The 571252-nt window shown below is 43.1% G+C and overlaps 8 protein-coding genes and 2 long non-coding RNA genes across 15 annotated transcripts; 3 read left to right on the top strand and 7 right to left on the bottom strand.

Annotated features, from left to right (window-relative positions):
* Positions 1–6123: 6123 nt before the first annotated feature.
* On the bottom strand, positions 6124–9767 carry HOXA9 (homeobox A9). Its single transcript, XM_081164932.1, has 2 exons — positions 9080–9767; positions 6124–7692 (listed from the first exon to the last, which is right to left on the bottom strand). The coding sequence occupies exons 1-2, from the start codon at positions 9630–9632 to the stop codon at positions 7454–7456; spliced, it is 792 nt and encodes a 263-aa protein (XP_081021058.1). The 5' UTR covers positions 9633–9767; the 3' UTR covers positions 6124–7453.
* A 6901-nt stretch (positions 9768–16668) lies between these two features.
* Positions 16669–21547, bottom strand: HOXA10 (homeobox A10). The gene is made up of 2 exons (XM_081164794.1): positions 20069–21547; positions 16669–18244 (listed from the first exon to the last, which is right to left on the bottom strand). Exons 1-2 carry the CDS (start codon positions 21030–21032, stop codon positions 17970–17972), a joined length of 1239 nt encoding a protein of 412 aa, XP_081020920.1. The 5' UTR covers positions 21033–21547; the 3' UTR covers positions 16669–17969.
* A 9131-nt stretch (positions 21548–30678) lies between these two features.
* Positions 30679–35396, bottom strand: HOXA11 (homeobox A11). Its single transcript, XM_081164881.1, has 2 exons — positions 34437–35396; positions 30679–32730 (listed from the first exon to the last, which is right to left on the bottom strand). Exons 1-2 carry the CDS (start codon positions 35224–35226, stop codon positions 32498–32500), a joined length of 1023 nt encoding a protein of 340 aa, XP_081021007.1. The 5' UTR covers positions 35227–35396; the 3' UTR covers positions 30679–32497.
* Positions 35397–52275: 16879 nt separating this feature from the next.
* Positions 52276–55586, bottom strand: HOXA13 (homeobox A13). The gene is made up of 2 exons (XM_081164003.1): positions 54840–55586; positions 52276–53201 (listed from the first exon to the last, which is right to left on the bottom strand). The coding sequence occupies exons 1-2, from the start codon at positions 55546–55548 to the stop codon at positions 52957–52959; spliced, it is 954 nt and encodes a 317-aa protein (XP_081020129.1). The 5' UTR covers positions 55549–55586; the 3' UTR covers positions 52276–52956.
* A 6917-nt stretch (positions 55587–62503) lies between these two features.
* Positions 62504–64994, top strand: LOC308569919. Its single transcript, XR_014000924.1, has 2 exons — positions 62504–62710; positions 63739–64994. It is a non-coding gene; the product is annotated as an uncharacterized lncRNA (long non-coding RNA).
* A 65554-nt stretch (positions 64995–130548) lies between these two features.
* On the bottom strand, positions 130549–133562 carry LOC308569477. Its single transcript, XR_014000741.1, has 2 exons — positions 131548–133562; positions 130549–130653 (listed from the first exon to the last, which is right to left on the bottom strand). It is a non-coding gene; the product is annotated as an uncharacterized lncRNA (long non-coding RNA).
* Positions 133563–135865: 2303 nt separating this feature from the next.
* EVX1 (even-skipped homeobox 1) lies at positions 135866–142616 on the top strand. The gene is made up of 3 exons (XM_081163061.1): positions 135866–136353; positions 139355–139611; positions 141528–142616. The coding sequence occupies exons 1-3, from the start codon at positions 135903–135905 to the stop codon at positions 142062–142064; spliced, it is 1245 nt and encodes a 414-aa protein (XP_081019187.1). The 5' UTR covers positions 135866–135902; the 3' UTR covers positions 142065–142616.
* Positions 142617–254224: 111608 nt separating this feature from the next.
* Positions 254225–326294, bottom strand: HIBADH (3-hydroxyisobutyrate dehydrogenase). Its single transcript, XM_081164884.1, has 8 exons — positions 326142–326294; positions 321021–321181; positions 319427–319536; positions 316547–316668; positions 277118–277251; positions 275155–275231; positions 257382–257538; positions 254225–255108 (listed from the first exon to the last, which is right to left on the bottom strand). Exons 1-8 carry the CDS (start codon positions 326221–326223, stop codon positions 254950–254952), a joined length of 1002 nt encoding a protein of 333 aa, XP_081021010.1. The 5' UTR covers positions 326224–326294; the 3' UTR covers positions 254225–254949.
* Positions 326295–338215: 11921 nt separating this feature from the next.
* On the top strand, positions 338216–371614 carry TAX1BP1 (Tax1 binding protein 1). Of its 6 annotated transcripts, none has more exons than XM_081164557.1 (17): positions 338220–338349; positions 339841–339945; positions 344638–344821; positions 347098–347200; positions 348532–348719; positions 350073–350231; positions 351763–351911; positions 351995–352085; positions 352876–353061; positions 353741–353968; positions 356154–356300; positions 357121–357246; positions 358600–358671; positions 362874–363054; positions 363321–363469; positions 369156–369241; positions 370510–371614. In XM_081164557.1, the coding sequence occupies exons 2-17, from the start codon at positions 339923–339925 to the stop codon at positions 370709–370711; spliced, it is 2274 nt and encodes a 757-aa protein (XP_081020683.1). In that variant the 5' UTR covers positions 338220–338349; positions 339841–339922; the 3' UTR covers positions 370712–371614. The 6 variants fall into 6 exon arrangements, with proteins under 6 accessions (XP_081020685.1, XP_081020683.1, XP_081020686.1 ...); XM_081164558.1 differs by lacking the exon at positions 338220–338349 and adding an exon at positions 338692–338710; XM_081164559.1 differs by lacking the exon at positions 339841–339945 and having other exon boundaries at positions 338216–338349.
* Positions 371615–373548: 1934 nt separating this feature from the next.
* On the bottom strand, positions 373549–505660 carry JAZF1 (JAZF zinc finger 1). The gene is made up of 5 exons (XM_081164942.1): positions 505348–505660; positions 433852–433924; positions 392791–392987; positions 376446–376615; positions 373549–374767 (listed from the first exon to the last, which is right to left on the bottom strand). The coding sequence occupies exons 1-5, from the start codon at positions 505460–505462 to the stop codon at positions 374591–374593; spliced, it is 732 nt and encodes a 243-aa protein (XP_081021068.1). The 5' UTR covers positions 505463–505660; the 3' UTR covers positions 373549–374590.
* Positions 505661–571252: the final 65592 nt, after the last annotated feature.

Raw genomic sequence — 571252 nt, 5'->3', positions numbered from 1 at the left:
AAAGAGGAGGAGGAGGAGGAGGAGGAGGAGGAGGAGGAGGAGGAGGAGGAGGAGGAGGAGGAGGAGGAGAAGAAGAAGAAGAAGAAGAAGAAGAAGAAGAAGAAGAAGAAGAAGAAGAAGAAGAAGAAGAAGAAGGAGAAGGAGGAGGAGGAGGAGGAGGAGGAGGAGGAGGAGGAGGAGGAGGAGGAGGCTGCATGTGTCTACTTTTGCCTGTTCCTTTTACTCCAGGAAGGTTTATATCCAGGAGGGAGTTTTGTTTTGTTTTGTTTTTGTTTTTCGGTGATAATGCAGCCGGTCTGCCTTTACTGGTGCGGATTTCTTCTATGCATTAGCATGCATATTTCAGCCACTCCGCCCCCCCCCCAAAAAAATGATACAGTGGGAAATAAAATAAAAAACAAACGGACTTTCAGCACCTCTTAAAAAAAATAATCGTAGAGACTTGGGATGCGGACTCAGGTTTCTTTGTTTCATCCTGGCTTCTTCTTTCTCCTCCCCTGCCCCCGGGGTAAATAAATACCTACCTCTGACTTTATGTGGTGGTGTTGGTGGTGGCGAGAGCGGTGGCATGTGTGTGTGTGTGTGTGTGTGTGTGTGTCCGTCCCAGATCTCGGATAAGGCAGCTCCTTAATTTCTAAACACTCGGCCCCCACTAAGCAATAAGAGGACACGCCATTGAGGATGTTGCGCCCTACCCTTCCTTTAAAACGGATCGTAAAACTAGTTTCCTTCCCTCAGACGGGGGAGTTTTGGTAAAGACAGCTTTTACTGCCCTGCTATATTGCACACCATAAACTGGAAGGAGGACAATGAGATTGCCCCGGAAATTCTCCCTTTAGATTATAGAGTTTGGTATCCTGTGTGTACAAAGAGGTTCTCACCAGTTTAAAATTATGCCTGGCCCATATTTCGCAGGGACCCTTCAGAGGGGCACATTTTGGCAACCCATGGGAGGGAAGGGGGGGAGGGCTCAGCTAAGGGGCCTGAGGAGGCCCGGGTGCAACAGGGGCTGGAGAGAGGTGTTGGTGTACAGTTTTGGAAAGGAAGAACGTTATTATCACGAACTCGTCTTCACAATCAGTGATATGGACTGGAGCCGGTCCTGGGCGCGGAGACCGCCCTTCGAGGTTTGCTTTGCTATTCCTGGGAGAGAACAGTCTGGTTGCATCGATAGACGTCTTTGGTTTTCATTCCGCCAAGATCGGTCAAGGCACCAAGATGGCTGTCAAACCCAAAGGAAGAAAATGTGTGTGTTGGGGGGGGGGGAGAGGCGTGTGATGCAAGATTGAGGGGCTACAATAATAATAATAGCCCCTTAAAAAAAATAACCTTGAAATTTTAAGAAAGAAAGAAAAGCCTCCTGAGAAAAATAAAAGAGGACTAAGAAGTTAGAAGGGAAGGCGAAAGAAAACCTGCCAAAGACGACGAGCCAGATCAAAGTAGCGGAATTAGACGGCATTCTGCCAATAAATTGCTCCTCTGGTGACAACGCAGCCAAGATGCCAGAGGAAAGCAGCAGCAAACAGAACCGACAGTCTAGACTTGGGTATTGATAAGAGCAAGACAGAATTTTATCGATGAGTCTTTAAAGGACACCGTTAAGTGCAACTAGCTTTGAGGCCGAGGTCCGGGAGGATCAAACCGCACACTGCTTTCTTAGACGTGTGTGTGTGTGTCTCAGTTCTGCTGGGATTATATAAATATATTTTAAAATCGCGTTTGCCTAAAGTCACTTCTTGGAAACGCTGCTTACATTGAGAAGACCATCACACACACCCGTTGTCCACGACCTCCACTCCAGGAAATAGGGCGTTTTATAATAAAGTCTCAGGACTAACCCTCGCTAAACGGAATGTCCCTTCGCAATGAGCTCCGAATTACCTCCAAAGTATAGACTTCCAGTATAAATAGCAAAAAAGAGGGGAAAAATGATTATTCACTTCTAAGCCATGTTTCCTGGACATATTACCGGTACATGAATGCGGAAATTTAATGGTGTCCAGTTTTCGAAGATGCCTCTATTCTCCATCCCACTTAAAAATCAAAATAAAAGATACGTTGGAATGGATACTGCTTAACTATTTAAAGTTTTCTCTAGGTCACTCATTCCATCCAAAGTGCCCTCTCCGCCCCCTTTAAAAAATTGTAACCTGGAAACTGCTGCTTTCTAGGTTTCTCTAAACAAACCTCGTTTAAAAACTACCTCCACCCACAGAATAAAAAGTTAAAAATAACGAGGATGATTTAAAAACACCCACACCAACTGGCCATTCTGCAGGGTGGTTTATTTTGGGATCAAGCAAAGAATTTTCTGCAATTTGGACTTGAGGTATTATTCCGCTGTTTCAGCTGCTTTCTTCCTCCTTTATTCCCTCCATTGATCAGCCATTGTCCAAATTACTTACAACAAATGTATATATTTGTGTTTGCATTTCACTGTAGCTGAAGCCATTGAGGACAAGCTACATTAAAAGTACACACGAGACAATAAGAATTAACATTAAAAGCTGCCATGACCAGTCCTTCGTTCATATAAACGACATTTTCTACTGGGGATTTGTATTAAGTAGAGTATATGTAAGTTCCATCCTAAATAAATGCACAATAAATTTCCAGTCTTTTTTAGGAATCCTCCTGGATTCCTACTAAGGAATTACAATGAAATACCTTTGATAATCACATTTAGTGGAAAACGTTTGACTGCTAAACGTTCTTTTTCTTTTTTTGCAGGGAAAAAAGACGCAAACTTAAAGCATTTCCCCAATAATGATGTCTTTCTTGGCTCTTAATTTCGGTACAGTAGGCACACATTTGTGGTTTAATTGTCTTATTTATTCACAAACATCGAGTCCATTCATCTATCTTCCGTATGTATGTTTGTGTATATGGCTCAATTACTAATCGATGGAGCCGTAGAATTCAGAAGTAAAGGAGAGGTGTGTGTGTGTGTGTATATATATATATATATATATATATATATATATATATATACACACACACACACACACACAATATATGCAATATATACTATATATACATAAACATATACATACACACACACACACACACACACACACACACACACACACACATATATATATATGAAAGAGTAAATAAAATGCCGTAAGAGTTCCAGCCTAGATTCGTACAGGCATCATAGTCATGCGGTGTATTAGAACTGTTATCATCTGCACTGCATAATTAAACCGGGTCCCACAGAGATGAAATTGCTTAAGAAAGCGAGCGGGAGCCTTTAACTGCCTCAAAGACATCTGGTGAAGGAATTCAGTGGCCGGTAAATAATTTTCAAATTAAATTTTGTTGCCAAGCCACCAACTTGGAGCCTCTGCTTTGGCCCGGCGAAAAGAACGTTGTTTCAGAAAGATTCTGGCCCAGAGCAGAATGGAGCCAAAGGCAGGGATCTTTGGCTGAATAAGAGATTAAGATGGAGCCATCCATGTTCAGCATCTCAAAAGCTCGCCCATTGCATTGTGAAAACTCTTTGCTCCTAATAAATACTTTTTTAAAAAAATTGATCGGAGCATTTTTTTAAAAATAAAATAAAAAACCCACGTCTAACTGTGTGTTGTTGTTCTTTTTAAATACACACTGAGCATGTTTCTTTAACAACTCCGCCGCGTTTCAATCACCCGCATCCGCATTCCAAGCGCTTTGAGATTCCCGGCTATAAAAATTGCTTATGCGGCCTCAGTATAGCGTAGTGCAGTCCTATACAGGTCTACTCTGAAGTAAGAAGCCTTGCTGCATTCATTGGGGCAGATTCCCAGGTAGATTGCCTAAGCCATGAACGGGTTAATACCAACGATTATATTGTGTGAGAATATCTGCTTTGACTTTGTGCATTATATATCTTTACATTATATATCCGTTATGCATTTTCATTAGTCGATTACAATATACACGGGGTGTTTAACCCAAATGCATCTGTATAAGCTTAAACTGTTTAAATATAGTCTCACTGTACATGTGTTTGATACGTGCACTCAGGCGCAAGACATATTATTTGCTCTTACTGCGGTCAAATTAGCAGTATTCTTGAAGCAGGCTTCAATCTGAGAGGGGAAAATATCAATCTGTACAGAACTGGCATGATAATACTAATACTAATAGTTACAGACGGAGAACTTTACCATTGCAGTTATTGACTTTTAAGAGTATTAAATATGGAAACACGAAATACTGAAGCATTAAGGTATTCCTTTTAGTAGTGGGGACATATATAATATCGCCTTTTGTTAATATCAAATCAGGAGTTTCAAAACCGCATATGCTGCTCCTAGGAAGTCGACATTTTAGAATTTTTTCCATTGGCTTCATGGCGGAAATCGCCCTTGTTTTCGTGGAACAACACTGCCATCTGCTGTTCCGTCCTGGTAACCGCAAGCAATAAAATAGGTGCAGGAATCTGACGAACGTGTAAACATAGCTGATATCTACCCCTGCAAACGCTTCGGTAATCTACTTTGCCATGCAGTAGCAATTATAGAAAAGGTTCCAGCGGTATATTCATTAAAGATAAACGTTCACCTTACAGCCTACATTTCAGAGGGGAAAGGGCTAATAAAAACGAGCTATTTCCGCAGAGCCGCTTTATCTAAAACAGCCAGACAAAACAAATGAAAGGGCTTTTGTAGAAAATCTTAATTGTGGCTGGACAGTTGTAAACTCATTAAGGGCCGAATTCCAGACAGTTTGCAGACCTGCCATTTATTACGCACTTCCAATGCGGATTCTTTGAAGTCCCCACTGTCTGCAACAACAGAGGGCGTCGCAACATCCCAAACCACTGGGACAGGCATTAATTAGAACTCCCCCCACCCTTGTTTTTGCAGACAAGAACTGTTTCGCTTTGCGTTAATTTAATGCAATTTACCAGAGATTTCTTTATTTTTAAAAATAAAAATTAAAAAGGCCAACAAAACTCCAAGTGATTTCCCCTGCCTCTCTGAACCTTCGAACATTTTCAAAGCCTGAGATACTGAAGGTTCTTGCCTTCAACCCTGCAGCATTTTACACCCCATAAACGGTTACAGCCGTCATTTTCTTTTATGGCACACTATGGCTCTGAATTTTCTTAACAGCTTCTTCAGCTAAGACTTGTTAGCTGGAAGTGTGCGGGCTTGTTTGTGCCTTTAAAATAAACTCTTCTGCAATGAGCTACAGAGGAGTCCCTGTTTGGTCTTGTGCACAACTCTGCTCTAACTGGTATATTTTTTTATGGGGGAGGATAATAATTTCAGAGCGGAGAGCCGAGCCTGCCCGAGGCACGACTAAACTCCCAACGCGTCAGAATTCCTTTTATTCTTCATCCGTTTGGACTGCCCACCCCCACTCCATCGCCTGCATGTATTCGTTAAAGTGTTGGTTAATCTCCATCACCAACACCCCTTTGCCAACCAGCCCGATTTTCTAACCTGAACTTTATAAACAACGACCAAAAAACCTTTCTAGCGTCCATTGTTGCCCGATAAGCCTCCATCTTTGGCTGCGTCAAATGCGGTGTGTTTATTTCGCGGGCGAGAATGCACGGAGGACACAGAAAGCAGCTGGAATGGGTTTTACATTGGGAATGCTTTCTCTATGAAGAGACATGGATGAAATTTCATACTCTATGGATTATTTGCTTCTGGAAGCCAAGCTTTTTTTTTAAAAAAAAGAGAGAGTTGAAAGGGGGGCGGGTACTGACTAGATTATTCCTGCAAAAGGTCACCGAAATTTTGTCCTACTACTACTACTACTACTACTACTACTACTACTACTACTATTACTATTATTATTATTTCACAGCATCTTAACTAATTAAAGACACCCACACTAGTTACTATCCTTAGTTTCCAGTTCAGGGTTCTTTGCAATCGTTGGATAGCCTGGGCGCAACATGCCTGGCCGAGTTACTCCACTGTCTTCTCCCAGATTCCACTCGCGTTTTTGTTTGGGAGAAGGATTTGCCATGTGAACCATAACTGCTTGGAAGTTAAGTTCCATCAAAATGAGTGGGTCATCCTTTTGTGTTAAAGGACCAGTGTTAGGATTTTGATTTCTCTCCAAAGGTAAAGATGGGCAGGTTTTGCCTTCTTAATAATCTTAAAAACAGCACAATAATTTTTTTAAAAGAATCAATATATATTTTATTTAGCAAAAAGTTAAATATCATTCTGGACACAACTATTTGGTCAGTAGGCCATGAGGTAACTATTGCAAAATATACAGTGTAGCTTCTGCATAAACATAACGTCCAGGACTTTTTATTTTTTATGTTAATAATCGATACAAATCTACAATAACCAAAAGGTAGGTTTTTTTAGAGTGTATAATTTATTATCAATAAAATTAAACTTCATTACAATAAGAATCAATTAAATTCGATTAAACTCAAAACGTAAACCATAGGTAGTTACCTTCTTTTTCACATATAGGTATAGCTCCGTTATCTCAAAATTGCTCACGGGTGCAAAAACAAGATTCAAGCTAGCCTGATTATTAAGGGTTTCTTTCTTTAATATATAGATTATGATATATACAACTGACGAAGACTGTACTATATATATATAGATAGATAGATCGATCAGGTGTGCATACGAAAATGACTTGCTTCAAAAGAACTGGGGGGGTCCACAAGTCCTTGGCTATCCCAGATCATGCCCCCCACTTTTGTGTTTAAAAGCTGGGATAGAAAGAGAGCGAACGAATTGGTTTCCCCCGGTACAATCCAAGGTTCACTGTCTAATAATGATACAGAAAAAAGGACTCCTTACACTACCGAGCTATACTCTATGCAACCTTTATAATAAACAACCTGAGTTCAAATTGAATCCTAGCTTACACAATCACATCTGGTACAGCACCCAAGCACAAAAAATTGAGTCACAAATATAATTACCACAATAAAACACACTGTTCAAGTATTAGAGCAGACCTCTCTCTGCCGCGCAAAGAGCAAATAAAATTAACTACGTCGACTAACCTATACAGTCTGTAAAGAATTGTGCATTAAAAAGGTAGTTTCTTTCTTTCTTTCTTTCTTTCTTTCTTTCTTTCTTTCTTTCTTTCTTTCGTGAAGGACAGGTAGATTTAGACAAGCCAACAGATCAGCCTTCCGAGTTTAATGCCCCCCTTTCCTTTCCTATGATTAGAAAATGATAAATCTGGGTACCTCCATAATAGCACCGGAGCACAGCCATATCTCCCTGCACGCTGGCGAGATACATTCAAGAGCTGAATTGGCCAAGGACAAAACAACAGCAATAACCCCAGGGGGATGGGAAACCCCAAATAATATTAATAATAATAATAATAATAACAACAACAACACATGAGGCCTGGACACAGTCTCGGGGTATGCTGGGAACAGAAGAGGGGAGGATTGTGTTGCGTTGCGCTGGAAGGGGAGATTTTTGCTGTTTGAAACGTGATTAAACCTGGGAGCCGAGCATCATTCATCCTTCGCTCGGTCTTTGTTGATTTTCTTCATTTTCATCCTCCGGTTCTGAAACCAGATTTTCACTTGTCTCTCGGTTAAATTCAGGAGCCGGGCCACTTCGTACCGTCGGTCCCTGGTGAGATACATGTTGAACAAAAACTCTTTCTCCAGCTCCAGCGTCTGGTGCTTGGTGTAAGGGCACCGTTTTTTCCGAGTGGATCTCGCGTGCAACCAATTCGCGGCCGGGTTGTCTGCAAGGAAAACGACGCCAAAGAGGGTTAAGTTGGCGAAGGACAGAACCCCGCACCAACACCCCCCCGTACTGCTATTATGACTGCATCTCCACCCCATAAGCACACAAACAGCACCTCCTCCCACCCCCCCACCCCCCAAGCCACCACCTTCCTTTTGAAGAGCATGGATGCCCTGATATTGGTGGTTTACGACATTCCTTTCCTTTGGACAGACATACAGGATGGGGTCAGACACAATGGACTCCAAACTGAGACACATGGAAAAGGTCACGTAGAATTACGCGTAGTAAAAAAAGAAAAAAGAAAAAGGGAGGGGGGAACCCCACTGGCCACCGCCTCACTTCTTCATAGTGTTTATATAGGGTGTAATTTCAAAGCCTGCCTTTGCTGCTTACCCTCCTCTCAGCCAAGCCCCCTGATTTCTCTCTCTCCTCTCCCCCTCCGGGGAAAAAAATATAGGACCGCTGCACAACCCCTGAGAATAAGTGTCATACGGAAAATGTTTCACTTTCCAGTTCTGACCTTCTATTATATAACCACTGGGCGCTTTCAAGGAGATAAGGGAACACACCCACCCGGCCCTCTCTTCGGGCGAAGCCTGGCTTGCTTAGGTAGGAAAACACCCACTCACACATTTGCATTTGGCATTATTTGCCGTGCCTGCACTATTGATCCGCTAGCTCAGTTCTAAAGGCAAGCGAAGGTGTTAGCAACAAGCAAAGGATTGGAATAAACAGTCGCCAAAGAGAGTGCTAAAATGAAGTTAGAGAAAACACACTCACACACATGCACGGTTGTCGTTCTTGGCTTTCCTAGCTCAGTCGTCACAAAGGGATCAGATTCACATCCAATGTTTTGTTTTTCCTCGCCTCTCCCAAGTAACTTGGGTTGTGCGCGACCACCACCCTCTCACGCCGCCCCCCCTTACACCGCCCGGCTCTCTCCTCCCATCCCCCCCCCAATGTGGCTTTGTAGCTGAAGCGTGCGCCCAGGAAAACACGCTGGTGACGCGCCCCTGCACACTGTTGCGACAGGGAGGTCATGCTGGACTTTGCTGGCACCTTGACGCTGAGAAACACACACAGACCTAGCTGGCTGCATAGACCGTGAGCCTACAAAGACTGTGGCACCAAATATGTACATACACGCGTATATGCATGCGCAACCATCTTCCCGTTTTACGCACACAATTCTACACACAGAGAGATAGAGAGAAGCTCAATGGTGCCGCTGGACGTTCTTCTATGACCACAGAAGCCCCCACCCAGTCACCGACCCAGCAGCCATTGCCGCATAGCTCGCGGTAGACGCTGGCTCTCGACACCCAGCCCCCTACCCACCCGCCCACCCTCCTCCCGCCCAAGCCCAGGCGGATGGCACTTACTTGGGTCGATCTGGGGCTTGTCTCCGTTCGCCTCGCTCTCGCCATTGTTTTCCGAGAACGCGCCGTCGTTGCCTTGCTTATCCCTATCAGCTGGAGGAGAACCACAAGCATAGTCAGTCAGAGAGAGCGCGTGCGTGTCAAAGGTGGTACAGTCACCCCTCCTGGCCGTGAGCGGTTCAGGTTTAATGCCGTAATGCCTGCTGGCCGGCAAGCCCGGGAAAGACAAGGAGCCCGGCATGGGCTCCAGCCACGAGCGCATGTACCTGCCGTCGGGCGCTGCCATTGGTGCCTGGTGATGCACGTACGGGTGGTACACGGTGGGCACATTGTTAGCGCTCGGCGGGTGCACGGCGTTCCAGGAAGTGCTGAAGACGGAGGTTTTCGACTGAAAGCTGCACGGGGTGAACTCGGGGTGGTCTCCAAGGGTCGCCTGCCTGGCCGGCTGACCTAGAGAAGCCGAGCCATAGCGGGACTGCACCAGCTCCTCGCTGTCGTGGATGAGGAAAGAGTCCACGTAGTAGTTGCTGAGCGTCCCCGAAGAAGACATAGCCATCCAAGCCAAGCCCCAGCCCCAGCCCCAGTGCAAAAAAAGGAGAGGCAAGACCTGGCGAAATTATGAAACTGCAGATTTCATGTAACAACTTGGTCCTCACGAAGAAGTACAGTCACCTAATAAGTTGAAGGCTGCCTGTCAGCCCATTGGCTGCCTCGCGTCACATGGCCGGGCAGCAGAACAATAAAGTATAAATCAGTCCGCAGGCTATTAATGGGTCAGTGTTTTCCCGTCATCATTTTTATAGCAAAGCCATATGTTTTTACGCAAAGGGATAGACGACTTGTACGGCAATATTTGTTTTAATTGTGGCTGATCGAGATTAAAAGATCAGAATTTTGGGTATGGCCACCTTTCTAAAGCGGACTATTTTATATCATAATTAATCATCCCATCAATGGTCCGTGTTCCTTGCAAAAAAAAAAAAAAAAAAAAAAAAGCCAAGTCTCTCTCTCACACACACATACACACACACATACTCACTCACTCACTCACGCACACACACAAAGACAGGCTACCCTCCTTGTGATCGGAGACCTTCACATAAAATTATACAATAATTGAAGCAATAAAAAAGCAAAATAACATTGGCGGCATACTGTATTTAAATATATATTTATTATATTTCATAAGGAGTTATTGTTTCGGGAGCCACGGGGTTGTTATTAAGTCAGTAACTACGAGCATATTCATTTGCATCGCTGTGTTTCACAGCAGTAAAAATTTACGAGTGCCTGGAAAGGTTAAATTATACTATTGTGTTTAGTTTGGGAACTCACTGTAAATAATACTGTGCCGTTGAGTTCAGAGCTAACTGGGGCTGGCAGGGAAAAGTCAAATCCAACACGATTCCCCTTTCCAAAAGGGAATCTGCCCACCGCCGAACAGAGCAGGAGGATAACTGGGGCTGGGGGCGAGAGATCTCAAATCGATATCGAAATTTGCATCTTTATCTGCACCTCCGATCTAAGAGTCCTCGGACCCACAGCCAGGAATCCCTCACTGTGGAATCGGACCCACAACTAGGAATCCAAAACACCCACCTCCTGGCTCCTCAGTAATCTCTTTCTCTTCTCTCTCCCTCCCCTCGCCCCCTGCACAGCCCCCGAAATAATTCCAGCAGCAGAATAAGGCAAGGAACCGCAGACACATTTAAATTCTGCCACAAATACTAGCTTAACGTGCAGGTGTGGGAGACAATTAGCCTTCTTGTTGTTTTTCTTTTAAATAATATTGTGACATTTTATCAAGAAGTTGTTTGATGCCCTGCTCTTTGATGCAGGTTTGACAACTAGATAATCTTTATATTTTATTTTATTTTATTTTATTTTATTTTGGTAAAAGGAAGAGACCAAGTCAAGAGGAGGAATGCAGAAGAGAACTTTTATGCGGGAGAAAAACTGAGCGGACACATCACCCTCGATCAAGTTGACTGCGGCGGGATCCACGGCCACTGGGCATTTTATCCCTTCTGTCTCTCTCTCTCTCTCTCTCTGAAGTGTAACTACACATTCTGTCAAGAACCGGATAAAGCACAGCTATGTTGGAGACTGTGAGTGTGTGAGACTGTGTGTCTGTCTGTGGGTGGGGAAGGAATACACACACACACACACACACACAATCACACACCACACGCACACACACACGCACACTTCATGACGATTAATTCCTAAGCATGCATGAAAGCAAAATAGGAGCAAAAATCCTGTCTGTCGCCTGCCTTTAAAGGGGCACCCTCTTTCGCCCTTGCATTTTTATGCAGTATCCCCGCTGGCGGATCGCATTCCCGAGCCGTCGGATTTGAGGTGCAAATAGTTATTTACTCTCTGGCACGTTCTTATATGGCTTCTGTAAGCGGCGGAGGGTTACCGCCGTCTAGGAAAAACAAGGAGAAGGTGATACGGTCTCAGATCAAGTCCAGTGTTGTGGATTAAAGTTATGACTAAATGGTGGATTGTCGGTGACATTTGCATTCATTGTCTTTCTCCGGAGGATTCCTAAACGTCTCTCCCCCCCCCCCCTATTTATTTCTCTTTCTTTTTTTTCTTTATTTCTTTGAAAAGAAATGCTGTGTTCTGCTACTGGGAGGAGGGGAAAGAGAATAAGGACCTCTGTATTTTATTTTATTATTTTATTTTTTTTAACTCTTCGTCAGGCTAGAGACGGGGCAAATAGCAAGGAAACCGCGTGCTAATGAAATTCGTCTGTGAATATTGTGAGCGCAAAAAGTATGGTTCTCATTAGCTTTACATCACGTCAGCGTTCTTTTCCCCTTTCATACTTCTCCAATAGCTGAGTCTTGAGAAAAACTTAAATTAGCAGTCAGTTCTCTTTTTTTGACATAAGGTCCCGAGATTACAAGAAACAATTAATATTTCACAGATCCTCAGCAGAAACAATTTCGCAGGGGCGTTGCTGGAAATCTCTTCCCATGCCTCAACAAAGCCATTTCTTTAAAAAAATAAAAATGTAGACAAATGTCTTCCTATGTAATTACAGCTAAAGTATGTGATCGCCTTAGTGCGATATCCTCAACAGGAGAGAGGAGGAAAATATTACTATTAGTCGGTTTCTCTCCTGGAAAGACGGAAGTCTTACGTCATTTTTGTTTAAAATCGAGAGTCAGCTGTTGTGAAATATGCTGGCAGAACTTCCTTCCTCCTCGAAGGAGAAAAATAATCTTAACAGCAGGATTCCTAAATGTTTTTATGACTTTTTGGGGTTTCGGAGGCGGTAGTGACTTTTCATTCCGGATTAAGCCTTTGAGAGTGGGAAACAACGGGAATGATCCAGCTGCAATCCCCGGCACGTACTACAGAGTAAGTCCCATTAAAACTCAGTGGGACTTACTTCTGGGTAAAATTGCAGTCTAAGACTGCAGTCTCTTTACCCAGTTACCTAGAAGCGCCATTGAACTCAGTGGGACTTACTTTTGAGTAGACATGTAGAAATTTGAAATGTAAGGCTCGCGTTACAATAAAGGAATAAACATTTCAGAGCTCCCTTAAAAAAGCTGGCTGCTGAACCATTAAAATTAAAGAATTTAAAGATGATTTGTTACATTCACCTTCGAAATGATAGAAAAGGATAAATACAAAGTACTTCGCCATTTTCTTCATTTGGTGCACATATTGTATTTTCAGTATAAACAGGAATCTTTTTTTAATAGCTCGGCTTTGTAGCACCTATAGCTGACTTCCATTTAGTGACAAATAATATGAAAATGGAGAAAGCCTCCTCGTTAGCCGAATTCCTGCTTTCTTTGAACTGTTAATTAGCTCCAATGAAATAGGCTTCGGGTTGGAATAAGGCGGCTACCAGTCTTTGGACATTACCCTGAACACATAAATTTGGGACTTACTCCCGAGTAAGTGTGTGCAGAATGGTAGCCGTGACATATAAACAACCCATATACACTGTCTCGCCCATTTCGGGAAATTTTCGCCCAGGTTAAAAAATGTTATACTGATCTCAACAGTATTTATTTCAAGTTAGTGTGCATATATGGTCGCAGCTTCAGAGTTTTAATAACTATATCTGGTTACACACACACACACACACACACACACACACACACACACACACATTATTAGGTTTTAACCCTTGAATCTACCTACCAGACAGATCAAAGGAAAAATAAAAACGCCGTTTAAGGGTTATAACTGTGTGCTCGCACTTTATTTACTTATTTTACACAGAGTCTGAAGTAATCAGTATGTTCCTAAACATATCTAAGCAATATAATTGACTAATGTTTCTCTCTCTCCTCCCCCCCACATATATTCCACCCCCTTCTCCCTCTCATTCATGCAAACATATATATGTGTGTACACACAGAGACATATAGAGATTTCTCTTTTTAAAAAGAAAGAAAGAAAGAAAGAAAGAAAGAAAGAAAGAAAGAAAGAAAGAAAAGTAGTCCTAATAGGATTTGGATAATATTCTGTAGGAGGTAATGTATTGCGCACTGATACGGAGAATTCCGGGTTCTTGGGTTTGTCTGTTTTGTTGTGTTTTTAGCTTTTAAATAAGCTTTGCTTGAGATAAGTGACCAAACAATCATAGAATGATTCAGAAGAAGCACAGAACAGACTTCATACAGAAGGCTGGCCATGGTAGCTGCTTGCATACAGCAGTGCCTTCTTTCTGTATTCATGTGGTGGGAACATGTACGTCCTCTAGATCCAAGCCGTAGGCACGTGCATTCGTGCAAACACAGACACATACATAACCACACAATGTCCATATTATAAGCAGCAATGCCCCCGAAGCACTTATCGTGTGAACTTGCCATTTAAATTATTCAGCCGTGGCAAAGGCTCCCCCCAAAATTGACGGGACGGTGTGTGTTTGTGGGAGGCAGAATTAAACAAATCTGATTTCTCCAGCCTTTTTAATTATTCTCTGAAACGTTCGGAAACTTGAAGAGTGGGGGAGGGGGGGAAAAGAATATAAAGGATATTCCCGTGCGTTTCCCAATACCCACGCACCCGTACCCACCGCAGGACATGGAAGGGAGAGGTCTTGTTCATTTACAATAGCTGTAAACAATGTGTGTATCCGGTGTAAACAAGGCGCTGCAGCTCCTTCGCCTCTCGCTGGGCTGCTGCGCATAAAAGGCAAAGCGACAGCACAGCGCAGCCTCGAGCCCAAGCGAGGTCGCTGTTGCTTATTCCGCCTCACTGGAATGCAGGCGCCCGGACACACTCCAATAATGATCGTAACCGAGGCCTTGTGAGCTACGGAGAAATCCTTGGGGTCCCCCCTCCCGAGTTTTCCTGCCTCCCCGGGCTCCCTCTTTCCGCCCCTTATGCCCTTAGGGTCTGCATTCCCTGCAGACATTGGAAGGACTGTTCTAGCTTCGGGGTGGGGGGAGAAACAGCGGAGAGAAAACAGAGTGATTCTGAAGGCCACCACTGTAAGTAAAGGGAGAGCAAGGGCTCTCTCTCTCTCTCTCTCTCTCTCTCTCTCTCTCTCTCTCTCTCTCTCTCTCTCTCTCTGTGTGTGTGTGTGTGTGTGTGTGTGTGTGTGTTTGCGCAAAAGGGCCGGCGGCGAGACCTCATAACACAATATAGCTCAATAAAATATAATGAGATAGAACCAGTAAGCAGGGATGGAAATTGCTACCAGATTCTCTCTCTTTACAGCGGAGTAACTGAAACACACCCAATACATAGGGAGGAAAACACCAGGGCAACAGACATTTTTGCGAATAACGCGAATAATATCACCAGCAACAGCAGCAACAATAATCAAAGTATCCATTGATACGGATTAGACAATAAAATCTGGACATTCCTAAACTGGCAGAGTGCACCTGACCTTGAAGGAAACCTGCATGAGAAAACCCGAAGACAACCGATCCTAGCTAAGCTTGAAGGTCTCCTCCAATAGCGCCTTGAAACATTTCCCCCCTCTTCCAACTTGGCTGAAATGGATTAATTGAGGCGGCCGGAAAGGCGCGGGGTTTTTCGGCGCGCAGAAGGCAAACCAATGGCATTGGGACTTAACGCCTGCCGAGGAAAGGTAGCTTGCCAGATTTCTTCGGTAAAAGGCGGTGTTATTAGTATTGTATCGCTATTGCTACGGAAGGACTCCGGCGCTTATTCTTATTCTTATTAGACCCGGTTGATGATTTCAAACTGAAGTAATTAAGGCAGTTTCGTGCTGTAGAGAGAGATTGAGATCCAGCCCCAACAACATGAAACTACCTAAACCACCGACCAGTTCTCAGGCTCCTAATTAAGAGGGCTCCCCACTGCCGCTTTCCTTAGGAAACAGGATCCCGCTTCGAATAAATATGGAGAGACACCAATGCCCAAAAGAAACAGATTCCGAGCGGGTGGGGTGGGGAAAGCCCCCTCCCTCCCAAAAAAACCGAACAGCAACAAGACCTCACCCTTCCCACCGCTCCCCTCCGCCCTCTCCACCAAAGTCTCCATCTCCGTCTACAAACTTTCCACATTCTTGTGTGTTTTTAAAAAAATGAAGTTCTTTCTCTTCTTCTGGACCCGCCAAATCATTAGAAACGCCTTTGTGCCCACTCTGTAGTCACTCCGTTTAATCTTACTCTCCACGTTCCATCATAGTTCTCTAACTTAGCCACGGATCGAATTAGGTATGATGCCTTTTTAAAATGCAACTTAGAGAAGGGGGCAGCGGGGCCAGGGAGGCCTCGAGAGGCAAGCATCCTTGTATACATAGGCTATCGAAGACGATCAAGATGCGCGGGTTCAAAGTCTGGAAAAAGAAATGGCTACACAGCCCTTTCAGGCTCCCATCACCACCGCCTCCACCCCCCCTTTCCAATCTCCCCCTCTCTCTTCCCTCCCCACCCGATTCGCCTTTGTCTGGGTTCTGGAGCTGATCAACGTGCAATGATACAGAACCTTAATGCCAAAACACTCTCCGCTTCAGCGCATCCGCAAGCAGGCAGGTAGCGAAGGGAGGAATAAACATGGCGGAAAAGCTGATCGATCAAGGAGAACAAGGCTCAAGATCCTCGTTCCCACGTGCTCACCTTTTCAGAATCGCCTTTTTGTGTATGTGGGGGCATCTAGGTTTTCCTCTGGAGTTGAAAAGAGCTCCGAGCGTCTAGTGGGGTAGTTTTGTTTGGTTTAAAATAAAATAATAAAAAATAATAATAGTGGATCCTTCCTCGTGAGTTAACCACCGAGTTATTTTTAAAAAATAAATAAATAAATAAAGAGAAGCCCAAGTCCTCTAACTTCGCAAATAAGCAGCCCTTGGCTTCCTCTGCCTGTGCAGCCCCTCAGTCAACTAAAACCACTCGTCCAAGACAGCAACAATCCAGATATACTAGCAAGTCATAAAACTGAACAAAAGCCGACAAACCTTACAGCACCATTGCTATATGGCCCAGACAAATTACGACCGTCTAGGTAATATTTAAATAGATTCCTAAAGTAATTGCAGGGGGCTCGGGCAAACTATTCCTGTTGTAAAAGTTCTTGGAGATCTGAAAGTAGGACCATGAGAATAAACAGTCACAAACGAGGTATTTTTTTTTAAAAAAAAGAGGGTGGTTCATTCCATGCCTTTTATTCTTCTTCCAAGAGAAACATAAACAGCATCTCCATTTTGTCCTGTGTTTTTGTTTTTTTGTTTTGCTTTACTTCCACGCAGGGCAGCATTACAATTCATTGGTTTTAAGGTAAGGAGGGGTGGACGAGAGATAGAGCTAACATCGAGAATAACGCTATAGAATGCTTTGCTTGCAACAGTATCGGCATTTAATAATATTAATAATATTAATATTAATAGACATTTATACATATTCTGTATTCATAGATATTTTTCTTTTAAAAAAAAAAATCTTCTCTTTGCACTACACGCTTGACCTTTTCAACGCATGTAACTTCACAGTATCAAGGAAACCAGGGGGGAAACTTTCACCTCCCTTGCTGTCCCCCATAGTCAAGTCAGGGGAAAAATTCATCTGGTGGTCCAATATACATAGAATAACACACCTCTCCGTGGACAAAGTCGTTTCTCCTCTCCAAAGCGGGGAGATTTCTTCCTTCCTTCCTTTCATGTGCTTGCCAAGCGTAACTAGCGGTAACCCAAAGGTATCCAAAGCAAAAACTACCTCAAGTCATTACCTACAACCAGAAAGTGTAAGATTTTAGCCAATAAAGCAAACAAAGACTTTCCTCTCTCCTTTTTGGGGGAGGGGAGGGGGAGGAGGAGGGGGAAGAGGTCTCATTTTCGTGGCAATTTAAAAAGTTGTAATATTAAATATGGATTTTTGGGTACGCGGGGGATTGGGCACAAATATATAAGTGCGCCAGCCTTGGCTCCTGACACCATATTCTATAACCTGATTTTATCTGGATCGGCTAGACGCATGCTTCCTATTAAGCAGCGGCGTGGCCAGATTTTAATTATTCAAAACCATCCTCGGCTCAGATCCAAAACACCAGCTACCATTACAGTGGGGTGGGAAGTTGCCTTCAGTCTTATTTGGCTCAATTTTCTGAAAATGGAGTTTGGGAGAAGGGTGTTGAGAAGGGGGGGGGGACAATAGGCATCTAGGGTTCTGAAAACCATTTCCCCCCCTCAGCGTCAGACTTTACAGACCGGGCATTGACTAAGGGCAGCAGCGGACATGGATGGGGTAGTGTGCATCAGTTATGGCTTCATCCCAACGAAATCAATTACCAAGAGGCCATGGAGAGGCTGAGGATGTAATTGAAAGGCTCGGACGCACACAGGTGCGAGTAGCTAGAGGCTTAGGGGGTGGGGAGGAGACCCGTGAGGGGGGGGGGTGGAACCGTCCTAGCTGTTCAGACCATCAAGATGCGTGCCTAGGGTTCATCAGGAGAAATTGAAGTTGGCTGTGAGCTCCCGGATTCGATTCTCCCTGTTCATTTTCTTCAGTTTCATCCTGCGGTTCTGAAACCAGATTTTGACTTGTCTGTCTGTTAGGTGGACTGTGCGGCTGATCTCTAGGCGACGCTCACGAGTCAGGTACATGTTGAACAGAAACTCCTTTTCCAGCTCGAGAGTTTGGTGCTTGGTGTAAGGGCATCGCTTCTTCCTGCCACTTTTTGCGGTGAGCCAACTGGCTGCGTTCTCTCCTTTGGAATTGCCTAGTTTTAAGGGGGGAAATAAGGAAAAAAAGGGAAGGTTACCAGGACGACACCAGGAAAACTTGGGCGGCGTAGCGGGGCTGGGCTGGGGGACGCTTCCCTACTTAGTACCGAATATAAATTTGAGAAGGGCACTCTGGCCTTCCTTCAGGGTTCGGGCCCCTCTTAAATTGGGAGCCCCAAAGGAGAGCGAGCATTGCAACACACTCCCTGACTTTGCCTCATCTCGCTGGTCTGAGAGACCGGATCGCTTTTGGAGTTGACACCGATGCGCACAAATGCCTTTGGCAGTGGCGTCTTGCAGGGTTTTGCCTCTGCTTCAGTCCTGGCCGTTTGTTCTCAAAACACTCGTTGCGAGACCGCCCCCTGCTCCCTCCCCTAAATCCAGATTATTTGAAAATGTGGTCGACGCTGCCGAAGCGCTCGATTAAAAAAAGAAGGAGCCCTGGGTGGCTGTTTTTTTATTGGGGGTGGGGTCGTTTTCGAATTGTTATGCCTAATATTTCTGGCGAATGAGGGCTGCAATCCCATCTAAACTACTCCGCACACCTTTCCAGAGCATGTTCGCTCAGAAGTAAGTCCCACTGTGTTCAGTGCGGCTTACTCCCCGGTAAGCAGGTATAGGAATGTTGCGTTACTGAGAATCAAGCCCGTTCAATTCAGTGGTGCAGCAAACAAGCAAGCATAGGAACGGGCTGTGCGTTTCCAAATTCAAATTAAATCTAAACCGCTTGGCAGTTTAGCGCTGAGATGGTTCCTACAATCACACACTGATGATGCACGTTGTTTTTTTTAAAGCACATATGCATTTCTCTTTATTTTTTGGAAGTACATGTAGCTGGAGGTGGGATTGGGGCGGGAAACCCAACTCTCTCTGTGTGCATTTAGATAACGATATGCATATGCATATATGTGTGCGCACACGTAACATGCTTCATTGCATCCTGTTTCAGAATTGTGGGAGAAACAACAGCTGTAAGCTTACCCTGCGGAGTTCCCGGTTTTATTTTCTTCTTCTTATTATTATTTTATTATTCTCTTTAATGGCATCATGAAATAGAAAATTCTTCTGCAAAAGCCACTCGCCATCCCCGCGCGTTGAAATGAATGACTGAGCACCGACCAGGAACTCTGGCGTTCTTGTACAGCTCCCATTCATTCCAATGACCCTGCGTATATTTCAACACAGCAGCCTTGTGGCGTTCTGGAGAGCCTCTCGCAGCGCAGTCTCCAGCAGTCTAATTTGATAGTGCTTCGTAGAAGAGAATTTTAACCCAGCTGCCTTTTTTTTTTTTTTAAGGCATCCAGGATCGTAAACTAGAACTTAGCCTGTTAATGGGCTTATTTATTGGCGCTGGCCCCTTGCTTACTTTGGACGCTTTACAAACATCTATGTTATCTCTGCAGCCACCTCAGCATCACTTGAGGCGAGGAAATACAGAGCTGTATTTATCTCTTTTTCCTTTTCTTCCTATTTTGTCTCTTTTCAAGCCCTTTGCCTTTAGGATTTTACCCATACTCAGCTTTTCTTTTCTTTTTGCATGGCTCATAAACTCGAAGGGGTGGATATATCAATATTTATTTATTTATTTATCTTCACAGCATCCCAGCGTCCAATTATGAATGGCAGCTCAGCTAAGCCGCTCTATGAATGGCCATTTTGGCCAGCGAAGGGGGCTTCCAGTATTCTGGGAGATTCTCACCCCCTTATCGCATCCCACCCCTCCTGGTTTTTGTGGCAACGGGGCCGGGCGCCGGGCGCGGGGGCGGGGGAGCTAGGCGGGTAGAGAGTAGTGCATTTATTTATTTTATTTTATTGCTTACCTAGCGTTTCCTTCTCTGGAGAGGGCTTGCTGTTCTCTGAAGGAGCCGGGGAGAGTTCTTCGGGGGCCGAGGAGGAAGCTTGCCCTTCTTCCTCACCCCTTTGGGCCACGCAAGCCAAGGTGCTGGGCGGGGATGAATCCTCGCTGTCTTTCCTCCCCGGATCCGGCGGTGGGACTGCAGGAGTCAACGCTGGCGGAGTTTCAAAGCGCACTTGAGGTTGCGGGGCGAACTGGGAAGGAACCACCATCTGCCCCGGATGGTGCTGCTGCTGCTGCTGTTGGTGATGATGTTGATGGTGGTGGTTGCTGTTGTTGCTGTAGCTGCTGCCATTGCTGCTGCCGCTGCTCTTGCTGGTGCCGTAGGCTTGAGACAAGCGGAAGTAGCCTGGGACGGGCACCCCGGCGGCTGTCACGTTGTTCATGGAGCAGACCTCCGAGCTCAGCCTTGGGAAAACAGACAAGTCGGTGGCCGCCGCCTCTTTGGTGCCCTTCTCGGCGTCATAGAGGCAGTAGGAGCTCTCCTCTTTGATGTTGGGAGCGAAGGAGCAGGAGGTCGCCTGCGGGCTCTCGTGCTCTTCCAGGCGGCAGGACCTGGGGGGATCTAACCAGACTTCCATCCCTGACATGTAGGCGTGAGAAGCCGGCGCCACGCTTGGAGAAGGGCCTTCATTGCGTTTGCTCAGGACCGGGAAAAGCCCGTAGCTTTGCAGCCCATAGGACAGATCGGACGCCTGTGGCAGGTAGACACCGCTGTTGTTGGGATAGTAGCCGCCGCCTCCTCCGCCTCCTCCTCCTCCAACTCCTCCGCCGCCCCCGCCTCCGCCTCCTCCGCCTTCCCCTCTGCTTGAGGCTGAGCTGATCAAGGAGTCCACCAAAAAAGAGTTTGCAGCGGGGCTCTCCGAGCATGCCATGGCCGTGGTGGAATAATTTGGCGAAGAGAGCAGATAGCCCTTTCTGGCTGACATTTCTTGTGCAAAACATGCTGGATATGATTAGAGATACCCCCGCGCCACGGCGAGTGCGTGCAGCCAATGGAATCCCAGCCCTCGCCAGCAACCCCTCCCCGTTTGGTTTCGTAGGCAATGAGCTGCTCTCAGGTCCACTGCTGAATTTTATATATGTGTGTGTGTATGTGTGTGTGTGTAATCGATGGTGCCACATAGCTGCCCTTGCCTAGGTGCCCGGGGTACAATTGATGTTGCCACATATAGGCTGTCTTTTGCCTGCGTGTGAGCAAAGGAGGGGGAAAGGCGCGCGCGGGCTCTCGCGCACACGGAGGAGAAAGGGGAGACAAACAATAGAAAACAATTTGCCCCGATTTTAATGCAACCCATAATTTAGCCAGGCTTCCTCTTTAAGTATATGCGCTAATATAAAATTGCAAAGGAGCATATTAAGCGTTCAGGTCGTAAAGCGAGCTGTAAGTGAACCTTTCAACATCCCAACTCCTCTCTCTCTTTCTGCCACCTCGCCACCAACATTCCCCCCTCCCCCTTTTGCTCTCCCAATCCCATCTCATACAGCCCATGGCTGTGATGAAATTATTAAAACCTCGGTATTTATTGTCAAGCCCTGGGACATGCTTTTGCTTACCTATTTTTAGTGGCGGTGATTATGGCATCACGGGCCACTGGAAGTTCTAAACCAATCTGACCTCCTCACTAGCACTGAAGGTTTACGGACATCATAAAGTCACCCAATGTCTCCCCAAGATGACAACGACACTAATGAAGAAAATTCTCAAGCCTGGCTCCCATCTTTGAATATTGGCCTATACGTGTTTTACGCGGAAGCAAGTCCCACTGTGTTCAGTGTGGGATGGGTGGGTTTACTTTCAGCTAAGTGTACATATAGAAATACCGGCTCAGAAGTGAACCCCCGCCTGGCAGAGAGGCTGAGGAGCGCCACTGTGAAATATTCCTGTCTAGCGCCGCAGAAGCAACAGTAACAATATGAGCCCATCTTTGTTGACCCAGTAAGCAAGCATTGCATCGAAGTCTTCCGTATCTGGTCTTAAACTAACATGCGAAGCAGAAATATCTGGTGTGTCTTGTAGGGACGAGGATAGCAAAAGGTCTCACAGAACGTGGATGCGAGATATCCTCAGATTAACATTAAATTCTAATGGTTAGTGTTCGGAATTGTTTCTTTTCCCCCCAAGGGGGAGTATAATAATAATCGCACACCCACTATAGATTCAAAAGTGCGCCACAAGCAAATTATCTCAAAATATCCTCATTCTCAACCCATAAAAGGCTAAAAAGGACTGTCAGACAAAACTGTGTAGCCAGTTCGTAATTGTGGTAGACAACTAGCAGACAAGAGAGTGAGCCCGTCGGGGGCAGATAGATAGATTTTTTAATTGGGGGGGGGAGCGAAAGAATGGCTCCACTTCTCTCTCTGCCTCTCTGTCTCTCATGTTCTTGGCACGCGTTGTTTGGAAATAATAAAAACTTGAGAGAAATAACATCTCTTATTGTCCATGGAGTCTTTTAGAATTATTATTTTTTAAGAAAATAAAACAAATATTTGTTTAACTTTTTTTTTTTTAAGGTTACAAATCCCTGCGTTAAGTATCTCTTCTTCCAAACCGCCCCAGCTGGTAGGATTTAAATGATCGCCTGTCTGTGCTCCCAAGCGAGTAGGAATATTCTTTTGAACAATTCAATATTGTGCTGTAAATCTTCTGCTCTGTTCCGTTTTGGCACCCACTCCCTCGTCCATAAAGCCCTCAAAAGCGCTAAGAATGCCAAGGGAATCGGGAGGCAAAGGCGCTGCCTTATTTTCCTGACCAAGCCTTCGGTGTAGTGAGTGCAGCAGAGAGGGTAGCTTTCAGATATACCCTTTCTCTCTGGCACGGCTTACCCTTGGCTTTCATGCAATGCAGGGCGAGTCCTGCAAAATGCTCATATGCCACTCCGCACATTTCCCCCTTTCCACGGGGGGGCTGGGTAGGGTAGGATTGATCTGCCAAGCCTCGCATGCCTAATAACGCCCGGGTTTTGCCTACAAAAGTGGGGAAATTCCCTCCCTTCCTTCTGGGATCCCCCTCCGCTTAGCTTCTAAAAGATTCAGAAGGCAGCAGGACACAGAACGCGAGTTTTCTCCTAGGCAAGTTAACGCGGAGGGGGCCTCCTGAGGTTTCTGGCTTGTCGGATGGGAAGCCTGGCAGAGATAGTTGCAACTTTGCCGGGCCCGTAAAATCTTTATGGAAAGGCAAGACGTCCTTCTTAAGCCACTTCCACCACTGCCATACCCATCACCCTCACCTATCATCTCCTCTCCCACCAGCCAAGAATTGCACCCTGGGTTTTTCACTTCTGCTGGCTTCCAGCACAAGTTAAGCATGGAGGCAGAACAACTAGAGGCAGGGACAAGCCTTCCCCACACCCTGGAGTAATATTGTCCGTGTTTCCCCAACTCGACTTAACTTACACTGTGTTAATGTGTGAGGAACAAGTTCTTATCAGATTCCTAGGAGGGCAATATGACTTCCAGCAAAATTAATGCCATATAAGGAGCACTTTTATGGGCTAGCACATTGGAAACGTATTATCAATGGGCTTAGAGTTGTAACAGCAGATCTCCGAGCAATGAAATGGGACCCGCGCGCACGGCCCACCTTCGCCTTTCCCAGGACTTGGTGGGGCTAAAATCAGGTAGATCAAAACTTCGGGGAGGGGGAATCTCGTCCCTCTGTGCGGTGTGTTGATCCCCGCCTTCACCCCTCATCTGCCAGATCCAAAAGAAATGAAGCGCATGCCTTGAGAAATCTTGCTACAGTACTTATGCAACAACAACAACAACCGTCTACCTGGGGAAAGGTCCGTTGGCGAATAAAGGAAAGATACTACAAGTCTGTTTAAAAATAATAATCACCCCCCAGTTTAAATAAAAAGATTGCGAATCTATAGATCCCAATGGAAAGAATTCCCTTCCGCCATTCCTCTCTTTAAATAAGTGCTACAGTGAAGGTCGAGCCGATTCGTGAGTCTAGCGAAGGCGAAAAACCTGGAGATACGGGAATTCGCACCTCATAAGTGCACGGGCGACTGACCATTTCCCGTTTCAAAGAGGTCCAGGGGCATCCCGTGGGCCACTTTGGAGGTCAATTGGACCTTTGGTCGGATCCATCCCAGCAAGATTCGGTTTCTGCTCTTAAGATTCAAGAGAAGACTCGAAGGGGAAACCGGCGGTCGAAACCAGAGGAGCGGGGCTAGGAAAATGGTTTGAAACCTCTTCTCTTTCAGGTTAGAACCGCTTGCAACTGGACACACACACACACACACACACACACACACACACACACACACCCTCTGCAATCAAGGGTACTGTTGGTTCCTTTTCACTCAAAGTATAAGGCAATAAGGAAGCGGCCCCTCGTATCCAGGGCCCCCTTTTATGGTTGCATTTGTGGGACCCAAAGCGTCTGGGCTTTGATGGTCAAGGCACCCAGGGCCGGATCCAAAGCCCGGGGAGGTCAATGGTAAAGAGAAGGCTAGCATTTGACTCGGGGAAGCTTTTGGACCGCGCGAGGAGGAGCTCGTGAACTCGGCTCTCGGCGCCTTTTTCTTTAATCGCTAACAAGGCCAAAAGCATCGTCAAAGCCAGTGAAGTAAAACTAATAATGTGCACTTGATTTTTAACTATAAAAGATAATGGTCAATTCTAGAGCAAACTAAACTACTTTGGCGTGCATTGTGTGTAGCGGTAACATTTTAAACACTTAACAATGTGTCTCGGACATTAACCAGGACTTTATAGCATTTCTTGAGACTATTATGCAGGGCGCGCGGGGGGTGGGGGGGAGAAGAGAAATGACTGCTTTTTCATTCTGCTCCTGCCAACAAACTCGTCTGGGAGATTGGGAAGTGGGTGGGTGGAGGGTTGGCGGGTTAAGCACCAGCAAACAACCAGCCAGCTCTACAACCAGGTTGCGCTGGAACATGTGGGTCGGCAAAGCCTAGAGTCTCCTTAGTTGAGTTATGGAATGGACCGAAGACTCTCAGAAGCCACCCAAAGGGCTGGTAGTTTGAGGTGAGGGGTGGGGAGACGAGCTTTTGTACACTGCGGAGACACAGATATCCTATTAATTTTTTAAACAACAACAACACAGTTATTGGTCCAAGAGAAATATAATGGCTGCATTAGTACAGTCGTTAGGCTGTTTTATGAGTTTGAACTGAAAATTAAAAAAGACTGGAAGGGCTAAGGAAGACACAATAACTTAAGCCAAGTTAGATCGAAGGAGGGATTTCACCCCCTACCACTTTCTGTCTCTCTTCCTTTAAAATCCCACTCGCTGAAGAGAATGATTTATTCACTCCTTATTTCCAGGAGGAACTAAAAAGGTACAACATTGTTAAGAAAGGGATGCTATTTTGTATGCTACCGGTAATTAAAACGGGCTTTATATTTCTGACATGGGTAAATTGAGGTTTTGCGGGAAAGGGGCTGGCGGTGGCGGGCGGGGGGGGGGGTGCGCGGAGAGGAAGGAAAAAGTGTAAAAGCTATCATGGGAGTCGGAAGGCTGCCTGCCTTTAAATATATAGCCGCAGATTGCATTTTGTAAATCTCCACCCAAATTAATACAATCAGTGCGCACTTATTTAATATTAAAAGTGTCAGTTGTCAAGAATGTGACTGTGTGCCAAGGCAGTTTTCCCTCTGGAAAAATTTCCAAACAGGCGGCTTTCCATCAGGCGTTTTAAGAACTGCATCTCTGCGCCAAGAAAAGGTGTCAAACGACTACCGAAGTAATTTTTTATCTTCGCTTCGAAATTCTTTCAGGTTAAAAGGAGGGGGGAAGGGGGGAGAGGGCCTGAAGGGTAAAGAGTGAGCGACGATCGGGTTTGGGAGATTTATTTCCTTTAAAATTTGGACTTCGTTTGCACCTTAAGCCCATTTTTTTCCCTGGCAGCTGGGATTCTGGTCTGGCTGAAATTCTGCTCACCGGTTTGCTGGTGACTACCTTCCTTCTTCTCTCTGATAGGGATGGGATTTATGTGCGGGCAACCGAGCGCAGGATCGCAGCCTGGCACCCCAGTGTTAAACGCGTCGGTCGGGAAGGAAGTCCTGCTGGTTTCAATAGCACATCCTTCCGCGCGAGAGTGGCTGGGACCACAGACGTATATGAATGCGTGTTTACTTGGACGTAAATTCAGTTGAAGTCAAGGGCATCTCTCCCAAATTAACGTCTCCTAAGGAATGGGAGCAGAGCACAAGTCTTTTCAGGTCTCAGTGGGGCTCACATTCAAAATAAGGCCATTCCAAGGCCTAAGTTAGAGGATCCCGGAGCATAAGAAAGTTATTAAATACTACAGTTCTGCGCACACTTAACCTGAGACTTGAAGCCCTATTGAATTTAATGCGACTCACTTCTGGGTTTGCAAGCCTAGCTCCAGGCTAGCAGACACGTATCTAGCATTTTGTGTCCTAGACTCCCGTCTGGTTCTAGTAGCCCATTATGTTGTGCACATAGCAACGAAATTTGGAGAGAGTGCATTGATCTGACTCCAGCAAAGTTGGATTTCTCCCTTCGAATAATTTAGGCTAGGCAATAATATGTTGAAGTCAAAGCGAGGCGCATGTCTGAACCCATGCTTCTTTTCTTTTCAACGTGAGTTTGGCACTCTATTTCAAACTACGAGGCAGCAGCTGTTCGCGGAGGGATATCTATTTGCATTTCTAAGTTACAACGTAAAATTATAATATAAAATTATATTGAAGCTCGGCCATGGTTCGTTCTCAGAGGCATTTCCTTTGCACAGATTTGGGGTGGGATGGGGAATACACGATATCCGAAGGAGACGTCGAAGTGGAAGACGCCTCTTTAAAGACCCTTAGGCGTGCTTGTGTGCGAAAAAGCAATCGCAGCATATTATAAACGTAGAGTCATTTTCACCCTCTTCCCCCAAGCACACTATCCCAGCTTATTAGAAATCGAAGCGGGTGGGGAAGAGTGAATATAAGGAATCAGCTACAAGGAAGGTTGCTTTCTGACCTAGATCTACAGCAAACTTAATTTTACCACCAGAAGATATCTAGAGACTAACCACTGTGGAAACCTGTTTATTATTTATATCTTTGGATGAAATGAAAGAAAGAGAAGCAACCAAAACTAAAAAAGTATGCTTCTGAATACACGTATTTATTCATTTTTGCTGGTTTCTTTTTCTTTCTTCTTGTTGTTGTTAAAATGAAGGGGGAAACCTCTCATTTGAGTTTGCTATGCTTAAATTTTTATCATTTTATGTGGACACCATGCTACTACTACAGAAGCACGAGGTAACTGGCGACGTGATCTGCTAATGAGACCTAAGAAATTGATTAAATAGAAGCAAGAAAGTTGTTGGACTAAACGTTTCCCTCCTATTAATCGGTTGCCTTTGTTTCCATAAGCACTGGAGGAAAGTTCCCTCGGAAAAGAGGACACCATGCTACTACCACAGAAGCACGAGCTGACTGGTGAAATGATTTGCTAATGAGACCTAAGAAATTGATTAAATAAATGCAAGAAAGTTGCTGGGCGGAACGTTTTCCTCCTATGAATCGGTTGCTTTTGTTTCCATAAACACTGAAGGAAAGTTCCCTCCGTCTTCCCGCCTCGCCTCCTCCACCCCACCATAATAACCGAGTAAAGCTTTAACACTGGACTTCAAAAATCATAGTTCACTAGGGCGGTGCGTGGCCAAGATAAGAGACTTTCTAACATAACACATGACTCGGACCAAAATATGCAAGCCGAAGAAGTTAATGCCACAGGCAGACTGCTCGAATAAAGTTGGGCCTATCTGAGTGGGGTAAAGTGGGGGGGGGGGGCAATCGCATCTCATCGCGAGCTTCTGTAATCTGTAATTTATCCCAAGGTCAACTCGCCGACTGTTTAAGAAATCAGGACTGCTCCTCCTAATCTATCCTGGGTGCTACACTGATAACTCTTCACCGTTAGCATCTGATCCCAGGCGCTTTATGCAAAAGGAAGCTCAAAAATATCCCCTCTGGATGTTGTATAATAGGCAGCAATCTAGAGAAAACTAGATATGCCTCAATCCTATATAAGTAATTGACCCGCTCAGAATAATCATAACACGAGATCCCTGCAAATTCGCTGCAGCAAGTATGTTGATGACCGTAGCTCCAAGTGTCAAGTAAATTTCCTGTTATTGTATACAAGGGCTAGGCCTTCCAGATTATGGCTCCGCTCTCAGAATATTTCTACAGCAAGTACACTGCAGATCAATAGAGACGGGATCAACAGAGATATTTTAAATTCAGCCTCCACCCAGGAATTGGCTTTACATGAGATCGCTCCGAGGTGGGGGTGTTAAGCGAAAGGAGCTTTTACTCTACATCCAGCTATATCGATTTCCAGCTTCTTCTGCTTAGAGTGGAGGAGAGTGACGCTGCCTCGGAAGAAAAGGGCTTTTAATAAATATCGCTGTAAACCAACCATAGGCGGGCGAACTCGGCCAAACTGGAATGAGCAAACCACAGCTCAAGTCCAATAGCTGCCATTTTCAGTCTTCGCCGCTATAGATCTAGTTGATAGAAGACACCTAGCGTCCTCCAGACAAACGTGGACATCCATAATCCTGTATTCCCAGGGATGCAGCTTTTATAAGAAAGCCGCCGTCTTGGCCTACCTACGCTTGTTTCACCACCGCGTGAACTGCTTGGCAGACCTTCAACCTGAAAACCTTTTCTCCACTCCTTTCGAGGAGTTGCTCTCTAAACTTAGCAAGCCTTCAAACAATACTTTCCACAGCCAACCTTTTAATGACTGGCTTTCCGAAAAGACACCACACCCATGGAGTTCCACTTCCAAAAAGAAATTAAAATAAACGTGAAAGGACTTAATCGAGAGCAAGTAGACCTAGAGGTCACTCCAGCTGCACCTTGATAAGAGTTTGCTTCCTCTTTAATCAACCAAACTTAGCCTCAAAGGAAATACTCACCCTCTGGAAGCGCTGGAAGCCCGGAGTAGTCAGCCTTGAGTGTGTGTGTGTGAGAGAGAACCTCCTGGCTCAACGCTTGTGCTTCTCCGTGAAGGAGTGAGCAATCGGCTTCACCTTACCTTTGCAAATCTGAGCGTGGAAAGTGAAATAATATAATGTGCAGCTCCTAGAACGCAAGGGGAACAAAGGCCAAGATTTCAACCCCCCCTTCCTCTCCCCCTCTTCTCCCACTGCGGCTTTGACATTGATCTGAAGAACGCCATCTTGTGGCAACAGCGTTCCTCCGCAGAGCTGACCTGCCAGCCGGTTTCCAAATGCCCCGCGTTAAACGAACGGATGCTAGCGCAGACAATTGCCCTTCGCGGACCTACCCTCAGAGATGGCTGAAACAAACCTCCGTCTCGTTTATAGCCCAGCTTTCCCAGTATGCAAATAGAAGGGGGGGGGGGAGTCGAGGGCACTTTTATAGCTGCATTGTCCCGGCAACACATATGGGATGTCCCCCCACCTTTTTTTAACTGGGCCAGGAAATCACCAGCAGCCTCTCCACAAAACTGGAGAAACTCCATGAGTCAACCTAGAGATGAATAACCAGTTAATTTTTAACTAGCAAAGGAAGTTGCTGCCTGAACATTTATTGCCACCCGCCTATTCCTCTCCCTGTCTTCTCCCTCTCTTTCTCTCCTCTCTCTCTATCTATCTTTCTATCTCTCCCTTTTAAGAGTTGCATTCCTTTGTAGCATGCTAGCCAAATAAACAAACAAGCAAGTGAGCTCCATTCTCTCTCTCCTCTCTCCCCCTGCGCTTCATCTTTGTACATTTCCTTTGACCAGACGCTGTCTGGCTTAGGTGGGGGTTGTCAGCAAAAGCCCAGAGCCAGTTAGCCCTTCACCTCAAGGTTATGGGTGATGTCCAAAGCAATACAGAAGTTCAAAGCCAATAAACAATAGGAGAAAACAGTATGTACTTTCTCTCCTGATTAAGTGTAAGAGAGGAAAATCAACCTCATGCCACATCCTCAAAAAGGTCTTCGGTGGGTTTTTTTTTTAATTTTTAATTTCCACCCCCGCTCGAGAGATTAAGAACGAAAACCACACACAGCCCATCTGGGCCTCACTCACACGAGGAATGCCTCCCCATCCTCTTCCCTTAGGAGTCACCACAGAGGAGCCAACACGTTTCAACCAGTATGCTTCATTCTGCCTCTCTATCATTGCGTTTTGGGGATCAGATCCTGCCACAAACATTTCTTAGCACTTAAAGGAGTGTGTTCAGAAACATGGCGCCCGAGATAAACAAGAGCGGACGAGCCCAGAAAAAATCACCAGCTTTTCTAATAGATTTTACACCTGTGAGCAAATGTATAAAGCCTGTAATCTGCAGTTACTTGAAGGAGTGATCCTCCACCCCTCCCACTTCTACAAACCGGTGAAACCTGGCCTCAAGCTCGCTGCAGTCTGCCTACGCATTCATAAATACCAGACATGTTGCACTGCCTTATCCTGAAGGACCAGAAGCAATAGGTGAATGGAATTTCCATGAAAGCATCCCATTCAGGAGCCATGATTCAAAGTCTCAGAGCCCAGATCAAGGAATATCCATGAATACAACACAAGGATTAAAAAAAATATTATTATTATAATAAATTTCCCACATGTTTATTTTCGTTGTGCGCCGTACCACTGTATACATGCCACGAAAGACCTTCGCATAGTAAAAGAAACCGTATTTACATATATGACGATACATATCTTCAAACAGTGTTGGAATATAAAGGTATTGCGTTTTGTGAACCGTGTAAAAGAAATCGTGTCCCTTTTCGAAGCTGGTGGTTTTTACAACATTCTAGTCACCTTATCTTTCTTGCACAGATTTTTTTTTTTTTTTAAAAAGGACAAACTAGACATTTTCCAAGGAAAAGGACCGTTAAAAAAACATATACCAACCAAAACGGATCATTTAAAAATGTACAAGTCTTGTAAAACACCATTCTCGTATGAAATATACATTCAGATATTCTCGACAGCAAGCGACTTTTACAATAAAACACAATATCCTTTGTAAACTGATATAGACTTTTAAATAGTTCTTTCTTTTAAAATTCGTTGTTCTCTCTCTCTCTCTATTTCTCACTCTCGCTTTGGTTCCTGCAGGGAAATATACTTCTTTTATATATATTTAAAATAACTCCAGGGAACTCTCCGTTCTTTGATTTTGCCGCCTGAGCGATTAAGTAGGGCTTTCGACACTTAATAGTGAACAAAAAGATCTGAAAACCAATCCACCATATTTACATTGTTTGCCTTCTGCTTGGGCTTCTAAGGGAAAGAAAACGCTAGTTATTTTAATGATCTGATCTCAGTGCATTGCACACATCCAGGGTCCAATTAAGTGTTGTGTGGTATTTGCCAAACTGTCCTTCTCCACAGGTATTTCCTGAAGAAAGTTTGTGAGACAGAAGCCAGAAGCTTCCTTTTACGGTTTCCCCCTTTGGAGCTATTAGATTAGTCTTTCTTTCTCCCTCTCTTTCCACCCCACCGTGCACTTTTATTTATTTGTTTGGTTTTTAATTTTCTTTAAGCATTTAAATAAGAACATAATGATTTGTCTCCAAAGGGATGGCCACTTTTCGACAGTTGTTGTTCATTTTTGTTGGGGTTTTTTAAACGAGAGCTAATGCGCGTGGCTATGTGTTTGACTCTTCAGTGATTGTTTCCTTACCATATATGGCGAATTAATACCTGAAATGGTTTCAAAAGGAGACTGACAAACCTTCCATGCCATAACTCCCTATCAACAGCACGGTTAGACTCAACACTACTACACCTCTACAAACATTTATGATTGGCCTTGCAACTGCTTAAATTTTTTGAACTTGGTCAAGAGGGTAACCACTCTTGCGGAAGAAGGTTTGTCATTTTAAGGGTCGAGGAGGGGAAGGTGATGGGACGGCGGCTGTGCATTTAGAGGTTGCGGGGGCTCCTGTAGGTTTTCTTTTGCAGTAGTCCATCAGGCTCCGGTGCAGCCATGGGTAGCCTTTCAAGCAATGTTCCACAGTAAAACCAAAGTAACATAGTTTTAGAACGACACGAATCCAATAACTCACTCCCCGCTTTTCCACGTGTGAACCCGCGTTGGGATGAGTTGCAGTGTCATAGGTAAGAGGTATAAAATTGCCCTCAGAGCAAAATATGGGGGTGGCGTGTTTGGAAATGCGGGTCCAGGGTGTAAACCGTTTCCAGTTGATATGTCAAGAGCTTTAAGAAGAACTTTTTTTAGGGGGGAGGGAAAAATAGCGGGAAACCCCGGTTGGTTTACATTTTTATGGGGACGAAAAAAAATATTAGTGTGGTGTTTTTCCCCAGCGTCCTCCGTCACTTTGCACACCTCCTTCTCATAGGTAACCCTGTGGCTTGACCTTGTCATGGGCGAGATCTGAATTTAATCTCATCTTGAAAAACGCTACGAGTTTTTTAAAGTAGTGGATTAGCTGAGTAATATTGTAATCGGTCCCTGTTAATTTTTTTCTCTTTCATTCTTCTGTTTTGAAACCATATTTTTACTTGACGGTCGGTCAAGTTGAGCATTCGGGAGAGCTGGAGGCGTTTCTCTTTGTTTATATAGACACTGAAGAAGAATTCCCTCTCTAATTCTCTAATCTGATATTTGGTGTATGGGCATCTCTTTTTACGGGTGCGTTGTCCACCTGTGGAATGACAAAAATAAAAGGCAGAAGCCATTAAGTCTGGGATCAGATAGGGCTGGGGGACGACTGCAATTCATATTTAATAAAGGGACATTCTTGGGTTGAACCATTGAGAAAAGGCCTGTTTATTAGCTACATAAAGTTGACGCTTTGTTCCGTTCTGCAGCTGTATTAGCCTGACCTGTATTTGAGGAACATATTTGCATGTATTTGAGGAACATATTTGCATGTAATATTCCAAAATCCCAACATCTTCACTTCGAAGCATCACTTCAGGCAGCACACCTGAGGCGCTATGCTATGAAATTAAAACCCACCGTGTCCAAAGTACTGACTCCCTAGTCAGCAGAATCTGCAGTGCACAAGATCTAGATGGACATCGCACAAGCAGTCTCCGAATAATACAATGCTTGGCGCGGGAAGGTTAAGAAGGTTGATGGCAGACTCTCTGTGACCTAACCCAGCTGTGACACTGTTCTTGCAACCCAGTTTTGCAACTCAGTTTTAAGAGAGGACATAGGGAGCTTCATCGCTTGTTTCACCCCTGAAGGACATTATGACACCAGGATCTGAGAAGCCAAATGGGCTCCTGTACATTGACCGAGGTTTTTTTTTAATCTTAAACTTGGTTTTGCAGCTTCCTTTTGTTTAAAAATAACAAAACAGTACCCCAGCGCCTTGGACAACCACTAGTTCATTACATCTTATCACTCGCATCTGGGGTGTGTGTGTTTTAAAATTAACCCCTCTGCTATATTCTCTCAAGTCCTTTCGCTCCTTCATAGCCACACTGGGGTTAATGTTCATAGCCCCCCTCCTTTAATGTTTAAAGGCTTTTTACATTAAATATTGGTGCTATATTTCCTTGCAAACACACATACACACAACACGTCCCCATTTGCTGTTACAGCTCATTACAAGGCTATTTTCCTAGGCTTTTGAAGGTGAGGGGGTGAGGAGCAAGAAAAATCTACATTAAAAAAATAAAACCAGGCAGTGACAGGTTGAATAGCAATTGTAAGTAGCAAACTGTTGGGCAGAAGGCAACACATACTTGCCACATTGTCTTAGGAAAATGGCTTCCTTTAGACAAAAAAAGGCCAGCTTTAGGTTAATCTGTTGCTTTAACTATATTGCTACAGTGCAGGCAGCTAGTTTTTCTGCTAAACGCTATTCCCGGGCAATCGTTAAAAAACTGGGATGGCTTTGAATCCAAGTTTCTAACTAGGCTTCTGGGGCAACACATGGCTTTTATAAAAAAAATCCAAAAAAAGAGAGAAGAAAAATAATCACAGGATTACATGGATATCAAAGGACTCAGAAATCCCCTTTTGGGTACATTTACAGGCGCAAAACGTGCGTTATTATATTTTCAAGAGTTTGACCACAGAGCCTTTCTCTCCCCAACATCCTCTCTCTCTCTCTCTCTTTATTCTTTTTTATGATTTAAGGGGGGGGGGCTTTTCCTTTTTTTCCTTTTTTTGTTTTAAAAAGGCATCCATTGGCCGGTGGGTATTTCACGGCCAATTTCAGTCCCCGCCACGTGATCTCTCCTTTTATAACAAAGTTTTGTTGGGGGAAATCTACAGGCCCTTCCATAAACCTTATATGCTTATAAAACAGCATATAAAAATTTAACAGCGGCGGTGCGCTAAGATTTCCAAGTCCGCTTCATAAAAGCGCCAGGGCGCTGCCTTTATACGTACTGGAGCTGCTGGATTTCTCCTCATTGTTGCCGGAAGACGAAGCCGGGCTGCTGCTGCTCTCCGTCCGCCGCCGCCGCTCCTTCTCCTCCGCAGCCGAGGCCGCGGCGCTCGCTGCAGCCGCCGCCGCCGCCGCGGATGCCGCGTCCCTGGCGCAGCTCCCGTCCGAACTTGACGTTGCGCCGACGGCAGCGGCGGCGGCCGGCCCGGGAGCGGCTCCCCCTCCCGGGGGCATCTTCTCGCCGTTCTTCTCGCCTGCATAGTCCGAGTGGCTGTCGGCCGTGCCATAAGCCGTCTCGAAGAACTGGTCGAAAGCCTGCGGGAGCACCCCGTTCCTGCCCACGGTGCTATAGAAATTGGAGGAGACGCTGGCGGCGGCGGCGGCTGCGGTGGCTGTCGTAGCCGGGTGGTGGCCGTGATAGACGGCGGCGGTGTTTTTCCCGAACATCTCGCTCATGCTGGCGGCCGTGTTGGCGGCGGCGGGCAGGCAGTCTCTGTGCATGATCTCCTCGGCCGAGTAGCAATGCGGGAGGTTGTTCCTGTGGTGCCATTTACTAGCCGGATCAATGGCATACTCGCGGAAGGTGACTTCCCGCACGGGTTGGACCTGGGGTAGGTTGGAGGAGTAGGAGTATGTCATGGGGCGAGAAGACGGGGTCTGGGGCAGGAAAGAAGGGAGGCTGGAGAAATCAGGACCCGACACGTAGTACGTGCAACTTGGCAAATACATATTAGACGAGCAAGGGACACGCTCATCAAAATCCATCATTAGACTACCTCGGGCTCTCCGCATTAGCCGAGCTTAACATGATTCTCTAATGCAGCTGCCTCTTTGAAGCAGATCCGTGAAGTAAGAAATTTGGAGACGTAAAGCTGACGTGGAAATCTATCCCCATCCTTAGCAGGGAGGCGCTGGTCACGTGACCAAATGTTGAAATTGACAAGCTGCGAGTATGGGCCCTCTCTCCTCCTCTCCCTCCCTCCCTCCTTCCCTCCTGTCCCCCCCCCCGCTTTTCCCGCCCCCTCCTCTTTTGTAGCCATCTCAGGGGAAGCAACAGATCGTCACTTTTGGTCTTCTGGCTAAAAAGCACGAGATCTAAAGTGCAACTCACGCGGGCCTCGTGGACAGTAAGGAGGACAGAAAAGACTGCTGGCCTCTGTCCGGCTCTCCTTCTTTCTTTCTTTCTTTCTTTCTTTCTTTCTTTCTTTCTTTCTTTCTTTCTTTCTTTCTTTCTTTCTTTCTCTTTCTTCCTTCCTCGCTCTCTCTCTCGCCCTGCAGCCCTTCTCTTCCCACCCGCGCGCGCAATCAAGCTATCTTGAGCCTATTAGCCCGCTGAAGTGCCCACGGATCTCTCTCCCTCTCTCCCGCACCATCTCTTCCCTTCCACCCCCACCCCTTTAAAAGCACGTTGAGTCGCTTTCATGAGATGCCGTGTAATCTCCTAATTCTGCCCAGATCTTGGCTTCTGGGAAGCGCTGCTCCGCAAGCGACGGGGCCTTGGGAAGGGCTCTTCCGGAAGGTACTTGCCAAGCCTTGCAGGGGTTTTTGTTTTTCTCTCTCTCCGAAGGCATGGTCGGGGAAGAATGTGCCAGGGCCAAGTCTGTACTGATTTTCATGGTGAATGGATGACATGCTCCCGTTCATGTTCGACTTCCGAAGGCGCTTAAACGCCTTCCTTTCCTACGTACTAACCTCAGAGAGCCTGGGCTGCTTCATCCTAGCTCTGCTCTAGGCATTTCACGGTCTTTTATGCTCCCTTAACAAGGCTTTTCCTCTCCGATCCCCGCACACACACACCCTCCCCATCCCCGGCCTCCTCTCGCTTTGAAACCCCAGTTGCTCGATTTTTATTTTTTTATTTTTGTCCATTATTACATGCAATGCCAGGACGTCTTTGGATTGCAACCCATCAGGTGGAAGAGCAGCGTGCGACCTAAGGGCAGCTGCCTACCTGAGAAACCCACAGCGAGGTTGCATGAGCCCAAGGCGCGCGCCCCTCCCCATCCTGAAAGGTGTTCCTCGGAAGTAAGTGCCGTTCATTGCAAGGGACTCGTGAGGAGCATTAGAATTCCAGCGGGTGAGCCGCAGCAAGAAAGAGTCTTGCGGCACCTCTAAGGCCAACGCGTTTCCACGATGGCACAAACTGGCGTGGACTGGAATCACTTGGTCAGATGCACCAACCCAGACATATATCTGCGAGCAAGAAGTATGCAAAATTAGCAGGGATAGGAGGCAGACGAGCCAGGATTTCGGCGGGTCCGAATCTCAGCGTTAACGTTTAACTGCTTAGTGGCTCTATACTGTATAGCACTAACCCCAGTCTACAGAAAGACCTCTTTTTTTAAAGCTTTGACTATAGTCGGAGGAAAGGCGGCCTTATAGAGAGGAAGACTGTATAGAGAAGTGATCAGGGCTGGAAGCCCACTCCACCGATTCAGGATTTAGGCTCATTGAGCTCAGTGGAGCTTACTTCCGAGGAAGCATGCGCAGGAAAAAAAGGCAACTGGCTGTGTTTAGAAGTAGCGTCCACACCCAAGAGTAAAAGGAAACCAGGTGGAAGTGCTGCTGGTGGTGTGTGTCTGTGTGTGGAATAATCCTGCCAAGCGACAGGAAAACCTACAGCAACCATGTCCCACCCTTTCCTATTTGTGCCCTCTTACTATGCTTAATTTTAGGAAGATCCGTGTTTTGGCTGGATCTGATTATAGCGGGGGGTAGGGTGGGGAGAACAGAGCTACCACAAGGCCACAGACAACTCACTATGAAATTGGTGTAAAAAGAAAACCCGCGCACATATCATTCCAGGGGATGTCATGATCTCTTGGGGGTACCTTTTTTAAATTGCTGTTTTACCACCCACCCACCCATGTAACCTCTTTTTTTTAATACATCAGAAGCTCAAAGTTCTACTGTACATGCTGGAGATCCGGGGATTTGAATGTCAAGATCGATTTGTTTATTTATTGCTGAACTTATCGTAACTGACTCAATAACAAATCTAATCATGTTGGGTCCTGGGAGGGGAAAAAAATCCTCATTATGTATTTTCTCTGCGTTCGATTTAACTGTACAAAGCTGCAAATATCAATAATATCTAGTAATTACTTTGTAGCGGAGTAAACTAATTTATTAACATTAATGTTTATATGCCTTTTACCTCGCTCTTTCTCTGGCTCCCTATTTTCTTTTCTCTCCCCCCCCCCCTCTTCTTTTTCTTCTTTTTTTACAAGGGTTACCAATCACAAATCAAACGCTTTGGACATATCCCTTTAATGAACTCTTTATTTTGGATCGCTGGAATAACTTTTATGGGCCTTCAACGGTTGTGAGCTGAACTTGAAATTATTAATTAATCTCCCTCCTTGTCGCATTTGCCAAGAGAGTGGATGGAAATAAGAGATAAGCGTGTCATCAAAGGGCTAGTTACAGATTGCTTGGGTCTGTGTGGGACTATAAAACTGTTTTATTTCTTTTCTTTTAGGGGGGGGAGGTAAGGTGCAGAAATATGCAACACTGATGCTTGCCAAATTGGCCTTAACGACAGCCTTTTGATTTTATTTTCCCTCCGTCCCGAATAAAACAAGGTACCTGAGAATTGTATCTAGCTTACATTTGTACCATATATACATATGGTAGAAAATACATAATGAAGATCCCCTGCCCCAGGACCCAAACCATATATATTTATGAAAAGATTGCTTGATTCCTTTCCCTTCCAACTGGACAAGAGTGGGTTTCTGAAGGCTCCCCCCTTTTCCTCCCCAGTGATAACAAAGGCGCCACCATTGCCCAGACTCGCTCCGCCTCTCCTGCCTTAGCAAACAACTTTCTTGCACTTGTATGGAGGGTGGGGGGCGGGTGGCTTTTACAGGCTCTCATTGAACCCGGCGCGTCTAGGAGAACCGAAAACAGTTCTAGACTGGCCTGGGGTTTTATGGCACTTTTGGCAGTCAACTTCAGCTTGTCTCTGAGCGGACATGCCAGATCCGACCGACTGAAAGCCAGGAGACAGACAACCACCTACACGGATTTTCCCCCCCTCCCCGCCTCGCTGGTTTCAATAAGTCTGCTGCAGCCTTAGGTGAAAAGGGGGCAGGTTTGGAAGCCCAAGGTTTGTTGTTCGGAAGGACTCCAGGTCCTTTGGGTGACCGAGAGTCTTGCATGTTCAAATCCTTTCAGACAAAGGGGAAATTAAGATGGGGCGGCGAGGAGGATATAGGATGAAGGAAGCCTGTCCAGTTGTCTGCACCTTCAGCCATCTCCTGTCTGGCTTGGGATATTAGTGATGGGTTTTCGTTTTTCGGAAATGAATTAGATACTCGGAGATTTGGGGGCAGTTGCATTTTTGTGCAAAGGAAGAGGTGGCGGTGTGTGTGGTGGAGGAGGGGTGGGGGGGACACACTATGCATTGACTCCTGGCAACCGCTTACATTTGTGAAGCCATTAAAGGCTATTATGCAAAGGGACAAGACTTAAGGGTGCCGCTAGTCTCAGAATTAGTAGGCACCCAAGGCACACTTATCTCTGCTTTATTTGCTGCTAAGTGATAGGCCGCTAATGTGTGCCTCCAACTCCTCCAAATGGGCCCTCAGTTATGGTGAGCCTGCTGTTAAGGTGGCTATTTTAGGGGCTTAGTTGTTTGCTCTCCTTTTTTAAAAAAAGGCCCCCCTTGAATGCAATATCCGCGACTTCCTCTGCTGACATTCGGAGTAGGAGGAGGGAAAAGGAGCTGAGGATCATCCCCTGAGCCTGCGCCATCCCCACAATTCACCTTGTGCGAAAGCCACGTAGATACCACGGAGGTGTTTAGTTTGGGGTTAGAAACCGAGGGTCTCAATTTAAGGATTTAAGGATTCAGTGCACGTAAGTGGGGGAAATAGGAAAACACTTGCCTCCACTAAACGAGGAAGAACGGTTTCCATTCCGGAAGATTATAGGCTTTCTCTTCGTCCTTGTAACGAGCACAAGAAGAAAGATTCGAAATGCTCCCTTTGTTCTCTAAAGACCTCGCTTTATTATATGTTAAATGCCTCTTCGCTTTCTTACCTATAAATTGTCTAGTATGCTTATATGCCAGGCGCCCGACGCTCAGATGTATACGATATTATAGAGAACGGTTGCTTCTTTATGGGTATATATTTGGCAGATGTTTGTGAAAATTCGCTTATCACGTCTTTTTCTTAGTGTATAATGTGTTTTGCCATTGGGCCCATGCTGCAGAATTTTATTTTATTTTCAACTTCAGTTCAGATGTACGGCGGTACACGTCGCTGAACTTAAATGGGGTTTAGGTCTGTGGGATTTGTCATGTTACTGTGGGTATATGCCCTCTATTAGCTAGGTAGATTGCATATGGCACCTAAATGGACAATCAGGGGAGATGTTGGTGTGGGGTTGTCGATGCTGGTTTTTAATTTTCCATTACTTAAAACACAAGCAGCTATGTAAACGAAGTTTCATTGCTGTAAAACCATTTATAAACTATGCTTGTAAATGTATTCTGTCCCATTGGCCAATATTTTCCCTCTTGCTGTTCTTCTTAAATGCACACTTGCTGTTATAGAAATGGCCCAGAAATACATAAATAAATTCACAGGGCATGAACCAGATAAAATTAAGCATTTTCATTCTCCCTTATTTCAATGGTGAGAGATTTTCTCCTGTTCTCTGCCACTCAACTCACTGGGGTTTAGAATCACTTGTACACTGGATCATGTCCCTGGAAGCAATTATTAGGAATATTGAAAAGAAATATATGTTTAAAACAGTAGCTTCGGTTGTATTTCCCTAACAGTGAATGGATATTAACAAAATACAGATTGTGGAGTAAGGTGCTGGTTTTTCTTGCAATTTGCCCTAGAGATACTGGTGTCAGTATTTACTTTAAAAATTAAAGCAAATAAATGCATTTGAAAATGTATTTCTGTTGTCTGATGAGATGGCGCTAACTGATTCCGACCCTATACATATTTGATTAGAAATAAAGTATGGGCCCGATCCTATCTAAAACTGGAAGTGTTTCTTTGACATCGGAAACCATGGCTAGGTTAAAGTTAAGGGTTTTTAGTTGCCATTAGTTTAAGCAAGAAAGATAGACTTTCCTGATTAAGATTATTAGACACCCCAACCCGCCTGTTACTTTCCCTATCTTAAACTGCCTTTGCTTCCAAGCAAGCCCCATCGCTTTCCACGAAATCTGCTTCCAAGTAAGTACCCTTGGAGCTATGAACAGTGTTACATGTGCTTTCAAGATACGAAAATACCGCTTACAGACGGCAGTCGTAGATGTGAATTTTCTGTATGCCTTTCGTCCACCTCAGTGCAGCGTTTGTTTCATTATAGCACTCAGCAACAGCTTCTGTGATAGACAGGGCGACTGTACTGTACACTCCATAGCGTTGCATAAGCGTTTGCAAATAAAACTGAGGTATTACTTTAGATGTTGCAGTCGGTGTTTCTGTAACCGACTGGCCGGAGAAGGAGCCACATATTCATGCTCTTGTGCTTTGCGTGTGCATTCTGGCGTGTACATTTATTTGACCACTCTCCTTTCCCCACTAAATGAAAATATGGGCAGTACACACAATTACAGGATTCACAAGTCTTCTTTTGAGTCCCAATACATAAAGCGTCCAGATGCAAGGTTCTCAAGGTGTTTAGAGCAACTAACTTGGTTTGAGAAGAAAAAGCAGGAGCGGGAGAGGTGGAAAGGTCTGCATGTTCCTTAATGGACAAAACACACCCGGTTCATATCCGCGAAATCCCTAACAAATCAGCCATTGCAGAACGTAATAAGCATCAGCCGGTTAAACCACAGCACTGGAATTTATATTTCTAGCATTTTTTCCTTCAAGGTTGCCTCTGGATCTGCCCCAGCAGATCTGCTGCTTCAAGAGAGTAAAACACACGGACACCGCTCTTGTAAATTTCAAATACATAATACCCTCTGACATCCTAATGAGAAGTCCAGCCACGGATTCTGAACCTGGTGGTTTTTCCTAAAGACCGTGAGGTCAATGTCTGGTCTGCAAAGGAGACCATTCCCGTTTATAAACAACCAAAACAACCGCAGGACAACATTTCAAGTTTGACATATTTAGACGTATTGTCACAGGTGATGCCTTGAACTTGACCTTAAGTTTGTTAATCAACAAAATCCACGAAAATAAAACATTTTAATGCAATGATCGTGCTCTGTTTCATTATTTACTTAATGGATGAAAAACCGTTCAATTTCTTTCATTTCTCTATTCCCAACATTGAAAATTTATTTCTTGTTCAAGACTGTATATTTGAGCAAACATTTTTTTATTTCATTATACCTGTTGTACCTTCAGTGATTTCACTAATATTGTTCTTTGCATACAGAAAAGTAATTTGATAAAGGGTTATTATTTGAATCACCTGTTAGGTACAATAAGTACAATAACATATATGCTTTTTTAACTCCCCACATGGGAGGTAAAATATATGCTTTTAAACAACTGTAGAATTAGTACGACCTGTTATAACAACATTTTGTTCCAATAAGAAAACGTTTATTATTTTCCCTAAATCACCAAGCGACGACACAAAGCTTCTCATTATTCTGTGCTGCAAACTCACTGTAAAAGCCATTCTTGATAATCGCCATATTCACCTAACATACAACATTTCTCGTCTCCAGAGTTTCTCAGAAGCTTCAGAATACGAACTTCAGATTTTTGAAGGCCTTCAAACAAACAAATTGCCTGCGTTTTTGCAATGCTACTCTGCAATACTGGACAAAAATGCAAACCACGGACCATTTAAGCTGTAGTAGAAAGGAATAAGACAACTGTATTCTCATTGGGCCTCGTCGTCCCGCAATCCTAGGAGCTTTGACTTGAGACTAAGGTTCCATTCATCTCACTGTAACTTAATTCTGGGTAAACGTGGTTAAGATAGAACTGAATATCATTTTCGCACCACGCTGATTAAATATACATTCGCTGCTCACCGAATACTATTATTATAGGAAGGGGCAGAAGGAAGGAACATTTATTTCCCGAAGAACCAAAGCAAAGCTGCGTGACTGCGAATATTTAGTATGGCCGTCAGGTCCATTTCTGCACCATTTGCATCGTCTTCACCAGAAAGGAGCATGAACATACTGATAACCAGGTTTAAAATATGGATTCGGGGAATGGGAAGGAATCTTAACCCCACTGCGGGGTGGGGTGGGGGTTGTAGAATACGCTTTTCCCACGGGCGTCAAGCAAGGATGATAGGGAATGGAGGGGTCTATTGAGGTGGGGGCTCTTCTCCCGCTCTGGCCCCGCCTATGCTCTTCTGCATCGTTTGCATCAAGACTGCCTCAGTAATGCCCCGAAAAATAATAATAGCCAGAATAAACTCGTTCGAATGAGCTGCAGGGCCGGAGAAAATAGTTATAGCCCTTTAGCTGCATTGAGGTTGAACTGTATCTGTATCTATCTACACGCGCACACAATTACTTTGGTATTATTTGCATCAATAATGAGAGAGTGGGCGGGAATAACAACAAGCAGAATAAATAGGTTAACAATAAGAGCGAGTATTAATTGCTCTGTAGTGCCCTGGGTTTGAATCGGATTGATAATCCTGTCTTTGCATCAGCAACGAGCGGAAAAATAGCAGCCAGGAGAAATTGGCTAAAAATACACACGGAGGGGCAGCGCCCTCATCTAACATTTCCTCATCCCCGTCCCTATCTCCACACAGCTGTCCACCCTAGTGGGTCTCCTTGTTGCGGTAAACCTTGTTTATATTTAGTCACACGCAAACCATTAACTATAGACCAGGGGAAAAACCAAGGCGTCTTCGATTGCCATCCATATCTCCCCTGAGGCATCCCTCGCCAAAGTCCAGGGTCGGATAAAAAAGGCTTTTAAACCACGAGGTACCCCCACGAGGATATTTCTGATGTTCCAAATACTCAAAATGGAAGGCGGCTTAAGCAGAACTATAGAAAGCGGGGCTGTTCCCTGTTGTGCCCAGGAATGCTGTCCCAAAGATAAATAATTGTAATAAAAGCTGTATTAATAAATTCAGGCACACATTGCGAAAGCTTCCTATTTGACGGCAAATAGATTTTGGGGCGGCGTGGGGAGAGGGAGGTGGGATTTCCTGAAATTGCACCTCGAATTGTGGCGTGAATAAAATTGTAGGCGAATTGCAGGAAAGAGGGAATGTTGCTTCCCTCTTTCCAGATAATAAACACTTCGTTATGCCATAAATGGTTTTTTGGGGTGGTGGTGGTAAGGAGGGGGGCGGTTAGTAAAAAGAAATATGTTGGTGCTTTTTCAAATATTATCTATATCTAATCTATATTCATCGATAGACAGATAGATATGAAACGTCAAAGCAGAGGGGTGGTGAAGAAATAACGGCTTTGGGGTGAAGGTGTGGGAATAATACTGCAATACATCCCACAAAAGGAAAGACAGAAACTCATAGAAAGACAATTTAGACGACACCGATCGCAGCCACGCATTCAGCAGCGGCACCAGAGATTTTATGAATACATACATATTCATATTCGCATGGCATTGTCACGGGCGTGGAGATTATCAGAATAATCTTACCCCATTCTCCAAGATCCAGTCTACCGGCGCAAAACATCAAAGAAGAACTGTACAAGCAGGTTTCGGATCTCGCCTCTCAAGCTCCAGATCCACTCGGATGTTAAGGGAGGGGGGAGGCCGGGAGAGCCGGAATGCTAATAAAGCTGGATTGAGGCCGGCTGATCTAGACCCCCTCCGGGTTTTGAATCATCCGACGATCGGGAAGCAGAGCCCTTAAGGTTAGTCTGCTTCTCCTCGTTACGAACTTGAGCCAGAACATGCGCCCAAAATCTCACGTTGACTTCTCCTCCTCTCAAATCCCGCTGCTTAAAGTTCCGATGGAGAGGATCAGGCCAACGAAAGTGAGGGAACGAGACTCAAGGGCGGTGGAATCCCATACGTGTCCTCCCCCCACTAGTCCCACCAGAGGGAAAGTCCAAAGGTTTTTGATGGCGGGACACCCTGACGTTCCCTCCCCAATTCACCATGGGTCACCGTACAGTAATGACCGTGGTTTGTGCGTTGTAGGACTTGACCTTTACTACGTCGAAGAGGGGCTTTTTCTTTCACTCTGCATGAGGAGATGAGGGAGGGAGGGAGGGAGGGAGGGAGGGAGGGAGGGAGGGAGGGAGGGAGGGAGAGGGGGCGGAGGAAAAGATGCGCTCTTCGGGGATCTTTAATCGGAAATCAGAAGCAAGAGCGGCAAAAGCCACTGGCTTTTTCCTGCACGCCATATTTGGTCTATTTCGCCAGCGAAAACCAGCCAAGACCGTTTCCTCCCCGGAGCTTGGAGTTTAAGAATTAAACGTATGCAACGCAGGAATGGGTGTGTGTGTGTGTGTGTGTGTGTGTGTGTGTGTGTGTGTGTGTGTGTGGAAATATCCAGGAAAGACTTCTGCTTCGCTACAAAACTAAAACGAAACGAAATCTATCCTCGTCAATAGATTAGAAACATCCACTTTCATTATTGACGCGCCTTTCCCCTTCCTCCCCCCGCCCCCACCTATCATAAAACAACCAGTGGGGTCTTTGGGAGGGAAGGAAGGAGGGAGAGAATCCAGGAGCAAAGTGTGTGTGTGTGTGCGTGCGCAGGCGAGGGGAGGGTGTTAAAGAGATAGCGACACAATTTATCTCGGACCTTCACAGATCGCTCGAGCTCCATTCAAATCTGCGGGACAATCTTTCAGTACCGCAGAATGAGCGGCTGGAAACTATTATCCACGATTCTGCTTTTCCCCTGTGGCTAAGAGGCTCTCCCCCTCCTCGCACTGCTCAGGAAGCCCGTGTTTTCCATTTGTCCGGATCCAACAGACTAGGTCTCTTTAGGTCTTCCTCACGTTAAAAAAATAGTTACTCGTCTCCATTTGCAGAGGGATTTAGATACTGAAACGTATTTCAGTTAACACACACTGATGCCTTTTAAAAAACCAAATATTTTAAAACACCCACTGACATTTAACTTTCATTTACAGTTGGGCCCTAAAATAGTTGCCCGATATATATATATTTCTAGAAATCTAAGTCTTTTCCTGGATAGCACAAGCTATTTATATCCCAATCATTGCAATCCGAAGCACTAAGCGCTTGGTGTTTTGAAACGGAAGTATGTTCGAGGGGAGAAATGGCCTAAGTTATAGACTCGCAGTATTACTTTAATTCTGATTAGGAAACACACTGCTGTCAAATTTTATTTCCTGTTGAGAAAAACACACTTGTTGCTGCCAGCAGTTTGAGAGGTTAGAATGCGGATTATATTCTGGAGTCCTATATATATTCCTTCTACTTTAGGTGATTATGTAGGAGCTTGCAGTTGAACGTGATGCACCTCTAAGTTTCCCAGGATTGGCACCATCTGAGTTTACAGTTAATCTTACTTCGCCGTTCCCTACCGCCATTAAAAGTCAGTATGCATAAACGCTAATCGTTTCCCCACATTACTGTATTTCCTAGTTAGGGACAAAGTTTAATACCCAAGGTGGTTAGGAATGTTTCCGTTTTAGAGGAAGAAGAAAAGGGGTGGGTAGGTGTGGAGCGCAGTATATACTCACAGACACACACCCCATGCAAAACGCAGGGAAGGGAAGTTTCTTAAACCTAGATTGGTGAGCTAAACCCGTTTGCTTTGAGAAGTAACGGAGATTTTCTTATTGAAATTAATACAAAAACCATCCTGGTGTTTCTATGGCAGAATGAAGCAGGACAAGTGGAAGGGTCCACGTTAGCGCCAGGCTCTTTGGAAAGGCACGAATGCTGCGTGGGAACTCGCCGCGAACTCAAGGCAGGCATTCGTAGTGGCGGACGCATTTCATTAGTGATAGATGTTCTTATAAAGCAGATATTACGCATATATTTCAGAACGAAGGCGGCAGATGGGGAGAGGGGGGGAAATGTGACCCAACAGCAATTTGTAACCTGGAAATATATGTGCCAACAGTTTAGGGGTAAATGAAGGCCATAAATAACAGGCACCACACCCTACCGGAACATCTAGGCATTCCTATTACTGAAGCAAAAGAGAATGAATGAGGGGATTTAATGGATGCAAAACCAATAAGAAAATGGAAGTTCATTCTTCAAGCACAGTTTATCAAGCGGCCTGGTCTCTCCAATCTTGATACAATATAATAGGACATTGCATCTCAGGCTGAAATCGTACCTACGCTAAGTGTTAGCTCCGTTGAACGCAGTGGGGTTTACTTCCGAGTAGACACATACATTTATAAATAAGCGTGTTGCGGGTCTCATCGTAATCCAGTATACGATCATAGATTGTGAGGCCAAGGCAGAGCAAGGTGGGATTGTTATTGGGCTTGAGGTGGACCCAGTCCACTGAACCTACAGTAGCAGGATTTAGCCCCATTTCCCACCTAAGGCTGAGATCCTAAAAATCAGTGACCGGGGAGTCATATCTCTCGCAACCATTTGGAATTACTCCCAAGTCAATGTTTTTAGAGGCACGGTGTAAATCTGAGTAGGTCTAAGCAGCCTGTTTAAATGGGCGGTGGATTTGTGCAAAATGAACCATTTCCCCTTGGCCTGAATTTCATGGTATGTCTGAGAAATCGCTGGAGATTATACACATCAGAATATGATTTCCTTAACAAATACGCGCGTGAAATGTTAAGTTGAAGCACTAATAAAATCTAGCCCTGAAATCGGAAGCTTCTTGAGCTACGTATTTTAATCAAGCGAGAAACCGGGGGAAGTTCATGGAAGAATACCAGAATCCGAAATATTTCATATGGAAACTAAGCACGTTTGGAATAACAGAATTTGCTCCTTAACAAACAATTTTAGGATCGGGGGTGTAAATCTACTAATATCCCATATATGCGTTTTAGGAGGCTCAGAATTTAAACTATAATGCGGCTAGTTATCGAGGAACTTAAATTTCGAAATTCAGGGTCCGCATCCGAAGGGTTCTGATTTGTTATCGTGACCTTTTGTAGAGAATTCACCATGCACCGCACAGCCTGCGTCCGATTTTATTCCCCTGCATTTCTCAGGGATGAGGTTGACAATGACTGCAGCCGAGAAGAGGAGAAAATATCACATGGGCTGCGTTTCCTTTTTAAAAAAGTCATTTTGCGAGGTGAGGGAGAAAAGGAAAACAAACCCTCTTTATTTGTCCATGGCTGAATTTCCAGGGTGTCGCAGACTCGCAGTCGAACTGAGAAAACGTGATGACCAGAGACCAGCTGGCTGACTGAGCTTCTTACGCATTTTACTTCCCATGGAGGCATATTGCAATGGCTTCCCAACGGGCCCAGGAACGCACAAGCCTTCTTGGGATTGTTAGTTGGGGCGCGGGAGGGAAGAACAATACTCCGTTGGATACAAATACCCTTTTGGCCACGCAATTGCTCATGCTGCAGCTACTACTACTTCTACTACTACTGCCACCACCATTCCCAATATTATTGCAACATTCGTCTATATTTAGAATTAAGGCCGAAGGAGTCCTGGTTTGGGACTAGAAATGTACACGGATATCTTAAAAAATAATTTAAAAAATAACACAGTCTGCAATTAGCAGGAATGTTGTGCTTTCAAAACAGGAGAACTCATTTTCAGTCTGCACTCGTCTTAGTTAATCAGATGAGATTTCACACGGAGTAGATGTAAAAAGAGGTTTTTGTCTCACTCCATCCCTCTTGCTGATATTTTTAAGAAAACTGAAGTTACCTCTGTGTGTAGGTGCCAACCTACAATGGGAATGTTTAGAGTATACGATGGCTCCTGCCTGGGTGCAGAATTGGAAGGATTTTTACTGTTGTTGTTGCTTCATTTATATATATATATCGCTCTGTGTGTATATCACATTAAAGAGCATTGCATTTATTGGTTTAACGTGCATGTGTAAACTTTAAAAGCAAAGTGCCAAAGTATGTAGCAGATGGATTCTCAACTCAGTTATCTCCAACGAGTTCGTGTAGCAGTCCCACTGAACTCCTACGGATTAAATCTGGGTTCCTTGTCTTGATTTGGAAGACGATATTGGTTATATAATTGTTAAGAATGTTCTCAGAAGTGCACGACTGCACCTCTTGAGTATATCCACAGGCACAGATTTATGCATATTTTGGCATTTTCGTTCCATACAATGCACATATATTCCCATACCTGAAATAAGTGTTTTGAATAATAGTTTACGCATTTCCATACATGATATACAAGCTGCATTAACAAAAGATGCTCACATTGGTTTGCGTATTACAGAATGCACGGGATCCACCTGTAATCCAAGCATACGTTAGCATACATTTATGTGCCACTAAATGCCATACACTCACACGCCAAATTACACACGTGTAAACTAATAATATGTGCCATCATGCTCTCCAATTAATTGTCTAGTCACATTTTTTGGTGAGGCTTTAATCACTATTTTTAATTATTGGAACGTCCGGGAACTTATTTGAAAACACTCAGAATTGTACCTAACGCCACAGCCTATACAATAAATAGTAAAGAGTGAGGTCAGTAGGGAAAGCAACTTGGAAACTAGGGTCCAGAATTTAAGAGAGGTAACTGGGCGATATTGTATTATCCAACCCAATCTGTGCCCTCAGTGTCCTCGGGCAGTGGTAGATCATCTGAACTCCTACATTGGGATTCTTTCCAAGAGGATAAGGACAGTGGGGCGCCTAGCCCCGCGAAGGTCAGGGAGTTTGACCACAGACTTAAAGGGAAGCCAAAATCCCTATTCGCATTGTTCAAGGAAGATGAGTTCTGACGTGCAGCGGGCAAGCTGAGACTGAGGCGCACTTTCCAAGGTCTCAGCTCTTAACATGCAATTAGTATGCAGGAAACAAGTAGCGAATTACTTTCCCAGCAGCGCCGCAAAGTTCGGAACTCTTGCCCTTTCCTTATCCTGGATAGTTCCAGGTGTGGAGAGCCCGTCAAGGCGTCTAGGATCCATCGCTAAAGTCACCCAGAAGCCCCCTAAGTCCTCACTAACGCCAAATAAACACTCTCTGTAAAAACAAAAAATGCTCTGTATGTTTCTAAACATTAGGAAACATTCTAGTTGCTGTTTTGAAAATGCCCTTCCACAGAACTAAAACATCAGTTTATTTATACTTGCATCCCCCTTATTCTCAGCTTAAAGATAGCCGGTAAGATCTCTGTTGTCTGAGAGTTTTAGCTCCGTCCGTCTTCAAAGTAATGCAGTGAACTTGGACCTCATTGGGAAGGAAAGGACCAACCAATCTGAGCATCTCAGTCTCAGTAGCTTGAGAACTGAGGTGGCAGGAGGCCTTAAGAAAAGATTTTTGGAGAGGCTCATTATTGGATTGCCAGGCATTTCTGCCAGATACATTAAAATAGCCTTTCAATTCAATTCATTCATTCATTCATTCATTCTATATTTCACCGAGCAAAAAAAAAAAAAAAGAGCCGACAATAAAATCCTTCAAACAGTTCCTTTTTCTAGAAGATCATTTCGCGTTCTGAAATACTACCTGAAGGTATTAACAATTTATACTGTATTAAGAAGACCACTTTACTGGGTTATTGGCCGTGCTCAGTTGTCCCATTAAAATTAAGGGCCATGAATAACTTAGGCACATTAATTTCAATGGATTTACTCTTAGTAAAACTTATTGGGTACCACCCACTGTCCCAGAGAGTCACTTCAAATAGCTAAAAAAAATGAAAGAAAGAAAAGGTCATGTGACATCTTAAAGACTAATATATTTATTGTGACTTGAGCCTTGGAGGACCCCCTGAAGACGAGCAAAAGTGAAATATACATTGGTAGTTATGTAATCTCCTACAGGACGTGTATGCGTATGTGTATATGTGCGCACATATGCGAACATACGCGCATGGGTGTACATGCACACATGAGCGTAGCCAATAAAATTCAATAAAAATACATAGCAAACTAAGGTTCTGGCCCCCCACAAAGGACTCCCCCCTAACAAAAGGCCTGCCCTCCCTATCAAAAATACGCCCAAGCATGCACACACATTTTCCCCTGCCTATCACAGAAAGAGAGTCCTTCTTTGTAGCACGTTAAAGGCGAACAGATTTATGGCGGCATACATATGCACACTCGTGCACATCCATATATCTCGACTGGTGGCGGAGAGATAGACCTACGAGTCCTGACGTTTCTGAAAAGATCGAAGACGTAGCCAATACCTCAGGGTCGCCTGTGATAAGTTACGATCAGTAGACAAAGTATTAGCGTTTATTTATGATGTCTTTATATATGTAGGGAGCCGCCCAGAGTGGCTGCAGCAACCCAGTCAGATGGGCGGGGTACAAATAATAAATTATTATTATTATTATTCGCCTTAAAAGTTGCCTGACCGCTCTAATTAGGGTGGCGAACAGGCAGCAAAGAGCTCTTGGAGATATAGATATATAAACAAAATACAAGGCGCTCTCAGGAGCCAACGCCCAGTCAAGGAAGAAGCGTCTTAATATGTACTGGTCTCCGAGACAAGCCCAAGAGACCGGGATGTGAAATGAGCCGCCCGGTGTGTTTTCCTGCATCCTGACTAGTTCGGCTGACGCCCGCCTGGTGAAGCAGGCGCCAGGTGACAGGCCTCGCTGGGTTTCCATCCTTAGCAGCAGTGCCGACAAAGCCGAAGTGGAAACACGAGGTGGCGCCCTTCATCTACTAATCCAGAAGAAGGCTATTCATGAGCTGTCAAAAGTCAAGGTCACAAATTGTCTTTTCTCCACCCCACCCCCCATCAAGGTCAAGGTTTAAGGCCTTCCTAGTCCTGTCATTTCAACAAATACCAAAACCTCTCTCTCTCTCCTTGCTCCCCCCCACCCCCCAAAAAACTCTTAACCGGTCCTGCCAATAAACCTTAAATATGACACTCTTGCATTTGTGGTCTCTAACAACTGTTTTTCATTCTGGAAGGGGTGCTCCGGCTCAACGTTTATATCTCCCCCCCCCCTTCAGAATACCTGACTCTTTAACCTTACTGAAACATTTATAGTTTAGTTATCACGCATTCGCTTTCTGGGCTAGGTAATTTACGGGGAAAATATGGACCATATCAGCAATTTAGGAGAAAACATTAGGCCTACAGGATAAGTACATTCGTCCTGAAATTCACGTATCAGAGGGAGCGAAATAAAGGAGGGTTTAAGCAGGCTTTATTACAGTGACTATTTTTTATTAACAGTATTAACACTAGTATCTATCTACAGCTCTTAGATTTTCATTTTCAGTAAAAATATAAAAAAACAAAAAACAAACCAAGGGTGCACCAATACATTTTCACAGTGTGCTGATTAAAAAAAAAATATTTACAAGATAGCCTCTCCTTGTGAAGGGGGGGGGGGATAATAATGTGCTGGTTGAAGTTGCAGACTGATTTGTTTCAAGGGGTGAAAGTGCTGTAAAATGAATTCCTATACTTACTAATGCAGCCTGATAACTGAAAACGAAGAAGGAAAAATGTCTACTTGCTCATAGTTCAAACTATAGAATATAGAAATCAAGATATCTCTGGGAAGCAAAATATATTTTCATTATCAGGTCCTTTAAGATTGTTTCTCTTAGAAAGGGATTTCTGTTACATCACAATTATAACTCTCATGTCTCTGTTTCTCCCCAAGTTTGGAAAACAGTCATTTATGGGATTTACACCATTTGTTACTTGATTAATGTCGCTGATACTGAAAAGCTATAGAGTCCCTTTACAAATCTCTGGAGTATTCTATTATCACTGAGTTTAGGGATCAAGAAATGAGCGATTGGAAAGTAAATCAATTTTCTTTTTGGTAAGGTTCCCCTTTTTACACCCGGTAGTTTAGACTGGTTTTAATTTCTTTTCAAGGTTCATCCTTCGCAGAGTTTCCTTCATTACTGCTGTCTTTGGTACTTAGTACCTTCCTCCAGAAAGAAAATAAAACAGAAAACACAAAAGGCATTGCTTTAACATACAGTAATTGTACAACCCCACCCACCCCCGTGTTTACCTGAGCAACCATTCAAACATGCTTTTGGGAAGCAACGCAAGAAATTGGATCGCAAAGTGTGTGCGTGTGTGCGCGCGTGTGTTTTTTTTTAAAAGGCATCTTTCAGATTACAGTCCTAAATAGTGTCCTACAACAGTCACAGTAATACTTACACGCTTTTCTCGACAAAATGTTTATCTTTCTTAACTGAAATATTTCTGGATTGGGCATTTGGGTTCTCAGACTCAGTCACTGAAATATCCTCTTCTGGATTTCGGGAGCACTGACAAGTCTTAAAGCATTTCTCAAGAACCCATACTTTCTCTCTCTCTTTCTCGCTCTCTCCAAAAGCCATAATTCCAAAGAGACAGAGAGTTCTGGTGAAAGAAGAGGTTCATTGTCTTTTCTTATTTTCTTATTACTTATTATTTACTTATTATTATTATTATTATAATCTGGACCAAAAAAATATAGAGAAAGAGAGTTGGTTTTTTAGGCCTCTGGGGCAGCTGCGCTTTCATTTAATCCGTTAACTCGTCGTCTTCAATTTGTTGATGACTTTTTTTTCTTTCACCCTTCTGTTTTGGAACCAGATTGTGACCTGCCTCTCTGAGAGGTTCGTGGTGGCCGATATCCTTCTGCGCTTGTCCTTGGTAATGAATTTATTTGTAGCATATTCCCTTTCCAGTTCCTTTAACTGAACTTTGGTGTAAGGCACTCTCTTCTTTCGCCCACGCCGGTAGGAGTTGGCATCCGAAGGGTGCGAAACCACGTCTAAAATAATAATAATAATAATAAAAGAAAAAAATCAAAACAGGAAGGCGGGCATTAGCATTATTACGACCATCAACTGATATCAGTTTATTACTCTTCACCATCCCTTCACGCAGTGACAAGCTAAAATGGACTGTAATCAACAGGCCTGCCTGGGCTCCTAAGTCATCACCCAGAAATGCGGGCTTTGCTTTTCTGCTGCTAGCAAGCGCTTCGCTGCAAGCTCTTTTCCCTGTGTCACCAAAAGACTGTAGGAAAATTATACGCAGTTATAATAACCGATGAAGCGTGCGAGCTGAAGCCTCGGTGGAAAATTCTTGTTAACCGGGAAGACTTAATGCCCCTTGGCAGACTGGTTCAAGCCGATTCGCTCCTCGGAAATAAATATATAAACAAACAAATCGTGCATATGTTCTAGAATCTAGATCCAGCAGAGCTGAGGTACCCGAAACTTAGTTCTGGTACCGCTGAAGAAGGGGAGGGGGAGCGGAGAAGCGGAGACTGATGGTCGAAATAATTTGGAAGCAGAGCAGTCAGAACGAGTAACAATCTCCTGACTTGAAGCTAGACAGCTACTAGTACAGTATTGCAGCTTCTAGTACTTTCTGGTGCAGTAGCAATATACACACACACACATATATATTGCTAAAGCCACTGATCGTAGAGGAATAATCTGACTAAGGGAGTTCATGCTTCACCAGGAAGGCTTTATGTTAATCAGAAGGCTAGTAATTGAGCAAGTAAAAAACAACAACACTCTAAGTTTTATTATATAGCCCAAACCGAGGAACTAAACTGGGTGGTAGCGGCGTAAGAAATGGCAACAGTGGTACTAAGGAAGAGGGGACTTAATCATCATAATCAAATTACTTATGAGAGGCTTGATCTAACGAGTATTGGGAGAGTATGAATAAGAGGACAAACGCTACAATATTATAAGTATTATTATAATTTCTGCTAGTTGGGTTGGTGATGTTGCAAAAGAGGTAAATATTAATATACCAGTAAACCAGACATCTTCCCTATTTTGGCTGGATAGACGGAGAAAGAAGCAGGAACGCGCTTGGTGAGAGAGATGATCGCGAAGCAACAATCGGATCTTTCATGCATTACTCGCAAGTAAACCCTACTGTTTTCTATAGATTCAAACACACGCACTCTCTTCCCTGTGAAAGTTAATAACAAATGGCTCATATATAGGTAACCACGTTGTAGAAGGTAAGAGACTGGCATTAAACACAACTCTCACTTCTACCACGATGATTGGTGGGACAGCCAAGTAAATCGCTAGTCTTCTCAGAGCAAGGGGCTGACCCTGCTGTGAGCGAAATAACCAAGAGGGCACTATGAGAAGTACGGATAGGTGCGGAGCCATCCTGGGCGCGTTTGCTCGGACAGAAACCCTCCTGAGCTGAAGGGGACTCACTCCCAGATCAGTGTGGATTTGCAGCCTAACTGGGGCGCATTCTGTCTCTGTCTCTTAAGGGAAGCGACCATATTGTTGCTAATAAGTGAGGGATGATGGTGGAGGCTTAGGAGGAGAACGGGCGTTGTTAATTCTACTGGGGCAAGGCAGACAGTGAGGCACTAAGTAAGCATACTCCGGAGTAGGAAAGAAGGGTCATGCAGGTGCATTACCCGGGAGAGTGGATTTCCAGAGGTGGGGCGGCTGGTTCTGTTCCTTGGGGCAGTAGACCTGCCCATTCCAGCCATTGGTGATAGCCCAGGGCTGGTAGCCTTCCATGGGCAGCATCGAGTCGTGCCTGGGCTCCCCGGGGCCTCCGATGGTGGGCACCACGGGCATATCCAAGTAGCCCGGCACCGGCTGGTAGGGTCCGGCGGCGTAGCCCTGGTAGAAGGCGAATTCCTTGGCCCGGGAGGTGAAGTCCTCTCCGGCGGCGCCTACCGACGTGTCCATGTACTTGTCGGCGAAGGAGGCGGCGGGCTGCGCGCACGACTTGAGCGCGGCGTTGTGGTGGCTCATGCGGCACGGGAAGTAGCCGCTGCCGAAGTAGCCGTAGGGCAGCGCGGGCGGCCCCGACGAACTCTGCACGGCGGCCGAGCAGGGGCTGCACTGCTTGACAGATGCCCCGGGCTCAGCCATGCCCGCGGCGGCGGGCGCCTCGCTCGACGTGTAGGCGGCGGCGCTGCCCGGGGCGGCGAGCGAGGCTGGGTGAGCCATCAGGTTCCGGCACTGGTTGGCCGCGGCGAAGTTGGTGCCTGCGGCCGCCGCCGCTGCCGCGTGGAAACCGGCTTCCATGTTCTTGTTGATCTCCTCCAGGCTGTTGTCGTAGAGGAACATGACGGGCTCGATCCAGCGGGGATGGAGGAGCACGGAGGCTGTCATAGCCCGATCCGCATTGAGACTAGTGGCTCTTTTTTAAAAGCCCCAAAGACTGAAAAAAGAGATACTAAATCTCCCAGACTTGACCAAGGCTGACGCGCCAGTGTCGCGCCACGACGGCGCTCATTGGACCGCCCTCCCCCACGTGATATGCAAAGCAGCTGATAAACATCTGAGGAATAAAGGGCAGATAATTAAATAATGGCCTAATCGCGCCACGGCTTGGAATGTCAGCGGCGGACGGCACTCGCCCGCGCGCGCGGCCGCCCCTTCCACTCACGACTTTGCGTGGCGAGGGAGGCGCCAACGCGGGTGCAAAGGAAGAGCAGGTATTTCGCCTCCCTCCCCACCCCCCGCTCTGCAAAGTGTGGATTTCTTCCCTCTCCCCCTCCCCCTCCACTCCCTCTAGCACATTGCCTCTAGGAAATTATTTCAACAGGCTCTCACTCCACGGTCTTAATGTCAAAGCCTTCTGACTTTCTGTATTTTTCTTGCTCATCAACTGGTGGTTGGTGGTGTGTGTGTGTGTGTGGTTTTTTTTGGTTTTGGTTTTTCCTGGAGAACGTCCCGCCCTCCCCTCCCCCTCACTAGACTTAAACTCGTATTTTCTCGTGTCATAGGACTGCAAACTGCTTGTACCATTACGAGGTCAAAACACCTCTTTCTAAAACCACAACGCCTGTCAACGCCGGGTATTTCACATCTTCTCCTGACCAGTCCAGACACACACACACACACACACACACACACACACACACACACATATGTGCATTTTGAATGATATCACTCCTCCTTTGGAGAAATACATCTGAAAAAGAGGGGCAGAATCCAGAACGTAGGCAGCAGATTTGCCACGGCAGGGTGTGGAAGAGAAAGAGTTAAGCAGACCTCAGAAATGAATCAGCCCTCCCTGTATTATTTGTTATTGCAACAATAAAACGCGCAGCCTACAATTTTTTGCTTGAATCATCCCCGACCATAAAAATATTGCGTGGGATTATTTATTGTAAAAGAGTGACCATAGGGACTCCCCCCTTATCATCGTTAATAGCAAACCCTTTGCACCGAAACGCTCTGCGTAAGCACATGCACCAACACGGAAAGCCACTATGTCAATAAAAGGGCACTTCCTTGGAGTATTTTCTATTAATTAATTGTTAATTAATAAATTAATAAATTAATAATTTATTGTTATTATCATTGGCACATACTCTATAACGAGTATATGTTATGCAGACACGACTGCTTAAGGATTTATATGCATTCTGCAAAACGCAAGTACTGTAGAAGTTAATTCATGGTAGTATAATCACGCGAGAGAGTGGGGATTTGAGACTTACTGACCTCCGACCGCAATGAAGGGAGTAAACTTGTCTTTGTAAACAAAAGCAAAAACAAAACAAAACAAAACAAAACAAAAAACCCACCACACCCAAACCTCTGTCTGCTTGTTTGATGCACGCTTGACAGGTATTTATGAACTATTGTGCGAGCGGCTGGGGCTTGCAACATTGTTTTCGCTGCAGTGCTACAAGGATGGAATTCTAAATCGTGCATTGTTTGGAGAGACTCCCAGTCCCTTGTATGTAGGAAGGAACAGATCTGTCAGTTCGCCTGCCCGTCCCCCAGTCTGCCCTGCCCTGGCCCTTTTCGCTGAGAATGGCATGCGACAGAGGGGACTCTTGTCACCGGACAATATTTCAGCGAATTCTCTTAATTGTAACCAATAAAGGGCTCCTTTCCTCTCCAGCCTCAGCCTCCTTCTCCTCTTGGATGGTCTTTTCCGCATTCCTCCTCATGGCCAAAGGCAAATATTTATTCCTGGCATATTTTCATATCCCCACCCCCCACCCCACCACCCCGCTTTCCGGGCTTCAGCCGTTAGAAAAAATGTGGCCTTCGAAATCTTTCCATTATTTGGCAGGGAGGGGAGGGGGGGAGAGCTTCCCTTCGCCTTCCCTTTCCTTTTGGGGAATCTCATTCTTTCAAAACGCCTTGCAGCGGAGCCAAAACACAGCACACTCAGCCTTCCCCAACTCATTCAATTCATTAACCTACTCCAGCAAAAGGCTAACAGGGCAGCGCTCTTTTGGGGAGGGAGGGGAGACACGACTAGAGGCCAAGGTCAAGTTGAAAGCGGCAACCTAGCCAATGCCAGGATGGTCATTCAGAGCCGGAGGAGTCTTGTCTGATTTGCTACAAAGAAGAAGAAGAGGGGGGCAGCCAATTACTCCTTTCCAAACCCCCCCAAGTGTGTGTCCTTTTCGGCCTTTCTGTCTGTCACTTTCCAGACAAACCCTTCCCTCTTCTGGTTACGGAGAACTTGTGTGAAACTGTGCCTCTGTGAGGGTGAAGCACGATGCAAAACAAACAAGCAAACAAGCAAATAAATCAAAAGATGTACCAATAGAGGTGGGGATGCTATATGCTGTTCGTTTGTTTCCTAGCTTGGCTTTGACCAGTTCTGATGATAAAAAAACAAAAACACAGGGTGTGTGTGAGAGAGAGAAAGATGAGGCTATATTTAAATCATTGCTATGGCTCCCAAGAAAGGCCGAGTTTTGCTGGACACTGATCAGAACAGAAGCATCTTCAAACTCAGCCTGACCTGCTGCGCGGATGAAAGAATGAGCATTTCTAGGGGCGTCTCCATTTGTCTGGTTCAGAAATGGATTTCTGAGGAATAAAAACATGGGGCGGTTATCGCCGTCGGTCCAATGCACAGTTTTTTGCTTCTCCGGTCATTGGGATCAAGAGAAGCGTCCAAAGAGTTCAGCTGGAGGTCCACACTGAAAGCCAACAGATAGGTGCTAGAGAAAGAAGCATGCACAGAAAAGCGAGGTTGGATGCGGATGTTGCTTTTTGCATGGTCTAAAAACTACCTGGCGACGAGCCGAGCAAGCAGGAAAACCGTAGGGCTTGACCATGAATATTAGATGAGTGCGTATAATGCGGGCAAAATCTGTTCTCTACTGGACGAGGTTAAAATAAAATAATATAAAAAATGTGAAACCTCTTTGCTTTCCTAAATGCAAATAGAGCGACTGGTCTAGGTAGCCAGAATGAAGCTATTATTGGTTTGACGTGTGTTTGTACGTTTTAAACTGACCTGTTCACTTCAGAGGTCGTGTATTCGCTTGTGAGTAGCAAAAGGGACAAGAGTTCATGTAAAAACTCTTGCAGAATCCCGCCATCCCGCTTTTGTTGATTTGTCTGTGACAACCCCAAGAAAGATCCGCCATAGCAGACGGACCCACACCTATGGCGTGTGGGTCCTCTCCGCTTTTGCGGTGTGTATATAGGTGTGTATAGGATTGCGGACACCAAGGATAATAGAAAGTTTGGGTGCTCTGTTCTCTGATGATGGGTTTTCCTTCCGCAGGAGACAGAAACCCAAACCGTACTCCCTTCCTAGTAGGCGGGATTCTTCCACTCCTGTGGAATGCTTAATCAAAATTACGAGATGGTCGCGACATCGCCCTCAATCTGCGGCCTAACGGATTATTCCATATAACTGCTAATGACGACGGTCTTCCAAGATCGCGCATGAAGTAGGAGCGACCCTTCCAATTGTACTGAGAACTGCGGCCTTTTAAATCATGAATTTGGACTCCATTCTTTGACCGGACCAGAAATTCAGCTGAACACAATGGAAATTGGCCGCTGAATGACGCTTGAGAGGCATTGAGCTCACAGAACGATATCTGGTGGAAGAAGAGAGCGGCACTTCTAATGTAAAACCAAACCCTTGGAACGCATTAGGAAAGAAAACAAGGAATGATGTGGTTGTATTTATTCAGGAGAACCCGAGAGGGTTAAAAGTGTTGAGAGAAAAAAGTCACCCCCCTTTGCAACCTCTGTTTATGTATTAATGGAAGGAGGTTTGCAACCGTGAGTGGATGGGCGTAAGAGGCGTTTCTCTTCTCCCTGTGGCTCTAGAGCATTCCTCAATGGCAAATACATTTTTCGCAGACTTAGGTCGGGGTGAAGACAAAGTTCATAGAAAAACGAAAAAGCTGGCATTCTTGCCCCGCCCCGTCTTTCCCCTCCTCAATAGATGCTACCACTTAGAAAATACTTTAACGTTATATAAAAACACTGCCTTCCTTAACACCAAAACAAAACACCCAAAGAACCCATGGAATCAACTGTGTTCCATGGAATCAGAAGGGGCTCCCTTCCAAATGAGTCTGCAGTGGAGCTCAGTGTTCGGCCCTGATTCACCTCAGACCCACTGAAATCAACAATACTTGAGTTAGCCAGCAACTAACTTGAATTATTGATTTCAATGGGACAGGCCGGAGTAAGAGTGCTACCCAGCTCCATTATTGTTTTGAAAATGGAGCTTTGCCATTTACTTCAGGAGAAAGAGAATACAGCCAACATTTCTCTGGATTGGGAAATTTCTCTGATTGTAATCAGTAGCATAACTTAGGTCCATTTTAATTAATGTGGCCCTTGCTACCTAATGTCCACATTACTACTACTATTAGTAGTATGAGTATGAGGAGGAGGAGTAAAAGCAGCAGCAGACATAGTAGTAGTCATAGAAGTATACTGAATGGTGTCCAGTATTTTTTATTAAACACAAATATTGCTTTTGGTCTAATCCATGGAAGGATGTTGATTTCTAATAACTCAGTTTCCTGGAGTGAAGAAAACCTTTAAAAGATGATGGTGGAAGTCTTTTAATCGGATTTGATTTTCATGAGCAAATGCAATTTACCTGCCATCACATTATTTTGGAGGAAAACTGTCAAGGCCTCTTCCTCCTCCTCCTCCTCCCATCATTTTCTCTGAAAACATTCCTGAGCCAGTTTTAAGGACACTTTGCATTCAAGGATATTCATGTGTTTCTAATGTAATTAAACAGCTTTACGAGCAGCATTTGCTGGACATCCTAACTCCCTCCCTCCCACTGAGTGCTCTTTTCCCCCCTTGGAGATAATTGGGAAATAAGAAAGATTTTCAAAAGCAACTGCTAAAGGGGGAGAAACGTTCAGGAAGACTTGTGCAGAGATTACACACAGAGAAAGTGCATTCCTGTTCAAAATCAGGGTAGGTAGATTACAACACACACAGAGAGAGAAGTGCAAACTTTTATTTCATCTAGTGTGTTTTCTCTCTCTCTCTCAGTGATTTAAAAACCGGCCATTTTCTGAAACCTCTATTTAGAACACAAGAGAGATTTAAAACGTCCAGGAAACATAAAACGAATCAAAGTCAGACTTGGGATGACTCAGTGCCTATTGTTTGAGTACAGTATATATTTACAGTATACACTTCTGTCAAACCTTTTATCGTTTTCCCACAATTTCTAATGGATCCTCTGAGGAATTTGAGAATTTAAGAACTGGCGGCTGCGACGGTGTGTGTATGTGAGTGTGTGTGTGAACACAAATATAGGACTCCCCGCATTGAAGTAGGCGAGAGTTCTCTCATTCTCGCCTGTGTAGGTTAGTTTCTGTTTCTATCTGACCTGCTAAAGCGTTATGTTAAAAGTTATTAGGTGAAAAGATTTTATAACATCGTAGCATGGATAGCCTCATGTTAAGCAGAAATGTGATATTTTAACTATTTATGGGATTAGGAGTGTCGCTAGAAAGTGATAAATTTATCAATCCACTTAATGTAGTCTTATCAGGAAAAGTGAGATAGTTTGTCCTATATCTTAAGGGGTATGGGGAGAAAATAAAAGTGCGATGAAAAGACTAGCCCGATTTTTTTAGAAAGGGCCTGGAGTAGTTGTGTTTTATGTTTTCCCTCGGATCGGTTACAATTTACGTTGTCCAGGAATGTATACAGATAGAACAATATTTCTAATTTATTTTAAATTTTTGCTAGGGGTTAGCCACTGTTTTTAAGAGAGAGAAAGAGAAATCAATTCTCTCCCTGGCAATCTTTTTAATTTCTGGCGGGAGTTCAGATAAATTGCTACCACATGATTACAAGCTCCATTGTTATAAAAGAATAATTAAACATATCCCCGATCTCTTTGTGAGTGCTCATCGTTCTCCCTGAACCCCGGACCCACTGTATTAGTTTTGTAGGTATAAGAAAATGATTAGGTGAAGCAGGGTGGCGGGGCGGGGGGAGGTCGATTTACAGTGTATGAGAACTATTTTCCTAAAAAAAATTTAAACGCCCCCACCATCAGTTTCATTCCATTGCTTTGCCTTTACAGAAAGTACCATCCGGATTGCTTAGTCTCAGGAGATTTAACCATCGAAAACTTATTTGTATTTGGAAGCTGATTTCGAAACCTAAGTATTCATCTTTGGGGTGGGGATAGGAAGTGCTCTTGACGCTGCAACTCAAATTCCGTTTACTCCGGAGTAAATTTCTTCTGATTCTTAGCACTTGTCTGGAGTAAGTGGGCTTTGTCCTTTTTTAAAAAAGTAAGAATAAATCAAGGGGTTGTAGCATATTTCCCCCTGCGATTTTACTAACTTAGCGTGTGTGTGTTCTGACCTTCATTTCCTCCTTTACAGATGAATACACCTCTACTATTTTGACAATATTTCCAATGAAGATGATTTTTTAAAAGGAATTGGGGGAGCGCTAGGTCCAGACGTCTAATGCTCCCCACGTTGAAGTAGGTGAAAGTTGTCTCCTCCTATAAAATGATGGATAAGAGCCACTTGAGGAAGGAGGATAACTCCTCTTCGGAGAAATGCGAGAATCCAGCTAAACTTACCAGTTTTACTGCAGGCTTCTGGAAAGTGGAGCAACAACCACAACGCCTCTGCCTAGTAGCTGAGGGTGGGGAGAATGCATTATTGGGTAATAATACCATCCCGTAACCCTGACCTTAAAAAAAATCTGTACTTAGACTTTTTTTAAAAAAATAATAATAATATGCTGAATATAGGTGGGTTGTGTAGAATTCATTTCCCAGACCAAAACCACGATGCTGTTTAATTTATGGTTCTGGAACACCAGGCATTGTGGCCGTTGCTATAACAGAGTTGAATCGACCGGGAATGTCATTGCAGTCCATGCGGCGGCACATGAACCCGCTATTAAGGCGAAACTTCTCATACACACCAGGTTTTCTCTCTTGGCAACCAACTGGGAGTTTGTTTCTCGGCAGGATCGGCCAGCACAAGAAGTTCAATGCTTTCCTTAAGAGTGAGACGACCAAAAGCTCATAGTGTTGATGCAGGTAACAGTCGGGGAAAGAGCCTTGATTTCATTCATATCCGAGGGCAGGGCTCGGCCCCTGGGATTTTTGTATTGCCTCAACTTCCTGATCTCCGGATGTAGTTGGACTACAACAACTCTCCACCGGCCAGGGATTATGGGAGCTGTGTAGTCCAAATCATCTGGAGGGCACCAGGTTCATGAAGCATGCCCTAAACAACATCTTCTTCTCTGGGATAGTCCATACCCTCTAGTGTTGCCCAATGCAACAGGTTGTTAGAGTCAACTTCTGTTGTACTTTGCTCCCAGACAGTGAGATGTGTTGGTGTGTATGGCACTGGTAGGCAAAATGAGCAACCTTTACTCTAGATGGGGTAACCTGTGGCTCTTCAGCTGTAGTTGGGACGCCAGCTACCATCAGCTGCAGCTGGTATGGCCATTGTTCATGAGGATGGAAGATGCAGTCTAGCAACATCTGGAAGGCCACAGGTTCCACATCCCTGCTCTAGAACAAAGCCACAGAATTTAATGGGGCTACTGGAGAGTAAAAATAAAAAGCTGTCGCTGGAAGACTTGGACCTGGAAGATCCCTGTATTGGAAATCCTGTCTAAGTAAAAATTTCAGGAGGCCTTGAAGTCTTTTCTTTCTCCCCACCCTGCCTAAGCTTTACTGGGACTATCAATGAATGAGACTTCTTCCATCCGGTTGTTGCGATGGTGTATGAGATCACTGCTATAAAGCACTTTGCAGACTTTTGTAACCTTCCACATCCCCCAAAGTTGGATGGAAATTAGTGGAGGACAAGATTCAAACCATTTGATGGCTGTTTTGCTATACCTTAAAATTCCCCGTTTCTTTGCCCATTCCGTAGTATACTCATCTGAACCCAGAATTACTACTGATGCCATTACCCATCCAATTATTTATACTCTGTACGCTAAGCACGTTTAGCTGGAAGCAAAACTCAAAGACTTCTGTGGAACTCGCTGTGGAACATGTGCTGTCGATAGGAGCATTGCCGAGTTTATCAGTCCCCCTTGTTCTTAAAGGTTTAAGGTGAATTTAAAAAGCACGTCGACTGAAACGTTTCCTGCCAAGCCTCATCCAAACAGAACCCATCGCATTAATCTGGGTGGAATTTACGCACGAGAACTTCTTAACAGATTGCGCTCTGCATAAATCGAAGCTCCCAGGTGGAAAGAGTTCTATATTATTAAGGAAGAAGTCGAGATATTGTCAAAGCTGTACTTAAAGCTATGTAACGAACTGAATGTGTTAAGAGTTATCCTATAAAAAGAAAAATAACTGCTCTCGAGTAAGTGCATTGTGTTTTGCAGGCTGGGCACTCTGCTCCTAAATGCTCTCCTAGACACCCCAAGTAAACCCGACTGGCCACAAATAAATATCAGTGGGATTTATTTTCAATTAAATGTTTTTGTGGTTTGGGAAGGAAGACACTGTCAAATGGATCTGGAGTATTATGGTTTTGACTGTAGGACTGTCGCTGTCCCTTTACTGCCGATATTTCTCACCTCAACGAAAATAAATGTGTTTTTCAAACTCCAGATAATCCCTACAAAGAGTTACTGCTTTAATAAACAGGAATTTAAAAATCTGTGACCTTCTGGTGTAACAGCTTGCTGCAGGCGACCATATTTCTATAAAAAAATAATGAGAAGGGGTGTGTTCAGAAGTACTGTTACTTAATCCGCACGTTCAGTTCTTGCAATGACCGAGGGCGACTAACAGTTCACAGGAAATATTGTGGAATCTCCATCAAACATGACAAAAAAACACAAAGTAACCAAATCTTCCTTCGGAATGCTTTAAGCGACTATAAACACACTGAAAACGCGATGCAACACAAGATCAACACTGGCAAAGTTGCTAATTCTCATATGACTCAATCTCGACTGTTGCTTTTCCCGGTCTCTTATGCTGAAATAATTTTTATTTTGAAATAAACTGTAATCGTGATCGGGAAGGATCAGTTTAACAAGTATGGAACATTCTGGAGCTCTGAAAAGGCACAACACATACCTGTCTAAGTACAAGGAGAGTTTATATGTGAAATCCCTATTGGTTGAAAGTCGGGATGTAGTTTTGTCTGCAGTCCTGGCTCCAGTTAGGTTTCGATCCCGTTACCTTCGCTGCTATTCCAGCAGCCACACTATTACATAATTATTTTTAACCAACACATATTCTGAGTTAAGCAGCACACGATCACATCATATTTTTATATGCCTGACATTTGTATCTATCTAGAAGGTGACACCTTAACTTTTGATAAATGGGTGGATTGCTATGGCGTTGTTACAGTTGTGCCCGAGGAACAACAATCTGCATTAATGTACTTATGTAAATCATTATGGCTGGTGTTGCAATGCTTATAAATCCTAAGGGTGCATTTTTTAAAGTGACTGGGGCAGGATGGATGGTTAGATGGTTGGGAGCAACCCCATCTCTGGATGAGGATGAGGATGATTAATCCAGCCTTTAACCTGAAAGTTCCCAGGGTAGTGCAGAAACAATTCATTAAAATCAAAGCAACTGAAATCCATAAAACCATATGGCGCCCCTACCTTCCCAGCAGTCATGGAGCCTTTCATATAAGAAAAAGCACTAATTATTTCCTCGATATATATATATATATATATATATATATATATATATATATATATATATATTTGTAGAACCGCCCTGAGTTGGATCTTGTCATAGAAAGGCGGAATATAAAGGTCCACAATAAATATATGCTGCTGTCATATTTGGCCTGCACCACCGTTTTGCCTGGAGAAGCCTGTCTACTTGGCTCCAGAGAAAAACCGCACGGTTTTTTGGGATGAGTAGAACGATTACTCCCGAGTAAGGAGCCAAAATGAACGCTTTGCAAAGAAGGAAGTTTCTCTCTCTTAATCGTTGCGATCCAACTGGAAAGACAAGTGTAGAAAACTGTAGGACAGTATGGGTCTGATTTCTTCTTCCGGCAGTTGGAAGGAGAAAACAGACCCATACTACTACTACTATACGTACTACTACTACTACTACTACTACTACTACTACTACTACTACTACCACCACCACCACCAAAATAGATTACTTTTGGGTGCCCTCGCTAACAACAGCCGATTCCGCAGCTCAGCTAAGTTCAGTTCTTTGGAGCCGGGTCAGTTTAAGTGCCATCGAGGAGGTCAGGTTAATGATAACAAAATCGATCTGGAGTGCTGCTGGAACCAAGGGGTTAGTTCCTTATTGGGCATTTTCAGGTTTATAGTTTGGGTTTATTATATGCATTTTCCCTCTATTAACTCCAACGTCTAGGAGAGTGCCGGGTCAATCCAGCCCCCTCCCCGCACTGATTAGTTTTCTTGGGAACAGGCCCCCATTCCTTTCGGAGCTGGGAGGCTTGCACAGCCTTTAATGAAGGGTCTCTGGACTGAGCCGGTTCAGCAGCAACGACGCAGCCAGATGAAAGCAAAACCCCGTAGGTGAAAGTGGGGGAGACTTTATTATTGAGATAGCGGGGGGAAGAGCCATTTCAACAACAGGCCTCTTGTTCGCGACCTTCTGTGCCCATGGCTCGGTTCAACATAATAGTCCAAAGGAGTTGACTTCGTGCCAGCATCTCAAGGAGTTTCTCTCTCTCCCCTCACGGTTTTTATAACCATGCATAATTATTATTTTTCTTTTTAAAAAATCTCAAATGGTTTAGCCTAGAGTTGAATACAGCCATTTGTTTCATAGCCAGGTACCGCTTAAAAAACAAAAACCACACACACACACACACGTCTCCATGTATCCAGCTTAACAGCCTTCTGTCGTGCAGATTCCAGTGTTGTTGCACCGGTGGTTGAATATCCGCCTTTTATTTCTTACTGTGGGGTAGCCCTATGGAGACAGCTAGTAATCCACTTTGGGTGGGGGGTAGACAATTTTCTTGTTGGGGGCTGCAGGGGTTATGTCAGGTTATCTGCTATCGCCTAGTGGCTGTGTAAACTGGGGCGCTCGAAGACAAGGGTTCATTTGTCAGGCAGCAAAAAGATATTGGAAGGGCGAAGACTCGAGGCACCAGCTGATTTGGTATGGACTGCTTATAGCTCAGCAAGTGATTTCCCCCAACTTTAACACGGACTTCGTAGATCAAATCTCACGGGGATTGGGTCTGCCGACCGCTGACGAAGCCTGGGCGTGCTTTTTTGGGGGAAGCGTAGTGGAAGCAGTCAGCAAGGGTCTCCGGGGCATGCGATGGCGTAGGGAAAAGCGATGACTCGAAGGAGGTGCAGGGGTGACATAAGCAAGCAAACAAAACGAACAGGTTTCCTGAGCAGTCATCTCAGACCAAGGGTGGTGGTGGGGGAGAGGATCTGACTTGATGACCAACCCATCTTGACATCCTTCGACTTGCCCACTGTGAAGTTCTTGCCAAAACAACAGCAGAAGAAACACATGACCTACGCATAAGCTGGCGAAACCGGGACCTCGTATGTCAATATCGCAATGAGTGACGTGGATTGTAAGTCTGTCTTTGGGCGTTGAATGAAATGCAATCTGCTGCAGGATGGGAGGGGCAGGAGGCGGTTTCGTGAAGGAGTAAGAGGGAAGGGTATGCGTGCGGATGTCCTGCTAGCCAATTATTATTATTATTGCTATTCTTGCTTAAGTTAACCCTTCTTCTAACGCGAGTTTTCTACGGGTGGGATAATTTTGGTATGTTCAGAGTCAAGTGGGAGAATAAGGTAAACACTTTGCTGATGGGGATGAAATGGGGAGGGGGAAGAACGAGAAGGATCAGACCCCAAAACACCCTGCAAAGGACCAAGGCTGGAGTGTTGGAGAAATCCATACAGTATTATGAAAACACTCAGGCACCCTTGGTTTGCTCTAGAATTTCAAATGTTTCCGAAACATACACACCACGCTTTAAAAGAACGGGAATGATTACTGAGGTAAAATGGATTTCAGCGACATGCACTTCCATTTGCTGTGTTTGACATCGGTATGTTAGAACTCACATCCATTTTTACGATGGACGTTTGAACCAAAGTCCTCTCTTGCAGGGAACGCCTATACATGCCTACTCTAAAGTAAACACCCAGTGAATTTAATAGGACGTACTCCTGTGTAAGAGGGCACAGGATTGCAGCCCTCGCTGAGTGGACAGAGATAGGTGGAATCCAGCCATCTTCTATGTCCTCAAAATCCACAAAGCGTTTCTTCCTCTGCCATGTTTTCATTATAATTCCATGTTGGCTTCAGAACTGTTGAGCTCACCTGCCCTCTTTGTAGCTGATGAGGAATCAAGCGTTTCAGCAGGCTAACAATCCAATGGACCAGTTAAATCAAAATGAGCCGGCAGGAGAATTGTCCTACGCAACTAAGTCAGATTTAATATTGCAATTGTTGTGCAAATGATTCTATGCACAGAGAGGGAATGAGAGAGAGAGAGAGAGAGTTTTTAGGTCTTTTGAAAACTTCTTCAAATTATGGGCATTCACTTAAATGTGAAAACAACATGTATCCGGTCGTGTGAGAAAGTTAAAAGGATATGTGACAGCAACAACAATTGGAACAAAGAGTCCTGAATCAATGCCTGAGGTGGGCATGCATCGGGTTGTGTGCGTGTGTGCCTGTGCGTGTACAAAACCCCTGTTAGTTACACTTTTTGATATTTGGTTTCCCATGTGTAGATGTGTTTTTCTGCTGGATTTATTATGGATTTGTATTTGTAAATATGGCAATTGATCTAATCTGGTTCATAAACGAACCACTTCCTTTGAGATCCCCAGGGGAAAGAAGGATGATTTATTTGCCATGGGGAAGTTTAAGAAGAAAAATAGTGTTGTGCGAATGATGAAATAGCAGTGCCTGAAGATCCTGCAGATTAAAAGAAGAAAAAAAGCCTTCAGAATTCGTTGCCATGAATTCTGGCTTTCTGCATTTATAGAAAAACCAAGAAAAGTACCACATTTCAACAGGAAAACAGAGAACTGAAATCTATTGGAACAGCACACATTTTAACTCATTGAGGTGGCAAATGCAATTCCATACACACTTCCCCATTGAACCCAGTTGGACTTCTGAGGAGACATGTACAGTGAGAGGACTGGTACGGTTCATTAATTGCAGTGGAATCCTTTGTACGTTGAGTCAGAAATAAATTCTATTGAACTAAATGTGACCCACTGATTAGTAAGTGTACTTAGAACTGCAACCTGAAATTCCTATCCCACGTAGTCTTCTAGAAGCCAAAGGTGAATAAAGAATAAAACAAAATAATAATATATATATGTATATCTATATAGCGTTTTGAGAGAAATAATAATAATAATAATATCGCTTTGGATTAAAAAATAAGGATTGAAAACAGTGATTGAAAAACTATGGAAGATATTCAACAGTTACTTTCCTACAGAAAAAAAGGTAATTCTGGAGAGCCTTTGAATATGGATTAAGGCAAGAAAATAGAAAAAGATGAGGGCATAAAAACCATTTGAAGATATTCAATAGTTATAGGGGGGGGAAACACTACTGGAGATATCTTGAAATGGAAGGAAACTTCAGACATCTCCAGCTGAGATTTGTATCCCAGAAACAATGTTAACAGAGATAAAGTTGAGGAAGTGGGGGATCCATGATTTGGCTATGCAAAGAAATCAAATAACCTAAAGAGAGAGAGAGTACGTAACATACACATTATGGTAATGTGTCTTACAGTGAAATCTTATTCATGTCTCCTCAGAAGTAAGTGCTTCACTGGGTTCAAGTGGACTTACCTTGGGGTGTATAGAATTGCAGCCTTAATTGCCTTGCACTGTTGTCTAAGTTGCACATATCTAAAGATTTTCTAGGATATCAACCTACTAGATTAATTTATTTGCAGTGTGATGTTAAGGCTTGTGGCATCTTCATGTAAGTACATTACAACAGGGGCCACCAACCCTTTTCGGTCAGTGGGAATATTGAAAACGTGTCATGGCTGCCATGGGGGCACAACATAACACAAAATGGCTGCCATATCTAAAAGGACATCAAAGGAAAAGAGGAGCACAAAATGGTGCTGTCCCAACAATGAGAAAAAGGCCTCAACTACACTTGCTCAGAGAGAGACACTCTTTGCGCCTCTTCTCTGTTCAGAATGGAAGTGAGTGTTGGTGTTCTGTCCCCTGGAATCCAATGAAATCCATGCACGTTTAAGGGGGCATGTGCAATGCAGGAGAGGTTAAGCTACTGGAAACAGGAACTGAACAAGAAGAGCAAACAATTTTCTGAACTTTGTGGATTTTTACATAGACCTTTCGTGAGTGCCATAGGAAGTACTGTCAGGCCCCTTGGAACCTGCTGGTGCCACATTGGTGACCTCTGATATGGGCATATCTACAGCTGGACTGGTGCAACATGCTAGAGTGGGGTCTTCCCTAGGGTTATTAAAATAATACATACCCATAATCTTCAAACAGGGCAGAATTTGATTGCTAGGATTCTGGCTGGTTTACAAAGATGAAGGCATATTACTGTGGTGCCCCGGGTTAAGTATTTAATTCGTTTCAGAGGCCCATTCTTAACCTGAAACTGTTCTTAACCTGAAGCACCACTTCAGCTAGTGGGGCCTCCTGCTGCTGCCGCGCCGCCAGAGCATGATTTCTGTTCTCAACCTGAAGCAAAGTTCTTAACCTGAGGTATTATTTCTGGGTTGGCGGAGTCTGTAACCTGAAGCGTATGTAACCTGAAGTGTATGTAACCCGAGGTACCACTGTATAGTCATTCTGAAGGAGCTATACTGCTTCACTGTTGAGTGCAAATCAAGGTGCTGGTGCTTAACTTTAAAGCCCTAATAGGCTTGGTGCACAGATGTGAAGGAGCAATTCCTCCTTGTGGGCCTTAAGGAAGGTAGAAGAGGATATATTGTTTTGATATTATTTCTCCTCACTCACGCTAGTGAGTAAACAGCAGAGCACATTCCCTTTGCAACTTATTGGAAGCAAGTTGATGATTTGTTAGAATCCTTTAATTAAGCAACTCAGTCTGGATTGTTCTTGGTAAGTTTCCCTTTTATTTCCCTCTTAAAATAATAATAACACAACACAGTCTTCTTTAAAAGGAAGAATAAAGTTTTACTCACATTCAGTTCACAGCAGTAATCTGAAGGCAGGCTTTATCTTGGGGTTCTGCATGTGGGCGCCATCCTATGTGAAGGTTGAGTCATGTGCTGGTTAAGAGGCAGCGGAGAGCTAGAGTTCAAGAGTCCGAGAGAGAGAGAGGGTTGCATGGCCAGCCCTTTTACCTGGTCACACATGTGGGGAGGGGGAGGAAGCTCCAGAGCAGGTATGACAGGAAGTCCTCGCTGTCTGGAGCCACATTCCCCTGTGTGTCCATTCTAGGCAACAGGAAAATGTTGTACTTGACTGCTCTAGTAATAATACATCCCACACTCCTTCATCAACTTGCCCATGCATTAAAGTGGTCAGAAGTGGTCCTTAGGAGAAGATCATTCCACATAAGCAAAAGAGATGGCCTTTTCTGTGGTGGCACCTTAACCGCAGAAGGCCCTCCAGAGCAAGGTACCTCCAGGGACATTGTAAGCAGGTGGCTCAGGGAGCCCAGCCCAGGCTTTTTCTTCCAGTCCTTGGATTCCCTGGTCCTTTGTCCCTTTAAAACAAACAAAGAAGGAAGGAAGGGAGGGAGGGAGGGAGGGAGGGAGGGGGGGAAGGGCTGTAGATTCTAGATTCTTCTTCTTCTCCTCCTCCTCCTCCCCCCATCCCATCATCACCACTATTACCATTCTTTGGCTTTGCTTACAGGGTGACTGGGTGTACTACAAAGCATAGTGCCAGTGAAACACCATCTACCCACTATCTCAGTTTGGCTAGATGCACTTGTTTTACTTTCAGCATGTACATAAACGGCTGTTCTTACTAATAAATTGTGAGTGTGGCAGAGGGTTCAATTCACATGCAGCGCACTGGGCCCACAAAATCCTCTTGGCACTCCATATCTCAGGGTAAGCCTTGACAAGTAGCCACAATTTGCATCTGTAAAACATGAGTTAGCGTCTGTAGAATTTATGAACCTTTGTGTCATGGACCTGTTGAATGAATTTTGTCAGTACCTTGCAACACCCTTGCCCAGGCGCTGACGTTGTACTCTTTCTGGGGCTGGGTCAAAGCATATATACTTACCTAGGTATACACAATTATAGTATTTTTAGCCAACTGATCTGTTTTACACCTCTCAAATTTTGGTATTGTTGGTCATGTTTCCTATTGATATGCACAGTTTACATTCATATGTATACAAAGGTTACCAGATTTTTTCCAAAGAATTTGGGGACACTTTTCTTTTTTGAAAAGAGAAAAAAAGTTATTTTTCAGGGGCGCCAACTTATAAAAAACATTGGGGGAGCCTGCGAAAGCTCATGAATAATAAATAAGCTCATGAATATGCAGATAAAGTGGCGCCGCCTCCTCATGAGCGAATAGGGGAGAGCGTGCTGCGCCTATTAATCAGCTCCGAAGGAAATTGGGTGGAGCTTTTGCTTGGGAGGGAGGGCAGGAGGCATGCAGCCCGACCCTGTGCATTTTGGGCTGGGGGAGGGGCGGCGGTGGCGCTCTGCTGGAGGAGCGCCCGAGATTATTGGAGGGGCGGAACCCCCCAAACGAATTTTTGAGGGGGCTCAGGCCCCCTCAGGCCCCATGGAGTCGGCGCCTATGTTATTTTTTAATTTAAAAAAGAAGAAGAAGCAATATCTTCTCTTCTGTGGTCTCCTCTGTTGCATGGCCTTCCTCTGGGCCCTGGCCTGCTCTCTTGGAGTGCTAGCCACCATGGAGTAGGCTCAAACTGGGCCTGGGCTCAGCCACGTGTCCTTGCATTCCTGGTGCTCTCCTGCTTCTCCTTCTCAGCAGCAGCGGCAGTGGCAGTCAGGGCTCCCCTTTTTTTCCTCCTTCCTCTTTCTCTCTCTTCCTTCTTCTTCTCCTCTCCTCCTTATCCCTGCATCAGCTCCAGGGTTTTCCTGGCCCCAGAGTGCCGCTGGGCAGTCAGTCAGGTGGCCGGGTGCTCTCGCTCCCTGCTTGATTTGGGTCACATGGTGTGTGTGTGTGTGTCAGCGGTTCCCCCAGTTGACGCGCCGGGCGTCCCCAGTTCCCCCTCAGCAGTGGCAGCAGCAGCGGGAATCTCAGCATCCCGGAACCAGCCCGGTAGCGCAGTTGGCTCTGACTGGCTTCAGGAGCTGCACGCTGCTGTGATGCCCGCCATTTTGCCTCACTGGAATTCCCCATATGATGTGTCTTGTGCCGTTGAACCAATCATGCAACATTCATTCCCTGCTAATAAATCTACAACACTTAAAATATAAATCCGGGGACATTAAATGAAATACAGGGACATTCCTGCAATGAATTTTGTCTGGAGACAATTTTTTTAATCCTGGGACTGTCCCTGGGAAACGGGGACGTCTGGTAACCATAATGTATACTGGCCCTAAAATCCATTTTTTGGATGAAGGTGTCATTTATAAAATCATTAAATGTTTAGGACATGAGTGACAAAGAAACAGATGTTGCATTATCTTGTGATTTTGTATACAACTAATTCTTTTGATTAACATACTTGAAAACGTACCCTTCTTCAGATCTGTCATGTCCACAACCACCACTATCTTGTACTTTAGACTTTTCAAATTGCTTCACATGCATTATTTCACCAAACCTTACAACAACCCTATAATGTAGGTCATAATGAAAAAAGGTCCTAAAGTGAAAGAAGGTCCTTTCTTAGCTCACAGGGCCTTTTCTATAGTGGCATCCAGGTTATAGGATGTGGGTGGCGCTGTGGTCTAAACCACTGAGCCTAGGGCTTGCCGATTGGAAGGTTGGCGGTTCGAATCCCCACAACGGGGTGAGCTCCCATTGCTCAGTCCCAGCTCCTGCCAACCTAGCAGTAGATAAATAGGTACCACTCCAGCGGGACGGTGTAAACAGTGTTTCCATGTGCTGCTCTGGTTTCACCAGAAGCGGCTTAGTCATGCTGGCCACATGACCTGGAAAAACTGTCTGCGGACAAATGCCGGCTCCCTCGGTCAGTAAAGCGAGATGAGCACTGCAACCCCAGAGTCATCTGCCACTGGACTTAACTGTCAGGGGTCCCTTACCTTTATCTTTACCCAGGTTATATAAGCCCCCTCAGGAAAGAGCAGGCACCCGAGTATCAGGTGAGTATCAAAGATGGTTGCTGAGCATTTGGGTGGGTCAAAATTCAGTTTCCCTGCTTTTATCCTGAATTGTTTTATCCTGCACTTGGTTCTAATGTACAAAAATGGTTTTGGTAAATTGAATAGGGTTTCTTCTATTGTAACTTTAACTATTTTGTTGGGGGTTTTTTTGGGGGGGATAAGCTGCTTTCAGCTTATTGTATAAAGAAAAGTGTGGTATATATTTTAAACATAAGCAACCTTCTTTAAACATCACAGCAGGCACCAGCATGGAAGCTAAGAGACCCTGTTTGCTTCCATTTCCATGAGGAGGTTATGTGTGAATCACTGGATGGTTTTATTTCTGTTTACCTTCTTGTGCATTTGCCTTGTTTGTAGATCTGTCATTCATTTGAAGAAATGTGAGTTGACTATTCGATGAATCAATCTGTGAAACTTGCATAAAATTGCATAGAGAGAGCCACTATGGTGTAGCACCTGGAGTGTTGGATTAAGGCTTGGGAGACCAAAGTTCAGATTTTACTCAGCCATGAAATATAATGGTGTCTTTGTGCCAGTCACAATCTCTGAGCCTAACCAACCCAAGAGAGTTGTCATGAGGATGAAATCGGGATCAGGAATGTAAGAACCTGCCTTGAACAGATCCAGACCTTGGTTCATCTAGCTCAATATTGTGGGAAATTTATTGCAGTCAAACTAACAGTTCATGTTTTGCCAGATAGGCGCATGAAGGGGTTGAGACTTACAGAGCTTTCCTGTAAACCTGCTAGAGAGAACTCTGTGAGATCACTTCCCTATTGTGTCCTGACAGGAAGAGAGTGTAACTATACATGCTCCTCCCTGCCTGGGCACACTCTGTATTCCACCATGTCTGTAATGTGAGAGCATCTGTAACTCTGAGCTTTACCTCACACTCCATTTTTAAGCTAGACTTTTGAATGTCTCAGGAACTCAATTAGCATTTTAAGCCTGCCTGCACCTAGCTGTTGTATCACTTACACAGGGATATGTATAGATGCTAGGGTAGCTTAAGATGGAGTCTGAGTGGTAGCTCAGGCAGTAAAAAGGTAACCTGACCATTAGGTCCAGGCGCTGACGGCTCTGGGGTTGCGGCGCTCATCTCGCTTTATTGGCGAACCAGAACAGAGGACGGAAATGCTGTTTACCATCCCGCCGGAGCGGTACCTATTTATCTACTTGCACTTTGATGTGCTTTCAAACTGCTAGGTTGGCAGGAGCAGGGACCGAGCAATGGGAGCTCACCCCGTCGTGGGGATTCGAACCACCGACCTTCTGATCGGCAAGCCCTAGGCTCTGTGGTTTAACCCACAGACAGTAGCAGTTCTCATATTTTTGGTGTGGTGATGAAATGAAGAGTAACAGAGGGAAAAGAAGATGTGCCCAGGCCGGCAAGCAGAATATATATGGTTATGTCCTCCCTCTCCCATGGTACAGTGGGAGTGTCTCTCTCAGAGTCCTCTCTAGCAAACTTACAGGAAAACTCTGTGAGCTTCAGCTCCTATCATGTGCCTATCTAGCAAACATGCATTGCTGGTTTGAACACATTGTAAATATCCCCACATGCTATTCCTCAAGACGTAAACTGAGTGAGTAAATGTTATTTTCACCTTTTACAAGACTGTTTGGGTATGATTATTATTTTAAGGGCAAGAAAAGGGGGTAATGCTAGGAAAATCTAGTCTGCCTTAAGGCATCCAGGATTACTAAAGCTAAAAGGCTAAAACTAGCCTTTTAAACTGCAAAGGGATGGCACTCTGCTGCACTCACAAAAGTGAGAAAGTAAGGATCATATCTAATAGGTAAAGGTAAGGTAAAGGACCCTTGGATGGTTAAGTCCATTCAAAGGCATCTATGGGGTGTGGCACTCATCTCACTTCAGGCCAAGGGGGCCTGCATTCGTCCACAGACAGCTTTCTGGGTCATGTGGCCAGCAGGACTAAACCAGTTATGGCACAATGGGACACCTTGACGGAACCCAGAGCGCACAGAAACAGCGTTTAGGAGAGGATGTATCTAATAGAGACAATCCTCTCCTAGCAACTAATCACATCCCAACATGTCAAAGTGGTGTGATGTGCTTTAAATGTATGGTGTGTATGTGACCTTAAGCTGATGAAACTAAGAAAGTGCAAGGGAAAACCAGGAGTGGATTTAGGTATTGCCTATACTGACTGCCAGGAGGTCTACAGGATTTCATACTCTCCAATATTTCTTTGATGAAAATAGGGACATTCCATTCCATAATGATAATTTTACTACAGTATTTATACCCCACACATCTTACTGGGTTGCTCCAGCCACTCTTGGCGGTTTCCAACTTATAGAAAAACATAAGAAAATATTAAACTTCCTATACTGCCTTCAGACAGCTCAGAGCTCAGATAACTCCATACCCTCCAACATTTCTCCAATGAAAATAGGGACACCCTAAGGAAAAGTGGGACATTCTGGGATCAAATCAGAAACTGGGACAGCTTCTGTAAATCCAGGACTGTCCCTGGAAAATAGAGATACTTGGAGGGTCTGGGATTTCATGCAAGGAATATTCCCAGCTCTGTTTGCAGATGCTGGGGACTGAACCTAACACCTTCAGCCTGCAAAGCAGATGTTTTGTTACTGCGCCACAGCCCTTGCTTGGAAGAACCATTTGTGTCACCCTGAGTTCCTTGGGGGAAGAGTGGGATATCAATGTGACGAATGAGTGACTAAATAAATGTGGGGGAAATCAATTGTTCTGAAGAAAGAAGCATGCTTCTTTTGTTTTTAGATGACACAGGTTTGTGCCATAGGAGGCATAATCTTAGAAGTGCAATTCCTTCTAATGGAGCAGAAAAAAGAGGGAATGTCTTTTTTTTTTAAAAAAAAATAGTGCTTACCATCTGCAAGTCCTCATATAAAAATAATAGATGTTTTTAATCTGTTGGGTGAATCACAGGAGAATCTTTAAAACTAAACATTTTAAGATCAATTAATCTTACATTAAATGTTACTGCCTTAGTTATTTGATATCATTGCAGTTACTTCTCTAATGAGGTCACTTCCATGTGTAAGGCCAGGGGAAGTCTGTGGTGCCATCTGGGTAGGTCTTTGGGGCAGATGTCAACAGAATGAGTAGGAGGACCCCTCCAAATACAGCATAGATGATATTTTCAAGGAAGCAAAGTACAGCAACAGCCAATTTAGGCATGTCCAAATGATGCATGATTGCACACATGGTGCAGAACCTGGAAGTAGCCCCAAAACTTCATAAAGACATCATGGAAGGGGGGAAGAATGGGATGGAATGGGGGCAGGGCAGAATGGGGTGGAGGAGGGCCCACCCCCAACAATGAGAATTGCCTGTAATCTGAATTACCATTGAAAGAGCAGGTAGGGTTGTCTGTAACACCATTAAGTCCAGAGTATAAAATTACTTAACTGCACCACTGAGGACAGTTACTCTATCTCCTTCCAGGAAAGGCAGATATTTAAGAATAATAAAGAAGATACATACTTCATGTAACCCTTAAAGGTAAAGGGACCCATTACTCTGGGGTTGTGGCACTCATCTCGCTTTACTGGCCGAGGGAGCTGGTGTACAGCTTCCGGGTCATGTGGCCAACATGACTAAGCCACTGCTGGCAAACCAGAGCAGCACACAGAAACACCGTTTACCTTCCCACTGGAGTGGTACCTATTTATCTACTTGCACTTTGATGTGCTTTCAAACTGCTAGGTTGGCAAGAGCAGGGACCGAGCATCCCGTTGCGGGGATTCGAACCGCCGACCTTCTGATCGGCAAGCCCTAGGCTCTGTGGTTTAACCCATAGTGCCACCCATGTCCCTCATGTCCCTTAGGTGCATACATATTCCTAGCTCCATCTAAACTAATCTATTACTAAGATTAGTTGTTAATTATTATTATCAATTAAATTTGTATACAGCCCTTCATCTGAAGATCACAGGGTGATTCACACATAAAAATACAAAATGAGAACACAAAATGCATAATAAAACAACAACAACCAACCAATAACCCTTCTCATCTATGAATAGACCACCTTTAACATTGCCTAAAATGGGATCTCTCATCTGCGATTGGGGGCACAGACCATTTCAGTGGCTATAGCCCCAGCTGTCTTATAATTTCTCTGCACTTACTAGCACTGGGATAAACAATTTGGAATCCTGTCCCCAGGGGAGAAGGAGGAGCCCATCACTTCCATAAAGACAGAAAGTATAGCAGTAATATGGTATATATAGACCCCTCATTGTTCTGCGAAAGGGAACTTACATAAAAGGAGCACAGAGATGCAAGTAATGGTGGATTCAACCTGTGCTTGAATTACTCCCTCACCCCTCCAAAATCTTCTGATTTCTCGCGCTCTCTGCTGCAAGCATTTCGTGAAAGGTCAACGCAAACTCACGCTAAAATATCTATTCCTGAATTCAGAGCTCCCTCTGGGAAAGTGAGTGGCACAACAGTGTCGCCAAGTTGAACTCGATCTGGGGCGTTGAGTGGGTGTTGTTGGGCTTGGCACGTCCTGGGGGAGGGGTACCGCGCCGGACTGGCATTTGAAGTTGCTGATCTGAGAAGAGGAGGAGCCGAAGAAGTCTCTGCGACGGGCTGCTCATCACTCACGGGATGGCAAGGCCGCAGCTCTTCCAGAGAGGCTTCGTGGCCGAGGCGGGACGCCTTCGTGCCATTAAACGCACAGTCAGAATGCAAAGCCAGAGGAAAGGAAGAGAGAGGTTGCGCAACCCACATTCCCGGGTCCGGGATGATCACTGCTCGCTGGTGGAGCTGCAGTTGCAAGACGTTCCCACTAGATGTCTTCCCAGTTAATGATAGTGAGAGGACTCTTTCCTTTTCCAATGTCGGGTCCCCCTCTGCTCGGAGTCCACTATCCCTTTGGGTAACGAAACACGTCTTTTTTGCCTTTAGAAGGGGGAAAATGAGAGATATATACACACCCCTGTCTTCATACTAAGGAGGATTTCTGCAATTTCAAGCTAGAAATTGAGGCTGGATTTTTTATTTTATTTTTTTCCTGCTATCTCTCCCCACCCCCGCACTTTTCCTCCAGGGTGGGGATCGTTCTGCTCACGCAACTGGACTGCTTTTTATTACTTTGTGATTGTGTTTAAATAACACGGGGAAGCTGAGCACACACTCCGGAACCACACTTTAATCAGCTGAAGTCAAGGACGCCCAGGTGGTAAATGAGTTTACTTTGCAATTTCTGCTTTGGTACAATATATGGTCCAAAGGTTCATCTTGCTTTTTAGAGACACAGCGTTAACTTAAAGCCGCAAAAGATGAACTCACCTACACGGCTTCTTGAAGCCGGCCGGTTGCTACCTTCGCCTCCTTAAAAGTGAGAATAGTTCTCAGGAGGAAACAGATTTCTAATTAAGAAATATCGCCAATGTACAAACAGACACCTTGCCCATATATCCAAAGGGTTTACTGGCAGTTAAGACACCTTTCGCCTTCCCCTGCGCTCTCGGCAGACGCACAGTAGCGGGCAATTAAGTTATCGTGGCACAGATAAAATTTGATATAGCTATGTAGGTGAGACTGGAAAAATAAATAACGATCGTCCTTCACCTCAGTAAATGAACACTCGGGAAGGTTAGCTTCAGTTATATAATATAAATTAATATAGTCTTAAAATTATTTTAATAGACTTCGGGGAAATGCATCTCTACAATAACAGAGATCCATAGATTTTGCATGTGTATATATTATGCGTATATCACAATCCAGTACATATTTAGGAGCAGTTAAATCTTCCCTACCTGGCAGCCTAAGTCTGTGCTGAGTTGCGACGTGTTATCCCAATGCGGCTGGTTCTGCTGGATGATCCTTCGATGTTTTGTGCATGTGTTTGCTATATTATATTATATTATATTATATTATATTATATTATATTATATTATATTATATTATATTATATTATATTATATTATATTATATTATATTATATTATATTATATTATATTATATTATATTATATTATATCAGATATGGTGCGGGTTGTCTTTTAATATATGTGTGTAGCATTAAATATTTCTCCTGCCGAGAAATAAAAAATATTTTTCCACTTCACTCTCACAGGCATAAATTTGTGCACCTCGCTACAAGACCGAATATTGATACCGTGTTACAAAGCTATTTAAAAGCTGTGCGAGCACAACAGCAAAAAATAAAATAAAAATCAAATGCTTATTTGCCATTTGGATGGATTTTAATTTGAGGTTTGACTAGCAAGGAAGAAGATTCATTCGCTGTTTTAAGATAGACCTTGATATTATTTCGTATTTAAACGAAAGGGGAGGAAAAGGAAGAGAGGTTTACTTTCTCTGTTTTAATTTTTGAAACTAAGGAGTTAATACAATCCACATTTTCGCATAGATTAAGGTATTAGACTCAAATATGCGAAAGGCCTCACTGAATTTCAAAGACCTTCTAACAATAGACGAGAGGGTTGCAGCCAAGTAGGTTCTACTCAAAGTAGACCTATTGAAAGTCATGTACCTAATTTATGTCCACTAACTTCAATGTGTCTACTGTGAGTAGGACTAGCATCTGTTATGACACAGAATATTTCTTATTTATTAATGAGTCCCAATCTGGCCACTCACAGAGAGTCGCATAAAAACTGGAGCTGAGCAAAACAAAGGAGAAAGCCGAATTTTTGCCTAAGAGTACCGGATAACAGCGAACTCTGGGTAAGAGGCAGTACAATAAAGTTCAGGGAATGTGTGCAGCCGGTTCCCAGCTTCACCATTAGGTTACATATCCTAATTTGAAGGCAGTCTGATCGATTTTCTTCCTGGATTATTTTTGCTTCTCGCAATCTAGAGAAAAGTGTGTATGTCAGAAAGAAAGGAGGAATTGTTAATATAAATGTATATCGGGAATGCAAAAGTGAAAACCAAACGTTGTCCTCATTTAGTTTTTGAGCCAAGCCCGTAATTTCTGTTCATCTGTAGACGATTATTGGATCAGATTGTTTTAAGACATACTGCTTTTTATTGTCTAATACAACTGCATACTGCTTCCCAACCGAGAGAAGCAGAAATACCGTCGATTCCTCCCGCCCCTCCACCGTAGCCTGATCCTAAACATTTTTATAGCAAGTTCCATTAAATCCAGTTGGGTATACTCTCAAGTCAATGCGCAAGAAACTATCTTATGCATGTCCACTCAGAAATAAATCCTGTGGAGCCCAGTGGAGCTTATTCCCAGATAAGTGAGTACAGGATTGCAGCCTTCGATATACAGAATTCAGGCTGCAATCCTGAATTCACTTACCTGGGAATAAGCTCCATTGGGCTCAACAGGATTTATTTCCGAGTGAACATGTGTGGGATTTGCAGGATAAGTCCCACCGACCTTAAGTGATGAGAGAATGAAGGAAGCGCTTCAAGTGTCCTATTGAAATCAGTAGGGCTTAAGTGTGCTTCATTCTGGTCGGGTTGCGAAATAAATAAAATGCTGCCAGGAATGTTAACGATGATATTGCTAATAATACTAATAATACTCCTACTAATAATACAATTTCAGAGCTACTAATAATACAATTTCCATCGAGAAGCCACATATACTGTGTATATGCGAGATGTAGCTTTGTTTCATTTCACTGAATTCAGACGAACTAGAGCGAATATGTTTGGCAGCTTAAATGGGGTTGTAGATAAGACTAATTTTTTAAAAAATAACAGGCTCTGAAGACACAAAACAAAACTATTTAAATTTTTGGAATGGGGATGGGAGAAGTAGCCACGTTGCTTCCAGAATTCATTTTTTAAAAATGTTAATATGCTAAGAAGTTCTTGTTTGCTGCTCTCTGAAGAAGTTTTGTTGCCAGAGCGGCTTGTTGGCTGCTGTTTTTCGTTTCTCCGGGAAAGGCGAAAAAACACACTTTTTTTTTTAAGTGTCGATTGTTTCAATTCCGCTTTAATTAAGCTACCAGTCTGGAGGTGGCCGGGAGTAAAGGCGGGGGGAAGGAGTTTTCTTTATCCTGCCATTTACAAGTTCTTCTGAAAAAGGAGAGCCCTGACATGGGAGCGTCGCATCAGTCTGCCGTTTGCAATTAGGAAGTTTAGGGTTTGCAAAAGGCACGAGTTGTTTGAAACGCAGACACAGCTTCGCCTCGAGAAACCCGCTTCTTCGGGCGGGGGCGGCGGCGGGGGCTCTGGAAATCTGGAAATAATTAAGGCGCTGAGCCGAGAACATTACGCTGCTTGTGTTGCGAAGGTGTCCTTACACCTTTACAAGGCGCTGCAGAGAGGGAGCTCAACAAACTCGGGACTGTTGTACAGCAAGGTTATGAATTCGACACACTCGTTCCCATGTCAACTTTATGGGAGCTACTACCATTTCTTCAAAATTCCTTTAGTGGGGTTGTGTGATAACCGACCCCTCCTCCCTCCTCCCTCAGCTTTCCTGCCCAGCGTTAGCTCAGCTAGGGCAAGAAGACACGCGAATGCCAACAGTGATTCAGAGGCAGGTCTTTGGAAGGCCAGAAGAAGGGACAGGGGGCAGAATCCGTCCCTTGGCCATATAAGAGTTGAGGTGTTGAAGAAAGTTGAAGAGAGAGAATGCCCGATGTCACCATGCCATGAAACTTTGGCTGCATTCTGGAGTCAATGAGGCTAGGATAGATATGGTAGAAAAAATGGTTGTGCTGCATTGCAATGAGAATGTTGTAGGATATTCCCAGTAGAGTAGCATGAGACGGGGGACGGGGGTCATGGCCCTGGGTACAAATTTCTGAAGGAGTGCAATCAGGTGCCTTCATGACAGGCTCCCTTACTGAGGTCAGATCTGCAGGGAGGGAAGCCACACCTGGGCTGGGTCAGTGTGGTGTAGTGGTTAAGAGCGGTGGACTCGTAATCTGGTGAACCGGGTTCGCTTCCCCGCTCCTCCACATGCAGCTGCTGGGTGACCTTGGGCTAGTCACACTTCTCTCTGAAGTCTCTCAGCCTCACCCACCTCACAGAGTGTTTGTTGTGGGGGAGAAAGGGGAAAGGAGATTGTTAGCCACTTTGAGACTCCTTAGGCTAGTGAGAAAGCGGGATTTCAAATCCAAACTCCTCCTCCTCCTCTTCTTCTTCTTCATCATCATCTTCAAGGTTGGTGAGGAGGTGTGGGGGGGCATTGTCAGCACCACCCACCGAGGAGGGAGGGAGGAAGGCCAGAAAGCCTTGCTGCAAGGACAGGAGCGTGAGGTGACAGTGGCGCTCCTGGCTTTGTGTTTCTCTGCCTTATCTCCCAAGGCTGGGGCTAGTTTGCAAGGAGAGACTCCCTTGCTTAGAGGCTGGCCGGAAGGGACCAACTGCTTCCCAGACCACCAGGGAGATGCAACACTTGTCCTGCCCCAGGTGCCAGCAACCCACGCTACACTACTGGATATTCCACACATTTAAAGTCCTAAATATTCCACACATTTAAAGCCCTAAATATTCCACACATTTAAAGCCCTAAATGACTCAGGCTCCAAGTATCTGAAAGATTGCCTCTTTCCCCACAGACCGCCTTGGGTGCTGAAATTGACAGATCAGGCCTTCTTGGTAGTTCCTCTGCCCTCAGAGGATGTGGTGAGGGTAGACCCTAAGCTATGGAAGTCCACCCCAACAAAGGTGCATCTAGCACCTTCACTAGACAGCTTCCGGAGGATGCTGAATTAGTCCCTCTTTATCCTGGCTTCTGACACTTGAGGTGTATGTTTTCTGGATCCACCTTATTTTTATTATTGTTTTTAGCTATTTTTAATGTTGTGCTTTACTGTTGTATCCTGTCCAAGAACCATAGGGCGAAGAACGGGTAATAAATACGGTACATAAATGATACTGGAGAACCGCTTGGACTGCACAAGGAAACACTGGTTCACATCATCACTCCAAGGGAAGAAATGAACCCTGTCTTGATGCAACATTAATAGATCCTAGAGGGGAGCTGTGAGAATAAAATTGAATCGCTACATATAGGCTGGGTTACTATTATTAGTAGCAGCAGTAGTATTATTGACATTATTATTAGTATACTACATATTGGTCTAAATGCCTTGAATTATTAATTCTAGTTGGCATGATCCAACCAAAGTTGACCCTTCCTTATAGCTGTGCAGTACAACAACAACAACAACAACAACAACAACAACAACAACAACAACAACAACAACAACAACAACAACAATTTATTATTTATACCCCGCCCATCTGGCTGGGCCTCCCCAGCCACTCTGGGCGGCTTCCAAAAGAATATTAAAATACTATAATACATCAAACATTAAAAGCTTCCCGAAACAGGGCTGCCTTCAGATGTCTTCTAAAAGCCTGGTAGTTGTTGTTCTCTTTGACATCTGGTGGGAGGGTGTTCCACAGGGAAGGCGCCACTACCGAGAAGGCCCTCTGCCTGGTTCCCTGTAACTTGGCTTCTCGCAGTGAGGGAACTGCCAGAAGGCCCTCGGTGCTGGACCTCAGTGTCCGGGTAGAACAATGGGGGTGGAGACGCTCCTTCAGATATACTGAACCAAGGCCATTTAGGGCTTTAAAGGTCAGCACCAACACTTTGAATTGTGCTCGGAAACGTACTGGGAGCCAATGTAGGTCTTTCAAGACCGGTGTTATGTGGTCTCTGCAGCCGCTCCCAGTCACCAGTCTAGCTGCCGCGTTCTGGATTAGTTGTAGTTTCTGGGTCACCTTCAAAGGTAGCCCCACGTAGAGCGCTTTGCAGTAATCCAAGCGGGAGATAACCAGAGCATGCACCACTCTGGCGAGGCAGTCCGCAGGCAGATAGGGTCTCAGCCTGCGTACCAGATGGAGCTGGTAAACAGCTGCCCTGGATACAGATTTGACCTGTGCCTCCATGGACAGCTGTGAGTCCAAAATGACTCCCAGGCTGTGCACCTGGTCCTTCAGGGGCACAGTTACCCCATTCAAGACCAGGGAATCCTCCACACCTGCCCTCCTCCTGTCCCCCCAAAACAGTACTTCTGTCTTGTCAGGATTCAACCTCAATCTGTTAGCCGCCATCCAACCTCCAACCGCCTTCAGGCACTCACACAGGACCTTCACTGCCTTCACTGGTTCTGATTTGAAAGAGAGGTAGAGCTGGGTATCATCCGCATACTGATGAACACCCAGCCCAAATCCCCTGATGATCTCTCCCAGCGGCTTCATGTAGATGTTGAAAAGCATGGGGGAGAGGACAGAACCCTGAGGCACCCCGCAAGTGAGGGCCCAGGGGTCTGAACAATCATCCCCCACCACCACTTTCTGAACACGGCCCAGGAGGAAGGAGCGGAACCACTGCATAACAGTGCCCCCAGCTCCCAGCCCCTCAAGACGGTCCAGAAGGATGTTATGGTCGATGGTATCAAACACCGCTGAGAGATCCAGCAGAACTAGGAAACAGCTCTCACCTTTGTCCCTAGCCCGCCGGAGATCATCAACCAGTGCGACCAAGGCAGTTTCAGTCCCATGATGAGGCCTGAATCCCGACTGGAAGGGATTCAAATGGTCCGCTTCTTCCAGGCGTGCCTGGAGTTGTTCAGCAACCACTCACTCAATCACCTTGCCCAAGAATGGAAGATTTGAGACTGCATGTCTACTCAGATCCATTGAGTTCAGTAGAACTTATTCCCAAGTAAGTGTGAGGACCAAATTTGTTGCTTAGGTCCAATTGCTTTCAGCTGGGAAGAATTACATTAAATGTTCAACTGCCTGGATCAAGTTCAATATCTCATATGAGACAGTTCATATCTTGCTCAGAGAGTTGTATGAAGAAGTTGTCCTAGGTATCTACTGGACCAAATAATAAAAAGCAAGCCCAATAAGCATGGTGACGTAAAAGAAAGTCACATTGTGCTCCATGAGGCTTAAAAGGTAAAGGTAAAGTCGTGGCCAACTCTGGGGTTGCGGCGCTCATTTCACTTTATTGGCCAAGGGAGCCGACGTACAGCTTCCGGGTCATGTGGCCAGCATGACCAAGCTGCTTCTGGTGAACCAGAGCAGTGCACGGAAACTCCGTTTACCTTCCCGCTGGAGCGGTTCCTATTTATCTACTTGCACTTTGATGTGCTTTCGAACTGCTAGTTTGGCAGGAGCAGGGACCGAGCAATGGGAGCTCACCCCATCATGGGGATTTGAACCGCCAACCTTCTGATCAGCAAGTCCTAGGCTCTGTGGTTTAACCCACAGCACCACCCGCGTCCCCAATGATGCTTACTGACTACTAGTTAACATGCAGACATTTTTTATACCACTGTTAGTTGTTTAAAAAGTCATGCTAACACCAAGGGGAAACACTGGGTTGTATTCAACTAAAGTTTAATGATCCTAAGTTAGTTTGGCTATTAATTTCAGTGGGTCTACTCTGAGTAGGGCTTACACAAAATGCAACCCAATATTCCAGTGAAGTCCAGGGCTCAATAAACATGCATAGGAATGGGCTGTAGGGGTCACTCTGAGGTAGGTGTGGGTGAACCTTTCGCTCTCAAATGTTGCTGAACTCTCTCTCCCATAAACCCTGGACATTGGTCATCCTTGCTGGAGCTGGTGGGAGTTGTAGTTCAGCAACACTCGGAGGGCCAAATTTTTCCCCACACTTGCTCTGAAGAAAGGGATGCATGGAACCCTAGATGACTGCAACATCAAAAGCCACTTATTGCATGTGAGGAATAGCCCTTTTGCAGATCAAATACTATAGACAGAGTTTCCACTGTACATGTGTGTTTGTTTAGTTATACTTAGGATTATTTAGCTAACTTCCTCACAACAAAGAAAAGCATTTGTTACTGAGCTATCCATGCTGATGTCCTTAGATATGTATTGAGCTGTTTCCCAATGAAGTGTTAAATGTGTATATTTTGAGTATATTTATTGAGTGCAAACAAATAAATATCCCCATATTTAAAACCTGCATGAAGGTAAGTTACGGGGTAAAATTGCCAATATGTGCTATTGCCATTGTCTAAAGAGCCTACCGTATTTTTCGCCCTATAGGGCGCACCGGCCCATAGGACGCACCTAGTTGTTTTTTTTTGGGGGGGGGGGAATAAAGAAAAAAAATATTTTCCCTCCAGGCGTGGGGCTGGGGCGGGGGAAGCCCGAGCTTCCCCCGATCTCAGCCCCCAGAACAGGCTGCTATCCGCAAGCCTTGGGAACCCGGCAGGAACTCCCGCAGGCTCCCAAGGCTTGCGGATAGCTTCCTGAAGCCTGAATAGCGAGAGGGGTCGGTGCGCACCGACCCCTCTCGCTCTCCAGGCTTCATCGAAAGCCTGCATTCGCCCCATAGGACGCACACACATTTCCCCTTCATTTTTGGAGGGGAAAAAGTGCGTCCTATAGTCCAAACATGCTAGATGCTGATTCAGATGGTGATATTTATTAGATACCACCCAAGGATAAATGAATGAAGCACCCCTAAGGCTGTGCCAAAAACATATTTGCAAATCACATTCAAACTATTTGATATGACCTCATTTCTTTTGAACAACTGTATTTACTTAAAATTGGGATGCTAGTCTGCTTTCAGGCATGTTGCAAATAGCAGATGGCACTCATTTGATCGGAAGTAAAGAACAGGAGTCCCTATGAGACATTATCAACTTAGGTTGTTTTATAATGGTATGTTTCAATGATTGCTGTAGGGCTGCACTTCCAATATACACTTCCTAGTTCAACAATATACCTAATAAAGTAGCCTTTCGCAGGCCAGGGTTGATGATAACACTGAGATACTGAGTGAGACTGTTCCTCACAAGGAAAGTCAGGGAAAGTAACAGAGATGGGGAATTGTGATCCTTCACATGTTGTTGGACTACAGCTCCAAACCTCTTTGACCATTGGCCATGCTAGTTGAGGCTGATGGGAGTTGGAGTCCATCAGCGTCTGAAGGGCTGCATATCCTGGAAAGGCAAAAGAATTACAGAACCCTTCTGACCCATGATATGAAAAATTCTTTGAGACTCAGTCTTCGTAGCAAGCAGTTTCTATTCTAACCCTGGAACCTGTTGTGAATGGAAGGACAGACCCACACCTGACAAATATTGACAGTGGCCTTGTTGAGGATGGGTAGGCTGTAGCTAATTGAAGTATCAGTGTACTAGCGAGCAAACTTTCAATCCTTTCATCAGGCTGGAAGTAGTTAATTTAATAAAATGTATAAACATACCCCAACCCTAAAGGTTCAATAGGATAAAAGTGTGGGTGTTGGTGAAAGTGTCAGTGGGCCTGGTAGAAAAGCCTCCAGGCTACACTGCAGTCATAAGCAATATTACAATGGTACAGAAGAGGTATAAAGAACCTCTCCCACTTAAAAAGAAAGGTTTAAGAGACTCATTTCATTTGGAAGCTTGCTCACTCCTTCCGGATGTTTCAGTAGACGTTATACTATTGTTCTCTGCACCATCAGCACCCCCTCCTGTCTGCGATTCAGGGTAAGGCATTTTAGGTCAGAGGGCGGGACTTCCTGGCAGCATTGCATTCCTGTACCTAGAAACAAAAACAAGTAACAGGCTATGCTCCAGATATTAATTTCCAATCTTCTTATTCATCTGTAGCACTCTTCTGTTGGCTCATCTGTGAACTCACAAGAAGTTTTGTTCCAAACATACCACAGAACTTTGGGCATATTAAAATCCTTGACCCTCCATCCTTAAAAAAAAAATAATCCAGCGACGGAGGGAAAGTTAAGATTGCCCGGTATCAAATTTTGTTAACACTTTTGTTGTAAGGACATTGTTGTTGTTGCTGCTGCTAATGTTTCTGACCCACTCTTCCTCCTAAAACAGCCCAGGGCAGATAGAGCGGTGTAGCCCTAATGGAACCATATACAAACTGATTTAATAAACAATAATGCAGTAATAGGGGTGGGGGAGAGAAAAAGCCCATAGCAGCAAATATGCAGGTGGAATCCATAAATGTGCTGACTCATGACCTTACTGGCTTACCTAGGCATTTAAAAAGTACCTAGGCTTACTTCTGAGTATAATGTGTTTAGACTGTAAGGCCTATACAGTGGTACCTCAGGTTACATACGCTTCAGGTTACAGACTCTGCTAACCCAGAAATAGTGCTTCAGGTTAAGAACTTTGCTTCAGGATGAGAACAGAAATTGTGCTCCGGTGGCGCGGCAGCAGCAGGAGGCCCCATTAGCTAAAGTGGTGCTTCAGGTTAAGATCAGTTTCAGGTTAAGTACGGAGCTCCGGAACGAATTAAGTACTTAACCCGAGGTACCACTGTACTGTACATGCCTACTTTGAGTATGTGAACTCAGTGGGATTTATTTCTGAGTAGAGATAAATGCTTAGGATCGTTCTGCATGCTCAGTGAAATTGTACAAGCTGGTCTACTCGGAAATAAGTCGCACTAAGGGCGCTGGGACTTCCTTCCTGCAGCAGTCCTGCATTTGGAACCGGAAACCACCCACAGCAAGGGAGATAAGTTAGCAAAAGGCCCCAGAAGGAAATGAAATATATGTGTCACATTCCAGGGCTGTGATTATCTCCAAAGGCAACCTCCCTCCCTCCCTCCTCCTCCTCCTCCTCCTGGCCAACTTACGGTCCTGGCCAGACTCCCAGGATGTCTGTGATAGAAAGGATAACATACAGTAGGGGACAACTACTGACAAATGAAATGCCTGGCAAACTCAGATGCTAATTGCATTTGTAACGATGTGTTTCTTTGCCTGGCTTCACTAAAAGGATTTTTTTTAACTAAGTCTATCGCCGAAGAATTGATGCTTTTGAATTATGGTGCTGGAGGAGATTCTTGAAAGTCCCATGGACTGCAAGAAGATCAAACCTCTCCATTCTTAAGGAAATCAGCCCTGAGTGCTCACTGGAAGGACAGATCCTGAAGCTGAGGCTCCAATACTTTGGCCACCTCATGAGAAGAGAAGACTCCCTGGAAAAGACCCTGATGTTGGGAAAGATGGAGGGCACAAGAAGAAGGGGACGACAGAGGACGAGATGGTTGGATAGTGTTCTCGAAGCTACCAGCATGAGTTTGACCAAACTGCGGGAGGCAGTGGAAGATAGGAGTGCCTGGCGTGCTCTGGTCCATGGGGTCACGAAGAGTCGGACACAACTAAATGACTAAACAACAACAATAATCAATCAGAGGGACTTCAGCTCCCTGGTCCCCAGATTAAATTTAACCATCATTTCTTCAACCAAGGACCTGTTTAAATATATATATGCCATACCACAAACTATCCTGTGGTCTTGACTTCTGCTGAAGTCTGATGTTAATGGTCTCATTTGGCACTGAGATGGAAGAGGCAGAGAAGCAAACCTTCTGGCCCAGGTATTGGATTTTCTTCCCTGCCATGTTTAAGACCAATTAATCCCTAGTGGCACTGAAACCAACTTGGTGATGCCTCATAGACTTCAGTAGATCCCAGAGTTTCTTTGCAGTAGGGTCAGAGATATTGTGGAACACTGTAGAATTATGGTGATCGAAAAGTAGATGGGAACTACTGGTAGGTCTGTGGATTATTTAAATCAGAAGGATTTCTGACTCCTAACTGTATAGCTATAGTAGGAACTCCACACCAGCAACTTAGGTCACATCCGTACCAGACATCCAAAACACATTTATACCACTTTAAAAGAGGAATATAGGAAGCTGTCCTATACCAAGTATGGCCTCACACAGGGTTCCATATTATGAAAGATTACCAAAGTCCACCCCGACAGTTCTCTCTGATCTCAGTTCCAATGGGAGTACCTCTGCTCTATTTCAGAAAGGATGCTAAAGTTGGTTCCTAGCTCCCAGTTAATGATCATTGTCTAAAAAGGACATTTTAACTGGAAAGAAAGTGGAAGGGGGAAACTACTGCATGTCATGGAGCTAAAGGTTATAGGTAAAGGTAAAGCTAAAGGGACCCCTGACCATTAGGTCCAGTCATGACTGACTCTGGGGTTGCGGTGCTCATCTCGCTTTATTGGCCAAGGGAGCAGGCATACAGCTTCCGGGTCATGTGGCCAGCATGACTAAGCCGCTTCTGGCAAACCAGAGCAGCACACGGAAATGCCATTTACCTTCCCGCCAGAGCGGTACCTGTTTATCTACTTGCATTTTTACGTGCTTTTGAACTGCTAGGTTGGCAGGAGCAGGGACCGAGCAATGGGAGCTCACCCCGTCAAGGGAATTCAAACCGCCAACCTTCTGATCGGCAAGTCCTAAACTCTGTGGTTTAACCCACAGTGCCACCTGTGTCCCAAAGGTTATAGGGTAGTCCAAAATTTATAGAAGAAGAAGAAAATATTATTTATTATTTATATCCCACCCATCTGGCTGTGTTTTCCCCAACATAATATTAAACAAGGAGCATATAACGTTATCAGTGGTGCCAACTTGAATAAAATATTGGGGGGAGGGGGCAGGTAAGCCCCACCCAGCATAATCTATCACTTGACCCATTGAATGCACACCATTTGAACGGCAATGCCCATCAACTTGTGGGTGGGTGTGGCCCCCTCAAATATTTTATGGGGGGGTCCTAGGAGTTGGTTTCTAGGCAAGTTTTTAAACAGAGCTCTGTTAGGAACTCTGGAACAAATGAGGAACTGGGAACTAATAATCAGCCTTCAGCATTGTACACCAGGATACTTGTTTGTTGGAAGTTAGGCTTCTGCTTTTCCCAGAAGCTGTTCACCTCTGAACTGCTGGGGGCAAAGCTCTGAATGCTAATTGCTGGCAAGGGCTGCTGACTTCCTGCCCTGCTTGTGGGTTTCCAGGAAGTATCTGGCAGGCCACTGCTGAGAACAGGATGCTTACTCGATGGAAGCCCGGTCTGATACAGGACCAGTGGGGCTCCTCTCTTACTGCCGCTACTGTCACGACTATGATGGCCACCAGCACATTTATTTACTTGGAAACTAAGAAACCAGTACCATCTATTTGGATGAGACGTTATTTTTAGTCCACTCAGCTTTCTCTGGTTTGTGCCTATATATAGCAAGCGTATGAGTACAGCCCCACGGATTTAAAGGCAGCTGACACCCCACTTCTAAATGCCAGCGGATCGTTTAATTCCATGTAATGGCTTTAAGAAGAAGCAAAAAAGATGTTTAACTCCACTTACGAAGTTAAACCCAAATCCTTTGCTAGTGCATTAGGATTACTGTCCCGCTGTTATTACTGTTGTCGTCGTCGTCGTTGTCACTCGCCTTTCACCAGCGGGTCCCTGGGCGGGTTACAACAATTTAAACTTCAGTGTTTAAAGCAGCTAAAACAAAATACAGTCACAGGGTGGGTCCTGAAAATGCACATCTTAGGTGTCACGTGCGTCATTTAGATCGTTTAGGATATGACCAAGCAGTTAGTCGAAATCAAGCTCTTAAGTACTATTGATTTCAGTTGGAAAGGTTGAGGCCGTCCTTAAGGCTGCGGTCTCATGCCGCACTTTCTTGGAAACAAGTCCTATTGAAACCAAAGACTTACCAATAATCACACGTGGGATGGAGCTGTGAATTTCTCCAGTTGAGATCAGCCAGACACGCCCAACCCGGTCCAGATTAAGTATACTGTATTTGGAGGGAAACCTCAATGTGTTCAAAGGGGTTTAACTGTCAGAATGTGCTTAGGAAAGCAGCCTAATAGCGCAATCCTAGTTCTACTCATAAGCAATCCCCACTAAGTTAAATCGGCCTGAATCCTGGGGAAAGAGTCTAGGATTGCAGCCTAAAAGTGCTTGACTTGGAGTGCATCAGTTCCCTACTTACTCATGAGAAGCCCCACTTCAATAGGATTAAAATAGAAGTGCATTGTGGCTTCATGTAACAGAGAATCATAGATTGTAGAGTTGGAGGGACACCAAGGGTCATCTAGCCCAGCCCCCATGCAGGAATCTTAGCTAAATCATCTTAGCTAAAGCAGCTCTCAGCATTGCGGCCATTTGAGGAATTGAGGGCTCTGGACTTCTCTCCCCCCCCCCTCTCTCTCTCTCTCTCACACACACACACACAAACAAACACACACACAGAGTACCATCTGTGTAGGCACAAGAGCAGACAGAGAAACGCGTTTATCTTGCAGAACTGCAAAGACAGACCAGCGCTGAGCAAAACTGGTGACGCTAAGGGAGCACCAGTTCTGCAGGTTTCTGCAAAAAAGGAAAAAACTCACACACCCCTTACTTCCCCAAAAGGTTACAGCGGTGCAAAGTAGGGTTAATAGGTCCCCTTGTAGAAATAAAACGTTGAAGCAAGTTTTCCAGGTATGAAATACATACCAGGGAGATATATATAAACTGCAGGATTTATTTGACGAACTGCTAGCTGATAAATCCAGCGCACTTCCAAAAGGGAAATATTTCCTCGTGTTAGGAACAATTCGTTTTCCACCCCTTTTTTCTTTTACACGGTGCAGTCACTTCACTACTTGCCGGTTGCAGGAGAGTCTTAAAAGTATTTTTCTTTCGTCTGTTTAACTCCCCCTCCCCACTCTCTCTCCTGAAGCTACGTGAGTTGTCTCTGTGTTAATTGGAACCACGATTTCTTAAAAAAACCCACACACACCAAAAAAGACCCCTTGCCTTTTATTGCCTAATCAGGTTTGCTTTCTGGAAGGCAAAGCAGCAGAGCGCGACGGTCTGACGAAGATTTCTCTGCATTTTCCTCCCTTAAAAAAGAAGAAAGAAGTTCGCTTACTTTTCCCACCGTCTCCTTTAAATATACATTTCTCTTGCCCTGGATGTTTACCTTCAGTCTGTGTGAATGCAAAAGAAGAGAATCAAACGCATATTTGCGGTGGGGGAGGGGCAGCCAGGCTAAGAGCTCTACTGTTAATGCACAGAAATGATCCCGCTTTGATCTCGTTCCTAACAAATCCTCTCTGCTTTGCAAAGGCTGAGCGGCTAATTGCCTCGGGGGGCCGCGCTGCCTTGAAACCCCAACAACGCTTGGAACTTCACCAAAGCGAATTCAAATAAGTCTGATACAGAAGACGTAAATATGGACTCCTAGTAAAAAATCAAATCACCACCCAAAACCCCTAGCTTGAGATCACAGCTTGTGTGTGTCTCTCTTGCTGGGAAGAAAGCTTTGCAAAAAAAAAAAAAAAAAATGAACTGTATCCTTCTCTATCTGCTTTGGAGACATTTGATGCTGTGTTGAATTACAGGGGCTAGCCGTAAACATTTCATCATTTGTGAAGGTCTTTTTTTTTTAACGTCGCTTGTTCAAAATTCCCTTTAAGGGCGAAACATTCCTCCGCTCCTTTAGTGGAGGGAAATATGAAAACACCTTTCTTTGGAATATGCAGTAGAGGTGGCTGGCATCTGAAATTATGCATAGTGACACCGTCAGGACCTGAAATTATCCATAGTGACACCGTCAGGGGGCTAACTTGAATAAAATATTAAGGGGGGGGGGAGTAGGTAAGCCTTGCCCTGCACAATCGAACAAACTTGAACGCGCACCACTTGACTGGCACTGCCCATAAACTGTTATGAGGACCCAGCCCCTCAAATATTTCATTGGGGTGCCGAAGGGACGTCGGCCCCTAGGAGCTGGCCTCTACGGACACCGTATGCAGTGGTACCTCGGGTTAAGTACTCAATTCGTTCTGGAGGTCCGTTCTTAACCTGAAACTGTTCTTAACCTGAAGCACCACTTTAGCTAATGGGGCCTCCCGCTGCCGCCGCACCGCCGGAGCACGATTTCTGTTCTCATCCTGAAGCAAAGTTCTTAACCCGAGGTACTATTTCTGGGTTAGCGAAGTCTGTAACCTGAAGCGTATGTAACCCGAGGTACCACTGTAGTTCCTATTCCTGTGTGCTAGATTTGGGTGGGACTTTTGTTTCGATCAATGTATTGTAAAGTGCTCCAAGAGCTTTCGGGGCTATAAAGCGGGCTATAAGTATTATAAATAATTATAAGAACAGCAGAGAAGTGAAAAGTGGCAGCGGACACCCGCCCCCCTCCCACGGGAAGCAAACAAGCAAGACCACGGCTCCCTCCCCTTCTCGTCTTTTCCGCAACATCTAGTGCTGAGATCGTTTTGACGAAGGATGCTATAAGAACATCTTCTGAATAAACGGCACCCAACCGCCCTCTCTCGTCTAATCTAATTCTTGTTCAGCCTTTCTCCTGTTTCCTCTGGAACTGTCGCCCCCAACCGAACCCCGCCATATCTTATTGAAACTAAGCCGAAGTAAATGGAAATGGAAATGATCACATATTATTCCCCGCACCCAAGCCTCCATTCGCGCGCCCCCCTTTTCGGAGTCCCTCTGTGTCTGTTTTAGATTGTCAGACCCCCCCTCAGGGCAGGGACCTGTCTTCTTCCTACAGCGCTGTGTGTGTACTGGTTGGCTATATTTGGTCGCCTCCAGTTCCGACCACGTGGTAGGCAGTGGTACTTCCGTTGTCCACCACCCTCTGATCTTTAAATGTGGACTACACAGCAGCAGACAACTTTTCAATCAACCCCATAAGTAAGGTTGCTGTGCTTTGGAGACAGAGCTTTTGGACCTTCAACAACTGCAGTAACAGGTAGCCATTCAATGGGTGAAGGTTCTGCACTATTAGCACATTGGAAAAAAGCTTGACCTGTTGAATGCCTGCCTCCCATCCAGTTGTTACGGGGACAGGACTCCTGACAGAAGGGGGGGAAGTAGCAGCCCTACCAACAACTGCATATCCTATACTTTCTGGAGTGTGCTGAGATGTGCAAGCTCATCAGGAGATGAAGAGCACAATGTGAAATGCTAAAGGGACATTGCCTGTGTAACACCAGCAGAACTTGCGCAGTATGTATTTCAGTAGAGACTGTTCACACACACAGCTGCTAGTTATTAAGTGGTAAGTCGTGCATGTGGAAACAGCCCTGAAGTGACCAAAGCCCTCTGAAATGAGAGGCATGTTCACTTAGCCCACTATAATACGTGATACTGTACCATGATAATATAATAATATATCATACACTGAATTCGTAAATGAATATATTTGTATGTGGATATTCGTAAGTGAATATATTCGTACACTGAATATATCATGCACTGAATATATCACACACTGAATTCTAAAAAGAGAGGCTGGCTCAAATCTGATGGAAATAATATCCTCTGACCCTTTTCTTATTTTTTGAAAGAATGTGGGGAGAGGGCTGACTGTGGCCACTCAGTAAGGAAGAAAATTCACTTTGTACTTCTTCAATACACAGTCTTTCCCTATTGTATTGTTAGGAGTTTGTGGGTGCCAGAGTTTGTGGGTGCAAGACATCCCTAATTCCTCGATTTAGTAAGTGTTAGAATTCAATCAATGCTTGGAGTATTAAGATGGGCTGCTAGGTGCTGAATTTAGCAGTGTCAAAATACAGGGCAAACCAGTTTTTTCTGCTCAGGAAAGCACCTGGGAGGGAAAAAAAATAAAGGAGAAAAAAGGAAGCTGCCGGGCAAGGCAAAGACTCTGTGCCACCTGGCAAATGCAGGGAGCCCCTCCCTGAGCTCTGAGTTCCTTAATCAGGGTTTTTATTAGGATGAAGTTTTAGGAATTCAGCTGACTGCAGTGTGATTGAGGGGAAAGGGGGTCAATTGGTTAAAGGAAGCAAGCAGGCAGTGCCAGATTTACGTATAAGCTAAACAAGCTATAGCTTAGGGCCCCACTCCCTTGGGCCCCCTCCAAAAAAATAAAGGAAAAAAACCTGGATGTTTATTTCCAAAATATCAGATTTTAAAAAATTAAATAAAACCTACATACAGCAACAGTGGCAAATGGCTTCAGATACTTATTAGGTCCATAAATTATCATATAGCATATATTCAACACAAAAAAGAGTGACTATTTGTTGTTGACAAAGGACAGCTGGACATATAAAGGGCCCCATTAGCTTCAGTAACTTAGGGCCTCATCAAACCAAAATCCAGCCCTGCAAGCAGGAGTGTGTGTGTGTGTGTGTGTGTGTGTGTGTTTGTGTGTAGAACACAATGTGAGCTGCCTGTTTGAATCAGAGGCAACAGTAATGGGAGACAGGGAACCTTTTGGGAGTGTAATACTTTGAACCCCTCCATCATAGGCTCAGGTTGTATATGTGTGTAAGCCATGCATCATAAAGACACCACAGTCTGCACTGTGCCCCATTTCCAAAGGAAACATGAACCCTGGGTAAGTGCATGGAGCCTTGGAATCTGGCACCTCTCGGAGACCTGGGTGGTGTGTAACAGTATTATATAGTTTGCAAATAGGGCTGGTACCATCTATCAGAGCTTATCTGCCTCCTCTCTGACAGTCAGAAATCATGGTTATCACTGTCTCGAGGCCATGGATGATGGGCCATGGTGGGAGAATCTTACACGTTTGCTTTCACCTCCTTAGAGGAAGAGTGGGGTAGTATCTAATTAATTGGGCTATGCTACACTCAGTTGGAAGGGATGCAGTTGGCACTGTCAGTTAAACCACAGAGCCTAGGATTTGCCGATCAGAAGGTCAGCGGTTTGATTCCCCACGAGGGTGAGCTCCCGTTGCTTTGTCCCTGCTCCTGCCAACCAAGCAGTTCGAAAGCACGTCAAACTGCAAGTAGATAAATAGGTACCGCTCCGGCGGGAAGGTAAATGGCGTTTCCGTGTGCTGCTCTGGTTCGCGAGAAACAGCTTAGTCATGCTGGCCACATGATCCAGAAGCTGTACGCCGGCTCCCTCGGCCAATAAAGCGAGATGAATGCCGCAACCCCAGAGTCGGTCACGACTGGACCTAATGGTCAGGGGTCCCTTTACCTTTACCTTACACTCAGTTCAGAGGCATAGCATGGGGAGACCAAGGGGCCTCCTGCAGGCCCCAGCCCATGCACACATTTTTGAGGAGGTGCCCCCACGACAGACATGGAGCCTTGGCAGCTGAGGTGCAACGGCAGGTGGGATGATCTAGTGGGCAGGTGGATGGAGGCAGTGGGCAAGGAGCCTGTTGGAGGCAGGCTCTGTTCACCCTCCATGTGGGCTCTGCATGAACCCCCCACCCCAGCTGCCCAGTTCGCTGGTGGTGGGGGGAATACTTGCACCGCCCCGGGTGCCAGTAACCCATGCTATGTTGCTGGCCCAGTTCCCCCAACTGCAAAACGGAGACAATAGCCACCTCCCTCCCAGGACAGGTGGTTCCAAGGATGACTATAGTTAAAAAGAGATTGCAAAGCACTTTGAAAACTGATCATGGAGAACTCATAAAAGCCCACCACAGAACAAGACAGAGGTGAAACATTCCCTGTTTAATCAAAGGATTTGAGAATATGGGTGGCGCATGTGGCTATTGCAGAAGAAAGAAATATCTAAGCTCTCTCCCACTCCTTTAAGAGGAGGAGGAGGAAGAAGAAGACGGGAGGGGTGGGGGCTGGAATCGCCTATGTACTCGAACACCTCCAGAGGTTCTTTGAACAAATATTTAGTTTCCAAGTAATAAATTTGGGTAATGCAAAGAAAAAGCTTTTAGGCGCTCCAGTTGAAACTCGTTCTCGCTGTTCGCTGTAGGCGCTCAGAACGGCCGAGCTGGTAAACTTGCCTTTCACAGCAGTGGTAATTTAAACCAGGGACAGGCAGCCAAAACAGATCTGACCCCACAAATCGGTGCTTTCTTTTTTCCCTTAATGTTTAACTTCATCTTGGGAGAAACATTTAGCTCCCCTTCGGTAGGTCTCCTTTGAAGGGAACTCCCTAGCCGTTCAGATAGCCAAGTATGTCTGGAGCAGCCCAAAGGCCTTTCTAAAATCAATTACAGAAAGCAATAAAAGGTCATTTGGACAGCATTTCCCACCCTCCCATTAGGGGAGAGAGGTTTGGGGGGTTTTTTTTTGGTATATCATCTCCACAACTCATTACTGTCTGCTCCCAAAATCTTGTTGTTCTATTGCAGTTTATGATCCCTCTGGACAATAATTGTGTAGGTCATCTCAGTGATTCCTGGTGTCACTGGTGCTAGGGAAATGTTTAACTGGATCTGTTGTAATGACATTTTGTGCTTGTGTAGAAAGACGCCCTTGCCTTAGTTAAACTCAGACAGCTACGGTGTGTCAGTACAGTGGTACCTCGGGTTACATACACTTCAGGTTACAGACTCCGCTAACCCAGAAATAGTACCCCGGGTTAAGAACTTTGTTTCAGGATGAGAACAGAAATCATGCAGCCGTGGCGCAGTGGCAGCAGGAAGCCCCATTAGCTAAAGTGGTGCTTCAGGTTAAGTACAGTTTCAGGTTAAGAACAGACCTCCAGAATGAATTAAGTTCTTAACCCAAGGTACCACTGTATATTGGAATATATATTGCTCTCTCTGTCTGTCTTTTATCTATCATAATCTACCTATGGGAAAGTACAAAAATACATACATAATTGTATCTCTTTCCACAGTTCAAAGCATGCTTAAGCTGGCTTACAAAATGAAGAAATACTTAACTACAACATAACAAAAGTAGCCATAAGCAAGAAATAAAACATTAAAAAAAATACACAACCAAACTGAACAACATACCCCCCACACCCCGCTGGAGTCTTGGGCATTTAATTATGGTGTGACATGGATATGTATTTATTGGGTGAAACTTTATCAGGACTTCTACGTGGCAGAAAAAGCTTCACATGCTGAATTTCATGTAGCTTTAAAGACAGAAGAACCTCTCTCTCTCTCTCTCTCTCTCTCTCTCTCTCTCTCTGTGTGTGTGTGTGTGTGTTGGCAAACCTACCTACTTAACAATCTAGAGTTGCCTTGACCCTGAGTACAGGTCTGGGGTGGGGCCTCAATGCAGAGGCAGCCCTGATTTTGCTCCAGGAAGCTGATTTCTTCCTCTTACAAGGAAGAGAAAAGAAAGCTGTTGTGGGATTTTGACAGGTAGGTAAAAGAATAGAAAAGGAATGGTGGTGGGGGCAAGGGGGCGGGAATGATGCCTTCTCAGTCCTTGCATCTCAGAAGGGGAGCTGAAGGGTCCCACAGCCATCCTGCAGTGTTCAGCCAGCCTTTATGAATTGAATGAAGTAGAACATTGGACAGGACTTGCTAGAGGAAGGGACCTTTCAGTGGAGCCATCAAGCTGTCACCACAGTCATAAAGGCATGACACACAAGGAGGGACTAGGAGGGGAAGGAGTTTAATTTCCTGGCTCCAGTCACAAGGCCAGGCTTTCCTCAGCCCCCCCCCCTCCACAAATGGCCAGCTCCACCATCAACACGCTCACATGTTGCTGAATGGCCCGTTTGAGGCTGTAGGTGTGGGAATCCAATGATTGAATGCTTCCTTATATGAAAAACAAGCAAGCACCCGCCATGTGTACATAGAAAACCAGCGTGCCAGGAGGATTGTGAGTGCCTAAGCCCTCACCCTAACCAGTGGTACTGATAGAGTAGGACTTTGGGGGCAGAAGTTCAGCAGAATGAACAGCAGAGCCCTGAAATACTTATTTACCACACTTTGAAATACAGTGGTACCTCGGGTTAAGAACTTAATTCGTTCCGGAGGTCCGTTCTTAACCTGAAACTGTTCTTAACCTGAAGCACCACTTTAGCTAATGGGGCCTCCCGCTGCTGCCGCGCCACTGCCGCACGATTTCTGTTCTCATCCTGAAGCAAAGTTCTTAACCCGAGGTACTATTTCAGTTTTAGGGGAGTCTGTAACCTGAAGCGTCTGTAACCTGAAGCGTCTGTAACCCGAGGTACCACTGTAATGGAACGCATATAATCATGTAAACAGCCCCCTGCTCTCGGATATTGTCTAAAATCTAGCATTCCCCACTGCCCCGATATGTTAGTTTTCTATGTCCATTGACTTTTTATTTCAGATAGAACAAAGTTATTTCTTCCTTTATTACATTTATACTCCACTTTCCTCCTAGGAGTTCAAAGTGGCCTGCTTGCTTCTCTCCCTCCACATTTAAGCCTCACAACAACCCTGTGAGGTAGGTTCGACTGAGAGGCAGTGACTGGCGCAAGGTCACCCAGTGAGCTTCATGGCCAGGTGGGGACTTGAACCCTGGTCTCCTAGGTCCTAGTCCAACACTCTAACCACCACACCACACTGGCTGGTTCTATTGTGAATGCTTTGCGATTGACTAAAAAGAAATGCGAGACATGTTCCAGCACTTGAGCTTTCACTTGCACCCTTAAGTGGATTATTCCAACTCTAGATGTATCATGGATACCAACGATGCAGCTCCGCTTTTGCACCATTATCATACGACAGAGCTTGGTCTCCACGTACTTCAAGGGTGTAGAGAAGTGCAGTAGAGGATGGTACAGCTTGTAAGCATGCAAGTGGTAAGTCAAGAAGTCTCCATTTCTACTCTCCCTTGAGTCAAGTACTCAGCCCTTTGCCCATGTGAAATACCCTACTTTGCAGGGTTGTTGTAAGCATAATTAAGACAATGTATGTGAAACATTCTGAACTCTTGAAATGTACTGCTACTACTGTGGTTTGGATCTTTCTGCTGAACATGGTCCATGATAGCTTAGCTAGTTAGGGTGTGGTGCTGATAACACCAAGGTTGCAGGTTTGATCCCCATATGGGACAACTGCATATTCCTGCAATGCAGGGGGTTGGACTAGATCAGTAGTTCTCAACCTGTGGGTCCCCAGATGTTGTTGGACTACAACTCCCATCATCCCTGAGCTCTGGCCTTGCTAGCTAGGGGTGATGGGAGTTGTAGTTCAGCAACATCTGGGGACCCACAGGTTGAGAAAGGCTGGGCCAGATGATCCTCAGGGTCTATTCCAATGCTACAATTCTATGATTCTTTATTTTTGTATTAATAGCAGCCACATCCCTCTGTAGGTGAGGTTTTGGGTTACCATATTTATCAACTAGTTCAAGAGAGAAAGTCTGAGGAACCAGAGTGTGAAACGTAACTCCAAGACATGAACTGATTTCCTCAATATTCATTGCCCAGTCCTATCATTGTCTATAATATGCCAATGCCTTTATAGCAGGGATGGGAAATCTGCGGTCTGCCAGATGTTGTTGGATTCCAACTCCCATCAGCCCCAGGCAGCATGACCAATGGCCAGGGATGGTGGGAGTTGTAGTCTAATCACATCTGTATTAGCATTTGCTTCTTGTGAAAGAAAGGAGCTTCAAACAGGGGTTTGGAATGGAAAATCTGGCTTATGTGAGTTACAACAGGTGCATGGCACACATTTTGATTTCCAAGTTTTTCCTCTTTTAAATAGCGCACGGGGCATAATGCTGTGAAAATGCAGCACATCGTTGCGATGTGGGTGTGGTTAGAAGCCATGTGACTTATGGATAGGAGCAAGAAGGAAATGAGGCAGTGAGTTCTAAGACATGAGACCATCAGGCTGTCTGGGGTGGAGTGGAGGTTGTGTGCATGAGCTGAAACAATTCTGTGGGAACACCAGAAGTATATGATGGGCAGAAGAGGGGGTTTTCTAACCCTATCTTTTGACCAAACGTATTCCACTCTCAGATGCAGATTGCTTACTCTGAGCTAACCAGAGGGACTGTTTTCAGCAGAAGCCTGTTTGTGATGAATTCGCTGTGGTTTGTTCCAGACAGACATTTTATCACACAACACTTGGTCTTAGCCAGGATGTGGTCAGCCTTTGTAAGGTGTTTGGGAAAGGTTTTCTATGAACTCCTGCAATAAAACTTATAACAACTGGAGTTATGGGGCCTATTGCAAAGGGTCTTTAATGGTTTTAGGAATTTGAAGTTATTTTAAGGGGTGGGGATGGAGTTGTGTTTTATATTTCCTTAGCATGCTTGTCGAGGCATACTGGTACTTCGGACAAGAAAATGCTTTGCCACATCCAAAAGCGAATCTTTTGGGCCAGCTTGCCCACCATCCACATTGTCACATATGGTGCTTGATTATGGGGAGAGAAGCAAATGCTCTTTAAGGAGAAGGGGGTATTCTGCTGCTGTGGCCAATTGCCTACCAGCCCAGCACCAAACAATTTAAAGCATATATCTTCTATACTGTAATCTAGACCAGCTGGTAGAATTTCCCTGAGGCTACTACTGCAGCCAGGAATTGCTGGAGTGTTGGTATGTACTGGCTTCACTTCCTTTTCCATAGACACATCCCCCTCTCCCTTTCCTCTCTCTCTCTCTGACACACATACAAACACTATGCTATGGTGGGGAGGGTGGTTAGATGTTTAAGCAACAGCTGTAGTCGCCCAAAGACTTCCTCAGGAAATGTGTGTGTGTGTGTGTGTGTGTGTGTGTGTGTGTGTGTGAGAGAGAGAGAGAGAGAGAGAGAGAGAGAGAGAGAGAGAGAGAGAGAGAGAGAGAGACTTCGGGCATGTATCTTCCAGAACTTCTCTGACCAGAAGTGCTCCTAGCAGTAGCTTCTCCAATGGAAGAGTTGCTACGGAATTGTGGACTTGTTCAGCCAACTTTTGCCTGTTATAGCAAAACGAAAAAACAAACAACGAGAAGGCTACTGTGGATTTTAGGCAAGACTCCTGGGAGTTCTCAACCTTCACCAGAGGTCTGGAAAAACATTTCTCCTCCACAGGGCTTCTCCCAGGTGTGGTGAAGATAGGTCTTGCCTGTGGCCTGTCTACATAAAACATCAGAAATACATAGTAAAGGTAAAGGTATAGGTCCAGTTGTGGGGTTGCGGCGCTCATCTTGCTTTATTGGCCAAGGGAGCCGGCATACAGCTTCCGGGTCATGTGGCCAGCATGACTAAGCCGCTTCTGGCGAACCAGAGCAGCGCACGGAAACGCCGTTTACCTTACTGCCGGAGTGGTACCTATTTATCTACTTGCACTTTGACGTGCTTTCGAACTGCTAGGTTGGCAGGAGCAGGGACCGAGCAACATGAGCTCACCCTGTCGCAGGGATTCGAACCACCAACCTTCTGATCAGCAAGTCCTAGGCTCTGTGTTTTAACCCACAGTGCCACCCTTAAAGACTTAGTACTGTTTAGTAATGGTTTTACATGTGACGTTTCCAGGATGAAGTTTATTGTTATTGGTTCCATCTATAGATAAGGAAGTAGAGAACTTGGCCGACACCATAAATCTATACACCTTGCATAGAAATAAGTCCCATTGACACATGGGCGTACCCAGGATTTATGTTGGGGTGTGTGTGCGCAGGACACCCACTTGTCATCATGCTCTTGTCCAGCTCTGTCTAGCAGATTCGGAATGAAATGTCTCAACAACAGTTGTTTAAAATTTCTTTCTTTTGACCCCAAGTGCTCAGAAAAATCTGTCGAGACATTTCAAATATTCTGATTACTTCAACTACTGTATTGGTTAAGTATTTTTATTTATTTTCTTACTTGGGGCGAGGGAGCTGCCTCCCTGAACTTCCAGCTAAGCCCATGCATTGACATAAAATGGTTGTGGATTGCAGCTTACACAACACTGTGCTGAAGTATAGAACTGTGCTTGCATTGTAAATGTATTTGTAGTATTGTATTAGCAATGGCATGGCCATCTTGAATATTACCTTCAGGCATGGAAATTGCACCAAAGTAAAATAAATAAATAAATAGTTGTTTCTCTTCTGAATAAGCTGCTCCAGCCTGTCAGTCTGCTATGGGTGGAGATATCGTTGTGATAAATTTGTTCACCTCAACTGGTTGCATCACACGAAACCCAGTATTATTTTCAACTTACCTGTACACTTTTATGAAACTGCTGGGGTTACCATAGGATTGTGTATGCCAAAACTGGAATGTTGAGGTTGAAAGTATAGGTGACATAAAATGACTTTGGAAAGGCCTTGTATTTATCTCTTCAGTTTTTGAGCCTGCTTGAAAACACTGTTGGAAGTGGGTGGGCAAAGGCTGCATTGGACTCATTTAGGGTTCACATACACACCTGTGACAATTTATACACTGAAGTTTGGGGGGGGGGGAATTGTGTGTAGTTTGTGAAGAAGGACATACAAATTTACTGCAGTGTGTATGAGCTGTTCTGCTAGTACCAGGCAGAAACTGGACTGTTGTTGGCATCTCAAGAGGCAATGGAGTGCACCTCCAAGGGTGAAGTCAAGCAGTCAAGGATACACTGCAGCTTGTTTTGTGTGGGATTCCACTTATTTCTGCTCTTCTTACTATCCAGCTACCTATAGCTCTGTCCTTCTGCTCGTCCTTTGGGAAATCTAGCACACAAAGCCATTAATAACAGCTGCCCGAAGTTCAGCCATTTCACCCTGATATTTCATATGCAAGTTTGGATTTCTGAGAGCTGAAAGGGTTTAGGCATGGCAATTATTAGTCAATTCTCCACCATGGTAGACTGAAAAATTAACCAAGGGATTCCTTCTATAGACAATGGGTGTTTTACTCTCTGCCTCCTTGTCTAATTTGCTATCTCTGCTTTCCTAAATGCAACTTCTTCATTGGCTAAAAAGGTGGGAGCAGGCGATTTCCCCACAAAACCAATGAGCAGAATCATGCCTGTAGCTTTTGCCCTGTATCTTGGGTTCTACAAGGGCTAATGACTTGTTCCACAAAAGCAAAGCTGGGCATCCAGGGAAAATGGATCGTACAGAGCGGGGAGGACGACTGTGCATGTCTTACGCATGTCCATTCCATGTGAGCATTAACACAACCATGCATTCTCTCTATGCAACAAAAAAACTGCTGCAGCAATGAAATACAGCAATTATTATTTTTCATGAAACCTGCTTTAATAAAATGTACTGTGTATGTACTGTGATGACAATTTCCAAAGAAAACTTCCATGTTTACTGGGTGGAGATTGGGGGGAATAGCTCCACCAAACCATACTGTTGAAACTGGGATGTGCCGTCACCATGCAGCAATTGTAGTTTGATTGGAATTGGGTGCCATCAGAGTAAAAAAATGGCTAGATTGTGCTCAGGTGACTAGCAAACCGAAGTAATGGTGTGAAGATCAAGACCACCCACTGAGAAGCCACCCACACAGGTGCCAAACCATTCATCCCTTCAACATGTGTTCACAAGCTTCCATGGTGATGGTGGATGTATAATGGGTTGTTTTGATTCATTTGATTAAATGAACAACAACAACAAGAAGTCTGGCATTTCGATGGTGACAATGTCGTTTGGACACTGTGATAAACTTGTGCGCATGAGCAGTACTGGTTCCACAATTAACTCCCATCTGGATGCATCTGTTGTTGTTGTTGTTGTTGTTGTTGTTGTTGTTGTTGTTGTTGTTGTTGTTGTTGTTGTTGTTGTTGTTTTAAAGGCCTGGGCTCCTCCTTGTCTACAGTTCTGTAATCCATACTGCTGAGTGGATAACCCACAACTGTATTGATTGCAGCTACTTGGTGATTTAGAGACAGAAGCTGGTGCTGAGAGAGTTTGAAAATTGCCTGTTGATCATGTACCAAGTGACAACCAGTTGGTTCCCGTGACTCGTCAGGCTGCAAAACCAGGGGGTATTGTTTCCCTGGGAGGTCTTTTGAGCGCCATGGGTGGTTAAGCCAGACAGCTGTATTCTCGCTTTAGCAGGGCAGATTCAGAAGTGAAACTGCAGAAAGTCTAAAGGAGAACAGTCGCGGTGCAGAAAATTAAACTAATTCCTTTACCACCAACAGCAGCCACACCACGAGTTTAAAGCTGATGAAAGACAATCTTAGCGAAAGCAAAGGCTGAGCTTAACCCACCGAAGCTCAGTTCCGCATTGGCCTCTGGGGCTCTGCTGGACGCTTGCAGCAGGGGCGGGGTTACTCTAACCAGGAAGTGAACGCCGAGCGGGGGGCTGGCTGCAGCAGCGCTTCCTTTGACATAAAACAGAGAGAAGCTGAAAGTTCCTGACTGTTGTAAAATACCAAGTGTACAGCAGAAACATGTATCAGGATCAGGGAGGATATGTGTTGTTTTGTGTTAATCTTTAGATCAGAGAAGGGATCCCCATCCTGTCCTTTCATGATCCATCCCTGCCCAACACTTAGACCAAGTGAAGTTTTAAATGGCACGATCCCCACCCTGCAACACACGTTAAGCAGCAGTTCCAAATTACCTTCCTGGGCTTACTTGGACACGAGGTGTTTGTTGTTTAGTCGTTTAGTCGTGTCCGACTCTTCGTGACCCCATGGACCAGAGCACGCCAGGCACTTCTGTCTTCCACTGCCTCCCGCAGTTTAGGCAAACTCATGTTGGTAGCTTCGAGGACACAAGGGTACCAACTTGAATAAAATATTGGGGAGTGCAGGTAAGCCCCGCCCTGCATAATCCATCACATGACACGTGGCACGCACACCATTTGAATGACAATGCCTATTAACTTGGGGGGGGCGCACCCTCAAAAAAAAAATGGGGGGGAAGGGGCATCGGCCCCTAGGAGTTGGCTCCTATGCTTGGGCAAGAGAACTTCCAGATGGATTGCGTTTTCATGGGAGTTTGTAATGAAATAACAATTACACTCTGGTTCAGAGCTAGCCAAGCGGTGCCCTCCACATGTTCTCGACTCCAACGCCCATCAGCTCCAGCCAGTATGACCAATGGCCAGGGATGATGGGAGCTGCAACTCCTAGAGAGCACCACGTTGACTATCCCTCTGCCCTAGTTTTTCAACCGGTGGAAAAGGTTGGTGCGGGACAGCTGGAAGAGAGGTTGGGCATCACGTCCTCTTCTTCCAGGCAAGACAGGCAGCCCCACCGTGGGTCACGTGGCGGGCAGGGCATTAAATTCCAAAGGGGGGCAGAAGAAAAGTGGGTGGCTCTCGTAGCTGGTTGATGGGGACAGAAGCGACACTGAATATATGTGGGGCGGAGGGGAAAAGATGAAGCTCAGAAGGATTGACAAACATTGGACTACCACGAATGAAATATTATAGAGTGGTTGGGGAAACCCAGCCAGATGGGCGGGGTAAAAATAATAACTTCTTCTTCCTCCTCTTCTTCTTCTTGAAAAATATAATGACCGTATTGCAAGAAGCACCCCCGCCCCTGAAGTGTTGATATTCCTGAGCAAATCTGTAACGTAGTAGCAGCTATTATAAGCTGTCTCCAAACTGGAGATGCATATTGTACCTACTTTCTCAGACCACATCCTGTACCCTATGCATTTCATGGCCTTTGGGGCCTACATGTAATTATACCTGCAGATTATTTTTATTTTTTAAAAAAACCCAACCTTTTTTTTTTTTACATTCATGCCCCTCCTTTCTTCCATCATGGAATTGAGGACAAAGTACACATGGTTCTCATGTAGTCTAGGCACTGACCACCAGAGCCAGACTTGTTTGCTTATATATTTATTTACTTCGGAAATTGTTTAGAAACAGCTTAATCAGAACGCTCCCTAAAACCATAAGACTGTAGATAAAACGCAGCTACGACCGATATTTTTAAAATAAAAAATAGACATAAAATAATCATTGAGACACGGATAAAAATGAATGAAATTTTGAAAACCAATATAGGCGACTCATTTGTTACCAATAAGGAATCATAAGAACTTTAAAAAGCGAGCATGGGTAACTAATTCGTATCGGTGGGCTTGCTGGAGGTCCCTTGTAAATTGGTGGTGGTGGTGGGGTTAATCAGCAAGACTTGAACTTGGTGTCAATCGGAAGGTCCAAAGGACAGGTGCCGCCATAACTAAAAGACTGACCTCGCTTCAGTAAGGTGGTGGTTTCATGTATTTTCAGACCATGACCATACCCTGGGATAACCTTCCATGAAGTGTGGCTCCATACCAGGAAAGTATATGCCAACAACAACTTCGTTCGTCTCCAGGTGCCGGAAGGCTCTCGGTTGCAATGGCTGGAACAGACTGACTTCAGGTACTGCTTCCGAGGAGAGAAAAACCACCTGGCGCAAGAAACCGAAGAAGTTCTGAGGAAGAGTGCGTCGCCTTATCTGTGACTGGGCATAGAGACGAAAGAGACGCCTCGTGCAGCCTCAGAGCATCCGAGGTGCACTGTTTCTTTCGGAGATGTGAGATGAGCAGCCATTCTGGTGGCCTTCAAGCCAGCTTGGTCGCAACACCGAAGACCCTGGTTTCTTGAAACAGATTTACTAAAAAAAAAAAAGTCAGTGCGACTTACATCTGAGTAAGGAGCTTGCACGACAGGGCTCTTCTGGCCTCACCACCACCACCACCACCATCCAAAAATACTAACAGTATAGTAATACTAGTAGTACTTAGTGGAAGGCGTTATGGTAACCTGGGAGAATTTTATTCTTGCTTAACTATATTTCCCATTTCCTTGCGGAGAAGACAAATAGTGCCCTTGGTGTCTTTGTCTCTGTCTGTCTGTCTGCCCCCGCCCTTCTCTTCACCTCTTCTTTAAAAAAAAATATTAAGGAAAGGGCAGTGAGAAATGTCCCCATCCACACATTTAACTGTTGTAGGAGGCTAACAGGCATTTTTGAAACAATTAAGAAGATCTTGGAAAGGCGTTTTGAGACTCGGTGAAAAGCCTTTCCGTGGAAGTCAGGTTTTTTTTTATTTTAAAAAATGAACATCTGGCCTCCAGAATGCAAGGAACGGGGGAGGGCAGTTGATCCACCTTCCCCGGTGCCATCCAGCTGAGGCAGGCAGGCAGAAAGAGACACACACACACACACACACACAGCGTCTCTGCTCTCTGACTCCTCCTCTTGCTCCTGCGAAAGTTATCTCCGCTTGTCTCTTCACTTTCAGGCAGCTGTGGACGAACCAGCTGTTTTCCCTCTTCCTTTATACAGGGGTTCATCTTTTCCTCTCCTTTAACCCTCTATCATCTGATGCTCTCAGCTCCTTTCCCTACAGCTCAGGGCGAAGCAGATCCAAGTTCACGCGAGTTTATTCCGCGCCAGAAGATCAGACCAATCCATGGGTTCGGAATATACAGTTACTAAAGCGGTTTAAAACCACCCCTCCAAACCACAAATGGGGAAACGGGACAAGGCTCCGCCCCTGTACATTGTTTTTCAGCCTCCCCTCCCCGCAATCGTCGACAGCATGATAACGCGAAGCAATCAAATGGGGATTAAATATTTTGGACTAAAACCTGCAATACTTCGGCCCTCGTTCTATTGACGTAACTGAGATAATACCTGAGTAAATGCTTGGTGGACGGTAGTTCTTGTCTTTTCCAGATTTCAACGCAATATTCTGTTTCTTCCTTCCATGGATGGCATTTCAATAAACAGAGTTTTTCAAGAAGGTATTTGTCCTGGCTACAAATGCACGATTTTAAACAAACTAAACACTATTTTGTTAAGATAGGAAGGCCTTCTCTATATAAAAAGACGGTGACCTGTTTTATAGGATGGTAAACTATAGTACAGAATTATTCTAGGATGGCGACCTGCGTCCTTCTCTGTGTATGAAATTATACGGGATTCCTCAGGGGTTTGAAAGAAACTCTGTTGCAAGAAAGAGGATTCCTCCTGACTCTGTTTCATTTATCGAGTATAAATATATTGACTTCTCCGATCACCTTCCTGGTTTTGAATCGGTTTTCTGATGGGATCGTGGACCCTGATCGATCCTTGTCTAATTTTTTTTGGAAGACATTTTCGAAACAACAACTGGTTGAACAAAGCTCAGTATTACTTTATTCAAATCCAGGTGGGCGACCGGAGGCATCCATTGGTTCATATATGCAAGGTGATCGATGAAACGATTTATACTTGGTTAATTCTATCTCAGAATTCTCTCCGATTCTTTTATTTGGGAAGCAAAAGCAACTTCAGGAAACTTGCGATTATAAACAACCTCATTCAAACAAGTAGGATTTCACCTAACATTGTTTTTGGCGCTGGGAGATAGTAACAACAACAACAGTAATAACAAATTATTATTTATACCCCGCCCATCTGGCTGGGTTTCCCCAGAGACTCTGGGCGGCTTCCAACAAAATATTAAAATACAGTAGTCCATCAAACATTAAAAACTTTCCCATTCAAGAAAAAAAGTGGACATTAAATATCAGTGTGACTCCCCACACACCTTTGGTATTGGTAGATATTTTTTGTTCCACCAACTGCAACCAGGAAAATGCCTTTCTATCGTCCTACCTATCGTATAAACGTGGTATCCTGGGTTTTTTTTGGTTGTTTTTTTTAAGGGGAGGGATTTTATTCCAGGCTGGGGCTATTCATTTCCTTCAGAGTTCTTCACAAACCCCACAGAAGCCACCTAGAAAAGTAGAAAGGAGCGAGGTTCGGATATACACTTATGCAAGAGGGAAAAGCCAGATGCAATTAGTTTCGAAGTTTGTTTGCTTTAATAAATTACCCTAATTACCAACAGTAAAACAATAAAGGAATGATTAAAATTGGACTCGGGGCTTTGAACGAGCAAACACGCACGCACGCGCGTAATAAAAAAACACCTTTCAAATAAACAGTTTAAAATGAATGGAAAAGCAGATTTTATTACCATGCCGTTACAGCACGTCCATTCAAATACGCGGAAGTGTGTTGGATATATTTCTGCTTCAGGGCGGGTAGCCATGTTAGTCGGTTGCAGCAAAACAAAAGAAAGGGTCCCGCGGCACCTGAGAGACTAGTAAATGCCATCCAAAATGTGCTGGTCTTTCAGGGGCCGCCGGGCTCTTTGTTACTGATATCTGACGTCAACCGTCCATCTCTCAGTCCCATGAGCCCGAAATTAAACTGGGCGCGAAAGCCCAGGCCAAGTTAAGTCCTTTAAGTCCCATTGGCTTCAATGCAACAGTTCTTTTAATTCTGCCACTGGGATTCTGCTACAACCCTAAACACGCCTGGTAGCGAGGAAACCTCATTGAAAACAGTGGGATTGACTTCCGAGTTAAGAAGAGCGAGTTCCTCAAGCGTTTCGCTAGGTTTTGTTTTGCGCAGGCCATACAACGCGCCTCGCAGTTTGCATCTTACTCTCGGGGCAATCGGGCAAGCCTAGACGATTAACATTCCCATTTCAGAGAAGACAAACTGAGGCAGAGGCAGAGAAAGGCAGACAGACTGGCCCCAAAGCGCTCAAAGGGTCTCCAGGCTGCGCGACCTGTGAATCGCTGACGGTTCCGTGTCCACCAGACGCTGCCCAGGAGACTCAGCTGCTCTAAACGATGAAGTCCAGTGCTTCGGCCTTACTGGTTTGTGGGTAGGACTGAAGAACAGGATTAGACAGGAAAATAACATTGGGATAGATAGATCAGCATCTTACACCACATACCTTAATGCTTTGTGGGAATGGGGACTGGGGCTTCCCAGTCGCTAAAGCGAGTCAGAATTCCCCTTTGCCAATAATCCTTCATTAAAAGGGCAGCGATGTAAGAAGAGTCCGGCTGGATCAGGCCACAGAGTCATCTAGTCAGCATCCTGTTCTTACAGTGGCCAGTAAGATGCCCCAGATAAGGTCCTGAGCGGAGGAATACTCTCCCGGTTTGTGAAGCCCAGCAACTGATATTAAGAGGCATACTGGTTCGGACAGTGGAAACAGAATATAGCCACAATAGCTGGAGAAAACCCCCCTCTTTTTACCACTGCAATGGTGAGTAATGCAAGCTGATGGAGGGGAGTCAAATAGTGATGAATCAGTCTTAAGGGATCCCTTCTATGCTCTCTTACTGGCTGAGTATAATTTTGCTGACATCACACTTTGGTCCCTTGACTGTGTTGCGACAAGTTTTGGATTTACACAGAATACTTCTCCTGTGCCATAGTACAGAGATGATAGGTAATGATTGAGTGTAAGTGCTCAGATACTCTTAAAAACTAAGGACCAGCAGAGTCTGCATTAATTCGGTACCTGAAAATCTGACCTTCCTGCAGGTTAATGAGAACAAAGCCGAGAGCCTGAAATATAAAAGAAGCGCATGTCGTCCATTGCTGAAGTCACCTCTCTAAGTCAGGGATGGCGAACTTGTGGCCCTCCAGACAGGTGGACTGCAGCTCCCATGACCCTTGACCCTTGGCCATACTTGGGTGTTGGAGTTCAACAAATATCTTGGGTGGGGGCAAACGGGTTCCTGCCCTAGATCTTCACCATTATTATTTTCCTGTTACTTTTAAAATACCCCCCCCCAAGAAACAGAAACAAAAAACCCCGTTTCTCACCTTTCCTCGAAAGAAATGGGCTAAGCGTGGAAATTTCAAGCCGTTTCAGACTTTGCTTGGCAATCGGACCCGTTAGACTAGCCCAAATTTCGCTCCCGGGGGTCGTCCAGGAATCGGTCCCCACCTGGAAAGGCTCCGTTGCCAAGCTCTGCAGTCCAGGAAGGACTCGGAATATCTTTGCGCCGTCGTCCTTTCCTCTCCTCTCCTCCTTGGCAAAGTTGCAGGAGGTTCCTTTTGCAGGGGGAAGAGAAGTCGCTCCGGGGAGAGGCAGCAAACGCGCGCACAAAAGCAAAGCCTAGCCGCCAAACGGAGCCCTCAGTGCCGGGAGGGAGAGAGGGAAGGAAAGGGAAGAGAGAAATGGGCTGTGTGGCTCCTTTTGATCTCTGCGGCTCGTCAGCAGTGGGGGGCGCAAGAAGACAGCAGTTTGGACGAGCCTTTGTGATAAATGAGAGGAGGCGGAGGAGGAGATCTGGAATTTACACAGATGGAAATGGTGGGGAGGGGGACTGAGGGGAGGGGCGGCACCCATACTGCCCATGCGCTATATTTAGCATCATCACCACTATTAATAATAATAATCAAACTCATCCACCCCGTTTCCATTCCCTCCAGGCGCCCTCCTTAAGACAAGAAAGCTTGAGTCTACTTTCCTTCTGATATCTGGCCATCCACGTGAAACAGGCACTCTATTTTACTTTATTTTTGTCGGTGGTCGATGACCATGAAGAGCAACTCTACTCTACGTTTCCGGCGATGACAGACTCTTGCACACAACCCACCAAACCGAAGGACGAGAAGTGCCCGCCTAAAGAGAATGAGGTCGTGCAGAACTGTTCTGATTTTCCACGGGGGGCCCGAGTAGCCCAAAAATTCAGTTTAGTGGAAAGGGCTGCTGGTATCCGTAACACGCTCTGGATGAACTGCACTTAATTTCTGAAAGGAGATGTGTCAGGGGCTCCCCAAACCCACAGTTGTAGAGGTGGGTTGTGGTGACTCAGGAGTGCTGGAGCTAGATGACTTTGCACATGTGCAGAGGCACTTTCTTCTGCAAATGATCAGCGCGCTGATAAGAAACTTGCCCCCAACTACAGTGGTACCTCGGGTTAAGTACTTAATTCGTTCCGGAGGTCCGTACCTAACCTGAAACTGTTCTAAACCTGAAGCATCACTTTAGCTAATGGGGCCTCCTGCTGCTGCCGCCCCGCTGGAGCCCGATTTCTGTTCTCATCCTGAAGCAAAGTTCTTAACCTGAGGTACTATTTCTGGGTTAGCGGAGTCTGTAACCTGAAGCATATGTAACCTGAGGTACCACTGTAATTCCAGTCCACGTGTTCTGGAATGAGGCACTGAAGCGGCTCCAGAGTTGAACTTCGCTCAAATTAAGCGCTGTAGACAAGCCAGCTCACCTGGATTCCCCATGCATGTAGTGACAATGAAGAGCATGCTCACATTTGATACTAAAGTACCTTTGGATGGGGTATCTGCAGCAGAGGCGTTGCTAAGTACTCAAAGGATTGTGGCACAGACCTATGACACAAACTTGCATACTGCTTGCATATGTTACTTTACATGTAAAATCTGCATCTGGGAAATTATGGGGGTGGATGTGGGTCTCATCAGCACCCAGCCACCCACTAAACAAAGTTGTTTTTGAAAAGGAGGGATAGGAGAGCCCATCACACAAGATCCAGGGCTTGGCTCGCCTGAACCACTGCCTGACAGCACCCCTGATTTCCAGCCCATCATTGCAATATCAAATTTGCAAAGGGCTTTGCAAAGAGAATACAAGAGGTGGGCTCATATTATATTTGTCTAATCCCAGTAGGCACAGCCATTAGCCCACTTCATTATTATAAAATTCATTTTTAGCCCAAACTTCTTCCATCGCTGAAGTAGCCTAGGTTGTTGAGATAGCTATTGGCCCCCGGTCACCCAGTGTGAGCTCTGTGGCTGAAGCAAGATTTGAACCAGCATCCCCAAAATTCAAACCCATCACTGCACACATTGAACCCCACAAGTTAATTATGCATGGTATGAACAAGTCTTGCCTTTCATTTGCTTCAAGTTTATTGCAAATCAAGTTCACTGGGGGGGGGGGATTAAGAGAATTAAAAAATATATATTTCCCTTTCCAAGAGGCGTCTCATTTATTTCAGTTTTACCAATGATACTTTGAATTGATCAAGGTCAACAAGAAGTCTGTGATGAAAGTGATGCTTGGACTCCATTCTCCAGGTTACCCAAACCCAAGCCACTGGTATAATTTTGCTCTAGTTGTCTGTGGTGGGGACTGGGGACAATGTACTTGAGTAATTCTAGCCTGTTTGGACAACCATTTCTGGAAGATGGCGCAGGGCAACTATTGCTCTGCCCCTTATCAGTATGGTTTTGGTATGTCATGGGACTCTCTTGCATCTTGTTTGACCTCTGTTTGACCTCTACATGAAACCAATGAGCGAGCTCACCACAGCTCAGCATTAGAGCATCTGCATTATATGCACTGGGTCCAAGGTGTGGGAATGTTCAGGGTGGCAGGAGAGGTATATCAGTGGCGTAGTGTGGGTTGTCAGCACCCGGCGCAAGGCAAGTAATTTGCGCCCCCTAACCCATGGATTTGCACTCCCTAACCCGTGGATTTGCGCCCCCTAACCCTAACCCCCAGATGTTGTGCCCAGTGCAGCCGGCACCCCCCTGCACCCCCCACGCTACGCCACTGAGGTATATTGTTTATTAATATCCTTCCTATCTTGTGCTAGCAAGTTCCTTTGCTTAGCAGAGTTTACATTCCCCTTTTACATGCACAGCAGATTGCTGGTTGCAGGCTTGTGTAAGCCTCTTACTATTATACAATTCAGTCTGTCTTCAGATTGAATTGTACGTTCCTGGTAAGTTCCCTTGAATCCCTCTTAAAAGAATAAATATGACACTAACTTATTCAAAGTCAGTAAAAGAAGTTTGCTTACATCAGTTCACAGTTGGATCCTTGAAGGCAGACTTAGTTACAGATATGTACATGTGGATCTACCCCATATGGAGGGATAATCCCAGTGCTTCTGCTAGCTGAGAGCTAGTAGAGCTGAGAGCTAGCAGAGCAGTCCTAGCTAAAAGCTGCTCAAACAACAAAGGAAGTGAAAAAGAGAGAGGTGTGCTGCATGACTCGTCCTTCTGTTACCTGGACAGGTTAGGTCGCACCCACCTTCTATCACATGCAAAAGGAAGGATGCTCCAGCCAGGAAGAACAGAAAGTTTCGACTGGCTGAACCAAACATTCCCTCACATGTCTTCTCTAGCATTACAAGGAATGTTGTCCTTGACTGCTCCCAGTGGATTACATCCCACACAAGGTTCAATCCCTGGTGTCTTCAGGGATTATTCTCCCCAAAGTGTGATTCAGAGATTATGTATTAGCACCACTGACTCCTCACCACAAATCACAGCCTCTGCTCACAGACAGACTTGAGCAGAGGAGTCAAGGGTACCAACCTGAATAAAAAAATTTTGGGGGGGGCAGGTAAGCCCCACCCCACATAATCAATTACATGACATGGCGTACACACACCATTTGAATGGCAATGCCTATCAATTTTGAGGGGGCCCAGACCCCAGAAATATTTTATTGTGGGGGCCAAAGCCCTCAAAGCTCCTAGGAGTTGGCTCCTATAAGAGGAGTCATGATTAGGAACTATGAGACTTGGGAAAAAATGACTTAAACATGCTCTGAGTGCACCTGTGTCATCAAATGAGGAACCTCTACTTGTATTGAGTATGGTGATCGCACATCACTCAACCTTTGTATAAACAGTATAACCACCACTGTAGAAGCAGGCCAAAGGCCCATCTAGTACAACATCTTCTTTTCACAGTAGCCAAACAAGCATACACAACAATTTTTAAACCTACATATGTACATGATAAGTAATTTTATTTGTATGCCACCTTTCCATAGTTCAAGCTATGCTCAAGGCGGCTTACAACATGAAAACACGCATAATTACAACATAACAAAAGTAGTTACAAACAATATAAAAATACATATAAACATATAAAACATATAAAAATACATAACCAAATCAAATAATTTCCACATAAATCTTAAGATCTAAAATAAATACAAAAAATATCAATAACAGCACCCCCTCCACAACACCCCCCCAGACAATACCCTAGCCCAATATTCTGTTCAGCAGCCTCAGCTTTTGTAGCTGGAGTCAGTCAGGGCCCTGCCCTCCAAGGCTAGGAGGAAAAAGGCCTGCAGTGCAGAGAATGGGTCTTCCAGGATTCACAACCCTAGATGGTCTCTGGTCTCTTCATCAACCTCAGCTTTTGTAGCTGGAGTCTTGAGGAATGCTAGACAGCCATACTTCTCTCAAATCTAGAAACACACACTAACCTTAAAAGGTAAAAGTAAAGGGACTCCTGACCATTAGGTCCAGTTGTGACCGACTCTGGGGTTGCGGCGCTCATCTCCCTCTATGGGCTGAGAGAGCCGGCGTTTGTCTGCAGACAGCTTCCAGGTCATGTGGCCAGCATGACTAAGCCGCTTCTGGCGAACCAGAGCAGCGCACGGAAACGCCGTTTACCTTACTGCCGGAGTGGTACCTATTTATCTACTTGCACTTTGACATGCTTTCGAACTGCTAGGTTGGCAGGAGCAGGGACCGAGCAACGGGAGCTCACCCTGTCACACGGATTCGAACCACCAACCTTCTGATCAGCAAGTCCTAGGCTCTGTGGTTTAACCCACAGCGCCACCCACGCCCCTAACCTTACACTAACCTTACAGTTCCAATAAAACCTAAGTGTTGAAAGTTGCAATGCACACAAAACCCATCATTTCCCCTCCAAATTCTTCTCAAAACTGAATGTGAATTATTAAGTAAAACATAAATATTATAGTAAGATACTCACCTGGGTCACCATTGCTCTCTCTTAACAATCAACTAAAAAAAACACCAAGCTGCTCAAACTTGTAACCAAATCCCTTCTCCTGGCTAGCTACAAAAAAATGTACTTTGAGGTGTAGCTTTCAAGAAAATAGCTCTGAGCATGCTCAGACTGCCCTTCAAGTCACGCCAGTGCTGAGACTGTTGGTCACTCCTCATAACAGCTGGAGTAGGAGCCTTTCCTGCAGGGACTGGAGAAGAGGTTGTCCCTGTACAATTCAAACACCAGTCATAACTTTTTTCTGCCCAAAGATACATGGAGGGCGGGGACTTCTTTGCTGTAGCTATATTTTTGGAGTAGGATTGGCTGAGTGCTGGACAGATGTGTCATGGCCACAGTTATCCATGTGTTCGTAATATACCATTTGGATTAATGCAGTGTATAGTACATGGAGCTGCCTTTGAAGACAGTTGAGAAGTATCACTTGATTAAAATGATGGTGACTAGATTTCTGATTGGAATCTGACAAACAGAACATACTTCACCAGTCTTAAAATAATTCCACTGGTTCCCAAGCACAAATTCCAAGCACAATTCAAAGTACTAAGATCTCTTTGCCCATTGACACTACCGGCCAGCCATTCCTTGGCTTGTGCCATGTTTTTGCACCCAGGGCCCCACCATTCAGAAATCTCATTCCTCACTTTCATCTTGGCTGTGGGAAGGCAGGGAGCCGATAATGAGGAAGGAGTATAAATGTCAGCAGAAAACCAGCTTCAGTCAAGAGTGGCCCAGAGTGGCTGGAGGTGCCCAGAGTGACTGGGGAAACCCAGCCAGATGGGCGGGGTATAAGTAAATAAACATAAGCATAAGCATAAGCATAATTTTTATGTCACACACACAATACTGACTGATGGTGGACCACTCAAATATCTTCTGACGGTTGATTAAGAGTTTTATAGCACCAACTCTTTCCCTTTCATTGTGGCTGTAATTTTAGATATGGGAAGACTGCTATTATGTCTTCCATGATCTTCTCTTCTCCAAGGTGAATATACTCAGCTCCTTCAACCATTGCATACGGAACTTGTTTTCTGAACACCTTACTGTTCTGGTCACCATACTTGGACGTGCCCCCGAATTGTCTGCAATGTACTGATGTTAAAGAGGAGTGCAGAGCATTCTTGATTGATGGATTAAGACTGAAAATGTTCCTTGACAGATGGTAGGAATCTTGGAAATGACTGTTTTTGGCCAACATAGACAATATCCATGTGATATTAGAAAGTGATTTTCAGGCCCTCACATGCTACTTCTGTGATACATGTTGTCATTGTAAGGCACCACAGAATGCAGGAGTGTGCCATTTAAAATGCCAGGGTGCATCTTTTCTTATTTAAGTTTCCCCTGAGTAAATGCTATTAGAGTTGCTGGACTTCCCACAGAGAAAGATTTTCTTCTTTGCTTGTTTGTCTTTTAAAATGTTATTTACATTTTCTGAAAAACCACACTATATTTGTAGCAATGCTTGACTGAGCCCCACAGTTTATTAGAATGTTTATTCCTGTTGTTTTGGAGAAGAGCTACTCTTTGGTGTGTCAAATAACAAGGAAAAGAATGAGCCTTTGCTGAACCCATTTTATGAATGCAAGTGGAGCTCTAGTTTATCTCTGCAAATACTTTGCTCTCAATCTGTCTGCCGAATCTAGGGAAATACGGCAACAAACTGATTCCAAAAATTCCTTGCATGCAGCAGGTCTCCATCCAAAATAAAGGAATGGAATAAATGCCCTAATTTGTATACAAAATGGAATAGTGACAACAGCTCTCTCTCTCTCCTCTCTCCAAGTAAGTAAAGTAAAAGGATTGTCTTCTCACCTTAGCAAACTAATGGTCAGTTTCCAAAGACCGTCCAGACTTAACTGAAGTGCTAAGGTGTGACTATGCACTGCAAATTGCCTTATATCATTTATCTGGTGTTTCATTTATTTGAAATAGGAGGGATGCAATTTCTGCTTCCTGTGGGTCATGCTCACTCTCCCCAAAGCCCTGTCCATAATCCCAGGTTTGGGAGAGTAGACTGTGGGTTTTCATTGGTGAATCGCTCTGCACATGCTCACTTTTTAAAACCATTGCTTCATGTTTGTGGGATTCAAAACAAAACTCTATCTTGTGAGCCCAGCTCATGAATCCTGCCAGTATGTGGGGATATTTCTGATCTTGGACTGAATTAAATCTGTGGCTCTTTTCTAGCTGCCCCTGTATTCCTTTTAACTGAGATGCAAATCTTTTCCAGTTTCCTCCAGTCTTTCTTCAAAGGCCCTTGAGTTAAAATGTGTACAATACACAGCTTGATTCTAAGCACCTCCTTGAACTCTTAATAAAATATAAAATTCTTTTTGATAATGTTTTAAAACTTCATCTGAAATATTTTTAAGGTTTCCATAGAGAGTTAGATACACTTTCTCTTTATTTTGCAAGAGGATTTTGATTTTCAGTAAAGGCAACCATATATGACACTCTCAGTATTTCACAACATTCACAGTGGAAATGCATGCTTTAAAAACAAACCAAAAGAATGACACTTCATAATCCAACCTGTGGATTTTCCCTTTTCTTTAAATAGCTTGCGGGGGGAAAGTAGCAGCTAGAGATGGATATTCAAACCTGGTAATCATAATACAGTATGCTAATAGGGATAGGATTTCAAAACACCTTTATAGGGGCAGTTCAACTTAGTGTTGGGACGCTCTGTGGGTTAAACAACTGAGCCTAGGACTTGCCGATCAGGAGGCTGGCAGTTCAGATCCCTGCGACGGGGTGAGCTCCCATTGCTCTGTCCCAGCTCCAGCCAACCTAGCAGTTCGAAAGCACATCAAAGTGCAAGTAGATAAATAGGCACTGCTGCGGCGGGAAGGTAAACGGTGTTTCCATGTGCTGCTCTGGTTCACCAGAAGCAGCTTAGCCATGCTGGCCACATGACCCGGAAGCTGTACACTGGCTCCCTTGGCCAATAAAGCTAGATGAGCACCGCAACCCCAGAGTTGTCCATGACTGGACCTAATGGTCAGTGGTCCCTTTACCTTTACCTTCAACTGAGTGTAGTGCAAGAATTACTCCTCTGGCCTCTTACCAATCTGTGCCTCATTTTGCTCTGATCATGAAAAGCCGAATGAACTATTATCCTCTCAGTCTCATCGTCAACAGAGATGAATTTCCAGTGATTCAAATTATATTGTTTTAGTCACTGATCAAGGGGTCCCTACCTTGGAGTGGTGGTGGTTGTAGTAATTTGATACAGCTGTTGGGAGGGAGGGAAGGGGATGCTATAACCTGGTTAAAATGGGATAAATTGGTAGATCTTCATGAAATATATTACAATTTTAATGCTATTAAATGCCTAACTGACCCGAGGCCTATCATCATTTATGCACAGGAGACCTTTTTCTAGACTAAACAAGCCTCCAAGTATCCCTATTTTCCAGGGACAGTACCAGATTTACAGAAGCCATCCTGGTTTCTGATTTGATCCTGAAATGTCCCACTTTTTCTTAGGACGTCCCTATTTTCATTGAAGAAATGAGGGAGGGTATGGAGTTATGCGACCCCCTGAGCCAAGGAGATAAGTAACTATACTGTATAGAGAAGTTTTTTTAAAAAAAATATGTTTTATTATGTTTTTGTATATGTGGGAAGCTGCCCAGAGTGGCTGTGGCAACCCAGTCAGATGGGTGGGGTATAATAATAATAATAATAATAATAATAATAATAATAATAATAATAGGATGTCCCTATTTTCATTGCAGAAATGTTGAAGGGTATGACAGCACAATTTTCTTACTCTCAGGTAAGTGTATACTTCAACCTAACTTGAGCCTAATATTTGGGTACAGTGCAACATTAAAACCATCTGTCATTACAGATATAGTTTTCAGAGCTACATTACTGATGATTGACCTTCATAAAAGAAATATGTGGAAGATTTTGCTTCAACATTAGAAGGTTCAGCTTTGAGATGGCTACAGACATGAAGTGTTGCAACTAGGCATGTATTTGGACTTCTGAAAAGGTTTTAACAAAATTCCTATCAGGGACTGGTCTGAGGAGGAATGGTGGGGACCACCACCCCTCCCTTCCTGAACCTTCCTGAGAAGAGGAGAACAGTATAGATTTAGATCAGTGGTTTGCAGAAGGTCATAGTTCAAAGGCTGCAGAGGGGAGATGCTGAGAAATATTGGGAAGGCAGCAGGAAGAAGAAGCACCAGGGGAGAGACAGCTGACAGACTCAGTGCCTCTAGAAAGCATTCCTGACCGCCCCCTCCCAGGACCAGGCGTGCATTGAGAGTAGTAGAAGAGAAAGCTCAGAGGCAGAAAGCACAGATCAGCTGGCGCAGGGATGACATAGAATAGGAGAGACTGAGGGGGTGGGACTTTACTTGGAGCAAAGCCATTATCTAAGAGAGACAGCATTCATTTGTCTCTCTCTGTGAATATTGAATAAACTACAGTGGTGCCCTGCAAAACGAATGCCTCGCAAGACGGAAAACCCGCTAGACGAAAGGGTTTTCCATTTTTGAGCTGCTTCGCAAGACGAATTTCCCTATGGGCTTGCTTCGCAAGATGAAAACGTCTTGCGAGTGTTCCGATTTTTCCCCACTTCCCCCCCCCTTTTTCTAAGCCGCTAAGCCGCTAATAGCCTTTTAGCCACTAAGCCGCTAATAGCCTTTTAGCCGCTAAGCCGCTAAGCCTTTAATAGTCGCTAATCCGCTAAACCGCTAATAGCGCTAATCCGCTAAGCCGCTAATAGGGTTGCTTCGCAAGACGAAAAAACTGCTAGACGAAGAGACTTGCGGAACGGATTATTTTCGTCTTGCGAGGCACCACTGTACTTGGTAAGAAGTCTTCTTGTTTATCTGCTTCTTGGCTGTCACTGTGGGAGGGATAAGATTCCCTGAAGCCTGACAATTCATTTCCAAAGGCTCCTGAATAAACTTAGCAATCATGGGACAAGATGATCAGTCCCCGTATGGATTAGTACAGTGGTACCTTAGGTTACATACGCTTCAGGTTACATACGCTTCAGGTTACATACGCTTCAGGTTACACACTCCACTAGTGCTTCAGGTTAAGAACATTGCTTCAGGATAAGAACAGAAATTGGGCTCCGGCAGCACGGCAGCAGCAGGAGGCCCCATTAGCTAAAGTGGTGCTTCAGGTTAAGAACAGTTTCAGGTTAAGAACGGACCTCCGAAACAAATTAAGTACTTAACCCGAGGTACCACTGTACTTGTTTATGGATTAGCACCTGGGGGGGGACCAGAAACAGAGAAAAAAATTGCAGTTCTTACAGAACGGGAGATAGGATGTGGGTTCACTCAAGGATCTGTATCAGGATCTGTACATTCAGTGTATTCAGAAATGGGCATGATGTAACCAAATGACATCAACATTATTCACAGTGTTGAATACCCAAGCAAATAGTGAAGTTCTGATATGCTCTCCAAACAACATGAATGGAAACAACATGGGAAATATTGTGCAATATAAGTGTAAAGTGATGCACCCTGTGAGGGGAGCGGGATCCTAATCTTACGTATACATTGATGGGAAGAGTAGTTCTGTGAGAATAAGGGGGTTCCTAACAACTCTCAGCACCCTGGACAGGCTACAGCTTCTGGGACTCTTTTGTGGGAGGCCATGAGTGCTTAAGGTGTTATGATACAGCTTTGAACATATAGTGCAAATGGGGCTCTAGAATGGAGTTGTGGTGGGAAAGAAGAAGAAGAAGAAGAGTTTGGATTTGATATCCTGCTTTATCACTACCCTAAGGAGTCTCAAAGCGTCTAACATTCTCCTTTCCCTTCCTCCCCCACAACAAAGACTCTGTGAGGTGAGTGGGACTGAGAGACTTCAGAGAAGTGTGACTAGCCCAAGGTCACCCAGCAGCCGCATGTGGAGGAGCGGAGACGCGAACCTGGTTCCCCAGATTACAAGTCTATCACTCTTAACCACTACACCACACTGGCTCTCCAAAGGAGAATTGAGAGGAACAAGGCCGTACTTAAAGCTTGAAGCATCTCCACAATGGAGTAGGGGATCTTGCTGACGAGGACAAGAGATTTATTACTACTGACTGAGGTGGCTGAGAACAGTGTGTCACACTCTTTGCTTCAGGGAGGGACAACAGTATATTTTTGGCCATCTGTTATAGATGCTCCTTAGCTGAGATCCCTGCATTGCAGGGGGTTGGACTACATTACCCTCAAGCTCCCTTCTAATTCTACAATTTTATCAGCTGGTGGTGACTGTAACCAGGAATATATTGGGGTCATGCTGGGAAAACATTGACTCTGTGTTGCAGCTGTGAGGAAGGCTAATTCTATGCAAGGAATTACTTTTAAAAACATAAAAAATAAAACTGTCAGTATCATAATCTTTGATACAAATCTGTAGTGTGGTAACATTTTGAATACGCTGCAGGCCTGAAGCCATCCAACTCTTGAATTATGTAATTCATGGTCACAAGAAGTGGTGATGATTTTGCGCAAATTTCAGGTTCATAGGCAATGTGTTTCTGAAATGCTTCTAGGGGTGAAGAACAGGAGACCCTATTGTGTTCATTCCCTCTTTGTTGGCTTTTCAGAGGCATCTGGTTGGTCACTGTGAAAAAAGGTGCTTGACCAGGTGAATTGTAAGAATACAGAAGAGTCTGCTGGCTTGACTCAGTGTCCCTTCTAGTCCATTATCCTGTTCTCTCAGCAGCCAACCAGATGACTATGGGAAAGCTGCAAGCAGGACCAAGGACAACTGCACTCTCCCTTTTTGTGGTCTATACCTTTACTGCCTCTATGGAGGCAGACCATAGCCATCATAGCTAGTAGCCATTGATAGCCTTCTCCTCTGTGAATCTGGCCAACCCTCTTTTAAAGTCATCCAACTTGGTGGCCATTACTGCCACCTGTCGGAGTGAGTTCCATAACTGAACTATGTGCTGCATGAAGAAGTACTTTATTTTATCTGTCCCGGATCTCTCCACATTCAGCTTCATTGGTTGTTCATGAGTTATAGTGTTATGAAAGAGGAAGGAAACTTTTCTCTATCCACTTTCTCCATTCCATGCATAATTTTAAATTTTTTATCATGTCACCTCTAAGTTAAAAGGTAAAGGGACCCCTGACCATTAGGTCCAGTCATGACCGACTCTGGGGTTGCGGTGCTCATCTCGCTTTATTGGCCGAGGGAGCTGCATACAGCTTCTGGGTCATGTGACCAGCATGACTAAGCTGCTTCAGAGAATCAGAGCAGCGCACGGAAACGCCGTTTACCTTCCCGCTGGAGTGGTACCTATTTATCTACTTGCACTTTGACGTGCTTTCAAACTGTTGGCAGGAGCAGGGACCGAGCAACGGGAGCTCACCCCGTCGTGGGGATTCGAACCGCTGACCTTCTGATGGGCAAGCCCTAGGCTCTGTGGTTTAACCCACAGCGCCACCCGCGTCCCTAAGCTACAAAGTCTCAAATGTGGAATCCTTTCCTTTTTGGGGACTTCCTCCATCCTCTTGATCATTCTGGTTGCCTTTTTAATATCCTTTTTGAGGTGAAGGTACTAGAACTGTATACTCTGTCTCATTGATCCATATGACCTCCCATATTTCCCTACATTATGAGCCAAAATAGACCATGAATAGGGTAGAAGATCTTCCACTAAAGTGTTTCCTCTGTGATTGAATAGAGTTGAGATGGAACAATCCCTTACTGCCCTACTTTTGCCCTTTCTGTACCGTGTTTCTTGTTGGTCACTGAAGAAAACAAGATGGACTCTTGGTTTAATGTATTGAAGGAGTCTATTTACACAAAGTAATCTACCATTCTCACCTGACATGGTTTTTTTTTGTGAATGGGTAAGTGTCTTGGCTAGGCAGATGTAAAAGAGCAGACATACAGACAGACAGACAGACAGACAGACAGACAGACAGACAGACATCCTTATGTTCCTTTCTGCTGCTCTTTGAAAAATTGAGCTTCATTATGGCATATCACCCTTCAGTGAACTCTCCCTTTCTTGATCTTTCCAGGAAAAGATTAGTGAGGCGTTTCTGTTAGAACAATTGTTGGACTTCTTATGGCCCAGTTTTTCAATCAAGGGGTGATTCCTTTTCTGGGCTGTGCCACTAGAAGTTAGCTTTCACCAATTTAGTGAATTTCACCAGCCTTCTCCGATTTGGTTCCCTCCAGATGTTTAGGACTTCAACTCCCATTAGCCTCCCATTTGGAGAGTATCAGTTTGGGGGAAGGCTGAAGACTCTTGGGACACTGACTGGACAGCCTTCATATATTTATTAGCACTACAGATGATTCGTTTTGTATCCTTGGCTTTACTTTAATTGCATTGACTAGTGCATGGATGGGGAACATGTGGCCTTTCTGATGCTAAAAGGTAAAGGTAAAGGGACCCCTGACCATTAGGTCCAGTCACGGGCGACTCTGGGATTGTGGCGCTCATCTCGCTTTATTGGCCGAGGGAGCCGCATACAGCTTTCGGGTCATGTGGCTAGCATGACTAAGCCACTTCTGGCGAACCAGAGCAGTGCATGGAAATGCCGTTTACCTTCCCACTGGAGTGGTACCTATTTATCTACTTGCACTTTGACGTGCTTTCGAACTGCAGGAGCAGGGACTGAGCAACAGGAGCTCACCCTGTCGCGGGGATTCAAACCGCCGACCTTCTGACCAGCAAGCCCTAGGCTCTGTGGTTTAACCCACAGGGCCACCCACAGCAGCACCTGATGCTATTGAACTGTAACTCTCATCATCCTTGGCCAATAGCCATGGTAGCTGCGGTTGAAGGGATTTGGGTCCAAGTTCTCTAATCCTTTATTAGACAATGTAACTGAAGCTTGCCAGCCAAGAAAATCATACATTATATACATATTTAAGTACATACTTAGTACTTCTGAACTGTATCCAGCTAAGGTCTACTCAGATTAGACCCACTGAAATTAATGGATTTAAGTTAGTCACGTTCCTTCATTTCAATGGGTCTCCTCTGAGTATGGCTAGCTATGGAAACAATCCTCTGGGTTTTGTCACCCTGGGCTTTTTTGGGTGGAAGAGGAGGATACAAATTTAGAAAGGCAAGTTCCCAGAGGCACATAGCTCCAGGACTAAAACATCAGCATGAGGGCTTGGCCACCGCAAATCAAGTACAAGAGATACTATTTCGTATCATTTACACTTCAAAGCCATCCACTGATTAGACTTACGCAGTGAAGTATATGTGTATTATAATCTGTATCATCCCTTTGTGCAAAATCCATGCAACTTGGAATATAGACCAGTTCCAGCAATTCCTAACAATGCCCAGGACAATAGTATGATCCATTGATGGCAGCATATCATAAATAATTGGGACAAGAAAGCCATTGGTATCCCCCTAAACCTTCCATGAAGATTATGGCTCCTATACTATATGTGGAAAGAGGAACATACTGCTTAGCATCAAGGTCCAGTTTAAGCTCCTTCATTTGTTTCTTAGGAGAGAACTGGGATCACTGTTTACTGAAGAGCAAGTCCTCTATGGGATTTGCTTTTCCAAGCAGTATGTATTTAGGATGGGATTCCTGGTGCCCCAATGGAACTGGTGCAGGAACAGAGAATGGGACATGAAAGAGACCGACTAAGCTGCAGTCTGGACACCCTGACCATTATCTCTCTTTTTTTAAAGCTCTTTCTTTCCTTTAATGACACATTGCCCGTTTCCACCCCAGAGCCACCTTATGATACGGCCCTTGGGGCTTTCAAAGCCCTCTACACTAGTCTGGCGGAACTGGGCCGAGCCCAGGACCATCCATCCCAATCAAAGGCGAAGCTCTCCCTGCTGCCTTCAACAAGCGATGCTTATCTCTTGGGTCAAATCGAGCTGGTACTAGAGATTTGACCTCAGATGCCCTGCGCCACGCCCTCGCCAGCAACCACCGTCTGCATTAACGATGTTGTTATTTCCTTCCATCAGAAACCTCGACGGGGAAGGCTGTCTCTGCTAAAGCACGTCCATAGTGTTAGGAAATGGGGGCTGTTTTATCTAGCAGAAGAAGAACTGCGGGAGGAAATCCCCTTGATTTCTTTTGATCAAAAGCTGAGATCTGTACAACTCCATTTGGAGGGCGCTGTGCTCGACATGCAGCCTGCACCTATTAACCGACTGACCCAGGAACCATTGGCTTGAATCCGGTTTGCTTTAATTTATCAGTTGAAATAAACTAATTACTGACATCGGATCAAATCGCCTTCAGAATCAAAAAGTTGTTCAAATATGGACCAATTGAGAACTCGATCAGATAGATACACACCGGTAAATTAATTATGCCCGCCAATGAACTTTAAACCAAATATAAACCAGACTAATTAATTCCACTGGATTCACTGGAGCTGAATTAAATCCAAGCACTCCGGCTGAACTCGTTTTTAGACCAGTTAGTTGGTTAGAGATCTAGACAACGAAGACTTGGAATGATATACAGTTAATATTTGCCTTGTACGTGTCCCCCGATCCGCAGAAGCAACTCTGAAAATTATGCACCATTTTCACTAATGCAGACAGCCTTCCCCTTTCCTATATGATTCAGTGCAGACGTCATGTGAATTGCAATGAAAATGTGCTTGTACAAAATCGCAGAAAGAGCGCTGGGAAATTTATGGAGGTTATTCGCATGGCTTCCACCAAACATGGAATGAACGAAATGTCTTTTACTAAAGACTCCAGCTTGGTAAATTACGTCCACCGCGTATTTTACCGCATAGGAAATGGTTATTGGGATTAGATTTTGGGGGGCTAACATTCTAATATAATAAATATGACAGGGACTTAACATACTTTGTTAATAAATATGACAGGGACTTAACATACTTTCGGGACGTTTGTTTTGTTTATAGATTACGGTACGTGCGCGCAACCTCTTGGTCTGGTGTGGGTGGGTCGATCGGTCCTTCAGTCTTTGCATCTCTTTCAGACATATATGTAGGCAGGTCGGAAGATACATAAGGCAGAATATAAAGGTTTGCAAGAGATGTAAAGAAGGAAGGACGGAAGGACGGAAAGAGGAAATAACCTGTTCTGTTCTACATGACCTCATAATTTGGAGACACTTTCAAAATGAAGTAAGGAAAACGTCTTAGCAGTGATTTATAACCACAGTCAAAAGAATCTGGTTTTACATACCCCGCCCAGGTCTAATTAACCCTTCCATTGTTCAGATTTGCTTCATCGCGATTTCAGCGTATATTAATATTTGTTACTACCAAATGCATCTGGGAAGATACTTACGACTTTGCAGTAAAAGCTGGCAGACGGTGCAAACAATTACGTGAAAGGCACAGGAGGTCCAGCTTTCCCCCTCTGCCTTATTTAGGCATCCATTCGAAACACTGGAGAATTACAATGTTGATGCTCAATTTTAAGGAGGAACTCGAGTAATTTCTTTTATTTAAAAGACAGGACAGGTTGCTGCTTTCCCCCCCTTTTTTTAAAATGAGGAAGTCGGAACCAGCCAAAGCCAAAAAATTTGTTTGTCGCGCTGCTTTTAAATTGCAGTCTTATAGATAGATTCCTAGGGGTGAATGCAGTGGTTCTAGGCATCCACAGAATTGCACTACCCATTGCATTTAAAAGTGCCAGAGTTTGGATAGATTGCTTTTATAGTGATTTATAGACTTCCCAACTGTTCAGATTGTTGCTAATCCGAAATACAGTACCTAGATTTTAGCCAGTCAGGGTAAAATTACTCAGTGAGATTAAACTAACTACAACAATGCACTTGAGCCGTTTGAAATGAGTTTGTGTGTACATTTATTTACTGCATATAAACAGAAGCGGATGCCCAGATTTCTACTGCGCTGTCTCCTATGGCCCTCAGGCGTGACAGCCTTTGGAGACAGTGCACTTTCACACTGAATATTGGAGGGGTAACAGGACTCTTCTGAATCTGACTTCATTGCAATCATCCTGTTGGCAGACTTGGACTGGATTAACCTGAAAAATGGCAAGATACTCTGTATGTAAGAGGGATAACATGATTCTATGCCCCTGGTGTGGAATTTCTTACTTTAATTGTGTGCAGAGACATATACATAGATGGCGCTATATAAATAAATGTTAATAATAAAGTGTTGTTTGCATTTTTTTTCATCATTGCAGCTACCGCTCAGTCTCTTCTCCCCTTCTGCCATTTAATATGGTTTGAATTGCTTCCTGCTTGGGTCTTTTTTTTTTAAATAAAAAAACCCACTTGTTCCCGACTGTGAGTTAAAGAACCAAATGTGATGTTGTTAATAATACACAAATTGTTCTGTCCATTTTATAGCCAAATACCGAAAATATATGTGCACATATATGCACATATTGCCTTTTCCAGGTTTACGTTGTCTCAAAAACATTTGCAGAGTTGACTTTCTAGAGAGCTGAAGAATAAATGCTCCGATTATTTCCTTCATTGCAGCGTTTCAACTCTAGCACTGTCGTAAAAATAGACTTAATAAAACAGCGATAATTACGTCATTATAGTTAATAGCATCCATTAACAAATTAGGCTTTCTGCTTTGCTAAATCTGATTCTCTTTCAAATCAAGCTCTTTGACGTTTTGTGGGTTGGATCAGAGACAGTAGAGCCTTTTTTTACATTTGTATTTGTTGTGTTTGAAATGGGGGGGTGGACTGAGATAGGAAAATCCAAAATTAGTTACTGATGATTCAGCATAATGAACATTATTATTTGACAAGTTTGGGTCTCTTGGGAATTCTCAATAACACAATACACACAAATGAAATATATTCAAACTTGCATTTTCCGAAGGATATTTTATTAAGTGTTTTTAACATTGATCTACAGCTTCGGTAACAAAAATATCACTCCAGCGTCCAGCCTTCTTCCTTATGCAGATTCCTAGAACACTGAAGAAACAAATTATTTATTTAAATCTTTTTATGGCGCCTTTCCAAGAGTAAAGGAAGCTCAGAAAAGGATAGAAAGAGAACCGTTTAAAACAGATTCTATATTCTGCACATTACATTTGCCTTTCCAGGCAATTTTCTGTATTAAATAGGTGATGTTTAGGATGACGCGTGGCTGTTGGGTTGTCATTCACTTTGAGCGAGGGCGCTGGTCGTCTTTGAAGGATTTGCTCTGGGGTGACGCAGCAGACGGTTCTGGACCTTTGAAGTGGGGCACTTTACACCTGGGTGTTTCATCTGAATGTGTGTGTGTGTTTTCAACATCGAGAGGAGATGAATAATACCCGGAGGCACTCACTAAATTTCACTAACGAACCTCAGAGAACTGTGGTGGGCGTGATCCTGGCAAAAAGGAAGGAAGACACCACAGCCAAACATCTCAATGCACACTCTCCCGAACTTATTGGAGGACGGGTTGGGTACAACTACAATGAATGAACTGAATAAATAGATATATATTTCCTATTTAGAGACAGTGGTACCTCGGGTTACATACGCTTCAGGTTACATACGCTTCAGGTTACACACTCAGCTAACCCAGAAATAGTGCTTCAGGTTAAGAACTTTGCTTCAGGATAAGAACAGAAATTGGGCTCCGGCGGCGCGGCAGCAGCAGAAGGAGACCCCATTAGCTAAAGTGGTGCTTCAGGTTAAGAACAGTTTCAGGTTAAGAACGGACCTCCGAAACGAATTAAGTACTTAACCCGAGGTACCACTGTACGCACCAAGCACAAAAGGAAGTTCTTAATCTCGTTTACTTTCACTTTGGCTGGATCATCAGTGTGATGTGAAGGGCGGCTTCAAATGGCGAAGCTTAGGGACTTACTAGAGAGAGGTGGTAGACAGAAAAGGAATGACATGGATCTAGGCTGCAGCCCTGTACGCGCTTCCTTGCGTGAAGATCCCAACGAGCTCAACGAGGACGAGTTCCGTGTGTAGACATCCTATGGGATTGTACAGCAGGAGAGAGCGAAAGAGAGAAAGGTCACAACCCAATTTCAAAGGGAAGAAGAACCTCTTGAGATCCTGATCCCGCGCTTAACAGATCATTCATAAGTTCTCAGTGGGGCTCTTTGGCATCAGCGTTTAGCCTGGACTCGGGTCAAGGTCTGCCGGGGATTTGATCTGCCCCACTCTTTAACGCGGAGTGACCAGGCACTTTCGTTTCAACAAACATTTCTAGTCGGCCTTCAGGTTTCAAGGTAGGCTCTGTGGTTCAGGAGGCTTATCAGATCACTTAATCTCACTATATAACGTAAATCCACAGGGTCAGGGAGCAGATCTGGTTAGAATCATCCCACTAATGGCCCGGGAGGGGGGGTTGCTGCTGGAGAAGGATAGGACTGCCAGTTTAAGGGCCTCTTCCGAGACTCTCCTCCCTCTCATTGCTTCCTGTTCCCTGCAATTACACTACCGGTTTGAAGACGATCCGCCAAAGGTATTCTGTCGCAGGCATCGCCCACTGATGGAAAGGCTTTGAAAAAACCAAGGAAGCATTTCCCTTCCCACATTTCAAAGCAGCCAGCCGCGCAATTTACATTGGCGGGGCTGGACCGAGATTGGTATAGGGCTCTCTCTCTCTTCATCTCAGTCGCCCACCAGTCAGGAGATAATCAGCGCTGGGGGGCAGGGAGGTTCGTCAGAATTTATCCCATGTGGTGTTACTGTTCTTCTTAATGTACCCTTATTGTAATATGGAGCGTCTCTATCCCGGATAAGGCGGGATGCTATCACAGAGGAAGAAAGAGGCGAGCGGCCCTAAGCAATCAGCCTCTTTAGAAAGAGTGTGGAAAACCTTCTACTTTCTCAAAAGCCCCGACTTAGAAGCCACACAGAACCCTCACTCTTCTGTTCCGTGTTAATGAACACGGAATAACTCTTACCCTTAATTTTTGGCTATGACTGGAGGCGGATTTAAACCGTGACTAAGGCGGATTTAAAGTAGGGGTGAAAAAAATAGATCACTTGATGTTCCGCTTTCACTACCACCCATTCATTGACTAAAGGGTGTTAACAAATCCGGGTCTAATTGAGAATACGCCCTAGGAGGAAAAGGAGGGGACCCTCCTGTCTGGCCAGTATGAAAACTCCTCCCCTCTCAAGCAAAGCCGGTGCCAACTCGCCACAGACAAAATAACCTGTCAGTTTGCCAGCAACCCCCTGCCCCGGGAAATCATTAGGCTCTGAATTAACTCCTTTCTCCCAGCAGTTTAAAGACTCTCTTAAGCTGTTTACGGGAAGGGACTTTCCATGATCCTTTCGCGCTTCCTTGCTTTGGATGTGACACGGAAGACCCAGTTTAAGGGAGGAGATCGGGAGCTCTTTCTTTCCCTCCCTCCCTCTGTGTGTGTTTTCCCAGTCTTTCCTTGTTTCCCATGGTGGGCGTTAAAAAGTCAACTGCTCATCACTAACTTCCTCCCGCGTGTGACTGGAGGGGCGGAGGCCCCCTGTAGTAGAAGACCCCTCCTCCCTAGATGGTACCCCAGATCAACAGCGGTTTCAGTTCTCTTGATTTCAGGAAAAGCATGCACGTTCTTCCTCTCCATCCCCCTTGACTTATCCAAGGAGGACTTAAGGCTGCCCAAACTTTCTCAATCGACAACAACTACAACAATGTTCGCAGAGGATAATCAGCTATGGAAGATGCCTCTGACGACCCATTTGATCTTATAAAAGTCATTAATTAACAAGGAGTTTAATCCCATTCAACAAAGAGAGACTTACTACCGAGTAAACGTATTTAGCCTCGCATTTATTTGAATGTGGCTTTTGTTTGGCCTTAATACATTTAAGACTGGGGTGTTAAGCCTCTCGCCTCGAAGTATGTCGGAGATCTTGCTGATTATAGTCGCAGCTCCATCCACCACCATACAACAAACGAATCGCATTTAAACCGACACCCCCTTTACTGTATATATATGTTGCTATCCTGCTAAATAGGACGCTTTGTGTTTAGGATCGGAATGAGTGTCTGTCAGCTTTCAGCGCAACTGGCACCCCGATCCTAAAGACTTGAGAGCCAGTGAGACACCCCCTACCTTCCCAGGTGAGTGCGTTTAGGATTGCAACAAGGGCGCTGTCCAAACCTCACTGACTCAGAGCCAAACCGAAATTGTTGAGCTTAATGTCTAATAATTTCACGAAGATTTACTGAACGGAGACATAGAAACAAAGAACGCATCTGGAGTAATTAAAACGTAACATTTCCACAGTAAGTAAAATGTGCTACTTACGGCGGTTCTGTCCAGGGAGTTCCTCAGCATAACATGGTTTTCTAGTCCTCCTCAGAAATAATACCCTGGTCTTTGTACTGGAAACAGATCCTAGATTTTATTTTGCTTACTTGTTTACACTCACCCCTCCTTCCATCCCCATTTACGATCCTTCAACCCAACCCTTTCTCTTGAAATTATTAAGGGGGAGGGAGTGTGTACTTGCCTTTGTGCGTTTTGTTGTTTTGCGTCTCTACAAAAACCCTCAAAAATGCCCATAAATTCTTTACCAGACTGGAAACATTGGTTGAAGGTTCATTACAGCGCAACCAACATTCTTTGAAAATAAGGGTAATAGAGTTGCCAGGGATGGTTTAGCGGTCATTTGATATTACTTAACAAACAGATTTTCTGACTGCAGAAAAAGGAGGGATACATTGAAAAGATTACTTATGTTAAATGACTGCACAAAAATGCAAGAAAAACTGAGGTCCACAACACATTCCTGATTATATTTTATAAAAGGAGACAGAATGTGGATCTGAACCTACTGGCAGATCTCTGATTTACAGCAGATCAGCAAAAATTTCCGACACCCAACTGTGTATTAATGGCAACAACCTATATGACTTGTCTAATCCAAATTAAGGGATGGAAATGAAGACAATTAGCTAGGCAGGGACTTTTGTATAAAAGGGCTCAGAGTCACCTTCTTCAACAATTCTGTGAGGGGGGGTTGTTTGTTTGTTTGTTTGTTTGTTTGTTTGTTTGTTTGTTTGCAGATGGCTCTGGTTGGTAGATATTGGGCAAAACAAACAAGCAAACAAAGTAGATCCAAAAAGCCCGAAGTCCGCCTGCCTCTGCCCTACAAATATCTGCTCTGTCGCTCGAAATTTGAATAACCTGCCGCTTGATTATTTCTGTCGGGTTGCACCTTATCAAAGCATCTTCTGATCCTGTGGAGGGCGAGGGAAAAAAAGAATTATATATAGGATAGTGATTGAAATAAATTATCATTAAGGACAATAAGAATGGAAAGTACTTAGGACATCAATCAAACTGCTTGCCTGTCTATCAGTATTGCCACCAATTCTCGAGTTCAAACCAGATGGCCAGAATGACTCGAAATCAAATAGTGCTTTATAAACGGGGTAGGTGGCATATGTTAATCAGAACAAGTGGCCTAATATTCACGAATGGGTCCTTATCTTGCAAGCACAACTTTCGAGCCGTCCGATCTCTAAAGAATAAAATAAAGAATTTCCCGGGAATGAGAGAGGAGGGAATTGTGTGTCTTCTTCGCACTTTTCAGCCGTCGTGGATCAAAGGTGCAGTTCTACCCTCCCCCCCCAAAAAAAGATATTCAAATCAGATCGAAAGGTTACTTAACTCTCCCACTGAGGAACTCAAAAGAAACGCAGCTTTGCAGTTGGATCTCATCCGCCATCTCCCTTTTCACACTTGCCTCTCGCATCCATCCCAAGCGCTTGTTACACCTGGTACATCTCTCATCTCTCCCCTCCCTTCTCCGACCCCCTCCACCCCCACCCCACCCCGCCTCCCCTTTAACTCTTCTCTCCGGCTCTTCCTTTCATCTTCCTCGCCGGCAGACGTTTCTATTTATCCCCCGGCAATCAAGTGAGTGGCGTCACCAGAGGTACTGTAATGACGATTGCACCATTAAGGGATGACAGCTTTAGAAAGAAGAGGGCAATGGTGAGATCCCTCCCAGAGCCGCCGCTGCACAGTGGAGCGTTCGCATCACAAGGTCACCCCCCGGCTCACCACCGCTCGCGGCTCCCTCTCTCTCTCTCTCTTTCTGCATTGGCAGGAGAGGGTCTGCTGGGAAGAAGGGGTGGGGTGGCCCGGGGGGGGGAGAGGGAGAGAAGGCGCAAGAGGGTGGATGGGGCTTGGGGTGGGGTGGGGTGGGGGAGAGGAGAATCCGGACTTTATTTAAAAGACCAGCACAATGGAAACTAGGAAGGAGATGGTGATGTTTCTGGAAGGAGGTCAACTTGGCTCCCTGGCAGTAGCCAAGAGGGCACCCAGCTTGGCAGAGGCCGTGGGAAGCCCCGGTCCAGAGCCGCAGGACAAGATGATTCATAGAGGCTGCCACAGCCCTAGGTCTGGACCCTTACCCTCCCGGGAAAGAGGAGGAGGAAGGGTGGAAGAGGAAGATGAAGCGGAGGAGGAAGAGGAGGAGGAGGTGGAAGTGCTCCCGGCGACAGGGACGGTCCCGGAGAGCCGGTCCGCGGCCGCCGCGCTGCTCTCCGCCGGGCAGCAGCCCCCGCTCAACCGCCTGGCCGCCAAAGGCCAGCAGAGCAGCTCGGACACAGAGTCGGATTTCTACGAGGAGATCGAGGTCAGCTGCACCCCGGACTGCGCCACGGGCAACACGGAATACCACCAGCACGGCAAAGGTACCCCAACCCCTCCCTTTCTCCTCCCGCCTCCCAGTCTCTGGTCCTTGGGCTCAGGCCGGCCGGGTTGCCTCCCAGGACCGGCCATCCCATCTGCCCTGGAGCTTAGGAGCAGAAAGTCAGCGCCTGGTACTGGAAAGCAGGCTGCGTCTCTGCTTTCCAACCCGATCCCCAAAGCGCTTAAGGGCTAGTGGGGGGCTGTCGGGGAGGCAGCCTGCCATATACCATCTGATCTGGCTCAGGGGCTTTGATGATGTTTGCTGCCTCGGTTTGGATTCCCCCCCACACCTTCTCCCTTTTCCAGGATCCGTAGAGCCATGGCTTGGGGGTCCCCTGGTATCTCTAATTGCCCGCAGAGAGACATCTGCAATAACCCACACACATCTCCCGCTTTGAAGTCTAACGACGTGTTAATGGGGGACATGAAATCGCATCCTCGCTGCAACAGAGAATTATGACCTTTGCAGATTTCCCTCCTGCAGCCCAGACTTTTATTGTAATGAATTCTCCCAGAAGCTTTTCCTGTTCCAGGGCATAGCAAGACCCCCTTCCCCTCCCCGCCCCCATCCTTGCGCCCACACCTACCCAGGATTATAGTACTCTGGGCTCCCCAGCTGCCCACCCCCAAGGAAGGAGGAAAGAAGGAGAACTTTCCGGGATTTGGTCAAGATCAAAAGAAAAACCCCGCGCCTGCTGGCCAGGCTTGCAAGTTGCTCTTTGGGGCTGCGGGCGCGCGCCTTTCCCCTGGCAGGGATGCAGCGTGCCTGCGGGAGCCCCGAAGCAGCCGCAAGAAAAAAAGGACAGTAAAGGGGAGGAGGGAGCGGCTGACGCCCCTGCTGCCCAGCGCCCAGTACTCAGGTCCTTTTCTTTGCACATTGGTTCGATGTCCCAATTGCCTTGTCACTTCCGTGTCTCGGTGGCGCCAGCTCGGAAATGGTCCCAGGGCTTTAATTGCCTTCGGTCTTATTCAGGGCACAATGAGAACTGGCTGCATTTGAAAGCAAGCACACACACACACACACACACACACACACACACACACACACACAGGCCGAGACCACGGACTCTTTCTCGCCGCCCCCTCCCACCATCACTCGCACCCCCCACCCCACCCCCTCAGCCCCAGAGCCCTAAATATCTTCTCGGAAAGTGTTGGAATGAGGGAGAGCTCTGGTTTGGCCCTGGAGGTTCCTTTCATCTCCATTGCCAGAAGGAAGAAGGGTGTTTTTGTTGTTGTTGCGGGGAGAAGGTGGGGGCCATTACACAAGAAAGGTGACTCCGCCATCTCACTTGCCCAGTTATGGTCATGTATGGCAAAGGACGGTTATCAGAGGCCAACAAATGGAGGGGAGGGTGGCTATCGCCTTGGCAAGCACTTCCCTCTGCGCACAGAGACAACAGGCCTCAGAAATGGACGCTAAGGACCCCCATAGCCTTTGGAGGATCTCCTTTGTATTGCAGAGAAGGGAAACATCACCTGGTGGTGTCAGAGAGGTCTCTTAACGTCTTTATCCTATCTACGTTGTACTGAAAGTTCATTCCCCTGCGATCACTGTCCTGAGGGATTTGTTCCTTTCAGGTCTCTGTGTGTCTCTCTGTGTGGTGTGGATCCTTTCTAGAGGGTCTCTAGAAAGGCTATCCTCGTTGGTTTGTCGCAGGCCAAACAACAACAGCAACAAAGAGGCACCTAGACGTCGAACAGATTTACAGTATTATAGCACAAACTTTAGTGTAACTACAGCCTACTTCAGCAGATGATTTGGGGGATTTCACATGCTACTCCAGGAGTAGGATTTTTTTTAAAAAAAAAAAGCAGTAGGCTTCGAACGAGGCCTCTTTGATACTTATTTCCCTCCTCCCAGTTATTTCCCACTGCAGGTGCTGGGGAAAATGAGCCAAAGAAAAAAACTCCCCTTACTTTCTGCTTCTGCCCCATTCCCAGTGACTAGGGATGCTGGAGCGTTTGCATGGAAACCGGTGTGCATTCCTTAGATCTAAATAACATCTGGGATTACCATCAGAAACCTATTCTGGCTTCTGTTCAATGCGATGTCAATCCCGATTAAATAATAATAATAATAATAATAATAATAATAATAATAATAATAACCAACAAACGTGTCCGGATATAGTGGCACGGTTTGGCCAGCTCTTTTCGGTGTAAATTATGTCAGTATGTGCGCGCGGAAATGCGGCCTTGTAATCCAGATGCTAAACACAAAAGGAAATGCGATTGGCTTTCAGCGAACTTTACCGGAGGAGTAAACCTCGATGCGTAGAGCGATCCTAGGCATGTTTCCTCCAAATAAGACCCTTTTATGGCCAGTAGGGCTTACTCTCGGGTAAGTGGGGAAGAGGATTGCACCCTTAACACAAAAAAGAGAAAGGAACCAGACTGCCATCCAGGAGCTAAATACTTTGGGTAGTCATACCTAAACACCTGCTTTGAAATAATAATAATAATAATAATAATAATAATAATAATAATAATAATAATAATAATAATAATAATATTTACTAATTTCAAGGGGCCTTTCATGGTTCCATGACATTGTTTCCAAGTAAGTCTAATGTACACCTAAAGACAGTCAGTCAACCCGAGCCCAGGTATATTCGCTCAAAAGAAAACCCCACGAGTTCAGTCCCACTTACCCTCAAAGTAAGTGCGCAGCCCCAGGAGATAATACTCCCCATAGAGTCCAACTGACTGAGGAGTTACTCCTGAATAAAGGTGTCTGGGACTGGGCTGCCCATCTATTTAAATCCTAATAAGGTAACTAGGCTGTTGATCCAACTAGTCTTTCGGGTCTCTCCAGTTAATCGGTTACTAAATATGGGCTAGTTTGTGTTCGTAGGCATCCAGCCCCAGTTCTCAGGGGCTCCAAACTGGGAGGGAGAAAGTGGACAATCAGAAATTAAGCGGGGGGAGGAAACACAGGTTGGCAGAGCCCCGCTGCCTTTCTTTCTCTCTCGATGTCTTCCTCTCGACTTGCCCTTGCAGGACACTGCTCGGAGACCTCAGCGGGCAGCCCCAGCAGCGGAGGGGACCCCCCTAAAGGCAGCGGGGGCAGCGGCGGAGGGGGCTCTCAAGGATCGCTGGCCTGCAGCGCCAGCGATCAAATGCGCCGGTACCGCACGGCCTTCACCCGGGAGCAGATAGCTCGGCTGGAGAAGGAGTTCTACCGGGAGAACTACGTCTCCAGGCCCAGGAGGTGCGAACTGGCGGCCGCCTTAAACCTCCCAGAAACCACCATCAAGGTAGGATCGCAAGCGGGGATCTCAAGGTTCCAGCACAATGTCACGCATCTACAGTCTGCCCAACGGCCGAGACGTCCTCCCTGCCCCACGCTTGCTTACAGCCAAGCAGCAAAGTTCCCCTGCGGGGACTTCCGGCCAAGGCTCCCCTGCGCTGATTTAAGTCCGATGGCAGTTTACTGGAGCTGCCATTCAAGAGCTTTTAAGGCAGGAAGATTACCCCCTTTCAGTGGCGTAGCTTGGGTTGTCAGCACCCGGGGCAAGGCAAGTAATTTGCGCCCCCTAAACCGTGGATATGCGCCCCCTAACCCGTGGATTTGCGCCCCCTAACCCTAACCCCCAGATGTTGCGCCCGGTGCGGCCGGCCCCCCTGCACCCCCCCACGCTACGCCACTGCCCCCTTTCACCCTTTCCATGCCTACAGAGTGGAGATCCCAATCCGCATTAGTAGCTTGTCAATTTCACTGAAACCTGCTCGCGTTCTTTACTCAATGGGCTTATTTCTGTGTACTTTTGGGAGAGGTGTAACTCCGACAGCGCGGTCCGACCTATACACGCCTGCTCAGAAGTAAGTTCCATTGAGTTCAACGGTGTGTAGGGCGAAAGCTTTTATAAGTGTGCAAGCATTGCAGTTTACGCACCACTTATTTCGGAGTCCACTGAAATTAATCCAAAAGCAGCTTTTAACCACGGTCGGTCGACTGAAACGTCCCCAACTCGCGAGTAGCCTTGCTTACGACTTCGAGATGTTTCAAAGTTGGTCCCCATGGAGCTGCCAGGCTACTGATCCTTTAGGGTTCCCCTCCTCCCCGAGTAAAATGGTTGCTTCCAACTTTGGCAACTGAAACAAATGGCGCTTACTCCCAAGTAAATGAGTACAGAATGGGATCTGACATGAGTGGGATTAAATAGGATGGAAGCACTGCTGCGCCTTGGATATCTGGCTGCATTCTATGCACACTTATTTGGGACTAAGCTCCTTTGAAGTCGATGGGACTTCCGTCAGTGCAAACAGCCGCAGGATTTGGCTGCGCTCTTCCCCTTCCTTCATCTCATAGCTCCTGGGGAGTCTGTGCGTCTGTTTCAATTTATAAGCACTGCACAGTCTAAGGATGGCAGACTATTTGCGGACGCAGCTACTGGCACAAAAGAAATTTCACACCCGAAGGCTGTCAAGGATACAAGTTGGTTTCATCTGGAAGCAGTGAGGCTCCTTTCAATTTCAGCGGATGTGACTTGCACCCGTCTCCACATATAGCTCCAAACATACTGGGTGCATGTTGCAAAGGCTGAAAAGCGGGCAGGATAGGAGAGGCAGACGGGAATGCGGCAGGAAGGCAGTTCTGTAGCAACGATAATAGCACTGTAGTAAAAAAAAAAAAAATAGTCACCGTGAAACTCCATCATTGGATGTAGTTGATCAAGCTCACAGACACCCCACACGCACACTTTTCATTTTATTTATATTTAAATATATACTCCGGGGAATGCCAAGAGGGCTACCTGCCCCCCCCCCCGCCGTTGGAAGGGCGATTCAGCAAGTGGATGCTGAAAACCAGTTAATATTGTGAGATGAAACGATAGTGCTGTGTTGCAAGAAAACTCACGAGGCCTTTGGTGGACTGCTAAATACCATCGAGGCTCTAGGTTTTATTGTTGCCCTTTTGTCCAGTGGTCAACACACAATCCCAGGCCCAGTTAGACAAGCCAGGGGGTCTTATAGGTTCCTGCTGCAACCCCAGACCCGTTGGGCCGGAACTCTGACCGGACAGAGTTCTCTGAGGCCAAGTGAGCTTGCTTAAGCATGCAGCCTCCTTCCAGAGCAAAAACCGGGCGCGCGTGAAGATTGCAGTCTTGCTCCGTCTTTTTGCGGGATTTTAAAGAGCTTCCTGTGGTTCTTCTCTCTGTCTCTCTGCAAGGTGTGGTTCCAGAACCGGCGGATGAAGGACAAGAGGCAGCGCTTGGCCATGACTTGGCCCCACCCGGCAGACCCGGCTTTCTACACCTACATGATGAGCCACGCGGCGGCCACCGGCAACCTGCCCTACCCGTTCCCGTCACACCTGCCGCTCCCTTACTACTCCCATATGGGCCTGGGGGCCACCTCGGCTTCTGCTGCGGCCGCCGCCCCCTTCAGCTCCCCACTGAGACCTCTGGACACCTTCCGGGTCCTCTCTCACCCCTACCCCAGACCAGAACTTCTGTGCGCCTTCAGACACCCTTCCCTCTACGCCGGCCCAACGCACGGATTGAGCGGCGCGGGAGGGAGCCCTTGCTCGTGCTTGGCTTGCCACGGGAGCCAGGCCAACGGGCTGCCTCAAAGGCCTTCGGGTTCGGACTTTAGCTGCTCCGCCACCACCAGGACTGACTCGTTCCTCACCTTCACGCCCTCGGTGCTGAGCAAGGCCTCCTCGGTCTCCTTGGATCAGCGGGAAGAAGTCTCTTTGACCAGATAAAAAGCTTCATCTCAGGTTTCTCTGCTCTCCCCTACCCCACCCGATCTCACCCCACCCCACCCCACCCCTCAACTCTTGTCCAGAGACACCCTCCCTCACCCCAGAACTTCCATAGCGTGTTTATTTAATTGCGGGCAGTGGACGCCAATGGAACACTGACAGAGGAAGGGAACGGAACTGTGAAATAAAATTCTAACGAAAACGAAACAAAAATGGAAGGATTTCTGTTTCGTTCTTCTCTGTGGAAAAAAGTACCAGAGTTGCAACTGTTTGGTGGGCGGGCGGGGGACGACTTTGCCAAGTGACGCGTCTATGAAGGCGGAGGGAAGGAAGAAGATGTGATTTTTGCACCACAGGGGGAAATAATCGAGAACTTTGGTCTCCGAAGGACTTTTTTCTCCAGCCTAAGAGGGCAGGATGCCCACCAACTGCGGCATCGATAGCTTATGCATAACCCTGTATGTGACTAAAAAGGGAAATACTTGAAAGGAAGGAATTGTGGATCCTAACGAATAATGTATGCCTGATGAAAGTAAAGGTTTATTATTTGCCAGATTAAAAAGAGAAAGTGAAGGGCCTTTGTTGGATTTGCCATGTCAGAGTGTCATCCCCGTTATTTCTGACTATCGTCATCATCATTATTAGGCTAATTGGCTTCAGAAAAACACCAACAAAACTCAGCAGAACCCGCTATACATTTTTGGTGTGCCTTTTTCTTTCTCCAGCTCCAGCTCCATGCTGGCTTTCCGGAGAGATCCCACCACCCCACCCACCCACCTTTTACCGTGAAAGGAAAGGGGGAAAGTGCGATCTTTTGTGTCTTGCCAACTGAGATGGGGTGGGGCGGGGCGTGTGTGTGTGTGTGTGTGTAAATGGAGGGGGCTGGCGAGCGAAATTGCCAGAGGGAAGCCCAGAAGGGTCAAAGCTATTTGTCCTTTAAAAGAACAGCGTCGCGTTGTCAGTTTCTGAATTGTGACCACACCGGCGAAATTAGAAAGTGATGTATAATGTAGCGGAAGGTGCTGGTTTAACTACCACCTACCTACCTACCTACCTACCTACCTTCCTTCCTTCCTTCCTTCCTTCCTTCCTTCCTTCCTTCCTTCCTTCCTTCCTTCCTTCCTTCCTTCCTTCCTTCCTTCCTTCCTTCCTTCCTTCCTTCCCTCTTTAATGTGTCGGCTGCAAGAGTATTCTCAGCACAGAGACCGCGCGCCTGCCAAACGCTAACAAGCCGCCAAGGGAAGAGATTAAGTGACAGGGAGCAGAACTCAACTCTTCACGCAATCACTGGTCTGCAAATTAAAGCCGAGCCGCTTTCTGCCTCTCCTTCCTGGTTCACCTTCAGTTCTCCCGTTGCCTTCCACGCCACCACAACCTCCCCCACTCTCTCTCTCTCCCCCTTCTCATTTTTATTCGCTGCCTTTGAGTTTGGAACTGAGCTTTTGTTCATCTTCCTTGTACTTGTCTCTCGCATTTCGTTCTCCTTGTACTTGTCTCTCGACGCTCCTTAGGCATAATCGCCTCGCCTCGCTCCCCCAGCCCGCTTCTTCCGCAACCTCAAGTAGAAGAAGTTCCTGTAGCAGAAGCTCTTGGTCTTATTATTATTAACCGGAAGTATAGCAACCACGATTTAATTAAGAAAAACTTCCCTCCCTCCATTAAACTGGGCTAGTCATGTCTCCCTACCTTCAATTGTTTAATCTGCCATTTCAAACAATGAAGGCACCAAATTTAACTCACTGGTGTCTTTTACAAAGTCACAGTTTCGAACATCTTTCGGCAGGGTATTATTATTATTTATCATATATTTAAAATCCTTTCTTGAAGTTTCCACATGCCCAATTTATATTTTCATTCCGATTGCAATGGAAACAAACGGTGACTGGAGGGAATGGCTAGGAGGAAAGATGTTTTTGACATACATGGCTAGCCTAGTTTTGTGTGTTAAATCTCGGGTGTGTGTGTGTGTGTGTGTGTGTGTGTGTGTGTGTGTGTGTGTGTGTGTGTGTGAAGAGGGTTCTGAGTTGTCGCGATCTGCAGTCCAAATCCACAGATCAGTTAAGACGCAGTGTAGGAATTATTGGCTATTTGAAGCGGGGACCCAAAGTTTGCTTAAATGGCAAGCAACTTCAAAGAAAATCGGTGGTAGTTGTGGTGGGTTCATTCCAAACAGTGTTCATGCCGGCCTGAGATCAAAGTATGAGATTGTTGATGGCGATGAGACTTAATTCGGAAAAGTTCGCCTTAGAAAGAGCAGCTCTGAAATGAATGAGTAAGAATAGCTCGGGTCAAGGGGAAACAGAAGCGCGGAACTCCCATTCATTTCAACAGGATTCGCCGAAGGTCAGGAGAACTTCTCTAGAAGGCTCTGTTCTTTTCTATGGGTAGGACAAAGGGTTCAAACAACCTAGGTTTTTACGCCAATTGGTCTCTCAAGAAGGAAAAGTACCGTATGAGCCTTCATTTCAAAACGTTGCTTTTCATTTAAAAAGTGGTTGACCCTGGAGAGTTAAAAAATAAATAAATTTAGGAGTTGAAATGCGATTCCCTCAAAGCAAAGTAAAATAAGGACCTGGCAGATTTCCACAGAAATGTCAGCTATGAGAGTGATACATATCATCTCCTTGATATTGTCCCTATTATTATGGACTGATACACCATATACGAATAAACATGCAAACAAGAAGATTGCAATAGGGACACTGAAGTTTCTATAGAAAGCTTAGGCAGATTTACTTGGAAATAAGTCCCACTGAATTCTATGGGGCTCACTCTGAGAAAAGACGTCTAAGTGTGTGTGTCTACTGAAAATTGATCACCTTCTCTCACGTGACAAAAATAATGCAAGCGAGCGAATAATGTCTAATTCTGGAAATGTGGAAGCAGCCCATTGTGCAGAGATTATAAGAACTCGGCTTTGAGTGGATGCCCCCAGGTGACACGGGTCGCCTCGAAAAGTGAAGGAAGCGGTTTCCCACCTTTTGGGTGGGATGGAAACTGGCGACTGTCAGGATTCACACCTAGATTGAAGCCTGCAGTCTTCGCCTGGCTAGATCGCCTATTGGCTTCCAATTTTCCTTTTCTCCTGTTCTTGTTGAAATCCATGGCAAAAATGCTAGTCAGTCCGCGGAGAATACTCATAGGCTTTGGTCGCGTGTCTCTAGAGCGGTGTGCTCCTAATCCGACGGTGGGCAGGGGCTTAAGTGCATTTATTAGAGCTAAATTCTGTATAAATCAATGCAGATGCCCCACTAAGAGGTCAATGACTTGCCATTGCAAGCCCAATCCTAAACATATACAATTTGGCAGTCCAGAGGAGGACAGCGTCAATGTCCACCCCTCTTCTTATGAAAGCAACCTCCTCTGGGAGTAATGAGTAGAAGAAAATCACGCAACAGCGGATCATGAGTACTGATCTACTATGATTTCGCCTTCAGCACATCGTGGTTGCAATGATGGTCCCAAAGGAAATGACGAATTAAAAATAGATCAAAAGATATTTTTATTTTATTTAACAAAAATGTATACACCACTTTTGATTGTGGTGAAAGGGGGTTTACAGGAAATATGACAAGATATATTTTACTTCCCCAACTTAGGTTGGTGGATGTAGGCTTTCGAGGATCACTGAACTCTTCGGCACAGTGTTTCTCCATTTCTTTCTACAGGCGTATGGAAATCTCAGGAGAAACTCAGGATTGCAGCCTGCCCGTATGAATCCTTTTGCATGTCTGCTCAGCGCACCCCTTTCTCAGAAAGAAGTCCTGCTGTGTTCAGTGGACTTACTGTCGAGTGAGTGCACTGAGGAAGGCATACACGGGACCGTTTAGGTGTTCAAATGGTCATCGGCAGATAAAAAGCGCCGCAATGTCATACATGAGCCCTTATCATGCAGCAGCCTAAACGCTGCAGAGTTTTTGATTAAGACACTTAAGGACAAAGATCACATTTGCTTCCGCACTTGCTAGTCTTTTGATGGGAGCATGAAACGGGGAACAGGAAGAGTTAGGATCTTGCCCAAAGCCTCAAACAGGGAAGGAGAATTCTTTAGAGTTCGTGATCTTGCTTAGATGAACCTGGCGTCAATGTTGCGATGCTGGATTAGCACTACAACGCCAAATCCTGGGTGCCATCCGCAAGCGTCTGCTGGAGGGTTTGACACCCTTGGTTAAAAACGGAGAGGGAGGCTGCCCTCCCCTTCCCCCTCCCCTCCCCCTCCTTCATTCGAGCTCTCCCACCCACCACCCCATCCACTCTCTCTCCACTATCCCGTTGGGAGCCATTGTCTTTCAAATGGGGCTTTCTCTGGCGGATCCCGGCGTAGCACAAAGATGATAGTGAATTTTTTTCCCGTGATTCGGTCATAGGGCAGAGATTGCCTGCGACAGGTAAATAGGCTGCGAGGTTGCGGTAATGCCAGGCGTATTTTCAGTTAATAGGGAGGGAAAATGAGGTGTCTGGAGCAATATTGGAAAGTACAAGATCGATGATCCGTCCTCGTGTCCAATCAGCAGCCTTTAATTGACTGTATTTTCTAGGTAATTGAGCCACTCTGCCTCTAAATTGAAGTGGAAGATATAACAATACATCTTGCTGGGAGGAATTACTCATTACTTCATAATGAAATTTTCCTTTTTGCTATGGAGTGGGTGGGCTGAACGCTCTCGCACTCTTCTCCTTTTTCTTGCACTCTCTCTCTCTCTCTCTCTCTCTCTCTCTCTCTCTCTCTCTCTCTCTCTCTCTCTCTCACTCACACACACACACACAAATACCGGGGCTGCAGCTTGGTCAAAGCTACGTGGACTTAAATGTGCAAAGTATAGGAAACGGAAAATAGATAGGGACCCGGGTCGGGTAAATGAGGGTCCCCAAACCCTAGTGGAATCAATGACTTCAATAAACATTGGCGCAAGTCATCCTCTATGAAGCAGAAAGGGATGGGAAAGGAAGTCAAGAGAGAGTAACAAAGAAGATCAGGGGTTTATAGCCAACTCTCCTCCTAGGTCTAAAAACCCATGCAAGCGCCCCAGGAAACTGGGAGTTAAGTCTGCTTGGTTTCAGTGGGGCTTGCTTCCAGAGGGTGCGTTTCTGAAGCCAGGCATTTTGCACACACACAGACACACTCATGCGGAAGGGAGGGAGGATGGGAAGAAAGAGCACCCAGCACCAGGCTGCCTGCCTGCCTGCCTGCCTGCCTGCCTCCCTTCCTTCCTCGTCAACAGCAAACGCCAGTTGTCTGCGGGCCCCTCCGAGGTGCCACTTTCCATCCAGCCCAATTCGGCTCCAACAGGCCGGCGGCGGGTTGTTAGCGTGTGATTGATTGCCTTATTAAAGCGTGTTCTTGTAAGTGTGACCGAACGGATTGCATTGCATATGTTTGGAATAATGCTCATTTTAAGCAACTGGAGGAAGGGAGATGAGCTCGGGAGAGAGGGTGAGCACTCCGTGATCCCACTCAGGGCTTGGAGCTCGCGCATTAAATTGCTCGGATTTCTAGCAAATAATTCAACCCTTCTTTTGCATGCAGTCCTGTCTTTGGGATTCTCTCCCCCTCCCCAAATTGTAAAGCGCTGCTCTGACAGTCACCCCGCACCATTCAGCGAGGAAAGTCTGCTGATTAAATTGGGTAGAATCTGCTGTCCCTAGAGGTAGTTTCTCAGCGAGGCTTCTTACTGCGGATGTTACCCCGGTTTAGAACCTTTATCGAATCAGAATAGGTTTCCCACCCATTTAATGAATGCTCCGGGGTCAGGGAAATGGAGCTCTTAACCTACATTGCTGAAGTGGAGTTCTTAATCCGCGTTAGCGAGTGTGAACTAGAATTGCTCCGGTTTCATTGGCAAGAAAATGCTGCTGCCTGCGTGGCTTAAGAAAAAGGCCTCTCCATTTATATTGTGAACCGTGGCTATAGGAGGTATACCAAAAAACCCCACAAATAAACAATAAAATAAATAATAATAAAAATAAATTGCTGTTGATAAAATTTTTTATTAATTAACCTTTCTGTTTAAATCGGATCTACTCTGAGCTGATTTCTTTTCCTGTTCCTAAAAACGGATCCCCTCCCCTTCCCCGGTCTTTCACTCAGGTTTTCCGAGCCTGGCGGTTAGCTGGTTTCCCCAGACTTGCAAGAAGGACGCACGTGGCTCCATTAGCTCTGCAGTGCTGGTGTTTGGCTCCATCAGAAAGCGGGACGGGGTTTGGTGTCTATTGTTTCCCATTATTCTCTTGCTCCCGCTGGTTATATTATTTTAACTACTGAGTCGAGCCACCGCAAACATTAGCCACCATATGTCAAGCCAAACGCCCCAGATCCTGCCAGTAACGACAGTGTCGTCGCGGGGGTGAACACGACGTCAAGCTTAGTTGGCCTCTTCACAGCAGAATGGCTTAATCTTCTCTTTTCATTATCCACGACTGCAGATTACAAAATGGGAAACAGGCAAATAATCTCTCTGCCTATAGCCTTCCCTCTCCCCACTTTTGCTTCTGATCTCCACACACCCCACCAGCCTCTCACATACACACCTTAATTTGTACCCCAACCACCGTCCCGCTAGTTCACTTTCTAGGGAGCTCAAACATCCTTTCGGTCTTGAATTTCTGATCCAAAACGTCGATTTACATTTATATTTGCGTAACCGCGAGGACTGCAGACAGGAGCTTTTCTCTCTGTGTGCGCACCCTTAACAGCTAGGCGAAGGTCCTTAGCATAAAACGGCAAATCTTGGGTCCGGTGGACAAATTCGCTAATCAGATCACTGGGAGAAAACGACTTAAAGGCTCAGTGGTTAGAGCATATGCTTTTTACTCAGAAGTTTCCAAGCTTAGTCTCTGGTGCCTCCTGTTAAAAGAGAAGGTGACAGAAGATTGCAGAGAGCCGCTGCCTGTTAGAGGAATAGATCTAGGTCCTAGTCACATAGCAACATGTCAATCACATGCCTTTCCCCAAAGAATCTTGGGAACTGTAGTTTGTTAAGGGTGCTGGGAATATTAGTTTCGTGGGAATAAACAACAGCTTCCAGGACCTCGGTGAGAAGCTTTAAAGGTATGGTGTGAATGTGATCATAGGTCATCATGGGCTAAATGCCCATTTGTTAACTACTGGTTGAACAAATATCCTGAGCTGGTATAAGGAAACTTCTATAGGTATATGTAATGTAAATTGCTCAAGCAAATACACACATTCACAGTGTGTCTCTTTACAGAGCAACGCGAAACCCAGTTAAGCATCTCAAACGGATTGATTTCAAGACTGGTTCTAAAACCCAAGGAAGAAGACCCCAATGATTTCAAGTAGAGGAGCCCGCTTTCGAATAATGTCTCGGAGCGGTGGCCCCGTAAGTGGGATCTATTAAAATCAGTGAGTTTTCCTGACTTTCCCAAGTAAGGCACAAATAAATGAGGGGAAGGGGGACCGCAAAACCCACCGGGAATTCTTTCAGTGGAATTCTCATTGACACGCATGGGAACGGAGCAAAAAGCAAGATGAAGTGGAAGATTTTTCCAGCCAACCTTTTGAGTGTTGCTGAGCTTCAGAAGGTTGAAGAGAAAATACATAAGTTTGTTTGCATGAGTGTTTGGTGAGAGTGCAAAGTCGCCCTGTGGGCAGTATAGTGGAAGGGACCAACTGAGAGGTCTCTTACCTCGGCCCCTAACCCTCGGGTAAGGGTTCCAAAACCCGGTACTTGCTCGGAAGTCAACCCCGCTGCTTTCAATGAAACTTACTAAGCCTGCCTTCCTATGCACACTTAACGGGCAACAAGCCTTCTTGAACATAGTGAACATGTGTAGAATTGTGCCATAACCTTCATATGAACATTAAAAGAGTCTAGCATCATGTTCTCAACCAGATGTCCATGCGATGCCCACTAGGAGGACGGAAGAGCTAACACTCTCCCTGCTTGGGCTCCGAGATGCATCAGGCCTCCGATGCTGGAGTGAGTCCACAGCCACTCCTGTGATTTCCTCCTTAAAAGGTAGTAATTTGACCTATACCCACACGATGTTGTGTGAAGGACAATAACATAGTGGTAGACCTTGCTTCCCAAATTCAGTCTTGGAGAATCTCTAGTAGGCTCTGAAGGACCTCGAAGAGGCACTGGCAGTCAGAAATAGGCGTTAGTGAGCCAAGTGGACCAGAGGCTGGCTCGGTACAAACCTACTAAGACTCAGATTCTGCGCTAGGCTCGGCTAAGCTGTGGCCCTGCAGATGTTGCCGAACTCTCTCCACCAGCCCCCAGACACCATGGCCAATGGTTAGTGACGATGTCAGCGTCATCTGCATGACTAGAGATGATCCTAGGCCGATTATTTAATGATGAGTAAGCTCTATTGACTTTAAAGCATTGGAACCAGACTTAGAGTGAGTCAGACCATGGGCCTAGCTACTCGTTCCTACAACACATGAGTAACAGACGGAGTTTCCTGCTGTAAGATCTGAGGCTGCCCGAAGGGCTAAAGAAATTCAAGGAGCACAGTCTCAAGTGGTAGTTGGAGCAAAGGCACGACGTGTTGGCCACATCCCCAGTGTACCTATCTCTCCCCATTCCACCCCAAATGCCCAAAGGGCGTTTATGCCTTTTGGTTGAATGGGCTTAAAAACATAAGAAGCTGCTTGATATTGAATCAGACAATTGAGCCATCTAAACCAGTACGGTCTACATCAGGATTTCTCAAACTTGTGTCTCCAGTTGTTTTTGGACTACAACTCCCATCATCCCTAACTAGCAGGGCCAGTGGTCAGGGATGATGGGAACTGTAGTCCAAAAACAGCTGGAGACCAGGTTTTTGGAAACTTTGGTCTACACTGAAGGGCAGTGGTTTTAAGGGTTTCAAATAAGGGCATTTCCCAGTCCTACCTGCATTGCACGGGATGGTGGTGGTTGACCCTTAGGGTCCCCTCCAGGTCCATAATTCTAGGATACCACCTGGATGGGGCCTTAGATCGTATTGTAAAAGGAGTTGCTAAACAGAGCGGTGGGGCAACTAAACGCATCGAAGTGTTACTCGGATGTGCGTTCTATTGAAATCAATGGCCCTGTATCCCAGCCAATTCCTGGTCAAAAGAGGTGCCAACCCACCCAGCACTCTCTAAAATGAACCCCCCCCCCGGTTGCCATCTGCTCCTATATTCAGTACATGAATCACCTCCATCCTAGTTTGGATCGGTTTAACCCTTTCGGATGGCAGGGTATGGTTGCCTGGCGATCTACCCTTCTGCACCCCCCTCGCCTGCTAGCTCCAGAAAGAACTGATATATCCGCCTGCATCAAACTTTAAAACAAAACCAAACCCAAAACTCTGTAGTCACCAGACGGATCTCTCTGGCCATAAAGCAAACCCTCGGGCCCCCTTAGAGCAAGGAGAGGGGGCGGGGATGAGGCTGTTGTGCTCGGAGAGAACGAGATTGCCACTTAAAATATAACATGAAAGCAGTAAGCAATTATTTAAAACAAGGCTGTTTAGAAAAATATTTGTATTTATTGCAGCTGCTCGATTGGCCTCGTTAAAGCCGGAGAGCATTTAAATTGCGTTACAATCTCATTTAAATCCAGCTTCGTTCCAGCAGGATGAGGCGCCCGAATAGAGCAATCACTCCATAATGATGATGAATGAGAAATTAATTCAGATACAAGCGAGACAATTTAGGCCTTCATCTGTTTAAATAGCCTTTCAAGATTATTCGCAATTGCAGGTCACAGATTTAATCAATTGTCCAATCTTGTGAAAGTCATATCCCTTTGCATCTTCATCCAGATTATTTATAGAGGAACGGAAGGCTGGTCTAAAAAAAAAAAAAAGAGTAAAATTAAAATGGTAGACACGGTTAACAGGAACAATTACCAAATGGGAAGCGTTTTCAAAACGAAGCACAAATGCCTTCATGAGCAGTAAACGATTGGACGCTTTGAGACGCCCAAGGAGACAGCTCAACGCACAGTCCATTTGAACAGACGCGGCTGCATTTAAAGTGATTGGCACCCGTTTGCTTGGAAGTAATAGTCCACAGGAACACAGCGACCTACTTCATACTAAATCAGGCTATTGGTTTATCTAGTTCAGTGATGTCTACACGGATCGGCAGCGGCTCTCCAGGGTCTCTCTCAGCGCTACTTGGAAATGCCTGGGACTGAACGTGGAGACGTAAAACCATTGCTTAACCACTGTGGTCCCATCTACAACACACGTTTAATGCAAATGACTTCATAAAAAGAATCCTGGGAATTGTAGTTTAAAGGTGCTGGGAACCGTAGCTCTGTGAGGGCCAAACTACAGTTCCCAGTGTGTGTGTTGTTGTTGTTGTTGTTGTTGTTGTTGTTGTTGTTGTTGTTGTTGTTGTTTAGTCGTTTAGTCGTGTCCGACTCTTCGTGACCCCATGGACCAGAACACGCCAGGCACTCCTGTCTTCCACTGCCTCCCGCAGTTTGGTCAAACTCGTGCTGGTAGCTTCGAAAATACTATCCAACCATCTCATTCTCTGTCGTCCCCTTCTCCTTGTGCCCTCCATCTTTCCCAACATCAGGGTCTTTTCCAGGGAGTCTTCTCTTCTCATGAGGTGGCCAAAGTACTGGAGCCTCAGCTTCACGATCTGTCATTCCAGTGAGCACTCAGGGCTGATTTCCATAAGAAGGTTTGATCTTCTTGCAGTCCATGGGACTCTCAAGAGTCTCCTCCAGCACCATAATTCAAAAGCATCAATTCTACGGCGATCAGCCTTCTTTATGGTCCAGCTCTCACTTCCATACATCACTACTGGGAAAACCATAGTTTTTACTATACGGACCTTTGTTGGCAAGGTGATGTCTCTGATCAAGGTGATGTCTCAATATATATATATTGTCCAGTAGCACCTTAGAGCCCAACTAAGTTTGTTCTGGGTATAAGCTTTCGTGTGCATGCTTGAGTTTGTATATGCATGTCTCAGGAAAGTGTTCATGGTTAAAAACTCGGAGTGCTCAAGCATGGGCTGTAGCGATGCACTCAGGGCAGGACTTTCGGTCAGAAGTCCAAGGACCCACTCAACAGAATGAGCAGGAGGAGGATCCGCCATATGGTGGAAAGCTGTCTTATCAAATGCACCACCACCACCCTCAAGTCCAGAGTCTGGAAAAATCTGATTGCACTACTACTGGATGACGGGTTCCCCTTTCGCTGAACTTTCTTCAAGTGAATGTGGTTAGACGTTAGCAAAAGGACGTAGAACCTGCGGTCCTCCAGCTGTTTTTGGACTCCACCTCCTATCAGTCCCAGCCAGTGTGGCCAACGGACTGCATGATGGGAATTAGTCCAGCAAGATCTGGAGGACCCATCCCTGGTTAGAAGGCCTTCACCTGCTGCTCCATTCCACATTAATCTGAATGAGATGTTTCACTGGGCTGGGAAACTCCGGAATGCGGAGACGATCTAATTGCTTAGGTAAGAGGTGTCGAAGGTATTTGAAGCAGGGCTCGGGTGGAGACAAGGAGCAGCCTCCTCCAGGATCTAATTCCGCCTAGCGCCCTTTCCACCCCACTCTCACGAAGCTGCTTTACATGGCAGTGCTGTGTCGGTGTTGTTTGCATCAACCAAAAAAGCCTAATGAGAGGGACTCCTGAAGCTCCAAGGGCTACGTCTCAGAAGCGACTTTGATGTATCGCTGTCCAATTAGTGTCTTTAATTGGTGTCCCTTGGGACAGACAGGCAGAGAAACCTGGAACAGGGACAGTCAGCACTGGGCATTGGCTGACAGATTCTGCGCAGTGGCAAGGCTGATGCTGAATAATAATAATAATAATAATAATAATAATAATAATAATAATAATAATGAAAACAAGAACATCAATAATAATAATAATCACATTTAAAACAGTCTTCAAAGAAGGGTGAACAAAAATAAAGTTATTCCTTAGGATATGTTTTGGAAGCCATAACACTTCCAGGGATCTTAGGAGAGGAGTCTCCATCAATGTCACTTCGGCGAGACTGGGAACCGGTTCTGTAGGGCTTCCCTTTCAGGTACTGGCGTGGAGGACCCTGCAGAAACCAACCACACCAGGAACTGCAAAGCTGCACTGTGTATTTCAAACGCTCTCCAGGATCTTTCCGATTTGGCTATGGACAGCTGTTCATATGATTGGATGTTACAGAAAGAGGTTTGAACTTTGGAGAACCTATTGAGGATAGCTTTTAACAATATGTAACTAATTTCGCTACCAGAGACTTCAGAATATGGTTAAGCAGACTTGTACGCAATAACAGTGGCACCCGGTCCACCAGAACATGTGCCGAGGGTAAGAGACATAGCTGCTGCTGCTGCTGTTTTTAATTACTTCTAGGGAAAATGCGTGTCCTTAAGAATATAAGATCCAACAACAAAGGCGAAGGAAAGAGTCTCTGACATAAGCTTTTTATGTAAAACAACAACAACAAACCAACCAAAATCTTCCCCGATCCATAAGCTTTTGAGGAATAAGTTCCAATTGACCTCAGCTCTTTGAAATAGAACCAAATTATTTCAGTGGAGCCTAGTCCAAAGAAAAACGGTTGTATTCAGCTATGTCCTACTCAGAGTAGACACATTGAAATTAATGAACCTGAATCACGTCCGTTAACTTAATGGGCCTATTCTGAGCAGGTCTTGTGTTGGATGCCACCCGAGGTTTCTCATCCAGGTTACAGCATCACATTAAGAGAAGCCTTTTTATCACCACTGCCCCTATTTGAAATATAATATACGCATTATGGATAGCACAGTAGATGACCGGGGCAAAGGAGGACGGGGCTCCTGTACCTTTAATAGCTGTGCAGCCGTAGAGACTTTGGGCAAGTGGAACTCTGCATCCACAGGCAAGGAAAACCGCTCCTGCAGGAATTCCCCCCTGACACGCCACAATTAAAGTTACAGGAGTTCCGTTCCCCTTTGCATCTACTGTAGTCTTCTGTTCTCTTGCATTCTACATAGCCCGAGCGTTTACGAGGTTTTCTCTGAAGTAAATTCGCTCCTCGCACCCCGTATTAAACACTCAGGCTTCAAGCCCGAACCTATGCACTGGAGTTTATCCAGAATAAGTTCCTTAGTATTATTTTAAGAAGGTGCTTGATAAATCAGCAGTTTAAATTTCTTTGCACAGTTGTTGTTTAGTCGTTTAGTCATGTCCGACTCTTCGTGACACCATGGACCAGAGCACGCCAGGCACTCCTGTCTTCCACTGCCTCCCGCAGTTTGGTCAAACTCATGTTTGTAGCTTCGAGAACACTCGTCCAACCATCTCGTCCTCTGTCCTCCCCTTCTCCTTGTGCCCTCCATCTTTCCCAACATCAGGGTCTTTTCCAGGGAGTCTTCTCTTCTCATGAGGTGGCCAAAGTACTGGAGCCTCAGCTTCATGATCTGTCCTTCCAGTGAGCACTCAGGGCTGATTTCCTTCAGAATGGATAGGTCCATTCTGCAGTCCATGGGACTCTCAAGAGTCTCCTCCCGCACCATAATTCAAAAGCATCAATTCTTCGGCAATCAGTCTTCTTTATGGTCCAGCTCTCATTTTCCATATATTACTGCTGGGAAAACCATAACTTTAACCATACGGACCTTTGTTGGCAAGGTGATGTCTCTGCTTTTTAAGATGCTGTCAAGTTACACCAGTACAATGAACCCACTTCCGTGACGTTTGTAGTGCTTAAACGTACACTGGCATTGAAAAGGATCTTCCTCCCCCCTGACCCGCCTTAACAATGTTCATAAGGAAGTTACCTATTGAAATCGATGCTCATAAGGAAGTAAGAACACCCACTCTTCAGTAAGTCTTTAAAACTGCTCTGAACCTGCAGTTCTTTACTCTTTCCTGGGAGAATCGTTTACTCTTGTCCTACTGAGCTCAGTGGGGCTTACTTCTGAGTAGACATGGATAGGGATGCGCTGTATGGCATTAAGTTGAAATATCAGGATAAGTATTAAACCACAGAGCCTAGGACTTGCCGATCAGAAGGTCAGCGGTTCGAATCCCCGCGACGGGGTGAGCTCCCGTTGCTCGGTCCCTGCTCCTGCCAACCTAGCAGTTCGAAAGCATGTCAAAGTGCAAGTAGATAAATAGGTACCGCTCTGGCGGAAAGGTAAACGGTGTTTCCGTGCGCTGCTCTGGTTTGCCAGAAGCTGCTTAGTCATGCTGGCCACATGACCCAGAAGTTGTACGCCGGCTTCCTTGGCCAATAAAGTGAGATGAGCGCCGCAACCCCAGAGTCGGCCACGACTGGACCTAATGGTCAGGGGTCCCTTTACCTTTACCTTTACCTCAGCTGTTCATTCCATTAGCACGATATTCTGAGGAGGCCTTAATTATCAATCTTCAGTCTGTAAGACGCTCATTGGAATGTCATCTTTACTAGGATCCTGGAAAAGTTATTTGGAAGCTTCATTAATCCTTATTAGTAACATATACAGTATTTCTGCCCCCTTTTGTCTTCATTTTTCTTTAGTATTTTGAGGAAGAAAACTGTTCTGTATAAATTAAAAGTTAACATTTGCATTGATGGATTCTGGACCACAAAAGCTTATACCTTAATAAAATTGCTAGTCCTTAAGGTACCAGAACACTTTTTTTAGAAATATGCATTACGGATATTGTATAATCCAATGTATTATTTCACTGGCCATGTGAATTCATTTCAGTGCGTATTAGCTTCATCATATCCACTATGATTTTTATCATTAATATACTATTGATTTACTGGGCTAGGAATACCCCCCCCAATCCCCCAATAATTCTTAAATGTCATCTTATGCAAACCTTGATAGTCAAAAAATCTAGTAGAGTTGTATTGCATATATGATCCTTACAACTATAGTGCTTGGTAACTGACTGACTTAATGGATGCTTGCTGCGACAAAGAGTTTGAATAATATTAATGTGAAGACTAATTGATTAATTCTTGAATGGAGAATTAAGGAATGGAAAGTTATGATCAAACATGAATTGACTCCTGTCTGTTCGTCTGTCCCCCCACAATCTCCCAAGAAAGCGCCATTGGTTTTAAACTACTGATGTGAATCTCTTGAATGGGTAATGCCATTAAGATGATTTGCCAAACAATTAATGATTTGTCTGTGTTAATTAGTCAAGAGCAACTGCTGTCTTCATCACATATCCTGAAAATATCATTTGTGTCAAGATACTGTACTGTTTGCTTTAATTGCCCATTTCATTGATTGCTAGGTTAAAAAGCCAGACAATTAATTGACTGGTGCTCCAAACATAAATCTGCTTACAGGAAAGTATCATATATTTCAGGACAGAAAAGTAAATGTGCAATAGCGTAAAACAAGCTTCAAACTGTGTGTGTGTGTGCGCGCGCGCGCACACACTTTGCAATCTTAGAAAAGAAAATATCCACTTTAGAATAAGCGGTGTACATATCAACATTGGCTTATAAAGTGGACATAATATTTCCCCTTACAATTTCTGCTAGTGCAGGAGCGAGCTTACAATCAATTGATTTACCATTTTGATTAAAAGGGGATCCAGCACAAAACTAGCAATAATTGCCAGTGTAACATTTCATTCTCTAATTTCCATTTCACATAGGGCTAAAAGAAATTCTACCTTGTGTCTATTTGTGAAAAGTCGGTGTGTGTGTGTATGAATGAATAAGACTACAGTATGTTTCCACATGTTGTTTCTCAGAATTCACCTTCTGTCAGGTAAGCTCTGTCATTTAAAATCATTATGGGGAGACAAGCTGTTTTAACTCCAGAGGTCCAGTGGTTATTATTGTCAAATATATTTGAAGTGGTTGTATTTAGACATGTGGTGATCCTGGAAAAATGCAAACGAGATTCTTACACATTAACTTAAAACAAAAACAAAACTATAAGTCCTTAAATTGGAAAAAAATGAGAGAATTGGGGGGAAATGGAAAAAAACCTTCTTCTGAAACGAGTGGCAGTTTCTTTTGAAGTTCAATCCTCCAGAAATCTAAGTGCATTACATTTAGTCTGGTTCTCTGAGGTAGAAACAAACAAGCATTTGCTCTTTTCTACATGACAGCTATCCATCTGCATGAAGAGGACTATCTGGCACTCCAAGGTACTCAACAGTGGAAATCAGTGCATGTTTACCCAAAACTAAGTCCAACTAAGTTCCTGTTGCTTCCTTAGTCTTCTCATCACTTGCATCAGGTTCTTGTATCTTCTGCTTAAAGTGAGATAAACTGATAAATAGATTCAGGCAGGTAGCCATGTTGGTCTGATGCAGTTGAAACATATAAAAAAAAATAATAAATTGTCCAGTAGCGCCTTAGAGACCAACTAAGTTTGTTCTTGGTATAAGCTTTCGTGTGCATGCATTTAAGTGAATTTAAGTGCATTTAAGTGAATGTGGAAGGTATCTGAAGAAGTGTGCATGCACACGAAAGCTTTTACCAAGAACAAACTTAGTTGGTCTCTAAGGTGCTACTCGACAATTTTTTAAAATTGTTTTATATGTTTAAACTGATGAATGTTTGAAAATACAGTGGTACCTCAGGTTACATACGCTTCAGGTTACAGACTCCACCAACCCAGAAATAGTACCTCAGGTTAAGAACTTTGCTTCAGGATGAGAACAGAAATCATGCTCCGGCAGCTCGGCGGCAGCAGGAGGCCCCATTAGCTAAAGTGGTGCTTCAGGTTAAGAACAGTTTCAGGTTAAGAACAGACCTCTGGAACGAATTAAGTACTTAACCTGAGGTACCACTGTACATGCAACCAAGGAACAAATGAACAAGAAAGAGAAAGTAGAGATGAGAAGTTTGTTATGGTTCATGCAACATTCCAGTTTTCCTGAGAGCAACACCCCTCAGGCATGACAAGTCTTTTTCCATGTGGAGTCCCAAGTACCTGATGTATTAGGTTAAGGATTTAAGGACAGCAGATTTCATTTACAATTAGTAATGCAATGCCTGAGTCTAAGGATGTTATTTATTCAGAAGCAAATCCCACTGAATAGCCTCTTTGCTGTACATATGATTATGAGGATAGTGCCATTATATAGCTTAGTCACTAGCACTGGACTTAGTTGTACATGGGTGGAATCAGGCATTTCCTGTGACTGGCCTGCTCTGTTATTGTTGGAGAGCGCAAATAAAGTTGTCTCAGTTTCTGACTGCTGTGTCCTTTAAATCTTCCAATGATTATATACTCCTGAAGACATCAGCCCTACACATATTCTGTGTGATCATTGCAGTGTCAACTTGATTTTGGCCATCAGTCATCCCAGAAATAATCCAGTCACTCTTGAGTCAGTAAACTCCTTAAATTCACATGATTTAGCTTTATTATGAAGCTGTGCAACACAATGATCAATCATTTCTCTTGGCAGCTGCAACGGTGTAACAGAGATCTTTGGAGCAGTTTTGCATGGATCTATAATTAACTGTTCTGTATACCTTTATGAAGCCATCTCTCTAAAGATCCAGAGTTTAAAGCTGCCCCCCCACCAAACATTTTTATGTAGTGGCTCTTCTGTGCCTCTCTAAATTTAATACCCTGACAACTCTGTTGCTCCTGTAATTGTTATATGTATTTTAAGAACAGAGCAAAAAATAGTCTTGTGGTGAAATGATACAAAGTTCAGTGCTAATATAAAAATGTGAAATTCTAAATGAGAGCATATTGTTAATCTATTCTCTAGTGTAGAGAATCCTTCTTTTCTTTTATTGTTCACATAAGGCCATCATGCATAATGTTTTCTTCAGTTCTTCCTGATCTGTTAAAGCCAAAATGGGAATTTTGCATGGCAACTCTCAGGTGGGCACCATTGTCACTAGAAGAGAACAAGTGAGGCATTCATGGTATGTTACGGCACCTCCTTGCCATAAGATGTCAAACTAATTTCCCCCATTCCCTGAGCATCACTTACTACAGTGGTACCTCGCAAGCCGAATGCCTCGCAAGACAAAAAACTCGCTAGTCGAAAGGTTTTTCCGTTTTCGATTTGCCTCGCAAGACGAATCTCCCTATGGGCTTGCTTCGCAAAACAAAAACGTCTCGCGACTTTGTTTCCTTTGTCTAAAAACCGTTAAAACCAAGGGTGCTTAGCTTGAACAGCTGCAGTTGCGACTTGACTTCGAGGAGCAACTGTTAGCACGTGGTTTGGTAGCCTTTTCTCAGACTTTGCTCACTTTTGAAGCTTTTCCAAAACTTTTCCAGAACTTCTCTTGCATCCATTTGGTAAGTTAAACTTTTAAAACTTTTTTGGGGGGGTTTGGATTTTGGGTTGGGGTGTTTGGGATTCAAGGACTTGGTGTTGTGGGGGGGGGGGTTGCGACCACTGGGCAAGGTTGGTTTTTTTTGAATTTTTTTTTCTGAGTTTGAATTTCTGAGTGCTGGCTGGCTGGGGGAACAGTGGGGGAGGTTACTGCAGGAATCTGGGAGCTTGTGGGCCTTTTTTGGGAATTTTTATGATTTTCTGTGACCACTGGGCCAGTTTGGTTTTTTTCAATTTTTTTTTCCTGAGTTTGAATTTCTGAGTGCTGGCTGGCTGGTGGAACAGTTGGATAGGTTTCTGCAGGAATCTGGGGGCTTGTGGGCCTTTTTTGGGGGAATTTTTATGATTTTCTGTGACCACTGGGCAAGGTTGTTGTTTTTTGAAATTTTTTTTTCTGAGTTTGAATTTCTGAGTGCTGGCTGGCTGGGGGAACAGTTGGGGAGGTTTCTGCAGGAATCTGGGACCATTGGGCCATGTTGTTATTTTTTGATTTTATTTTTTTTTTGTCTGGGTGGGGGAACAGTTGGGGAGGGGTTTGCAGCAGTTGGGAAGGGGCTGGGGGAGCAGTTGGGGAGGGGTTTGCAATTTCTGTGTTGTGGGTGGGTGGGTGTCTGTGGGAGCAGTTGAGGTTTTTGAAGACATTGGTGATTTTTGAAGCTTTTCCAAAACTTATTTTGCAGCCATTTGAGGTTTCTGAAGACTTCGGTGATTGATTGTTGAAGCTTTTCCAGAACTTCTCTTGCATCCATTTGGTAAGTTAAACTTTTTAAACTTTTCTGGGGGTTTTTGGATTTTGGATTTGGGGTTGGGGTGCTTGGGATTCAAGGCCTTGGTTCTGGGTTTTAATTTCTGTGTGGTGGGTGGCTGGGTGCTTTTGAATTTTTTGGATTTGAAGCACATCACTGATTTTTTTTTCTTTTTCTGAGTTTACGAAGGTAAGAGCTGTGCTGCCATGGGACCCAAGAAGACTGCTCCTGCGGTGGCCGGCGAGAAGAAGAAGGAGAAGGTGACGCTGGAAATGAAGAAGGAGATCATCTGGAAGCACGACGGCGGAATGCGTGTGACGGACATCGCCAGGGAGTACGGGAGGAATCCATCAACCATCGGGACCATCCTGAAGATGAGGGAGAAGATCCTGGCGACTGATGCAGCCAAGGGAGTCACCAGGATCGTGAAGAACTGCCCAGCTGTTCTGGAGGAGGTCGAGAAGTTGCTGCTCATCTGGATAGAAGAGAAGCAGCGTGCAGGGGACACAGTGTCTGAGGCCGTCATTTGTGAGAAGGCCAAGGCCTTGCACGCTGACCTCATCCGGGAACAGCCAGGAACCTCAGCCGAGCCAGAAGTCTTCAAGGCTAGCAGAGGTTGGTTTGAACGGTTCAAGACAAGATCTGGCATCCACAGCGTGGTCAGGCATGGAGAGGCTGCCAGTTCTGATGTTCCTGCGGCTGAAGACTTTGCAGCGGAGTTCCTGGAGGTTGTGAAGACGGAGGGCTACGTTTCCACAGCAGGTCTTCAACTGCGACGAAACCGGGCTGTTTTGGAAGAGGATGCCCAAAAGGACTTTCATCACTCAGGAGGAGTCCAAGTTGCCTGGCCACAAGCCCATGAAGGACCGTCTGACCCTGCTCTTCTGTGCCAATGCAAGCGGTGACCTGAAGATCAAGCCCCTGCTGGTGTACCACTCGGAGAACCCACGGGCCTTCAAGAGACACAAGATCGACAAGGAGCGGCTGAGTGTCATGTGGCGATCCAACAGCAAGGCTTGGGTCACACGTGTGCTGTTTGTGGACTGGGTCAATCTTGCTTTTGGCCCTGCTGTCAAGCAGTACCTGCTGGACAACGACCTGCCGCTGAAGGCTTTGCTTCTGATGGACAATGCTCCTGCCCATCCTAAAGGCCTTGAGGTGGACTTTTTGGAGGAGTTCAGCTTCATCATGTTCCTGCCGCCTAACACCACGCCACTGCTCCAGCCGATGGATCAGCAGGTCATCGCCAATTTCAAAAAACTCTACACCAAGGAGCTTTTCAGGCGATGCTTTGAGGTGACTGACTGCACCACCATCACCCTGCGGGAATTCTGGAAGGACCACTTCGACATCGTCACCTGCTTGAAGATGGTCACCACGGCCTGGAAAGGGATCAGCCAGAGAAATTTGAATTGCGCTTGGCGCAGCCTGTGGCCGGACTGTGTGGCACCAAGTGACTCTGATGCACCAGAGTCAACAGTGGTGCAGGACATTGTTGCCTTGGGGAGGACCATGGGCCTGGACGTCACGGAGGAGGACGTCTGCAAGCTGGTGGAGGAGCACGACGACGAGCTGACCACTGTGGAGCTGGTCGAACTGCAGGCAGAGGCTGCGCAGGAGCTGGCCTCACTGGAAGAGGAGGAAGCAACTGAGGAACGGCTGTCCTCCGAAAAACTGAGGGACATTTGCCTGAAGTGGAAGGAGGTGCAGACTTTTGCAGAGCAACACCACCCTGAGAAGCACGTGGCACATGACGTTGGGAACTTTTATGATACGAGGGTCATGTCGCCTTTCAGGGAGCTGCTGAAAAAGCGGATGAAGCAGCAGACTATGGACAGGTTCTTGACCAAGAAGCAAAGAGTGGAAGAGGAGCCTTCTTCGAGTGGTCCCCTAGAGTCTTAGAAAATGTACTGTACACTTTGTTGATTTTTAAATGTTTTTCTGTCATGTTTATAAAGTTAATTTATTTTCCCTTCAATTTTTGAACTGCTCTTTACAGTATGTGTGACTTTAAAGAGCAGTTAATAAACTCTTGTTGTACCAAATTTGGCTTTGTTTGGGCTTTTTTTGACCATAGGAACGCATTAATTGATTTTCAATGCATTCCTATGGGATTTCGTGATTCGCAAGACAAAAAATTCGCTAGACGACAAAACTTGCGGAACGAATTAATTTCGTCTTGCGGGGCACCACTGTATATTTTAACATACTCCTTCATCCACCCTTAACATCATCTCTTGCCTAGTTCTTCTCATAACATAGCAAATCTAAATCAGCCTTGAATTCATTCTTCAAGGCTTGGAAAAACAACAACTGTTGTTCACTATGCAAAGACCCATTCTTGTCTAGGTCATTTTTCATACCTTGGCAAGTTTACCAAGATAATGTAAGAAAGTTCACAGAGGGAAAGTTTCCTATTCCTTTCCTTCTCTTGTGACTTCCATGAAGCCACTCAGAAGTGTTGTGGGCTCCTCATGAACAATGTGTGTTGGGATCTATTGGGCTGATGGGATGGAAGATAGGGAGCTTTCCTTTCATGGAAATCCTTATATTAACTTATATTTGTGTAGAAGCCACTGTGTTAACATCACTGACTTGTTATAGAGATGGGCTACAACTGAACATGACTGAAGGGAAGAGCAGAGGAAAGCAGCTAGGTAAGGGTACGGATGGGCAGTGGACAGAAGCAACACTTGACAGACAGAAATAAATGATAAACCAAGGAAAAACTGGGGGGGAAGCTTGCACTTGGCTACACGCTCCTTTTAAGATAACTTTTCTAAACACACCCATTTGGTGGGTATCTAGAGAACTGATGTAGTGACTAAGAGTGTGAGCTGGCAAGTTGGCAAAAAGCTGCTTTCAGATCTAAGAGCTTACTAGATGACCTTAGACAAGCCTCTGTTCACCTCAGTTCTTCTCCATCTGCAGTTTGAGGGTGTAAACAGTAATCTATCTTACAGGGCTGTTGCAAAGGTTCCTGTGAATGTATGTGAATTACTCTAAGCAATACAGTCATACCCCGGGTTACAGACGCTTCAGGTTGTGGTTTTTTTGGGTTATGGACGTGCCAAAACCCGGAAGTACTGGAACGGGTTACTTCTGGGTTTCAGCAGTGCAGTTGCACATGCGCAGAAGCGCCGAATCGCAACCCGCGCGTGCACAGACGTGCCACTGCGGGTTGCAAACGTGCCTCCCGCATGGATCACATTCGCAAACCAAGTGTCCATTGTATAGATGATAAGCATTACAATAATCTCTCTCTCTCTCTCTCTCTCTCTCTCTCTCTCTCTCTCTCTCTCTCCCTGTGTGTGTGTGTGTGTGTGTGTGTGTGTGTGTGTGTGTGTGTTTAAATGTCAGAATGAAATCATCTTTACCCTAGTCTTGCAGGGCAATGGCAATCATGTTGAGTTATTCATGCTTTAGTCCCATTGAAACCAATGCAACAAGTTAATCAAACCTAAGCCATGACTTACAGCCCAAGCCTAAATTCAACTCCTGTTGAATTTAAAGGTGCTTACTCCTGGTTTGGATCCAACTTATCCATAATTCAAAGTCTGCTGGTGCCTTCCTAATGCATAAATATGTGAGGAAAAATGATAATTACCTAAGCAGGAGTTCTAATGTACTTGTGTACATAACCCATGTTTTGTCTCCTTGGAAGGGAAAGCGTTAGCAAAGGTTTCTATTAGATGTGAGCCTCGAGTTCATTTTTAATTCTTTTTTTTAAAAAAAAAATTATTCAAAATGTTCATTTTTTTCTGATGAGTGGGAGAAGGAAGAAACAGTTTTCACTTGTATTGAACCTAGGACACATCCACACCATACATTCTGTGCACATTGAAAATGCATGACTTCCCCCAAAGAATCCTGGGAACTGTAGTTCATTAAAGGTGTTGGGAATTGTAGCTCTGTCAGGGGGAAACTACACTTCCCATGATTCCTTTTTTTGGGGTGGGTGGGTAGTCATGCTCTTTAACTTTGTGTTGGATATACTTTTATTGTGTGGTATGGATCTGACCAAAATGTATTCTCATTTCCCTATATTTAGGACAGAGCAGCTCCATGCTGTAGAGAAGCTTCAGCTGGTATAAAAACTAGCCACCCCATTCAGTTAATGAGGATATCTATTCCTCAGCTACATCAATGAAATTTAAACCTTTGGGGGCCAGAAACAACATAATGGGATTGGAAGAAACTACACCCAGGCACTCTTGACCTTGTCATATTATTTTAGAATTATGGTTTACCACCAGTCCCAAAAGGAAACAGAGGAGGCAAGCTGCACACATTTCCATGCATTTCTTTATGCCTATATTTAGGCTCATGCCCACCCTGTTTGCACTCAGGCTTTAGCATTTTAATGTTTTAATCAATGCCAATTTCTAGACATTTCATACCTGGGTAAACTCCTAATTAAGTCGTTAATGCCAAGTTAAGCCAAAGTCCTCCTCTATACTAAACGCTACATTGCAAGGGGGCGGGGGGAGGAAGCAAAATTCTCCAACCCTTACAGATAATTTTGGCCTGATTTGTGATCTGAGCAGCCTAACCTGACAGCCAGTTAAGTTGAATAAGCTGGATAGTGGCCGGGTTGCTTCATCAAAGCCAATGGGTCTGAATCCCACAATTATCCGCTTGCAAGGATTCTAGCTCAGTTTTGTTGCAATTTGGGACCTTCTCACATGGCTGGTTCAGATGGGGACAGTTGATAGACAAAGCCCAGTCTTCACTAACTAGCCTTCAAATCTCCCCCAACATCACTCCACAAACACACACACACACACACACACACAGAGAGAGAGAGAGAGAGAGAGAGAGAGAGAGAGAGAGAGAGAGAATCACACGACGGACAGCTTTTCACGGTTGCCGCCACTAGCCCACACTTGGTGGTATTTGCAGAAGCTGCATACAATGTATGGCATAGGATATATATGCATCACCAGTGAGTGATATGGCTGGATGGCATAAGGAGGCTCACTTTTCCCATAACTGCCATGGCCTTGATTGGTTGTGAGAACAGATCCAGAAATACTCTCAAGCTGTGTACCCGCTCCTTCTGAGGGACTGTAACCCCCATCAAGAGCAGGCAGCTTCCCATCCATCCCATGGGAACTGCCCACAAACAGAACCTCAGTCTTGTCTGGATTGAACTTCAGTTTTTTGGCTCTCATCCGGTCCATTACCAAGGCAAGACAACGGTCCAACACATCCGCTGCCACGCTTGCAGATGTAAAGGAGAAGTAGAGCTGTGTGTCACCTGTATATTGCTAACAACATACTCCAGAACTCTGGATAACTCCACTCCAGCGGAGTGGGTCCCCAGATGTTGTCCAACTTGTGGGTCCCCAGATGTTGTTGGACTACAACTCCCATCATCCCTGAGCTCTGACCTTGCTAGCTAGGGGTGATGGGAGTTGTAGTTCAACAACAACTGGGGACCCACAGGTTGAGAAAGGCTGCTCCACTCAGTAGTTTCATGTAGATGTTAAACAGCAGGGGGGATAAAACTGAATCCTGAGGAACCCCACACTGAAGGCCACACAAGGCCAAAGAGCATCATCTTCTGGACATGACCATCCAAGTAGGACTGGAACCACTACAAAGCAGTGCCACTCACCCCTAACTCAGACAGTCACTCCAGAAGGATACCATGGTCAACGGTATCAAAAGCCACTGAGAGACTGTGGAGTATTAAGGAGGACACACTTCTCCTGTCTCTCCCAACAGAGGTTATCACACAGGGTGACCAAATAAGTTTCTATGTCAAAACCAGGACATCCTAAGATCTCGGGGCTGTTCCCAAGATGGAGCCAATAAGTTAACACTGCTAGCATATGCTGACACATACTGATACTGGCTGAACTTGGATCATAATCAGGAAGTATAGACTGAAAGGAAGTGATAAACTTTACCAACAAGTACTTATTAGAAGAGAAGGAATCAGTGAGGAGGAAGAACAGGTTGTCGTTCTGTCTGTCACTCCCCACTGGTTCAGGTAGCTTATTGCAAGAATTGTTCCTCTATTCCCAACCCAATCTAGGGAGAGAATGATATACATCCCCATCTGAGCACTGTGCTTTTCATCTCTCTGCCACAACACCGGTGTCTGCTTTACTTTTCTTTCTCCTGCTGCAGCTATTGCTACATTCAAAATTGGTAAGGCCTTGGGGGCACCCGAAATCTTTTGGAGGCAAAGTTAGGTGCACCTGCTATATACACTGACCAAGGAGTAAACTCCATTAAATTAAGGTCTTAGTCACACTTCCTGTTGTTTATCTCTAAGGAATACAGTGGTACCTCAGGTTAAGTACTTAATTCGTTCCAGAGGTCTGTTCTTAACCTGAAACTGTTCTTAACCTGAGGTAACATTTTAGCTAATGGGGCCTCCCACTGCTGCGCCGCCGCCGGAGCACAATTTCTGTTCTCATCCTGCAGCAAAGTTCTTAACCCGAGGTAATATTTCTGAGTTAGCGGAGTCTGTAACCTGAAGCATCTGTAACCTGAAGCGTATGTAACCCGAGGTACCACCGTACTGCTCTTTAGCACTCTATCAGAGCAAAGAGAAATTTGGGTTTTCTCCAGAATGACGTTTGCTCTGATTTAGAGATAAAGAGCAGGTTTTCCCTGGGAAACTAGTGGGACAATAGAGAAAGCCACTCAGAATAATGCTTTCTAGGCACACGACAAGGTGAAGTGTGGACAAGCCCTTACTGAGTCTTATTCAAAGTAGAAAAGGTAGGATGACACTGTTAAGAGAGTTGGCTGATGCTATTTGCATTGATTTATAACTGACCACTGCTATAAACACCTGCATGCTCCACCCTCCTTTTCTGACTGCTAATTCAGAAAGAATATAGAATGCAAGTACTTCAGTTGGCTTGCTTCTTCCTGGAGGCTCATTGATTTCGCAGTGTTGATATGCTCCATTGTGAAAGGAATGGGCACAGGGCTACAAAGAGATCAGGCAGATATTTCAATTATTATGTAATTAAACGGGGGTTGGGGAGCTGCGAATGTCAAATGAATATGAGCAATTTATCAACTGCTAGTGCAGAGGAAAATGTTCTTTGAATCATCAATGAAATAATTACTGTAGCACTTCCCAAAGGGGCCTACATTTTTTTAAATTGCTACAAATATAACCATGCACTCACCAGGAAGATGAAAAGCAAATAATTTAAAACCTAGAATTTCCTGTTGAATGTGCAAAATAATAATGATGATGATGATGATCTATATTGCCCATATACTGTTGGGAACGTGACAAAGTACCTGCACTTGATAACATGATGGCTGAGGATAACCTGGTGGCCATAGCAAAGTCTGGAGGGTGCATTCTCCAGCCTGAAGTCAGGGACTAAATGTTGGCAGATGTGGGGAATCTCAGGTCTGGGTACAAATACAGACCTCTCTATGTAGCCCTTGGGACTAGTAGTGTAATGATCTGGAGTTGCAAGGGGTCCAATACCTGTTACTATTTCTGCAGCAGAATCCCTCTTTCCAGTGTCCTAGTGCCACCTAATCAGGGCCAGATTCAGGTTTGATGAGGCCCTAAGCTACTGAAGGTAATGGGGCCCTTTATATGTCCAGCTGTCCTTTGTCAACAACAAATTGTCACTGTTTTTTTGTGTTGAATATATGCCATATGGTAATTTATGAACCTAATAGGTATCTAAAGCCATTTGCACATGTTGCCATGCAACCAGTCCATGCAGAATATATGCACCCTATATGTAGAAATGAACAAACCAGGGATATTTTAGGGAGGAGGCTAGCAGGCGGGGCCCATGACTTACATCATAGTAGCCTACACAACACAAAACACTGTTGCTGTATGTAGGTTTTATTTTATTTGTTTTTTATCTTATATTTTGGAAATGTATATCCAGTTTTTTCCCTTTAATTTTTTTGGGGGCCCCCCAAGAGAGTGGGGTCCTAAGCTATAGCTTGTTTAGCTTATATGTAAATCCAGCATTGTGCCCAATCAGCATGAAAGCAAAGCATTTAGGAACAGCTGAAACACAAGGTGCTTCAGTTCCAAGACACTGGTGTGCAAGTTATGTTACACACAACGGAACTTCAAGGAAAACACAACTTAGGTCACTCTGAAAGAGGATATTGGAGCACTGCAAATCATTTGCCCATTCACAGAAAGCAGGAGATCCAGCTGAAAGGCAACTCACAGAGATCTGCACTGATCACTGCAATGCATCCCTGTTTGTTATTATTGTAAAATTATACAATCTTATAATATACTACTTCTATCAGACCTCCAAAGCCGACCCTATCATTAGGTAGAATGAGGAAACCACCTCCAGGCAGCTGATTTGGAGTATCATGCTGTTGTTGTTGTTGTTGTTGTTGTTGTTGTTGTTGTTGTTGTTGTTGTTGTTGTTACTGCCACAGAGGGGAGAGGTCCCTGTGGGATATCCCACCTCTTAGGTGTCAATGTAATTTGACACACCTTGGCTTTGGTTTATGTACCTTGACAGGGAAGGAGCGGTGTCTGGGATGCTCTGAGTGGAGTTTAGCCTCAGGCAACAAAATATGTTGGACTGGCCCTGAAGGCCTGGCCACTCCTGAGGCTTTCATTCCTAATTCTGCCTGCTGGCAACACAGGCTGCTGTTGCACACCTCTGTTTCCTTATGTGGGCAGAACGACTCATTGTATGCAAATATGTGTAACAAAATCCCAGGTAGCCACTTGCATTAGGGCAAAGCAGCTTCAAGAGGGCAATTTGCAGTCTAGTCAACATTTGCATATGGACAATCTTTTATCTCATTTTTAAAGATCCCAGTGCCACTGTCCCAATATCTTCCATTCAAGCTGAATATTCCTTGCTCAAACTCTAGACTAGCCATATTAGTATTTCTCTCAGAATTACTTCCATTTGCATCTTATCAGAGAAGAGTCTCTTAAGAAGAAGGAGGAAAATTAAAGACTTTAACCTCAAGATCCTAGAAGATATAGGGAGGAGGGGAGATGAGAACCACCTGAAAAAAAGTTAATTCTTCAGTATTCCTAAGAGTTTGCCATTTTAGCAACTCTTCCCTCTTTAAATAAAAATGTGCTTTTAACAGCTGCTTTGAGAAGATACAGTTACCCAGTTACTAAAGGATACTTTAATTTATATGATTATAATGACTGAACCATTCCCTCAGCAACCCCACCAGGGGTCTGTGAACATCATTCAGGTGGGCTGGAGCATGTCTGTGGATATGTGGTTGAAGACAATATGAACATTAAACGTTCATATTGATTTTTAGTTGTATTTTATTGCTTCTTTTATTTGTTCTTTTGCATCACATTTTGAATTCTATGGGATTACAATTCCTATGGCAGGAAGGTTATTTGAATAGAGGAAGAAAGAACAAGCACATCTCTCTCTCTCTCTCTCTCTCTCTCTCACACACACACACACACACACACACGCGAAAAATGAGTAATTGATTATGTGGGGTTTATTTAAAATGGAAATGGTTATCTGCCTGGTGTTGGATGGAGCCCATCAATCATCCTGCTTTTGGGGCTGTATCACATGCAAAAAATGGCTACCCTGTAACAGGGGTATTGGTTTTTAAAGCCACAGCACAACTTATTCTGGTTTCTACTTGCCAAAATGAAATGCCAGTTTAATTCCAATTATGGCCACACAATCAGTCCATCAAGAATAATTACAGCGAGAAACTCATCTTTTTATTTTCATCTGCATCTGCATTCTTGGTCCAATATCGTCCACGTGCCACTGGGTAATTAAAGGCCTAACTGCCAAGTTCTCTTTTTGAGTCCAGCATCTCTCTTCTATATCCTGACTTGCATATTAATATTGTGTTGGAAACTCGTGGAGAGTGAGAATGTAGAAAGGTGCCGGGCTGTTGAAATCAATGGCAAGACTCTCCCCCCTCCCTCGGCTCCAGTGGGAACTGGACCGATGCATAACCTAAATCTGCATGCAACAGACATACTTATCCGGACAAAGCAAATATCTGCAGATTTTGAAGAGAACATCAATATCTTAATTATCTAGTCCTTTAATTATGGTTAAATTAAAAGAAAACGGGAATCAAAGGGACTGTTATTTGTTATGTATGGTAGTCGACAACGGCCAGAAAATTAAGGCCCATTAACCTAAAGCTGTCAGGTCTTATAAAAAAGATAACAATGTCTAATGCGAAAAGCAGATATGTAAAGTGTGGGTGGACAGAAAACCTATCCCTTTTCCCTAGGGCTGCCTCTGTCTTTTAATCCCCCTCCCCCTGCAAGAACCCTACTCAAATAATGGAGCACTGTGTTTTTTATGTTTCAAATGTACCATATGGCATGATGGGTGTGCAGTTTAATTACATATTAGCATATTCTGATAGCAAGGGCTGGCTGGCTAAAGCAGCTTGCCAAAATGTGATTTTTTAAAAAATAAAAAGAGAAAAATCTGCATGAACTCTTTTGAAGTACATCAGTCTTGGATATTGTTGCTATTTTTAAACATGGGTGTGTGGCGATCCTGTCGATGCGTTGGAGGTTGCAAAGGGAACATCCAAACCCTGCTTTTAAAACCAGCTTGCTATCGTGTTAAAGATCAGCAGTCTGCCACTATCTGGGAGTTTATAAGAAACAGACGCCTCCCCCACCCCCACCCCTGGCTTAGGTGTCACTGAAGAGAGCATTTCTGTTAAATCTTGAATGAACAAGCACTAGCCTTCATTCTCATTAAGAATCTTTTTGTATTGATCCAAGTACCTGTCTATACTACTTCCCATGGCTTTTGCAAATGATCAGTGACATCATTGCTTCTTTAAGCAATCTTTAGGAAGATTCAGCAATTAGTGGCAAAGTGTGAAGACAGGGTTTGTGTCCACGACAATTCTTGCCATTGCCACATCTTCCATTCTTCTCACTGTCTCATGCTTGCCAAAAAATACTATCTGCAACCTGGGGGCATTTTTCAATGTGACATAGGGCAGTCAGTGGTACCTCTGGTTGTGAACGGGATCTGTTCTGGAGGCCCGTTCGCAACCTGAAAGGAACGCAAGCTGTGTCTGCATGTCTGCGCATGTGCGGGTCCCAATTAGCCACTTCTGCACATGCACATGATGTCATTTTGTGCGTCTGCGCAGGCGGCGAAACCTGGAAGTAACCCTTTCCGGTACTTCTGGGTCGCTGCGGGATGCAACCTGAAAACGCTCAACCTGAATCAAACGTAACATGAGGTATGACTGTAGCGTGAATAGCAGCCTGATCCTGAAAACCATGGGTAGGCAAACTAAGGCCCAGGGGCCGGATCTGGCCCAATCACCTTCTAAATCCCTCCTGCAGATGGTCTGGGAATCAGAGTGTTTTTACATGAGTAGAATGTGTCTTTTTATTTAAAATGCATCTCTGGGTTATTTGTGAGGCCTGCATGGTGTATGGAAGTGAGAGCTGGACCATAAAGAAGGGTGATTGACAGAGAATTGGTGCTTTTGAATTATGGTGCTGGAGGAGACTCTTGAGAGTCCCATGGACTGCAAGAAGATCAAACCTATCCATTCTTAAGGAAATCAGCCCTGAGTGCTCACTGGAAGGACAGATCCTGAAGCTGAGGCTCCAATACTTTGGTCACCTCATGAGAAGAGAAGACTCCCTGGAAAAGACCCTGATGTTGGGAAAGATTGAGGGCACAAGGAGAAGGGGACGACAGAAGATGAGATGGTTGGACAGTGTTCTCGAAGCTACGAACATGAGTCTGACCGAAATGCAGGAGGTAGTGGAAGAGAGGATTGCCTGGTGTGCTCTGGTCCATGGGGTCACGAAGTGTTGGACATGACTAAATGACTAAACAACAACAACAACATGGTGTTTTTACATGAGTAGAATGTGTGCTTTTATTTAAAATGCATCTCTGGGTTATTTGTGGGGCATAGGAACTTGTTCATTTCACCCCCCCCCCCAAATATAGTCCGCAAGGTCTGAGGGACAGTGGACCGGCCCCCTGCTGAAAAAGTTTGCTGACCCCTGAGTTACTGTTGAAATGAAATAGTAGTAGTGTAGTAGTAGTAGTAATAAGGTTTGTGTGGCAGGCTGAAACCCTGAACAACAGAGCTCTACTCTACAGCAATTTTTGTGGATCCTTCTTGTTAGCGGGGAATGTTAGCAATCTATACTGGTGGGATAAGGACCAGTGTCAAGTTTAGCAGGACACTTAAGGAAATTCTGGGTTTTGGTGGTGGTGCCATCCCCATATGCCCCCCCCCCCCGCAGTGCCACCATCTCTTTATTTTACCTTGATAGCAGCAGGCAGTTATGTCCCTGGGACTCTGGCATAGCATCATCTTGGAATGACAACCCTGTGCTGCAGAGGAATCAAAAATGGCAAGCACCACTCCCAAATGCCCAGGTTCCAGAGTTGAAAGGAGCACAAGGCTGTACCTGTCATTTTGGGTTCGTGGAAGGGTAGGGGGTGGGTCCTCCTAAAAAGCTCAGGTCATCTGCAGCAGCCTCATAGTGCCAACCCCTCAACCTCATAGTGGCAACACACAAGTTTCCTTCATCTCCCCTTTCATAACATCCTACTGATTATAAGGTAAAGGTAAAGGGACCCCTGACCCTTAGGTCCAGTCGTGGCCGACTCTGGGGTTGCAGCACTCATCTCGCTTTATTGGCCGAGGGAGCTGGTGTACAGCTTCCGGGTCATGTGACCAGCATGACTAAGCCGCTTCTGGCGAACCAGAGCAGCACACGGAAACGCCGTTTACCTTCTCGCTGGAGTGGTACCTATTTATCTACCTGCACTTTGATGTGCTTTCGAACTGCTAGGTTGGCAGGAGCAGGGACAGAGCAATGAGAGCTCACCCCGTCACGGGGATTCGAACCGTCGACCTTCTGATCGGCAAGTCCTAGGCTATATGGTTTAACCCACAGTGCCACCCACGTCCCTACTGATTATACCTAGGAGTTAATGAGCAACTAGAAGCATATTGGAAAATGAAGCAGAGGACGTTGCCAGTCTCTTGAGCAAGGAGAGGGTGTATACAATGTGTATAAGTACAGAATGGATGAGCTTTCTATCAACTGGGTCATCCCAGAGATTATTTTTATTTTTATTCTTTATTGAATTTGTATACCACTGTATACCTTCAGGTGTCAGGAGGTAAGATCCAACAATTTCTCAGAAACATTACAGGGAGAATCTGACACACGGGAACTGCAAGCCTTCTTAGGAGCTATAGAACAAGAACACCTCTCTGAAGAAATCATAAATGCCATGTCTGAAAAACTGAGCATGGAAGCAGCTCTCGATTCATCAGCATCTCTTATGACAGCCAGCATCCTTATGTGGTCATCCAGACTTCTGAAACAATTCTATCTCCTTGGCAAAGCCTATTCAGAACCTTACAATAACATATAGGCTCTTAAGCCTAAGGGTGAACATTATGGTCATAAAAACACATTAGATATCAAACCCTAGAGAAGAATAGTCACGGCATTAGAAGAATGAAATAACTCAAAGTCATTTAATCCCTTGGTCTCCAAATTTTTAAGCAGCTTCAGATGGCAAGTGACATCATCGTCATATTAAAGTGGGAATATATGGCTACATTACTATATGCTGAAGTATCTGAGCAGCTAGATGGTCATTCTTACAGTTATTGATTGCAATGCCACACCATCTCATCAGCGGCATATATGATGTGTTAGGGGCAGGGTAGATTCTATTTCTCAAAGTACCCTGTCATTCAATTATTCTGTCTACAGCAGTGTTTCCCAACCTTTTTGGGGCAAAGGCACACTTGTTTCATGAAAAAAAATCTCGAGGCAAGCCACGCCCCCTCCAGCCAGCCGATTGGCTGGCCAGGAGGCGTGGCCGGATGGGATTCCCCTGCTCTCGCGGGGGCTGAGATGGGATTCCCCGCTCACGTGGGGGCGGATGGGATTCCCCGCTCACGTGGGGAAGGGCGTGATGCCCGCAACCCCACCTCCTGGGGCAGGCCCAGTAGCGAGCGGATGCGCAGGCCAAGTAGCGAGCGGCGATGGGATGTGGGAGCTTGCTCGCTCGCCGCCCCGCGTGTGCTCGCCACCGCCGCCCCGCCTCTCACCGCCCGCCTCGCCCGCCTCCACGGAACACAAGGCAAAGTTCCACGGCACACTACTGTGCCGCGGAACACCGGTTGGGAAACACTGGTCTACAGCTGGCTGTAATGTAAAGGAATATCAATTAAAGTGGGAGTATCTGAACTACAACAACTACAGTTTTCAGAAACTGGGGTTCTGTTCATCTCATTTTCACTAAGTGTCAACTATTGACATGACTGAACAACAAGTATTAGAGGATTTTATGCCCCTTGGCCAAGCCACTTTTTGTCTAATCATTAAGACCAGCACATAAAAAAAGTCCTGAATATGTCAAAGTGATTGCATGACCACCCAAGGTCATACATCCTATTGTGGTTTCATATATGCACATTTATTTTTATTTTTCAAACATTAGCCTTTGAAATGACTTTAAAAATCGTGTGAAGCAGGATTGGTATCTTCACTTTTAAATAACACCTAGAATTCTGAAACTTGCAATAAAAGCACATGCATTGACCACATGGATTTTGAACTGTAAATGTGCTGGAAGATGGGTGATCACATCAAAACATAAGGAAAGAATGTATTCTCAAAACTTGTATTGTTTCTTTGCTACTGATCTGATTGCCTCTGTAAGGGATCTCTCGAACTTTATGAAGCGGGGGTGGGGAATCTGTGATCTTCCAGATGTTGTGGCACTCCATCTCCCATCATCCCTGATGACTGATCAGTCTGGCTGGGACTGATAGGCGTTCGAGGCCAACAACTGGGCAGTGGCGTAGCGTGGGGGGTGCAGGGGGGCCGGCCGCACCGGGCGCAAAATCTAGGGGTTAGGGTTAGGGGGCGCAAATCCACGGGTTAGGGGGCACAAATTACTTGCCTTGCCCCGGGTGCTGACAACCCACGCTACGCCACTGCAACTGGGAGACCACAAGTTCCCTATCCCTGTCATGAAGGACTATAACTGATGATATAACTGCTGGACAGATGCTGCATATGGCAGAATAAATGCTAGGGTTAAGAAGGCAATTGTCTAGCCTTTCTAGAGTTTGCTTTAAACATAATTATTATTATTATTATTATTATTATTATTATTATTATTATTATTATTATTATTATTTGTACCCAGCCCATCTGGCTGGGTTTCCCCAGCCACTCTGGGCGGCTTCCACAGAGACCAAAAATACCATAAAAGTGTCACACATTAAAAACTTCCCTTCTGAAGATGTCTTCTGAATGTCAGGTAGTTGTTTATCGCTTTGACATCTGGTGGGAGGGCGTTCCACAGGGTGGGCGCCACTACTGAGAAGGCCATCTGCCTGGTTCCCTGTAGCTTTGCTTCTCGCAATGAGGGAACCGCCAGAAGGCCCTCGGCGCTGGACCTCGGCGTCCGGGCAGAACGATGGGGGTGGAGACGCTCCTTCAGGTATACTGGGCCAAGGCCGTTTAGGGCTTATCAGGCATCATTAGAAGTCTGCCAACACTTGCTTTCATAATGGAAGCTTATATGGCAACCTTTTACTCTGATTTCATGGGACTTCAGCATTGGGGGGGGGGAGAGACTAATGATGGTACAGGATAATAATTTACAAGTAAATTACATGGCAATATGCAGGCCTTAAGGTATGTACAGTTTTGATTGACAGCCTTCACTAAGCAGGGGGAGAATTCGATGGATATCAAAGTTCAGTGGGTACCAGATAGTCAGAGTATGTTCACCTTTTCTTTTTCCTGTGACAGATTCACTGATTTGGGCCCACAGGTGATTTAATGATATTGGAAGAGGTGAGGAGCTTTTGACCTTGTCTATAAATTAAGCAGATTCCCAAAAGGCAAAGGCAAAAATGTTCATGTTTTCTATGAAGGCAGGTGAACGGAGCCAGAAGTCAGCTAGTGATCTTCAGGCTGTGGCAAGTGTTGTGAACCTTATACAAAGATCCCCCAAGTCATTAACATGCAGGTTTGAAAGCAATCGCCCACTGAGAGGAATGATGCTATAGCGGCACCACCCACTGTCTTTACCAGGCTAAGGATGACCCATAAACATTAGTTTTGAAATGCGTTCTCTCCATTTCAAAGCAAAGCTATAGATGAGGCTATGGGGTCTTCTTATTTTGAATGTGAATGGGCAAACAGCAGGGTAGACAGTAAGGAGCTGCAAAGGTCAGTTGTAGATGATAAAATGTAAGGGAGGAAAATCTGGATAGCAGCCAATGGTTTGGGTTCTTCTTAGCCATGTGGTGAGTTTATTTCTGGTACAAATCCCCTTTAAATTAAACACTTGTATTTCAATGACTTGTAAAAGTCACATATTTAGTTAGTCCAAGCTTATCAGGCATCATTAGATCTTCTACTCTCACTGAGAATGCATTTTTTAAAAAAGGCATATGAGATAAAATACATACCAGCTTTAGAAATCTAAACAAGGAATTAATGTGGCTGATAACTATTAGTCAAGTGAAGAGGATCCTCCACAGAATGAAAACAATTCCAGCCATGGACATGTCTTCCTTTCAAAGAGATTAAGCTATAAGTTGTACCATGCAAATGAAACAGCTGTGTTGTACATATTTCTAGTTTGCAACATGTTTCTTTGAAACTAAATCACAAGTGAACTTCTTTATTAAAAGACTAAATTCATACTATCCTTTTGCAGGACATGAAATCTAATCAGTATCCTGGCAAAGGAATTTGGTATAACAGTGTTTATTTTTGTCTGGGAACTATGGAAATGTACTTTTATAGCTTTATTTGGGCATTTCAAGTGATAATTATTGTATGTAGCTTCCCATTATTGCCTGCAGCTAGAGTGGATTCTGGCCAAAGCAAAGCCCTTATATCCACACAATTTCCTCCAAGGGCATAGTTCACATATGAATTCCCCACAGCTGGATTTTTATGCGGTATCATGGAAGACGGCCAGTTTTCAGTCATATTTCGTGCCAACAACTTGCAAGATAACATTGGACTCGAGGTTTTCTTTTACAGCTTGGCCAGATAAGTCTCCAGCACACAACATTTGCAGGATGCAGGTAGCCTAATCTGATTCAGATTTCTAGGTGGCCTGTTCCCTGATACGAGCATTGACAGGAGTTACTTGAGTGCATCAGGCCTAATTTACCAGGACAGGCAAAGCTAAGACTATGCAGTGGATCCACACAAGTAAAGATAATCCAGAGCAGAATAGTTCATGAGTCAGGGTCAGGTCAATCCATGTTTTTATTTGCACAACTTAAATATTGCCTTATAAAGCATATGAGGCAGGTTTAAGCAATAGTGTTTATGCAAAGGAGTTGGTAGACATGTGCTCCAGGTAGTAGAAGGGTAGGTAAAAATGAAGTGGGGGGGGGGAGGAGCCCTAAGGTATTGCATTTTAACATGCAGCATCCAATAGCAAAATTACAAGGGAGCTTCACAGTTTCACCTTCGTGCTGGAAACACCCCTCCCATGTCATTGCTCACAGCCTTCTCCTGTAGCAGCTTATTACAGTGCTTCCAATTTAATGCTGTATTGTTTTTAACACTTGATTGGGAGCCACCCAGAGTGGCTGGGGAAACTCAGCCAGATGGGCGAGGTATAAATAATAAATTACCGGTATTATTATTATTATTATTATTATTATTATTATTATTATTATTCCAAGGGCAAAATTTCCCTTCCATGATGATGCTGTCTTGTCGAGTTCAGTCTTATTGTTGCAACTTTGGAAAATACTAGTAAAAAAATAAATAAACAAAAATGTACAGAACCAGTGCGGTGCAATGGTTAAAAGGTTGGTGTAAGACAGGGGTGGGGAACTTGTTGCTGAACTAAAACTCCCATCAGCCCCAGCCAGAATAGTCAATGACCAGGGATGGTGGGAATTGTTGCCCAGCTGTGGATATGAGGAGGTCCACATGCTCCCCACTACTAGAGCAAATGAACAAGAGCCCAGGTCCACAATTGCACCTGTCAGTTTCCCACCCATTTAATTTGGTGGGAATTTTGCCCTTCTGTGAGGCCTGGAGATGAGTGGGGGCTCACATTGGCCCTCAGAGACACTCTAAAGCTGTAAGCAGCAAGTTCATGGGGTGTAACCCTATCATGTTATCTTCAGAGGGTTCCAATGCTAGTGCAACTGGAACAAGCCACTATCCAGACTGAAGCTAAGGCGAAATGGCTTGACCCATTACTAATGCCATTTGTTCAAAACATTGATCGCAGAACCCTGCAGCTGAAGGGCAGAACCACCACATATGCATAACTGTACCTCGCAAGCCCCTCCAACAGGCAGGAAGCAATATGTCATCACTGGCTCTCTGTCTTTTTAGCCCTGCTTGCACAACAATAACTGAATCATTTTCAGGCTGCTTGTTTATATAAGTAGTAGTATTAGTATTAGTAGTAGCAGTAGTAGCAGCAGCAGCAGCAGCAGTAGCAGTAGCAGCAGCAGCAGCAGCAGTAGTTATTGTTAAATAATCTCAGTTAACAGGCTGGGAAATGTATCCATGAAAAGCCTCTCTACCTGAGCCCTTAGAGAGCTGGTGTCAGTCAAAACTTCCATTATGGCACTAGTAGGACTGATGAACTGACTGGGCAAAGACAGCTTCTGATAGAGGCTTAAAGCTGTTGCATGCCACAGAAATGACTGACACAAGATTGATAGTCACTATACACTACCCTTTAGGCACTTTGCTTAACACATATGAGGACACTTTGCACCTTGGGATACAACATGTCCAAGAAGTGCTCTGTCACTTGAGGCCTAGTGGGGCTCAGTGGGAAGGAGCGATCATTTCTGTGTATGGATGGTCCGGACTTTTCTGGAGAGGCAAGTCTTAACCAAAGGGCTTTATTGTCCAGCATTCTGTTCTCACAGCCAGGGACTGCAATCCTGGTAATCTTTCATAATATGGCACTCTGTGAGAGGCCAAAATTTGGACCGCCCAAATTGATCTTCTGAATTATGGATCTTCTCATTTTGCGCCTCCTTGGCTCAGCACCCTGTGCGGGGGGAACCAGCCACACTGCCCTCAATCTGGCACGTCACAGCGGCCAATCAGATCCCTATGGTAAGCCCACAAGCAGAACATGAGTGCAATATCACTCTCCCAGTCATGATCCCCAGAAACTGGTAGTCAGAAACATGCTGCTTCTGTACTGGAGGTAATGCAGCCATCACGACTAGCTGCCATTGATAGCCTTATTCTCCACGAATTGTTGACAGAGCCTCATTTCAAGCATGTACGCACAATGCCCCATCTATATTCTGCTAATATCTCAGACATTGTCTCCAAAGAAAATCCAACTGTGCAATGCAAATTTTTGTGCACCTAAGTGATATGTGCTCAGAATAGTGATGGGCTCCCTGTGGCATAGGAGGAGAAATGGAAACCGTAGCTAATTAAGTACTCCTGTAATAAGGGAATTTAATGATTTGTATTATGCAACTGAGTGCGCAAAGTTTTTTTCCCCATTTTCACTGCAGTTCTTCATTGTTATGCCAGAGCAACTACTAATTTTATTTTCAGATCGATACTTTGCACGTTGAGGTAATAAATGGGAAATGTCCATGTGATATCAAATCGCAGTTTAGGGCTCTTTGTGCTTGTGAAAGTCCTGCTAAGTTTAAGCTGTGACTATATACAGGAACGCTGTATGGGGGCGTGGGGCGTGAATCATGTAGACTGCAGCTCTGCAGAGCAGTCTTTTGCCAGTTCGGACAGGCCTCTTGAAAGAGATACCAGCCATGCTTTTTAATAATGCTTTTTAAAATCATGTTTGCCTAATAAAAACTGCATCATTCTGAAAGTGTTTTCTCAAGAGGGCTGATGCTTATTTACTTTCCGTTAGAATGGTTGAGCCAACAATGATAGCAATCAATAGGGGGAAAAACCTTTCATCGGTATGGTTTTATTATTCCAGGTCTCCCACTATCAGATGAACTGAGCTTCATTTTTTGTGTAGTTGGTTAGATAATCCTTATAAACACTGACTTACTTTGTTGTTGTCGTCGTTTAGCTCTGAGACTCAGCTAATGTGCTGATAGAGCCACTTCCGCCTTACGAGGAGGTGGAGTTGGGGGCACTCACGACCCCTCCACATACGCAGGGGTGTGGTCAGCCCTGCGCAATTGGGGGGATTCCCGGCTGTGTCACTGCCCAGGCAATCAATCCAATTGCTCCGGGGGTGTGTGGGTGTGGCCTGCTTGATTTAAGCAGAATGCAGCGGGAATCTCACCACTTTTTGGGCTTCCAGCTATTCTGGTCGTCCGTCCGTTCCCTGTCCCCCCCCCCCTGGCCTTTAGGTTTCTTCATCTCTTGACGTTGCTAAGGACTTCAGTTGGTCGCTGTTGAGGGGCCTGGTAGGACTTTTTCCACTTGGCAAATTGGTACTGGCCACTTGGTTTTCACCTACCTCGTAGCAAATCATCACAACTTTGTAAGGTTTGGGGGGCAGGCATTGGAAAATTGCTGGAGAAGAGAGGAGGGAAGGTAGCGCCATCACCTCCCCCACACATTGAAGGGTATTCTGTTAAAGGATTCTGGGGGTGTGGCCCTATCCAAAGCCTGGGGAAGCTAAGGCCTAAGGCATGACCCCTATCGGTGGCCCTGGGGGAGCTCCTAGTTGATGTGCATCAGCAGCACTCCCCCTACTGGTGGTTAACTCTTCCTGGACTACCTGCAGACAGGCAGGAGTCAGATATAGTCAGTTAGGACCAATGCCTAAGCTAATACCGCCCACAGTCTGTAACCAATAAAGTTGTGGCCTTTTTTAGCCCATTAACCTAAAATACAGTGGTGCCCCACAAGATGAATGCCTCACAAGACGGAAAACTCGCTAGACGAAAGAGTTTTCCGTTTTGGAGGTGCTTCGCAAAACGAATTTCCTATGGGCTTGCTTCGCAAGACAACAATGTCTTGCGAGTTCCTGCTGGTTCCCCCCCCCTTTTTCTAAGCCGCTAAGCCGCTTATCAGATGATCCGATCAGCAGATAAGCCACTAAAAGCCTCTAAAAGCCGCTAATAGCGCTAATCCGCTAATCCTTCAATGGGCTTGCTTTGCAAGACGAAAAAACCGCTAGACGAAGAGAATCACAGAACGGATTCTTTTCGTCTTGCGAGGCACCACTGTACTGTTGTCAATAATAATAATAATAATAATAATAATAATAATAATAATAATAATTTATGCCCCACCCTCCCCAGCCAAGGCCAGGCTCAGGGCGGCTGACAAGCAATTATAAAAACAAATTGAATGAATACAACTTAAAAACAAGATTAAAATACAACATTAAAATATTGAAACATTAAAATGCAGCCTCATCACAGGAGGAGTGTCAAGTGTCCTTATTCAACCTTGTGGGGGGGGGTTGTGACCTTGCCACGCAAGTGGCATGGCAGGGAGAGGAAGACTCATGTCTAAAGGAGACCGCTAGTAGATGGGGACAGTTTTTGTTCACGGTATTCCATGAACTTTCGAAGACTTGATTCTGACTAGGCCAGCTGGCTACTAGGAAGCTGCCTTACACCATTTGACCATCTAGCCAAGTTCTATCCACTCTGATAGGTGGTAGAGGTCTTTCCCATCACCCATTTTCTGATCATTTTGACTGGAGATGTTGCAGATTGAACCTGGGGCCTTTGGCACACAAGACAGGTTCATCAGCTTTGAGAATGGCTGGCCCAAAATGTGTTGGGGCCTGAGGCAAGACATGCCTATGACTCCCAGATCCGTACCTGTGTTTCGACAGAGTAGCAACACAGTACATCTCTGTGGGAATGCCCACTTTTTGCTGAGAGTCTGGGCTAAAGAGTCTGTGAGGTGTTGCTGCCACCCTCCTCAGCTTCGGCTTTCAGCTGTATCATCTGCTTACCTGAAGCCCAATCGGAAGCCACTGTCACCAAGGCCAGATTGGGATCCAAGGTGGGTCATCTCAGGTTGCTTTGTCGCTGCACCAGTTATGCTTAGGGCAGCAGGCAAGCATAGGAACTGCGAGGCAGATCACACGACACACCTTTCTAGCCACCTTCCACGCCTCAGAATTTGCCACTTGAGGCAAATGCCTCACTCTGTCTCATGGTAGGGCCGGCCCTGCCTTTCAGCCATGGTCCCTTCCCCTTGATAGGCTTTTGACCTGCATAGTTTTGAACTGCACAAATTACAGTGGTACCTCGGGTTACAGACGCTTCAGGTTACAGACTCCGCTAAGCCAGAAATAGTACCTTGGGTTAAGAACTTTGCTTCAGGGTGAGAACAGAAATCGTGCTCCAGCGGCACGGCGGCAGCAGGAGGCCCCATTAGCTAAAGTGGTGCTTCAGGTTAAGAACAGTTTCAGGTTAAGAACGGACCTCCAGAACGAATTAAGTTCTTAACCTGAGGTACCACTGTACATTACACTTTTTGTTTTTGTTATTTGAAGTCACTGATATGTTCTAGGGGTCGCTGCAGTTTTAGCTTTTGCACCAAAATCTTTAGCTTGAGTCCCAAGTGATTCCTCACCTTCCTTGTTTCTCCCAGTCTGCTGAAACTTTACAGTCACCCCATTCTATTCACAATAACCTCAACAATGCCGCTGCAGTGGCTTTTGAAAAAATTATCATTAAACCAAGTAACCTGTGTGCTTTTACATCACTCATTATGCAGGTGACCCCTGTCAACCTTGAGCCACTGCAAATCTCTGTGTGCCATAACGTGGATGACATTAAATGTAACACGTACCTGCCGAGACCAATGTTATACTATTTATGAAACCATATAATTTTAATAACCAAACTCAGCAAGATTTTATCACCCTCCACCTGTAATTTAGTCCTGCTGACTCATCAGCCCATAATTGCAGCTTGCCAATGCACTGCCTCACTAAAACCAGCAAAGTGGCAAGCTATTCTATCACTGCTGCCTAAGCACCCCACCATCTTTCATTTGTCTCCAAGGGAATCCTCTCCAGAGGGTTACAGTTAATTAAAAAAGCAGATTAATGAAAAAAAAGTCCAATGACAAACTTTTCACTGCCTTCCTCATTATAGAGATCTATATATTTAATCTGCTCGTGATGAATTAGCTTTCAAGCTTATTTTTTGTTTTGTTTTGTTTCAAACAAGCAGGTATTCTGAAAGACAGTTTGCTCTCTATCTAAAGCAGCCCTTCACAAGAGGAAACGATTTTCTCTATGTCTTTCCACCTTATTATCACACACTTATGCTGTACTCATGGCCCAATTCTAAGAGTTGCCGCATCAGCAAGGTAGTAATTAGAACAGAATATATTGACAGCTCCATGTGCGCCCTGAGCCAAAAATCCAAACGCAACACTAAGAAAAAACCCCAAACCCTTTGCCGCAGAAGCTTGAATTCTGCAGTCAGATAGAATGCTCAAGCTAGAGATACAAAGAGAGACATTAACACCTTCCCCTTGCTGCTCAAAGCAACTAAAGAAGATTGGGAAGTGGCGGGGATGGAGCAAGCAGGTTAAAGTTGTGGTCGTATACCCACTTACCTGGGTATTCCAGTAATTATGCAAAATTCAAGAAAACTAATAAGAGAAATATGAGGCTGGATGCTTTCCAAGCATTTCCTCATAACTGATAATCTTGTGAGAGCCAGTGTGGTGTAGTGGTTGAGAGTGGTGGACTCATAATCTGGTGAACTGGGTTCGCTTCCCCGTTCCTCCACATGCAGCTGCTGGGTGACCTTGGGCCAGTCACACTTCTGTGAAGTCTCTCAGCCTCACTCACCTCACAGAGTGTTTGTTGTGGGGGAGGAAGGGAAAGGAGAATGTTAGCCGCTTTGAGACTCCTTTGGGTAGTGATAAAGCGGGATATCAAATCCAAACTCTTCTTCTTCTCTTTCACGGGTCTTGGTTGAACGTTGACTGGTTGCAAGACAGGACCATAGCTCTATGGTAGAACATCTGCTTTCCATGCAGAAGGTCCCAGGTACAACCCTGGCATCTCCAGGTAAGGTTGGGAGACACCTTTGTCACTGCCAGTCAGTGTTGTTGGTATCCGTCTCGAGAGACAACGAAGTGCACCTCTGGGGGTGAAGTAAAAATGCTGGAGAATCACAGCGTCTGCTGTGGCTGCAGAGACAGGTAGTTTGTAACTGCGGCCTTCCATGTTGTCATTGCTGTGTTAGAAGCACTAAAGTGATCTCTCGTGGTCACAAGGCTGGGCAGTGTGTATGGAGCTCCTGGGCTGCCCAGACAACAAGATGTGGTCCAAAGGAAAGCAGGGCAATATGTTTGGCATCAGCTTGGCTGTTACTGGATTTGTGTATGGTTTACTCCTTAGCTTTTTCTCCTTCTGAAGATCTCCCTCAAGGCAGCGAGTACAGTTTTTTTCCTTTAGGGTATACTCCTGAAGCCTTTCTCAGGCAAGACAGTGGAGATTTAGAACCAGAGTTTTCCTTCTCCTAGATGGGCTACCTCCCCAGGTTGACAACCCCCATCTGCCCCCATTTCCATGGTGCACAAGCTTGGGCAGTGTGCATGGGATCCTGAGCTACCCAGATGCAAAAAGCTTCCTCTCGGCCCCATTTATTTGGTCTAAAGTAAAACAGAGTTATACGTTTGGCTGCAGGAGTTGCTGGAAGGAGGTATACAAGGCACCACCTAACCGCCTTAGGGACTGCACTCTGGATTTGTGTAGGGTTTACTCCTGAAGGTATCTCACAAGGCAGAAGAAGTTTTGGACCAGAGTTTTCCTTCTCTTACCTTCCCAGGTTGACAAGCCCTATCTGCCCCTCACTTCCCTCTACGTTATATGCAGAAACTGCCTTCTTGACTGTTGGACCAGCTATTGGTCTCGTCCACTCAATCTGCTGGAGGCTGTCTTTGCATGCAGAGGAAGTTCCTAACTCACTGAGGGTTTGAGATCCATCGGCTACCCTCATCTAGTTTAGCCAGCCAGTTGAATCTGTCCCCTAGGGTGCGACCACTGTCACATACTGACAGCTTCTAGGAGCCCCAGGTGAATTACAAGTGAGGAGAATGCTGTTGTGCTGAGTTCAGGGCCATGAGGCAAGGTAAGGTGACCACCTCAGATGGCAGGAGCCACAGGAGCAGCAGATCCTAATGTGGATCTTTATTCTGTCCTTGTTCCTGATAGAGATCTTCATCCATCCCTTATTCCTGGTGGGGAGGGGGGGCATCATATAGTCATTTGCATCAGGTGCTAAAATGCCTTGGGCTGGTCTTGGCTGAGGCTCTTCTTGAGGGCTTCCAATAGGCATCTGATTGGCCACTGTGAAAACCAAATGCTGGAGTAGATGGACCATTGGCCTTTACAAGCCTCCTCGTCTTATGTTCTTATGACTGCAACACAAAATTAAAGGACAGCAGGTTGTTCAGCTAAGCTATGAGAAAGTGGTTAAAAACAGCTAGAAGGATCTGCTTCAGGTTTTCAAAAGATCTCAGAGTCAGTTGTTGTTTTTTAAGGTTAGCTCCTGTTTCCCCCTGCTGTGACTGTTTCCGTAAAACAAATTAAATCTACAGAGTAGTTTATGTGTCTAGGCTTTAATGTTGTTTCATGTGGATACTTGCAGTCCCAGAAATCTACAGGCATACTGGACTTACAAAATACACCATCTAAGTACATTTTCAAAACTGAGCTGTCCTTCTCTATGAGAAATAAACTTTGAATTTACTATGCTTGCTTGGGTCCTTGGACTATTCATAATACTGAAGAAGAAGCATCCTACAGGTGTATTGTGAAATGTCAGCATTACATCACTGAAACACTATAGGCTTTGATTTGTATTATGACCTGCTTTCCTTGCTGAATCTTGTGCCCATTGTCTCATAGGTTCTGCTTTCTTGTCTACCAAGATCTGCTATTTTCTAGGCAATGCATTTAATAGTGCTGGTGCTTCCTTAGAGGTTTTCTATCTAAACATATTTGCAAATGTAATATGAGAAGCCAATACATCAAACGAAATGGCTTCAGAAAGAAAACCCATGAGTCTTTACTCACAAGTTTTCTGCTCAGCTCAGCTGCTTATAATTGTTCAGCACATATCATATCTTTTCATATCTTGTGATAACAAGAACGAGACTGTTTCCAAGTCATTTATATGTGAGAGGTGAGTCTGAACAGAGCTATTCTGCAGTGATTCTCCTGCTCTCTGCACACTAAATCTAGCTTTGGGAGCTTTTAAGAAATCCTGATCACACTTACTTGGAAATTGATACATTTTAAACCAGAGTGTTTCACAAGGGATGCCGAAGAATGATGCCTCTTAGTCTGCACTTCATCATTCTGTGAATACCATCATAGCCTTGGCTAGAATGAAGAGGAGAGACATTTGAAAATCAAGTACACTCAATCTAGCCAATGAAGATCTTATTTGTATCATGCGTATGAGAAAAGCAAAGAGTGATTTCAACCCTTGGAAGTATGGCTGTTCCTGCAAATTCCAAGAATCAATTTATGCCTTTGTAAGCTGAACTTCTCCCAGCAGAGCAGTGATAAGTACCTTGGAGGCATGTATGACTTCCATCTCAGGGGATAAACCTCTAAAGAAGGGGTGGAGAACCTCAGGCCTGAGGGCCACATGAAGCCACCACTTTTCTCTATCCAGCCCTCAGGACTCTCACCAGGGCACAGTCCCACTCAGGCCATACTCCCACTCGAGCCACACCCTCTCACCAGTCCCACTTTGCAACTTCCTTGAGTATTCATGCCTGGTTGGAACTTGGATATGTCCTTGAACTCTGATAATGTTTCTTGCTTGCCTGATGGAGGGTAGAGAGGAAAGTGTGAGTGTGAAGAAACCAGCCCTCTGTAGAATGGTAAAATGTACATTAGTCGCTCTGCCCACTTTTACCTCTAGCCCCACCCCCTTCTCATGTGACTCCCAGAAAGCTGCTCAGAAGGGAATGTGGCCTTCTGGATGAAAAACTTATCCTATCCTTGCTCTAAAGCTATATTTCCCAAACTTGGGTCTTTGGCTGTTTTTACACTACAATTCCCACCATCCCTGATCACTGATTCTGCTAGCTAGGGATGATGGGAGTTGTAGTCCAAAAATAGCTGGAGACCCAAGTTTGGGAAACCCTACTCTTTTGCCAACCACATAAAAATTTGCATCTGCAGCTCTGTTTGGATTTAGTTTGCAGTTCTACTTTGGATTTTTAAAGACGATTACAAGCATCTCCTGATAGAACTATGGGTGTCTTTAACATACTAATCATCTGAGGCAGCCTTTTCCAACCTGAGGTCCCCAGATTCTGTTGGACTACACACCCATCAGCGCCAGCCATCTTGGTCAATAGTCAGGGAAGATGAGAATTGTAGTCCAACAACATCTAGGGGCCCAAGGTTGGAAAGGCGGGTCTGGGATACCAGTTCAATTACTTCAGGAGATCTCCAAGAAGAAACTAGATGCTGAGTGTTGTACTGTTTCTTTTAAATGGCCCACGGAAATAAATACAACCTGGGAGTATTAGGGACTCTGTCTTCAGTTGACAGCAAACTCTGCATTTTATGCCAGTTGACTATCTAGAGCAGGCTTCCTCAACCTCGGCCCTCCAGATGTTTTGAGACTACAGTGGTACCTTGGGTGACATATGCTTCAGGTTACATACGGTTCAGGTTACAGACTCCGCTAACCCAGAAATAGTACCTCGGGTTAAGAACTTTGCTTCAGGATGAGAAATCATGCTCCGGCGGCGTAGTGGCAGCAGGAGGCCCCATTAGCTAAAGTGGTGCTTCAGGTTAAAAACAGTTTCAGGTTAAGAACGGACCTCCAGAACGAATTAAGTACTTAACCCGAGGTACCACTGTACAATTCCCACCATCCCTGACCACTGGTCCTGCTAGCTAGGGATCATGGGAGTTGTAGGCCAAAAACATCTAGAGGGCCGAGGTTGAGGAAGCCTGATCTAGAGGGAGGATGAGGAACCCATGGCTCCCATTCGGCTACAACTTTCATCATCCCTGACAATTCTGTCTGGAGCTCATGGGGGCTGGACTCCCAACAGCCATCTGGGAGGGTTTGCCATTACTGTTCTAGAGACTCAAAGAAGAAATGGCAATAACTACAATGCATTAGTCATTTCAGGTAAATTCAGGGAATGCAGGGTAATGAAAGACCTAGCCCTTTATTTGATTTCTTTTCTTCTCTTTTTTTAAAGGCTCTACTGTTAATAACATTAAGGAGGAGATGAGCTATAAAGATATTGGAGCCGAGTTTATGATGAGAAAAAGCCCCACTTTAGGAGTAGTTGTCTTCCACCACTTAGCTCAGTTCTTTGTGTACACATCCTTCCATTCAGAATCTTTATTGCTGTTTGCCTAAGGGGGGAAGAAAGGCAGCACATTGAAGAATGCAGGCCAGGAACAGTCGACAGCTTCCAAGCCTTCTCTGTGTGTGGGTCCAGGTACTACTCATAACGTTTTCTGCCACTCACGCTTTTGAGCCCTTTCCTTGCTGAAACCCAATACTTCCCTTACAAATAAAGCAAGTTGTCTGACAAATTGTATTCTCCTCGGCTATTCTGGGGTCGGCCGGTGACTTTTATTTCACATAAGGAACAAGGAGATGTTTATAATAGGATCAGCTTTGTTTGCAATTTGTTTCTAATAGATGCCAATAAGCCGGTTAACTAGGCTCCAGTTAATGGAAATTTTATTGTTCCCCCCCCCCCTGCAGTGCACATGACCTTTCCTTATACAAGCGTTTGTGATGCTTGAGAACATGAATCTGTTGCTTAACGTCAGCCCTTCTTCCAACGAGGAGATGGCCACCGACTCTTCTGAACTCACACGCCAACTCTTTTGCTCTGTGAGTAGGCAAAAAAGACTTTGATCGCCCTGTCAGCGGGCAAATTTACAGCAGCATTCTGGCTTTTGTTCCATGTGTATTTCTCCAAATATAATATCTCCCCCAAGAAATCAATGATAAGCTGCTAAACTAAAGAGCATGGTAACATCTACAGAGCAGTAAATTAATGGTCCTTCGTGGATAGATGGTTACAGATTTCATCATAAAAAATGGATAAAAGATTACATATCACACAGAGCGAAACTTTTAATAACTCAACATGACTTTACTTAATGGGTTTTATTCATTTTAATCATTATAGTGTCAATGATGATTATAGCCTTATTAGATTCTAGTGATTGAGGAGCCTGTTTATGAGATATTGAAAATCTTAGGCTGAACCAGTGTGCAGACTCAGTTGATCTGATGTGTAACTTCATCTGAAGGAACAAGGCTTGTCAGAAGGTTTTCAATTAATATTTTTACAGAATTGCTCCTGTCTCTGGTGACCTAGGTCACAGATGACTTAAGGATTCCACAACATCAGCTTCTCCAAACAGTGGACCAGCAGCAAGAATAAATCAGAGAGAGGGAGAGAGAGGGAAAGCGCACAAGCAAGCACTGGAGTTTTCTTTGTATTTAAGTGAGCTTCATGAGGAGAAGCTTAGAGTGAAACAGGGCCATTTTCTGTGCAGTCTTGAAATATAGGTATTTGGCCCTGTCTATAGTCCTTCTCTAGCAAGTACAAATGTTTTCATTTTGGTTTGAGTAAATTAGAAATTACTTTACCTCCCCTAGTATTCTGTGAGCAGTCAGTCTGAATGATAGTGACCTGAAGGAAGGGGACCTGGGTAAAATGACAAAATGCAACATTTTGGGGGCAGCTGAATCCACAGGGCAACCTGGACTTAGGGAGTCCCTCATTTGACTCAAGGCACCTTGTTAACAGTAAACTGACTCATGAAAAATCACCCAAATCACCACTATTTCCCTGGTAATTCAGGCTGCATACAGATACTGATGCACATGCCTAGTATTTATACTGTGAGCAAGTCCTATCTGAATGGAGACAACCAGCCTTTGCTTTGTGCCCAAACTTTTTTCAAAGAGGGCCAGATTTGATGATGTTCACATGCGTGAGGGCCGACCAAAGTCGTTTTTAGGATTGAAGCTGAGCTACAATTTTACCCCAAAGTTGTTTTTAGGATTTTATCCTGGGACATATACTGCCATGGGGCCCAGATTAAATCGAAAATGGACTTTGGACATGCCTGCTACACTCTCATGCACGTGACCTCTGTAGCCACTGTAACCGCTGTAGAGACAAAGGAGTGCAGTTACGTAAAGGCTTGCATATTTATTCCTTATTAAAAGCAATGAGGGGGAATGTGTCGATTCACTTGTTATTGCTTGTTAATTTATTTTGCTTGCATACCTCCTTTCATCTGAAGACCTCAGGGCGATTCACAACATGAAAATACAAAATAAAAACACTACACACACACACACACACACACACACACACACACACGAACAGAAGCAAAACACAGAATAGTTATTTCCATCATTTTTTGATGTTTGCTTCTTGTATCCATATAAGCCCTGCTGTTTGGCTATAAATCATCCATCCTTCACATATGTGGTCGGCAACTTGGTCTTTTGAAATTGTAGGGTCTCTACACTGCTTTATTTCATCGGCCTGAATCACTTCTTTTCACATGTCCCGCATATGTCCCATGTTAACTTCACAGTGTTTTCCCACCACACCCTCAGCTTTCAGTCTTGGTTGTATCCAGTTATTAATTTCTCCTATCTTTTAATGACATTCCTAACTTTGCACATTCCATGAAATGGTGTGTTATTCTTAAGCTCCTTAACGTTTCTCTGTGTCATGCTCCATAACATATCGCACGTAATATGCACATATTGAACAACACTTCAGCATTCAAGTCTAAGGAAATATATTTATTTTTTATTATAAAGCTGAGTTGTCTGAAGGCCACCCACAGTTGTTTTATTCTCCTCTTTATTTCCACTGTTCTATTTCCTCTTTCTGGCATGATTTTTTTTAAAAAAAAACCCTCTAAATACTTGCTCTGTTTATTTTCTAATTGTATATCATTCTCTTCTTTGCACATTACTTTAGTCTTAACTAGGTTCATCTTCAGTCCTACCATTTTTTGATTATTCATTTAGTTTTCCCAGCATTTCTGATTGTTCTTGACTTTTGGCTATTACAACTGCATCATCTGCATATAATAGATTATTTAGATACCTTCCATTGGCTGGGGTGGGGCAACCCAGCCAGATGGGTGGGGTATTAATAATAATAATAATAATAATAATAATAATAATAATAATAATAATAATAAAATTGATGTTGATTCATTTTTCTGAGCACTCCAGCTTTTTAAACACATCTTTCAAAGCGAGTGTAAATAACTTAAGTGGTAAGCTATCTACTTTTCTTATGCCTCTTTTAAAGGGTTTTGGATTAGTCTTTATATGGAGATGAAGTGTTACCATTGCCTTGCTGTTATTGCTATTTCTTGCAGTAGCTGGTTATATCTGCTGTCAATTTTGCAGTTTCATAATGCTTGTTATACAGCTCAAGTTTCAATAGTGTCAAAAGCTTTTTCCACAATCGATGAATTCAGCTTATATAGAGATGTAATATTCAGTCTATTTTTTCTATCAGTATTTTCATTGTGGAATAACCTTTCTAAACCCCACTTGTTCTCTAGGTTAATATTCATCCAGTTTTTAGTTAAGCCATTAGTTATGTTAGCTAAGTTAGTAATTATTTTGGTTTGCAATACTGTATGGACATACAGTGGTACCTCGGGTTAAGTACTTAATTTGTTCCGGAGGTCTGTACTTAACCTGAAACTGTTCTTAACCTGAAGCACCACTTTAGCTAATGGGGCTTCCTGCTGCTGCTGCGCCGCCGGAGCCCGATTTCTGTTCTTATCCTGAAGCAAAGTTCTTAACCTGAAGCACTATTTCTGGGTTAGTGGAGTGTGTAACCTGAAGCGTATGTAACCTGAAGCGTATGTAACCCGAGGTACCACTGTGTGTGACAAAAGGCTTATCAGTTTATAAGTCACAACTTTTCAATTAGCTCCCCCCCCCTTTTAATAACAGCACCAACTTGGCATTATTCCCTGTATTTGAAATCTTGCCTTGCTGCAGGCACCTATTTAATAGTTTTGCCAATATCTTAATTAATCTATCTCTTCCTTCCATTATCACATCCACGGTCACTTCATTTTCTTTCAGTGTTCTGATTTTCTTCATGTCCTCCAAAGCCTATTCTACTTATTCTCTGGTAATTTGTGGTAGCTCCTCAGATCCAACATTAAAAATATTTCCATCCTGTCCTTCAAAAGATTTTCCAAGCCAGTTTAACAACACTTGAAAGCAAGATACAACCAATAAAGGGATCCCACAATCTTTAATCCACTCTGGTGTGACCCTTTCTGCATAAGATTTGCTGTTATGTACTAAGCTTGGATCCTAGAACAATAGGCAAGTACGATCCTAGAATGCAACAACTGATTGGCTTGCAGGAAAAGACCAGTCAGGCTCCAGGAGGAAGTTAATCAGCCTATTAGGCTGGTAGGATCGTAGAATGCAACAAATGATTGGCCTGTAGGAAAAGACCAATCAGGCTCCAGGAGGGAAGCAGAATCAGCCAATCAGATGGAACTCCTTGTGTAAATAATGTATATAAAAGCCGGAGGTTGGGGGGGGCAATTCAATCACTGTTTTACAAGGTGCAATAAAGGGCATGAAATCACTACAGGACTCCGAGTATATTTCATTTGCCTACATCTTAAGAGCCAGGAGTCTGCCTAGATCATCATTATCATCACATGTTATTTATATGCCATCCACCTGACTGAGTTGCCCCAGCCACTTTGGGCAGCTTCCAACAAATTAAAACACAGTAAGACATCAAACATTAGAAACTTCCCTCCACAGGCCTACCTTCAGATTTCTTTTAAAGATTGTACAGTTATTTATCTCCTTGACATCTGATGGGAGGGCATTCCACAGGGTGGGTGCCACTACCAAGAAGACCTTCTGTCTGGTTCCCTATAGCTTCACGTCTCACAGTGAGGGAATAGCCAGAAGGCCCTCAGAGCTGGATCTCACTGCCCAGGTTAACAAAGCAGACCTAATACATGCTTGTGTAGTAAATCAAATATTTGCATGGGCCATACCAATTCCTATAGCAGTGCTTCACTGCAGGAATGTTGTGACAACTCTGCAAGAAGGTAGTCACCTATGCAAATATTTATTTAGGGTTCCAGAGAGTGATGAGAGAGTGCATTACTTGTTATAATGGAGGAAAATGAATGAATGTGTCAGATGGCACTAGCAAACCAGTTAATTTGATAGCTCAGCAAATTTATAACGCATCCAAAATGTACATTTCAGCAGGTTCTGCATGTGGGAGTATTAAGTGAGACCTGTGCTGAGAATGCAGTCAAAGTAAGATTTTAGTTATCTGGCGTTCCCATTCCCTGATTCACATTACACTAACTGCGTATTAACAACTGTTTGGTTTCATTTTACACCTCCTACCCTCTGCTGCAAGGGAGAAGGGAGTAATTCTAAACGAATGGAAAACATCACTCTCTTTCTCTTGCATAGATGTCTCCCTAATGGAAAAAGCCAGTCACTGATGGCTAGTTGACACTTCATTGAGCGATTTTCCTAAGAGCAATATTCTTGTAACAGCTTAAAAATCATCTAGTACTGCACAAGTGACCTGCAGGAAGCCTTTTGATTTGACACACACACAAACACACACATGACAAAGGTGCTACTTTTGGCATGCTCCTCTCTTGATTTTGATTTAACAAGGACAACGTTGTTTCCACTTTGTATGAGCTCCACATGGTTCAGCTGGAGATGGCAGCCCCCTGTTCACCCCATGAGTGGATTACAAAATACAAAGAGCTAAGTTAACTTGCTGCAGTTAAAACTTAGAATCCAACAGCATTCACAAAAACTAGAATTCACTGAGTCCAGAGATTCAAGGGTGCAGTTTTTTAAAGTACCTCTTTATTTATTTGCGTATTTATTATTCATTTGGGGGGGTATATACATTGCTTAATCACAAAACTCTAAGCTGCATACAGGATAAAATAATCAATAAAAATGAACTACTCCCTGACTGGGATTTTTTAAAAAACGTATAAATAATTATCAATATAATACGGGGGGGGGTGTGTGGAAAGTAAAACCTTTATAAACATATTTAGATAACTAATTTACATGTCTAAGTAGGCAGACCATGTCTTTATAGAATATGCAGTAACCAACTTGTTTCCAGAACGCCCCACATGCCCCAACTGTTTCAATTTATTACCAGGAATAGTTCTTTTTTGCTGTTGTTAATAGGCCCTGGCAAACTGTTGTTTTGCCCAGTTATATATGCATCTAGCTGTAGCGTGCCCAAACACTCGAATAGCTGAAGTTGTCATCGTTCAGGATTCAGCTCTCTTCCTAGGGTTTCTACAAGTTATGTTTCTGACTGGTAGGAAGGATAGTGGATGCAGCTTTCATCTAATGCACATGCTAAAGTATGTGCATGAACATTAAGGCATCATGCAATGGATAGTCTGCCATGAGAACACAGAGCAGAATACAATTTTTGTTCCTATTAGTATGGCTCCAGCATAAGGTAAAGGTAAAGGGACCCCTGACCATTAAGTCCAGTCATGACCAACTCTGGGGTTGCAGCGTTCATCTCGCTTTATTGGCTGAGGGAGCCACCATACAGCTTCCAGGTCATGTGGCCAGCATGGCTAAGCCGCTTCTGGCGAACCAGAGCAGCGCATGGAAATGCCATTTACCTTCCCGCTGGAAGGTATCTACATGCACTTTGAGGTGCTTTCGAACTGCTAGGTTGGCAGGAGCAGGGACCGAGCAATGGGAGCTCACTCCATCACAGGGATTCAAACTGCCGACCTTCTGATCGGCCAGCCCTAGGCTCAGTGGTTTTACCCACAGCGCCACCCGCATCCTTTGGCTCCAGCATAGGCAGCTACTAATGGAGAAGGAGGAGAGATGATTTTTGCCAATTTCACCTCCTTCTGGTAGTCCTTTCCATCCCCCAATCTATACTGGAAGGATGGGGGCCTCTGCAGAACAGATTTTAACTGAGTGTTTGGAGCTGCAAGGGCAAGGGGGAATTGGCAAAAAAAATCCCACTTCCCTATATTAGTGATCACCTCCTGATGGATCAAAAGCTCTTACACAAGGGCATCAATTGGACATAGCCCATAAGAAGATCAAAAACTGGCTCGTCCAGCATCTTGTTCCCCACAGTGGTCAACCAGATTGTGGAGACAGAAAATAGCTATCACAAGTAATCAGTGTCATTGTATTTTAACATCCTGGAGAAGACAATAATATAATATTCCACTTAATCTGACTGCATTGCCTCAGCTACTCTGGGCAGTTTCCAACATAATATAAAAACACAACATCAAGCATAAAAAGCTTCTTGACATAGGGCTGCCTTCAGATGTCTTCAGAAAGTCATGTAATTGGTTATCTCTTTGACATCTGATGGGTGTGGGGCATTCCACAGGGCGGGCACCACCACCGAGAAGGCCCTCTGTCTGGTTTCCTGTAACTCCACTTCTCGCAGTGAGGGAACCTCCAGAAGGCCCTTGGAGCTGGACCTCAGTGTCCAGGCAGAACAATGTGAGTGGAGATACTCCAATGTGAGTGGAGATACAGGGCTGAGACCGTTAAAAGATTTAAAGGTCAACACAGTAGCATAGCATGGGTTGCCAACACCTGAGGTCACATGGGGGTTGGGGTGGGAGTACACATGTGCATTCAACTGCCTAATGGCGTCCACATCATCCAGGAGATCACACCCACAGAGATAAGAAAATAAGAGTCGTTCCATTGTCTGGAGAGGTCACTTCCTGGTTTGCATGGAGAAGCCATTTTCAGCGGAGCCCAGCTATGGAAACAGCATTTGGTGTTGAAATTTTGCACCCCTAACAAATTTGCGCCCAGGGCAACCTGGGCTCCCCCTCCGCACGCTATGCCACTGGCTCAACACCAACACTTTGAAAGTGCTATGCTATTATGTCAGGTAAGATGAAGTTTGTGGTGGGGAGGAACTTTTGTGTCCTGGCCTCCTTTTCTTGTTGGTGAACTCACAGAGGTGCCTAACTCACTTCGTTCTATTCCTTTGTCTTTGAGGCTTTCTTGCCAGGGCTGTGACACTTCTCTCAAGCTTTAAGAAACCCTTATATAAACTCACCTATCTTCTTTAAAGATTTTCCTGATGAAATCCCAAAGAGCAAGTAAATGATGCTCAGCTTTATTAACGAGAAGCCAGGCATATTTACCTAAGACTTCATTTATCCCAGCTACAATTGCCCTACCTTCTAATGCTCAGATTCAACTAGAAAAGCAAATTCAGTATAAATGGGTCCTGCTGAACTTCAAAGCCTGCAGCCAAGATGAAGGTGGGTTTCAAGCTAGGAAATGACATATCTGAGCAGTGATCAGTTGCGCTCTCCAGGCAAGTCTATTTAAAAGCACTTTCCATTTTAAATATGGCAATAAAATACCAGGCGCGCCAACCTCCTTGATAAGGCTAAAAGCAATACATCCAAATCCAATCTAAATTTGACATTGCCTAGAACAAGAATTCACATTGATAAGTCAGGGCTCGTTTACAGGGCAATAAATGGGTGGGTAGCTATAATATGGGTATTAAACTTGTAAAATATATTGATAGCAAGCAAGGGCTAAATAAATAATTTACTGTGAGAAGATTGGAAATCTTTACGTGGTACTAAATTGACCATTCGTGCTCCCACGTTCTTGATGGCTTTCTGCTTTGCATTTTCTTTCTTATTTATTTATTTATTTATTTATTTATTTATTTATTTATTTATTTTCAGATGCTCAAATTTCTCCTGTGTGTATTTTATTTCCAACCCGTTAGCACATCTCAGAAACCCAGACCAGTTTCCATCTTTGTTTTGTCTGTCGGTCAATTACATTCCCTTGAATGTGTTTGTAAACTTTAGAGCATGTGTAGGCAAACTAAGGCCCGGGGGCTGGATCTGGCCCAAATGCCTTCCCAATCCGGCCCGCGGATGGTCCAGGAATCAGTGTGTTTTGACATGAGTAGAATGTGTCCTCTTTATTTAAAATGATCTCTGGGTTATTTGTGGGGCCTGCCTGGTGTTTTTACATCGCTCAGGAGTTTGTTGAAGAGCGTTCCCCACCACTCTGCATGTAAGAGAGAGACCCCTGCACAGCACTTGCCTTCCTGGGGAAAGTATAAGGGAGGAAGGGACTATCTTCCACCGGGCTGAACAAAAGCTTCTTGATGCAAGAGAAAAGCAAACAGAATTTTCACAGAAAGCGAGTTGTAAGCACAGCAAAGGTGCATTTTATTATTGCGGTGTTTGCTCTCAAGCTGTTTGAATGAGAAAGGTGTGGGGAGTGCTCTGTGTAGAAATGTAACTGTTCTGGCATGGTGACAGCTTTGCTTGTTTCAGTGCCTTTGAAAACAATCCATGAAGAAGATACAACAAGTAGGCTTGCCACATGTCCTCTTTTTCCAGGACACGTCCTCTTTTTCAGGGGTAAAATTTCTGTCCAGGTAGATTTTTTAAAATTTGCCAAAATGTCTCTGGCTACACTTTCTGGATGAGACATAGACATAACTGGTGGTTGAAGACTTGCTTTCCTCTTCTCTTATCCTGCCCCCCTCAGCAATATAACACAGCTTCTATAGCAGGCATCCCCAATCTGCAGCCCTCCAGATGTTTTGGCCTACAACTCCCATGATCCCTAGCTAACAGGCCCAGTGGTCAGGGATGATGGGAATTGTAGTCCAAAACATCTGGAGGGCCAAAGGTTGGGGATGCCTGTTCTATAGCCTACATTTAAAATGAGGGTCTTCATAGTGTCCTATAACAAGGGGATCTCTCACTCACTCCAGAGGTTGTCCTTACAGGTTGCTTGAAGTGACTGGGAGGATTGGGAGGAGGCAGGCCAGGGAGGCACAACGTGGGACTCATCACAAAGAGCATAGACGGAAAAAGTGGACATTCGCTTTCCCTTCTATTCTCTCGCCAATGCAGAACAGCACCATTTGAATGTTGAAATGTTGAAATGTTCACTGTAGGCAACGAAACTAGTTTTCTGGTGCACAGATGTTGGAGATAAGCTTCACCAGGGCTTAGAACAGAATTTGCTAAACATGGTGCCCTGTCAGGGACCATGCTGAAGAGGGCTGCACTTAGGAGGAATGGTGGGAGCCGCCCCCTCACCCTGAATCTTCCCAGGAGCAGGAGGACAGTATAGATTTAGAACGGTGGTTTGCAGAGGGGCATAGTTCAGAAGGCAGAAGCTGGGAAATGCTGGATGGGGAACAGCTAGAAGGAGAAACACAGGAAGAGAGAGGGTTAACAGATTCACAGTCTCTGGATGGCATTCCTCTCCCCCCCCCCCCGTCATCCCCAAGGACAAGGAGAGCTCAGAGAGTGTTAGAACAGAAAGTGCAGAGGGTACAAGCTCAGATTACAAGACATAGGAGTGGTGCAGATTAATACAGATGGAAGGGGGTAAGCCTTACTTAGGTGCACCGCCATTCTAGGGAGACACTTTCTTTTGTCTCTCACTGTGTTTATTAAATAAACTAACTGGTAAGACTTTCCTTTCGTTTGATCTGCTTATTTACTGACATGGGGGAAGAAGCTGATTCCCTGAAGCCTGACATGCCCTCTAGGTGTTTCGGACACCAATTCTTATCAGCCCCACCCATCATTTCCCATCAGAGCTATAGTTCATTAACACTCCACCCTGCCCCGCCCCGTTCCGCCCCTGTTCCATGGCCGAAAGTGGCAGACGTGTCGGCAGTCATGTGTCAATTGGACGCACACAAAACGGTTGCCACCTGAACATGAAATGCAGAAGAATACTGCTCAGTCTGAACTGAGCACAAGCACTGAATGAGCAACCTCAGAAAGATAATCAGAAGGGACTGGCTGGTATGATTAAAATTTCACTTGGTGTTTCCATGAAGACAAGAGGTTTTTCTCCCTAGACACCCGCTCGCATTTTAATAGCTGAGCCTTCAAATTTGATGTGCTGTTTTGTTCATATATATATATATATATATATATATATATATATATATATATAACACGTACATACCATGTTCTCTAAGTGCACACAAAAAATAACAGAACTAATTGAACAATCACAGCAAAGGAGGTCAAAACCCAACAAACAGTGCAGCATTCATAATGACCCTAGAGAATTTTAACAGATGGACACTTGTAAATCTAACAGGATTCCTACTGGTGAGGATGCCTTAGGTAAAATTCAGAATGTCTCATTAAACCGTCAGCCAGATATGTGGTGCTGCTCATGTGGACCATGCCAGTTACGCATCTGCACTGTACATACATAAATCCATATATTAGGGATGGGCTTGACTCACAAAATTCATGTCTACATCCAGATCGAACCCCCTTTTTTGAAATTCATGTGCCATTCATGTTGAATGCTTTGGTCTAGATCACTTAGATTATGAGGAATGGCAAAATCCGAAACACTGTATAGATTTAGGAGACTTTGTGCTTCTCTGTATTGCATCCTTGTACAATACAGACTTACCGAGGTTGATTGAGAAGATCATTTGTTTTTTCAGAGGTCACCATCACGGCACCTATGGGCACCATGGTGTCCTTGAGACCTTCCCCTTGTGCCCATGAAGCCTCTGCCCCCACCCACACTTAGCGCCCACTTGGTCATAAGATGGTGAGTGTGCTTATCTGTTTCTCCACTGAAAAGTGTTAATGTACCCTTGGGCCTTTAAAAAGTTGGCGACTTTAGGAAAAAACTGCTGCAACTTTTGTTAATGGGCTTTCACCACTGGCCAGTTCAGCAGAAATGGTTTTGTTTGCTACTAGTCAGAGAGGAAAAAATAGTCATAAAAAGATTGCTTCCTTTGCTACAGCTACAATTAAGATATGCAAAGAATAGTCGCCCAGAACTGAGGCATGCTGTTATGGAGACAAAACATAATCTGTTATTGCAAATGATGTTTTCCTAGCTTATTGTTTAACACAACATTCATTCATTGAGAGCAAACCAGAAGGGCAGGCATATTAGTCAGTTGGGGGGGGGGAATAACGAAGAGCCTTTAATATGTTAAAGATTAACACATTTCCTTGTGGCATGGATTTTTACGGTCTACTGTTCACTTCGTCAAATGTATGAAGAGTTCTAGAAAGTTCGGAGGTATAATTCCCTCTTATCGATTTTCACTCATTGTGTATATGCTGATAGATAAGTGCCTTATCATATCCTGCAATTTAATCCTAAATTAAAAAGCTCCAAATGTTTTAGTGTTTCACATGGGGCAGGTTTTCTAGTCTCTTGATCTTTGTAGCTGCTGCTTGCAATACCTTTACCAGCTCTGAGTTTTTGGTGGAAGGCAAACTGCAGTGGAATGGAAACAATGCTGCATGCGGCAAATACAGGGTGAAACAGAAAACGTTGCCTTCTTGCATCCCTGCTCCTAGAATTGTTGCAATGAAGCAGAACCATTTGTGTCATCTTGAAGTACTTTGATAAAAAATGGAATAAAAATGTAAGAAATGTAATAACCAGAGCCCTGGAGCAGGGAACCTCTGGCTCACTAGATGTTGTTGTGTCCTGCCTGGACCTCCCCAATAGGAGTCAACTCCTGGGGACCATGGGGGCTTCACCCCGCCAATAAAATATTTCAGTGGGCTGCCCCCCAAAAGTTAATGGTCATTGCCATTCAAAGGGTGTGCGTGCACCACGTCCTGTAATCAATTATGTGGGGTGGGGTTTACCTGCCCCCCTATTTTATTCAAGCTGGCACTCCTGACCTCCCCGTTACCTCAGCTTAATATGAGGTGGGCCTCAGCTCCCTCAGGGGATTTGGGGCAAGCAGAACGCATGCCTTCTCTGACCATGTGCAGAGTGAGGTGAGTGATAGAGACTCAGAGTTTGGCTAAGGCGTAAAATGCTGTTACACCAGGATTGTAGACAAGGCAGAGCTAGATGGGTCAATGGTCTGACCCGGTTCAAGGCAGAAGAGAATCATAGAATCATAGAGTTGGAAGAGACCACAAGGGCCATCGAGTCCAACCCCCTGCCAAGCAGGAAACACCATCAGAGCACTCCTGACATATGGTTGTCAAGCCTCTGCTTAAAGACCTCCAAAGTAGGAGACTCCACCACACTCCTTGGCAGCAAATTCCACTGTCGAACAGCTCTTACTGTCAGGAAGTTCTTCCTAATGTTTAGGTGGAATCTTCTTTCTTGTAGTTTGGATCCATTGCTCCGTGTCCACTTCTCTGGAGCAGCAGAAAACAACCTTTCTCCCTCCTCTATGTGACATCCTTTTATATATAAGAGAACAAAGTTAATTATAGAGAAGGACAAAGGCAACCGCTGCTGCATGCAGGTTTGCAAAAACATGCTCATCTGCAACTTTATGCTGCTTTTTTAACCTTTTTTCAACAGTGTAAGTGCATTGTTAGGGAAAGATCTCATTTAGCCTGCATATCAAGTAAACAGGATAAGAATTGCCATCACCATTAGCAGTATGGAGAAAACTACCACAGAACTGACTTCCTTTCACAGCAATGGCCCGAATAGTGCTTTTCACGCTGCAATTAAAAAATGTGTTGAGGGAGTTAAAAGACCATGTAGAATATTTTCTTGGGCCAAGACAAAAGACAAGAGAGTACATCTCTTATTAAGAAGAAATATGTATAGCCGTGCTTCTGGGAATAAGGATTATCCTCTTCCGTGAACATCGTTTTGATGTTTTGTTAAACAAAATGAGAGAGATTTCTTTTTCAAGGGAAAAATAAGAGTCTAGCACAGATAGAAATGTAGTTAAATAGAAATGTAGTTATGATGGCCCGCTCCTTAACCCAAACAGGAGGCAACTTCACCAACAGAGGTGGTTTTCAAGTAGCGCGACTGGTTCAACTGCACGGGGCGCTGTGCTGCAGGGGGTGCCACAACAACGCTGTAGGACAGAGCTCAAGAGGCTGGGGGAGAACCAAATTTTAGTGTCTCACAGGGTGTCAGGCTCCTGAGGATCCAACCCCCCACGGTAGGTTTCCAGGAATGGATAAGACAAGGAAGTCCTTACCAATGCTTTTTATTCAATATTCACAGAGAGAGGATTAGAAATGCAGCCCCTTGGAGTATGGTGTTGCTCCAAATTATACCGCACCCACTCTGTCTCTCCCATTATGTGTCATCACTACGGTGGCTGAGCTGTGCCTTCTGCCCCTGAGCTCTCTGCTCTCCTACTTTCAATGCCCACCAGGTTCTGGGAGGGGGGCAGGTCTGGAATGCTCTCTAAAGACACTGTGTCCATCAGCTGTCCCCCCCCCCAGTGCTGCTTCTTCCTCCTTCTCCTCCCCTCCCATTATTTCCCAGCTTCCCTCCTCATCTGCCTCTGAGCTGTGGCCTCCCTCAAACCCCTGTTGCATTCTGAACTGTCTCCTTCTTCTCTGGAAGGGTCAGGCTGGGGAGGTGGTCTCCACCATTCCTCTTCCGCCCAGTCTCTGACACAGGGATCTTCTGGAATATGTGAGCCCAAAGTCTGCCACTGCTGCCATTTTCAGAACTTTAAGTCAAGGCGAATCATTATTAAGTATTAGAAACACAGAACACAGAAAGCTGCCTTATACGGTGTCACACCATTGGTCCATCTCGTTCATTAATGTCTACAGTGATTGGCTCCCCAGGGTTTCAGACTGGGGTCTTTCCCAGCCTTACCCGGAGATGCCAGAGACTGAACCAGGTGCCTTCTGCATGCAGAGCAGGTGTTATGTCAGACAGCCCTTCTGTCAGGAAGGATGGGAGAAGGAGTGCAGCATCATCTGGAGGGTCACAGCCTTAGGTTTCAGGATAGATTTATTTTTGTATTATATTGTATTATAGTTTTATGTTGTTGTCATTTAGTCGTTTAGTCGTGTCTGATTCTTCGTGATCCCATGGACCAGAGCATGCCAGGCACTCCTGTCTTCCACTGCCTCCCGCAGCTTGGTCGAACTCATGTTCGTCCAACCATCTCATCCTCTGTTGTCCCTTTCTCCTTGTGCCCTCCATCTTTCCCAACATCAGGGTCTTTTCCAGGGAGTCTTCTCTTCTCATGAGGTGGCCAAAATATTGGAGCCTCAGCTTCAGGATCTGTCCTTCCAGTGAGCACTCAGGGCAGATTTCCTTAAGAATGGATAGGTTGGATCTTCTTGCAGTCCATGGGACTCTCAAGAGTTTCCTCCAGCACCATAATTCAAAAGCAATAGTTTTATAGTTTTTGTATTATAGTTTTATACTACTTTTCCATTATATTCCCAAAAGAATAAAAACAAAAAACAAAATTATGATGGAGCCTTAAACAGTAGAATTATAATGGGATTGGGATGAATGAATGGACTTCTACAGTGAGAATAGGGCTTGTCCTTTACAAACATGGTGGGAGAAAGGCAGAGGGAAGATTGGGTTTGAAGTGCAATGCCTTCACATCCTAACCTTAACAGGGTTTATGCAAGTACGACTCTGGAAGGAAAAGAACCCAAAATTCAGAACCACAAAGTCTTTTGAGTTTCTGCTCAGTTTAACTAGCAAAAATTGCTGACATCCAGAGTGCTGATTTTGCAGCCTTTTAAAATCCTGAGCATGAAATAAATATCTGGATCTTAATAAATGTCTCATTTAGATATGGTTAATATATTTAAATGTGAGATGATATAAATGATATATTTTTATTGCATGTCTTGCTACCTTTCCATATTGATTCAGATAAATGCAAACTTTAAAAACTGCAAGGGGCTGTCTAAAAAATTGGTTCTCTTAGCATAATGTTATCTATTGGAACAAAATGTTATTATGCAAAGTTCCAAAGATTAAGTAGACTGTATCAGTGCAATTAACATCATATCTCAAGAGAAAAGCAGTGACTATATCATGTAAATGCAGTGATAAAAATGGCACCGAGAATGAGATTGGAATTTTACAACAGAGAAAGCCAAGTAGCATTTCTTTAGCATTCCTCACAATTACTCTTCATTAGATGAATTGGCTTTGTCAACATATCACAATCCTCAGAGCTGAGATACAGTCAGAAAAGATGCAATAATTATAACATATTCTACATACTTTAGACCCATGTTAGGAAAATATTCATAGGGCAATAAAAATGACTAACAAAAATGTATTAGTGAAATATATCTTAACATTGAAAGGATCTGGTGAGGCCAACAGGAACAGTTATGCATCCTTTTAATTGGGTGAATCAATGGATGAGAGACTGTCATTCCCACCAACCAATCACTACCTTTGTCAGATAAATCTGTGGCTCACTTATTCTATGGGCCGTTTTTCAAAATAATTTGATCCCTTTGCCTCTGCTGGAGTTGATCTATGTCATATTTTTAAGACAACCCTTAGAATTTGACTTAACTTCGCTATAAAGCACCAAACCTTTTCTAGCTCCTGCTTTAAGCATCACCTTTTCATTTTTCTTTCACCTTAAAAGAAACATTGACTTGCTCAAAGGACCGAGATAGATCAGCATATCTTAAACATCTCCTAAACAGAAAGGCAGAAAACCAGCGCTGTGTCCAATGGGCTTTTGTTTCACTGATCGCTGTGGGATTTTCAGTGGGATGTATGCATAACTGTGAGCTGTATCCCAGCTTAAGGTAGCAGTGCCTTGTCTGCAGCAATTATTGATTGTGCATTGGTGCACGGCATTGAAAATGGTGAAATGCTCATGGGCCACACATACAACTGCCTAGATTGTGCTGGTTTTTCCCCCAGACCCATGGTAGCTGCCTGTGGCTCCTTGCTAACAATCATTGGATCATCTAATTAGTCTGATACAAGGACAACATAGAATACAATGGTACCTTGGTTCTCGAACTTAATCTGTTCCGGAAGTCCATTCGACTTCTGAAATGTTCGAAAATGAAGGCGCAGGTGTTCCGGAAACAATAGCCGACGGCTGCATTGGATGTTCAGCTTCCGAAAAATGTTCAAAAAACTGAAACACTTATTTTCGGGTTTTCTGCAATCAGGAGCCAAAATGTTCAGGTACCAAGGCGTTCGAGAACCAAGGTACCACTGTACTGCATGCCACCCCAAAGCACATTAATGTACTTCTCCAGGAGAAGTAGATCGTGCCAGTGGTATAGTATGGGTGGGGGGCCACAGGAGTGGTTGCCCCAGGCATAAAATTGTTAGAGGGCATGAAATTTCAACACTCAGTGCTGCCTCAATACAGCTGGGTGCTTCTCTTGCTGGGCTCCATCGAAAACGGCTTCTCCATGCAAACCAGGAAGTGACCTTTCCAGACAACGACTGGAACGACTCTTCTGGATCATGCTCATGTCAAGCATCCCTCACTTCAGTGTGAATTATACCTGCTTGAACGGGAGGCTGTTTCCAATTAGAACATGCCCCTCCAAAGACATTGTGAAGGAGGAATTCCCAGAACAGGACTCCACAGTTGTTGCTTGCAATGACGCTCTTTTGTTTGCTTCAGTGTGTATATATACACATTGATATATGTACATTGATATTTTCAAGATGTTTACATGAATATTCTGAATTGTAAAACAGAAAATATAATTATTTTTTTCTGTTTTACAATTCAAAATATTCATTTAAACATCTTGAAAATATAAATGACTTCCCTTCTTCTCCTTCCATGGTTCATTTTGCATATCATAAATCCCTGCATATTTTACATAAACTAAACCATTCAGTGTTCCATTATTACATCCATCAAAACTTATTTACCCTGTTGAATTTAACTTAATGCTGCCGTTTTCAAATGTACACAGTTCCCCCCATATATTCAGTAAACATTTTCCATTCTTCACTTTCTTGTTTGCTTCAGTTTGTACCTTTAGTGAATGTTTTTCCCCTCTCCCCTGTGGAATTGTGATAGTCCAGTATTGTGGAAGGGCATAGGAGAACAGTGATTGCGAATAATTTTTAAAAAAGAAGCAATAGTGGCTGAGACAGGTGATGGACAAGCAAATTACCTGTAAGACACAGCTCACTTAGAGACTGGCATAACCCAACATGTATATTCAATGAGAAAAGAAAGTGCTCATTAGATACAAGACCACGGGAAAGAGCAAGCACCACCTTGTGAATGGTGCAGATCAAAACCGCTCAGAGCCAGTTTATCTTGCGATGTAGACCAGTGCTGAAATAAATCCTTTACTAAGAGCTGTTACCTAAAAAAGAAAAAAGAAACAACAACTTTACTTTGAAATCACTCCATCAGCAGCATTTTCAATGAAACAGTGTCAGGGATGATGGGCAGTGATAGCTGAAGCACTGGCAGGAGAGTCTAGTGGCAGTTAAGGAAGTGTAGCGTCAGCATCAAGGAAGAGCAGGAACCTCTGGGGTGTCAGGTGAAGGGAGGAAGAACAGAAAGCTAATAGGCACCCTAGGTAGGATTGTATCCTCACTGCGAAAGGCAGCATGCTCCAGAACGTCAGTTGCTGGAGATTGCAATTGAGGAGAACCCTGTTGCACTTGGATCTTGTTTTGGAGTTCCCCATAGGCATTTTCGAAGCTACCAGCATGAGTTTGTTCTCGAAGCTACCAGCATGAGTTTAACCAAACTGCAGGAGGCAGTGGAAGACAGGAGTGCCTGGCATGCTCTGGTCCATGGGGTCACGAAGAGTCGGACACGACTAAACGACTAAACAACAACATAGGCATTTTGCTGGGTATTGTGAAGACAGGAGCTCATCCACAGCAGAGATTAGTGAGGGTTTGAAGCTGCTTGTGTCGCTCTTTTGTGTTTGCGATGTCCTCCACGTCAAAGAGGCAGACTGCACTTGACACTTACCAAATCCATTTCCTCCCGATCCACAGATCATCTGATAAGGAGAGAAAATCCAATACAGTGGTAACCTTGGTTCTCAAACTCAATCCGTTCTGGAAGTCTGTTTGACTTCTAAAAAGTTCACAAACCAAGAGATGGCTTCCGATTGGCTGATTGGCCAAGGAAACAATGCCGACAGCCGAAACAAATGTTTGGCTTCCAAAAAAAAAAAAAAATGCAAATTGAAACACTTACTTCCAGGTTTGCGGTGTTCAGGAGCCAATTTGTTCGTCAACTAAGCCATTCGGGAACCAAGGTACCATTGTATAAAACTGCACATTACTCAACTGAGTACATATTGAAGCACATTGTCTGGATGGTTTGGTTTTTTAACATGCTTGGTGTCATTTTATTGGGTGAGGTTTATTGCCACACCCCATGCTACCATTTTGTTTCCATCTGTGTAAAGGAAAGAATGTATCCATGGGAGTACCCAGGATTTATTGGGGGGGCAGAACCGAGTTATCTGTGATGCGATTGGTCTCTTAGTTATGTATTTTTATTTGTTTATTTGATTTGGGGAGGGGCAACTGCACCCCCTGCACCCCTCTGGCTATGCCCATGAATGCTGCCTGCCCATTTCCACTGGTTGTTGAATTTTTATTTTGAAAACAGTTCTTTTGCACAGGACTGCACTTGCACAAAACAACTGCTGTAAAAACAAAAAAGGAAGCTGCAGCCTTTCAGGTGAGCTACTCCAATCCTTGCCTGGATTGGAGTGACACACATTTTTTAATGTTTATTTTTCAATGCTCTTTGTGCAAATCTGGTATATCCAAATATATATATATGAGAGATTTCTCTGTCTCCTGAGAAATCTCTATGTGGGACAAGAAGCTACAGTTAGAACTGGATATGGAATAACTGATTGGTTCAAAATTGGGAAAGGAGTACAAGGCTGTATATTGTCTCCCTGCTTATTTAACTTATATGCAGAATTCATCATGCGAAAGGCTGGACTGGATGAATCCCAAGCCGGAATTAAGATTGCTGGAAGAAATATCAACAACCTCAGATATGCAGATGACACAACCTTGATGGCAGAAAGTGAGGAGGAATGAAAGAACCTTTTAATGAGGGTGAAAAAAGAGAGCGCAAAATATGGTCTGAAGCTCAACATAAAAAAAAATAAGATCATGGCCACTGGTCCCATCACCTCCTGGCAAATGGAAGGGGAAGAAATGGAGGCAGTGAGAGATTTTACTTTCTTGGGCTCCATGATCACTGCAGATGGTGACAGCAGCCACGAAATTAAAAGACGCCTGCTTCTTGGGAGAAAAGCAATGACAAACCTAGACAGCATCTTAAAAAGCAAAGACATCACCTTGCCAACAAAGGTCCGTATGGTTTTCCCAGTAGTGATGTATGGAAGTGAGAGCTGGACCATAAAGAAGGCTGATTGCCAAAGAATGGATGCTTTTGAATTATGGTGCTGGAGGAGACTCTTGAGAGTCCTATGGACTACAAGAAGATCAAACCTATCCATTCTTAAGGAAATCAGCCCTGAGTACTCACTGGAAGGACAGATCCTGAAGCTGAGGCTCCAATACTTTGGCTACCTTATGAGAAGAGAAGACTCCCTGGAAAAGTCCCTGATGCTGGGAAAGATTGAGGGCACAAGGAGAAGGGGACGACAGAGGACGAGATGGTTGGACGAGTGTTCTCGAAGCTACCAGCATGAGTTTGACCAAACTGTGGGCAGCAGTGGAAGACAGGAGCGCCTGGTGTGCTCTGGTCCATGAGGTCACAAAGAGTTGGACACGACTAAACAACTAACAACAACAACAACATTTCAAGAGGTAAGAACGCAAAATAAAAAACTGCGAGTGGAGGTAAACAATGCTCAGTTGCCTCAGGTTTTTGAAAGTTCTGGTGGATGGGGAAGTACTAAAGGGGGGGGGGATAACACACAATGCAAAGGCATGCCATCAACCACTGCCTACTAGTGTGGATTGGAAACATCAAGATATATTTGAGAGACATAGAAGTGAAACTGCTCTAGTGTGGATGAAGGTGTACAATTGCACACACAGTAACAAAACCCCACATACATAGGCAGCGTCCCCCAAACAAGACGTCCATCCCACTTGCCCCCATTTCTGAACTCCAGTCCTTAACATATGCTCTTATTTTTCTTTATTGTCCACCTAGAAAGATACTTTGTCCCTTTTCAGTGGCAGACTTTGGGGTCTCAAATTTCAGCAGTGCCCTGTGGGATGCTAAAATTCCGTGCCCCTGTCTCTCACCTTCCATTCTACATTATAGTTGCGAAGCCCCTAACACTTGGCTCCCAAAGCAACCAAACCAGTCGTGCTTCCCTAAATCTGCCTCTGCCCTTCTGTGCCCCTCCCCAAATTTATAATAATAATAATAATAATAATAATAATAATAATAATAATAATTATTTTTATTTTAATTAATTTGTTTATTAATTTGTTGGGAGCTGCCCAGAGTAGGCATCATTATTATTATTATTATTATTATTATTATTATTATTATTATTATTATTATTATTATTCCGCCACTGCCCACTTCCTCATTAACACCGTAATGTTGGTAAAGTCCTGAATACTGAACTAGATTTGCCTTTGACCTGATTCAGCAAGGTTCTCCTTATGTTCCACTGAAATTGATTTCCTAAACCTCTCAATATCAAACCTCTTTCTCTGTCCTGGGCAGATCTTGATATCCCAAACAACGTTCTGGGTCACTGCAATGTCTCATTTTCCTACACATTTTTTTTTTTTTGTACATATATTGATTGCTTCCAGAGAAGAGCATATCTACACAATCTCATTCTTTTTCTTTGCATATAAAAACAGTATTTGGAAGAATAACCGCTATTTTATTGAGTTGAATAGTTCAATAAACACATGCATGCACACACAAACACACACCAAGCAGATCTGCTTTAATAGTTATAAAATTGCACATATATTAATCTTTGACTTGCTAAGTGGATTCAAATACTGAATAGCTTTCGCAAACTTATAATTAATCAGTTAAGACAATGAATCTTCAAAATAACCTCTCAAGGGACAAGCTGGCTTAACAAGAATATGAAGTGCATATGTTCTTATTAGCCACGACTAATAAGACAGACGGTCAGATTTATAGCAATTTAGACCATAATAGGTCTAACCTTATTACACAGGCTTGCACACAAAGAATAAGAAACTGTAGCTGACATTTACATTTTTTTTATCTACCTGCTTGCATATGATAGAGTTCCCATTTAAGGGAATTGCATAAGCCAAGGGCAAGTGTCCCAAAACCAAGGCACAATTTATTAAAATACCTGTAATTGTGTGTATATGTATGTATATGTATATATCACATACATATACAGACAACTCTCCACTTATGCTGGGGTTATGTTCCAGGACCCCGGGCACATAAGTGAAATGGTGCAAAGTGGGGAGCACCCTCTAAACACCCTTTAAACGTCCTTTCTGCTGCTCTCTCTACAGTATCCAAAAATATCCACAACTAGAATTGAAGCAGCAGCGGTGGCTGCGCTACCCTGCACTTCAGCTGTTAGGCGGGGAAGCTGAGCAGCATAAACTAAGCCCTGCTGCACCTCTGGTGTCAGGACCTGGGCAGAGGAGGAGTGGTGGAGACCACTTCCCCATCCTGACCCTTCCAGGGAGGAGGAAGAGGAAGACAGTATAGATTTACAACAGGGGTTTGAGGGAGGTCACAGCTCAGAGGCAGGTGAGGGGAAAAGTTGGGAAATCATGGGAGAGCCAGAAAATCACCTGGCTGACACGTTGTCATTAGAAGGCATTCCAGAATCACCCAGAACCCAGCGAGCCTTAAAAGTAGGAGAGCAAAGAGCTCAAAGACAGAGGGGACTTAGCAGCACCGGTAGAGGAGGTGATGAGGATGATGAATGAGGAAGTGGGAGAGATGGGGGAGGGTGGAGAGTCACTCAGGACAATGCCATTCTCTAAGAGTCTGGTTCTATAGCCCCCCTCTGTAAAGATTGAAATAAAAAAGGACTGTAAACTTTTCCTTGTCTTTATATTTTCCTGGGCAGCCAGCCGAGAGCTGCTGACAGCATCCTGACATCTGGTCTCTTGGGGGTTTCCTCTGCCCTCACTGACGTCCTCTTCGGGCTCCAGTGAGGGTCTCCTCATGAGCCACAAGAACTCTCCAGCTTCCTCCCACCATTTCCAGGTATGAATTGAATTATTTATTTCCCAGCCCGGCACATATACATGGTCACATGCGAGTTGATCTTATGTAAGTGGAGGCGGGATAGGAATATGTATAGGAATATGACTAGATAGACTAATAGATAAATATAGATATAAATATTGATTCGTCTGCATGTTTTTTGGACTGACTTCCCATGAACATCTCTTATATGCTGAAATGAAATCCATTATATGCTAAAATTGGGGTTACTGTCAGGGGTCCTTTACCTTTACCTTTATGGGACATAAGGTAAAGGTAAAGGGACCCCTGACCATTAGGTCCAGTCGTGGCCGACTCTGGAGTTGCGGCACTCATCTCACTTTACTGGCCGAGGGAGCCAGTGTACAGCTTCCGGATCATGTGGCCAGCATGACTAAGCTGCTTCTGGCGAACCAGAGCAGCGCACGGAAATGCCGTTTACCTTCCCGCCGGAGCAGTACCTATTTATCTACTTGCACTTTGACGTGCTTTCTAACTGCTAGGTTGGCAGGATTATGGGCCATACTATCTCATATAAAAACCAGTCTTCGGGCTCCCAAATGAATTTAATTGGCTGCACATTCTGCATATATCCTTAACACCCATTATTAATGAGAAAGAGATTCACTGCTCTTCTGATGCACAGTTACTCTGTCTTGATACCAAATGAGACAAAAATAAATCCCACTTAGGAGGCTCGTTGAAAGTGGAAAGTCTGCAACAGATGCTCAAAAGACAATAGAGATGGTGCTTGTCTGATCTAAAATGGGGAGGAGTTCCAAAGAATAAGTGCTGCCATACTAGAGACTCGAATCCATCATCTTGCAGAATGGACCATCTGATAACATAGTAACTGAAGGATGCCTTCACATGACGAGTGCAGCTATCCAAGGATACTGAATGCTACTGTTACAGGATTGACAGTCAGGAGAGCTGCTAGCAATCAGCGTATCCAGTACTGAGATAGATGGACCAATGGTATGATGCTGATGCTGATGCTGATACTCCACCCATCTGGCTGGGTTTCCCTAGCCACTCTGGGTGGCTCCCAACAGAATATTAAAAACACGATAAAACATCAAACATTAAAAACTTCCCTAAACAGGACTGCCTTCAGATGTCTTCTAAAAGTCAGACAGTTGTTTATTTCCTTGACATCTGATGGGAGGGCATTCCACAGGGCGGGTGCCACTACCAAGAAGGCTCTCTGCCTGGTTCCCTGTAACCTCACTTCTCACAGTGAGGAAACCGCCAGAAGGCCCTCGGCGCTGGACCTCAGTGTCTGGGCTGAATGATGGGGTTGGAGACGCTTCTTCAGGTATACTGGGCCGAGGCCATTTAGGGCTTTAAGGTCAGCACCAACACTTTGAATTGTGCTTGGAAACATACTGGGAGCCAAACGTACTGTGACTCAATATGAGGCAGCTTCCTATGAATCAGATCAAAGACTCATCTAGTCCAGCATTCTGTTCTCACAGCAGCCAACCAGTTGCCTATGGAAAACCCACAAACAGAGGCTGAGTGCAGCAGCAGTCTCTCACTTATGATACCCAGAAACTGGTATAAAGAGGAATACTGCCCCTGGCAGCGAAGTAGACCATAGCCATCCTGGCATGTAGCCATTAGCAGTCCTATCTTCCCTGGAAGGAGGATGGAAAGGCTAAAAAGTTCTCTAGTCCTACTCAGGAACAAGGCAAGACAATCTATGCCAGCCTCACATGAATCAGCCTAGCAAATCTTACTGAGTAAGAAGACCTCATTTTACTTATATGTATAAGATTCATTGATAATTCTGAGGGTTCCCTGTTATTCTTTTCCACCATCTTGGTTTTAATCAAGCAAACCATGAAATACCATTGTCTCACATGGCAGGTTCCCCCCACAAAAAAGTGTTTGAAGTAGATATCCAAGTTTGCTGTGTCTAATTTTTTTTTTTTTAAAGTGGGGCTTTTTACAGACCCACAAAGAAATCTTATTTATTACAGTGAAAGCAGACCGGGGCAATAATCATCAAAGTAATATTTACCCCTTAATAACTGTCTATTTTTATACTGGTGTTAGAGGTTAATAGCACTGTTATTTACTCCTCTGCCAAAAAGAACTGAGGGATGTGAAATGTAGCAGTCAATAAAGCAGAGCCGTCAGATAAATAACATTCATATTATTCCCTGACAAATCCTTTTGCAACACAAGGGTATAAATAACACTAAGAAAGCAGTTTCTGCATTACAAGTTTACTGATGTGTAAAATGTAATTTTAAAAAGAGCCCAAAGCCCTGGGAGCATGATGCATCACAACATGATATATAGGAGGAGATGTATGGGAAATTCACCACCTATGAGGAGAAGAACCTGGAAAGTGAGACATCTCTGTAAAGATATCTTAGAGGGTGGGGGGACTACACAAAAGAGAATGGCCTGGAGTGTGTCTCCTGACTCAAAGGGATGAACACTCTTCGGTAGTGAAACCCTAACGCTACTTTAGTCAATAGCATCGGGCTTTCCCATAATGTTGGGAAAGCCATTGCCCTAACCCGGAGATGGGGAAACCTGTGGTCCACCAGATTACACTGGACTGCAACTCACATTAGCCCAGACAGCATGACCAATGATTAAGGATGATGGGAGCTGTTCTCCTGGGACATCTAGAGGGCTACAAGTTAGCTACCCCTGTCCTAAATATTTGGAAGAATTAAAAAACCCAACAGGTTCTATGTCAGCTTCAGAACTAACTGGCTCCTTAAACCAGCTTCTACAAGTATGGAGAATAAGGCAATTATTGAGTACAAGGAAGTGCTATTTTTCTAGAAAAGGAAGTGCCAGAACTTACCACAAATGCCTCCCTTCAGGGGTGCTAGCTTGAATAAAATATTGGGGGGGGGGCAAGATAAGCCCCAGACTGGATAATTTATCACATGATGCAGTGCATGCACACCATTTGAATGGTAATGCCCATTAACTTGGGAAGGGGGCTGGCCTCCTCAAATATTTTATTGTGGGGGGAGAAGACCCCTTAGCTCCTAGGAGTTGGCTCCTATGCCTCCCTTGATCTCTTATAATGGCAATGGTGCCCACCTGAGAGGTGCTGGAACTGAGTTCCTGTAAGTTCCAGCTGAAAAATAGCCCTGGTACGAGGTATGAGGGCTATATACTTCTGACAGGTTCAGAAGTACCATGTTTCAGAATACCATTGTTGAGGAACAATAACAGGTCATGTCAGCCTTCCATACGTTTGCCACAGGAGGCTGGACAAGATAGGTCTGTGGTTGAATCTGGCTTTTCTTGTTTTCCTCAGTCTGATGCCCTATCCAACGTTATATGATGTGTGACCTAAATCTGGTTGTGGGCAGACATATGAATAAAAAACCGAACAACTGAACAGAGAACTGGTTTTATTGCTTCAAAGATTGTGCGGGTGAAAATGTGAGCTTCTGAAAGCAGTTTTTTCCTCAGCGTAAGCATACAGAACAAATTAGGATGGATTACAATATTGAGTTCAAATAGCTTAACGAGAAGATAAAATAGCTTACGCAAAAGTTAAATCCCCAGCAATGAAGTTAACTCGTTGTGTGTGTGTGTTGAACTATGGTTTACATTCGCCAAGAGGATTGTGAAGCTCAAATGATACGATAGATAATGGCCTTGCCTTAGTCCTGATGTTGTAATTCCAAAGAGAAACTATATTTCTTATTCATTGCTTTGTCTCTGGAGGTGGTTTTGTAATTTCACCTTCAAGACATATTTATAATCTAATTAACAGTAGCTTTAACTAATTTCCTGACTAATCTAATTAATTAACATGAACTAATTTTCTGCTTCTTTGTTCTGAATACTGGCAGGTGTGATTAGGCAAAAACGTGTAACAATACAATGTTGGTCTGCTTTTCCTTTTAAAATAAATCATGTCAGAGATAAGTCCAAAGAAGAGCCCTGTGTCATCTCAAAGCGATCTTGCAGTATTTTAAACCCATAAAACACAGACTCCAAGAAAGCTATATTTTCTTGCTCTAAAATTCCTTAAGATGTCCTTCAAAAAGAGTTATCTTGTTGTGTTTGCTTGGAAATTTTTCAGACCATTCCACAAACACATTGTACTTAGTTCTGAAACACCTGAGTTTCCAGGTGTCCTTACTCAGGACATCCAGAGCCACAAGTACAAAATTTCCTATGATTCCCAAACATTGCCACAGTTTCATACAGGGCCGAGACAGGAAACTTGAGGTCCTTCAGAACTCCAACTCCCAGCATCCTTGAACACTGGCCATGCTGGTTAGGGCTGATGGGAGTTGAAGTCAGAGGCAGATTTAGGGCAGCATGAGTAGTGCAGCCACACTGGGCATGCAGCTGAGGAGGGCACCTTCTCAAACCCTGGTAAGCACTTGCTCAGCTTTGGGAAGGAGGCATGAGGGCTCCAACAGGGTCCAAGAGTTATTACTCTTTCCCAAAACCGGGCAAGTGCTTACTGGGCTTTGCCAAGGAGGTGGGAGGGCTTTAGGACCCTGCCAGAGCACTGTGACTCCTTGTCAGGGACTGTGCTGGATAAGAAGAGTGGTGGGAGATGCCAGTCCAAGAACCTCTCCAGGGATGACACAGAGGAAGAAGACTTAGACCCAGGACAGTGGAGGTGGGGCACTGAGGACCAGTCTGTGGAAGGGACAAGCTGAGAGGTGATAGAAGCAGGTGGTTTGAGTGAACAGACAAAGCCGGTCAAGGACAGGGTGGGTGCTGAGGGTCTCAGAGTGGGCTTTCTTTAGGAACGGCATCTCTCTCCATATAATTTTGCCCAAGGTTTGAGGTCAGCAGGGGAGGCCACTCTGGCAGTGCCATTGTTGCTGAAGATAAGAAGGTCTTCTCAGTACTGTAATACCAATCTGTTTATCACACATCCATCACTTTGAACTTTGGCTGGCACCAACTTTGGTACTTCTATGGCAACAGCTGAAGACTCTCCTCTTTTGCCAGGGCTTCTGGGCAGGCAGCTATGTGCCCAAGAGGTACTTGGCTGTGTTAAAAGGTGGAGATTAAAAAAATATATTTTATGGACGCTTTTATTTTTTATTGTGCTTTAAATTTCTGTAGCTTGTGTGATGAAGGGCAGGATATAGACAGATGATAGACAGATAGATAGATGATAGATAGATAGACAGATGATAGATCTGGCTGCCAGCTTAACAGGTCCATACAATTGCTCTTAATGTCTTTTCAGCTGCTCTGTATTTCTTTAAGTATATTAATAATGTCAATCAATAATCTGTAGATTCTTTGTCCAAGAGAAAATTAGTTGCCATTTTAGATGCAAGGCCAAATAGTGCAATTCTGTATTGATACAGAGAGAGAGAGAGAGAGAGAGAGAGAGAGAGAGAGAGAGAGAGAGAGAGAGAGAGATGGTAATTAGGGATGTAAATTTAAAAATAATGGTTATAATTTAAGTAGAATGCAGTGCATTTCAATGTACAGGGGAGGACTGTGACCTGGAGACCTGAGTGCCTGCTCAGTCTGCTATCCAAGTGCTCACTAACAGGCAGCTTCGAAATCCCAGCCCCCCTTTCTTATAGTGCTTTACTATTATCTATTGTTAGACTGAATTTGGACTAGACTGCTTTGCAAACAGTGGATCCTTTCAAACAGAGCACTGGCCTCTGCAGAGGAGGACACCCTCACACCATAACATTTCTGCTCTATACCTGTTTTATTCATGCTCACTTTCACCACAACCTTAAGAAAGGAAACTCTTTGACATATGATTTTAGAAATCACATTTCATTTATTGCATGCTGATGAACACTGACAACCTTTCCCTGAATTGCAACGTCTTGTAATCATCTCTTGATAAATCACTTGTCTTGTCCGTATTATCCTTCCAAATGTTGAGATGTATTTTACCACTTTTCTGCAACTGACCAAGGATGTGGCGGGGATAACGTCACCTCTTGGTCAGCTTTCCAGTAGTTATATGAACATCCTAGCATCTTCCTTCTTCACAAAATGGTTCTTTGCATTTGCTCATTGTCTTGCCCAAGGTTTAAGGTAGGCGTAGGGAAGCTTTAGCACACTAGATGTTGGTGAACTACAACTCCCACCAGACCCAGCAAGCATGGCCAGGGGCCAGGGGTGATGGGAGTTGTAGTTCACCAACATCTTAAGGGCCAAATGTTCCCCCACACTTGATTGAAGACATGGACAAGGATCAAGTTCTCTGAAAACAAGCACTGTCACACCTTTGATCTTCCCACTCAACTAAAAATCCATTTTCTTATTATTTGTATACCACTTAATAGCAAAAACCTCTAAGATGCTTACATAAAATATAAAATGTACACTACAATTGTGGATAAAGGCCAGAAGGTTGCCTATTTCCCCTCAAAATGTATAAATAAAACCAACAGTTTTTTTAAAAAATGTGCATTGTAAAATAAAATTACGTATGAAAATACTTGTCAGCTTTGCATATCTGGGTAGGCATGCCAAAACAAAAAAGACATTGTTAGCAGGTGCCAAAACCAGTACAGCAAAAGCACCTACCTAATGTCAATAGGCAGGGAGTTCCAGTGTGTACGTGCCACCGTGCTACTAGACTGATTACTTACAACTGAACTGATATTAATTGGCATTTGTGAGTTCTGCAGATTGAAGTGGTTGAATGAGCATAAAGGAGGTAAGACAATCCTTCAAGTAAATGAGGTTTGGTTTGGGGATAGATAACTAGTAAGCAGTAATAAAAGTGTGCAGTCTATAGACCGTTAAGAGTGCACGGATACGAATTCTCCTTCCAGCCATCTCATAAATGAAATGTGATTTGTGAAGTGCCAGGGGCTCCTTTTCCCAATTAAGAATATCTGTAGAACAAATGCGGTTGAATTAGGAATCACTTCAACCATTGAAATGTAACAACAATGAAATAAACAGCCACAAGCTTTAAATTCAAAAGAGCTTATTTACATTTTGGAGAAGTTGCCTTTTCAAAGGAAGACCTGTTCATTTAAAACATGTAACATCATTATCTTCCCTTTGGCTGTTTCCCCCTTCTCCTTTTTTTAATTGGTGGTTGGAAAATTGCAGCTTTGCAATCCACAGAGCTTCATTCCCTTGTCCTTTCAGAAGAGAAGACTGCAACTCAATTAATGTATATTTAGGCAATGAGTTTTGTTGTTGTTGTTGTTGTTGTTTTGCAGCCCAAGGCTTACAGCACTCTCATTTGCTTTTAGTGGTGCTTCAGGCCCAGTGACTGCCATCAGCGAAAGAATAAATTTTGCAAGCGTTATGGATGTATCCATTTGGGAAGCAAAAAAACCTAAAAAACAAATATGCTGTAGACCCAGCTTTTGTCATAGATAAATAGTTCTTTATGTAGCAAGCCCAGGAGTATTTAGAGCATCGCTGCAAAGTCCAATGAAGTGTCAGCTTAAGACGGCAGTGTTATCATTTATTGTCAGCTAGGACCTTCATCACTTACAGCCATCATCGGAAATATTGCTGATGATTGATACTGATGGCAATGATGATTACTCTTGCAATAAGCTTAATTAAAATAATGAAGTACTGTTGCACATAAGTTGGTTGGTGCACAGTCAGGATAATGTATAAACAGCACAAGGAAGTCACAAGCTCATAGAGCGCTCATCTTTTAAAACTGACACGGCTGAGGAGCCAATAAGACGCCACACATTATTTCCATCCATTCCCCCATATGCATACATGTAAACATAATTGCGGAGAGAGGCACAGCAGCAGGAATCGCTTGGATATTAATCTTATGGCAACAAAGTCTATATTGCTGTGGACCTAGCGACAGTCTGCAGGTTCTCTGGAGAGTTCCTAAGTAGGTGTCATATTTGTGGCAGTTTAAAGGTAGGTTTATTTCTTGCTGTTGGAAACCAACTTAACAGTTGCTGGGGGCTTGTTTAAGAGGTTTAAAAAAAGAAGAAGTAAAAGTAAAGGGCCCCTGGACGGTTAAGGCCAGTCAAAGGCGACCATGGGGTTACAGCACTCATCTCACTTTCAGGTCAAGGGAGCCGGTGTTTGTCCACAGACAGCTTTCTGGGTCATGTGGCCAGCATGACTAAACTGCTTCTGGCACAAAGGAACACCATGACAGAAACCAGAGTGCATGGAAACGCCGTTTACCTTCCCACCATAGCAGTACCTGTTTATCTATTTGCACTGGCGTGCTTTCGAACTGGATACAATGCTAATTGTGCGAAAGCAATTAGCATGACATGTTTTTTCCAGTGTAAACAGCATCCTCCAAGCAGAATGGGGGTGATAGCATGTGAGGATGAGCGTAAATGTTTCCTGATGTTCTCACTCACAAAGCTTTTGTTAGTCCTTGGAGGGAAGCCACCAAGTGGTAGGTATGATGTTATCTCCACACCCACCTTCAGCGAATTTAAGTTACCATGTGTCCCTACTGAGTCACATTACCTGAACTTCTGTGAATCATGAACCTCTTCTGTTTTGCAAAGGTCACAAATGGCATCCAAATAACATCATATTGCTTTAAACAACAAGCCCCTACGGTATTTCTCAGGAATTTTCAGAAGGCAGGCAAGTTTAGGGATGGAGAAATCCAGAACATGAGAAGTCATCTAAAATTGTATAATTTGGAAATGGATAATTGTTTTTTTTAATTGAATTATAATTTGGCATTGTATTAATGTGGCTTTTATTGGATTGTTATAAAGGGAAACTAATAAAAAATATAATAATAAAAAGTTTAGGGATGGAGACTGAGCAGTTAAGGATTAGATGAAGGATTCCCAAAATGCATGACGGCAATAGACAGGAGCTTGCCTGGACTTCCTGGAATGCTTCAAACATTATGAATAAGTAGCAAGCTGGCTATACACACACTTAAAGCACCTTATTAGAGAAAACATGCTTCCAATCCACTCAAGAAGTGGGTGTGCGGAGGGTGTGTTGTGGCAGAAGGTTTGTTAACTGCATCCCAAGCTCTGTAACTGAAACGTGAACTCTGAGGCTGAACTGAGCAAAGATAGGTGATATCATTGTTTGCTAATACGGACTCCTGAATCTTCTACAATTGTTCTAGTAATGGTGTCAAGCACATCCAAGCAGGCCGCATTGCAAGTCAGTGGTTTGATTTAATATCCAGTTCAAAGAAAAGGGTGAGATGTTGCAGATAGTTTGCTTCGCCTCTCCTCTGTTCTCTTTCTCATGCAAAGAGAGGGGTGGGCAATGCTCTCCTATGCAAAGAGGTCTGAAACACTTCTTACAAAATTACTATATATGGCAGAGGGAGTGGAATTATAATGGCAAGCCCTGCCTCCCTAACACACACATGCTCAGTAGACTGCATGAGTCCTACAGGCATACAAACAGTATGTCTAGTTATTGATGGTGCATACAACACCTAAATGCATGCACTTTGCACATGATGCAGTCTACTGAGCCTGTGTAGGACAGGGGCAAGGCTTGCGACCCACTCTTCCACCCGCACACCCCCAGACATGTTCGCTGTATACATGATCCTGCGAAACGTGCTTAGCCACACTGGGAGATACTGTGTTTTGTCGCTATATCTGCCATGCAGTGGTAATGGCTCCTGAATCTTTGGTTGCAGATGCATAGTCCAGGTGGTTCACACTCACAGCTTGGCTACATGTACATCATGTAACAACAACAATTTTACTATTTATTATATTTTTAGACCATAGCTTCAACCAAGTTTCACAGGCCGGTATATAAAGGGCAATAGTTTATAGAAATGAGTCTGCTGAAAAATAAATTAAACAAGAGTAGCTGAGCAATATTTCATTCTGTATCTATATACTTCATGATTTAAGCATGTGTCTTAAATCACTTTTGTGCTTACATAATTTAGAGAATCAGAGCCAAGACATATGCTGGAAAAAGGATTTGTGGCCAATATGTATATTTACGTATAGCAGGCCATCAGCCTAAACAGCATCTGGTTACAAAAATCCATATGCTACACTTCGAAATTATTCACATTGGAGCATCATATTGGGGGCTATGAATCCAAGACTTGCAGGTTTCAATTAGCAAGATGTGCATGGATTTTGATAGCCATGGAAAATCTGGTAAAAGAACTGATGCAATAGCAATATTTGAACAGAAAAATACAATTAATGTACAAAACTGTAGACTTCTTAGCCTGATAGTTCTGTTAGGCTAAATAACGGAATAGCCAATATGAGAACTGACACAAATAATTAAGCGATTGAAATGCAATTAACGGCAATCAGCATGGCAACATGGATGAATAGGAATCAGACAGATTTATAATCTCAGAAAATAACATCTTATTTGATACTTTAAAGCAAATAGATAATATGAATGTACAAAATTCATGGCATCATCTATCTTACCACCTGCTTGGCAGTGATTCTCCAGGTTTACAGGTAGGAGTCTTTAGGAGCTCTACCTGGAGTTGCCAGTGTCAGGGACTGGACTGAGGGGGACGAGACTGAGGAGGAATGGTGGAGACCACTGCCCTCCTCCTGAACCTTCCAGAGAAGAGGAAGGCAGTATTGCAGTATTACAGCAGGGGTTTGAGGAAGGTCACAGCTCAGAGACAGGTGAAGAGAAGAGTTGGGAGAAGAGAAGGGGAAGACAGAGACAGAGCAGTCAGCTGACACGTTATCACTGGAGAGCATTTCTGACACCCCCTTCTCTCAGAACACAGCGTGCATTGGAAGTGGGAGAGCAAAGGACTTAGAGACAATTAGCTCCTGGCAGCCACCGTAAGGGGAAGTGCTATTGCTAGGAAAGGAGTGTGGGGAGCTCAGTTGGAGCAACACAATTAATCTAAGAAGCAGCGTACATGAGCCTCTCGCTGTGAATTACTGAATACTCGGTAAGAGCTTCCTTTTCTACTTCCCTGACTGTCTGCTATGAGGGGGAAGGATCAGAACTCACTGAAGCCTGATGGCCGGGGAACCTTCTGATGCAAACAACGCTCTACCACTGACCTATGGTCCTTTCCCATAGTTTCTAATATTTAAATAATACTAGGGCAGGAGGGAGCACAAACACTTTGTGGATTTCTTAATTCTTGTACTTGCCTTGTGGTAAATTAAAGTAAAGGTAAAGGGAGCCCTGACCATTAGGTCCAGTCGTGGCCGACTCTGGGGTTGTGGTGCTCATCTTGCTCTATAGGCCGAGAGAGCAGGCATACAGCTTCTGAGTCATGTGGCCAGCATGACTAAGCCGCTTCTGGCGAACCAGAGCAGTGCACGAAAATGCCGTTTACCTTCCTGCTGGAGTGCTACCTATTTATCTACTTGCACTTTGACATGCTTTCGAACTGCTAGGTTGGCAGGAGCAGGGACCGAGCAACGGGAGCTCACCCCGTTGCGGGGATTCTAATCGCCGACCTTCTGATCGGCAAGCCCTAGGCTCAGTGGTTTAACCCACAGCGCCACCCGCGTCCCTGTGGTAAATTAGGAACAAATAAATTCAAAGAGAGATTGATGAGCATGTAGCTGCCTCTCAATAGAGAGGATACATACAATGTTAAATCAAGGCTAGATGTTCCATCTCATGACTTGTAACCAATAACGGGTTTTAAGAGCATTCCTGTCCACTTTTATTGGACTAATCAGAAGGCCAGAGAAAGAAGACAGTGTCTACATTACTGCAGCAGGATTCCCTACTCCCTGTGAGTTTTTTGTTGTTGTTGTATCCTTAAAACTGCCGGGATCAGATCAAATCTATGGAAAGATCATTGAAGAGTTCAATCTCATTTTTGAAATATAGATTAGTCAGGAGGATAGCCTGAATTCAGCACTTCTAAGTAATGCTGTTTCATTGATTCTTTAGGCCAGCTGGATTTCATTTTAGACAGATCCTTTAAAAACATGTTTTAAAACTTTACTGGGATTTTTTTTAACAACCCTTTTAAAAACCTGTCAGAAAATTAGGTAGGAGAGTTTCCCCCTCCCTTGGTATTAAGGAACAGGTTTCAGTGAGGGAGGGGGGAATGTTTTTGCTAAAGAACGAACTTTTTTTACACCACCCCGGAAAATTATTTTTTAATGTTTAATGTTTTATTATGCTTTTATATGTGTCAGAAGCCACCCAGAGTGGCTGGGGCAACCCAGCCAGATGGATGGTATATAAGTAATAAAATTATTAGTATTACATTATTATTATGAAGGGCATGGAAGGAATGCTTTAAAGGAATAAAAATGCACAAAATAAACTACCTATGCAACCAGATATTGTAGGACTCCAGTTCTCATTAGCCCCAGCCAGCAGGGCCAATGATGATAGGAGTTGTAGTACAGCAACATCTGTAAGGCCAGAGGCTGGTCACCTGTGCTACATGTAATCCAATTCTGGAGAACATTCAGATCAACATTGCATCAAATATTAAGTGGGGCAATATGCAGTAGTGTGTGTGGTCCAGTGTTATGGAGAAGCACAACAAAACCAGATTTTGGTACTGAGCACAGATTTCAGCATTTGGTCAGTCCCAGAGTTTATTTTTTAAAAAATAATAATTTAAAAAACCACAAAGGCCTGAGGTATGGCCGCCATCATGGACGGCTTTAAAAAGGGATGAGAGAGTGACTACTAGCCTGACATGAACTGGCAGGACAACAGGGAAGAGAAAGAGGATCCCTCTGCTGAGGGGTTCAACCGTGACTGGGACCCACTGGGGCAAGCTGGGGATGGGAAAGGAGAGGTTGGGGTTGTGGAAGGACACACAGGATGGCAGAGGACGATGAGGGGATGGGGGTCAGTGCGCAGGGACCAGAAGACCAGGACCCCCATCAGAGCCATAGAGGCCCCTGTCTCCATGAACAAAGCAGGTTCTGAGGTGTAGGGAGCAGTGGGAGGTACGCTCTGGGAGGCTGAAGCAGGCAAGGACCCACAACACAGGTGGTGCTTGCTAACTCAGGGAGGAGGTGTTTGATTCCTCAGGGCATGTGACCCTCACCTCAGAACAGGTAAGGGTCACATGCCCTGTGAAGCCCAGTCAACATGCAAGGTATAAAAGCTGAGGCGCTGTCTCTGTTCAACTGTCCATGTGCTTGAATGCTCCATGACTGCTTTGGGTTTGACTCCGGATTGAGTTTCCTGTGTGTGTGTGTGTGTGTGTGGAATATTTTATTTATTTATATTACGGATACAAAATTATAACAAACCAAATGCATCTCCATATATAGAGATCACTCTGAATCTCACGACTTCCCCCCACCCCCTCCGTGGGTCTTATTCTCAACTTTTATAACTGCGTATTATTCCATAATCTATATTTTATATCAATCCATATTATCCATAGTATTTGTTACATTACAAGCAAGATTAAAATCCTGCTAATGTTTCCATCTGCTTGCAGTGCTCTCCTAAATAACTTGTAAAATTTTCCCTTTCTTTTTAAAATTCTTCTAGGTTCCTGAGTTTTCCAGTCAGCTTTACAATTTCAGCATAGATCATCAGCTTGACTTGCCGTTCAGCTCTGGTAGGCACTTTTTTTTGACAAAGGTTATTTTAAACATTTTTTTCATTTCATTATATATCATCTCCCAGAAAGCTTATATTACATTACACGACCACCACATATGATAAAAGGTACCTTCTTTTTCTTTACATTTTCAGCGCATATTTGTTCTTGTTCTGTACATTTTTGCTAACTTACAGAGGTACCTCAGGTTAAGTGCTTAATTCGTTCCGGAGGTCCCTTCTTAACTTGAAACTGTTCTTAACCTGAAGCACCACTTTAGCTAATGGGGCCTCCTGCTGCTGCCACGCTGCCGGAGCCCGATTTCTGTTCTTATCCTGAAGCAAAGTTCTTAACCTGAAGCACTATTTCTGGGTTAGCAGAGTGTGTAACCTGAAGCGTATGTAACCTGAAGCGTATGTAACCCAAGTTACCACTGTACTGTGTTTCCTGACTGCAGGGCTTTGGACTTTGCTTCTGTGGTTTGACCCCAGGACTGTTGAACTTTGGACTTGACATACTGTATAGTCAATGGGACTTGCTGCTGGGTAGGCTGGGGGTACAGGACATAGTCATGATAGCTATGTTCTTCTTCCACTGTTGGAGACAATAAGTGTCTGAATACCAGGTGCTGGAAATCATAAGTGGGGAGATCAGGTTTGGCTTGTGGGCCTCCCATGGCGATCTAATTGGTCACTGTGACAAGAAGATGCTGGACCAGATGGGCCATTGATCTGGTCTTCTTATACAGTGGTACCTCGCAAGACGAATGCCTTGCAAGACGAAAAACGCGCAAGACGAAAGAGTTTCCCGTTTTTTGAGTCGTTCCGCAAGACGAATTTCCCTATGGGCTTGCTTCGCAAGACGAAACGTCTTGCGAGTTCTTGCAAGTTTGTTTCCTTTTTCTTAAAGCCGCTAAGCCGCTAAGCCGTTAATAGCCGCTAAGCCTCTAAGCCATTAATAGCCGCTAAGCCGCTAAGCTGCTAATAGCCGCTAAGCCGCTAATAGCCGTGCTTCGCAAGACGAAAAAACCGCAAGACGAAGAGACTCGCGGAACGGATTAATTTCGTCTTGCGAGGCACCACTGTAGTCTTATGCTCCACCTCAGAGGTTTTTGTGAGGATAAACTATGGAAGGAGAAAACCATGTACACTGGAACCTTGGTTCTCGAACGGCTTAGTTGACGACCAAATTGGCTCCCGAACGCCGAAAATCCAGAAGTAAGTGTTCTGGTTTTTGAACATTTTTTGGAAGCCGAACGTCTGACACAGTAGTTTCCGCTTGGCTGCAGGAATCTCCTGCAGCCAATCAGAAGCTGCACCTTGGTTTTAGAACATTTCAGAAGCCGAATGGACTTCCGGAACGGATTACATTCGAGAACCAAGGTACCACTGTATACCACCTTGAGCTCCTTGGAGTAAAGATGGTATATAAAACACTGAATCATATGTAATGTAACAATCCATAAATTAAATAAAATCTCAAATGAGAGTTAAGCACTGCAACCTTATGCATGCTTACTCAAAAGTAAGTGCCATTCTAATCCCAGGAAAATGTGCATCTGGGCTGCATCCTAAAGATCTTCATCAAGGTGACATTGAATAACCAGCTGAGAAAGATGTGAAGCTTAGAAAGCAACGTACAGTTTATGGTGGAGTGAAGGGCAGAGTGAATCCAAAGTGTGTCTGTCTCTTAAAAGATCAATATGTTTGTGCCACCAGACATGATACAGCACAGCCTGATTGAATAAAAACTGCAGGTCACAGGCAGCTGAATCTAAAATAAATGTGGATGGTGATGGGTTTAGCCTCGGGGATGCAGGAATTAAATTGTTTGCCTGGCTGCACTGGGATGGGAGGGGTGCTGGAAGCCATAGCAGTTCCTTACTTTCACAATAGTGAGTCACACACAGAGAGAGCAGGGGGTGGAGTGGGGAGGTCTAACACAGCCAATTGCCCCTTTGGTTTACCTTGCAGGAGGCTGACAAAAGATGCTTCATTGCCACTTCCTGCCCACCTGCCTAGTTCTTTCAGAAGCCAGAACTCTATTAAACCAGGAGGTATTCCCAGTCGGAAAATTTAGCCCTAATATAAGCCATTACAAAGTCATCTAGATTTCTCCCAATCCCCCAGCCCCCCCAATAAAGGTGCAAACCACGACATTCTTCTACATTTAAGTCACACTGATGGTGACCATAAATGCTGCTCTTTGCGGAGGAGGAAAGGCCACATTCACAAATGGTGCAAAGTGACATTGCTTTGATGAAGCCAGGTAGATTTCCTCCTTCTAAAGCTCTATTGTGCGCTCTCTCTCTCTCTCTCTCTCTCTCTCTCTCTCTCTCTCTCATTGTGGCTTTAATAATTCATGTGCCTTGTTCGCCTTACAAGAGAGGCTGTGCTTTGCAAGTGGTACAGGGTGATTAAAGTACCTTTCAAGATCTTGCTGGCAAGATCTCCTGAAAGTGTTTAAATTTTAAAGAGATATTCTTAACACGATATTGTTGCTGTGCATGATGGGAAACTGGCTTCCTTTCCCAGAGCCTATCTAGGCCAATGTCACTGAAGAATGGTTTAATTGGTTAATCATATAAATTACATTCACTTAATCATTTTAATCACCGGCAACCAATTATCGCAAAGTTATGGGCACTGAGATAACACTTATGCAAATGTTTGCTCCAACACAAGCTACTAAGAGCTTGGGGGGGGGGGAATCAACTTGACAGTGACTGATTTTAAGAGGAATGCAAAGGAAAGCAATCATTTGTTGGCCAGGACCTTTGGTTTAATAAGCCCATTTAGCATTCTGTATTCTGAACTTTGATAAAAATGGATGTGAAATTTAGTAAACATGTTCAGCACACAATTCTATATTTTAAGGTCAAATATCACATCTCCCACCCCTTGTCTAAAGGGGAGAAAGGAAATGCAAGATTGTGTGGGCAAACCAGTTGTGCTCCCTTAAATCTGCCTCTGAGATGATGCACCCAAAGTTTTATGTTGAGTCTTGAATCCAGGTTTCCCCAAAATCTCAGCCCAACACTCCATTCAGACCAGTTTGAAAACAGTGAACAAGGTACCTGTTTTCCTGACTGCAACTCTTTGTGTTGGACCAGCCCACCAAACCTAAGATCATTTAATGCCTGATGCTTCCCTGTAGAATAGCCATACATATGCTATAAATATACTTTTACTACGAAGGGCATAAAGGGAATTATACATCATGTGGAAAGGAAGGGACTAGCGAGTTACCATTTTTGATAGCTCGCCTCCCAGTAAATGTGCTTACAGAGTCAAGTGCTGTTTAATTGGTGGGTAAATAAAGACAAAAATCACACTTGTGTTGCAGAAGAAAATTAGAAAGAGGAGTGATACAGTTCAATTAACAGGGGTGTTTTGTTGTTACGACCTGGCAAAAAAGGAATACAAGACTGGCCTGGGCAATGAACGTTAAATGCTGCAATAAATGGGTAACGTTAAAAGTATGAAAGGACCATTATAAAACTTCTAATTTGGTTTTCTTAATAAAATGTGAAAGTTGTCATTGCCTTCAGCAGGGAACACATGAAAAGTTGGGCCTGTGTTAGTACAGGGGGCCTAGTGTGAATGAGGGAGCAGAGGTGAAACAAGAACCAAACCTGGAACAAGCAGGTGTGATTTTCTGTACATGTTGAGTTTGACTTATTACTGTTTACAATGAAAGAAAAGCAATGAACAGTCTTCTTACAGCTAGTTCTTAATATAAGTCAGGGCTTCATTCAAGCTAACACACTAGCATCCTAGCTTTCTCACAACTGAGGGGCTTTTGATGCGGGGAGCATTCACCCACCCACTCCTGATGTGCAGATGAGCACACATGCATTCCGAATTAGCACAATTTGCACCATTGGTTCTTGAGAAACTATTTGCTGCTGATATTACTTATAGAACTGAAAGGCAAAAGAACATCGCTCATGTAATAGGGTCCTGATGCAGTTGTCCCCAGATTTATATTTTAAGTGTTGTAGATTTATTAGTAGGGAATGAATGTTGCATGATTGGTTCAACGGCACACGACAATCATATGGGGACTTTTGGCGAGGCAAAATGGCGGGTGCCATGGCAGCGTGCAGCTCCTGAAGCCAGCCAGAGCCAACTGCGCTACCAGGCTGGCTCTGGGCTGCTGAGACTGCTGCTGCCACTGCTGAGGGGGAACTGGGGATGCCCGGCGTATCAACTGGGGGAACCACTGATCCCCCTGACCCAAATTGAGCTGGTAACAACTGCCCAGCAGCACTCCGGGGCTAGTAAAAACCCCAGAGCCGACGCAGGGAGAAGGAGGACAGGAGAAGGAGAAGGAAGAGAGAGAAAGAGGATGGAGAAAAAAGACGGGAGCTGCTGCCGCCGCTGAGGAGAAGTAGGAGAGCACCGGGAGGGCAAGGACACGTGGCCGAACCCAGGCCAAACCCAAGCCTACTCCACAGCAGCTAGCACTCCAAGAGAGCAGGCTGGGGTCCAGAGGATTATTGATTAAAAATAATTACTTTTTTTCTCTTTTCCAAAAAAAAAAAGGGTCCCCAGTTTCTTTGAAAAAAATCTGGTAACCATAGTTTAAACTATGAAGTAGTGAACTTAGCAGAATGGAAGGCGAGAGGTGGGGGCAGGGGTGCCAAATGTTGGCCTTGCCCAGGGAACCGCTGGAATTTGAAAGACCAAAGTCTGACCTGATGGGGAAAAGCAAACCAAAGCATCCATTTCCCAGTCTTCTATCCATCGGCTATTATTACTACAGTGGTACCTCGGGTTAAGTACTTAATTCGTTCCAGAGGTCCGTATTTAACCTGCAACAGTTCTTAACCTGAAGCACCATTTTAGCTAATGGGGCCTCCTGCTGCTGCCGCGCCGCCGGAGCACAATTTCTGTTCTCACCCTGAAGCAAAGTTCTTAACCTGAAGCACTATTTCTGGGTTAGCGGAGTCTGTAACCTGAAGCGGATGTAACCCAAGGTCCCACTGTATTATTAAAAGATTGACTGTAGATCTGAGGTGACTGGTACCCAGTTCAGGAGTCTAATGTGCCCCTAAGCAATTTTTGCGACTGCCCCAAGACCCCACCAATTTTGGAGGTGGCAAAAGGGAGGGAAATCAAAGCAGACAGAGTGGATGGAGCCCAGCAGTATGACCAGGATGAAAATCACTGCCTCCCTAGTCATCAGATTGATCATTGGATGAGCAGAGAGGTGGCAATAACTCCCCGGCTCAGCTGACCTGCATGGACCAGCTGGAGGGGGTGGGGCTGTGTACAGGCGAGGCTGTGTGATAGCCACACCCACGGCTGGCATGAATTCCCAGAGGGTTGGACATAACTGAATGCAGGTTAGCCACTCCTGTTCTAGATAATTAGGCATTCCAATGTGTATCAGACATTTAAGCTTATATACCTAATATGCTTCTCTGATGTAGCAAACTGGGATTGCATATTTAGCAAGAAAGATGAAAGACTCTAAGCCTCTTGCGGTGTGTGTGTTAGCTGTAGGAGCTATGTAAATGAATGTGGATGCTAACCTTGCAAAATGGCCGAGTAGCAGTGGCAAAGGCAGTTCATACAGATAGCTGCCTTTCAGGTGAGTTAAGTAATTGTCTGGTCTCTCTTGCAAATTTCATTAGGTCATTTTTGGATTAATGCAAATGATTGGATTTGTTACCCACCAGGCTGGCCTCTGGGGATTCAGGGAAAGCTGCCGTTTCTTCCACAAGAATTGCTGCTTTCACTTTGGCAGCAGTGAATCCAGATTTATGGTATTCCATTACGGAGGAATGCATTAAACTCTGCAACTGTCACCGCCACCTTGATGTCAACGGAAGTGCACTGCCTAGCTTTGCTGACTTGATTGATGAAAGAGAGTATATCACGCTAACCTCTCTCTCTCTCTCTCTCTCTCTCTCTCTCTCTCTCTCTCTCTCTCCCACACCCACACCCACACCCACACCCACACCCACACACAGATAAGTAAGGCAAGTAGGCTGGACCCCAGCTCAAAGCAAGCTCAGTTTTGCACTCTTAGCTAATTTTCCTGCATTATCGGTCACCAGCCCCCGAAACCCCACCTCTGCAAATGAGTGTCTGGTTTGGAAATGCCAGCTTTTTTTACATTGGTCCTGCTTGAGTGATAAACCATAACCTGGAACAATTTAGATCCAGTGGTAATGACAAATTTCAAGTCAACTGCCCATGCTACAATGTCCCATGCCATCATCCCAATGGCCATTTCCCCTCTCATTATTCATTCATCTTTCCAAGGCTAAAGGCAACAAACAACAACAACAACAACAACAATTTATTATACCCTGCCCATCTGGCCGGGCCTCCTCAGCCACTTTGGACGGCTCCCAACAGAATATTAAAAACATGATAAAACATCAAACATTAAAAACTTCCCTAAACAGGGCTGCCTTCAGATGTCTTCTAAAAGTCAGGTAGTTGTTTATTTCATTGACATTTGATGGGAGGGTGTTCCACAGGGCAGACGCCACCACCGAGAAGGCCCTTTGCCTGGTTCCCTGTAACCTCACTTCCTGCAGTGAAGGAACCACCAGAAGACCCTCAGAGCTGGACCTCAGTGTCCAGGCTGAACGATGGGGGTGGAGACACTCATTCAGCTATACTGAGCCAAGGCTGTTTAGGGCTTTAAAGGTCAGCATCAACACTTTGAATTGTGCTCGGAAACATACTGGGAGCCAATGTAGGTCTTTCAGGAGCAGTGTTATATGGTACTGATGGCCATTCCCAGTCACCAGTCTAGCTGCCACATTCTGGATTAATTGTAGTTTTTGGGTCACCTTCAAAGGTAGCAAACAAAAACAATCAACCAGACAACAGTTTGGCAGTCTAGGAAAACCCATTCTCACTGGATGAACACACATGCTGCCTCCATTCAAACTGATGGGGAAGCTATTGTGTATGCGGAGCTCTTTATTAACATGATGCATCACTTTTCTGTCTCATCAGAAAGAGAATTCACAATTCAGCCTTCTTTGCAGTTGTGGCTTACTACAAAAGCCAGTCCCAGACTCTTGCTTTATACAGGCCTTTCCTGAAACAATTCATTCAGGCAGTGTGGGTAAGGGCGCCTAATCTTGCTAAACCCTCAGCTTTAAGCGTTTAGACTGTAGATCATGCACCTGGTTAGGGTGCCATAGCCCACAACTGGCAGGTGATACCCGTGATAAAGGAGCCTTTGCTCCTGGGTCATCGCTGTTCAGACTAGCCATCTCAAGTTGGTCCATCCATGCTCCTTGTCACCTTGTGGACAAGGCAATAGGATTGTTTGTACGCCCTTGGTACAGATGCACGTCATGATGGCATCCGTCCCTGAGAGCTAGTGATTAGTTGCCAGAAGGCTGAACAAGGAAGAACAGCCTTCAGAACCCTGCTCAGTTATGAACTGACAAACCACCATTTCTCAGTGTAGTCCACCTGACAAAGGGTGTGTGAGGGTGATGGGGCAAACCTTGCACATTCCACCCCATTCCACAAGTGTTCTATGAAGTACACAGCATTCTTTTCCCATTTTTATTGGGGCATTGTCCTAGTAGACCAGAGGTCAGCAAACTTTTTCAGCAGGTGGCCGGTCCACTGTCCCTCAGACCTTGTGGGGGGCCGGATTATATTTTGGAAAAAAATATGAATGAATTCCTATGCCCCACAAATAATCCAGAGATGCATTTTAAATAAAAGCACACATTCTATGCATGTAAAAACACCAGACAGGCGTCACAAATAACTCAGAGATGCATTTTAAATAAAAGGACACATTCTACTCATGTAAAAACAAGCTAATTCCCAGACCTTAGTTTGCCTACCCATGTAGTAGACCTAATCTACAAGCCTTCACTTATCGACTATCTGAAAATAGATGCAGTCAATGAACGAAGTGGTGGGACATCGCTGTTCTCTTCCTGCATGTGTTAGAACAATATTGCATGTAGCATTGTTCACTCTGCAAAAAAAAGGTCTGGTTTGTGGCCATGGATCTATCAACTTTCCTTGAAAGAATAAAGTAGAAGCAAATACTTGACACTTAAGCTGTTTGTTTCTAAATAGTCTATACATTTTGCCTTCAGTTTCAATTTGTGTGAAGATTCCCATGAGCTCAACGGTATCATTTGCTTGCTTGCTGCATGGAAAGATTAAATAATGGCTTTAGAAATAAAGATTAAGAGATAGAGCTGATGCACTGATGCTCCTCCAAATTCAACTATCTTACTAGAGAGGATTTGCCATGTGGAATGAATTTGCTTATCTAGTGAAGTATTTACATGGCACCTCACCATGATATCTGAGTGCCGGAGAGTCTGAAAACACTGGATTCGGTTGTCTGCAGGGTAAAATGTGCAGCGAAATGTGATTTGTAGTGCTGTTGTGTAATTGATAATTATTAGATAACAATGGGAAAGCCATTTTGGCTGGCAGGCTTCCCTAATGACTATGGGAAAATGGTGAGGCAACAGTTTTTGGTGGATGGAGTAAGGAACCTAAAAAGTGAGCTGAAGTGTGGTTCTGTATTGCAAAATGAAGATTTCCCAAACTGTCTCCATTGCTAGCAATCTACAAGACTGAGCTTAAATTCTAAAGTTGTCCTTTCACAAATTTATAGAAATTATAGATTAAAAAAACCTGCTGCGTATTTCATTATAAGCTGTCCCGAGGCACAGTTTGTAAATAAAACATGCCTCCACTTTGCTACAGCTTTTGTGCATTCAGAAAACACATAGTAGACCTCTTCCTCTTTGCAGAACTTGGCTTCTTTCCTTCTGAAGTCACTACACATTATCAGCACCATCTCTCACAGGAGAAGTGAACCTGTAGCCCTCAAGATGTAATTGAAGTCCAACTCTCATGATCTCTGACCAGGAAGGGCTAATAGGAGTTGTTGTTGTTGTTTAGTCATTTAGTCATATCCGACTCTTTGTGACCCCATGGACCAGAGCACGCCAGGCACTCCTGTCTTTCACTGCCTCCCGCAGTTTGGTCAAATTCATGTTGGTAGCTTCGAGAACACTGTCCAACCATCTCGTCCTCTGTCATCCCTTTCTCCTTGTGCCCTCCATCTCTCCCAACAGCAGGATCTTTTCCAGGGAGTCTTCTCTTCTCATGAGGTGGCCAAAGTATTGAAGTCTCAGCTTCAGGATCTGTCCTTCCAGTGAGCACTCAGGGCTGATTTCCTTCAGAATGGAGAGGTTTGATCTTCTTGCAGTCCATGGGGCTCTCAAGAGTCTCCTCCAGCACCATAATTCAAAAGCATCAATTTATCAGCAAGCAGCCTTCTTTATGGTCCAGCTCTCACTTCCATACATCACTACTGGTAAAACCATAGCTTTAACTGTATGGATTTTTGTTGGTAATGTGATGTCTCTGCTTTTTATGATGCTGTCTAGGTTTGTCATTGCTTTTCTCCCAAGAAGCAGGAATCTTTTAATTTTGTGTCTGCTGTCACTATCTGCAGTTATCATGGAACCCAAGAAAGTAAAATCTCTCACTGCCTCCATTTCTTCCCCTTCTATTTGCCAGGAGGTGATGGAACCAGTGGCCATGATCTTAGTTTTTTTGATGTTGAGCTTCAGACCATATTCTGCTCTCTCCTCTTTCACCCTCATTAATAGGAGTTAGTGTCCTACAACCTTCGGGGGGGGGCTCTGGTTCCCCACCCCTTATCTATCAAATCACCAAAGGCATGCCTTTATGAAGTGAACGGCAGTAAAGAGCAATTAAGGAATGTGCCAAAGATATTCAAGAGACAGTTCGAGTTTTAAATCAGTCAGAAGATACCAAGTTTGTCAAGCTACAAAGCCTTGCTATGGAGGCAATCTGATCTGTGCAACTCCCACTGATTTCAGCAGGGCTTACAGGGGGAGAATAGGGACACAGGAAGCTACCTTAGAGCAAGTCAGACCAGTAGTCCATCTATCTTGGCGTTGTCAGTACTAACTGGCTGCAGCTCTCCAGGCTAGAGTTTCGGACAGGGGACATTCCCATCTGTTATCTGGAGATGCCAGGGATTGAATCTGGGACCTTATGTACACAAAACAGATACTCTACTATTGAACTACCACTGCTTTCTGAGTTTTTCTCATTACAGTAACTTCCTGTTTAATTATATTCCTAGTGAAGGGTCCGAATAATCTGGGGTGGGGGCTTATACTCAGCATGGTAGGGTGTGGTGGAGGATGCACAGCTTACCCAGCATCTCAGCGTTGTGGGGTCACTGCCTGTTACCAAGAGGGAGAGGCAGTGGGTGGTGGGGAGGTCAGCGTGGTGAGAGCACTATGGTGGAATCAATCCAGCATTCCTGCTGCTGCACCTGCACTGCACCAGCCTCCTTGCTGCCTTGCCCCTCTCAGAAACAGGCAGGCACTCTAATATTGGGAAGTCAGGTAAGCAGTGTCTTGAGCACCAGTCACTACGGCTTCCAACTGTGCCCTGATCTATATCAAATCTAGTACAGCTTGAAGCCTTGTGTTCTCAGGACCAAAGCTATATCCTTTTACCCCTTTGGAGCAATGCAGTTGCAACTAATCCTTTCATTATAACAATGTGATAACAGAAAGATACTAAAACAAAGGGAGTTTCCTTCAAATAGAAAGGGACCTCCAAGAGGATTTCTCCAAATTGGGTGAGTGAGCAGGACAACTGAAAATGCAGTTCAATGCAAGCAATTGTAAAGTGATGCTCACTGGGGCAAACAATCGTAACCACATATATGTTAATGGCGTCTGCACTGACTGATCAGGAAAATGATCTTGAGTTGTGGTGGACAGTTCAATGGAGATGTTGACCCATCACACAGCAAATTGCATTCTAGGGATCATTAGGAAAGGGATTTAAAATAAAACTGCCAATAATGCCATTATACAAATCTGTGGTGCGACCACACTTGAAATACTGTGTACAGTTCTTGTCACTGAACCTCCATGTTTTTTTCCTGAGAGCTGGAAAATGTACAGAAAAGGGCAACCAAAACCTTCAAGGAGCTTGAGCTGTGAGGAAAGGTTATACATTTGGGGCATTTTAGTTTAGAAAAACAGTGAGTAAGGGGGTATGCGATAGAAGTGTATAAAATTATGCCCAGGGTGAAGAAAAGGAATAAAGAGATTTATGCTTTAAATGTATGGTGTGGATGTTTTTGTACCACTTTAAACTGCCATGGCCTCTCTCATAGAATCCTGGGAATTGTAGTTTGAGAAGAGTGCTGAGAATTGTTAGGAGACTCCTATTCCCCTCCCAGACTTACCCACTAGATCATCACCTTGTCATGGTGAGTGGGCTTGCATGTTCCTCTGATCCTTGTGAGCGAAGCCGTCGGGAGTATCATACTCCCAGTAGGGTCACCCAATGTGGTAAGGTCAAGGGGGAGGAGCTTGAAAAAGAATGATCCAAGAAGTGCTCAACGGCAGAACAGGCGGAAGATAACAAGCGGTACGGTATGTTTCAATAGCTGTGAAGGCGGATGAAGGCTGCAGCAGATGAGAATCTACTGTTCGTCGTGATACTCATGCCATTGGAATATAGCCTTACTGTGAAGACTGTGTGTTGGTCAACATGCACTAATCTACGCACATAAAACAAATCCACGCACCGGCGTCTTCCCAAACCCCACCCCAAACCCAAACCCAAGAAAGTCCCATGGCAATCGACAAATGGTAATAGGAGCAGGACCGTGAAATCTGGAAGCCCTTAGTCATGAACTGGTATATGGGCGGTAGATACAGATTCAGTCATTTTGACTCAAGGAATGAGGCAGTTGAGTAGCTTGGCAGCTGTACCCATGACTGAGCAGTCCTATTCAGGATCCACTCTGCTCAATCTTGAAAAGGGGGAGGGGCTAGAAAAGGTGTCCTAAACATAGTCTGCCTTCCTTTTTCCCTGACTGGATTACCTCACCCAGTGGGGTTACCATCCAGTGGTCGTAAAAGACAATTGAACATCCCCTCCCAGAGCTACCATTTCCAGAGTGCTCTCACAATCAATCCCACTTCAGAGGTAACTCTGGAAATTGTAGCTCTCTGAGGCGTATCATTGTGCTTTAAATGTTTAGTGTCAGTGTGAACATAGAGGTACCAGGCACTGAACCTTTGGGACGCACCCCTTAAGCTACTACATCATTCATCGCATGGCTTCAGCTGAAAATGTTTCAGCATTATTTGTTATGTGTTTCCATTCCCCCCTTTTATTTGACACAGGATACTTGTTGCTTCTCCTAAAGCCCACTGACTGACAGTCAAGTTTATTTTCATTTCTCTTGCTGAGACATAAACATAAGAGGCGTTGCTGCAGCATCAAGTCCAAATGACTAACACATAAACCTGGATCGATACATTACATTAACAAATTTATTGTTCCTATCCCCTGCTTAATTCCTCAAGTTCCATCACTAACATAAAATGCGGAGTGAACTATAGATTTCAGATGATAACTGAATTACAGCTGAATGCAGAAGAAACTTAGGCAACCGGTAAAAATCCAAAAGGCACCGTGGAGGCAGGAAAAATATTTATTAGGACTGGCTAAAATGTCACAAAGCAGCTTCAGGTTGGATATCCAGCAAAACAACACTGGGGTGAGAGAGAGAAGAACTGATCCTACTGCTGTAGGCCCAATGTCTGCTGTATGAAACAGTCTTAAGACGGAGTGCAGGGGGAATCAGAAGAACAGCAGAATCCTATATGTGGGTGGTTAGGGACACCCCTTGTGATTGGTGGTGCAGAAAGCAGAGGGGCCAAGGATAGGTGGAGCCAGGGCCAATCACAGGCAGAGCCAACTAATTCTAGTTACTCATCCTAATTCTAGTCCTTATTCTCCTCTCTGCTGAATTCTACAGCAGAGCAATACTGAAACTGAGCAGGAGGAAGCTGACAGGCAGGGTCCCCCTCTAGACTAGTTGTAAGATGGTAGGGCAGGTGAGAGCTTGCTGAGGGCAGACTGAGGTTGGTAGGACAGTGTCCCTTTTGCCCCAATAAACCAGCCTCGATGGCTGCATATTTCCACTCAGGAGTGACTCAATGGGGAACATTAGGCTGCAAGCCTATTTGAAGTTAGCTGAAAGTAAGTCCTACTGATCTCAATGGGGTAACTTCTGAGTAGAGATATATTGGACTGCCCTGGTAATTAGATTAGACTCTGTTCAGTGCAAACCTGAATTTCTGTTGCACTGAGGGCAGCTGGTGGAAAGGAACCATGATGCCAATAAGTCAAGGAGATTGTATGAACTAAATATATTGCCACGTAACCAACAACGTGGACTGCGGCTGCAACCCTGTGCACAAGTGTCACCGAAAACAAGAAGCCGTCTTCTACTGAGTCAAAGCATTGCTCCTCCTTGTTCAGTATTGTCTAGACTAGTGTTTCCCAAACTTGGGTCTCCAGTTGTCGTTGGACTACAACTCCCATCATCCCTAGCTAGCAAGACCAGTGGTCAGGGATGATGGGAATTGTAGTCCAAAATTGAGCTGGAGACCCAAGTTTGGAAAACACTGGTCTAGACTGACTGGCAGCCGTTCTCCAGGGTTTCAAGCAGGGGTCTCTCCATTCCTTACCTGGAGATGCCAGCGATTGAACCTGGGAGCTTCTGCATAACAAACAGTTGCACTACTATTGAGCCACAGCCCCTCCCCACCACTCAGGTATAGCTCTTCTCCGAACTCAGAGAGTCATCTAAATAACCATGTGTATTGTCTATGTTTGCCAAATCTGCAGGCTGACAAGTACAACGCTATATCACCAAGGTATTCTACTCAACAACTAAAATATATTTTAGCATGGGATGATAAACATGTTGTTTGGTCAACATAAAACCTAGTAGTAAAAGCTACAATCAACTCAATAAAGTTTATGGAAATTGAGTTAGAAAGCATGCATATTTAACACTGAAATATCTACTGGTTATATCCAAAATTGGCTTTTTTTAATGCTGCAAATGTTTTCTGATGCCACCTAAATTGGTTATCTTAATTGCTATGCATATTGATAACCATAAAGTCATTGGGCTGTTAAGATGCTTCATGCATGGGGCCTTCAGTGGGTTGTGTTGTGTTTATCTAAATGCATTCCTCCCATTCAATTGTTCAAAATTTGAGGGATGATCCATAAATTACAATTACAACTTGTTTCCTTCTCCCAATTAATCAAGTGTCCTAGCCATGTGAGCAGTGTAATGTGTAAAGTGACAGAGTGGTGTGGCAATTGGAAATATCTTCTGCTCCTCTGATCATGGAAGCTGCTTCATAATAGTCTGTCAGTTTCTGGTTAACACGTTATACTTAGCTTAGCAGACCATTCGGCTATTCACAAGGGGGAAGGGCAGGAAAATAAAGTGACTGATTAAAACAAAGGAATCAATAGTCTTTAGGATTAGCATGTATATGTAGCCACTACTGATTGTTCTAGTGTGGTGATCCTGAGTTGTTCTGGGTCTGTTACCCACCAGGCAAGCAGCGTCTCCCAACCAGGAGAGACTCCGAAGGCCACCAGTTTCTCATGCCTAAAGGCATTCCCCATGTTTCTCATGCCTAAAGGCATACCCCATGGTCTAGCATCACTGGTTAGTCATTGTTGTTGGCAGCCATCTGTCTCAAGAGACAATGGAGTATGTTTGCAGGGGTGAAGTCAAACTGCTGTGTTAGCAGCACCAAAGTGGCCATCCATAGTGCACCAGCTTGGGCGGTGTGTATGGGGTCCTGGGCTAGCCAGATGCAAAGCCCTTCCTCTCAGCCTCATTAATGTGGCCCAAAGAAAAGCTGAGCAATATGTCTGGCACTAGCTTGGCTGCAGGAGTTGCTAGAAGGAGGTGTACAAGACGCCTTAGGGACTGCACTCTGGATTTGTGTAGGGCTTACTCCCGAAGATATCTCAGAAGGCAGCGGAAGTTTTGGATCAGAGTTTTCCTTCTCCTACCTTCCCAGGTTGACAAGCCCCATCTGCCCTTCACTTCCCTCTGCCTTACATGCAGAAACTGCCTTCCTGAATGTTGGACCCACTATTGGTCTCATCCACTCAATCTGCCAGACTCTGCCTTTGCATGTAGGGAAGTCCCTAACTCACAGAGGGCTTGAGACCCATTGGCTACCCTCACCTGGTTTAGCCGGCCAGTTGAAGCCATTCCCCTGATGTGGCCACTGTCACATGCTGACAGCTTCTAGGAACCACAGATGAGAGTTGAGGGGACCAAAGGTAGACAAGCTATCCCAAAAGGTGCACAACGTGTCCCCCACCAGGGGTACTACCCCTCCCTTAACACCCCACACACCCCAGTTAATATTATAGAGCAACATTAATTAGAACATTAATTGAGTACATAGAAGGAGATTGCTTGTCTTTGAGAGATTTACTCAAGAGAGAAATGGAGAGCTTTCCCTAATATCAAATTTCCTTGGAGTTAGTTCTTTCTTCTTCTTTTTGCATTAAACAACAAAAAACAAAAAAGTGTTGCCTAAGTTGCCCATGTGCAGTGTACAGCCCTGAAAGAAGCTCTTAAACAGCAGCATACCTTGTATATTACAGCACCTTGCAGCCAATTACAGTAAAAGGTGGCTGCTTCCCAAGAATGTGTTTCTGCCTTCTGATTTATGGCCATTCTGTTTCCTGCATTATCTCAGACCACCTCTCTCTTTTGCTCTGGATATGCATTCTAATGCGAGTTCCCAAAACAAGGAAGCCAGTCTTTGGGCTGGTTTGTTGCTGTGTCCTTATATATAGCTAATTAGCCGTCTTGCTGGTAAGTGTAATGGCACTTCATCATTATTTAGATCCGTTCAAATCTGGGTTCAGGCCTAGCCACAGGACTGAGTCTGCTTTGATCACCCTTGACAGAGAGAAGGGACCTTGCTCTTGCTTGTTTATTTTTCCATGGCTCTCAGGTGTGCTAACTCCCTGGGGCTGAGGCCCCCCAGTGTCTGTTGGGATGGGGCTCAGCCCCCCAATCTTGAGGGGTCGGAGAAGGCTGGGTGGGATGTTGCCATGGGCCGCACCGTTTTGGGAGACACCATGAGGACCAGCACAACCTGGTGAGTGAATGTCTTGTTGGGAGGAGTCCTGCTTGGCCTCTCCCGATGCAACCGTTACACATGCAATGCATGTCATGCATGATGTCACGCACACACACGTGTTAGGTTCACCCCCTGCTGCTCCCCAGTGTCAGGCCTGTGGCAACTCTCAATACCTTTGACCCGTTATCCTCCTGGACTGGCTCTGGGAGCCAGTGCAGTGTAGTGGTTAAGAGCGATAGACTTGTAATCTGGTGAACCGGGTTCACGTCTCCGCTCCTCCACATGCAGCTGCTGGGTGACCTTGGGCTAGTCACACTTCTCTGAAGTCTCTCAGCCCCACTCACCTCACAGAGTGTTTGTTGTGGGGGAGGAAGGGAAAGGAGAATGTTAGCCGCTTTGAGTCTCCTTCAGGTAGTGATAAAGCGGGATATCAAATCCAAACTCTTCTTCTTCTTCTGTAGAAAAGGGAATTAGGGGCACTGTACTAGAGCAGATCTGGTCCTACCTACAGGACCAAGTCCAGAAAGTAGCATTGGAAGAGCATTTTACGGCAGGTTGCTAGGAATGGACAAGACAAGGGAAAGCCCTTACCATCTGCTTTTATTCAATATTCACAGAGAGAAGCTTGGGAATGTGGCCTCTTGGAATAATGGCGTTGCTCTGAGTAATTTTCCCATCCCCTCCTTCCCACTTCCTCATTCGTCCTCCCTTCTATGGCTGGCGCTAAGAGCCTTTGCTTCTGAGCCCTTTGCTCTCCTATTTTTAAGGCTCGCTGGGCTCCGAGAGATGGTGGATCTGGAATGCTTTCTAGTGATAAAGTTGTCAGACAGCTGCTCCAGCTCTGCCTCCTCCTCCTCTCCCATTATTTCCCAACTTTTCACCTCATCTTCCTCTGAGCTGCGATCTCCCTCAAACCTCTGTTGTAATTCTGAACTGTCTTCTTCTCTGGAAGGGTCAGGCTGGGGAGGCAGTCTCCACCACTCCTCCTCTGCCCAGCCCCTGACATACGGATTTAATCTTGAAAGAAAATTACAAGCTGTCTTAGTTCAATGTTATTCCACTAGAGTTGGGGGAGGGCAAGGTTTTGACTGCCTTGGGATTTTAATCCCAATTGTCCCTTTTGTTTCAGCCTCCTCCCTTTATTTCAGACAGGGACCCCCAGCTTACAGTAAAGAAAGTCTGGGGAAGTTGTGGCTCTCCAGTATTTGTAGGGCTGCCTCCTATCACCCTTCACCATTGGCCATGTTGATTGGGGCTGAAGGGCATTGAGACTGTATGAACCTTGGAGTAATGAGGTCACTGGTCCCCTTTCCTTGGAGTAAAAGGAAAAGGAACAGTTTGTGTACTATAAATTTACATGTTGACTTTCACCCCAAGTCCAGCTTCAGCTCCAGTGAAACCTGACACATATGTTTCAAGTCTGGCTTGGATGGGATGAAAAATAATGTGGATAATTGGTCGTCCAATCTCATGCTGAACCATTTACCACAGATTTCCGGTGTGGGCCTCTAAGGAAGACTAAAAAAAATATTATACATATCCCCTCTATCCTCCATTGGAATATGGTCTTGCGTTGCTGGCAGATAGAAAGATGAGCTGACACCAAAGGTTGACATCTGGTGTAAAGCTGGAGTAGTGATCTAACCACTAAAGAGGATACACAGGTGAGAACTCATTCCACAGGAACATTTTCTCCCAAAGGTATTCTTTTAAATGGAAGTTGGAAAAGATAATTACCTGGTAATAAGAAACATAATGACAAACTCTTGGCTGGCTGTATTTGAAACAACACCAATATTTATATTAAGTCACTTCTAAACTGCATCAAACAATGACCTTGCTTGTAATTTATTTCCCCAGGAGAGCCAAGCTCACTCGCAGCATATGGCTTCCAGCAGTTTATCCAGCTCAGGTGAGTGAAACAAGTTAACTTGGATTTCCATAAGGTCACTCAGATGTCTGCCGCTGTGCATGGCGAAAAATCTCCTGTGAGGTAAAATGTGCCCTTAACTCCCAGCCAAAGTTTTAGGTATCATTAAGTGCTTGTCTTGGGTATTGCACAAGACATAACCTCCTGCCAAGATCTCCATGATATATTCTCCACATAACAATAGTGCCTACTGGGGCTTGACTGGCTGTGCTATAAAGATGATGAAAACAAAGACCAAAATTCGATCATTTTGCGCTTTTCACCTAATAGGCAGCCATGAATAAAAAGGTCTGATTTTTCAAAGGCACTGCATAGATGCAAAGCAAAGGCCTCCTCCTGGAATATAGGCTTTCTGGTCAAGGATATCCTGAAACAGAAGAGGGGAGGGCGACCACTTATGCCTCCCCTCAGAAAAAAGGAGATATATATATATATATATATATATATATATATATATATATAGCCAATAATAAATAAATAAAATTCGGGTGCTGATTTTCATAAAATTTGCATATGATGATTTACATGCTAGGTGCACATTTCAAAATAAATAGAAAAAACAGCGCATATCAACCTATTGAGAATCTGGGGGGGGGGGGCAGTTCATAGACAACCAGGACCTTGAAGTCTTGAAAGTTAGAATAAAGGGTCAGTATATAAATAAGCTATAAAACCACTGAGCCTCTTGGGCTTGCTGATCGGAAAGTCGGCAGTTTGAATCTGTGTGACGGGGTGAGCTCCTGTTGCTCTGCCCCAGCTTCTGCTAACCTAGCAGTTCGAAAGCATGCCAGTGCAAGTAGATAAATAGGTACCACTACGGCGGGAAGGTAAATGGCATTTCCATGCCTTCTGGCTTCCATCACGGTGTTCCTTGCACCAGAAGCGGTTTAGTCATGCTGGCCACATGATCCGGAAAGCTGTCTGTGGACAAACACCGGCTCCCTCGGCCTGAAAGCGAGATGAGCACCACAACCCCAGAGTCTCCTTTGATAGGACTTAACCATCCAGAAGTCCTTTACCTTTATATAAGAAAGCAAATATGGAGTTGGGCCTTACATACAGCTACTCAGGGTGTTTATTATTTTTTATAGAAAGTTTTACTGGATAGAAGAGTTCAAAAATGCTGGGAGGAAGAAAATTGTTTGGGTTTTGTTTGCACACCAGCAATCTGTTCTGATTTTACAGCTATGTTACAGAAATGCTGATCTATGATTACTAGACAAACACAGTTGGGGGCAGAGGAGGAGGAACTTGGGTTTTGTTTTTCCCTCCTTCTTCTGCCTCCCTATTTTTAACCTTCACACTTCATCAAACAGCAAGTGATTTAGCTAGAAGCCTATTTTAAACATACCTTAATTTCTATGGTCAACCTTTCTGATCTGGATTAGAGGTGAAGGATGAGAGCAGTGTCAATCAGCACAGCAAAAGGCTGAGAATTCCACTTTGAAGCTTGCTAGCCTGGTATCTAAACCATAGGACTAGTAGGGAGATTCAGCTGCTGTGAAATGTAAATGAACGAAGAAAGCAAGCTATTGAAAAGCCATTGACTACTAACAGTAGAGCTTGAGTCCTTTAAAATTATTTGTTATATGCAAAAATGATATGCTTTCAAAGTAAAATGTAAACCAAGCTGCAACCATTACCTGGGAGTAAGCACCACTGAAATGAAGGGGCTTTCTCCCAAGTAGGCCTGTGTAGGATCAAGGTTTTGCTACCAGGAAGCAAAATTAAAATTTAACTGCAACTTTCAAAAGACATAAGTTCCTGGAATAATGGCCTAACTTTCAATTTACCACAGCAGGTCGCAAAGACAATTGTAAATGCTGCCAAGAAGCAGCTGAAAAGTCATCTGTTTTAAGGTAAAAACACAGGAGTACGAAAAAAGTGGCAAACTTTCCTTCTGTCTATAACTTCAGTTGAAATCAATGGACCATCCATATTTGCAGTAGTAGGCGATCCAATACCATCCAGTCTGTAAGAGCAGAAGATGTCTTTCTCTGTGTCCCATCTAAGTGGAAATATGGATCAATGTGGGGAGAAAAGGGCCTGTTCTGTGGCTGCCCCCAGAATATTACTCAGACATAGAGGGAGGTTTGCTCCACCTCCTCCTCCTCCTTCTCTGGTGACTAAATGTGTTTTTATTCCATTAGGCCTTTACTTTATGAGGAAATTTTTATTTTTATTTTTAAATCCCTGGTTCTTCCTTGCAACTTCTGCGCATTGTTAAATTAAATTGTAATGTTTCATGTTGTGAGCTGCTCTAAACAAACGAATAAGCAAACCTGCCATTTCCACTTCAGAAATTTCCCCACTTTAAAGCAGCTTGCAAGATTTTCTGCCACCCCAAGGCAGAAAATCCAAACAACGCCCCAACCCGATTCCAGGTGGTGAAATAATAACCTCAATTGACATCTTGATCTCCTCCTAATTGTAGGGCCAGTCTTACACCAAGCTAGATTTTATTACCCCAGGGGAGGACCACAGCACTCTTTTAGCAACTTGTTTACCTTTAAATTAGCCATGACAACTGCATAGTAGATGCAGTGACCTCAGCCACAGATTGCTGGTTTCTATTTCCCTCTCACCTTAGCTCAGGGCATTTTCACAGGGGAGGCTTAAAGGGAAAATGTAAGATGCCCATGGGAAGCCAAGGTGCAGTCTGATCCCTGCAAGCATCTTGCATAAATTAATTCAGCCTGCAATCTCCATCTACAGAAAGGGTCTAAATTCCAAGTGCAGCCCTTGCTTTGGCCACTGATCAGTGGTGCCTGCAGAGCCCAGTGCACAGTAACCTATTGGACTCCCTGCTGTGGGATGTAACATAAGCAGTCAAATACAACATTTCCTGTTTGCCTAGAGTGGACATGCAGGGGAATGTTGGTCCAGCCAGTTGAACTTCCTGTTACACCTGGTCTGGAGCATCCTTCCTTTGCTTGTGACCAGGTAGGTGGACGTGACTGTGGGATGTGAAACTTATAGCAGTCAAGCACAACATTCCTACAGTGGACATGTTAAGGGATGTTTTGTACCACTCAGGAGAAAACTTCCTGTTTCCTCCTGAGCTGGGACAGACTTTCCCTGCATGTGACTCAAAGAGGGTGTGGCTTCTTCTGGGCAGAGGAGCAGACATTCCTCCATGTTGTTCTGTTCTTCTTTTTCTCCATTTTTGTGTTCCTAAGAGTTAGGAGAAGTGACTGCTGAGTCGCAGTCACTTGAGACTATTTCCCTTATGGGATAGTTCACATAGTTATATGTTGTTCTGCAAATTAAGTCTGCCTTCAGGGATCTTATTGTGAACTGGATGACTGTAAGTAAACTAGTTTTATGTTAACTTTAATCAGATGGTCGTGTCTATTCTTTTAGGAGGGATATAAAAAGGGAAACCAGGAATCCTAAATAGTGAGGCTCAGACAGGCCAACAACTAGCTAACCTCTGTGTAATTTAAAAGGGGGGGTTGTTTAACAACTCCGCTAAGTCATAGAACTTGCTGACGCAAGTTAGGAAGGATAACATAAAATAATATATCCTCTCCTGCCTCTTCTTCTTATTACTTTTAAAAGAAGACTGTTGTGTCTTTATTCTTTTAGGAGGGAATCAAAGGGCTCTTACCAGGAATAATAGAACTTAAGAGATTCTAACGAATCTGCAAATAGCTTCCTTGCTGTGTAAAGAGGGGACTGTACTCTGCTGTATGAATAAACTCACTAGTGTGAGTTAGGAAGGATAATATTTAATCAATATATCCTTCTCCTGCTACCCACAACATTCCCACACCTGCAAGCACCTGATCGCTGGTGCTTACAAGGAGCTGTCCACGGGGCTTTGAAGCCCCAACAGTTAGCTAAGAGTTGGGGCTGCAAAGCACCCGGGAGAGCTCTCTTCAGGCCCCAACAAACAGCTGAATGTCACTGCTTGCATGGAGCCCAATGCAGCACTTTGAAGTCTGAACTCTTAGCTGATGGTTGGAGTTTGAAAGCACCAAACACACATGCATGTCACCTGAGTAACTGACAGTTGTGCAGCCCTGCCTACCTGGGCTGTGCAGGGCTTAGGAGATAAGTTTCTCACTCCAATCAAAAGGAAGACCTCAAGGCCTAATTTTTGAAATTTTACGTTGTGTTCCTCACCACCACCACCTATAATTTGTGCAAAATTAAGCCTGATCAAGAGTTCTGGAAAATGTTAAAGCTTGCTCAATATTTTGTGCTATTTTCTTGAGTCCTAATATAGGTATTGGGACGCAGGTGGCGCTGTGGGTTAAACAGAGCCTAGGATCAGAAGGTCGGCGGTTCAAATCCCCGCGACGGGGTGAGCTCCCATTGCTCGGTCCCTGCTCCTGCTAACCTAGCAGTTCAAAAGCACGTCAAAGTGCAAGTAGATAAATAGGTACCACTAGAGCGGGAAGGTAAACAGCGTTTCCGTGCGCTGCTCTGGTTCGCCAGAAGCGGCTTAGTCATGCTGGCCACATGACCCAGAAGCTGTACGCCGGCTCCTTCAGCCAATAAAGTGAGATGAGCGCCACAACCCCAGAGTCGGTCACAACTGGACCTAATGGTCAGGGGTCCCTTTACTTTTTAATATAGGTATTGCTCAACTGTGGATTTTTAATGTTTCCCTGCACCTCCTTCTGGGTCAACAGGACTGCCTTTTTTTTTTTTACACACCACAAAGTATTGTCATTTCTCTATATGATGTAGTCCTGGCATGTCCAACTCCCAAGAGACTGCGATCTACTCCCAGTATGAAAAACCTGGCACTGATCTACCATTGTCATTGGAGGGGGGAGGAGCGTGCGTAGGGTGGGTGGATTGCCCAGAGTCGTCGAGCTTTTTTGGGGGGAGGATTGCACAGGTTTTTTTCGCTTCCCCCCCGGAACTTTTTGTACATGATAAGGGTCCTGCAATCTGTCAGGATCCAGTAGATCACGATCTACTGGTTGGACATCCCTGATTTCAAATGGAATAACAGGGACATAAAAAAACAGCAAGTGGAGAGAGTTAAATTAAGGATGAGGAATGCTGTTGGATGACAACTCCCATAATCCCTGACCACTCTCCATGCTGATGGGAGCTGAAGCTCAACACTGTATGAAACTCCATCCCTTTATTTGAAAGAAAGTTGAAAGGAGTTTGGGCAGCCTTACTTCCCATGTTGTTTTTGTAGCATTACATCTGAACCTGAGCTCATAGTTTATCTCCCTCAGAGAAACCACAAGCTGTAAGCCTCCTTGGCTACAGCTCAGTCTGGAGCAAGATAAACCACACACCTTTATTCTGACATAAGTGAAACTATAGTTTGCCTAACAACAGTGTAGCAGGACAACTGCTAGGTTTGCTGGCTAAATCATGGCTTGGTTTAGGATTATGTCCTAGCTGAGTTACTGAATGTACCTTCCCAACAGTGCTGATCTGTAACCCTAGACCTGTCTGTCTCTGTTTGTTTTTTGGAAGACCTTTCTCTTCCAATAATACTTTAAAGCTGAGATCTTTATCAGCCCGTATCTATATTGGAATTATTTTTAATATGTCTTTATTGTTTTGTTGCTTGTTTTTTTTTTTGCCACCCTGGGCTCTTTTGGGAGGAACAGTGGGATATAAGTTTATTTAATCAATATATAAAAATGAGCAAACATGTTTGTGGCACATAATGGCTGACCACCAGAAAGCCAAAATCATAGCTATATCACTATCCTGTATTTTTATGACGCAGGCATCTATTTTCCTATTCAACTAAATGGATGGCAAACAACTCTACCCTTAAAATGACTGCTTTACTGTGCACATAATTATCTCATTGCAATTTCAGGCTCATAGAAACAGGTTTTCTTAAACTTCCAACAAACAAATTTTTTGTTGATGCTGGCTATGGTGAACTATACAGTTATACTATGCAAATTGGGGCTGATGAGCACTTAACTAATCTGTTTACAAATGAGCACAGCTGGGCAGGTCTCAGCGATTTTCTATCAAAGCAAAGTACCGGCCTTTATGGGCATCTGGTTGTTTCTGAATAGGTAGTTTAAACCTATACTCCCGTCTTCAAAGAAAGATCAAAGAGTTTATTACTTCTCAAAGAGTGCATTATTTCTACTTGGTACTTTCTTGTTTGCAAATTTGCATTATTAATAGCACAGGTGCCAATTTGCTTCTAGGCTGGCTTGCTTCTGGAACGAAGAGGTTCTTTGATAGAATCTGAATACATTTTATTATAAAACAACGCAGCCTGTTCCATGACTCAGTTAAGGAGATTAACTCTTCCTGAAGTCAGTAGACCTCAAAAGTCGCTTAAATCATAGCATAGCATTTCAGCTACTAGCCTGGTCCACAGCCGAGTTAAACAACATGCACTCCACATAAGTAGAGATGAATGCAAGGTACAAAACGGAGAATCTTGTAGGCAAGGTATTTGGAGGGCTAACCTAAATCTATGTATGAGTATCAAACCCAACCCTTCAGCTTAACAACTGGTATGGTATCTCATATGCCACTCTCCCTTACTGGACCACACAAGATCAGCTTCAAATGGGGACCACTTTTTGCTTTATTGATTTGCAATTAATATTGTGTTTATCACTGTTTTTATTTGTATTTTTCTTTTTTTGGTGTATCAATAAAAGAAAAGAAGACAAAACAAATAGGAATGAACATGAGCATTTGAATAAAGACAGCGCATGCTTTATGTTATGTAAGGGAGAGATGTGCCTGTTATCAGAGGTAGCTTTGCTCTAGTTTTTATATATGAGAATACTATGTGGGTATCAGTGGCAGACTTTGGATAGCTCAGCTGGTTATAGCATGGTGTTGATAATGCCAAGGATGCTGGTTCAATCCCCGTATGGGGCAATTGTATATTATTCCTGCATTGCAGGGTTTGCGTGGACCAGATTATCCTCAAGGTCCCTTCCAACTCTACCATTCTATGAAATTTCAGCAGCCCCCAGTGTGACACTAAAATATGGTGCCACCTTGTCTCTTGCACTCCATTCTATATCATTCTGCAGCGTGGCACCCAGTGCGGCTGAACCCTAAAACTGCCACTGTGGGTATGGAGTTTTAAAAAAAAATGCTTCTAGAAACACCACCTGCAGGTGTCTAGCAGTGTTTTAAAATTAAGCTTACACAGAATAAGGCACACCCCTATCTTTCAATGCATGTAAAAGGCACACATACCTTCCAACATTTCTCTAGTGAAAATAGGGACATCCTATTCAATACTAATAATAATAATAATAGTAATAATAATAATAATAATAATAATTTTATTATTTGTACCCCACCCATCGGACTGGGTGGCCTCAGTCACTCTGGACAGCTTCCAACATATATAAAAACATATAAACATAAAAATCTTCCCAGATGTCTTCTAAATGGTTGTATAGTTACTCATCGCCTTGGTTCGTGGGCCGCATAACACACACCAAGTACATTTGTACACCCAAGCATTTAAATATCTAGGCTTTACAGGAATCATTAAAGAACAAAGGAAAGAGAGAGCAAGTTCTGAAAATATTGTGGTTTGTTTCCCCACTATTGCGGTGCATGTGGAGCACGTTTTTAATAAGCTTGAAAAGATTTTATGAAAATCGCCAATTCACGATGTTAGTTAAAAGCAGATTGTAAATATATGTGTGCACGATGCCCATTAATTACGTGAAATTTATTTTGCTTGATGATATCCTAATCTATTTGTAAATTACTTTATAAAAAGGAGAAATTAAATCCTGCGTTTGCAGCAATGCATAAAGCGTTCCCATGCTCCCCCCCCCCCCGTTGTTTTCTTTTGCTGGAGTCTCTCTTACAAGTCTTGGCAGACACACCACTGCCCCCTCCCATCGCTTCGGCTTACAGCAGATTGAATATCCACCATTACTCTTAGAGTCAGGGCAACATATTAAATATACACTTGTCAGCTCGGTTGTGTACATATGCAAAACAGTAAGATCTAAAAAGCTTAATTCAATCCAAGCTGGAAACCTAGCGCTACATTAGGTCATAAACAAAAGCGGGATGTTAGCAAGGCACCAGGCTCCTGGCAACCAGAGCGAAAGAATCAGGCACTGCTGCCAAGGCAATAGCCTCCAGGGGCCTCTGGAGAGGCAAGACATTTTGGCATGGCCTTTATCGCACAGGCTTCTGCTGTAGTAGGAGGTAGCTTCTGTCTTGCCGACATCTAAACAAGCTCTGTCAATAGTCAAAGCTCTTTGCAGAGCTGTGAAGTTTCTCGCTCTTCAGGTTTGGGTTGCTAGCACTTCTATTGGTTTAGTGTACAAAAAGCAAAAGTGACGTCCGTTACCATACATCCCACTTGCAACAAACAAAAATATTACTCTTTTCCCAACAATGGCCACTGAATTTTGGGCAAGGACAAAAACAATAAGAGTTTTATGGGGGGGCATCTATATTGGTAACTATAGCATGCTGCAGATAAGCTACCTTGTGACTTTGGACCTACGCTGAAAGCAGGACATAAATTTATTAAACTGCTTTGAGGTTTTATTACAATCAAGTGGGAAAGAATGGTTTAATAAATTTAAATAACTCTGGAAGCTACCCAGAGCAGCTGGAGCAACCCAAACAGATGGGCGGGGTACAAATAATAAAATTATTACTGTATTATTATTATTTCATATAGCTGATGCAGACATTCCACTCTCCATGGTAAATGGCATGAAATACATTGTATGAAATATTGCATGTAGATTTTGATTCAAGTTCGTTTAGCCTCAAACACAGCCACAATCTATCATACCCAAACAGTTCTCGTTGATCCAACCTTTATGAATGAAAATGCACAATACTAGTGCAACAAACTGGTTGCAGCACGCAGTGAGTGTTTCGGTTTAGTGTTCCAGCAACTGCATTCACTTCCCCTCCCTAACAACCATGTCAGTTTCATGTGTCCGCTGAGCATACTCAAGTCCGTATGGACATATTTGTGTACACAAAAATTTACATGATCTTTGTGTTGCTAATTTTTTTAAAAATATGGCGTATCGATCAGACAATTTGCGCCTACATGCTGAGGTTATATCCAACTGGGTAAACAGAGGGAGGAGAACCCATTGCTGCCATTGTGACCCGCCCTCCACACATACCTATGCAGAGGGGAGTGGAAAATGGTATTTGCAAAGGGCTGATCTACCCTCAAAAAGTACTGTAGAACCATTTCTATTTGCTGCTAAATAACATGCTGTGATTCAGCAGTTGGTGACCTTTATCTGTTGTGCGATCAGATAAATTTTGCAAATGCTATGGGATCTGCCACATAAAATGAAAGATCATGTATACTCATTTATTTCCAACTCAAGGGTAAAGCCTGGTGACTAATAGACTATATAGTTACCACACTAACAGTCTTGTCTTCCTGGGAACTTGGCTCAGCAAACCTCAACATTTAACAAGCAGACATAACTAATTACCTCCGATCCCTAAGGAGAAGGAAGACTCTAGGTCACGGTTAAGGAGAATGAGGAACAGCAGCCCCGGTCTTCTCTTTATCTCTATCTACAAAGGGGTTCCATTCAAAATTTGTTTGCAAAAATATGCAGATTTCAGCCTGTGGTATTAAATTAAATACCATTGACTCAAGAAATTGTAGAGGCCAATTCCCCCCCGCCATCAATGACTCATATCTTTCAACAAACTATTTTCACAAATCATTACGTAAAGCACACAGGAATATTTGAATCTGTGTTGATCTTTTCTTTAAAAAGGAAAGTGTGCCTTCATTAGGATTTGTCAACCCTGTCAGAGAAATACCCAGATTTTACTGAGTGATGGCTATTTAAGTGCCAACATCACAATTCGAGTTTTACTTAAAAGGTGGCGAGAATCTTAAAAGAATAAACACTCTCAAAAAGCACAAAAGCCAGTAAGTAGGTTTAAAAAATAATAATCAACAGTCTATTTTATTCAGACACGGGTTAAGAAACCGACATGGTCAAATCAGAACATGTCGGTTTCTTAACCCGTTTCCCAATCTGACTTCCATTAGCAGATAACCATTTATGTGGCCGACTCTGGGGTTGCGGCGCTCATCTCGCTTTATTGGCCGAGGGAGCCGGCGTACAGCTTCCGGGTCATGTGGCCAGCATGACTAAACCGCTTCTGGCGAACCAGAGCAGCACACGGAAACGCCGTTTACCTTCCCGCCGGAGCAGTACCTATTTATCTACTTGCACTTTGCCATGTTTTCAAACTGCTAGGTTGGCAGGAGCAGGGACCAAGCAACGGGAGCTCATCCCGTCACGGGGATTTGAACCGCCGACCTTCTGATTGGCAAGCCCTAGGCTCTGTGGTTTAACCCACAGCGCCACTCGCGTCCCTTACACTTACATACAATTGTCCTGTTCAGTGGTGCTGCATCATCCAGGATAAACATGTATTAGGGATTCCTACACACACAATGGCCCATAGCTTACTGAAACCAATGGTAAATCTCTACTTGGTCCCCACCATTAAGCAGAGATGGGTGTACTTAAAGAGCACAGCAAAATTACACAATGATTGTTAGGTCTTATGCATGGATAGTTTTTCTCCTACCCATCCCTGGTCAAAAGCTGTGGTAATTGCCAGCTCTGATTAACAATTTACTTCTCCTCATGAATAGGTTCAGAGGGTTCCTTCGTGTGCAAAACAAAAAGTATACTCACATGCTATGTTTATTATGTAAAAAGACTAACAGGTCTTATTGCTCTGGACTGTAAGTCCTCAATGTTAATACATATGGACTGTAGTGAAAAACGAGGAAAACTTTAAAGAATATAGTTGTCTTTAGAGATTTACACAGATTTTATACAAATACATATATTTGTACACCCAGAGTCCTGTAATTAGGGCAGGAAAACAAATGTAATCACACACAAAAAAACCACATTTAGTGATCATTCGCTATCTTGGTTTTTATTTGCCTTCGAAGGCATGGGGTTTATTTATTTAGATTTATAATAATGCAGGATATACCTAAAGCAAATGTGTAACAGTGAGGTTAGTAGACATGAACCTTTTGAAAATATGTGAAAAGGGTAAAAATATATATATATAAAATCAGATTAGCAAAGATTAATCACACAGTGTTATTTTAACTATGTCTACCATTTAAAACCGTATAAGCAGCAGCCTTTCAATAAAGTCGCAAACCTCTTCTAATATAACTTTCCACCAGCATTTATAATTAGGCCAAAGCGAGATGTAAAAAATATCAGGAAAATTCTTCATGGGAATAATTTTTTTTTAAAGATGAAATGGTTTGTTACTTAGATAGGAAGCTCAGAATCAGTCCCTTAAATCACAGTTATATTTGCACAGTTTAGAACCACACTAAAGTCATTTTGTATACAAGGATACTGAATTTTATTTAAACCTGATTACAGGTCTTTAATTAAGTCAGTTATGTACCGTAAAGCTAAAGAACACACCAAAACCCTTTCTCTTTATAATATTTCAAAATAAATCCTGGCATCTGCTGTAGCCCAGCAAATTAGAGGTGGGTGAGATCATGATTCATGACCTTCGATTAAACCCATGTATTTGATGAGTAACCGGCAAGAAGGCTCCAAAGACAGTTTGGTTGTTAACAGTGTCCGTTGTCAAAAGAGATTTCACAAGGTCTCCTCTTCACGTAGGAACTGGAACACAGACGAGAAGTCTTTCTGGGAATAGCCCTTGGCACACATGACCCTGTAGACCTGATGGGCTAGAGAGCCCAGAAGGACTGGCGTCTTGGTGTTGGTAGCGGAAACCTGGGCCAAGCCAAGATCCTGAAAAACAAAACGGAATTGGGGGAAGCGGAGCGAAATAAGAAAGAAAGTAAAACAAGAATTAAAATCCGATTGTCGTTTTTATTATACAGCTTATACAGTGGTACCTCAGGTTACGAGCACTTCAACTTACATTTTTTCGGGTTACGAACGACTGTAACCCAGAAGTAAGTTGTCCAAGCTCTCAGAGGCCTTGCCGCTGCGTGGAGGCAAACCCGGACATCGGCAGGGCCTACGGAGCTCTCAGAGGCCTCCGCAAATGCAGGGAACCAAGCCGCAACGTCCGTGGCACCTAGAGCAGCTCCGCGAATACCGGAAGCCAAGCCCCAACATCCATGAGGCCTGCAGAGGCTCTGCAACTGGGCTCCAGCCGCAGGAGCTCTCTGAGGCTTCCACGAATGCCAGGAGCCAAGCTGATTGTGATTGTGGAAGAGGACCCTGAGCCCCCTCCAAACAGTGAGTGCACGTAAGAAAAGAAATGTTAATTTTTTTTCATCTAAAATACTGTCTTACTTATTTTATAGTATAGTACATTGATGATTGCCTTCATTTTATGGATCAATGGTCTCGTGAAACAGTAAAATTCGTGTTAAATTGCTGTTTTAGGGGGTGTTTTTTCATTGTCTGGAACGGATCAATCCACTTTCCATTACTTTCAATGGGAAAGTCCGCTTCAGGTTAAGAACAGACTTCCGGAACCAATTAAGTACTTAACCTGAGGTACCACTGTACACAGAATCTGGCTTGTCAGAACAATCAGCTATGTTCAGAAACCAAACATTCTTCCGGGAAGGAGTGTGGTAGGGGGGAATCCTGCTTAGCGCTGGGTTTGGGTGCACATGAAAACTTCCCGCAGAAGGCTCTCTCGCACACCTGGAGCCAGTGGCATAGCATGGGTTGCCAGCACGGAGGCACGGGTGGGTGGGAGAGAAATGGACAGAATACACATTCACATTCAACTGCCCAGTAGTGGCATCCGTGTCACACAGGTGATCGCAACCACAGATATAAGAAAAGGAAGAGCAGTTCCGTCGTCTGGAGAGGTCACTTCCTGGTTCGCATGGAGAAGCTGTTTACGACGGAGCCCAGTGACAGAAGCATGCAACCGTATTGGGGCAACGTCGGGTGTTGAAATTTTGCACACAGACCCCAAACGAAAGTTGGAAAAAGCTATTGTACTTGTAACAGCAACGGAGGGAGGAAAAAAGAACAAACAACTGGGGGGAGGCAGTAGTCAGCTTTTTAATTTGTATTAATTTGTACTAATCTGGTAATAATTTGTTAAAAATCCTGTAAAAATCAATAAAATATAAAGAAAGAAATTTTGTGCCCCCTAGCAATTTTGCACCTGGGACAACCGCCCCTGTGGCCTCCCCACGCTACGCTACTGTCTGGAGCAAGCAGGATCGCCTTTCTCTTTGCATCAGCTGGTGCAGGTATGGGTACCAGTCGTGACTGGTAGAGGGCACTTCTAGCCACTGAGGCCAGCTAGGCCTCAAAGCTGGATCCAGAAGCTCCCTGAGACTGAGTCTCTTCAGGTGGACTGTAACCCCATGCAAGGTGGGCAATGGATCCGTTTCTTGGACATGGGAACCACTCACCCACAGTGCCTCCAGGAGTCCGGCTCAGCTGATTTTCCCTCATCCATCCAAGAACCAGCCTATGTTTTATATGCATTACAATGTTTATGCATTACATCTTAATTGGTTGGTTTAATGTGTTTTTCCGTGTGACGTTAGCTTTCCCAAGCCCTTAGGGTTTAAATCAGGGGTCAGCAAACTTTTTCTGCAGGGAGCCGGTCCACTGTCTGTCAGACCTTGGGGGGCGGGGGGTGGATGGACTATATTTTGGAAAAAAAAATATGAACGAATTCCTATGCCCCACAAATAACCCAGAGATGCATTTTAAATAAAAGCACACATTCTACTCATGTAAAAACACCAGGCAGGCCCCACAAATAACCCAGAGATGCATTTTAAATAAAAGGACACATTCTACTCATGTAAAAACATGCTGATTCCCGGACCATTCGTGGGCCAGATCCGGCCCCCAAGCCTTAGTTTGCCTACACATGATTTAGATGGACGCGCCTTTGAACTGATTTTGTATTTTTCTGTGAAATGCAGGAAAATTTGTACACAATCATATGATGTGCTGCTAAAAGTCATGAGCAGGAGAAGGTACTGAAAGAAAACATTTATTCTGTCCAGCAAGAAGGACAAGTAACTTTTCTATATGAGCACATTTGTGTCCCCCCCCCCCTATATACATACCTTGGCCATGAGGGTTGTTCCAAAGCCACCTTGATAATTGTTAGCAGAAGGGACGCCATCCATTACTCCTGGCACTGGGTTGTAAGTATCGCTTGACCAACAACGGCCTGAGCTCATATTTAGGATTTTGGCCAGCAGCTTTGGGTCAAGCCCTAACCTGTCAAAGGTCAAAAGAAGAGAAGTGTTCGTGTCAAAATGCACATGTTATGGGTGACTTATTTTTATATGCTAGGCCCGTGTTGTCATTTCTCTACCTTTATTCCAAGACTTGAAAAATGATCTGGAGCACTGATATGAAAAGAGGGGAGACCCTTCCTTAAATTAAAGGTCATCAATCGTCCATACACTTTTTGCATGCAAATTGTGAGGTGAAAGTAGAAATAATAATAAAAAAAACCAGGCGCTTCAGAGCCAGAGGCTCCCTAGAAGATAATATTAGATCCTTAAAATTCAAGTGATATTCTTGGAAATGAGGTGAACCATCAACTGCCGAGTTAGAAACATAGCTGCTATACACACTACAGTATCATTAATAAGACTAAGAACTTCTCCTTATTATTATCTTTCTTTTTATAAAATCTTTATTACACTCTCTTGCTCAAGAGGCAAGTCTACACAACACTGTGACATATGCTCTCTATCTATTCAGAGACATGCATTATAGTTCTGGGTCAATTGCTGAGAAGGTTACTGATCCTGATAAAACAAAGCTTGTCCAAGCAGAAACATCATTTGTTCTATCGCCATCACTGAGTTGAAAGAAAAAGCCACTATGCAGTAGAGGGTAGTCTTTATAACATAGTGAAAAATATTTTAATGCTGCATGCTGGTTGGTTTTTTGTTTGTTTTTTTTTAAAAAAAATAGAATCTGGTATGTTCCTGTAGTTGTTGCCGTCAAGCTGCAAAGTGTGATTTTATAGCAGTTATACTAGCAGGTATAATCAGAAACAAAAGCTGTTAAAAGTTAAGTTTCACATAAATGCTAGGTATGTAAAAAGGAGAGACTTACAGAGATTTGGTTAACAAGAGAAAGAAAAGTAATGGTTCTAGGAAAGCAAAACACCCACACTTTGTAGTTTTAAAACTAGAAGTTAAGTTAATAAGAGAAAGAGGAACAGAACTTTTTATAACATTAACCCCCTGAAAATTAAAACCTCTCAGGAGCTTTTGTTAACAGCATTTATCAAGGACTCTTGTTTGAAAACCATACTAGGCAAAAAACTCAGAATCGTTTTCCATTGTACAACAAACAGTGAAAGCAATCAGCTATTCTTGTCTGTAGTATGCCATTTAAGAAACACTAAAGCTCAAGTACTAAAGCAATCCAATCCCCATTCATCCACACATAATGTATTTCTTTGCATTATAAATCTACAGGCTCTGATGCAATTTTCCAAAATCCTTCTAGAAATTCAATATTTATATATTTTAAATAATTTATCACAGTGCTCCTGATTAACAGTCACCCTCATATTACAGTCAAAGCTCGGTTCTCAAACAGCTCCGTTTTCAAACGTTTTGGCGCCCTAACACCGAAAACCCGGAAATGCTCCAGTTTTCAAACGTTTTCCAGAACCTGAACGTCTGACGCGGCTTCCGCTTGAGTGCTAGAAGCTCTTGCACCCAATTGGAAGCTGCGCCCCAGTTGTTGAATGTTTTGGAAGTCGAATGGTCTTCCGGAACGGATTACGTTCATCAACCAAGGTTTGACTGCATTAGGATTTTACATCACTCCTCCTTACAGAATTAATCAGGGTGGTATACAAAATGTTAAAAAATATATAGAAGCACCCCCCCAAAAGACAACCCCAGCCACCTAAAATTGGCAAAAGGAGTGGAATAAAAGCAGCAGTAAAAAATAATAATAATAAAAGCTCCTTCAGATAGTACAAAGTCTGGGAGGAAGAAAAGGCTATCCCTTGGTGCTGAAAAGGCACCAGGTGAGGCCTCCTGGGGAGAGAATTTCATAGATGAGGTTTCACAACAGACCCTCTTCACAGTTGCCACCCACCTTACCTCACATCATATACTGGGGGTAATCAGAGAAGGGTTTCTGAAGATGACTTCAGTGCACAGGGAGCAGAAATTCCTTCTCCTATCTCAAAACCATGCACAGCTTAAAAAGGTAAGTGACAGCCCTCTGAATCGCGCTTGGAAACAGACCGTTAGCCAGCAAACCTCTGTCAGCACAGGCAAGATGTCCTGACGTTCAGCCCCTGCAGTGGTGGACTCTGGGCTCTCAAATTTCAGCAGTGACCTGTGTGACACTAAAATTCCTCCCCACCCGCCTCTTGTGCTCTGTTCTACAGCATTGTTTTGGTGTAACTGGCAGGGTGGCACCCGGTGCGACCATAATGGTTGTGCTACCCTTAAAACCACCCCCGCCGCTGCTAAACTAACCTCCAGTCTAAAGACTGATCCTCAATCATGTGAAGGGTACCTTGTCCATCTTTCCCATTTTAATACAGGAGACTCATTTGACAACATTTCGTGCATATGTTTAATTTTCAATGCACTCCCCACATAGGTACACTCCCAGCAACTCACTAAGGTAACCCATACCACCATGGTTGTAGACAAGTCAGTGGACCATATACTAGAATGTTAGTTAAGGCTCCACTGAAAATTATTAAGTACCACGAGGGTTTGATTCACTCAAAACTGTTACCAAATTCAGGATTTAGATACTTTGACATTATACCACTTCCAGAACAGAACTTCCCTCTGTTATATAAAAAATGGGCATATTGCATATTTGAAATTTACCAACCACCCAAGGAGGTGTATTCTGAAGTGCAAACTTGGGGGCTGGGGAGAATGGGGAAAGAGTAAAGTGGTTTCCCATGTGGAATCAAACTGTTGCAGCTCCACTGTCAAAGCAGGAGTAGGTCAGCAATAACTCACAAGGTGTCAGTTTCGCCATAACTCCTTATTCAAAGAAACAAAACAGCTCAGTCCTAGGGAGCAGAGCACCTCTCCCCAGTAGTTTTTGCCCCAATGACGCAGTTGCAAAGACTGAGGGTCCCTGCCTTCCCACCATTCTCTAAGTCTCTTCCTTTCCCAGGTCCATCTCAAGCAACTAGAGACTTCTCCGCTTTGTCTGTCTTTGCTCCACCCTCTTCATACCTCCGACCGCTCATCATCATCCCACCACTCTGAGCCCCAGCTGGTGTCTCCCACCACTCGTCTGCATCCAGCCAGTCCATGACATCCACTGATGGAATGTATCCATCAGCATCATTTGGAGGAAGGCAATCCTGGACAAGTCCTGGTGCCCTCAACAACTCCCCCAGCTGGCATGGCCAATGGCAAGGATGATGGAAGTCCTAGTCCACAACATATGGAGGTTCCATGTTGGCTACCCCTGTTCTAAAAAAATCTCCAATGCATTCACACCACTCAGTTTTCAAAGAAAACTTAAAAAAACCCAGAAAGCCCAATGTTCAAAATGATGTGTTCTCACACACCGTGTGGTGTTCTTCAAGCGACTCCTTTCCCTGATCCTTCCCTTTTTATCCCTTGCAGCAAGTATATCATTAAAAGGAGCAAGTTAGAGGTGTTTTGCATTTCATCTTTCCGAGGATTCGTCTACTGGTGCGTAGATAACTGACAGCTAAAATTAGACACGTATTAAAATCAGTTACTGAAGAAGTCCTCTGTCTTCCACTGCGCCCAAAGCTTGTAATGGTCTGAAAGCGGCTAGAATATACAGTAATTGTCATTCAGTAAGAGTCTATCCTAGAAAGTCATGCTTCAGTGGAGAAGACTGAGTTTCCATTTGAAATCAACAAATTAATCCAAGACAGGTATCTGAAAGGGCAAGTTTAATAGGAAGCAGCTACTGGGCTCTCAACCATGATAAAATGTTATTGCTGTTTCCCTGTAAATTGGCTTGGAACATATGATACTTTCTGCATAAGAGCTCTATTGCTGTTCAAGAGATATACTGCTCAAGCTATCAAAACGATGACAGTCTGTCAGTCCCCATAATAACTTGCCACCGGACATGGCGAGAGGATGTGCAACGCACGCATGCGTTTACAATTGCAAAGGTGTTCCACATTTTGGGCAGGGGGTGAGGAGAGAGAGGGAGAAAAGTACCACATTGTTTGTGCAGCATCCCGTCAATAATTGCAGCAGATAATCCACATGGAAATACTTAAAAGTCTTCAAAAGCTAGCAGGGAGTTCAGGTTTACTGAAGTGCATAACACGTCTGGTTTTGTTTGTTAAAGGTAAGTTTGAAACTTTAGTTATCTGACTAGCTAAATCTTGTAGATTTTATTATGCAATTGCAACCTCAATGGTAACCGACTTCTGATTCACGCCTGGTCTATTCAGGGGCACAGCTGTTGGAAAACGCCCTGAGGGTGAGCCTGCAAGCCTCTGAGTGTCCTCAAGTATGCGCAGCTCTGGAGAAGGCATTCTTCCCTCATCTCCAGTGCATTCAGCGACATAAACCAGCTGGTATTATGCACAGTAATCTTCTAGCTTAACACAGCAAGAAGCTTGAGACATCGTAGAGCTAATGCACTACAGTATTTATTCTAGGGTTACCAGATGTCCCTGGTTTCTGGGGACAGTCCCCAGATTTGCAAATCTCCCACCAGACAAATTCTGTCCCCGGAATGTCTCCAGATTTGCAAAGCTGTCCCCGGGAAATGGGCGGGACGCGGGTGGCGCTGTGGGTTAAACCACAGAGCCTAGGACTTGCCGATCAGTGAGCTCCAGTTGCTTGGTCCCAGCTCCTGCCAACCTAGCAGTTCACAATCACGTCAAAGTGCAAGTAGATAAATAGGTACTGCTCCGGCGGGAAGGAAAACGGCGTTTCCGTGCGCTGCTCTGGTTCGCCAGAAGCGGCTTAGTCATGCTGGCCACATGACCCGGAAGCTGTACGCTGGCTCCCTTGGCCAATAAAGCAAGATGAGCGCCACAACTCCAGGCTCTGGCTGGCTTCAGGAGCTGCTCACTGTCGTGGTGCCCGCCATTTTTCCTGCACAATGGCAGCGAGCAGCTTCTGAAGCCAGCCACAACGAACTGCACTACCAGGCTGGCCCCTCCTGGGCAACGCCCGCCCACCCAAGACTCTGTAGCCTCCCCTGATCTGCCAAAACAAAGGGAGAAGGGGGAAGGAGATTGGGGAAGGCTCGGGAGTCATGAGCGGGTGGCGCGCTGTTGCCCAGTTTTTTTTAAAAAAACCTGCGCATTTATGTTTCACAGGGTGCAAAAGAAGGGCTTTGCACCTTTATACAATATGCATGTGTGCTTGGGTCCAGGGTCTTTTGCCTCACCATCCCCACTACTGACTCCCTGTTGCTACTCAGCTTTAAAAAAAAAGGTGTCCCCGGATTCATTGGAAAAAAAATCTGGTAACCATAATTTATTTACACACTATGTACAGACACAAGCATAATGGCGTCTGTTCTCTCCAGCTGTGAGAGAACAGGACAAGTAAAAGTGAAAGTACATTACAGCGGAAGAAATAAGACTGTCTTACACTTCTCACGCTCTTCTCAGACAGGCATGTGATTTACAACAATCTCATCTGCAGCATCGGAGGCATGAAATACTAAAAATAGTGTGGGAGGTGCTGGGGGCGTGGTGTGGCCGGGCGCACAATTTTTGAGGGGGCACGAACCAAGTGCCCCACGCAGGCAACCCCAGCCCAGTTCATCCCAGTGCTCCTCACCACCGCCAAGGGCCTTGTCGGCCAGCCAGGCTCCCCCCTGCATGGAGGGGCAGGCAACTCAGCACGGCCCAGTTTTGCTCTGGAGGGGGTGGGGTTGCTTTGGTGGCAAGGGCTGGGCTGGCGCCCCTGACCGGCACACACGTGCACCCTGGGCACTGGCAACTGCTGCTATGCCACTGGGTCTATAGTCTGAAGCACCTTTAAATAGCAGCCACATTCCTAGGTTAGTTTTTGTTATCTCATCCCAGCTAGGAGCAATGAGAGTGGCAACTTCTTCGTGTGCATTTTAAAGGACTACTTGATCCAACAATGTACCGTATTTTTTTGCACCATAACACTCACTTTTTTCCTCCTAGAAAGTAAGGGGAAATGTCTGCGCGTGTTACGGAGGGAATGCCTATGGGTGGCATGCCTACAGATTTTCCTCCTCTAAAAACTACGTGCGTATTATGGTTGGGTGCGTGTTATAGAGCGAAAAATACGGCATTTAGACCAGGCATGTCCAACTCCCAAGAGATTGTGATCGACTCCTACTATTAAAAAAAACCTGCCAGTGATCTACCCATTGGATTGACCAAAGTTGTTGAGCTTTTTGGGGGGAGGAAGAACAAAAGTCGTTTTTGGGGGGCGATCAATCAGAATGATGCAATCGACCCCGATCGACCACGGATGACCCATGATTGACCGCTTGGACATGCCTGATACAGACTATGGAGGATTGCCTTGTATCTTACAAGGCATGGATTTCTTAGTAGAATAGAGGTAGAGTGAAAAGAAAGGTTTATGGTTGGAAGAGGCCTTTCATTTGAGAACCCTTTCCTAGCTTCTCTCACCACTTCATCTCACCTCCTCTTGAGGCACATCAGAAGGAACAAAGAAGATGGAGCTTGCTGGATAAGCACTTTCAACATTTCAAAAAATTGCAGAAAAATGAAGTGTTACTTTTCTATTCTACGTTTCCTGCAGAGCTCAACATGGCATAGGTTTCCCTCTTCCTAGTTTCATCCTCACAACAACCCTATGGAGGGTATGTTAGGCTAAGAAATGGTGAGCGGCTCAAGGTCATCCAGTGAACTTCATGGATGAGTGGGGATTTGAACCCAGCTCAGCCACTCTAACCACTACATCATAACTTCTGAAGGATTTAACTGAAACTCTACAGCCAATGTGGGTCAGGGATTGGAGTAGGGGTAGCCAATGTGATGCTCTCTAGATGATGTTGGACTACAATTCCAACCATTCATAGGGCCATGCGGGTTGGGACTGATGAGAGTTGGGAGTCCAGTCACATTTGGATTCCACATTGGCCACCCTGGGGTTGGAGTTTGGGACTAGGACAGGGGATACTGAGATTTAAATCCCTGCTCAGCCATGAACCCCACAGGGTAACTTTGGCCCATTCATTCTCTTTCAGTTTAACCTACCTTATAATTTGAAGTTTTATTTCCTCTGCAATCCCACACCCAATATAAAACTAGGGGTGAGACAACTCATTACCATAGTTAAAACATTTTGGCCTGCAATAAAAAGAAATAATATATTCTACTTCATGATACTTAACTGGGACCGAAGTAGCTGAAATATTGAAAGATAGCGTTGAGCTCTCTCAGATTTAGGGGTGCTGTCAGGAATAAATAGTTGCACAAATAATGAGGCAATCGTCTAAACCAGACCAAAATTACTAGCATAGTTTAATTTGCTGCCAGTTTTTCAGTGGGATGATAATGATCTAAACCCAAACTTTAAAAAAATGCTTTTCAGACTATATGCAACCCATTTGAGAAACCCAAATTGATTAATTTTGGCTGAGTCGTAACCACTAATGCCAAGTTTCCTTTATACCTGGATGTGCTATATAAAGAAAAAATTGACGTTACTACCCAAGTAGACAGAAATATCTAAAATGTTGCATTGCACAGAGGTATTAAGACAGGCTTTACACATCATTCTGTAAAATGGCCAGTTTCAGAATAACAGCAACATGCCTATGTTCATAAATATTTAAGGGTGTTTATTTTTAAGAGAAATCTTTTTGATTTGAAAGCCAACCTTCATGCAGCACAAGTCTACTGCATGTTTACTCAGAAGTCAGTCCAACTGAATTGAGTGTGGATAACTCCCAGGTAAATGCTGAGATTCAAAGCACATAAGCAGTGTCACCATTTTATGCTGGAGACATTCCCATTCCTGCTTCCAGCCTCAGCAATGCCTTCCCTCTCCTGAATAACCTCCCCTTGTCCAATGGGCAGCAGCAGCTTCACTCCATACACCCCAAGGGCATTTGGAGGCACCTCCTACTTGTACCCTCTGTGCTTGTGGAGTCCTTCCCGCCATATAATATTCCTATGTACTTTAAGTTGTCCGAAGTGCATCCTCTCTTCTTTGCTCTTAAAAGCAGAAGCCACGGAAAGTAAGATCTGCACACATACATGTGAAAACAGTTCACAAGTCCGTCTTCGGCTTGAATAATCTGCTTCTCCAGTGTTCGGAATGAAGAATCCTGCAAAACTAGCCTTGTGCTTTAATTAAGCGTTCTTGTGACATAAGCAGAATAACAATGCGTTTCCATCATGATAATGTATTCTTCAGGGGAGAATTTACTACAGAGGGATTTCTACTTGCTGAAACAATTTTCTTTTCCAACCTAGCAAAAGCTCTATAAATTGCAAACACGGTGTGTATTTTATTAGAGAACAATTCTGTCACTTCGAAAAACACACTTGTCAGCCCCAAAGAAATTGATAGCAGACAACATTCATTTTTAGTGGTTCTAAGCTACTTGAAGAATGTTGGTAAGTGCTTACTCGCAGCTATTCACATGCACAGAACTATGCTGCTTTGATTTTGCTAGTAGGCGGACACTGCTGCAAATTTAAGACTATGGCAATTTCCAAAAGTTAGAAGAAAAGTCAATCAGAGCTGAAGATTCAGTGTGCATATTTTTCCCATGCTGTTTTGAGGATGGCCGAGTTCCCAGTCATGCAGTACAGTTTCCTTTTTTAAAAAACAACTGAGAATCTGAAAACACTTTCAACGTACAGTCAGGTTTATAGTAAATGAGAAAATAATGTTTCAGTATAACATACTATCCTGACCCATCAGTAGTAGAAACGGCGAAGAGTGTAATGGAGTCGTAAAAGGAGAAGAAAAATTAATGCAGGACAGATGCTTGAGTTCTCCAGCCCAAGTCACTGTTTCATATACACAGGCACACACTCATGCATTTTGTAATAGGAGAATGGATGTGCTATTACCTGATACTGTGGGTGGGAGCCAATCCTTCACAATCTAGCATCACTTCTGTGCATTTTCTGATCTCATGCACACATTAGTGATCCTTCAATGGGTGTGCAGAGCTGTATTCCAGTATCCTTTGCAACTAGCCTAATTTTTGCATCTATTGTTCCTTAGGCAAGAAACCAGCATTCAAAGTTCATAACACTTTACAGGATTTTTTTTAAAATAACCCCCCACCCACCCAGCAATATCAACTTTCATTAACAGGCATGAGAACTTCTAAAGAGCAAGATGGATTGCCAAGTGTTCCCAACCGTTACACTTCATTGTGCAGCTTTGCTACAAGACAGTGGACCACCGTTTCTGAACATACATGCAAATGGGCACAGCAGATGATGAAATGACTCCATGGTTTAGCAGCCAAGGTTAGAAGGAAACATGCACCATCTTGGACTAGTTACTAATTCAACCCACTAATAGTTCCAAAGGACAATGCCCAAAATCCGGTGAGTATTTATGATTAGAATAACTTGACCACTGTTGGCTAGGAAATGGTTTTCACATGCAGATTGGCCAACCGTGAGATCCAGCTGCACCCACATTTCTAAAATGTTTTAGAACAGAAAAGAAAACTGAAAGAAAGACACTGTTTGAAGACTAAACAGATTTGGGTCAAACGTCTTCGGGAGGAAGAAAACTCGTGTGCCTTCTTGTAAAATGGAAAGAGCCATGTTCAGTGGTAGAAAATATGCCTATGTGGAAAAAAAACCCCAACCCAGTTCAATCCTGCCATCTTTAGATAAGCCTTGGAAATATTCCTGTCTGTAATCCTGGAAAGCCCCTGCTATAATAATAATTTATTATTTATACCCCGCCCATCTGGCTGGGTTTCCCCAGCCACTCTGGGCGGCTTCCAACAGAATATTAAAATACAACAACCTATTAAACATTAAAAGCTTCCCTAAACAGGGCTGCCTTCAGATGTCTTCTAAATGTAGTTTTTCTATTTGACATCTGGTGGGAGAGCGTTCCACAGGGAAGGCGCCACTACCGAGAAGGCCCTCTGCCTGGTTCCCTGTAGCTTGGTTTCTTGCAGCGAGGAAACCGCCAGAAGGCCCTTGGAGCTGGACCTCAGTGTCCGGGCTGAACGATGGGGGTGGAGACGCTCCTTCAGGTATACTGGACCGAGGCCATTTAGGGCTTTAAAGGTCAGTGCTATTCAGTGCAAATGAGAGGCAGGGAAGTTGACCCATGTGATGGCCTTTTGTAGCAGCCCAACAGCCTCTCTTCAGCCCCCATGCATCTTCTGGCTTCTATGTTATGACTTGCCCAAGAAGGAAGAGTCTCCTTGGGCGGATTGTAGTGTTCCTGTGCTGCATGCTGAGAAAGAGCTATTTTCAAAACTGCAACTCATGGATAAAGAGATTGTTCTCCTCTTTTGCCAGATCACAGGATTGTGTGTGTATGCGTGCATGGTGCACATAGGATGTCCCCACCTGCTTTTGCTTTGGTCCTAAGTGCCGCTGACATGCCCCCTCCCCACCAGAGGGTTGGCCACAAGGGCTTGCCACACTTGAGCAGATAAAACTGGCCTAGATGGACCAATGGTCTGACTCACAATAAAGCATCTTCCTCCATTTCCAGAAGTCAAAGTCATTTATATCTGCATAAAATGAAACTTAAACCAAATCTCAATGCTTTCTGTAAGACTTTGCTCACACAGATCTGTTCTTTTAGCAGTTGCATCAATTCACTAATTGTGTGTGAATATACACACACACACACACACACACACACACACCCTTCATGGATCACTGCCTTGTGGTGAAGGGGCTTGAACGACTATGAGAAGCTATGAGCTATGCCGGGCAGGGCTGCCCAAGACGGACAGGTCATAGCCGAGAGTTTAGACTAAATGTGATCCACCTGGAGAAGGAACTGGCAAACCACTCCAGTATTTTGCCAAGAAAACTCCATGGACATAAAAAAGGAGAAGCTTTGAGAAGAAAGTGAGTTTCTCCAAGGCATGCTCTGGTTCATGGGGTCACGGAGAGTCAAACACGACTAAAGACGACTAAACAACTATATATATCTATCTCTAACTCTATCTATATCTACACACACACACACACACACACACCAGACTGATTATATGCATGACCTCCTTCTCTACACATAGGAAGTAACAAATACCAGCAATATTTCTCTGCTCAGATCCTCTCAGATTTGCAAACACATAGTAGGTAGGGCGGGGGAGGCAGCAGGGAAAGGTAAGAAGCGGGGGCAGCTTGTGGACTAGTCTAGTTCTCCCCTCTGGGTGCAGGAAAAAGACACATAGGCGAGAGTGTCACACTCACTATGACTTGGGAATGTTGTTGCCTCGAGAAGTCTCTTTCCACCATTTCATTTTCTTCAAGATAGAAATGCTTTCTCTTTATGCAATCTGGCAATAGGGGCAGACTGATGCTCAGGAGAGGCAGATAATTTAGACTGCAGACAATGCTGCATTGCTAATGCTGTGGGCTAAGACTCATAGAATTCCTTAAACCTGGCATCAATCAAAGCAGTCAGAACCTAAACAGAATCCAAATTTGCACCACGAACCTTAACCTGGAATATGAAAACCCAGAGATACTTGCATGCTACAGTGGCTGCAAAAACCAATTAGGGATGCATAGCATTATGGTGCCAGATACTGCAGGCTACTGAATATTTTTTATAACAGAAAATGTGAGTTTCTACTTGAACTAAATACAATGAAGTCATAGGTGATTGATTTTTCATTAAGCAAACCATGACTTAAAACTGACTATGATACAGCTTTACAATCCTCAATTACAACAGCACTATACCACCTTATGGGCTTTATTATGGCTTGTTAAAGATACGCTTCCCTATCTTACAGATGCTCAATTTTAAAATGTAAATGGTAGAGGATATTGATAAACCAATTAGCACTGATGCAAAGCAAATTCCTCTTTTATCTCAATTACAACATGACAACTTAATAGGTCAAGATAGTCTAACATCTGAGACAAGGGCAATTCAATAAAACAACTGCATCTTGATATGGTAATTAAGAGGAAATGTGAATCCATTATCCTGCCTTTTGGGTACATGTGTGTGCATGTGTTAATATACATTTACTTATATATATACAGCTTTGCACACACTCATGTGTTTCTTATTATCTTCACGAATATCAAAACAGGAATTTATTATTTAGGATCAGGACCCACAAGTATTTACAGGGTACACAGCTCCTAGAGAGCAACTGAAACGACAAATATAAAACAATGTGGTCAACATTACTGAAACCCTCGCAATATATAGGAACAAAACGGTCAAAGACTGCAAAGTTAAATTAAATGTATACTGTTCATAAGGAAGCACATCGCTACAGACGACATGTAGAGCAGAAAATCATAAATATGTTGACAGGGAATCAATCTCTTAACAACAATAATCTCTCTCAGTTTAATTAATAAACATAATTCCATGTGGGAGCTGGATGCGAGGGTTTGTACTTAAGTGATAGATGGCAGAAGCAGAACAGAGATCTTGCTGCTGTACTATCCACCCCAATGCCTACCCACCTTCCTTAGTGAACTGGTAGAAGCAGTTGAAATGTAAGATAGCCTTCCTCATCTTTACTCAGGACAGGGATAAAATGGAGATACAGTCGTACCTTGGTTCTCAAATTTAATCTGTTCTGGAAGTCAATTTGACTCCCGAAATGGTTCGAAAACTAAGACATGGCGGACATTCACAGCGGACATTCGGCTTCCAAAAGAACATTTGCAAACTGGAACACTCACTTCCAGGTTTGCGGTGTTTGGGAGCCAAAACATTCGACTGCTAAGGCGTTCGTCAACCAAGGTACGACTGTAGTAGCCAGGTTTATGCAACACGCGTGAATGCTATACAACATTAACTTAAGTGTTAGATGCAGATTTTGCCGAGTGATTTGATTGTACTGAACCTTACTGGAATCTTGTATATATGCCAATGAAGGTTTGAGAACTGAGAACTGAACTGGCTGGCAAAATCGAGTTTAAGAGGGTTGGCTAGATGGTCCAAGGGATAGCTAATGGCTCACTACAGAAGGGAGTTATGTTTACCGGTATACAAACTATAAATTCTGGAATACGTGGCTAGAAAAAGAGTTAAACACAATAAAAATAATTTTTAAAAGAACGAAGCAAAACTGCAGGATAGACATTGAACATAAGTACGTATAAATTGCTTTAAACCATCCCTTATCCTTGTTCCAATTCAATTTTTTGAGAGTCCTTGTTTTGTATCCCAAATAGCAACAGCTATGCAGTTCAGAGTTTGCAAATTCTAAGGAGAAAACCTAGGGGAAAGGTGACAGAACTCTCCACTGCAAATGGACCAAGGAGTGCTTAACATGCTTAATGCCCATAGAAAAGGTAAAAGGTAAAAGTAAAGGACCCCTGGACAGTTAAGTCCAGTCAAAGGCAACTATGGGGTGTGGTGCTCATCTCACTTTCAGGCCAAGGGAGCTGGCGTTTGTCCGCAGACAGCTTTCTGAGTCATGTGGCCAGCATGACTAAACCGCTTTTGGCGCAATGGAACACCGTGATGGAAACCAGAGCGCACGGAAACACTGTTTACATTCCTGCTGCAGCGGTACCTATTTATCTACTTGCAATGGTGTATTTTCGAACTGCTAGGTTGGCAGGAGCTGGGACAGAGCAACGGGAGCTCACCCTGTCACAGGGATTTGAACTGCTGACCTTCTGATTGGCAAGCCCAAGAGGATCAGTGGTTTAGAGCACAGTGCCATCTGCATCCCCCCATGCCCATGGAAAGTTGAATGGTTAGCAAGAGAAAACAAAAACATAAAAAGGAGTGAAGAAGAAGAGGAGGAGGAGTTTGGATTTGATATCCCACTTTATCACTACCCGAAGGAGTCTCAAAGCGGCTAACATTCTCCTTTCCCTTCCTCCCCCACAACAAACACTCTGTGAGGTGAGGCTGAGCGACTTCAGAGAAGTGTGACTAGCCCAAGGTCACCCAGCAGCTGCATGTGGAGGAGCGGGGAAGCGAACCCAGTTCACCAGATTACGAGTCTACCACTCTTAACCACTACACCACACTGGTGAGAGGAGGAATGGGATGGAGTAACTTGGGAACAGAGGATGGAGAAGTGAAATAGATATAAAAAGGGTAGAGAGAACCATTCCACTGTCTGTACAGGCCTTTTCCTGGTCCACATTGAGAAGTACAGTGGTACCTCAGATTAAGAACTTAATTAGTTCCGGAGGTCCGTTCTTAACCTGAAACTGTTCTTAACCTGAGGTACCACTTTAGCTAATGGGCCTCCCGCTGCCGCCGTGCGATTTCTGTTCTCATCCTGAAGCAAAGTTCTTAACCTGAGGTACTATTTCTGGGTTAGTGGAGTCTCTAACCTGAAGTGTCTGTAACCCGAGGTACCACTGTAATGGAAGTGACAGCTTGCTATAGAAATCAAGGGAGAAATGAAACATCTTGTTGTAGCTTGAGCTGGGCACCCATTGTACTTACCCAACATCTCCCAACTCTCCCTTTGGAAACCTCGCTCCCACAAAACAAAACAAAACAAAACAAAACAAAAAAGTCCAATGAAAACTGAGCATGCTGACACTGAACACTGACTGACAAAATTGTGCGGTGGTGGACAATGGAAAACCATTGTTCTGTTTTGAGCCATGGACCCAGCATGTTCCAGGTGAGGCTTCAGCGGCACCCTGGACAGCTCCATGCAGGGCTCAGGCGGAAGACGATGTAACAGCAGAGCTTGGACATAGTTTCAGTGGTGGCAGTGTTCTCCACACTTTTGATTCAGCTAAAGTACGCAAACTGAGCAATTATATTTCCTGAGTGCTGAATTAGCAATACCTTACTTGTAGTCTAATTGCTAGCCTCCTTTTCATGGTGTGTGAGGTTTTTTATCAAAGTGTTTTTTAGCATATATTTCAGGACGTCACATTTTAAATGAGCCAAGATAGCAGAAGACAATGAGAAAAGTCAACAGAATGTCCCATCGGTCAGTTTCTAGCCTAGTCATAGAGAATATGCTTCACAGAAGAGGGAGGAAGCTCATTCTTGGAGTGGGGCATTCCATACACTGATGCAGAAATAGCTAACATAGTGTTCTCCAGGTGTTCTCCCACCAACCCTTGCCAGCATGGTAGCCAAGGATGAGAGGAGTCAAGGATGACATCCAGTTGCCTTCTTTGCATTAAGGCATGCATAGGCAAACTCGGCCCTCCAGATGCTTTGGGACCACAACTCCCATAATCCCTAGCTAACAGGACCAGTGGTTAGGGATGATGGGAATTGTAGTCCCAAAACATCTGGAGGGCTGAGTTTGCCTATGCCTGCATTAAGGCATAGGAATATGGAGGGTCAGTTATTTGTTCTCAAAGCCTTTTGTTATCTCACAGCTTACATTAATGCTCATGTATGTTGCTGTAGGTCTACACATCCCATAGTTCATGGTGCCAGTGATGTCCCTACTTTTCTAAAACTTCCACACTGATCTACCAACACACTGATCTTCTCCCACAGTACAGCCCTTTAACAAAACCGAGGCACTTCTGCAATCAATTAGATGCAGATTTTTTTAAAAAGGAAAACAAAATGCATTGTTTCCACATGAGACTTAAGATGACACTATAATCTCCATAAAAAATCCCTTAATGCATCTTGCCCATGGCCAAGATCTTAATATATGTTATTTCCAAATAGCTGAGGCCACAAATGTCATGCTGTTTAGTTATTTAGAAAAGTCATGTTTCTTATTTGTAGCATGACCTTTGTGATAATTTTCTTAATTTTGTTTTTTACTATCTCAAACCATGGTATTGTTCAGGTTATAGGTAGAAAACAATTCATTATGGGAATGATTGCTGTGGCCATCAATTATCAGGACATTATTAAACGTCCAGTATCAGAGAAATGTTTCAATGGTACTTAACCAGTCCATACTGGACAGTTTGTCCAGTCAAAGCAGGTTTTTAAAAGTAGGGAAAGACAGCAGGGGAAAAGACTAGATTGCAATGGTGTGGCAATGACTTCATCCAGACTCTCCAACTAGTGAATGAATGGCATTAATTCTAGAGAAAATGGCTAGAATGTAAACAACCTCTGTCCCTGGACTTTTTACATGATCAATCATGCTGTGGTGAGATAGATATTCTGCAAGGAGAAACAGACTCCTATATCTCAAGGCAAGATTCTTACTGACTGAGATTCTTATCCGTACTTCTCTATAGATAGGAGCCACTAGAATGGACTGTGATCTACACTTGTCAAAATATTAAAAAACAAGGAATAAACAGGAGCAGTAGCAATTTTTCACATCAAACAGAAGTGGGTGCAGATTTGAGACAGGGAAGCATTGTGGCTATTTGCTACTGTGTCGGAATATGGAAGAATATTTAGAAAATTTATAACCCACCTGTCAATCCACTGATCCTCAAAATGGCTTGTGACCGACTTTAGTAACATAAAGCAACCCTCCCTCTCCCAACTCAGCAGCCTTTAGACCAACTTCCCTACAGTTTCTCCTTCTCAGGCCGATGGATGGGTCCAGGTTTGTTTTGCTCTTGTCATGAGGATGCAACTTCACAGTGACCATTAGTCCTCTGACTAATGTACAGCAGCCAGTGTACTGTAGGCAATTTTATAAATACAGTGGTACCTCAGTTTTCGAACGTAATCCATTCCGGAAAACCGTTTGAGTTCCGAAACGTTCGAAAACCAAGGCGCAAAGGGCAATCTGCAAATTCAAATCAGAAAAGTGAGAAACACGCAGCAGAAGATGTTTGACTTTCGAGGCACGTTCGAAAACGGAAGTATTTACTTCCGGGTTTGCAGCGTTCGAGTTCTGAAATGTTCTGAAACCGCGGTACCACTGTACAATCTTAATTCGTTCCGGATGTCCGTTCTTAACCTGCAACCGTTCTTAGCCTGAGGTACCACTTTAGCTAATGGGACCTCCTGCTGCCGCCGCACTGCTAGCACACGATTTCTGTTCCCATCCTGAGGTAAAGTTCTTAACCCGAGGTACTACTTCCAGGTTAGTGGAGTCTGTAACCCAAAGTGTTTGTAACCCGAGGTGTTTGTAACCCGAGGTACCACTGTAATAAAAAGCAACAAAAGCAACACTAATGCTATGTTGGGAACGAACTTGGGTTTGCTGCTGTTTACAATCACAGGGATGCAACTATTATTTAATATCTATTGTGGTTTTCAGAGTCAAGGATCAAGTAGAAAGAAAGTAAGACAGGAATTCCCACGTCTGGGGCTTCCCAGAAACCTTGCCAGCTTAGTAAGTGCATGCTCAGCAGTTAGTAGATACAGGACATGATGCCACAAAGGATGTTTCAAAATGTGGCAGCTAAATGTCAGAGCTGCATACAGGGGAGTTCACACAACTGCAAACTTCCAGATCACATAATTGTGTGAATAATAATTTTAAAACCCTTTGTCTTTTGCAAGTAGTTGCAACCGTTATTCTTTCTCTGTTTCATGTTTTGTCTGAAAATAAGAAAAAGAGCTTCTCTATAACAATATCAAAATGTAATTTCACTTTATGGTCTTTATAAATAATGTTCCTTCTTCCTGAAATCCTAGCCTAGATTAACAAACAAGGTTGTCGGGGTTGGGGGTTTTTCCGGGGGGGGGGGGCATTGCAATAATGAAATACTACACTTATGCTGCAAACAGCTGTTAATCTACATTTCTGAAACATCATTCTTCTCCCATAGAAGAGTCAGTCAGAAAAACACATAAACACAAACCGATATAAAAAGGATATCATAAAATGCAAACTTACCTGATTCCAAGATTCATGGCCTCAGCAGTTCCAATCATACTAATGGCTAATAACATGTTGTTGCAGATTTTTGCAGCCTGAAAAGAAATTCAACACCATGAATTTCTGTTATCCAGATAACTATCCAACAGGAACTCAAATTCTATTATGAATGCATTTGCTCCACAGCCAGTCCCTAGAACAGACAGCGACATGTTTTCAGGGGCAAGGATATCAAAAGCTGCAAAACAATTTTTGAAACACTTGCACAGTAATTTGATTTGGTATGCCTCAGACATTAACAGTCATCTGCATTTGCACTTTTAAAAGAACTGTATAAATATTTGTTCTTACTGACAATTTGTTGATGTCACTGTCTAATAACCAACCAGAAAAGTATAGTTAGCAAACTGCAACAAATATGTGCTTATAGGTTTGAATGTGTAAGCAGAAATCCGCCACAGAATGGACTGAAAAAATGGTAGGTACATATTCTGTTTTACGCGCCACCTATCACGGCATGTTCTTTGTAGGCTTCTTATGTTTGCTTCTCACTTTGTTAACTGAATAATAAACAAGAATAAGAATATTTGTACCCCACCCATCTGACTGGCTTGCCCCAGCCACTCTGGGCGGCTTCATTTACAAAAACGCAATAAAACATTAAACATTTAAAACGTTCCTATACAGGGGCTGCCTCCGGACAACTTCTAAAGGTTGTATAGTTATTTATCTTGGCTTATCTTCCACTGTAAACCAATGCATGCATCCCAGGACTTAGACCTTTGCTTATTCTGTGATATATAAATTGATCTAAGAGGCATTCCAGGCATCTTCATCCTTAATTGGTTATCTTAAAGTCTTCTGTATCATTTCCCAGTTAAATATTGATATAGAGCAGGCTTCCTCAAACTCAACCCTCCAGATGTTTTGAGACTACAATTCCCAGCATCCACTGGTCCTGCTAGCTAGGGATCATGGGAGTTGTAGGCCAAAAACATCTGGAGGGCCGAGTTTGAGGAAGCCTGATATAGCGAATAAGGTCAAATAAACCATAAAACCCTACCACCGCCTCCCAAAAAATAATCACAAACGTGACAGGATCAAAAGGCAATATGACAACTTAGTAATCAAGGACACATTGAAATAACAACAACAACAACTTATTATTTATAGCCCGCCCATCTAGCTGATTTTCCCCAGCTACCCTGGGGAACAGCATAGAAGGTAATGGTTAGGCTAGCATCCCTCTTCCAAATATGCTAGGTTTTTATTTGCAGGGACTGTTCTACATGGGAAAGCATTCAGCACTGTCATTCTCCCATCTGCCATCTGAATTGGTACTATTCTGGGTCAACTTACTCTGCTGCATGTGTAGATGAAAATGGCACCAAGTGTGGGGGAGGGGGCAGAACAGCTTTCAGATACAGGATATTAAGCATACACGTACTTCAGATTGAACTGGTTGCTTGCTTTGCAAGTTTTCATTTCCCAAATGACTGCCTTGGCAAGCGCAATACCTACCAGGCTCAACGCCGGTCTCGCGCTGCCGCTTCCCGCGCTCTCAAGGACCCGGGAGGAGGAAGGCGTGAAGGGAATCCCGAAGGCACGAAAACCTCGCGCATGCGCAGGCCTTCCGCCTGCGACAGCCCAGTAGGCCGGCCGAAGCGAGCGGCGATGGGATGTGGGAGGGAGCTCGCTCGCCACCCCGCGTGTGCCTATGTGGGGCACGTTACAGCCCCGTGACGTCAGCGCCACGCAGGCAGCCAGGCAGGCAGACGGCGAGAGCCCCGCGCTGGGCGGCCTCTCCTCGCCGCCGCCGCCCCGCCTCTCGCCGCCCGACTCGCCCGCCTCCCTCCCACGGCACACCAGGCAACGTCTCGCGGCACACTAGTGTGCCGCGGAACACCGGTTGGGAAACACTGGTCTAAGCCTGTCTGTGGAAAGATGGCAAGAAATGTCTAGGATTTTTTTGAGTCTGTACCTGTCCAGTTCCAACTTCTCCACAGTAGACCACATTGGAACCCATACATGTAAGCAGCTCCTTTGCAGCATCAAACTCTTGCTCTGCTCCTCCAACCATGAAGGTAAGGTTTCCTGCTCGGGCAGCTCCAACACCTAAAGTTCAAAACAGCAACACATAATGGGAGTTTAGCTTCTTTTCAGGTCACTCCATTCGCAGCTACTTAATGATGCCAGAACGTGAAGACACAGAAGTGATGCCGTGGAGTTCAATGTGACAGGTACAAAGGCACTGACTTGATTTACTGTATTTCTATGCTGCTTTTCATTCAAATGAACCTCAAAGCCGCTTACAAACCATTAAAAAAAAATAGAATATCACAAATGCAGCATAAATCGTATAAAATAGTTAACAAACCACCAATAAAATATTTAGAATTTATTAAGAAAACAGCAGTTGAAAAATAAGCTAAACATCACAATTGTAGCAGAAGTCATATTATAGGATTAACAAATCCATATGGCATTTATAATCTATAAAGCAATATTAACAACATCAACAAAATGGCAACAAAAAGTAAGCTAAGCATTGTTAAGTTCATACACACACTCTCCAAGCCTCGGTGTCTCTATTCAGTTCATAAAAATACACATAAAGTACACTTAACGCCCATTGTTAAGCCAGCTTGGTCAGATGTTGAATTGACTGGGGTCCTCAGGTAAAGGACCCCTGGATGGTTAAGTCCAGTCAAAGGCAACTATGGGGTTGTGGCACTCAACTCGTTTTCTTTTTTTCTTTTTTTAAAGATATTTATTAAAGTTTCCAATTTTTAACAAACAAAAAGAAAAAACAAACATAAAAATATTAAAAACACATAAATTTCACAACTTATTTTCTTGTAACTTATTTCCCTGACCTCCTCATACCTCCCCTTCTTGTATACCCAGTTTGAGTTGTTTATACAGCAAATCCTTATCTCAACCTCTTAAATTGTTGTAGCTTTAAATTCTTACTTACAAAAAGAAAGTCATTTTATCATAATTACAGCTTGAAACCCCTTAAGTTCAATCCAACATCATTCAACATTCCTTAATTTTGCAGTATTTTTGTAGATAGTCCTTAAATTTTTTCTAGTCTTCTTCTGCCGACTCTTCTCCCTGGTGACGGATTCTGCCAGTCATTTCTGCCAGTCCCATACAGTCAATCAGCTTCATCTGCCATGGCACTCAACTCATTTCCGGGCCGAGGAAGCCGGTGTTTATTCACAGAGAGTTTTCCGGACCATGTGACCAGCATGACTAAACCACTTCTGGTGCAATGGAACACCGTGATGGAAACCAGAGTGCATGGAAACGCCGTTTACCTTCCCACCGCAGTGGTACCTATTTATCTAATTGCACTGGTGTGCTTTCAAACTGCTAGGTTGGTGGGAGCTGGGACAGAGCAACAGGAGCTCACTCTGTTAAGGGGATTCAAACCACTGACCTTCTGATCAGCAAGCCCAAGAGGCTCAGTGGTTTAGATCGCAGTGCCACCGGGGTCCTCAGGTAGTAGGCTCTTGGGCCTACCACCAATGGCACCACTGATGAGGAACTTGTCCATGCCACTCTCAATAAACAGGAGGTCCATTTCCACTGGAGCAAGTCCGAGACAAGCCTGTCCCTCTGGAGTGGCAAGTTGCGACTGCACTCAGTGTCAAGGCCGACTAGCAGGTCCAGCATTGCCTCCACATTTGGGGCCTCTCGCTGCACCACGGCCCACCCACCAGCAGCTGCTCCAGTTTCTTCAGCCACACCTTGGCATATTGATATATCCACACAGCCAATGGCAGCCTTTCCAAATTACTATTTGGAAGAGTTTCATCACACATCTCTCTTTTTTTTTTTTTTTTTTGGTCCTTGCTACTAATCTCCTGACCTGATCTCCAGCGAATTTAAGCCTAGATTTGCCGACAAAAATACAGCACTGTCCATCACAGGTCAAGCTTTCTAATCAGGTTAACAAATTGCTAAATAGCTCCAGAAAATCACTGATAAGCGTAAACGGAATACCAACAATAATTTTCAGCTGGTTAATCTTGGCCAGTCACTCTTTCTCTTGCCCAAATACTTGGGGAAAGTATAGCGACCTAGTTAGGGAAAGAAGATAAGCCCTGGTGTCTGCCTTTGGAAACCTGGCATATAGTCACGTTCCTCCATGGACTGTGGCAGTTTGGATTATTGCAAAGTACTTGATGTAGGACTCTGATGTAGGACACCAACTGCTACAGAATGTTCAAGCCCAGCAGATCATTCCTGTTTTGGCACTGCTGTACAGACTGCCTATTAGTGCTGAGGCCCTATTCTAAGTGCTTTTCCATTACCTTTCCATTCATTTTATTTTATTTCATAAAATTCATACACCACTTAATAGTAAAAAAATAACAACACCACCACAACCTCAAAGTGGTTTAAAAATCAACAAAATACATAACAAGCTGAGGTTCTGCTTAAGGACAGAACAAAAGATCTGCCCCCATGGTACTGGAGGAGACTCTTGAGAGTCCCATGGAATGCAAGAAGATCAAACCTATCCATTCTGAAGGAAATCAGCCCTGAATGCTCACTAGAAGGACAGATCCTGAAGCTAAGGCTCCAATACTTTGGCCACCTCATGAGAAGAGAAGACTCCCTGGAAAAGACTCTGATGCTGGGAAAGATTGAGGGCACAAGGAGAAGGGGATGACAGAGGACAAGATGGTTGGACAGTTTTCTCGAAGCTACTAACATGAGTCTGACCAAACTGTGGGAGGCAGTGGAAGACAGGAGTGCCTGGCCTGCTCTGGTCCATGGGGTCATGAAGAGTCGGACACGACTAAACAACAACAAAACTGATTATGTAGAGAGACAGGAGAATTCTCCAAGGCTACTTTTCAAGAATTAGCCAGGGAATTTTCTCAGTTCGGGGGGCGGGGTGGGGAATAAATTGGATCCAGACTAAGTTTGTTGACCTTGTGTCCTTTTGGGACTCAGTGGTCCAAGTTAGTCATGACTTAGTTTCTGTTGAAATGAGTGGGACTTAAGTTCAGCACAGTTTGTCTGCCTCCAACCTAATAATAAGGGAATAAATTAAATAATTAAATCTAGAAAAGCTTAGAAAGATTTCCCAAGCTATTCTGAAGGTTCGGAAGAATTCTGCACCCCCTAATACTTTGCCATCTTCCTTTTAACTCAAAGAACATGGTGGTGGTGGTGGCAGCAGCAGCAAGTACAGTGCTGGGAAGAAGGAAGTAGAGAGGTTTCTCCCCTCCAACGTCCATCTTTCCATTGCAACCCAGAAAAGGATTCCAGAGTTTGAAATCTCACCTCTTTTATTAGAAAGCTTGGTGAGCCCCCAAAGTTTTCCTTTGACTCTGGCTTGGGAGAAATTTGCAGATGTCTCTAATTATGTTTATCTTGAATCTACCTTAGAAGGAGATTATTAATGCATAAAGCTCTACCTTTTATCTGTTTCCTAGAGAATAGCTAGCAGTTACAATCTTGCTTTGCAAATACCTCATTACAAACACATTGCACCATTCACTACAGTTTTGAACATAATTTGTAGTTTGGACAAGAACACCAAGGAAAAGGAGGTCAAAGTTTCAACCCTCTCCAATTTTACATCCTTGACTTTTTATTAAGGAAATTAAAGCTCTTCCTGCACTCTGGAAGTGCAAGAAAATGGAGGGTTCTTATGCCAATTTTTTTTGCAAATAGGCATTTTAAGGGATTAGTACCCATTGTAGTTTGCTACTATCACCTCGTTGTTTTCGACAATTGTTCTTATGTGACTTTAAAGCCTGGAACATTTCCTCTCTTGAAATTCCTGCTGCATCACAAGAAATATTTTTACCATTTGCTTAAGGAAACCAAATTGTAAAATGAATATTAAAAACAAATAAACACTAAGATGTAACATGCTAGTTGCTAAAGTTCAAAGTTAGCGATTGAATTATTTCCTATGTATTTGCAAACTATGATATGCAAACATTAACTTTATTCCATTTACAACTGAACCAAATGTGTGCGAAGAGATATAAATCTCCTTGAATCTAGCACAGGCATACATTTCAGCAGAACAGCACCTTAAAACAGCATTTACGGTTAATTCCACTGAAACTAGTAAATCACTTAATTTACTAAAATGCACTTAAATGTTTTAACCAGTCTACCATCAAATGAGATAAAGAAGAGGACCGAGGGGACCAGGCTGCTATGTGAACTGTCTTTAAAATACAATTGTTTTAATCATTTTCTACAGATGTAGCCTCACAAGGGTCTGCTGTCACAGGGACCATTTACGACTTGTCATGGTGTCTCTATTGTTTACCAGAGACATTCGTGCTAAAAAGGCGACAGCTGGGACAGAAAGCTGCTACTCAACAGAACAATATAATCCCGTGAAAAGTAATCAACAAATTTAAGAGTGTTAATTAACTTTACACTTTATCATGTTCAATTAGTTGCCCTTTCTAGAGAAAAGATTGCCGTGCACAATCGGTTTAGAGCGTGCCATGTTTGATTTGTAAGTGATCACTGTTTCGGTTTTAGAGTCGATGTCAGCTGTTCTCTTGGGTTTTGGTGACACAGATGAATGGCTCTACACATGTTTCAGGGGTGATCTGGTTTAACATAAAGTAGCATAACATAACCTCTTGTTAACATATTGCTGGTTTCACCTAGAAGGGAAAACAGCAGCATACACACACACACACACGTGTATTTCCACAAACAAGCAAGCAAGAAGGCTCTGCAGAAAACAAAATAAAGTTTAATCTTCTTCTGAAACACAAAGAGACACTGAAATGAACCATTTTTCACCATTATTTCTCAAGGAAAGTCTTTTCTTTTAGGGGCACGTTAGGATCATTTCCTCACAGCAAGATTTCTGGTTCTGCATTATGCACAAGCAAACTCCTACATTTTACCTAGTGTGCATTGCCTTTAATAATGGCAGCTGAAATAAATGTTGTGTAGCTGTTCTTAGTACAGGCACATATCTGAAACTACAATGGGACTTTTACACATTTCTGAGATACATTTATAATGGGGGATTCTGCAAGAAAGTTAGATTCATCTACGATTACGATCTATCTTTATTTCCTTTAGCGCAGGTTTTCTGCTTGCTAATGGGACAAGGCAAAACATGATGAAGTGACAATGTATTCAGAAGTGCGTCTTAATGAACAAGTCTGTGTTTCTCAGTCAGCACTAACAAGCAGAGCTCCAGATCAGATTATTTCTTACCTTAGTGATGCAATCAAAACAAAACATAAACAAAAAGCAGGTTTGTCTCAATACTGTGGGAATGTATCATAAAGAACAGCCACTCATTACTGCAACTCAGTGTACGACAATCAGTGGGAAACGTTTAGAAAATAATTACTTTGTTACTGACTGTTTAAGCAAAGAAAAGGAGAGCTAGCTGAACACACAAATTAAAAGATGGCACTGAAATATGCAAAACATTTAAATAGCAAGGAATTATAACTGAATCTGATTCCTAAAAAGAAACAAAGTAAGCTTTTAACTGGGACAGTTAACTCTGAAAGCTAACAATGGACAAAGTTAAATATTAAGGAGGAAATTATAAGGTAGTTTTACAATAGCTAAAATGACAAAAACACAGCAGCAGAAAACACTAGATTTCGGCAGAAGATCTGTAGGGAGAAAAGAAAGCGGTCGATAGATCTTTAAATTGGTAGCAATAGCTGTTCTTCTATCCCGAGTTGGCAGCTGCTACATTTGCAGACCTGGTTCATTATTTACCCATAATGACCATCAAGCTGCAGTCAAAGTCGGATCACAACAACTGTCAGCAGCTCTTTTAATTAGCCTTGTTTGAATTCAGATAAATATCACAATGGCCCAACTTCTGCTGAAAGAGCAACAGAATATCGTAAAAGATGAGCTGATCTGACTTTAGAACTACCCATACGGAGAGAAAGTAGAAAGAACTGTGCTATGCAAGCATATTTAAAAATATACTTGTATATTAATAAGGATTTGTGAACATCAGGCTTACCACCACCAAAGGCTCTCAGTTTCTGAAAAGATTTTTGCATCAGCCTTTTTTTTTTACTCTGGGATATATTTTAAAGCACAACTTACTGACACTTTTATTGTTTTCATTCATATACATATATAGATATATATATACACACACACAGTTCTATTTTTTTGAAAAAGGCGTATTTTAAAGATCATTCCAGAATTAAAACAGATTAGCCTCTCATCCTATTTATCTCCTTTGTTTTGTTTAATCTCGAAGATCATAATCTTCCATTGCATTATCAGATCCCTCTCTTTGTGCTCATGTCACTAGAATAATGATCTCCCTACCCAGTGGGGACACAAATCAAACTGAGAGGGTGTCACCAGAGGGACCTACAAAAAGCCCCCCACAAATATTTGCATAATATTATTACATAAGCAGAAGAATAATTGTACGGTAGAGTTTGTGCACACATATGCTTTCAGGAAATTAGCTCACATTACAAATATTTCCAGTCAGAGCTTGATCATTATAGAGGCAGTATACATCTCTATTACAAATAAGTTGTACTAAAACATTTACTATAGAAGCGGAACATTTTTGTTGTCAGCTACTCTGGCTGTTGTTCACTCTATAGCCTGTTAGGGGCCAAACTGTGTGTTGCGAACCATCCATTTCTCAGTGTTAAGGATGCTTTGTAGACACCATGTTTCTGGGAGCAGAAGTAAACATAAGTTGCATATGGCCCACAGGTCAATGTTTCATTGTTGGGTCTTTGAAGTAGAGATTCTGAGGTCCACTGCTCTAAATCCAGTTATCATTTCCATGTATTCTGAGACACAAACAATAGACTTTTGACAAGGCTGTGTGGAAAAGAAAAAGATTCCCAAGATGTTGCTTTTGTAGTAGCCGCAAGATGCAACTGTCATCCCTTGTTCAGAGGGATGAGGATGAAGAATCAGAGAAAGAGAGTTCTAGAATATTCCAAAGCTGTACACATTCCACATGCAGGCTTCAGAAACAACGAAGTATACTGCTTAGGGTTGAGGAACACTCCTGCTGCAGTTAGAAGCCTACTAATTATTATTATTTTTTATAGTGATGTGAATCAGCATAGGTTTCATTTACTTTTTTCACTCAATGGAAAAAATACGGGATAATTATGACACACTTCAAAGAATCAGGGAATTTGCCTTGCAGTCATCCTACATTGTTTCAGTGTGCCCAGAAAAAAACAAACTAAGAAGTAAAACTTGCCATTCAAGGCAGCTCATACAGGAGACTCAAGGAAACTGCTTGACCCGAAAAGCACAATAATGAAAGGATTTATGCTTCAAAAGAAGGTGCTGAGTGGCTATAAGGATTAAAGTGCTTGAACTTGACCATGGACATGAGTGGGAGAAAACAAACAGTAAAACTGCAGAGGAAGTTAGATATATCCTGGAGACAGAAAACAAGTCTAGTAAATGTAATAAAAAAAGTTTGGCCAATAGGGACAAAGATGTTTAAAAGTCGTTAATACACCCTATGCATGTCTGTAGGCACCAAAAGATTACGAAAAAAGAATATAAAGCGACAAGGTATTCTAGCACCAGGAAAAACCAATCCAGCAAGATTAAGGATAGCATGATGCAATTTATAAAGCATGATGCAATTTATAAAGCATGATGCTCTATGCTGGTCACTTATAGCAAAGAAATATGACAGCACTTGAAAAGTTACCAGGTAGGGCGAAAAAGGCCAATCCTACAGTGGCAGGCAAGTGTGTAAATTACAATGACATAGCAAAGGAAAAATCTGCCTGCCTAGCATGAGATGCCTCTCTTAAGTGTTTAGATCCTGTCCACTCCCCAATGTCAAAAGTCCCTCTTAAAATATACACCAAAACTGGGATTGGGGCATGATTCCAGAGGCACATGGAAAACTGAACACATCTCCCAAGGTTCTGTTAAAACTATTTCCCACAAATAAAATGGTGGCAAATATTGAGGCTAATGTATTTTTTTTATAAACATGTACAGTGATACAGACACCCCCAAGCAATAAATCAACATGCTGATGCTTTCACAATGTGCATTTCTTTCAGTGGTGCAGCCCCTCTCCCCAACTGCTTTTTAAGGGAAATTGACTGCTTTTAAAGGGTTACCTAGGAAAACTTTAGGAAGCAAGTGTTTATTTTACATCCTGCCCTTCAACAAATTCCAGAATGGTGCACATGTATCACATTTGTTCAATTGCAATCTCAGGCCACAGGATGGGGCATCAGAAATGTGGCTGCTAGGTGGTCAATGGAACCGGGAACAATAAACTTTATTTTTTAGTAACCCTTCTGTTACCAGAAAGCGAGATATCCATCCTGACCTGTAAATTCTCTACACAGTGCAGTAAACTCAGAAGGGAGCATGGACTCTTCACATGTCAGGTAGAGAAGACAACACTCACTTGTACCCTGTGATTCCTCTGGCATACACAGAGATCTCAAGCCATCAGTCAGGTTGTTACTTTTTGTAGCCAACATCCACCACAATAGAAATCACATAAACGCAAAAGACAATCCAAGAGCAAGTTAAAACATATCAACACAAAGATCTGATGGGAGCAATCACTCCCAGTTTGCACCAGGCATTGGAAACATTCCAACCATCTACAAGGCTTGTCACAAAATGAGAAAACCACTTCGGTTCCTACCCCCCAATACTCTCTATGTGTAGTATCAGAGCAGAGGACTTGAGGGAAACATTGGGAGAACAACCAGAAATGATGGCTGCCTACTAAATCAAGACTCTTAATATGACGACTTGTACACATATACTCTAGATTGCTGGTCATTTGTCAGTTTTCCACCCATATAGTATTTTTAAAATGTGTGTGAGGTTGTAAAAAAAAAAATAATGTGGATATCAGAGCAAAGGAAGCTTGTGTACACAAACACTTCACAGTTTTGCTTTTTAGATATCATTTGGGTACTTTTACAAATCACATTTGGGAAAAGAGCAAAATGGCACCCTTCAATTTGCAGAACAGAACAATCAATTCACAGTTGGCCAGGTGACCTGGCAGTTATGAATCAATGTCATTAACTTGATAGGTTTATTGACAGATACAATGTTGTATCCATAACAATTGATCTGGTATACCTGTTTCACTCAACCAAGCCACCACAGGGCGAACAGAGTTGTGAGAACTGGTCCTTTGCAAGATGTGCCAAAACCCCAGAATCTTCTACTCTGAGCCTAACACTAAGACTCCAGCTACTTAAGAGATCTCACAAAACCTAAACTGGCCAGAACAGCCCCATGTTTAGGGAAATTGGGTAAGAGACTTTTGTCTAAACTGTGCAACTTTTACTATCAGTATAATTATGGAAGGTTCCTCTCTGTTTAGTCGAACAGGATCCAATCCCAAACTGAAGGGAAGTCAATAAAATCTGCAAGCAGATTTTTAAAAACTCATGGGGTTTTTTAAAATTATATATTTTATCCATGAGGAATATTAGATTTTAAAAATTAAACTAGGCTATCATCTCAAGTGATGTCCATTTAATGACAGTAAACAGTTCCTTTCCTTTGATTACACATAAACTGATCAGTTACCATCATGATAACCATTTTAATGCAATGCTTAATTCCTACATTTTAACATGTAGAACAGAATGCCTGGTCATAATATAACTCAGAAGTTGCTTTAGAAATCAATGCATTTATTCAAAGATATTGAAATGGTAACTTATTTTGCTATCTAAATCCTAATTAGAGAACTGTTTTGATAAAATAAAGGTATGGATTTTTGATTATGATTTTTTAAAAAAAAAAATAATCCAAACATAACAGCATTCTACCCAATAAAGCTACAGTAAAGCCTTTTGAAACTTGTATGAAATATTTTGTTTCTGTTCCTTTTCTACAGCTGTAAGGACATGTAATAAAGGATTTTCCAATATGTACCTAAAAGCAAATCTGTATGCTGTGTTTTATATTGTACTCCAACATGCTGTCAGTTTAATGTTTGTGACACGCAGGTTTTCCTCCAGCCAAGGTGATAAAAAGGAACCTAAATGGGAATATTAGAAAGTCTCTTTTTTCTAATGTTTTGCTGCAATTATTTGGTTAAGGGTTTATTTTTGTAGCTGGCGAAGGGCTTGCACTTGCTCTGCACCAGAATTGACAAAAGGAGGTCATGCTTCGCCAAAGAGGTCAAAAGAGGCACTTATATGCTAATATATATGGTATAGATGTACACTATTATTTAAGATGAAATGCCACAGTTGTGACAAGGTGACCTGTGCACCTGCTCAGTCTGCTGTCCAGGTACTAGCTGTTGACAGGCAACTTCAAGGCCCCAACTCTCACTTCTTATGGCTCATAATAATAATAATAATAATAATAATAATAATAATAATAATAATAATAATAATAATAATAATTTTATTATTTGCACCTCAGCCATCTAACTGGGTTGCCCAAACCACTCTGGGCAGCTACCGGCATATACAAAAACATAATAAAACATTAAAACTTCCCTATACAGGGCTGCCTTCAGATGTCTTCTAAAGGTTATAAAGTTACTCATCTCCCTGACATCTGATGGGAAGGCGTTCCACGGGAATTGGCTTGCCACATGTCGGGGGGGGGGGGATTTTGCCGAATTGGCAAAATATCAGGGAAAACCTGGATGTATGGCAACATGATACATAGCTTTGGGGGGAGGTTTACCCAAAACAGCTCAACAATTATGGAGTATTCCTTTAAAAAGCTCAGTAACTCTACAAGTGTCCAGAATTTTACTTTTTGAAATATGGCATCCCTACACAGGAAGGGTGCCACTACCAAGAAGGCCCTCTGCCTGGTACCCTGTAACTTCACTTATCACAGTGAGGGAACTGCCAGAAGGCCCTCGGAGCTGGACCTCAGGTGAACGATGGCAGTCGAGATGTTCCTTCAGGTATACTGGGCCAAGGCCGTTTAGCACTTTGAATTGTGCTTGAAAATGTACTGGGAGCCAATGCAGATCTTTCAGGACAGGAGTTACAGTGGTGCCTCGCAAGACGAAAATAATCCGTTCCGCGAGTCTCTTCGTCTAGTGGTTTTTTCGTCTTGCGAAGCAACCCTATTAGCAGCTTAACGGATTAGCGCTATTAGCGGTTTAGCGGCTATTAAAGGCTTAGCAGCTTAGTGGCTAAAAGGCTATTAGCGGCTTAGCGGCTTAGAAAAAGGGGGGGGAAGCGAAAAAAATTGCAAGACTCGCAAGATGTTTTCGTCTTGCGAAGCAAGCCCATAGGGAAATTCGTCTTGCGAAGTGCATCGAAAAACGGAAAACCCTTTCGTCTAGCGGGTTTTTCGTCTTGCGAGGCATTCGTCTTGCCTAGCACCACTGTATATGGTGCTATGTTTAAACCACACTGAAACCAAACAGACATCTCCTTCAAATTGAGAATTATATTCTGTAAAGCAGGACACAGTTACCTTACTCTGCACTTATTTTAAAAATGTTCTCTGACATGTGAGAACGCCTTGTGAGGTTTTGCCTAAAAAGGCTGATTGCAAAGAAATCCAAAGTGAAACAATTAATTCACATAGTTGCACATTACTTAAATATTTACTTAAAGCAAGATCCAAAATTGCAACAGCAGACACAATCAGTTTCCCATTCCTGTCCTGCCCCCACACTCCCTCAATCCTCTACAGCAATTTTTTTGGGGGGTGGGTGAAGTCTGTAGGTTGGAGGGAAGGAATGGCAAATCCCTTTTGCAAAGGCAAAGGTCTGTTGGATTTCACCCTTAACATTGATTTAAATAGCTTAAATTACTTATACATACTCCTTGAGCACCTATTCTCATGCCACATCTTTTCTCTAGTTACTTTGGTCATAGTCTCTCTACTATTGTGGTCATAGTATCAACGCATAGTATAACTCAGTATTTGAAATCAAACACATCTGATCCTCTGTATTTTTTTATTTGAACATTCTCCATTACACAGAAATCAGAATGTGCCTTTTATGTAAAATGCCTTTTGGTGGTAGTATGAATTTTCTTTTGCTGTGAGTAGCATCAAGAGGGTAACAAAGTTAATTATTTCCCATAATAAGTAATTATGATTAGATAAGAGAGTCTTTGGTAATGACCTGTTCTTATGATGGAAGACCTGCATCTCAAGAAATATAATAATACATGAGCATAACTGTGTATGCAAAGTACATAGAACTACTGCCTCAGTTAACTTGTCAGTGAATGATTAAATAGGAATTCATAATTAGAAAAGTCCACAGTGTAATTTATTAGCTTTCCTGACAGTTCTGGTTCATTAAAGGTTGATTACCAAAGACTGACCTCTAGTGGCATAGGAGTCGCTCCTACTGGCTTGCTTTTCTTTACAGACAGACAGCAGGGAGCCGCCTAGGTTTTAACCTCAGAGTCAGTGAACATTAAGAGTTAAATTTGTATTTTTCTGCCAACCACTGAGATCAGTTCCTGATTTCTACATCACAACTACACAAAGTGTCAAGTGCAATTCAGAAATACAAGTGAACATAAGTTCATTGACTAAGTTAGAATTGCACAATTCCACCTGAGACTAAAAATACACTGTAATGTTTTACACAAAAAGTTCTGTACTGTATCTGATTTGTGGTTTAAGCTGCTTTGGTAGTTTAGCTACAAAGCTTCTTTTACTTGCAGAATTTAGACTGCAATCCAGTATCCACGTCCCTGCAAGTAAGCCCCTTTGAATTCAATGGCCTTACTGATTCACTTCTGCAAAACATACATATATGATATTGCACTTTTAAAGGGCCAAAGGATTCCTGTGTATATTTTAAAACAGCAAGCTACATTTCAAAATCTAGCTTATAAAAATATCAAGACCCCACTTTGCATTTGCAGATTATATTCCCCATTGTTTTCAACACAAGCATGAAGCCAACTGAGAAGTTCGCACTTCATTTTTCTTTACAGAAAAATCTAAGTGATATGTAGAAAATCTAAATCCAAATAAAAAAGTAAAACGTTATCATAAAAACAGAGATAAAAGCAGGTTCTTGAACTAAGGGCATTCCTACCATTCCTTTATCAGCAAATATATTTATAATTCTACTAGAACCAGGGAACACTTAAGGGTAGAGCTAAATATAGGATGTGAAGAGAGACTTATCCACTTTGCATGAGAGCAAAGCGACATGTAAAAGTTCCAGTTGTTTGTGGTGATGATTTAATATGCCGACTGAATAATGAGCTGTGCTTTCCACAGCAAGTGAATCACCATTTAATGCTATTATCATCAGTTCATGACCCACCAGCATGAAATGTCAACCTGATTAATCTCATCTCAGTGAAGCTGACCTCAGAGAAGGAAAGCAACCCGGCTGTCCGAATATTGCTGCTAATGGTTGCTTGGCTTTAATTTTTGCCTGCGTCTCTTACACATCTAAAAACCAATGAAGTAGCTATCCAAAAACAAAACAAACATACAAAAGGGAATTTTTGGAAATCTATTGCTTTAGTTTCAGTTTTCTTAAAATCCTGTAAAGCCATCTGATAGCATATGCTAGGTGTATATTGGGTGTAATATATAGTATCTGATCAGTCGTTTTAGAATTGTTGTTCATTTAAAAAATGGTGAACACTAAATGCTGCCTTCAGAAAGAGATTTCAGAAAGGAGAAAAACATATATGTCACTTTTGTAAAATGACTATACAGTGGTACCTCTGGTTACAAACTTAATTCATTCAGGAGGTCCGTCCTTAAGCTGAAACCGTTCTTATCCTGAGGCGCGCTTTCGCTAATGGGGCCTCCCATTGCGTGCGCACGTCCGGCACGCAATTTCCGTTCGCATCCTGGGGCAGCTACTTAAGCGTTCGTAACCAGAAGCGTCCGTAACCAGAGGTACCACTGTATGTTGTAAATATTAATATATTTTTTTCACAGTTGAGTGAATCAAATGTGTGGTGGTACATTAATGTCTCACCAAAGATCTCAAAAGCTCCTTTCCATTTGAGGTGTTCCAGAAGATGTCATCATAAAATAAACGCACTGTTACTTTGGCACATTCGAGCACATGTTAAATACAAAGTGTGTTTCCTCGGACTGTGCATACTTCTCTGCAGTGGTGCATAGCTATCACAAGTAAAAAACAAAAAACAGAGTTGCATGTCTCTTGGGCAATAAGCATTTCTGTTCTTGCTAGGGGGCAAACAGGGTATTGCATCATTAACAATGAGTTCAGGAATTAGAATACTAAAAATTAAATTTTAAAACAAACAAGACTGTGGTTGTATATGATAACTAGAAAGATCTTTAGATGTCAGGTAAATGAAGTTGCGTTGATATACACTTCAGTCTCCAGACACTGCAGAAATTTATGGTCTATCCTAAAATTCAGACCTTCTGTTCAGCAAAGTGTAATTATTCCCTCATAGGATATAAGAACCAAGATGATATTTAAGGAGAGCTATGAAAATTATTCTCTATGACTCCTAAAAGAAAGACATTCCAGGCTATATAGCTCATTTGGGTACAGAATACAAAGTGGTACAATAAAACCAGGACAGAGGGAAAGATGGAGAAAGAAATAGTCTTCCCTTTACTTTAATACCATCATAAGATTTTAATCGCAATACTCAATTAGCTGCAGCAGGACAGGTATTTCCTAGATTTGCTTTTATTAACACAACCAACTAATAAAATATTGGCAATTCAGACGGACTTGCCAGAAACACAAGAGTGGTTTCACTGAATAACTAAAGCAGCTGCAAATATATGACAAGACCAAAATGCTCCCCTTGTACGTAAGAACATGGACTCAGGCATTGATAGCCCAAAGGAAAACTTGTTAGGAATCATGGACAGTACCTTTTACCAGTGCTAGGAACGCTATGTCCAATACGATATTATGTATTCTCAAGTCATATATACAGAATTTATAGGGCAAAATATATTCTTCCAATCACACAACCTTTGAAGCAAAAGAAGGTGGGAGAAATACCCTGCCTCTTGCAGGTATAATTTAGGAACGGGTTTTGAATAAATAAGGTCCAAATTTTGTTCCCACTCTATGCAATGGCACTGCTCTACAAGGAAGCATCTCTTATACATCTAGCTTGGCTTTCAATGCAGGGAAGAGTAGTGGCTAACTGGAGCATGGAGGCAGGGAAGGGAAGGAGCTGAACACACATTGGTTCACATGCACAGGCTTTTATGAGAGAGAGGCTGAGGTGACTTGGCCTTTTTTATATAGTGGTACCTCGGGTTAAGAACTTAATTCATTCTGGAGGTCCGTACTTAACCTGAAACTGTTCTTAACCTGAAGCACCACTTTAGCTAATGGGGCCTCCCGCTGCCGCCGCGCTGCCAGAGCACGATCTCTGTTCTCATCCTGAAGCAAAGTTCTTAAGGTACTATTTCTGGGTTAGTGGAGTCTGTAGCCTGAAGCATATGTAACCTGAAGCACCACTGTATATATAACTGAGACACAGAGTAAGCTAGCACTGGTATACGTAGTATACAAAAGGTGTAAAAACAGATGCTAAATGCTTTGGAGAACATCTGACTGGCCGCCTCCAAGCCATTTAAATGCCACAAAGTGGTTTAGAGCCAGATGGCTGTACATAAATAAGTGAATTAAACATTTGGCAGCAAATGGAAACCACACAGAAATTGGTTTCCGCACCCCCACCCTGAACGGCACAAAACGCAGTGTTTTGTTATGTAAAGGAGGCGATGTACATTTTAACCACCCTAGGATCTTCTGCCATAACTACAGATTCTGGGCCAAGTACAAGGGAAGGCCAACACTGCAGCAATCAAATCTCAATGACACCAATCCCTGAATTACTGTGGTCAAGGTCTCCCAGCCTAGGAATCATCAAAGCTGCCATACCAAGCACAGCTGGAAAAGTAAGCTTCTAGCCGCTGACGTGACCCGGGTTTCCAGCAACAAAGCTGGATCCAGAAGCAGTCCCAGACTATGTACCTGCTCCTTAGAAGGAAATGTGATGCTACCTAAGACAGGGAATTGACCAGTTTCTTAGAAATGGGAACCACTAACCCACAATGCCTCCATCTTGCCCGTTTCAGGCTCAACTTATTTCCCCTTGTCAGTCACACCATTTGGTCCAGGCATTGGTCGAGGGCCTACGTGGCTTCTCCTGATTTGGATGTTACAGAGAAATAGAGCTCTTGCCCCCAAACTCCTAATGACCACTCCCAATAGCTTCATATACATATTAAATAGCATCAGGGATAAGAGAGTACGCTGAAACACCCCATAATGTAACCACCAGAGGGCCAAAAAACACTCTCCCAATGCTACTCTCTGCTTAGTCTTTTGGGAAGAATCAGAAGTCATGGTGACTGACACCAACAGTCCCGCCGCGAGGCCTGAACCCAAATTGCAATGGAACTGAATATGGAAACGGTTTTGGTCTGTCTCAGCTTTGCAAGAAACAGCACAATTGCCTGAGCACACTCATACCTACATCTGGTATGGCAGAAACCGTTTGAGTTGTACTATCAAATGAAATGATGATAATAATAATAATAATACTTCCATTATGCCACTGAAGATGAATAACATACAAAGTTTTCTTTCCTACGTACAACAGTTTCCAAAAGTCATCACAGAAACTGGAGAACCATTTTGAAGAATCTGCTTAGGGAGACCATATGCTGTAGGCATGAACTTACTTTGAGAGTTCTCTAATTGTTTTATATGCTCCCTATAAAAACTCTTAAGATCTTTTCAGAAAGCTAGAAAAGAACATCAATTTCAATTTTTATGGGCCTTTAAAAACCTGAGTCAAAAGGGAAAAAAGGCTTACAGTTGCCTTTAGGAAAAAAAAAGTTCAATCAAATATTTAAAATGATATTATTGAAGAGCAGACTTAAAAACAAAAATGTAGGCTGGAACGAAGATTAAAAGTAACAGAGTCTGACCTATGTACAGATTCTGGTGGTCTGAGAATTGTGGAACTATGGTCTTCAACAAGGCTAGACTAAATTTTGGATTTTCATAATCCGGAACTGTAAACCAACACTAGTTACTGGAGAATTAACAGAAATGGTTTAAAAGTTGAGGGGGGGGGGGAGAGAGAGAGAGAGAGAGAGAGAGAGAGAGAGAGAGAGAGCGCAAGCACATATATTAACATATTATTCAAGTTGTGAATCTTAAACTATATAATATATTCCAAGAGCGCATTGGTATCATAAGATTGTAATAAAAACAGAAGGAATCTCCTTGACTTTCTTATGCAGTATATCTTAAGGATTTTTAAAGCAATTTTGCAATAGAAAAGAAACTAAAAACTACCTGTGCATATATAATTCCAAGAGGAAGAGGATTACAGGTAAAATTTATGGAAGTTTATGTAGTTTGGGAAACATTTTAAAAGTTAATCATAAAGATAAATGGGTTGAAAGTGCTTAACTTCCATTTGGAAGTTGATGAATGGAATGGGATAATAATTTATGCAAGCAGCAGTCCTATTACCTGTAATTTTATAGAAAGTGGTATAAATTTTTGCTTTGATGGAACCTATTATACTACTTCCACATTACCATCTAATAAGCAGTTTTGGAGAAAAATGCAATGCATGAGAAAACCGAGATGATATAATTTAGCTTGTCTCACAATATAAATACACTGCCAGAGTATTAACTAAAAGTGAAAACATTATGTGTATCAAGAATATTGAACACTCCTTCCGGGAATAGGTTTTAGGACTAGCTAATGTAAATATTTCAAATGCTAACACACAAGACTGCAATACATTGTTCCTCCTAGGAATACATACTGCCGCAATAAAGGTATAAAAACGGGTAGAGATTTGTTAGGACTGATGCTTGTCAAAACAGTTAAGCAGATAGAACTTAACTCATTTCAAAATGGGCAAATGCATGACATCAAAGGGCATATTTTGTGCCTTAAAGGTAAAAGGACCCCTGACCATTAGGTCCAGTCGTGACTGATTCTAGGGATGCAGCGCTCATCTTGCTTTATTGGTCGAGGGAGCCGGCGTACAGCTTCCGGGTCATGTGGCCAGCATGACTAAGCTGCTTCTGGCGAACCAGAGCAGCGCATGCAAACGCCGTTTACCTTCCCGCTGAAGTGGTACCTATTTATCTACTTGCACTTTGACGTGCTTTCGAACTGCTAGGTTGGCAGGAGCAGGGACCGAGCAACGGGAGCTCACCCCGTCGCGGGGATTCAAACCGCTGACCTTCTGATCAGCAAGTCCTAGGGCTCTGTGGTTTAACCCACAGTGCCACCCGCATCCATATTTTTTTGTGTACCTTAAAGTATTTTGAATATTAAATTCTCATGAAGTAAGGTGCAATCAGTTTTGTAAAAAGTATACATTTTGAAAATGTTTCTTATCCAGTTGCTGACTCTCTCCATAAACGCAGCAAAACACTGATGTAACCAGTGCTTTTTTCTGGGGGTACGCAAACCCCTAAATATTTTGTGAAAGTTTGGCCTCATTGAGGGGCAGTATTTCAATATGAGTAGGAAAATGAGAGTACCCCTAAACATTCATGGGGGGGGGGGAGCACTGGATGAAACTAATCTCCAAAGTGCTAACTAATCTCCAAAGTGCTACATGGTCATAATAAACATGTTTATTCTTTATTTATTTTATCAATATGCTGTTAGATAATCCAATACAGGGATGAGCCACAGGCTGCCCACATAGGGCCATGGACTTAAATTTATGTGGATGACAAGGAAAGAAAAAATGGGGGGAAATGAGGTGGCAGGGGAAAAGGGCTTAAGGCTCATCCACTGTCAACGTGTGGCCCCCAATAGGGGGGGAAAGGCTCCCCACTATGCTCTCTAATTCATATGCATTTATATGCAAGCCAAGAATACCGTGGTACCTCGGGTTAAGTACTTAATTCGTTCCGGAGGTCCGCTCTTAACCTGAAGCACCACTTTAGCTAATGGGGCTTCCTGCTGCCGCCGTACCACCATCACATGATTTCTGTTCTCAGCCTGAAGCAAAGTTCTTAACCCAAGGTACTATTTCTGGGTTAGCGGAGTCTGTAACCTGAAGCGTCTGTAACCCGAGGTACCACTGTATAAGAAAAGCCCTCCTGGATCAGACCAAAGACCCATTTAGTCTGGCCTCCTGTTCTTGGAGTGTTCAAGCAGATGCCCTTGGGACACAGCAGGACCTGAGCACAACAGTCACCTCCACACCTGCGATTCTCAGCAACAGGTATTGAGGGGCATGCTGTCTCCTACAGTGGAGGTAGCACATAGCCATCGTGGCCGGTAGCAGTTGATATCCTTCTCCTCCATGAATCTGTCTAATCCTCTTTTAAGGTAAAGGTAAAGGCATCCCTGACCATTAAGTCCAGTCGCGGGCGCATCTGGGGTTGCAGCGCTCATCTCGCTTTACTGGCCGAGGGAGACGGCATTTCTCCGCAAACAGCTTCCAGGTCATGTAGCCAGCACGACTAAGCCGCTTCTGGCGAACCAGAGCAGTGCACGGAAACGGCGTTTACCTTCCCACTGGAGTGGTACCTATTTATCTACTTGCACTTTGACGTGCTTACAAACTGCTAGGTTGGCAGGAGCAGGGACCGAGCAACGGGAGCTCACCCCATCACGGAGATTCGAACCGCCGACCTTCTGATCGGCAAGCCCTAGGCTCTGTGGTTTAGACCACAGCACCACCTGCGCTTTTACGGTCATCCAAATGTGTGGCCATTGCTACTTCGTGGGGGGCAAATTCCACAGTACAGCTCAGTGGTGTGTGGAGTTTTTCCTTTTGCCTGTCCTGAATCTTCCAGCATTCAACTTCATGACAAGAAGGGGGGGGGGAGCCTGTGTCTGTCCACAGTCTCCAAACCATGCTTAATTCCATACATTTCTATCACGCACCCTCCTGCTCACACACCTTTCAACCGCTTGATCATTTTGGATGTCCTTTTCTTGCAACTGGAATGGCGCACCGAAATTATTTGTTGTTTTAATGCACAAATTGCAAACACAGATTATAAAACCAGTTGCATCCTGTTGATGATATGTTTCTTTATAAGCTAGTTGGTCAATCAATCTTTGCTGAAATAAGAGAGATAAAAGATTCTACAAAAATGTTCTCCTGGGTAATACTTCTGACATGTTCAGGTGAGTTCTGGCTGAGAAAAAAAGCCCTACTCTTTAACTATGCTGAAGTCTTATATATGAGAGAATAAGCCTCAACTCAGTGGGAAGAGAAGACCCATATAAATTTTCACTTTATGCGTAAGGGCTTCCATTTTAAGAAAAGCTTGACCCTTAGCACGCAGTCTGAAGTGGTACAACTCAGAATTCTACCAGTTCATTCTGTATAAATGTATAGATCAACTTTCTGTTGGCAAACATAATAAGTGAAGTGCTCATTTTTTTATATAAAAAAAGGCCTCTGATTTCATACCTATCCAGTCAGCCTGCAATCTTCAGTGTCATCATCAAAAGGAGAAAGACGAAATAATGCAGTGTTCGGAATGAAAAACAAATTTAATTCCCTTGGTTCAGGTGGGGGGGGGATACATTTCGTAACATAGGGTACACGATAAACCATGACCCAGACTTAGCACACAAACACAGAAAGGTTTTCATCACCTTTGTTCTAGAGCTGCAAGCATTTCTGGGAGGCTGAGTGCCTCCAAAGCAAAGCAGCATCCACATAGCCAAAGCAGATTTCTAAAGCTTTTTAACAATTCTCAGAGGCGACTTGTGATGTTTGCTGCCAGCAAGTCCCTGCAGGTCCGGTGAGCTGACAAGCAATGTGAAAACTCAGCTAACAGGGACCTAGTCTGTTGGAAGCCACCAGCTGGCCTGCCAGGGCTTTGCAATTGCATGGGGCAGCTGACAGCCTGGGCATTGCTGACCATGCTGAGCAACGTGCCACCCAGCTGCTGCGTGGTCACATCCATCTGGAGATCTCCAGCCAGACAAATCTCTACGCCTGTCAGATCTTTTCAGCAAGCCTTGTTATGCAAATTCAATTACTCAAGTGTACCCCATTACTGCTGGCTAACTGCTCCTTGAACCAATCTCACACTGACAGTCGGCTCACATTTTTACTTACCCAAAGTACCTCATTTATTCCTGCTCAACTGTTCACTTGTATTATTAATGCAGAACAAAGTCCACAGCACTGTAACCTCTCTGCAAGTGGACAATGGTTCACTTAAGAGAAAAAGCTTTGGGGGGGGGGGAATATTAACAGCACCTTTTTAAAATAAACAGCACATCTTATCTTAACAGAGACTTTATATCAACACAATCTCCAATATCATTTTATTGTTAAAAATGTGGACTTGAAATCACAACCGACCGGCCTAACGAGCTTTTTTCTTTTTTAAAAGATTGAAACAAAATGTTATGTGAATATTTCAAATACCCACCTAATCTCGAGTCATCTCCTGTTAAATGACAGCAGCCCTTTTATGTTTGAAAATATATAGACAAGGATACTCACTTTTATTCATTTGCTTTTTAAGCATTCGAAAGAAAGAAGGAAATCAGTCACAGAACAAAAGTCCCCACTAAAGGATAAAACATTAACAAAACACCGTTCCTAATCTAGGAAAACAAAATGAGCTGTTCCACCCAAAGCTATGAGGCAATAGTCAACCTCTTTATAAAAGCATGCAATATTTACTACACTAGTAACTTGTGAACATGGAAATCTGAGATGACTACTTCCCAGTAGTCTTGTAAACCTTTACCTTTGCCTACTGAAAGCGTTTCTCAAACTTTTAAAGACAAACCCAGGAAATAATATGAAGAGAAATATAGTGGCGAACACAACATACGGAAACTAGTATGTCTAAATTTCAGTAACTAAAGTGAGTGAGAGTAGCTGAGTTGGTAGAGCATGAAACACTTAATCTCAAGATCATGGGTCTGAGCCCCATGTTGGGCAAAATATTCCTGCTGGGGCTGGACTAGATGACCCTCACAATCCCTTCCAATTCTATGATTCTATGACTTTTTGGTATGGAAGAATATTCAGATATGTGAGTCCCCATGTTTGAGGCGATACACCCTAGAAACAGGTTTACCTTCTCACCTGATGTTTAAGTAGGCCATAATTTTCTGGGTGGCATTGAGGGTAAATTAATGTAAAATTAACCTGCTGTGAACATGGCCTTAGCTGCAGTTATTAAGAGAGTATGTAACCCAAAAACAAAAGGAAAAAAGAGGACAGTGTTCCCACAAACTGGGTACCACCACTAGCTGGGACATCAGATGGGGAATATTCAAATGTTCCTCTGAAGGCAACAAGAGGCAAGTAGGGAATCCAATGATAAAAAAAGCAGGCAGGCAGATGTGTGTGGGAGAGGAATTCCTTCAACTATCCTGGTCCTTAGCCAAACTTAGCCAAAAGCTGATTCGAACAGAAGTGATCAAGTCTGGTTATATGATTCTGTTGGTAAATTGCTAAAAGTTAATGGTTTCTGCGGGGCATGGGGGAGGTGAAGAAAGAAATCCAGTATGGATTTGTTAAAACATTCTTGAAGCAGCAGACTCACAAACTGAACATAACTGAAGGTCATCTATTTAAGCCAGGGTTTCCCAAACTTGGGTCTCCAGCTGTTTTTGGATTACAATTCCCATCTCCCCTGACCACTGGTCCTGCTAGCTAGGGATGATGGGAGTTGTAGTCCAACAACAGCTAGAGACCCAAAATTGGGAAATTCTGATTTAAGCCCTCTGTCTTAGACCCATGCCACAGCTGCAGTGTTAGAAGGAAAACAGTGTTTTTAAAAGAGATAAATTCATTTCCCTCAGGCAGTATTTCTGTTAACTGGCTTTTTTAAAAAAACATATGTTTCATTCCTCTTTATATGTGTACCAACCAGAAAATCAGTTTCAGAAAGGAAGTCATATGCATGGTTTGCAAAGTCAGACCTTTCCCATAAACTCCATCAACAGCTACTTTATAACTCACAGGCTGTTAACTTCATGACAACTCTTTAATGTAGTGCACTATTTGTTCTTATTTTCATTAAGAGTGGATTCAAAGTCCAGAACAATACTCCAGATCAGGGATTGAGAACCACGGAAACATGTGTCCACCTTGGCCAGGGAGCTTTTTATATTTTATTCTGCTTTAGGGATAGGAAGAAATTTCTGTTTACCTTGCCCTGCTGCTTACTTACAAGGTGCTGAGGGTGTTTCCTTATTTTTTTGAAATTTTCTTGCTTTGCGTAAGGGCGTGAAGCTCTCAGGTGGCTGCAATTCCTGCAAGACATGAGAGTTTCTTGGTTCTGATGGTTTCCCTCACCCTCTCTCTGGTCCAGCAGGGGGAATTTTCTCACCCACCTGCCATCCTTTCATCTTGCCTATTTTAGCTAATACAGAAGACTAGAAGGACAACACCTTGGGCATTTCTTAAAAGAGCAACAACAGGGCTGAAAAGCAGGTAATGCAGAGGCCGCAGGCTTAGAAGTCCCGTCTGACAAAGGGAATATAGTCCTTCAGAAGGGGTTAAAAGTTTCACCACTCTACTATAAAAGGGCTCATCTGATTATCTTGGACTATTTGGGGGGGGGGCTACCTATGAACTAAAATAAATAAATATAAGTAAATGTAGTCCTATACATAGGTCTACTGAGAAACCAAATTGGTTCAAGTTAGTGGATATAGATCCTCAGCCTTAAAAGGGGTTGTTTGCATTCACACTGTCAGAATGGGCTCCAGGATGGAGGGGGTGGAAGAGAACGCACCCTCTGGTACATGGGTAGGCAAACTAAGGCCCGGGGGCCAGATCCGGCCCAATTGCCTTCTATATCCGGCCCACGGATGGCCTGGGAATCAGCGTGTTTTTACATGAGTAGAATGTGTCCTTTTATTTAAACTGCATCTCTGGGTTATTTGTGGGGCCTGCCTGGTGTTTTTACATGAGTAGAATGTGTGCTTTTATTTAAAATGCATCTCTGGGTTATTTGTGGAGCATAGGAATTCGTTCATCCCCCCCCCCCCCCGAAAATATAGTCCGGCCCCCCACAAGGTCTGAGGGACAGTGGACCGGCCCCCTGCTGGAAAGTTTGTTGACCCCTGCTCTGGTAAGTTCTCCTTCTTCCTCTGTTGGTTGGTTCTGGTGGAATTACCTGGTAGCAGTGGTAGGCAGCAGCAGTAGCAATCCAACCTGTGCTGCGTGGCTGTAGTCCAAGATTTAAACTTCCCAGAACACTCTTGATCACATCAGGGATACTGTGGGAAATTAAACTGGCAGCTGCACCAGCCACACAGTGGTGTTCAGAGTGCTGGACCAGGAAATTTTGTTTAAAAGGGGGGGGGTCCCCAGGACAATCAGCAACAGCAGGACCTCCCAGGGTGCTGGTGCGCTGGCGGCTGCCCAGAGATGCTAAATGTTGTTGGTTTCCCTCCAACAATTGCAATTTATAGGGATGCTTTCAATAGGTGGAGCGTTGCATCACTTACTAAAAAGAGGAAAAATTTCAAGCACTAAATTTAAATGTCAAATATATGTTATGCTACTAAACAATCTTATTTAAATATATATATGTATATTAATAGTTCATTTGGTAGAGCATGAGACTCTTTAATCTGAAGGTTTGAGCCCCTCATGGCCCTTTCCAACTCTACAATTCTATGATACTATGAAACACAACTTATTACTCCTTTAGAGTTAAACTCATTAGGAAGCCCAGTCAGCCAGCATTCTGCCAATTAATAGTTGTATTTTTGTTTCCCCATTGTCACAGATACAGATTTAAAGATAAAAGGGAAAATAATGTCCATACAACAGTGTATCTAAAGTATCGAATCATTAATATTGAAATGATACTTTCAAGAATAAGGGCAGAATCCTACCTGCACAATCCCATATAAATCCCACAGTTTCAGAGAACTGCCTTTCAATGTGGCATACAACAGAACAGTAAGAAGGTCAATATAAACTCACAGATAAAATGGACACAAAGCAAAACAGCAGCATAAAAAAATCAGTGTAAAAATTCAATGGTGGGGATAAAACCTATTTTAGTAACTAATGCACATTCCACGCATGAATGCCTAGACAAATAAAATTATCTTCACCTGGTGTTGAAAAAGGAAAAAGACGCCGATGCCACAAATGGGGCGACAAGATTAAAAATCCCATCAGCTATTGAACACCAGCTACCCATCTAACTACTAAAGCCCTCTCACAACAACTGTTAACCTGAAAAGTAATTTCCACACAGACACTACAAAGAATACTTGCTAATTTCAAATAGACACAACCTGACCGTTGTTCTAAGAAACCCCCCAAATTTTAATTTATTTACTAAATTTAGACAAAAGCATTTATTTACTAAATATAGACAAAAGCATTCTTAAACATATTGGAAGACTCAGGGAGCAGAAAAAATCGGAAGACATAGATTATTAGACTTCCATTGCAACACATACACATTATGTCAATAGATCATTTAAGCCGACAGCTATTATTCAATTTTTCCTTTAACCGAGGCCTACTTATCTTTCACCTCTATGCAGAGGTTCCCATGGCAACATGTGCTAGTAATAGGTGCCATTCCAAACCGAACTAGAGGAGAATCCACTGTATAGTTATGATTTAAGTGGCTTTATTTGTTGTAACTTGCGGGATTCCCCTCCCCCCAAGCGACCATTATTTTTAATGAGACCAGTTTACTTTGAGAATCTTTAGCAGAAAAACACTCATTTACTCCAGACCTAAAGCAATGTCTGTTTTTTTTTTTAAAAAAAGTGGGAAAACACAAAGATTACATGCAATGTAAAAATCTGCATGTGCATGTCATTACTCCACAACATCATTAAGTGCTCCGAGAAAAAGGCCCAAGCTGTTATGTGTGTTAATGAATTGGGCAGTTACTCAAGCACAGTCTCTGCTGTATCAGATTTGATAAAGACTAGTGTGTTAGCTAAAGTCTTGCTTATTAAGGGCTCTGGTGAGAAAATCTGACACATTAAACCAAGCAAGGTTTCAGGGACAGCAGGAGGCAATTCCAGAGCACAGGCAACATCTATAAAGGCAAACTGCCACAGCTTTTTGATGTTAAATAAGTAGCAACATCGCACACAACAACAAAGCTTAGAAACAGACCGTTGTATCAAGTTTAAAAGTGTAACACGGAGGGTCAAAAGTCACAATTACCGTATACTGCTGCTGTTTACCAATAAATGTGTCTGTTCAAAAACCCATATATGTAAATTATAACATGACATCTCTTTTTCTCAACACTTTGGGGATTTCAGATATAAAATATTCAAGCTGCTCTTTGAACAAGTAGGCCGTAAGATATATACTCGGTCCGAGGACAAGGTGGGAGGTCACAGACATTCACTTTGAAAGCATATACATTTCTCAACAGATTATACACATTAAATACTTGAAGAGAAAGAGTAATGGTGTAAGATGAATGGCACTTCATAAAGCTGTTGATAAATTATCACCTCCATGAATTAGGCAAGGATAATACATGGAAAGGGTAAAATACTATTACGAGGAGAAACAAATTCTTTAAGTTGCCATTTTCCAGTTTGATTTAGTAAGATTTGATTTCTCAGAAGATGGCATTTAAATAATATATATTTTTTCTATAAAAATTCCCCAAGTATATTCTAAGAACTAATGTTCTGTCTAATGCATGTGACCATACTTTGAAAGGGTAATAATCTTAATTTTAAAAAATATAAGAAGAGTAATCATTGAGATGGATTTTCTGAAAAAAGGCTTATTCTGTGGGAGAAATGCACTTTTTTCAGAGGAGGATGTTTTTCTGCACCCAACCTAGTTATCCAGGTTTCTATGGGATGGGCTGGAGTGGGAGAAACCCCATCACAGAGATTGTAAAGATTCCCTCTCAACTGAACCAGTTGGTGTAATGGATTTCCAACGCTCAAAACATCTATTCCAGCTATGATGCAAAGATAGCTGCATGCAACAACTTGTTACATACAACTAGTGACAGTCATACAACCATTATTCACAGCACAGCCGTGACTGGATACCATGTTCACTAAATATGTGATAAATGCACAAGCTCTACTCCCCTCATTGTTGTTTTCATTGCTCGCTACGGGTTCAAGGGCAACTATGTGAAATAATGAGCCTCCAGTACTCACGAAGGCTCCTCTTCACATATTTTGTGAACATGGCGGTGGAACACCTGCATCAGGCTGAAATTATTGCCAAGCATGTGCTGTGTATTTCAATGGGGACCGAAGTGGCTGTCTAGCATGCGCACTGTTTTCAACACAATCCACATCCAGCCCCGTCCAACCGGCACCTCTTTCTGCACACATCAGTTTAACCACATCCAGAGTTGAAGACTCCTCTGGATCCACGGGCACCTGAAACAACTGCTCTGGGTGACCAGACTGCATGCCTAAAATCAGGGGTCAGCAAACTTTTTCAGCAGGGGTCCACTGTCCCTCTGACCTTGTGGGGAGGCTGGACTATATTTTAGGGGGGGGGGGAATGAACGAATTCCTATGCCCCACAAATATCCCAGAGATGCATTTTAAATAAAAGCACACATTCTACTCATGTAAAAACACGTTGATTCCCGGACCGTCCGTGGGTTGGATTTAGAAGGCGATTGGGCCAGATCCGGCCCCCAGGCCTTGGTTTGCCTACCCATGCCTAAAATGCTTGCTAGATTAGGTGAAAGGGTTTGAAAGAGATGGGTGAATAAGCTGCCTTGAAGACTTCCTTTTGGAAAAGTTTCAAAAAAATAAAACAGCAAATTTCAAAATTCCTTTCTCACAGCTGAACTAAAAGATAAATCAGTAGACAGCTGATTCATATCAACAAAGGATGAATCATCATTTCATAGCAAAGCACTTTGACAGATCATTTAGCTTTCCACTCTAACAACCATTCACTTCTATTCTCTTCATATTGTACCATCCTCTTTTGAAGCTCAAAGATCTGACTTCCTAAGTCATCCTAAGCAGCTACTACTTTTCTTTATAAAACAAAAAAAGAAGTTTTGAAAATGGAAGATTTTCTTTAAAAAAAACAAAACAAAGTATGATACTCTTCTGCCCAAATACTTCCAAATGCACCAGCCAACTATTTTGAAATCATGCTTGGTTGCAATGCCACCTGGTGGTGCGGAAAATGAATGGATTCCTTTGAAGAGATCGAAAGGTTTTTGGGGAGGTGGGGGAAACAACGCAGCGTTCTTAAGAATTTTCTCTGCGCTAGGTATCTATAGCTGCATCTGTTAACAGAGCTTCAAAAAGACTTTTATCCTCTGTGCACAACCTAGTAAAGTGTTTAGAATTTACACATAGAGCAGAAACTGAAACTAGGATTTCCCCAGTTGTTTCAAGTCTTTGTAAGTTGAACGCCTGGATCAGTTTATGTACACATCAGGCTTCTTGACATTAAATAAAAACTGTTTTCTCCCCCCCCCACCAGTTCCAACTTTCTGAAGAAGAAGAATAAAATGTTGCTGAAGCCTTAAAAGAAGGGTTACTGAACTGCTTTGTAAAATTACACTGTATAATTAATTCCATAGTAAGAATGTTTTTATGGCGTGTTTTGGTGACCCTTTATTACCATCAAGTTCACAATGCTGGTGGGCTGCCTTTTAATCCCTCCGCAGACAAAGACCCTAAATAAACACAGATCCCTTCCTGGGAAAGAAGTCCACTCTGGTTAAATGGTAAGGAAATGAGTAAATCATTAGTAATCTTTAAAGCCAAAGCTATAAACTCAAGTTACCTTAAGTTAAAATGAAAGTGTCCTGTAAGAGTTTCAAAGTTCTGTCACAGATAGAAATCTCCAGCTCTTGACTCCAGACTAGGCGCCAGCTGATAAACAAACAATTTAAGTCAAGAACTGGAGAATTCCCAGCTTTTTGGTTTAATGGGTTTGGCCAACAGTATTTATTGCCTTCAGTTTTATTCTCACTTAGCTCTAAGAGGAAATTTAAACTCATCATTATCTTAAAGCTCCATATGGGCAGCAGTCAACTCACCTGATATAGCTCTTTTTACTCTGAGAGAATTTTAGTCCTCAGCAGAAGTGAGGTAATAGTGTAAACTAATTAACTGCAGTTTAAGGTTGACTTTTTAATAGGTTAAATAAATTTTGTTCAGAATGGTTTATAATCTCTCTTGGGCCAGTGTCAATGCTGAAGAGTATAGCTTTACCATTTCCAGTCTGAAGTACTAGTAGCATATACCCATAAAAACACTCAACCAGTGTGGTGAAGTGAAGTAGACAGTATTGGACTTTGGAGAGATCTGGGTTCAAAGAGACACTTGGCCATAAAGCTGATTGGGTGGCCATGGGTGAGTCTCTTTCCTCCTCTCTCTCAAACCAGCCTACCTCACCGGGGGGATAAAACAAAGAGATGGGAACCCAATTATGATGCTTAGAGCTCCTTGGCATAGAACAGGATATTTGGTGAGACGCCATCAGTCAACCACTTCTTAGCTGCCTTAGTATTTATTAAAATGTTTGTATCCTACCTTTCCACTGGCCAACAACGCAGCCTACAATCAACATAGTTAAAATTGCAACACGATGCAAAATAAGATAAAACCAGAAAGGGCAGAGGAGACTGGCAGATCATGGTCCGAAATGTTCAAATGAGTTCATCATCATATATTATTATTTCTACCCCACCCATCTGGCTGGGTTTCACTAGCAACTCTGGGTGGCTCCCAACAGAATATTAGAAACACGATAAAACATCAAACGTTAAAAACTTCCCTAAACAGGGCTGCCTTCAGATGTCTTCTAAAAATCAGATTGTTGTTTATTTCCTTGACACCCATCTAATGGGCATTCCGCAGGGTGGGTGCCACCACCGAGAAGGCCCTCTGCCTGGTTCCCTGTAACCTCACTTCTCACAATGAGGGAAGAGTTTGGATTTGATATCCCACTTTATCACTACCCTAAGGAGTCTCAAAGCGGCTAACATTCTCCTTTCCCTTCCTCCCCCACAACAAACACTCTGTGAACTGCCAGAAGGCCTTCGGAGCTGGACCTGTGTCCCGACTGAAAGATGGGGGTGGAGACACTCCTCCACATGATTGTTGAAATGAAATGTCATCAGAAAAGGAGACAGGTGGATCTCCTGGGGCAGACAGTTCCAAAATCTGGGTATTGCAGTAGAGAAAGCCCTCAACTGTTTACCTAATAATTGAAATTCTGGTGAGGGTGGGACTCAGAGAACCTTTCCTAGAGACTTTAGCAGGATCGTGCAGGACAAGGTCTTTCAGATTACCTAGTCCAAAACCCAAGTGCCTCATTACAGCAACAGACAAGGCTGTGGTCAAGTTTGGAGAAGCACCACGTAACCTCACCCATCCAGTAAGTATACTACTGCTGCACATATTTCTGTGGATTCCAGAGCAAATAACTATGCAGTGAGTCAGGTGGGAAAGCATTCTTTTCCCCCCAGTATGTGACAGAAGCCACAAGTTCCACATGTTTGAACATTGCTAACGCTGCAATCCCACATCTAATTCCAAGTAAACTCAGTGTGACTTCCTTCTGAGCAGAAATGTAGAATATTGGATTATGGAAGTCACACACCATTACAAAGGATCAATAATAGGCACTGCTGTTTGGCAGCCGCTTCTGAGACTGGCTCACTACAGACTTTTAATCACCCCCCACCCCACCCCAAAAAAGAGGTCACAGGTGTACTTAGTCAGGAACCCTCAACATTCAGGAAGTTCCTACCATATGTGTGGATAAATTCTGCTTCAGATATTGATGCTTTAAAACCCCATTGTTGCTTGTTAACAGTTAGTGCAGTATGCATTTATGCTGATTTTTTTGCCATTTTTCTTCTGATCTGTGTTGCAATTTACAGTGCTAGCCAACTGTCACCTTTTAAAATACCTGAAGCAAAATAATTATTCTAATAATCTGGAAAACCTTGCAAGATGAGAGCTGACGTTAGTTTTTATAGTGTGATTTTATTGCTTTTAAAAGAATTTTGATTTATATAGCAGGTCTTCCTGTGGAAATATGAATGTTGACTTAATTGCAATTTTCCTGCCATTTGCTAAACCAGCTATTTGGCAGACAATCAAATGACCTTAACCTTAATGTGAAGCAAGTCCTTCCCCCATTTTTTTATAAAGAGCTACATGAGTTCAAGTTCTCTGCTGAGAGCTTAGGATGGTAATAATGCATGCATTATTATACCAAATGAGATAGTGGAAATGAGTTCACTCAAATGTAAGAGGTGGGTGGAATAAACTGCAGACTTAGAGTAGATTCAGAGAAATAATTTTTCCACTACATAATTATTACTTTTAAAAATAATCACTGGTAGGGAACTAGGCTCTCCAAAGGGTTGAATGTGATCTCACCAGTCAGGATTATGCTCGGAAATCATGTCATCTTACAGTGTGTATGTAACTTATGTAAACTTATTCTGCAAGAGGGCCCAGAATCTATATAATTTCTAGGTCCTGTTGCATCTGATCTGTCATCCACAAAGGCTTATGCTGTAAGAAATTTGTCCTCCCATCAGATGTCAAGGAAATAAACAACTACCTGACTTTTAGAAGACATCTGAAGGCAGCCCTGTCTTGGGAAGTTTTTAAAGTTTGATGTTTTATCGTGGTTTTTAATATTCTGTTGGGAGCCGCCTAGAGTGGCTGGGGAAATAATAATAAATTATTATTATTGTTAGTCTTTAAGGTGCCACAAGTCTCTTCATAGGAATCTATAAGCAACCACACAGCTGAAATCCCCAGAATTCTCTTAGGGCAAGCTGTGTTTCAACCGGTCTTTAAAAACTACTTCTCTGAAAATGACTTCTGACATTGCTCTTTATAGCAAATGTTGATATTCTATCTGGCGAAATCTAGGGGTAAGACTCTTCATGGTTGAAGATTATGGATCACCGTTGTAACTGCAAGAAGAGACAAGGTCGCAAACATTTGAAGAGCTAATTACATAGTTTCTGGTCATTCATTTACTCCCAATGATACAAGTGACTCCCATTCTTTATGATGGCTTGAAAACACTACAAATTTGTTACTAAGTTTGCCACAATCTTCAGGGAGGATGCTAACCACTTTCTACCTCTGAACAACATTTTAATCATGTGGCTGTTGTTGTTCCTAGTGACACAATGGCCAGGATCCAGGGGCCTCCTTGTGTGAACAAATGGCACTTCTGGTCACAGAAGTGAGGGTGGGGGCAGTCTCCGGTTTTTGCCAATTCCCTCCCCTCCATTCACAGATTGTAGCACCTGACATGACATCACTCTCTACAGTGGCTTTTGTGCAAGAAGCTGCAGCGGGAAAGTCCTATTGTACAGATGGAACTCTGCCTACCGTTCTCTACATTCTGTCCACAATTTTCCTGAGGTGCTTCAGCTCAAACGACTGGTATTGCAAACACCAAAAAGTTACCTACCTTTGATTTTAAAAGTGCAGATACCTCTATTCCATCTTGTAATAGCACTCTCAACTGAATCATGCATTTCAGCAATCAAAATAATATTTTCTGTGTTATATTGATTGTACACCACTTAAGGATGATCGTAGTTTAGTGGCATATTAATGAATCAAATCAGCTGTGGGATATAAGTACTGCAGAACAAATAATATTTAAACACACCCTGCAACCGTTCCTCATTCCAGCTAGCTATGCAAGAGTTAATTCCTAATGAGAAGGCTGCTTGTAATGTACAAAATGGAGGGAAGAGTGTTATTATTTTGTTTCTGAAATGTTAAGAACCTTGCTACTAGCAATATATCACAGCTTCTATAGCCTACATCAGGGGTCAGCAAACTTTTTCAGTTGTGGGCCAGTCCACCGTCCCTCAGACCATGTGGTGGGCCAGACTATATTTTTTTTTGGGGGGGGGGAAATGAATGAATTTCTATGCCCCACAAATAACCCAGAGATGCATTTTAAATAAAAGCACACATTCTACTCATGTAAAAACACCAGGCAGGCCCCACAAATAACCCAGAGAGGCATTTTAAATAAAAGGACACATTCTACTCATGTAAAAACACCAGGCAGGCCCCACCAATAACCCAGAGAGGCATTTTAAATGAAAGGACACATTCTACTCATGTAAAAACACCAGGCAGGCCCCACCAATAACCCAGAGAGGCATTTTAAATGAAAGGACACATTCTACTCATGTAAAAACACGCTGATTCCTTGACCATCCGTGGGCCAGATTGAGAAGGCGATTGGGCCGCATCCGGCCCCCGGGCCTTAGGTTGCCTACCCCTGGCCTACATATAGTAGGGGTATTTAAAATGAGAGTCATCATAGCGATCTGCATTTAAAAGTAGAAGTCAGAAAATGTATCCTCTTTTTTGCTCTTCAGAATATAGCAGCTTTCCGCCCTACTTTGCACCCTCCCTCTCTTTCTTTTGCAAATGCTGTTCCCACCCCACCCCCCACTTTGTTCTCTGGAAGCAAGCGAATGCCCTTATCTGAGGCTGAATGCTGGATCCTACCCTTAGCGGGGGCCAAGAGCTTTAAGGCTCTGTTATATTCAACAACGGTTCCCGGTGACTCATAAGTGGCACAGGCTGGGGATGAGATGCGAAATCCATAACTATAACCTAATGCAAGACCAGCTGTGTAAACAGTAGCATGAGGTTTAAGAACAAAACACACAATATTTTGACTAACCTTTGTAGGTTTTCGCCTGGAATTCTAGCTCTGCTCCGTGGCCAAAGCCATAAAGCAATAAAATGCTGCATTCTCATTTTGAGATATATTTTAGCCTGTTTCCACCAAAGAAAGTACCTTGCAGCTAATGAATGTTCCTCTCCTCGCAACAACGCTGATATTTTCAGGGGGTTGTTTATTACTGCGTATATTCAACATGAGAATGGAATGGGGGGGGGGTATTCCTTTCCACTTTTATCAGCGGATGGGAAAGATATTTAAAGTTGTTAACACCATAAAACGTCAAGAATGCCATTTGTTTCCAGAAGTGAGTTTTCATTGGAAACAGTAGTTGTCAACTCCAGCCCAAACAGCTGTGGAAGAGTGGGGAGGGAAGAATGTGCCTCTATCAGTGAGCTGGGCAGCTAGGGAATCAACTGGAACTGAGCCAATGGCTGTAGAGCAATTGTCTGATACAACGAGCTTCAAACAGCATCACCATATTTCCCTCGCCCCCCCCCAAAAAAATGCACACAGAGATCACTCCGATTTTCTTTTTTCAAAATTCAACAAATCCATCCAGTAACATCATAGTATTTCTGCTTCCCCAGGCCACAATTAATTAATTTGAATCATCTCCTGGCATCTCTCACTCTCAAGTCAGGACTGGCTTCAGAACTTGGCCACAGCACATGCTTCGGATTGAAAAGGTTGTGGGTGCAATGTCTGGTTTCTCCAGGTAGGGCTTGCCAGGAGTCACTGCCAATCAGTACTGACAACAGCAAGCCTGATGGACCAATGGCCTGACACAGTAGAAGACAATTTTCTGCCCTCTGGAAGTGTCCACTGCTTTAGATTTTTATTCTGGCCCAGCATGCTGAACAGCATCAAGTAGCTGGGTCAAGTCACAGCTTAATTTTTCCCCGCAGTACAGTATGACACAATATCAAGGGCACCACCAACAACCAAAATGGCACCTAGACCCAACCAACAAGCACTCTTTGGCACAGCTTACAAGGGACCACTGATGGAGGAGGTGGCCTGTCGAGAGGTGGTCTTTATGCAGGGTCCCCTCACACCTGGAGCTGACCTTGTCTTAAACATACAGAATCCTTATCTCAGGCACACCAGTGGAAACAAGGATTTGTAAACTAAGGACAAGGGAAGATGACAGGCCACTAGACTAAAGAAGGGGGGGGGTAATGTGAGCAGTGTGAGCCCTTCTAGTTAAAGAGCTTTGCGAGTACTAAAAATTCAACTCACACGGTAACTGCGCAGGAACAGAAAACTGCTTCTCATCCAACTGGACTCTCACATGCAGTCCGAACTGGTAACTGTAATAAAAATTCACACAATCTACTAGCTGGTCCCCTTTTCTTGAGCTATCCTTTCCTACCAGTTTACTAATGCTAAATGAAGCTGCCTTCATTTAGACACAGAAGAGGAAAAATACAAACTGATTTCAAACGGGGACTGAGGGAGAATTTGGGATTTTTAAAAGGAGGAATCATGAGTCTGATAAACATGGGTTCATACATCTACAGACTATTTTTGTGGGTTTTTAAATATTTATCCTATTAAATGTGCACTGCTGACTGTTAAGACCTCTCAATGAAAAGACTGGAATGTAGAGCACTATGCCAAAAAAAAAATGCACGTAAAAACTGTTGCATGTATACTTGTGCCATTTAGTAAATAATAATAAAGAGTTTGTAAAGTCCCTTTAAAAACCACTATTATTTTATTTCACTACAGTTTGGGCCATATGCCATTCTCAAAACTCTAGCTTGCAGTACTAGTTGTGAAACATAAATAAGTGGCCCAAGCTTATTTAAATGATTTTTTATATTAAAAAAAAACCCCAATTGTGCTTGGACAGAAAACAGCATGTTTAGAGCCTGAAGCAAAGTAAAAATGCCAAGTTATAAACTTGTCCTAGGGAGGATTTATAATGGAAATGCCAACAGACTCTTAACTACAGTGGTGCCGTTTTGTGCCAACATATAAATAATTTTAGTTTTTGTGGTCACGTCATAAATTAGACACAGCACCAGTGGAAACAGTAGGGTTCTGATTCAGTAAATAGAAAGAGCAAGAGTGTATGTTTGTATTTTTAAAAAAGACAAGCACTGTACAGACTTGATGCTGGCTCTGAAACGAAGTCTATATGAGGGTTTCGATTTAAAAGAAAAAAGGAGTCAGGCCATATTCTGAATTCTTTAAAGCTTGTAAAATAAGAAGTCTTTAACAAGCTCCGCTGCCTACTGTTTCAATCTTCTAGAAAGCATTTATACAAGTTAGTAAAAACGACTCTATTCAACATATGTTATTTTCTCCAATAAGAAAAAAAATGCACACAGATGCACTCATGCATACATACATACATATATATATATATATATATATATATATATATATATACACACACACACACACACACACACACACACTCTTAAGATTCCTTAAAGGACACATTCGTTTGACACAAGCAACTGCTGCAAATGCCACATTAGTAACATGATGTGTACAAAGGAGCTCTTATGCATACAAGGCCATAGAGGAGTCACTTTCTTCGTTCTCAGTTTACACTTGTCACTACAGCGTCAATAAATGACTTAACATATTCCAGTTTCCCTTCACGCAGGCGAGATGCAATTGGAGGGGAACCTATCCAGGCAATATGGAGAACTTCAAATTACATTCGCCTACAGAGGTCAGCTGCTTGTACAAGGGAAGGTGGTAGAACGTACCAATGGTAAATAAAGACAGAAATAATGGAGACCAGCATTGCAAGCATAGCTCTCTCTTAAATAGGGCAAGTCAATGATGTGTTATTTGCATAGTGTTACATTGTGGGAAATGCAAATACAGTGGTGCCTCGCAAGACGAAATTAATTCGTTCCGCAAGATTTTTCTTCTTGCGAGTTTTTCGTCTTGCGAAGCACGGTTTCCCATAGGAATGCATTGAAAATCAATTAATGCGTTCCTATGGAAACCGCTTGCCAGGCTGGCGGTGCGGAGAAGGGCTTTTCTCCCCACCGCAAGCCTTCAGGACAGGTACGGGAACAGAGGGGAAGGGGTGCAGCGCTTCTCCTCTGTTCCCGGGGCTTGCGGTGGGAGGAGGGTTTTTCCTCCCCACCGCCAACATTCAGAACAGCATTCTGAATGTTGGCGGTGGGAAGGAAAACCCTCCTCCCACCGCAAGTCTTCAGGACAGCCATCCGAAGGCTGGCGCGGGGAGAAGGGCTTTCCGCCCCACCGCCAGCCTTCGGAGGAGCCTTCCGAAGGCTGGCGCGGGGAGAAGGGCTTTCCGCCCCACCGCCAACCTTCGGAGGAGGTCTGAGGACAGTGGGGAAGAAGCGCTGCGCTTCCCCGCTGTCCCGGAGATTTCCCTATGGGCTTTCGTCTTGCGAAGGAAGCCCATAGGGAAATTCGTTTTGCGAAGCGCCTCCAAAACGGAAAACCCTTTCGTCTAGCGGGTTTTCCGTCTTGCGAGGCGTTCATCTTGCGGGGTACCACTGTATAAGAAACTGGATTTTCTCCTACAGATTGAGCCACAACAACTCTCTCTCTTTTTTCTAGGTTTGCGCTGAATAAATGCCTTTTTCCTGTACCTTTCTTGTCTCTTCACCATTACTGTAATCAGCTACTTGGGTTGGCAGCTTGCCACACTGCTGCTAGCCTATATTTTCTTATATCGATTCTACTCCTGTTCATACTCTGACCTTAAACCAGGTTCAGCCAGATACCCATACCTTCTCCACTATCCTTTTAAAATCCAGTTAGGCTAAATACCTTTATTAGAACGAACCAAAATGTCACGAAGCCATAAACAAGCTGTTTAGTTTTCCAGCTTGCAGAGCTTTATCTAGTAGCGGGAGGTCATGTAACCCCACCCCACCTGCCACGAAATAAAAGTCCCACTTTCAGGCAGTAATCTTCCAGTTTTGATATCATCTGTGGCATGGGTAGGCAAGATAAGGCCCAGGGGCCGTATTCGGCCCAATCGCCTTCTATATCCGGCCCACAGACGGTCTGGGTATCAGCATGTTTTTACATGAGTGGAATGTGTCCTTTTATTTAAAATGCATCTCTGGGTTATTTGTGGGGCATAGAAATTCGTTCATCCCCCCCCCAAAAAAAATAGTCCGGTCCCCCACAAGGTCTGAGGGACAGTGGACCGACCCCCTGCTGAAAAAGTTTGCTGACCCCTGATCTATGGCTAAACTTGGTATCCTCTAAGATACACAAAAAGCAGGGAAAGTTGTCTTGCTCCATTAGAATAAATTAAAAATTTAGTCAGACAATTATTCGGGGGCGACCGTAGCTCAGTGGTAGAGCTATGGGTCCCTGGTTCAATTCCTGGTACTAGGATGGGAATTTCCCATCTGAAATAATGGAGAGGTGTTGCAAGTCAGAGTAGGCAATACTATATGGACCAATACTGAGCCTCTACGTATACAGAAGCTTCCTATATTCATAGGACTAACCAAAATGTCACAAACAGAAGAGTTCCAAAGCTTTTCTTCAAGTTGAAGGGTAAGAAAAAGCATGGCAGAGAAGAGCTGGCTTGATAGTGAAGCCATAAAGCCAGTAAATTGTTCAAAAGCACTGTTTCGTAACATGTACTATCCTTTTTAGGGACGTGGGTGGTGTTGTGGTCTAAACCACTTAGCCTACGGCTTGCCGATCAGAAGGTTGGCAGTTCGAATCCCCGCAACGGGGTGAGCTCCTGTTGCTCGTTCCCAGCTCCTGGCAACCTAGCAGTTTGAAAGCACGTCAAAGTGCAAGTAGATAAATAGGTACCGCTCCAGTGGGAGGGTAAATGGTGTTTCTGTGCGCTGCTCTGGTTTCACCAGAAGCAGCTTAGTCATGCTGGCCAGGGATTGAACCAGGGATGGCCCGGAAGTTGTCTGAGGACAAACGCAAGCTCCCTCAGCCAGTAAAGCGATATCAGCACAGCAAAACCAGAGTAGTTCGCGACTGGACCTAACGGTCCTTTTTTTTACTATCCTTTTTATAGGTTCGTTTGACTTCCAACCTGGTCAGTGGCGTTACCTATTATGCTCTTCTGTGTAAGACAGCAGTTAAAGTGGTACCTTGTTTACTGTAGTATTTCAAAAGTACATTGACATCTGCAAATATCATAGGTTTCACCAAGGCAAAATGAACAAACAACAACTTTCAACCAAAAAGGAGGTATCACTGGAAAAGCCTCAGTAAGGTACTTCTATTGTTAAACCTCCAGCTTCTATATGAATTAGACAATGTCTTATTGTAAAGAGGTTGAGGAATCCAGTATACCCAAAATATCAATTTTTGTTGAATCCATCAATCTTTTGCTGAATTTGCTGGATTCCAAGTCTAGAGAAACAATCCTTTTTAATAGTACATTCAAATTCCCCGTTTCATATTGCTGACCCTCTACTTTACAAGCTTCCAATATACTAAGTGGAAAATTACCAGCTTGATAATTTGGAGAGAGAAAATACAAAATATGTGGCGTGAGGACCCACAGAACTTGTCCTATGCATCTGATGATTTACACTTGTTTTCAGTGAATTCCAGCTCCTCATGCCGCATGGCAAATTTCTTTTCAAACAGAGGGGACTATTAAAAGTAGTTTGTAATGTGGTGAGCAGGTCAACAGAGACAGCAATCGTTTCACTTGGCTAAAATGAGCCCCTCTGCATGAGCCTACATATCTTTATGAATCTTGGATATGAAAATTCAGGGTTCTACTTTATTTTTCCTAATGAGTAGTGTGTATATAGGCCAGCCTTCCCTAGCCTCCAACATCAGGGAAAACACAAGTGGGGGGGGGGACTTACCACCAGAAACAGGGGCATCCATAAAAACAGCTCCCATTTTTTCAGCTTCTTTAGCTAGATCTTTTGAAACTGCAGGATCAATAGTACTGGAGTCTATTAACAAAGAACCTTTCTTCACTTTCCTGAAGAAGAAGAAGTAAAAGAAGAATAAGACAGAGAGCTTTGTAGATATGTAAAAAAGTCCACACAATTAGCTGATTTTTTTTTTCCTGCTACCATCTGGCCTAGAGGCAACACAGCTTGAGTACAGAAGCTGGCACAATCAAATGAAGATCATCGCAGATATAACAAAAAAGTATCAATGAGATCTTCAATACGGGCATGCTATTTCATAAATTCACGTTAGTAATTGGCTATAACACAATTTACCAGGGCATTCTGCCACTGATCTTAGGTGTCCATACTTGGAGCAAAGGAATTTCTAAGAGATGCTCCTGTGTGAATCTTCTAAATTACAATTGATCAAGATGGTCAACTCTATTTGAATAGAGACTATGGTTTTCTTTCCCACTGCAGATGTTAATCAAAACAATAAGCTTGGCAATGCTGTTATCGCTGCTGTTGTGAAGGGCCAGTGCTTCTCTTGCATATCTTCTGGCCTGGTACACACAAAGTTTTCCTTTATTATAAACTATGGTTTAATGTGAATGATCAGCACACTGACGCTGCTCAAACATCCCCACTTCTCTCCCTCCCTCCCGCCATTAGCACGAAACAAAACAGAAGCTGGTGTCACGCTACATGGGAACCAGAGCTGCTTCACACACAACAGGAAGCCAGCCTATGGTTCGTTTCCTGCCTGACATGGCAAATTCAGCAGAAGTGAAGCAGAGACTGTTGAACGGCATGCACAGCACACTGCCCATTCGTGTTAAATCAGACAGTTTTAACTATGGTTTCAAGTTAAGTGTAAACTGAATTGTTACCATCTACACTTCCTGCATTTAATTTCCTTTGCATTTCATTCACTTCTGAGCCCATGATTTACAACTCTTCCCCCCTCTTTTATAACCATGTGTGTTTATATATACACCTGCAACTGAGAATTATGCTTCATGCATCCGATGAAATGAACTCTAGTATAGTGGTACCTCGGAAGTCGAACGGAATCCGTTCCGGAAGTCCATTTGACTTCCAAAACGTTCGGAAACGAAAGCATGGCTTCTGATTGGCTGCAGCCAATCGGAAGCTGCGGAAGCCCCGTCAGACATCCGGGTTCCAAAGAACGTTCACAAACCGGAACACTCACTTCCGGGTTTGCAGCATTCGGGAGCCAAAATGTCCGAGTACCAAGGTGTTCAGGATCCAAGGTATGACTGTACATGAAAGCTTACGCCATGATAACATTTGCATCTGATGTACAAGATGTGACCGAGAGGTGATATAAATAAAAGAATAAAAAAAATGCCCAGTAGCAACTTACAGACCAAGTAAGTTTGTTCTAGGTATAAGCTTTCGTGTCTCTAAGGTGCTACTGGACAATTTTTTTATTTATTTAGACTGCATCAGACCAACACGGCTACCTACCTGAATCAAGAGCTGATATGATAGATATCTTAAAATATTTTGTGAAAAGTCCTGAGATCTACAGGAATAGGGCAGTACAGTCATACCTCATGTTACGTTTGCTTCATGATACTTTTTTTGGGTTGCGTCCCGTGGCGACCCAGAAGTACAGGAAAGGGTTACTTCCGGGTTTCACCGCTCGCGCATGCGCAGATGCACAAAATGACATCACATGCATGTGCAGAAGCGGTGAATCGCGATCTGTGGGTGCGCAGACACGCCGCTGCGGGTTGTGTTCTATTCGTGTTGCGAACGGGCCTCGGGACCGGATCCTGTTCGCAACCAGAGGTACCACTGTATACAAATTTAACAGATAAAAATATCTAAAATACTATTACATGGAAGATGGAACAAGCTTGGGCAGGACCCAAACCAATGGATTCAAATTACATGAAAGGAGGCTGTGCCTAAGCATTAGGAAAAACTTTCTGATGGTAAGAGCTGTCTGACAGTGGAATGGACAACCTCAGAACATGGTGGACTCTCCTTCATCAGAGGTTTTTAAACAGAGGCCAGATGGCCATCTGCCAGTGATTCCTGAAGAAGAAGAAGAAGAAGAGTTTGGATTTGATATCCCGCCTTTCACTCCCCTTCAGGAGTCTCAAAGCGGCTAACATTCTCCTTTCCCTTCCTCCCCCACAACAAACACTCTGTGAGGTGAGTGGGGCTGAGAGACTTCAGAGACGTGTGACTAGCCCAGGGTCACCCAGCAGCTGCATGTGGAGGAGCGGAGACGCGAACCCGGTTTCCCAGATTACGTGACTACCGCTCTTAACCACTACACCACACTGGACTGGATGACCCCTTGGGTCCCTTCCAATCCAACAATTCTATGATTTTACTGCAGCAGCCTAAGGCTACCCCTGGCTCTGAACAATTTTCTTCAAAGTCATCAAAATATCAACTTGTGTGATTAGAAATTCCTTACAATCTCCCAGGGAAAAACACACATGAAGGATTAAGATAATGGACTTCTAGCTATTATTTCTTTCCAGAGTACTGCAAGAGTAGCAAGATGTTGCATTCATATACTAACGGGGATTAGTGCTTAAGTTTGGGGAGAGACCATCACACATGCATCTCTAGGGGTAAAAGCCTACTGCCAAATGCAGCTTGCTGCCATAGGTGCAGCATGGAATTGTTTGCACACACGGATAGCTGATAGACACTATGTGCTTAGCAACGTTTTAATTCAGCAGGCAAGTAGAAAATGAATGCAAATAACACTCTAGGCAGAATGTAGCATAAAATGCTTTATTTTATTATTAGGCTTATAAACGGGGGGGAGGAGGCAAGATAAGAGGAAATTCTCACTTCAGAATTCCATTGGAGCCTACGTAGACTTCTATTGCATTAGCATTAGATGGAAGCATCGTAATAATCCTGTCAGCTTTGTCCGCTACATCTGCTGGGGAATCTGTCACCTTTCAAGAAAGAGGGCGTAAGAAAAAGATCAGTGTTCTGTTGCCTATTGAAACAGAAGTTATCCTTTCATGTTTTATCGTTTCAACCTTTTAAGCAAGTATTACAAGTACTTCAGTAGAACAGAAACAGCGCCGTGTAGCTAAGCCACAGAATCAGATGCGACAATGGAAGGGTGAAATCTTGCCGTATCCTCTCGCTCCTATGAATTTTAACAAGAGGCAGCACAAAGATGTAACAGCTGATTGGTTAGAAGGAGGGGATCATGGGATACAAGTGACAGTAGGAATCCTTTATTTCAGGCAAAGGCAAACTCAGCCCTCCAGATGTTTTGGGACTACAACTCTCATCATCCCTGACCCCTGGTCCTGTTAGCTAGGGATGATGGGAGTTGTAGTACCAAAACATCTGGAGGGCCGAGTTTGCCTATACCTGCTTTATTTGTTCCATGATGCTAATTACTTCACTGTTCACCAAATCATCATTACCATATATGGTGCCAGCATTTCCCAAAATAGGCACATACATTTTGACTTAAGACATTCTAGTCAACTATAGCTTATCCATATAGTTACAAAAAAGGAAAAAGAATGGGTTTAACCATCCAGGTGGGGAGCTTGTGACCTTCAATGACCAAAGGTTATGGGGGCTGTGACCAACAATTAGAGGCGTAGGGTAAGCAAGTCAGGATCAGGGCCCATTTGACCCTACACAAACCTTTATCCCTCTCTTGCTTGTGCACATCGGATGGAGAGTGAACTATTACTATTTTGAACTGAGAAATTACACCTGAACTTCACAAACCACAGCTTGAGTCTACAGTGGTACCTCTGTTTAAGAACAGCCTTGTTTATGAATGATTTGGTTTACGAACTCTGCAAAACCAGAAGTAGTGTCCCGGTTTGCAAACTCTACCTCGGTGTAAGAACGGAATCTAAACGGTGGAAGGGCACTGGCAGCGGAAGGCCTCATTAGGGAAAGCACGCCTCGGTTTAAGAACGGACTTCCAGAACGGATTAAGTTTGTAAACCAAGGTACCACTGAATTTTGTTTTAACTAGCCATGGGTGCCCATGATGTCTGAACTAGGGCACAATCACACCCAACACATAAGAAGCACATATCACTCAGCCCAGACACTGGGATCCAGCACTGAAGGTTTTCTGGTAGTTCCCTCACTAGGAGAAGTGAGGTGACGGGGTACCGAGTAGAGGGCCTTCTTAGTAGTTGTGCCTGCCCTGTGAAACATGCTCCTAGCAGATGTCAAGGAGATAAATAACTATACAGTTTTCAGAAGACATCTGGATGCAGCCCTGTATAAGGAAGTTTTTAATGTTTGATGTCTTACTGTGTTTTAACTTGTTGGAAGCCGCCCAGAGTGGTTTATTTTTAATAACAATTCCTATCTTGAGATGGAATTAATGGAATTTCATAGCCCCCACCCATTATGAAGTAAGATTCTTAAAATAAGATATCAACTACTATACCTGTGAGCCCAAGTCTTGAAACTCTTTACACGCTTCTGGAAATACATCATATGCTATGACAGGGTACCCATGTTTTACAAGGTTTTTCGCCATTGGATTTCCCATGTTGCCCAAACCAATGAATCCAACAGCAGTTTTGGAAGCCATTGCCCTAGAAGACACTAAAGACAGTTCCAAGAGTTTCAGCATTAGTAAATGATCTTGAAATACATTTCTATAACAAAAACAGATTATACAGTTATTTGTGACCATCTACAGTAGCAATTTGATGCTGTTGATCACCTCTGAGTTTGTATTGTTAATTATTATGTCATATATTAGTAGTGCTATGTTTTGTCCCAGCTTCTCTGGTGCCTGCCCTGGCAAGAGTTTTTATCTGCTACTAATATGCAATTGAAGACATCTGTGCTATTCCTGTGTTTTATAATAGCCACTGTACCATGCACAGATAAAATCTATTTATGTTGTATTTCAGTTAGAATTTAAATTTGCTTGAACTTGTTCTTGCCATTTTTGTCATCTTTAAGAAAACTTTAATAAACACAGTATTTTTTCTTATTCTTTAACAAATGTTTATCCTAGTTTATCTTTATAAACTCGGAACACCCAATAAATAATATTAATTTGTAATAGTTACCATTTTGAGTAATCTCATGTAAAAAAGCAATGCAAAATTATTTTAAGGTGTGCTTTGCATGTTGCCTTTAACTTTCAGTTGCAGGGGCATTTTTGCTTAAATTTTGTCATGTGAATGTAGTAATTCTAAAACAATTCCACTTGGTTACCCATTGTTCTTGGGTTACAGGACAAACAGAATGAGTTCAACCTTAATATGGACTGGCAGGAAAGATTGTACAGATTCCACGCATAGCTGATCCCTTTTCTTTCCCTGACTGCCAATCCAGCCAGTTAGTATCAGCTGTAATTCAATACACAAACAGCTGTCCACCAGATGTTGAGATGTGCAAACTACTATCATATGGCAGTTTGTCTGCATGGACTAAAGATGCATTTTTTTAAAAGCATAATGGAGAACTTTCACACCACATTATTTAATGCCTTTCCCCAGAATCTGAAAGCTATCCTCTGGTGTTAGTAGAACATTCATGAAAGTTAGGTAAATGACAGGCACTCAAATGCAAAGAGTAGCCATCAACAGAATTAGAACCTGTAGCACTACAGGGCTATAGATGTAATTCAGAAAAAGTGTATTCAAGACCCACTGAAAAAAATCTTAGGGGCACTCAACTCTCAGTATTGCACCATGCAGTCGTAACATAAGCGCTAGCTACTAGGCATACATGAACAGGGAATGTTAGGCAACAGGATAAACAATAATTTCCTTTTCTAAATGAATACAATCCTAGCTTAGAGCTTGAATGCCATCTGTTCTCAGTTTGACTGCCAATTGTAAGAAACGTTGACTTAAAGCAAAATAAAATGGAGTAGAATCATACCAGGCATCATTATGAATGAATATCAAGCTTACATGAAATTTACCAAACTGCTCAACCTCAACAGCGTATCTAAAGAAAAATAGCATTCATATTGAAAAATCAGGAAGTGACAAGAGTACATTGGAAGTGTTCCTTCTTAGATCAGTAGCATCTGAGTTATTAGTCTTCGGATGTTAAGCTCTTTCTTAGCCCCAACAGAAGACAGATGCAGCTGCTCTCCACACGATATTGTTGGTGCCATGATTAATACGCCAACATATTGTATCAGACTTCCTGATCACAGTCCTAACCAGTTACCTCCGACAACTATCAAGCCAGCAGAAGATGTGCAAGCTGAGACAAACTGTTCTCTAACCATAGAAAGTTACCCGGAAGCAGTATTATTATAAATATTTTAAATAAATAGGGGTACAACAGTTTAACAACAATACACAAGGCTTCTGTTTCACACCTCGTTTCACACAGATAGGGGACCTGTAGCTCTTCACATGTTACTGGACTCCAACTTCCATCAGTCCCAGCTAGTATGGCTAATAGACAGGGTTAATGGGAGCTGTGGTCTAACTATATCTGGAGGACCACATGCTCTCTACCTGCTCGATAGGGGGTTTGTGATGATAAAATGGAAAACAAGAAATCTGGCTTCCAGTCCTCTCACACAAAGATGCTGAAGTGTCCCCCGCCCCGCCCCCCCAGATATGGGGACGGGATAGTGAAAAGCAAGAAACCAAACCTTCTATGTCACATGTTAAATCAGTAGCCATACAGACAAAGGGGCATACGCAACAGAGATGCAGGCTCTGTTCCAGATGTTGAGGGACTGCATCTTCCATCATCCCTTGCTAACTAAAACTAATGAGAATTGCAATCAAACATCTAGAGGGTTATGGATTCCCTAGGTAAAGGTAAAGGGACCCCTGACCATTAGGTCCAGTCGTGACTGACTCTGGGGTTGCGGCGCTCATCTCGGTTTAATGGCCGAGGGAGCCAGCGTACAGCTTCCGGGTCATGTGGCCAGCATGACTAAGCCGCTTCTGGCGAACCAGAGCAGCGCACAGAAACGCCGTTTACCTTCCTGCCGGAGCGGTACCTATTTATCTACTTGCACTTTGACGTGCTTTTGAACTGCTAGGTTGGCAGGAGCAGGGACCGAGCAATGGGAGCTCACCCCATCATGGGGATTCGAACCGCCGACCTTCTGATCAGCAAGTCCTAGGCTCTGTGGTTTAACCCACAGCGCCACCCATGTCCCATATGGATTCCCTACCCCTGCAATATATCAAATAGTGCCAAACATGGAGTGATTTGTGGAGAGGTCGATATCAAAGTCTTAGAGAAGGAAAGACAAGAACAAGCCCTGCTGAATAACAGCTGTTATGGCTCCTGCAGGTGCAAATCCTGTCTCATTAACCTACACTATAGTGACTAGCAGCAGGTTTTCACGATTTCAGACAGCTCTTCTAGCACTATATAGCACTACATAGGGGTGCTATAGATTCAGCCTAAGACCCCTTACATGCTGTCTATCCCTGAGCTACAGCAATTGAAGGCTCCCGCATTTTTTAAAAAATGGTAGTATTATTATTCATGTAATCATGTGACTTGGTCACAGAATAGCCAAGGATGACTTACAAACACTAAAGGACAGTAAACATAAGGCACAAGTTGATTTCTACAGACAAGAAGTCTAATTACCTTCATGTCATAAAGCCACTAGGAAATGAATGATGTGCGGCCCCAATCCTATTCATGTTTACTTAAAAGTAAACACCACTGTGCTCTTTGGGGCTTGCTCATGAGCAACCATGTTTAGGATTTCAACTTTAATGCCAGAAGTATAATAAGCAAGCGAAGGAATTTCACACTGCTGAACAATCCAACAACTGTGTAAAGTGTGTGGATTTATGTGTGCATAAATACAGTATATAGCTCAGTTGTTAGAGCATGGAACTCTTAATCTTGGGGTCTTGGCTTTGAGACCCACATGGCGCAAATGATTCCTGCATTGCAGTAGAGAGTTGGACTAGATTACCCTCAGGTTCCCTTCCAACTCTACGATTCTAACATGACCAAAGACTTATTGACACATGGTGGCAACAATATATAATATACATGCAAACATACATATATATATTATAACTCATTGCTTATACGGTAATTTTGAAGTGCTCAAAGCGCTCAGTGTATATTTTCCTGGTAATCCGTAAAACAAAATCTGTAAAGCAAGCCAGCTTTAGTATTATCATATTACAGATCTGGAGATGGGATGAGAAATGTCTTCCCTAAAGTCAGTACATGAGTTCATGACAGAGGGGCATTTTGAATTACGGATCTTTGCACTCTTAGGGCACAGTTTTAATGATACAGAACTTCTATACACGTTCTACTGAGACCCGATTTAATTTATTGAAATTCACTATTATGCAGTCACATGTTGTTCTATTTAAAGACACTAGGAATTGAAGTCATTTGGGAAGTTAAACAAGTACCCCTGTATGTTGGATGTCAATAGTTTCACCCAATAGAACAAGCTGGTTTATACAAAGCCAGGCTTTTGCTAGTAAGATAGCATGCAAGCCTTTTGAGAGCACAGAGCTCCTTATCAAAAAGAATGGAAAAATACACACAGAGATGAAGGACAAACAAGAGGGCTTTAAAACATTTTCTTTTATATTATTTAGTGTTACTAATAACCTAACTAGGGCAGACAAGTAAAAGCATTCAAGTAAACTTGCTCCTTTAAAGATGAGAAACTACCCTGCAATCCTAGATACTATACACTTATCTCAGAGCAAACTCTGTGGAATTCAGATGTCGGTTTGTGCTGCAGCATGAATATTGCTTGTGCAAACCCACAAGGCTATGGCTAGCTTTACAAAAAGGATAATGCACATGGTACAACAACAATAACCACACCTGTACCAAGTTTTACATGTATGTATAAAACTGTCCAGGATCACAGCAATTAATAAAATGCCTAGTTCTCTGCGAGAAAAATAATCAGTATTATGTGAAAAGCAAATGTGAGCAGATTATAAATACCATTAACTCGATACGTTAGGTCACTAGCGTCACATAAACTTTTGTGGCCTGTTTTAAACACGGTGCACGTTATTTTAAGTAAACACTTTAAAGTATTTATTACACCGGCCTTCTCTTCAGCCGACCATACGTTCTGATATTAGCCCAATATAATTTTACAGCTTGTGTGGGTTTTAACAGCGCGGGTACAATACTTGTAAAGGGCGCAAAATGCAAGTCATACAGCCTTGCCTTTCCTTCTGATCAGCACCTTGCAAGCCTATGCAAACTTTAGACCAGGAGGTTGAAAAAGAAGCAGCAAAAATAAAAGCAGGCTAGCTCTGGAGAAGCAAGACCCAGATGTCATCGTAAAGGAAGGCTGCATTTCTAACGCACCATTTCTTTGCACCTGATTTACTGCTTATGCAGTTGCCAATAAGTTTGGGCAATGGGCTGTCAGACCCCTGGACCTGGTGACAAGGCGAGGGGCTGTGGGGTGGAGGGGGAAACAGTAGCCCCATCTCCCCTCGGGGCTTCCTTAGGAAGAGGCCAGGCCCTTCTGCTGCTGCTGCTGCTGCTGCTCCTCTGCAAGGATCCGCGAGCAGCTCAGCCGAGCTCATCCCCGCAGCCCGGCGCTCCTTACCCATCGCCACGCTGCCCGCGCAGACCCTCCTCTGCCTGCGCAACCAACTGGCGGAGCCTCTCAGCACCAGAGCCGCTGCCATGCTGCCTGCCCGCCTCCGCGCCGCCGCGACCTCCAGCTTAGGCGCCGCCCACCTCCGCCCGCCGCTCCCCTTCGCTCTCACTCGCGGCCGCCGAGCACGGGAGGAGGCGGGCGGCGGGAGTGGCGGCCTCGCCAGCCAACCGCCGCGCCCCACGGGAGGCCGAGCGCCAATCGGAGCCATGCTGCGCCTGGTTGTGACCCGCCGTGGCTACACCCACCCAGACCCAAGCAGAGACAGCAGAGCAGTCCCCCCCCCCCCTTAGAGGCAGGGATCGCCCTGCTGGGAGGATCTGGCCTGGATCCCTCCCTTAGCCGGAGGAACCTCCTCTTTGCAGGCAGCAACCCCTTGCTTTGATGCAAGATCTGCCCTCTACCACCCACCTCACTTTCAGATGAGGCTTTGCTCTGGGACAGCTGTCAGTCAAAAGGGGATATCCCACCCCCCTTGCAGCTGCAAATTTCAATTCGAGGAACACTTACTTGGGGGGGGGTGGAAATCGGCGGGACGTGCGCGAGATGGGGCTGCACGTTTTGTGTTTTTCTGCAACCCCCTATGCATTTTATTGCATAGCTGCCAACTTTTCCCTTTTCTTGCGAGGAATCCTATTCGGAATAAGGAAATTTCCCTTAAAAAATGGGAAACGTTGACAGCTATGGTTTATTTGCAGGTCTCTCCGGTTTCAGTTTCTCTGTGTGCCTAAACTAGGCGCTGAGTCTCCCTGAATTCAATAGTTAGTGGGTCAAGGATGGCGGCCTTACTCCCAAGTAAGTGCGGGTGACTTGCTAATTTGGGAGTAACGCCTGGTGTGGAATTTGCAGTGCTGTCCTAATAATATCTGCTCCGAATTAACTCACGTTGACTCCCAGCCTCCGGTTTGATGAATAAACCTATTCCGTCAGTGATGCTTCCCTGCTTTCTTGTGTAACGCTAGCTCAATGTGGCTGTGTTCAGTTTAGAGAACTGCTGCACTAAATAAGGGGATCTGGCTGTAGGTACAGTGGTACCTCGGGTTACATATGCTTCAGGTTACATACGCTTCAGGTTACACACTCCGCTAACCCAGAAATAGTTAGGTTAAGAACTTTGCTTCAGGATAAGAACAGAAATTGGGCTCCGGCAGCACCATTAGCTAAAGTGGTGCTTCAGGTTAAGAACAGTTTCAGGTTAAGAACGGACCTCCGGAACGAATTAAGTACTTAATCTGAGGTACCCCTGTATTTCCAACTTTAAAATTGCTTCACTGGTCTATTGAGTATTTTAAACTATGGACATTGCCTTGCAGAGAATATTCACACAAGATGGATACGATTTAAAACATTATCAGAAAGTTGCATAACAAACAATGGAAAGAAATGTATCATCTGTATCAATGAAAGGAAGAACTATCTCCTCCCAGACCCAGCCTTCCTTGAGGATATTGTGCTTGTGACCTGGAAAATTAAGTTTCTGATTGTAGTTGTTTGCAAATTACAACTACAAATCAGGTATTCATTAAATTTTATTTTGAATTCCCATGATAATCTGTTTCAGCATTGACAGGTAATAAGATGATGTGTGAGAAATTAGCACAAAGCCTAGTATATTGCATATTGGGTATTAATGAATTATAAAGATTTTGCAGGCTTTCTGTTTTTTTTGTTTCAACAGTTGTGAAAGCTTACTACTGTGTTAAACTGCCTTTTTTTTAATGCTCCAAAGGGGTCCATAGAGCCACAGTATTGATAGAGTTGCCATTAATAATACAGACACTCAAACAGATTTGTGTATATTTTCAGAAACTGAAGGATATTTAAAATGTAAACAGGCATTAACTGCTTGTTAACTGCATAGCTTATTTCTACACACTATAACATTTTTGTCTCCCCTGTATTAAATATATGGGTGCCCATAACATTTAAAATACCTTTCAATATGAAAGCAAAGGCTAAAAATGTCTGTAAAAATGAGATTTCAAAATACTCATAAGCATTAAATAGGCTTTTTAGAAATGCACGATTATACTGAAAACTGTGTAACAAAAATGAACTGTTAACAAGCATTACTTTGCCTGTAGTAGGATGGCTGCCAAACTTTAATTGGGTTAAAAGCTATTCTTCAATCAATGGAGCATTGTGTCTTAAAGGCAATAATACTAGCTTTATGGTTTTAGCGTTAAACGGTTTTTTTGTGGGGGGAACCCTTGGTAAATACAATATGGAACATATTTTCTCTACCTCACCACCAGTGTATTTGCTATCTTTAAATATATATTAAGACTGCAGAGATGAGAGTGAAGTACAGGTAACTAACCGAATCTTTTGCTAGATTGGATACTTCAGTAAGTATCAATACTGTATTGCTGTTTTTTTCTTTTCTTTTTTTGTAACAAATGAGGTGCCGATACTCGTGTCTTGTTCCAAAAGAGCTTGTTATTAACATGTCCCAAAAGGTGCCAGAAAGCCAAGTGAGACTCTTTAGGGAAGCAATGAGGAACTTGTGGGCTTCAAGATGACCTCAACAGATTGGAGAAGTGGGCCAAAACTAAGAAAATGAATTTCAATAGGGACAAAGGTACGGTTCTGCACTTATGCAGGAACAACCAACTGCACAAATATAAGATGAAGGACACCTGGCTTACCAATAGTACATGTTAAAAGGATCTAGGAGTCTTAGTAGACTATAAGCTTAACATGAATAAACAGTGATGCAACAGTGAATAAACAGTGATATTCTAGGCTGCATCAACAGAAGTATAGCAATCCAGTTGGATGGGTGGAGAATAAGTAATAAATTATTATAATTATCAAGGGACGTAATAGTACTACTCTATTCTGCCTTGGTCAGACCATACCTGGAGTACTGTGTCCAGTTCTGAACAGCACAATTTAAGAAGGATATTGACAACCTGGAATGTGTGCAGAGAAGGGTGACAAGATGACAAAGGGTCTGGAAACCAAGCCTTATGAGGAACAATTGAGGGAGTTGGGTATGTTAAAGCTGGTAAAGAGGCGACTATGAGGAGCCATGAAAGCCATCTTCAAATATCTAAAGAGTTAGAATAGAATCATAGAATCATAGAATCATAGAGTTGGAAGAGACCACAAGGGCCATTGAGTCCAACCCCCTGCCAAGCAGGAAACACCATCAGAGCACTCCTGACATATGGTTGTCAAGCCTCTGCTTAAAGACCTCCAAAGAAGGAGACTCCACCACACTCCTTGGCAGCAAATTCCACTGTCGAACAGCTCTTACTGTTAGGAAGTTCTTCCTAATGTTTAGGTGGAATCTTATTTCTTGTAGTTTGGATCCATTGCTCCGTGTCCGCTTCTCTGGAGCAGCAGAAAACAACCTTTCTCCCTCCTCTACATGGAGTTGCTACATGGAGGATGGAGCTAGCTTGTTTATTCTGCTCCATAGGCTAGGACCCAAACCAATGGATTCAAGTTACAAGAAAGGAGTTACTGACTAAACACCAGTAAGAACTTTCTGACAGTGGAACAGACTCCCACAAGGGGTGGTGGACTCTCCTTCCTTATAGGTTTTAAGCAGAGGTTGGTTGGCCATCTATCATAGATGCTTTAGCTGAGATTTCTGTGTTGGACTAAATGACCCTCAGAGTCCCTTCCAACTTTACAATTCTTTGATTTGGACTCCTCCAACTGAGCATTGGTCATAGGAGCCGAGGCTGATGGGAGCTGACATCTAGCAGCATTTGGCGGACCACAGGTTCCCTGCCTCTGCCTTAGTGAGAATATTTCACAACAAAGGGGCCATGATGAAAAGGACTGTGATTGATTGGCGTATGAGTCTTTGCATATGTGTATAGTGGTACCTCTGGTTAAGTACTTAATTCGTTCTGGAGGTCTGTTCTTAACCTGAAACTGTTCTTAACCTGAAGCACCATTTTAGCTAATGGGGCCTCCTGCTGCTGCTGCGCTGCCGGAGCACAATTTCTGTTCTCATCCTGAAGCAAAGTTCTTAACCCAAGGTACTATTTCTGGGTTAGCGGAGTCTGTAACCTGAAGCGTATGTAACCTGAAGCATATGTAACCCGATGTACCACTGTATATATCACATATACATGGTATGAGAAGAAGGGGCTTTTTAATTACCTAGGCCTGAGGCTTTAAAAGTACAGTGGTACCTCAGGTTACATACGCTTCAGGTTACATACGCTTCAGGTTACAGACTCCGCTAACCCAGAAATAGTGCTTCAGGTTAAGAACTTTGCTTCAGGATGAGAACAGAAATCGTGCTCCAGCGGCGCGGCAGCAGCAGGAGGCCCCATTAGCTAAAGTGGAGCTTCAGGTTAAGAACAGTTTCAGGTTAAGTACGGACCTCCGGAACGAATTAAGTACTTAACCTGAGGTACCACTGTAATCTCCTTTTTCATGTTTCTGTAAGGAATGAGGAATTACAAAGAAAGCATATTGTTTTGACTTGCGGTATTTCTAAGCTCAGAATTGACATGGGTGGGTAATCCCTGGCTATTAACCTCAGGAGCTAGGAAGTACCGGTAAAGGCAGTGGGCACTTATCTCAGGAAGAACAATTGACAAGATTAGAGCTGTGATTTGCCCAGTCACTGGCATCATCTATGTTTGAAACATTCCTTCTATGGCCTTGTCAACAGCATTCCTCTGACAGAGATGAAAGTAAGCATAACATTTGCATTCACTGCAGTTGCAAGATACTACATGAAATAGCAGAACAAAACAACAACTCTACACATGACAGTGACTCCCTTGATAAGGCTGTGATTAACTGTAGTTCCACTAAGGCTTGCTTGTTTTTCTCCCGAGAGGACAAAACACACCCCTCCCACCATGTCAAGATGCATAACACCCAAAGCTGCCAGGCTAGTTTGGCATCTAAGGCAGAAAATCCCACAAGCACTTTTTCCTGCTCCCTGGCATTAAAAATATAAAAATGAATTAAATAACCAAAACTTTGCTGCAGCTGCCTGGAGCCTAAATATAGGGTGGGCCTTCGGTAAGCATAAGATTGCAACCTACAGAACAGTGATCTGCAAACTCTGCCTGCCCCCAGCAGACTACTAGAAAATTAACGTGCATTCCAGACCACTTAAACTTGTTAAAAAACAACAAACAAATCCAAACATGTGTAACGCGTTTTAATATTTTGTATTTTAACTTGCATATGTTTTAAAGTATGGTTGTGATTTTTTCTAAATTTTACTGTTTTATCTTTTGTAAACAATTTAGAGGGTGTGTTTTTTTTTTTTACAATCAAGTGGTGCATAAATTTTTTGAAATAAATAAAATACACAATTTTTAAATAAATGTAGTCTTGACTTTCTAAAGTGCTTATGTTTGTGGTTTTAAGAAGTAGGTAAAGGTAAAGGACCCCTGGACCATTAACTCCAGTCATCTCACTTCAGGCCAAGGCAGCCAATGTTTGTCCGCAGACAGCTTTCTGGGTCATGTGGCCAGCATGACTAAACCGCTTCTGGCACAATGGAACACTGTGATGGAAGACAGCCATGTACCTTCCTGCTGCAGCAGTACCTATTTATCTATTTGCACTGGTGTGCTTTCGAACTGCTAGGTTGGCAGGAGCTGGGACAAAGCAATGGGAGCTCATCACCATCAAGCAGATTCAAACTACCAACCTTCTGAAAGGCAAGCCCAAGAAGCCCAGTGGTTTAGACCACAGCGCCGCCCACATCCCTTTACCTTTTTAGGAAGTAGATGTTCCTATTGTCATGAAAAATTATAAATCAATTGCAGGGCCAAGACTGATCTTTTCCACAGACTACTTGACTGGAGCTTATAGGCCATAGTTTGAGAACTTCTTCAGTAGAACTTTGTTCTCCCTTATAAATGCAAATAGTTAATCTCATAGTAAAAATGATTTTAGTATATTAAACATACAGTGGTCTAAAATCGTGAGAGGACAGTGTTCAAACAGGACCAAGTATCTTACACAACACCTTCCTGGAGAAAGTAATGAGTGGGTTTCTGGAGAAACTTTAAAGAAGTGGTGCCTGAAGAAGAAGTACACTGGTTATCCATGTGGTGATGCTGAATATGGGGTTTATGGGGTGTTAGGGGATGGGTAGTACCTCTGGTGGGGGATACATTCTGCTCCTTCTGGAGTAGTTTGTCCACCGTTGGCTCCACACCCTGCACTCAGCTCTCTCACCTGTGGTTCCTAGAAGCTGTCAGCATGTGACAGAAGCCACACGCTGGAAACAGCTTCGACTGGCCAATTAAACCAGGTGAGGGTAGCTGATGGGTCTCAAACCCTCAGTGAGTTAGGGACTTTCTCTGCATGTGAAGACAGGCTCAGGAGGATTGAGCGGACAAGACCAATAGTGGGTCCATTGGTTAAGAGGGCGGTTTCTACATGTGCTGTAGAGGGAAGGGAAGGGCAGATGAGGCTCATCAACCTGGGAAAGGTAGCTCATCTAGGAGAAGGAAAACACTGTTCCTAAACCTCCGCTGCCTTGCGGGATATCTTTGGGATAATAAAGGGCCAGGCCGCTAAGGAGTAAACCTTACACAAATCTGGAGTAGAGTCCTTAAGAGAGTTGGGTAGCACCTTGTATGCCACCTCCTGGCAACTCTTGCAGCCATGATGGTGCCAAATGTATTGCTCTGATTTCCTTTGGACCCCATCAGCGAGGCTGGAAGGGGGGTCGTGTCATCTGGGCAGCCTAGGACCTTCATACACATTGCCCAGGCTTGTGCACCAAGGTCACTTCAGTGCGGCTAACACAGCAATTTGACTTCACTCTGAGAGGCACATTCCATTGTCTCTCGAGGCAGACAGATGCCAACAGCAACTACAAAATGCTGAAGTCACGAGTCCATGAACATGGTTGTATCTGGAGCCCAACAGTTATCTGGACTGGGAAATTCCCTCATTAAACACTGAATTAACAGATAGCAATTTGAGGTAAAGGTAAAGTGACCCCTGACCATTAGGTCCAGTCATGACCGACTCTGGGGTTGCGGCGCTCATCTCGCTTTATTGGCCGAGGGAGCCGGAGTACAGCTTCCGGGTCATGTGGCCAGCATGACTAAGCCGCTTCTGGCGAACCAGAGCAGCGCACGGAAATGCCGTTTACCTTCCCGCCGGAGCGGTACCTATTTATCTACTTGCACTTTGGCATGCTTTCGAACTGCTAGGTTGGCAGGAGGTAGCAATTTGAGGTAGCAATGGCTAAAACCTTATCTGTTAGCAGGATTTCACCGTCAACACTGCAGGTATAGGATGCTGTTTCTGTGTATGCAAGAAGGTGTGCTAGAAGTAAAAAAGAAAAAGGGAAAATGTGTGCTATAAATAATAAATGAAACACTCCCGCAGACATGGGTCTCCAACACACACATTAATTACACACCAGAGAGCGCAAGTGTAGCCAGTTCAAGCACTTAATTCATGATTTGCATTTATTAAAAAACATTCCATTACTTTAACAATACAGTCATCCAACTGTGAAATAACAGCAAGTCAGATGTGCTCATGGACAGAAAAATGTGGTTTCTTATGCCCATTGTACAGTGCAAAGCTGCCAAATTTCACACCTTAGAATCCAGTCCTTTCTTTTCTCTCTTTCCACCCTGCCGCACACACTCATATACACAATTAACGTGTCTGCTCTCACCTATCCCCTTATGGGAAAAGTCACAACTTTCATCAGTCTCACTAGTACCGATTTAAATAACCTGGCAACCCTTGAATAGTTTTAGTTCATCAATTCCAATTAAGGGCTGGCAAAGAAATCCAAAATACACACAGGATTTTCTCCTGAATGGGCAACACGACCAACAAGTTATTTCTAATATAGTCCAAAGGGATGCCGTCCGTGTCTCTCAAAGTATGCGTGACATGATTAGTTTGAGTGCCTAGGAGTCAAACACTGCCAAATTAAGTATAACAGGAATATCATTTATAACAGAAAAAGGTAGGCGAAGAGTGATGTAATAATTTTCCGGTAGATTATTTTATAAAGTACCATGTACATCATATGCCAGCACTAGAATGAGCTCCCATTTAAGCAATGACTGGTACATACCTTTTGCATTTCATAGTAGCCTCAGGCTCTTTCAGACAAAAAGTCCAGCTGCGCTGATCTGTGCCACTCTGCATTGGTACCATTACATAGTATCATCATTTCATTTTAGCATCGGAAATTGTATTCTCATAGAGTTTTTCCGGTTGCTTCACAATATGCAGACATAGGGTGGTATTCAGGTAAGGGCTCATAGTCCTGCCAGTTTCCCCCATGGACACCTGATCTTTACTACTGAACATTCTCTGGATTGCTAAAGAGTGGGTTTTCCAGGAAAAGTGGTGGGTACAAGGGCCAAAACCTCTTGGATCCATGCTTAGAAAGTGAAGGACAAGTGGAAAACCACTTGGACCCATCCTGTTAAGTTGTGGGCGAACATATCAGACGACACAGCGATTTCTCCAAAGCAGCTCTTTATTTGTAAGCTGGAACAGAACTGAACAGCAAACAGCTCAGCCGGCCTGCTTTTATAGGCAGCCGGCTGCCAACATTGTAGCAACAACAACCCAGGGTTTCCCGCCTAAAGTAACTGACACGGACCTGAGTGAAAACTACATACACAATACTCCTGGTGGCCAGGGTGAGAACTTCAATACATAACACCCCTCCCCACCGAGATAAGGCGTTAGTTACAATCGTAATGGTTTCCTTATATACAGCACTACACGTAATGGTTCAATTAGGCACAAAGCATATCGGTTACATTTCACATACTTCCATTAGACCAACAGTGTTACATGTCCAGCAACATAGTCCTTTAAATACGGTCTACTGGCCTTGTGGATTTCCTGGGCGGAGAGTTCAACAGCTTCTGAGGCCACGGCCTCCTCAGTGGCATTCTGCAGCGTGAGGTCTGGCTTGGCGAGGAGGTGCCGTTGCAGACGGATGTTCCGGACCCCGCAGACGATTTGATCCATCAGGGCATCGTCTAAGTCTTGGAACTCGCAGTGCATTGCAGCCTGTTGGAGGGTGGAGGTGTAGTTGTTGATTGACTCCCCCTCTGCCTGGTTCCGGTGGTAGAACGCATGGCGGGCAGCAATCTTGGACGGCTTCGGGGCGTAGTGGTTGTGGAGCTTCTCTTGAATCGTGTCCCAAGGTGCTGCCTGGACTGCTAGAGGCGCAACCGATGCTCGGGCCGTCGCGAACACTTCGGGGCCACAAAAAGGCTGAAGAAGAGGCCCCGCTTCTGCTCTACAGATCCTCTTGTCAGCTCATTTGATTGGAGGTAGCAGTCAAACTGAGCGAGGTAGGAGTCCCATTATTCAGAGGCTGTGGCAAACGGCGGTAGAGGCACAAGTGAAGCCATGATTTCGGTGCCGACGTGGAATTTTCCTGCCTGTCTCCTCCAATGTTAACAAGCAGATCTCTCGTTCTGCCTCACCATTTTCTGAATTCCATTTCACGGCTTTGAGGATGTTAAACCAACAGGTGCTGTCTGTTGATGAAGAGCTGGGAACCATAAAGAAGTCATTAACAAAATCCTTCAGAAAAATACACATCCCAAACTAAACAACACTCTCTGTGGCAAAATAAATGTTTCACATACATTTTCACACACTGGCCCTTAAAAGCTAGTGAAAATAAAGAATAAGAAAGGTTATGGAAAAGGCTCAAGCACCATATCAGCAACTCAAAGACTGCCAATATCCTTAGTATCTATAGTAGAGGGGTGCCCCACCTTACGTCCAAGGGCCAAACCTGGCTCTTCAGACATCTCTGTTTAGCTCTTGGCACTCTCCCCAGGTTACACCTTCTCTGCAGCCACATCCCTCACAAGTCCTACTTTGCCCCCTTGTTGAATGAAAGAGGCGTGACTTGGTGAGGCTAGCCTGTAGAGAGGGGAAATTACAGTGCAGGAAGTGAAGAAGTTGAGCACGTGGACCTACTTGGAGTTAGGTAGCGCAGCCAATAGGGTTGTCTCAAAGTACAGGGTGCTGTTGAAATTTGAGACCCCCAAGGTCTGCCACTGACAGACTCTAAATAAATAAATAAACATACCTCACCCATCTGGCTGGGTTTCCCCAGCAACTCTGGGCGGCTCCCAATAAAATATTCAAACCACAATAAATACATCAAACATTAAAAACTTCCCTAAAAAGAGCTGCTTTCAATTGTTTTCTAAAAGTCAGATAGTTGTTTATTTCCTTGACATCTGATGGGAGGGCGTTCCACAGGGTGGGTGCCACTACCGAGAAGGCCCTCTGCCTGGTTCCCTGTAACCTCACTTCTCGCAATGAGGGAACCGCCAGAAGGCTCTCAGAGCTGGACCTCAGTGTCCTGGCTGAATGATGGGGGTGGAGACACTCCTTCAGGTATACTGAAGAGCTCGCTTCCAACCCTGTGAGCCTAATATGGCCCCCAGAACCACCCCCCTCAGGATGGTTCTGTAAGCCCAGGATTGCAGCCTCCGCAGTAACGGCTAGCATGCTTACACACCCTCCAAGTGTCCTTATTTTCCAGAAACAGCCCCAGATTTACAGATGCCATCCCCATTTCTGATTTGATCTTGGAATGTCCCGCTTTTTCTTTGGAATCCCCCAATTGTCATCAGAGAAATGTTGGAGGGTATGGAGTTAATGCGGCCCCCAAGCCAAGGAGATAAGTTACTATACAACCTTTTGAAGATACCTGAAGGTAGATGTTGAAATGTTTTATTATGTGTTTGCTATATGTTGGAAACTGCCCAGAATGGTCAGGCAACCCAGTGGGGTATAAATATTATTATTATTATTATTATTATTATTATTATTATTATTATAGAATAGGGCGTCCTTATTTTCACTGGAGAAATGTTGGAGGGTGTGCACTTGCAGGGTCTGGTCCGGTGTTGAAATTCTTGCATCGCAGCAGAGGTTGGACTAGATCAGGAGTGGTGAACAGCACTCAGAACCCTCTTTGTGGGCACGCGTCCCGTCGCCCCAGCACAGAGTTTGTAGGGGCATGAGTTTGTAGGGGCAGTGTGAGCACCAAGTAAAGCCGTGCATGAGTAGCCAGTTTGCTGCCCATGGGCTGCAGCAGAATTATGAACGCTCCATTCTGCTGTCTTAAAGCACCTCGGTGCAGAACTGCCAGTAAGCCTGGCGCCATTTTGCTCCCTCCCGCACTTTAGAAGTGCATCCTGGCGGGCCAGCCATCGAATCAGAGGCTTGTGGGAGGTTGGAAGGGAACCCGAGGGTCATCTAAGTCCATCTAAGTCTAAGATGCAGGGATCTCAACTACAGCATCCATGGCAGATGGCCATTCAGCTTCTACTTTGCAATCTCCCAAAGAAGAGTTTCTTGAAGGGAAATTATCAAAACGGCCATGTTGTCTGACAGTACAGTGGTACCTCGGGTTACATACGCTTCAGGTTACATACACTTCAGGTTACAGACTCCGCTAACCCAGAAATAGTACCTCGGGTTAAGAACTTTGCTTCAGGATGAGAACAGAAATTGTGCTCTGGTGGCGCGGCGGCAGCAGGAGACCCCATTAGCTAAAGTGGTACCTCAGGTTAAGAACAGTTTCAGGTTAAGAACAGACATCCGGAACGAATTAAGTACTTAACCCGAGGTACCACTGTAATTCCCTTTTTCATGATTTCCCAAACAAGGATAATGCAAACTTTTGCCTTTCAATTAAAAGTTGTTTGTATCATTGAAAGCTCTGCTATTGTGTTTTTCTTTTAGGACAAAAGATGTTAATGTAGGAGTTGTTTTTTCTAAACTAAAACTTCAGTATTCAGGTTAAATTGCCATGCTGGCACTTTGCGATAAAGAAGTGGGTTGCAGTTTGGGCACTCGGTCTCTAAAAGGTTCGCCATCACTGGTCTAGATGATCCTTGGGGATCCCTTCCAATTCTACAACTCATCTACAGTATGAGCTAACTGGTCTTCCTGAATCCGCTCAGGAGACAAGACTGGGCTGTGAGAACTAACTATCAGCTAGACAGACTATAAGGATGACGCGGCAGGTGCGCACTTGGATTCGAGGCTGTCACGTGTGAGGAGAGCGCGAGAGGCGCTCGGACGCGCGGAGACCGGAAGTGACGCACGCGAAGGGGGCCGGGCTCTTGAGGCAGTAATGGCGGCCGCGCGTCTGTGTTGTTGAAGCCTCCAGCGTCCCTGATAGGTGAGGGGCCTAGTCTTCCCCGCGTCCGCGGCGAACTCCCTTCCCGGCCGTGTTGCGCGTAAGGGGGTAAAGTTACTTGCTCTCGGTATCCTCCGTCACAGTGACACTCGCGGGGGGGGGGGCCGGGGGCGGTGCCGTCCGTTGGTCCGTGTTACAGCGGAGCGAGGTTGCGTGTTTGTGTGGGGGAGCGCGCGGTCGCCCTTGTGGAGGTGATTTGGGGGCGGGGTCCGCTGCTTACGGTGCGGGCGGTGGGTCGTAGGCCGCGGGGGCGGGTGTATCGCTGGCTGCAGCGCGACGGCGGGGATATGGTCGTGTGAACGTGTCTGCGCCGGGTTCCAAGGTGACGCTGAGATAGGAGAGGGTAAGAGGACGAGGGAAGTGGCGAATGCAGCGCCGCACGATTCGTTCGGGATGCGGGGCTTGTGCAAGAAATTCCACTTTTGCTTAATCTGATGTCTGTGGCGCGGGTTACGTAAGCGCCGAGAGGCTTAAGGGAAGGAGCGCTGGCTTGGCGAGGTTAGGCTAGCAGAGAAGGAAAATGGCAGCAGCGCAAGAAGTTGAGCTTGGGAGTTAGGTAGGGGGCAGCCCGTAGGGTTGTCTCGAAGTAATGGTGTTGCTGCGCAACTGGGGGGGGGGTTGGGGGAAAGGCGTGTCAAGCGCTTTTGCATTCCGTTCCATCCCGCCTGCAGGTGGAATAGCTTTGAGAGGGGCAAAGGTCAGGTTAAATTCGCCAGGCGATGGAGGCAATAATATGCAATTATCTCTATCAGGAAATAAAACCCCAGTACGTTCTGCTTCTGTTTGTTAGCCCTATTCTCTTGGCTCCAGTTCAGCTCCTCCCATCAGATCCTCTCATTGTGAGCTGTGTAAACAAGCGGCCTCTTAAGGTCCCGAGCAGCTTTCGCTTTTGCCAGCTTTGACGTGCAGCTGCTTGCAAACTCCTGCGGGATTTTGGTACTTAACACATCAGTTTTGACTACTGTTTAATGACAGGTAGAAATACTGCTGCTCTAGATGACTTTTCCAGAGTAGCCACCTTTGCTTGTTGGAATAGATTTTAAACTGCGAGTTGCATGAGGTGGTGTGGGTGTTGTATCTTTAAGGTAGGATTGCTACTGTGTATCACAGTGGTGGTTTACCCTTGGAGTAAGCAGCTATTGAAGGATTTTTTTAAAAAAATAAAATAAAAAATACAAATTCTTAGATAAATATTGACTTAAATGTTTGGGGTAATTTATTGCCTTTAGAAAGCGGGTCTTGAATGAGCTTGAAAAACATTCATTTTCAGTGTTCCTGTTTGTAATGGAAACAAAAAAAAGGTGGTTCTTGAATAGAAAATATATAGATAGTAGGTTGCACTGTTGATGCTGCTCTATTAAAGAGGACATCGAGTGCTTTAAACAGAAACTCTTAGGAAGATAGTCACAATCAACCGTGTGTGGAATACTATGACAAAAAAGTATTAATGCTGAGGCATACTATTCCCTCCAGACCAAAGTGACAATGATGAAACTAGCATTTCCAATTTAATATGCAAGCGTCTGAAGCATGCCAAAAACCTTCCTAAAGCTGGATGCTGCAAGAATTCTTCAAAAGGTACAAAAAATGTTTCTTATTGAAGGCATGGTATTAAACCCTTGTTTGCAGATTGTTCTTAAGAGAATGAGAGAAATTATTGTGGAGTTAATCAGGTTAGATTATTGCCTTGGGCTAGGGACTCAAGTTTTACAAATATGCTGGGATAAAAACACAATGGAGGTATTTCTGGAAATACAAAAACTAATTATAAACCATATCTTCCTTTAGCACAGAATTAAAACATGTTCAGCTTTATGTCCTTTATAGGAAATTCTGATATTAAGAACAACATTCATAAAAAACTATTTACCTGCCTTTTTTGCACTATGATCCCATAAAACAAGTTTTATGGCATCAAAGAACAGATTTGTTGTAGTATAAACTACCACTGAGCACTAAACCACCACTGTGCTTTTCATCAAGGACATGAAACATAATCACCATTTGAATTATACATGTGTCTGAAGAGAAGAATAAGTCATAAAATACAAATGGTGTTTCATTCTTATTTAAATATTCCAATGAAACAGGATAATCACTGATCAGTTATAACTACAGTGAGTTAACAGAAGGTCCCTAGTTTTGTGATGCCAATGAAGTTTCAATCCTGATGCCTGAATCTTGTGACCATACTCTATTGTGCTTGATGTGACTGACTTCTGAGTATACTGGTACAGGATTTTGTTGTTAATGTAGTAGAAGGGGGGAAATCCCCCCTAAAGTGGATTTGAGCCTTTTGCATAGTAAATAGAAGGCCTATGGTCAAAGCTCTGCAGGCATGTCTGTCCAAATATAGATTTGCTCCTGCAGATACATAACTTCATGAAGCTATGGGAATTTTTGTGTCATTCCTCAGTGGAGTCTGAGGATAGTGCCCAGTAAACATGGTGAAGAGTTGCTTTTCAGCCTCTTGTATATGTAGACCAGTTAGTTCATGATAACCACCCTTCCTTTATCAGTGTGATTATGATGATTCAGATATGTTTTGGATGCTTTTTGTGGTGTCATGTTTGGCATAGCTGAGATTGTGGCAACAATACTACCCGCTAATGATGTTTTCCTAGACATGGTGACAAACACAATCTGTTTTTGTGACTATCAGAAAGGAGTTTTATTAAAAATTGTTTTTAAAATAAGCTTCCCATTACATATTGACTCAACTCAGGAGTGCTCATTACCTTAGTTACCTTGTGAACGTGATATTCCCGTACACAACAGTTGGCTAAATTATGCAGTCTAATGTTCTTTATCTCACAGTTGCTAGCATAGATTAGCATCCATTCACTCCTAAGTCATGCTTTTGTAATGAGTTTTCACTATAACTTTGGATTAAGTCATTATGTGCAGTTGCCTTTAATGAGGAACAAGATGGAGGGAGTGAGCATAAGAATCTGTTGGATCAGACTGGATAGCCAATGTGGTGCTCTTGGCGGTGCAGACTACAGTGCCTATAATGCCTGAAAATAGGCCTTGCTGGCTGGGGCTCATGAGAATTGCAGGCCATAGTATCTGGAAGACATCACCTTGGCTATGCCTGGATCAGAACAAATGTAGTCCTCATCCTGATTCCCACATTTGCTACTCACCTGCCACCAAGAAGCTTACAGTCAGAGTTAGAAGGTAAAACAGGTGTCTTCCCAGCAACAGGCGTTCATTGGCAAACTATCTTTGGGTCTAGGCTGATGAAAGTTTGGAGCAGTTAAACAACATTGGAATGACCACAAGTTTCCCACCCCAAAAAACACTGAGCCTAGGGCTTGCCAATTGGAAGGTCGGCGGTTTAAATCCCCACGACGGGTCGAGCTCCCGTTGCTCAGTCCCAGCTCTTGCCAACCTAGCAGTTCAAAAGCATGTCAAAGTGCAAGTAGATAAACAGGTACTGCTCCTGCAGGAAGGTAAACAGTGTTTCCGTGCGCTGCTCTGGTTCGCCAGAAGCGGCTTAGTCATGCTGGCCGCATGACCCGGAAGCTGTACACTGGCTCCCTCGGCCAGTAAAGTGAGATGAGCGCCGCAACCCCAGAGTCGTACGTGACTGGACTTAACTGTCAGCGGTCCTTTACCTAGACTAGCGGTCAAGACCACATTCTTTGACAGCAAATTCCATCATGGATTGATGTGGCACAGAAAATTTTCTAAAACTGAAAATTTTCTAGCAGTATCTTTTGTGGAAACTTTATCAATTTCATCAGTTTGTTAGTAATAATGAACGGATGCCAATTGCAAATATTATATTAGATAAGTTTGGTAGTTTCAAAGTGTTTATCTTTGTTTACTAAATACAAGTAATATAAATGTTCTCAAAGTCAGTGGAGCATTTTGCAATGCAAACTACCCTGTGCAAAATTTGCGTAGGATTCTCCCTCCCCCCATTTGAACCTTTCCCACAAAATCCACATCAGTGACCTGGTGTTAGGCAATGCATCTGGCTGTTATCCAGAAGGTTGGTGGTTTGAGCCCACCTAGGGACAGCTGTGGGCAGGATTCCTGCATTACAGGGGCTTAGATTAGCTGACCCCCGGATCCCTTCCAACTCTGCAATTCTATTATTCTGTCTGTCCTGAATCTACTGCCAGTTAATTTTATTGAGAGACAAGAGCACTAATATTAGAGGCAGAAAATCTTGTCTATTCTTACCCATGCATGCATTTTTAAAATCTTGTATTTTTCTAGTTCAGTATAAAATAGTTCAGCTTTTTCTCTTAAGAAAATTGTTCCAATCACTTGATAATTTTGGCTATCATGTGCCTTTTTTATCTCCTCAGGGTGGCATGACCAAATGTGAAGTTGCACATTCAATTTATATGAGGCATTTATGTATAGACAGTTTAATTTTAGCCCCTTTTTTGTAATAGCTAGCATGGGAATTTCTTTCTTCCATGCTGCAGAGAGAGCTGATGTTTTCAGTAAGCTATTAATTGTGACCCAAATATCTCTCTCCTAATTAGTCACTGCCAGTTCAGACTTTGTGAACTTGGCATTTTTTTGCTCCAGTATGCATTATGCTTATTTTGCTTTAGCATTTTTGCCATTTTGTGGGTCCATTCACCTAATTTACAGATAGCTTTTTGGAACTCTTTACAGGCTGCTTTTACCTTCCTGAATAATTGGATGCCATTTGCTAATTGGCACTTTATCTGTTTAGTTTTAACTTCAAATCATTTTTGACAGGGCAGGGGAACCTGCAGCAATGATGGAAGTTACAGTACGACATCTTGAGTGCTGCACATTCCCCATCCCTGATGGATAAACACAAGGAAACATGGGGTTAGAAAAAGGATGCTGTACTGGAAATTTCAGTATTCATGCTATATCCATCTTAAAGAGGCCAACTTTGGGACTTCAGAACCATAGTGGTGCTGTTTAAATGTATTATTGGCCTGACGGATTCTGGAAGGCATGCAATGAATATGATATTTTGGACCAGACAGGAGGTTTGCCTGGAAATAATAGGGTTTACTGCAGTCCTGTTACAGTCACTTCACTTCTGGGTGAGATTGATACTGGCAGTTTTCCTCTGCAGGGATGGTGGATCCATTAAGTTGGTCTGCTTTTGGAGACACATGGAATCCAATAAAATTCCTGAATGCTTTTGAGGAATTTCAAGCTGATGTGACTAACACTCTTTTTTTTAGTCTCTGCTGTCATTTTGAAATCGTTGCCTCTCAGGCACTGCAGAGGCGTTTGGTTCCTTGGTTTACCTTGAAACAAACGGGGAGACAAGTTGGTCCATAGATGGTGTAAGTCTCTCAAGTATGAGTCTGTTGACTCAGGAATAGTGCATCAAGAAGGTGGTGTCTCCTTGTGAGACGGTGTTTGTTTATGCCTTAAGAAGCTCACTTGAAAACCTGACGATTTGTAATGACTACAGGCAGTGGTCAATTACATTCCATAAGCCTGCCAAATTCCACCCCTTTTTGTGACCTTTTTTAGTCATTTATATGTTTGACACAATGCATGCATGCGTGGTTGTGAAATTTCAGATATGCCTAAACCGGTTGCTTATATTGCCCAGCTGTAAATATCCTCTTTTCAGAAAGGTGGTGGCAGTTCAGCTCCAGCCACTTCTGCATGAAATGCATTATCTAGATCTTGTTGAATTCCAATTCACATCAGTCCCACTTGGCATGCCAGTAGTCAGGATGATGGAAGTTGGAGTCCAAAAATCTGGAGGGCACCAGGTTGGGGGGGGAAAGCATTGGCAGCCCTGATGGATGACCTTCACGGGAGTGAAGCAGGGGAGTGTGACCCTGCTTTAAATATGTAATATATGTTTAGATCCTCTTAGCATGTTGTGTGGATAAAGCTAATTTAGTGGATGGTATGATGTGTGGAGGCACTCTCATCCTGCCATCCCAGTGGTTAGGTACTGTGTGTTAAATGAGTCTTTAAAACGGGAAGGAGAATACCACAAACAAATTAGCCATCTTTTTCTTGTTTAAGTTCCTTTTCTAAGTTTTATATTTTAAATAACTTTTGGGATTGTGTTCTATTTTTAGGGTGCTGTGGTTTTTTGTTTCACATTTTTCTTACATTTTTTGCCTATTGCCTTTAATTTATATTTGTATGTTTGACTCAATTTTATTCATACTTTTGCATGCTATCCTGCAATCTTTTATGAAGGGTGGTTAAGAAATTTAGGTTGTCTGTACCTTCAAAACTTGGAATCATACAAATTACTGTTTTAATAGGAATTTTAACATTATTTTACAGAGCAACAATGTCATCTTTTCAAGAAGTTCCATCTTCAAACAGTGCCCTTCAGACTTCAAATTTTGCACATGTCATCTTTCAGAATGTAGCAAAAAGTTACCTTCCAAATGTGCACCTTGAGTGCCATTACACTCTGACTCCCTATATACGCCCTCACCAAAAAGATTGGGTTGGTATTTTCAAGGTAAGCAAGTTTGTAGCATGGTTTAATATATGATAAGGTTTCACTTCTGTCAATTAGAAGATACACATGAAAATGGGATAAAATGGTTGGGAATGTGTTTTGCTTTAGAAATATAAATAAGTTTATGGCAACATCATCATAGCTGAATTCCTGCTGCTTTTGAGGCCATATCACCATTTGTGCAGTGGGAAGGTACCAATAAATTACTTACACTTACACCTCCCGCTAAGGCGGAACCATGTACCCTCTCCTTTACAATTTAATCTACATAATTTAATCACAGAATATGAACCTGTCCACTTTGTAGAGATTTTCTCTGCTCTTCATCCCACCATCTGAGTTGTGTTTGATTGGGATGCAGAGAAAGGCATTCCCTTTGGCCATACCTAGAGGCTCATCTCTCTGATTGCCTTCAGCTTTTGTGAATTTTTCTTTCTTTCCAGTAGGTATTTGGTTGGTTGGGTTAATATATTTTAATCTACCTAGTATGTTGGTGGTTTTATTTTACCTACTGCTTCTTTTGTTCTTTATATTATTTTAATGTTTTGATTATATTTTTAATAGAAGATGTTTTAAAATATCAGGTGCTTTATAATGATTCAATAAGGGTTAGTCATTTTTGCTATACATATTTATGAAAGCAAATGTCTCCTACTAGCTGTACTCTTAAATTTAAACATTCTTTCATTTTTTGTTGTGATTTTACTCTTTTCTATACCTTTACTAAAATAATTTTCCTGTGCATGCTTACTTGGAAGTGAGTCGTGCTGTGTTCAGTGATCATACTTGGAAAGAAATCTAATAATCATACACATATTAAGAGAAGCCGGTATTGTAAAGAAGATTTCATGTTAACCTCTTTGAGTTATAGAATGCCTTACTGTACCTGAGAATTGATGAGGCAAGAAAATGCAAACAGTGTTCTACAAGATATATAAAAAAAATGGAACTTGGAAATTATTACCTTGTGCATAGCCTTTGTGGTGTACGCAGTTTGTGAAAATCTTTCAGCCTGATCTCTAGTCTCATACCAGTGTTGGAGCAAATGTTGGTGTTGCACAAGAAGTTGGTGGTTTGCATGCTCTTATCTGAGATTCACAGATATGGAAAAAGGTTGCACAACGCCTGTTTGTTCCATTAGGGTTAAGGGGTCAATATGGAAGAAAGCTAGGTCAAGGAATGTATATTTACAAATCCAAATCTCCTATGAAGGCTTCATATTAACCTTGGCACACAGCAGAATTTGAAACTTAGACTGGGTTTGCTAAGCTTGCTTATGCACTGGCTCAGAACAATTAATGCAGTCTGAATTAGCATCTTGGTTGTGCTAGTTCCTGCTGTTGTCAGTACTGTAATATAGGTTCCCATGGCAGACATTCATCTTTCTGCTGACTTCCTAGTGGGCGCCAGCAAGTTTTGAAGTGGGGTGCTGTATAAGAAGTTTCCATATATGTACCTAAAAACCATGTAAATTAACTCTGGAAGATTATTGATTGGTTGTACAGTAAGTGCACACATAGTTCTTCCCTCCCTTTCATGTTTAAGTATTCAAACTGTGGCATTGTAAGTATAAGAATTACTTGCAAGTAAGTTCCAGTTAAAGACCCAAACTTGCTGCTTGGCAAAGCCAAGACATGCTGAAGACTATCCTCATGAGAAGACCTACTTGCTAGGAATGATTGTGGTCTGCCATTCTTTATTTGAGAGCTAGCATACTGTAGTGGCTTGTTTCAGGCTCTGATTGGAGAGCCTCAGGTTCATATCTCCATTAAGCCATAAAGTTTCCTAGGTGAGTTTGGGCCAGTTGCCACCACCCCAGCTTACTGGGGTGTGGTGAATATAAAATGGGGAGGGAACCTTTTTACTTGAGCTACTTGGAGGAAGTGAAAGATAGAAAAGTAGTAATGTCAGACTGGAACATCTCATGTCTCCTCCTTGCTGGTAGATCCACTTGTAGGTAGATCTGTGTTGGTCTTCAAATAGCAGACTTTTAGGAATCCAAACTATTCACAATGGAGTGTCTTTCAAATGAAGCACTCATTTACCAGCAATGTCTCATGCCCCCCCTTTTGTCCCTAAGACCATATTGGAACATTATCAGTAGCTAAATTATTGAGAAACTACAGTGTTGAGACAAAACTACATTAAGCATATAAATATGCACAACAGTGGTTAATTGGATTTTTAAATGAATACTTTTCTTGGATGATCTGAAAGTTAATTTTTACAAAGAATTGTGCATAATTATATTGTAATAAGGCTGCTTTTTACTTTAGGTTGGTTGGAGTACTGCACGAGATTATTACACATTTCTTTGGTCACCTATGCCTGACAACTATGTGGAAGGATCAACAGTTAACTCTGTGCTGTCTTTTCAAGGTAAATTTTAAATTGGTTGCTATGTCTGCTTAGGTTTTTTTTCCTGTTGCTTATTTAGAACTTCAAAAACATCCATATATTTTGTGATAAATTATACCATTTCTATTGACTTATCATTTATTTAGTACAGCTTTGATTCAAACCTTTGGGCACATAAACATTATAGTTAGATGTTCTGGGTAAGTGGATCTGTGCTATTCCTTGTGTTTAATTGGAGTACCCTTCAGTGTTCTTCACCATTTAACCATGTGGTAAAGATGACTTAACCTCTTATCAATCTGGGATAGAGCTCAATAAGTGATAGGATCTATACTTCCTGGCTTTTCTGAGAAATCTGTTGGAGCTCCTTTTGTGCTTGCTCTTAATGTATAATGGGCACGCAATGTATGATACAGAATGTATAACCTGCTGTATCCCCAGGTCCTATAGTCAGGCAAATACGGAGTATCGCCTACAGAGACTCTACTCAACTGTTTCATTTTCCAGGACCTTGCATGAGTCACCTTGGTCATTCCATCTACTGGGTCTTCTATACTTCTTTCCCAGAAGGCATTACTATCAAAAGGGGGGTTGCCTTTCTTTTATTGGGGTGCTAGCTGGTGAAGAGGTAGGGAGCTGCAGGCGAAGGTTCTGGACCCAGTATAGCCTGTAATGTAGTGTCATCTTTATTCAGTTCCCAAAGGGTGCATGAGCACTTTCCCTTTTGGATATTGGTGGGGTGGGTGAGTGACCAGTTCTCTTTTTCCATCTCCTGTACTGTAGATGGAAGAGTCTTAACATCATGTGAGCCATACTCCTGAGCTTGGAGTCAAGTGGGAGGCACTGCCCCCTTCCCTCTAAATCAGCTGAGTGTTCCACCCACAAGAGGAGTGTGAAGCCATAAAACATGGAGGGGCGCATCCTGTCTTGACTTACAGCTGACCAGCATCACCCAAAAAATCACTTGGTGTTACTAATTCCCAACTGGTCTGGCTAAATGAGTTTATATGTAGGCAGCTTTGCAGCTCTATCTCCTCAGGAGATCATGCATGTGAGGGATGCTGACCCAAGAGGACATTAGACCTCCATGACCAAGGAAAGTAAGGCAAGTGGCAGCTCCCTGCTGTCTTAAGGCCTATCACTGCTCTCCTGTTGGTGTATTTTAGTCTCTCTTATAGTGTCCTAACAAAGCAAGACTTTCCCCTTCAAAGGAACAAAAGCAACTTGAAATTCAGGGTGGGAACTTCCTCATCCTGTACACAATTTGTTTGTCTGGCTCTGAAGGACAGGAGTCTGTCCCTGTGCTAAGTGCCTCCCTGAACTTGGGCTTTAAATTCTGTTTTTTTCATTAGGATACTACCTTCCAAATGATGATGGTGAATTTTACCAGTTCTGCTATGTAACACATAAGGGTGAGATCCGTGGAGCAAGCACTCCGTTTCAATTTCGAACGTCATCTCCTGTTGAAGAATTGTTGACGATGGAAGATGAAGGGAATTCAGACATGTTGGTGGTGACCACAAAGGCTGGACTTCTTGAGGTTTGAATTGGCAAATTGTGATACCTGTTTATTTAGCTATACAGCGTAGAACTGAACTTCCATCAAGTTAGAATTAAAGGGTTGTATCCATACTCAAAAATAGACCCATTAAGATGAATGGACATGAATCATGTAGGTCCATCCATTTCAGTGGGTATACTCCAAGGATAATTTAGGAGAGCAGTATGGCATTTTGTAAAAATGAATACTTTGACAGTAGCTACCTTAACATGCACAGGTGTTTCTCAGCTGGGAGCAAATTCTTATGGAGACACTAGAAAATCTTAGATTAACAGATATTTTCTACATTGTCTGCAGCTGTGTGTATGCTCACTTGTATGTGCACACACACTTACCTATGAACTTCTCCACTTTAAATCTGTAGTCTAAAAAGCACTTCAGAGCTCAAAAGTAGGTTGCAAAGCTTCTGTGAGGAAGGAAGGTATTGTGATGTGACAGGGTCATTAAGAATAATTATCAGAGGGGAGAAAGGGTTGAGAGACTTCACTATTATTCATGCCAGTTTGTGGCATGGTGCAAGGATAAGGATCACGTGGGGATGCTCTCTGTTGCAAATCTTTGTGCTCAAACTTGTGGATGATTCTCAACAGAATAGAGATGGCATATTAGGATAGGTGGAGCTTGGCAGAGTGTGCCAGTATCCTCCAGCATGATTGCTTCCATGGGAATGTGGTTGAGTTTCCTGCATTGCAGGGGGTTGGACTAGATGACCCTTGGGGATACCTTCCAACTTTACGATTCTGTGGTGAAGTCCTCAAGAGGGCTTAAGTTCCTAAAGGATCCCATGATTCTCGTTTCTAGAGTTCTGGCGGTTACTTATACCTGAGAGATACAAATAAACTTTTACAAATCACGGAAGTTAGATACTTCTTGTAACTATAAATAGTAAACGCCGTTTCCATGCGCTCTGGTTTCTGTCACAGTGTCCCATTGCGCCAGAAGTGGTTTAGTCATGCTGGCCACATGACCTGGAAAGCTGTCTGCGGACAATGGCTGGCTCCCTTGGCCTGAAGCGAAATGAGCGCCACACCCCATAGTTGCCTTTGACTGGACTTAACCATCCAGGGGTCCTTTACCTTTTGCCTTTTAAAAAAAATAATAGTAGTTATCTGTGCTGACTATTAACCTGACATAAAAATTCAGCCTTAATTTACTATTAATGTGTGATAAGGTGGGTGGTCAGATATTAAAGTAAATATGGGAACTGGTCTTTTGGTTTTGTGTACTTCATTTATGCAGCTTGAAAGAAATTATACAGTACTTACAAATTTGTAATGTTATGGTGATATTGAGGTAAGAATCACCATGTAAGATGGGATTATGTCGTTTTAGTTCCAAATTGAAAAAACTATGAAAGAAAAAGAAGAACTATTAAAGGTGACTGCTTCACTTGAAAAGGAAACCCTGCAGCTTAGAGATCAAGTTGAAAGACTGGAAAAAGAACTGAACCGTGAAAAGGAAAGATGTGATCAGCTGGAAGCACAGCAAAAGGTAACTCTTATAGTTCAAAAAAGCTTAAAAGAATTGTACGTTTTCAAAGGCAGATTAAAACTTTTTTTTTAAAAAAAAAAAAGACGTCAGAATCCAGAATAGAGGATGCACATCATTTGAAAGTTTTTAGCAATGGATATACTTTCCAGAATGTATGTAGGTGTAACATAAATATCTACATTTCTGATAGCTTTTAATATTGCTGTGTCTTGATAACTTGGTAGAACTTTTCAAACTGTTTTGATTCAGGCTGTTTTCACCCAGGACTAACTCAATGGAAGACAGAAACACATTTTTAAAAATTATAATATCTAGCTTAAGTTGTATGAGGGAGCAGTTTTCAAAATGTTTCCATTGTCTTGCACAGCACAAGATTGTTTAATATAACAAACAAATGATATATTGTATTAAGCCAGGTAATGCCCGCACTGCAGTGCAGCCTTGTACAGTCATTTGTCTCCCTCTCGTGACAAACTAATACTAGGATCCTGGGTTAGACTTAAATATTATGTTAGTGTCTACTCTTAGCTCCCTTATGTATAATTTTGGTATATAGTAAATCAGTTAACATGTCTCTTTGTTGATCCTGTAAACATTTGAAAAATGTTTCCATATGTATAGACTAAATAAAGAGTACTGACAGATTCATTGGTTTCATAATTTTTCTCTTTCTGCAAGTTAATAAAAATCATGGTTTTATGGCTTTCTTTTCTCTTTCTTTGCTGTTCTAGTCTTCTATTAATAATCTTAAAAGGGCGTGAAAATAAATGTATATTTATTTTGTACAACTCTTTTAAAATTACTCAAATATGGAAGATACATTTCAGTGTCCGTTGATTTGCAGTTCCTTTGGTAGTTGCAGGGATAATTTTGTTCCTTTGGTAGTTGCAGAAGCTCAGTTTAGACTTAAGTTAAACACTATATAGTGTTGTACCCAACGAAATCACTCAGCTGACAGTAATGCATCCATCAGCAGCATGGAGTGGGAAGCAATGTTAGTCTCACCCCCACGCCACCAACACACACACACACACACACCACACACTTTTCTTAATTCCACCCCCAAAGGGTTGAGGGGATCCTCTAGGACAGATTTGGGAATGGGAGGCTCAGGCTGCATGGGTGGTATCCAGTCATGGTAGTCATTCTCCTGACAGGAAGCTCATTCATAGTGTGGTGCAACAACTACATCCACTTGTTTCCCTACACTTTCAAAATGTATTTTTCAACCTCTAGGGCAGCAGCTGTTTTTGTTAGATTTTGAAGAGTTGACCTTCTGCATTGCATTGCAGAATTGTTAGGCAACAACATCAGTACTCAACTTGTGCTAATGTTCCTTTTCAACTGCGGGAATATAATCATGGTGGAGGTACTATGTGGTTTCTTAGTACAAATTGCTTAGATCTCTTGAACCCTCCTTAGATGTAACACTCTTTCTGATTTCCTCACTGATAGCAATATTAGGATTTATTTTCCTTTAGAATTGTATACCCAAAATGTTCTTTGACAAATGCCCTTTTGCTTTTGCAAGGATAATTCCAAAACTGCAGAAACCCTTAAAACTGAAAATGAAGAACTCAAGAAAAAGCAGAATGAGGCTACTTCCAAAGTTCTACAACTTGAAGAAGACATCATGACTGTTACTCAGAAAGCTATTGCAAAAGAAACTGAGTTAGACAGGTATCCATCTAATTTAATCCTGATATTTAATCCTGATAATTAAAGAGAACCAAATACATAAGGATGTTTTACTTTCTTCATAGCCTGAAAGATAAACTCAAGAAAGTAGCCATTGAAAAGGAACAACTTGAATGCCAGTTGAAGACTGAGAAGGATGAAAAGGAACTCTACAAGGTAACTTTTCTGCTTGTCTGATAGATAGCTGAGAACTAGAATTCATGCATTTTTCAGTAGAAAGCTACAGTAAAATAAAGGTCATGTAGATATATGTATATATAGAGAGAAATTTCTGTTTGATGAAGTTAGTTTTCATAGACCAGCAACACAGCCAGTCTGACAAAGATTTTATTATTATTAAATTTGTATACTGCCTTCATCCAAAGATCACAGGGCAGTTACAGCATAGCATTACTGGGATGTCTGTGTTGCTGTTTCCCAGTTTCATACTTACTTCATAATAAATCTTCCATAAAAACAAAATAGAACATTCGCTTAAAGGTTAATAAAAGAGAAACGAGTTTATAGCTACAAAAGAGAAGTTCAGCTGTTTTGTATGGATGCCTGGTCAAATCTGTGTTGAACATGCTATTCACATCTGAAAAATGCATCAGTTTCTAGCTACCTACTCCAAATAGACCTATAGACTTTACAGAGCTGTTCACTCATGGAAGGAACATCACTTCTGATGAAACTTATGTTTTCACAAAATACATGAGTATCAGCTTTATAAAAACATTTGAAAAGTGTCTGTTCAGAACTATTTTATTTTATATACCATTTCAGACATAACTTTTAAAAAGACCTTAAAGCAGTTGACCAAGCCAATGAAAAAATAGGAATTCATCATCATGATAGCAACCATATTAAAATATTTCCCCATCTGTCTCTTTTTGGGGGGCTGTTTGGATTAAACATGATTGGTAAGGTGGTTCTAGCATTACATATGGTTTGTAACTATAATTAGATACATCTGAAGAACACAGAAATTGAAAACACCAAACTTGCATCAGAAGTTCACACTCTAAAGAATTTGGATGGAAACAAAGAAAACCTTATAGCCTATTATAAAGAGGAAGTTGGCAGATTACAACTGTGCATGGCTGAAAAAGAAAAGCTGAAGAGAGCTTTCTTGCTTACTTCATCAAACAAGGTAATGGGGGTACTTTGGTAACATATTAATGTTTATGATTGAATTCCGCTTTTCATTCTGTGCAGTGCATATCCCAGTTAACTCAAATTATCTGCTGCGTAGTCATTGGGTAAATGGATTCATTCTCTAAAAGAGGGGTTGATTTTCTGTTTAAATTGTTATTGTGGCTTCCCATAAGACTTGTTGTCTATGTTCATGTTTCATAATTAAAGGCAATTTTCCATTTGTGGCATGTTTTCCCTTTAGATATTTCACACCTCTGTCTTGTCAAATAGCTTATGTTATGCTGATAATTAGAAGTATTCCTTTCATATACTTTTGTTTACCAATATCTTCATTATAATATTTCCAAAATATCACTCTTCTGCAGGAAACAGAATCATGATATTAATATGACCAGCAGGCTAGATATGAGTATCAAGGTTTGTATTGTTCAGGAATGGAGAAAAAAGGAAGCCAAGTGAAATTATTAGGAAGGTGTAATCAATGTTATGTAAAGAACTGATTAGAAATATGTGTCAGTAACCCTGTCCATACTGCTTAGTGTGAAGTTGTACTGGTGGCGTTTCCTCTAAAAGTAGTGCAGAGCTATGTTTTGTTTGTCTTCCATTTGAAGATAACTGAGACACAAATAAATCTTGAGTCACATTTAAAATAAGTTTTCTGCTTTTTATTCTAGGAAGAGGCAAGTATTTTGAAGGAGCAGCTTCGGAAAGCTGAGGATCAGATTCAAGCTAGTAGGCAGGAAGCTCTGCTGATGTCAAAAGAGCTCAGTGATGCTGTAAATGTGCGCGATAAAACTATGGCGGATCTTCATAATGCTCGACTAGAAAATGAAAAGGTGAAGAAGCAACTTGCTGATGCTGTAGGTGAACTTAAGAAAATGGCACTGGTGAAAAATGAACAGGTAAGAGATTGGTTGCACTGTTAAGTTTAATAATGCATTTTCTGCTACAGATAATACAAAACAAAATTATTTGGATAATTACCAATTATTCACTTTCAGTGAGGTATAGTACAGTGGTACCTCGGGTTATGAACTTAATGCGTTCTGGAGGTCCGTTCTTAACCCGAAACCGTTCTTAACCTGAGGTGTCCTTTTGCTAATGGGGCCTCCCACTGCTGCTGGCGCGCAATTTCTGTTCTCATCCTGGGGCACAGTTTGCAACCTGAAGTACTTCTTCCAGGTTAGCGGAGTTTGTAACCTGAAGTGTTTGTAACCTGAGGTACCACTGTACCATACTAGTGTAAAGGTAAAGGTACCCCTGCCCATACGGGCCAGTCGTGTCCGACTCTAGGGTTGTGTGCCCATCTCACTTAAGAGGCCGGGGGCCAGCGCTGTCCGGAGACACTTCCGGGTCATGTGACCAGCGTGACAAAGCTGCTCTGGCGAGCCGGCACCAGCGCAGCACACGGAAACGCCGTTTACCTTCCTGCTAGAAAGCGGTACCTATTTATCTACTTGCACTTTAGGGGTGCTTTCGAACTGCTAGGTTCACCCCGCCGCGGGGATTCGAACCGCCGACCATGCGATCGGCAAGCCCTAGGCGCTGAGGATTTACCCACAGCGCCACCCGCGTCCCTCCACCGTATTAGTCTAGAACACAGTAATTGCATTGCAGTGAAGAGATCCAGTGAAATGTTAGCACAAGGAGTTGATCTTGTGTGAACATCAGCAAGCAAGCTTAACTGTTACAAAATATGATAGCAAGTAGTCTAGGCAGTTGAAATATATCTTTCGCATCATACCTATTGGATTTGCCTGTTGTGCAAACAGACTCGTGCAGGCAGAATGGAGGAGAGAAGCGGGGGGGGGGGAGCGAAGCTTGAAGAAGGGTTGGAACTTGATCCTGCCAGAGGCCAGGCTGCCATCCAGGGAGATTTAAATGAGGCCGACGAGGCTGACGGAGAGAAAGGGGGCTTTTCTTTCCGATTTCCCCCCTCTCGCGTGTGTGCCTGTGCTTTGCAATCACAGCGCCTTCTCCCCCCTGCTGAACAATTGAGTTGATTCTGGCTCCTTCTGTTGGTGTCCCCCCTTCCTGGGGACATTTAATGAAATCCAGGGACATTCTGGGGACAGAATTTGTCCGGGGACCCATTTGCAGATCTGGGGACTGTCCCTGGAAACCAGGGACATCTGGTAACCCTAGCTTAGAGTGTTTCTTGCAATTTCTATTCAGATTCTCCAATCTAGGAATGGCCAACATACAGGCGAAATGTTGAATGAGGCCCCCAATATCTTTTGGGTAGCCTGCAGCTTTCACAGTCAAATAAACAATTTTAATGTAAGTCTCCCACATAGGCATGGGAGCAGAACATGCCCCCACCTTGGTATAGGTGTATGCATTTGCATTTGACATTTATTTTTTTAATTTGGAGAGTTTGAAAAATTGCTGCTTATACTTGGCTCACCCTCCACTGGCCATTCCGGTAGGTGAGCAAGCCGGTCTTATCTCCAATCTTGGTGTTAAGCAACACAGTGCTAAGATAAGAGATAACAGGTGTGATACACTGTCAGGTCATGAGCCAAATTCATTGATTTGGCAGGGTTAATTTGACCTGTACGCTAGTAGTTCTCCAGAAAGTAGCCAGAACATGGCATTTGAATACTATCCTAATGGTTAATGTTTATAGGCAGCCTTTTGAACCAACTGAGTTGGTCAGTGTTAATACAGGATGCATCTCAGTTGCAGTTTTCATCTATTATGTGCTATGGAAGAGAGCCCATTGACTGCTGGGACATTTTTTTGTTAAAGGATTGGCTTCTTTGTCCAGTAAAGGTTCCCAGAATGACTCCTGTTGTAGCACTGTTGAAACTGAGTGGGTGTGTGCCCAGTTAATGCCTGGCTGGGAAACAGTTAATGGCTTCATACAACTTGCACTAAACTTTCCAGAGAAATAGCAAGCCATATAAGGAACGTAGTTACTCTTATCCCATTTCAGCATAGTTTTTTAAAAAGAAAAATTGGCAATTTGACGTCAGCAGAAGTAATTTCTTATTTATCACTTAAAAAAACCTATAGTACTAAGAAAAAGCACAGTTATTTTGAAGAATAAACACACTTTTATTAATGATCATTCTGTTGTTAAAGGAAACTTCCAGCACTGTAGAGAAGGAACTACGCAGAGAAGTAGAAGACTTAAAGCTCCGCCTGCAGATGGCTGCTGATCATTACAAGGAAAAATTCAAAGAATGCCAGAAGCTGCAAAAACAAGTCAATAAGCTTATTGACCAAACAGTGAGTAGCATTTGTGAATATGTAATATTTACACACTCAGTCTTTTTAAAATCAGTTGACTACTGTGGGAGGAATAGAATATTTTTACAGGAAAATATGTAACTTTTTTTTATTATCCACAATGGCTATTCTCTGCCTAGGAGGGAATGCTCCTTTTAAAGATGTTTGCTATGACTCATGCATGGATTATCTCAAAAAGGTGTCTTTAGCCAGATAGCAGCTTTAATGTGTAGGTTAAAATACCTGTTGAATTAGGAGAAATGGAAAAATGATGAATAAGAAGCGCCTGAAATCATGAAGTGGGATGATGGGTTCTCTTGAAATAGATTACGTCTAAATAGCTGGTACCTATTGATGAATTGTATATATCAGTTCTTCTACCCGCAAAGGTAACATGTTCACATTTCTCCCCCACCCCGGCTTGCTTTACTAGTTCCTTAGAAGTTTGTTCATAAACGGCTCTGCTGTGTATTGGAGTGTAATGTGCATTCTCTTTGGCCTTCTGAATGTAAGGTATTCTTGATAGTAGCAAAGCTTTGTGGAGTGTATTTGTAACGCCCGCCCTCCCAAAATGAAACAACTTTTATAGAGAGATAAACAGCTATGTCTCAAAAGAACTGTGGAGAAAAATACTAAATCACACGGAAGCATTTTCATTGCTTTGATTCTTTATCTAGGCCAGCAAAATAGGAGCCAATATGATTGGATAACAAATGAGGAAACCAGCTGGCAGCTTTTATTTAAAGAAGCTGCAATGCATGTGAAAGGGCCAGTGAAATCTGCGGGGTTGAGAAACCTTGACTAATAATTTTATCTGCAGGACGAGAAATTGAAATGCAGTGTCTATGCTGATGAACTGGCTAAGTTGGAGCTGAAATGGAAGGAGCAAATGAAAATTAGTGAGAGTGTGAAGCAACAGCTGGCTGCAGTAGAAGACCAGTATCTAGTAAGTCTGACTCTTCCTTTAACAGTGGTACCTAAACATTTAAAGACATACAATAATAAACAGAGATTAGCTGCTGATCATAAGGTTCTTAAATAAATGCATTGTACAAAGCCGTTAATTAAAAATAATTAATTCACTTTATGGAGAGCTTTGTTGACTCGGATTTTTGTTGCGCATTATTTCTCCTGGAAATATTCTTGGCTGAATATGCTAGCTTTATCTTACCTGTACAGTATTGTCTTGTGGAATAGAGGTTGATTGTCTATAGTAGCATATATAATTGTACTGTTAACAGCTACTCTTTTCAGTATTATACCATGAAGCCTGAAAATTCTACTCGCAAATCAACATGGTTCTTTCTAGCGGTAGAAAAATTGACCCGGAGAATGAAAACGTATAGTTCTTACATGGTGCAAGAGTTGGGTTAGTTTCTGCTTTTGGTGATTAATGGTACTTAAGCATATGCAAGGTGCCTTTATTGCCAAGAACTGTATCTTGCCCCCACACCTAAGGTTAAAGAGTCAGATGGCACCTCCATTTTGAAGAAGGGGGAGGAAATGAAGAATCACTGCCCCAAATCTGTCTGATAGTGTTCAACTCTGAAGTATTCTAAGATGGGGGTTACACCCCTCCTCACCAGAACTGAGCCAGCAAGCGAAAGGAGGTTCAATCTACTCACCTATTCCTCATCCACAGAAACGTATTAACCCATATTCCTCCTCTCCAGAGACAGAGAGGCAATATCCAGCAATATCTCACTGTTACTCCCTGTCTTCTACACCCCCCACTTCTGAAATAAAGGGATGAAGAGATAGGTTTGTCAGATCCTGCCTCCCATGCAAGAACTGCAAGCTTCTTATTGTTCAAATGGCTGCTGTGTAATTTTGTGTGTGATGTAGATTGGTTGAAAACAGCAGGAGAGGGATTGTGAGAATCCAGCTCATTTACAGTAATAGGAAGAGAGAGCTCCTTCCCACTCTCCAGTCCCCTAAAAGTTTGCTACGTTTTCACCTTAAGGGCCTGACAAGATTTTAGAAACTGATAGGTGACAGCAGAATTATCAAAAAAAAGTAGGGAAGTGCATGAAAACCCAGTTGAACAGACTGATTTAGTAGATGGAGGAATTGATACCACAATCTGTTGGCCAAATGAAGGACTTGAGTCTGAGTTGCTACTGATCAAAACTTTATTGACAACTGTAATAGTGATGTAAATGATTATTTATGTGTAATTTATGCTGTTACAGAACATTGGACTGCAATCTTTAATCAGAAGAAAATTTCATTATAAGTATAGGTGAGGAACAGCTGTGCATTGCCTAACATGGTTTGTTTGAACTTTTGTATTAAATAGGTGCAATTGGCCGAAAAGGACAGACAGATAAATGAGCTGACATCCCATTTGGGAATCCTCAGCAGAGAAAAGGTACTGATTGAATGTTATAAGTTGGTGAGCTGCTTCCATTGGAGATTGTTTGGAGCTGTTGCTGTGCAAATGAAGCTGTTTCAAGAGTAGGAAGGCTGCCTATAGAAACCAGGAATTGTTAGCAAAAACATGCTATGGGAAGTGTTCAATTAGAGTTTATAGAAGTGTTTATGTACCATTCTTTCACAAAATATTAGGGAAGGTATAGCAACATGAAAACAAAAAATGTATAAAAGATATATTAAAATGATTGGTTACTCAGGAAAAACAACTGCATAGGGCAGTCAGCATGAATTTTTCAAGAGATGTCTGCAGGTCAAAAACAAGTATGCCTTCTGAATCTCTGCTGGAAGCGTGTTCTACAGCATAAGACCAGCAGCACTAAATGCCTGACCTCTGGTTGGGCCTCTGTAACATTAACAGTGCTGCTTTAGATGATCACAGTGATCGAACCTGAACATAGGGCTCAGGCACTCCTTAAGGACCCATGTTGTTCAGGTCTTTGTACATCAGCAAAAGTTTGAGGTGAAAATACGGTCATTTCACTTTTAAATGTTGACCATCTGAAGACACTTTGCTGTGCAAACTGTGAGAAGACAGGGCAGTCGTTGGCAGAATTCGCATGCCATACCCAGTATAGGGCTGGACTGAAATGTCCCACCCCTGATCACCAGACCTTTCGTAGATGGCAAATTGAGGTGGTGGGGGAGAAGAAGAGGTTAGCAATTTTCACAGGTGGATAAAACTTACTGTGGTGTTACTGGAGCTTTTTAAAAAGCTTTGTAAAAATGCTGCTTGTAGCACCACCATGTCCGTTCTTTTTGAAAACAAAAAACAGGAACTTTGCAAAATGCCTCTCTTATCCCAGAATTCTATGGCTCTCTGCAGAATGATGGTGTGCCGGTGGCAGCCTTCCACAGAGGGCTGATAATCTTTTTCTGATAATGACATTTTGCAAAGGTGTTTCTCTTTAAGGAAAAGGTCTGCCCTGCCACAAAAAAAAGAAGATGGAGAGGGGAAAGACTTGCCATTACCATGGCCAGCTCTTAAGTGCTCCTTTTCCCCATCTCAAATGTACCCCTTGAAAATTGCAGCTAATCTTTGGTGTGTGGGTGTAAGATGGAGAGAGTAGCTTCAGTGCAGGTTTTCCCCAGCCAATAGTTTTTAGAAAAGGCCATAGTTATCAGAATTAGTAATTGGTTGCAAACTGCATTATGTGAAACAAGGAAGAAATGAATTCAAATACAGTTGAAATAAAGTTAAGAATGCATATAGCATTGAAATAGCTGAGATGAGAATAGTTCTCTGGACTGTTTTCTATACTGTAATGGGAGAAACCAAATGTGCTGTCTAAAGATATTCTACATTTTTATAAGGGTTTCAGAGGCTGATCACAATCCACTAACAATTCCTGCCTCCTTATACTATCTAGTACAGTGGTACCTCGGGTTAAGTACTTAATTCGTTCCGGAGGTCCATTCTTAACCTGAAACTGTTCTTAACCTGAAGCACCACTTTAGCTAATGGGGCCTCCTGCTGCCGTCGCGCCGCCGGAGCATGATTTCTGTTCTTATTAGGAAGCAAAGTTCTTAACCTGAAGCACTATTTCTGGGTTAGCGGAGTCTGTAACCTGAAGCATATGTAACCCGGGGTACCACTGTACAGTATAAGGAGCAGAAACAGCCCCAATACATACATAGGTAGAAATGTTTGGTTTTTGGGATGGTGTTCTGATCCTAGATGGATTTATCTGTTGCCCAAGTTTGAGCAGTTCTTTATGCACCGTGTTTAGTGTTTAACGAGTGGTGACAGTTCCATATTAATTTAAACAATAAAGATTAAAAATAAAATGTAGCTCAAATTAATTCTAAAAGGAACTAAAGAGTAATCATACCCATATGTTAACTAGATTTAGGGATTACAGAAAAATCAAAGGCTAAGTATTATGTATAAATGGGGACTAAGTAATTTTATAGGTTTGAGGATAGCAGAAATAAATGTGTTTAGCATTTCCTCTTGGGTAAAGTTTGTAAACAAATGTATAATGGAATATAAATTGGGAAGCAATAGAATGCACTCTGTTTAACCTTTTAACAATCTAGTCTTTTCTGTAAATGCATAGATACTTGAACAAAAGCCTTTAAGTACAATCACCATTGTTGGAACTGTGTGTTTAAGATGATTCTCTTCTGCTTAGCTTTATCAAAACACCATTTTTATTTAGGTTCGTTAAAACTTAAAAGAATTGTTGTACTGCATACTTCCATAAAGATGATATCTTTGTAATGTTCAAATACCCTTTTGTTATGATAAACAATAACACACAGCTAGGAACTATCAACTTTAAAATCTGTGGATCTAAGAAATGTTCGGGCAGTCCTTGTTTGATTTCTTAAAAATTTCCAGTCACTTTAATCTTATATGGAACTTCTTAAGTTTTGACTTGGGAAATAAAGCAGCTGTGCTTTATGTATGTTACTCCTTATTTTTCTTGTTTGTTACATCCAGCTAGGTTTCAAGGTATTAACTTAAAACAAAATAATTTGGCTCTGGGGAGGCTCCCAAATAGTAGCTATCTGATTTGTGGTCGAGTTGTTTTAGTCACTAGAACATATAACAAGGAAATAGAGTTCTGTAATGCTTTAAGTGTTGGCAACTTTCCAGAGCAAAACAAAGCAAATTGAGCTTACAGGCCTTCTAGTGGAATTGAAGATGTTCAGTCACCAGGATATCACAAAACCAGATAAACATTCATGTGGCATTGGGTCTTTCATTTTATGATTATTCGGTGCCTACTTAGAACCAGTAAATCTTTTAGATAAGGACAGCTTTCTAAACAAATGAAAAGGACAGAAAACCTTGTCTGTGCAGGATCCTGTTTGCTGTTTCCATTCATAAAATAGTTGTTTCACTTTTGAGTAGATGTTGATAAAGAAAGCAGACATTGCAGCTTGCTTTTCACCCACAGGAATGTTTTCCTTTAGTTGAAAAAAGATCAGGAGAGCTTCTCCATGGTCCAGTGTTTCATCCCAATATGTGTAGGAAGTGTAAACTCTGGCCTTAGCTGCCTAGTTCAGTAGCTAATATAAATACATCTATAGAACCAGTAACCAAACCCATAATATCTGTCATTGACAGTCCTCTCTCTTCTGATGTGTCCAGGAATGTTGTATGGAAGGGATGAAGGCCATATATATTCAAGCTGCACACCAAGCATAGGCCAACTCGGCCCTCCAGATGTTTTGGGACTACAACTCCCATGATCCCTAGCTAACAGGACTAGTGTTCAGGGATCATGGGAATTGTAGTCCCAAAACATCTGGAGGGCCGAGTTTGCTGCACACATTGCTATATAGAACTGCCAGTGTACTTTTTGTGACATTTGCATGCGGAAACACAGCTGCCTGCGTGTTCTCTTATTTTAGGGCAGAGTTATTTTTTTTTTGCTATTTGGCACCTACATGTGTCAATACTGTGGTACATTTCCCTCCTCCTAAGTTCATGCTAATGACTAGTGTCAGTCCTCTACTGCCTTCAGTGGTCCAGTCCTGAAATTGTTCCGTCACCTAGAGTTGAGCGAGTAAGCATTTAGATTCAAATGTCCACAAATCCTGCAGTGTATTTTGTTCACTCCAAGTACACATTTGTGACAGCTGCTGCTAAGCCATTCAAGTAAATTGGAGGTCATGTATCAAGCCTGATTGTTTTGCACAGCACAGTGGAGAGTGTTCTTGCAATGGTATTCTTAGCGGTTCATGTATGTGCTTTGCACAAACAGATTTCCAAGAATAATCATAACTGGTGTTTATTTAGCTCAGATTTTTTTTTTGTAATTGAAACAGTGCATTAATTTGTCCATGTTAATGAATGCCACTCAAGTAGCAAACATTTATGGAATCTGTTTAAAGTCATCTTCATAACATGAAACTAATGGCAGTTTGTGTAAGAAATATGAAAAAGGTCACAGGAAAGGTGCGGGAAAGGGGCCTAGTGCTGGTTCAATCTACAGGTAGGGATGGGGAAAATAACCTGTATGAAACTGCAGAGCTACAGTCAGTCAGTATAGATAACTAGCTAGCTGGACCCAGTGGTCAAAGGCAGCTTCAGGTAAGCCTGAATATTTTTTTTTTAGGCTATCTTTTATTGCAGAATTTAGATGGGTTATTTTTGCCTGTACATAAATTTTTTCCACTTCTCTTTAGAGCCCTGGAAGGAGACCAGAAAATCAAACTGACAGAATCACCGAAGGACAGATTTCTCAGCATGCAGTATATTTTCTCAATACTGCTCTTACTTCAGGGGATGATGGACAGGTTCCTGCTGTGCCAACTCGGTTACCAGTACTGCAGTATGGAAACCCTTATACAGCCCAGGAAACAAGAGGTTTGGAAACTATTCTCACCGGCTTTTGTTTTCACTGAAGAATTCCAAATGGAAATGTACACTTCCGAGCAAATGAAGTCAGTAAGCTAACTTTGGTCAATAGTCTTTAAAGGTTACAATCAACATATATTTTGTTACGAGGAAGAGGTTTATTTGTCCAAGTTGTCTGTTTTACTTATTAAACGCTTGAGAAATTATTTTTGAGTATGTTTTAAGAATTCTTTGCTATATGCCACTTGGAGTTCATTGCCTGATTGTGATTGCAGATGGAGCAGATGGTGCTTTTTACCCTGATGAGATCCAAAGGCCACCTGTAAGAGCACCCGCTTGGGAACTTGAAGACAATGTAGTGTGCAGCCAACCAGCCCGCAACCTCAGCCGGCCTGATGGTTTAGAAGATCCTGAGGATAGTAATGTAAGTGAGAAATAAAGTAACTTCTTGCCCTTCTTGAGTTTTGAGGTACAAGCTTTCCCTTCACAAACTTACTAAGAAAATTTCTTCTCTGGAGGAGATGCTTCTTTCTGATTAGCCAAATGACAAATTTTGGTCACAGCTAGTTCCTTCTAGTCACTGACCCCATCTAAATGTATGCATACACACCCCTGCCTGTTCATACACTTCTGTTCATAGACCTCGGCTGCTCCTCTCTGCACCACGGTTGCTGTTACTAATTATTATCTATGGGCTATGCTCACTTGACAAAACACACATTGACACATAGTTACTTATCCATTTAGCTGTAGCTGTAACATGTGCACTGGGTTAACCGTGTTAAATTATCCTAATTGGAAGGGGTTTCATTGGAAATTCAGGTTGGAAATGGGAAGAAAAGTAGTAGACGTAAAGGTGAATGCCAATAGGGATGTTTTTGAAACAATAATACTTGGAAGCTAATATTGCCAAACATTTAAATAGATGTTATATTACGACTACTACATGCTTATAAATCACCTACATTTTTCTAAGTGCTGTACATAGTTAAAATACAGCAGGGGTGCCCTTTATCCCCTCTGCTATTTATTTCTGTTCTGGAGGTATTGCTGAATATGATTAGGGAGGACCAGCTGGTGCAAGGTATAGAGGTCGGAGCGAAACAATACAAACTGAAAGCCTTTGCAGATGACCTAGTCTTGACAGTACAGGAGCCAGTATCTAGTACAAAAAGAGTTTTGGAACTTATTTTGGAGTTTGGTCGGGTGGCGGGATTTAAGTTAAACAAACAAAAAACTAAGGTTTTGGTCAAAAATCTGACACCTACAGAGATAGAGGAGTATCAGAAAGAGACAGAGCTAAGTGTGGCTAAAAAAGTGAAATACCTGGGGGTATACTTGTCCACTAAAAATTTAAACCTTTTTAAAGATAACTATGAAAAATGTTGGTTGGAAATTAAAAAAGACTTGGATATTTGGTCAAGATTGAAACTTACCTTGTCAGGCCGAATCGCAGCTATAAAGATGTGTGTTTTGCCTAAAATGCTATTTTTATTTCAGACCCTTCAGGTCGTGGACAGAATGGAATGTTTTGGAAAATGGCAGAAGGATATTTCTAAGTTTGTCTGGCAGGGCAAAAAGCCCCGAATAAAATTTAAAATACTAACCGACTCAAAAGAAAGAGGGGGGTTTGCCCTGCCGGACCTAAGGTTGTACTATGAAGCTGCAGCCTTCTGCTGGTTGAAGGATTGGTTCTTGTTGGAAAACACCGATGTCCTAGATCTGGAAGGGTTTGATAATGTGTATGGTTGGCATGCATACTTGTGGTATGACAAGGCGAAGGTCCATAAATTGTTTAAAAATCATATTGTCAGAAAATCAATTTTTGCCGTCTGGACGAAGTACAAGGATTTATTAGAAAGCAAGACCCCGAGGTGGCTATCACCTGTGGAAGCCAAGATTTCTAAAAAAAAGCCCAATATGGAGGCCTACTGGCCAAAGTATTGGGAACTGATTGAAAGAGTTGGAGATAACTGGAAGCTCCAAAGCCAGGACAAATTAAAAGGTAAGGTGCGAGATTGGTTACATTATGCTCAAATTCAAGAGGTATTTAAAATGGATAAAAAAGTGGGTTTCCAGTTGGAGAAATCGAAACTGGAGACGGAGTTGCTAGAACCAAAGACTAAGGTACTTTCGAGGATGTATGACTTGCTGCTTAAATGGAACACACAGGATGAGACAGTTAAATCTGCTATGATAAAATGGGCACAGGATGTGGGACACAACATTATGTCTGAAGACTGGGAAAGGTTATGGAACACCGGTATGAAATTCACGGCATGTAGTGCCTTGAAAGAGAACATTATGAAAATGGTATACCGGTGGTACATGACTCCAGTCAAGCTGGCTAAAATATATCATCTCTCTGATAATAAGTGTTGGAAATGCAAGGAGGCAGAAGGGACATTCTTTCACCTCTGGTGGACCTGCCCGAAAGTAAAGGCCTTTTGGGAAATCATACATAATGAGCTGAAAAAGGTATTTAGATATACCTTCTCTAAGAAACCAGAGGCCTTTCTCTTGGGCATGGTGGACCGGAAGGTGCCAAAGAAGGACAGAACCTTGTTTATGTATGCAACCACAGCAGCTAGGATTCTCATCGCTAAGTTCTGGAAAACACCAGATTTACCCACACTGGAGGACTGGCAGACGCAGTTGATGGACTATATGGAGTTGGCAGAAATGACTGGCAGAATCCGAGATCTGAGCGAAGAAACTATGGAGGAGGACTGGAAAAAATTTAAGGACTATTTGCAAAAACATTATAAGTTGTTTGAATGTTAAGATAGCGCACGATTAAGAAATGTTATGTTTCCGCAATCTATTTTAAGAAATGATAAAGTAAGTATTGATAGAAAAAACGAGAAATATTTGAAACAAATTATTATGTTTATTAAGAATGTCAAAACTAAATTACAATTTTTTGAAATTGGTAACATAATATATTTAAAGGTATAATAAGATGGGAAACAAGATAACAAATTGCTGAACTGGCTAGAACAATGAATGCAATGCTGAGAGGATGCGAGGAGGTCCAAAAGTGAATTGCTGAAAGATGTTAAGGAAAGTTTCATAACATTTTTTCTTGTTTTTATTTTTCTTTATATATATATATAAAAAATGTTTCTTGTATGTTGCCATGTAAACAAATTTGTTAATCTATGAAAAGAAACGCAATAAAAAATCTATATAAAAAAAAAAAAAAAAAAAATACAGCATTTTGTACCTGCAGCCTGACAATCTGATGGACACAGTAGAAAAGGAAAAGGGAACGGGGAAGGAAGAGGCAAACAAGTATTTGAGTAGCTGCACTTCCACTGGCTGATGTATGGAGCCACATTGGTCTCCCTCTTGCCATTAGGTACTTCCTGGAAAGTACAGGAAGTGCAGCCTGCCTGTGGCTGTAGGTCATCTGGCAGAGTGCTTCCTTTCTGCATTTCCTGGTACATTAACAAAAGACAATTGGTATTTCCCAATACTGGAAGTCTCGTCAATAATGTAAAAGTTTCTTTCATTATGGAATTCCTGCTTCAAACTGTGGTTATAGTCCCTTGCCCATGTAATACGTAATAAATGTAAAATATTTAGGACATGAGATACAATAAACTATGGTAAACAATGCTGTTAAGTGCACGGCACAGTTTTTTGCTCCCTTTAACTTTAAGAAACACTTGAATAAGAAACATTTCTTTACAAAGTCCTATGCTCTTTGCAAGCACAGTGGTATCACGACCTACTTCTCATTTAGTCTAGTTTGCCACATTTAATTGCTATTAACCTTTGCAGAAACTGATCCGTGTTCAGACAGGCATGATTTTAGCCCTGGTGCTCAGTACCTATAATGGAGAAAAATGTATCTCTTCCTCCTGCCTTTTGCCCCCTGAGTCCATTACTGTGAATAATTAAGAAAACTGTCAGAACTTTTGCGGCCTATTTAAGGTCTTGGATGTGAGCTTAGTGCTCTTCCTTACCTTTACTTCACATTTTGCATATTTAATATGATCGTTCTTGGCACAGACATTACAGATGACAAGCCCTTCTCCTCTTTAGTCATCCACTGCAGTTTAATTAGCAGAGTGTTCTTTCTAATCTATGTGCTTTGCCCTCTCGCAAACCCAAGAGGAACAGAGCTAAAGTCTTGTGCTCATTTGCTGACACAGCTTAGATTTGGTAATGAGGTAGAAGGATCCTAATATGCTCAAATGGGAACCAACTTTGGGCAAGTGTGTGCCTGTTCACAGAAGATTTTTCTTGTCTTACATCAAATAGAAGTTTTAACATCTTATCATCCTACTTTTCCTGCTTGTCAAGTGAAGATCACTTAATTGTTCCCAGCAAGGATGTTCAAACAGAAGAAATAGGATGCTAACTACCTTGCACTTGCTAACTACCTACAAATTCTTGGCAGGCACCTATAGAGTGGAGCAGATTAATATCAAAATACCCCTTCAGAAGTAAGCATACTAAGCAGTTTGTGGCAGGAAATTTATCTTATTAGATGTAGAGCATCTAGCATAATGAGCTATCAAGAGATCAGATAAACTGCCTGTTTGCTTCCTTTTTATTTAAGTGGAAGCATCAGTGGAATGCATGCAAGTATCCTGCACAAAAAAATGTGCAATCTTGTATTCCCTTCTGTATGCTGGTGTTGACATCTATTCCTAAGTCAGAATGTGCTTATGTATGCGCTGTGTGCTTGAACCTAGGCAGTTAATCCCAGTCCTGCTGTATCTGCTGCAATAGGGTAGCAGGTATGCATGGAGTCCTCTATCACATGTAAGACCTAACATCGTTGGGGATATGCACATACATAAAATGCCTGCAATCCCTTCACTTTTTTTTTATTAGTGTAAAGAACCTGTTAATCAGATGTCCGGCCTGTGAATGTATGCTCAAATCCCCCGTCAGTGTCTTCTGAATAGTGGCTTAAGTGCATGCACCAAATTGCCAATATTGAGTTTATGTGAATGATAAAAGTATATCTGGAATAGCATTCTGTGGATTGTCTCTAAAAGTATATCTGGGATAGTATACTTTGCTAATTTGTTAGCTGCTGCCATAACATTTTTATATGGGTAATAAACACCTGTAACAGGTTGGAGCAGGCTTCTTCAATCTTGGCCCTCCAGATGCTTTGAGACTACAATTCCCATCATCCCTGACCACTGGTCTTGCTAGCTAGGGTTCATGGATGTTGTAGGCCAAAAACATCTGGAGGGCCAATGTTGAGGAAGCCTGGGTTGGAGCAAACAGGAAAAATATTGACAAGCCTTTATATCCTATTAGTTGATCTGAAAAAATAATTATTGTTAGTTACATCGCAAATGTTTCCATGTAGGTTTTGCAAAACAGGCAAAAATAAAGAAAACACCTCAAATCTTCTTTCAAATGTGGTATTGCTAGAGCATTTATATATTCATGTTGATTTGCTGAAATTTGAAATTACTTGAGCACAGGAATACATTTTATAGAGTTCTTAAAAGCTTTCTCTGCTAGAAGCTCTAGGGCATGCCTTGGTGTAGTGATCTTACTAGTGCCAGCTGCAGCTGTTTATGTGCTGTTGGTGCTCATGAAACAAGAGCACAGCTGACGGTGATGATGAGAGGAGCCAGCCAGATAGGATAATTCAGTAGTAGTTGGGCCTGACTGCAAGGTGACATATGTGACTTGTTTGATAGGCTGCAGTGGGACACCTGGCTCACTCAAAAAACTTAGTCATTGGGAAGAAGTCGTCTTGTGGCACCAAATCAATGACTTCTTCCCACCTCTTGTATTTCTTGCAGATAAATGTTTCATCATTTGAACTTTGTTTTAATTTAGCAGTATATGAAATGAAATTTTGGCGTAATATGGTGCCCTGCGCCTTTATTTCAAAGAGGGTTTGCTCCAGCTATTCTTATTGGGGTGAAGAATAAGAATGAAGAATTTTTGATTTGTCAGTTGATTGAGATAAATACATTAGCACTATATATATATATATATATATATATATATATATATATATATATATATATAGATTTGGTGGGTGGTATTTAGATCTTTTAGAGGCTTGTGAATGTTACAAATCTTTTGACCAAAATATGATAAAAAGCCAACCGTTTTACTTTCAGGATGATGAGGCAAGTGCACCTTCTGCTCCGGAGCCACCAAACCTCGGCTTACAAGAACGTGGAACAGGCTTTTGTTTTGATTCCAGGTAAGGTAGTTTCTCGTGGGTGAACGTGGTGTCAGGCATATAGTAATGCTGGAACCATCATTTAAATTTTACACTTTCCTGCAACATTCCACTATCATGGCATGTTGACAGAAATGAAAGGTTCCATTGGGATGGGCAATATCTCATGCCATGGCCAAAGCAGTTCTCTGGATCACAACTTTTTAACTTGAAAATGTGAAGTGTGCATTGACCCCACCCTGCATTGTAGCACACCATCCTGCACTCATGTTACATGAGTGTCAAAGACTCCCTTTGAGCACTGTTTGCTACATGATCAGTTACACAACTCCTTCCCCCTTTACAAATACAGTGGTTCCTTGGTTCTCGAACTTAATCTGTTCCGAGAGTCCGTTTGACTTCCGAAAACATTCAAAAACCAAGGTATGCCTTCCGATTGGCTGCAGGATCTTCCTGCACTCAATCGGAAGCTGCGGAAGCCGCATTGGACATTTGGCTTCCAAAAAACGTTTGCAAACCTGAACACTTCCGAGTTTGTGGCATCTGGGAGCTGATTTGTTCTACAGCTAAGCCGTTAGAGAACCAAGGTACTTCTGTACCACCACTATTTTGTGATACATTTTTAAAACAAAACAAAACAAAACAAAACACTGCAGTTTCAGTTTGGTACACATTGTTCTAGCTGTAGAAGTGGAAAGAGGAAAGAGTTTATTGGAGGTATTTTCTCAAATATGAGTCAGGCTTGAATGATTCACTCCCACTAATTATTCAGGCTGGTTTTAATTTGTGACAAAAGCTAAATTGTCTAGTTAGATTTGGAGGCTCTGTTTACAGCAGACTGTTAACAGCTTGGTTGTTTTTTTAATAATCATTTTAAAGACACATCAATCCCTGCTTTCCTCCAGTTTATATGCAGTAAAGAGATCATATACCTGAGGCATTTAAAAGGAGACAGTGCACAAAAGCTAAAAATTGTTGGGGGTATGTGCTTTATTCCTGTGGAAAACAACTTTGTTAAGCTGGATGGCATGCAAGTATCAAAATTCAGTTGCAAGATTGGGGGCGGGAAGGCTTTCTATGCTAATAGTGATAATTATGATTTATAGATTTCTTACCTGCCATTTACCATGAGATCTCAGGGCAGGTTACAACAATTTAAAAACAGTATGTAAACTACATAATAGGTGTCTCACACACCTGTGGGAAAGAATTCCACAATTTAGGGGTGCCACAGGGAATGCTGGCAATGGAAGAACTCAAATGGTTGTTCTTTCCTCTTTTATCCCAAGTTTTGTGCACATCAAGAAGTGTCCCCTTTGTGAAGTGATGTTTCCTCCTAACTATGATCAGAGCAAGTTTGAAGAACATGTTGAGAGTCACTGGAAGGTGTGTCCCATGTGCAGCGAACAGTTCCCTCCTGACTATGACCAGCAGAGCTTTGAAAGACACGTACAAACACACTTTGATCAGAATGTTTTGAATTTTGACTAATTTGAGGCATCTGAATGCAGATTAGTTTAGGCAAAACTTGAATGAGCGAATTCTGTAAGAGAAGAGTACACAGCCGTCATAACGTGTTGTTTAAAGGCTACTTTCAGTACAGTGCTTTGGCCTATTAGCAAGTATTGGGCTAGCCTTCTTTGATCTAGCATACACCCAGAACTGTTATAATATCTATCAGTATTTATTCCCTGGCTGACAAAATGCATAAGAACACAGGAAATGCACAGACTTGTTCAGAAACCTCCTAAGTCGAGTTTGTCGTAGTGGCAAGTGTACAGAATGACTTGATTTTGCTCTTGTATTTGCTTATGATTAGATATTAAAATTCTCATTCCATGATAATAAAATGAGGTTTCTCGGTAATCTTGTGTGCATCCTTCATATGATTGTTGATTCTAAAAGTTTAACATAATTTATCCAACAAAAATATAGTTTTTTACATCTCTGTCAGAAATGTAGTTGCTTTGAGACACATGCTTGCACAACATCCTTGCAGCAACATTCACTTTTGCATAACTATTATCTCTTGCAAATGTCAAGTACACTAGTAATCTATTAAAAGTTCTGCATTTAGGTCTGCTAGAAAATAATTGTATAAAAATCTCTACCATTAGGCTTCATTTGTATTCAGCAGATTTTTAACATGTGTTATGTAGCACCCCCATTCCTTTTTCCTGGATTGTTTTTAGCAAGTTGTGTTCATAGGGACTAAGATTTCTAGAATCTTCTGCATTCTGCTTTGCACATTTTCCCCATTAAATTTGTGGTGTGTATATTTAAAACACTATATTTTTGAAGCTTAAACTTTAGTAAGTAATTTGATCCTTTTGGATAAAATTCACTTTTCCATCTGTTGTACAATAGTCAAATTAAAGACAAAAACTAAATATCGATCATGAGTCTTTATTTGGCACCCTTGTGTGTTTCTGAAGCTCCTTCAGTTGTGACTTGACATGGCCTCCATTGTAGCTTTTTTTTTAGGGGCAGAGGGGGTTGCAGATGGAGAAATTGCCAATGTCCCCTGTGGGAATGAAAATGTCTTGGGATTAAGCCATTTTACTTAAGACTTCATTGCTACTGAGAAAAATGTGTAGTATTTTTGTGATGTGTTTGTCTCTTCTAGAATTTCACTTTCTGAGTAAGTTATCTTGGTTAGTGATCCAATCTGTCTCAAGCGTAGCTAAATAAGAGCAGGCCATGGACTAGCACGATCCCATTACCCCTTCCTTTCCTAGCTCAAGAATGTTGTTTCGCACCAAGGTACACATAATAATGGTTTGCCAATTGTTTCCTACTTATGGTGGGAATTTGGATTAGAAAACACTGGCCAAGTCTAGAAAGAGAAGAGGAGGAAATCTACAAACTTACAGCCTTATGACTATAATAAAAACCAGCCCTGATTGAGATTTTTGCAAGCCTGCCCACCTAACTGATTCAGTTAGTGCCACCAGCTTTAACAGCAACCGTATCATCCGATACCGTTACTGTTTTACCACTATCTGTCTTGTTAAACTGCAAATCTCTTGTATGATTTGGGTAATGCACAGCATGCTCTTTACAGATCAAAGCAATGAAAGATAATGAAGCAGCATCTAATTTTTTTCTGGGTCGGAGGCAATTTATTAAATGTGGTTCAATGTACATTATAAGCAGCTTTAATGGAAAGAAAATGGTATACACTTTGTGGTGCTTAGTTCTAAAACAAACCTCTTGTGACTTCCAAACTTAATGAACTTTGTCCCCAACAAAATATAGGAAAATATAATTTAAAGCACATTATCACAGACACAGTACAATACATTCACTATACACAGTATAACAAAATAGTCCCATTTTTACCTGTTTTAATACTGTCACACTGACTAGGTAAATAGCAAGTTGATTGTAATAGTGGAAAAGGGAATGACATGCAACATTTTGCTTATCTGTTCAATAGGGTTAGCCTGCCTTCATTTACTGAGAGCAGAGCGAAATGACACTGAAGTAAAACATTAGATTCTGTGTAGTAGAGCTTTGAGTGCAAGCAATAGATTCTTATGTCTGGGTCAACCATTACCCCAGCCTTTCCCAACCTGGTGCACTCTGGGTGATTTTGATTCCAACACCCATCGGTCTCTACAGAGCACCTGGTTGCAGAAGGCTGCTTTACATGGGCTATAGAATGTACTTTTCTGAATATGGTTGAGGGTGGTTTGTTTTTAAAGAGGCCTTGTTTGAAATTCTTTTTGACCCTCATTATGAGAGATTCAGAAGTTCTGAAAAATCTTTTTAAATTAAAGATCGAAGGGCAAGGGCTTATTTGTTCTAAAAGAATGAAGACTTGCATTTCCCATGTAATATACATATATAAATACTTAAGTACACAGAAGAGGATTACCTTTAAAACTTAACTTTTTCTCATGAGGGCGACAACCTCTCAGTTTTAATAATGTAGGGTTGTATCCAACTGGCATAGTTGGAGTAGACGCAATGGAATGAGGGATGTAAGTTGCTTATGACTAAAGTGAATTGGGGTCATTGGGTCTACTCCAAGTTTGACATAAGTGGATACAACCTGTAGCTTTGCATACTACCTAAACTGTTAACTTTCACTTACACAAGAGGACAATAATGAAGGCAGGAGAGCATCAAATAAACAAAGCATTCAGGTATGGTCCAGACACAAGTATCTCTCTGATAGATCTATCATCTATCAGATCTATCATCGAGTACCTGATTCAAGAAGCACTTCATTTCAGTAAGGCTCATGATGTCTCATAGTTCAGAAATAAACTTTTAATGCTAAACTTGTGGAATGCAACAACCCACAGTAAGTTAGTTAGAAAATATATATTATATATACAAAAATCTGAAGGTACAATGTAAATGGAACTTGAAACTCCCTTAACACAAATAATGTACCTCATTAAAACATCCTAGAATTTTTTATTTGCAACCACTGGCCCATACTAGTACGGGGTTGCAAGAGTTGGCAATACATAAAACATTTAAATTTGTTGGCAATCGAGAACTACAAAGTGCTTTAAGAACTTCATCTAAGATGAAGATAATTTCTCCCTCACAAATTTGCACTTTATTTCCAAATGTCTTCTAGTAGTAGATATTAAAGAAGAACGAGACCAGGAAAACTTGGTCTTCTGGAATTATGGTGGGTCTTTTAAACATTATATAGCATCCTTTACAGACAGGAGTAGGAATTCTAATGCTAGAATGAATGGTTTACTAGTTCAAATGCAAAGATTTTCAGCATTTCAGAGAGCTAAAGAATTTGCAAGGTAATATAAAATACAGCAAGCACACCTTTTATGTATGTTATCTGAGTATGAAAATATTTTTAGCATATGTTAAACATTCTCTTATTTATAATTCCAATACCTAAAACCTTCCTATCCCACAGATATCTCTATTACATAAGGCATATTAACCAGGTGGATAATGGGGAATTGTTTTGGTTTTGCAAGCACATGGGAACTGATGTGTCGAATTTCTTCAATCACATTACAATCTTGAAGTTCTCAGTGCCAAGCTTTCCTCCTCCCCTTCCCCATTCTTATTTTAACACTGCAGAGCAACTAAATATACAGCATACCCTAATTCTCCTTTTGGGGGGAGGGAAATACTTCAGAAAACCTGTAGCTTTTAGCACCTTTATATCAAACTAACGTATATGGGCATGATGATTACATGTGCAAATGTACAAAATCATTAACTCTACAAAGATACATCATTCCAAAATTACAGAAAAAATTGTAAAGCATGCAATTTAAATTCTTTACGGGGTTGCTCAGTGCTTCCCCAGAGAAGGTGGCTGTCTTCAGAATCAGCAACTGCTGGTGAGGATTCCTTGGCACATATGTGACCAGCATGTTATTGCTGCATCTTTCTGATAATCTCAGCAGACACTGGTGGGTGGAAATTGATTGTATGGTGCCGCAGACCCTGAGCTGTCTTGTAACTCTTCCCACAACGACATTTGAATGGCTTCCGCACACGTATCTGTGTTCTGTGGCCATTCTTGGCATGATATTTTATACCGTTCACATTCTGTAGAAGGAGGAAGGAGTATAGACTTTTAAGCTGTTCTATATTAAGTGGTCTAAGCAATAACTCTGGTTTTCGGAGTGCAAGTGTATAGTTTAGATTATAATTACATACCATTTAAGGAATAGAATTCAGCTACCAGTCTAAATATATGGAAGCATGACTAGGGCAGCTTCGTCCACCGTCTCATGGGATCATGAAATGTTCACATTTGCTACAAGTTCATTTCTTCATTGTGTCAAGCTTTATGCCCATTTGTTCTCTCATGAGGCCAGAGTGGCAAATGCAGTCGGGGTATATACCTAGGGAATGCTCAGCTACACTACTGGTAACCTTAAGAGGCAGAAATCACACCAACCTTCACAGAAGGACAGACCCAAAGCAAATAGCCCATTCAAGCAATAGTTGAAGCACTGCTAGATCATTTTTATATTACTTTTCAAGAGCACTTAACCATCCAGCCGCTGCCATAAAGCTCTACTACCAAAATAAAAGTACAGTTCAATCCTATACATGTCTACTTAGAAATAAGCCACAGTGAGTTAAAGGTAAGTGGCTATAGGATTGCAGCCTTATTAAATGGAAACAGCTTTTTCAACTGGGGGTGTGGAAAAATGAACTCCTACATAAGCTCAGTGATTTCTGCATTCCTCTGTTACCCCTGTTTTATACCACGTTTTCATGTTAGATTAAATATGTGGTTTATCTTTCTGCATTCTGGTTTAAATTTCCAAGCACAAAGTATGAATTTGTTTATGGAAGAAACAAGTAGAATAAATGCAGAAGATTTGGGCGGGGCAGGGGGCAAAGAAAAGCTGCGTGAAAAAAGTATGGAAACATACACGAGGTCTTTTATGTATGTTGGCGAAACAGGAAGCAGTATTAGCCACGAATTAGTATGTGTTTTCTCTTATGGTAGAGCACTTTGTGAGTCAACAACTTGCTGACTGCTTGTCCTTACATTCATGGTGCACAACCTAGCTTAGGCTATAGGTAGCCAACATTGTGCACTCTAAGACCACCCTTGATCTTGCGATCCCATTGGCTTAAGCTGATGGGAGCTGGAGACGACCACATTTGACTACCTTGGCTCAGACAGTACTCATGGATTTTTGATGAACAACAGAGTGCAGATGATAAAGTTACCTTGATTTAAAGACTTCTGAGACATTTCCCCCCTCTTAAGGCAGTGGTTCCCAACTGGTGGTCTGTACAACCCACCCAGGGGATCTGTGGCACCATTCACATAACAAAAGCTACCATAGAGAGATCAAAAATTTTCAAAACCAGAGGTTCCATGGCTTGGCTTTTGAAAAACGGGAGCCGCAGTACTTAAATATTTGGGAAGCACTGCTCTAAGTGGGGGAAGGGGCACCTTTGATTTCCTCAATGTTTTCTGTATTTTCAGGTGTCTCACATTTTTGGAGTGAATGCTTTATTCTTTGGCATCCCAAACATGGGTCTCCAGCTGTTTTTGGACTACAGTTCTCATCATTCCTGACCACTGACCCTGCTAGCTAGGTATGATGGGAGTTGTGGTCCAAAAGCAGCAGAAGACCCAAGTTTGGGAAACCCTGATCTAAGGCTTTAGCAGTATATAGATTAGAATGAAATCCAGTGAAAAATAAGACCCCTGCTTTCAAAGGGAAGGGTCTCAACCATGCAAAAAAAGCACACTTACCTTATATCGCTTTTTACAGCCAGGGACAGGACATGCAAAGGGTTTTTCGTCTCCTCCATTCATACACATGGAACTTAGGATAGCTTCAGAGCTGATGGCACTTTCTGTAGTCCAGGACTCATCGCTGTCTGAATCTTCATAGTCTACTTCCTCCTCATCATACTCGCTTCCTAAGAAGACAGAGCAGCAAAACAAAATAAAAAATGGGTTCAAATAAACTATAGCCACAAGTTTCATATTTATTAGTATCCTCCAACCGTTCTCTGCCTCATCTATTGCCATCCTAAGTTATATTACTAGGAGACTGGTACTTTTAATTACAAAAAATGTTTCCCATCATAGCTAGAACTTGGTAAGACACAGAATGCTTCATTTGTTTAATAATTGCTACTAACATTACATAAACAGCTTTAGCTAGCTTCATTCTAAATATTAATCAGCAGAGCTATTTTATTGTCAGACAACCAGGGAACTGGAGGGGAGCAAGATGGAATTGCATGCTCTGCCCCCCCCCCCATCCCTGGCCTCAAAAACCAAAGCAGATTTTTAAGGCTTTTCCTTTACACAGTAAAACACTTGAATGGCATAATTCTCTAGATCATAAACAGTGTAAAATAATATGTTGACAAGTCTTAATACATTTACTAGCCCTCTGGAATTAATAGAAATTATAGCACGACATTAGTAAGAATTATACTGTAGCAATTACAGCTGTGAAACTCACTCCCCCAGGTGTGAGGATAAATTGCATTGTGTGCTGCCCTAATACAGCATTATGTTCCAGATAAACTGCAGCAGCCTTTGGAGGACCACGTGGCAAGCTTTTTAATTTTATTTTTTAAAGTTGCAATAAATATTAATAAGACTCTCAGTGTGGCACACATTAAAGGGAGAAGGAGAGTAACAGAGAAGGCAGAGTTTCAGTAGCCACAGCAAGTACATGAAACAAGGAGCAGTCATAAAACACGGGGGGGGGGGGAGCGGGAAAGAAAAACCCTCTCAAAAGGCTTGTTGCAGGCTTGGCAAGGGCTAATGTTGACATTGCAGGATGTTTCTGCCCTAGGCTGAGTCATGCGTTTTGCTCAAGCTTCAAGCCTTTCAGTCATTTCACAGCAGAACCAACAGTCAATAGCTCTCCTGCGACCTATATTTTCTCAGTAGACACATGGCAGATGGTCCAACACAGGCATAATACAGTGGGTCCTAGCAAACCATGGTCTGCAAACCAGAAGCCAAGTTCAGAGCCCATATTCCCTTCCATTATGGGATTGATTCTTGCTTCTCTTTCCTTGTCAGCATTTAGAGTCAAACATGCACACTAACATTTCCCAAACTTGGGTCTCCAGCCTTTTTGGGACTGCAATTTCCATCATTCCTGACTACTGATCCTGCTAGCTAAGGATGATGGGAGTTGTGGCACCAAAACAGCTGGAGTCCAAAATTTGGGAAACCCTGTGATGGTAAACTTGGTTAATGCCAGTCTGGTCCCCTCTGCAGATCCACTTCAAACTCTGGGTTGAAATTTTGGTTTACAGGGGAGACAATTAGCATTGATGCACCACGTAGCTCCTGTATGCATGGGCTTTCCTTTTTATTTTAATAGAACGATCTGATTCACATGCATCACTTCGCTTGTGTGGATTGGATTGCAATTAAGAAGGAAGTTCTTGGAGACAGCGAGACTCCTGCAGGGGCAACTGGTTGGACTACAATTTCCATCAGCCCCAAGAGAATGGCTAGTGGTCAACAACATCTGGAGACACCAGCCATGTTGGCCAACCCTGGACCAATGTTGTATGTTCCAGTTTCCATAGTTCTAAGTCATCTCTACGTGGGGAAGCTTATCAGGAGGTAGTTTCCCAGAAATGAATTTAAGATTGAGGAACGAGAGGAGAGGAAATTCAAAGGTCATACTACTGCTAACACGATTTTTTCTTTTGTCTTTCTGCCTCGAGTATTTTGCAATGCGACTTTGAATCCTGTCAAATATGCAGCAACATGCAAACAAAACTTTAAGAATATTAATGGCTATTAACATTTGAGAAGATGAATCCATTAAATGATTCATCTCTCTTTAGGATTTGTGTACACGACATTCAAGGATATATAATTCTTCCTGTTGTTTACACAGGCCTGGAAACAAGGGATGTTTTAGACACAGGCCACTACTCATTACTCATGGTGCCCATTCACTGATTTGTGTGTTCAACCAGTAGAGAGAAAGTTCATTGTTTATATGGCCCACCTGAAAAATGAGGGAACCAGCATTCCTCAAGTACATGCAACCTTTTCACCAAATACAGTGTGACGTTCACAATATTTTATAAAAGTACTGTTAATTACATATAGCTAGTATATTCACATTGGCCATGTCCTTATGTTAATTTCCAGCTTGCACACCCTCCTGTCTGTTGGAACCCATTGTCCTCCCTGCCTTGGAGGAAATAATTCCATCTTCTTTGGGTTGGGGGGAAGAGTCTTTTCCACCAGAGACAGGAAGTCAGTTGCAGCATCAGGTGTACAAACAAATCTAAATCTACCAGCTGGTACTTACTGCTGATGGGAAGCTTGCTTGTGACATGCTGAAGGGGAAGTTCACTTTGGCAGAGAGACACATTTTTTGGTCTCTGCTCTTTATTTTATTTTTTTGCAATAATAAAACGGGAAATGAACAACAACAAAAAGTCAACACCTACTTGCCAAGTCAAACCCAGCACTCTCTGACTCAGACTTGTAAAAGGCCGGTTGAAAAAAGAGAGACTTGCCCATCAACATTATGGTCTGCCTTCCCTGCCAACATCTGGATGTTCTGCTGGCTAGAACCTCCCTTATGAGGAGTCGCTGCTGTTGGAACATACGTATTAATGGCCTCAAATCATTTCTGGTAATGCTCACCGGGGAACAAATCCAAGTAGACTTCAAAGGCGTTTCAACGCAAGAAAAATCGCGCCTCTAATTTTCAAAATTAGATGTCTCACATTTTGTGGGAAGTGGGCATATGTTGATATAAATACACATGTTCTGGAAAGGTGTTAGATAAATATATGCTCACTGGCCACAATCCAAAGAGCTACTTAGGCTCCTACAGTACTGCAGCGGAAGATTCTACTCCCCAAACTCCCACCTCCACTTTGAATAGCCCTGTGCCATATCACAACCTGGTTTCTGAAACTGACTTCAAAAGCAGTTTGCCATGCAGCAGGAAGTTAGCTGCTGCCGGGGGAAAACAAGTCATAAGCTCTCACCTTCACCTGCTATCAAAACTTGCTTCAATGTTCTTCACATCCTGCCCACCCCCCATTTAAAATCTGCTCTAGCTGTGTAACTCAGTTATGCAAACCCTCCTTTCTCAGTTGTTCTGACCACACTACTTCCTTTCATTCTGCAAAGATGGCTTTTGCCACTGGAGAATTCAAGCTTCTTGCTATTTCTTTGATGAGTGTTAACTCCATTTTGGCCTTTGCTTCTCTGTATCGCTTTGGAATTTTTGGAACTTAACTTCCAAATAAGCATGCCTACGACTGCAGTCTTCTCGTGAAACTAATTTCCTGCAAACTCAAATGATCTCTCATAAAAAGCACAACTTGGTTCATACTTTGTGTGGCACTTGTAGCTTCATAAAAAAAAGTTTTATGGGAGTACTTATTTTAAGACAACTAATATATGGCTGTTGTAACTGCTACTTGAAATAAAATGGGGTAAATTTGTTTTACGATGGCAATTTCTATGTAATACTAATTTACTGATCTCCCCCATATACACTCACCATATTTATTTATTATAGATAATATATTCACCTAAGCAAACATCAGGTGGTAAAGCATATTCAGTTTTACAGAATGAAACACTGTTCAGAAGATCATTGCTGGAGGCCGAGAGGACAAACATTTCTCTAAAGCAAAAAAGTGTGGCTTCTGCTCACCTGCTTGGCAAAGCAGATTATATACATATAAGATGCACAGATTTCACTCTTCTTTACCATCATTCTCTCTATACAAGCAGTACATGGGTACCGCTCACTAATTCTGCAGAGGATATTTGGTTCCAGGGTGGTTTATAAAATCAAAGTATCAAAAAACAATAGAACCACATCATTAAAAAAATTAATGAGCGGAGCAAAACAGCAGACAGCAAGGAATGTTTTAAAAGTTTGAGAGAATAAACAAGGGCTCAGCTGACATCTAAAAGAAAAGGAAAATTTGTGGCAGACAATTGTTCCTGGAAGGGTATCAGTCATCTGCTTCACTGCTAACAAGGAAGGGAACACAGAGCAGCCTTGAATGATATGGGAGAAGACACTCCTTCGGATACTTGGGTCCCAAACCATTTAGGGCTTTAAATGTCAATACTAGCACTTCAGATTGGGCTTGGAAGCAGAAAGACTGTCAGTGGAGCTCTTTTAATATTGGTGAGATTTGATCCAATTATGCTGTGTCAATTATAATTCTGGCAGTTTTATTCTGTGCCACCTGAATCTTCCAGACTTTGGCCCTGTCCTGCAGAGACTTCAACTGAAGAACCAATCAAAGCTGGTAATAGCTGCTTCTGTTGTCACATGAACATTGAAATGCATGAATACTTGGGCAAAAAGTTTGCCCCTCAGCTGCAGAAGATTGGCCCAGAGGTCACCAGAATAATGCAATATTTATTCATTAAAACAGGTGAGTTTTATGACTCGAAATGGTGACTAAGTAGTAAAAAAAGAAAAACAGATCTGGTATGATCGTCGAGAAAACACATTCTTTTCAAAGCACTTGTTGAGCAGAAGTACTTTGTGGAGAATACAGTGGTAGCTCTGGTTAAATACTTAATTCGTTCCAGAGGTCCGTTCTTAACCTGAAACTGTTCTTAACCTGAAGCACCACTTTAGCTAATGGGGCTTCCCGCTGCCGCTGCACCACTGGAGCACAATTTCTGTTCTCATCCTGAAGCAAAGTTCTTAACCCGAGGTACTATTTCTGGATTAGTGGAGTCTGTAACCTGAAGTGTCTGTAACCTGAAGCGTATGTAACCTGAGGTACCACTGTACCTTGGTTTTAAACCCAGTAGGCTATTAAGGGTTTTCCCTATCGTCAGTAGGCAGCCAGCTTATTAGAAGAAGCAGCACACAAATGTTTGGTAATTGCATAATGCCTGGCCACAGAAGTCTAATACTATCCTTATTCACTTTGATGGAGAAATCTATTTGCTGCAACAAAACTGAGATTGGATTCTAAATCTAAACAGTCTAAGCCAAAGTAGAAGCAATTTTCAGGAAAGGTATGCCTGAAGTACAAACTTTCCACAGTTTGGAAATCTATGGCCACGTCATAAGCTGTACTCTAAACCTCTTTGAATTCAGGCCTTCCCTAAGGGGTTTTCTGCTGCTGCCACCACCAGTCAACCATTCACACCATTTCCCCCAACCTTCCACAGCAAATTTACCCTTTCAAGTAGTGAGGGAACCTGTGATGAAGAAGGCTTTCTGGAGACAGAAGTTAGGAGATGCCTTGAAGGTCTCATTCTTAAGCCCTAAGTGTTCCCTGAGCATTCTCAGCATTGTATTTTTCTTGCCAAGGCACATGAGAAGTTTCTCAAGATTATCTCAGACCTGTTTTCAAGAAAGCTCAGAAAAACGGAGTCAGTTGCAAGGTAAGCCAGCTTGACTATCACTAGTCCAAACAAAGACACACAAATCTTGAAACAGTGTAGATGATCCCAGTGCCCCATACCCAATCCTGCAAAACTTGGTTATGGGTTGGGTCTCCCCTTCCTCCACCACTCTATCATAGCAGCATTCCTGCTTTCCTTGTCTCATTCCATACACACACTCTTCCACTATGTTTGGGACTGATTAGGTTGCCCAATAAATTCATTCCATTTTTTTAAAAAATGCCGGAATACAAGCTGATGCAAAATATCTGAACCCTCTGGAGCAGATTTGGAGGGGAAGTGCCGCGGTTGCAGAGTGGAGTCCTCACCCCAATTTCCCTTCCCACTATTCTGCCGTTGGCCAACCAGCATCAGTTGCATCCAACCTGCAACATTTATTGTATCTGAGACGGTAATTTTGCTACTGCCAAGGCAACATTCAACATGTCGCGCTACATATACTGCTACAATTTCCACTGATCGTAAAAAAGCAAACAAAAAACAGGCAACACTAAAACATGCATATAAAGTACTGATTCTAGAGAAAAGAAAACAGTCACAAGACATACACAAGACATATGTTCTGTCTACTGGGTTTGATCTCGACACATGCAGCCTGGGTGCTGCAGAGGTGCTAAAAGCACACTGCTACCATTTCAACACACAATGTGCTCTTGACATTTTAAGGGCGCGGTGTGCTCATAGTCTCAGGAAGTTATTTTGCATTCTCATATAAACATTTCCCTCCCCCTATCTTGTTTTCTACAAAAAAGACCTTTCAGAAAGGGTAAAGGGCCTTTGGTTTTTATACGCAATGCAGGAAAACATTATCAGCCCAGCCTTGCAATGCTTTAAAACATTCTCAAGCAGCGTCCCTACAGCTTCATTTAAACAAATGCCATCTATTAGCCACTTCCAGCATAGACTTCCTGCAATTAAATAGCAATGTTTTACAGTGCAACTTCTTTTTTTAAAAGATAATTAAAATAAAAGAGCAAATAAAGGAATAAATAAACCCAAGCAGGTCCCTCCCGCCAAAGGTTTATCCTGCAAATTAACTCAGACATAATAAAATTTTCTGGCTGGGGCACAGGCAACAAGAGCAGCTACACCACTGAAAGGGGAAAAATGAAGTCGAGCACTTTCCATTCTCAGTCACCGCAGTGCTAATTGAACACTAGCAAATTATTTCAAAGATCTTTCTGCAAGCCCTCAAGGAAGAATGGACAATTGGAACTACAGGGCAGAAAGACGGTGCATTTAAATGCAAATAAAGCATTCATAAGAGATGCTATTTTGGGTCTGCATTCTTAAGTTTAAAATACAAATCCAGGACAGCATTGCAGTCTTAAGGACTCTTCCGATGCACATGATGGACTAGCAGTTTATTGTCTTTTTTTCACCCTTTTTCTTTTTAAAAGGAACGTTATCAGGAAGCAGATTCACGCTTAAGATAAAGGAGGACAATAAAAAAGCACCTACGTAAATGAACGACAGTTTATATGTTACAAAGATACATTCGAGACCTGTTTTATAACAATAGATTTAAACGTGCTTTATGGCTGTACAAGAGCCATCCAGCCATTTACAGTAGAGGCAATAAAATGTCTCGTCCACATTGCACTCATCTGTGGGGCCTGGGATATGGTTTGCATTTATTTTGGAGGTAGGGCTGACTAAATTACAGCAAGAGTTAAATATGGCCTTGTTGATCAACCTGAGCTTTACAAACCCTTTTGTTGGGGCCCGATTTTAAGAACCGAAGTCATCTTGCTTCAAATTGCAAGCCTGACCTTGCAGGTTGCTAGACTTATGGCTAAACCGCCGTTTGGAAATCGGCTGATGGTGATTATCAGGGGCAGAAAAAACGGGGAATGGTTTGGAAATCCCAGCTAGGTGTAACTTGCAGCATAGGATGTTTATGTAAAGAAATGAAAGGGATTTAGGAGCCTGAGATGGCACCGGTTTGGCAACAAGGCATCTCAAGGGCTTCTTTCCTGGTTCATTGGGCAGATGAGAGTTGCTAAGAATGTGGTCTTGTTTGGTTTTTCATTTAATTGTGTTTGACATCCTAACATGGCACCAATCAGTAGTTCATTGGCCCAGTTGTTATAGAAGGAACCCATGCCAGTTCATCTCTCTGTATCACTGTTCCCCTAAAATGGTTTGTGTGCTTCACTGACAAAGGGCAATCTTCTTAACTAGGAGCCTGGTCCACACACCTCTGAAGTGTTTTTAATATGCATAACAATTACATTTTAAAAAATAATAATTTCCATGTGGGATCACAACCCAGTTACTTTAAAGAGCTGCTTTTTGTGTTAAGACTTTTAGACCTTGCTCACCAAAGTCCGTTCCCTGTATGAGCAGGCATAGAAGTGAATCCTATGATTTCTATAGCAGAGCAAACAAGCTAAAGTTGGACAACTACCAATATGCTGATAAGCCATTATCCAGATTACGGTTATCAGAAAGGAATGAGCTGGTACACCATGTCAGCTGTGTTTGTAGGGCAAAGTATAAATAAATTTACAAAGAAACGTGGAGTGTAAGGAAATCGACTGTGCAAGTGGAAGTTGTTCCACCTGTGCAATGACTTTGTGGGATTAAGTCAATCTTTAGGTGTCCCTGGACTCTTTCTTATTTTCTTGGCAAGAGGCTAGTGATACAGAGAGATGAACTGGCATGGGTTCCTTCAATATCAACTGGGCCAATGAACTATCCTTTTTAGAATATGTGCACTACTAGGCACATGAAATCAATGGGAATTGCTTCTACTGGGAGCATCTGAGTTTCTTGCAGCTTGGCAGGCATAAGACGCTACACATAGCTTTTTAAGAAAAGGATGCCTACCAACCAACCAACCAACCAACCAACCAGTAGTAGTAGTAGTAGTGGTGGTGGTAGTGGTAGTAGTAGTGAAAAAATGGTTAGAAATGGAATGCCAGCCTTTCATTTTTCAAACATCTGAAACATAGCATCTACACAGTTATAGAAGAAGTCAATGCACTAAACTAAATGATCTTACCACCAGGTTTTCGCTGATCACAAAATGAGACCTTTTAAATACTTTATGAATATGAACTAGTGTTCCTTGATCTGCGTTTTTCAAACACCGAGGTACTTCATTGCACCAATACATTAATTGGCTTTCTTTTTGATCCTAAAACACATTGTGACATCATTTATGATGGCTGAATGTTGAAATCTGTATTGGATTAAAATGGACAAAAGACTGGCTGCTCATACACTGCTGGTTCCAGGTCTTGTATACCTTAAAGGACACTTTAAAGACCACCTGAGCCCTTATATCCCAATACACTAACTGAGATCAACCAGAATGGTGAAGTCTGCATTGGATACAGACTTTTGTGCTGGTATGTGCTGCTTACATAGAGCTAAAAGGCTTATCTTGATACTAGAGTTATACTGAAGTGGACTTTAAAGTACACAGAGATAAAACTTTGGCTACTGTGCTAATATTCACAGCTGATGTTCTTAATCTTCCCTGTTGCAGCAACTGCAAATAATGCACACTAGACAGTATACAGTGGTACCTCGGGTTAAGTACTTAACTCGTTCCGGAGGTCCGTTCTTAACCTGAAACTGTTCTTAACATGAAGCACCACTTTAGCTAAGGGGGCCTCAACCTGCTGCTGCGCTGCCAGAGCCCAATTTCTGTTCTTAGCCTGAAGCAAAGATCATAACCCGAGGTACTATTTCTGGGTTAGCAGAGTCTGTAACCTGAAGCGTATGTAACCCGAGGTACCACTGTAATGGAAATGGCACATAGCAACAGTGCTATTTTATGGAAAGAAAGAGTAAAACACAACAACAGTGGACCACACCTTTCTAGGCACCCCGGCAACATGTATACGTCTTCCATAAGGGCTACATCAGCAGTTCTGCTGCATGGAGGTATATACATGCTTGAAAGGCACCTTAAGACGAAAGGCCATATTTCTGCTGCAGCTTTGTAGAATGGAAATCACAACGAGTGATGACTTTATGAGCTTGGTCTAGACAAGAGGGTTACTCTTTGGTGAAATTGCTCCTTGGGGAGGTTACTGTGAAAATTCCCATACAACTAATTACCAAGCCACTGGGGTTTGCTACTGAAAAAGGGATTTGGCATTGAGAAAGGAAGCCTGCAATGCAGCAACTCTTGTCATCATGTCCAGATTTTACTTCAGTGGCACAGCAAGGATACGATGAACGAGGGAAAGGGAAACAACAGTAAAGAACAATAAAAAGGCAGGATTAAATAAGAAAATAGCCTCAGGCGGAGTAGATAAGAAGGGAAGGTTATGTTCTTGTAATTGTTTGATGCAGTGCTTCCTCCAACTACCTTCCTACAAAGTTAGATTTCACACAGCCGGCAGGGAGCCCACCTACCAGGTGGCAGGAAACCTAAAATCCCAGAATCACAGGAGGCTTACACAGAGCCAGGCTCGGCACACATGTTGTCCATCAGTGCTTTAATATATTAACAGAATTAGGTGAGATCCAGCAATGGCATTACAATAACAACAAAATCTAACAAATGGATTATGTCAGGAAAACAACAAAAGGATGACCAACCACGTCTATTTTAACTCTGCACCATTCTGCCCCCCGCCCCCGCTGCTCTCTAACCATTAAAAGTATTTAATTTATTTGAAGTCCACACAAAGAGAGAGGCTTAGAATTCATTCACTTTGAAGCATGGAAGGAAATGTGAAGAACATTTATCATGCAAGTTTCACACCTTCTGTCCAGCTCAAATCCTATTACAGTGGTACCTTGGTTTACAAATTTAATCCGTTCCGGAAGTCTTAAACCAAAGCGTTCTTAAACCAAAGGCGTGCTTTTCCATAGCAGCGGGGGACTCAATTTACAAATGGAACACACTCAACAAGAAGTGAAACATGTTCTTATTCCATGGCAAAGTTCACAAACCAAAACACCACCTCCGGGTTTGCAGCGTTCTTAATCCAAGTTGTTCATAAACTAAGCTGTTCTTAAACCAAGGTACCACTGTATGGGGAGAGGAAGGGGTTTTGAAGCCCCTTCCCATATTACTTTTCAAGAAGCACTCACCAGTCATTTGTGTATGTGCAAATGCAGTCTGGCCAGAGGAGTTGATCCCTTTTTAATCTCCCCATCAGAAAAGCTTATGGATCTATTTAGTGGTGGTGGTTAAGGCTGGGTGATATATTGATATCTTGTGATATTGGCAGTACTTTTTTCCCCTTAAAAAAATGTTTAGGGGTACTTTCATTTTGACTCAAGAAAATCACCATTTTATTGTTCAAATCCGGAAAAACAAATACAGTAAATGGACAAAAGTACAAAGATTCACAAAATGTTTAGGGGTATGCGTTCCCCTGCGTCCCCCAGAAAAACAACGGGTTAAGTACTTAATTCGTTCTGGAGGTCCGTACTTAACCTGAAACTGTTCTTAACCTGAAGCACCACTTTAGCTAATGGGGCCTCCTGCTGCTGCCGCGCTGCCGGAGCACGATTTCTGTTCTCATCCAAAAGCTAAGTTCTTAACCTGAAGCACTATTTCTGGGTTAGCGGAGTCCGTAACCCGAAGTGTATGTAACCTGAAGCATATGTAACCTGAGGTACCACTGTACCTGCCTTAGTTTTAGTTGACTTGCTTTCTGGGATAGACCCAGATTAAGTTAGCTGTACTTAAGTCCCACTGAAATGAAGGTGACATAAGTTAAATCTTACATTTTACAGTGGTACATTTGTTCTCAAATGCCTTGGAACTCCAACAACTTGGAACCCAGGAAGCAAGTGTTCTGGTTTGTGAACTTTTTCGGAAGCCAAATGTGCTCCATTTTGAGTGCCACACTTCTGTTTTGAGTGTTACGCTGAGGTCTGTCTGTTTTTGCTATTTATTTTGCATTTTTGTCTTTGTGGCTCTTTTTGTTTTGTTTTTGTGACTGTGTGGACCCCAGTTCAGCTACTTATTGATTGATTGATTGATTGATTGATTATGTGACTGCAGTACAGTGTTTATTGCTCTCATTTTATGGATCAATGGTCTCGTTAGATAGTGAAATTCATGTTAAATTGCTGTTTTCAGGGTTGTTTTTAAAAGTCTGGAACCGATTAATCCATTTTGCATTACTTTCTATGGGAAAGTGTGCCTTGGTTTTGGAATGTTTTGGTTTTGGAACAGACTTCTGGAACATATTAAGTTTGAGAACTAAAGTACCACTGTATAGTGATTTCAATAGGGCCCAAGTTCAACTAAATTAGGCTGGATTCAAGTACCGCTGCATGTACATATATATATATTTGAAATTATAACATTTTAGGTGATGTGTCTGTATTTTCTACATGAGCCAGGGAAGAGCACAACAAAGTCCCTAGTCTGTCAGGAATGTTCTGTGGTTTACATTTGAAACGAGAGGTTATGGTGCCTGCATGTTACACATACACTGACTAACCACATGCTTATTTTCAAAAGAATTCCTTTTGACTCATATAGGCAATCAGTTTTAATTTGCTTAGGGTAGCCAAATAATAGGCAAGCGGCTGCTTCTACCAGTGCAATTAAGAGTATGGACATGCAAAACATTTTCTCCCCCAAATCTAAACACCACTTTGTTAATTCACACTTTGGTATTTGGCACACTCCATAACTCACCTGTAAAAAAGTGGCAGCCAGCCCAGCCGTATGCGAAGATTAAATAAAAGAACTATTTAATGAAGTTTCATATTACTACTCTCTTATTACTGGTACAAATTGTTCTGTAGGAGAGCACCTAATTTAGTGAGCTAGCCCAAATTAAAAATAAACTCCGCTTTTTCCAGAAAATTAACATAGGGAGCTCATTTTTTAGATATATAAAAAAACAGTACGTGTCCAATAAGGCACTGCACTAACAAAGCCCTGAGCATTATGGCTCCGGCTGAGTGGAAGGACATATGTTTATGCTTATTTTAAGAACTTTATTTATGACACAAATGATTGGGAATAGTTTGCAGGGTAAAATAAATAATAATTTTGCAGGAAGAGAATGGAAATGCTGGCCTTATTTATTTTACTCTTCTAGCCCACCCAGTTCTTGAAGGTCAAGTCACAGATAGGGTTTTTCTGTGGTAGGTAAGCCACCATGCTTCCAAGATGAGAAACTGAGGCTGAAATATAGCAACTTAGCCAAAGCTAAATGTCTTCACAACACACCCATCACAAGATCCAGGTGCATGTATTGCCTGTTCTGCCCACACTGTAAGCCAGAGACCAAAGCCCCCCCCCCCTTAAATATTGTGGCACGGAAAGCCAGACCGAAAGGAGGTGGACCAAAAGCGCTTCTAAAGGACATTTAGGAAAGATATAGATGCTTTGACGGTGACAAGTGTCAAAGAGTTTGTTCCATAAATGCAAATGTCCCTTTCCTGGGCGAACTACTCAAGTAGGAATACAACTCCAGCCACTTTTAGGCGCAGCTAATTTTCTGGATCCATTTCAATCTGTTTTCAGACCCATTTTGGCCTTGACAGATGCCCTCTATTAAGAGAAAGACAGTGGGCGTGTGACCCTACTAATACTCCTGGGTCAGCTTCTGATACCATCATAAACATGGTAGGCTGCTGGGTTGGAAATAGGAGGCCTAGCTTTTTCTCTCTTATCAGGAAGGCTCAGGGGTGCCAACTTGGAATAAAATATTGGGCAGGGGACAGGTGAGTCCCACCCCACATAACTGATCACAAGATGCGGTACACACACTCTGTCAGGGACCGTGCTGTGGAGGATCCTGAATCTTCACAGGAGCAGTGGGACAGTATAGATTTGGAACAGTGGTTTGCAGAGGGACATAGTCCAGAAGACAGAAGCTGGGAAGAACCGGGTAGTGAACAGCTAGGAGAAGGACTGGGACAGAGAGAGCTAACAGACTCTCTCTCGCTGGAAAGCATACATCTGCCCAGCCTAAGGTCACCACAAGCAGATAAGCAGACAAGCACAGAAAGCAAAGTGGTTGCGAGATCAGGTTGCAAGACGCGGAAGTGACGTGGATGACTAGGGAGGAAGTGGGTGGGATCCTTAACTGGGAGCACCTTTGCCCAAGGAATGGCTGCTTTGTTCTCTCGCTGTGCTCATTAAAATCTCTAAATGGTAAGAGACTGTTTTCACTTTGTTTTGCTTATCTACTGCCAAAAGGGGGGAGGAAACTAGTCCTTGAAGCCTGACACCATTTGAATGGCAATGCCCATCAACTGGGGGAGCAGCCCCCTCAAATATTTTATTGGGGGGCAGCAGAGGGACCTCAGTCCCTAGGAGTTGGCTTCTATGGGGTGGAGATGTGGGGGTCTACTGTTTGCCCCCATGGCATTTATGCTGGTGTTCCACAGGGATCCATCATGTTCTCCATAGTTCTTAATATGCTTATGGAATCACTGAGTGAAAGTATCTGGGAATTTAGCAGGAGAGTCCTAAAGGAAGGTCTGAGATCAGTAGTGGACTGGATGAGGATCAATAAACTGAAGCCCAATCCTGATAGAACTGAGGTATCATTGAAGGGTGGTTCATCTGCTCAGGGAGGCGAGTGTTTAAGTTGTTCAGGATTCGGCTGCACTCCCAATGAAGGATCTGGTTCACACTATTGCTGGAATCTCAAGTGGCATCAGCTGCATGGAGCACCATTCCAGTGAGACAGATGTAATGCGCTGTACATGTGGCTGCCTTTAAAGACTGATCACAAACTGCAAAATATAGCCATTAGGCTGGACAAAGACCTCCCCCCCCCAAGCTTTTAACTTTTAAATACTGTTTTAAACCTTTTTTAAAAAAATCTATTTACCTCCTGTGTTGTTTTGTTGCTGTTTTAAGGCTGTAGTGTTATTATTCCTTACGCTGTTTTCAATATTGTAAGCTGCCCTGGAAATGTTTAAATTAAACGATGGGATGCTAATTTTAAAAATAAATGTGATCTAGCCAGTGAGAGTACCAATGTATGTGTCCATATTATGGCATCATATAGGTGTTCTCAAAGGGACATGGTACAGTCACAGCAGCCAAGCCATTTAACACTTTGTAAGTCAGAACCAGCGCTGCAGGGGTCTGCACAGTTTAAAGTAAAAAAAAAGGGAGCAATTGCCGAAATTTGACTCCCCATCTCCTTTTCAAGTTTAATGATTGATGAGTTGTTTGAGATATGTCTAGCCAAACATGCTATTCTGTTTCTGCTATCAGGGTGGGCCCCCGTCATTTACACCTGCCACACAAGTAGGCAAGGTGACTTGGAAAGCAAAGATATATGCACATTGTAAAACTGAATAAGGGTGGCCAAAAGGCATTTTTTTTAAAGAACAGAAAGTAGAATGAGAGGTTTTTAAAATGCAGAGTTGGAAAGCACAGATGATCTGCACACGCTGCGAAACAGAATAAATGGGGGAAAGGCGGCCAAGAGCCATTTTTTTAAAAAAGAAAAAAGCAGAAGGAGAGGTTTTTAAACAAAACATTGAAAAGCATTTTGTGGAAAAAGGAGAGTCACTGAGAACATAGAAGGTAGCATTAAACTATTGGTTCACGATTTACGAGTGGACCACAAACTCATACCAGGCCGATATTAGTTACCTAGTTTTACTGAATATAATTCATTAAAAAAAAAATCTATTGCAAGTATGAAAGGTCCAGGGATTATGGGTTTCAAATAAATCCATACAACTCAGAAAGTGGTTTAATTAAACAAAAAATATGGGGTCATTATTTCTCAGCCATACTCAGTAGCTTCTTTCATTTAAAAATGAGTTATATGCAAAGATTCTTAAGAACGTCAGAAATATGTTTAATATAAAACCATATTAATATTATGGAAATCAATTTGGAAACGCTATTGTTTTAAACACACACAAATATTTAACATCCAAAGATTTAAAATGTAGGACCCAACGAACTTGCACTTTTACAAGCACCGTATAAAGCTCATGTTGCAATTCCAGAGAATCTACGTTATCTTTTTGTGTGGCAGCACCTATACTTTGGAACATTAGCCAGGTGCCCTTACAGTACACACTTTTTTTTTATTTCAGCAAGGCATATATATATATATATATATATATATATATATATATATATATATATATATGTTGCACTGATTTTACAGGGACACAAATTGTCTATAACGGCAACAGGAACATCACTTTTTCATCTCTTCCCAAGTTTAGTATGAGATTCCCCTTTTTTCAGATTCTACACAACCCATTTTGCTCCGTTTCCCTTACTTCACGTTGCACCGCAATTAGCAAAATGACAATACAGTGGTACCTCAGGTTAAGAACTTAATTTGTTCTGGAGGTTCGTTCTTAACCTGAAATTGTTCTTAAACTGAGGTACCACTTTAGCTAATGGGGCCTCCCACTGCTGCCGCGCTGCCGGAGCACAATTTCTGTTCTCATCCTGAAGCAAAGTTCTTAACCTGAGGTACTATTTCTGGGTTAGCAGAGTCTGTAACCTGAAGCGTCTGTAACCTGAGGTACCACTGTAGATAAATTAGGTACAAAAACCAAACAGAAGCCCAGTCACACCTGTCGGGAACCCCAATTTGGTTCGCGAAACAGAATCTGACCGTAACACACATGAGATTTATTTCCCAGTAGAAAATAGAATGCACAGAAATCACAACATGCCCTTCTTTATGGCTGCATGCCAAACTACTGAATCTTTCAATGGTACACTGCAACTGCTCAATGCTACGAAACCAACTCCTCTTACCTGTGGGTGTGCTACTACGAAATGACGAGGAAGGGGTAATGGGTGGCGTGACTGGCGGAGTAAGGCTCCCACTGCTGTGGCGTGGAGGAGTAGATACGTTTCCCCGGGACACCGAACTTGACAGAGTCAGGGAGAGTTTAGGCTGGATTTTCTTCTTCAGGGATTCCTGCTCTCGCCGCGCTGCATCAGTCATAAACCTGCAACAATGGCGGTGCCAATGGGTAAGAGGAAAATCGTTGTGAAACAGGAGCGCTGAACAGTCAGTACAAACACTTGCTTATGTTTCTGAAGCTGTGGCTTCCACAAGTCGCCAGGACTTGAGCTGAGATTCCGACTAAAGATCAGGAAGAGCTTTCTGACAGTAATTGCTGTTGGACCATGGAATGGTCTCCCCTTGGAGTTTGTAGACTCTCCTTCCTTGGAGGTTGTAAAGCTTAGGTTGGATGGTCATCTGTCATGGATGCCTTAGCTGAGGTTCCTGCATTGCAGGGCGTTGATGACCCTTGGGGTCCCTTCCAACTCTATGATTCTGTATCACTTGCAGTTTTTGATTCATGGCATATGTACTCCAATCATTTAAAACAACCACTGAGATTCTGTGACATAAGTGCAGCACAGGCTATGGGGTCTCACACAGATACAGGCGGGTGGCAGTTTTTAGCATGTTATACATGCGACATTTGCAAAGTTAATTAAAGGGGGTGATTCGGCCCGCCTAAAAAAAGCAGCGCTGCATCAGACAGGGTGCTGAACTGGAAGATAAACGCACTTTACAAAAGGGCTTATAAACTGTCAACTGGACACTCATTTCTAAAAAAATGAGAATTGACATACAAAGATTCCCTTCATATTTCACCACTGCTATTCTCCTGCTTTGTGACCCACTATTAGACACCTGCTCCCTGAGCCATTGTGACATAATGATGATGTCAACTCCTGTGTTCTGTTAGTTCTACAGTTCTACTCCCATTGCTGTCTCAGCTGTATCCCTGGTGAGAGTTAAACATGTTCCAGTTGCGGGGAAGTGAAGGGAGATGGATAAAGAAAACTACCAGCAGGACTCAGAGAAGAGAAGGGAACTGGATATACCCTGGGGGGCCACATAACTGTCTGTGAAATGCAAACCATTCAAGCCATACTATTTTAAATACAAACATGCTGTTTTAAGTTGCTTGTGGATTGCCCTGGTTATATTAAGGGGATTTGTCTTACAGTAAAGCTGCACTTACTAAAGAGGAAAGTAAAAAACGGGCATTACCAATACATTACTTCTCCACTTAAGTTTCTGATGGTACTGAGGTAGCTCCTCATCACAATACACACACACACACACACACACACACACACACACACACACACACACACAGTCATACCTCGAGTTGAATGCGCTTCGGGTTGAGCGTGTTCGAGTTGTGCTCTGCGGCAACCTGGAAGTAACGGAGCATGTTACTTCCGGGTTTTGCCGCTCGCACATGTGCAGACGCTCAAAATGCCATCACGCGCATACGCGGTAGGGGCGAAACGCGACCCACGCACGCGCAGACATACCGTTGCATCTTGCGTTCTGTTGGGATGCAAACGGGGCTCCGGAACGGATCACGTTCGCATCCTGAGGTACCACTGTGTGTGTGTGTGTGTGTGTGTGTGTGTGTGTGTGTGTGTGTACACACACACACATACATATATATATATAAAATTCTTGGTTCTGATGTTCTGTGAGGGAGGCCATCACGCAAGAAGCCAAGAATGACAGTGGAGAATGTGGGACTTTGAAGGATGAGGAATGGATCCCTATATATCAGGGCTCTGGAGCCTCAAGTGCAGGGGCCTGAGGAGTCCCATCACTCAGCCCAAACACTGAAGTCCTCTTCCAAGGGTCTTCTGGAGGTTCCCTCACTGTGAGAAGTGAGGTTATAGGGAACCAGGCAGAGGGCCTTCTCGGTAGGGGCACCCTCCCTGTGGAACGCCCTCCCTTCAGATATCAAAGAGATAAACAACTATCTGACTTTTAGAAGACATCTGAAAGCAGCCCTGTATAGGGAAGTTTTTAAAGTTTTGACATTTTACTATATTTTGATATGTACTGTAAGCCACCCAGAGCAGCTGGGGAAATCCAGGCAGATGGGCAGGGCATTATTATTAGTAGTAGTAGTAGTCAGGGCCTCTTGGGAGTCTCTTGACCATACGCTCCCTCCACAGGCCACACCTCTCTCCAGCCCTACTGCATACCCTCCTCCAGGGTTTCTGCCTGGTTGGGATATGTTATTGAACTGATAAGGCCTCTTGGCTGCCTGGATAGAAGATAGAAAGGAGTGTGTGTAGACACTAACCTCTTGTACAGAGGCAACATTTGCATCATTGCTTTCCCCACTTTTGCCTCTTGCCCCACCTACCACCACAAGCATGTGGCCCTCAGAAGCTTGCCCAGGTGGGAATGCGGGTCTTGGGCTGAATACGGTTCCCCACCCTTGCTATATTTTGTGGCAAGGACAGAGGCCCGGCTTTTCTCCATCTCAAGTAGCATCTCATAGCTTCACTTTCTCCCACAAGACACCATGGTTTCCATTTGACTTCTATGGGAAAACATGAATCTTCTCGTTTTCAATCATGCTATAATAATACACCAACAGATTGTGATCACTACACTCATTTGCTATCAAGTTTTTCAACAACCTCAAGAATTCCTTTCTGAATGACCTTTTCTCCACAGGATACGTTACAGGACAATTTAATGTGTAACAGTGCAGCGTCCCAATGTATGGGCAGCCATTAAGTAACTAGGCGAAACTAAATGTTCTAGACGCAAAACACAATTTTTTCAAAAAATAATGCTGATAGATTACACAAACTAGATAATGTAACCATCAAGCCATCCATTAAAGCCAAAAGTTAATCAATTGCCAGGAAAACAAATTACTCCAGATATTAAGGAGCCAGCCATTCCTTTGTGCTCTGTTTTCCTCCTGCAGTTACCTCTCCAGATGAAGCTTTTTCCAAGTGGGGATAACCCTTTCAAGCATGTCCTCTTACAATGCTAACTACCTTCTGTCTACCTTTCAGCAGTTAATTACCAAACTTGTCATTAATTACTGACAACAACCCATTTCATATGGACCGCTGCATCAACTAGAAGAAATGTCTTCTATTCTGGCTGCTGCAGGGAGGGGTGGTGGTGCAGTTATTAGCTTGCCCAGACTAATTTTTCAAAAGGCTGAATAAAAATGGTGCAATAAACCACTGAGTACAGTTTAATGTAGCAATTATCATCCCAGAATTCACCTTCACAGCAGTTAACAGCTAGCTTGTTAGGGCATTCATCAGCCTTGCTTTTGCTTTGGATCATTAATTAACAAACCAGTTGTCACTTGCTGCTAACAATACACACTTGATGTGTTACTGCTTAATAATAGGAAATAGCTTTATGGACGCTTATATTTCATTCCACATCCTCTTTGTAACATGGTTCAGATGCCTTAGTGTATTGTACAGTAATAATAATAGTAAAAATCTTTAAAAGATGTATTGCACATTATTGGGCTGGACAGAGCAATATCTCTTTAATTAAATGCATTTATGCTGTATTTAAAACATATTTTGAAGCACGCCATTAATTGCTTAATTTATTCCAGACTGCACCGCTCCTATTCAGTGACATGAAAGAAGCTTAAGAGTGCAAAGCTCATGAGGGAAAAGATTTCAGGGGCAATCCAGTCTTTCCTCCACTAGGCCTACAAAGCTTTATAGAGCACTAGGGCAATGGCAGCTGGTGCTGTGATCAGAATCACATTAGGCCTCATACCATCACAAAAGCCTCACCCACACCCAGAAAGCGCCACATGTTTGGCTGGCAAAATGGGAAGCTCTGTTCTAGGAGAGTGACGCAGGCATCACTCTGCAGGCAGCAGAGGTTGACAGAGCTCACAAGAGAGACACTTCCATCCAGCCCAGCAGAGCAACCCCCAGCTCAGCAGAGTTGGATTTCTCTGCCAAACTTTAAAAAATAAAATAAAATACATAAAAAATTAATTTAATTGAGAGGAAATTTCCAAATCGAAGAGTGGAAACTGTTGGAAGGGCCGAACCTTGTCTTAGCAAGTGGAATGTCTGGGCGTAATCCTTGCAAGAACAAGAAAAGTTATGCTGACCCCTCAAGATGTGTGAGATAGAGGCTGAAAGGAGCAGGCTGGTGGGTCAACTTGAGAGCCTGACTCAGCACAGAGCAGGAAACTGAAGAAGAATAGACGTCTGAAGTCTGCTTAGGTAGGACAAAGACTGCACAATCCCAGGGCTTAACGAAATACCCAGGAAATTCTATCTTTGGTGACATGAAGAGTACTTCCTCAAAGCAGAAAATAACCTAGTAAGCCACCTTGAAAACGGAAGGCTGCTACAATATACTGCTGCTGCTTGTGATTTCCACAACACATATCAATAAAAAATGACACTAGCAGCCTGACACTATGCTTATTTACTCAAAAGTAAATTCTACTTTATTCCGTGGGCTCTACTTTCAAGTAAGTGTTCTTAGGACTGCACCATGAGCCTTTGTTCCCACTATAGGAACATAACAGGAAGTTTGTTGCTAATCCAAACATAGGGTCGTATTCCAGTGTTAGTCTCACACAAAGTAAACCCATTGAAATAGATGAGCATGACCAACAGGCCCAGCTTAGCAGGAGATGAACCCACAGAATTCATGTTTTGGCATGTTATGAGATGAAGTCTAAACTGCATTTTTTTCAAAATGGCCTCTGTTATTCATACTGAGATGGCATGCACAAGTCCTGCATATCTGTATATCCTTACGTTGTAGCTGTACCCCAAAGTCATGACTGGTACAAGCAGATTATCAAAGCTACTTCCTTTTGGTGTTCATTTTCAAAGCAAATGATACACTGTGCTAAGGGGGTAAGTTTGCAGCACTATAAAACAGATAACTATTAACGTACAACTTTTTTTAAAAAAATGCAGGCATTTTATGAGACATTAAATTTACCTGGCACAGAAGGAGTCATAAATATATGTAGATTGAACCAGGAGATATAAATATATCAAGAGGATATACAGGAAATCCAATTAACCAAAATGCATACTATTTTTCAAGACATTGCCTAATTTCTTTCACGTTGTCAGTCTTCACACTCTGCATGTCAGCTTCATAATTCATCTGCCACTCAGCAAATTATTTTTAACCATAAGCTTCTTAGATAAGATGCCTGTCATTCTTCTTAAAAAAAGCAGCAGCAGAGCATTTTCGAATACAGAATTGCTTGGCCTTGATTTCTTCTAGATTTAGAACAATGATTTGACTTTAAGGCCACATTTATACCATACATTTAACACATCATGATACCACTCTAAACAGTCGGCTTCCCCCAAAGAATTCTGGTGACTATAAGTTTGTTAAGGGTTCTGAGAACAGTTCTGAGACCCCCGTTTACACATTAAACAACAGTTACGTATGAAATGAATACCACACACAAAAGCTTCAGTTCTGTGCTTAGTGTTACAGGCAAAATGATCAGTCTTCTTAATAACATGGTACTTCCAAAGGAGAAAAACACTGATGAATCTCACACACCAATGGGAAACTCATTTCTCAAATCATGGGTCCTTATGTAGCCAAAGTACAGTGGTGCCTCGCAAGACGAAATTAATTCGTTCCGTGAGTTTTTTCGTCTAGCGAATTTTTCGTCTTGCGAAGTATGGTGTCGGAAAAGTTTTGGAAAAGCTTCAAAAATCACCAAAAACCTCAAAAAAGGCTACCACACCGCGTTCTATGAGTTGCTCCTCGAAGTCAAGTTGCAACTGTATTAACGGTGTTAAGAAAAAGGAAACAAACTTGCAAAAAACGCAAGACGTTTTCGTCTTGCGAAGCAAGCCCATAGGGAAATTCGTCTTGCGAAGCAGCTCAAAAACCGCAAAACCCTTTCGTCTAGCGAGTTTTTCATCTTGCGAGGCATTCGTCTTGCGGGGCACCACTGTAATGCTATACATACCCTTCAAGTGTCCCGGTTTTCTAGGGACAGTCCCAGAATTATGAAAGCCATCCCAGCTTCTGATTTGATCCCGGAATGATGCAACTAATAGACTATATGGAAATGGCGGAGATGACTGGCAGAATCCGAGACCAGGGAGAAGAGTTGGTGGAAGAAGATTGGAGGAAATTTAAAACTTATTTGCAGAAATATTGTAAAATTTTTGAATGCTGATGACATTGAAATGAATTGAAGGGGTTCTAGCAACAAGGTAAAATGTAAGATGGGATTGATAATAGATAAATTAATAGGACATGAATTTGCTGAACCAATTTTTAAAAGGGATACAAAAATGGGAGACCTGAGGAAGTCAGGAAAATAAGTTAACTAAAGATGAGAAATTAAGAAAGAGGGAATTTTTGTTTTCTTTTATATGTGTTTCTTCTTCTTCTTCTTTTTTGTGTGTTTAATGTCTGTATTTTTGTATTTTGTAATTTTGTATCTTTTTCGTTTTTGTATTTTTCCAAACTTTTTTATTGATAAAACCTAATAAAATATTATAAAAAAATATTGATTTGATCCCGGAATGTCCCTGTTTTCCTTGCCAGTGCTGCCGCTGCCAATCTTGAGTAGCAGCAGCAGCTGGCACTTGTCCCAAGCAGTGGCAAGGGAGCATCCCATTGCCTCTCCATTGCTGCTCCATGGCCATTGCTACCCAACTCCTTCCTTGGGTAGCTCATAGTGGCTGCAGGACAGCAGGTGAGGCTGCCACTGCTGAGGCCCAGCCCCTTGTATTGTACTGGCTCTGACGGTCAGACAAAGAGCAGGGCTGCCCTGGACGGGAAGAAAGGGGGAGCAGAGCAGAATCCATTGAGTCTTGATTTGTTTAAAAAAACCATTTGTGCAGTCGCATCTAATCTTGCCCCTATTCTAACTATTTATTGGTGTGTGGTTTTTTGTGTGCAAATCTACCAATGAATAAAATAAAATAAAATCAGGATTAAGGGGTTTTCTCAGGAAAGTGGCGGGTGTATGTGCTGTGTTGCATGAGTGTAGCATTGGTGGCACTTGCCCTTCATCTGATAGGAGACGCTCGGGGGTGGGTGGCCAAAATGGGGGGGTTGAGAAGGGTGAGTTGGAGTGAGAAATGTTCCTATTTTCATGAGGAACATTGGAGGGTATACATTATACATGCATTGAACAGAGGTATCAGCAGGCTTAGGGAACCAAAAAGTTTGCAAGTAGTACAAAAAACCCCACACCTCACCATGGTGTGTGTGTGTGTGGGAACTAAAGAAGGAAACCCACCAAATGGGGCAAAGAACAGGTAGCATGCTCAGTTGCCACATAACGTTGACTGTTGGCTGTGGGGCTGGAAAATGCATTTCCCCCCACATTTCACAATACAGTTGTACCTCAGAAGTCGAATAGAATGCGTTCTAGAAGTCTGTTCGACTTCCGAAACATTTGACTTCCAAAGCACGGCTTCTGATTCGCTGCAGGAAGCTGCAGCCAATCAGAAGCTGCGGAAGCCCCAATGGATGTTCGGCTTCCGCAAGAATGTTCGAAAACCACTCACTTCTGGTTTTCAATCATTCGGGAGCCGGAACATTTGACTCCCAAGGTGTTTGGGAGCCAAGGTATGACTGTATGTTTTGTTGACGGTCTCACTTGTTAAGTTCCCATTGAGATGGCAAGCTTGCCCCTCTTCAGAGTGCATGTGAGGACTCCTTCCCGCCACCCCAAAAAATCCACATAAAATCCTAGATGTCACCTCTAGTCTAGCCTTCCCTCTGACATGATAGTTTTCTACTGAAAATTGTTTTTGCTTTGTTTTTTAAATTGATGAGTATCTATCAAAGAAGTCTGGGAATTGTAGCTCTGTGAGGGGAATAGGAGTCTCCTAACAACTTTTAACAAACTGCAGCTCCCGGATATTTTTTTTTTGGGAGGGGGAAGTGGTAACCTGGTGCTTTAGATGTATGCTATGAAGGTGGCAACTGTTATTACAGTGGTACCTCAGGTTAAGTACTTAATTCGTTCCGGAGGTCCATTCTTAACCTGAAACTGTTCTTAACCTGAAGCACCACTTTAGCTAATGGGGCCTCCTGCTGCTGCCGCGCCACCGGAGCACGATTTCTGTTCTTATCCTGAAGCAAAGTTCTTAACCTGAAGCACTATTTCTGGGTTAGCGGAGTCTGTAACCTGAAGCGTATGTAACCTGAGGTACCACTGTATAAGGCTTTTTAAAAATGAGTATTACAAGAGCAATCTGTCCTGCTAGCGTCATAACCATGGATCAAATAAATTGAGGTATGTTTGTCAGAGCACACTTCAGTCCCTATGGTTTCATGTCCAACCCCTTCTATGGACTCGCTGTCTTACTTTGGACAATTCTTTCCCAAGCGCAACTTTCCCAAGCACAACTGCTCAACGGTAAAAGTTGGATAATTTACAAGCTAGTGCAACAAAGTTCTTTTAAATGTAAACATAATACAGATAAAATGATAAATAGGAGCCACAGCAAAAGGTGAAAACATAGTTGGGGCATGTATCTTTGAAGAAATCAATTAATCCTATTGCTTCCCACTTCCTCTGGAATTACTGGAAGACCTGTAACAATCTGCTGTGATAGGAAAGGACTGCCATTTGAAGAAGAATACCCTCTGTCTGAGTCAGACCGCAGGAAGTTCCTTGAGCGTTGCTTGATCTGCTTCATCATCACTATTGTGTAAATCGGGGGCTGTTGTTTTTTAAATTTATTTCAAGTGAAAAAAAGGTCAGGAAGTAGGAGTGTAAAATACACTGTGCTGTACAACCGTACCATAATACATAGTGATACAAGGGAAAAATATGCAGCGCAATTTAGGAAGGCCTTCTTGTAAGTGGGGAAAAATGCATAAATTGCCATTTTTATTAATTTCCTAATGTAAAGCACAGCTGCAGTAAAGTTGGCAAATATAAGTCACCTTTACAGTTTGCGTTTCTCAAATGAAATCATGCTTTTTAATTGGGTCTTGTGATAGGAATTTTATGGTTTTAGATATATAGTAATGTTCATAACTGCACATACATAGATCAGTACAGGAACCATTTTGATTCCTAAACTGACCAAATCCTTTCTCTGCAAGGTTAAAATTGGAAAAGCCTCCCCATTGTCTCTTCCTTTAATCTGTGTTTGAATAAGGTGTGAGCCTGTGACCTGGCCCAGGAAATAAGTATTTTAGCACTACAAAAGAATGGCCAGGCTCCCCAGAAAATCCAATCAAGTAACCTGCTAGACAGGAGATAAACAAGGACAAGAGAAAAACAACATTTAAATTTCTGTGATGTAGGTGGGATGTATCTGAGGGGTGGTCTTAGGTTACACCCCTTCTGTGATGTATGCATAATGTTTCTGGGGGTGGTCCTGATCTAGAGAAGGGGAATTTCAAAAGTCTTTATAAGGCCTTGCAGGCCATTGTTCTGGGTCCTCTTCCTCTCCTGCGTGTGAGGGGAGTACCCTGTTGCAACAGATCAATAAAGATCAAGCTTACTAGCTGCTTTGCTTCTCAATATTCTCTGGTTGGCCTCTGTTATTTTCTCCTACCAATAGGGAACCTATGTAAGGACTCTATATGGGCTCTTGGATACCCCATAAGGGAAAAGGGCATATTTTTATTTACAACAGATGGCGACCACGAAGGGACTTTTGGTTACCCGGATTCTGGAAACGAGGAAGGACTGGTTATCCAGCGCGCACCAGGCAGTTTGCCAGGAGGAATAACCAGTCTTCCATCGGTCCCAGGGTCTGGCAATAACTTGGAGTTCAGCGGGGCTAACCAGAGGAAGCAAATCTTGATCAGGCCGGCCTTAAACAACCAGTCAAGACATCGTGGGATCACCAGGAACAGCGCATGCGGAAGTGAGTATTAAGTAGGAAACACGGGTAGTGGGTTGGGGTCTCTAAACCACAGCAACCAAAATTCTTTAATTCTCCCTTTTCCCTTCAAATCTAAAATTTCTACTTTTTTCCTCATCTAAAAATTGCCTTCTCCTTTCTGTCCCCTCAATCTCAACACCAGCCCTAGCCCTTCGGAGTATGCCCAGGCAAAAGTTGTGTGTGACTTCTTTCATTTCCCTTCTACAGTCTATATGCCGACCTATTCCTTCGGAGTTTTGCCCAGAAAAAGGTCGTGCTTTTTCTTCTGTACTGAAAACTATTTAACTCCCAGGTGTAGCCGCACCTCTGCCATGGCGATCTTTGTTAGAGATGACCTGTGAGCAGAGAAAGCAAGGGCACCTGATTCCTTTCCTTCTTTGTCATTTCTGAGTCCCAATCTGGCACTGCGCTACGCAAGCGTCCAGTAGGGAACTCTCAGGTTAGATTGTAAGAGGCAGGAGGTTGCTGTGGGCTCCCTGGCTGAGTAATGACCAAAGGGGGGGGGGGTTGAGATCGCTGACCGCACTGTTAGCTTAGTAGCCAGGAAAGGCCAACAGCTGTACCAGCCTAGTAAGTCAGGCCAGACGAACGGCGGTGTGTCACAGTACTAATTCTCGGAGTTGTCCAAATTGAGTGTACTGTGGGTTATTTATTGTGTTTCCTGAAAAGTGGGGATAAAACCCCGACTGCAGTATAAAAGTAAAAGCTAGCGCTATTAAAATTCTTAAAATGGGTGCACCTCAATCAAAAGAAATGAACCCACAGACTCCTGATGGGAAAGAAGCCCAGTTGGTGCTTACTTCCCGCCTGGACTCTGACAGTCCCCTTCAATTTGTGTTTAAGAAACGTTTTTCCAGTGTTTAAATTGTGCTTAGGCAACATCCAGCAGCTGCTTATCTTAAATGTGCCATCTAAAATAAAAATGCAAGCTTGCTCCAAATTCTAAATCTAAGGAAGCCATGTTGAACCTTATCAGTCTTAAAAACAAGACAAAATGGAGAATGAAGTGTGCAAATGTTTGTTATTTGAGAGAGGCTCTAAAAGAGAGTTTTTCTCCCAAGTGGTAAAATCCTGTATGCGTGCTACTTGTGTTCTGAAAGGAGGATTACCCCACCTCCTTTCTCTAGTTTCAGTGGGGGGGGGTGATTTTAAGTCTAATGGTAAATGAAGTTGTGTTGTAACTTTTGAGTTTGTGAGTACACCTGTGTTCCAGTCTAAGTTAACCTAATGTTTCTGCTGCAAAAGCCTAGTTGAGCCAACTGCTCTCTCAAGCTAAAATGCAGTGTATGTATTTCATTAAGCATATGCCTATGAAAGTATGGTGTTCCTTCTAAGAAAAATATCTGAGTCCAGTTTTAACTTTGATCTGGTTGGACAGAAGAGTTATTGTAAGGCTCCTGATATCAGTCTCTATAAGACGTCCTGGCCTCTTTTCTTAGAACATGCCCCCCCTTGTTTCATTCTGTCTCTTTCAGGGTTTTTTTTCCCTTCTCCTTCTTATTCTGTGCCAGGTAAATTTACTCCCGAGTAAGCTTCCTTTAAAGGAAACTGCAAAGGGGGGGGCATAGATTAGGCTTACTATTCCTCTGCAAGTTCAGGAAAAATTGTTCACTTTTGTATTCCTTTTAAATCAAATCTATGGCTGTTTTAACTATGCTTTATAAGAGATCCTCTCCCTATCTTAGGGAAAATGTTCACTTCAGTCTTTAAAGATAATTTATCTAGGAACTTTCACTCTTTAGTCTAAGGAAGTAAACACTCACTCAAACTAGCTTCAAGATCTGCTAAAAGGGTTGGGTACTTTTATTTTCCTCTTCCTTAGTACATGATAGGCGCATGGCTTGTGGTCTCTTCCCCAGTTGTGTCTGTGTACATAAGTATGTGTGTGTCTCTCTGGTAGTACAAATCTTGCTATAAACCCTGTATTTTAGGGTTGGACTAGATGACCCCAGGTCCCTTTCAACTTTCCCAATTTGTGGCTGATGTGTTGAAATTCAGCCCAGATTTGCTCAAATCTTGCTATGAAACCTGTATTTTAGGGTTGGACTAGATGACCCCAGGTCCCTTTCAACTTTCCCAATTTGTGGCTGATGAGTTGAAATTCAGCCCAGATTTGCTCTTTGTTTTTTTAAAAGGTGTGAGGTGAAGCCATGATGTTTGAAGCAGAACTGGTGATATCAGGCAGTTGAGTGATTACAGTATTTATCATTTTGTCTACTATTAAAAAAAAAAATCAAACTTAAAAGTCTATTAAAAGTTTAAGCACATAAAAATTCATATAGTCAAGTAGAATGCGCCTTGACCAATCCTGTAAATAAAGGGGCAGTAAAATTTGTCTGCAAATGGTAAGGCTGAAATGACTGAGAATGTTTAAAAAAAAAAATAATAAAGAAAGAAAAAATCCTATGAATTCTGATCCTCTGGCCATTTTCCCCATATATAAGGGCGTGGCATTGTTCCGCGAATGGCCAGAGGGATATTAGCCCTTTCCTGTACATAAAGGAAGCAGTCTCAGTTTGCTTGGGCTGAAATTGCTAGCTTTGAGTTTCTCTTTTTTGTTTAAAATCAAACCCTGTTTTCAAAATCTACTCCTTACCCTTCCCTTCCCTTATTCAAATGGTAATTGAGCCAAAAGATGCAACATTTTCAATGGTATAAAAGGTTTGCTGAGGCATGAACTCTGCACATGCACAGAGGCTAGATCAGCTTAAAAAAGAGAGGGGGGGAGAGAGAAGGTTTGGAGAGCAGTGTGCTGCAGGGAGAAACCTTTCCAAATAGCCATTGAGGGAAATCACCCTTAATGTGTTTTGCTCCAGGGGCTACTTAATACAAAAGAGTTAAGTACTGGACATGCCAAATTCTTTTCACAGGTAAATATCAAAGCACTCCCACTGTGAGTTCCTCTCTTGAGTAGATTTTATAACAGTTTGTGTGTGTGTGTGTGTGTATATGCCTATGCATTTTAGGAACAGCATTTCCTGTCAGACCTCTCACATGAAATAATTTTCCCTTTTAACAGAGTGACGTTTCTTTTCTCCCACAGCACAAATGATAATGAGGGGATGCAAACAGTGATTTAAATACTCTATAAAAAGTAATTGCATTTGTTTTTCTTTTGTCTTTCTTCCCTTAAAGCCAAACAGCCACTTTCTTTCTGTTCAGCAAAACAAGTCTGAATCCCTGCTATATTAGTTGATTTCCATCTATCTCTTTGTGGCTTTGACATTTTTTTTTAGGTTACAAATAATTTGTTTCGTTTATTAAGTTCGTTTTATCAGTTCTTCCATTATATATATGAAATTAATCGAAGCACAACCAAACATTGTTTGTGGAATGGTATTTGTTTACCTTTTTGCCTGAGCATTTCTTATTAATTCTGTCATTTTGGCTAGTGCAAGGTACCTGCACAACTTTAAATTGCCATTCATTTTTCTTGGTATTAACTCATTTCCCAGTATTAACATTACAGCTGATGATGTCACATCAAGAAACACTTTTATTTTCATTTGGGATGTTAGAATGCCAAAACAGATTACTTCAGGTTACTTCAGGTTGCTTATTAATTGTGTGTCTTAGCATTTATTTATTTTTGGTTCCTCATAGGTCATTTGTGTGTGTGTGTGTTTTACTTTGGGGACATGTTCATCACATGTTGAAAGTCAGTCTCATGAAGTTCTTTTATTGGATAGCACATGGTGAATTTTAAGTTTTCCCCATTGTTTTCCCATTTTTTTTTCCAGTCCAGTAGTAATATGTGTGGTTTTGATAATATCTTTGTACTATTTAATAATAGTTATTTTCTGAATCTGATGTCTTTGTGTCAAGTCCATTTTCATCTAACTGGTAATCTAATTTTTTGCTTTCTTTTTATTTTTTAACCTTTCTTGTATTTTTTACAGTTCTCTTTCTCTACATGTGGAGTAATTTTTTATTAAGTGAAAGAAAGCAAACAAACTTAGCAGATAATAACAGTAATTATATGGAAATGTGATAATAAATAATAATAAATAATACATTTTATTTATATCCTGCCCTCCCCAGCCGAAGCTGGGCTCAAGGCGGCTAACAACAATCAAAATAGTCCAATAATGATAATGAATAAAATGTTTAATCCACTAAAATTGTTATTATTTGCAGCTTCCCATGGAAACTGGAGGACATCCTTTTTGCCTTTTGCCCCTTTGATGTCTAACTGTGTTTTTAAGTCACCCCAAAACCCTGCCCCTTACAGGATATCACTTCTACAGATGTGCAATGATGAGCAGCAACAACCCCTCAACTCAGTCAACCCATCACAAGACCAGCAACAACAGAGTTTTCAAAGTGCCCACAGCTATCTCTTTCAAAGGATATAGACTGCCGGGGGGGGGAGTGGACCTGACAAAGGGGGGAGTGGACCTGACAAAGGGGGGAGGAGTTGAATTGCAAGGACATTTTCCCACTTTTGAACCTTAAGACTGTGCTCCAGGATTCAAAAGATCACAATTGTGTCAAGATATGTAACAGATATTTAATTAGTTTTTTTTTGTATTATGTGTTATTATGTAAGAATGTTGAAATGTGTCTGACAGTGTGATTTCCACAAAGGGGGGCAATTTATTGTGTGTAACTGTTTTTATGTTTAATGTCTTATTCCTTACACACCAGTGGAGAATTCTCATGCATTTTATACTTTCCAATAGCTCACACTATTGTGTAGTCCAATGTTTAGATAACCACAATTCGTTGTCCCACCTGGCACTATGCCAACCTTCCCTACCCATTTTAAAAAAAATGTGCTAAAACTTGCTTTACCAAGGAGAAGCTTCTAAGAAACATGAAGGTGGATATGCTTTGGTTTAGCAGGAATGATCCCTTATAGACTTAAATTGACTTATTTGGACAACTGCCCTTGTTAAGAATGGTTTTCTTTTAACAGATTGGTTTGAAGAGTTGAGAACCATGGGGCAAGATAAATTCAAATTGGACTCAGTTCGAATTGGGCAAGTGTATCCAGGCTGCAATTAGCTTTTGGTCCTTTAAGTGCAAGTGAGCAACTTCCCATTGTGCGAGTGCAAGACCACAGCCTATAATAAAATCCCATAGCTAAAGGCCAAGGCGAAGACCTCTCCCTCACGAGATGCCCAAAACCTGTGCCAGCTATGGTGAATGCCAGGCGACATGGTTAAATGAAAGCCCTGAGGGGATTCAACAGAAGGGATGTGTTGCTGTAGCACTATGTCAGTGTGAGACCACAGAAGAGCTACCTTGACACCTGAGAACACAAAAATGGCGGGGGGGGGGAAGCAAACTGCACTTTTCAGTCATTAGTTGACCTTCCTGCTAGGTGTGTAAAGCATAGAACACTATTGAGTAAATGGTCTCTCCCAAAGTGTTAGAATGCCACAAGTAATTTAGCAGCAAAACGCAACATGTGTTATTTTTATGATATATTTATACAAACACATCCATTTACAACATACGATGTTATTATTTGTGGGGCAAAAATTTTTAAGAAAAATTCTAGCCCCAAAGGGGGGAATATTGTGATAGGAATTTTATGGTTTTAGATATATAGTAATGTTCATAACTGCACATACATAGATCAGTACAGGAACCATTTTGATTCCTAAACTGACCAAATCCTTTCTCTGCAAGGTTAAAATTGGAAAAGCCTCCCCATTGTCTCTTCCTTTAATCTGTGTTTGAATAAGGTGTGAGCCTGTGACCTGGCCCAGGAAATAAGTATTTTAGCACTACAAAAGAATGGCCAGGCTCCCCAGAAAATCCAATCAAGTAACCTGCTAGACAGGAGATAAACAAGGACAAGAGAAAAACAACATTTAAATTTCTGTGATGTAGGTGGGATGTATCTGAGGGGTGGTCTTAGGTTACACCCCTTCTGTGATGTATGCATAATGTTTCTGGGGGTGGTCCTGATCTAGAGAAGGGGAATTTCAAAAGTCTTTATAAGGCCTTGCAGGCCATTGTTCTGGGTCCTCTTCCTCTCCTGCGTGTGAGGGGAGTACCCTGTTGCAACAGATCAATAAAGATCAAGCTTACTAGCTGCTTTGCTTCTCAATATTCTCTGGTTGGCCTCTGTTATTTTCTCCTACCAATAGGGAACCTATGTAAGGACTCTATATGGGCTCTTGGATACCCCATAAGGGAAAAGGGCATATTTTTATTTACAACAGTCTTAATGTGTGCGAAGCTATGTTTTATTTACTCGCTATTACAATATCAGCATTTTTATACTTTCTGCTTGCTTGTGCAAACAAACTTTATTAATACATATATCTGAATGCTCTAATCTCAGTTACAATGTACCAGTTTGAGTTTCAACAATTAACTGGCCTTTTTTTGCGGACCCCCGCTGCTATGTGAACTAGCTGTAGGCTATTAAAATAATGAGTCCGGACTGAGTCATCTGATCTCATGCTTGGTGCAAAGCCTGAGGAAAAGGACTTTGCCCACAATTCCTAGTCTGTTTACCAGACTAAGCCCAGACTGTTGGGAGCTTTGTCCAAGAAATCCCTTCCCCCTTCCATGCATAACATGGTATAACAGAGCCCTCTGGAGGTCAGTATTATTGCTTTGCTCATTCAAAAGTATTTTGCCCTCCAAACAATGTAGATTAGTCTTTTCAAAGTCTATTATGGCAACAAAGGATAAAATAGCACGCACCCTTGTGAAATAGCACAACCCCTCCAACCACGCCATCCCTTGTAGGATTTTTTTTATCAATAAAAACAACTATGTTTTGGGTGCATCTATATTTTTGATGCAGAGAAAATATACCATTCTGAAAAAAAAGTACAAACTGATCTTGTGATGTTGTCAGCAAGTGTAAGGTAGGTCACAGATAGCCAAGCCAGAGAACGTTGGATCAGAATAAGGAAATGCTTTGTTCTATTAAAATAAATACTGCAGAATTTACAAAACATTCAAGAAATAAAACGTTTTCTTACAACTGCATGAATAAGTCTGTGAGTGTCATTTATTTAAAAAGCGACCTTGTGCTTTGATATAACACACACAAGCCCTTTGATTTTCTGCCTACAGTGTCGCTAATATGCCACAGGGCCTTAACTTGTAATGGAAGAATAAACAATTTAAATTGTGATATTTATCCTTCTGTCAGATATATGATATCAAACGTATTTGTAAATTCGCATTTCAAAATATATTGTGACATATTTTACTATAAAGATTTCCCTCTACCATTCATTGAAGGTAGTGATCTAGCAATGAAAATGTGCAAATCCTCTAAATTCTTATAGAGCAAAGGCACTTTCAATTTACAAGTTTCCAGTAAATGTCTCCATATATGTAGGCCAATGTATTTTACACAGACCTACTTTGTGATACATCTATTGTGCACCAGGTCTAGAGCGTCACCTTTTCCCTGAAAGCATTATCTAAAACTGCTCAACTCTTTCCAGATCCCTACTAAAAAACCTTTACATCAAAGCTCAAAGATTCCTACATATGAAAAGAATTCTGCTTAATAAAGAACTTGGCTTCAAGCAGGATGAACAGAATTAAAATGAAGTGGAACCATATAAAATATTTTGATATAGTTGGTGTATATCAAATCTTTACAAAGATTATCAGAAATTAGAAACAATGGATGGTACCCTTTGGAGCATAGCTATAAAACTGTGATGACAGAGAGAGAGAAGCAGAGAACAAGCACATCCAAGCAAGAAGATAATCTAAATATTCAGATCCACTGAAGTTGCCTGTCACTGGACTGAGCCCAGTATTCATCACAATACAAAAGTAAATACAGAATCTGAATGTCCTGGCAACATTTACGCTTAACTCCTTGGACCTACCGTTTCTCATATGCTTCATCTGATACAGAAATTCAGACTACAGGGCAGCAGGAAAATTCAAACAATGCATACTGCTCACTGTTCTACTCAAGAGTGTTGAGAGAAAACAGGTGACAAGGATTAAGAACAAAATTAAATTTGCATATATCCAGCTATGGAATGGAAAATTAACACCAGCGTAACATGATTTAATAGCGACAACATGGCCACAAAACGAAAAAAGCATAAAATTTAAAACCCGTCCTGTTGAGTAGCTAATATGGCAGATAAACGAAGGGTGAAAACTATTCTGCAAAGCTCTTGGCAACGATGGGAAGACAAAAGCTAATGGAAGAAACAGACCTAAAAGCTAAATCAACTGGATGACAACAGGCTATCAAATGTTAACTGATCACAATCATTCTACCAAATCCTTCCAAATATACATGAAAGTAAAGTGAGAAAACCACAGATGGCGCATGAATGAATGAACAAAATACAATGAATAAAACCCTTTGAAATGAAAATAGTTCACAGCCGGGCTCAGGAAGACCAGGCGCAGGAGTCGGGTGGGGCTCTTGAATATTGTATTCATGGTGTTAACTAAGAAATGGCTGCTCTAACCTTCTTTTCTATGCATGCTGTTGTTTAACCCAAAATCTAGCTTTCTCAAAAGGGGAAGCAGGGAGTTGTGGGTCATTTGCATATATTACAAAAATGTATATTTTCCAGTTTACTAACATTTAGGACATACCAACGTTTCTAAAAAGCCATACTATAAGCCAGCTTTCCCCCAACCAGCCAAGCATGAGAACTTTTTAAATATCTATTCTGAATTTTGAGAATTGTTTAATGCTAGCATTGGTGTGTGTCCCCTGCAGACAGAAATAGGGAAATCGTAATGCGTCGCTCAACCTCAGTTTGGTAGAACCAATGCAATATGATTTCTGTGCAACTTTTTAATAATTTCCTTGAATATGTTTGCTCTCTCAAATTTTCATGGAGTTGGGATAAAGACATGAAGAAACCCATGCTGGTGTGCCAAGCCTTGGCCCACGTCTAGCAAGGTCCAGTGTACGGCCTCTCCCAACACAGAAGTGGAATTCTCCAGGCGCCAATGATATAGCTGTGCCCAGGCTAAAGCCTTGTGCTTTGGCAGAGATCAGTGATACCCATGAACAATGCTAGCATGAGAATCCTGGACCTAGGGAGGTGGGGTAAGTTGGATATCATCCAGTAAAATAATCAAGTGATAAAATAATCTAATAAACCTAGATTATTTCTGGACTGGATCCGCAAGGGCTGGTATGGAATAATGACTTTGGACCAAATATTCCTTAGTGCTCTCCTGTTTCCAATTAAAGCATGTGCTTTAATGCTGGGCTATGGACTGCACCCAGAAAACTTCCATTTAAACAATACTTGGGCAATGCACCCCATACAATTAAAGCACGTGACTCTGCCCAGAGAATCCCGAGAAAGATCCTTTCACCTTCACAGAGTTACAATTCTCAGTACAGTGGTACCTTGGGTTACATATGCTTCAGGTTACATACGCTTCAGGTTACACACTCTTCTAACCCAGAAATATTACCTCGGGTTAAGAACTTTGCTTCAGGGTGAGAACAGAAATTGTGTTCTGGCAGTGTGGCGGCAGCAGGAGACCCCATTAGCTAAAGTAGTGCTTCAGGTTAAGAACAGTTTCAGGTTAAGAACGGACCTCTGGAACGAATTAAGTACTTAACCCGAGGTACCACTGTATCCTTAACAAACCACAATTCCCAGGATACTTCGAGGGAAGACATGTACTTTAAAAGTGTGTGTTGAATGCATTTAAAATATATGGTCTGCCCTTATATAAATCACAAGTCCCAAAATATACAATTTGGTTTGTTTCTGAAAGTCTTCCTGTTTCATTTACAAGAGTCCTTTCTCCCATGTTTTCGTTAGGGTCAGACTCACCTTGCCTCTCCTGTTTAGTAATAATAATTACACACAAACACACACATATATTGTCATTTAAACTTGTATTGCCTACAATACAAGCTTTCTGTTTTTACCAGACTAAGCCTGGAAGTCAATGCCACAAACAATATCAAGGTCAGATGTATAATCAGAGACTTCTATGCTTTCTTAAAAATGAGGGTGCACTGATACAAAATTTATGAGAAGTAATCTCTTGAAGATTGCTATTAACACGCTCAATAATTTTCTTACTTTTTCGTCCAAGAGGCTTTATTATTTGTAGCCTGTCAGTATGACACATAAATTATGAGCCTTGTTCACCTATAATAGGATAAAATGAAACTTCAAAATTGACACTTATGAAGAAAAATGGGAAAGTCCTTAGCACCATGATACCAGCTAAAGTGTGAACAATTTGCCAAATGGTACAGGCAACCAAGTTGTCAAACTTTAGGGGCAGAAAAAGCATAAACCAAAAATATGAGACCATCTAGTCAATAAAGCTCACAGAATCCAGTACAAAGTTAGCCCTTTGATCAGATAATTATAATAACATAATGTAAGCAAGTTTGACAACATACGAAATATAATATTGAATTTGTGTTATGCCCAGAGAAGATATTCTGGGCAAAAAATCTGAAAGTTTTCTGATGCAAACTACCATATTCAGAGCAATTTGCACAGGAATTAATTTTCAAGAAAATCATTGATCAAAGTAAATTGCAGGGGCTAAGCAGTTGGCCCCTTATCTCTCTCGTCCTGACCTAGCCACTGTGATCCATGCGACGGTCACCTCCAGACTGGATTATTGTAACTCGCTCTACGTGGGGCTGCCCTTGAGACTGACCCAGAAACTCCAGCGGGTGCAGAATGCCGCGGCGAGACTCCTTATGGGGTGTTCGCTGCGAGAACACATTCATCCGGTATTATACCAGCTGCACTGGCTCCCGGTGGAGTACAGGATCAGGTTTAAGGTGCTGGTTTTAACCTTTAAAGCCCTATACGGCCTAGGACCCTCGTACCTACGGGACCGCCTCTCCTGGTATGCCCCAAAGAGAAACCTACGGTCTGCAAATAATAACATCCTCAAGGTCCCAGGCCTCAGAGAGGTTAGGCTGGCCTCAACTAGAGCCAGGGCCTTCTCGGCTGCGGCTCCAAACTGGTGGAACGCTCTGTCACAAGAGACAAGGGCCCTGCGGGACCTGACATCTTTCCGCAGGGCCTGCAAGACAGAGTTGTTCCGCCAGGCTTTTGGTCAGGGCGCAGCCTGACTCCCTCCTCTGGCAACCTGCTCAGAATTTTGCTTAATTGGTTGCCATCAATTTGATTTAATTAATTTTTATAATGAAATATTTTTAGATTGTGTGATTATTTGACTGATTATTTGGTTGTTGTTAGCCGCCCTGAGCCCGGCTTCGGCTGGGGAGGGCGGGATATAAATAAAATTTATTATTATTATTATTATTATAGGACTTAAAGGTAAAGGGACCCCTGACCATTAGGTTCAGTCGTAACCGACTCTGGGGTTGCAGCGCTCATCTCACTTTATTGGCCGAGGGAGCAGGTGTACAGCTTCTGGGTCATGTGGCCAGCATGACTAAGCCACTTCTGGCGAACCAGAGCAGTGCACAGAAACGCCGTTTACCTTCTTGCCAGAGTGGTACCTATTTATCTACTTGCACTTTGACGTCCTTTCAAACTGTTAGGTTGACAGGAGCAGGGACTGAGCAATCGGAGCTCACCCCGTCGCGGGAATTCGAACCGTCCACCTTCTGATCGGCAAGTCCTAGGCTCTGTGGTTTAACCCACAGCGCCACCCGCGTCCCTCTTAATAGGACTTACTCTCAGGTAAATGAGCAGAGAATTGCAGCCTAGGTTTCTTGTACTTAAGACCTATTAATTTCAATAGGACCTAAGTGATGATTAACTTTTCAGTATTGATTTCACTGGTACCTCAGTTCCACACCTATTTTTCCTTTGCTCTTTCCAGGCATGGTGCATGCTTTAAAACTTCGTATTCAAGCACCCCTTTTTTGTTCCCCATGAAAACCCACTCTCTGAAGGTCAGTCAGAGCAAACGTCAATCTGCAGAGAACCTGAATTGACATATGCTCTGACTGAGCATTAAAAAGCAGGGTTTTCACCAGGAAAACTCATGGCAAAAGAAAAACAAAAAACTGTCCGACACAGAGCTTTTAAGCGTGGACCTGTGCCTGGAAAGAGTGAGGCAAAAGGTAAGTGTAGATAAGCCCTAGCTTAGTCTGCATCTAATCCTATGCCATAAAAGGTGAGATATAAATAGTTAAAACAAACAATGGCTGTGTTCACACATAATGCTAAACCATTCATTTAATAAGCCAGTCTCATAATCAATGGCTTGAAGCTGACCTGTCAAAACTTATCAGTTTGTTTTAAACCAGGATTCCTGGTGTGGGCATAATGCTAAGCAGGATTCAGTAAATGCAAAAATAAGCTCTGGTGAAGCCCTCTTCATAGCTGCATGGAAGGAGGAGAACAGGGAAGTGTATGAACCCAACACTTCACTCTTGTCTCATTCTGGCTTGCCCATACAGAACCAAACAAGAAAATGGCAAAGGGTTGTATTCAACTAAGTCCTACCTAGAGTAGAAACACTGAAATTAATTTAACCTAGGTTAGTCTTGACTATTAACGTCAATGGGTCTACTCTGCATAAGACTAGCATTGAATACCACCCTAAGAATTTGTGTTTTGCAGAACAATGGGGGTTTGGTAAAATGGTGAGATGCTGATGAGAGACATAATGCTAAATTAAGTGGTAACACTGAAGTGGCACAACTGGGAGAGCATGATTGGCAGGCAGGACCTAGAGATTCCTGCCTAAGAACTTTATAGCTCTAGTGTAAGTAGCACTGGGCTTGAATCAGGAACTATATAGACAAGGCTCTCTATACCCTGAACCACCAAGGCTGCTGGCTACATAAGGGAATGGCCAACAGTTCCAGCTGGCATATGCACATAAGCCTCTTGTTGTGGGGAGTCAGGTGACCACTATAGCACCACCAACTGACATAAATCCCCCAGACCTGCTGCCTTCCCTCAGTCTAGACCACTGTTCTTCGACCTTGGGTCTTCAGATGTTGCCGGACTGCAACCCCCTTCATCCCTGAGCATTGGCTAAGTGTATGGTGGAAGTTGTAGTCCAGTAACACCTGCAACCCAAGGTTGAGCAATACTGGTCAACACAAGGTCATTAGGTCTTCCCTCCTTGCTGGTCTTCAAGCTTGCCTAGTCCCTCAGGCTTTAGCTGCCTTAAAGGTAAAGGGACCCCTGACCATTAGATCCAGTCATGGCCAACTCTGGGGTTGCGGCGCTCATCTTGCTTTATTGGCCGAGGGAGCCAGCGTACAGCTTCCGGGTCATGTGGCCAGCATAACTAAGCCACTTCTGGCGAACCAGAGCAGCGCACGGAAACGCCGTTTACCTTCCTGGCAGAGCAGTACCTATTTATCTACTTGCACTTTGACGTGCTTTCGAACTGCTAGGTTGGCAGGAGCAGGGACCGAGCAAGAGCTCACCCGTTGCGGGGATTCAAACCGTGACCTTCTGATAGGCAAGTCCTAAGCTCTGTGCTTTAACCCACAGCGCCACCCACGTCCCTTTTAACTGCCTTACAACCAGCAAATAAATATGCAGAGAAGCATAGGTGCCGACTGCTAGGGTCCGAGGCAATCTTGGCACCCTGAACGTATTTTTTGAGGAAGCTGGGCCCCCTCAATTTTGAGAGGGCGTTCAGCTCTGCCCCCTGTCTCCTTGCAATGTCAGGGCCCCTCATTCCTCTGGAGAAGCTGGCGCTTCTGCAGACAAGCTAGCTACATCAGGCTCCTCTCTTCCTCAACGTCACCTGGCAGCAGCCATTCCATCAGAGTCGGGCATCAGGGCTACACCAATCCCCAAACATTTTGAATTCCAGCTAGTCATTATAGGAACTACCATGTAACTTTAAGAACTGCACCTCGGTTTTCTTGACTTCCTCCTCCTCCGTCTTCATTTTTGCTTTTATGTCGTGTCTTAAACTGTAAGCCTGCAGGCAATCTGTCTTGTTTTTGTTGCCTTAGGTAAGCCACTCTGGGAGCCTTTTCGGTTGAGAAGTGAGGTAAAAAAATTCTTCAAATAAACAATCGTAATAAATAAACCTGACTCGAGGGCCTGACGTGCAGGTACTGTCTGAAGGTTTCCAAGCCAATTTTCCACGAGTCTGACTCTGAAGGCTAGAAATTTCCTTTAAAATATAACTGAATCCTCATAATTGTGTGTCACTCAGCAGGTTCGTCATGAAATTCCAACGTATGCAGACTTGCAGGAGAAAAACAGTTCTATTCATACTACAGGATTTTTTATTTTATTTTTAAAAAGTCCACTAAATAGGAATGTGTAATGTAGAAATCAATTTAGGAAACCACATTTCTCTTCTCTGGGCTATATGCATCATTATACTTGATACAATCAGCCTACAAAAATGTTTGATCAGCACCATTCTTTGTGTCTGTCCAGATTTTAGAGGAGATGATTTTTTAAAGCACTTTTGGGCAAGTTGCAGGGTTTTTTTTATTTAAAAACACATCTTGTCCACATCAGGACAAGCTTTCTCACACAGAAATGCATACCATGTGGGCTACCTGCTGAGTTTTGGCAAGCTTGGCAGACTTAAGGACATAATGGGCTAGCCAGTTGTAGTGGGGGGAAAACCTCCCTGGGAATATTTAAGTCAGGAAAGAAAAGGAGACTTTCCTCCAATGCTTCTTACTGTGAGCTGGCAAAAAGAAGATAAGGACAGGAAATTAGATGTTAAAACCAGTACATTGGTTCCCCTCCCCAAAAGGAGACACGTTGCGATTTGCCAGCACAATATTTTTGAAATCTGGTATTTCAAATCACCACACAGAAGCTTAAATATACTTGTTCTTTTAGGTGGTTGATGGCTTAACATCTGATTTACACTTCTGTTTGAGATTAGAAAGCAGACTGCTTGATGCAAATGTATCCCTTTGTATCTGTGTTTGGAACTGGTGCTGAAGGTGCAGAGGGTATTTCCTATTTCTTTCTAACATCCCATTATTAGTGTCTAATGGGTGTGTATTTAGTCAAATTTCTTAAGAACAGTTTAACCTTTTCTTTATTTTCCAGACCTGAACTTTATTAAAGAACTAAACAACCGTGATAAGAAACTGTGGATGGTCTGTATGTCCCAGTGCAAAGAAATGGGTGATATATTATTTTTAATGATAGTTACTAAAACCACTGTATTGCTGGAAGCATTTCAGACAGCTCACTAAAAAAGAAGAAGTTATGTGACAAGGCTTGTTGGGAATGGAAAATAGGCTTTTGCTGCCTGTTGCTGTTTCTCACCCAGCTGGCACAACCAAAGTTTGAGTGTTGTTGCACTCCTTTTTAAAATAAGTTTCCTTCCCAGAATTACAGGATAATTCCCAAACACAAGTGTGCCAGCAGTAATTCTGGCATTAGCATGCATCGTGGGAAGGAAATGTAAAAGATCATACAAGGAAAATATTGTCAAAAATTGGTTTGGGGGGAAATGTGTCACTAGCACTTAATGAGAACTAATACTAGGATAGACTAAGACTAAATATTTTCCTCTCAGTAGAATGAGATTTACAAAACAATACAATAAAGGGTGTATCCAGTTGTGTTCCTTCATCTGATAGAAAGTTATTTGACCCAGAGGATTGAGGGACACACCTGCTCTGCAACAAAGTAAGAGGATTCAGGAGAAAGGGGAATTTGCAAAAACCACCTCCTCCTCATTTCAATTCACTCTGTATCAAAGATATTTCTGTCAGTGCAGGGAAACAGTTTGATATAGTCCTTGGTGAATGTATGAGTTTTTCTGAGAATAAATAAAGTGAATTCATTCATTATTCCACCCAAAATTTCACAAAACAGAAACTCGTTTTATTATGAATATCCATCTCTCTGGTCATTTTAAACTCATCTTTAGAGATGTAGAAGCACCCGTCAGATAGCTTTTGCTTTACAATTTCATTTTTTCTAGGGTTGCCATATTTCAAACGGTGAAAATCCGGACAGAAAAATCACTGCGCTTTGTTGGGCTTTTTTTAAAAAAAGTTTGTTCAAAGTTGTTTTTGAGCTATTTTTATGGGAAATCTGTCTCCGGATATTTAGCCAATTTGTGCCTGGACACTGCTGCTGAATACAGTGTTCTAGACATGTCCACAAAATTCTGGAAGTATGGCAATTCTAATGATTTCAAGATGCACATTAATACAGTTTACCCAGTTTATACCAATGTACTGTACAGTGGTACCTCGGGTTAAGTACTTAATTTGTTCTGGAGGTGCTTTCTTAACCTGAAACTGTTCTTAACCTGAAGCACCACTTTAGCTAATGGGGCCTCCTGCTGCTGCCATGCCGCCGGAGCACGATTTCTGTTCTCATCCTGAAGCAAAGTTCTTAACCTGAAGCACTATTTCTGGGTTAGCGGAGTCTGTAACCTGAAGCGTCTGTAACCTGAAGAGTATGTAACCCGAGGTACCACTGTAGACTGTTATGACAGCTTAACTATCCATGTTTAAGAAGTAAGCATTAGCGCCTGTAGATAATTTTCAGTGTGATAAAGCCTTCTATCTTACACAACATGTAAACATGGATGGCCCACTATTTGAATGAAGCACAAGAAAGGGCACAGAAAGGCAACGATCCTTTCAAATGAGAAGTAAAAAAAAATCTCAGAATCTGACTGATATGCGAACTGCAAAATTAGACATGAACTTCAATCATATGCATGTTGGGTTAATAAGAATGGTGATAAAGGTGCTGCTGATGGTGATACTGAACATTTGCATAGTGCAAGCAAGTACTCAAAGTGTGTCACATACTTTTTTGGGTTGTAATCCTTACAACAATCCTATAAAGGAAGCAGCAGTGGAGAAAACTGATCGGGCGCCTGGGGCAAGCTGGGGCAGGACACTCTGCTGTGGCCTCCGAGGAGTCTGCCTGCCTCCTCCCACTCAGCCGCCCTACAGCTGAGGGGGAAGCGGTGGGCGGACCATTTGGGGCAGCGTGGGACGCAAGGCTCAGGCGCGCTGCAGGCCCCTCAGTGAGCGTCGCCCGGTATTTTGTCAACCTCCTCAGTGGTGACATCCGGGGCGGACCACCCCCACCACACACCCCTTCCTCTGCCCCTGGAAGGAAGTCAATAGTGTTGCCACCCCTATTGCAAATGGGGAAACAGAAGTTCAGCGGGTTGTTTGCCTAAAGCTAACAGTAAGATCATGGCAGGAGAGAGAACTGGGATCTTCCCGATTTGCTATTTAGGCCAGGGGTCAGCAACCTTTTTCAGCCGTGGGCCGGTCCACCGTCCCTCAAACCATGTGGTGGACCGGACTGTATTTTTTGGGGGGGGGGGATGAACGAATTCCTATGCCCCACAAGTAACCCAGAGATGCATTTTAAATAAAAGCACACATTCTACTCATGTAAAAACACCAGGCAGGACCCACAAATAACCCATAGATGCATTTTAAATAAAAGGACGCATTCTACTCATGTAAAAACACGCTGATTCCCGGACCGTCCACGGGCTGGATTTAGAAGGCCATTGGGTCTTAGGTTGCCTACCCTGGTTCAGGCTCTACATTACATCAGGTTTTTTGGGGGGACACACCAAAGTTCAATCAGGCTTATCTCTAAGTAATGAGAACAGGATTGTACCCTTTTTATTTTACTTTAGTTTGCTATAAAATATCCTCAGCATGTGAATACACTATAGTCTTCTTTGGGTGCTCATACAATTCCCAGTTGCATGAAGATGGACTCTCTGGCCCTGAGCACATCAACGTGGCCCCTGCTGGCTCTGCCATCTACGCGTTGGGTGGAAGTACCAAATCAGGGAAGCTGCTCTACAAATAACAAAAGCATTTAGGATCAACCCCCCTAAATAATTAGGAGAGTTATTTCAACATTTCATAGAGCAGCTTTTAAATCTTAATTCCCACAATAAGAATACTCTCTTTCTTCATGGAATATTTTAAGGGGCTTTCATGTTATTCCTTTCCATTGGTACGACTGTGGGCTTAATCCAAATGCAAAGTTTTCTTCACAAGTCCCACTGAAGTAAAGGGGGTTCACACAGGAGACCTTACCAACAGATTACAGCCTATATTTGTATTTGAGGTCATATTACACCTACAATATTCTTAGCCTCTAGATGCCTCTAAAAAAAACAAAACCCCTTAGTATTGTGTTATTGTCAGGACCTATTTGAATGCTGTGTCTTTTTAATTAACTGGAAGCCATTTGAAAGTGCCACAAACTGTTCATGTGTGAACCTATTGAAGATAAGAGAGTTGCACTGAATTCAAAGTGCAGAAGCTTGCTAATGCTAACAAATTAGTTCTGCTTTCAAGATGGAACACTTCTCTCTTTAATGTGTCAACTTATTACAGAAGGACTCCAGTTACTGCTGGAGCAGTCATACTAAATCAGCTTTTCAAAATTAATATTCTTTTTTGCAATCAATTATGAATGTTTCAGCCTCAGATAGATGCTGAACAGACACCTCAGCGCAATATTATCACCTCGTCCACAAATGAGCTCAACACAGAGACCTGATCTTTTTGCCAATATCACATCAAATTATTAACAGCAAATATTGAAGTGAAACGATTCCTAAGTACTACTTTGCTTAATTTTGTTTCAGGCTGCACTTAATCTTTATTCATCTTTAATGAGTATTTATTGTATGACCCTGACAGCTTGCTACTTCTGTGATAAATTATCTGACTCAAGTCTGATTAAAAATGCAACCCTGAATGCTAATTATCTGAACAGACCTGCTTAATAATAGCATTTCTTGTCAATTATGGAGCCATAGAATGGGTGCCAGTTGCAACACGCATCAACAGCCTCTTCTTAGAGGCAGATTTCCCATAATGCTTTATCATCTGCCACACATAAATCCAGGATTCTGTACCTGTGGTGACCTCCTTATTAGTGAACTGACAAAATGATGAAGCAAGCCAGCAACAGAACTTCAGCCACAAGACAATAATGGACTGCAGTTGCAATCAGTGGGAGCTCAAGAACCCAGAGTCAGTGGTAGTTCCTTTAATCTGCTGGACCTCTTGGTTTGAGTAACAAAGTCCATATCCCACCTGTATTTAATAAGCTGAAAAACAACCTCTGAATATAGGACACAGAGATAGAATAGCACTATTTTCTTGGTAGAAAAATATATATACATTTACGATTGCAGTGGCAATGTTTACAGGCTTGCTGCAGCTATCTGAATAGAATTTAAGCATAAGTATTACTACCCCTGCCAACGCATCATTCAGCTTATGATAGTAGTTTTCATGTACATAAAACCAGCAACTATTAAGCTTTGTCCTACCAAACAAAGAGTAGGTAACAATTAAATAGAGATGGGTGTTTGTAGCTGCCATGCTCATGCACGTGAGAGTGTACATCGATGACACTTTTTTGAACCAGCAAGTTGGAAGGAAGCAAAGGCCACATATCACTCTCTATGATAAACACATAAGAACGTCATCACACAGCCCTCACTGGAGAGCCTTATTACAATCCTGGATTTGAAGCCAGGGGGGAGTAGATCGAGAAGGGGGTGATGTGTTGGCAGTAGCAAAGGAAGGCAGGGATGGGGGGGGGCGTGCAGTGCACCGGGCGCCACTGCTAGTCAGAAGCCATGACATCAACAGACACTAAATATACAGTAAAACCACAAGGACAGATAAAATAGATGGGAGTCACATATGGATTGTGTACATTAGATATCCAAGTCTGCTTTACAATTAACTGCTAATTAATCTGATTTCTTTGCCCTAAACTTCCTAGCTGTCAGAGAAGAGCTCTTACAGAGAACAACTCTATTCAGTTGTAAAATTTTGGGTATCACTCAGCAGCCACTTCACCCTCTCTGCCCTAGTTAGGTTGGTTTCCTGCTCATTCATATAAAGGAGTTAATATGGCTGTTCTCACCTCTGACCTATGGAGTGAAAGCCAAGGGATGGGACTGTGTTCATTGACTAAGATCCTACACCTAGCGATTGAATAAATGGAGGAGAGCAAGAGAAGAGGGATTTATCTCAACATAATAGAACTGATTTAGAACTGCTGTCTCTCTTTCAGACATATAGCACACTTTTCACCACGAGACTACCAGTAACAGACAGAGATATTTGGCTCAAATACGACAGCTCCATAAAATAAAGGTGAGAAGTGTTTCAATTTCTAGGTAAGTCTGGAAAGCTGACATTTCAGGATGACGTTGTTTCTTCTTTTAAAATAAATGAGCCTAATGTAATGGCCTGATCTTTGTGCCAGTAGTATGTCACATTAGTGTGGCAAATACTGAATTCAAATGTTTCACAAGTTTAACATGGCCTAATTTTGCATTCAGGTTGCACTTAAACCTTATCATTTCCCCTTGAACATCCATTCTCTCTCTTTCAAGTAAATTATTTGCCTGTTCCACAGACTTGAAGCGGTCAAGTGGGCATATATGAGGTGAGACAACCTGGCAGGTAACCTGGACCTAAGTTGTTAAGGGCTTTGTATCATATATTTGGAGCCGGTTGACTGACCAAACACAAAAAGTGGTGTGTGTGTGTGTGTGTGTGTGTGTGTGCCTCCCCCCCCCCCAGATTTGGGTGAGAAAATGTTGGACAGTATGCAGTCCCATCCAGGGTAGGTAATTGACCAAGTTCTCATCCATGTGAATTACTCCATCTTGCCATGATTCAAGCTCAACTTATTTTTCATCATCCATCTTTCCACTGCATAGTTTACCTTCTAGGTAGCCTGCATTCCTAATCGGCACAAGCTCTACACACATCTCAAAGTGATGTAATGACCAGTGTAGCTACCAGGAGGTATGGGAGACTATTGGAGATAAGAAAAGTACAAGCCACTTTTGTGGGTAAGCACCAGGCACTCTACTCCAGTTATTGGTACTGCTGGTCAGACATTCATGACCCACCCCTGGCCCCTGGCTTTGCACGATCAAAGTCAGGGTACAGTGTTATGAGACAGAGATTCATTCATTCAGTGTCAGAATTCAAGGAATCCGATCCCTCCCCTCATGGCTGGATGCCAGAAATGGGAGAAACAAGATGTTCTTACCAATGTATTTATTCAAGATTCACAGATAGAGTCGTAGGGGCAGCCGATCGAATAATGGCGTTGTTCCAACTGAGCTCCTCCCCCCTCGCTTCCTAGCAACAACACTTCCCCTTACGGTGGCTGCCAGGAGCTAATTGTCTCTAACTCCTTTGCTCTTCCACTTTCAAAGCACGCCAGGTTCTGTGAGAAGGGGGGTCGGGAATGCTTTCCAGTGACAACGTGTCAGCTGGCTGCTCTGTCTCTCCGCTCTATTCTCCCAACACCTCCCAACTCTTCTGCTCACCTGTCTCTGAGCTGTGACCCTCAAACCACTGCTGTAAATCAATACTGCCTTCCTGTTCTCTTGAAGGTTCAGGGGGAGGGGGTGGTGGTCTCCACCATTCCTCCTCAGTCCAGCTTTTAAACCATCCTTCATCCAACCAACCAACCAACCAGGGTCCTAGAGCACTTTACAAAATACAGTTTATAAGATATCACCTAAAACCACAATGTAAACAAAGTAAAAAACAGCGAAACAACCCTCAATATTGAAGGTAAAAATAACCACACACTATACATTCAACTCCTTATATGGGAAATCTGAATATTGTCTTATTAACCTTACACTAAATGCGGACAACAGGGACATCACCACAGAGGAACTAGGAGAAAGAGGGAGAAGATGGGAAGAGCATCTGACTAGTAGCAGTTTCACCAACCTCTAATGGGTGTCTGTGAAGTAACTGTAACATTACGAGAGAAGTTTAAATGTAAAGATGCTGTTCAAGTATGAAATATGTCTTGGTTTGTAAATGGTTAAACGAATAAGAAGAAAAAGATTGGCAGTTTACCCCCAGCTGAATCCAGGAAGGTACAGGGCAGAGGGATTATTTTAGTTGGCAGTTTTCCAAGAAATAACTGCGCTGGTACAGTTACTAAAGAGAGGGCTATTATCTTGTCAGGTTTCCCATTACAACAGTTGGCTGTAGAACTCAGCTTTTATATGAATCAGTAGAATCCCAAAGGTCAAGCAGTGATAGGTCCTTTAGCGGACATTCCTTTTTAAGCTCATTGGTCCTTAGTTAGGGTCCAATGGGATGTCTAATTTTCAGGGGAGGGAAACACCTTGTGATTGGTTAGAGAGTTCTGGCTGAAGAGAATAAAAGGGCAGGGACAGCATTTGGGGGGAGATGGTCGTAGAGTGACTGAGAACGAGATGGAGAAAAGGGTGTAGGTAAGAGCTGAAGAAGCAGTCACAAGCCAGAGAAGGGCTGAGCGATCCTTATGACAGCAGGCAGCTGTTCAAGAACAAGCCAGGACATTAAGAGCTGAAATGACCAGAAGGTAAAGCTGAGAAGGTTTGCAGGGAGAAAAAAAGACTCCAGCAGCAGTCCTCAAGGGCAGCCGAGATCAGATTGTCAGTTCATGATTATTTTCTTAGAAAAACAACAATGTTTTGGGTAGAGACCTCAATGAAGCTTGTAAATTAACTGGGGTGAACACTTCAGGATTCTTCAAGTTCTGCATACAGTGAGTTAACTGTGGGAGGAGAGCTTAAGAACAACTGGCTATTGGTTTAGATAAGGCAAGTGTATTACTTTATTGTAAAGTAACAGTATCATCTTAAAACAAATATCGCACATGGCGTTATTTTGCATTTTACCACAAATTATATTATATTATTAAGCTTTAATAAATCAACATGCATTCCTTTTACTTTTAAATATAAGTCTCCTGATCTGTTTGTTCTATGACTAAACCCAGTCACTGTATGTATTGGTAAAAGTGGAATGGGGAGAAAATTATTTGTAACTAAATGCCAGCACTGCAGCAGTGATATATAAAAGAGATAAGAAAAGGAGGAATTCCAAAATAACAAAGATGCATGTGGCATATACATATAATTTTTAAAAGGTGGGGTTGTGCGTCTAGAGATAATATGAAAAAGAAAGAGCAAGAGCCACCACAATATGGGGCGGAGCAGTGGAATGGTAAAATCTAGAGTCTCCATGAAGTGGTGGAGTTAGTGATGTGGACTCACAGCACCCAAGACATGTTGACCATGGTTCATGTCTATTTCCATGTTTTTCTTGGCTCTCCACAATCAACCAAGCAGACCTTCACAAGTGGGGAGAGTACTGTCGCACTTAAAAGCTTGCAAGCTTCTCATAGGCATCAGGTTGATCACTGAGAACAGGCCTTTGGCGTGATCCAGTTGGACTCTTCTTATGTTCCCTCAGGGAATAAAAACAGCAATGAAACCGGCAAAGACAAACCCTATTGGAAAAGCTGCTTGCTTTCCTGTCTGTTTATGCACAGGGGTTGTGCATGGGCGGAAGAGTTGGCAGCTCCATATATTCATTACGGATGCCAGCAAACTTCTCCCAAACTGGGCTTGGAAAAAACCCTCAAAAGAGAGGCAAGCTTTACAAATTCTCAGATTCTTAATCTGAGCCGGAGAAGAACTCCTTCACATACATACACCTGTTGTTCCCTCCCAACAAACCCTCTTCAATGGTCCCCAGTGCTAAAATAGCATTCATTTACTGGCTAGCAGGGGTGGGAACACAAAGGAAGAAGGCTGCCCCAGTGTGGTGGATATGTAATCTCCCCAGGGGTTATTCTGCCACTATAGTAGTACTTCAGAAAACCACATTAAACCTTTCCTCCTGGCATCCTACATAATAGCACACCAGGGCAGTGGAAATAAGAGGGTGGGGGACACATCCTTTCATCATCATCATCATCATCATCATCATCATCATCATATATTACTATTATTATTACCCCACCCATCTGGCTGGGTTTCCCCAACACTTTTTTTGCTGTAACTCGCATCTCCACTGCTAGCCAGTTAAGCAAAAGAATAGCGACAGTGTTTTAGGGAATTTTGGGTTATTTGCTGACCCTCAGATTTGTTGGGAACGGATCCAAGTTTTTTTAAAGAACAGAAACAAGCACATATAGCCATTCTTCCATTTAAGCTCAACTGAAACCTGATTTTCATGTCCTCCTGCATACCAACCTGATGATTTTGGGTGGTATGCAACCAAGTTTTACTTAAAGTAGACACACTGAAATTAATGCACCTAACTCAGACATCTCCAATCATTTAAATGGGTCTTCTCTGATTAAAACTTAGCTGGATGCCACCCTTTGCTTTGAAAAAGATGATACTGAGAAAATTTGATCTTTTATTGCAATAATTTACTAGGCAGTTATTTTAAAAATACTGTAAAATTCTTTCATTTCTTTCCAAGCTACAAGTTAATGCAACAAGCTCTTGTAGGTCCAAAACAGTAAAATCTGAATAAGCAGTTTTAAAAGTCCCAACAGACTTGTAACACAGTAAGAGCGATGAATTCCAACCGCTTGAGACACAAACGGAAAAGATTTTGGAACTGAGAATTACATAGCATGGCTCTTCTTTAGTCATGGTGCGCAAAGTTGCCTTTATCCTAAGCAATTAATTACAAGTAATACCCATAGCCATATATTCAAAGTCAAATAGATTTGGAGAGTAATCACCCAATACTGTCAATGCTTATGCAACTCTGTCCAAATTGTCATTAATGAGACTTTCAGAACATTGAGAGCCAGTGTGGTGTAGTGGTTAAGAGCGGTAGATTCGTAATCTGGGGAACCGGGTTCACTTCCCCGCTCCTCCACATGCAGCTGCTGGGTGACCTTGGGCTAGTCACACTTCTCTCTGAAGTCTCTCAGCCTCACCCACCTCACAGAGTGTTTGTTGTGGGCGAGGAAGGGAAAGGAGAATGTTAGCCGCTTTGAGACTCCTTCGGATAGTGATTGTCAGGGAACTGACATCGGAGCTAGAGGCGGAGGGAAGGCTCTCAAGTGATGCTGGAGAGGGACCCAGCAGGGAGAGAGGCAGCTCACCAGCTGGGGAAGGAAATCAGCGCAACACCAGGGATAAAGGGGGGCAGATGGGGGAATCGGCGAGAGGGCTCCAGGACTCTTTGCTGGACACCAGCGGGGAGAGCACGGGTCCTCCGCTACCCACCCACGCCCTCCCTGCGCAGAAGACTTCCGCGCAGGGAGAGTAGGAGGAGACTTGGCGTCAAACAACTTTTATGCTGGAAAAGGTTTAAGAAACGCCCACTGATGGATTCTGCTAGCGACTGAGGCAGCCACGAAGTGAAGGGCTGTCCAGACAGGAAAGGTTTAACAAGCCAACTTAGCCAGGAGTGGCGGCAACTTACGCACTAGCAACCCCTATATTCACCACAGCGATAAAGCGGGATATCAAATCCAAACTCCTCTTCTTCTCTTCTTCATTGTGACACTAAAAATTTCTGACTGTATTGTTCAAACAAACAATCGGATTTCCCCTCATATAGACTAATTGCAAATACAGCGCACAGTTGTTGTCACAAGCCCCACTGAGGGTTAAGCATGGGCAAATGTGCAACAGACTGCAGCCATTGTACAATGACCCCAGTCTAGAGGTCTGTATTGTCTCCACTACAAGCATAAAGCTTGCTTGACAATTTATGGGAGACTGTAGTTAGATAACAATACCTTTATTGTCAATGTACAACCTTGTACAATGAAATTAACCGAGCCTCCCCCCCCCAAACACTCAATCTCATTGCACTCTGTGTGCTTGTCGCACAACACACCAACCCCGAAAGTCAGTTGCACTATATTATTTTCCGTTCAGCAGCCTAACAGCTGTGGGCCTCAACTGTAGTTTAAAAAAACACACCTAAAAAAAAAAATATAGTAATTTTCTTTATAAAAAAAGCTGTGTCTATTCTTATGGGAAGCCAGAGAACATCTCTGAATTTCTATCACAATACAGTGGTACCTCTGGTTAAGAACTTAATTCATTCCGGAGGTCCGTTCTTAACCTGAAACTGTTCTTAACCTGAGGTACCACTTTAGCTAATGGGGCCTCCCGCTGCTGTGCCGCCGCCACACGATTTCTGTTCTCATCCTGAAGCAAAGTTCTTAACCCAAGGTACTATTTCTGGGTTAGCGCAGTCTGTAACCTGAAGCGTCTGTAACCCGAGGTACCACTGTACTGAGTCAGACCCAAAGACTACCCAAGCTGTCCAGAGTTTCAGACAGGGGTCTTTCCCAGCTATACCTTGAGATAGGGAGGCCGAACAATAAATCTTTTGCATATAAAGCCTTTGTTCTACCATTAAGCTGCTGCTTTTCTCCCTGAATTCATTTGCAAGGAGCCCAAAAGTGAACACATGTACACGTATAGGGTCAAGGGTATCAGAACACACATCTGTGTGTGCATAGGGTCTTTTCAAATGGAACCTTTGAATGTGCGAAGAGTGGGGGGTCAGCAGGAGCAACCCAAATGAGTTTTACATTTCCATTAGTATCCAAACATTGGGGGGCAGGGGGAGAGAGACCACCGTAACCCTTCCTGTAAACCCATGTTGTGCTTTAAACCTGTTTGATAGAAACTGAGCATCAACCCATCAGTTTGGTGAATAATATTCTGAGACTGTGCAGCTTGTACTGGTAGCATAACCTATAAGTATACGCAACCATGATCTCTTCTTATCTCTTCCAAACTATGTCAGATGTCACCACAAGATGGCCTTTCATCTCCTGTCATAACTTTAATCTTCCAGAAGCCTGCTGTCCATTTGCCACTAACACAAACAGCGGATGGGTCTACAATACCTTCCAAGACAGAATGAACTACCAGTAACTGAGGATTTCCTTCATTTTGGCTGGAGCTATTGGTATCAAGTATGAATATGCATTATGTTTCTGGAGTGATGGGTTTTGCAATATGGAGACTTGACTTTTTAAAGGAAGAGTAAATATCACATTTCCTTAACATTTAACATCATTTGGTAATCATTATTGCTGCTCAGGACCTACACCAAGCGTGTAGATCCTCTCTGCTTTGCCAGTAATGTGAAACATTAGCAAAGCATCATGAATACTCACATTTGCCACCCAAAGTGTAACAAAGATTTGTTGGCAACGCAACTTTCACCCCACGTACCACACCAGGGCTTTCCCAACTAGAAGACCACACATTCAAGAAGTAAATTATATAAATCCAAAACCATCTGGACTAAAGTATCACAGTCAATGAGACTTTAAACCCACAAATCCCACAAAAATTGTAAACACACACACGGAGAATGGATAACAATTTAAGGGGTCCACTAACACCCCTTCCATACTGGTAAAAATGAAGGAGTGCAATACATGAAAAATGGAGAAAGGCCACAAATGCACTCTGATATTTACTCAGATTATTATTTTTGAAGTTTATACGGCCTAATTTTAGTCCCATTTATATGTACCATATGCTCAGGACTATAAATACCCTTTCCCCTGATACACAGCAAGTTCATGGAACCAACAAATCCAAACATTTTATTACTTGTGTGCCAAAGACAATCAGTTCCATTCATACTGCAGAGCTTTTAATCATAAGTTTACATTTTAAACAGAATTGGGCGGACGTCTAACAATGTACATGTTCGGTATAGGCAACAGGCCTTTGGTTATTTAAACCTTACCCTGGTTATCTAAAACAGCTGAGTTTGCAAAAGGCCAGACATGAAACTGGAAATCATTTCCACTGCAAAGTTTTCTGTTATTGATGGGGAAATCAAAAAAGCAGCATTTGAAAAAGCATTTTGCACTTTTGTATCTACCAAAATCCAGGGCTATGTGTATATACAGATGTTAGTTAAAGCGAGCATGCCTTAATGTCATTTACTCATGTAAGAGTGCAATCCTATGGCCACTAGGAGGGCAGCCCCAGGGGACATGGGATAGATGGGATATCTCTATCCGATATCCAGTCTCTGAGAGGGAGACCCTATATTGTACCCCCATTTTCTGCTGCTGCTAAAGCCACTGATGGGCTGGATCAGCCAATGTTAGATATCAATGTTAGTGTCAATATTGGTGGGCCAAAAAGAAAGATTTAGGGGAGGGGACAGAATGGGGAAAGTCCAGGGAGCAGTTTGCTTCCAAGAATTAAACACCGTTCCAATGCTTCAAAGTGCCCCTAAAGCAGGGAGAAGTTTAATCACTCTCAGGAGTGTGTCTAAATCTCTCCCATTATATCACATTGCATGGGAAAACATGCAAAAATGGGGGGGGGGGAGGTTAAACTAGGAAATGGGTGCAGGAATGCAAAAGTGTTCGTCTGCCCTCCTTTCCACCTTGCTGGCTCAAGCCTGTGAGGGTGCTGGGTATGGGAGCGGAATTGCCTTCAATCTCTCCGTCTATTTAGGACTGCAGTCCAAATAAGGCTTCAGTAGGCTTATAATGTGAAAATACAATGCAGATGGCTTGGAATCATTACAGTCAGCCAATTACATGTGTCTCTCACCTTTCTTCCATCATGGAACTCAAGGCTGTGTACAGAAGACTCCCAGACTGTCTCCCTTCAAGATACTGACTAGATCCAGACCTGCTTAGTTTTAAGCAAGGTTGCTGCATTATGTGGCTTTATACCTCAGGACCACATATTAAACACATGTTTACACATTAGACAACATTTACGTATTGAATGAGTATCACACAAAAGACTAAAAAGTGTGTGTGTTTTTAATGTCACATGCAAAATGATCAGTCCTCAGAATGACACTGTACTTTCTCAAGGAGAAATTATGGATCAATCCCATACAGGCATAAAGGTAAAGGTAAAGGGACCCCTGACCATTAGGTCCAGTCATGGACAACTCTGGGGTTGCCACGCTCATCTCACTTTATTGGCTGAGGGAGCCGGCGTACAGCTTTCGGGTCATGTGGCCGGCATGACTAAACCGCTTCTGGTGAACCAGAGCAGCGCACAGAAACACCGTTTACCTTCCCGCCGGAGCAGTACCTATTTATCTACTTGCACTTTGACTTGCTTTCGAACTGCTAGGACAAACTCATTTCTCAAGTATGGATCCTTATGCAGCCAAAACAGCACTATACCTGCACGAAAAGGAGGTATCAGTAGGCTTAGGGAACCCTGAAGTTTGCAAGAAGTACCAAAGAAAAGAAACACCACCATTTGGGCCGGAACTAAGGGGACAAACCCCCCAAAATAGACCAATGAGGACTGAGCATGTTCAGTTGCCACACAATGCTGACTGACTGTTGTGGGCGGAGCTAAAAAGGGGCATGGCTGGCTGGCTCCATGAACAGGAGAACCCCACGCTACGTTTTGTTGTAGGTCACACTTGTTAAGACTAGTTCTCATTGAGATGGTAAGCCTGTGTTTTGACTCTCCCACTTCTGAGTTCATGCAGGGACTCCCTACCACCACCACCAAAAAATCCCCATAGAAACTTAGTTGTCAGTTCTAGCCTAGTCTTCTCCTTGACATGCTAGCTTTCTATGTTCATGGATTTTTAAATATTTTCAAATGGATGAGTATGCTATAATGCAAACCATCACCTGCAATCTCAGGTCATAATGCTCAGACGCAGTTTGCCATCTCAGAAAAAGAACTAAATCTTAGGTTTAGAACACATTTGGTATGCTTTCCATCTTAAAAGTATATTCACAGCTTTTCATTTTATAGAGATAAAAATTAATCTTTGCATCTTATCAAGTCGAACGTATTAACATTTTGAATGAATTATCTGGTTCTTGCAACTTGCCTCCCCTTCAAAAAAATATCCCAACAGTATTATTTCTTTTACAAAAACAACCACAAGCCATTCATTCCCTTGTTCATAAATAAATTCATTTCTGTGCACATTGTTTGAATTACCATCTGAAGTTTGTCTTGTTCTTTCTCTAAACCAAGTCTGAGGGAAGGGTGTAAATATATGACTACAAGAATAAAAACACATGATTCCAGTTGGTCACTGCCAACATATTAAAAAATAAGATCAGACAAAAAAAATAATATTATCTGCCAAGTGACGTGTTACTTTGAACCAGCTGTTTCTGTGCTTTGTCACAAATATTCAATCCAGCAGCTACTGGAAGCCCTTCCCTGAACTGTAAGCAATAACAGTGCATTAAGTAAAGAGAACACAAGATACCATTCTTTCTTTGAGAAAAGTGGGAACATATTGGATTTTATAGCAGGAAAGATGGCAAGATGAAAACTACTAACAATATGCAATGAACCAAACATTTAAAAACTGGAATTCCCAATTACAAAGTACTCTTGTCAATATAGACATATGACAGGAAACCTAATTTAGAATGCAATTGTATGCATGTTTAGCCAGAAGGAAGTCTCACTGAAGCTGAATGTGACTTGCTCCAAGATAAAGTGTATATATGATTGCATCCTTAGGGCCCTTCAAAAGAAATCAAGTAGCAATGCATGTTCATGGAAATCAAGTAGCAATGCATGTTCATGGAATTGCATGCAGTGGGCAATAATGTATAGAACAGGCGACATTTCTTGCAAGCATAGTCACTGGAAAAGTGACATCGCAGCAGAAGAAACTGTTGCCAAGTCTGTGATTGCCGGAATCTATACACTACATTTTCCCAAAGATGGTTGGCACTGCTCAGAAAGCATCTTGTGCTGGGCAGGAATTAGTCACTGGACACAAACTATACTGGCTGGTGCTGATGGGAGCTGAAATTCAGCAACATCAGCAGAGCCATTGCTTAACCACTCCTGCTTCATGCTTTGTTTGTAGGTTTCCTGGTGGCATCTGACTATCCACAGTTGCAAAGCAAGATTCTTGACTACATTGACGCTCGGTCTGATTCAGCGGGACTCTTTGTTCCTACGATGCAACTGTTTCGGGAATCTCTTGAATGGTGGTGGTTGGGAACATATTGGTTCTTTTAATGTATCTTTTGCTTAAAAATGATATAAAAACAAACACCACCACCCTATTTAGTTCAAAGTTTGGATGGGCTTCAAGTATAACACTTTGAGAAGTTGAGCAGCCGTAAAACCATTAGTAGTATTTTTACAGTTCATCTCAAGCTCACCAAAATTTCTGCAATGGGTACAAATGCTTCTGAAAATATTTCTAAACTGCGCTTATTTAAGTAGAAGTAATATCAACAGTTCTCTAAGTGGGAACTACGTCCATCAAATAGCCATTCCAGAAATGAGCAGGGAATGCCTAAAGATCACTGTTAATATCTACTGGTTTAACTCTATAATAGTGAATGTTTCCAGAAGTGTGCAATATTGTCCGCATTCCCTTGTGATTGCATTAGAAATTCACTGCAACAGATCCATAGCCTTTAATTGATTAGATGCTGTAGAAAACCACTCTTTATTCAAAGCCACATAGGCTCATATTTATATATAAAAGCAGCTTACCTATTAATGTAACTGAGAGCAACATAAGTTGGCTGTTGTAGTTCTTGCTTCTCCAATACACGCGGGTCTGTATCTGTAACAAAATATATATGATTAAGAGGGTTTGATTGAATTAGGATTCAAATCATATGAATAAAAAAGGCATCTGATGCCCGGCTCTTCAAATCATATACAGGACAGATTATTTTTTCATTCTGAAATAACAGACATACTGGAATACCATTTTTTTAAAAAAAGATTGATTTTTTATTAGTTCACATCATAATTGGATTAAATCGCAAAAATGGAAAACAAATAGGACATGATATAGAAACAGAGAAAATAGCCATCTGATAATGTACACATACCCAAGTAAATAAACTTAAAACAAGAGTTAAGGAAACAAACTGGTTCTTTATTGAGGTGCAATCACATCTGTTGAGAATTGCCTTCCATGGATGACATGAAAGAATGCCATTTAGTATATAATGTTTTTTTGGCCAGCTAAATGTTGTGCAAGATTATGGGCACCATAAAGTGTTGTGAATTAATTGTGTAATGCATGTGAAGCAAATGGATAGGCCACCAATGGTGGAATTGCTCCTGAAATACTCTTTATTGTAACCTAGTGTACAGCTGGCTCTTAAAACACGTTATAATAAAATTCTGTTCTAAGAATGCAGAATCCCCCTGGTGTGTCATAAATTCGTGCCCAACATTTTTAACTAGGCAGAATCTTTTACCTAAATTTTAAAAGTGGGGGAAATTGTTTAACAATATTATGAACAACTGTTACACTTTAACCGCATATTTATTTTTTTTAAAAAAGTTTTGTGGGGATACAAGTAGAATAACCATTTTGGCCTAGTTCTCCAATCTGTTAAAGTCATCTTGAAACCTGATTTTATCTTCTGAAGTATTAGGTACCCCTCCCAGTTTATATCTGCAAATTTGATGAAAACCCCTTCTATTATTTATTACAAGCCAAAAGATGCTGAATAATACCAGGCCCAGGACAGACCACTGTCACACCCCACTTGCCCAGGATTATTGTTATTGTTATTGTTATTAATTAAATTTGTATACTGCCCTTCATCTGAAGTAGGGTTGCCATATTTCAAAAAGTAAATCCAGACACAAAAGTTTTTTTGGCAAATTCGTTGAGCTAGGTTGCCATACATCCGGATTTTCCCAGACATTGCAGCGATTTGTGTCCAGACACTGTTTCCGACTGTCATATTCCGGCTGTGTCCAAAAAATTCCGGACATATGGCAACCCTATCTGAAGATCACAGGGAGGTTTACAACATACAAATACAGAACGAGTATAGTAAATGCACAACACCCGCCCCCAAAACCAATAACTCCCTTTCTACAAACACATTAATAAGGCAATCAATTGTTTAATCAGCCAAAAGCCTGGCTAAAGAGAAAGTTTTTGCCAGGCAACTAAATGATATCTAATGAAGGCAGCAAGAGGGCCTCCCTGAGGAGAGCATTCAACAAATGGGGATCCACTGCAGAAAAGGCCAATTTTCTAGTTGCCACACTCTAAACCTTTTATAAAGGGGAGCACATGAAGTAGGACCTCAGATGATAATTGCAGGGTCTGGGTCTGTTTGTATGGGGAGAAGCGTTCCTTGAGGTACTGCAATCCTAAACTGTTTAAGGCTTTATAGGTCAAAACCTGAATTGAGCCTGGAAACTAATTGGCAGCCAGTGCAGTTGGGCCAGGATTGACAGGATTACATGCTCAGAGCACCTTGCCCCAGTGAGCAACCTTGCCACCGAATTCTGCACCACCTGAAGTTTCTGAACCATCCAGTCTAGGGAACCACTCACTAACAGTGCCTCATTCTTATCTAGATTGAGCTTCAGTTTGTTGGCTCTCATCCAGTCCATTGTAGAGGCAAGACAACAATTCAGCACATCCACTGCCTCACTTGCAGATGTAGAAGAGAAGTAGAGCTGCGTGTCATCTACCGGTACCTATTGCTGACAACATACTCCAGCATACTCCAGGGTGACAAGGGCGAGTACTCTTTGGCTTTGGTCAGTGAACCAGCTACAAATTCACCAAATACAGTGGTACCTCGGGTTACAGACGATTCAGGTTACAGACGCTTCAGGTTACAGACTCCGCTAACTCAGAAGTAGTACCTCAGGTTAATAACTTTACCTCAGGATGAGAACAGAAATCACACGGCGGCGGCGGGAGGCCCCATTAGCTAAAGTGGTACCTCAGGTTAAGAACGGTTTCAGGTTAAGAACGGACCTCCAGAACGAATTAAGTTCTTAACCCGAGGTACCACTGTAGTAACATTGTCTAGCCAGGATTTGCCAGGATTACTTTTCTTATGGCCCACTTCTACAAATCACTGCACAAGTAGCACATCTTTTTGAACTGTACAGAAGCATCCTAGTATTAGGTCAATGGCAGATTTCTCCACTCACACTATCACTGCTGCTACCTTGCTTGAAATCATGTAAGGGAAATGTATGTGGAATGTTGTGAACATACGTTAAAGGTGGAGGATGACAAAGTCCTGAAGAATAGTGAAACACTACCAAAACACAAATAAAAGCTTGTGTAATCTAACCGCAGTTAAGGAGTGTTCAGGGTTTTCACTGACAAAAGGGGCAGGGCTACACATCTGCCTCGCTAGCAAAGAGTAGCATTCTGCTTTAGCTGCAGGAGCACATTCTGTTTCAAACACAACAGCTAGGTTGCTGCAAAGATAATTCTGGCCTACCTGAAAACATTAAGAGGGGAAGCCCCTTTAATTAGCAATGCTTTTTCAGTTTGTTGAGGCATTTTATATGTCCATTTTAAAACAAAACCAAAGCACACACCCCAAGCACCAATTTAGACTGCTCTATTGAGATCAATTACCTATTTCCTGCCAATGCTCCAGTCCTGATTTTTCTCAAGCTCCGTCCTGTCTGTACAGATTATTTTCTGAAGCTATTCATTCAGAAATTCAAAGCAAAAATTGTGTGTGCGTGCACAGACACTAAAATACATGCCACTGGCATATTTCTATTTGAAAAGGAGAAACAAAGAGGAAAATTTATTCCCTCCAAAATTGATTTTCCAGTCTGAACAGGGAAATATTGCAATAAAAACCAAACCAGTGTGCTAATCTCCTCCTTTTGCTACATTAAGGCAAAGCAGAATTGAATATTTGAGTGTATGATGCTATACTATACCAAGTCTGACCATTAGTCCTATATTGCTTTCTTTTGACAGACAATGGGTCACAGAGGCTCTGGTTTGCTACCAGTTTGTCATTAGAATGTGGTGACCTAAATAGTAAGCCAGCGCCATTTCATCAATGGAACTATTTGGAAGGAAGCATGCCAGCCAATGGATGGATCTGTCTATGTCTGGACTGGTCTTTTGTACATGTCTGCACATAACTGTCCACAAATTTACTCTATAACATGTTGTGCCAGGTAAATTTCAATAAAATATTTCAAATATCATACGGGCATATCTTTTTAAAAAACACCACCAACAACAGGAAGTTTGTTTTTATGAAGGTTAATACCTGCCTCAAAGACCTTGCAAAGAGGACAGGTTATAAATATAACAGTGGAAATTTCAAACTGAAAATTATTCGGAATTACTTTGGGAATCCCCCCCAGTTTATAGATTGTATAGAATCTGCAACTATCTTGATGTCATGCCTTTGTGGGAGGAGAGATTTCCAACCAAGGTTCAAGCAATGGAGTCGATAACCAACCTTGAGTGAAATGATCACTTTGTTAGTAAACATTATCAAATCCTTGAAATTGCTTGATGAATTTCCAGATGCACCCAGATTTTGACCGAAAGAAAACACAGCTCCTCTAACATGCACAAACTCAGCTTCTTACATAATCAGTGTACCAGTGTGCCTAGACACAGCTCAACATTATTGGTACCTTGCTTAGCCCTGTTCATCAGAGATAACAAGGCTTTGGGGATTTAAAGGCAAGTGACCTCCATGAAAAATTACCAGCAGTTGCCACTTTAAGAGCTTTTCTTGGCTTCTCTTTTTTCGATATCCTTGCTTACATCCTGCCCACCTCGACCGCCTCCCCAGCAGATGGCTCGCCAGAATGCTAAGTACATGCCTCCTCTTCCCATTACTGCCTGCTTCCCCTCTTTGGGCCCAAATAACCACCTGTGTTCTTTCCCCTGTGGTTGTTCATTCATACTTATCACCCTTTCTCCCCAGCCTCCCTTATCCATGAAATTCCTTTCACTAATTTTTCATCCTCCTCCAGTTATGCTCTTCAGCCAGCTCTGTTCCCAATCTCGATTTCTGTGCGTTGCAATAAGTTATCTCCACAGAGGGAGCAGGCCAGCGATTGGAAGTGCTCTCCAAACAGATACGGCTAGCTTAGCAAGATAGACCAAAACAGGCATATAAAAATGCCAAGTCGAGGCTTTCAACTTTTCTTTAAGCATTAGCTGGGTAGTAAAATTAACTGAAAGTAGTCTAAACAGTTTCACATGGGATACCCACAGGGACTTAAATGTATCTGCAGATGACAAATGTTTCTTGAAAATCCTTCGCTGTGAAGCTGCTTTTCAACTCTGTTGGTCCTTTGTGGGGTGGGCGAGAAAGGGGGAGGAACAGGCTTAATGCAGCTACCACAGACTAGTGCACGTAAAACAGCTACAGCTGTCATTTATTCTGAACAGATCAGTCGTTGGTCATGTACCAAGCATCACCTTAACCCACTTGCTTCCTGAGTTAGTGTGTGGTACTAATGCCTCATTATTTTATGGCTCCTGTTGCACAATTAAGAACTTTACATTCCGTGTGCTCCCCTTCGCACCACCCCTCAAACAAGGCTTCAATGCTCAACGGCAAACAGAACAGGAACCTACCGCTTTGTACTAGGCAGCTATAAAGATTATGCAGTAAACCAACCAAGAGATCCGTCTGCCAGTGTCCCATAGCACCAGGTTGTTGGTTTTTTAAAAAGTTTCCTTTCCCTTTTTAAAAACAAGAGGAACTGAAACTGTTTGTTTATTTGGACTTTTAAGCTTGCACTTCATTGAACATTTAGAAGCGATCATATCTGAGTGACAAACACACATTAATATACTTTTAAAAAAATGTTTTCGCAAATAATCTTGTTATTTCATTCTTTTTGTAAATTGCTTTGAGGTTATTTGTACAATCAGGTGGTATATAATTGGCATAAACAAACAAACAAAAACATCAGCAGATTTTCGGGCTTTGCTGTGCAGCCAAATGAAATGAAATTCCAGAGACCATGCCCTAAAAGGCAAACTACTACTGTTGTTGTTGTTGTTATATTTTTATCTGATTCTCCATCACAAAGGAGCCCAGAGCAGCAAACACATAAACAATGTATAAATCTTCTAATAATAATGCTAATCATAATCATAATAACAAGGTGGGGAACAGCTACTAAAAACAGGAGCAATTAAATATTGCCCTGAGAAAAGAATGTTCTGGGGAAGTTGATGTACACATTCAAAAGCAGCACATGGCACTGAACTACTGTACCTCAGAATACGAGGGGAGGGCTACGTCTCCAAACACTTCCCCTTATTAAACACTCCCTGCATGCAGAAGACTAACATCCAAGGTGTGTGCAATTAGGAATGCGCATGCACACGTCTGTTTCCAGGCATCTGTAGTCCCACGATGGGGATAAGAAACCACGGTGGGGGTGGCTGACACTAGGGTTGGGCGGACAAGTCTATTTCTGGTCCATGCCACTTTTGGCATGTGTCCCCTCACAAGTCTGTATCATTCTACATTAAGATGCACATTTGAGTTTGAAACCCACAAAAAAAAATTCCACATTTCAAATGTGTGCTTCTTGGCATTTTTTTGTGTCTAAATATACGCATTTTAAAACGCATTACCCAACTTTTTTGGGCTGAGAACTGTATTGCAAAATTTGGAGCAGTGGGAAATCCAAAGGAGCCACATTCTTGTTAGTCCCGGTGGTGTGAATGAGGTCAGTTCATATTGGAATTCACACAAAGGAAAAAGTTGCTCAAGCATCACTTGTTGGCACACACCTGTGGCTGGATTGCTGCCTTCCAACATGTGAGCTGCAAGTAGGATTATCTGTAGTTTAACCTGGTGGCAAAGATTATTGCAGTCTTTTATGGATAGATTTGGCAGAAAGCAACAATATTGAAAACAGTGCTGCCAGATGAGCGCATCTTTGGGTTTAAATGGCTTGTCTGTGTAGAAAGTAAATACCCAAACTGGAAGTGCACATGAACACATCATTCCTATGATCCTATGAGGCCAAAAAAGTAAGAAAGTATAATTTAAATCATATTATTCACTAATCACCTTAAACTGAGATGTATATTGAAGTGATTACACAACAGGATTCAGAAGTGTCTATGCAAGTAAAATACTGTATGTATGTATCTGCTTGGGGGCAGGGAGGATAACCCGCTACATATTCAGTGTTCCTCACTTTTACAAATAATCTTGTTATTTCATTCTTTTTGTAAATCGCTTTGAGGTTATTTGTACAATCAGGTGGTATATAAATGGCAGAAACAAACAAACACATCAGCAGATTTTCAGGCTTTGCTGCACACCTCTGATTCACCTGCTACTTTGACCACAAAAATGTGGGCAAGCATGCACTCAATGACTTTGCTAGGAGGGGATTCAGCAACACCAGAGCACACAATATCCAGTACAGAGGAAATGCTCATCAACAAAAGTATGTCATAAATCCAGAACTGCCTGGCCTTCCGTTTGCAGGAACCGAGAATATCCCATTCTGTGAGTGGAGTAGATATGCGTATGTGTGTGTAGTAGTGGTGACTCAACAACATATTGATTATAGTTGTTTTAATTGCTTATTTCATCAACCAACTAGGTTCAATATTAATTTCATCTACCATCAAAACAATGAAGACATTTTTGCCCACACAAACTGCTTTGTTTATTTACATGTTTTAACTATATGACTAACCCCGTATTTCCTAATCAGAGAACTAACATGCAAGGAAACCAACCAACAGGAAAACGCTACTAATAAGAACCCTGGATATTTCCCTTGTAAAACCACACATCAAATTAGATAATGAAAACAAACAAGCAAAACAAAAGATGGAAAGCAATATTCCCTGTTTAACAATGATTTTTATACTGCTCTGAACTGGAGGAAGCTTATTGAGTCATATTATGGATTTTATGACTGTTTAAGGGCTTTCAATATCAGATTTTTTAAAATTTCAAATAAGAAAACTAATTGCATGACCATCTTGCTCCTCAGATACGAGCAATGCAACAAAAAATGACCTTTGAAGCTCTCTCAGAAACTTCATGTAGGCAATTAAAGTGAAAAATGAGATAGAATATGCATAACTTTTCAGCACTATCTCTTATGTATAAATAACACTGCGTTCAAACAAGGGCAGAGCAGGAAGAAGATCTGACCCAAACATTTATCAGCACAGTTACTTGTTTGTTTGCTTTCGCTTTACATGTGGCAGCATATGATAGACTAAATTGGTCTTTCAAACTTGAAGGCAACTTTCTCTCTCTTTTTTGCCATATTGTATTTGAATGTGCATTCTCAATTTAATGTACCCAGAATTCTTTGTGGGAGAAAGTGGACTTCAAATGTGATTTAGACATACACAGCCAACGCCTTGCAAATAACTTTGTACACCAAAGAAAACACAGATACACATCTTCTATTTAATTGTGTGCAATCTTCTGGAGACATAGAACTGCCACTTATTTTATTATTGATGATCCTCAGTCTAGAAGTACAGGTCCAATATCACATGCAATGATAATTTTCTGCTTATTGTGTTAATTTTTACATGGAAAACATAATTATTGATGCAACCCTAGGCAATAATTAATGGCTACCTTCTGCAGGTAGAACATCAATTAATCAAGTCAGCAGACTAGAGACCTCAACAATTATGAAAAAACACACATCTGAGATGAAAAAACCCCCACAAACCCTGAATCTACAGGGACAACTTGAGAAAAAATAAATACAGGTTAAAATGAGTCATTTAAGAATCTCTAAAGGTTTGCTCTCACATGTCACCCCTATCAGTTGTTTCTGGCAAGATCAGGTACCCACTCCATGCTTCTGAAACAATTCATTCCATATTAAATGGAGTGCCAAAATCCCCCCATATTCATTTATAAAAGAATAATTCCTTTCCTTTCCTGTTTACTGTGAGACACCTGAAGCATCTTGAACACAAAAAAATCAAAGAATCGTAGAATTATGGAGTTGGAAGGGACCCAGAGAGTCATCTAGTCCAATCCCCTTCAATGCAGGAATCTGACCTAAAGCATCCGTGACAGATGTCTATCCAACCTCTGCTTAAAAACATCCCAGGAAAGCGAGTCCACACTATTTACATTTCATTAATTAAAATGAAAAACACGGGAAACTTTATGCATGGTTTTATGCATGATTTTGGCCATCCATACTAACAGCTCTATAAAGAAGGCTAATACCATGACTGAGCAGAGATGTCATCTGTTGTCTCCTAGCTCGTAGCTTAAAAACTATAACACACCAGGTCTTTAAAGAAATGAAGTAAAAGTTAGGCTTCCTTCAAAACAGGCACAGGGGGCCATGCATGAGAATGAGGTAAAGAATTATTATACATAAAAGGTAAAGGGACCCCTGACCGTTAAGTCCAGTTGTGGACGACTCTGGGGTTGCGGTGCTCATCTCGCTTTACTGGCCGAGGGTCATGTGGCCAACATGACTAAGCTGCTTCTGGCGAACCAGAGCAGCGCACGGAAACACCATTTACCTTCCCGCTGGAGTGGTACCTATTTATCTACTTGAACTGCGTGCTTTCGAACTGCTAGGTTGGCAGGAGCAGGGACCAAGCAATGGGAGCTCACCCCATCATGGGGATTTGAATCTCTCCATGTCTGCCTGTCTGTCTGTCTGTCTGTCTGTCTGTCTGCCTGCCTGCCTGCCTGCCTCTCTCTCTCTCTCTCTCTCTCTCTCTCTCTCTCTCTCTCTCTTTTTCTCTCTCCTTGAAAATTGCATGGGATTGCACTGGAACCTGAACTACAAACATTGTGTTGTCCAAATAAGCACATGACATAATTAATTCAGGTAATTCAGTTCACATGTGTGAGCCATGTGAACATTACATGTAAAAGGTGCTGCCCTGCAGGCCGTGTAGTCTCTTAGCCTGCCTCCATGTCCACATGTTAGGAATGGAAACATACACAAGTGCAAAACCTTTCCACGTGAGCTAGAACCCTCATAATGCAATATTCCAGCTCACAGAGGTTTTCCCCAGCAGTTGCCCATCCTGGAGTGTTGATATCAGGCGTAAAGCCAAACAGTGCAGCCTCAGATACATAGTCAGAGCTGTTGGCCCACAGACCCTTACTAAGCATGAAGGCAGGCATTGTTCAGATGAGATGTACTGTGTCGCATGAGAACTGAGCATCGTGGCTGCATTTCCAGGGAAGCTGCAGGAAATAAAAATATGTGGCCACTAACCCTGCCTGAGGTGCGGCATTACCTTAGTAAAACTGTTGGCAGCAGTAAAAAATAAAATAAAAATGAACAGATAAGCAGTTTAATGGCAACTTCGAACCCCCCAACTAACGCTCTCCCTAAAATTTGGAACCATAAGGTCTCCCAGGAGATGTTTCTTCTGAATTTTAATTTGGATGATCCTCCAGCGATGGTTTTGGTTTTGTCAATTGGGAGGCGCTTGTCATATACAGAGCTCAATAATGACAGAATCTGGGAAACTCCTGTTTTAGTACAATGGGCCTTAAATGTAAGAAGACAGGAAACAGTTGCTAAAAAGAGCTTTTTCTAAAAAGGAAAGCCTGCCCCCTTTATGACTCTAGGCCATGGGTAGGCAAACTAAGGCCCGAGGGCCGGATCTGGTCCAATCGCCTTCTAAATCTGGCCCGCGGATGGTGTGTTTTTACATGAGTAGAATGTGTGCTTTTATTTAAAATGCATCTCTGGGTTATTTGTGGGGCATAGGAATACATTCATTACCCCCCAGAAATATATATAGTCTGGCCTCCCACAAGGTCTGAGGGAGAGTGGACCAGCCCCCCACTGAAAAAGTTTTCTGACCCCTGCTCAAGGCTACCAAGTGCCCCCAAAGCAAGAAAAGTGTGTATTTGTTGATTCTCTCCCTCCCCCACATTAGCATTTGCATAGCTAAGGACCTACAGATTAAAGGTAAAGGGACCCCTGACCATTAGGTCCAGTCGTGACCGACTCTGGGGTTGCGGCGCTCATCTCGCTTTATTGGCCGAGGGAGCCGGCGTACAGCTTCTGGGTCATGTGGCCAGCATGACTAAGCCACTTCTGGCGAACCAGAGCAGCGCACGGAAACGCCGTTTACCTTCCCACCGGAGTGGTACCTATTTATCTACTTGCACTTTGACGTGCTTTCGAACTGCTAGGTTGACAGGAGCAGGGACTGAGTGACAGGAGCTCACCCCGTCGTGGGGATTCGAACCGCCGACCTTCTGATTGGCAAGTCCTGGGCTCTGTGGTTTAACCCACAAATCAAGATTCACTCGAAATCCTTTCTTTTCATCCCATCTGCATAATTCTGCCTACTCACCTACCGCAAAATTAATGCCATACACTTTTAGAGCATATGCTGCAGCCCTGTATTACCTGTATTACAGAGAAAGCTGAGGCTATTCACAATAAAACCTCAGGATCAAGGCATACAGCCACTTCCGCTGGTGCCTAAGAGGGAGACCCAGGGTTTTTCCAGTATGGCTTACAGCTAAACTGGCTCCTGTGTGCTTTCAATCTTGACTGGAAAAGAAAAGGGGCTGGTATACACATTCAGCAGGAGGTAGAAGTCTGAGATGATAAGAGAAGACTGTACCATCTCAATCTGTTTTGGAATTCTCCTGCATACATGTAACATTGCAAGTAAATTATATTGTTTCGGAGAGACAGAGAGGTTCTACCCTAGCCTGTTCCCTGCTTTGCTAATTTTTCTAGGTAAATTTAAAAAATGTGATCCCCACCCTCTCTACCTGCAGTCTGAAATGATGAGCACCATTATACCACCACGCAATCAGCCCACTTAATTTACTATATATATAGATAGATAGATAGATTCTTTATTGTCATTACACTAGTGCAACATTGCACAAGTGCAACGAAATTGGATGCCATCCCTTAAAAACAGTAAAAGCAAAACAACAACAACCAACCAAACCACCTTCCAACCACCCCCACCCCCACCCCCAAAAACTCCCAGATCTCACTATCGAGTTACAGCATTCAGAAAGGCCACAGCTCTTGGATAGAAACTGTTTTTCAGTCTATTTGTCCTTGACTTGATGTTTCTATACCTCCTGCCAGAAGGCAGTAGTGCAAACAGACTGTATCCCGGGTGAGATGGATCCTGCAGGATGTTGTTTGCTTTCCTAAGGCAACGGGAACCGTACAGTTCTTCCAAAGGTGGGAGAGGGTGACCAATAATCCTTTGGGCTGTGGTTATGACCTTCTGGAGCACCTTCCTCTCTCTAGCTGTACAACTGGAGAACCAAGCACAAATACAATATGTGAGTATGCTCTCTATGGAGCCTCGGTAGAAGGACACCAGCAGTCTCTCACTCAGATTGTTCTTTTTTAAAAGTCTGAGGAAATAAATTCTCTGCTGGGCCTTCTTCACCAGAGCAGTGGTATTTGCGCTCCAAGTCATGCCCTGATCCATAATCACTCCCAAAAACCTGAATTCCGCCACCCTCTCCACCCGTTCCCCGTTGATATACAAGGGCTGAATGTCCGCCTTTTTTTCCTGTAATCCACCACCAATTCCTTGGTCTTAGCCGTATTAAGAGCTAGATTGTTCTCTCCACACCAAACACAGAGCCGCTCCACCTCGTCCCGATAGGCGGACTCATCCCCTCCTGAAATGAGCCCCACCACCGTAGTATCATCAGCAAACTTGATGATTTTGTTGCTGGAGTAGATGGCTGTACAGTCATACGTATAGAGAGCATAGAGCAGGGGACTCAACACGCAACCCTGTGGTGAGCCGGTGTTAAGGCTAAGGGCTGTGGACACATGTGACCCTACTCTAACCCTACTCTAACCCTCTGAGAATGTAGACCAGGTCAGGGGTGTGGCATTGCCGAGCTGTGACATCAGTGCAATGCATGCATCTTTTGAAAGGAGGTGCATGCAGACAACACCCCAATGCCTTTTAGGGGAGGCAAGCAGCACCTGCAGTCATTATGCTATTGTAGCCTTTCCCCCCAATGCTAGAAAGAGCTAAACAGAGCTTTTTAAGTTTACTCCTCCAGGTTGACAGTGACTGGGGGATTGAAAAACAGCAGGAAGGGGAAAAACAGGGAATGAGCAAGTGGTATGGCAGGCTCTGCAAAATTATTTACTAAGACATTCCTCTTGCATATGGATCAGTTGTACCATACAAAATGGATAGGTAACCTGTAGCCCTAGGGCCTAATCTTTCTGGGCTCAGGACCCATTCTGTCCCTCTCCGGGGGGGGGGGGGGGGAGAGAGAGAGAGAGAGAGAGAGAGAGAGAGAGAGAGAGAGAGAGAGAAAGAAAGAAAGAGAACAAAGCAGCTGGCAGAGAAGGGGTTTGGCAGAAAGAGAGACAAAAGAAGGTGGCAAAAAGAGAGTAAGGGCTGTAGCACTGCCCAAAGCCAGTTTAGTATAAATAAAGAACAGTTCTTAAGCTCATTGTTTTTCCACAAGCATCCTTGAATTCAGCTAGTGCTGATACCATACTGACATCTTGTGGTCTGCTTTTTTATAACATAAAAAAGAGAATCTATGTGGAAGATGCCCACACACATGCCAAATTTTGCTGTTACTATATTATGAAAGACTGATTTACATTAGTGGTTTATAAAGCAAGGAGAACTTAAAAAGACCTGTGCCATCTTTTAGGCTGCAAAAAGTATTGTTATGATGCAGATTTCCTGACTTTTGGTTGTGAACAGATAGTTGACATGCTCACTTAGGAAATATATTTGCATTATAGAGCAAAAACAGACACAGGGATAAAGTTTTAGGCATTAAAGCTTAAGGAAGACAGCCTTTTGTGAAAAGAAATGGGGATTTGCTCTACACACACACACACACACACACACACACACACACACACACACACCGTGGGCAGTGCTGCAGTCCTCTGCAGGACACGGATGAGAGAACCACTTGCTTAAAGGGTTCTACAATGTCAGTTCTGTTTCCTTTTATTGTCTTGTTTGGTATATCATGATAAAGACTGCCCCCCACATCCCTCCTTGAACATATGAATCATTCGTGCAAATCAAGTTAAGGAGAAGCGCAGCATGCTTATTTCCTTCCTCAATTTCCACTTTCACCTAAAGCAACTGCTTTTGAAGCAAAGAAGTTTGCATTTCCCCCAAAGATTCCTAAGCGTATAGCTTTGGGGCAAGACTGTATCAGAAATTCTCACAGAAATCATATGCTCAGGAAGCTTTTAGGTGAAATGCAACTGCTTTGCCTCAAATTGTAAGGCAGTAGCAGTGGTGAAGGAAGGCTCTCTGGCACCCGGTCTGGGGTGTTGAGGGGCAGGGCGAACCGTCCACAGGGTCAGGGCAAACTGCCCGACGGTGCCATTCAAGTGCCAAACGGATGGTGCTCGAATGCTGCCCATACAGATGGCACTTGAGTGGCGCCCATAACAACGGCACGTGCCCTTGGCCGCCCTACAGTGAGTGTAGCCCTTGGCCAGCCTCCATTTTGTCACCCCCCTCAGGGTAACACCCGGGGCAGAACGCCCCCCACCCCCTTCCTGCGCCCCTGGGCAGTAGCATTTGTTGGTCTGCACTGTAGCAGCATCCTAAAATGAACTAGAAAAGTGTGCTTTTTTCAATACTATAAAATAACCACTGCACTAGTACACACTGTTATATTCCTGGGTCAAAGCTTGACTAGAACAATGTGTACAATTTTATAGGCCTAAAAGAAACACAAACAAACCCAACAACCAGAGACAAACAGTTTCAAAAGCTTTATACAACTAAAACCACCACATTGCAGCCAGGACAACTGCCAAGATGACAATTCAAAAATCTTCGTCAAGGCAATTTCTAATTACAGTGCTTTGCAAAAACAGAAGAATTATAGGATGCCTTCATGAGACAAGGCAGTGATGCAAGTTCTGGCTGTTAAAGATATGTAAGGGCTCGTCCACACTTATGCTTGTCGGACGCCTAGAAAACATGGGAGTTTTCCACTTGTCCTGTGCTTTTGAGGTACAGGTCAGAGCAGTTTTTCACTGGTCCCACAGCTTTGCCCAGGAAAGCTTGCTGCTTCCACTGAATCAGAACAAACTGTCAATCTGCAGAAAAGCCAATTGCAGAAAAACAGCTGGTTTTCCAGGGGGAAAATGGCAGGGCAAGCAAAAGTATGGATGAGCCCTAAGTAGTGGGTGTTATTGCCTTCGATTTCACATCTTTTGGGATGGGCAAAATGAAGGAATTTATACATTACACTCACTTTTGCAGTGTTGCATTCACTAACTAGCTGTCTCAACAACACTTCAAAGTGATCATCATCCCTTTTGTTTTATTTTTTAGGTAAAACAAAAACTATATTGGGCACATTTCTAAACCACATTCTTTTCTCACTTTAAGAAGAAAGAGGCTATGATCCTGAAGACATCATGAGCATATAAACCATCTGAAATGAATTAGTGCGTTCCATGTTTGTTGTGCTCTATCAGCAGATGTTGTTCGTGAAAAAGTACAGCGTGCCATTCACCAGCAACAATATTGTTATTAATTGTTAAATGGGCCAACACATTTCAGTTTCTCTTTCAGTGGAATATATTAATAAAACCTATTATCAGAGTTCAATCACTTCACCTGATAAACACACAAAGAGACTTTCTTTTGTCATACAGGTTCCATTTAGATATTATACCAAACCAATGGTGACTACAGACCCTCCAAGTATCCTTATTTTCCAGAGATGTCCCTGATTTAGAGAAGCAATCCCAGTTTCTGATTTGATCCTGGAATGTCCCACTTTTCCTTAGGATGTCCCTGTTTTCATTGGGAAAATGATGGAGTTATCCGACCTCTGAGCCGTCTGAAGGCAATCCTGTATAGAGAAATTTTTTTTAATGTTTAATGTTTTATTATGTTTTTATATATGTTGGAAGCTGCCCAGCTTGGCTGGGGCAACCCAGTAAGATGTGTGGGGTATAAATTGTAAAATTATCATTATGTAATGGGATGTCTCTATTTTCATCGGAGAAATGTTGGAGAGGATTTTACTATGATTTGACGTGTTGTCTGCTCAGCCACTCCATGGTTTTCAATAAATCAACAAAACAGAATCAGAAACCATGGTTTGAAATGAATATACACCAACTGTGTATGGAGTTATGCTTGAACTGACAACCCATGTGTTCATTAGAAGCTCTGCCCCTGGAGGCAGCTGCATAGTAGAAACAGGAGTGCTGAGCAGACAGAAAACAAAAGCAGGCATGTATCTCTAAATCATGGTTTGCTGAGCATATGGAAAAATGAAAGAAGACTAGCAGCTCTAAATCATGATTTGGCTGTGCGCTTGGGTGCTCAAACATTATCTGGATTCACAGTTATGGTTAGTGCAAACTTTGTTTTGCTTTGAATTGATTGGCAGTTTTAGCCATTTATCATTCAGAGTGACAATCCTCATTTGAATGTGTAAATGATTTCCCCTTGTTCCCTGGGAGCCTACAAAGTCAACAAGCTAATTTTTTAAAAAATATGTACCCTTTTAATTAAATTGACATGGTGTGGGTGAAAGTGTGCCAGTTGACACTATGGTTAAAACAATGATTGCAGAATAATAACTAAAACAGCAGAGCTCCCTAAAAAAGGTCACCAGTATTGTCAGGTCCTAAACAAACAAACAAACAAACCACACTGATATTTAAAAGCCTGAGTAAATAAAAAACGTATTTACCAGGTACCGGAAGACACAAGACTTGGCTCCAGGCAAGCCTCTGCAGGAAGATAATTAAAATTTTTAGTGCAAACACATAAAACCCTGAACAACTTAGGACCCAGTTATCTGCAGGAGTGATACTCCTGGTACTGTTCTACCTGGGCTTTTTGGGATCTGTGAGGAAGACCATTTCTCTGATTCCATCTTTGGGTGAAGCCCACAGCTCCTTGCCTCAAGATATGGCCTTCTCAGTAGTGGCACCCTGTTGTTCCTCACCTGAGGTATGGCTGATATGACAGTCTTATCTTTCCGTGCCAACTAAAGCCCCATTAAATCCTTGAAGCTTTTGGTGGGGAGGAAACATTTATATGCTGTTTTATGTTGCTTTTAAGGTTACTTTAAGTTTACTGGGTGTTCTATATATTTGTTTTTATCATGTAGCCTGCCCTAAGATGGCTTGCTGATGAAGGGCAGAATAGAAACTGTATTAATAAAAATATAACATCACGAAAGCAAGGATGTTGTAGGCTGTCCACTGAAGGTTGTCCCTCTCCACTGGCTGAAAGCAGAAAGAGACTGAGAGTGACAAATGCATCAAAGGGGACCGATTGTCTGGAAAAGGCACTGCCTGGATCTTTTAAAAGCCATTTTGGGGTCTTCCTTGCACTCACATGATTCTAAATTTCTTTGTGGCAGTTATCAATCACAACTATGACTCATTGGATAAAAACACCGAAAGCCTTTTATCTCAGAAAGCAATTCTTCAGAATTACACATGCATATTTTGCTTCACTAGGGGACGCGGGTGGCGCTGTGGGTTAAACCACAGAGCCTAGGACTTGCTGATCAGAAGGTCGGCGGTTCAAATCCCCCCGACGGGGTGAGCTCCCGTTGCTCGGTCCCTGCTCCTGCCAACCTAGCAGTTCAAAAGCACGTCAAAGTGCAAGTAGATGAATAGGTACCGCTCTGGCGGGAAGGTAAACGGCGTTTCCGTGCGCTGCTCTGGTTCGCCAGAAGTGGCTTAGTCATGCTGGCCACATGACCTGGAAGCTGTACGCCGGCTCCCTCGGCCAATAAAGCGAGATGAGCGCCGCAACCCCAGAGTCGGCCATGAGTGGACCTAATGGTCAGGGGTCTCTTTACCTTTATTTTGCTTCACAACTCTCGTTCTACAAGGACTAGAAGCTCACTTTTAAAATAAAATATATAAAAACTTGGGAATCTGGGTCCCCTGCTTATCTGGACACAGTACAGAAGTACTCCTTGGACTTCCTGTTGGCAGCTCTGCTTCTGAGAGGGAAGAATTGGATGGAAGAAACAATTTCAAACAGCAATTTTGAATCAGTCAGCAGAGCAATGACTAAGCACCTTTCTCCCATAGTTGTTTTGCTTCCATTCATAGCCTCCTAAAGTTACTTTTCATTAAAAAACAACAACTGGGCTGTGCGAGGGGAGGACGTAACAGGTATCTGATTTGCCAGGTGTATAGATTGGCACAGGTATAGGAAAGGAGATAGGACGAGGTACAAATATACAAATATAATGAAAGTAACCTAGTGCAAATTATCCTAAGTAATTATAGTTTATAAAAATCTATATTCAATAATGTCTTCCTAGGAGTTAAGAAATGATCAAAGCTGTCAGACGAGACTGCGAGCATCTCCAAGGAATGACAGTTGTAATCAGAATCCTATTGACAAGAGTGTTCATCATTATGACATTTGCTGGTTTTTCAATGAACTCTCATAAACCTGGGCTGATATATAGTCATAGAGAGTTCTGGTTTAGGTGCCCTTAAAAGGGAATTGGACAAATGTATAGAAGTTAAATTTATCAATGACAATTAGATCTGTGGAAAGTGTAATATGCCTTAAATACTAGTCAGTGGCAGCAAACAATGTGGCGCGGCCATTGCCGTTTTTCTTTGCTTATAGGCAATTGAGAAGCAGGATTGTGGATTAGATAGAGCTAATATGCTAATCTAGAGAGTTAACTGGAAATTAGCTGAAATAAAAAGGATTACAGTATCAAGCGGGATTGGTGACTGGGAGTGGCCGCCGAGACCATATAATGCCGGTCCTGAAAGACCTACATTGGCTCCCAGTACGTTTCTGAGCACAATACAAAGTGTTGGTGCTGACCTTTAAAGCCCTAAATGGCCTCGGTCCAGTATACCTGAAGGAGCTTCTCCACCCCCATCGTTCAGCCCAGACACTGAGGTCCAGCTCGAAGGGCCTTCTGGCGGTTCCCTCACTGCGAGAAGTGAAGTTACAGGGAACTAGGCAGAGGGCCTTCTCGGTAGTGGCACCCAACCTGTGGAACGCCCTCCCACCAGATTTCAAGAAAATAAACAACTACCTGGCTTCTAGAAAACATCTGAAGGCAGCCCTGTTTAGGGATATTTTTAACGTTTGATGTCTTATCGTGTTTTTAATATTTTGTTGGAGTGGCTGGGGAAACCCAGCTAGACGGGTGGGGTATAAATACATCATCATCATCATCATCATCATTATATCCAAAGCTTAATGCTAAATCACATGTATTCCAGGGAGCCCTGTTTTGGGAAGTTTTGATGTTTTACCATGTTTTTATATGTGCTGTAAGCTGGAGAGTCACCTTTGGTCATTGCAGTCAATGCTGAGCTAGAAGGAGCAACGGTCTACCTGGATACAGGGCAGCTCCCAACATTCCTAGGGCTTCTATAATTCAGAGTTGCCTTCTGAGTGGATAAAAATTCTATTGCTGCACCGATGTGAAGCGGAATCACAGAGCGGTACTTCTGACTGGGAAGAGACCTTGCAGGCAGTAATGTTACTTTGCCACCCCCTCCTGCAATTACCGTGAAAGAGCACCACAATAAGGGCTTAAGTGAAATGTCAGATATGAGCAGCACAATTTAATCTTGCACCTGCAGTCCTTTTTTCATAGCACTTTAAATCACAGCAAGTAAATTTACAGCCTGTCATCCTTCCACTCAGAAGATGCCAGCCTCATCTACCCATTTGTCAGCCTCATAACTACCCCCAAAGAGCAACCTCTCTGAACCAGGGCCATAAAGCACCGCCTTGAAGTGCTTAACACCTAACTCTGCCACTACATCTGTGCGCATAAGTGTGGAAGACACTCAGGGCACTCACAACACTGTATGTCATTGTCTCCAGACTGTAAACTCCCTGGGACAGAACAGTTTCTCAGATTTCTTCATATACAATTTTTATACCAGGTACAAAACACACACACACACAATTGTGTTCCAGTATGCACTAGCAGCCATTTTAGAGTTCTTAAAACAGACTTCAGCAACGTCAGCTAATCCTTAAGGCAAACACATGCAATTTCTGGATGATGGAAAGCTAGGATAGGTTGTGAACACTGAAGCTCAGCAAAGGGATGGGAGGGGGAGACAAATGCATAATGTTACAGAAGACAAAACGGGAAACTGAAATGCACATTGCATTTCTTAGTTAATCAATACGCCATGCCGATATTAATCCTTCATACAATTTTCCTTTACTTTTGCAACCACTGGCCTGTTCAACTTTCGCCTTCTTAGTTCTGTGTGAAATGTTCTCCCCTGATGATCTCCACAATCCAGCAATTCCATTTTGAACAACAAAGCATTACAAAGCATTAACCATGGTTGCCGTTTAAAAACATTATAGGTAAGCCATAACAATATAAACAGGCTAACACAGCCGACACCAGGTGAGCCTCACGAGGGAGGGAATCCTGAACATGAAGCAGACTAAATCTCCCTGCTACCAATATGGACCACCTTCTGCTATTAAGAAGTAGACTAAGGCTGGATCTAGACACATTAAAGAAGTGATTCAGTTAAACGCATTGTAAACTCATACAGGGAAATCCAGCAGGGAAAGACGGGACTCCACAGTGCCATCTGGTGTCACAGTGTTATATTGCATATACAACGCATATAACCCCCCATTTTTTAAACCAGTCTAGCTGAGTCTGAGATGTGTTTGTGGTAAACCCTGACACATGAAAAAGATTCAGGTGTATTTTTGCTTCAAGGATGCATTGAGGAAAATACACAGGTGGCCCTTGTCTCTTGAAGCATACTTTCCTGACAGACATACATGCGGCTGCCTCAGATGCTATGGTAATATGCCAGAAGGAACCGTGCTCAACAAGGGCCAAAATGCACATGTGTGTCCTCGAGCCCATTTCTCAGAGTTTAAGCACCAAGAGACGGAAAGTGAGAGCAGAACATCTGAGGGAAGGGAATGAGTCTCCATTACTGAAGTTGGTCTGCTCAAAATCTGCCTCTCTCTCTCCATGGCTTCCTTTTCTTTTTTAAAAAAATGACAGAAGTTAGTCGAATAATTGCCTGCCATATGTAGCTTGTCCCTAAGAAAATGTGCCTAGTTAAATGTAAATATAAGTCTAGAGGATAAAATGCTTTAGAATTAGTTATATGGAAGTAAAGGTAAAAGACCCCTGGATGGTTATGTCCAGTCAAAGGTGACTATGGGGTTGCGGCGCTCATCTCACTTTCAGGCCAAGGGAGCCGGTTTGTACACAGACAGCTTTCCGGGTCATGTGGCCAGCATGACTAAACTGCTTATGGCACAACAGAACACTGTGACGGAAACCAGAGCGCACGGAAACGCTGTTTACCTTCCCACCACAGCAGTACCTATTTATCTACTTGCACTAGCATGCTTTTGAACTGCCAGGTTGGCAGGAGCTGGAACAGAGCAACGGGAGGTCACTCCGTTGCAGGGATTCAAACTGCCAACCTTCTGATCGGCAAACCCAGGAGGCTCAGTGGTTTAGACCACAGCGCCACCCGCGTCCCTTTTAAGCCCCATTGCGCTTCCCAGAAACCAACAAGAGGGCAAAGATTCACCCAGTGACAGAGTGTCATCTGCAGCTGGCTAAACAACGTTATTTTTCAATGTATCCAGTGCACATGAGGATGCGTAATGCTGGTGTACACACCTACATTTCAGAACTGTAATTACACTTTTCAGTACAGAATACGGTATATAGTAAACATCTTGAATAAGTACATAGATATTTCTTTGCAGAATTCTACAAAGAAATATCTATGTACTTATTCAAGATGTTTACTATATATTCTATATAAAAACTAGGCTTTTTAAAAAGATTTAAAACTCAAGTTTAATAATTATCAAATAGGGTGGGGCTATGTGCAGCGAACCTTAAATTTTGAGACACTTCCACTTACCATCAAACATTTTTACTTGACAAGACAGAACTGGCACTCTTAAACATACCTATTTGGGGACTTATAAGGTACAGATGACATGCTCTATGTACATATTTAGGATTCTCAACATGGCGCAAGTCAAACAGCTTTGATTCAATAGGGTCCCCTAACAGTATTAAAAACTGTTCTAATTGCATTCTTCAAGCCAGCTGAAGGCTGACAGCTTCTGCTCTCCAGTTCGCTATCACAGCACATCAAGGGGTTCTATTATAAGAGGAGCACCTGGTCTAAATTTATTTCAGCAGCCCAGAGCAAAATGGGAAGGTGCTTAATGTTCAGCCACAATGGTGACAGTTTTACGAGATATCGAAGGTTTAGAAACAAACAAACGAAAGGTTTGAAAGGCGCGTGGATAGAAACTGTGACAATAAAAAATCAACATTAATATATCAATTTTAAAACATATACCACCCAGGAACTCCAGAGACAAGGCTAAAAGTTCAATGCAAGCAAATGCAAAGAAATATTTCCATCTTTTCCTTAACACAAGCCACCAATAATTCTGAGGAAATCAGTGCTATTCCATATCTATCTATAGAAAAGTAGCTACTGAGGATACAGAAAAGTACACTGAACAAATACTGGAATTTCAGTATTACAGCACTTGTCTTTTAGTAATTCTTACTTGTTTTCTTAACTATTTTCTTAACAGTATCGTCATATACATGCAACATCCATGTAACTCTAACCTACATTAAAATAGGTGGCAAATTGCACTATTCGAGAAGCCTTGCTTTAGAAGTCCTATTACAATATTTTGCATTTTCCCCACCCCTCCTTGAAAACAGATGTGGGGATTTTGCTGGGATCCTTATCTCAAACACAGAAGGTTACCCCTCACCCTGAAGTGCTTCATTCTGCTGTGTTGCATTCAATAGAAACAGTTGCAACACAAATGAATGGAGACATGGAATGTGGAGCAGTCAACTTAAGAGGAAAAAGCTCAGCTACATAAACCTATAGGCCAGGATCTAAATAATCGTGGCATTCGTTCCACAAGCCCAAGTGGTGTCTACTACACCAGTTTTGTTTCAAGCAGCAGCCCTCCTGTGCCACATGGCAAACTGCTTTTGTTCCAGAAGCACTCTGCGATCTGGCATAGAGGCACATTTCAGTTGTTCAAAGAAAAATACCAGTGGGCCATGCTAGGAAAAAAAACCTCACCGTGTAAAGCTTAGCAAACCTTGGGATCCAGGCTATGCATTATAACTCTAATTATTTGAGCCTCAAAAGTCAGCGTTGTTTTGAGTTACACAGCTGCATGTTAGTGTAACTGTGATAAGGGTGAGAATCTTTTTCTCCTGACATTTTGAGTGCCTCCTGAATGCTTCAGAGATATTATTACTGCTCTTATCCTATTTCTAAGCCCCCAGATCAGGTATGGAAGAAATCACACCGAGCACCACCTAAAAAGATTAGGATAGTAAACCAGTCCTTCACACTCGAAGGCCCATTACTTAGATATGCATGGAACCATTAGGAAATTTATGGTGCTGGGTAGGTTAGACTGGCTCAGGCGTCCCCAAACTTGGCCCTCCAAATGTTTTGGCACTACAATTCCCATCATCCCTGACCCCTGGTCCTGTTAGCTAGGGATGATGGGAGTTGTAATCCCAAAACATCTGGAGGGCTGAGTTTGGGGATGCCTGGACTGCCTGGAAGAGTGTGAATTGTGTGCTTCTCTCATCTCTCAACCAAAGTTCCCATACTAGGGCCACAGTCACTCTCACATTGCAGCTCCAGGTCTGCTATTCCTTATGCATGCACCTCACCATAGGAAGTGGTAAGCACAGAACAAGATTCCCTATTACCCAAACATCTGTTTCAGACCTAGTGGTCCCTGGATTGCAGACAGCCATTATCGGGGATCACTACCAGTCATAGTGGTGGTCAAAGGTGCCCAGTAGGGGTTGGGTGACTGAAATGTATGAAATTTTGTGTACACTCATCCATTCATAGAGTGCAAAGAGGCTATGGGGCACTGTGGTCTAAACCACTGAACATTTTGGGTTTACTGATCAGAAGGCTGGGGTTTGAATTCACGCGACGTGGTGAGTTCCCATTCCTCTGTCCCAGCTTCTGCCAACCTAGCAGTTCGAAAGCACACCAGTGAAAGTAGATAAATAGTTACCGCTGTGGCAGGAAGGTAAACAGTGTTTCCATGCGCTCTGGCTTCCGTCACGGTGTTCTGTTGTGCCAGAAGTGTTTTAGTCATGTTGGCCATATGGCCCGGAAAGCTGTCTGTGAACAAACACCAGCTCCCTCAGCCTGAAAGCAAGATGAGCGCCACACCCCATAGTCGCCTTTGACTGGGCCTAAGCATCCAGGGGTGGAATGGATGCGTGCACACAAGAATTAGCCGCCATTGCAACTGGTTGTGATCCCTGCTAATGGCTTTCTGAAATCTTCTGTGAAAATGAGGCCTTGAATATTGTTCTTTCCTTCCTTACAATTATCACACAATGTGGTTGTAGAAAACATTGTCATGCATAATTTTAAACTGTTTTTTGACATATGCATTCAATATTTGAAACATAATGCACAATAAGAACATTATGTGTCTATTAAGTTCGTAAGAATACATAGACTATGTTTGTATGAGATCCCTGTTAATAGAATCACACTTTAATTGCATTCTTCAAACCAGCAGAACACTGATAATTTCTGCTCCTATTACAATCTCATTATAAAACTTTCCGAGCCAGTCAACATTAACAAATCTAAATATGGTCTGCTCTCTACTTTTGCCTCCATTGCTACCTAATCCCAGCTGAATTTTAAAAAACATTAAAGTGCATGTAAGGGAATACTGACATATAAAATGCAAGGAAGGAGTCTGTCATAAAAACTACTCACCTTTATCTTATTGCAGCAATGTTATTTGCCTACCATCAGTAGCAAGGGATTAGTAGTTTTATGAAAAATCCTAAGGAAGCTAAGAGGACCCTATTTCTCTTGTAGAATGATTTTTTTTTATTCCATGTCGTCCAACATAAAGCCATTTCCCTTCAAACAACGGCAATTTATAATTTTAACAACTATTAGCAAATACATACTTTCAGATAATACTAATTAATACAGAGCAAAATCCAGTGTTGCTGCCCCGGTTCTAACAGTTTTTGATCCAGTGGAGGTGTTCACTAAAGTCACTGAATCAACCCTCCAGTGCTGCCTTCTTCATGGTTCTGGAGATTCCCCCAACTCAACAGATTTTCAAGGAGAACAGGGTGTCCACTGTGGGAAGGGGTGATTGGAGGAAACTGCATCCCCTCCTCTTGCATTAGCAGAAACCTCAGTTTGAGCAAAAGTCATTCCACGGTGTGGATGGCAGTGTGCAACTTCTACCATCATATAAAAACATATAGCCAATGTACCCTTGCCTTCTACAATGTGCCATTCTGTATATGGCTTTTTAGCAGGGCCATCTTAACCATATCCGGCGCCGTGGTGCAAAGATCCCTCCGGCGCCCCCCCCCGGCAACTCCAAAACAAGGGAGGGTGCAGTGGAAAATGTCCTCTGCCTCCCCCACCACCCCAGTCCCTGGCAAGGTGGCAGCGATCAAGCAGAAAAACGTGCTGGCAGACATGCTCTCTGGTGTCGGGGCACCCGGGAAGGCAGCCCAGGAAGGCTGTGCGCCGCCTTTCGCCAGGAAGCAGCAGGAGGACAACGACTGGGAGCAGTGCCATCTTTAGCAGATGCAGAAGCTTGGGAGGAAAGCTGCGCACAGTTTCCATCCTAAGCCTCTGTGGGGATCGCTCTCCTCCTGCAGAAGCTTGGGAAGGAAGCTGCACGCCCGCCAGCCATATAGTTGGCGGGGCGCAGCTGGTGGGCATGCAGGGAAAGGGGAGGCTGCTGGCAAAGCTGCGCAGCTCCCCCACTCATTGGGCGCCCCTGTGAGGCTGGCGCCCTGGCGCAACGAACCACTAAGTCCAATGGGAAAGACGGGTCTTCTTTTTAGCTTCCTGGTCCTTCCAAGTGGATGAAGCTGTAGCTTAATAAGCCCCAAAACTCTTCAAATGCACAAAGCCGATAGGTTTAAGCTGTTAAAACAAGCATAAATCCTATCGTACATGATATTTAACGTTCCCATTTTTTATTATCTTAAATTGCGTCCAGGGCATCTCATGGGATCCCCCTCTGCAGTTATGCATGGCTGGGAGGTAAATAAGATACAGAGCACGGCAGCAGAGGCTCTCTCAAGTGGAACCTCCTGGTATCAATCATTATCATCGCAACGGCTGTTGTGCTTGGTCAGCAGCATCAAATCCTCTGCCGGTCGGGAAAAGAGTTTCCTAATGTTATTCGCAGTCACAGCCTGACTGTAAAGATCGCCACAATGCATAATATTCAAAAACATTTTCCCATGCAGTTTCACATGGTTGGATTATGTTACTCTTCATTTAACCAGGAACATTTGGCAGGCAGACATAATAACACCATTAGGGGTTAAATATATTTTACAGCTCCCCTTAAAAAAGATAAAAGTATAGACAGGAAGCATTTCAGATACCTTCAGAGATTTCTTTATATTCTATTTAAAGACGTAGCACTGTGTCAAGATGGCTATAAAAAGTTTTCATGGCGGAGCCATCTCCAAAGTCCTCTACTCTGCACCTCCTTTTTGCCGCAAATCCCTAGCAGGGAGGGTAACTCTCAAAAGGTGTGTTTTTGCCCATACATACAGCACCTTGAATTAGTAACATAATTCTGAAGAAAGTCCTGCTGGCAGGATTAAAAATGCTGAACTAGCATCTGTCAAGTAGTGCTAATTGAGCTAAGGCTGCAGACTATAAAAAATACCTTTACAAAGAATAAAATAGTGCCAAATGGAAATGGTGGGCAAGTTCGCTAGTCCTTTGGCATTTCAGAAATTATTAACTTGGGGGGGAAATGGCTAGTGTCTTGCGCAAAGAGCAACAGTGTATTTAAGGAAGACTTTTCGCAAGAACCAGTACCCCTGAAATGAATAGAAACCCAATTTCTTACTGCTGATATATTTTGTAATAAATGAATAAATATAGTTAAGCTATCAATATGTTGTAACTGCTTAGCTCAGTGAAACTTGGATGAACATTAAGAAGCTGTCTCACAGTAAGTTATCCTGCAGTGTGGAACAGTGAGTTTAGGGCAATACTTTATCCTGTTTTCACTAAAGCCAATGCGGTACATGATGTTCTTATCAGCAGTTTTGAGGGAAGTGATCACAGGTGAAATCATGACAGAAAATCAAGCTGGAATGAAAAGTCTTTCAAAACACGGACAGCAAAACTGTATTTCATTTCTTCTGGGAGGTTAAGTATAGCAGGTTAATCTAGCAGGAATAACATTGGCCTATGGAGGGGTGGGGGGTGGGGGCGAGAATTAGAACTTGAAGGCCAAAGTAATCAGAGTAATCAATCTCATGGCACAGCTTCTGCTGGCATCCCGGAGAATAGCCTTGCTGCCTCAGTAGAAGCACCAGATGTAGCCCAAGTTCTCTTTCTGCAGCTTTTTCATACACAAACAAAAACATGAAACATGGTGCAATTTAAGGCATTTAAGTATATGCCCTCCAAAATTAATGCTGAGAGCAGCTCTGTCAGGAATTGGATTTCAGCTGTTTATCAAGTCTTTGGGGGAGGCCTGCAACCAGGGGAGGTGGGAGAGATGAGTTTATTTCCCCCTCTCTGTGTGTAGTTTTAGATCAGGAGGGGATTCTTTTTATTCACATCATTAATGCAGTTTTGAAGCAGCTGCACCTGAGATGCTCAACAGTAACAACAAATCAAACACACACACACACACACACACACACACCTGTTAACCATACTCTGGATGCCAGTTGTCCTAGCAAAACCAAAACCATAGTAACATCTCAATATCAAATGGGAAAATAAGTTCAGAAATGCTTTCTGAGGGTGGTGGCAGGAAAATAAACTGCCTGCATTTAAGCTTCCAACTGAAAGTACCAAGGTTCCAATCTACTTACACTTTTATTTACCTAAATTCTAATACCTTAATTCTCAATCAAATCATGTGGCAAGTTTTGACATGTAGCCCTGTCATGTACATGTTTACTAAGACACGCAAGCCTCACTGAGTTAAATGGAGTGTGTATCAGGTTGCAGTATTTGTCTCCTTAGTTCTGTGACAGTTCCGACCTGAGATCATAATTTACTGTTCCCTGGGAATCCATCAAAGATTGGGTTGACCAGGTTGTAGTGAGTCACAGCCCAAACACAGTCAGATATTTCAAGACCTCATCACTATGCCAAATTTCAGCACCTCTCAAACTATGGTGACCTCATCACATGATTACCGCATAAACTGAACCTCATTTGGGAGTACATTCAAATGAAAATGTCATTATGACTTACACCCACAAAAAACACATTTAGGATGAGTGTGAAAATAGGATTAGCTGGGTTTTTAAACACACTGAAAATTGTAAATTGTAAATTTAAATTGTAAATTTATCCAAAGATGCCAAAGCTATTCCATAGCAAATTTCTAAATACAGTGGTACCTCGGGTTAAGTACTTACTGTATTTTTCGCTCTATAACACGCACCCGACCATAACACGCACGTAGTTTTTAGAGGAGGAAAATCCGTAGGCATGCCACCCGTAGGCATTTCCTCCATAACACGCACAGACAATTCCCCTTACTTTCTAGGAGGAAAAAAGTGAGTGTTATGGTGCAAAAAATATGGTAATTCGTTCTGGAGGTCTGTTCTTAACCTGAAACTGTTATTAACCTGAAGCACCACTTTAGCTAATGGGGCCTCCCGCTGCCACTGCACCACAACCACACAATTTCTGTTCTCATCCTGAAGTAAAGTTCTTAACCTGAGGTAATATTCTGGGTTAGCGGAGTCTGTAACCTGAAGTGTATGTAACCCAAGGTACCACTGTACTGTAAGTTATCATGTCACTGATGATGCCTCTGTGCTTGCAATGACTGTACAGTGCTGCAAGGAATTGTATAAACATACTTTGATCCTTTTCATCTGAAATGAAATTCTACTGAATTGGTTATCATGCTTCTATCCTGAAGAACATCCAATATCAAATATGTTCTGGAATAAAACAATAAGATTGGAAAGGAATTCTAGGAGTTAAAAAAACACCACCTACTACTATCACAAATATGCATGACCAAGATAGGATTAATACATGCAAATACATGTTCATGGCAGATTAATAAGCCTGGAAGGTCTGTATGTAGCTTTAAGAAATGAACAGCTATGACTTCAGAGCTCCTATTCAGTGTATGTAAATAATTATCTTGTTTATCAAATCTATGAGTATCTACATAAGTTCTAGTGCAATGCTGCCTTAACACAATGAAAGATAACTTGCATTCTGTGTTGGGTATGTATCCTGTGGTCTATAATTACCCAGTGTTTATTTAGTGTGCTTCTCAGTATCTTTTTCTTAATGCTTTTTTAAAAAGGTCTTTGGCCCTATGTACAGAGTCAGTCAATGGTGGTGCCCATTTATGATCAATATGTGGCTTAGCACTGGCACTTGTGTGCAACCATTTCAACAGGAGGAACCAAACAGCATTGGAGGCATGACTTTGACCACTCCTGTTCTAGGCATTCAGCACCCGGTTTTCATGCATTTGAGCTATGATTAAACCTCTGTGGTTGCAATACTACAGTGCTGTCTAACAGAAACCTGTCAACTTGATGTGTACAGGGTTATGCTTTGTCCTGCCATGGCTGCACACCCAACTCATGGTTTCCACTCTACAGTTTCTCCTGTGGAAGTTCTAATGTTCTACAACCCATGTATTTATTTTTCTCCACTTTGCATAGTTGACTATAAGGCATGTATTGTTCAGTAAGTGCAACTCAAGCCATAATTCAGCTGCCACATATTTCTTGAACCAGAAAGGAAGGTGCAAGGCTGAAGATTCTAAGTTTTCAACGTCAAATACAGTAAACTATTGTTACGTAGAGTATTATTTTTTGTCAACCTCTGGCATTTTCTACAGGAAAATTCCAGTTTCAAGGGCTGAGCCTTCAAGGATGTTGGGCAGTCTTTCCCAATAGTGTGTATCTGAGTGTGTGTTTATCTCTCTCTGTGTATATGTTTGTGTGTGTGTATCTATACCTAAATATATAGACAGATATTTGTATCTTAAAACACCATGTACGGTACTTGTACAAATCATGCTATGCCAGTTTTGTTAGCCAACTGCCTATTAAAATATCTGAAAAGTAGAAATCTAAGTTCCGCTGCTGTAGTAGACAAGAATGGCCTCTTTATGGTGTGTTACTGCTGCCTTAAGGGGTGAATGAATTCTGTTTAGCACACAACCCCAGTTACAGAAATCCCAACATCATTGTTGTATTAAACAGATGTCTTTCTCTGCTGATTTTATGGCACATGGAGAGCCAAAAGCCTTCTTATCAGACCAAATGTTCAACTACTGACTTTGGAACCAATTAAAAGGGACTTTTAGATGACTTTTAAATTAAAGCTTTCAAGCTACCCAACTAGCCAAGTAAACTGTGAGCTCCGGATGCCCCACTTCAAGAGCTTTAGTGTCTGCTTTTACAATACAGTTACTTTACTGGTTTTTAGCTGGCTGAAGCTTCAAGAAATATTGCCTATTCAAAAGGTTATCAAGTTTTGTTTCTTTTCAAAGGACACTCACAAGCATATAATCTTTAGAATTCTAAAGCGCAGACCTCCAGAAATTATCATGAAATGTGGGAAGTTTGCGTTTGCAATGGCACTAGCAAGGGTACCATGTTATGGAGCATGAAAATTCCCCCATAAACTTTTTTTCAGAGAGGAGAGGGAAGAGAATTTATGCTCCCTTTATCAAATCAGTATCTCCTGAACGTTAAACAAAAATAAAATAAACCTTAGCCGGACACCCCTTGATGCACTGCAGTGTAGCCATGAACATCTCTTAACTCCCTTATCAGAAGCTGTGTAATAGAAGAAAGCCAGAGTTCATTGTAGGATCTTCTAAACATCCCAAACACTTGCAAACATAAATAGATAAATGCCCTGCAAATTTGGAAATGCAAAGAGCTGAATGGTTAAAATTTTGAAAATGTATTGGAATTCTGCTACATATTCAGTCACTTCGGTTTGTTTTTAGCACTCTTGAAGACAAAACGAGATATAAAACACCTAAGTACCATGTTAACTTATAATACAGCTAGCTTTCGCTGCTGTTAAGGGCACCTGAATGATAATTAATAGATATTTAGGCCGAGATCATAAGCACGCATAAGCAAGCTGATTGATGGATGAGTGAAATGTAAAGGATTTGCTTCCATGTAACATGTTCATGATCAGTTATCTTGATCAATGAAAGAATCCATTAAGACCTCAGTGCTATGAAGCAATGAGCAAGACTGAAAAGTGAGAGCTACAGAATTCAGGTGAGCTGTGGTGGAAGGGGGAGGGGAAAGTACTCAATAGTTCTTGAACAGTGGCAGAGACGGGAAAAGAGCTCCAACTTTGATCTTTAACGACATTGTCGACACACACTTTTTGGATTTCCTCACTTAAAAAAAATCCTACTTCAAAGGCTACAGATACTACTTAGCAACAGAACCAGCACTTCCATAGCTACCCTGACTGGGTGATCACTTGGGAGAGTCACCAACAAAGTAAAATTATAGCTGAAATCTCAGATATACTCTCTTCACCTTTTGAAATCAGTGGGTTTAATTTAATCTCTTTATCAATTTATATTAAATTTCTGTTCCACTCTTTCTCCCCACCCCCGGCTGCCAAAAAAAAAACCTTGCAAAAACAATACAATAAAAAATTTAAAGCTATGGGAAACATACAATTAAGAACACATCAGAAACATTTTAAATTTAGGATCACCATACAATTCAGATTTTCTGGAATTGCATGTTAAAAATCCATCAGGTCAGTTTACAGAACTAGTTACAGTGGTGCCTCGCAAGACGAAAAGAATTCGTTCCGCGAGTCTTTTCGTCTTGCGATGTTTTTCGCCTTGCGAAGCACGGTTCGTCGCAACTGCGCCTCTTCAAGCGGCTTTAAAAAAAAAGCGCAAGACGTTTTCATCTTGCGAAGCAAGCCCATAGGGAAATTCGTCTAGCGAAGCAACGCAAAAACGGAAAACCCTTTCATGTAGCAAGTTTTTCGTCTTGCGAGGCATTCGTCTTGCGGGGCACCACTGTATTCACGATAGCTGCTTTCCTTAATTTTTGACAGGGTTGAAGGTGGGTAGTGAATCTATGCAACCTTCAAGAGTTTCAAGTCCCCCAAATCAACACAATTTGTCAGCATCATCAGTTAACTGTGTATGTATGGGGAAAGGACCCATTCATACTGTGATTGCTCATGCCAGAGGGAGTCAATATGCTGCCCTCCAAGTGTTGTTGGATTCCATCTCCCATCAGCCCCAGCCAATATAGTCAATGCTCAGGGTCAGGGATGATGTGAGCTTTCAAGTCACCATGTTGCCCAGATCCTCTGGCAAAGAAGAGGGAGTAGTTTTTATTTTAATAATAATAATAGCTGCAGATATGAATGTGTATGAAGGTGAAGGGACCCCCGACCATTAGGTTCAGTCGTGACCGACTCTGGGGTTGCCGCGCTCATATCTTTATTGGCCAAGGGAGCCAACGTACAGGTTCCGGGTCATGTGGCCAGGATGACTAAGCCGCTTCTGGCGAACCAGAGCAGCGCACGGAAACACTGTTTACCTTCCCACTGGAGTGGTACCTATTTATCTGCTTGCGCTTTGACGTGCTTTCGAACTGCTAGGTTGGCAGGAGGTGTATGGAATACATATGTCTTAAATGCTGGAGCTGAGCCCGAAAGCTGATCGATCACCAATTTGCATACATTTACTGGTACAACTTCCAACAAATTAACAGCACAGTCCTACACGTATTTACTAAGAAATAAGCATTCAGCAGAGCTGCAGTGTGATCCTAAATGTGTCTATACAGAGGGAAAACGCACTGAGTTCAATGGCACTTGCTCCCAGGTAGGTTACTATATAGAACATCAAACCAATACAATTAAAAGTATGCAGCCTAAATTTAAGCAATCATATTTCAGCAGTTGCACGCTCACCACCAAACTGCATGTGAGAGCCTTCTTGGCCCATGTCAGAAACACAAGTGCAATTCACAGTTAAAAAAATTATCTGTCTGTGTATGTTTGCTTGCTTGCTTACAAAGTGCACTTGCTCAACTGAGCTGATTATGTTGCAGAAACCAAATGGTTCTTCAATGCATTCTGTAATACAAACATGTCGTTTAGAGGAAGGAGAGTAGTTTCTGAAAGAATTACAAGTGTGTCTTTCTTTTTTTTTTAATGTCAATTTTCTGAAACTTCAAGAGATTCGATTTACTGTTTAGTACATCTGGGTTTTTTGTTTTTTTTTTTGGTTTTTTTAAAATAGCTTCCAATTTGAAGAGCTATCGTCTAAGTTTCATCACAAAGTGATTTTTTATGACCGAGTTAGAAACTCCTAAAAATGGAGTTTACAATGGAAGTGCTGACATAACTTAACATAAGCGGTGCAAATAGTGCCTTTGTAATCAACGCACATTATATTTATGAGGTAGGTAAAGTCTGTTACCATTAATCACTGGAGTAATATTGACGGATTCCAAGTTTGAGATCCAACAAAATTGATGTGTTCAGTTTCTCACACCATTGATACTAAGAGAGAGAATTTCCAAGCATGTTTATGGCCTTGAGCTTTGAGTACTTTAAAGAAATCAACAAGAACTGCTTTAATGAAACAGTGTATTAATCTGTTGCTTGCACATTTCAGGTCTGGGTTGTGAGGTTTTTTTCTTTTTGTTTTGCTTATTTTGTGTAAGAAAGCAGCTAAATATAACTTTTATATGCAGTATTATGCCTTAATAATGGTTATTACAAACATTAATTTCATTTGCATCCAGCTGACATTTAGAATGCAACAAATAGAGATTAATCACCTGAACCCTATACAACTCCTAAATTATAACTCAACGTACCTATATAAAACAATCTAAAATGTCAGCACCTCCATCTTTATGATATCGCACCATTCCAATAATTCTGTTTTACAAGCAAATTCCTATTATACATTAATAAGTGCTGTTGGTGGCTAAACTTTATGCCTTTGAGTAATGGCCATGTTGAAGGCAATTAGCCCAAGCCAGGTGCAAGCTGGGACTGGATCCCAATAAAAGTTTTTTTAAATTTTACTATTTCCGTTTGGATTTTGGGGGTGCATTCCAATCTGCACAAATTAAAAGAGGAAATTGTTTCCACGTTTTCAGCAGTTGGATAATCTGATCTGAAGATTTAGAAGCTTCACTGAGTAGCAAGCATTTATTCCGGTTAAGACTTGCATAGAGGCAAGTAAGCAGTGTATAGAGGCGAACCAAATGCATGCAAAGCTGGGCGTCAGAAGATAAATGCAACTTTGAAAACTCAAATGCAGCCTGACAGCTCATCTTTAGGTCTCCGAGCATGTGCCCATTGAAATGTGTTCCCTCTCTTGATTTCATCTTGTAAAACGGGTAAGTCGCCATCCCTAGCACAAACATAAAATGCGTAAGAAACCCTTTCAACCTCTTGTCTATGAAAACTCATAGTGCTATAAATTACTTCGTCCTTACAAGAAACTAACTGGACTCCTCTTTGTTGATTTCCAGGGTGTACACTGAGTGTTAGAATAAATGAAAATAACTCCATATTGCTGCTGGCTGCACACCCTCCAACATTTCTCTGATGAAAAGAGAGACAGAATAATACTAATACTAATACTAATAATAACATTATTGTTATTGCTATAACATAGTAAAACATTAAAAAATCTTCCCTATACAGTGGTACCTCGGATTAAGTATTTAATTTGTTCTGGAGGTCCGTTCTTAACCTGAAACTGTTTTTAACCTGAAGCACCACTTTAGCTAATGGGGCCTCCTGCTGCCGCTGCGCCGCCAGAGCACGATTTCTGTTCTTATCCTGAAGCAAAGTTCTTAACCTGAAGCACTATTTCTGGGTTAGCGGAGTGTGTAACCTGAAGCGTATGTAACCTGAAGTGTATGTAACCCAAGGTACCACTGTACAGGCCTTCAGACGGCTCAGGGGTCGGATAACTCCACACCCTCCAACATTTCTCTGATGAAAACAAGGACATCCTAAGATCGATTCCGGGCATTCCGGGATCAAATCAGAAACCGGGATGGCTTCTCTAAATCTTGGGCGTCCCTGGAAAAGAGGGAGACTTGGAAGGTCTTCGAGATGCAGTTATGGCTGCTAACCTGAATGGCTTTAAAGGCAACATAGAGAAATTCATACATAGGGACGGCCTAAGGAAAAGAGGGACATTCTGGGATCGAATCAGAAACCGGGACGGCTTCTGTAAACCCAGGACTGTCCCTGGAAAATAGGGACGCTTGGAGGTTCTGTGGTGCAGTGAGACAGTACAGTGCTTTCAGGATATGATCCTAGCTGCTAGTGAGTTATGAGACCCAAGTTAGTACTGGTGTACAAAGCTCTAAACGGCTTCAGACTCAAGTACATTAAGAAGTGCTTTGCCAAGCCCCTGCCAGCCTGAGTTTTGTAATCTGCAGGAGGGGCTCCTGCTTGTGGTGCCCTCGGGAAATATGGCCAAGGGCAGTCACTGCAAAAGGCAGGCTCTCCTGCCTGTGGAATAAGACCTATTTGTTTCAGCAGCAGTTTGGAACATAACACGAGTAGCACCATTTTTGCTATGCAGTGTTGATTATTATGGCATGTTGCATAGAACATTATGGTTCTACTTTTGCATTTAATGTTATATTGTTAGCTGCTCTCAAGAAAAAGGAAGGGCAGCTTATTAGAAATAACAACAGCAATACAGTGGTACCTCAGGTTACATACGCTTCAGGTTACAGACTCCGCTAACCCAGAAATAGCGCTTTAGGTTAAGAACTTTGCTTCAGGATGAGAACAGAAATTGGGCTCCGGCGGCGCGGCAGCAGCAGGAGGCCCCATTAGCTAAAGTGGAGCTTCAGGTTAAGAACAGTTTCAGGTTAAGTACGTACCTCCAGAACGAATTAAGTACTTAACCTGAGGTACCACTGTACTAATATTTGGCATATGTTATTAAAAACAACAACTCAATACAAATTAACACTAAGAACAGCATACACACACACAAAAAAAAAAGAGAGAGTGAAAAAGAGCCTTTTACAATAAACTTTCTTGAATTTAGAAGTGTTCTCACAGAAAATAAAATTCTGGTATGGTTGGGAGTCTAATCATTCTCCTCTGCTGCCTGTGCTGCATTCTGTAATTGAGAACAAAATCCATTATACCTGCTAATGATAGCACAGGAACTGGCTCCAGCTGCACACTGAGAAAGTGAGAAAATAAGACGCATGTGGCAAAGCCATATTTCTCATCCTAATTCCACCAATTTATTTCAAAGCTCAATATATTTTACTCTGCGGAATTTATAATCTGCAATAGGCCATCGAACCTCAACCTGTTCCACACTCATCCCACATCTCACCAAGCATACATACCAAAAACATAAATATTTGCAAGCTTCTTTTTTCCTATTCTGCATTTTATAGCCACAGGAAACATTGTGTGGTCTCCCCCACCACCTTTTTTTTAACTTCTGGAGCCAATCCATCAGTTTTCATTGGCTGTGTTCGCACATCGCAATAAGTCAGGGTTGCTGGCTTATCATGGTTTATTATTACTCCTGTTTTGCACCTCCTCTGATGCATCAGGAGGAAAAGGCCAGGACGATGCAATTGAGATTGGCTTCCCATGACATCTGAACCTGGGACTGTGACGTGTTGGCCCCTGACAAGCTAGGATTGCTGGCCAGCCTTAAACCATTGTTGCTGTTAGCTTACAGCAGGCACCCCCAAACTCGGCCCTCCAGATGTTTTGGGACTACAACTCCCATCATCCCTAGCTAACAGGACCAGTGGTCAGGGGTGATAGGAATTGTAGTCCCAAAACATCTGGAAGGCCGAGTTTGGGGATGCCTGGTTTACAGGGTCTGGGTTGTTAAGGAGCAACAAACAGGGGCAGAAACAAACTGTTGTTTGCTTCTCCCACCTGTGCAAGTGGGATGAGGGTGGGGCATTCAAAATAAGCCATGATCAAAGATCAACTTCGGATACTCTCACTGACAAGAGGGGGGCATTCTGGCAGTGGTGGAAGTGGTGGGGTGGGATGATAGGAGATGTAGGCCGGCAACATCTGGAGGGCCCAAGATTCCCTACTTATGATGGCATGTTTTAAAATTAATATATCACTGAGTATTTACTAGGACTATACAAGCTCCAGATCTCAAATTCCATTGAATTTAAATAGAAGCAATACATCTTTCTAAGGTGGAATCTACACACATATTAAAAACCATTCTGAAAATGCTTTTTTAAAGTGTATTTTTTTAAAATACATTGAATTTTCCATAAGGCTGACCATTGCCATCTAGTGTCACGTACATTGCACCTAAAACACACTTAAAACGTTTCATTTGCAGCTGTATAGCTGAGTCCCAGGATATCTACAGTGAAACTGAAGCTTACATTGAATACACAAGAACTTGTGTGTTTTGTTTAAGGTTGGGGACAGATCTTGGTTACAAGCCATTCATTAATTTCCTTTAAAATGAGGAGCAGCCATTGCTTCCTTATCTTAAGTTTACCCTGGTACGTGGGAGCTAACCAGTCTCAAATCTCCACCTTTGAACTGAATCTACAAGCTGATCTCTTTACTCCAACATGCAGCCCAATTTTTGTACTTTTTAAAAGATTATTTTTCCTTATTCCCCCACTTGCGTGGCATCTTACCTGATGAAGAGTACAGTGTAGCAGCACATCTAGAGTACAGTGGTGCCTCGCAAGACGAAAAGAATTCGTTCTGCGAGTCTTTTCGTCTTGCGATGTTTTTCGTCTTGCGACGCACGGTCCGTCGCAACTGCGCCTCTTCAAGCGGCTTTTAAAAAAAAGCGCAAGATGTTTTCGTCTTGCAAAGCAAGCCCACAGGGAAATTCGTCTAGCGAAGCAACGCAAAACCGAAAAACCCTTTCGTCTAGCAAGTTTTTCGTCTTGCGAGGCATTCGTCTTGCGGGACACCACTGTATTCAAATGCTTGCCATGATTTGGAGACATTTTGGTTGATCCTAACACACATCTTGCCCAGTTGTGGATTTTTGTGGTTATTCCTTACGGAACATGGCTACTTTTGCTTTTTATAGGATTTCTTCATTATACTGTGCATTAAAACATGCCAGTTGCAAATGCTCTATAATAACAAGGTTCAGTCGGGTGGGGCACATTTCTAATAGCAATGAGATTTGCTTACCCCATTTTTTTCAGCAGTTAGTAAGATATTTTTATATAGAAGGCAGAAAAAAATGTAGACATGTACTGCCTACAGGGAAATTCAGAACAATAATGAAGTGAAAAACTCTTAGCATAATTAAAGCCAACGCCGCTTGATGATTTAAAATAAAACAGTGAACATTCCAAGAGATGCCACCATTACCAAGGACATTAAAAAAAAAAAAACTCGACTAATTTTTAAAATTATTTTTTTAACCCTCCACTTGTAACATGCAGCATTCTAACCAGGCTGGAGCAGAAGAATGTCACCAGACTAATAAGGACAGTCCACTGACCTGCACTGCCCTCTGCTGGCAAAACTCTAGAATTTCTGTACACTTTTGAACTTCTGAAAACAAAAGCCATATGAAGCAAGATGCCCAATGGCAATTTTGGCCAAGAAAATTTCAATCTAATGAGGAAAATTTAGTTGCATAAAATAGAGCCAAGAGACTGTATTGCCAGCTGCATCATATCATGCACACGTACTTAATGAAAAACCCATAAGGGGTGCATTGCTGTAGCAGCACATCTGCTGCTAACTAATAGGTGTACTGATGCCAACTTTCCTCTTAAGTTATACTCGCTTTTACACTTCCTTTAAACTACACTTCCAACTAGTCCCCTTTAAATTGTATTTCTAAGTAGCCTTCCAGGGAGAAAACAAACAAAAGCAAGGGGGGGGGCGCCACACAGAAAACTTATGGAAAGGATAAATATACTGTGAAATATATACATACTTTTTTATGCTGTAAAGGTAAAGGACCCCTGAAATTTAAGTCCAGTCACAGCTGACTCTGGGGTTGCAGCGCTCATCTTGCTTTACTGGCCGAGGGAGCTGACGTTTGTCCGCAGACAGTTTTTCTGGGTCATGTGGCCAGCATGACTCTGGCGAACCAGAGCAGCGCACAGAAACGCTGTTTACCTTCCCGCCGGAGTGGTACCTATTTATCTACTTGCACTTTGATGTGCTTTTGAACTGCTAGGTTGGCAGGAGCTGGGACCAAGCAACGGGAGCTCATCCCATTGTGGGGATTCGAACCGCCGACCTTCCGATCGGCAAGCCCAAGGTTCAGTGGTTTACACCACAGCGCCGCCCACACTATAATAAGTATCAATCCTAAATCTACTAAGAAACAGGGGTAGGGAACCTGTGGGTCTCCAGCTGCTGTTGGACTCCAGTTCCCATCAGCCTAACCCAGCATGGCCAATGGTCAGGGGACAATGGGAATGATAGGTTCTCAAGTGCTCAAATTCCAAAGCAGTACACTTCTAAACAAATAGAGAAACCCTCAGCAAGGCACTGTAACCCTGTCTTTGCCTGATGGGGATGCGACTTCATACCCAGAGGTCTCTGTGTTTGTCCCAAGAAGCATTTGCTTCCGTTTGCCTGAAGTTTGGGCCCTTAACTAGTACATGCAAACGAACAGAGGCAAAGCTAACATGTTATACAATTGCAGGCTCTTATAAGAGAGGCTATTTGTGCAATAAAACGAAGTGGCCTAAAGGACTTTAGTGCAATCAAAGATAAAGGAAGACGATGATAATAGATGGGAAAATTAAGAGAGGCCAAAACCCCCTTTTCTTTGATGTAATCAAAGATTCTCGAGATTGGTATTCTGTGTGAAATTCCACTTACCACTGTCCGTGTGTCAGGTGCAGTGTTTATTACAGTCAACCAAGCAATAGCACTGCTTGGATATGAAATATAAAAAATATAAAAATAAAGAGGGGAAACGCATGATTTGAAACAGTGCACCACAAATAAAAAATAATAAAAAAAGAAAAAGAAACAGTGCAACACTGGTCCCTTATATTCCTACCAGATCTTGGAGGTCTTTGGGGGATTCACTGTTAGTAGCCTCCCTGACCTTATATAGGTCAGGAGACATCCTTTCAGTACTGTGGGTCCAATCTGGGGACACTTTTCAACTTCAGTTGAAGGGGATGGATTTTGTCAGGGGACTGATTTGTAAATCTGGGGACTGTCCCCGGGAAACAGGAACGTCTGGTAACCTTATCTTATGATGCAAGTAATGGGCCCCGCCTCCTAACCTGCTCCCTAAAATGTCACTGGTTTGCTCATTTCTGTATTTCGGGTGCCTACATTCTGCATGTGCAAATGGCTTTAGACATCTATTGTAAATAAACTGCAACTCAGTCCGGACAAACATTCCTGGTCAGTAGAATGGTGAATCAAGCAATAGAGATCCAACTTGTCTTGCAAAGAAATTCAACTTATCCTTTAAAACTAAGTTTGGGCCTGCTCCCTGGTTGCCCAGGATCCAGTGGTAACAAAGATTGATTGGTTTTAACCAGTTTTGCATAGCTGAAGCTTGTGCAGAAACCACAACAATTCCTAGAAGGGTCAGAATTGGCCATGGTGACTCACATCTTAAAGTTAACTTGTGTAGAATATCGTGACACAATCTTCATGAGGTTGACTCTGAAGAATGTTCAGAAACTGCAGTTGCTTCAGAATGCTATATCCATACAGCTGACTAAGGCCTGTTATGGGAGCCCCTATGGTATGACAGCCTCACTGGCTTGCATCCATTTCCAGGTACAATTCAAAGTTTCGGTGATGGCTGACAAACTCCTAAACCACTTGGGACAAGGCTACCTGTAATATTGCCTATGAACCTTTTCAGACTTCTGAGATCTCCTGCAGAGTCCTACTAATATGTGAGGTACACTTGGTGGTGATTCATAATCTGTCCTCCAAGGGAAGCCTGTTAAGTGACCTTCCACCCGGGCAGGGGTAGATAAATAACTTTTTGTTTGGTCTGTCTAGCTGATATGAGACTTTTTCATATATATTGTGGCTGTGTGCATCTCTTCTTTGTGTTGGTTTTAAATAGCCACTGTATCTTGGCTTGTTTTTAATCTGCTCTGGTTTTACATTGCAATATTGGTGGCCATTTTGTGACTTGCACCCACAGCACTTTATCAAAATTCAAAATGTGCCCACAGATCCAGGGCCAGCCAAAGACATGAGGCAAACCACAAAATGGCGCCACCCCCCAGCCTGGGAAGGTGTGAGTGAAGATCTACATCATGAACAATCCTGATGTATATCAGGATTAAGGGTGGGAGGAGGCAGAAGTCTCTCCTGCTTTCCAGATTTCATGGCAATAGAATCTTCAAGCTCACAGATGAACAAATGAGTAGAACAAGACTTAGTCCTATTGCTAATACTGTCTGCATAAACTGGCTTTGTTCCTGTGTCCATTCAAACAGAGAAACATCTATTTCTTCTATGTGTTTTCATCTAAAACCAGGAAAGCATTGCTTAAGCACTCTGGCCAATAAGGTTTAATGTACGGACCTCAAACCAAGAGTTTGTAAATCTTGACATCAAGGAAAAGTCATCTGAGAAATGCTGACAATATTTTAGCAACACAGGATTCAAACTGCAACCAATTTTCTTCCTACCCACAGGGCTAACCTATCCCAAATCAAGATCCAAATACCGTTTTTTAAAACTCTTTCTTCTTCCAGCTGAACGAAGTAGTATGTTGAAAAAAGGCTTAAAATATTTTATTTTCCCCCTCCCATGCAGATGGCCTAAAACAACATAACTAGTTTCTGTTCATATATGCTTCTGTCAAATTACAAATCCCTCAAACACTGGGTTTTTAACAGAAGTGCAGACAAATTAACTATAAAAATGTCAGCATTCCATTTTCTTTCCAGAAAGAAAAAGGGTGGAAATCAAAGAGGGCAAAACCTATCCATTTCAACACTGTTCCGATCAACACTTCAAAGCTAGGGAACAACCACAGTGCCAGTATAGAAAGAGCTACCAGTTTGTTTCTGGGCTCAAGTCAAGGTGATTCTTAATAGCCCCAGTCTGAGAGTGGTGCATCTTAAGGATTGAGTTTCTCCACATGAACCTGCAGACAAAAAAACTGGGACATGCATCTTCCAAGACGTGATCCCGGGCAAGTTACATGACCCACACCACAATCTCTCTCCCCCCCCAGCACTTTTTGGGGCATGTTTTTGGGCGCCACACAAGATAGTGGTGAGAGGACAGCAGAATTTGAACCGGGGACCTGCTGCATGCAAAGCATGTGCTATGACCCTTCGCCATGACTTTCTTGACTGCCTTGAAACTTACGCATAAAGGTTGGATTACAGATCTTAAAAACAAATAAGCAAAGGCAGCATCTTGGAAGACTCTGGCACAGCCTTGTGTTTAACCAGTTCCTCATCTTGGAGGGATGGACTCTCCCAAACCAAGCTATCAATGTCAAATGTCAAGGAGTGTTGAGCTTCTAGACAGCTCGGCAGGACAAGACCAATTCTGCACCCACATGGACATCTCTGCATTAAAGGTAAAGGTAAAGGGACCCCTGACCATTAGGTCCAGTCGTGACCGACTCTGGGGTTGCGGCGCTCATATCGCTTTATTGGCCGAGGGAGCCGGTGTACAGCTTCCGGGTCATGTGGCCAGCATAACTAAGCCGCTTCTGGCAAACCAGAGCAGTGCACGGAAACGCCATTTATCTTCCCGCCAGAGCGGTACCTATTTGTCTACTTGCACTTTGACGTGCTTTCGAACTGCTAGGTTGGCAGGAGCAGGGATTCACCCCATCGCGGGGATTCGAACCACCAACCTTCTGATCGGCAAGCCCTAAGCTCTGTGGTTTAACCCACAGCGCCACCCACGTCCCATCTCTGCATTAGGGGAGTACAAATTAGCCGGTGGTTTAACTGTACTTGTTTATAACCATAAACAGGACAATCCTCCTTCTGCTCCAGGATCAGTAACGCAACAAAGTTTATAAAACACGAGAATGGACCCAAGTTATTTAACCGCTAATCTTTCCCAAATCAAACTGAGATTTGCAGGCAATGTTTAAATTTTTCTTTAAAAATAAACAAAGCCACCAAGTGAACGACAAGGAATAATGTTGTTCTTTGTATCATGTGAAATTAAACCCACCAACTTAGAGCATATAAAAAAGACTTTTCTTCCCAGAGTTAAAAAGAGTCCTTGTATGCACAGGGATGTTTGTTTTTTCCCCTTTTTCTTTTTTACAGCCACAGCTCCTTACATTAAGCTACTTCAATGTGATAATTGGCAGTATCTTACAGGGTTTCAAAGCATAGCACTTGGTCAATAAATACAGTCTGCACGAACTAGCTCATGCTACTTTGAAAGCTATCCCCCTAAACCATAAGGCAACAGCAAGCAGTAGCAATCCTCGTGGAAAAGTAATACTGTCCCAGATCAGTCGAATCTTGAGGACTCTCTTCCCATGATTCATGTCTGGTGGTGGTAGTTTGTGTACACACACACACCAAGTGTAGGGGGACCAGATTTTCATCAGAGATGCAGCAAGTCTTAACTCTTCTGTTCCCAACCATGATCCCAGTGAAAATCCTGCCCCCCACTGCATTCCCATGCACCTAGCAATTAGCATTAGGGGGAGGGAAGTTTTCATTGATACCACTGAGCTATGTCTGTTAGAATGCAGAGAATGTCGCTAGACCTCTCATGAAAGTTTACCAGGAATACTTTTTCAAAAAAAAAAATATTTCAATAAATAAATAGAAATGCAGACACAGAACTAAAAGAGATACAGTGGTACCTCGGGTTACATACGCTTCAGGTTACATACGCTTCAGGTTACAGACTCCGCTAACCCAGAAATATTACCTCGGGTTAAGAACTTTGCTTCAGGATGAGAACAGAAATCGTGCTCCGGCGGCACAGTGGCAGCAGGAGGCCCCATTAGCTAAAATGGTGCTTCAGGTTAAGAACAGTTTCAGGTTAAGAACGGACCTCCGGAACGAATTAAATACTTAACCTGAGGTACCACTGTAAAAGAATACATAAGTTAGCCTGGCTATGTTTTATGTGACTTTGGCTGCATGTGCCAAAGCATTTGCAGCACTTCTTATCCAAGGTCCTCAGATGGTCGTATTATAAGCCACTGAATATCTAAGGTTCAGATAAAAGAGTCAGACGCCACTTATATGTGTACATGAGCACAGTGTGGATGCCAATGACGACTGATGCTTATAGTAGGCACCCCCAAACTCGGCCCTCCAGATGTTTTGGGACTACAATTCCCATCATCCCTGACCACCGGTCCTGTTAGCTAGTGACGATGGGAGTTGTAGTCCCAAAACATCTGGAGGGCCGAGTTTGGGGGTGCCTGCTTATAGCCTCTCCTTTATTAGTTAGAAATTCAATCCGAAAAATAAATAAAGACATGGACTTGAATTCTCTGATAAGGTAATTTAAGGAAGTTCATGGAAGGTTACATTGCCCAACCTTCTCCTCTCTGCAGCAACCTGCAAATCCAAAAAAAGACTTGCTAGGAGCTCAGGGATGCCCTTCTTTAGAATGTGGGGTGGTCTGCGAGTGGGGGAGGTTCTGATGGTGGAAGTTGGCATTGAAAAACTTTCCTTCCATGCAGTGGCGTAGCGTGGGTTGTCAGCACCCGGGGCAAGGCAAGTAATTTGCGCCCCCCTAACCCAGGGCAAGGCAAGTAATTTGCGCCCCTAACCCAAATCTGCCGCCGCTGCCAGCTTCTTCTTGCTGCTTCCTGGTCTGGTCTGGTGTGGTTCTCTCCCGTGCTCAGCGCTGCGCTGGGCGGCCGCTGCACTGTCCCTCCCCCAGATAGTCCCTCGCTCTCTCTCCGCACCGCACGCCTGGCACCCACCCCCTCCACAGTGGGCGGCGACCCAGCGGCTCGGCTTGGATTCGCACAGCCAGCACTGCAGTGAGAGAGAGTGAGTGAGCCAGGTAGGGGCAGAGAGCTGCGAGTGCGAGCGCGCCCCCCCCAGATGTTGCACCCGGTGCGGCCGCCCCCCCCTGCACCCCCCACGCTATGCCACTGCTTCCATGAAATCCTTTACATGTAACTTATCTTAGGATCCAAGGTTGACGTTGGGTGATTTCACCTCTGCTGTAGGAGTTCCAATGCCTCACCTATATTGACCAGGAGGGCACCTGATCAAATGAGACTTTTAGGAATGCACAGGGAGCTGCTGTGAGTCAGGCAGTCACCTCGGAAGGCATTTCCTGGTGGGAAGGGGTGGTGGAGAGTCAGAGTGGTGACGAGATGTTGGAGGACAGAGCTGTTCATTCAGCCGACCCTTCTCCTCCTAAGCTAGCCTGCTGCCCTTAGTTGCAGTTAAGGATGCTGTTCTGTTAACTAGTGTTGAAATTAGATTCAACTACCACAGTCCAGTTGGCTTCTATATATGTGGGCACCATCTTGTTCCTTGCCTCAAGCTCTGCCAAAAAAAATACATGAGCCAAATTCCCACTATCACATATCTTTCTTTTTCGGCAACTCCTCAGACGCCTGTGCTATTATTAAATAACTTCCCTATGCAGGCATATTCCCCCCCCCCCCAACCTATATTTAAATCATCTGATGGCAAAACAATCATTTTCTCCCATAATCCAGGCTCGCTGTGCAAGGCATGAGGTAGATCCAGGATTTTATAAATTGGATTGTGTTTGCTTCAAGATGTGACAGCTGAGGGTTTCCAGAATAGGTATTGTGTTCAATTGTAAAAACAAGTAAAATGCTTCACTCCCTTATTTGAGCATAGGCAACCACCAGACCGATTGGCTTCGTTCCATAAAAAGGCATTGGGATATCTTTGCACTTAGTGGGGCCCTTTACAGTCCCATCGCAGGCTACAAACCCAGAGTGTGGCAATGTAGGCTCATTTTTTAATTCCAGTTAAGTTTTAAATCTTGCCATTCTAGGCCAGTGAGGAGATAGTGTTGTTCTTCAGTTCCTTGTGCTGTGTTCTGATTCCTAACTGGCAACCCACTAGTGCTGGGAGCTTTGATTTCCGGCCAGTGTCCAAATACTCTACCTCATTGATTGATTTGATTTATTACGGCCATTGGCCCATATCTAAAACAATGCATCAAGATTTATCCATAAACAAACAATTTAAACAATTCCAAGTTAAAACACCCATATAAAACCAATTTTACTTCAATTAAGTAAACACTATATACAATAAGCTCCCTCTGTGTCAACCGTAATTCAAATCCCTCAGGGATATGCGTCTTAGTTCTGGCACTTATTGATGGTTCTTAAGTTTGGCTAAGCTGTCAGAGTCATACAGTGATCCATTTCTCCTCTTATGAAATAAGACATTAATCAGGTATCTAGCGACTGCAAGAGATCTACTTGAGTCTTCGTCGTTTAATAAGTATATTATTTGGGCTTCCTGAAGTCTGTCAGGAATTCTCGATAAATATGGGGCCAGAAACTTGGACCGTGGAGCCGAATGTAATGGACAACAGAAGATTATATGGTATAACGATTCTATAGATCCACTTTTACAGTCACACTCTACCTCATAATCTATATAACATTGAGCTGCATAGCTGGATATAGCTTCTAAAACATCAGATTAAAAATAATAGAAGTTTCCCATGCAGAAAATTGAAAGGGGGGTGGGGACGGACATAGGAGTTTAAGACAAAGGCAAGCTTTCATTGTGAAGCAAACCCATAGGTTGTTTTTTTAAAAATCTGCATTTGGTTTATAATCTGGCAAAAAATAAACTCATGAAATCTAATTTAGAAATTGTTTAACGTTATAGTTGGTTTGGTACAGCACCACTGTAAGATGCTCTGTTATCAAGTAAAGATAGAAAGAAAACGAGGCTCTGAATCACTTAATTGTGGACAACAATTAACTATTGACTCAATGGTAGAGCAGTAAGAGGACAAGGCTCTTGCAATTAAAACAGAGGATTTGTTTTATTGAAGCTGCTGAACACAGCCAGAAACTGGAGTTCTCCTTGCTCCCAGACTAAACAAACACCACCGGCATCTCCTAACAGCCTCATACGGATTCTCTCCAAGTCCTGACTTGCATTAAGCTAGCCGCGGAAGGAATAGCTAACACAATGGACAAGCTAACTATTTAGACTGCTCATTAACTGTCTGAAAAGATATCTCCGGAGTACTGTGGGAATTAGGTAGCCCACCAATTTTCCCTACCTCTTTCTGTTATCGACAGGGGTGGGGGTGGGGCAGGGACAATGTGTAGCTTTCCAAGCAGAAATTTTGCTTGGTTTTTACCATTTATCTTATGATACGAAGAAGAAAATTAAGGAAAAAAACTTCAGCTGTTGCTCCCTCCACAAGTGAAGCATCTCTCCCCTAGTTTGACAAGGTTTGAAGCATGTCTGTCTTTAACACATATGTACTGTGCTAAATCTAACTTCCCAAATCAAACTACAGTGGTGCCTCGCAAGACGAAAAGAATCCGTTCTGTGATTCTCTCCGTCTAGCGGTTTTTTTCGTCTTGCGAAGCAAGCCCATTGAAGGATTAGCGGATTAGTGCTATTAGCGCTATTAGAGGCTTTTAGAGGCTTTTAGCGGCTTATCTGCTGATCGGATCAGCTGATAAGCGGCTTAGCCCTATTAGCGCTATTAGCGGCTTTTAGCTGCTTTTAGTGGCTTATCTGCTGATCGGATCAGCTGGTAAGCGGCTTAGCGGCTTAGAAAAAGGGGGGGGGGGAACCAGCAGGAACTCGCAAGACATTGTCGTCTTGCGAAGCAAGCCCATAGGAGATTCGTTTTGCGAAGCACCTCCAAAACGGAAAACTCTTTCATCTAGCGAGTTTTCCGTCTTGCGAGGCATTCGTCTTGCGGGGCACCACTGTAAGTACAGAGTGGGTGGAGGATGCGCTTCAGGTGGCAAGCACCTGCTTACAGGTGTGAGGGATCTGGGAGGCAGGAGGCTTTCATTACTAGCAGACCCCCTTTTGTAAGGAGGTTCCAAAATTCTCATAATTCTTATGCTAGGTAAAGGTAAAGGGACCCCTGACCATTAGGTCCAGTCGCGGATGACTCTGGGGTTGCGGCGCTCATCTCCCTCTATAGGCCGAGGGAGCCAGTGTACAGCTTCCGGGTCATGTGGCCAGCAGGACTAAGCCGCTTCTGGTGAAGCACAGCAGCGCACGGAAATGCTGTTTACCTTCCTGCCGGAGCGGTACCTATTTATCTACTTGCACTTTGATGTGCTTTCGAACTGCTAGGTTGGTAGGAGCAGGGACCGAGCAACGGGAGCTCACCCCATCATGGGGATTCGAACTGCCAACCTTCTGATCGGCAAGTCCTTGGCTCTGTGGTTTAACCCACAGCGCCACCAATTCTTATGCTAGACTGCCACTAAATAAAACAGATCTACTGACACTCTAGGCCAGGGGGGTGCATAACCTGCAGCCCTCCAGATGTTTCTGCACTACAACTCCCATCTGCCCCAGCTGTCATAGCTAGTGATCAGGGATGATGGGAGTTGTAGTCCAGAAACATCTGGAGGGCCACAGGTTGTGGTGCACCCCCTTCTCTAGGCTGTCCAGCTGCATGGAAAGCTTCTCAGCCCAGCGGACGATGACCCTTCAGCCACCTTTAGAAATATTAAAAAGCAAGGAGCTTTGGATTTACTTTTCCAAAACTCAGAGGACACAGGACTGAACAAAATACTGTGGGGGGTGCCAAGAACACATGGGCTCTGACAGCTACTAAGGCTTTGAACACGGGGAGAGTTTTAGTGAAAACTTCATTTTGGAACCAATGAAATCAAATTTCCAAGTAAAAGAAGAAAAGAGGGGAAAGAGAGGGCAACAGCCTTACACATAACCATCAAAGTCTACCCAAATTAGCTACACGTTACCTGTACGTGCAGAGTTCCTTGCAAGAGAGGGGTTTTGAGACAGACCACCTTCAAATTCCTTATTAGATGGTATGAATGAATGAACGAACGAATCTTTATTTGTGTCAGCCATCAGCCATAGCAATGAAAAAACAATATGATATACAAAGAATAAAATTTAAAAATCAATTATATAAAATACATTTTAGGGTTTTAAATCAATAGTCAAATAGTGGATCTTATTCTGATTGCCCCAGCTAAAAACCCTGCAACCTTTGCTGTCACCTGCTCATCTTAATCTGCCAAGAGAAAGGACACTGTGGCAGTGGTTGGGCGACCCGGAATGGACAATAAAAGAGGGGTGATAACCTCATTCCGCAAGTCTTTATAAAGAGTGCAAGCCAGGAGGGCATCCGCCACCGATTCAGTACTGCCATCTCCACAGGAACATAAGCGTTTTTCATGTGGAATCTGTTGGAATCGTCCCTCAAGTACAGCCGAGGGCAATACATTCAATCTTGAAAGAGAAAAGCATGTCTATATTTTAGAATTGCTAGGTTATGCAGATAGGGTGCCAGAGAGTCAAAAAGGGAAGGTGGAAAATAGTCATGCCATGGGCAAAATTTCCTTATTGTGGCCAAGTTCTTCTGATGCTCGATATCATTTAGGTTATTAGATGTTACTAGGAAATAAAGGCAGTGAGAGATTTTACTTTCTTGGGGTCCATGATCACTGCAGATGGTGACAGCAGTCACGTAATTAAAAGACGCCTGCTTCTTGGGAGAAAAGCAATGACAAACCTAGACAGCATCTTAAAAAGCAGAGACATCACCTTGCCAACAAAGGTGCGTATAGTTAAAGCTATGGTTTTCCCAGTAGTGATGTATGGAAGTGAGAGCTGGACCATAAAGAAGGCTGATCGCCGAAGAATTGATGCTTTTGAATTATGGTGCTGGAGGAGACTCTTGAGAGTCCCATGGACTGCAAGAAGATCAAACCTATCCATTCTTAAGGAAATCAGCCCTGAGTGCTCACTGGAAGGACAGATACTGAAGCTGAGGCTCCAAGACTTTGGCCACATCATGAGAAGAGAAGACTCCCTGGAAAACACCCTGATGTTGGGAAATATGGAGGGCACAAGGAGAAGGGGACGGCAGAGGACGAGATGGTTGGACAGTGTTCTCGAAGCCACCAGCATGAGTTTGACCAAACTGCGGGAGGCAGTGGAAGACAGGAGTGCCTGGCGTGCTCTGGTCCATGGGGTCACGAAGAGTCAGACACGACTAAACAACTAAACAATAACAACAGGAAATAAAGTCTCACACGTTTAAAGGAATCTGGGAAACCAGTTTAAGCTAGCCTCTTTATGATAGATTGTTGTTTCCACAGAATCATAGAATTGTAGAGTTGGAAGGGACCACGAGGATCATCTAGTCCAACCCCCTGCGATGCAGGAATATTTCAATGTGGGACTCGAGCCCACAACCCTGAGATTGAGAGTCTCATGCTCTACTGACTGAGCTATACCAATTGCCCAATACTGAGATGCCCACAATATCTGTCATTAATCTAGAAAGCCAGTTAGAAGTTTATTTAGAGGCTAGAACCACCTCCTTAATGACTCTGCACTTACATGTTAAAAGCGCTGGGTGGGTCGTACTAGATGTGGTACTGAAAAAGAGGAATTAATTTGAAGATATTTGTTGGGGAATAAAAGACAGGATATCTCCCTGCTGCAGATTTCCAGAGAGGTCTGATCAGAGATGCTCTAGAGGGCACTGTTGATCTGCACCCAAATGCAGGGATCGTGACAACAGGTGATGCAAGAACACAGGAATAGTGAAATGTGGTTGCAAATTCTGCTTCACGCATGGCCAATCAAGAAAAACACTCAAAATAAAACATCTAAAATTTTGTTTCTGCAGAAGTGGTGCTTGAAAGCACTTTAAGTGACACATGTGAAATGAATAGAAGACGTTTCACTTACAATGTTACCATGCACTTTAAGGATAATTTAACTAGTTTGAGGAAATTGCTACATTTATATGCAGCCACAGGAATAATGGACTTCAAAACGCACTGCATCTCTTGTAAACTGGAGCCATTACTCTCTTTAATTAGCATTTTTGCCAGATGATCTCCGAAAACTGGCAAGCTGTGTAATTCTGTAAAAAGTTCAAATCAACACACGACCATCATAAGATATTAAAAATATCAGAATATTTCCTTTTCACATTTGTATGAATCAAATGCAATTATGAATCTAATTATAATGTAAGATGAGAGGAAAATAAGATAGAACCAGTGGCCTGAATAGTCAGCAAAAAGTAGTATTCAGCTGAATGCTAAAGCAGCTGCTGATAGACCCTCTGAATGGAGACTGATAATCCAAATATTAGTCACTAAACAGTGAATGTGCAATTATGTTGCCAAAAGTTAGATTTTTAACAAATCATAATTCTAAAGATAAAACAGCAGATGCAAGTAAGTTGCTCTAACGATTATGTTCAAATTCATTATCAGTGTATGTCTTAATAATGCAGCCCCAGAGAATTAATATACAAACATAATTTTCTTCGTTTTTTCTTTGCTTCAAATCTGCCTTGACAGCAGAGAAAGCACAAATCTAGAAAGATATATTTATTTCGAAAGATACATTTCTAAATAAATCTAGAAAGATATATTTATTTATCATGGTTTACAGGGGGGACTGGCAAGCGACCTATTAAATAAAAAGATGGTAGATAATTGTAAAACCAAAATATGGAACATCAGCTGGTTTCCTAGCAACAGCTGAACTTAAGATTCTAGTCAATCAGATGTAAATTTCACTGTGCTATCCCTCAAATACTGATTATAGTAGCCCCCTTGAGATGCAAATTTTATGGGTAAATTAAATGTAAATGTTGACAATGTTGATATGAAAATCTGCTGATTAGCATAATTTGCATGTCTTGAGCTACCGTATTGAAGACTACTACCAGACAAGAGCAAATGCAAACTGTAAAGTCATTCTCATATGTACTTTCTTGAACACTGCAACAAAAACAATGCACCAATATTTGCAAAAAAAGAGAAGAAACTGATTCCTTCAGAAATCTAAATGGTTTTACTTTGTCAAGAAGGTGCTGAATTTACTCTACTTTTAATAACAAACTGGTTCGCACAACATGGTAAGCCAAACCATAGCTTAGCAATACCTTTTGCCAATATGCCAACTTACAGAAAGGTGCTTGCAGCCACTTTGCTCCCCCCAGGCCTTTTCGATTGCTATTGTCAAAGAGCCAGATGGCAGTAATTCACACTGTTCCAAGTTGGAGTTAACTCTTTATTAGCAAAACATGATATCCACAGACTTGGCTTAGTGTCAGGCCTAATAAGCACAGCTGCTATCCTCAGTAAGCCTTGCCCTATGAATTACAGTGGTATCTCTAGCTACGAACTTAATTCGTTCCGGAGGTCCGTTCTTAACCTGAAACTGTTCTTAACTAGAGGCGTGCTTTTGCAAACGGGGGTCTCTTGCTGCCACTGCACCGTCAGCACACGATTTCTGTTCTCATCCTGGGGCAAAGTTCTCAACTCGAGGTAACTCCTCCAGGTTAGCGGAGTTTGTAACCTGAAGCATTTTTAACCTGAGGTGTTTGTAACTCGAGGTACCACTGTAGTTGCCAAGACTGAAAGCTCCTGCCTTCCCACAGTTCTCCATGTTTCCTCCTCTCCAGGGCTTTCCCCCAAGCAATAATAATAATAATAATAATAATAATAATAATAATAATAATAATAATAACAATAACAACAACAACAACAACAACAACAACAACAACAATAACAATAACAATAATAATAATATATTATTATTATTTATACCCCACCCATCTGGCTGGGTTTCCCCAGCCACTCTGGGCGGCTTCCAACAGAACACTAAAATACAATAACCTATTAAACATTATAAAAAAATTCCTTCCAGTAGCACCTTAAAGACCAACTAAGTTAGTTCTTGGTATGAGCTTTCGTGTGCAAGCACACTTCTTCTGTAACTATTAAACATTAAAAGCTTCCCTAAACAGGGCTGCCTTCAGATGTCTTCTAAAAGTTTGGTAGCTATTTTTCTCTTTGACATCTGGTGGGAGGGCGTTCCACAGGGCGGGTGCCACTACCGAGAAGGCCCTCTGCCTGGTTCCCTATAACTTGGCTTCTCGTAGCGAGGGAACCGCCAGAAGGCCCTCTGCGCTGGACCTCAGTGTCCAGGCTGAACGATGGAGGTGGAGACGCTGTCAAACCTGGTCTGCGGGGATGCAGGGGAGAAGGATTCAGTCCCTGTCCCCCCCAGCTTAGTGTGTAATCTGAACCCATGCTCATGGTTTAGCTCTGTCGCAATTAAGCAGAAGCTGTAACCAAAGTTTGTCCGAGGAAGGTGAGGAGATTTCACCCCTCCCATACCCAAGAATCTCCTGATGATCTCCTGATGGTCTCTGCTGACTCCACAGAGAAGAGGAGGCGTGTCCTGCCTATCTACTTATTCTGCCCAGCAACATATCTGTGTGTGAGAGAGAGAGTCAGTCAGTCAGTGTATCGGAGAGAGTGAGAGTGTTAGAGATCCTAGAGATAAGACTGCTGCTAAGAGCAGCTGCAGACTCTCAGTGTAGCATTGATTTATGCTTAGAATATTCAGCTCTGTATATAGCTTTGTATCATAGTTGTAGTTATAGAATAAAAGGAAGATATTCTACAGAGCTGCTCTCCGAGTGGTTTATACTCTGCAAGACTCTGCAAAACTCTGCTGCGCAACGACTGTATTATTGAGACAGTGAATCCGGTGCTCTCAGCTCTAAGCTGTGAGTCCACAGCACTGTGACCTGTTCCTGTGAGAAAGGAGGTCTCTGGCGGTGCTACCCAGCTCGCCTAGCCCAGTCGGGGTTGAGGTACATGAGTCCAGTTGGCGCACTGGCTCTAGGGCGATGCTGACAGAAGGTCCCTGAAGCTTTGCAGCCTGCTGTACTAGCCTACAGGAAACTTCCAAAAACTCTTCAAAGGCCTCTTCCACATGTCATATTCATGCCTGTTTGGTTAACCGGCATGCAAAACGGGCTCCGTCTACGTAATTTAACTCCAATCCCTTCCTTTGTGTTGCCAAGCTATCTGATGCAAGTACAACGTCAATGGGACTGTGTAGCCCTAATTCATTCCAACTCTGATGTGCGCAGCCCCACTCTGGGCACAGCTCCAGGAGCAACTGAATGAAATTCAAGGCATCAAGCCATATGAGCCTTCTAAAACTTTTCAGCGTTCAACCAAGGAAAATGCTGCTCCACCCAAATCACCTTTTCAAGAAAGTAACAAACAAAAGACAAGCAACTCCTCATTGAATCGAAATAAGTTTACATGTTGAGGCCTGAAGTGCTGCCATGAAGGTTTCAAGGACCATTTCCAACTAGAGTGGTACCTTGGTTCTCAAACTTAATCCGTTCCAGAAGTCCGTTCCAAAACCAAAACGTTCCAAAACCAAGGCACGCTTTCCCATAGAAAGTAATGCAAAATGGATTCATCTGTTCCAGACTTTTTTTAAAAAACCCCCTAAAACAGCAATTTAACATGAATTTTACTATCTAACGAGACCATTGATCCATAAAATGAAAGCAATAATTTACTGCAGTCACATAATCAATCAATCAATCAACCAGTAGCTGAACTGGGTTCCACACAGTCCCAAAAACAAAACAAAAAAGAGCTGCAAAAACAAAAACGCAAAATAAATGGCAAAAACAGACAGACCTCAGCGTAACACCCAAAACAGAAGTGTGACACTCAAAACGGAGCATGTTCAGCTTCCAAAAAAAAGTTCGCAAACTGGAACACTTACTTTCGGGTTTGCAGTGTTTGAGTTCCAAGTTGTTTGCGTACCAAGCTCTTTCAGAACCAAGGTACCACTGTATATTGCTTGTGATGAAAGTAACAGTATAATAACCTTGAGACAGTGATTCAGTGCGACTGTGGAGGTGTGACTCAGCCCATAGCCTGGCTAGTTAATCAAAGAGAATATAATTTTGAACTATATTCTGTTTATACAAAAAAAATTAAATCTTCATATCTGTATATTTAGTTATTGTACCATCCACACAAAGTTAAGCATACAAAGTTTAAAATGTTTCCAAACTAGGTGTTCATTCTGGAATTGTCACACTTTGTTCACTCTTTATCGGGGGTCTACACAGCACTCAGCATTATCATTTCTCTCCTGTGTTTTGTCCGGACTGCTTTTGCTTTGCTTTGCTTTGCTTTTTTTCAGATTGCAGAAAACATTATCCCCACCCCCACCCTACCGATAGTAGAAAATGTGATGGTTTGGAAGCCAGAGAAAGGTACCGTATTTTTTGCCCCATAGGACGCACTTTTTCCCCTCCAAAAATGAAGGGGAAATCTGGGTGCGTCCTATGGGGCGAATGCAGGCTTTCGCTGAAGCCCGGAGAGCGAGAGGCATCGGTACGCACCGACCCCTCTCACTCTCCAGGCTTCAGGAAGCTATCCGCAAGCCTTGCAAGCCCGGTGGGAGTTCCCGTGGGCTCACAAGGCTTGCGGGCAGCAGCCTGCAGCCCCCGCAAGTGTCTGCAAGCCTCGCGCGCCCGGCAGGAGGTCCCGCCGGGTGCGCGAGGCTTGGAGCGGCAGCCTGTCGCCCGAAGCACGGGGAGCCCTCCGGAGGGCTTCCCGTGCTTTGGACGAGTGTCTGCATGCCTCGCACGCCCGGCAGGAGGTCCTGCCGGGTGCGCGAAGCTTGGAGCAGCAGCCTGTCGCCCGAAGCACGGGGAGCCCTCCGGAGGGCTCCCCGTGCTTCGGGCGAGTGTCTGCAAGCCTTGCGCGCCCGGCAGGAGGTCCCGCCCGGTGCGCGAGGCTTGGGGCGGCAGCCTGTCACCCAAAGCACGGGGAGCCCTCCGGAGGGTACCCCGTGCTTCGGGCAGGTGAGTGCAAGGCTTGGGGCGGCAGCCAGGGCGGGGGTAAATAATTTTTTTTATTCATTTCCCCCCCCAAAAAACCCCGAGGTGCGTCCTATGGGCCGGTGCGCCCTATAGGACGAAAAATACGGTAGATCAGGATCTACTGTTTTATCTCTGGGCGATTTTTCAGTAGATCAGAAATAGCTTCTGATTTCCAATTGTTTAACAACAACAACAAAAAAAGGCTAATGAAATAACTGCCCCAACACTCAAGGTGGATTACATTTTGTGATAATGGCCTACAATCAGTGCTTTTTGTCTGGGGGGATGCAGGGGTAAACATTTTGTGAATCTAATGGGAGAAGAAATTAAAAAACGATTAATTTTTTTAGCTTCTTCTCTAGCACGGTGAATCGTCAGTTCCACTGCTACCCCTACTGGCAGCCTCATTTCCTGTCACGGTGTTTCCCGAGTCTCAAGACAGAAGCGAGCGTTTAATGTGTGAAGTAGGAGTTGGAATCTAGCATAGTTATTGGTCAGTTTCATTGTATTTACTGTATTTATTTTCCCGATTTGAACTATAAAATAGTGGTTTTCTTGAGTCAAAATGAGAGTACCCCTAAACATTTTTTTAAAATTAGCTTTAAAGTAGCTAACCTTCATTAAATTGTGTTCCTTAGCTTATAAAGTAGTTTTATAAACAAACAAACAAACGAGCCAGAAAGCTAAATATTATGGCTCACCTCACCTGCCCACATATTTTGGCAGTTTAAAGTATTTCGCTTCCCAATCGCTGAAAAGCAGCAGCTGCCAGACTTCACGGCTGAGGTTCAGTATGGAAAGAAAATGAAATTTCTATAGGATGAGAAATTGTGTCATGGAATATTTTCCAAGAAGCTACCTAAGTGAAGCATCATTCCAAAGGCAGGTAACAGTTTTTCAGTAAGTTACGTGCAATATTAAATAGGTTCCACCTCTATGGCCAAAAAAACTCATTCTTTCAGCAAATAATTTATTTGCTGATTTGAGGCACAGTTGCCAACACCAGCCTCTAAACAGCTTTTACAGGAGGCCAAATTCCCTAAAGTTTCACCACCAGCCAAATTCACTCACAACCCAGTCCAGCTACTGGGGACAATCTGCCTCTGAACCCACTGAGCTCCTTTGGTTGTACTTTTTGGCTCATGGGGCAGTTTAGCCGGTTTTTTAAAAGTTGCTTGTGTAAGGTTCAGTGCTATTTTTCTACAAAAAGAGGTGCCAGAACTCACCATGAACATCTCCCTCATTCTCTTGGGATGGCAATGGTGCCTACCTGAGAGGAGCCGGAACTGAGTTCCGGCAAGTTCCGGATGAAAAATAATCCCTGGTATGGTTCTTCTGTTAAGACCTTTACCCAAGGCAAATCTCTAAGTCTAACACATCCACCAGCTCCCTTCTTCTAATTTTTCACGTGTGAAGCCTTCTTAACACACTGGAAATTGATAACTTCATATTCAGGCCTCAGCTGCCCACTTTTACCTCAGTTTCTTCAACTCTTTGCCCCACACCTCACCGCATCAACTGACTTTCCCAACTGACAGTCAACAGCCATTCGGAGTCTGTTGCTTCCCAAACCGATCCAAATGTGTTTACCTGAGCCAGGCCCCACCTACAAATATGAAAAGCCATCGTTCATCTTCTCCACTTTTCAGAAAGAACCTGTGGTCAAACAACTACTGCTAAACACAATAGCATTTCTCCACAGGGGGCTTCTGGGGGGCTGACATTTTTTCCTCTGAAGTCCCAACTAGAGGAAGGTTCCATTAACACATACTGTTGTACCCAAGGGCTCTGGGGAGAAGACAAACATGGACTACCAAGTGCAGCTACAAGGAGGAGTTTCAGAGGTGGACCATAAATGCCCCCCCCCCTTACGTCGACTTACTCCTTCCAAAATTTCCTGGGGGTTGTCCTCCATTTCACCCACCCACCCAAAATGTGAGTCATACGTTCCAATATGAGAACATTCAGCTCAGTGCTAATATAAATTCTTAAATATGGTTCCCCCATTTAATCAAAATAAATGGAGCGGGGGAAAGCCATAGGTCAGTGGAAAAGTTCAAACCACAACATCTCAGGTATGGCTGGGAAAGATTTCTCTCTGAAACTCTGCACAAGCTCTGCTGTTAGTGTAGACTTTAGTGAGCTAGAGCCAATCGCCTGACTGTATAAAGTAACTTATATTAAGCTGCTTTGGGTCATTGGAAAAGCTTTTTGAGATATTTATACTGTAAGAAAAAAATATACGTTAAACATGCTTAATGTTCAATTTCGGGCATCAGACTCCCCCCCCCCCCCAATACTGGTTGTAAAGATGAGTCTATTTTAAACCTGTCCTGTTTCTATTTTTAAAACATTCTGCTTATTGTTTAAGCGGTAGGCGTATGATACTAGGCAGTTTTCAAAGGAGAAGTGAAACAGATTGAAAGAAGTCAACAAGCTCAAGGAACCCTTAGGTTTCACCTGTGGTGAATTACAATGTCAGTAACTGAATGACGCTGTTCAAACAGATTTGCATGTGCGTGCATTGCATGTTATTATATTTACTATATCTTTTATTACATGTTTACAAAATCAGAATTGCTCCTTAACATGCTGAGTTTGCAATCTTACACTGAGAGTTTTCACCATATACTTAAAGCACACAATTCAGCAATGAAATAAATTGTGTATCAGTCAATGAAGGTTCAGTTATCCAGGGCTGAAATTATTATGGCTCCTCATGTGGCTGTCTGTTTTAAGCTGCTGTTTCAGCATTCTGTAAGAAGAGCTCCAAAACAGCTATTATTTCAAGCACTCACATATATATTTCAGTTGTATTAGCCTCTTTTTTTCAGAAAGCCAAGAAAGGCTTAAATGGGACTCCTAGAAGGTCTGCCATCCAGCTGAGCCCTGCTTAGCTTCACTGAGAAAGGAGGAGGAGGAGGAGGAGGAGGAGGAGGAGAAGAAGAAGAAGAAGAGTTTGGATTTGATATCCCGCTTTATCACTACCTGAAGGAGTCTCAAAGCGGCTAACGTTCTCCTTTCCCTTTCTCCCCCACAACAGGTGAGTGGGGCTGAGAGACTTTAAAGAAGTGTGACTAGCCCAAGGTCACCCAGCAGCTGCATGTGGAGAGGCGGAGACGTGAACCCGGTTCTCTTAACCACTACACCACACTGAACTGAGTGCCCTCAGATTAATCTCTAGATCAAAATATGGATGGAGAGAATAATGGTCATTCTCACAGAATATGGCACTCACATTTAGAACATACGATAATTCAAATATAAACAGGAACTAAGATGGCGAAGCTAACTAACCATTAAAGGAAGTATCTGGCAGGCTGGTCCAGTTAAAAAGTAGACAAGTGATTCCACTAAAATCTGAACAATTAGCAATAAATCCTAAAAGTGACAGATTATTCAACAACAATGAAACAAGGTTGTTTCTCAGTTTAGTAAGGAAATCTATGGAGATTCCCCAAGATTAGAGGAGAGGGGGAAAACCCTCAACATTGATCTTAACAAACTTATTCAAACTCTTGCTAGAGAAAGTTTAATCCTGTTTTAAAATCCCTCTAACCTATTACAGTGATAGCAGGAAGAAGCAATGATGTTTCTGGCAACAGAGTGCCCCACAGAGACCTGCCAAATGTAGCAATTCAGATGTGGTTTCCTGCTCCTATGCCTCTCTTACCACATCTACAGTGGCTAAACAGAGAGTGTGGGAAGCCCACATTTCTACAGCAAAAGGAAATATTATGACTTCTGAGCTGATATTCAGAGGAAATGTCATTTAGATAGTCAAGAATGTGCAAAAATTGGCACTGCATCATTATGGCAAAAGGCCTCTGAGTTAAGAATATATCTGAATCTCTGAAGTCACATTTTGTAACAGCAAAGGGTTATAGGAAGAGGACAGACATTATAATGGTAAAAAGGTAAAGGACCCCTGGATGGTTAAAGGCGACTATGCGGTTGTGGCACTCATCTCGCTTTCAGGCTGAGGGAGCCAACGTTTGTCCACAGACAACTTTCCAGGTCATGTGGCCAGCATGATTAAACCACTTCTGGCACAACAGGACACCATGACGGAAACCAGAGCACACAGAAACGCCGCTTACCTTCCTATACCTATTTATCTACTTGCACTGGCATGCTTTCGAACTGCTAGGTTGACAGAAGCTGGGACAGAGCAATGGGAGCTCACTTCGCCACAAGAATCTGAACCGCCGACCTTCTGATTGGCAAGCCCAAGCAGCTCAGTGGTTTAGACCACAGCGCCACCCGCGTCCCATTATACAACATTACAAGACACAGATGCAAAGCAGGCAGGGTCGGGGGGACTAGTCTGAAGAACTGCTTCCTAATACAGGTAGTCAGCCGGTTGGTCTGACGCAGTTGAAATAAATAAATAAATTGTCCAGTAGCACCTTAGAGACCAGCTAAATTTGTTCTGGTTATAAGCTTTCGTGTGCATGCACCCTTCTTCAGATACAGTACACTGAAACAGAAGCACCAGACCCTTATATATAGTGGGAGGATGGGGTGGGGTTTTTCTCAGAAAGGTAGTAGGAGACGGGTGATTGACTCAATGGGTATGGTAAACCTGTTGATGACTTCAATTAGTCCTACAGGAAAAAGCACCTTGCCTCCCACTATATATAAGGGTCTGGTGACTTCTGTTTCAGTGTATCTGAAGAAGTGTGCATGCGCACGAAAGCTTATAACCAGAACAAACTTAGCTGGTCTCTAAGGAGCTACTGGACATTTTATTATTTTTATTTTGCTTCTTAATAGCAATTGAAAAGAATTTTGGCTAGACCTGGAGTGAAAAACAAGTGTATCTGGGAGTCTCATAGAGGCTGATAAGAGCCAAATGCAGGGAGCAAACCAAGCAGTGTGGAAGGAGAAGGATAAAGTAACATTTATGAAGCACATCTTGGTATTGGGACTTAGGGTCTTCCAAAATGTGTGGGCTAACACTGGATTCACTTAAAGGGAAGAGTGAGGTTACGACCCCTGATTTGTGCAGGCCCAATAACCTCAGGGTAGAAATGCGGAAGTTGTGAGGAAACAGTATTATTATGTGCAGCAGGCAGAGGATGGATGAAGTGTTGCGTAGACGGATAGAGCAGCCACAAAGCCCTGAGATTAAATCAGCAAATCTCTAACACTAGTCAGGCCACTTCTGGAGCAGTTCCAGGTACCACACGTAAGTACTGTAAAAATCTAGTGATGCAACTCTACAATTCTATGATTCTATGAAAAACAAATCAAATGACAATAGGTTCAGGGAAGCAAAATGGAAGGTGGTCAAGGGTAAGGAAAACAAGTCCTATCAGAAAAGTTTGAAGGACCTGGGTTTGCATAGCCTGGAGAAGAGAAGAGTGAGGAGCTGGGAGGGTATAATGCTACTCTTCAAGCACTGGAAGAGCTATCACACAGAAGGAAAATACTTGCTTTTTGATGCACAAAAGGGCAGGACTAGATCTAATGGGCTTAATTTACATGAGTTTTGCCTTTCGTTGAGCACAAGGAGAAGCTTATTAGCAGTAAAAGTGATTCAACGATGGAACCAGTGCTTTTTTTCAGGGGGTACATAGTACCGGCACTGTTATGTACTGAAGTTCTCACCCTGGGCCAGCAGGGGGATACTGTAGATAGTTATGCAAATAAGGGATCGAAAGTGACGTTCAGTGATTGGATAGTTTTAGAAAATTGTTACAGTTACGTTGTACTGGAGCTCTATATAAGCAGGCTGACTGAGCCCTTCAGCTCAGTTCTGTTCTGGCCTCTGAATAAACAAGAGCTGTTTGAAGAATCGTTGTGTCGACTGATATGTTCACCCACAACTTAACAGGCACCTCTTTTTGTTGTTGTTAAAAAGCGTGGCACTTACTGTAACAACTTCATGGTGAGACCAGCACCTATTTTTCTAGAAAAAAGCACTGAATGGAGCCATTTATGCAAGGGAAGTTGAGCTCTCCCTTGCTGGATGCCTTTAAGCAAAGATATGATGACCATCTGTTGGGGACGTTGTAGGACCAGATGGGCTACCAGGCCCTCTCCAACTCTGCAATAAGAATTCTAGGTTGGGAGAGGCTAGCACACAAAGTCTAAAACATTCAGGCATGTGCACATGTGCAATTCCATAAACTTTTGAGAAATCCTAATAACCTCATCCCAACATTGCAAGGACAAAAGAAGAAGAAGCAGCTAGAATCAATGGAGATACATCAAGGCATAGCCAGGATTCATTTTAGGGGTGGGGGGCAGGTTTTATGGGGGGGGAGAGTCAAGTTATCTGTGATGCAATTGGTCAGTTAGTTAAGTATTTTTATTTCTTTACTTGATGGGGGGGATCTGTCTCCCCTGCACCCCCAGCTACATGCATGCTCTAGTAAAGGTAAAAGGTAAAGGACCCCTGGATGGTTAAGTCCAGTCAAATTCGACTATGGGGTGCTGTGCTCACCTCTGCTTTCAGGTCAAGGGAGCTGGTGTTTGTCCACAGACAGCTTTCTGGGTCATGTGGCCAGCAAGACTAAACCACTTCTGGTGCAACGGGACACTGAAACTGCTAGGTTGGCAGGAGCTGGGACAGAGCAACGGGAGCTCACCCCGTTGCAGGGATTTGTACCACCAACCTTCTGATCAGCAAGCCCAAGAGGCTCAGTGGTTTAGACCACAGCACCACCCTACAATGCTCTAGTATGAATTGCAAGCAGTGGCCTCATACCTACTCGGAAAGCCAGGTGTAGAGAAACGAGACCAAATAAATATGTGGAACGGAAAGCAAGATAGCAGGAACATCTACCTGTGAGCCTTGTGCAAAATTGTGCAAAAAGTCTTGTGCAAAATTGCAGTAGCTTTCCGAAGTGTTCTGTGCAGAGGGAAATAACAAGTATTCTTGTTATTTGTGTGGGAGCCCAAGCAGGAATGTGGGAAAGGGAAAAAGAGAATGAAGACATTATGCTTTTAAAATACACCTTTATATTATTGTGCTACTTGCAGAATTAACTGCCCTAAAAGTCTGGCAGGCACAGAAGTGGAGCTACAAAACAACTTAAGTTAAACAAACACATTTTCTGCCCGCAGGCTCTTGAAAAGGTAAACTAAAACTAATTATAACATAGTTGTAATGACAGCTGTATGGACTTTTAACAGTGTAATCCTACACATTTCTATTAAGAAGCATGTGCCATCGTTTTCAAGACAGCTTTCTCCCATGCAAATATTTATCGGGCTGAAGCTGAAGTAACCTCCTTTGCAAAACAGAATGCTTATGGCTCAAGGTCTAGCTAAAGCTGAAATAATATTTCTAGTATGGCAATTGTGAGAAGAAAAAAGGATTGCCGTGTTTCATCGGAAAGCACAATACATTCTGACAATAGAGAACAGAAAAGAGCTGTTGGCAAAAGGTCAGAGATGTTAATGGAGATGAGAGACAAGTTCCAGGAATTGGTGGTGGTTGTTTTGGTCTGATCAAGATTCAGAAGGATTAAGTTAGCAAAGACTGGAAACCTGCTCCTGCAAATTTAGTACACAGTATCAATGCATCAGAGTATGTGGATCAGAGTATATACATGGAATATGTGGATCATGCATACCACTGCCCTCTACTGTGTGGAATCAAAACAGCAACGATTCTATTTATTGGAAAGAGCCAACAACTGTATTTATTCGAACTAAAATTTTGCAAAGTGACATTTTGCTTTAGCTAAAATAGCAAAGGGACCACTATTGCAAGCAATATAAAAGGACAAAGGCAATCAAATTCATTTCTTTTAAAAGTGGATCAAGAATGAAAAGACAAAAAAAACTCGGGAGTGGGAAGAGAAAGGTGTACTTACCCTGCAGAAATCATTAAGAGAGAAAGACTATATCTCAAACTATTTTCCTTAAGTTCTGTTTGTACTGTACATAGTTATCTCCTGACTGCAAATGGGACCCCTGTCATTATGAAAAAAAGACGTTCATTCTGCTTGGAACTCTTCCAAAGAAAACCATCTAGAAGAATTTATCTCTGTGCACAATGACTGCAACGTATCTGCTATTGGTATCGATAGGAATTGAGCCAACATAAATATGCCAATAGGACAAGTGATGATTTGTTTAACAGAATTTGCATACCACTTAATTGTAAATAAAAAATAAAAAAACCAAGTGTTTTACATAAAACAACCAAAAAGCAATACAGCTCAATGTCAATGAGCAGGGAGTTCCACAGTATAGGTGTTATCATGCAAAAAAGACTGATTTCTTACAAGTCCAGAACAACCATCACGTGCCACATGTAGAAGTTCTGGTTCTGCTGATCTCAGTGGGCAAATATATGTAAGGCAATATTTCCAGAAAACTGGTCCCAACCTGCTAAGGGCTTTATATACCAAAAGAATCATTCATCTATATGATTTTCCACACCTGAACTAGCCTCTTGTTAAGACTGATTAATTGCTTAGATCGTCAAACAATACTTGTATTATTCACGCAGTTTCAAAAAAAGAAACAACAAAATCACTCTCACAAATATTTTCAGGTTAAGTTATACAACATGATTAAAAGAGTAGTATTACGGATTGATTGATTGATTGATTGAGTGTGTGTGTGTGTGTGTGTGTGTATGTTCACTACAGTCATACTTCATGTTATGTCCGCTTCATGTTACGTTCTTTCAGGTTACATCCCGCGGCAACCTGGAAGTACCGGAAAGGGTTACTTCCGGGTTTCGCCACATGCGCAGAAGCACAAAATGATGTCACACGCATGCGCAGAAGTGGCAAATCGCAACCCGCGCATGCGCAGACACGCCGCTGTGGGTTGTGCTCTTTTCATGTTGCGAACGGGCCTCCAGAACAGATCTTGTTTGCAACCAGAGGTACCACTGTATGGGTTAAGAAGTGTCTTAAGTGGAATGTGAAATTAAATCAGTGAAAATAATATATAAGGGTGAACATTGCCTCAAAATAACACAATGAGTCATCTCCAAACTTCAAGCCAGGGTTCGCCAACATGGTGCCCACAAGCACTAGTTCACTTGCCAGTACCTCCTATTTAGCTCATGAAAAGTGAAAGTAAATAGCCCCTCATAAATCCAAAATGCTCAAGGGACTGTTTCCTCTTCTTGCTCAGTTTCCACTGTCTCAGACTGTCCAACACTGAGCATGTCCCCTTAAGCATGGCCACATTTCATTAGATGCAGGGAGCAGATACCCACCTTCCATTCTGAATACAGAGGTGCAACGAGCTCATCTCTGTTAACAAACATGGCAGTGGCAGGAGGAGGTGCCATTCCTCTGCATTGATGAAGGGAGTGTGACACACATCTGCACAATGTGGTAGTCATGCGTCTTTTTAGAAGTGGTGACCATTTTCTATTATGCTTCACACACACACACACACAGCCCATGTCAGCAGTTCCTCAAAATCCCAAAAGTGCCCACTGGCTCAGAAAGGTTGAGGACCCCTGCTATAAGGTGTAAGACTTACTGCCCATCCGATTTCTCATTAGACTTGTGGAATGTGATTCAGCTGACTCACTTCTAACAACGGGACTGCAGCTGTGACCCTATAATAAATAAATATGTATGTACACATTCATCCCTCTCTTTTATCACTCTCGCTTCACCCAACATTCTGTCCAAACCTGCCCACAACTTAACCTCTCATGTGCATTGAGCATGTGCAGAAGCACCCTTATGACTAACACAGGCAACAAAAGTACATTTTAAATAAAATCAACAAAAGCACTTGCTAGATCAGGGATCAGCAAACTTTTTGAGCAGGGGGCCGGTCCACTGTCCCTCAGACCATGTGGGGGGGCCAGACTATATGGGGGGGGTAATGAATGCCCCACAAATAACACAGAGATGCATTTTAAATAAAAGAGCGCATTCTACTCATGTAAAAACACACTGATTCCCGGACTGTCTGTGGGCCGGATTTAGAAAGCAATTGGGCCGGATCCGGCCCCCGGGCCTTAGTTTGCCTACCCATGTGCTAGAATGATTCCCTTGACCTAACACAACAAACAGTTTCCCCCAAAATGTTGGACAAATGGAGAAATCATCCCAGGAAAACCACCCCAGCAAAACCTATGGAATAAAAATATACAGTACCTGCCGTCATGCCAGCATTTCTCACCAAGCATTCAAAACAAGCCGTTTCTTATCCTTTCTACCCCAAATTTGGCATGGACCATCCTCAAGACTAGCCCTCTTACGATGACAAGCTTCAGTTTGTTGAACCATTTTCTATCTATACAATGCAGAATCCTCCTCCACCCACAATTTATCATTATAATGGCATAATGCAATTCAGCCAACTCGCCCTGAACATAGGGGTCATAACTGGCTTATACCTAATCTAATAAAATCATGGTTTTAAAGTACGCCATTTATTTTCGGCCCTGTTCCTTCCCCCTACCTGCATCTTACAATGAATACAGGTCAACACGGTACCAGGGCTTTATGGACATGGGTTGTATTGGGAGACCTTAGTTGCTTTCAGTAGTCTATGCTCTGTTGTAGATTTCCTTAGTAGGCATCAAATCTCTCCAGAGAAAGGCACTACATTTTTTTTCTGATTAGTTGGCAAATGAATAATTGAAGAAGCAAATGGTTGAAATCACTTAAGATGCTTTTAGGCATCACGCTGCCAATATGGGACAAATTGACACAAGCCCTGATGTGGCTTCCCATGTGTATTGTAGTTCTCCCTTCTGTGGTGATCCTTCTTCCACTGCAATACATTGCACCGGTTTTTGAAGACATTAACTTTTCCATGTGATTTTGATGAAAAATAGAGAAATTGGTTCTCTCTCTCTTTCCTGTATGCATTCCATTTCACCCAGAGAAAACATCCCCATTTTTTTTTAATGGTTCTAGAGAGCACTTTAGAAATACAAGGATTTTTGCGATTTTGAGTCCTGTACAAACAGGACAAGAATCTTTCAAGAACCAAAGCATCTGCTCATTTATAATTATATGCATAATAAACTTAATATGTGCCCAGTTCTAGCCTGCCTTCTCTACTTCTAGGTAACTTCTGCACCTGCACACCAGCTAAAGTATCACTCCTCAAAATCCTCTGTTCAGTTATGCTTGGACTACTGCAACGTGCTCTACGTGGGGCTGCTGTTGAAGGTGACCCGGAAACGACAACTAATCCAGAATGCGGCAGCAAGACTGGTGACTCAGAATGGCCGCCGAGACCATATAATGCTGGTCCTGAAAGACCTACATTGGCTCCCAGTACATTTCTGAGCACAATTCAAAGTGTTGGTGCTGACTTTTAAAGCCCTAAAAGGCCTCAGCCCAGCACACCTGAAGGAGCATCTCCACCCCCATCATTCAGCCTGGACACTTGAGGTCCAGTGCTGAGGGCCTTCTGGTGGTTCCCTCCCTGCGAGAAGTGAGGTTACAGGGAACCAGGCAGAGGGCCTTCTCGGTAGTGGCACCCACCCTGTGGAACACCCTCCCATCAGATGTCAAGGAAATAAACAACTACCTGACTTTTAGAAAACATCTGAAGGCAGCCTGGTTTAGGGAAGTTTTTAATGTTTGATGTTTTATCATGTTTTTCATATTCTGCTGGGAGCCACCCAGAGTGGCTCGGAAAACCCAGCGCCCAGCAAGATGGGCAAGGTATAAGTAATAAATTGTTGTTGTTGTTGTTGTTGTTAAGATCTGGTGGTTTTCCATAGTTGAAAACATCTCCTTGGACTTTTATCCATCAAGAATGTGATAGTCAGGCCAAATTCAAGCTGTTATCATTGTTATGGAAAGCCCTTAACAGCATGGGACCAGTTTACTAACCCCATATATGCTCACTCAACAACAGTGATCCATGAAATTGGCATTTATTAAACAAACAAACAAACAAACAAACTGCCCTATACCTGGAGGTCTCAGGGAGGTTCACAAAACAAGATCAACGTATAAAATCACAATATATATATATAATCAAAATAAAAACAGCAACCCAGTAACACCTGCCCCCCAAAGGAACAACATTTTAAAAGGGAATAGGGTGTCAATCAAATCAACCAAAGGCATGTTTACAAAGGAATGTTTTTGCTTGGTACCTAAAGGTGCATAATGAAGGCACCAGGTGAACATCTCTGGGAAGAGCATTCCACAGATGGGGAGCCACTGCAGAGTAGGCCCTTTCTCGTGTTGCCATCCTCCAGACCTCATGAGGAGGCAGCACATGAAGAAGAGCCTCTGAAGATGATCTCAGAGTCTGGGTAGGTTCATATGGAAAGAGGCGGTCTTTGACGTATTGCGATCCTGAGCCGTTTAAGGCTTTATGGGTCAAAACAAGCACTTTGAATTGGGCCCGGAAACTAACTGGTAGCCAGTGCAGTCGGACCAGGATCGGTGTAATATGTTCAAACCATCTTGCTCCAGTGAGCAACCTGGCCGCTGAATTCTGCACTTTTACAAGTGCCACATAATGTTTGTTCCACGTTTTTAATGAGCCAATTTTTTAATGTGGCAACTCCTGTACCCTGGAACTCCCTGCCCATTGACAGGCAGCAGGGGCAGACTTTGGTCTTTCAAATTATCAGTGGGCAACCTGTGTAAGGCCAAAATTTGGCACACTCACCCAACTTCAGTTCTGCTCAATTCTCTGCGTCATAGTTGTGATGCCCTGCATGTGAATCACTTTCAGGTGCCTCATAGGAAGTGATTCATAAAAAAGATGTGACAACATCACATTAGTTAGGCCTTAATATGAACTCTCTCTCAGTCTCATGTCTGATAGGCAAGGATGCACCAGATCTAAGCTTACAATATGTTGAGGAGAACCTGATGCTGCAATCAGATGTTCGCTCCCCAAACATTATGATGCCAAGTTACACTGAGCAAAGCCATAGTTTTCACAAGAAGCCATAGTTTTCACAAGAAGATTGATCATGAAAGATAACCTTTGACTTAATCCTGAGAGAAGCTTAAATCTACTTTTACTGCAGCCTAAGGTTGTAATTATGAGCAGTGGATGAATTCTACCATGATGAGAGGATGCCATGATAGAGTGGCCATGTTTAATGAGAAGGAATTTAAAACAGAACCATGAAACTGAACTGGAGGCAAACTCAACCCTCCAGATGTTTTGGGACTACAACTCCCATCATCCCTGACCACTGGTCCAGTTAGCTAGGGAAGATGGGAGCTGTACTCCCAAAACATCTGGAGGGCCGAGTGTGCCTATGTCTGCTGTAATGCGTAAGAAGATGACTTCTCAAAAGTAAAACATGGTAGCAATGCAGGAGATGCAAGAGGTTGAAGTCAGAATAAAGTTAGCTTCTCCTTGCTGCTAATCTGGTAGGGGAAGCAAACATATATTCTGGCAAGGACAACCCTAACCGATGGATGCTTGCATTCCTAACTCAACAATTCATTGTTAGATGAGTTATGAATTCTCCAACTCAGGGTCATTGACTTGTGGGAGGGACACATCCTTTCTTTGAAGAAGTTCTCGCTTTGCTACAGCAAAGCAATCAGATTTTCTCTTAAGGGCCTATGGCCTGAAAATAATTATAAGCCTACCCAAATGTATTCTGTTGATAATACAGGAAGCATGAGTATTCACTGGGTACCACATGAATGGCACTGATTCAACTTGCTGGCCATTTTTGAGTCAAATTTTATTGTATAGTAAAACATATAGCCTTACAATGGATCATAGACAGCCAGACAGATTCACAATACCAATACATCAATATAACACATTAGATTATTGGCAACTCCTATGCTGCCCCGGGAATGCGCACCAAATCACTGCATTAAATGTGTAACATTTATGCACTGGACTGTAAAAGAGTGAGGGAGTGAAAGAAAACCAGTGGAGGTGGCAAAAAGCAGCAGTAGAAATTTCAGGAGGAGATGTAGGCTGCTACCAGTGTCTAGCAGCCCCCCCTGCCAGGTCATAGGCCTTAACAAGTGTCAAATGGTGCTGGTTCCTGATATCATGTGAATACCACCAACTCTGAAACAAAATGTAACATGTAATAACTACTATAGCTGTGTTGGGAATGTTACACATTGCTGTAGGCCTTAAACTTATGCTATTCCCAACTGCTTATAGAGGAAAATCTTCTGAAATCAATAGTGCTTCTCCATGATTGCATTCTGGCTTAGAGCAATGCCTCTCCTGGCTTGCATCCTTCTCTTTCCAGCGGGCTTATGCCAGTGACACATTTAGAAAGGTTTTTTTTTTTAAAGCGGGCATGTACTTTTAAAAATCAAGAATGAATGGCTTCCTAAAGACTTTTCACTTCATCCTCCCCCTGCCCCACTCCAAGTTAGGACTTTCCAGGAGTCATAAAACAGAACAGCATGTTCACCTCTCCCATTACAGAACAGCATGATGTGCCACTTAGTTACATTTTTACTCAACCACCACAGTCCAGACAATCAAAATATGCACACAGAGAAAGGCAAGGGCTTTTAGGCTCACAGTTCCAGCTCTCTTACTACCAACACTTTATCATCGCACTTGTGTCACTTTTTATTTTTTTTAAATTAAATTGGTTTGCATACTCAGTCTGGATTAATGCATCTCCAGGACAAAGGCAGTATCCTGATCGGTCTGTTTTTACCCCACCTCAAATGAACTGTCAACTACTATCACCCAGTGCAGGCAAATTAGCTATAGACAATAGTCACGATAGCCTGAGAACCCTAGTCTTTCGCTTACATATCTGCAAGGGTTATAAAAAATGCAACCTTCTTGCAGGGGTGCCAACTTGAAAGAAATATTGGGGGGACCAGGTGAGCTCCACCCCGCATAATCAACCACATGATGCGGCACATGGACACCATTTGAATGGCAATGCTCATCAACTGGGGGGAGGCAACTCCCTCAAATATTTTATTAGTGGGGCCAAAGGGACTTCTGCCCCTAGGAGTTGGGGCTCTTATGCCTTCTTGCAAGAAAATCATACTTCCACATTCTTGTTTCATTCACCTGCTGCTGCCATTTACTCCTTGGCTCTCCTCTGATTGCTCTCTGACACTCTGTGAGATTTCCTACTGATCATGTTTAAGCCGTGTGTGAAACGTGGCCTGGAAAACCAAAACCAAACGGAAAGAAAGCAAGCCCAGACCCCAAACGCCCTTTGCAAGGTAAGAGCATTTTGTTCTCCTATCATCCTCCTAGTCAGCGTCCCGTCCTTCCCTGATTCCTTCTGAAGCCAGCCTTGGCACAGGGAGACCCGGCTGCCGCGGGACTTGTTGAAAGCACTTGTTCGACACTCCAGGCAGGGAGGGGAAGCGAAATCCTACAGGTGACGGCGGCCCCGGATCCCAAGGCTGACCTGGCCGCGCCGCCACGCGCGATCTCCAGGAGAGGTCCTTGGCGGAGAGGCCCAGCACGGCTCCCAGTGGAAGCAGCCGGGGAAAAGAGGCGAGGCTCCGCCCGGGCGACGGGGGCTCCTCCCCGCCCGGCGCCCCCTTGACGCAACCACGCCAGCCGGCAAGTCCCCCGGCGGAGACCTCGTCCCTTCCCCTGCGGCAGCCACTTGACCTCCTTCACCAGCAACCCTTCCCCGCTGCCGGGGCCCTGCACGCCCTGTCCGTCCCTCCGGCCTGCCTGCCTGCCTGCGTGACGCGCCGCCTCCGCCGCGAGGCGCCTCGGGTGCAGGGAGCGAGGCCGGCCCGGGGTTGGCCCGCCAGAGAGGCAGGGCGAGAAAGCCAGCGAGCGAGCAGCCCGCGCGCGCGCGCCATCCTCCTCCTCGCCTCCACACCTAGCAACAGCGCTGACAGGACGCAGCCGCCGCCGCCGCTGCAGCGGGAGGAGGAGGAAGCGGAATGGCCGCCTCGCCGGCGGCGGCAGCGGCGGCTTCTCCCTCCCTCCCTCCCTCCCCACACAGCCCTGACAGCCAGAGCCGGGGCGGAAGCAGCAGGCGGCGTGCTGGACTCGTCCTCCTCCTCCTCCCTCCGGGTCTCTCGGCGCGCCGCGGCTGCCAAGGCAAACTCCGGCGCCTTTGCAACAGCCCCGGGGCTGCACGCGCCACGCCAGCCACCCGGCGGCCGAGTACCTCAGGCACCCAACTCGCCAAGCAGCCGCCGCCGCCGCCCCTCCCCGCACAACACACCCACCCTCGTGCCTGCCGCCCCTCACCCGCCGCCCCTGCCCTCCCATTCATCCCCGGCGGCAGCCTCGCCCGCCAGTCCCCCAGACGCTTCACCCCACACACCCGACGCCCCTCCCTCCTTCTCCCCTCGGCACTCCCAGCCGCTCCCGCCCACCCGCCGTTCTAGCGTGCTTGGGGGTCTCTCCGGCCGCCGCCGCCGCCCCCCTCCCACGCCCACGCGCCTGCCGGGGGTGGGTAGTTTTTTTTGGGGGGGAAGCCCGACCCTCTCGCTCACTCACCGATATGGTTGTCCTCGATGTGCTCGATGAGCTCGGCCAGGGTTGGGAAGGGCAGCCCGCAGCCCCCGAAGCGGCAGGTATTGGAGAAGAAGGAGGCGGCGGCGATGCCTGTCATGGTGTTACATGGAGGTTTTCGCCCCTCTCCGCCCTGCGGTGCCTACTCTGCCAGGGCCGCCGCCGGCGGGAAAGGGAGAAACCGGACAGAGAGGAGAGGAGATGGGGAGAGAGAGAGAGAGAGGGAGGGAGAGAGGGAGGCTGGGGGTTGGGACGAGGAGGAGGTGGCGGCAGCGGCTGCAGCGTCGGGAGCGGCGGAGGGGAGGGACGGGCTGCTGGGTGGGGGGAGATGAGGCAGGCGCAGCTGGGAGGAGGGACCATTGCCGCACTGGAACAGCTGGGCAACCCCTGCCGTCGCCGCCTGACTCCGCAGCGGGAGCCAGAGACCCAGGCCACGCTCGGCGGAGGCGGGCAACCCACACACGGCTCCTCGGCTCTGCCTGGGGAACCGGAGCGGCGGGGGGGGGGCGCTGCACAACAGTTGGGGGTGTGTCTTCTCCCCTCTCAACTTCGGAGGATCTACTGCGGCAACTTCTGAACGCCCCACAGATACGGCGGCACCGGGGATTGGGGGGGGGGTTGCGAGGGGGTGAGAGAAACCTCGAAGCTGCCCTCAGAAAAAGCTGAACCTCGATCGAGTTGGAGCCAAGCCTCGTTTACAGCTTATTGCTGGTGCCTCTTCTCCTAGGCCTGGGCAACCGGCATTTTTAAAAATATAAATAATGGAATATATGCAACTTGCAATGTGTGTGTACATGTATGAGCATAAGGGGTGCCAACTTGAATAAAATATTTGGGGGGCAGGTAAGCCCTGTCCCCCGCATAATCAGATCACATGATGTGGCGTATGCACACCATTTGAATGGCAGTCTTCTCCCATCTCGACTTTGGAGGATCTGATTCTTCTATGGCATTGACTTTGTAGGGGTGGCCCCCTCAAATATTTTATGGGTGGGGCATGAAGGAACCTCAGCCCTTCAGAGTTGGCTCCTATGTAAGGGAACATAAAGATGTAGCAAAGAGTTGTGCTGGATTAGATCAGAGGCCCATCTAGACCAGCATCCTGTAGCTCCTTGTGGCAAGGCATATGTCTATGGGAAGACCACAAGCAGGACTTGCATCATCATCATCATCATCATCAGGCCCTTCATAGAATCATAGATCTGTAGAGTTGGAAGGGACCCTGAGGATCATCTAGTCCAACCCCCTGCAATGCAGGGATAGGCAGCTGTCCCGTACGGGGATCGAACCTGCAACCCTGGCATTCTCAGCACCATGCTCTAACCAGCTATCTGGGATTAGCAGAAGGAAAAGAGCTTCTGAGCTAGGAGGCCTGCTTGAATCTTACATTTACTTTACACCCACCTGTCTTCAAACAGTCCTCACTGGACCCTTTTGTCACCTCAGCAGTCCAGTGAGGGAGGTATGGCAAATGACGGTGACTGGCCCAAGGCTAAACTTTGTGGCCGAGTGGCAGTTTGAGCCTAGGTCTCCCTAGGTCAAGTCACTGACCCACAGCACATCTGTTGGATAATACAGTTTCTGCTATTCCTCATCTATCCCCTATTCCAGATGTCCTACTATGGTATAATCATCCAGACATTACTTCTCTGGTTTGTGCCTTACAACCCAGTTTTCCCCTTGGACTTGGAGAAAATCAACATTCTGTGAGCCATACAGACACCCAGTATATGCATTGGTACAAGCAAGATCTCTTGGCCCTGTTGGTATTGTTGCATGCCACCCCAATCTCTGAGCAGTGAGAGAATCCAGGGGTTCCAGGCATTTACCCACGTTCCTTTGGAATGAGGCACAGCAGAGACTGTGGTTGATAAATGGTTGATTTACATATATATACAACCCGAGCCTACGATGGAGGGGTTTGCAGCATTAACCCCACAATAGGGCCTTACTTCTCCCATAGGCACAGCCTTGGATTCCAGGGGTGGTGCTCTTTCTAGCTTGCTGCTTTGCTTCTAGCTTCAGGGTCATGTAACTCAGCTCTCCACTCCTACCTTTTGTCTTTCTAACTAACAGACAATTGAGGCAGGAAGCCGACCCATTTGCCATCTGGCACAGAACCCTTTGTTTCTTTATTGACCCAAACTTAGTGGGCCATTACTAGGCTGGCTTGGCTACTCCAGCAATTGAATATGTTCTAGATCCAGGAATTGGAAGGGGGCCTCAAGCATACAACATACCTACCTCCCCCCCCACACCTCATAACACTCTGTATCAGAATAAGTTTAGCCATGTCACTGCTACATCTTTGTCTTGTGTTGTGTCTTGCACTGCTTCAGCTGAATTATCCTGAGTCGCTGTTATAGTGCAATATTCCAGGTGACTTTCTTTCATAGTGTTATTTTGTCTTGCAAAGTACAGTGGTACCTCGGGTTACATATGCTTCAGGTTACAGACTCCGCTAACCCAGAAATAGTGCTTTAGGTTAAGAACTTTGCTTCAGGATGAGAACAGAAATTGTGCTCCGGCAGCGTGGCAGCAGCAGGAGGTCCCATTAGCTAAAGTGGTGCTTCAGGTTAAGAACAGTTTCAGGTTAAGAACGGACTTCCAGAACGAATTAAGTACTTAACTCGAGGTACCACTGTATATAACAAGTGATACGGCTCTGGGGAGCTTCCAGATATTCTCTACTGCACCTGTTACAACCCATAATCTGGCAGCCACAGTTTGCAACCTGGCACTGAACGCTTGCACAAGTTCTGTGTACATGCAGACCTTATCCGGGGGGAAACCTTCTAAATTCTTAAGACTACCTGGACCTTTGTAACTTGAGATGCAAATGCACCCTGGGATACTTCCATATCCTATCATTCAGTGTAAAGTTGCCACTATTGTCTGTTTAGCCCAGGTCATAGATGCAATAGAACATATACAGGAGTACTTCCTCCTTTGCTTTGGAACTTGGAGCTTGCAGACCAATGACATGCAGCATGGTCTATATGGGATGGTGGTGGTATGTATTCCAATTAAGAACATAAATAAGAGCCCTGCTGGATACAGGCCCAATTCCTATCTAGTCCGGTATCCTCTTCTGATAGTGCCAACCAGATCCCTGTGAGAAGCCTGTAAGCGAGGCCTAAGTGCAAGCTGTGCTTTCCAGCAATTTGTAATCAGCATACTGCCTGTGACGGTGGAGGCAGAACACCACCTTTGTGGCTAGTAACCAGTGATACGGATAAATCCTGTATGAATTCCTCTAAGTCTCCTTTAAAGTCATTCAGGTTAGTGGCCAACACTGCATCTTGCAGGTCCTCCAAGTGTCCCTATTTTCCAGGGACACCCAAGATTTGATTCAGGAATGTCCCACTTTTCCTTAGGATGTCCCTATTTTCATTGGAGAAATGTTGGAGGGTATGGAATTATCCAACCCCTGAGCCATCTGAAGGCTCATCTGTATGGGGAAGGTTTTTTTTAAAAAAGTTTAATGTTTTTATATGTGTTGGAAGCTTCCTAGAGTGGCTGGGACAACCCAGTAAGATGTGTGGGGTATAAATAGTAAAATGACCATTCTGGGATGGGACGTCCCTATTTTCATCGGAGAAATGTTGGAGGGTGTGCATCTTATGTTAGCAAATTTCACAGTTTAACGCTGCACTGCCTGGATAGCTCAGTTGGTTAGAGTGTGGAAGTGATAACACCAAGATTACAGGTTTGATCCCTGCATGGGACAGCTGCATATTCCTATATTGCAGGGGGTTGGACTAGATGATCCTTAGAGTTCCTCTCAACTCTATAATTCTGTGAAACTGTGTGAAGAAGTACTTTGTTTTGTTTGCTCGGAATGTTCCAACATTTGGTTTCATTGGATGTCATTGAGTTCTTCTCTTATCATGAGAGACGGGCTCCCTACCCACTTTTCAAACACCATACATAATTTAATACACAATCTCCCTTATTATCTCATCATCTTAAATGATGTTACACATGTAACTTGAAAAATTCTCCAATATCACTAAGTTTGTGGTACAGTTGAATTGACCCCCCAAGGCACAATATATGACTTGTTAGGTTGCAATCCAAAACACATTTTCTTCAATTGCCCCTATATGCAGCACCATCAATTCTTTTATTCAGGTGTCTTTTAAGGATGCATCTTTTTGCACAGATTTTCCTGGTCCACAAGACTTCAACCTGTATCACTGCATTTCCGTTTTTAGCTCTGTTGCGTAATCTTATGAATTGTATGGTTTTGTATATCTCTTAAAATGTTTTAAAATGTTACGTCATTTGGAAATAAATTTTAATAATGAATAAAATCCATTACTGGGAGTAAGTACCATTGAACTCATTGAAGTTTAAAGGTAAAGGTAAAGGTACCCCTGCCCGTACGGGCCAGTCTTGACAGACTCTAGGGTTGTGCGCTCATCTCACTCTAGAGGCCGGGAGCCAGCGCTGTCCGCAGACACTTCCGGGTCACGTGGCCAGCGTGACGAAGCTGCTCTGGTGAGCCAGCGCAGCACACGGAAATGCCGTTTACCTTCCCGCTAGTAAGCGGTCCCTATTTATCTGCTTGCACCCGGGGGTGCTTTCGAACTGCTAGGTTGGCAGGTGCTGGGACCGAGCAACGGAAGCTCACCCCGCCGCAGGGATTCGAACCACCGACCATGCGATCAGAAAGTCCTAGGCGCGGGGGTTTTACCCACAGCGCCACTCGCGTCCCTGTGCTAGTATTGAGTTGCTAGTATTGAGGTTTACTTCAGAGTAAACACGTACATGCATTATTGACAAAGTTAGTAGCAGTGCCATTAGGACAGCAAGGTACATAATAGCCCTGAACCGATCCCAAATGATAACTGTGACTACTGCCATTGCTGCTTTATTTATTTTTTAAAAATTAATACTGCCCTTCATCAAACTTGGCTCCGGAGCAGTTTGCACAATGAACATCTAAAAGCAATAAACCCACATAATCAGATAAATTAGCAGCTAGAACAAAGTCCATCAGCAAGATTTTAAATAACTGAAATGTATAAACCTGAGAGAATGTAAAGTTTCTTTCTCTGGCATCTAAATAAAAGCAGTGAGGTTAACTTCCCTAGGGCTGAAAAAGCTCTCTGTAGCTATCAAGCACCTGCTTCACCCCAGTAAGGAGAAAACAGAGAGGCTTAAGCCCATTATTATTATTATTATTATTATTATTATTATTATTATTATTTTACTGTGCCCATCTGATTGGTTTGCCCCAGCCACTTTGGGCGACTTCCAGCACATACAAAAACATAATAAAATATTACACATTAAAAATGATCAGATGATCAGAGAAAGGGGAAGGATGGTATAGGCTAAGGCACTGCTTTGGGACCATGGTCTCAAAGCATTTAGGAATACAGTGGTACCTCTGGTTACAAACGCTTCAGGTTACATACGCTTCAGGTTACAGACTCCGCTAACCCAGAAATGCTACTTCAGGTTAAGAACTTTGCTTCAGGATAAGAACAGAAATCGGGCTCCGGCGGTGCGGCGGCAGCAGGAGGCCCCATTAGCTAAAGTGGTGCTTCAGGTTAAGAACAGTTTCAGGTTAAGTACGGACCTCCAGAACGAATTAAGTACTTAGCCCGAGGTACTACTGTAGTCAGTTGCTAGTATGCTGAGGCTTGGAATTGGACAGGAAGTCAGCTGAGTTCTTTTAATGCTTGTTTGAATAGGCTTTGCCACTCAAAATCATGGCAGCTGAATTCTGTGCCAACTCGAATGTCAAAAGGCAGCTCTACTTTACAGTCATCCATTTGGGAGATGGCAAGGGCATGGATAACTGTGACCAGTTTTCCATGCCCTTGTGGATGTCTCTGCCCAGGAGAAGCTGCAGCTGCTGCGCCAGCCCACCAAGACTACTTTATCCCGATAAAGTAGAATTCAGGCGAATCTTCAAGGTATAGAAATGATCCTTCCAGGAGAATGCAGTATCTTCCAAACCAAGATGAAAGTCCTCTCACTGGAGCCAAAAATCATCTACTATTTACATGCACCTTTCAATGGCCACTACAATTATGTGTGCTCACTTGCAAGGTCTCATCACTTTTAAATAAGAAGTACATACCATGTTTTCTTGAGTTACCCCAAAATTTGTTCTATCCTACAACAACAACAACATCAACAACTATTATTATTATTATTATTATTATTATTATTATTATTATTATTATATTTATACCCTGCCTTTTTCCCTGATAGAGACTCAAGGTGGCTTACAGCTAAAATGGAAACAAATAGAAACATAGCTGGGGAAAGCAGTAATTAAAGTAATCATTAAAAAACAATTAGCTATCAATATTATATATATATAGGTGATTAACAATTGGCTTTAGGGTACACAGAAGCCATGAGAGGAAATGGCCAGATAGAATCTGGTTATTCTTCTAGATACAAGATGGCGCCGTCTCTTCCAGAGCATTCTTCAAAGTGCCCCAATACACAAAATTGTGAGTTAATACATCCTGCAAGTGGCCACTCACCAATCCTTTAAACTAGTATTGGTGCTGAAGCCAACGAGCTTAGATTATTAATTGCTGGTGAAAACATTATGGCTGCCACATGGCCATTTGAGGGCATTCTACACGGATGCTATTAGGTAGTTTTTGTAGTGGCGTGTGTATGACCCAGGCAATCTCATACCTTCCAACATTTCTCTGATTAAAATAGGGATGTCCTATTCAACAACAGGGACGCGGGTGGCGCTGTGGGTTAAACCACAGAGCCTAGGACTTGCTGATCAGAAGGTCGGCGGTTCGAATCCCCATGACGGGGTGAGCTCCCGTTGCTCGGTCCATGCTCCTGCCAACCTAGCAGTTCGAATGCACATCAAAGTGCAAGTAGTTAAATAGGTACCACTCTGGCAGGAAGGTAAACGCCATTTCCGTGCGCTGCTCTGGTTTGCCAGAAGTGGCTTAGTCATGCTGGCCACATAACCCGGAAGCTGTACACCGGCCCCCTCGGCCAATAAAGCGAGATGAGCCCCGCAACCCCAGAGTCAGCCACGACTGGACCTAATAGTCAGGGGTCCCTTTATCTTTATTCAACAACAACAACAACAACATTTTACTATTTATAACCCGCCCATCTGACTGGGTTGCCCCAACCACTCTGGGTGGCTTCCAACATATATAAAAACACAACAAAACATCAAACATTAAACTTCCCTATACAGGGCTGCTTGTAATGTCTTCTAAAGGTTGTATACTTACTTATCTCTTTGGCTTGGGGGTTGCATAACTCCACCCCTTCAACATTTCTCTTATTTAAATAAGGATGTCCTAGCATACCTTCCAACATTTCTCCGATGAAAATTGGGACATCCTAAGGAAAAGCGGGACATTCCAGGGTCAAACCAGAAACCGGGACAGTTTCTGTAAATCCAGGACTGCCCCTGGAAAATAGGGACACTTGGAGAGTCTGCAATCTAAAGCTGAGGAAGACTGAAGTTCACATTTGGTTTGTGGGGTGAGAGGTGAGCTGCACTTTCGGTTTACAGGCCTCAATCTTCATATGATGAGCTATTCATGTGCGATGACTCATCATGTGGGTGGAACAAGCTTCTCTACACCACTAGAGATGATCTTTCTGGGTCTGTTTGCAGTGGCATGGAGAAAATCATCTGATTTGCATATAACAATTTCCTGAGGGGTAGCTGTGTTAGTCTGTCACAGCAAAAGCAACAAAAAGTCTTTTAGCGCTTTAAAGACTTCCTCACAGGGACTTTATTTCAGAAAGGCCGATTCGGCTCTGATATTTTGTCTCCACAATTGCCACAGTAGCTTTCGTACATCTCTTGTTTTTTCAGGCATATATATTCATTGCTATTCTGCTGCTTGCAATTCACACCTTTGGGCAAAGCTTGATTAAATGTATCTGGGTTGTGTTTTTTACGTCTCCCCCTCAATCTCTTCTTCCTCGCCCTCCACTTCCCTTTTCCGTTCTGAGCAAGCAAGCAGGTATTTCTGTATCAGCGTGTGCATAATTTTTATTAAAGAACAAAAACACAGACACACACCAGGAAAGGCACAAGAGTAAACTAATAACCTTAGTTACCATGTTTCACAAAAAGGGGCCTTCCACTTTTGTGGGGAGACAATATTTATATTCATTTGTTTCTGTTTCTGTTGTTGTTTTTAAATAATAGAGAGGTCATAACTTATCACTCTTTAGCTATATTGATCTGCAATTTGATATGGCCAGATTGGGTTGGAGAGCAGTATCAAAATAATAATAAAAAATAAAAGGAATGCCCTGTACACCCATGTAACTTTTAATAGCCAAAGCTCACATTGACCCATCCCCAAACTCACAAAATACCAAAATTATGATACAAAGGTCTTGCACAAACTTTCATGGGCTAGCACCCATTCCATCAGATTCAACCTGATCACATGTTATTCAGTAGGCTTTGGTCCATGAAAACTTATTCTGTAATAAAATGTGTAAAGTTTTGTAGATGCCACAGCACTTTTTGTTATGTTTGCTAATCTGGATGATGAGCTACGTGTCAGCCATAATACATTCATTGGTCCTATGTGGTCTGTGAATCTTCCACCCTGTTCTGCTTTTAAATTAATTCTTTAGAACCTCGCTAGCTTCAGTTGGGATGCTATCATGCATAATAACATAAGTAATGTGCATTACTTAAGTTTTTTTATTGCCAATAATGCATTGCACATCTATTCACCAAAATTCAAATTCAAATCTCCAGGGTTTGATGAGCTGTACCCAAGGATTCTAAAGGAGTTTATGGATGTAGTCTCAGAGCCTCCTTCTATAATCTTTGAGAATCCTTGGAGAACAGGTGAGGTACCTGCAGACTGGAGGTGGGCAAATGGGGAAAAAGAAGAACTAGGTAACTACCAACCAGTCAGCTTGATGATGATACCAGGAAATAGATGCAGTGATTACTAAGACCCAGCATGGGTTTCTCAAAAACAAGTAATGCCAAATGAAGGACTTGATTTCCTTCCGAAGGGCCTGTAAGACAGAGCTATTAGCCTGATTCTCTATTCCCCTTTCCCTTTCCTCTTCAATGAAGAAACCCTTTCTGGGACCGCACATTTAAATCCTTCCCTGGTCTCCTTGCTGGCCCTAGTAGGACCAACTTGGCTAGTTAGCCCTGGTGATCATTCAATGTCTACTGACTGACCCCTGAATTTTATTGATATTGATGCTGCATTTTATGTTGTATTTTATGCTGTTTTTAAGTTGCATTTTAATCAATGTTTTATATTTGTTGTTAGCTGCCCTGAGCCTGGTTTTTAAACCGGGAAGGGCAGGATATATATATATATATATATATATATATATATATATATATATATATATATATATATATATATATTATTATTATTATTATTATTATTATTATTATTATTATTATTTCTTTTTTTGATTGAGTTACAAGCTTGGTGGATCAGGGGAATTATGTGGCTGTAGTATATCTTGATTTCAGTAAGGCTTTTGGCAACGCTCCCCCCCCTCCCCATGGTATTCTTGTGGAAATGCTGGTAAAATGTGGGCTGGATGGTGCTAGGACTCAAACCAATGGATTCAAGTTATAAGAAAGGAGATTCTGACTATACATCAGGAAGAATTTTATGAAGGAGCGTCTCCACCCCCATTGTTCTGCCCGGACACTGAGGTCCAGTGCTGAGTGCCTTCTGGCGGTTCCCTCACTGTGAGAAGCCAAGTTATGGGGAACCAGGCAGAGGGCCTACTCAGTAGTGGCACCCACCCTGTGGAATGCCCTCCCACCAGATGTCAAAGAGAAAAACAACTACCAGACTTTTAGAAGACATCTGAAGGCAGCCCTGTTTAGGGAAACTTTTAATGTTTCATAGGTTATTGTATTTTAATATTCTGTTGGAAGCCGCCCAGAGTGGCAGCCAGATGGGTGGGGTATAAATAATAAATAAATTATTATTATTATTATTATTATTATTATTATTATTATTATTATTATCATCATCATCATCATCATCATCATCATTATTATTACTACTACTACTACTACACTAGGAGCTTTTTGACAGTGGAATGGACTCCCTCAGGAGGTGGTGGACTCTCCTTCCTCAGAAGTTTTTAAGCAGATGTTGGATGGCCATTTGTTAGGGCTGCCATACATCTGGAAATTGGGCTTGAAAATGGCGTCTGGGTGGATTTTCGCTGATAAAAAAGTATTAAGTAGTGGGTTGACATAGCAGCCGGCACAGCGATTTCTTCAAGTAGCTCTTTATTAAGACAAGCTGGAATAGAACTGACTGTGAACAGCTCAGCCGGCCTGTATTTATAGGCAGCCGGCTGTCAACATTGTAACCACAACAGCTCAGAGTTCCCGCCTAAACTAACTGCCGCGGACCTGAGTGAAAACTATCTACAGACCTGAGTGAAAACTATATACAGTATCCCCCTGTTGGCCCAGGGTGAAACTACACTACATAACAAAAAGCTCAACAACTATGTCTGGATTTTCACTTCTGGGAATATGGCAACCCTACATTTGTCATGGATGCTTTGGTTTGGATTACTGCATCGCAGGGGGTTGACCATCCATATCCCTTCCAACTCTCCAGTTCTGTGGGTCTATGAAATCTGCACCTGCCTGCATTTCATAGGCCTATATCTCACAGATGAGATGGTAAATTTGCATTTGCATGGTACCACTTGAGACTGCAGGTGGGGACTCACATGACTGAATACTCTTCCATGCTCAGAAAAAAACTACAACCACACACCGCACAGAGAAACTAGAAGTCAGAGAGAATAGGTCTAGGTTGTCCTTTTCCCAGACATGCATATTATCTATGTGCAGGAATGTGGTTTTGCTGCCAATTTTGGTGGTTTTCCATAGGAAAGGGTTTCAGCAGTTATACTGTCCAGAAACAGATTTACCACCTCATATGATGTTAATGAAAACTAGGCCATTCACTGATTGCACAAGCATTGGCTCTTCAATTGAATGAGTGCACTCAAGACTTATTTCACAGGAAATGCTGTGCTTATAGCAAGTTTACAACTTATTCTGCACAAGAGAGCCTTTCAGCTCAAAAGGTTATTCTCTGTTCATTATGTGATGAACTGCCTTTTAGTGTCTAGTCAATCTTGGCTGACAGGAAATGCAGGATTAAATCACAGACACAAAGCTAATAAAACCCAAGAAATAAATTAATATTAAAATGCACTAACCAGCTCCAAAACCTAGAACGAAATTTTTAAAATCACCAAAGCTGGACTGTTTAACTGATTTAGGATGCAGGGGTCTCAGGTGGTGACTTGAAGAGATGTAGATCAGGGGACAGAGGTATGGCGCTTCATTCTGTTGCCACTACCCTTAGCTAGGTAAACATGGCACATGAAAAGGAGCACCCATAAGTCATAAGGTGAGGCTTGGACAGGGTTAAACCACAGAGCCTAGGACTTGCCGATCAGAAGGTCAGCGGTTCGAATCCCCATGGCGGGGTGAGCTCCCGTTGCTCGGTCCCTGCTCCTGCCAACCTAGCAGTTCGAAAGCACGTCAAAGTGCAAGTAGATAAATAGGTACCACTCCAGTGGGAAGGTAAACAGCGTTTCCGTGTGCTGCTCTGGTTCGCCAGAAGCGGCTTAGTCATGCTGGCCATATGACCCGGAAGCTGTACGCTGGCTCCCTCAGCCAGTAAAGCGAGATGAGTGCCGCAACCCCAGAGTTGGTCACGACTGGACCTAATGGTCAGGGGTCCCTTTACCTTTCTTACTATATGTAGGCTATAGCAGCCATGATATATTGCTAGTACAGTAGCAATGTTCTTAACTTTCAACAAAATAATAATAATAATAATAATAATAATAATAATAATAATAATAATACATATTGATTCCTCACTTGCCACATGAAAGTATTTGGAATCATGTTTACATCTTAGTGAACATAAGTGTGCCCAGAAAAATTTGTTAAACTGTTTAACATCTACATATGGATTCTCACTAAGGGAAGGGGGTGTTAACTCTTGCCCTCCCAGACTCATTCTCCAAGATCTTGTAGCTGAGTCATCGTCCTTTTAGTTTAGCCACAAGAGAAAGAATTTAGACAGTATGTACCTAGTTTAAGATGCTGTTCTGTTGTGATTCTCTGCTTCAGACTAGCTTAGCCGGGTGCCTTACATCTGAGTCTAATGCACTAGAAAAGAATTAAAAAAACAAACAAACCCCACACCCAGACATTTTGCCAAATTTTAAAAATCTGCCGGGATAGAAATTTAAATCCTGAAAAAGAGGATGTGTCCAGGAAAAAGAGGACATATGGCACCCCTACCTGTCACCACCTTGCACTGTATAGATAGTTTAGTAACTGGTTGTCAAAGCTACGAATTTAAGAGTATGTGGGAAGCTTGGAGCTTCTCCTTTCAATACAACTCTGTCTCTCCCAAACCTTCCAAAATGTGCAGAAGCAGCTCCTCGTCATTCCTGTGGTGATATTAGCAGACAGCCATTGTTTACGTAAATGTGTACTTTTTCATTATCATACCTAAACAGCAGTTATACCCACGTAAATAAAACATTTTCAATTGATGCTGAACTCCTTTTGGACTTGCTGGGATTATTTAGGTTGGAGTGTGCTGTGTTAGTGCTATGCTAATACGACGTCACAAAACAAGCCATTACTGCAAAGTTGCAGGAATGCATTGCAGGCACATAGTGTCCTAAATTTTTAGGGTGGAAAGCCAGAACTTCCCGTTATGTCAGCAAAGATGGTTACTTGACAGAAAACAGTTTAAATGCATGTGTTTGATTTTTAAGTTTTCCATGAAGCTCTCAGCCATTAATGTGTGAAAACAGTGACATATAGGGACCATGTCAAATTTACGCCATTGAGTATTTCAAAACTTTGGTCCTTGGATGAGCATGTGGTTATCTAAGGCATGTGGCTATTCTAAGGAATAGAAATATTGGTATTTGATCATATATATTTCAGTAAGCTCCTGACAACCTCTCCAAAGCTGCACAATCTTATGTTTCTATGGGTTCGGTCCAGAGATTCAAGCATGTCCAAATTTCCCCATTCACTTTATTTTAAAAACACACAGAAAAACCAGAACACTTGTCCAAGTTTCCTGGATTTGTCAAAGGCATACTGGCAGTAATTACATTTTCTTTAGGAATGTGTTTCCTTTAGCAAAGGGACTTGCTTTATTCTCCACTAATCTACAATTCGTGGCAAAGGCTGTTAGCTATCCTTTTAACTTCCAGTCAACCCTCAATTTATCAGATTATTATGGTTCTCAATTACATGCTTTGGGTAGATGCAGTTCGAATATGAAAGGACAAACCCCAGAACAATACATACATAGCCATTATATGAGCACTCACTGATTTATTTTGAATCATTTTCACGGGTAAATATTTAACTTGCAATCCTGAAATTGTTGCAGTGTGAGACTAAGAAAGGAAATGCAACAACATTTTTATGTCAGAACACAGAAAAGGATGGTGTTTAAAGATAGAGATATTTTAAAAATGGTAATGGCTGTACTGTATTTGAGGCAGCTTTCATTAAGGAATAGATGTGTGAACTGTAATGCTTGATTTTCAAGGAGAATGTAGCTATAGCGCAGCCCGCTTAGAGACCGAGTGCCCAAACTGCAACCCAAAACCCACTTATTTCTCGCAAAGTGCCAACACGACAATTTAACCTGAATACTGAGGTTTTAGTTTAGAAAAAACAACTCCTACATTAACATCTTTTGTCTGAAGAGGAAAACACAACAACAGAGCTTTCAATGATACAAACAACTTTTTATTGAAAGGCAAAAGTTTGCATTATCCTTGTTTGGGAAATCATGAAAAAGGGAATTACTCCCAGAGAACGTGGCTGCTTGGATAATTTCCCTTCAAGAAACTCTTCTCTGGGAGATTTCAAAGCAGAAGCTGAATGGCCATCTGCCATGGATGCTGTAGTTAAGATCCCTGCATTGCAGGGGGGTTGCAGTGGCGTAGCGTGGGGGTGCAGGGGGGCCCGGCCGCACCGGGCGCAACATCTGGGGGCGCGCTCACACTCGCAGCTCTCTGCCCCTACCTGGCTCACTCATCTCTCTCACTGCAGTGCTGGCTGTGCGAATCCGATCCGAGCCGCTGGGTCGCCGCCCACTGTGGAGGGGGTGGGTGCCAGGCGTGCGGTGCGGAGAGAGAGCGAGGGACTATCTGGGGGAGGGACAGTGCAGCGGCCGCCCAGCGCAGCGCTGAGCACGGGAGAGAACCACACCAGACCAGCCCAGGCAGCAGCAAGAAGAAGCTGGCAGTGGCGGCAGGTTAGGGGTTAGGGGGCGCAAATTACTTGCCTTGCCCCGGGTGCTGACAACCCACGCTACACTGCTGCAGGGGGGTTGGACTTAGATGACCCTCAGGTTACCTTCCAACTCCCCACAATCCTATGATTCGATGGCTAGCCTGCTGTGATGCACTTCTAAAGATCACTCATGTGGAAGGGAACAAAATGGCGCCGGGCTTACTGGCAGTTCTGAACTGAGGAGCTTTAAGAAAGTGGAATGGAACCGTTCACGTTTCTGCTGCAGCCTGTAGCCAGTTTGCCGCCCGCAGGCTACTCGCGCATGCATGGCTCTACTCGGCGCGCATGCACGCTGCCCCTACAAACTCTGTGCTGGGGCGACAGAACGCATGCCCACAGAGAGAGCTCTGAGTGCCCCCTCTGGGACGCATGCCATAGGTTCACCACCACTGCTATAGTGGGCATAAAAGAAACCTGGTCAAATGAAGAGGAGCAGTGGGACGCGGGTATCTCTGAATACAAACTCTATAGGAAAGTTGGGGTAGGGTTTACAGTGGTACCTTGGTTCTCAAACTTAATCCGTCCCGGAAGTCTGTTCCAAAACCAAAGCGTCCTAAAACCAAGGCACGCTTTCCCATAGAAAGTAATGCAAAGTGGATTAACCCATTCCAGACTTTTAAAAACAACCCCTAAAACAGCAGTTTAACATGAATGTTACTACCTAACAAGACCATTGATCCATAAAATGAAAGCAATAATCAATGTACCACGGTCACACAATCAATAATCAATCAGTAGCTGAACTGGGTTCCACATAGTCACAAAAACAAAAGAGCCGCAAAAACAAAAATGCAAAATAAATAGCAAAAACAGACAGACCTCAGAGTAACACTCAACATGGAAGTGCGGCACTCAAATTGGAAGTGCAACACTTAAAAAGGAGCATGTTTGGCTTCCGAAAAATGTTTGCAAACTGGAACACTTACTTCCGGGTTTGCAGTGTTTGGGTTCCACGTTGTTTGAGTACCAAGGCGTTGGAGAATCAAGGTACCACTGTACTGGAGATGGTTTCATTCTGTTCCTCAAACAGGACATAGAGTCCAAACAAACTACAGATACAAAGAGGAGCAGGCTGCTCTGTAGGAACCCTGTGGGTGACAATACTGGGCCCAAGAGTAATTGAGTACTTGGGGGTGCATCCCTGCCCCCAGCTGGAGGACCTTCCGATAGAGAATGAAATCAAGGAGACACCCAAAGGCCAAAATGCAGTAATGGCTAACTTAATTGCTCTCTTTTATGCTGGGTAAATGTGTGTCCCAATCACAGAAAAGGGGAAACATTTTTAGATACCCTAAATTCCAGACCCTCCAAGTGTCCCTATTTTCCAGGGACAGTCCTGGTTTCTGATTTGATCCTGGAATGTCCTGTTTTTCTTTAGGACATCCCTATTTTTATGTCGGAGGGTATAGAGTTATCCAACCACCCAAGCCATCTGAAGGTATAGGGAAGTATTTTAATGTTTAATGCTTAATTATGTTTTTATATATATTGAAAGTCACTCAGAGTGGCTAGGGCAACCCAGTCAGATGAGCAGGGAATAAACAGTAAATAATAATAATAATAATGGAATAGGACGTCCCTATTTTCATCAGAGAAATTTTGGAGGGAATGAATTTTCCAGAGTATTTTATCTCTCTTCACAGGGAATTCTGGAAATTGTTGCTGACTGAGGTGACTAAGGGCATTTTCACAACTCTCAGCACCCTTAACGAACTACAGCTCCCAGAATTCTTTGGGGAGGGGGAAAACCATAACTATTTAAAGTGGTATCATAGTACTTTAAATGTATGGTATGAAGCCAGAGAAAATCATCTCCCGAAACTTTGATTTTCTGTAGAAACATTGTGGCTATACTGACCTAGAAAAAGTTCTCCATTTTCATTTGTCATGGGTAGTTAATGTTCTATGGATATCAGAGGTCTGAAGTGCCTGTCTTCACCTTCAGAGCTTATAGGCTGATGAAATACCGTATTTTTTGCACCATAACACTCACTTTTTTCCTCCAAAAAGTAAGGGGAAATGTCTGTGCGTGTTATGGAGGGAATGCCTACAGGTGGCATGCCTGTGGATTTTCCTCCTCTAAAAACTACATGCGTGTTATGGTCGGGTGCGTGTTATAGAGCGAAAAATACGGTATATGTTTACCAACAAGGCACATGTACATGCCAGTAAGGAGGAAATGTACAGTAACATTGTACGAAGATTGTTAAAAATAACTTCTTCATAAGTAAATTATTATTTATTAAATTTCCATACCACCCTATACCCATAGAACTCAAGGTGGTTCCCAACATAAAATGACAATATACAGTAAAAGAAACACAAAATACATAATAAAAATAAGAACAAAGACAATAATCCCCCTTAAAAGGGCATCGGATGTCAATCAGTCAAAGACTAAAGATTAAACAAGCACATTGATAAGATGCTTCAGTTCACTCCCATGTTAAATATCGTAATATTCCAACTAACTTTTTTAAATGCTGTCTTTCATTTATTTCATGCTTCTGCAAAGAAGATGGGCACTCTGTAAATAATCTGGAATTCTAAGCAGTAAGCAATGTCCTCACTTAAGACCAATAATACTCCTAATTAACAGATGTTCCCTCACTGTATGCCTTCGAGACTTGGCAAGAGCAATGGCCTGCGATTTCACAAGTAAAGAGACAACAACAGAGCAACATATCACAGCTGCAGTCATTATACAAGAAAGATATATATATGTAGCATGTGTTTTGGAGATCTTAATTCATAGAGCAGCTTTAGTGTTTCCTTCTTCGTGGTAGCAAAGAAAAACGTGATGCCTATGTTCGTAACCCTACTTGCCTGACAATTAGTTACGCAGGAAATCAGTGACCATCCAACCTCTGCATAAAAATATCCAGTGAAGGAGAGTCTACCACCTTCCCAGGGAGTTCATTCTATGGATGAACAGCTCTAACGGTCAGAAAATTGTTCATAATGTTGAGTCGGAATTTCCTTTTTTGCAATTCGTGTCCATTGGTTCACTTCCTACCTTCTGCAGCGGCAGAAAACAAGCTTGCTGCAAGTTTCATGTGATGGATTATTAAATTAACTAAAAGCATTTATAAACCACTTGCTGTTATTATTTTAAAAGGGGATAAAATACTAAATAAAAAGGTAAAGGGACCCCTGACTGTGAGGTCCAGTCGTGGCCGACTCTGGGGTTGCGGCGCTCATCTTGCTTTACTGGCCAAGGGAGCCGGCGTACAGTTTCTGGGTCATGTGGCCAGCATGACTAAGCCGCTTCTGGCAAACCAGAGCCAGAGCAGCGCACGGAAACGGCGTTTACCTTCCCACTGGAGTGGTACCTATTTATCTACTTGCACTTCAATGTGCTTTCGAACTGCTAGGTTGGCAGGAGCAGGGATTGAGCAATGGGAGCTCACCCCGTTGCGGGGATTAGAACCACCAACCTTCTGATCGGCAAGCCCTAGGCTCTGTGGTTTAGACCACAGTGCCACCCCCGTCCCGAAAATACTAAATAGCAACCAGTTAAACAGTATTATAAAAACAGATGAAACCAGGAATTTGATAATAACAGGATTTACAAAAGAAACATTTCCTTGACAGAAAATCGATCTTGCTACTGCAGAAAATAAGGTGGAGATGAATTCTAGTATTCTGTGCTTTTCCTGTAACAGAAGGAGGAGACTAGGAGAACCAGCTTATGCTCTGCCTTGCACAAATGTATTCTAAGGTAGACCATCTGTGTTCCATAGCTATCCTGTAATGCTGCCACCACACATCCTATAAACCCTTATGATCTCCAGGTGGGGTGAAGTCTGAGAGGACAAAACAATGACTCTTTCTCACCTCGAGGGTTCAGCAAAGCCTCTTGTTTCCCCTCTGAAATTCCACTCTACATCATAGCATGTTCCCAGCAGCTACTTTGGCATCAACACTCTTCAGATCCCAACAGCCAAATTATAAGTTTTAGTAATAATTTTGAAAGGTAAAGAGGAAGACAAATGGACAGAGCGGGATATGAAAAATAAAAGAATGTGTTGGTTCAAATCTATCTAACCTAATATTCTGGTCTTCTCATTAGCAACACAGCACAGATGGTCAGTTGCATGTTTTTCTGATGGTGCTGTGTTGCTAATGGGAAGACCAGAGATTTTCAACTCTGACAAATATGAAATATCAGAAAAGAGAAAGGACTCTTTGTGTTGGTGAAGAGACAAGAGTTTGTTTGTCTCAAATTTAGACCTAATATAAATGAGATTACCTGGCAAAAGAAATCTCACACCTCTTATTGAGTTTGTATACATACTTAAGGTACGTATGTAAGAGGCTTGTTTATAATTGTATTTTGGGAACGATTCATGTTCTTATGTAGCTGTATTGTTTCATACTTTCTGGATGTCCCATGATCATATTATAAAGTATTGTGTTCTATGTTATAAATCCCCCACTGCTTGGAGTTGTTTCTTTTTGTTTCCCAACTATTTCTTGTCAAAAAAAATATTCAGTGTGGCTTGGGCAATTCCCCCCACCCCCTGAAAGTGTGGCCCAGAGAAAAAAAATTGAGAGCCACTGTTTACTTTTGGGATTCAATGCTAAACAGAGTTATTCAGATTGGGTTCTATCCTGAACACTGTTAATATAAATTGAATATGCTGCTGAGTTAAACTGCACAGGATCAGCCTGTGAAATTACTAAATTCCTGCATTCCAGTTCTTCTAGTGTAGGAGATCCATCTGACGGAAAATAGGTTTTGCTAGGATTCCTGTACAAGCAAATTTCAGTTGGGACAATGGCTCCTTCAGGACCATATACAGCTGGTAAAAATTAGAGTACTCTGCAGCCTGGTCCAATGTGTAATGTGAGATGCCATGCCTTATGCACCTGCTTGAACTAAGTAGATTTTAGCCATTTTTATTCTGAAAAGTCAGTTATGCTGCTGGCTTCCAGCAGAAACATTTAGTCACTTTGAATGTATGTTCATTAAGCGTTGCTTGCAAGGAGACCACATGCAACTTTGGGTGCTTGCAAAGGAGTTGAGATTTCCCCTCTCATTATCCTGCTCATAATAGCAAAGGGTCTTCCTGCAAGGCAAACGATGGTTGCTGAAGAAGCAGAATTGTCGCTTTTAATGTCCTTAATATGAAACAGGCACCAGTTTTGATTTAAACTAAGCTGATCCTTTAAAAGGGAAGGCAGGCACTCTGAACCAAAAAATATGCATAGCTATAATGGTGAGGAGACTGGCTTATGCCACTGTTGCATAGGATGTTGCTGCAACAAGTCTACCATATGCAGTCTGTCAGCAGCAATCCTGTTACATAGCAGGCTGCTAGTAAATATCAGTGCTGCAGATTTCCAGTAGGATAGCTGGCTCCATAATAGCAAAACCCACTTTAAAATGTGGCACAAATGCCCTCAGTTTTACTGCTTTTCTTACCAATGATGTGCTGTCTAGTTATCTGATGTGATTCTTCGACAAATGCCACATGCCTTAAACTAAATCACAGAATCGTAGAATTGTAGAGTTGGTCTTTTGTTGGAAATGTAACAAAGAACCCCTGGAACGATAATTCATATGTGGTGGGGTTGCAAGGAAATAAAGAAGTTTTGGAGAATAATACATGAGGAACTTAAGAAAATGCTAAAAAAAAACAACCCTTGATAAAAAATCCCAAAGCTTATCTGTTAGGGTTGGTGGGCAATGACATACCACATATGAAAAAAACCAATCTTTTTATATGCAACAGCAGCTGCCAGGGTAGTGATTGCCACTAAATGGAAATCTCAGGACAGACCGACAAAGGAAGAGTGGATTTGTAAATTAAGTGAGTATATAGAATTGGCAAAATTAACTTCAATTATAAGATATCAATCAAATCAAAAGTTGAGAATGGAGTGGAAGTATTTCGAAGATTATATGTCAAAATATTGTTCTAAAAATGACATGCTAAAAGGCTTAGAATTAAAAAAATGTAAGCAATAACAAGCCAATAAAGAAAGAAGGAAAAATCAGAATTCAACAAAAATAATTTATTATAGAATGCAAGGGGAGGAAAGGTAGAAAGAAATAGAAAGAAGTCGAATTGCTGTGGAGGGAAGTAGAGGGTGGGTGGTGGGTTTTATAATTAAGTGTATAATTATGCAGCTGTTGTAATTTAGATATTATATTTTATGTGAGGGAATCATTGGGAATTTTGGTTATTATATATATGTGTGTGTGTGTGTGTGTGTGTGTGTGTGTTATGTTTCAATAAAGATCTTTCGGGGGGGGAAGAATTGTAGAGTTGAAAGTGACTGTGAGGGTCATCTAGTCCAACCCCCTGCCATGTAGAAATATTTTGCCCACTGTGCAGCTCAAACCCACGACCCAGGGGTTAGAAGTCCTATGCTGTACGAACTGAGCTGGAAACAGACCATTGGTCCATCTATCTCAGTACAGGGTAACAGCTGCTCTCCAAGGTTTCAGACAGAAGTATTTCCCAGCCCTACATGAAGAGATGCTGGACCAGGGGTGCCAACTGAAATAAAATATGGCGGGCAGGTAAGCCCCGCCCTGCATAATCAATCACAAGACACAGCATGCACGCACCATTTGAATTGCAATGCCAATCAACTTTGGGTGTGTGTGTGTCCAGCTCCCTCAAATATTTTATGGGGGTGGCAAAGGGATCTTGGCCCCTAGGAGTCATCTCCTTTGTGCTGGACAATGTACTTGGGGTCTTCATGTGCTTTACTGTGAGCTACATTACCTCCATATATGATCAGTTATGGGTATAATGTTTTAATCTATTTTTGCAAGCTGCCCAAGGAATGCGTGTTTAGGGGCAATATCATTGGCGTCGTCGGCACCACCATCATTTAACCCAACTTTAAGCACTGCTTCAAAATTAATATACGGATGGTACTTCTGTTCAAGAGTGTCAAGGAGCTGTCAAGAGAGTCCAGGTCAACCACAGGGCAGGGAAGCGCAGGGGGCACAGAATGCAATTAGCTTTTTTTATTAACAGAAAACAACAACCCAGTAGACTCCTCTGGTTTGTCTTCATCCAGCTGAGACTGAAGCTGACCTCTATCCCCCCCCCATAGCCTTTCACTCTGGATCCCTCCCAAGCAGACAAAGGCAGCATTGAGTGTGTAGGCTCCTCCTCTGGGCCTGTCTGACCAATTGCTCAGCAACGTGCAGGACTCTCCTCAAATGGGGTGGCAGAGCTAGTAGGACTGGGATTGTCCTGCTGGGTAGCAGGACAACCTCTGGGTCCTCTCTGTCTGTGTCTGAGCTCACAGTGTGACTCTCAGCCTCCAGCCCTGTCCCAGAAGGCCCTTCTCTTGACTCCCCCTGATCACTCAACCCCCCTGATTCTAGCACCTTCCAGCTCATCCATTCCCCAGACTGCTCTTCAGTGTGGTGTAGTGGTTAAGAGCGGTAGACTCGTAATCTGGTGAACCGGGTTCGCGTCTCCGCTCCTCCACATGCAGCTGCTGGGTGACCTTGGGCCAGTCACACTTCTCTGAAGTCTCTCAGCCCCACTCACCTCACAGAGTGTTTGTTGTGGGGGAGGAAGGGAAAGGAGAATGTTAGCCACTTTGAGACACCTTAGGGTGGTGATAAAGCGGGATATCAAATCCAAACTCCTCTTCTTCAGTGTCCCACCACCAGTGTCCCACCACCAGGATCTGGGATCTAACTCATCTTCTGTGCCCTCCGGGGGGGGGGGGGTCTTGGATAGGCAGCTCCCACCACTCTTCCTCATTCAGCCAGTCCCTGACAAAGAGGTAGCATTTTACCTCATGCAGCTTCCCAGTATCTGTGGCCTACTAACACATTCCTGCCTACGCAGAAGTGTTTGGGTTGTATATTGTGGTTGAAACAGGAAATACAAGCCACTGGCTTAGGCTTTTTAAACATTATTGTTTAATCTTATCCTAAACTCCCTATTTGGCAGCCAAGAAGTTCATGGTGGAGCTACCAGTTACTAATTAAGAGTGAAGCTGTGGCTACCGGAAGCAAGTATAACATTTCCTGCAATGGTTGTAACATTTAGTGACAGGTTGAATTCCAAAACACCTGTGGACTTTCTGATTTCTGACAAATCAATTTCTATGCTTGCCAAACAAAAATCTGTCACACAGAAGAACCAAACAAAGTGCAAGCAGAGTTAACAAGATGTTGATTGGTTGCATTATATGTCTATTTGCTAGTCAAGTGAAATTTGCATAAAACAAAGTGCATTCATGTAGGGGTGGAGGTGTCAAAATCTGTATGGCAAATAGGCTTGGACAATGCACACAGAAAGATACTGTAAATACAACACAAGCAATACTCAAAGGCAGATCCATTGAAATTAATGGACAAGGTTAACTTATGTCCATTCATGTCAATGGATCGACTCTGAGTAGAACTTGGTTGGCTACAACCCATAAAATTAGCCATTTGGGAATAGTTGCTGGGAACCTATTGATGTGGACATTCTGCAGAATTTATTATCAGGTGGGTAATTTCTCTCAAGTTTGGAATTATCCTTAGGGATCCACATTTAGGAAGCTTTCAACTTGGGATGGGGGAGGAAATTCAATTTAGTTAGCATTTAAGGCTGAATCTATCAAATTCCAATTTCCAAAAGAACATGAGAACTGAAACTTGAAAAATTTGCACACATCCGAATTTTGCAATGCAGTTTTCCAATGTTTACAAAAAATGCATATATTACGGGAGAGTGTGCAGAAAAGTATATTCATTAATATAGCATACAAAATGCATTATATTAGGAGAAATTGCTTGCAAAAGTGTGCACGTTAGTCAAAATTCATTTAAAAATGTGTTGATTAGAAGAAATTTGGAGCACTAAAAGTTCCCCACACCTAATATAATGTGATGGGTAGTGTGGCTTTTACAAGAGAGAGATAAAGAGAAAGAGAGAGAGAGAGGACATGTTCCCTTGTGCGAAGGTAGTAGACACAGCAAAGAAATACAACTATTTTGCAAGAAGCTTTACTGTGAATTGTGGATTTCACAGGAGGGTCTTACAAAGACAACAGTGAAGTGAATGAGAATCATGTTAAATTGTCTGTGGTGGACTGAACAAATTGGGAGTTTATAAGACTATCTGGGCAGTTTCCTGACCTATACAGTAGGTGGCAGTCATAGAACCTGTTTTATTGGCTCTGCGTTGCCAGAACACTAAAGTCTAGGTGTCCCACAAAGCTGAATGAGAAAATGAACATTCAGCATGTTAGCATTTTCACAAAGAACTCCCCTTTAATTCCTCTGGTAGATGCATCCATATAAATGAACCACACACTCTAGCCATCTGGCTCCTCCTTCTGTGAGCACTTTGATGCTAAATATTTGCAGAGGTGACTGCCATAACCCACAAAGCTGCATGGACTCTTTGCAATAACATGGTATGAGATGTTTTGGTTGGTAGTAAACACGTGTCTGAATTCAGAAGCTGATTTAGCACAACGTGATTTATGTTTTTTTTTTTTTAACTTTTGTCAAAGTGAAGCCTTTGGCCTAACTCTAGGGTACCCAATGTGGTCCAAATGTTTTCAGCTACAGCTCTTACCTGCCCCAGACAACATGGCCCCAGGAATGCTGGGAGTTGAAGTCCAACAGCATATGGAGAGCACTATGTTGGCTCCCACTGGTTTAACATAACACTCATTTCCTGATATAGCCCTTGAACACTAAGACTAAGATGAACTCTGTAAATTTAAGGTACTCAAACACATTTCCAGTTAAAAATCAAAGCCAAATCCACACACCCAGTTTTCAGTGGCACACAAAAGTTGATATGTTTACTGAACGTTAAGAAAGCACAAAAAGCGTAGCATGTACATTGATATCATTCCACATTTAGTTCAGAAACTACCCTAATCCAGTCACCTGTTGAAGGGGGCTGGAAAGTATTTTGACATTTATGGAATGAGATTGTGGACAGAGACAGGACTGTGTGTGTATATTCAAATTGTGCACAGAATGGTGTTTGGAATGATTGCTTGCTGCAGCTTGTGAAGGAACTGAAAGGTCACTTTAGCTAGGGAAAACACCCTTGCAGCTTTAGGGGTGCTAGGAACTAGGAGACAAACTTCAGGTCTGGAGACTCTAGTGTGGAGAAGGCCCAGGAGGCTGTCGAGTTAAGGTAAAGGAAGCCCAAGAGGCATAGTGGCCAAAAGTAGAGGACAGAGCAGGGACTGCACTGAAAACATGGGAGCCTGAAGGATCTGCAGGTGGAAGAGATATTGGAAGAAAAGGAGAAGTACACCAATAGAATCAGGAGAAGACAGACTGATGAGAAATGGGGCACCTAAGACTAGAAGAGCTATACATCAAACTGCTCTTCACATGTTACATTTCAGTGCTAATTAAACACATGAAGGGGACTTAAGGGATGAAGGAGCTAGCTTAACTCCCATCACCTTTCAGTCATGTAGTGGGGAGTCTTTTTGTATTGGTGGATGCTCCCCACATGTTTCAGAACCAATTGGGTGGCCTCCATGGATACATAAGGTGTCCCAAAGCAGAAGCTCACCTCTCATGGGCTGGAAAATAAGAAAAACCGTGGCTGGAGCAGGCAGACCTTGCATGTTCATCCCTGCTGCCTTCCCCTCATGTATCTACTATTATGGTTCTCGTAGAAGAGCAAGCAGAGTAAGACTGGGTGACAATTGCAATAACACAGGCATAAACAAAATTCACCAAGTATATCTTGTACCTTCTGAGCCATGTGATTTGCTGGCGTATGATGGACCAAGCAAAGTGAGGTCCTGATTTGATTTGGTTTTGCTCCCACCACACATCCGTTGACAACAATGTCAACAATCAGTGGTGTAGCGTGGGTTGCCAGCATCTGGGGCTGTGCAGGGGGTGGGTAGGAGAGAGTGAAATGGATGGAGTATGGATGCGCATTCAATGGGCTCACAGCGTCTGCATCACCCAGGAGATCGCAGCCGCAGATATAAGAAGAGTTGTTCCATTATCTGGAAAGGTGACTTCCTGTTTCACATGGAGAAGCTGTTTTCAACAGAGCCCAGCGATGGAAGTGTGCAGCTGTATTGAGGCAGCACCGGGTGTTGAAATTTTGCACCCATAACAATTTTGCACCCAGGGCAACCATCCCTGTGGTCCCTCCCATGCTATCCCACTGTTAACAATTTCTCTGTTGCATGCTGAGATATAGCAAAAACATGAATCATGCCTAGGACACGATTCTATAATTCAAGACTATAACTAGTTTTGTCCACCCACGTGTCTGTGATAGTGGAAAGATCACACTAAAACTGTTCTACTTTGTTCCACTTTGGGTGACAGGGCGGGAGGCCATACAAAGAGATGATAAGACTGTCCAGCTGGGAAGGCAAACTGAAAGGATACCTTTAGAACTATGTCGAGCCAGACCCACTGGACCTTGTGATTTGCTAGCACATTGTTATTTAAGCAAAAGCTTATTTATATTTATTTAAGCTCAAAGATGTTAAGCACTTGGTGAAGGTTGGGTTTCTACTGCAACTTGCTCTGGACGTTCCAGGTTAAGGGATGGGGAGAAGGAATCTAGGTATCTTAGCAAATAAGTATTTGTTGGCCAGGTAGCCTTTACTTCATGGGCAATGCTTTCAGATGTAACCCAAAGTAACCATTACAGGCCAGAACAGCATGACAACACCCCTTATGATGCATCGTATATAGTCACAGCTTCTGTATATACAGGTTCGTTTAATTCTTGTGGAGCCTTGAGCAATGCACCCCCCTTACATATTTTATAAATAGAAGTCTCATGTTTTTAATTGATTTCAAATGTTGCATACAATTAAAGGATTGGTAAAGGTTTCATGAGGCTTATGTGTCTTTGCATGGGTTTCTGTGGAAATTAGGTTGAATATTTATTGAATCTGGACCGAGATGATACAACACGAATGGCAATGATTGCCAAATGTTCAGTGTAACTTTCTTATACTTTTTGGTCACACACTGTTGTTGTTTTAACTTTTCTAGGGAGAAAAATGAAAACATTGAGCAATGAAATTATCCATCTACCCCTTCAGAATTAAGAGTTGCGCAACCATTGATGAACAATACAGACTTCATAGGAATATATACAAGGTTTCACAAGGGGAAAAACAAAATTCTACCATTTGTAATCCAATTCTCCAAATTTGTCTATGATTCTATCTGCAGAAGGCACAACTTAATACAACAACAACAACTTATCTTTATTTAGGACACTTATGCAAAATAAACAGATTGTTAAAACTGTGATCTAAATAAATAAATAAATCAGACCCACCAGTTCAGATGTATTAGAAATTCAGTGTCAGAAGAAGTAGTACAATTGTTTAAGAAAGTGAAATGGATGTGAAGTTGGCTTCTGGGTTGAATCCTGAGCCAGTTAGTCACACTTAGGTTCTATTGAAATTAATTGGACTTACATTTGTCAAGCACTATTTTTTAAATGAATACACTGGAATAAGTCCAGAGCGAGTTTGCCATGCTTGGGTTGAACTGAAATCAATGTAAAAATTAGTTTCAGTGCCATTTCATTGATTTATTAAGCGGGACCTACTTGTTTGTTTGTTTGTTTATGAGATTTCTTACTACCTGCCACCACAGGGTCCTAAGGCAGGTTGCAACCATATAATCATGCAATATTGAAATCCACTGAAACAAACTGAAACAATCTGAGCTTGTACATCAGACAACAGGGGTGGAATCGCAATTTTTTTTTTCTGGAATCCCACCAATGTCTTCAATTGCAAAGTGACACAGCGGCACGAGGGAAATGTTTACTAGGGTTCATGTGCTGTATACAAGCAAGACATGGGGAGCAGAGTTCACTTATAAAACCACTGAAGGATAAAGGATATTAAATAGTCACTGGACTAGCCACTGGAAGCTTCTCCGAACTCCCACTTTTAACTGATATGAGTTTCTCTTTTTAAAATGTCACCGCTGCACAAAGAAGGCAGGAAGCTTACTCTTTTTGCAACCTGATCCTGTGCTCAGTAAGGCTTACTCTCAAGTAAATGTACGCAATGGAACGGCCTTAAAAGGGAGAGAGAGAAAATGAGGTTTCCAATCAATTAGATAGACGTGTTGTACTGAAAGTGAAGTTCCATTACTGGCTGCACGATCACATCCATGCACTAAATTAGCATCCTGGGTAAATGCCAGAGATGACCAAGTTTTTAGCATTATTGCTCCTGCTAGATCTTTAATAGTTGTTAGATGAGGTTATTTTGGCAAGGGAAGCTCTTGAAGTCCCCGTTGCAGTGTGACATCATGACAAGGGGCATCTGCTGCTGACAATCTTGCCTTCTTGCTGGATCAGAATAGAAGCTCACCTACTCTGTCTCCAGCAATGATCAGCTCTTGGGTAGCTCACAACCAAGGCATGATGGGCAGAACTTTTGGTAGTGGGCTATATTGATACTGTGGTGTATCAGAAGGTTGGCGGTTCGAATCCCCGCGACGGGGTGAGTTCCTGTTGCTCCGTCCCAGCTTCTGCCAACCTTGCAGTTCGAAAGCACACCAGTGTGAGTAGATAAATAGGTACTGCTCCGGCGGGAAGGTAAACGGTGTTTCCGTGCGCTGCTCTGGTTCACCAGAAGCAGCTTTGTCATGCTGGCCACATGACCCAGAAGCTGTATGCCGGCTCCCTCGGCCAATAAAGCGAGATGAGTGCCACAACCTCAGAGTCAGTCACGACTGGACCTAATGGTCAGGGGTCCCTTTACCTTTACCTTACTGTGGTGTATCCGACTAAGACATAACTGGAGTAGACCCATTGACAATAGCAATCAAGTCCATTAGTTTCAATCGGTCTACTCTGAATCTTACTTAGCTATAATCCATTGACTGGTTTTGAGCAATCATCTTCCATCTTCATAATCCTTTCGTCCACACATGCATTGCCTTATTTCCTCTCTTTGCAATGGGTCTTCCGTTAACCATAATTCCCCCTTTCATTCAGGCTGGCAAAATATATGGTTACCAGCTTCAGAACATGAAACTTTCCAATCATAATTTAAGATCCCGGCTTACTCTGAACTAGTAACCATAGTTTACTGTGTTGGGTGAAATGGGAAACTATGGTTAATTGGAAACCTCTGGATCTCATTTCATTTCATTATACATACCCTTCCCTTCGTCTCAAAGGAGTCCAGGGTGGCAAGCCTATCTGTGATAAAACAATAAATTAAAAACATATTTAAAACAATTTAAAACATCTAAAAACATGCAAAACATTGAGAATCACTCTCACAGGTAATAATTTCAAGGTAGCCAGTCATCAAATGCCTGGGTAAACAGGATTTTTTTATTTATTTAAAAAATCACCAGGAAGTGTTTTCCACAAATGTGGAGCTTCTGCCAAAACGATCCTCTCATGGGTCAATGCCAGCCAGGCAGTACCAGTGGAAATACCAAAAGCAGGGCCTTGTCTGATTTTCTGGATACAGCCATTGTCTGGTTTTACACTTCATGACTGACTGAAGTATTTTTTTAAATACTAAAAGTCCAAATAATCAGTTTTAGGGAATGATAGGAATAAGAGAGTTTTGCTCCCCCATGCCCCCAAAGATGTCATGAATTCTGGAAGCATTGAACTTTGGTGTGCTGAATTATTTGACAGTACTTGAGGGTTCATTTTGCCAGTCACTTACACAAAATTTGAAGGTGTGGGTGTGTTTCTACCACTTTCTGCGTATAAAAATTCCTTTCATGTTCGTAACTTTTAAGCCTTTGCTATAACTCGTGCAAATTCTTCTGCCAATGTTTTCTTAATAGATAGGACATCTTACTTTAATATAGCGCATAATCAAACTGCATAATATATTATACAGTCTTCTCGCTGGTGGACTTTTGATCTTTCCACTTAAATTTACAATTCTTGGGTGGTTTTTGACTATATTATAGAGCTTTCTACCTTCCTTGGAATACAATGCGAAATCCTGACCAAGACATCATTTTCCCGCATGGTTTCCTAACTTGAAGGACCCTAAAGTCCTTTTTATTTTTTATTAAGCTTAAGTAGGGTTACTTGATCTCTGTGAGACACCATATTAGTCAGGCATGTACTGGATCTAGCTGAAAGTATAAAGCTAATTTCTTCCTAATGAGCTGACCCTCACGCTTTAAGAGATTCTGAACTTCTGACTAACGGAACTGTTTTAAGATTTCACTATTAAGTTTCTTACCCTTAAGTGTTTCGTTTAGTCATACATAACTTTTTTTGCAAACCATATAGCGGGGATAAAGATTCAGCAGTACTTGACAAGGTCACATGATGAAAGCTTTAGGGTGATTCACCACATCCACATCATGAAAGATGCATTGAAATGAGCTGTGTTTATGTCTAGTGTAGAGAGTTGCATAATAGAATTCCTGCAGCACAGTAGCCAGCGACGTTGTGTGTCATGGCAGAAACAGGATGCTGAAGCTTATCAGCCCAACTGCTTAGTGTGGCATGAAATAAGATGGCACTTCTGAGAGTCCAAATCCTAAGAAGTGAGCGTATTCCAGAGATGTGCAGCTCATTATTCTCCAAGGGCAAGACAAGCGCTGACAGAAATAGATGCAGGGCTGCTTCAGCTCACAGTTTAACTATAGTAAATCATAGGTGGCTATCTGTGGTTGTTTACCCAGCGGCATAATGGCTCTCCCATTCACATCCAGAAAGAGAGCATATAATCACTACTCTCCTCCTCCTTACAACAAAAACAAAAATAAAATTATGGCACCCAAGAGCCATATCCTTTTGTATGAACCTGACTGGGCGTGTTTCAAAAGAATATTCAATCTGAGACAGTGTTTGAGTTGGGTGGGTGTAGGAAAGATCTCAATCTACGGGGCCCCTGTGCTTATAATGTTATGCCTTTGGGGTTTTGTATTTATTTTTAAGAAAGAAACGGACAGACATCACCTGTCCTCAGGCCAGCCTAATTTAGCTTTGCAGTCCCTTGTTTCATAACTGTCCCAACATCCATGTGTGCATTTATGGCATGCCCTGACAAGTCTCCTCCCAACAATGAGTTGTATCCAAGGTTAGTTCTACTCCATAGTAGACCTTATGAAATTAATGGGTATAGCTCACTTATTCCAACTGATTTCAGAAGATCTACCAGAACTTAGCTAGAAAGAAACCAATATGCTTGTAACACAGTTATGTTACTGCTATTGGTGTTTACATGAAGTTACTATCACAGATCAGAGACCATGGATACAGAGCTTTTGTATCCTTTGAACACAGTATTCCATTGGATCGTGTTACTTGGCTTTAATATTTGTTCCCTCAGGTAATACCTATTTTGAGGTGGGGTGTACCAGATCAGATGAGATTTATTTATGGTTACCAGCAGTGCTGTTTTTCTAGAAAAAGAGGTGCTGGACCTCACCATAAACACTTCCTTCGTTCTCTTAGAATGGGTATGGCGCTCACCTGAGAGGTGCTGGAAATCAGTTCCAGCAAGTTCTGGCTAAAAAGAAGAAGCCCTGGTTACTGAAGTAACAAACCTAAAATAACAGGAAATGTTGCATATAGCACGAAACACAGTGCAGATAAAACTTGCAAAACTGTATGGTACATATTAGTACCTATTCCCCAAGCTACAAACCGTTGAAGCTCCCCAAACTATTTATATAGTGAAAAGTCCAGAGTTAGTGAATATTCTTATGTCAACACCTTCCATTAGGGCTAAAACCAGCAGATTACTCACTGAGGAAGAAGCTGGCATTATGCCCTCAAGGTTCCATGAGGCAGAAACTTTTATCTGAAACAGCAAGTATGAGGACGAGAGTACCATGCAGATGATGTCATCCTGAAACAGTCGGGCAGCAGTTTACCTGGCTTGCCACAAACTTATAACACCAGTAAGTGAAAATATTGGACTAGCAAATGGGGAAGCAATCCTTTTTTAGTCAGGACGTATTTATCAGTGGGGGTTTTGGGGTGTGTGTACCCAAAATACGTCATTTGGGTAGCTGAAACTAAGGGAACAAGTGTGACATTCAAGCAGTTCATTTCAAGCACTTCCCCTAAAGCATCCTGGGAAATCTACCCTTGACAGAGCTACAGCTAACAGCACCCTTAACAAACGATAGTTCCCATGTTTTGGCCCTGCATACCTGAAGGAGTGTCTCCATCCCCATTGTTCAGCCCAGACGCTGAGGTCCACCTCTGAGGGACCTCTGGCTGTTCCCTCACTGTGAGAACAGAGGTTACCAGGAACAAGGCAGAGGGCCTTCTCGGTAGTGGCACCCACCCTGAGGAATTCAAAGTGTTGGTGTTGACCTTTAAAGCCCTAAACGGCCTCAGCCCAGTATTCCTGAAGAAGCATCTCCACCCCCATCGTTCAGCCTGGACACTGAAGTCCAGTTCCGAGGGCCTTCTGGCGGTTCCCTTCCTGCGAGAATTGAGGTTACAGGGAACCAGCCAGAGGGCCTTCTCGGTAGTGGCACCCGCCCTGCGGAACACCCTCCCACCAGATGTCAAGGAAATAAACAACTACCTGACTTTCAGAAGACACCTGAAGGCAGCCCTGTATAGGGAAGTTTTTGATGTTTTACTGTGTTTTAATATGTTGGTAGCCACCCAGAGTAGCTGGGGCAACCCCCAGTCAGATGGGTGGCATATAAATGTATTATTATTATTAGCCATATGCTTTAAATGAGTTTTAAACTTATGATGTGGAGATGAACAGCTGTATATCAGCTGCTTCTACTGATCTAATGCTTCACTGGAAGGACAGTTTTAAAGGATTTTTCAAAGAAAGGAGAGCTCTTCACATATCTAGCAGGCTCAGAGATTAGTTTACTAAAAAGGTCAAATGAACTGAAGGACTTCCTTTCCCACATAAAAGCTAATTCAGCACTTCACAGTAATATTAGTGGTAATTAATTTTGGGATATTTATAGGATTTTCTGCACAAGCCAAATTCCAAGGAAGCAGTTCTTTGCTTTTGTGCAGATTCTGTTAAACTTGAGTGTGGTTTGTGAGGAGATTTTTCTGGATGGACCGTGTCGATTCTGAATTACTTAAAAAGGATGTGCAAAATCAGGGGGAAACCACCCTTAAGGGAAATAATTCTGCACATATAAAAGGAAAAAATGTGATCTCAGTAGTGAATAGTAGTGCCCGTTCCAAAAAGGGAGCATTTTAACTTCTAATAAATATCATTCAGTAAAACAAACCAGTCATTCACCAGGCAGGGAAAAGCAGCAATGGCAGGTAAAGGCAAAACGCAAGTAAAACAAGGCCACAACTTTATTGACAGGAGTTGGCAAAGCATGGGGCAAGGATCCATCAATTGGGCAGCCCAATTGCTGGCCTGATCCCCCACTCAACCAGCCCACTTACCTAGTAACATGGATGAGTTTCCAGAGGGAACTTCCTACCATAGTGTGCTCAAGTGCACAACAACTTGGGTATGTGTTGTTGTTGTTATTATTATTATTATTATTATTATTATTATTATTATTAATACCCCACCATCTGGCTAAGTTTCCCCAACCACTCTGGGTGGCTCCCGACAGAATATTAAAAACACGATAAAACATCAAACAATAAAAACTTCCCTAAACAAGGCTGCCTTCAGATGTCTTCTAAAAGTCAGATAGTTGTTTATTTCCTTGAGATCTGATGGGAGGGCGGGTGTCACTACCGAGAAGGCCCTCTGCCTGGTTCCCTGTAACTTCACTTCTCGCAGTGAGGGAACCGCCAGAAGGCCCTTGGCGCTGGACCTCATTGTCCGGGCTGAATGATGGAGGTGGAGACACTCCTTCAGGTATACTGAAGACATCCAGTACGCCTCCCCAAAAACACTTGGGTCGGGGCCTTTCAATGCACCACCCAAGGCTCATTAAGGGGATCACCTCATAAGCTATAGATCCTGCCCAATGCTCCTACCAAGTATGTGTATGACAGACTGACTGAATTACAGGCTAGCAATGACTCTCGTAGGAGGCTCACCCTACATACATTTCTATTAATAAAGGCCTAATTTACTCCAGATACTTCAGTATACCAGTTTAACTACTGCCCATCAAGAAGCAGCACCCAGAATTCATCTGCAGCACAGCATCTACTAGTCTACCTATCAAGGTGGTTTTCTCTCTCTCGTACAAAGCTGTGGAGTCTAGCCAAAGCACACAAGAACTCCATAATACTCATCATTTGGGTCCTGATCTGCAGAACAGGCAAGCCGACACCAGCTAGCACACTAAAAATAATGAGGGATGTTGGCTAAGTTTATCATGTTTGAACAGACGGCATCAAGTGTGGAAGGAATCGTAGGTGTATTGCTTTACTATAAATAGCAAAAGGCAGATTGTGGGTTTCAGGATGTTTCTGGCAGGCTGATTCATTCTCAGCTCCTTTACAATAACATTTGAGACTAAGCACTGTTCTCTGGTTGGAACAGCCCCCCCCCCCCCCGAGTTTGCCCCTTGCTCATAACAAAAATAAATTTGCCACCGGGTGGCACGCTTGGTGATCTGCAGTGAGATGCCTTGGTCTGAAAAACCTTGGAAGCAGAAATGTTTGCGAGGGCTTTTGAGTCCTTTTGAGGTTAAGCTTCTCCCTCCCCTGATTCTGGGAAATGGGTTATGAAGATGGAGTGCTAGTCAGCTGCTGAACCATTTTCATTTTGTTTGAAAGGAACTGCTTTTTATTTTTACTTTTAACTCCCACCTCATTTTACTTTAATGCATCGTTCAAAATACAGTGCAAAAATATGATATCAAAGTTTAGGAACAGAACTACATTAAGAACCAAGTTAAAATATTTTAAAAGCAAGTAATAGTCTTTTAAAACAGGAGTGGGACCCTTAGGTCAAGGGTCCAAATGTGGCCCCGGGGCCTCCTTAAGTGGCCCCCATAAATCTTCCTTTACCATGTCCCCTCCCCAGAGCACAATCCCTGCTCTGCATGCACCTCAATTGCTTTGTAGGAGAAGCATGGATAGTTGGCCCTGGTGAATATTTGACATTTTCCCCCCTTATGGCTTTGATCTATAGGCTACCACTAAAACAAGGCTGCATTTTAAGCTGCAACTGTATTCTAACTTATATTTTAATCAACTGTTTTTGTTTTGTTTTTTGTTTGTTTTCTTTTTAATGTTTTTACTGTATTTATATTCAGTGTTAGCCGCCCTGAGCCCGGTCTTGGCCGGGGAGGATGGAGTATAAATAAAATTTATTATTATTATTATTATTATTATTATTATTATTATTATTATTATTAATCTGGCTGGCTTGGGTTCTTGGAACTTTTCTCCTTGGATTGTATGTATGTATGTATGTATGTATGTATGTATGTATGTATGTATGTATTTCATGCTTAATGAACTTATATCCTTTTGTTCCTCCCAAAGGAGTCCATGGCAGCAAACAGATCTGCAATTTAAAAGCAAAAACATTCTACTTCCTAAAAAAGAAACCAATTGTAGGTTTTTGTTTTAAAAAAATATTCCATTCAGGGATCTTGGGTTTGCCAGAACAGTATTCTACAGTCACCAAATGCCTAGGTGAACAGGAATGTTTTCAAATTCCTCCTGAGAGCTAATAATAACAGAGAGGGGCTAACATCACTCGAGGGCATTACATTACAGGGGAACCACCACTTTGAAGGCCCTGTGATGGATCAATCCTGTCGTGGGCACCACCAACAAGGCCTCACCTGCCAATTGTAAGGTCTGAGATGGTTGGCACTGGGGAAGGTGGTTTTTTTAGGTACTTGGGTCCCAAGCCATTTAGGGCTTTATATACCAGTACTAAGACCTTGAATTGGGCCCAGTAGCTCACGGGCAGCCAGTGCAATGCATCCCGGACCAGTGTGTGGGTCTGCGTGTTATGCAGAAACTTCTGACTTCTGTGGGGCTAGAATGTATCCTACAGTCTGAGTGCCACATCCATTGCTCCACCTGCTTTGGCCACACCCCACAATGGCATGCAGTTCTCGGGCTTAAAAAAAAGGTTCCCACTCCTGTTTTAAAAGGAGATTTACTTCTTCCTCTTTTCCAAAGAAGGTTCTGTTTGTACAGATCAATAATTCAGTAACGAAAGGAGTAATCAGTAACAAAAACTCAGTAGCGAAAAGAGAAAGAGATTGTGTGAATCTTCCCTGATTCAGAAGACCAGGTCTCAGCTCAAGTGTGTCCAACTAGTAAATGAAGAAAACCAGATTTAGCTTCCTGTCTGTAGTGAAGAGAGCCACTTTTCGGGGTAGGAGGTTACAGGCCTCTGATCTTCTGAAGCTCTACGGAGATATGAATAAACAGTCTTGTTCGATCAAAGCCACAGTAAATGGAAGGCAAAGATATTCTCCAGAACTTGGTCCCTCCCCCTGCTATTCACTTCTGCCCTGCAGCATCGCGGGCTCCTGAGGGAGACTGACATCCAGCCCAAAAGTATGTGAAGGGGAATGAAAGGCTAGCTGGAGACATTGGAGGGTTTTGTACATTCATGCTCTCATTCTGGGGCTTCATTTGGTTAGAAAGAGGTTGAAAATATCCATGCATTCAACAAAATATTATGAGCACAACATGGAGAAACTAAGGCATGGTACAGTAAAGGAAGCCATCCTGCTACATTCTTCCTTGAATTCACAGGTGCGGAAATGTGAAGAATTGGAAAGCCTTCCCAGACAAGTCATTTCATAAGAAAACTTATGAATTTGTCAGCCAGTGATTTCTTTGCCTCTACTTTGTTGTTTCTAATTCAGAACATCTAACCAGGGCTGGATTTAGGTTTGATGAGGCCCTAAGCTACTGAAGGTAATGGGGCCCTTTATATGGCCAGCTGTCCTTTGTCAACAATCGTCGCTTTTTTCTGTTGAATATATGCTGCATAGTAATTTATGGATCTAACAGGTATCTAAAGCCATTTGCACATGCAGAATGTAGGCACCCTATATATAGAAATGAGCAAACCAGTGATATTTTAGAGAGCAGGCTAGCAGGCGGGGCCCATTACTTACATCATATGAGCCTACACACACAAAACTATGCTGCTGTATGTAGGATTTATTTTATTCTTTTTTTATCTTATATTTTGGAAATGTACATCCAGTTTTTCCCCCTTTACATTTTTTGGGAGCCCCCAAGAGAGTGGGGCCCTAAGCTATAGCTTGTTTAGATTATACGTAAATCCGGCACTGCATCTAACTATTAAAAGAGAAAAAGTCCGCTTCACACCAAAATATTTTATGGCTCACGATTTACCACCAGCTATGTGTTCAAAGGACGGAAACTCAGGCGTCTTGGAAGAAATCAGAGCCTAAATCAGATATGGTGACTTTTAGGCACCTCAGGTATTGCCAAACACCCTGACTATAGGAGATGGACGCCAACTGTATATGGAGGGAAACAGTTTTCCCATCCCTGGCCAAGATGATTTTGTTGTTGTTTAGTCGTTTAGTCATGTCCAACTCTTCATAACCCCATGGACCAGAGCACGCCAGGCACTCCTGTCTTCCACTGCCTCCCGCAGTTTGGTCAAACTCATGCTGGTAGCTTCGAGAACACTGTCCAACCATCTCGTCCTCTGTCGTCCCCTTCTCCTTGTGCCCTCCATCTTTCCCAACATCAGGGTCTTTTCCAGGGAGTCTTCTCATGAGGTGGCCAAAGTATTGGAGCCTCAGCTTCAGGATCTGTCCTTCCAGTGAGCACTCCATGATAGTAACTAATAAAACCATATCCTTGTACAGTCAAGCACAGTCAACCATCCTGCTGTATATAATATGCAAATCATGGCCATTATTGATAACACGGTTGGCTCCTAACTTCCTATTCTGGCTGAAGGAAGCCTTGAGAAGAGAGTGCAGCAGTTATAGACTGCCTAAGGTAGTACTTGAGAACAGAGCAGAGAATGTATAGTAGGGCAATTGGTACAAAGCTGCGATGGGCCCGGAGTCAGTTTTGCCTGAAGGGGGAGAAGGCAGAGTGACCCCACCTGCAGCTGATCAGGACACAGAGGAGAAGGTCTGATGAGAACCAGCTGGCTTCAGCCTTCTTATGCAGCGTATCCAGCAGCAGTCAGATGCTGGTGACAATACTTGTAGTTCCTGGTCCTACCTTATTGCTGCTTGCTTGTCTTCATCCTTGACCCCCGATCATCAGATTCCCTGACTCCTGGGCCATTTAACCATGTGGATTGCTGTTAACCCGACCCTAGGACTGGATCTGACTTTGGATGCTGACTCTGCCCCCAAACAAGTACACCTTGGAGACAGATCTTGTTGGCTGGCCTCCCACTCATTCCATTGAGCTTTGTACATTGCTGCTCATCAACGAGACGATGACAAAAGCTGGAAAGTCCTAGTTCAAGACAGAGATCTACCTGACACCCTTGATTTCCCCCCACATTTCCAGTGCAATGATGCCTCTTAGAAGGAACACAGCTCACCGGACAGAAGAGAGCACCTCACTCCTGGCCCAAAGCCATCCAGGTGAGAATCTCAGCGGATATTCATGATGTTGGTCTATCCCTTTGCTGACCTTTTGAACTGTAAGTGCTCCAGCTTCCCAAAGGAAGGCATGCAGAGCCCAAGGGGATGTTTTCAAAGCGATGCCCAGGGTTGCAGGCACGTGACTCAGGTTGTTAAGACCTCTGCGATGCTTTGAAAACTTATCCTTGTATGTCAATTCTCCTTTCTGGCAAAAGAATGAAAAACAGACCTTCAAGGCTGATCTTTATTTAGTTTTTTTTTTTAATGGAAAGCACTCAGTATAATATGCTAATAAATCAACTACCTAGCATGCTTGGCCTTTCCTTCCCCGATCATACATTTTATCATTGACTTTGATTTTACAAAGAATTATGGAAACCTGCACTTTCTACTGACACCAGATGCCTGCAGGGAGTCCCTGGAGTGTGCAGGACTAGATTTTGACTTTTGTGTAAAAGGAAGAATTAAGATTTCAAAGCTTTAAGCTTGGGCCCGAGTTTCAGTAGATCATGTACTACTATGAGCTGAATGTATTATTCTGAATATATCCCATTATTTTTTATGTTTGGACACACTTGGAATACAAGTGTGTTCATCTACAATTCCTATATTTTTGTTGTTTGTGCAGCTCTCAATCTTCAGCATTTCCACTGTGTATCCATAGTTCTAGGGACTTGGGAGCAAAGAGATATGCTTTGTGTCTTTATGGGGTTTGCTCCCTTACTGATGCTTATATATTCCTGATGCTATACAGTGGTACCTCGAATTACAGACGCTTCAGGTTACAGACTCCACTAATCCAGAAATAGTACCTCGGGTTAAGAACTTTGCTTCAGGATGAGAACAGAAATCGCACAATGGCGATTAAGGTTAAGAACAGTTTCAGGTTAAGAACGGACCCCCAGAACGAATTAAGTTCTTAACCAGAAGTACCACTGTAATTGGGTGCCCAGTTAGAATTCTGCCTGTAGCTTTCTATGGTCTTGTTTCCATCCATTGAACCGCAGTGTTTCACCAGCATTTTGGGTTTTTTCCTGCCAGACAAATGTCAGAATTCCACTATGCTGGAAAGAGATTTAGTAGTTGTCAGAGCTGCCCAAGGTCCCAGCTCACAAAGGACCAACGCCAGTTCGTTGTTATATACAAAAGTCTTTATTGAAGTTCAGTTTGTCTTTCACATCAGCAGCGTGCAGCTCTACGTCTGAAACTCTAGACCGCCGAAGCTCCGTCTGAGTCTCCTCCCCCCAGACACCAGTTTAAGACCCTAGCCTTGCTCCACCTCTTCCTCTGCTCTTTCCTCCTCTGGGTCCGCCTGTCAGCTGGGGTCTCGCCCTTCCTAGACTCTTCTGACGCTGATTCCCCTGAGTCTTCTCCCTGCTTCCGGCGGGCTTTAGGACCTGGTTCCCGATCCGGGCTTTCTGCTGTCCCGCGCGCCTGTACATTTGAACTTGGCGCGCGCGCCCAGCCGGTAACCTTCCTCCTGACCGTTACACTGCTCCTGTCACTGCTTCCCCCTTTGGGAAGGCTAGCTGGACTTGACCTCCCCTCCGTTCCCCCACTCTCCGATAGAGGCGTGGTCAGTCTCGACTCATCTTCTCTCCCTGCTGGAGGAGCCGCTGGTCCTGACACTTGGGACTCCTCCCCCCCACTACGCTCTGGTGGGGAAGCTGGCCCTGATCTCCAGCTGCTGCTTTGGGAGTCCCCGCTGGCCCCCCTTGCCCTGACCATCGGCGCCTCCTTCTGGGAATCTTCTGATTCGCTGGAGAAGCTCATGGAATCTCTCGGGTCACTGTCATACTCCCCTATGCTGCCCTCAGATCCTTCCCCTTCACTCTCCATCTCCTCTCTCCCCTGTGCCTCTGTCCCTGAGCCCCTGACAGTAGTGATTGTGTCCTTTGCCAGCTGATGCAATATAAGCATTGTTCACCTTTGATTAATTTCTAAGTTATTTTCATTTCTCTTGATTTCAAGAACTATTTGTACATGCCCCGCAGCTTCAGACAGACTATAGCTGGAAATAAATAACAAATTGAACTTTGTCTAAATGATGTCCTTTTTATGGAGAACAATGCCCTCAATGGTTATTAGCCATGATAGTTATGCACTGTCTCCAATGACAGAGACAGTATGCCTCTAAAATGGCGGTTGCTGGGAATAAAAAAAGGGGGAACGGTGTTACTGAGCTCAGGTTCTGCTTCTGGGCTTCTCACAGGTTAGTCACTGTGAGAACAGGATGGTGGACTAGATGGGCTTTTGGACTGACCCAACAGAGCTGCTCTTATGTTCTTAAAGATGTACAGTGGTACCTCGGTTCCAGTTACAGATAGGTAGCCGTGTTGGTCTGCCATAGTCAAAATAAAAAAATTCCTTCCAGTAGCACCTTAAAGACCAACTAAGTTAGTTCTTGGTATGAGCTTTCGTGTGCATGCACACTTCTTCAGATACACTGAAACAGAAGTTGCCAGATCCTTCTATATAGTGAGAAGGTGGGGAGGGGTATTACTCAGAAGGGTGGTGGGAATGGGAGATTGGCAGATAGCTGAGATGAGCCTGTTGACGACTCTTAACGACTGCAATAGGTCTTACAGGAAAAGGCAAGGGGTGAGAAGGTGAAAAATGGCTTAGTCATGTATAATGAGATAAGAATCCAATGTCTCTGTTCAGACCAGGTCTCTCCATGGTTTTAAGTTTGGTAATGAGTTGCAATTCAGCAGCAGTGGTACCTCGGGTTACAGATGCTTCAGGTTACAGACGCTTCAGTTTACAGACTCTGCTAACCCAGAAATAGTACCTCAGGTTAAGAAATTTGCTTCAGGATGAGAACAGAAATCGTATGGTGGCAACGGGAGGCCCCATTAGCTAAAGTGGTACCTCAGGTTAAGAACAGTTTCAGGTTAAGAACGGACCTCCAGGGCGAATTAAGTTCTTAACCTGAGGTACCACTGTGACTATAGAATCATAGAATCATAGAATCATAGAGTTGGAAGAGACCACAAGGGCCATCGAGTCCAACCCCCTGCCAAGCAGGAAACACCATCAGAGCACTCCTGACATATGGTTGTCAAGCCTCTGCTTAAAGACCTCCAAAGTAGGAGACTCCACCACACTCCTTGGCAGCAAATTCCACTGTCGAACAGCTCTTACTGTCAGGAAGTTCTTCCTAATGTTTAGGTGGAATCTTCTTTCTTGTAGTTTGGATCCATTGCTCCGTGTCCGCTTCTCTGGAGCAGCAGAAAACAACCTTTCTCCCTCCTCTATGTGACATCCTTTTATATATTTGAACATGGCTATCATATCACCCCTTAACCTCCTCTTCTCCAGGCTAAACATGCCCAGCTCCCTTAGCCGTTCCTCATAAGGCATCGTTTCCAGGCCTTTGACCATTTTGGTTGCCCTCCTCTGGACACGTTCCAGTTTGTCAGTGTCCTTCTTGAATTGTGGTGCCCAGAACTGGACACAGTACTCCAGGTGTGGTCTGACCAGAGCAGAATACAGTGGCACTATTACTTCCCTTGATCTAGATGCTATACTCCTATTGATGCAGCCCAGAATTGCATTGGCTTTTTTAGCTGCCGCGTCACACTGTTGGCTCATGTCAAGTTTGTGGTCAACCAAGACTCCTAGATCCTTTTCACATGTACTGCTCTCAAGCCAGGTGTCACCCATCTTGTATTTGTGCCTCTCATTTTTTTTGCCCAAGTGTAATACTTTACATTTCTCCCTGTTAAAATTCATCTTGTTTGTTTTTGCCCAGTTCTCTAATCTGTCAAGATCGTTTTGAAGTGTGATCCTGTCCTCTGGGGTGTTAGCCACCCCTCCCAGTTTGGTGTCATCTGCAAATTTGATCAGGATGCCCTTGAGTCCATCATCCAAGTCGTTGATAAAGATGTTGAATAAGACCGGGCCCAAGACAGAACCCTGTGGCACCCCACTAGTCACTCTTCTCCAGGATGAAGAGGAACCATTGATGAGCACCCTTTGGGTTCGGTCAGTCAGCCAGTTACAAATCCACTGAGTGGTAGCATAGTCAAGACCGCATTTTACCAGCTTCTTTACAAGAATATCATGGGGCACCTTGTCAAATGCCTTGCTGAAATCAAGGTAGGCTACATCCACTGAGTTCCCTTCATCTACCAGGCTTGTAATTCTGTCAAAAAACGAGATCAGGTTAGTCTGACATGACTTATTTTTCAGAAATCCATGCTGACTATTGGTGATCACAGCATTCCTTTCTAGGTGCTCACAGACTGTTTGCTTAATGATCTGCTCCAGAATCTTCCCTGCTATTGATGTCAGACTGACTGGGCGGTAATTATTTGGGTCCTCTCTTTTCCCCTTTTTGAAAATAGGGACAACATTTGCCCTCCTCCAGTCTGCCGGGACTTCGCCTGTTCTCCAGGAATTCTCAAAGATGACTGCCAGTGGTTTTGAGATCACATCTGCCAGTTCTTTTAATACTCTTGGATGCAGTTCATCTGGCCCTGGAGACTTGAATACATCTAAACTAGCCAAATATTCTTGTACTATCTCCTTAGTTATTCTGGGCTGTGTTTCCTTTGCTGAATCATTTGCTCCAAATTTTTCAGGTCGGGCATTGTTTTCTTTATCGGAGAAGACTGAGGCAAAGAAGGCATTGAGGAGTTCAGCCCTTTCTGTGTCCCCTGTTTGCATTTCACCATCTTCTCCTCTGAGTGACCCCACTGTTTCTTTGTTCTTCCTTTTGCTACGAACATACCCATAAAAGCCTTTTTTGTTGCTTTTAACCTCTCTAGCAAGCCTGAGTTCATTCTGTGCTTTAGCTTTTCTGACTTTGTGTCTACACGTGCTGGCTATTTGTTTGAATTCCTCTTTGGTGGTTTCCCCCCTTTTCCATTTTTTGTACACATCCTTTTTTAATCTTAACTCAGTTAAAAGTTCTTTAGATAGCCACCCTGGCTTCTTTAGGCACCTTCCATGTTTCCGTCTCAATGGTATTGCCTGACGTTGTGCTTTTACTATCTCCCTCTTAACAAACTCCCAGCCATCATGAACTCCCTTTCCTTTTAGTATTGCTGTCCATGGGATCTCACCCAGCACTTCCCTAAGTTTTATGAAGTCGGCTTTCTTAAAGTCAAGAAATTGAGTCCTAGTATGCTTGGCTGCTCCTTTCCGCTGTATAGTAAACTTCAGAAGCTTTAAGGGAGAGAGCTCAGTATGTGACACATCTGTATGAAAGCTGCTGAAGGAAATGTAACAAGCAACAACACAGAAGTCATAAGCCAAGAGAAACTATGATGTCCATTACTGATGCAAAGATAGTCCCATTTCCTTGAAAAGGGCATTATGCTTGGATAAATTTGGTCAACATCTATGCAAGATGGCTAAATGTCATATTGATCTTATCTTGATGCAAGTCTGTAAATAGCGTGTCGCTTTGAGTCATTTTTGTGTAAAGCAAAACAGTAGTAGAAATAGTAGTAATTAATAATGTTACAAAAGTTGGGAGCCACCTCCACTCTCTGCCAAGTGGTAGCCAGATTTTGGCTCCCCACTCTCTGCCCAGGCCCAAGATTCCTCTTAGAAGAAGAGGAGGAGGAGTTGGATTTGATATCCCGCTTTATCACTACCTGAAGGAGTCTCAAAGCGGCTAACATTCTCCTTTCCCTTCCTCCCCCACAACAAACACTCTCTGAGGTGAGTGGGGCTGAGAGACTTCAGAGAAGTGTGACTGGCCCAAGGTCACCCAGCAGCTGCATGTGGAGGAGCGGGGAAGCAAACCCGGTTCACCAGATTACGAGTCTACCGCTCTTAACCACTACACCACACTGGCTCTCTTAGATTAACACTTTTGGTCGTGTTAATACCTCTATCCCAGGTGAGGCACTGGCTTGGAAAGGAAGCTTAGCCTGTATTTTTCCACTGGCCTGCAATCTTCCCTTTAATGCTCCAAATAATTAAAATCCTACCATTTATTAATATCTAGGGTTCAGGGGAGTTCCCCCAAACGTATAACCACGACAATATATACATTAATAGAGGGATAGCTCAGTAGCTAGAGCATGTGGGTTCAAGCCACATTGGGCAAAAGATTCATACATTGCAGGGGGATAGACTAGATGGCCCTTGTGGTCCCTTCCAACTCTACAATTCCATGATTCTAAGAATGCACCTATTCAATTCAGCTGTAGCCTTAACTCGCCCCCCTCCGAAAAAAGGAATGAACATTAGTACATTCACTGATACGTCTCTAAATCTTAGGGAGAACCTTGTCCCATATTGAGTCCTCATGGCTCTTAAGACGAGCCTTCCTGATAGCACCATCTTTGCACCAGCTAACATCTGGAAAGGCATATAGCAAAGCATTCTCAACAGTGGCCCCAAGGTTGTGGTATTTGCTCCTAGGGAAGGTTGCCAGAGCCCCACATTACAAGCTTTTCCCAAACACTATTAAGCATTTTGGCCTTGGAAAGCTTTAAGAGGCCCGTGCAACTGGTTCTGCAGGCGATAAAGCCTCGCGATTTTCTTTTTGTCTAGCCTGTGGATTATGGCTTGTTGCTCAAAAGTCGAAATGTTGTTGTTGTAAACTGATCTGAGTTTTTCCGGAGAGGATAAATGCGCCATAAATCGAAATAGTAAATAAGAATGCATTCCCCATAGTGCTGATATCCGTTTGACTTCACGAATGGCCTTGCAAAGAAGAGGGGATATAAAAAGTGTGGTCTTTTTCTGTGCTTCAGAAATTAAACTGCCTGATGTCTTCAAATGCGTTTCCTTTCACAAATTCAGTCAAGACAGAGAGTGTGACGTGGAAGGCTGGTTAATTTGACAGGAGCCCCAAGTGTTAATCTGGAATCCATCATGTAAATGAAAGGGTAGCACAGCTGCTGCTGTATGAGAGACATGTCCCAGGATGTCTTACTACTAGAAATGTTTTGCTTTGAGTAGTTTCTTCTCTGTCATAATAAAATACTTCACCCCAACCTGCTCCAAATATTAGGGCTCTGTTGATTTTATAGTAAAAAGGTAAAGGTAAAAGACCCCTGACAGTTAAGTTCCATCGCAGACGACTCTGGGGTTGCGGCGCTCATCTCACTTTACAGGCCGAGGGAGCCGGCATTTGTTAGCAGACAATTTTTCCAGGTCTTGTGGCCAGTGTGACTAAGCCGCTTCTGGCACAATGGAACCCCGAAACCAGAGCAGCGCACGGAAACGTCACTTACCTCCCTGCCAGAGTGGTACCTATTTATCTACTTGCACTTTTTGGTGTGCTTTCGAACTGCTAGGTTGGCAGGAGCAGGGACCGAGCAATGGGAGCTCACCCCGTCATGGGGATTCGAACCGCCAACCTTCTGATTGGCAAGCCCAAGAGGCTCAGTGGTTTAGACCACAGCACCACCTGTGTTTGGGGTTAATGAATAGCTGACCTATAGGATAGAACTCAATGTGATGATAGCAGATTTGCCTGTTTATAAACCAGTCAGACTAAATAACGTACAATGTGGGGTCTGGTGTATGGAGTGGGGGTTGAATCTAGTTTTAAAACAATAGGTAAGTGAGTGGCATTAAACCTCACCACCTGCTTTTGCCTTACCTCCAGCCAGCCTTTCCCAGTGCTTTTCTATCAGCGATAATCAATTATAGGATTAGAACCCTTGTAAAGGAAAGGTGAGGTTGGGGTATGTGTGTCTGAGCATCATTCATTTGTGCATTGTGATGCCTTTTGATTTTAACCCACACCATTTTATATATTATTGGTACTAACCTGTATTTTTAAAAACAAACAAACAAACCAGATGTGCTGCTTGGGGATGGACAGATATCTCAATTTTGGATTCATTCCGCTTCTTATTTTTCAACTCTTAAGTTCTCTTCTCCAAAGTCCCACATCAGTTTTCATGTTTTTAAGTGATCATGAAAATTCACCAGAATTTGAGTGCAAATTTCTCCAAATATACCCATATTTGTATTCTATTTTTGCAAAGCAATTCCCTGGAATGTGATGCATTTTCAAAAATACATGTGCATTTTTAATGTATATTTTACCTTGAATATGTGTGTTTTTGTAAACATTAAAAGTGGTTAGAGAACTGCATTGCAAAATTCAGAGAAGTGTGAATTTTATAGGGCGTCTGCCTTTCAGTTTGTGTATTGTTTCAGAAATAGCAACTTACGTAGGTTCACATTTAAATGGAAACTAAATCCAATTTATTTCCCATCTCTAGTGCCACTGTTACTGCCACTGCCACTTTTCGTGACCCCATGGACCAGAGAACGCCAGGCTCTCCTGTCTTCCACTGCCTCCTGCAGTTTGATCAAATTCATGTTGGTAGCTTCAAGAGCACTGTCCAGTGCCTCTGGTGACTTAGAGAAAGTGAGTGTATTAGACAGGGCTGTCGGCCAGAGTTTGTGTTGCTGGGCCCTTGCTGAGGCCCACTGCACTGACCCCCACAGTGGCCTGTTTCTGCTCCTCCTCTTCCTCTTTGCTGTTGTTGCATGTTCACCTGCTCTATCTTAATGCGTGAACAGTGAGAAGAGCAAGGAGAAGCAGCAATAGCTCCCACTTGCCTCACCTTGCCTTTCTTGGCAGTGGTATGCACTGTTGCAGAGGGAGATGACAAGAAAATGGGTAGTCAAAGGGTGCTCTCAACACCAATTCTAAATATTCTAGGGTTCAGGGTAAACAAACAATATTCTAGGTTTCAGGGTGAACAAGCAATTAACTGCCATACTGTAGTTCTTTAAACAACTAAAAACAAAACCAGGAATCTTTACAATATTAATAGTTGCCACAAAAAGAAAGGATCCAACAGTCTACCCCATGTTTTCATGGCAAGTCTTTGTTGTTTAGTCATTTAGTCGTGTCTGACTTTTCGTGACCCCATGGACCAGAGAACGCCAGGCTCTCCTGTCTTCCACTGCCTCCTGCAGTTTGATCAAATTCATGTTGGTAGCTTCAAGAGCACTGTCCAACCATCTCATCCTCTGTTGACCCCTTCTCCTTGTGTCCTCAATCTTACCCAACATCAGGATCTTTTACAGGGAGTCTTCTCTTCTCATGATGTGGCCAAAGTCTAGTCACCCCAAAACTTAAGCCCCATGCCAACTCAATAGGATGACCCAACAGGCCTTCAGCAGTGATACCTGTTTGTTCCTCCTCAAATGCTTGCCGATTGCTCTCCACGCATGAGGAAAACGGGAGGTTGTTTCTAAGTTTCCCAGCAGCTATACCCAGGCTGTGAGCTACAGGTTAAGGGACCTTTGGATTCACCTTCTGCTAAGGAACACACCATTTCATCACTCTGGCTTGATGCTGTTACCTGATGAGAAGGGGGAAACTGGTTCAGTCAAGAGCTTTTGACCTTTTATTGGTGGATTTGGATTTTCAAATGGAGGTGTATTTCTAGTTTCTATGGAAGGTATTACTAGCATTTGGAAATGTTTTGTTTACTTGATATCATTAAAACATGGATGAGTTGAGTAACTTAATTAAGTTTTCTTGGAAGTTGGTGTTAGTAGATTTTGTGTGTGCCTTTGTCCATATATATAAATGTACAAACATGATTGCTGCAGATAAAAGTTAGGCAACATAAAATAATCCATACACATGAGGCTGGACTCTTTGTAGCATAGGTTGATCTGAACATTGTTCAGGCATCTGATATTCCAAAAGGAAGGTCTGAATAATGGATGGGAACAAGGAAGCTCTTCAAATGGCAACTTTCCACAACTGTATTCAATTTTAGGTAATGGCATTATTTAATTGTATTCCACTTTCTGGTAAATTTTATTTCCAAATTTCATTTTCATATTGTTTCTATTATGTATCCCTAGGGGATGTAACCAAGACAAGTAGTTTCAAAATATTAAGAGACAGAAATTTATTAAAAGAATACGGATGCTGGTCTAAGAACCAAGGTCAGAGAAAGGGGGCTGGAATCAAATCCCAGTACAATTTAACTGAAATGTCCTCATTGATCTAAATGGGCACTGGATCAGGCCCTAAAACTGTGATAGAGCATTAGATCAATGGTCAGTATCTGTGTCTTCTGGACCAGGGCTAGACAACCACTGTATTTTGGGTTGCCAATTTATTCTCCAACCTGGCATTAACAGCTGTGAAATCGGGCACTAAGAAACTCAAATTCTTAACAACAACAACAGCAACATTTGAAAATAACTAAAATAATTGTAGTTTGTCAAAATGATTTTAAACAGCTAAAATTTGACCTGCCAATTGTCTACCCAACTCCAGACAGTTCAGAGTAAGGCTTGAAACTTTAAGATGGGAAAGACTGTATGTGTAGAAATGCATATCCACAGGTCAATTGTACATGTGATGTGGAACTATCTCAGGAAATTTGCATTGTAGACCAATGGCCGCATTGATTTTATCACAGCATGTCTGCAGGAGTGATATAAGCAGGCAAATCTCGTCTGCGTTCTTGTTCCTACATGAAAAGGAAGATCCTGCCTTTCCCACTTGCCTTCCACAATCTACAGTATCTTGAACTTGTGGGACTGCATTTCCAAACAGCACAAGAGGAAAGTTCTCTTACATTCATTATGGTGTATGATGTGCTAGATCATGGTTTGTACAGTAGGAGGAAACCTACTAGTGCTTTCTAGGTATATTAGCTCAAGCCTCTCAGGTTCCATTTAGAACAGGGATGAAGAACCAACTCCCATCAGCTCTAAGCAACGTGGCCAGTGGTCAGAGATGGCCAAACAACATCTGGAAGGCTACAACATCCCAGTCCCTAACTTAGAACCCAAAACTCTATATCGAAGTGCATAAGCAGCTGGCTCACGAAAGCTCCTGCTATGACTCATCCTCTATTGTCCTTAATTACTTAAAATCATTCTTTGCTCTGTGCGTGACCCCTCCTGGAAGGAAACAATCAAAGCTTCCTCAGTTTATGGAGCTAAGTAGTCACCTCCCTAGGTATGGTTATTTAATCTTTGCTATTTCAACTGTTCCGTAAGACCCATTCTCACCTGAATCAATCAGTTGTGATCAGTTCAAGATGTGACTGTAAACAGGCTTTGTTCTCTGTAAGCAACTGCAAAACAAAAAACTATGTTAAGTCTTTGGGTTGCAAAACCTGTATTTAAACTTTGAAAACCTAAGTGCTTTTCTTTGCCACAGAGGCACTCTGCTACTCCCTTAGCCCTTAGCCAAGACATCCTCTCTTGCCCAGAATGCAGGTAATAAACTAATGGCTAGCAGAAAGCTCTCTGTGGCCCCTGTTCTCATCTACCTGGGATTTTGATCCTCAATAATCTGTTCCCTATTCCTCTGAGGTGCTCTTGTACCAAGCATCTGGTGGGTGCTGGATCCACATATAGAGAATAGCATTGAGGGACTTCTCCTTGCCCCTATGGCAGTTGTGTTGTGGGGTCCCACAAGGTTCCATCTTGTTCCCCATGCTATTCAACACTGGGGGAGATAAATGGAGGCTTTGGACTGAAGAGTCCCCAATATGAAGATGACACCCAACTTTGTTTCTTCTTGTTACCTGAATCAGGTGAAGCTGTGTACAGGGCTGTCTTAAGCATATATGGCGCCGGGGTGCAAAGATCCGCCCAGCGCCCCCCCCCAGTTGCCCAGTCCCAGGCATGCAGGAGGGCAGAGCCGCCCGCCCACCCCAGCGTCTCGCTGGCTCGGTCGCCCCCAAACTCTCAGTGCAGAGCTGCCTACAGAAGAGCCCACTGCGGCGCTCCGACTGACGGGCGGGCTCTTCCCCAGACTCAACTCTCGGGCCTTGGACTCTCAGCCTGGCACCCCTGAGAGCCCGCGCCCAGATGCCCCACACCCCTAGAGCCTATGGGTAAGACGGCCCTGGCTGTGCAGGGGCAGGATCTTTGTTTGGAGGCAGTAATGGGCTAAAGAAGATCCACTAAATTGAGGCTGAATCCCAACAAGACCAAGAGATTGCTGGGTCTTAATTTGCCTGTTCTGGATGGGGTGCACTCCCTTTCAAAGGAGCATGTGCATAGTCTGGAGGGGATTCACCTAGCTATGCTACTGAAGGCCAAAGTAGCATCAGTTGTACTGAGTGCCTATTTTTAGCTTCAGCTGGTTTTCCAGGTAGTCACTATAATTCCTAGACAGAGATAGCCTGCTCACAGTGCTTCATGATTGATGGAAGGAGAAGATCCAATCTGATACCCTCACTGAATGAAGGAGGGATGCCGTTTGGGCCAATGAATCTTTGGGCCAAGGAGACTAGGGCCCATGCATCTGCATGCAGTGCAAAGTTCAGTAGGAGAGCAAGTGCCCTCAAGGTTTAGTCTTCAGTACCTCTAAGCCAGGCATGGCCAAACTTGGTCCTCCAGATGTTTTGGGACTACAACTCCCATCATCCCTAGCTAACAAGACCAGTGGTCAGGGATGATGGGAATTGTCATCCCAAAACATCTGGAGGGCCAAGTTTGGCCATGCCTGCTAAACTAAAAGAACCTGGGAGCAAATTATGGCATGGCAATGAAGGTGGTTTCTCAGCATGGCTAATCCATCCCTAACCCCTGTGATTTCCCCATAAATGGGCAACTCAACTGCATGATTTGTCTGCCTGAGACCCAAGAAAGCTGTTGCTATTCAGATTAGATGGATTGGCCTGGAATAAAGCAGTTTCCTACATTCCTAATTCACTTTGTGCATTGATGCTAAATGTGCCAAATTTCTGTGCAAATCTGGAAAAGAGAATCTACTTCAAGAAGGTGAACAAAGCTCTCTCTCTGAAGTCTGTTCCATGACTCATTCCTACTGAGGTAAGAAAGCAGGTTTGAACTGTTTCCACAGTTGTCTGGAGACCTGGTACAAGAATGAATTACAGAGATTATTTATCTATTGTAGTAAAACAAAACAAAAATCCCCAGGAACATTTACCACTAGTATCTTTCCATGAAGCAGGTTTTTTGGGGGGGGCATGTATTATTATTATTATTCAAGAAACAGGCTAATTTGAAATACCTCGGAAACTCGTTCCAGATTTTTGTCTGGCAGAAAGCAAACTGCAACATTTCATCTCCACGCTGTCCTTATGGCGACTGATGGGTCAGTTCAGTATGAAGAGTGAACCTTCTCCCGAGTTAGCTGGGACATCTGCAAATCATTGGCCGAATCAGAAAACTACAAATTCACAACAGTTATGCTCTCTCAAGTTGTATTTGATATTTCCTGTTTTTAAGGTTACCTTGGTATCTGACACATAGGCTGTTAAACAGCTGTACCATCCGATTCTGATCAGCCCGTCTCTTTGATCAGTTATCTTGTCATGATTAACCAATTGGGGGCTAACAGGGAAGAGGGACACAACAGTTCTTTTTATTTTTTTTATTTCTGGAAAAATCTTGAACAGGAAGCTGCCTAATACTGAGTCAGATCATTATTCCATTATTGTTTCCACTGATTGGCAATGTCTCTCCAGAGTTTCACAGTCTTTCACAGGTGAAGATGCCAGAGACTAAACATGGGACTTTCTGCATACCACTGAGCCACAGCCCTTCCCAAATGTTTAATAACATATTTCCTTCTTCCTAGAGAGCATGAGCTACAGAATATCTGCATTAAGATCTGTGCACTTGCCTACAATCTTATCTAGCAGTGGGGCCCCTTCCCTTCAATTAAGATGAATCTTATTCATGTAATTCTTAGCATCAGGTTGTTCTGAGTTTGATAAATGTCAGTGATGAATTAGTAGGGAACAGGATGGCTGGTTTGAGAGGCTACTATTTCTGTGCTCCCCTACACACACACACACACACACACACACACACACAGAGTGCCCTTCCCTGCACCACATTTTCCCTTTGGGCCCGCATAATTTGTGCCTAAAAGCTCTTCCTCAAATAAAAACAGAGTAAATTGTAGAGTAAATAAAAAACGAAGAGCCATTCACCATGATTTGCAAAGCAAATGAAGGTAGTCATTTGCTTTGCCTAGCTTGGTCATTTATCTTTCCCGAGGAAGCCAAGGGAAACTTCAAGGATACACAAATCTCCAGAGTGGCTCACGATGACAAAATTCACAAAATGATATCCAACACCCACCTTTTGTCCAATCATAAGAGACAACCAATTGTCACCAAAAAGTCCAATAAAGCATCCAAAACAATAACAGAACCAACAAAAATAAAGCATCAGAAATTAATAACCAAGCAATAAGAGCAACAGTACTAAATAAGACATTCAACCATAAATAAACACTAAACACCGTGGTGAATAGGATACTTTTTTTAAATAAATTTTTTTATTAAAGTTTCCATAATTTTTATAACAACAAAAACAAAACAAGGCAATACAATAAACACAACAAACAAACAAAAAAACAGGTACAATTTCAAAATCTTATTTTCTTATAATTTACTTCCCCGACTTCCTCATACTTCCCCTTTTCTATATTCCAATTTCTAATCAATTATTCAGCAAATCCTTCCCTTATTTTAACTTGAGTTTAGTCTTACTTATTCTCCTTAGCTTATCCGTTACTGCTAGTAACTGCTTATTTTCTGATCCAACATCATTTTAACATTCATTAATTTTGCAATACTTCTTTAAATAGTCCTTAAATTTTTCCAATCTTCTTCCGCTGTTTCTCTTCCCTGGTTTCGGATTCTGCTCATCATTTCTGCCAAGCCCATGTAGTCAATCACCTTCATCTGCCATTCTTCCAAGGTGGGTAGATCTTGTGTCTTCCAGTAGTGAATAGGATACTTTTAACCTCACAACCAAATGATGCTAGCACAGGCACCTATCTAACTAACATGGATGACAGTCCATATATGGGTTCTGCCACACCCTCCAACTGTAGCAATTTGATTGGTGGATGAGTACCTTGCTTTTATCACTATGTACCAACATGTATTTAGCTGGTAGAAATGTCAGCGCTTTTTTGTTTGCTTTTTGCTTTGACCCCATGACTAGCACCCCTGGCAACATAAATGGGAGCCTTTGGAGGCGACCTTTATTCTACACAATAAAACAACATACGTAATTGGTACTTGTTTTGTTGTGAGAGGTCAAGCCATCTTCCTCCAAGGTACCAGCCCAGTGCTGCGATTTTCTCAGCGATGAAATCGAAATGTTTTGTTGCTAGGGAAATGCAATTATTCCCCCTCCACCTCTGCTGGTGCTTCAGCAGTGTCTACACCTGTGCCATTTGGGTCCTTTTGAAAACTCTACTCCATTTTTTATTAGGGTTTTTAAAAACCTCCTTTAGAAGTTGAGCATTTACTTACTATGCCACACAGGCACAGAAGCGCTCAGGTAGGCCATTAAAACTCACACTTGGAAAACACAAGCAAGGCAATTTCTGTTCTTCGAGGATTTTGTGAAACATTCTCTAAAGACTCTGATTGGTTTCTTTCTAGCTGCAGAAAATGTATTTGCCCTGATTTATTTTACTTTTTAACCAAGTGATAAACAGGAATGCACTTATGCCATAGCAAATTGTAGTATATAAACACTGGAAGGAGAGTATAGCTCAGTGGTAGACATTTGCACCAAAAAGTCTGAGGTTCAGTCCTAGGTATCTCTATGGGAAAGTTGTCTGCCTGAAGACCTGAAAAGCCACTTCCTATCTAAACAGTCTGAGCTAGATGGACCAATGATATGACCTGATATAAACAGCTTCTTATGTTACCTAAAATAATGTTGTTGTTGCTCTTCTTAGGTCCTAATTCAATACTGTAACCACTATACCACACTAGATTTCTTCCCTTGATCATAGTTCTACTAAAGCATACTTTTCTGTCTATCCATCTAGGTAAAGGTAAAGGGACCCCTGACCATTAGGTCCAGTTGTGGACGACTCTGGGGTTGCGGCGCTCATCTCGCTTTATTGGCCGAGGGAGCCGGCGTACAGCTACCGGGTCATGTGGCCAGCATGACTAAGCCACTTCTGGCGAACCAGAGCATTGCACGGAAAGGCCGTTTACCTTCCCACTGGAGCGGTACCTATTTATCTACTTGCACTTTGACATGCTTTCAAACTGCTAGGTTGGCAGGAATCTATCCATCTATCTAAGCATTATACTCTTAACTTGCTGTAAAACAGACTGGTCATTCCATGTGAAACGGAGAAATCTAATTAGGCAATCTTATCAATACCAAGCACTCAGAACTGTCAAAATTGAATTAATAACAAGATTGCTATAAAAACTCTTTATTTGTTACCACTTTATTAGTTTTCTATACTGTTCTTCATCCAAATATCACAGGGGTGGTTCAAAACATAAAAACACAAAAATACATGCCATAATAACATACAAAAGCAATGCTCCCACATATTAATTAAGTTTCTTTGTCAACCAAATGCTGCTATATGGGAAAGTGCCTTAATTATAATCCAAGTTTTGAACATCAGCCACAAAGCTGTATTCATTCTCTTTATGGGATTATTCAGAGTCACAGTTTAAATTTGGTCCATTATAGAGTTCACTTGAACCATAGAGTTGTGTACTGGTGTGTACATTTTCCATTCTCTTGGAATGTACATTTGCTTCTGTTTTTCATTTGCTTCTCTCTCTCTCTCTCTCTCTCTCTCTCTCTCTCTCTCTCTCTCTCTCTTTCCTCAAACCACAAACAATATTGGTCGTACGGCTGCATCTTGCAGCTCATGAAATGATAACAGCTGTTAAGAGGAACATGGACTGCACACTTTAGCAATATAGATGTGTTCTGCAATTGTGTCTGCTATAGCCGGTGGGGGAAAACACACTCAAATTTCCTTTAATCGGAACCATTTGTTGTAGAAGCAGTTCTAGATTTTGCTGTGTCTGTTTTCCTGGGTAACTTTGGAATTTAAAACTCTTTGTCTGGCAGCCATGTGGCTGATCTCTATGACAACCTTGTAGTGAGGAGGTTAAAACGACTGGCTAGTGGAAAATTCTGGGAAATTACCCATTTTCTGCCCCTGATCTCTCTCCCCCTCCTTTCCAAATTAAGCCCGCGGGGTGTGCCCTGTTGCCCCATTCCTCCACTGGAAATTTGCCCTCCCAAGCTGCTGCTTATCCGAAGGGGCAAAACAAGGGTGTTTACAGACCGTCATTCTTCTTGGGTGGGATTCAGGCAAATTTAGGCCATACAAATAAAGTTTATTTGGAGCTCCCCTGCACCAGTGGTTTTCGTTTTTGTTTTTTAAGGCAAGAAAAGCGACAGGGAATTGCACTGGAAAATGGGGGATAACATATGCTTGGTACAACAGCATCATGCCTCTTGACACAAGGCTGGTCCCCTTCCTGTACTCTATTCAGTGCCTGCTAAAAACCATTTTTGTTTAGGCAAGCTTCTCCAGACATGTCGAATGTTGACATGTGTTTTAATATGTGTGTGTGTGTGTTCAGCTTATCACTGATTTAAATTATTTTATGAATGATTAGTTTTTAAAAAATTAAATAATTTAATGTTATTGAATGAATGAATCTTTATTTGCATCAGGCATCGGCCGTAGCAATAAAACAGCAATACGATATACAAAGAATAGAAATAAAAAGTCAATATAATTGAATCAATAGTCAAATAGTGGATCTTACGCCAATTGCCCCAGCTAAAAACCTTGCAACCTTTGCTGTCACCTGCTCATCTTGATCTGCCAAGAGAAAGGACACTGTGGCAGTGGTTGGGTGACCTGGAATGGACAAAAAAAAAGAGGGGTGATAATCTTGTTCCTCAAGTCTTCATAAAGAGTGCAAGGAAGAACGGCATGCCCCACCCATTTGGTACTGCCATCTCCACAGGGACATAAGCGTTTTTCATGTGGAATCTGTTGGAATCATCCCTCAAGTACAGCCGAGGGCAATACATTCAATCTTGCAAGAGTAAAAGTGGATCTATCTGAAACTTTATATCAAGTTCAGGGCCGGTCTACCCATGAGGCAGGATGGTGCAGTTGCCTCAGGGCAGCAGGCTCCAGACAGCTGGGAGGGCAGCACATCAGAGTGCCACTTGCTACCTTCTGCAGCTTGTAAGCTCCCTCCTCCTCTGGTGCACACTGGCTACCCCAGACCTGCCTGCTGCTGCACACCCACTCACAATTGCCAGGCAGCAGAGGAGGATATAATTGCTCTTAGGGTATGATCTTATCTTCGGGTCACAGTGGGAGCCAGTGTGGTGTAGTAGTTAAGAGCGGTAGACTCGTAATCTGGTGAACTGGATTCGCATCTCTGCTCCTCCACTTGCAGCTGCTGGGTGACCTTGGGCTAGTCACACTTCTTTGAAGTCTCTCAGCCCCACTCACCTCACAGAGTGTTTGTTGTGGGGGAGGAAGGGCAAGGAGAATGTTAGCCGCTTTGAGACTCCTTAAGGTCGTGATAAAGCGGGATATCAATCTAAAGTCTTCTTCCTCTTCTTCTTAGCCTTTGCCAACCTCATGACCTCTAGACCTCGAGACTACAACTCCCAGGGAGTGTGTGTAGTGGTTAGTGTGTCAGACTAGGACATGGGAGGCCTGAGTTCAGATCCCCACTTAATTATAAAGCTCTCACTGGGTCCGTCCGGAATGCAACAGTCGGAAACAGTGTCTGGGGGGAATGAGTGGAAATGTCCGGGAAAATCTGGACGTTTGGCAACCCATGTCGGAAGTCTAGATTTTGATGAATTTCCTTAAAAATAGCTCCAAAACTTTTGAGATATTTTTTTTTGGGGGGGACCTCACAAAGTAATTAGTATTATTAGCAGTTATTATTATTTATTAAATTTATATACCGCCCTACTCCTGCAGGTCTCAGGGCAGTTGTGGGGATGGAACAAGGAGGAGAACCATGTACACCACTCAAGCTCCTTGGATAAAAAAGGTAAGATATAAATGCAATAAATGAATATAAAAAAATAAATCTAGAGGTCACCAGGTTGGCAAGGGCTTGCTCAAGTTTTTAACAGATGAACCAGCCCCCATGCAACTCCCCCCTCCATAAAATAATGCAGAAGCCTTCAAAGTTCAAGCTAATGGGCTGCTTGATGGTTACGTCATTAGGCAATACCTGCACTCATATCAGTCCTAAGGAAATTATATAAAACCAGACATGAATATGGAATTTGGATGGTTGCAACAGTTAACTTTGAAGATAAATATCCATCAAGCTGTAATAAGACACATTATGGCTAGAGAAAATATTGCTCACATTTTCCCTTCAAGTGATTTTCCTTAACAGAAACGTGTGTCGAACTGAGGTTTAAACTTAGCAATTTAAGCCTTCATAAAACAAACCTAGCAATAGCACTTTTTATTGAAATTCTAATGAAATGTATAGCAATGCCTTCTCACTCCTGTCCAGTCGCATTTAAATATGGCTGGCTTTTTATATTCTCTGTGTGGTACAAAAAAAACACGACGGCCACAAATTAATGAGCAGGCTAAAAGTCTGTCACAGCCTGATGGGAGAAAGCTCATCTAAATCGACTACATGCCAGATTTTTATGATATAGACATATTCAAAAGTGCAACAATAATTAAGCAGAGATATAATTGAGGAAGCATTTCCTGAAGTGTGGGGCAGTCGAAAAACTGTGGTGACTCCCCTGTGAGGAAGGCTTGCAAACTCCGGAGCTTTTTAGTTTAGGGGAAAGGCAAGGATAAGCGGGGGTGTATACAATTAGGCGTGGTGTGGAAAAAGAGAATAGAGAGAATGGTTTCTCCTTCTTTCATAATACTAGAACCAGTGGTGTACTGGGGGGCTAGGGGGGCCATGGCCCCAGGCACAAATTTCAGAGGGGGCGCAACCAGGTGCCCCCACAACAAGCTCCCTCCTTGAGGCCCAGAGCCACTGGGAGGCAAGCTGCACTAGGCCCAGGCCTTCAGGGCCTTCAGTGGGGGGTACCTCCTTCCGCTCATGGTCAGCGAAGGGATGCCCATGTTAGAATTCCTGATCTATGATTGCAGTCATGGTATTTTTGTCTTTCACATGACGGTATAGGTTTTGACTCCACAGAGTGGGACATGACGGAGACAGGATGTTTGTGTTACTGTGTTCCGTGAAGTGGGACTATTGTCCTTTGTTCTTTTTCTCTTTGCTGTCTGATGCTAGAGAGAGAGGGAGCCATGTTGCAGTGCTCCGTGTGTGTTTATATGTAAATAAAGGAGATTAGCCAAAATGCTGAGTTGCTGAGGTATGTCACACATGAGGTGCGCAAACTCTGCGGATCCCTAAGTGTGCTGGTGTCTGTTGGCATTGGTTGCTGTGATGTTCGGGCTGAAGAATGCTTTTGAAGCTCCTGAACGATTGACCAGGAGGGAGAGAATATGCCAGTCGAGCATGTGTCTCTACCAGGGTCCTACTCGACTGTAGGCTCCTGACAGCCCATGCATACGCCACACCTGGGCCAGGAGGGAGGAAAGGAGGGGAAGGGCACCACCACCACCCACCAAGAAGGGAGTGGAAAGTGGGAAATCACTGCTGGAGCAACATGCGTTGCTCAGAGCACCTCACTGCAAGGATAGGAGGTACAAGAGAGTGTGCAGAACATATTTAAGAAAGCCTGTTGTAAGGCTGGTTCAATCATGGCGCTGGTTGTATACATAGTGCCACCCAAATGCCCTGAGTCACATAAGCGGTTCATGTCTTATCCCTTGTTTTGGCCAGGACATAGGCAACACTGGCATGCTACGATGGCATTACTGTGAGTCAAGGAGCACTGGCAAAGCCTTATAGCAGCCTTTCTCGGGTCCCCAGATGTTGTTGGTCTACAACTCTCCATCAATCTCTGACCACTGGTCCTGCTAGCTAGGGATGGTGGGAGTTGTAGTCCAACAACTTCTGGGGACCCGAGGTTGAGGAAGGTTGGCTTACAGTGATGCTCATAAGTTGATAATGGTATGACTAACGCATCCCAGTTTATAGCCTTCTTAAAGGACAAAAAGATCTTTGACTGTCCTGCTGCAACAGTTCACTTGGTGCAACAGAACCTGTGCTGCAACAGGATAGTGAACAGTTATCTTGCTCCTGAAAAGGCAATTAGCCAAAGTACGTTGAGCATACAACGTACTCCAGTATTAACTTTTATTTTTAACAATTTTTAATGGTTTAACTGTATATAAAATCTCTAAGAGGTTTACAAAAGTAGAGTATTATACAATCAAGTATTGTTCTGAGTCTCTGCTTCCCCATCTAGGTTTTTCTGCTCTCAAATGGTCCATCTTTGTTGATCTACTTGTCCGGTTGATACATGTTTGTTTCTAAACCATAAGCCTGCCAGTGTCATGTTCAGGGTAAAGGACCCTTGAAATGTGACGCAGGCTATATGCATACATGTGAACATCATTTTTCAGTTGTCATAGATGCAGCCAGTATCAGATGCAATGATACCTTGGCATTCAAGTTATAGGCCAAAACATCTGGAGGGTAGGTTAATCTCAAACACTGGAAGAGAATTTATAATCAGGGCCCGGAGGGCTGATGGTGAGGAATATGTGCAACTCTGTTGAGAAAAAGTCTGGAGAGGAATTTGGAAAGAGGAGGAAATATCACGTTCAGAGGAACATTTGCTGTGGCAGAGATTGTGTGTCTTCAAGATAACCTTGTTTTTGGTGCAGGAAGGAGACATTTTCCTCTCTTGAATTTCGGCCTGTCTTCCACTTTTTAAAGGTACAATCTCCTTACCAGGGAAAAGGTGGCAACACGAATGGAATTAGAGATGACTTCATCTCTTATGTAATTGCAAGACCATGGGGTATGGTAATGTTTAAACTTTGTTCCAATTATTAAATCTTGGTTGTTGCATGTGAGGCATTTCAGAGTAAGTTCACAATGAGAAAGATTGATATTGAAAGATGCAGTGATATTGAGAAAGTCAAGTGGGGAGGAAAGAGACATACAATATAATAAACACCCTGAACTTTACAATTAAAAAGAGCTTGTGATCGTAGCTTATGTCTTATGCATAAGTATATTTGTTCTGGGTTTGATGTTCAGACCACGGATCATTTTTCACTCCCAATTGGTCTTAGCCCAGGTGCAATAGATCTTTTCAATTACCATCACCACAGACAAAACAAACTCCAGTTGCTTCATCTTACTGAACTTTCGTCTTTGAATCATTGAAAAAGTCACTCCATCATGTCTAAAACCAGTTTGCTTTACTTAGAGTGCTTGTCAGGAAAGAAAACACACGCACTATCATTTCCCCTTCTTTCAAAACTGAAAGCTAATGCAGTTTCATAAATTTCAGGAGAAATGCAAAAACTGGATCTATTATTTTCGAAGAGTTAAATGACATTGTTTCCCCAATACATTGGTTTCAAATCACCACCCTCAAATTAAAAAAATATTACCACAATACAAATAAAATTTGATGCGCCTAATTCTCTTGTTGCAGTGGACCCATGTAAAAGGGTCACAATTTTTTTGAAATGAAAGGGACTTACTTCTGAGGAACTGTGTTTAGCATTGTAGTGTATAAGGATAGCTCCCTTCACTTGCTCTTATGCTCTGAAAGAGTACAAATTCACTTTTGGCACTGTGCATACATCAAATCTGTTGAGATTAATTGTATTCTTCAAAGAGCAGCAATAATATGTCCTACATACCAGTACTTCTTATGGCAAGGGAAGGAACTACAATTAAGTCTCTGAATTCTCTGTAGAGGGCGCTATTGATATTAAGTAGGGCGAAGATTATGAATTCTCCTGTTCCTGTCCTGTAACAGGAACAAAAGGCAGCTGTTATGCACTTCTGTACTTGTTCCTTTTCTTACACAATTGATATTATTATTTTTAAAAGCATTTTAACTGTGCTATATCTCATGTCTTATTCACTTACACACTATATATTATAGGCCACTGAAAAACCATGTTATTGATCCACTTTTGATATGGAGGCCGCAAGAAATTATTTTTCAGCTGCAGCCCTTTACTTATTTATCTGGGAGTTTCACTTAAAGTCAAAGAGGATTACTTCTGTGTAGACATATATAGGATTGTGCTTTGCACAATCTGTTTGCTTCAGATCCAGCTGTTTGCTTCAGATTCAGCTATTTCTTTTTACAGAACATTGTTTCTTGGAAGTTTCCTAAGGGCAATACAGTATATTGTATATTGGAATGTATTCACAATTCATGCATAACATGTGCAAAGATTTCTGTACACGTGGGCATCTTAACCTTGTATATGTTTTAAGAATGAAGGGTGTTCTATGATGCTTCATTACAGGATTTTAGGTTTAAGCTAATTGATCATACACTGCCCTGGGGCTCTGCATCGAATGAACGGCAGGCAGTATAAAAATATATTTGAGAGAGGTAGGGGAAGCTACAGTCCTTGTGCAGGATGATCACCCTTTATTGGGCAGGGCCTACTGCTCCTGGGTTGATTCTGAATTTTGCTCTCTTTGTACAAGAGTGGATAAAACTTATTGAAAAGATGTATTTCTATTGACTGTTGCCCATTGGTCCTCTGCTGTGCTGTCAAAATAATAATAATTATAATAATAATTTATTATTTATCCCCTGCCCATCTGGCTGGGTTTTTGTGGCCCTTAAAACTCCCCTCTTTCTATTCATTTGTACTAACATTTCAAGGCGCTCAAGGTGGCTTACATGGTCTCAGTTAATCCTCACACAACAACCCTGTGTGGTAGGTTAGGCTGAGAGGCAGTGACTGGCGAGCTTCATGGCTGAGTGAGGGGATTTGAACTCTGGTCTCCTGGGTCCTAGTCTGACACGCTAAGCCAGCCTTTCTCAACCTTGGATCCCTAGATGTTGTTGGACTACGACTCCCATGATTCCTAGCCAGTGTAACCAATGGTCAGGGATGATGGGAGTTGTAGTTCAAGAACATCTGGGAAATCCTGGGTTGAGAAAGGCTGCTCTAATCTCTACACCACTCTGGCTTTCCAAAAGGAAAAGAAACTACTAGTATCGTGGGAGACTATTATTTTTATTCAAAGTTTAGTTGCTGGGATGTAAAACAACCTTTCAGTATAAATGTGTGTGATTTGTAGATCCACATATCCTACCCCCTTTAAAACAAAACACACAGGCATTTGCCACAGGGAACTTTTTTAGCGGCTATTGGTGGCCTGGAAATCTTGCAAAATCAAATTATGGAAATTCTCTCCGTCTAAAGAGGTGCCATCCTATTGGCTGTTCCAGCAATTCCCAGGTGCTGAGTGATAACCAGTCTTGCCTGTCACTCAGCAGGCTGCCAGTGCCTGGTGCCATTAGAGCTGCTTGGGGGATAATTTCAGGGTGTGAATAAAAGGCGAGTCCTAACAAAGGTAAAACTCCACAACTGGGCAGCTTATTGATGCTACTCGCTCAAGAACTGTTGGAGAACAAGGCAGTTTTATACACGTCTTCTCAGAAGTGGGGCTTACATCCCGGTAAGTTTGTCTAGGACTGGAACATTTTTTGGCTAATTAGTCCAGGAGGAAAAGAAGCTGCACAACCTGTTCTTTCAAAATTGAATAAATGCCCCTTTGCTACTTGTATGCTGCTTTTCTTTGTGCCTGAGTTGCGAACCCACTCATAGCACCTCCTACCCTGGGTGGGCAAAAGGGAATACCAACAACAGGTGTAAACAAACTGCACAAGACAACGTTCTGGGGTTTAAAATTGGCAGCAACTTTTATTGATTACAGATCTTTGGCCCAGGCATTGGGTGTTTGCCCATTTTCCAGCCTTCCAGTTGGAGGGCTGAAGCTTAAAGCAGGGTTATGCTTGGGCACTGACGCGGTGGACCTGAGTGAAGACTTCTCCACTCCGGTCTGTTGCCCAGACTCCGCCCCCCAACCTGCCCATGATTGGGCAGTTTAAATTGAGGGCGATGGTGATGGGCCACAACTGCCGCTCACCCCAGGACCAGGTGAGCGGCCATTGCCAGACTTCCCTAGCAGTGAAGATACCGTACATTGCGTCTGAGAAAGATTGTCTTGTGCAAATGTTGTGCACATCTAGTATAGGGGGAGCCAACACGATGCCTCTGGTTCTTGTTCAACTCAAACTTCCATCAGCCCCGGCCAGCTTTGCCAATGATCAGGGATAATAGCACTTGTACTTCAGCGGGTGGCACTGTGGGTTAAACCACTGAGCCTAGGACTTGCCGATCAGAAGGTCGGCGGTTCGAATGCCCACGACGGGGTGAGCTCCCATTGCTCAGTCCCTGCTCCTGCCAACCTAGCAGTTCAAAAGCACGTCAAAGTGCAAGTAGATAAATAGGTAGCGCTCTGGCGGGAAGGTAAACACCCAATGTTTCCGTGCGCTGCTCTGGTTCGCCAGAAGTGGCTTAGTCATGCTGGCCACATGACTCAGAAGCTGTACGCCGGCTCCCTCAGCCAATAAAACGAGATGAGCGCCGCAACCCCAGAGTCGGCCATGACTGGACCTAATGGTCAGGGGTCCCTTTACCTTTACCTTATTTCAGCATAATCCAGAGGGCACCATGTTGGTGACCCCAACTTACAGGTAGAGGCTTGGCTTGCATATAAGCCCAAGCCTGAACCATGGCTAAGTGTAAACGGGCAAGTGTGCAGGTACTCAGAGGAAAAATGGTACCCCTTTCACTCTCTGCTATTGTTATGGTCTCCAGAGCTAAGCCATGGTTTAGCTTAGTGTTAAACCCAAACCTGGGCTCATTTTTTTTCTCACAAGCCTGAAGCAAAGCTTTGTTCTTGGTTCAGCACTCTTAGTTTATCTGGGGGAAGACAGGGCACAACTACAGGTTTTGTAATCCTCCAACCGGTACCCTCGGGGGCTGGGATTCCAGTCCCTGGTGATTTAAACCTCTCGCCAAAGTCCTTACCAACAAGAAGGGTTTCTGGTCTGGCTTAGCATTATCCAGTCCTATTTAAAATGGAAAGTCGTGATAAGGAGCAACAAAAGGTCAGGCTGTGAACTTCTTTCTCTCTTAAAAAAAATGAAATTAGCTTTTTGGAAGTTGCATGATCTACCTCTACTGTGCTAAACTATATAATAAATATGATTATTTTTTGGGGGGGGGGCACTGGGAACTTTGTTTGGCCATGCAAGAAGGATCTATTTGGATTCCTACAGTAAATATTAATTTTATTTGGATAAATTTATTTACACTTCTTTTTAGTTATGCTGCATATTGCATGACCCTTGGTGGTCCCTTCCAACTCTGATTCTACTTGCAGTCCTATGTGCACTTACTATCGAACTCAGTCATTGTAACTTCTGAGTCAACCTGCATAGTCTTAGATATGTCTGCATATCAAAGAACCAGTGCCGGATTGACGTATAAGCTAAACAAGCTGTAGTTTAGGGCCCCACTCTCTTGGGGGCTCCCCAAAAAATTAAAGGAAAAAAACAACTGGATGAACATTTCCAAAATAGAAGATAAAAAACAAATAAAATAAAACCTACATGCAGCAACAGTGTTTTGTGTTGTGTAGGTCCATAAATTACAATATAGCATATATTCCACACAAAAAAACAGTGACAATTTGTTGTTGACAAATGACAGCTGGACATATAAAGGGCCCCATTACCTTCAGTAGCTTAGGGCCTCGTCAAACCTAAATCCGGCCCTGCAAAGAGCTATGCTTAATTCAGCTGTGGAGCCTGTCAAATACAATGAGAAGAATGCAAATAATTCAGAGAAAACAGAATATAACAACTATGTCGCTGAGCTGCCTATTTTCCCTGCTTCCTTATTTCTGCCATCTTCATATGTTTCAGATTTATTTCCCGTGTATTATTGTTGCAACGTTGAAAGGGGAACCCTTTGATCCCACTAGTAAAGGTACCCTTGCCTGTACGGGCCAGTCTTGCCAGACTCTAGGGTTGTGCGCTCATCTCACTCTATAGGCCGGGAGCCAGCGCTGTCCGCAGACACTTCCGGGTCACGTGGCCAGCATGACAAGCTGCATCTGGCGAGCCAGCGCAGCACACGGAAATGCCGTTTACCTTCCCGCCAGTAAGCGGTCCCTATTTATCTATTTGCACCCGGGGGTGCTTTCGAACTGCTAGGTTGGCAGGCGATGGGACCGAACGACGGGAGCGCACCCCGCCGCGGGGATTCGAACTGCCGACCATACAATCGGCAAGTCCTAGGCGCTGAGGTTTTACCCACAGCGCCACCCGCATTACCCTTGATCCCACTGAGCAGTTGTTTTTCAGAGAGGGACTGAACACCCGACTTACACTATTTTCACAATGCGATCAACTTCCTCTACCGATCTGGGTGATTCTCAAAGACAGCATTGCTTAATACTGCGCCATTTGATTTTTTTATAGCACTGTTTTTAATAGTAATGCTTTCAGACAAAATACTTTTATAGAAATACTTGAAATGCTTAATAGCAACGTAGCATTTTAATATTCCATTTTTGAGAACTTCAGAAGGACAAAATTCTGTAGCAAAGATTCCCTACCCCACCCCCTGCAAAAAAAGGATAATATTCCTAAAATGTCAACATCAGCCATAAGAACATTAGTGGAGTATACAAGTTTGCAGAGAAACCTGGCAAAATTCACCAGTATAGGAAGACCTATATAGAGCTTTCAAGTTTCCCTTAGCTCTTCTTCAGTTAAAAAAGATGGTTCATACAAGCATTTATAAGATGGAAAATTACCACAAATTTACAGGTGTCATGGTTGTTATTTTACTAGCAATATTCAGGAGATGATACAACGGATTTTCTTAAAACCATTCACTAAAGAAAAACTGAGGGTGTAGAATTCAGTGTGGTGACTTTTAAACAACAACAACAACATCACATGAATTATCTTTGACCTGGACTTAGCTGGATATGAGCACATGCACTAAAACTAATGTTAATAACAGCACTGGAAATACAACAAACATTTATAGAAGGACAGAAATCTAGTTTCAATGTTTACTGATCAATGTTTATTGATTTTGAACACAAACTGATGCTAATGCCTTTCTAGAATACTGGCTACTTGTGTTGTTATATCAAGTAGCATCCTTTAATGAACCAGAGAATGAATAATAATAATAATAATAATAATAATAATAATAATAATAATAATAATAATAATAATAATAAATTTATTTATACCCCGCCCATCTGGCTGGGCTTCCCCAGCCACTCTGGGCGGCTTCCAACAAAATATTAAAGTACAGTAATCCATCAAACATTAAAAGCTTCCCTAAACCAGGGCTGCCTTCAGATGTCTTCTAGGAGTCTGGTAGTATTTGTTCTCTTTGA

Source organism: Podarcis bocagei (assembly GCF_964188305.1).
Source record: "Podarcis bocagei genome assembly, chromosome: 12".
NCBI classification, from domain to species: Eukaryota; Metazoa; Chordata; class Lepidosauria; order Squamata; family Lacertidae; genus Podarcis; species Podarcis bocagei.
This window is presented reverse-complemented; position numbering and strand designations above follow the sequence as displayed.

Coding starts and splice junctions, on each gene's coding strand:
- EVX1 (XM_081163061.1), top strand. CDS start 135,903: ATGGAAACTAGGAAGGAGATGGTGATGTTTCTGGAAGGAGGTCAACTT. Junction 136,354..139,354: donor ATACCACCAGCACGGCAAAG/GTACCCCAACCC, acceptor TTGCCCTTGCAG/GACACTGCTCGGAGACCTCA. Junction 139,612..141,527: donor TCCCAGAAACCACCATCAAG/GTAGGATCGCAA, acceptor TCTCTCTGCAAG/GTGTGGTTCCAGAACCGGCG.
- JAZF1 (XM_081164942.1), bottom strand. CDS start 505,462: ATGACAGGCATCGCCGCCGCCTCCTTCTTCTCCAATACCTGCCGCTTC. Junction 392,988..433,851: donor GCTCTCAGTTACATTAATAG/GTAAGCTGCTTT, acceptor CCATTGTTGCAG/GTTTATGACTGATGCAGCGC. Junction 376,616..392,790: donor TCGTAGTAGCACACCCACAG/GTAAGAGGAGTT, acceptor CTGTCTTCTTAG/GAAGCGAGTATGATGAGGAG.
- HIBADH (XM_081164884.1), bottom strand. CDS start 326,223: ATGGCAGCGGCTCTGGTGCTGAGAGGCTCCGCCAGTTGGTTGCGCAGG. Junction 321,182..326,141: donor CGCGGGCAGCGTGGCGATGG/GTAAGGAGCGCC, acceptor AACTGTCTTTAG/TGTCTTCTAGGGCAATGGCT. Junction 316,669..319,426: donor GGCTCCAATGGAATTCTGAA/GTGAGAATTTCC, acceptor CTTCTTCTTCAG/GAAAGTGAAGAAAGGTTCTT.
- TAX1BP1 (XM_081164557.1), top strand. CDS start 339,923: ATGCTGCAAGAATTCTTCAAAAG. Junction 351,912..351,994: donor AAAGAAACTGAGTTAGACAG/GTATCCATCTAA, acceptor CTTTCTTCATAG/CCTGAAAGATAAACTCAAGA. Junction 353,969..356,153: donor CACTGGTGAAAAATGAACAG/GTAAGAGATTGG, acceptor CTGTTGTTAAAG/GAAACTTCCAGCACTGTAGA.
- HOXA11 (XM_081164881.1), bottom strand. CDS start 35,226: ATGCGGAGAGCCCGAGGTAGTCTAATGATGGATTTTGATGAGCGTGTC. Junction 32,731..34,436: donor GGAGAAATCCAGCAGCTCCA/GTACGTATAAAG, acceptor GTCATTCCACAG/GTGGACAACGCACCCGTAAA.
- HOXA13 (XM_081164003.1), bottom strand. CDS start 55,548: ATGACAGCCTCCGTGCTCCTCCATCCCCGCTGGATCGAGCCCGTCATG. Junction 53,202..54,839: donor CTGGAAATCCACTCTCCCGG/GTAATGCACCTG, acceptor TTATTATTTTAG/ACGTGGTTTCGCACCCTTCG.
- HOXA9 (XM_081164932.1), bottom strand. CDS start 9,632: ATGGCTATGTCTTCTTCGGGGACGCTCAGCAACTACTACGTGGACTCT. Junction 7,693..9,079: donor CAAGCCCCAGATCGACCCAA/GTAAGTGCCATC, acceptor TTTTCCTTGCAG/ACAACCCGGCCGCGAATTGG.
- HOXA10 (XM_081164794.1), bottom strand. CDS start 21,032: ATGTCAGCCAGAAAGGGCTATCTGCTCTCTTCGCCAAATTATTCCACC. Junction 18,245..20,068: donor TCCAGAGAAGGAAACGCTAG/GTAAGCAATAAA, acceptor CCTTAAAACTAG/GCAATTCCAAAGGAGAGAAC.